General features: G+C 45.4%; 6 protein-coding genes and 5 long non-coding RNA genes across 20 annotated transcripts; 6 read left to right on the top strand and 5 right to left on the bottom strand.

Moving 5' to 3' along the window:
• Positions 1 to 28,567: 28,567 nt before the first annotated feature.
• On the bottom strand, positions 28,568 to 375,677 carry DNM3 (dynamin 3). 7 transcript variants are annotated; one of them, XM_075131455.1, is made up of 24 exons: positions 375,468 to 375,677; positions 331,027 to 331,100; positions 312,109 to 312,258; positions 302,974 to 303,177; positions 300,559 to 300,657; positions 299,379 to 299,539; positions 292,817 to 292,959; positions 291,957 to 292,092; positions 290,816 to 290,883; positions 281,898 to 282,036; positions 276,192 to 276,278; positions 273,786 to 273,856; positions 258,011 to 258,059; positions 255,969 to 255,998; positions 246,008 to 246,121; positions 177,205 to 177,314; positions 158,811 to 158,922; positions 102,822 to 102,986; positions 97,180 to 97,406; positions 95,621 to 95,857; positions 48,102 to 48,258; positions 36,872 to 36,996; positions 32,549 to 32,616; positions 28,568 to 30,595 (listed from the first exon to the last, which is right to left on the bottom strand). In XM_075131455.1, exons 1-24 carry the CDS (start codon positions 375,611 to 375,613, stop codon positions 30,405 to 30,407), a joined length of 3,063 nt encoding a protein of 1,020 aa, XP_074987556.1. In that variant the 5' UTR covers positions 375,614 to 375,677; the 3' UTR covers positions 28,568 to 30,404. The 7 variants fall into 7 exon arrangements, 5 of the variants coding, with proteins under 5 accessions (XP_074987556.1, XP_074987557.1, XP_048716219.1 ...); XM_075131456.1 differs by lacking the exon at positions 255,969 to 255,998; XR_007357954.2 differs by lacking the exons at positions 28,568 to 30,595; positions 32,549 to 32,616; positions 36,872 to 36,996; positions 48,102 to 48,258 and adding exons at positions 75,954 to 76,344; positions 80,285 to 80,432.
• PIGC (phosphatidylinositol glycan anchor biosynthesis class C) lies at positions 52,112 to 61,077 on the top strand. 2 transcript variants are annotated; one of them, XM_048861998.2, is made up of 2 exons: positions 52,112 to 52,224; positions 59,383 to 61,077. In XM_048861998.2, exon 2 carries the CDS (start codon positions 59,611 to 59,613, stop codon positions 60,502 to 60,504), a length of 894 nt encoding a protein of 297 aa, XP_048717955.1. In that variant the 5' UTR covers positions 52,112 to 52,224; positions 59,383 to 59,610; the 3' UTR covers positions 60,505 to 61,077. The 2 variants fall into 2 exon arrangements, with proteins under 2 accessions (XP_048717955.1, XP_048717956.1); XM_048861999.2 differs by lacking the exon at positions 52,112 to 52,224 and adding an exon at positions 57,664 to 57,941.
• LOC142072992 (uncharacterized) lies at positions 88,980 to 94,978 on the top strand. Its single transcript, XR_012669635.1, has 2 exons — positions 88,980 to 89,322; positions 91,342 to 94,978. It is a non-coding gene; the product is annotated as an uncharacterized LOC142072992 (long non-coding RNA).
• Positions 176,266 to 187,924, top strand: LOC125640995 (uncharacterized). The gene is made up of 5 exons (XR_007357955.2): positions 176,266 to 176,410; positions 177,531 to 177,630; positions 178,004 to 178,237; positions 183,283 to 183,385; positions 185,042 to 187,924. It is a non-coding gene; the product is annotated as an uncharacterized LOC125640995 (long non-coding RNA).
• LOC142072991 (uncharacterized) lies at positions 233,206 to 239,830 on the top strand. Its single transcript, XR_012669634.1, has 2 exons — positions 233,206 to 233,710; positions 239,435 to 239,830. It is a non-coding gene; the product is annotated as an uncharacterized LOC142072991 (long non-coding RNA).
• A 32,977-nt stretch (positions 375,678 to 408,654) lies between the features above and the next one.
• Positions 408,655 to 425,374, bottom strand: METTL13 (methyltransferase 13, eEF1A N-terminus and K55). 2 transcript variants are annotated; one of them, XM_048860771.2, is made up of 8 exons: positions 424,963 to 425,374; positions 422,092 to 422,845; positions 419,597 to 419,796; positions 416,536 to 416,731; positions 413,901 to 414,065; positions 412,028 to 412,243; positions 410,195 to 410,326; positions 408,655 to 409,387 (listed from the first exon to the last, which is right to left on the bottom strand). In XM_048860771.2, the coding sequence occupies exons 1-8, from the start codon at positions 425,113 to 425,115 to the stop codon at positions 409,113 to 409,115; spliced, it is 2,091 nt and encodes a 696-aa protein (XP_048716728.2). In that variant the 5' UTR covers positions 425,116 to 425,374; the 3' UTR covers positions 408,655 to 409,112. The 2 variants fall into 2 exon arrangements, with proteins under 2 accessions (XP_048716728.2, XP_074987558.1); XM_075131457.1 differs by having other exon boundaries at positions 424,985 to 425,051.
• Positions 425,375 to 433,880: 8,506 nt separating this feature from the next.
• LOC125641826 (uncharacterized) lies at positions 433,881 to 457,235 on the bottom strand. Its single transcript, XR_007358166.2, has 3 exons — positions 457,151 to 457,235; positions 444,213 to 444,380; positions 433,881 to 434,045 (listed from the first exon to the last, which is right to left on the bottom strand). It is a non-coding gene; the product is annotated as an uncharacterized LOC125641826 (long non-coding RNA).
• Positions 457,202 to 488,275, top strand: VAMP4 (vesicle associated membrane protein 4). Its single transcript, XM_048862329.2, has 8 exons — positions 457,202 to 457,313; positions 459,240 to 459,369; positions 463,075 to 463,121; positions 463,587 to 463,637; positions 475,873 to 475,973; positions 479,430 to 479,509; positions 482,122 to 482,173; positions 487,659 to 488,275. Exons 2-8 carry the CDS (start codon positions 459,304 to 459,306, stop codon positions 487,685 to 487,687), a joined length of 426 nt encoding a protein of 141 aa, XP_048718286.1. The 5' UTR covers positions 457,202 to 457,313; positions 459,240 to 459,303; the 3' UTR covers positions 487,688 to 488,275.
• Positions 480,332 to 509,163, bottom strand: LOC125641825 (uncharacterized). The gene is made up of 3 exons (XR_007358165.2): positions 508,959 to 509,163; positions 486,226 to 486,313; positions 480,332 to 480,854 (listed from the first exon to the last, which is right to left on the bottom strand). It is a non-coding gene; the product is annotated as an uncharacterized LOC125641825 (long non-coding RNA).
• A 3,800-nt stretch (positions 509,164 to 512,963) lies between these two features.
• Positions 512,964 to 531,442, top strand: MYOC (myocilin). Of its 2 annotated transcripts, XM_048862325.2 has the most exons (3): positions 512,964 to 513,625; positions 525,921 to 526,043; positions 528,775 to 531,442. In XM_048862325.2, the coding sequence occupies exons 1-3, from the start codon at positions 513,058 to 513,060 to the stop codon at positions 529,557 to 529,559; spliced, it is 1,476 nt and encodes a 491-aa protein (XP_048718282.2). In that variant the 5' UTR covers positions 512,964 to 513,057; the 3' UTR covers positions 529,560 to 531,442. The 2 variants fall into 2 exon arrangements, with proteins under 2 accessions (XP_048718282.2, XP_048718283.2); XM_048862326.2 differs by lacking the exon at positions 525,921 to 526,043.
• Positions 531,443 to 535,233: 3,791 nt separating this feature from the next.
• Positions 535,234 to 546,039, bottom strand: LOC125641823 (allograft inflammatory factor 1-like). The gene is made up of 6 exons (XM_048862328.2): positions 545,963 to 546,039; positions 542,589 to 542,644; positions 539,320 to 539,386; positions 538,417 to 538,458; positions 536,890 to 537,052; positions 535,234 to 535,539 (listed from the first exon to the last, which is right to left on the bottom strand). The coding sequence occupies exons 2-6, from the start codon at positions 542,628 to 542,630 to the stop codon at positions 535,368 to 535,370; spliced, it is 486 nt and encodes a 161-aa protein (XP_048718285.1). The 5' UTR covers positions 542,631 to 542,644; positions 545,963 to 546,039; the 3' UTR covers positions 535,234 to 535,367.
• Between the last annotated feature and the right edge of the window lie 5,724 nt (positions 546,040 to 551,763).

The following is a 551,763-nucleotide window of genomic DNA, read 5'->3' on the forward strand; positions in this document are numbered from 1 at the left end:
TACACCAGCACCACTGCTCCACCACCACTTCCTCTGTCTCTTCCTGCCAGATTTTGAATGGGACCTGACCCGGTAGGCAGCCTCAGCGCACACCTACTGGACCAGGACCTGCACTGGACATAAGCGGGTGAATGCCTACCTTCCCCAGGTTCATGGCTCCTCTGGGGCTTTCGCAGGAGGCAGGCATCTGGGCGCTTAGAGGGAGGCAGCAAGGTGCATGTCCAGAGGCAGGAACTTAGGTGCTGAATGATCTCAGGTGTCTACAGCATTCAGTGGAAGTTTTGTGAATTGGAGTGGAGCCAAAAACTGGGATTTGGGTGCCTAAATCTCAGGTTTAGGTACCCAAGTACCTTTGTGAATCCCATCCCAAATCCTGTTACAAAATCCTTCAGCCCACCCAGCCATATTGGCTGGTGAGTGACCTGTATAGAAAGAATCTGTGGTCTTAGGCCAGCATCCTCATCCCAAAACCCTATCCCATTTAGCTCTACTTGGCCTTCTTGGGTATGTTTACACTGCACAGTAAGTCTGAGTGCTGACTCAGGATTGAGCCCAAACCCCACTTCCATCTACACACAAATTCAGGTCAGCAAGGACTCAGGACCTGGGTCCCCGGGCACTGCTAGAGAGTGGGTCAGAACCAGAGTCCTGCCATGACTTGGTCCAAGCCCAGTCATTTTTCAGCGTGGGTGCAACTCAAGCCACAGACTTGAGTCAGAAGGTCTGCACAGTGCAGTGTGAACGCGTTAGCACGGCTGAGAGACCCAGGCCCAGCAATTGTAAGCCCAGGTTTACAATGCAGCATAGACGCTCAAGAATGGATGTGGAAACACCAAGTCCACACGCCCAGGTCTCACAGACCCAGGTTTACGATGCAGTGCAGACATACCCCTTGTTTAGAATCTCAGCTGGGAAGCTAAGAATGGACAGGGACAGACCTGCTCTCGCTTCTCTAGAGGTGGTAACAGTTGGGGCATGTTGGCAGGCCAACGGTGCTTGTCCCTGCCGTCAAGGTTCTGGGAGTCAAGGACTTCCATTTCCAGGAATCTCCTCCTGGCACTTTTCACCAGCACTAAATTCACTTAAGTAAATTAAGGTTAAAATATGTATGGACTCAGACACCTGGTTACTGGGTTTCCAGTGTTTGGGGCTCACCAACACCAGGGTTTCAGCTACTGGTTGCAATATAATACATGGAACAAATAGACTTGAGTCACCAGCATCAGGGCTTAGTGTGACCCTGGTGACGTGCTCCTGCAGGGCAATCAGGGAGCACAAAGCACTCTTTTACTCCCTTGCACAGACCACCTGTACTGCAGCCAGCAGCATGGCAGGGAGAGCAACCGGGGAGGAGAGGGGGCTTCTACCCTATTGCATGGCAGGAAGTATGCAGGGGAGGCTGGGAATGGGTGGCCAGGGGCAGGGAGTGAGCAAAGCCAGCACAGCAGGGGAAGAAAGCTGTGCCAGCTGAAGGGCTGGCACCGATTGTTTCTCCCCCAGAATAGCCAGGGACCAGACTGTGCCTCTCTGTCCTGCCCCTTACTTAGCACTTGTGACAAAGCCACCCTTGAGCCCGTCAACTTGTACCTGGACACTGAACAGGCACAAACCCCTCAGTTACACAAAGGTCTGGCCCAGACAGGGGATGATTTCTAGCCTTCCCCATTGGCAGGCAGGTGAATAATGCAACCAATGACTCTTGGCAAGGACTGCATGACCTCCCGTGAGCAGGCACTGTTCTAATTTTCAACCAGCTGGTCTGTAAAAAGCCTTGAAACCTGCCCTGAGCGGATTGTTACTCTGTGCTCATGCCCACATGGCTTTGTGAAAAGTGGACGAGGATTTTTCTGGGGCAAACTTCAGGAAAATACACAAAGTATCCCAGTGTGCCACGCAGCAGGCTCAGGACAAGTGCTTAGTGGCATTTACAGCTTCTCCTCTTGAGGAGAACAGCACCTATGGCATCACTTGCTGTCTCTAGTGAACCCACTGCCTAGTGCACATGCCCAGGGACAGAGAGAGGTGCAAACTGCTCCTCGCTGCCCCTGGCAGCGTAAGTCTGGCTCTAAAACTCAGGCTGTTCTGGTGAAGAGGCTCCAGGAAGCCTGGTTACGCCAATCAGATGAGATCCAAGATTAGAGCTGGTCTGAATGTGCAGAGTCAAGGTGGGGGAGGGAATAGTTTTTATTGGACCAATTTCTGTAAGTGAGAGAGCCACACTTTCCAGCTGCACAGAGCTCTTCTTCAGGTCTGGGAAACATTCTCAGAATATCACAGCTAAATACAGACAGATTCTGCCCTTTTCCTGCTTGCAAGTCACTGACAAACAGACTTAGGGCAGGTTTCAGAGTAACAGCCGTGTTAGTCTGTATTCGCAAAAAGAAAAGGAGTACTTGTGGCACCTTAGAGACTAACCAATTTATTCGAGCATGAGCTTTCGTGAGCTACAGCTCAGTTCATCGGATGCATACTGACTTAGGGCAGTGGTTCTCAAACTTTTGCATTGGTGACCCCTTTCACATAGCAAGCCTCTGAGTGCGACTCTCTTATGAATTAAAAAGACTTTTTATATATTTAACACCATTATAAATGTTGGAGGCAAAGGGGGTTTGGGGTGGAGGCTGACAACTCACAACCCCCCCATGTAATAACCTTGTGACCCCTGGAGGGGTCCAGAACCCCAGGTTGAGAACTCCTGACTTAGGGTCTGATTCAGTTACCTTCAGGCCTCTGTAGGCCAGTCTGGCAACATAAAGGGGACAGAAACTGACCCCTGAGGCTATCCCCTATGCAGGGGCCTGGCATAGACCTGGTATAAGGACTCTACCCTGGCCCCAGCATAGGGGGTGTGTCAGGTGCAAAGAGGGGGCAAAACCAGAGCACAGACTTCCAATGATTCTTTGCTACCCAGGGCTCAGAACTAACTTAGAGCAGCCTAGAAGTGGTTGTAATTTATACAAAGGGCAGGAGCAGGGCTTTAAATAGCCACATAATACAGGGAGCATAGAGGGTTTAAAGCCACCTTTACCCCACACCCTGATCCCATCCCAAGTGCAGGAACAGAGTAATTGAGAATCACAGTTTGAGGAATTTGTCCCCTATCTGAAATTGTTCCACTGAGACGTCATGGAAGACACATTTCAACGCACGTTCCGCAAACTATCTGCTTGAAATACGTCTTGGATATTCACTATTTGTGGTGTGTGACTGATCATGTAGGTCACAGTCTATTGTTTCAGCTGCCTGACTAGATGAGAGGAACTTTATACCAAAGAGAAGCAGAAAGAACAAAGATTTCAAGCGAGTCACATGAAAGCTTCCAGAATCCAGCATGAACCTTCCTAAAAACACAAATTCCGAAGAGTAGTTATGGGTGTCACTTTCTGGAATCAAAACCAAGCTTCTCTGAGCATTCAAGGCCTTAGGGAAACAGGTCGACACCCAACTGCAGCTTTGCTGACCTGACAAATCCTCTTTACAAAGCACTTGTCAAAGGAGAGCCATGTCTCTTTGTACAGGCAAGTGGAATGTGAACACTTCTGAATGCCATATAATCTAGTGTAAAAAGTAAACTTCCAGGACAGGAGTAAAAGTCACATACAATGGAGCTTAACATAAAGGAATAGATGTTACATTCTTCATAGAATAAGCCAGGGCATGTTGTATAACTCACTGCAAATACATACCTCCATGAGATAAAGATACTGAGCCTTTGTAAAGCGCTTGGAGATCTACTGATGAAAAATCTCTATGCGAGAGCTAGGTATTATTATTAGTATTGAAACAGAGTCACGTACACATAGATCTAGGTGGCCTAACCACCCACCCATGATTTTAACAGATAAAGCCACGGTCTCCAGATAGTTAACATGTCAGCAAGAGTTTCACAGTGTGCAGTGCCCATTCCTTGGCTCTGTCTGAAAAGAAAAGCTCTGCTCCTTTCCCTTGAAGACAGTGCCATGGCACCAGTGTAGTTTCTGCATCTATTCACGCCATCCAAAATATTTCCCCACAGGGCAACTTCCCGTTTTTGCAGACGGAGATGAAATTGCCAACCTGTCCTGACATTCCATACAGGACACGATCTTTTCTCCAATAACAGCCCCAAAGCGGAAGGCCTTGGCAGTGGTTTGCACAGATGGCCAGGAGGGGAATTAAGATTTTGTTTTCTCTCTTTCATTTTCATTTAGTTTGATTCCAAACTAAACCTTTTGGAAATTGGCAGTCTTGTACATCAGCTGGTACATGCAACAGAGGGCTGAGGAATACAGGTGACTCAAACTTGTTCATCTTGTTAAAGGATTTATTACAGGCTTCACCTTTGCCTGAAGTCTACAAGTGGCCACCTGTCAGATGTAACTCACTAGACAAATTATCTAGGAAGCCAGATGTTTCTACCCAAACTTGAGATCTGTTCAAGTGAACAGGACTAGTACTCGTCTGACTGGAGCACGTCACTATGGGAAACTGTCCAAGCAGAGTGACTTGCTGAAAGGCATCCAGGCTGATGTAACTCACGTTATACATTACCTGAGCAGTTTTAACTTTATGTGTAGGTTGGTCATTTGGGCACGACCTGGTTACCCTGTTTCTTTTACTCAATGGAACAGATTCTAAATAGGTTCTAGCCCCTTTGCACTGCCTGCGGAGCAATGGATCCAGAAAGCAGCCAGATCTGCGCAGAATTCCCCCAATGTGGGGGAGATGTCAGCTGGTGCAGAGCCAGGGGAGCAAGCCCCTGGGTTATATCCTCTCCCCTGCTTTGCCCCAGCACAAGGGAGTCTTATGCATATGGCCAAGGCACAGCATGGTCAGGCTATGCTCAGCAGGTGTATGGTCCCTTAGACTCCATAGCCATCTGCCACAGGTTGCAGCCACCCACAGCTTGCCCTCACCTATGCTAGGGTAGCGTGGATTTGATTTGATTTCCACTACACACAGCAGAGAATAGGGTAACATTTCTAAACATACCTAAGTGACTTAGGAGCCTAAGAGGCATTGTAAGTCTATGGGACTTGGGCTCAGTCACTTAGGTGCTTAGGAAAATTCAACTCAACGTGACTAAAAATAGAACAAAACTGTCTCTCAACAAGAGAATTCATACTCCCTCCTTGGGCCTTAGCCTCTGTTCATTTTATTCCATTTCCTCTACAAAGTGGGGGTAATAGACAACCAAGGGGCTCTGGAAACAGACCGTGAGGGGTTCCATATTTATTCCCCTTCACTGATTCTAGATCAGATCAGCTCTGTTTACAAATTAAAAGATCTTTCTAAACAGCCACCGCCACAGATTCCCCCTGAAATCTGAAACCCCTGTGGTTGTCCTGTCTCTGGCTCATCCACCGACACCAGCAATTAAGTTTCTGCAGCGGGAACTTCTGTCAGCTCTGGTGATGTACAAGACAGAATGGAGCCCAGGTCTCTCTCACAGCTATAAGGGCTCTGCAGAGATGAGAGGAAGAGATGCTTGCTTGGGACACCAGTCAGCAGGCCTGACTCAGAAGATACACAGGGCAAATTCTTGACACAACACCCCCCCCCCCCTTGCACAGGGCTCCAGACATGATGAGATTTCTCTGTATAGGGATCAGGATTTCTAGGATGATCCCTTTCCGCAGCTGGGTGGGACTGGGGGAGAAACAATGTGGATCCACCACCATGCTGCAGATCAACCGAGGGGCTAGTGCAATGTCTTCAGACTGCAAGGAATATTCTTCTCTGAGACAAGCCTGGCTGTGGGGGCTTGAAAAGAGCCTCAAGGGAACAGCAGCTGCTGACAAAAGTGTCATTCCAATGCCTCTCGTCTATTACCACGCTTTCCAGGGCAAACCAGTTGGGCTGGAAAGGTTCAGCAACTGCTGCTGTTAGAGGAGTCAGCCTGCTTAAAGGGCCTCTCTTCATTTGCAATTGTATTAGCTGCTAGCTGGGAAGCTACATGATCTCAGAGGTTGCCCCTGCCACTGCAATCAGGCTTAGTTGTTGCACTGAACCGGAGGACTTTGACCCGGACCATCACCAAGCTACCTGTGTCCGACTGAAAGGATGTGTCACTGTCAGCTGACTGCAATGGCGTGGCAAGCCGTGTGTCAAACTCCAGCTCGGGAGAGCACTGCAGGGATCCACGCAGGCAGATGGGACAAGGTTTCTTTACGCAGCCACGGTTGGGTTGGTTTGTTTTTAAAGTAATTGATTCCGCATGTTTGGTTTTAATCCCAGTTTAACCAGGAACACCCAGGAAAGATGCTCCTCCACTAAAAGATTTTTGCATCCCAGGAGAGCCCAGTGAGGTTTAAGCCACCACATTCATGAACTATCCACAGGGATCACCTCTTAGCCCATTGAAATGCAGCCAGCTCTTCGGGGGGGGGGGGGGGGGGAGCAGGCAGCCACTCTGCAGCACAAAATGACAGTTTAATGCAGGAAGAAAAGCCCAGTGCATCCAACAGAAAGAGCGGGGAATGGGAGGGGGAAATTAGAGGGTCAGAAAATAATATATTCCCGATGGGATTGGGCCAGGATACTTTACAGATAGGTGGCATCCTCACCTTGCTCCAGACAAAAGCTTGACTGGCAGAGCCAGACAGTAATCCCTCGTGGGGCTGCTGTCTTGGTATTACCTTGTAGGTAGTAACCATGCACGAACCTCATCATAAGCCTTCCCTGCAAGCTGGGCTGCTTCTAGGGTTCCTCCCCCTCAGGACCGGTTCCTCCCAAGCCCCAGCACCTGTCTCAGAGGGCCATTCTCACTATCAATACAGAGTGGATCTAACAAGTCACAACTACCCCAGCCATGGACCTGCCACTCCCTAACACACCTGTTAGCACGGTGAGGTAGCTAGAGCATCTCGGTCCTCGGTACACACCCTGACTCCCACAAGCAGAGCTAGGAGACTTTGAACAATCACAGTAGGCTGAGACCTCTGATTTTACGTTCCCTCAAAAAGATGAAGTCCCTAGCAGCAGCCCAAGGCAAGCCCCCATCAGCCCTAAGATGCAGGTACCACAGCACAGAACCAGGTGGGATTCCTTAAGTGTCCTGTTTGCACCTTCTACTGGAAAGGACAAGCTCATTGGTATTTAGGTTTTTGGTTAGAAAGAGTGAGCCAGAGCAGAGTAAGCAAGCCATAGTGCAGGGTTCCAGTTGTTAGGAACATCCATGCACTGCAGATATGGGGTATCCTCCACCACTGGCATTTACCCAGTTGCAGAAAGGAGTGACCACAACCAGAACAATGCTGCCAACTCAGTCCTGCAGTTCCCCAATTCCCAAGGAAGCCAGAGGGTGAGTGTGCCCAATTCACCAAATGCTGCGTGGGTCAATGGCATTGCATGATGGAAGGCAGCACAGTGACCCAGCGGGGCCAAAAGAATGGCACCACAGTTGCATACAGGAAATTAATTCAAACTCAGTCTCTGTCTGATCCCCGGGTTTTCTCTCACACACATCACGATAATGGATTTGGAAAGTTTGCTGAGCTTGCGAGGAAGGGGATTCTGTGTGGAATGAAGTGATCAGTTTTCTGTAACCTAGCTCATTCAGGAAGGCATATTTAGTAAGCTGTCCCTCCCTCCGCCTGTTAGGAACACAAGACAGTAGCAGCTGACCTGCTCTGACCATCTGTTAACATCCTGCTGCCATCACGAGCAGGAATTCCTACGCATACACACACAAATGAAAAACAATCTGGAAGATAGCAACCAATGTACAAGTCTGGAGCTCCCGGGTTAGAAGTCAGGGGAGCATGAGACTCAAGCGTGGAGTGTAACTTTGTTGTTACACAACAACTTGCCCAGTGGACTGATTCAAGACAAAAAATAATGTCTGGATTCTGATGATAACTGTAACATACAAACCAAAATTATCTGTCCCCCTTTATGGCTGATCCCTGGGGACAGCTGTCTGCTGCAGCTCCCAAAGGCCATAGCCCTTTAGCTCACATGGTAACAATCTGTGTTTTGGAGTTGGGCAGATCTTCCCTGCAGCTCTGCCCAGGTGCTGCTGCTGATCCCCCTCTCACCTGAGTGGGGCTTTCATCCCAGCCTGGCTAGAGGTAGGGTTAGAGCCTAGGTGCTGCTTTCGCTTGGGCCACTAACCCATCCATTACTGCAAAGTGGGCATAGACTAAACCACTTGGATGCTGACTGTCCTCCCTCATCTTCCCACCATTCCCCCATGAATGTCCAGGACAGAGAAATTCTCCCACAATTCACTCGGAAAGAATCACAGAGGGGAGGGACTCAGCTTAGCACAGCCCAAAGAACCAAGGGATGTGCCCCTAGAGAAGTCCTCATGACACACACAGAGAGTGTGCAGCTCCAGGGAGGCCTTTTTGCAGGGTGGCTGTTCACACCTAGGCTAGACTAACCCAAGGGCTCGCAGCTGGGTGCCAATCACCTGGGCTAACTCTGCAGTGAAGACAGTCTCAGGTTCAATTCCTACTGCTAACCCATCCAGGAGGTTGTTTAAATTTGGCTGATTATGAACAAACCAGGGCACCAGTAAGTTTGCTTCAGAGCTTTAGCACTTAACGGGGAACTGCAAAACTAAAATTAAACTGTCCCTCTCACCAGGCTGAGGGGCATTCAGGAAATCACTTTAAGAGGTTTAGTAAAAAGATGGTCCTTAATTGAAAAGGGCATACAGAGAAATACCTAAATTTGTGAGGACTTTGATTTGACAACCATAGGCCCTGATCCAGCAAAGTAGATACACACATCTTTAACTAGACACAGGAAGCGTCCCAATAATGTGTTTAAAGTTAATCACGTGCTTAAGCGCTTTGCTGGATCGGGGCCATAGGCAGTCCTGTACCCACACTGAACTCCAATAGCTTCAATGTGATGGAAAGGTTTGCCTGTTTAGATCAGGACTGGGGCAATCTGAGGTATAATGGAAGGAAGTGTTTCTTTTATACCACCAAGAATCTTATTTTTTTCTTTCTTTACAAACACTGTGAAGTTTCTCAAGTCCATTTGTGTATCAGGGCATTTTCTGATCTGATCGCATTGCTGTGCGATGCGTAAAATTGCACAAGAAAACATCCAAAGACGACAAAATAGAAAGCCTTTCCCAGTTTTGTGTAGCTTTATCCAATTCCATATTAAATTAAGTATGTAAAGTAACTCAGAGTTCTCTGTATTATGTCTCTACCATTTGCTTTTTTCCCCCGTTTTGCATCATTTTGGATTCCAGTAAAGAGCCTGCATCAAGAAATATTGCTGTACTTCAAGTGTTGGATTGATTGCTACATTTCATGCCATTACACATGAATTCTCCCATTCTAACAATGTTACAGACATCGCTAAATACTGGTGGCAAATATTTATTTAGGAAGAAAAATCAGGTGTTAGGTTACCAAAAGAATTGAAAATAATTTGATTTTAAAAGATCAGCTATACATTGAACACCACCTATCTTGCAGCTCTTGAAATCCAAATTACCATGAAAGAGATTGCATTAAAGTGCTTCCAGGAGAGCGCTTTGCACTGGTGTTTTTTTAAATAATGTGTTCTTTGGGAAATCTTCCTGATATAGGCCCTGATATAGCACTATATCACTTACTGATTTACACCCTGATTCAACAAGCCATCCCTGTTCAGCAAAGCACTTAGGCCCTGATTTGGGAAAACATTCCTATCCAAGAAACCCATTGAAATCAATGGGCCTTAATCACAGCCTTAAGTTAAGCATGTGCTCAAGTGATTTGCTGAAAGGAGCCTTACTGGAGATATCCCAAAAAAAACCAATAAATTTTCAAAAGTCTCCTTGCCATCCATCTATCTTTGATATCACAGAAACATGCTTATCTTTCATAAGCAATTGTCAATGGTACCATAAGTTCATTAGCTAATTCACTTCACACCCTAAGGAGCAGGACATACAGATGTGTTTGCCACTCCTTATACGGCTCCTCACCAATCTTTATTTCAGCAGGATGTTCCTTCCTTTAAAACTGTTCAAACTTCTTTCCAAGAGAGGTTTTTAAAAGTTCAGTTTCTCTGCCATTTTTGGGGGCGCATCTTCCTCCACACTGGTGATGATTAGGGCCCTACAAATTCATGGTCAGTTTTGGTCAACTTCATGGTCATAGGATTTTAAAAATAGTAAATTTCATTATTTCAGCTATTTCAATCTGAAATTTCACAGAGGTGTAATTGTAGGGGTCCTGACCTGAAAAGGAGTTTGTGTGTGTGTGTGTGTGTGTGTGTGTGTGTGTGTGGCGGGGGGGTTATAAGGTTATTGTAGGGGGGTTGTGATACTGCTACCCTTACTTCTGAGCTGCTCCTGGTGGCAGCACAGCCTTCGGAGCTGGGCAACTGGAAAGCGGCAGCTGACGGTCAGGAGCCCAGCTCTGAAGACAGGGCCACTGCCATCAGCAGCATAGAAGTAAGGACGGCATGGTACGGTATTGCCACCCTTACTTCTGCACTGCTGCTGGCGGGGTGCTGCCTTCAGAGCTGGGTGCCTGGCCTACAGATGCCACTCTCTGGCCGCCCACCTCTGAAGGCAGCACAGAAGTAAGGGTGGCAATACCGCAACCCCCCCCCCCCCCTGCCCCACTTAAAATAACCTTGGACCCCCCGCAAGTCCCTTTGGGGTCAGAAATGCTGGTCTCCCCCATGAAATCTGTACAGTATAGCGTAAAAGTACATAAAAAGACTAGATTTCACGGTCCGTGACATGTTTTTCATGGCTGTGAATTTGGTAGGGCCCTAGTGATGATTCTTACTATTTTAGAGTCTAGAGAGGACCAAGACAGGGATCAAGGTCCCATGACAACAGGCACTGTAAGCAACAGGTAGGATTTAGTTCAGCAAGTTGCTGAGCATGCTGACCCCTGTTCCAGAGAAGTACTGAAGCACATGTAATTTAAAGTATGTGAGTAATCCCATTGACTTTAATGGGATTGTGTACTTTAGGACTGGTCAAAAACTTATCAAAACTTTTTTTTCTGGGGGCGGGGGGGTGATAGAGAATTGGGTTTTCAACTGCAGGAAAATTTTCACAGAAAGTTTCCTCCAAAAATTTCAGTTTTTCATCAGTCAACTCCCAAACTGAGAAATGTTCAGTTTTCACCCATTCCCCCCTTAAGTGCTTTACTGCTCAGCGCCTTACTGGAACATGACCGTAATAAGGAGACAGTCACTGCCCCTAAAATCTTACAATCTAAGCATATGATGACAGACAATAGATTCATAAGACTCCCAGGCCAGAAGGGACCATTATGCTCATCTAGTCCGATTGAAAGCATCTTTAAAAAAAAAAGAAAAGAAAAGAAAATAAGACATCCAGCCTTGATCTGAAGACTTCAAGTGATGAAGAATCCACCCCACTGGCAGATGGAGGCCTGCTTTCTGCCTTGCTTCCTGAGCAGTGTGACCAAGTGGCTAGAGCACTGAATTAGGTCTCAGGAGATCTGGGTTTTATTCCTAACTCTGCTAATGGCCTGCTGGGTGACCCTGGGCAAGTCACTTGACCTTTCTGAGCTTTGGTTTCCCCATATGTAAAACAGAGGAAAAGACACTGACCTCATCTGTAAAGCTGCTCCCAGATCTGTTGGCGAAGAGAGCCACAGAGGAGCTAAGTGTTATAGTCCCAAAGGCCTTTTTTATACCCTTTTGACAAGCTGTGCGTGGGGCTTGGAAGCGAACAGCAGAGACTGCTGCAAGGCAGAGCTGAACGGAGCCACAGCCTGAAGTAGCAGGGGTGCTACAGGGCAGGCTCGACATACCCTGAGCAGTGCTGAGGTATCAGTTTCTCACTTGTCCACTCCCACGAGCACTAAAATTAACCAAAGTTCCAGCCCCCTCCAAAAAAAGAGATTTAAAAATAGAAGAGCAGGTTACCAGAATCTCCGGGGTCCGGCACACCAGGGGCTGCATTCCTCAGTGCTTGTGACTTGGCAGTATGATGGGGTCACTGCTCTTCCCCAGACAGGGGCCCTCCTGTCTCCAGCATCCCCTTTGGTGAGAGACATGCTGCTGGCCCAGGAGAGGCCACTTCACAGCCAGACCTTGTCTTTATCAATTTGTTGGCTTCTCCATTGCGCTCAGAGCATCAGCAGCTCCCCCGCACTCATTCCCACTCTCAAGGTGCTTCGAGTTCAGCATTAAGATTCACTGTTTGCAGGATCGGGACTTATGTTTCTCAATCCATCACTGTATTAGCTTTCCTTAAGCTGGTGAGTGTCTTCATTGAGAAAACAGGTTACGTTTGAACAGCCCACTTATACACTGGTAAAATGGAGCGGGGGAGTTGCATGGATGCCTTCTGCCACTCAGAATACAAATAATGAATAGTTGGCAATTACAGGTCAATTTTCAGATGCACAGATGAGAGAATGTGATTTAAACCTCAGTACAGACACAGCCATACTCTGGGCCAGATCAGCAGGGCTGGCTGCTGAAGATTGTAGAGTAATGTCTTTCCACAAGAATTTACAATCCCACCCCTACCGCTTGCACCAGGAGTTGGCTGTGCAGCAAAAGACAAAAACCGGTCAGCAATCCATCTCCACTGTCAAGGGACAAGGTTATGGGCCAGCCCCATCCCTGGTGTCATTCCACTGACAACAGCGGAGTTGCATCAGGGATGAAATTGGGACAAATGGGGGAGAGGCATTCCATTCGATCACTAAGCCATTGCTAGTTAGAAAAATCCTGGCTTCAGCTGTGGCCATGGGTTGTGGGTGAACAAGCTGTAGGGGGAGACTAGCCCCTGGCCCCTCCACTTTCATCCCCCCTCCCCACCAGAGCACAGAGCACACACAGCCCATGCCCCCAGCCCAAGAGCGCTGGGCAGGCAAAGCAGCCAGAGCGCCCCCAGCCCTGGGCCTTGTGAGCACCATCCACAGCCTGCCTGCCCCAGCCTCTTGGCCACAGAAGAGAGGGAGGGAATTGGAAGCAGGCAGGAGCAGGGCTGGGAGCGGAGTGTGGGTGGGGCTACACCAGGCTGTTTGGGGAGATCTATGCTACCTGCTACCCATGGCTGGGGCTGACCAGAGTGTGATGGGGTCTTCGTGGGGAGAGATAAAAAGTACACACTTCTGTCACGGAGTCCCTGGGCGATGCTCTGGAACTGCTCCCCATGAAGCCAGTCAGGACTCTGGGGTAGTCGCCTTTCTGTGAGCAGCCTGTCTTCAGGACACAAAGCTCACCCGGCTTCCACCTTCCTGGGTCTGACCTCGGAGCATTCAGCATCCTCTGCCCCTCCGTGCGCTTCCCCCCAGCGAGTCCGCTCAGGCGGGGCTCCTAGGGAAGCCAGAGGGTCCTGCACCCCAACTTCGCAGTCAGACGTGACTCTCAGCCAGCCAGTAAAACAGAAGGTTTATTAGACGACAGGAACATGGTCTAAAACAGAGCTTGCAGGTGCAGAGAACGGGACCCCTCAGCTGGGTCCATTCTGGGGGGCAGTGAGCCAGACAACCACGTCTGCACTTCACTCCATGTCCCAGTCAGCCCCCAACTGAAAACCCCCTCCAGCCCCTCCTCCTCTGGGCTTTGTTCCTTTCCCGGGCCAGGAGGTCACCTGATTCCTTTGTTCTCCAACCCTTTAGCTCTCACCTTGCAGGGGGGGAAGGGCCCAGGCCATCAGTTGCCAGGAAACAGGGTGTCGGCCATTCTCTGTGTCCAGACCCCTGCACACACCTGCCCTCTAGGGCTCTGCAATGATCATACACCCTTACCCCACCCCCTAGATACTTAAGAACTGCCTAGGGGAAACTGAGGCACCCCCACACTATTCAGAGGAAACATTAAGAACAGTCCCACTTCGTCACAACTTCCTACAGTCTTTGCAGAGCCTTAAGTCCTACAGGGAAGTCCTAACAACAAAACAGCACCTGTGAACTCCGCACTGCCACAGCTCTCTGCACAGAGAGAGCATTTTCACACATACACTGGCTTCAGAAAGCGTCTTCTTCCTCCACCAGAGGAATGCTGCAAACACATTTCCGAAACTGCAACATTCGCACCTTCTAAAAAAGCCAGACGGTTTGCATATCCCACTTCCTCAGATAGCCCCTCCTCTATTTCTGTCTTCAGTTGCACTTGCACAGCTCAGGAGCAAAAATACCTCTAGGATCCCGGGGTGGGAGAGTATCTAACACACAGTAACAATCTTGTGAGGAGACAGACAGCCCCTCTCTGTCTCTTTCATCCTGGACATCGGGTTGTGCACAGAGAGAAGGCTGATGCTGCCCTAAGAGTGTTTCCTTGTTACCCTTTTTTACACTAACAATTCTCACTGGACATTGTTCTTTGTTTACTGTTATTACTAGATTTGTTACCACAGCAAATGAAGGCTCCAGTCAGCATCAGGCCCCAATTCTCCTCTGGAAGGGAGTGGGGTCTAGCCAGGACAGACCATTCTGTTCATTCCCTCCAACCATGAGCCCTTCAGCCTCCAACCCCACCCTCTGCAATCCTGGCTTTTCCCCACCTCTGGCTCCTCAACCCAGCCCCACTCTCCTCACCTCCTTGCCCAGCAAGTCCTATTCTTACTCCTCTGGACCTCCGCTCTCCTAGCCCAGCCAGTCCCAGTTCCCCCTCTCCTGGCTCCTCATGTACTCTGTGTCTCTTCCCCACCTTCCCCCACCAGTCACCACCATCCCAGTCCATATTCCCATCCTCACTGGCTCCCAGTCCAGTCGACCTCCTTGGGTTCCTTGCCCAAGCTCAGTGTGCCCTCAGCTCCTTGCCCCAGTCTCTTTGCCCACCCAGTGCCAGTTTTCTTCATGCACCCTGGCTCCTCGTCAGATCTGTCTCTCCTCCTCCTTCGCCTCCCTGCCCCTGCCCTACTGGTTCTCAGTCCCACTCTCCTTGTCCAGCCAGTCTCAGTCCTCATTTGAGGCTCCCAATCTGCCTCTTTGCAATCAGTCTTCCTCTTACCCAGGGGTGTGCGCAATGGGGGGGGGGGGGGCAGCAGGAACTCCTCCCAGCCCTGGGGGCTGCAGGGCAAGGGAAGGAAGAGCAACCTCCTACCAGGCCAGGGTGGGGACACAGAACGTGCCCCCCCCCAAGATATCAAAGTTAAATTTCTGCGCACGCTCCTGCTCCGACCTCAACCACCAGTGCATTTCCTTCTCCCCCACCCCAGTCCCCTTTCCCTCCTCCCACAAATGTCCCCCCCTGCATTTGAATCAGGCAGTGGCTTCCTCCTCCAGGTTGGTTGGGCCCAGCCAGGGGGTTGCTGAGAGCTCAGGTGAGACAGGCTCTCCCTGCTCTCAGTTTGGGTGCTTGGACCCAGCATGGCCCACAGCAAACCAGAGCTGCAATTGCAGGGAAAGTCCTGCTCAGAATCTTCAGGGCATATAACTGCTACAAATCTAAGAGGTTTCTGTGGAGCACATGCAACCTACGATCAGCTTGGAGGGAGCGTCAAGTGGGGCTCCACAGGGAGCTGTTCTAGGTCCGGTGTTGTTTAACATCTTTATTAATGACCTGGATGTAGTAATAGAGAACCTACTGATCAGATTTGCAGATGACACAAAGCTGGGGGGGGGGGTTGCTATTTGGAAGATAAAGCTGAAATTCGAGGAATCTTGATGAATTGGAGAAGTGGGCTATAGAGAACAAAATGAAATTCAACAAAGACAAATGTAAGGTGCTACACTTAGGGAAGAAAAACCAAATGCACATATGCAGAATGGGGGGAAACTGGTTTGGCAGCAGCACTGCTGAGAAGGATCTGGGAGTTGTGGTGGATCACAACCTCAATATGAGCCAGCAATGCGATGCTGTTGCAATAATTAATAAATAAATAAATAATAATAAAAAGGCAATTGCAATTTTAGTCTGCATTAACAGAGGCATAGCATGGAAATCACGGGAGGGGATAGTAGCACTCTACTCAGCGCTGGGTAGGCCTCAGCTTGGGTACTGTGTCCAATTTTGGTCACCAATATATAGAAAGGAGGTAGAGAAACTGGAAAGGATCCAGAGGTGAGTGACAAAGATAATCCAAGGGATGGAATGCAAGTCATATGAGCAATGGCTGAAGGAATTGGGTATATTTAGTTTGGAAAAAGAGATGAAGGGGGAACATGATAGAGGTCTTCAAATCCTTCAAGGCTGCCACAAAAAAGATGGAAAAAAGTGGTTCTCTTGCCACAGAGGGCAGGAGTTCAAGAGGCAATGGGCTCAAACTACAGCACAGCAGATTTAGATTAAATCTCAGGAAAAGCTCCCGAATTTAAGAACAGTTCCTGAGCTGTGCAAGTGCAATCGAAGACAGACTACCTAGGGAGGTCGTGGAAGCTCTTCATTGGAGGTTTTCTAAAGGAGGCTGGACAGCCATCTGTCTTGGATAGTTTAGACACAACAAGTCCTGCATCTTGGCCGGGGGGTTAGACTAGATGACCCTTGTGGTCCCTATGATTTTTTCAGAGGCTGACAGCTTGGCAAAATTTGGAGGATTTCCCAGGAACAGCCAAAAGCACCTCCCTGTTCCAAAGGCCACCCCACCTCTGGCGCCCCATGCTTGGGACTCCTCCCAAGCATGAGGCACCAGAGCTGCTCAAAGAAAAGGCTGCCTGAATTTTTCGACATGGTCAAGGATATGTTTTCCCCTACCTGGTTCCTGGAAATGGCCGAACTGTCCTGGCTGAAATTTACCTAAAACATTCAGCCTGAGGCAGACTCCTGGCATGGAAAATAGCAGTCCAAATGGATAAAGTTGGCAAAGTTATAATCAACTGAAAATGGTCTTATAATGGGACATGTTGGGCCACCTTAATTAGCAGTTCCACCAGCTCTGCCTATAATTTCCGCATATTTTTTGGACAGAAATGGCAAATTTTTCATTTACGTTTTCTGAACGTTTTAAATTTTTCAATGAAGTTCAGACTTTCTGGGAGAGGAAGCATTTGTTTCTGCAGGAAATTTCCCCCCCCCCCCAATTATTCCCCTCCCCCCAACACCATTTTTCCACTGGAAAATTAAAGGGCAGAAAGAGGTATGAAAGTGAGGGAAAATACTCTCCAACTGTTTTTAAATTTACCCATCACTCCCTGTTTCCCTCCAGCGATAGGAAGTAAAAAAAAGTTCCATTTTGGTGGGGAAAAAAAAAAATCTAACAGCACACAGACTACAAGGATTGATGCTTGGTGACCTGGAGGACACCAAGACCTGCCAATATGAGCATGCACTGTGCCCCAAGACTGGCCACCACCACAGAGGTAAGAAAGTGCCTTTAATCTGAGGTTGTTACTGATCGCATTAGCATTCCTTTGTCAGGTGTCTGGAATGTATTGTGTTATACTCTCATTGCAGACAATTAGCCATGTGCCGCTCCTTACATGTTCCTTCTAACGAGCTAATGTAGTTTGCTTAACAAAGAGAAAGTTGGAGGGGGGGATTTGATTACAGTCTATAAATACCTACATGGGGAACAAATACTTAATAATGGGGTCTTCAATCTAGCAGAGAAAGGTCTAACGCCATCCAATGGCTGGAAATTGAAGCTAGACAAATTCAGACTAGAAATAAGGCATAATTTAACAGGGAGAGTAATTACCCATTGGAACAATTTACCAAGGGCCAAGGTAGATTCTCCATCACTGACATTTTAAAATCAAGACTGGATGTTTTCCTAACAGATCTCCTCTAGGAATTATTTGGGGGCAGTTCTCTGACCTGTGTTGTACAAGCAGTCAGACTGGATGATCACAATGGTCCTTTCTGGCCTTGGAATCTAGGATGCTGCGGTTCAGTCCAGCCCCTAGGTGGACAACAGAGTTATTGGAAGATGTGTCTGTGCTGTCAATTTCTGCTTCTCCAAAGGACCCATAGATTGTAAGGCCAGAAGAGACCACTGTGGTCACCTAGTCTGACCTCCTGCATAACCCAGGCCAGAGAACCTCACCTTGTAATTCCTGCATCAAGCCCTTAACTAATGTAGATGTAGAAGGATTCTCCCGCTCCAGACAAGCGAGTGAGAACTGGGGAAAGCCTGGCAAGGAGCCTGAAGCCAAACAACTGCTTTCCAGGTTCTTCCCCTCCTCCACTCCCCCCACCCCTCCGCTAGTTGAATGCTGTCTGACTGCTGCTGGGAGGTGAATAGGTTAGCGAATAGGAGCCATGCCAAACCCAAGAACATTAAGACCAGGAGACTAACAATGCACCGTTACTTATTTCCATAACCTGAAATGCACACTAAACCCACCTGGGCCCTACATGAACTACACAGCTCGACACAAAGCACTTCAGTGCACATGATTCATAGTTTAAGGCCAGAAGAGGCCACTGTGATCATCCAGTCTGACCTCCTGCATAATTCAGAAAAAGCCTGTGGCCTGGGTTAATTCCTGCTTCAAGTCCAACAGCGCTGGTTGAACTAGTACAGATCTAGAAGAGCATTGAGTTTTGATTTTAGAGATGGAGAGATGTAAGTTGTTCCGGTGTTAGTTACCCTTATTATTAATCATTAGTCCCTCATGTGGGAATGCTTTGCAGAATCAGGGCCTCTCTCACCAATGGACACAGCAACACGTCACTAAAAGAACTACTCTGGGGTGGGAACGACCTGTTGGCTAGATGGAACATGCTGCTTTAGACCGGGCTGCTTTTCACTGACCAGCCTTACCAGAGTCCCCTACCTCTGTCTGGCCTGGCTTGCAACCCAGCTCGCTTTAAGCCTGGCACAGACTGGGTTATAATGAAGTTGTACCCCTTAGCTTGAGTCTAACACAGTACAGCCTCATCAGGGCAGTGTTATCTGCTATCACCATCCCTGGCCATGGACACTTTGCCACATAGATGAACCCTACTGTGGAGCCGTCTGGGGTTTCCCTCATCACTGGTAGAAGGCAAGTAACAGGATGAAGGGCTAGATCCTGGAAAGAACACCACAGCTGCCAAGCAGATGAAGGGTGATTGATTTCCAGATATTTGGCTGGAGCGGACTTGGCCTGTTTTCTCTTTTCAAGAAAAGCAAACAAGTGAGAACAGGGAGGTGTGAGATTTCCGGCTCAGGTGAGGCTAGATAAACAGCACACAGCAGGAAACATTCAAAAACTTCTGAGGAGAGCTGGGTGAAATTTTTTCCACTGAAATAAATGGAGATCTGGGTCAAATTTGATGAATTTTATGAATTGTTTCAGCAAAAAAAAAAACAAAAAAACACACATTCCAAAGAAGTTGAACTGTGTTGTTTCAGGTTTCAGAGTGGTAGCTGTGTTAGTCTGTAGCAGCAAAAACAACGAGGAGTCCTTGTGTCACCTTAGAAGCGAACAAATTTATTTAGGTGTAAGCTTTCATGGGCTAGAACCCACTTCATCAGCTCCATGGAGTGGAAAATACAGTAGCAGATATATATACATAGTACATGAAAAGATGGGAGTTGCCTTACCATTTATATATACCTGCTACTGTATTTTCCATGCCATGCATCTGATGAAGTGGGTTCTAGCCCACGAAAGCTTATGCCCAAATAAATTTGTTAGTCTCTAAGGTGACACAAGGACTCCTCATTGTTTTTGTGTTGTTTCAGTTTTTCATTTTGAAATGCCTTTCTGTGCTGAATTTTACCTTGATTTTGTGAAAAAAAATAATGAAAAAGTTTTGTTTCAGGCCGAGTGAACCCTTCAGTTTGACCCAACATAATTTTTAAAGCTTTTTTTTTTTTTATTTTGCCAAAAAAAATTTAAATTTAATTTCAGGTTGACCCAAGATGAAGGTTCCCCTGCCGTTCCCTCCTCACCCCCTACATTTTGACCACCACACTGGAAAAATCAGTTATTCACACAGCTCTGCTCCTGAACCCCTGCAGCCCTCATACCGCGTCTCCCACTTCCCAGGTCTGGTCCCTTCTGTGACTTTTCCCCTCCGTGACCTTTTGAGATGCCTCCTTACTCACTCTCAGAGAGGAATACCCCTCTTCCATGTCTCCCCAACCTCCACTCTCAATCACAACAGCAGCAGTTCCTTTGGCAGCCTCTCTGCTGGCTAAATTCAATTTTGGGGGAAATTGTCCCAAGTCCTGACACTAGTTTGGTGTGGTACATTTGCTTGTAAGCACTGGGCTGCCAAAGCTTGTTTGTTATTGTAGGGTTGCTCATAAGTGTTGGCTGTGAACATTGGCTTGATTTTGCCGAGTGGCTCATGAGCACCGGTTTGTTATTGTAGGGCTGTCCAGGAACGTTGGGTTGTTATGTTGGGCAGGATTTATTTTGAGATAATCCGTAGACTGTTAACAAAATTTGGAACGAGATAAGAAAAACAGGCTAATAGGGTGCATTTACAGCAGGAACACATTTTCTCTGGCTGATCAGATCTATGGACAGTTCTGGCATTTGGAACTATGCCAACCTCCCCCAAAACATTCCTGCAAAGGGAGACTATGATTACAAGGACTGAAAGTGTGTGTATATAAAGTCTGCTGCAGTTTCCACGGTATACATCTGATGAAGTGAGCTGTAGCTCACGAAAGCTCATGCTCAAATAAATTGGTTAGTCTCTAAGGTGCTACAAGTACTCCTTTTCTTTTTGCGAATACAGACTAACACGGCTGTTACTCTGAGCCCTGGGCTCAGTTGCCACAGAAACTAAGCTGGAGCACGAATAGCTGCACTCAAGACAGAGCCCTGTGAGTCCTCACTACCCATGGCCTGCATAGACTCCAGAGAGCTGCTGTTCAGCTCAGAACCACCACCAGTTACAGGAAGAGTTTAGAAGCAACCAAGTGCCAAACACTGTATATCAGGGGTTACAATTAGAGCAGCCTGCAAACTTGGGATTGGAACTGCCGCACAGTTCCTGGCAGCTGTTCTCTCGGTGTGTGCCTACACTGCATCTCGGAGCCAGCCGCCCAGCCCGGGGCCACAGGTTCATGCCACACTAAAAACAGCAGTGTAGACATTGGGCTCTGAAACTGGGGTGGGCTTAGAGCCTGAGCCGCAATGTTAAAGCGCTGTCTACACAGCTGCTTTTAGCGCGCTAGTGGGAGCCCTGCCATCACAAGTCTATGGAACCGGGCTGAGAGGCTTGCTCCCAGATGCAATGTAGACACACCCAGTGGGGCATCGTAGGGGTATGAGCACACCAGACAACTTGCAGGATTGGGGCCTTTGTGCCGGAGGCCGATCTCTAATTACAGTGCTGCTGTTTGGCTATTTGATCAATGAGCATCCTTAGCAGAAGTCAGTGTGCACGATGCTCTCATTCTCTCCCAAGCAGCACGCTCTTTAAGTGCTAAATACCTTTAAGGATCTTGCCCAAGTGTCTTGCCCAGGGTCACACACAGCATCTGTGGCAGGATGGGGAACTGACCCAGGAGCTAGCGTGTGAAATTGAGAGCAGTGTGGGGGAGATGTTACCTACGTATCCAGGGTAAGGAAGACCGGGCCTGCATCAGCTCTAAAAGCTCAGCATTTGGTTCAATCATCTGCCCCTCTCACCTGGCCTCAGGTCCTTTGGAAATAAACCAGCCCTTTGCTTGCCCAGTTCAATTCCAGCGGTCCTCAAATCCTTTGGGCCTGGTAGCCAGACCCTAGTTCTCCTCTAGCTCTCACACTGCAGGGAAAGGAGGAGCCGCTTAGGGTCTCCCCCAGGGAGTCTGGCTTCTGGTCCTGCTCTTTGGGCAGCTTGCTGGCAGCCTGTTACTGACTGACAGAGGTTAGCCCTCACCATCTCTGGTGGCCACCGGCTCTACCTGGGCTGCAGCCTCTTATCCCAACTGTTGCTGGTCAAACACTTAAGCACAGTTCGGGAGGCAACTATGCTGTCCCTTAACCCCTTCATGTCTGTGGCAGGGTGGGGTTTATACACCCCAGTGTCACATCAGCACGTAGGGGCATTGGATGCCGCAAGGCAGTGCCAGTGAGCTTTAGAGCCTTTCCCCTGGAGGGCCCTCTGCAGCTAGAGTCCTGCCCTGCCCAGCAGGGATTTGGTATGGCCAGCCTCAAGAGATCCAAAATCATGAGTCGGAACCCCCAGAATCATGGGACTGGCTTCAAATAACCATGAGACTTAAACCAGGCTCTCGACCTTTCCAGACTACTGTACCCCTTTTTGATTTGTCTTGTGTACCCCCAAGTTTGACCTCACTTAAAAACTACTTGCTTATAAAATCAGACATAAAAATACAAAGGTGTCCCAGCACACTATTACTAAACAATTGCTTCTGTTCTCATTTTTACCATATAACTATAAACTGAATCAACTGAAATATAAATATTGTACTGACGTGTATAACAAAGGTGGGCGAACTGCGGCCCATGGGCCACACCCAGCCCGCAGGACCCTCCTGCCCAGCCCTTGAGCTCCCGGCCCCTCCCCCGCAGCCTCAGCTCACCATGCCACCAGCGCTCTGGGCGGCGGGACTGCAAGCTCCTGCTGGGCAGCACGGCTGCGAGAGCCGCCGGCCTGCCCTGGTGCTCTAGCCCAGTGGTTCTCAAAGCCAGTCCGCTGCTTGTTCAGGGAAAGCCCCTGGCGGGCCGGACCGGTTCGTTTACCAGGTTCGGCCGATCGCGGCTCCCACTGGCCGCGGTTCACCGCTCAGGCCAATGGGGGCTGCGGGAAGCGGCGCGGGCCCAGGGACCGGCTTTGAGAACCACTGCTCTAGACTGTGCGGCAGCATGGCTGGCTGCAGGCAGGCGGCGCGGCTGCCAGTCCTGGTGCTCTGCGCAGCATGGTAAGGGGGCAAGGAGCGGGGGGGTTGGATAAGGGGCAGAGGGTCCCGGAGGGCAGTCAGGGGACAGGGAGGGTTGGATCGGCATGGGAGTCCAGGGGTGCCTGTCAGAGGGCAGGGGTGTGGATAGGGGTCGGGGTAGTCAGGAGACAGGGAGCAGGGCGGGGTTGGATGGGGGTGTGGTCCCAGGGAGGTGGTTAGGGGCAGGAGGTCCTTGGAGGGGGCGGTCAGGGGACAAGGAGCAGGGGGTGTTGGATGGGTCGGGAGTTCTGAGGGGGTCAGTCAGGGGGCAGAAAGTGGGAGGGAGAGGGGGCCAGGCTTTTTGGGGAGGCACAGCCTTCCCTACCCGGCCCTCCATACAGTTTCAGAACCGCAATGTAGCCCTCAGGCCAAAACATTTGCCCACCCCTGGTGTGTAGTATATAGAGCACTATAAACAAGTCATTGTCTCTATGAAATTTTAGTTGGTACTGACTTTGCCAGTGTTTTTTATGTAGCCTATTGTAAAACTAGGCAAATATCTAGATGAGTTGATGTACTCCCAGAAGACTTCGGTGTACCCCCAAAGGTACGTGTGCCCCTGCTTGAGAACCACTGACTTAAACCATGTGCTTTAGTCTTTTGACACTCCTCTGCCAATGGGTGTAGGATAATTTCAGGTTGCAAAGCCAACCTTTAACGCACACCTCTCCTTGCTCCTCAGCTGGAGACTCCATTTACCCTCTCCTCGCCCCTCAGAAAGGGGACCTGCCATTCACTTCTTATTCCTGTCTGGGTGCTCTCTTCAGTTATTTCCTGTGATAAAAGGAGGGCTGGATGGTAAACAATTTGAGGACCATTAATTGATTCACACTCGCACCTAGATATCACTGGCTGGGGTTGATGAACTACAGATATACAGCTTAACAAACTTTAACCTGCTTTCGATTAGTCATATTAGCAATAACGTCTCAGTAAAAACAATATGGGACTGGGTTACCTTTTGTAAGGAGCAATACTTCTCTGCCTCCCCTGCCACTTCTCTGCCAGAGACTGGGCAGCACTCTCCCCTCTCCCAATTCCTCCCCCTGTTCCAGCACCCTTCCCCCCTCCTCTGGGCCCCCCTCTCGACCCCACATCGTCCTGCACCGCATTCCCTTGCAACTTCTAACTCTGCCTCTAGCTAGGGTAACCAGATAGGAACTGTGAAAAAAGGGGACGGGGGTGGAGGGTAATACTACATAAGAAAAAGTCCCAAAAAAGGGGACTGTCCCTTTAAAAACGGGACATCTGGTCACTCTACCTCCCACTCTACCTTGCAGGGTGTCTCTGCTGCTTCTCACAATCCCTGGGTCCAGCCCCGCCCCCAACCATACACTGGCAGCCATTTTGCCTGTGGGCAATGCTTCAAAATCACTAAAAAAAGTGGGAGGTAGCAGACAAGTTTAAGGGCAGCCTCCCTTCCGCACCCACATGCAGATCGACTGTAGGGAAGTGGCTGCTATCTTGCTGGCTTCATCCCCAGTGGCTATAACAGGAGATGGGGGCCCTTTTGAGTACAGGAATAGTCATGAGCTGGCCATGGGGCCTTGATCTCAGCGGGGGCCCAAAATCACCTTCCTCACTACAGATCTGCTAGCTTTGGCAACCCTGTAATTGCCAAACACGCACATTGGGCATGAGCTGGGGGAGTCTGGGAAAACTCACACAGGGCAAGAATAATAATCATAGTTTAATCTTTTGGGGACATGTTCAGATTTTTGGGTTGATCTGTTTTTTGGGTCAATCTGGCAGCAGTGGCAGGAGAGCCCCGTAAATGTGGGGATGTTGGGCCCCTTCTCACTTCCATTGTTTTCACTGGGAATTTTCTCCGTTAACCACCATAGGAGCAGAGCTGGGTCCATGGAGAGGTGGCCAAGCGAGCAGGGACTGGAGGCCACTGAGGATACAGCCAGAACGATTGTGCTGGGAGATTGTAGACAATCAGAGAAGAAGCTGGGATTCCAGCTGGGAATCCTCCTGTCCTGCAGGCTGCCCCGGCCTGGGGCCGTATTTGCAAGGGAATGTTATATTAAAGGAACCTAAGCAATGCATTGAAGTCTCTCTGAAAGAAAGACAAACTAATTTGCACCGTGCAAACTGGTTCATCTCCGCTCTTCCAAGGGGTGAGGGCATCCAGCCCCCTAGACCAGGGGGCCCACTCCCCATGGCAGATAGCCGCTCGCTTGTGGGAACAAGACGAGAGGGGTCTGTGCAGTCCCTGCCCAGGAGGCCTCAGTCATGCCAGGCTTTCCCTTCCTCCCGTTCTTCAGACATTTCCGGTCACCTCTGGGACAGCTGATCCCAACCCCCCACCTATGATGGGGCAGCTCTAGGGCTAAACAAGAGTGAGGCAAACCGCAGTACCTGCAGCACTCCCGCTCTGGGAAGCAGTAGTTGGGCCCTGTCTCCTTTCCTCCTCTGCAGCAGCTGTTGGGGAGGCTGAAGCACGTACGCGTGCACCTGTGGGGCAGCAAACAGGGGGCGTCCCCCCTGGAGCAGGAGGGCAGTTCGCACTACTACAGCTGCTCTGATCTTGTAGCGGCAGAGGGTGTGGGCAGGGGTTGGAATCTTTCAGAGTCAGCCTTAACATGCAGGGCAGGGTGTGAAACAGTCTGATACCAACTCCCCACCTCCAAATGGACCAGCCCCCACCCAGTGTAAGAGTGTAGGGAGGGGCAGAGGAGCCTTTGGGTCCCACACTGAACTGGGCTCCCACCAGGACATGGGGCAGCTGAGCTGTATTTGAGGAGCTGCCCCCAAACTCCAAGCAGCACTGCTTTGGCGGGTGGAGCTGTCTGCAGTGGCACCAGGAATCATGGTGGCTGGCTGGGAGAGAGACCGCTAGCAAATTACAGATTAAAGGTCTGTGCCTGTAGCTGTTTGGGAGGCTAAGGGACACCACTGGCCATCTGAGCACTGGAAAGATCCAGATTCCAGACACTGCTACATCAGAGCTAGGAGTGGCCCTGGGCACCAGCTCTGGGGGCAGAGCAGGAATAATTGCTGCCTATGGAAAGCTCAGCAGTGCTGCTGGCATTCACAGCAAGCCAGGCTATGGGAGACCAAATACTTCCTGGGGATTGTTGGCGAGAGACTAACCAGCTGGTGTGCCCCTCCTTGCTGGGGACAGCCTAGCAGGCTCCCTTCCCCTGGCTAACAGCTGCTCTAGTACTGGGGTGGTGACTCGGCTCTCCAGCCAAGCCATGCTCAGTTCCACCCATGCCAGGGTACCAACACGCTGCACCAATCCACATCCGCTGAGATATCGATGATCAAGCCTTCAGCTCATGTTCCTCCTGGTCTCTTCTTTGTTCAGTGTCCAGTCCCAGGGCTTTGTCCCTGGAGACCCTCACTACAGCCCTGCCCCTCCATCCAGGCCCCCCACAGGTGCGCACGCCTGTCCTATAGCCTAGCCACAGCTTTCACAGCCCTGGAATCCCTTCTCAGGATATGTTTCCAAGGCCTAGACATCTCTTTCTGCCCTGACGCCCTTCCTTTAAATTTATACAAACCACCCAGCTCCCCCAACAGCTGAGTCTCATCCTTCATTGGCCCTGACACACCCTGTAGTTGCCACCCAATGTCCTAATTGAGCAAGCCAGCGCCCTTTAACCCTTTCAGGGCCAGTGTGGGGTCTAGCTGCCATCACAGTGATGTACAAACTCCCCCCCTTTGAACAAGAGATGTCCTGCCTTGCTCCCGATCACAGCTGGGGTTGTCAATGGCACTGAAGGGCGTTGGCAGCCTAACTCCCCCTCACTTTCATACACCCAAATATGATGATATTTTGTAGCACATCCGTTCTCCTTCCCCACTGATTGCGCATAGCTGTGAGATTACCCTGCCGACTAGCACAGCGTAACAGCATTCCACACACCTTCGCTTCTCGCTCATTTCAAACAGGGGTGCAGGCCACCTGGAATCCCCTGGAATCTGCTCCCATATCAGCCTCACCCAGGGGAAGGAGATATGAAAACTGTCTGTGACAACATGATGCCCCTCCAGGACAGCAGCTGTCTCTGATAGCATGGGACCGTCGCATGCATCTGAGGGTCAAATGTTTCTTTGACCCTCCCTAGCCCGGCAGCAAGACCTCACTGTCTGTTAGGCAGTTGACACCCATCAGATATGTTACATTACACAACTAATGTTGCAAAAGGAACAACTGAACTTACCATGTGCATAGGACCTGACTGTTTCCCCATTCAGTGCAATTTCCTGCTCTGGCCCCTGTTTTGTAGGCCAACTCCTGGTAATTTGTTCCAGAGTGTTAGAAGCCAGGGTTACGTACCAACTCTTGGGGATGTATGAATGCCTAGAGTCAGCTACTGCTGCATTCTTGCAGGAATCCTTTGTGGCATGTGTCTTGGTTGCAGTTTCAGCATGAGACGAGAGCAGATTAATAACTCTAATTCTCATGCAAATCTCCAAAGGAAAAATGTGCTGCTGTTTACTCCTGGAGTTAATTACTAATAACACATTAAGCTCCCTGGCTGGAAACCATTACAGAATGGCAAATGTTAATTGTGCCAGTTTGCATTTGCACAGCACCTTCCATCTAAAGAGCTCCATGTTAATTAACTTGCCCTTGCTCCCTCGCTCTCCCCATGTGTATGGGGGGGGTATTATTTTACAGACAGGTAAACTGAGGCACAGCGTGGTTAAGTGAATTATTTTCCTAACTTCACAACAGAAGGCTGCTGAACCCAAACCAGGTCAGGAACCCCAGTCCTGTGCTTTAACCATAAGACCATACACAGTTATAAAAAGCCAAGAAATGACTATGTAATTAGGTAAGGAGTGCTGGTGAAAGCCTGATGTTTATTACCTGGCTGTAGTCACTCTACACAGATCAGGGTTACAGAGGATAATACCCCTGCCACATGGTAGGGGGCAGTGTCACTGAGTCCCATGGCTACTGTAACATCTCCTAGAAGGAGGAAGTTAGAAATGATGCCTGCCCTTCCGCTGTCACAGAAATGTAAGTTACACAGGCTGTGAAACTAGCCAGATTAGACCAATTTTCTATAAATTTGCAATGGTTAAGGGCTTGGGTAATTTACCAGTATTACTATAATTATACCACAATAGCTATCCCGGTATAATAGCTATCCCCGATGTTGGTAGAATCTCCTTCCTTAGACGTTTTTAAGGTCAGGCTTGACAAAGCCCTGGCTGGGATGATTTAATTGGGGATTGGTCCTGCTTTGAGCAGGGGGTTGGACTAGATGACCTCCTGAGGTCCCTTCCAACCCTGATATTCTATGATTCTATGATTCTATAACTAGCCTGGGTGCACACTTAGGCCACTGCTAGCTGGCTAATTGTACCAGTATAATAATGCTGGTAATTATGTAGACAGGCTTTCAGACTTTCTGCCCAGGACTACAGCTGCTCAGAGTTTACACGGATTTTTTCATTCTATTCTTTTGTGGGTGGGAGGAGAATGGTCAGGAGGGCCCTTCCCAATTTGCAGCAGTAATGCATCTGGCATTAGTTGGCACATGGGGGGCTGCTTCAGAGCAGCGTAGGATGGAACAGGCCTGTTCTGTTCCCTCCTCTGTACACACTGCGTCATGGAACCTGGCCCTCCTTGTGATGTTTGTCTTTCCACTTCTCAGGCTTTCAGTTCCTGAAAGTAATTCATGAAGCTCTTATGTGTTTGGGCCCAGGCCAGCAATAGCTCATGAGCAGAAATTAAGGTGATGCATTCAGGATCAGGACACATCAGAAGAAAACTTGGTCTATAAGGAGGCTGAACACAAGTGCACAAATGCAACAGATTTAAAGAGCCTGCTAAACTGTCAGACTTGAGCACAGCCTTTGCCCTGTGTGGACCTCTCAAAGGAATCCCTGGATTTCTGTGCCACTGGAGCTGGATTCTAAGTAAATGGTAAATGAACAAACACACATGCAGCATAGCAGGAAGCGACTGGCTGGGTTTATTGTGAGAGAGGCAGAATTATTCAGTCCCACAACAAACAGTCTCCTTCATATGCAAGACGCTGGGCACTTATTGCAATGAACATCAATGCAATCAATCAAGGGACTAATCAATCAATTAACTAAACTAAGCTGCCTTTATTCCCTGGTCTGTCTTTCCAGTGTGTCGGTTAAGAATGTGTGTACCACGTGCAATACACTGTTCTCAAAGGCTTTCAGGCTGAAAGCATTTGGAACGCAACTATCGTTTACTACATATTTGTACCTCACCTAAGTGCCTATAGGCACTACTGCAATGTAACGTTAGATAGTAACAATGGCCTGGGTTGATTATTTCTTAATCTAGGTCCTCACAACACCAACGTCGGTTACACAGCTGCTTATCCTAGGCCAGGAATGACATAAACCAGTACACTTAGAGTCGGCTCAGACGACTAAAATCGATTTATTAGAAACGTGGTGCAGTGCCCAGAAGACTTTGGTCTTCAAAAAACAGCTCCACTCGGATGCCTGGCTCACTCACAGCTAGTTAAATTCCAGCCCCTTCCCTCTTCTAGTGGTACAGCCAGACATTTTTAAAGGAGCAGATGATTAAACTATTCATAGGTTCACAGCAACACAACTCCATGGCATGCCTTTCTCAGAGAGCACGGATATAGCCATCAGATGGGGAGGTCACTGCCTGACAGTGATCCATATGCATATCACAATTACACTTTCACAGCAGGCGCCTTCTAGACTAAAATGAAACTAGCTACTGAAGAGCGACTTCTTCTCAATGCAAAGGACCACAGTAGCAGTCACATGGCAGGGTGGCAGCGCTTTGTTAAATAGAAGACCCAGGATGGTACGATCACTCACCCAATTGCTCATTCAACCTGGGTGAAATTCCCTCTTTTCTCCCTGACTAAATGGGCTTTGGGCAGAGCATGCCAGAGGAGCTGTGGGAAGGGAATCAACACCCAAACCGTTGGAGCGGGTGTCAGGCAACTCTGCAGCCCATCCTTGCTCGCTAGCTTCCTAGTACTACCTCGCACTTATGTAGCCCTTTTCCTCTGGAGCGCTCAAAGTGCTTCATAAAAAGAGCCAAGGGACTCATTGTTGCCATTTTACAGATGGGGAAACTGAGGCAAAGAGCAGGGTAGTGACTGCCCAAGGTCATCCAGCAGGCCAGTGGCAGAGCCAGGTCTCCTGGAGTCCCCACACTCCCTCTCTGAAATTTGTGGCCAGCAGTAAGGCATAATCCCAGTCCCAGCCACACCACCCAGAGCTATGTGCAACTGGCATGAAGCTCTGCAAAGGAGTGCAGAGTTCCTCTCTTTGTCTGCTCCACAAAGGCTCCTCCCATCCCAGAGGAACGGACGAGGTTTTACTCTAATGAGGATAAGTGCTCAGCCCCACTATGACTGTGTAATAAACTGTCAGCTGTGGTGACATCTACAGGATGGGTGGGTCATAGCTGACCTGTCTTATAGGCTTCAGTCTGAGCAGGGGGAGTATGTAAGGAGCCCCACATTGCTCCTGGAGGGGCTAAGGGCCATTAGTCTAGGTTCCTAGCTACCGAAGGGAGCACCCTGACCTGTGGAGCAGGGTGCCTCTGTCTATCTCTCTTAGCAACATCAGCAGGACGAAAGGAGGAAAATTTGCTGTGAGCCAAAGATCTGTATTTGGGATACAATCATAAGCCATCATATTGGGGTAGGGGTCTGGAGATGGCCAAACGGTGACTCAGCCATTGTCATTGATACTGGAGAGGAAACAATTATACCATGATATCCAGCAAGGTGGGCCAGGTTCTCAGGGTGTCCCAGCCCTAGGAAATCAAATTGCTGTCCAGATGGTGCTTTCTTACTCTGCAGTCCCTAGGCTCCTGCGGCTCACAGCCCTCGTCTTCTTCTTCCCCCATGGAGCAGAGCGAGGTGTAGTGAAGGATTCCCGTGGGGTACAAAGTGTGGGGAGAGATGGGCTTGCCAGGAAGTGCTGCTGGCCTGGTCCAGAGCCTCTCTGGAGGGAGAAACAGTTTAGCTGCGGTTTCCTGGCTGCCATGTTGGTGGGGGAAGGCGGGTGTGAGAGGAACTGGTGCAATCGCAGAGCAAGGCGTGCACTCCATCCCCTCTCTGACTGAGCCCGAAATCCAGGGGCAACCTACAACCCCATGCAATCCATGCAGCTTTCCTCCTGCTCACGTTCACAACCCTGGGAGCTTCACGTCTCAAAAGTTTGAAGGGGCCTAGGGAAATGAGTGGGAGCCTGGAGCGTTCCCCTAAATCCTGCAGATTAAACCTGCCTCCTCTGCTTCCAGGTGCCAGCCCACATACTGTTCTTGCTTTATGGAGGCCTACACCGCTTGCTTCCCGGCTCACTCTGTTTCCACCATGGCAGCTTTCATTGATGTTCTTGAGCCAGCTCCTACTGGATTGGACCATTGGGAGCAGAGCATTATCTGTGGTGGGCTCTTGATTCTGAGACTGACTTCCCTCCCCTGGGCCGGGAGAGCATGATCATCAAGGCATGGTGTGGCATTCATTTGTCCTCAGGATTTTGCCTGGAGGGTGGGGTTGGTGTTGCCACTTATTTTCCTAGGTCCTTGGAGTGCCCACCCCCTTGCATCTGAGTGCCCCCCATTGCTGTCATGTTTATTCCTGACACATGATGGGAAGTCTCATTATTTTGGGTTAACAAGGGTCATTTAACTTGTTGCAGTTCCTCTTTTTGGAACTGCCCATGTGCCCATGATGGCATGTACATATATCCTCCACTATATCCGAAATCTGCTCTCATATCTTCCCTTTCCTCCACCCACACAGAGGTCGTACACAAGCATTTTTCTCAAGATCACACACTTGCCCTCCTCCCCCCAATGCCTCTCCAGCCATGGTAGCAATGGTGGGAATGGGAGCATCGGTAGGGGGCTGACGTTTGACCACTACATGTCTGCACCTACCCTAAGCAGAGGGGTGGATGCTGTGGCTAAAGGACAATACCCTGTCTGTGATAATGCTCCTGTCACTGGGGGAGACTAAAGGGAATGCTAGCAGGACCGTGGTGGTAGCTGAGCTGCTGCCCAAAAGCAGGGCCTGGCTCCGGGCTCTTTTCTGGGCAACAGATGAACCCTGAATGATGCGTTTTCCAAATGGTATTTCCCATCCTACACATGGGACGACAACCACTGCCCTCTTCTAAGGGGAGGTGTGTACAGGTGGCCTGAGGCACAATCTCTCTTCTCCCCCAGTGGACAGATCCCACAGCTCTGCCTGCTCCAGCACGTGCTGTCCTGGCGTCCTTCTCAAGGGCCAGTCAGTGAGTCTCCTGTGGGTAATAAACCCAGAGCTGCGGGTTCAGGGCCATGAATGGAACTTCCTGCTGCAGGCAAAGGCTGGGGCCACCTCAAGTGCTGCGTCTGGAAGACGCCACGGACTGTCCTTTTAGACTTTGAACGCTCGTGTGTGCACAGGATGGCAACACCTAGCTCTGTGTGGCTGCCCAGTGTTTGCTCAAGCTGATGAGGATCAAGGCACAGCCAGGGAAGGAGCCCTGACTCAGCCCTCTGCTCTAAATACGAGAGCCCAAACTTTCTGAAGGAGCTGCTGTTGTTTGGTGCCTGTTTTGGGGGGTTGATTTTTAGAAGCGCTGAGCATGTGTAGCACCCACTGGCTTCAGACGGAGCTGTGGGTGCTCAGCACTGGAGAGAATCCTGCACATGGTGCTCTGGATGGGCAGGCAAAATCAGGGGCCACTTTTGAAAACTTTGGCCTAGCCGAACCCAGCCTCAGAAGATCTAACCCATACCTTAGAAGATCTCAGTCAAAGGAGCAGCACAAAGCACCTGAGGCTGAGTTCAAAGCTGGCTACTCCCTGCCCTGAACGCATAGAGCTGCTAATTGCAGAGAAGAGCGAATGTTTCAAGATGGAAGCCCCAGGGCCATTGCACCAAGAACGCCAAAGCAAAAGCCAAACCTGCTACGACGAGGCCACCGAAGGCAGGATCAGGGGCTTTGGCTCTCACAGGGTTGAGGGACATCAACCTGAGGACCAAGAAGGGAAAGGAGTCAGGTCCCCACATGCCAGGGCTATGGGTCAGGAGGGTTTGATCAGCTAGCGAGGGCAGGAACAGGGTGGCAGGTGTCCCCCTGGAGTTTTTAATGTGCCCCTCACTAGAGGATCTTGGGAATAGGTCATGATCATCTTCCCTTCCCGATACTTCTGCCTGCTGGGCTGGGAGCCAGGTCTGCTGGGGGAAATCCTGGCTCCATGGACGTCAACCGCAAAACTCCCACTGACTTCCGTGGGGTCGGATCTCATCCCGGAGCCTAACCCCAGCTTTGCAACTGACTTCTCCTGACCTAGCGAGACACACTCAAACCTCCCTGGGCCTTCTGCCCACACCTTCCCTATAAGGAACCTTAGCAGTCCAGCGGTTGGGGCCCAGAGTGCGCCCCCTTGATGCGCTGGGGCACAGCGCAGCCTGGGTGCTCCAAATGGCACCGTGCGGACAGGCTGTGCCAGGCTGACCCCACTGGGCAGCACATTGCATCGGCTTAGTGGGGAAGGGACAAGCCAGCACAGACACAGCTGAGCCAATGGTGGAGGGAGGCGGGGACAGCCTGGAGGTCCAGGTGGGGAGAGAGATCAGCCAGCCTATCCATTACACTGAATGATTCTTCCTGTGTTTAGCCCCTTCATTATTCCCCCTCAACTGGCTCCACTTGGTTTTTCAGGGGCTGGTTTGTGCTGAGGCTGTTGGGGCAGAAGACACTCAGCGCTTTGCATGTAACATTCTTATTAAAATGGCACTTTTGCTGGGACTTGCAAAACTTGGCAGCCTCCCTGTCTGCAAGGTGCTGGGCACCTTCAGCTCCACTGGGACCCTGGCAGGACGGGGCCCTCGACGTCCAACAGAACCCCAGCTTCCCCCTGAAAGACAGTCTCCTGCAGCAGCCAGAATACTCTGAAACCCCCCCAGATTCAGCTTCATTAACACTGCAGCCCAGCGCACACTGGACTGTTAGACAAGGAGCCTGGACACTGCATCTCCACACACGGAGATCTAGTCACGTGAAACTGGCAATGCTGAGCATACGTGCTGATTGGAGCGTCCTGTTAGGATTCCCACATTTAGAAACCCGGCTTGGCATGTCCCTCTGAAACCAATGGAAGCCAAGAAACACAAAGGTGAATGGAAAGATTTTTTTGGAAAGAAAACGAGGGCAGAACACACAGTATGAGAGACCTACAGTGCGCTGTAAGCACATGCAAGTTGCACTCTGGAAGAAGAGACTTGGAAATAAAGTTCTTTCTCCGCTTCCTTGCAAAGTCCAGAGTCTCACTGCAAGAGTGCATCAAAGGCTACGTCCATACTTACGGCAACGTATCAGCACTACAGCTGTAGCTACAGGCTGCAGTGAAAGGCTCCGGCAACAGGGAAAGACATTGACATGGGGGAAGCAGCAGGGAAAGGCTACTGTAGTGGGGAGGCAGCAGGGCACCATACTACTAAAACCAGCAGTGGAAATGTGGGAGGAAGTGCTTGGGCATGTAGAGAACTGGGTAGGGTATATACCCTGGGGGTTCAGATGTGTGGGGCACACTTCTCTACTCACCTAAACAGTGCCGTATGCTGCTATTTATAACCGTACTAGCTGGGCATGCACTGTCCGCACTCTACACAACTCCGTAAAGTGAATGTAGCCCTGCCCTAAGGCAATCTCCACACTGCAGTCAGAGGTGTGACTGCCACACACATAGACATTCCTGAGCTAGCTTTGATCTAGTTAACTCAAGTAACAGTAGCAGTGAAGCCATGGCAAATGGATGGCATCTGCCCAACTACGTTCCCAGTGTTCTGGGCAGGCAGGACGAGCCTATGCCACCGCCCTTGCTGCCATGGTTTCATTGCTATTGTTACACAAGCTGGCTTTGAGCTAGCAAGATCAAAGCTAGGTCTGGTACCTCGAAACGTGCTGCAGTGCAGACATCCCATAAAGCTGAGCATTCTCCTGCTTTCTGTTGTGCATCTGTGAGAGCTTCCTAGCTTTCTGCTACCCCGAGCTAAATCCAGAACAACTCCTGTGACTTCAGTACAGGTACTCTGGATTTACACTCCAGGGCAACTGAAGAGCACTGGGCCCAGAGCCTTGGCCTCAAGTCTTGGCAGGTAGGTGGAGGAGGAACTGATTGTCCAATATTATAGAGTATCAAACATGTTTTGTTCTTATCAATAATATTTACAGCAAGGTGTATGCTGCATAGTTCAGGTCTGGCTCTGGCTGTCACCAGATTCTGGGTTGTTCAGCCCTGGGGATTTGGTTTGGGCCAATCTCTCTTATTCACGTATTTAGGGAAAAACAAATGTACAAAACAGGACCCAGGAGCAGCACTACCCCTTAGGTTTTACAATGCTGCCATTCAAGTCTTGTCAAAACTCCTACTGATTTCAGTGGAAGGAGGATCGGTCCCCAACCCAACCTTCCTCTGTAATATTTAAATTGACACACACATTACAGATTTCAGATTTTATGCTAGGTTTTTTTTAAGCGGAAAGCTTTAAAGCTAATGGTTTGAGTCACTCCCTAAGCTATCCTTCATGAGGGAAAAAACAGCCAGGTACGCTGTGTGTTAAGGATGGACTGCGTCTCCGCTAGCCTGAAGAAGAGCTCTGTGTGGCTCGAAAGCTTGTCTCTCTCATCAACAGAAGCTGGTCCAATAAAATATATTCCCTCCCCCACTTTGTCTCTCTAATATGCTGAGACCAGCACAGCTACAACAATACCACGATCTCCCTTAACATGGACATTTCTGGCTATTGCCAACTTGCATATCCATTTTATGGGTGTATAAAGACTTTGCTTGCTATTTAATGTCCCTGTTTGAGTAACCTTCCACACACACCAAAAATTGCCACTTTCTCATCATCCAGTCTTTCCCAGAAATGTGGAAATCGCATCAATTTACCTAGGACTCTGCTCTAACACTAGGGGGACTCCATTTCAAAAGCCAGTGCCCCAAATTGGTCACAGTAGAGAGAGAGGCACAAACAGGAAAACCACACTTTCAGAATTGCCAACCCCAAACATAAAAAACCCCCATGAGATTGGCTTAAAAATCATGAGATTTAGAATGAACAAAACAATTTGGGACCTTTCTTTTGGCCTTCTGTTTTCTGAGCCCTTCAGAAACACCTGGGTCACACTTCCAAGTTTTTCTCTGCAGCATGAGGGCTAGAAACTTTTTTTTTTTTAATGAAAGCTGAGATTCTCATATAATCACATAACTCCAGGAGCTGGAGAGCGGTTTAGTAAAACATCAAATCTTGTGAGAGCCGGCAACACTATTCCCTGATTTGTGTCAGCAGTGCACAGTTTGCATGTGTAAATTACCTCTTCATTCGCTGCACAAGTGCAACTTTAGTGCCCCCCCTTTTTCTTTTTAAACTAGGCCTGCTATGCCTTAGCAGAAGATAACCCCTGAAAGTTTTTGGTTTCCAATGTATCCAAAGGGATTGTGCAATTTTAGGGATTTCGGGTTCATAAAACACTTTGATTATTAGCTCCATTGCAGAAGCACTGAATGGCCTCTCATTGTGCCAGGCAGTGCACAAACACACAGTACAGGACAATCCCTGCCCCTAAGAGCTTAGACACAGACCCTCAAAGGTATTTAGGTTCTTAACTTTCAGTAATTTCAGTGGAAGTTAGGAGACAAAATACCTTTGAGGACCTGGGCCTGATACAAGATGTGAGAGGTGGGTGAGATAAACAAGTAGGTTGGGGGAATATCATCTAAAATAACAGGATGTGTAAATATAGACTAGGTAGGTGCATCAGGGAACCAGTCAGCAACATTCTGACTAAGACTGGTTGGCTCTGTAAGCACATACATATCTATCTATCTACACACACACACTTATCATAGAATCATAGAATATCAGAGTTGGAAGGGACCTCAGGAGGTCATCTAGTCCAACCCCCTGCTCAAAGCAGGACCAGTCCCCAGTGTTTGCCCCAGATCCCTAAATGGCCCCCTCAAGGATTGAACTCACAACCCTGGGTTTAGCAGGCCAATGCTCAAACCACTGAGCTATCCCTCCCCCCCCCACTTATGTATATAAGCTATTGCTGCCCTGTGAGTCGGCTTTTATTTTCATATGGACACCTGGAGGATTTTAAAATGGCTGATCCATGGACATGTTTTTTTGTGCAACTTGGTAGCAAGGTTGCTGATGTGCTGGAAAACTAACCCCCTCGAAGAGAAGGCAGCCTTGCAACAAACAGATGCTTTTACCTGGCTTTCCGTAAGTGCCCGGATGAGGGAAGAGAGCGTAGTGGGTTTGCTTCAGTCTTTTGCTGCCCTAGTAGGTCTCTGTGATGAAAGCTGCCTGCCCTTAGACCAGGCCCTGGAGAAATGCACTGTTCAAGAGTGGGAGAAGGAAAAAAACCCGCAGATATTTTACCTGGTACCACAGCAGCTTCTACAACATGACAGTCACGAATGCTCCTTTCTTGCAGCACAAACAGAACAGTATTCACGGCAGCTACTACCCCCCTCCATCGCCACCCCCAGGCCTCTTGGATACTAGATCATGGACTCATTAACATCCAAGGTAAACAGGCCCTCTGTAACAAGCAGTGCACTATTAACTAGGAGTAAGACAGCTCCTCAGTTTATATTTGATTCATGCATTAACGGAGCTTGTCGTATTTGGAGAGAGTGTGCAGCCAATGGGACAAAGACCAGAGTGTCATGCGCATCAGTGCCTTTAGACTTCTGTTTACTACTCCTAATGTAAGCCATATGACTTTGCACTGAGTGCAAAGATCTCAACCCTTCTAAAGGCAAGTGTTGTCATAGCAAGGAAAACTGAGGCAGGGAGGTTCTGGAGCTAGCTTGATTTCACACCCACAGTTAGTAGCAGAATGGGCAGCCTGAGCCAAATCTTCTCCTCCCACATCTCTGATTTAAGGGCTGGGCCCAATCCGGCAAAGCAGGAGAGCTGCTTTGCTCCTGAAGTGCTGTGCTGGATGGAGGCCAGAGTGCTCAGCTACTTCAGCCATGCTGCTTCCAGTACCAGATATTAAAAGAATCATCTAAATATTCAGATTCCCAAGCCATCTTCCTGCATAATCTATAGAATGACAAAATCTCCACCCATCGCACGCATACACAAAGTCCCCAAAATGTCCTTCTCTAAGCGATGGCAGACTTGCGCACAGATCCAAGCCCCTGAAAGGCTGTTCTATGCTGGTTATCGACACAGACTTCCTGATCGGGACCATAGATACGGACTCAGCGGGCTATAATATAATGACATTTAACATTCCTGTGGTGGGAAGAACACCTCAACAGCCCAACACTGTGGCATTTAATTTCAGAAAGGGGAACTATGCAAAAATGAGGTTAGTTAAACAGAAATTAAAAGGTACAGTGACTAGAGTTCAGAGTAGCAGCCATGTTAGTCTGTATCCACAAAAAGAAAAGGAGGACTTGTGGCACCTTAGAGACTAAGAAATTTATTTGAGCATAAGCTTTCGTGAGCTGCAGCTGACTTCATCGGATGCATACAGTCGAAAATACTACTGCATGTGTCCAATGAAGTGAGCTGTAGCTCACGAAAGCTTATGCTCAAATAAATTTCTTAGTCTCTAAGGTGCCACAAGTCCTCCTTTTCTTTTCTTCAGTGACTAGAGTGAAATCCCTGCAAGCTGCATGGACACTTTTCAAAGACATCATAATAGAGGCCCAACTTAAATGCATACCCCAAATTAAAAAACACAGTAAAAGAACTAAAGAAGAGCCACCGTGGCTTACCAACCATGTAAAAGAAGCAGAGAGACATAAAAAAGCATCTTTTAAAAAATGGAAGTCAAATCCTAGTGAGGTAAATAGAAAGGCGCATAAACACTGCCAAATTATGTGTAAAAACGTAATAAGAGAAGCCAAAAAGGAGTTTGAAGAACAGCTAGCCAAAAACTCAAAAGGTAATAACAAAATGTTTTTTAAGTACATCAGAAGCAGGTAGCCTGCTAAACAATCAACGGGGCCCCTGGACGATTGAGATACAAAAGGAGCACTTAAAGACAATACAGTCATTGTGGAGAAACTAAATTAATTGTTTGCTTCAGTCTTCACGGCTGAGGATGTTAGGGAGATTCCCAAACCTGAGCGGTCCTTTGTAGGTGACAAATCTGAGGAATTGTCAGAGATTGAAGTGTCATTAGAGGAGTTTTTGGAATTAATTGATAAACTTAATAGTAACAAGTCACCGGGACCAGATGACATTCACCCAAGAGTTCTCAAAGAACTCAAATGTGAAATTACGGAACTATTAACTATGGTTTGTAACCTGTCCTTTAAATCAGCTTCTGTACCCAATGACTAGAAGATAGCTAATGTAATGCCAATATTTAAAAAGGGCTCTAGAGGTGATCCTGGCAATTACATACAGGTAACTATAACACCACTACCGGGCAAATTAGTTGAAACAATAGTAAAGAATAAAATTGTCAGACACGTGGAAGAACATAAATTGTTGGGCAAAAGTCAACATGGTTTCTGTAAAGGGAGATCATGTCTTACCAATCTATTAGAGTTCTTTGAAGGGGTCAATAAACATGTGCACAGGGGGATCCAGTGGACATAGTGTATTTAGATTTCCAGAATGCCTTTGACAAGATCCCTCACCAAAGGCTCTTACATAAATTAAGTTGTCATGGGATAAGAGGGAAGATCCTTTGATGGATTGAGAACTGGTTAAAATACAGGGAACAAAGGGTAGGAATAAATGGTAAATTTTCGGAATGGAGAGGGGTAACTAGTGGTGTTCCCCAAGGGTCAGTCCTAGGACCAATCCTATTCAACTTATTCATAAATGATCTGGAGAAAGGGGTAAACAGTGAAGTGGCAAAGTTTGCAGACGATACTAAACTGCTCAAGATAGTTAAGACCAAAGCAGACTGTGAAGAACTTCAAAAAGATCTCACAAAACTAAGTGATTAGGCAACAAAATGGCAAATGAAATTTAATGTGGATAAATAGAAAGTAATGCACATTAGAAAAAATAACCCCAACTATACATACAATATGATGGGGGCTAATTTAGCTACAACTAATCAGGGGGAGGGATAGCTCAGTGGTTTGAGCATTGGCCTGCTAAACCCAGGGTTGTGAGTTCAATCCTTGAGGGGGCCATTTGGGATCTGGGGCAAAAATTGGGGATTGGCCCTGCTTTGAGCAGGGGGTTGGATTAGATGATCTCCTGAGGTCCCTTCCAATCCTAATATTCTATGACTCACAGGAAAGAGATCGTGGATAGTTCTCTGAAGATGTCCATGGGGTGTGCAGCAGCAGTCAAAAAGCAAACAGGACGTTAGGAATCCTTAAAAAGGGATAGAGAATAAGACGGAGAATATCTTATTGCCCTTATATAAATCCATGGTACGCCCACATCTTGGATACTGCATACAGATGTGGTTTCCTCATCTCAGAAAAGATATACTGGCATTAGAAAAGGTTCAGAGAAGGGTGTGATGCAGCAGGGAGGGGTGAGTGTTGACCTGGGAATGTGGCAGGGGAGTTTCATTGGGAATGGGATACCTGAGACCCTGTAACCTGAGCCAGGAGGGGGATGGGGGAGGTAACACCTCTGCCCAGGGAAACTGGACAAAGGCTGCAGGGGAGAGCCTGCTGGGGGGGGGAAGGGTTCGTTTCAGTTTGGTGCTGGGTGGTGGAACGCAGGGAACCCCAAGGCTGGGGTCTAAGCTCCCTGCCCCCCCAGAAGGACTTGACTGAGGGGTCCTGGTTGTACCCACAAGCTCTGTTTTAGACTGTGTTCCTATTGTCCAATAAACCTTCTGTTTTCCTGGCTAGCTGAGAGTCACGGTGAATTCCAGGAAGAGGGGTGCAGGGCCCAGACTCCCCACACTCCGTGACAAAGGGCAACTAAAATGATTAGGGGTTTGGAACGGGTCCCATATGAGGAGAAATTAAAGAGGCTAGGACTTTTCAGCTTGGGAAAGAGGAGAGGATATGATAGAAGTATATAAAATCATGCGTGGTGTGGAGAAAGTGAATAAGAAAAAGTTATTTACTTGTTCCCATAATGTAAGAACTAGGGGCCACCAAATGAAATTAATGGGCAGCAGGTTTAAAACAAATAAAAGGAAGTACTTCTTCACACAGAGCACAGTCAACCTGTGGAACTCCTTGCCTGAGGAGGTTGTGAAGGCTAGGACTATAACAGGGTTTAAAAAAGAACTAGATAAATTCATGGAGGTTAAGTCCATTAATGGCTATTAGCCAGGATGGGTAAGGAATGGTGTCCCTGGCTTCTGTTTGTCAGAGGGTGGAGATGGATGGCAGGAGAGATATCACGTGATCATTTCCTGTTAGGTTCACTCCCTCTGGGGCACCTGGCACTGGCCACTGGCCAGACAGGATACTGGGCTGGCTGGACCTTTGGTCTGACCCAGTATGGCCATTCTTATGTTCTTATGGGCTAGTCCCTCCCACGTCCCACCACTCATGATGCTGAAGGTTTAGTGCGCTAGCTCAGTCAAAGCTAACAGAGGTATGTCTCCTTGACCTGGAATTATCATCTTCCAGCTCAAAGAGCAGGCCTGCCCACCGAGAAATCGACTTATTTAACAGGCAGCTTCAACACAACATACAGCGGTTACCTGCAGTGTGGTGTTTGAGGGAGTATCTAAAAAGTGAATCAGCCTCTTCCCTGTTATGTATCAATGGCATGACAATCCTCTGCAGAGAACGGGCTGCAGCTCTGGCTGTGCAAGCAACAGTGTGCATCTTTATTTAACAGCTATGGATTGTGTGCCATTTTCCATTCATGGAGAGGCTTGAAGACCAAATGCCAAATGTCAAGGGCCTGATTTTGAGAACTTGCCTGCGGTTGCAGTTTCGTACCCCCACTAGCTATTCCTATTTAATCACAGGTGCTGTTTCTAGTACTTCGACACTGAGCAAGCTGCTGGGGCAAGAAAATCAGATAGGCAGATGGGCAAGTACTATGAACTGTGCCTGTAAAACGGGAGGCTGGTTTCAGGCCTTCCCAGATCCAGAGCATACAGATCAGAAAGGAAAATAAAGGAAAAGAGTCAGATACTGACAGTGAGACAGAATCTCCAACAGCCCCAGTTCCAAACAGATCAGTTCCCAGCTAGTCATCAGGAGATTGGAGGTGCAAATCAAGGCAAGGGACACTAAAGAAGCCAAAGCTAGGCCAGCTGAGACTTAAGGGTACTTTGAAGGCACCAGTAAAAGACTCTGGCAGACCATCACCACCAGAATGGAGCTCCTCAGTTAAGGACCCTCCCCTGCCGGTCCTGCCTGAAAAGTCCCTGCGGATAGCCTGTCAGCTGTCTGGGGCAGGGACTGTCAGTTACTACAAGACAGTAGAGCACCTACCACAATGAGGGCCTAGTCTGATTGGCCTCCAGGTGCTACTGCAATATAACTCTGCCTCTCTTGTGAAAGGGGAAAAGATATCCATGTCTCCACACTGGAGAATGCAAGCATCTTCTTCTGGCACAAGCCATCTGGTGGGCCAAGCTCACGCTGGGGCATGAGGCTTCAGGCTGTTGAATCTGGAGAGATGTGAAGTCCAAAGGAGGCATCCAGAATCATTGCAGTGTGACATTTTTCACAAGCTGAGTTTAAGTCAAGGTGGAGAAAATTCAATTAACTCCCTAGTTGAACTCAGTGATGCTGGTGTCTCTTGCCCCGAGCCCCCCTAAAAAATCTGCTGTGAAGCCCATGAGAGTCATAGTCTAGGGATCTCGGCATGGGCCTGGGAACCAGTCTGTGCCTTGTTTTATTTGTGGTGCATGAAGGAGGCCTGGAGTTCTTCTTCTTCTTTTAAGGAAAAGAGGCTATTTAGTCCTTTTTTAAAAAAAAGCAAGAGAAGACTCGATAGGTGACCAGAGAACTTGCAGGAGTAGAACATCACAAGTGATGAGTAAAACTGGCACTGGGGTATGGAAGGGAAGGGTTTTTACACCAGACGGTTTCAAAAGGTTTAGGGTTTGGTTTCTCTGTTTCAGCCTCTTCATCTGAATGCCTGGCAAGCTGTTGGAAGGAAACATGTGTTGTGAAAGATTGAACACCTCGGCCCCTTGACCAATGCTCAGAAAGCTCCTACGTGAGTGCACAGGGCTCCAGCAACCAAACGAACGAAAGCAAGACTGATGTCTCCAAAGTAAAAAAAACAAGCAGGGAAAAGAAATCATTCAACTAGTTCTGAGAAAACTCCCCAGATTCATTCTTCCTTCCCACACCACAAAGCAGCTCCCAAAAAACAGAAGCTTGTCTTTAATGCTCTCTCAAAACCACAGGTTTCAGAGGAACAGCCGTGTTAGTCTGTATTCGCAAAAAGAAAAGGAGTACTTGTGGCACCTTAGAGACTAACCAATTTATTTGAGCATGAGCTTTCGTGAGCTACAGCTCACTTCATCAGATGTATACCGTGGAAACTGCAGCAGACTTTATATACACACAGAGAATATGAAACAATACCTCCTCCCACCCCACTGTCCTGCTGGTAATAGCTTATCTAAAGTGATCAACAGGTGGGCCATTTCCAGCACAAATCCAGGTTTTCTCACCCTCCACCCCCCCACACAAATTCACTCTCCTGCTGGTGCTAGCCCATCCAAAGTGACAACTCTTTACATAATCAAGTCGGGCTATTTCCTGCATAGATCCAGGTTTTCTCACATCCCCCCCACCCCCATACACACACAAACTCACTCTCCTGCTGGTAATAGCTCATCTAAACTGACCACTCTCCAAGTTTAAATCCAAGTTAAACCAGAACATCTGGGGGGGGCGGGGTAGGAAAAAACAAGAGGAAACAGGCTACCTTGCATAATGACTTAGCGGCTAAGTCATTATGCAAGGTAGCCTGTTTCCTCTTGTTTTTTCCTACCCCGCCCCCCCCAGATGTTCTGGTTTAACTTGGATTTAAACTTGGAGAGTGGTCAGTTTAGATGAGCTATTACCAGCAGGAGAGTGAGTTTGTGTGTGTATGGGGGTGGGGGGGATGTGAGAAAACCTGGATCTATGCAGGAAATAGCCCGACTTGATTATGTAAAGAGTTGTCACTTTGGATGGGCTAGCACCAGCAGGAGAGTGAATTTGTGTGGGGGGGTGGAGGGTGAGAAAACCTGGATTTGTGCTGGAAATGGCCCACCTGTTGATCACTTTAGATAAGCTATTACCAGCAGGACAGTGGGGTGGGAGGAGGTATTGTTTCATATTCTCTGTGTGTATATAAAGTCTGCTGCAGTTTCCACGGTATACATCTGATGAAGTGAGCTGTAGCTCACGAAAGCTCATGCTCAAATAAATTGGTTAGTCTCTAAGGTGCCACAAGTACTCCTTTTCTTTTTTCTCAAAACCACAGTGGATTTTCCTCTTTTCTCACCCTAATCTACACACTGTGACCAACACTTTCAAACAAGGGAGTCACAAGTTAGGTTGCTACTGAACACGAGTGGCCTGATTTTCACATCTGCTGAGAACCCACTACAATGACACTCTCTAAAATCTTCCGTGGGCACATTGCTAGTCTCAGAAGTCCGTGAGAGCTGGCTGGGTGTCTCTAAGGAAGGATTAGACCTGCAGGCCAAAAATCAGGCCCCTAGAGCCATATACAGGCACGTAAATCAGCAGCCTACATGTCAGGGCTGCCAAGCCCTATAGGAAATGCACTTTACACTTGGAAAACACGTAGACTACAGGCACCAAGTGGGATTAAGTCTGACCACATCTGAAAATTAAATAGCCTTTGCTAGGGTGAGCAGTTTGCCGTGCTGAATGTTGAGCGAAAGCCTGACACTCCAGGGAATGGGGAGCATTCACTTTACCAAGAGTCTGAGCCACCAGAAGGCAAACTGTTTGGGTGTTTGGTAGCGAATGTGTTTCTTGGTGTAAAACTAGTGGGGTCCCCATGTCAGCCCCATTGTCAGCTCTCCTTGTCCTTTGGTCTCTCTCCTTCCTCAGCAGCTGCCTTTCCTCTTTCTTCTCTCAGGGTCAAAGCTGGCTGCTGGAAGAGAAATGGAGATGAGCTTTGTCCATGCTCAGAAGAGCACAGTCCTAGAAGGCTCTACCCTGCAACTGGTACCACTGGGAGGGAAAGTACCTCAATGCATTAGCATGGCTCTCCATCATCGCTGTTGCAGCTGCCAGGTGGCCTGCAGAACCCACTGGGAGAGAGGGGCCCTCTACCCTGGGGACTGCTCTAACTTACACCAGGCAGGACCCTGGATGCCCCTAGAACACAGGGAGTACACAGCGAGAGCCACTTTTGCTTCTCTCCCCCATCCCTGTGCTCAGTGCAGGTTTGGAGGGACTGAGACTGGACCCCAAATGCCTCCCTTCTCAGACTCACTTTAACCTGTTTGAATTCCGTTGCTTTGTGTTTGTTTTATATTTCTTCTTAAAGTGCTCTTCCCATGCCCTCCCCCCGTCATCTCCTCTGGCTTCCACGTTGCTTTATTCTGTTGCACTCTTTGTTCCTTGTTTGTTTTTTCATTTGTACTCAGCCCATCAGGCTTTGGGGCAGGCGCCATCTTTATTTTGGGGACTGCATAGAGCCTGTAGGAGCTCAGTAAATCATTGCAATCGCTTTGTCCCCTCTTCTCTCTCTCTGGCGCTTTGTGCCCATTCTGTGCATGCTGTGTGCTCTCTCTCCTGCACTTCACGTTTGTTTCCTGCAGTCTGGAAGTTTTTCCTTCTTGCTTTCCCCTCTCTTTCCTTGGCCAGATTCCTCTCTGTAATTGTCTTTTACCTTTTCTAGTCTCCCCTTTTCAGCTGTGCGAACTATGGTGCCCACGAGCAAACTACACCCCTTCCCCACCAGACACACACAAATACACACACATGCCACACCCACATCAGAGCAGGGCTGCTGATAAAGCAGCTGGGACTGAGAAGAGTCTGCATTGCTGCTGCTCCAATCTTGGCCTGTCATTCTGGCCCCAGTCGGAGACCCCAGGAGCAGATTTATTCGGTCCTTTGTCCATTTCAAAGCATTTCAGCTGGAGCAGCCCTGAGGGGCTGTGGGAGGGGTTACCTGGCACAGATCTTCATTCAGAGCAGAGCTAGGGCATGTGCTTTACCGCGGGCAGCCAGTGCTCTATCTTCGTCCATAAAGACGTACCGGTGTCACTAAAACCAGTCACTCTTGAGCTCTGGAGCTATTAGCTCTGTGTCCTGCGGGGTTTCGGGGCCAGGCTGGGATGTGAGTGTGTCTGTTACTGACAAGTCACTGTCAGAGGAGGGAGGTCACCCCATGACAGAGAGCCCAGTAGCTGGAGAGTGGCTGAGACCTAGTGGCCAGCTGAGTGTATTACAGAGGGGGATTCCAGATCAGGGGATGCCATCTGGGTCACAGCTTCTCCATTCATGGATATTTCAGGCCAGAAGAGACCATTGTGATTATCTAGCCCAGTGGTTCTCAAACTTTTGTACTGGTGACCCCTTTCACATAGCAAGCCTCTGAGTGCCACCCCCCCCTTATAAATTAAAAACACTTTTAAATATATTTAACACCATTATAAATGCTGGAGGCAAAGAGGGATTTGGGGTGGATTTACAGCAGGTGACCCCCCCTGTAATAACCTCGCGACCCCTTAGGGGTCCCAACCCCCATTTTGAGAACCCCTGCTCTAGCATGACCTCCTGCATCCCACAGCCCAGAGACCCTCCCCTAATCTGAGCCCATAACCACCTCCTCCCTGTCTCATATTTACTCTCTGATATAGTATTTAGTGGGGGGGGGGCTCACTTACTGCACTAGAGGGGGCAGTCAGAGTGGGAGACCTCTCCTCCTGGGCTTGGAGTGGGGTAGGCCAGGGCCACCTGCCTTCTCCTTTTGAAGCTGAACAGCTTGGGGCTGGCCAAGAGGATATTCCTTTCCTCCCTGTGGGGAGGAACCCCCAGAGTGACCCTCACCCCAGCTCAGCCCGAGCCAAGAGCAGCCCTGGTCGCTTCGGGAGGCAGGGCCATGCATGGCCTCATCCAGAAAGAAGCTGGCTCTAATATGGGAGGGAGAGGGAAAGGTAAAGCAAGAGAACCCAGAGACCCCCTCCAGGATGGACACTCCCTGCTCAGGGCTGAGAGAGCCATAATAACTCTACAAGCGCTGCCCCCATTGATAACCCCAGCCTGAAAACACGACTGCTGAACATAAACAGGCCTCTCTACATTGGTGCAGCTTTCCCTGCCCCACCTCCTCAGCAACTGCTATTATTAGTGACCCCAAACACAGACCAGGACCCCACTGTGCTAGCTGCTGTACAAACACAGAACACAAAGACAGTCTCTGCCCCTGAGGACCAGGCAATCTAAGACAAAAGACTAATCAGGAATACAACAACCAGTTGTAATGAGAAAAAACTGGTCAGAATTTAAAGCCTGTACGTACATAAGACCACTGAAATGCCGCTACCTCTGGGGTGGGGACAACTGGTATGCAGTGTGGGGGAAGGGGAACGATGGCCAAGGGCAACAGGGTATTTAAACAAAGTGTAGAGCTGACAGGACCACAGTTTAAGGTCTCATCTGAAAGACCCACAAGGAGCCAACTGCATGTAACACACAATGCTAAGCAGGTCCAATCGTCCTGTTTCAAACCGGACTATCCTTTTTTTGGGTGGTTTGTCCCCAGTGTGGTATTGAGACAAAACCGAACATGATTTTGTTTGGCATTGGACCGGGCCCCCCATTTTGAAGAGCGTGCTGCAGCGCTGGTGTGAAACACCAGTGGGGTGGAGCGGTTCCCTCTTCTGCATGAACTCCTCTTTGCAGTGTGACCTGCTATGCATCGTGCAAGCGAGGTCATGCCAACGAGGCGGGTAGGTGCACGCCCCAGAAGCACTGGAATGCCAGGTACACTGGCAATGGGTGAGTGGCTACCCAACCCGGCACACCTACTCATTCAGGAGGAAGCACTGAGTCAGATCTGGTATGATTCAAACCTGGGAAATCTAATCCAAGCCGGATGCTTGCACCACTGAGTTTGGCCTTCCAGGCAGGGGCCAATTAAAGGGGGAACCTCAATCAAAAGTCAAGATCTGATCCACAGGTGCAGGAAATGGCTCCTTTACTCCACTCAGATCCTGTCCCATTGCTTGTAAAGGAAAGGGGGAAGTGAAAAGGAGGTGACTGTCTAACCCAGTGCTCCAGTGTGGGAAGACGAGGGGCAGCGGGGAAAGAGAAATAGACGGAGACATTCATAATCTTATGGGCTTTAGAGGTGGAAGAGCCCTAATAGGCCACATTCATCTCTGGCGGAACTGCCTGAGTCTGTTAGTTACTCTAGGAGTGATCTGGCCCACCAGGCCCTCTTGCGTCCCTCCTGACAGTGTGGGACTGCCCCCTACACTATGACTGAGTGCTTTATATAATTACATCCGAGACTACACTTAATTGCCTCCTTTTCACCACCTGGAGCACACCCGGCTCTCCAGTAACACAGCTTGAGAGATTGCGCTTTTACCCTCTGGTTCTTTTGAGAGCCACAGCTCTGCTTGCAGGGAGAAGTCATCAGACAGCTCGTTTTGCGCGGAGGTGCTCCCAGGGCTGAGGGTCTGAATCCCGGTGGGTTGTAGCTTTCCCTTAAAAACAGGTTTCTACTCTTGGCCGAGGACGACTCCCTTCAGGAAATGAAATAAACAAGAGTGAGGATTGTTAGCACAGCCGGGATCACCGCAGTTTGTCCTGTTGTTCCCATGGTCAGAATTGCGGCTGTCGCTCCCTCAGTGCCCACATTTTCCTGCCAGCTCATGACAAACAAGGCAACCATAAAATCTGTCTTAGGAGAGCCAAGGCAGTTTTTCCCCCACGCTGTCAGTGGGATTATACCCTCTCTGGCCAACTGCCTCCCCATCACTGAACCCTGAGAGCCTCCTATGGGTCATCTGCCAGGATGCTTCTGACAACAAGCATGGGGCTGCTCTTCAGCCACTCAGTGCCTCTGTCCCCCCACCTCTCCACTGACTGGCACACTTGGGGACAGGATCCAGAGCTCAGTGCTTCCTAAACCTCACAAGACTCTGAGCTATAATGGGAAGCTTCAGCTGGCACAGAACAGGGTTGCCCGCTTGAAGCCAAACTTTGCTAAGTGTGCAGAACTCCCAGATAGCAAGGGTGAAAAATTAGGATGGGGGCGGGGGGAGGGCGGAGGAATAGGCGCCTATATAAGACAAAGCCCCAAGTATTTGGACTGTCCCTATAAAATCGGGACATCTGGTCACCCTAGCAGAACTTCACTGTCTCACTGGGAGCTGGATCTGTACAGCAGAGGGCACAGCTGTCATTCCTAATCAGCCGTTCTTTTTGTAAGCAAAGCATTAGACCTGTATTACACAGGCCTCCATCTGTCTATGAAGAGATGCTCTGAGTCCATCTCTCCATCTTCCATTCTGACAGGTGAGGTCAGCCAAGGAGCTCTCCTAGACAGTCCCGAGACCAGAACATCTGAGCTAGAGGTGGACTTTTGTCAGTGAGGCCACCTCCACTCTAGAACTCACCCCCTCTGGTAGTCCCAAAGCATTCATTGACCTTCACAGGAGACTTCAAGGCATCTTTGGTTCTCTAGGCTTGTACATGAGGCTGGCTCGAACGCGAAGGGATTTTTGGGAGCTCTCATTAGTTCCTATTGTGGCTCTTTAGTTATGGGCTAATTGATGTAGGATTTTTAAATATGTGCATCTTATAACAAGACAACAAACCCTGCCCCAGGCAGACCCTGCCTTTTGGCACTCATTGTGCAAGCTTTTCCCGGCAACAGACTGGTTCTCCATTGTGCGGTAGGGGACTCCCACTGAATAGGGCTGAACTGGGGCCCATCACAAAACTCCGATCAACGACTAGAGTGCCCCTCACTCCGGCCTGGAGTGTGAGCATGTGCAGTCAACAGCCCAGCCAAGGGCCGCCTCTGGCAGGTAACAAGCCAGTGACAGACCCAGTGAGCAGGAAAGCGCCCTATCCTAGCAGAGTGTCTCCTCCAACGTGCACTGTGCACTTGCTCCCTGTTTTGCTGTCACCCATGGAAACGTTATTGCACTTCTTAGGGCTCGTTTTGACTGCACTGATCCCTTACAGGGTGTCGATGGAGACTGGGGAAGTGTGCACAGCTGCTGCCTTTGCCATAATTGCTTTGTGGGGAAAGGAATTCAGAGCCAGCTCCTCTTCTGGAGTAAATCGCCGCTGAAGTTAGATTTACACTAGCAGAGGATCTGGCCTTCCAGTCTCGGGAACCTTTCAGCAGCACTAAATCCTCCTTCTCCATCAGTCTCTCCACCTCAGCTTCATTCCTCACCTGCCCCCTCACCCTCTTCTCCCCTACCCTATCACCCTCACCCCCCTTCCCTTCAATGTGTCCCCTCTCTTCCCTTTTCTTTCCATTTGGCTTATCCCCCCGTCCTCAAAAAAATCATGGAACTAACATGACATCACATAGACTCAGCGTCACAGGGTTGAAGGCCAGAAGGGGCCCTCCCCCTGATTATGTAGCCTGACCTCCTGTAGATCATAGGCCACCAACGCCAGCCAGCACCGCACAACCCAACCACTGAAATTCGACCAAAATATTACAGCCCACAAGTGATCGGACTGTTGTGAGCTGCAGGCAGAGAACAGGAAGGCTGAGGTGCACTCAAATCCAAGGCCCCTGTAGTAGCAGGGAATTGATTAGGTGAGACATGCCCAGATAATCCTGGCAAGCAATCAGTGCCCCATGCTGCAGAGGAAGGCACAAAACCCCCAAGGTCACTGGCAATCTGAGCTGGGGGGTATCGTTCCCAATCCCATGTATGGTGATCTGTTCTACTCCTTCCCCAACCCTGGGTCTGTCTGATCTATTTGTCAGGGCTTTGGGGCAGGGGCTGCCAGCTACTCTATGCTCAGACAGTGCCCAACACAAGGGGTCCCAGGTTTTGGTGAGTCCTTAGGCCCTAGCATGACGAACAAGATTAATAACGACACATGATTGCTTTAAGAATAAACTAACGCTCCTCAAACCCAGCCAAGAACGCTACCTTCTAGCGGGCTTGCCTGGGCTATGCGAGGAGCTGCTCTCCTTGCTGAGCTGCCAGGTGGTAGCAGGATATGGAATGTGGTCGATAGTTATAACAGGAACCTAGAAAGAAATGAGAGTGGCTCATCTCCAGTCATTGCAGCACCTGCTGTATCAAACCTGACGGATTACCCGGCACTGCGCTCCAGTGCTCACTATCTATACATCACTGGCAGCCACAGGCATTGACACTTTGCACCCACAGCGTTAGGTAGGTGACTAGATTTTGCCTCCACCTCTGGGTCATTGTTTGGAGATGCAGAGTAGCAGCATGCAGGAGTTCGAGGCCAAGCAGAGCTTCTACTTTGATAGAATCATAGAATATCAGGGTTGGAAGGGACCTCAGCAGGTCATCTAGTCCACCCCCTGCTCAAAGCAGGACCAATACGAGTTCTGAGCACCAAGCAGTTGTAGGTCCGTCTCCTGGCAGGAAGAACCTAAGAAGCACTTGGACAAGTGGGTGCATACTCCTGCTTCAGTGATAAAGCAGGTTGTATTCACTTTGGGCCAGATTCTGCTACCCATACTCACGTCAAGTATCACCTCGCTGCCTAGGTACTACTCTCAGAGTAAGGTGCTACTTGATGTAAGGACGGCAGAATCGGGATTTAAACAATACACATCCTCACACCCAGGCAATGCTTATTTCTTATGGTAAATAGCAGGAGGTTCTACTGAAAAACAGCCAGGGCACGCAGAGCTGAATTCAAAGGGGCAGGGGGTGGCCACATCCCAAGCTCCCTGGGTAAACAGGGTCAGAAATCAGAATTTCTGTTTCCTGGGAAAGTCTGGAATCTCAACATTTGTTATTATTACTGTTCCCATTAAACCAGATTTTTGACAGAATTCCTTTTGGGTCATGTGAAATGTTTTGTTTCAACAACCTCAACTTTGGACTATTTACTTCGGGTTTATATGATTTTTTAAATTTTTTTTTATAGTTTCTACTCAAAAATCAAAACGGTCTGTTCTGACCAAACGCTGTGTTGTGATTTTTGTCCAAAACCAAATTTCACGGAAATCAACAGGGCCCGTTGGGACGTTTTGAGTCTGACAAAGCGGCATTTCCAGATGGAAGAAAACACTCCATCGGAAACGTTTCCACCAGCTCTGTTCCCCGGGGGGCAGCTGGCATGGGAGCAGGCTGCTTGGGGCGACCCTGGATATTTCGGATTTATCCGATCTCCTGGGGGGGGGGGGACCAGACCAGCTATTAGGGGCTTTGTTTTATATACACAATTATTACACACACACCCCTCGCAAAATAAAAGTGTCCTGATTTTTCACACTCTCTATCTGCCCCACCCTCCCCCATCTCCGGCCCTGGTCCAGCCCCACGCTCTCGCATCCCCGACAGCAAGTCGCTCCCCGCCGCCCCGCTCCCTGCCCGCGCAGGCTGGCGTGTCTCGCCGCAGAGCCGGCCGCGCGCGGGCCACCAGGGGGCAGCCCCCGCGCGCTGACAGGCTCCGGCCCTGCCTACATGGCGGAGGGAGGGTCACGCGCCGCGCAGACAGGAAGCGGCTCCCCAGCGACCCAGGCCCAGGTACCGCACCCCGGTCCCCCCCTGCCCGGGGCCCAGCCGCGCTGCCCGCTCGGGGATTGCAGCGGGGCTGCCCCGTGCCCGGGGGGCGCAGAGCGGGGGCCGCGGGGCGCTGCTGGCGGCAAAGCCCGCGGCTCGGGGCAGCGGGAGCGGGGAGCCCAGCACGGCCCCCTGCGGGGCCAGCTCCCGCTCGGCGGAGCCCGGGGGTGGGGGCGGCAGCAGACGGCGGGGCTCGCCGCGGGCTCGGCGTAAGCCGCGTCCGGCAACTGGAGGAAGGGAAGCGGCAGGGTCGGGTCTCGGCCCCGCCTGCTCCCGAGCTCCGCTGGGGGCGCGCTGTGTCTCCGCCCCGCGTGTCTGACCTGGGCAGCCCCCGCCCCGCCTACAGCCCCCGACCTCGGCAGCCCCCGCCCCGCCCCGCCCCGCCTACAGCCCCCGACCTGGGCAGCCCCCGCCCCGCCCCGCCTCGCCTACAGCCCCCGACCTGGGCAGCCCCCGCCCCGCCTACAGCCCCCGACCTCGGCAGCCCCCGCCCCGCCCCGCCTCGCCTACAGCCCCCGACCTGGGCAGCCCCCGCCCCGCCCCGCCTCGCCTACAGCCCCCGACCTGGGCAGCCCCCGCCCCGCCTACAGCCCCCGACCTCGGCAGCCCCCGCCCCGCCCCGCCCCGCCCCGCCTACAGCCCCCGACCTCGGCAGCCCCCGCCCCGCCCCGCCTCGCCTACAGCCCCCGACCTGGGCAGCCCCCGCCCCGCCTACAGCCCCCGACCTCGGCAGCCCCCGCCCCGCCTACAGCCCCCGACCTGGGCAGCCCCCGCCCCGCACGCTCTAACCTGTGTACAGCCCCGCCCGCACCCCTCCCCGATCTGTACAGTCCCCACCCCACCGACCCTGGCACCCCGATCTGTACAGCCCCCACCCCATCCCACCCCATCCCACCCCACCGACCCCGACAGCCCCGCCCGCACCCCTCCCCGATCTGTACAGTCCCCACCCCACCGACCCTGGCACCCCGATCTGTACAGCCCCCACCCCATCCCACCGACCCCGACAGCCCCGCCCGCACCCCTCCCCGATCTGTACAGCCCCCACCCCACCGACCCTGGCACCCCGATCTGTACAGCACCCACCCCACCGCACTGACCCCAACAGCCCCGCCCGCACCCCTCCCCGATCTGTACTGCCCCCACCCCACCGACCCCGACAGCCCCGCCTGCACCCCGATCTGTACAGCCCCCACCGCACTGACCCCGACAGCCCTGACTGCACCCCGATCTGTACAGCCCCCACCCCACCGACCCCGACAGCCCCGCCCGCACCGCTCCCCGATCTGTACAGCCCCCACCCCACCGCACTGACCCCGACAGCCCCGCCTGCACCCCTCCCCGATCTGTACAGCCCCCACCCCACCGACCCCGACAGCCCCGCCCGCACCCCTCCCTGATCTGTACAGTCCCCACCCCACCGACCCTGGCACCCCGATCTGTACAGCCCCCACCCCATCCCACCCCACCGACCCCGACAGCCCCGCCCGCACCCCTCCCCGATCTGTACAGCCCCCACCCCACCGACCCCGACAGCCCCGCCCGCACCCCTCCCCGATCTGTACAGTCCCCACCCCACCGACCCAGGCACCCCGATCTGTACAGCACCCACCCCACCGCACTGACCCCAACAGCCCCGCCCGCACCCCTCCCCGATCTGTACTGCCCCCACCCCACCGACCCCGACAGCCCCGCCTGCACCCCGATCTGTACAGCCCCCACCGCACTGACCCCGACAGCCCTGACTGCACCCCGATCTGTACAGCCCCCACCCCACCGACCCCGACAGCCCCGCCCGCACCGCTCCCCGATCTGTACAGCCCCCACCCCACCGCACTGACCCCGACAGCCCCGCCCGCACCCCTCCCCGATCTGTACAGCCCCACCCCACCGCACTGACCCCTACAGCCCTGCCCGCACCACATCTGTACAGCCCCCACCCCACCGCACTGACCCCAACAGCCCTGCCCGCACCACATCTGTACAGCCCCCACCCCACCGCACTGACCCCGACAGCTCCGCCCGCACCCCTCCCCGATCTGTACAGCCCCCACCCCACCGACCCCGACAGCCCCGCCCGCACCCCTCCCCGATCTGTACAGCCCCCACCCCACCGCACTGACCCCGACAGCCCCGCCCGCACTGCATCTGTACAGCCCCCACCCCACCGCACTGACCCCGACAGCCCCGCCCGCACCCCTCCCCGATCTGTACAGCCCCCACCCCACCGACCCCGACAGCCCCGCCCGCACCCCTCCCCAATCTGTACAGCCCCACCCCACCGCACTGACCCCGACAGCCGCGCCCGCACCCCTCCCCGATCTGTACAGCCCCCACCCCACCGACCCCGACAGCCCCGCCTGCACCCCTCCCCAATCTGTACAGCCCCACCCCACCGCACTGACCCCGACAGCCCCGCCCGCACCCCTCCCCGATCTGTACAGCCGCCACCCCACCGCACTGACCACGACAGCCCCGCCCGCACCGCATCTGTACAGCCCCCACCCCACCGCACTGACCCCGACAGCCCCGCCCGCACCCCTCCCCGATCTGTACAGCCCCCACCCCACCGCACTGACCCCGACAGCCCCGCCCGCACCCCTCCCCGATCTGTACAGCCCCCACCCCACCGACCCCGACAGCCCCGCCCGCACCCCTCCCCGATCTGTACAGCCCCACCCCACCGCACTGACCCCGACAGCCCCGCCCGCACCCCTCCCCGATCTGTACAGCCGCCACCCCACCGCACTGACCACGACAGCCCCGCCCACACCGCATCTGTACAGCCCACACCCCACCGCACTGACCCCGAAAGCCCCGCCCGCACCCCTCCCCGATCTGTACAGCCCCACCCCACCGCACTGACCCCAACAGCCCCGCCTGCACCCCTCCCCAATCTGTACAGCCCCCACCCCACCGATCCCTACAGCCCCGCCCGCACCCCTCCCCGATCTGTACAGCCCCCACCCCACCGCACTGACCCCGACAGCCCCGCCCGCACCCCGATCTGTACAGCTCCCACCCCACCGACCCCGACAGCCCCGCCCGCACCCCTCCCCGATCTGTACAGCCCCCACCCCACCGCACTGACGACAGCCCCGCCCGCACCCCTCCCCGATCTCTTCAGCCCCCACCCACCGCACTGACCCCTACAGCCCCGCCTGCACCCCGATCTGTACAGCCCTCACCCCACCGCACTGACCACGACAGCCCCGCCCGCACCCCTCCCCGATCTGTACAGCCCCCACCCCACCGCACTGACCCCGACAGCCCTGCCCGCACCCGTCCCCGATCTGTACAGTCCCACCCCACCGCACTGACCCCGACAGCCCCGCCCGCACCCCTCCCCGATCTGTACAGCCCCCACCCCACCGCACTGACCCTGACAGCCCCGCCCGCACCCCTCCCCGATCTGTACAGCCCCCACCCCACCGCACTGACCCCGACAGCCCCGCCCGCACCCCTCCCCGATCTGTACAGCCCCCACCCCACCGCACTGACCCCGACCGCTCCGCCCGCACCGCATCTGTACAGCCCCCACCCCACCGCACTGACCCCGACAGCCCCGCCTGCACCCCTCGCCGATCTGTACAGCCCCCACCCCATCGACCCCGACAGCCCCGCCCGCACCCCTCCCCGATCTGTACAGCCCCCACCCCACCGCACTGACGCCGACAGCCCCGCCTGCACTCCGATCTGTACAGCCCCCACCCCACCACATTGACCCCTACAGCCCTGCCTGCACCCCGATCTGTACAGCCCCCACCCCACCGATCCCTACAGCCCCGCGCGCACCCCGATCTGTACAGCCCCCACCCCACCGCACTGACCCCTACAGCCCCGCCTGCACCCCGATCTGTACAGCCCCCACCCCACCGCACTGACCCCTACAGCCCCGCCTGCACCCCGATCTGTACAGCCCCCACCCCACCGCACTGACCCCTACAGCCCCGGCTGCACCCCGATCTGTACAGCCCCCACCCCACCGCACTGAACCCGACAGCCCCGCCTGCACCCCATCTGTACAGCCCCCACCCCACCGCACTGACGCCGACAGCCCCGCCTGCACCCCGATCTGTACAGCCCCCACCCCACCTTATTGACCCCTACAGCCCTGCCTGCACCCCGATCTGTACAGCCCCCACCCCACCTTATTGACCCCTACAGCCCTGCCTGCACCCCGATCTGTACAGCCCCCACCCCACCGCACTGACCCCTACAGCCCCACCCGCACCCCGATCTGTACAGCCCCCACCCCACCGCACTGACCCCGACAGCCCCGCCTGCACCCCGATCTGTACAGCCCCCACCCCACCGCACTGACCCCGACAGCCCCGCCCTCACCCCGATCTATACAGCCCCCACCCCACTGCACTGATCCCTACAGCCCCGCCCGCACCCCGATCTCTACAGCCCCCACCCCACCGCACTGACCCCGACAGCCCTGCCTGCACCCCTCCCCGATCTGTACAGCCCCCACCCTACCGCACTGACCTCTACAGCCCCGCCTGCACCCCGATCTGTACAGCCCCCCCCACCGCATTGACCCCTACAGCCCCGCCTGCACCCCGATCTGTACAGCCCCCACCCCACCGCACTGACCCCTACAGCCCCGCCTGCACCCCGATCTGTACAGCCCCCACCCCACCGCACTGACCCCTACAGCCCCGCCTGCACCCCGATCTGTACAGCCCCCACCCACCGCACTGACCCCGACAGCCCCGCCTGCACCCCGATCTGTACAGCCCCCACCCCACCGCACTGAACCCGACAGCCCCGCCTGCACCCCATCTGTACAGCCCCCACCCCACCGCACTGACCCCTACAGCCCCGCCTGCACCCCGATCTGTACAGCCCCCACCCCACCGCACTGAACCCGACAGCCCCGCCTGCACCCCGATCTGTACAGCCCCCACCCCACCTCATTGACCCCTACAGCCCTGCCTGTACCCCGATCTGTACAGCCCCCACCCCACCTCATTGACCCCTACAGCCCTGCCTGCACCCCGATCTGTACAGCCCCCACCCCACCGCACTGACCCCTACAGCCCCACCCGCACCCCGATCTGTACAGCCCCCACCCCACCGCACTGACCCCTACAGCCCCGCCCACACCCCATCTGTACAGCCTCTACCCTACAGCACTCTGACCCCTACAGCCCCGCCTACACCCCTCCCCAATCTGTACAGTCCCCACCTCACAGCACTGACCCCTACAGCCCCACCTACACCCCGATCTGTACAGCGCCCACCCCATCGCACTGATCCCTACAGTCCTGCCTACACCCCTCCCCCATCTGTACAGCCCCCACCCCACCGCACTGACCCCTACCTGAGATCCGGCTGGGAGTCCCTTGAGCTGTTTGTTCCTAGGCTGAGGCAGGGTGTTCTCAGTACAGGGCTCAGAATTTAACCCAGGCCACTTGCTCTGCCCAAGCACCAAGTTGGTAATCTTTGGGGCATGTTGCTTTCCTTGGGGCTTTCCTTTAGCGGGGAATGGGCTCAACGTCTGAGAGCTGTTCTCAATCCTGCAATGAGCTCCCTTCAGCTGGTCTCCATGGGGCACTGTGCTAGCACAGGGATCCATCCAAACGGCGCTCAGTGCAAACCTGGGGCCTTAGCGGGCAAACGGCAGAGATATAATGGTCCCTGCACCCAAGGCCTCGCTACACTCCTACAAGGTAACAGTGAGTCCTTGGAGTGTTTCATCCACCAGCCCTTTCCAAACCACTAACACGATCAGATTTCTATTTCGCTCTCAATCATGAGTTCCGTAGTATTTACAGTCAAGAAAAATTCCTCTTTGCCAGTAGTGTATAGATATTTTCACTCTCTTTTCAAAATGGAAAGACTCAGGTGAAATTTGGCCAAGGAAAGTTTTTCATTTAAAAAAAACCCAGGGATTTCCCCATTTCTATAAAGCCATTCCTGCAGCCTGGGGAACGCCCAACATTGCAGCGCTGTGCTAGGGCATGAGAACCTAAACCATTCATTTCTGCTGAAAGACGAGTAATCTGATGGGTGAAATCCTGGCTCCCTTGAAGTTAATGTTAAAACTCCCACTGCCGTCAGTACAGTCAGCTTTTCCTCAGTGTGTGTAAGAGAGTCGCTGTCCAGAGTTCACTTGGACTTAGGACATTGGGACAAAAAAGATACAGGAATAAGTCATCAAGGCCAATCTAATTTTTTACGTCCATGTGTGGAATGAATTTTGTGATGTGCACCAATATGGAGGTGATATGTGGCGAGGGTGGGAGCGAGGGATTCAGAGTGTGGGAGGGGGCTCAGGGCTGGTGCGGAAGGGGTGAGGGCTCTGGGGTGGGGCCAGGAATGAGAGGTTTGGGGTGCAGATGGGGGCTTAGGGCTTGGGCAGAGGGTCTGGGTGGGGTGGGGAGTGAGGGCTCTGGGGTGCAGGCTGCGTTGGGGCTGCAGCGGGGAGAGAGGACTCCCCCCAGCCCTCTCTCACCACAGCAGCTCGGGGCACCTCTCCCCTGCTGCACGGCCACGCAGCTTAGAGGGAACTTAGATCAGGGTTTGAATTTTACCCTTTTTAGTAAAGGATTCCCATCTACTCTGTAGAGGGGCACAACAGACCCAGTCTTACTCCAGGCAGGGGCTGCTTGGCTCCTTTGCCTCTGCTAACTTCCTTCCCCACCATCTGTACTGCAGCAGTGCACGGCACAGACATGGGGCTCGGCTGCACGACGGTACTAGGAACCAGAGCTCTCCATGCAATTCTCTCTGCAGTCACTGCCCGGTAGCTAGCTTGGTATTTGGTTCTGCTCAGAGAGATTAAGGGACTTGCTCAAGGTTGCACGGGCTTGGGATGGAGCTGGGAACAGAACCCAGGAATGCTGACTCTTAGGTCTCTTTTCTGGTAACTACAGATAGAACAAGCACCCGAAGATGCTCATACGACAGAAGCCATCTGGCAAGTAGCATGTGAGAGAGTCTGAGGGACTTGAATGTTGCTGCCCTAAGAGCAGCAATAGCTTATTCTGTGCAAGGTCTCCTGCTTTTCTCGGAGTTCCTGGGCCTTGCCTGGGGATCAGAGTTCAGTCATTGAATCTCTGGTCTGCATTGCCCAGCAGTTGAGTGATTCGTTGTGTGTTTGTTTTCTAGGAGCTGGCAGGGCTCTGCACAGAACAAAGAGGTCACTCTCAGCCCCAGCCTGATGCGTGGAGATCTGAGTGCTTTGTGACGAGCCCTTCTCGGAGGAGGGGACCTACAGAAACCTTCCACTTGTCCACTCCTGGAGAATGAGCCCTCCCCTACGTGTGGCTCTCCCAAGTCTGTGTGAGGGGATTTCACTCCAAGAGGCTGCTGACGCAGCAGGGCTGTGCTGGGAGAATGGTCTGTGCCCAGGTGGAAGCGAGCCCTAGGAAGCATTGGCAGAAGGTGCTGTATGAAAGGCAGCCCTTCCCAGATAACTATGTGGACCACCGGTTCCTGGAAGAGCTGCGGAAGAACATCTATGCCCGCAAGTACCAGTATTGGGCAGTGGTGTTTGAGTCTGGGGTGGTGATCCAACAGCTGTGCAGCGTCTGCGTCTTCGTCGTCATCTGGTGGTACATGGATGATGGGCTGCTGACCCCACAGTGGCTGTTCGGGGCTGGCCTGGCCTCTTCCCTAATTGGCTACATCCTGTTTGATGTCATAGACTTGGGGGTGGGGAGGAAGGAGAGCGGTAGGACCTGGTGGGCGGACCTGAAGAGCACCCTGGTGTTCATAGCTTTCACCTACGGCTTCTCCCCAGTGCTGAAGACCCTGACAGAGTCGATCAGCACAGACACCATCTACGCCATGTCGGTCCTTATGCTCCTGGGGCACCTGATCTTCTTTGACTATGGGGCCAATGCCGCCATCGTCTCCAGCACGCTGTCCCTCAACATGGCCATCTTCGCTTCTGTGTGCTTGGCCTCCCGGCTGCCCCGCTCCCTGCACACCTTCGCCATGGTCACCTTTGCCATCCAGATCTTTGCCCTGTGGCCCATGCTGCAGAAGAAGCTCAAAGCACAGACACCCCGCTGCTATGTGGGGGTGACCCTGCTCTTCGCCCTGTCTGCACTGGCCGGGCTGTTGACCATCTCGGGCGTCGCTGCCCTTCTCTTCGCCCTTCTGTTGATCTCCATTTCATGCCTGTGTCCTTATTGCCTCATCCGGCTGCAGCTGCTCAAAGACAACATTCATGGGCCTTGGGATGAAGCTGAAATCAAGGACGACCTCTCCAGGTTCCTCATGTAGACTCATCCAGGACACACGGCAGGGGGCAGGACCCCACTGGTGCTATCGGAACAAAGACTTCTGCATTGGAGACGACCTCCTGCGTGACGGAATCTCAGAGAAGTTGGGGGGGAGGTTGCAGTGTTATAACAGAGCCTCTTCTCCCAGAGTGAGACAAACTGCTTGGTACATACCGGGAACTTTTGTCTCCCCAGTGTCTACGTGTATTGTTCTCGCTCATTAATACTAGCTGAGCTCCCACCGTGGAAGTGTGGCAAGAGCACAAGTAGACAGAGGACTGTAGGCAGATGCCACCATTTTATCCACCACATCACCTGCTCAGAGCAGGTCTCCATGACGTACATGGCACTTTATGTCAACTATAGGGCAAGAGCGTCTTCTCCCCACTAGCGCTGCTGTTGGCTCTGCTGCTTGGGAAGCTGAATTAAGGGTAGCAATAGTGGGGAATGTTTTAGCCAAAGTTTACTGGTGGAGATGAGGCCCACTGGACTTGCTGGGTATTTGGAGAGCAGTTTTCAAAATCTCTTTGGCAAGCTGGACTTTCTGGCTATTAAAAGCATCCAATCCCTCAAACCTCCCTGCCTTTGTCATTCTTCTGTGAAACAGTCCAGCGGGAGCAGCACAGGGGGGGCGGCTGATGGGGCAGGCAGATCAGATCCAGGGGTTGTATTTTGTCAAAGGGCAGAGTTTTCATTTCTTAGTTCAGAGGTGCCACCGCAGGAGCAGGAGTGTGGGGCGGATCAGGAGTGGGAATGCAGGATACCTGACTGTGCATTGGAAGGCCCTGTGTTTGCTCCCATTCCAGTGTTGCGTGGGATTTCTTAGTGTCACTGTAACACAACCAGTGAGAAACTCAAGCAGAACATCCTGGCTTTATCTCCCTGCAGCTTGCAAAGCTGTCGGGTCCGCTGTGTGTCCAGAAACATCCCCAGGTTCTTATTGTGATGGCATCTTCCCTTCTCTGGCTGATGTAGCGCTGGGTATTTCCGCTAACAGACAGGCACAAGCAGAGGAAGGGGATTCTTTGCCAAAGGCTTTCAGCAACACTCTGGCGAGCCAGCTCGGTCTGCTTGGCTGGAACACGAGATGATGGATGTGCCTGAATTTTCTGGCCTTATCGTGCTGCTCCCCTTTGAGTCCAGTCCATTACCGACTGACTCAGCTGCAGCTGTGGCTAGTGCTGTCTCCTTCCCACGAGAGCAAGACAGTTCCGCTGTAGCAGCTCTGAGAGGCCGCTCCTTTCGCACCTCTGTGCTTTGCAGGACTGTTTGTTCCCAGTACGCTTCAGCAGGGATCGCTCGCTCTCTCTGTCAGATCCGAGAGCTGGATTCTCGGTCAGCATGGAAGGGTTTTGCGCGTTCATTCAGGGAGAGGCTTAGTTTAAATCATGGTCATGGGTGTGACTCGCCCGGCACCACAGATGGGTTTGTTTCGTGCTGCTCATCCATGCACTCTTGCTCTGAGTTGTGAGCTGCTCCGTCAGCGATCCCTGGCAGTGCTCCCTGCACTGGACAGGTTGGGGCTCAGCACTCGCCCTCTGGACCAGTTGTTCCCGCTAGCGCTCTGAATGCTGCTGGTTACTTCAGTGCTAGGACAGCGTGGCGGGGAGGGAAGGGCACGAAGAAGAGACTGAGGAGTCAAACAGCAAGAGGGGATTGGTGAAACGGCTCAGCTGTACAGATAAACCCCAGCCTCACTCAGCGTGCAAGGTCGCCTGCTGTACCCATACAGCACCATGGAAACAATTATTACAATAGCGTCTAGGGGCCCATTGTGCCATTGTACATACATAGTGAGACAGTCGCTGCCTTAAAGAGCTCAGCGTAAATAGATTAGCCAGACAGAAGGGGATGATAATACATCCTGTTCTACATCTCCAGAACAGAGGCACAAGTGTCCTGCCCACGGGTCGCAGAGGGAAGAATTGAATCCAACGCTCCTGATCTCAGTCCGGTGCCTTACCCATGAAACCATCCATCCTCTCACCAAACAGCCAACTAGTTTTGGACCACTACCAACCAGCGGCCTGCCCTGGCATGGAGGGCAGCTGCCAGATGCACTCAGACCCAGAGGAGGTAGCTAACTTAGAGCCCAGCTCCTTGGGCTGTTGTATGGGGAAGTGGCTGCACAGCCCCTGAGTTGGCCTAGGACTGGGGGAAGGAGTGAGCCAAGGATGAAGCCGAGGCTGTGTCTGCACTACGAGCTAAGGGTCTGATTGCCCCGCTCAAGTCTGCGTATCACACTCTTCGCTAACCTGAGTATAAAGAGCCGTGTAGTCACAGTACTAGCACAGGGGGCACTGTTTACACAAGCAGGGGACTCACACCCTAGTTCGCAGTGTAGACATAGCTACACTATGGAGGAGTAGCTGTCACACTGAGGAAGGGAGGGAATTCCACCTGGAAGGGGCAGGATGGGGGAAGGCATGAAGACAAGAGGAGCATTAGGAAGGGAGATGCGTACAATGATCACAGGGCGAGGAGGGAATAGCATGCAATTCTTCCTAAGCTCTCTGGCTCGTGGAAGCAGAATGGTGTAGAAAGGAGCCCATGCTACTACAATAGGAGCAGGACCAATGCACAGAGGAGCTATGAGAGGAGAGGGCTGTGCGAAGGAAAACAGCTCACCTCCGTCATGTTACTGTCAGAAGAGCTAGGAGTGCAAAGAGCAAAGGTAACCCAATGTGCAGCCAGCAGATGGTGCTCCTCACAAACCGTTCTGGCCACATAAAGCAGCAGCCGCTGATACAGGCTGCTTTGATTAAATGCACTTCTGTCCCTAAATGCTAATTGCATCCATGTCCCCATTCCTCAGTGCCCTGGCTGTAAGAGCAGAGATAGCCGCTTCTGGGGAAGAACTAAGCCAGACATATTCTTAAGGAGCAAAAAACTCGTTTTCAGGCTAACATACCTGGCAATGTACAACTGAGGAGAAAAGAAGCCACACTTCTGTGGCTACATTGTATTAGCTCCATCCAGAGGGAATGGCTTAGTTGTGTAAGCCACAGATGTGCAACACCCAGACTCACTGGAACCACAGTGTGAAATCCCAACAGGGTTGACTCTGCAGGGTGTGGAGCCCTGCTGGTTTGGTGGAGTCTCTGTAACTTGAAGTCTTTCAGTCAAGATTTGAGGACTTCAGTGGGTCAGCCAGAGGTTATGGGCCTATTACAGGTGTGGGTGGGCGAGGTTCTTTGCTCTGTGGTGCACAGGAGGTCAGACTAGATCAGGGGTTCTCAGACTTCATTGCGCCATGACCCCCTTCCGATAACAAACATTACTACATGACCCCAAGAGGGGGGATTGAACCCTGAGCCTATCCAAGCCTCGCTGCCTTGGGTGAGGGTGGGGGACAAAGCTGAACCCCAGGGCTGTAACCTGAGCCCTGCTACCTGGGGCTGTAGCCCTTGGGCTTTGACCCCGGGCAGTGGGGCTTAATCTTCATTTCGGCCCTGGTCCCCAGCAAGTCTAACACCAGCCCTGGTGACCCCATTAAAATGGGGTTGTGACCCACTTTGGGGTCCCAACCCAAGTTTGAAAATAGCTGGACTAGATCACAATGGTCCCATCCGGCCCTAAAGTCTGTGGGTCTGTCTATGCTGCAATGTAAGCCCAGGGCTAGTAGAACTTGGAGTTAGCAGACCCTGGGTTTGTTAACCTAGGGCTCGAGCGTCTACACTGCATTATGCAGGCCTGAGTCCAAGCTCCCATATCCCAGACTTCCAAGCACCCTTCCAAAATATGGCCACCCTACCCCTTTGTTGGTGGTGCAGTGTGGGAAAACTTGACTGTCCACCAAACTTGACTGTACAGAGGACAAAGAAAGTCAGCTCATGGGCTTGTGGGATACTTTTGACAGGCTGCCAGAGCTCAAATCCATTGTGGCTGTGTCTACATGGCAGAGCAATAGGGCTTGAACTCTGGGTCCTGGCTTGACTCTGGCTCAGATCCTCCACTCCTGGTGGGTCTTGGGACTTTGGGTCTGAACCCTGGGTTAGCATGATTTGCATGTGGATGGGGGTTAGGCTTGAGCCTGAGTTTGAACCCTGGGCTTACATTGCAGTGTAGACATACCGTCTGAGCCTTTGCCCTTCATTCTGCCAAGGTAGATAAATGGGAGCTCCCTGCAGTTTGTGAGTGTAGGGAACTTCCAGAGAAGACCTGAGATTCTGAGTTTGCTTTGCTTGCATATTGAGGATCTGTTGGGCCAATCTCTAAGAGCGTTGGCTGGATTTGGCTCTGAGGTCTTTGCCCAAAGCTCTCGTTTCCCCCCGCAGATCCTCTACACGTTGTTTTGCACTGTTTAGCTGCCTCAGAGGTGATTGTGTGAATATGGGCTATAAAGTGCTTTGGGCTCTAAGAAGTTATAGAAAGGGTTAAAAAAGGGACAATGGCAACATTGACACTCCCATCAACTCTCCACCCCATATTAAAAATTAAAAACAACACCTGAAACAGAAACAAATCAACCAGCCCCCCCCCCCCCCCCCCCAAATATTCCAAGCAGCATTTGTACTTTGAAAAGCAGTGCCAGAGACTCCAGGAAGTCCCCAATGGACTTGGCTATTGCTAGGGATTTTACATGGAAGGTGTTCAGGTATCTACAGTGGTGGGTGGCCCAGCCATAGAGGAGAATGGGGTTATGGGACAAATAAACTAAATCTCCCATGAGGCACTGTGACAGCATATCAAATGGAACTATTTTGATTTTTGACCAAAGTACTTGGTGTTTTTGATGAAAAAGAAATACCCGTTTCCCACAGAAAGCAGATACTTCCTTAAAAAAATGTGTTTAGACAAAAACCTAATTTTCAGTCCATGGTTTCTACAGAAATTTTTTGACCCATTCTACTTTATAATCTTTTTAAATTATAGTTTTAAACTAACAGTCATATTTTAAACCCTTCTGGTTTCTCATCCTGTGCTGTTAGACACATTTTAAGGCACGTAGTTTTACTGGACACACCAAAAATAGCCCAAATAATGTTTAAAAATACAATTTCAAATAGTTTTTCTATGACCTGTAGCGATTCCATGATGGTGCAGGGAGGTATGAAGAGTCACTCAGCACTCGCATGGGCGATCAGTAGGACTTGTGCTGTCAAACCTTGACATCACCCCCAAACTACCTTAGATACCCTCCCCCCCGCCCACACGCACACAATTGCTTCCCTTCTCTCACACGGTAGTTGGCAAATTGTTGCAAGCCGGGATGTTTTATGATGTTTTCGACAAGTCAATTGGTCAGCTAGACACACGAGAGAGGCTGCGGGGAAGAGCGTGATGGCGTTCCCAGCTCTCTCCTGCATTCTCACCTCACACAGATAGCTTGTGACCTCTTCAGAAAGGCATGAGACACAGCAGAGAGAAGTTTATTACTGCATCATAAGACACCAATAACTATACCCAGATCAGGTCAAGCCAGGGTCCTAGGACTATTGGAATGGTACTGAATGGCAAGCAACACTGCCACAGCCAGCTTTAGGGCCCAGAGAGGTGGAATCACACCCAGCATCTAGGTTTCCCCAGCCCAACCCCTTAGCTCCGCAACACACACCTCAGCGGCACTAACACAAAGGCAGGTGTCAGGCTGCGAGCGAGTTGCGTTACCCCAGCTTGGGACTGCCCACGCTAACTGCTATCAGGGAGGCTGAAGTTCTGGTGGATCAGGGCTCAGCTCAGACAACTCCTGGCTGTATCAGTGTGCCACAGTTCATTAGTGTGCTGAGCCCCATGGACAGACGGTGCTCTGGATGTGGCTCATATCATTACCTTCCTCGACAGAGGAGCCAACACCTCCAGCGCACCCCTTAAAGCACCCAAAGAGCAGACCGTTTTACTGAGCGTCCGGCCATCTCTCTCCTTGTGCGCTGTAGCAATAGGGACTGCTGCAATGGAAACAGGGTCTTTGTGTGCAAGCTGTGTGAACCTCACCTGGTCCTACACCACGTTTGTGACACCACAGAAGGGAAGGAATTATCTGACCAAATGGGCGCCAAGGAGCCCGGCTGCCAACAGGAGTTTTGCTACTTATTCCAAGGACAGCATGCCCATTCTTCATAAGTTTAGGTGAGGAATAAGCAGCAGGCGCATACGACTGAACTAAGGTCCTGATCCAAAACGCATGGCCGCAACAGGAGTCTTTCCATTGATTTCAGTGGGCGTTGGATCAGGCCCTAAGATACCACAGTTGAAAATCTCCCTCGTCTGAGTGAAGTGCTGATAGGCTCTGAAGTGTGACTAAAAGTGGCATGGTGGAATGCCACTGCCTCAGGGACATCAGATCAAATGTGATCAGTTGATAAATGAGAAGATGTTTGTTCCCCTTCCCCCATCCTGCCTAGCTGCCAGCGCTGCAGCTGCAGTCGGATCAGCAAGTCTTTCTGGGGGCTTTCTGGCTTGCACACCCATGCTACTAATAAAACCCTGCAGTTAGGGAACGCTGGATTCTGGATTGTGCACAAGATACAGCAGGCTATAGCAGTTCATACAAAATACAATATAATGTTTCTCTTAATTTTTCATCTGTGATTAGGTCAACCCAGCAGAGCTAGAAGGGCGTCCTTTCCATACACGTTATTGGCTAAGCAGATAACATCAGGCAGGAGGAATGTGCTGGGAATCTCTATGAGAGGAGACAAAAACATCTGTGGGTTGTGACCTGATTCAGATGGCTTTTAGCAAAATCTGTCAGAGCGCATGCCTGCTTTCAAATGAGATGGGAACATGGTGGCTTGGGGCAATGATATTTTATTCCCAGAAAAGATTTATTTGAAGGGTAGGATGACAGAAGATCACAGGGATGGAGAATCCCTATGGTACAGGACTGTAAATCTGTGCTTTTATTAGTCTATCAAGTGTGGAGATTCTTAAAACGACAAACAATACAAATTGAAGAATAAGGCCCAAAGCCCCAAAAGCTGTTAGGCACCAAACTCCCATTGATTTCAATGGGACTTAGGCACCTATAGACCTTTGTGGATCTGGCCCTACTGCTCATCTCAGTGCATGGGGGTTAGCATGTTCTGTCTCTTCTAGGAAACAAGTAACTGATTGCTGCATTCCCAGCACCTCAGGTGCTCTGGGTGATATCATGTATCCTGCCAAGGTTGAAATGTCATGGTGAAGGCAATATCTCACTTGTGAGTATTTAATGAAAGAGGGACAGCCAAAGTTTAAAAACACACATTCCAAGCTCACGATGAGCGGCACACTTGCCAGACCTACATAATTAGTGACCAGGATGATATTTTACAGTTGTAGTTCTCACTAGTTCCCTATAAGCAGATTTCCAAAAGATCTGTTGTGGAATTGTCAACTCCTCGCTCCACAGAGATGGCCTATCATGCTTTGGGCTAATGACATCATATAACCCTGCCCTTCAGCACCGAAGCCTGGAGTCTGCCCAGGGGGAAAAGGTAAGGCAAGTCAGACACAGATTCCCCTGATTTCTAGCAGTTGCTGAAGTGAACCAAATGGTGAATGCCCCTCGCTTGTAGGCCCATTCCCTACTGTGCTCGAAGCCATGCTAACTGTCCCCAGGTTTGCTTGTTGTTAGCAGCGCTCTCGCACACTTCCCTGACAAGTACAAACAAGCTAGAACTGTATTAGAAACAGATGCCAAAAACGCTCTGTGCAGGTACATTTCTGGTACAGTTTCAACTGTAGCATGACCCGGGCTGTAATCCACACACCCAACATCAGGGACAGTGGTGGAAGTTCCCCCCATTCTTTTCCTGTGCAGAGCATCCAAACCCAGGAATCTTGCATGCTGGGGTTTTCAGGCTGGGGAAAGGGGAGGACTGTGTACCAGGGTGCCAGAACAGGGGGGAAGAGCGCCCTCCCACTTTTGGGGGGGACGAGGCAGCACAGGAGTGGGGCCTTGGAGGAAGAGGTGGTGTGGGGGAGGTGTTTTGGGGGAAGAGGCAATACAAGGGCAGGGGCTTGGGGAGAAGGGGTGGTGCAGGGGTGAGACCTCAGGGAGCAGTGTGGGGGCTGGGCCACAGTTTGGGCACCTCTGGCCCTGTCACTTTTAGTGCACTTCCATCGCTCCTGCTATGTACTCTGGCCCAAATCCATTACAGTGGACGTTAGACACCGCCATATCTTTGAGGATCTGGTCCCCTATGACTAGAGCACTTGGGGCCAGAGTTACCCACTTATGGCCAGTTACTTGTGTGACAGGAAGTACCAGGAATGGGAGGGGGTGATCCAGCTAATTCAGTCATGCTATTAGTACACAGACCAGCAGGTCCAGTTCAAAACAGCAGGTTTCCCCCTTTCTCTGTGCAGGGAATGGATGCTCTAAACTTTCAGCAAGCGTAGAGCAGCATGGCCTAACTAGGGAGACAAGTCCACAGCCTTGAAAAGCCTGGCTCTGGAGTGACTGGTCAGTTATTAGTGTGTGCGCCTCTCCCTACATTTTCTGCTAATTGGAAATGAGTGATAAGATTAGCGCTCAGTGCAAGTGTGACAGACTCCAGGGTCTCGTCTATTCTGAGGTAAAAGTTGATTGGACTGCCTTGAAGTTGTACCAGATATACAAGAGTTTGCACAATGGCACCTAGATGCTACAATGATGAGCGCATAATAAATGGTTAGGCAGGCAGAACAGTTCTCCTAGGCACTTTACTGGGGCCATCAGTTCGTTGCAGTGACTGGGATGAAGTCTTTAGCTCATGTAAATCAACTGAACTAGTGCAGTCTATTAAGATTTGTCCTGAGTATAGCTGAAAAGCCAGGAGCAGTAAGCCAAGTCGGGCAGTCCCTCTAATTCAGTTGCAATGCTGGCTCATGTTTGGAATTTTCCCAAAAGCCTGGGATCCTAGCAACACTGTTGGACCCTCTGAGTTAGGAAAAGCTTGATTCACAAACGGACTGGTGTGATCACAGGTAGAAAGTATTTGAGGATGGATATGTCAAAACAGTGCTGTCAAAAACAGCATTGGTAAATGAACCCACAATGCTGTTGCTAGGACATGCGAGGCAAGACGCAAAGGCACTTCCCCGACAAGCATATGCATACCCAAAGGACAATGGGAAATGACTGAAGAGTATATGGGGCAATGAGCAGGAGAAAGGTTTCCTACCTTCATTGGTGTTTTCTGCATCTCTTGAGTTTATAGTTAACGCTTTTTGGACTGTTGGATGCACAGGCCTACCTCTGGAGATTCTAGCTGCTTTCTACAATGAGGTTTCCCAGTAGCACCCTCTCACCAGATTAATGGCGTATCCATAAATAATTGGGTTTTTCCCACTCAGATGTGTGTGATATTTTGGCACACATTGTTACATACCAGAAGAAAATCATGGCTCACGAGTGGCTGAAAACAGTCATGTGATGTGTTAGTAAGTTTCAATTGTTGACCTCCTTGGACATCAACAATCCTGAGATCCAGAACACTGTTAACCAATTGGATTTCATATGCAAATATGTGCCTCCGGATTGGCTCAGCTGTCGATAAACAGTTTTCCTTCAGTTCGTACTATAGACACAAATGTGACTCATAATTGGCTCACTGGAATGCCATATTGGTGTTTTCACTGCTTTTAATTTCCCCTCCCCTTTGAATGATAGATTAAAGAATGTGTTACATTTAAATACATGTCCAAAAATATATATATGTTCAAATATGTTTGAGTGGCGATGCCCAACATACAGTATGCAACAATCCATACTATTAACTTCAGGTTTTGCTCAACAGTAAAAATGATTGTCCTTTGAGGATATGTTGACATTACTGAACTACATGCTAATTGGGTGGAGTTCTCTGCCCTGTGTGATGCAAGAGGTCAGAGTAGGTAATCAAAATGCATCTTCTGGCCTGAAAAATCTATGGGAGAACTGATGCATGGCCAGGTTACATGACTTGCTCGAGGCCATACCACGAGTCAGTAGCAAAACTGGGCTAGAACCCAGGAATCCTGACACCAACTCCCATGTCCTGGCTGATGGTCAATATCTTCTTCCTTCTTTCCAGTTCATTGAAATGGGTGAGCTCTTAACAACAAAAACCACAGTAGATCAAACCAGAAGTCCATCAAGTCCATTGTGTTGTCTCCAACAGTAGCTAGTACCAGATACTTCAGAAGCAGGTATAACACCCACCTAACAATCTGTTATCATAAGGCTCCCATGGAATAGGTTCTTCCCATACACCAGGCAGGCAGTGGTTGGCTTATGGCTTGAAGCATGAACATTAACAGCCTTCATACATTTTGTTCCTAGATAGCATAACAGCTTATGCTGTTGTTCTTATTTGTACAAAGGCTCGTCACGTCTAGCACAGCTAGTGCCCAGCTGCACCCAATGTCTATTTTATTGGCTTCTGGACCTGAGGGTGTACTGACTGATGCAGAGGGGAGACAGATGACAGGTGGGGCTAGTTGCAAGGACAAGGAAGGGGGGGGCAGCAACTACATTTGTGCGGGCATGGACCTGATGCGGGTAGGATCTCCAGAGACAGCCTCCCAGTCAATGAATTGCAGCATCTGTGGGGGGAAGCAGGGAGAGGAGCCCAGAGGAAGCCCCCAGGTGAGTGGGGGGGGGAAACCACAGCAACCATCTTTTCCTCATTGCTGCTTTGTTTGCTCATCCCAGATCACTCCGGCTGGTGGAACGGGGTTTTCCCAGGGCAGAGCTGATCTGGTCAGGGTAGGGCCTGGAAGACAAGCAGCCTTCATGAGGCTTGGCCTTCTTGTATTTGCACTTTCAATGGGCTGTGAAGGACTGAGGAGCAAGCAGCAGCACAACCTTCTGCCTCTTGGTGAGATCCCCCATGACTCTAGGCTCAGTAGCCTGTTAGAGCCAGCCCTGTAAATGCCTATGCCTTTCTTGAATCCCACTGAGCTCTCTGACGCAGTATCTTCTGGCAGTTCCCTCTCCTCACCCTACTGTGATCACTACCCTTTGGATATTAGAGCTCACTGGGAACTGCCTGGCCAGGAGGGTAACGAGTTGTGTCACTCTCTCCTTTTGGGAGCCTGAAGAGAGGAGCGCTGTTCCTGGATGCTGGGGGAACATTCCCCTTTCACTACACTTTTCAGCTCTAGCAATATCTTGGTCAATATGAATGTGATACAGGTCAAGCAGGAATGACACTTACCTGGGGGCTCTTTTCTCTCATATGAGTTGCTGCGTTTGTTTCCTTCACTCTTACCAGGAGATGAGCACTTCCCCTTTGGTCCTTATTTGGTCCCTTTCCCACTACCAAAAGGGCAGGTTTGTTTAAGGAGAAGCAACAACCTACACCCATTCAGAGGCAATTGTCTCCAACCCCACTCTACAGCTCATCAAGAGCCATCTGGAGTTAACTGATGCAGGGGTGGATAATTAGCAGTTCTGAGGAAGTAAGAGCCCTACAGAGCTGAGTCAGGCATGGCACAGGTCTGGGAAAGCCTCCATGGTGTAAGGGCCAATCTACACTAGGAAGTTAAGCCCAACAATAGTTGTGAGCTTTGGTCCCCGCAAACTGGTGCTTCAGACAACTAGTGCAGGCAGGACAAAGCTGTATTCAGTGCCATTACCAGCATTCTTCTTGAGTACCCTTTCTGCCACAATGCCAAGAGTGGGTTTGGCTTGTTCACACAAGCAGTTACAGCTGGTTCCCGTCCTAATTCTGGGGTGATAAGCATTACCTACGTGTGAGGTTTTCAGCAGATGATGCCCAGTGTTACTGACACTGCTACAATTCCGCTGGAGGAAGCCGTGGTATAGATGAGGGTCCCTCAGTGACCAGTGTCTAACAGCCTATCATCTGGAGACCCAGAGCAGGCCTGAATGTCAGTGTGAGACACTGGGGGTGGATTAGGGCTTTTGCTTAGAAAAATGAGTGGAAAAATTCCAGTTCATTGATCACTGTATGGGATTATCAATGGAGAGATAGCAGTAGACTGTATTACTGTCACAGTCTCTGATTAGCTGGCAACTACCTCTTTTATAATGTCTACAAAAGACGTTCATCTGCTCTCTGCATTCTTGTGCCGCCATGAACCCTTATGAGCCACAATCTCATGGTGTGTGAGCATGGGTGGCGGGTGGAGCCCCCCTTCGGGGAGGCTAGCCCCCAGCTTCCCCCCTTCCAGCCATGGCTCCCGCCATGGCCAGAGCCCCCCTGACCCGCCTCATGGCTGAAGCCCCCCTCCCCTCTACCAGAGGAGCCCCGGGCCAATTCCTCTCCCCAGACCCCAAGCAGTCCTGGGGAAAAGCGTCTCACTCTCCTCCTGAAGAAGCTTTTGATACGCCCCATGCAGGTTCTGAGGCAGCTGAGGAGGCAGTGTGCGCTAATCAGCTTCCTGGGTTCATAAGTAATCTCTCTGGAGTCCAGGGAAATTACTGATGAACCTGGGAAGCTGAGTAGCACATACTGCCTCCTAAGCTGCCTTGGAACCTGCATGGGGCATAATAAAGCAAAAACATCCCCCACCAAACCCCGCAACCAGGGGTCAGTCGGCTTGAATTAAAGTATTATACCCGCTGTCCATGCATGTGAGATCTCCAGACAGCCTTCATGGAACCTAGCAGCACATCCCTTCTCTGCTGTATCCCATTGCTGATCAGAAAGGATAGCAAGTGCTTCAGCAGACTCCAAAGAGTTGCTCGCATGGGGTGTATCTAAGAAACATGGTTATGTCTCTTCATTAGCAAACCAGCACACATAAAACAATCTATGTCCAGAAGTTTGATTTATTCTTGACATCTGAAAACAAAATCTTTCATTTACAGCCTACTGCAAATTAAAGGTAATTTGGCCAAAGCAAACACCGATTGTGTTTAATATAAAGGAGGTGAAATGTTTATGTTAGGATGATCTTCCAGGAACTGCTGGAGGAAGCCGTCTAAATAAAAGACAAAAAAAGAACCCCAAATTCATTTGGTTGTGGGGGTAAGGGGAAAAGGATTTTAAAAAGGATTAAAATACATTATCATGGCACATAAACAAACTTGCCAGAAGAAAGCTGGTTAAGATATAAAGGTCCACAACATGCACTGTGAGGGGGAAAACCAGACTAAGAACTGCGATGTTAGCATTAGCCTGAATTCTCAAACCAGCCTCCCCATCTATCAGCAGTATTTCTTATCTACCCTACCGGCTCCGTGGAACTAGGCAAGTCCAGTTCTAAGTATGGAGATTCCTGGTTAGAGTTTTTCTGATTTTCTTGTGGTAAATAACATTCGTAGGAGGGGCTTCACTCCAGCCAGCCTTGAAGTTTGTGCCCTTTGCAGAGATGCAGTGCTCACCCTGCTGTCAGAGAGGTCAAGGACACAGTCCATTTCATCTCAGCATAAAAGGCACTTCTCAATGGGGGAAGCTTCAAGAACATCTTGTGGGATTCTGATGGAACTAGATATGGTAAAACCACATGGGTTACCACCCTGGACACTAACTTAGAACATAAGAATGGCCTCACGGGATCAGATCAAAGGCCATCTAGCCCAGTATCCTGTCTTCCGACACTGGCCAATGCCAGATGCCCCAGAGGGAATGAACAGAACAGGTAATCATCAAGTGATCCATCCCCTGTCGCCCATTCCCAGCTTCTGGCAAACAGAGGCTAGGGACACCATCCCTGCCCATCTGGCTAATAGCCCTTAATGGACCTATCCTCCATGAATTTATCTAGTTCTTTTTTGAACCCTGTTATAGTCTTGGCCTTCACAACATCCTCTGTCAAAGAGTTCCACAGGTCGCCTGTGAGTTGTGTGAAGAAACACTTCCTTTTGTTCGTTTTAAACCTGCTCTCTATTAATTTCATTTGATGACCCCTAGTCCTTGTGTTATGAGAAGGAGTAAATAACACTTCCTTATTTACTTTCTCTACACCAGTCATGATTTTATAGACCTCCATCATATCCCCCTTAGTCGTCTCTTTTCCAAGTTGAAAAGTCCCAGTCTTATTAATCTCTCCTCATATGGAAGCCGTTCCATACCCCCTAATCATTTTGTTGCCCTTTTCCAAACCTTTCCCAATTCCAATATATCCTTTTTGAGATGAGGCAACCACATCTGCACGCAGTATTCAAGATGTAGGTGTACCATGGATTTATATAGAGGCAATATGATATTTTCTGTCTCATTATCTATCCCTTTCTTAATGATTCCCAACGTTCTGTTCACTTTTTTGACTGCCGCTGCACATTGAGTGGATGTTTTCAGAGAACTATCCACAATGACTCCAAGATCTCTTTCTTGAGTGGTAAGAGCTCATTTAGACCCCATTATTTTATATGTATAGTTGGGATTATGTTTTCCAATGTGCATTACTTTGCATTATGACATGTACTATATTGGAGATGGAGTGTCCCTAAAAAAGCCACTCACAGCTCTTTGGGTCGCAGCAGTGCATTCAGAGGAATCTCTGATAAATTGGAATGGGACTATAATGAAGAAGATAGTTATCCTTCGATCCCAGGGAAGCCTCTGTAATGGGGGAAGGCTAAAGTTGGGTGAAGGAATTATTATTAAACTACTGCCAAAGCTGATCAGAAATGATCAGCAACGTGCTGGATCTCTGCATGGCTCGCAGCACGCTGGGGAGATGAGTCGCGCATCATGAGGAGAAGCTTGCAGTGCTTTCAGCACATGCTGAAGTGAAGTCTCTTGGATCTGTAGTGTATTAAAGACAGGGCATGTGGGGGAAGACAAGTTTCTATTGAGATGTTTGTGTGAGTACAAAAGACATTCACAGCCATTAAGGCCACTTAAGAAATATCCACAAGGGTTACAGCAAAACTGCTGTAAATTCTGACAGGCATTTTTTAACTTCTCTGCTGCTGCAATCATCCCACTTTTGGTTTCTCCAGCACCTATCAAAGTACAGCTTCTGAGTGATGCCTCCAACTGAGCCAGTGATTCAGTAACTGAGCTCCTGATCTAAGGAGCTGTCATGCTTTTACTGTTTGTTTTGTTGTAGAAACCATTTCTTCTCTCAGCACTGAGTAGTTGGACGGTACTAACTTGGAGGGGGGAACCTAGATATGTTCTGATGCATCTGAACATACAGACTCACTCCTTCAGGGTGAAATTCCCCGAGGCACAGAGCCAGCAGACGCACTATTCCAGTCCCATGCAGGCCCGTGAGTATTCGTGCTGTCCTGCAGCTCAGTGATGAATTTCACTCAGAATGTCTAATTTTAGTGCCAGTTTCTAGTCATTCACCCAAGTTTCTAGCACCCTGCTGTGCTCTTATTCCCCGAGAACTGTGGCAGACTCAGTTAATATTGGAATCTCCCTTTGGATTGCTCTTCTCTCATCTCCCCTTTCAAGGAGCAGCATATCTAGAGCTTCTACCTACTGATCAAAACTCCGACACTCACCACCTTGGTAAATCCCCATCAGTAATGCCAGAAGGTGAGCTCTTTAAAAGAAGACAAAACAGACTGAAGGAATGTAGCATGATCATGTTGAAAGACAGGTGAGGCTCTCGACCACATCCAGAAAGTAACAAACACCCAGCCAATATTCACCTTTATTTCAGGTTCAGAAATGCAGTGCGACATTTTTACAGCAGGTGTATGAGACCTTCGGTAATGACTGAGGATTCAGAGATCCAGTCACAGTGTGCAAAAATCCATGCCAGTAATCATTTACATACTGCAAAACCAATGGCAGGTGTTGTGGCTCATATTAACGAGGCAATTAACATACAGAGCAACATTCAGAGAGAATCTGAGCACTTGCTCCTCACAAAACGACGCCACTGTGTACATCATTCTGGAAAAGTAGAGAGGGATAAAACACAAACCGGGAACAAAACAAACAGCCGGCAACATGGAACAAATCACATATCAAGCAAGTGCGTTGGACTCTCTGGACGGGAGAAGCCATCTGTATCCACTCGCCTGGAGATAAAGCAAGAGGAAAGACAGGCAGAGTGATATTCATTTACAAAAAGAAGCTGTTCTACTGTGTTACATGCAGAGCACGGCATGGGGAGGGATCAAAGACAAAAGCAGGACATGAGCCTCATGTAAAACCAATGCAGAGGGTGAAACACCTCACCAATACCATCAGTGCAAAACAGGTCTGCATTCAATTGAGTGGTCTTCAGTTCTTAAGACAAATAGATCTATCTAATAATCTCTCTGTACTGTATGCACATAGTTTTAAATAGAGGCTTGCAATATCGAGTATAATATTTTCTATGTTCTAGTATAACACAAGATGGCATTATACAAAACACACACATCTCTCTTAATAGAACAGAAGTCTCTTTTAGAAGAGGCTTATTCAGAAAGTGCAATAAGACAGGCAATGAAGTAAATACATATTTACTATAGCTAAGCCTTCCTTTTCATTTCACAGACACTCCTTGTCTTAGGAAGGTGTAGGGTTACAGACTGAGAGCTACTTATGACACAAGCAGGCACATTACACCTCTTTAGCAAGGTCAACCATGACTTTGCAAGGCACAATACACTATCCATGCTAAGAGCTAGGCTTCGCCTAAACAAAATAATGGATGAGCACCAGCCTGAAGCCAAACTAGAAGTGGTCATCCAACCACATGGACACTGCTCACCAAGGAATGGAATGGAGATTGGAGATCACTAACATGAGAAGTCCTTGATCCATCTTTCCACACACACAGCCAGACAAACTCCCCCAGCCCTTCATTCCTATTAAGTTAACTGCAGGAAAAGAATCATCCTCTACAGTCAGTCTTCTGAGCTTTTCTAGAGACAGTCTAATGAAGGGTGAACAGTCCCTGGCTGTGTGTCTGGGATATGGGATCTCAGGCTTAGCACGCCATTGTCTGTGGAGGGAAACGCTACCTTTCTCAGTCAGCCACTCCCCTACTGGAAGATCTAGGCAGAAGTACTGGCGAGTTGCCCAGCTGTCCTTCCAGCGCGGAGTGAGCTGCTGCCAGGAATGTTTCTGGTAAGAACTTGAGGGGGTGGGAGGGGAGGAGAGGAACTAAACGTAATCAGGGTGAGTAGGAATGAAGAGTGCAGTTCCACAGATTGCCATGCTGACAAACATGAACTATGATTATAAGATGAATCTGTATCAGCTGGCGGTAGACTTTTTTGGTAAAGTATTTAGAATTCCTTTTTCTTGAGAAACGTAGTTTACTCTGAAAAATGCATAACTATCAACTTAAGGTAAAATTATCAGAGTATGTGGATTTGCACTTGAGGCTGATTAATGCGCACATATTTAAATGCTGTGTTTCCTTCCAGAATAGTTTTGTATTGTTTACATTTTGAGATCACTGATGAAAGAATACTCTTTATTTTGGGTCAGATTTAATGTTGCTACACTGTGATGAAATATGCATTTCTTAGTGACTGATAAAAACGAGCCCAATTCTCTTCACCTTTTGTAGCCATTTACTTCAGTGCAAACTGTGTGTCAGATGCTATCCCATTCTGATTTCTTTATACCCACTTTGCACTGAAGTAAATGACTACAAAAATACAGGGCAATTGAGAATTAGGCCCAATATGTTATGGGCCTGATTCTGATCTCGGTTATGCAGAATTTACTCTGCTGTAACTCCAATGACTTCAGTGGAGTTACTATAGCTTGACAACAGCGTACATGAACTCAGAATCAGGCAATGTGTGGGCAGTTTAAGATTTATCCACAACAAAAATTATTAATAACTTGGCTTAAGTTCAGTCTATTTTCTTTAAAATGTAGCTGTCTCAAGCAGATTTAACTAGACACTTTCTCCTGTGCTTTTTGAAAAAAAAATTTCAATTTTTTTTGCCAAATCAGTTTCCAAAGTCAAAATTAAAAGGGTGCTAAAATAGGGCTTTATAATAGAAGTTGGTTGCAAATTAAAACTTGGAGATAATAAATACAGAAGTTTTGCCTGTAAAGCATACACCTACTGGTATAGTACCATATAAATACCTATAATAAATAACATGTTACGTATTAAATTACAGAATACTAAAGAGTGGAAAGCATAGAAACATCATTGAAATGTAATCTTTTACTTTCCCATAATTCAAAACAGCACAACTGAATTTAGAAGGTGCAATTTCTTTTTACTTTAAAGATGATTTTATAAGTTTGTTGTTCAGTATTTTAGCATGTTCTTCAAATTAACATTGGCCATTTTAGCAATTCACTAAGATCACCAACGTGTCAAAGTCCATCTTTGCAGTGCTTAAAACACTGACCTCTAGACTCTACAGGTGCGTGTGCTGAGTATAAGGTTGACAGGAAATTAAACTAATATAAAAATCACGCTGCTTTCCCAAGTTAAACTCTCTTATGTAACAGAAACACAATTTGCTTCAGTGGTGGACACAGCTATTATTTAAATCAACAGTCTGGGAATATTTAACAGGCAAAATTCCCACTGGTTGTGGTTCTGATAGGATCCCTCCCAACCATTGAGATACTGTGTACTGTAGTACCACATACAGCTTCAATACATGAATTCATTAGATTGATTCATTACAGTGATGGCCATCATAACCACCAACTGCCTTCCCTTAGGAATTGTAACTATAATAAACTAACAACAAATACTTTCTGAAGACATCAGGCCAAATTAGTTTAATTCTGTCCACTTCATTTGTTGTACACCAGGGAGGGAAATTTCCTGATCTATTTAAAATGGCAAGGTAACTAGTTAAGATAAAGCTTTTTGTAAACAACAACAAACAATAGGACCCTTGAAAATGAACAGCTGTTAAAATAACACATCTCCAGGATATATAGCTGATCACTTCTCACTTGTTTTAGTTGGATAAAGGGACTATCATACCAAGCCACAGGGGATTTCAATGAATGAAAATGCAAAATCTTTACACAGTGTAATTTTGTCTGAGGGTTTTAATAATGGTTGAAAAGAGAGATCAGCTTCAAACAAAATCCTCGATCCAAACAGCACTTGCTACCGAGAAAGCTCAGATCCAAATTCAGATCTGAACTCTGTGACTTTGGTCAAAATATCATTCAAATAGTGGGTAAGGAATTGGTGGCTCAGTTACAGACATTCACATATCCAATCTGTTCCAGTTTCTCACACTGAAATGCCAAATATACCACCCACTTACTCCAGACTCTGACGCCTTACTCATGGTGTGTTATGTTTACACTCATGCTCCCATCAAGTTTGGTAGGAATGCTCATATGAGGAAATACTACCCAATGTGAGCAAGGGGATCAGAATCTGGCTCTTACCAGTTACTAAAAGAGAAGACTGACTGCCCCTTGGCCTGTAAAGAGGGACACAAAGAGCGGAGCCCATCACACCATATATGGCCTTATTTTCCTTAGCAACGTCCTTCATAACCTAGAGGCTTCTGATGTTGAGAAATTATAGTGAAAGTAACCATCCAGCAGGCTTGTGAAAGAGACATGAGGACATGTGTAATTATGGGGCGTTCAGGAGATTTTAATTACAGACAACATTGTTTCTCTCAGCCCAATTGGCATTTAAGGAAGGAAATGTGTATAACTATAATCCCAAATTATAGGAAGCCTTTCTTTAAACAATCTGACGCAGAAACATGGAAGCTACTTATAAAAACAAGATGTCCCTTTGAAATGGGGAAGAGGCAAACTCTAAGCACTCGGTCAACACAACACACAATACAGCAAGCCCCTGTTTGATTGTATAGAACTGGGAACACTCAAGTGCCTGCATTAATATATATGTCAATATACTAGCTAAGAAATCAGCTGTTTGCAAGAGGGAAAGTCAAGGCATCACAGACCTTCCCATGACATTTCAGACCTCATAAGCAATACAGAATGGACAGAGTATATTAGTAAAATCAGTTACTTGCCTACAGATGTCCATACATGCGACTATACCTTGGTTATTGCAACAGTTATCAAGCGAGTTGCTTCCATACATTTGGTTAGCAATTAATGACATGCCAGAAACTTCACTTAATCTAACAGGGATGAATCTAACGGACGAATTACAGTGGGTCGAGTGGGTGAAGGGGGTGGTCTTCGGCTAGAGAGAGAAAGAGAGAAAAAGAGAAAGAGGAAACAAGCAGAAACATTGAGTATGAATCTGTAACCTTTTCACTGCTGCAAAATTTTGCTATTCCTGTGTTACCATGCACACGCAGCTATATGTCGCATTTCTACTTCCAATTACAATGGAACAGGACAGCCCATAAGCATTTGCAACCGGTAAGAAGGTAAAATGTTCACTGAACAGCTCCATGCGCAGTACAGATACTCCCCCTGGAATGGCCAAAAGTTCGTTCTCTGTTTCAAAGGTTCAGAGGTCGACTGGTCAGGTGTCCCTCCCAGCTTAGAAAGGCACAGAATGGAATTAGAGCCAAGTTTTCAAAAGTGGCTGTGGATTGTGATGCCCAATTTGAGGAATCTTGGGCCTGATTTCCAGAAGGCGTTGTAAACCCAAAGCTCCCATTTGCTTCAATTAGAGCTTAGAAGCAACTTTTGAAAATACTGACCTTCGCTACTAACACTGGGATCATTAGCTTGTTAGCTCCCAGTTCTCCTGCAGTAACGTGGCAAGAATGGTGAGCTGGGAAAAGACTACTGAGTGGGTTCAATGTCACAGGGCCCAGTGAGGCCAAGACCTGTTCACTTCTTGACTTAAGAAGTTTTAGTGGGAATCAGAAGTATGAGACCGTGTGTGAACGCAGATACATATCAGTCTGGAGCTCAAGTATAGCTCAGTCCTTTACTCCAAGAGACATTTTCTCCTTTTACTGCTGTTGTGCTTAACTTTAACCACATTTAACCCCACTGAAGTGAATAAGCTACTTCCATGGAGTAACTGAAGCATGTGCGTAGGTCTACATGTTCATGACTGCCCTTATGAAATGAATGATTCTGCTTCCAAGGCATTTCATGCCACTGGCATTCCCCCTAGTGGCTAGCTCACTCGTAGGTCTAGTTTCAATGCAGGATGAAGTTTCTCTTACTTGAACACAATGGGAGCACTTGTGTAAAGACAGGTTTCAGAGTAACAGCCGTGTTAGTCTGTATCCGCAAAAAGAAAAGGAGTACTTGTGGCACCTTAGAGAGTAACCAATTTATTTGAGCATAAGGTTTTGTGAGCTACAGCTCACTTCATCGGATGCATTCAGTGGAAAATACAGTGGGGAGATTTATATACACAGAGAACATGAAACAATGGGTGTTACCATACACACTGTAAGGAGAGTGATCAGGTAAGGTGAGCTATTACCAGCAGGAGAGCGGGGGCCAGGGAAACCTTTTGTAGTGATAATCAAGGTGGGCCATTTCCAGCAGTTGACTAGAACGTGTGAGAAACAGTGCGGGGTGGGGGTGGGGAATAAACAAGGGGAAATAGTTTTACTTTGTGTAATGACCCATCTACTCCCAGTCTCTATTCAAGCCTAAGTTAATTGTATCCAGTTTGCAAATTAATTCCAATTCAGCAGTCTTTCATTGGAGTCTGTTTCTGAAGTTTTTTTGTTGAAGAATTGCCACTTTTAGGTCTGTAATCGAGTGACCAAAGAGATTGAAGTGTTCTCCAACTGGTTTTTGAATGTTATAATTCTTGACGTCTGATTTGTGTCCATTTATTCTTTTATGTAGACACTGTCCAGTTTGACCAATGTACATGGCAGAGAGGCATTGCTGGCACATGATGGCATATATCACATTGGTAGATGAGCAGGTGAACGAGCCTCTGATAGTGTGGCTGATGTGATTAGGCCCTATGATGGTGTCCCCTGAATAGATATGTGGACACAGTTGGCAATGGGCTTTGTTGCAAGGATAGGTTCCTGACTTAGTGGTTCTGTTGTGTGGTTGCTGGTGAGTATTTGCTTCAGGTTGGGGGGCTGTCTGTAAGCAAGGACTGGCCTGTCTCCCAAGCTCTGTGAGAGAGATGGGTTGTCCTTCAGGACAGGTTGTAGATCCTTGATGATGCGCTGGAGAAGTTTTAGTTGGGGGCTGAAGGTGATGGCTAGTGGCATTCTGTTATTTCCTTTGTTGGGCCTGTCCTGCAGTAGGTAACTTCTGGGTACTCTTCCGGCTCTGTCAATCTGTTTCTTCACTGCAGCACGGATCTACAACCTATCCTGAAGGACGACCCATCTCTCTCAGAAAGGATGTGGACAAATTGGAGACAGTCCAGCGGAGGGCAACGAAAATGATTAGGGGGCTGGGGCACATGACTTATGAGGAGAGGCTGAGGGAACCGGGCTTATTTAGTCTGCAGAAAAGAAGGATGAGGGGGGATTTGATAGGAGCCTTCAACTACCTGAAGGGGGGTTCCAAAGAGGATGGAGCTCAGCTGTTCTCAGTGGTGGCAGATGACAGAACAAGAAGCAATGGTCTCAAGTTGCAGTGGGGAAGGTCTAGGTTGGATATTAGGACAAACTATTTCACTAGGAGGGTGGTGAAGCACTGGAATGGGTTACCTAGGGAGGTGATGGAATCTCCATCCTTAGAGGTTTTTAAGGCCCGGCTTGACAAAGCCTTGGCTGGGATGATTTAGTTGAGGTTGGTCCTGCTTTGAGCAGGGGGTTGGACTAGATGACCTCCTGAGGTCTCTTCCAACCCTAATCTTCTATGATTCTATGACAGGGCCGTGAAGAAGACGAGAGAGACCCCAGCCATAGGAGAGGCCATCCTTGCTCAGGGACGGAGCCAGTGATGAGCTGCCAAAATCTTAACAACGGGTTCCCTCCTCACCCCATGAGGGGGTCGTTGCCCACCCCTGATCCCCGGGACTCCTGCCCTATCCAACCCCCTGTGTTCCTTGATGCCCCCCCTGGACCCCTGCCCCATCCACCCCCCTCCCCTGTCCCCTGACTGCCCCCAGAACCGGGCAGGAGGGTCTCGTGGGCCACCGTAGTGGGTGCCCACCCCACCCCTAAGAGCCAGAGGGACCTGCTGGGGAGCGAGGTGGGGAGTCCTGGAGGTGCTTACCTGGGGAGTCCCTCTGGCTCCTAGGGGCGGGGGAGTGTAGCTAGGGGGGAGCAGGGGGAACGGCTGCTCCCCCACTGATCACATCAAAAGTGGCGCCTTAGGAGCCGACACAGTGGGTGCTCTGGGGCTGGAGCACCCAAGGGGAAAATTTGGCGGGTGCAGAGCACCCACCGGCAGCTCCCCACCCCGCACCCGGCCCCACCTCACCTCAACTCCTCCTCCGCCTCCTCCCCTGAATGTGCCGCCCCGCTCTGCTTCTCCGCCCCCTCCCCTGGCTTCCCGCGAATCAGCTGTTCGCGCAGGAAGCCGGGGTGGGCTGAGAGGCAGGCGGTGGCTTCCCGCTCAGGCCGAGGGTGGTGAAGGTGAGCTGGGGTGGGGAGCAGTTCCCATGCGCCTCCCCTCCCAGTTACCTGCTGCGGCGTGGGCGGCCCTCCTCGTGCCCCGCCCGCTCCAGCTCACCTCCACCTCCCTGGGCCTGAGTGGGAAGCTGCGGCCTGCTTCTCAGCCTGCCCCAGCTTCCCACGCGAACAGCTGATTCGCGGGAAGCCGGGTGTGGGGCTGGAGAAGCAGAGCAGGGCGGTGCGTTCAGGGAGGAGGCGGAGGCGAAGGTGAGCTGGGGCTGGGGAGCTGCCGGTGGGTGCTCTGCACCCACCAAATTTTCCCCTTGGGTGCGCCAGGACTGGAGCACGCATGGAATTGGCACCTAAGGCGTCCCTTTTGGCCAGTTAAATTTAGAAGCCCTTTTAGAACCGGTTGTCCCTCATGGAACAACCAGTTCTAAAAGGGCTTCTAAATTTAACAACCGGTTCTAGCAAACCGGTGCGAGCTGGCTCCAGCTCACCACTGGACGGAGCCATTCAGCAGCAGAGTGGCCTCCCCACGGCCATGGGCTCGTCGTCCTCCTCCTCGTTGCAGTTCTGGCTGGGGGGCTCTACTCTCATGAGATCCCAGCCTTTCCCATACCTTGCGCCTGCAGGGTTTGGGGGTCACTGGTCTCGTGGCTGTGCAAGGAGCCCTTTGAAGCGAGGCTGTCAGGGGAATGATCTCTGCAGGCATAAAGTGTGGGGAAGGCTGTAGTCCTGGTGGGGCAGAGCAGAGACCTCCAGCCAGGACTGTGAGGAGGAGCCCAAACCACCAGCTGCTGTGGAGGCCACCCCGCTGCCGAATGGCTCTGTCACCAGGCAGGTGTCATTCGGCAGCGGGGTGGCCTCCCCCTGCAGCCCGGCAGTCATCGCCTTGCTTGCGGCCCCCGCTAAGGGTCTCTGCTCTGCCCCGCCAGGACCCCAGCCTTCCTTACACCATATCGATGTAAGTCGAACCCAGCCAAGCCAGTCTGTATAGCTGCTCTGAGAGAGGGCTGGAGTGCGGTCTGAGCACAAGAACTCCTGAGTTCTAAATCCATTGCTAGCAGTGATGCCATTAACGCCCAGTGAGCAAGTCACAACCTCTCTGACTGGTTTCAGAGTAACAGCCGTGTTAGTCTGTCTTTGCAAAAAGAAAAGGAGTACTTGTGGCACCTTAGAGACTAACCAATTTATTTGAGCATGAGCTTTCGTGAGCTACAGCTCACTTCATCTCTGACTGCTTCCCTACCTCACAGGGGGGACTTTTGGGAAAAATGGGCCCAATTCTGCTTCTACTGAACCTAATGTGAGTTTTGCCAATGACCTCACTGGAAGCTGGCCTCCTGGCACTAAAAGTGCTTTGAAGATAAAAAGCATGAGTGTTAGTATTTTTTGAACTGGGACTCAATATTTGAAGCACGTTTATGCTTGAAAAGCTTTGTTTTGTTTTAAGTGTAGCTTGTATTTCAATACACTGCCCTGTGGAGAAATGAGAATCTTAATCCCTAACACACAACACAAATGGGGCAGACTCCAATTGATATCCTAGTGGAAATCAACAAGCTAAAATAAAATCCCTAAACAGCAATTTCTTCATGGTGTATTTTTCTAATAGAAGAATGCTACTCGGCTAGCTTCAGTGTTCGTTTGTTAGCTCAGATTACAAAATTGGTAGTTTTGTAAAGACCCACTTGTAAGGCTCTGCATTTGTGCTGGATTACATTAAACTGTTCCTTTGTTGAAGTACATCATGTTGCATTGCTTAGTGCTTACTGAAAACACCAACTAATGTGTGTACAATTTACAAACGAGAGAATTCATACAGCTTCTTCATAGTAAATGTGAAAGATAAGACCAGCAATGTATTTCAGCACAAACTTGAACGATACAGTACATTGAATCCAAATATCATACTTCCAAATTCTTGTGTTCAAATTTACATTTAGACTAGGTTGGTCAGAAACTAGCTGGCACAGTAAGATAGAAGCCTGAGTTTCAATTTGGTTTTGGTTTCAGTGAAATTAGTTTGGTTGTCTTGTTCTACATCCCGTTTATATACACTAAAGCGCTACGTAGCCTTATTCCTTCCACGACTGTCCTACAATGCAGTGCTCCACCCTAGAGAAGTCCCTCTGGTTCCACAAGCCACTGAACATAGCAGTTATGCGAGGCAACTCCTAGTCTAGCAGCCTCCCAGAGGCAGGGAACCTGAATGCTGGCATCTGTAGCTTTTGTTCCTGATGCCAGCATGCACTATAGAGAGAGGACCAGATGCTCATCTGGTGTAAATTGCCCTAGCTCTATTGACTGCGGTGGAGCTACAAAGATTTACACCAGTTGAAGAGGGAGGGAGCGAAAAGGGCAGGCCTGGAAGCTGCTGATCACTAGACTTGGAAGGATTAGATTTTTAATCAGGAAAAGTTGGTAAATGTTGATTTCCCCAGACACACACAAACCAAAGAAAAATTATTTCCTTCAATAATAACAGAAATTTACAGATGGGCAAAGTAAGGAAAATGCTGCTTGAGAACTTCAGAGTTTGAGTTAAGGAAACTCAGTTGAGTTATTTTGTACATGTCGACATGGGATGCTGACATTTCTGTTTTGATGGTTTTAACATTTTGAATCTCAGCACCTACTGTCAGTGAATAATTACCCTCTCACCCCGCACATAATTTCCCACAACTGTGAAAATTTACATAGATAAAAATGCTTAAAAATAAATATCAATATAATCCATCAACATGATAAAAAAAAACCAATCTAATTCTTCTAAGCCTACCTATCACTCACCCAGATTTCCTTGGCCGGGGGCATAGCGAGTGTAGGCCCACTTTTTGGCTTTCAGTAGGTTTTCACCTTCTTAGTTTGAAGGAATCTGGACTGCTAGCACAGGAGGACAGGCCTGCAACACAGGCCTTCTTTCCTCTTCCCTCACTTTAGGCCTGGAGCTTACAATGGAAGGAATTTCAGCAATCGGTTACACTGGTGTAACGGAGCAGAGAGCCAGGTCCTGGATTATTCCTGATAAATACAGCTGGCTGAGCCCATAGGATCATCTTTCTTAAGGCCACCTTCTTATTTCAGTCGGACTAAATCAGCTGAAAAATAAAGTTCTGAGGAAACAATGGGTTTCAGCCTGTAAAATTCCCTGGTTTTTTAGTGTGAAGTGTGAGCAAAGGTTACACAAATGTTCCCTTAAAACTACAGTGATCTATAGACTACAACCAGCAGCAGGGGGAGCTGTAATCTTCTGAACTCATTCAGATCAAAAGAAAATTAGAGAAAAACAAACCCAAACGATCTGTGTGCTGTGCTAGCTGCCATGTCAATGAGTAAATATGTGACTAAGCCCAATTAAATGTTTAGTCTGAAGCCAAGAGATGATATTGGTAGAGACAGCAGAGCCCACAGTTTTTCTGCTTTCATCAGACTCTCTCATATTCTGGGACCGGATTCACTGCGTTAGCTGTTCACAGGGTCCAAAAGGTTGATTTCTGGGCAGATTCAGAAAGAGACAGTCCTTTTAGATAAAAATGTCATTTCTACAGTGATTCCTATTTAGCTGTTGCTTCAAATCTTTTCACTGAAGTTTCAACTTTTGGGGCAGACCCCCAGAACCTGGCCCCCTTTAGCTAATGGCCTGCTGGGTCCATTTTCTGAAAGGGAAATGCTGTATTTGTAAAAGTTATTGCTAAAGGAGCAGGGGAGCATACGTTCCTAGGATTGAGTAAACGAGTCTGCAGAAAGAATCAGAACTTCTAACTAGCATACATTAAGCAGAACATAAAGAATTTACCAATGAAATCCTATTTAATAACTCCCTGATGTTTCTGGAGTGACTCCTCCTTTGAAGATTTCAGTGGGGTTTTATACGAGGGCTTAACTTCTACTTCCACCCAAAAATTAAAAAATAAAAAAGGTTTATTTTATTTTTAATCTAAAGAGCACACAGTATTTTTTTTCAGTTTTAAGAGAGCTCCGAATAGCTTTAGCTAGACAAATGCAGAGCAAAAGTCACTAAATAAAGCAAGTCTAGACTTAAAACTCGATCAGAACCATATGGGAACTCTTCAAGCATCTGCCTTTTCAGAACTGCTATCATTCTAGAGACATAGTTCACAAAATATGCTTTCAGTGAAGCATAGCTGTAATTACAGTGGGAGGCCCTGCTTTAAGATCATCGCTGGACTAAGAAGAAAAGCCAGGATAGTTCTAAATAAAAGGCTTTTATTTCCACTTACATCTTACATTCACGTCTGTCCATGACCATCACAGAGCACTTACAAAAGTGGATGTATTTTACAATACATTCCTGTTGGTCTGGAGGTGTAAACAGCTTTTTATTTACTTTTTTCTATAAAATTGGCAAGTGTTCATTATATTCCCGGCCTCTTGGGCTCAGACTACACTGTGATTGGAAACTGTGTTCACACCTTTTTAGAAAGAAAATATTGAAACAGTTCTTCAGCCAGGTTTCACTGGTAATGTGGATTCAAGTCTCTTTGTGGACCAGGCTTATTTTAGACTGTAAAGTGGAAAGAGGTTAGACAGATTTTTTTTCTTTAGGTGGGGAACAAAAGTCACTTCTTCTATAAGTCACTATATTCAATCTTAGGGGGAACTGAAACCCATTTTCCCAGGCTTGTCCTAATTGAGAGACAGTCCTAGCATCCTTGCCTGTTTTACTGAAAAGAAGATTTTCTCCCTGTTTAATAAAACCCTGGGATGTCTCCACAGCCAGAGATTCCTCTCCTGTTTTCCCAGCTCACACATCAGCATCTCCACATCTCAGATGCTCCCTCCTGGCCCCTGCCAAAGCTGCAGAAAGGAACAACAGCAACAGTGGTGGTTCTGGGCCTGCAGTTCAGAAGCAAGAGGACCTCTGGGGGGAGGAGGTCAGCAGGGAAGAGAGAAGAGACTTGGGACTGGGGAAAAAGAATACAAGAGACCAGAAAAGATGGAAAGAGGATGATGAAGGACGATGCAGATGAAAGGAGCAAGGAATAGGGCAGGATTTGAAGCCCAGGGGCAGAAGAAGAACAAGAAGAGGAGAGCACAGACAATGGATCACCACAAAATGATGGGGGAAGGAGAATGTAATCGGCACACAGATGGATAAACACATTTAGGGCTAGTCTGTCCCTAGTTCCAATAGGATCGCCCAAGTCAGTAAGGATTCCCCACTGCCTTACACAGTCATGTGAGGCTGGTTTGGCTGGAGCCAGGCATGTGCTGCCTGGATTGAGCATGTGAGTACAGAGAGGGCTAATGAGATCTTCAGAACCTCTGCTGTAAGGAATGAATACAATTCCCAATTCTCACTCCTAGCTGTCTCCCCACTACAGCCACTAAGATGATCATCAATGCCGTAGTTAATGCTGACATAGTGTTTAAAGCCAGAAGGGACCATCAGATCATCTGGTCCGACCTACTGCATAATACAGGCCATTACATTTCTCCCAGAAAGCCCTACATTGAGCCCAATAACTTAAATCATACTAATGCCTTTCAGTCCTCAGGAGGACTCAGGAGCTGTTGTGTGCCACAGGCAGAGAACAGGAGAGACCGAGGTGCCACCTATGCTTGAAGCCCCTGCAATGGCAGGAAATTAATTAGGTGAGACATTGAATTGTTTAAGTCATTTTAATTGACACTCGTATGAGATTAATAGGGGACAGAAGGTTTCACATTGTGTCAGGCTGTCTGCAGACTCAGGAAGGCAACACTGCATTGGTTTCGTTCGATTCACCTTCAGAAGGTTTTCTTCATGACCATGAAGGCTAGAAACGTACTATCATTAAAAAATGAAATCTGAGATTCTGCACAATGTGAATGTGACATGTTGGTCACACATACACAGCTAGTGGACTGGATCCAGCCACGGGCTCTATGTTGGACACCCCTTCTCTAGGCACAGGGTCTTCATGACAAATGTTATGCTATTAATTAAATACAGAAGACAAAACACACCTTTGGCTTCCCATCTGCATTCCTGGCAAACGGTATTCACTATTGTTTGCCTTCACTTTCCTTTTTAAAGCCGAGAGTTGCTAAAAATAAAAACCACTTCCTTTTACTAATCAGTACATTTTTAAAAAAGCTAATGAGGCAAAAAATCTCTTGCTGAAAATGTACATCATTAAGCAAATTAATCATCCTCCCAGCTATTGTCAGCTAACAGAACCACAGGAGGTCACAGCAGTGTTTGAGGGCAACTATCCAATTAGTACCCTTAGCCTCTTACTTATCCCCAGATTTGTCCCTCTGTATGTTTCTCCTCTGTCTCCTTTCTTCTTTCTCCTCTCTTCATACCATTTCTCTCCATTCTCTCTCCCCAAATGCCTCCCTCCACTCTCTCACCAGGCCTGTCTACACTAGGGGAATTTTCTAACCAGTTTTGAAACTGGTTCAGCTAAACTGATTTTCAAGCCAATTAGAGCAATGGTGTAGAGTAGACCCAGTTTCTGGCAGCCTGCCCTGCTTTTACTGAATCACAAGAGGGCCTTGCAACTGGTTCATTAAAATGGGTCTACACTATGCCTCTTACTGGTTTTGCAGAACCAGATTTAAAATCAGTTAAAAAAGTCCCCCAGTATAGACAGATCCATATGCCCTCTCCCCTATTCACACGCTCTCTCTCTTTCTCTCATACACACACACACACACACACAGAGAAAAGGAAGGAAAATATGGGAGCAGATGAATGTACGGGGTGGGAGGCTGTGTAGGAGCAGAGGGGGAATGTGAAGGGAGCAGCAAACTGGGTGGGCGGAAAGGAAGATGGCAATGGGCTGGCAGATTGTTGACATGGGAGTGGGGATGGAGAAGCAAAAAATGGCAGTTCTTCTGCCCGGAGAGTTACGAGAAGGTAAGTGGAGTTCCTTCTCTGAGCACCCAGCAGTGAGGACTGCATTACTGTGAGGGCATCTGAGCTTGAAATTTGAACTGGAAACGATAAATCAATTGGGAGGAGGCTCAAACCCCTAAAGGCTCAAATCAGAAATCAGACAGGGAATAATGTACGCACATGTTTTAAAATCTCATGATTTTTGAATACTTGGGATTGGTGGTGCTGGAGTTATGCGGGAGTATGGAGTGTATGAATACACAGTTACAGGGGTTTGGCATGGGGCTGCTATAAACAGTGTATATGATTTTGATGTGGAAGCAAAGCTGAAATCAGTCATGCTTTAGCTTCTTTTTTTCCCTTTAAAACCCAGGAAATTACCATTTTAAAAATCCTTCCATTAACACAATGTTCAAGTTAACTTGTCCCAGGCACATATGGGGTATATTCTGGATTGCTGATTATGCTTTTAAATAGAATCTTAACTTACAATACCTGTTCCTGCAAGAGCACCTTGCACTCCGTGCCTTGTGCATTCAGGCTGAGTCTGATTTAGAACATCAGCTCTTTGAGCACACACCGAAAAGTGCTCAGCTAAAAATAACAGCCATTTTATTATTATTTTATATTTCAGCCAAAAAGTCCAGTAAAAGAACATTCATAAGGTTGAAAGTGCCCACCAGTTAGGAAATGCCAGAATGAAGGTTATCTATCCAATTCAGCCCCTTTGTACATAGGCATTACGCTACAGATTTTAATCGTATGATCACATTCTATTTTTTCCGCAGGACCCTGGCCTCTGTCGGTGCACAGGATAAAACTTGCCAAAAAACTGCAGCCTTAGGCAGAGACCCTCAGCATGGAAAATTTCAGCCTGAATGGTTAATGTTTGAAAAAGTCAAAAACAACTGAAAACAGAGAGTCTTACAATGGGAAGTGTCGGACAACCTGAACTATTGGTGGTGTTACCAGTTCTGCCTAGAACTGCAGTAGCACTCAGAGGCCCCAATCAGAGATAGGGACCCCATTGTACTAGGTGCTGCACGAATATGGAGTAAAGATCTAGAGCTAGATTTTTAAAGGAGTGAGGCACCTCACTCCTGTTGACTTCTAGGTGAATGATGAGACACAACAGGTGATGTTATAACCATAGGCGTGGACTTTTCGTTTTGCTGGTGGGTGCCCCACACCGGCTCCGGCCCTCCCCCAAGGCCCTGCCCCCAATTCTCCTCTTCCCCTCCCTGCTCTGCCCCCTCCCCCGAGACCCATTTCCCTGAGCACCTCCCACCCGCCGCTCCCTCCTTTCTGCCTCCTCCTGCCTTGAGGGGCAGAGAGCAGCGAGTGGCAGGGCAGCCCCACTGAACAGTTGATCAGCAGCCCAGCAGATTGATTCAATTCTTCATTGATATCATCCCATTCTAAGACCCTACCCCTGCAAACCCATCATGCCCAGAACTGCTGTTGAGTGCTCTGGCAGCTCCATGACTACAGGCCTGAGCGTGAAAGCTGAGCAGGAACAGGATGCCATCCATTCTATAAAGCTTATCTGGGCTTTGTACCTGTCAGTGGACATCACACCTCACTCTATGATTTGTGTGCAACCAGGTCCTGAGCTTCCACAATGTTTGGAGGTAGCGCAGATCCCAGTGGCAAGTGCATGATGGCCTTTTAGCCTTCACTGAGTGGAAGCTCTCTGCTCCCTCCCCCAGCTGCAGTAACACTACAGAGCACGAAAAATGGGAAGGGGCAGAGAGCATAATCACGGGCGCACATGCTGATTCCAGAGGGCTCTATTACCAGGAAAAACACATTTCCAATTCCTTCTCTTTCTTCATGGCAAAGCTGAGATGCCCACTCAGTGAAAAAGCTACAACTTAAAGTAACGGCATTAAGACTCGAGTTAGTGTTCAATAAAGATCAGTATCTCTAAACCAGGAAACAAACACACATTCTGGAACTTTATAGTGGCGTTCGTGCAAGCTTACAGTCATCTTATTGAAGCAAGTGCACATCTGCATTTTCTTTTAAAATATCGCTGCAGCCTTTTAAGAGAACAGAGAGGGGAATAATCTGATTTCTGGCAGCAGGGGATATTTCGCAAATCAGAGATACTTTGGCATCAAGCTGCTAACAAAGGCTGGGGCCTTTACTCACAAGCTTTGCTGCTGGGAGAGATCCACCCATCTCAAGTGGGATTAATTAAAACAGGCATGCATCATGCAAATAGTTTCTGTTGCCTCACAGAAATACTCAGAACACATAACCCAAACCAGCTTGAGAATCAGAGAGAAATAAGGAAGAAAATTGTTTCCCCTCTTCCCTGCCCCTTTCCTTTCTCCGTATGTTAAATGAGGAGCAATAAAAAAAACTGCAGAGAGCTCATGGTTTCTGTAAGATTGCAGCTGCTTTGATTAAACGCTAATAACATGGAATAAAATTAGATTTTTTTTTAAAAGGCAGGGGTCATATCTTGCTAATGAGGTGGCAAATTCTCCAGTCAAAACGTATGCATGGCCATACACTGAACAGCATGGTTTGAATCTTTCCCTTCAAAACAGTTTTGGTTATTGCTTTTTTAATCTGAAAGCTCAGCAGGAAAGAGTAAAATGCTCATGTTGTCTTGTTGTGTTACAAGTTTCTGCTCCTGACTAATGGGGGTGAGTGAGGAGAGGGGAGGCTTCTTTGGAAAGTCAAGAAGAAGTTAAAAAATGTCTCTTTCCTCTCAGGAAGCTAAGCCACTTTCCTGGATATGATGGATCCTGACACTTTCAGGAATCACTGGAGAAAACGGTGGTAAAGCAGACAGAGCAGACAGACTAGATATATAAAGAAGTAAAAGAGAAAGCTCAAGTGTCAACAAGAACTCTTCCTCAAGTCTTTCCCCACCTCCCCCTTTAGTATCTGAGACCCCTTTTCTGAGTCAATTTACTACAATCCTGCTCAGGCTTTTATTAAAAACAGACCATGCGGAGCAGAAATTCCAAGTCTAAAACTGCACTTTTAATAGGCATAGGAGTCAGACACATTGTCCCTCTCAGGTGACTTCCCCCTCCAGCCCCTTCTCAGAAATTTCCTCTCGTTGAGTTTAGTCAGCAGGATAAACTTGACGTTTCAGCACAAATGTGAACTCTTCCACTTCATTCTTAAGCGTATGTATGTGTTTTTACACCTAAGGGGTTCGCAGCTCGAGCTACAGTGAACCATGACTCAGTCCAGAAGAAGTACTGCAGATTACATTTAACACAAATGCTATGAAGTCTTCCATACAGACAGTTAAGGTATTTTAACCACACTGACCTCCTTCACCAGCATTTGTTTCCTATGCCAGCAAATGCATCCATAAATGGACAGGCTATTGAAATGAGGCCTAATCAAGCTTCTTCTGTGAGGCAGGGGCTCCACCCAGTCTCCCAGTTTAGCAGTCAAAACATTATTTCACCCATCTTAGGAAAGCAGAGTCCATGCAAATCACAGCAAGGCAAAAAAAGAGAAGGTATGCTCATTCACAAGGACAGGCAAGCTAACAGTTGCTGGGCACCTATGGTTCCCCCCCAGTAGCACAACTGACAAAATACTGGATTTTGACTCTGCATCTGGTGTGTACATATACCTCTCTGATGACACAATGGAGACCCTGGCAAAGGAGCCCTGGCATCAGTTTGAAACTCTCCAAACTGGGGAATTCACATAGACTTTTTGGCCTATGGCTTAACACCCAGGGAAGCATTTTTGTATTTCTTCTCAGTGGTCTAATATTAACCAGTAACAAAACTACAGATGGGGGATATTCCTGTGTATATTGAAATGACACCAAGTGCAATTAATGTGTGGCCACTGACATTTTGCCCTTTAATGGTAAAAACCACAAAAATGTTTCCACTGTCTGATGGGCCTGATTTGTTTTTTCTTGGATAGAACAATTAAACTTGAAAGTATCCCATCCAGACAAACTATATTATTGACACCCATAACTCGGCTGACAGTTTCAAGTGGAAGCATTTCATTAGCTCCTAACCTCCAGTGAGGGAATTTTTCACTGTCAATCGCTATTTTAAAAAATGGAAAACTTGCAAAAGTACCTTTTACCTTTCTACTTGTAATCATCTTACACTGTCCTTCATTTTTAATAAGATTCAAAAATGAGTCAGCCATCTCTTACAAGGGGGTCCATTCTGCTTCTACATCTCAGAGTTTCAGATATAACTGGAACCCCTTGATGGAATAACAATCTTTTATACTCAAGAATGATTAGGGATTACATGATGGCATTGTGAAATTGTAATATCTTAAAGGTGTAAAATTCAGATTAATAGTAAAAATGTTATAACAATGGCTTCCAATGTGTTTTCTCAAAATTACACATATCTAAAGCCATTTGAAAGTATTGATAAAAATGCTAAAAAATTAAAGGAAACTTGGAGTGAAGGCAAGTCTCCTGTCCCTTAATTTACCACGTTGTGCCATGTGACTATCTAAGCTACCTGCTGTAATGCTAAGTGCACTGTGGTCAGCTGTGGAGAGATTTTCAATCACAGCTCTAAATTGCCTTTGTATTTGTGAGTTAAAGTCAGATTTTTACCACTGTTCTTTAAGTGGCTGATTTTTTATGTCTCTCACTGAGATGAATCATCCTCCTCTCTGAAGACAGATGCATTTTGTGATCCAACCAGAATGGATAACGTGAGCCACTACACCTTCATGAGCAGAGATATGATTTTTGTGTGTAATCTAGTCTCTACTTCTCTCTTTCACAGCTTTTAGCTGTACCAAACACCATGAGCAGCTGTTCTGACTTCAGTCAGACAGTCGAGCATTTCTTTGGACCAATTCACTGCACACTGGTCTTTAATCTTGGGTGAAAAGTTTCTAATTTCTGAGAAATAAGCTTTGTGATACGAATGGATTTGTCAAACCCTGCCTTTGTCTCTCTGCACTGAAAGCACTGTATTGCTTTGTTAATTTTAGATATAAGAAATTGTGTTTCAATTTTCTACCCAATATAAAATATGTCTGTTATTCTATAAGATGAGAACCATACCCAGCATCAAGATTTATTCAATGTCTTACCTTGGAACACTGGGAGGAGCCCGCGTTGGCCGAGATGGAACCTGAGGTGGCGTCCCAAGGCCTTCACTGTTGTTAGGAAATGGAGGTAATGGTCCTGGACGGAATGGGACCGGTGGAGCCCCAGACAGAGGGCCTGGTGATGGGACTGCTGGAGCAGGTCCTCGGCCAGATAAAGGTCTGGTTGGGGGATTATTTAATGTAGGTCTTCTCTGAGTTGAAGGACTTGGAGGGGGTGATCTAATGAACAATCAATCCGAGATTAATGAAAATCTACATGGTCTTCAAAAATGGAAGCCAAATACTTTCTGAAACCTGTAACAATCTTGTGAACATTTTCCTCTCTCTCATATTGTCTTGGTCCTGAAGGCAGCCCAGTATCTCACAGAGCTAGTATCGTATATTCTTGCAATGACAACTCTCTCATTTTCCTTTGTTCTGGATGGTACCTTCCATGCTCCCATCCATTCCAAAGAATTGCTCAGAGATGCTTCCAAGTCTCAAAAGAAATGTCTACCTTTCCCCCCCATTTCTACTAAACAAAGATGACATGTACATGCAACCCTTCACTATCACATCATCCCTAGAAAGCAGGCATTATTAAGGTCACAATCAGGTGTGCAATCACAAAGATAAATATAATGCGTTTAGTATTGTCAGTATTCTAACACCAATTTGTTAGGCGGATTTAATAAGAAGGTCACTCTCTTTTTAAGGAAGCCACGGGTAAGGAACACTGAAATCTTACAGTGGCTTGAAAGAACCAAAAAGTGGACACAAAAATTGACTTAGGTTTCACAGAGAGGTGGGGTTGCCTGAGCTTGGGAAGAAAAGAGTTAAAAACCCTTAAAGAAATTGAGATGCTATAGGGTGGGAGCATAAGTGATTATATTATTTGAGCCATAGCAACCAAATGGGATATCAACTGAGCCACAAACAAAGTACTCTACATGGTATTCTCAAAGGCAGAAAAGAGGTTACAAGCACCTTTCTTGACACATATACCTCTTCCATTTATCCACGTAATATGAACATATGGAAGAATTAGTAAAAAACTTGGACTAGATACAGGCTGGATATCTTTTGGTGCAGGAGACAGATACTACAGTAGCTCCATGGAAGATAATTCTAGATGATGAATCCCAAAGCTGCTTGACATATCCAAAAAAAGGATTGCCATGTCCAACAGATTCATATACCAGAATCCTCTCCCCAAGAGTTTTATAAGCACCCTTTTCTCCATGTCCCTTCTAGAACAAAATAGGACAGGAAATATCTGGAATGAAGGCTGGTGGCTTAACTGGTAGAACCTTCCACTGGGCAAAGATGAATTCTGAGCATTCAGTTGTTTAAGTTCAGCTCTCATGGGAGGTTTTTAGGATTACCCAGTACAAGAATTCCACCTGCACACTCCCATCCCTCAACAAGAGTTTTTTGATTCTCTCAAGAATTTCATTTGAGACATGGAGAAAAGCTTGCCAGAGAAGGTGGAGAGGTAGCGGTGTTGAAGATCTAGCTCTCTGTCTTAATTTCCACTGCAAAACTGATCTGAAGATCCTTACCTGCGGGATTGCTGTAGCCAGGAATCATCAACTGGAGGTGGGGCAGGGATAGATATAGTGCTAGTGCTAATATCTCCAATGATTGCCAGTGCTTCTTTTAGGGCTTGGTACAGGTGAAGCCCCTCATCTCGCCTCTGAGCCTGTTCTGCTGACTCCTCCATCAAGGTGTTTTGGTCCTCAGAGGAATACAAGTGAGCCAGGAGCTCTGCATTTATGAATTCTTTTACCTAGACAAATCAGACAAAAGAAGACCCCTGCTACCGGGCTGCAAATGGCAATAAGATATTGCATAAACACAGTTGAGGTCTTCAAAACAATGGACAAGGCACAATCAAGTTCATCTGCCACCACTGGAATGCTGGCACTTCAATGAGAATACACCAGATCTATAGAGAAGAAGAGAGATCAAGAGAAATTGTGCCAGACAGACAGCACTGGGAACTGAAGTCCACTATTCAACCACTTAAGCTTAGAAGCCAGGGTGGCATGCTACTCTACCAGATGAATTTTCTCACCTCTAGGGTTAATTCAGTGTAACTATTCAATTCTCGACCTCCCTGTATTGAACACCCACTATGGTGCCAGTTTTGAAAGTGGCCTTAGTAGTTCATGCTAGTCTCTGAGGAAGAGGGGAGGTCCCAGAACTATATACCTACTAGCTAAACCAATGGTCACATTCTGAGGCCACAGGGATGCTGGCCATTAGGAAGGGTAGCTGAGTTTGTGGGAAGGGAGGAAACTTTTAGAATTCTGCTTGATAAACCTGGAAAAGTGCTTTGAGGTACAGAGTAGAAAAATGCTTTTTGTAAGTATTGTTGTTAATATGTAGATCTCTGTAGGATCCTCCTGAACTGAGAATACCCCTCATATGCCACACCAAGATATGCTCATGGTGTAACACTGCACAATGCATTGTGGGGTTCTTCTGCCTTTCTTTCAGGCATATGGCCCTTAGACACCATCAGCGGCAAGTACTGATCTAAGCCTGTAAGGTGTCTCCTATATTTTTAACTCATTTCACACAGGCTATTGAACAGCTGTCAAGTCCTAAGAGCATTTTTGGTCCAATTCTGAACAGCTGACCTAAAGGTTAAAGGGCAGCCCATCACCAATCCCGTAAGCCATCTAGTTCCCCGGGAATGGAATTTTTAAGGCACTATAAAATGTCTTTCAGAATTATTTTCTTAATACTAATTTCACCTACTGCACATCAAGTCTTTCATCTCCGACAACTTAGTGGGACCCTGAATGCCCCCAAATACACACGCATCTTATAAACTGCATATATAATCTAATTTAATATACTGATTCCTTGCTATGCCTGCCCTGATTATAGAAACCTGGGGCACATTAAGACAGATACAGATCTAGAGGTATTTAAATAATTCTGTGATAAATAGATTCAGAGACCAGTTGTTGATCTATTAAATCCTTGCATTGGAGGATTTTTTTTTAAAACTCTTCTGATCTATTTCTCATCTGTTTTTCACTCTGTAAAGATTATTTGAGCTTGAGATGCTAACAGTAACACATTCCTAAACATCTGATTTCATAAGTACAACCTCTGATTGCAGAGGAGTTTGCACTAGCTTAATTACATGGTTTTAAAAACTAATTATTTTTATACTGGGACAGTTTTTGTGTGTAGACAAGGCCTGAGAGCCAGTGGTTAAGTTGAACTGGTGTTCAGTGCCTTCCAACAGTGAAAAGTAGGGGAGCCTTCCAGAAAAAACAGGCACATGGTCACTGGATGCTATTGTCGTTTCCCATTCATGTTCAAGAGGAGATATATGAATTCTTACCAACGTCTGCAAATTTTTCCCATGAATCTCACGCTGTTTTTCAGCGGATGGTACTGATCAAATGCCAGAATACACTATTTTCCTTGCTATTGCCAGAAGCTCCACATTAAAAACAGATATCTTAGTTAAACAGCATCAAATTATACTTGATGAAATGAAAATTTAAATGGCATCACTTAAAAAAAAATCCTTAAATTAGATTAAGGGCAGAGCTGATCGTAAAGGAATTGTTAAACCACAAATATCTGTTTGAACAACATCAGTCTGCAACTATTATCATGGTAGATCCCTGTCTACTGCTAGCACAGATCTCCAGGCATGCTCACTGATCCCCAGTGTAAGCTCAGCACTGGAGCTGTTATGTGGCTAGTCTACCTCCCCACCTGATGCATTTGATCGCAGACCAACTCTCCAAGGAGAAGATGGGCCCTCTGTACACGCAGCTTTCTCCAGGCTTGGGGGAACTGATACCTTAGCCCCTTCCAGGACAAACACAATATTACACAAACTGTTTAAGATATGTCCCCAAACAGGGCTCAAACCTGCAATGTTCAAAATCACCGTAAGCATCTTAATACCCCAGTACCCCAGATCCTGCCTCACTGGAGATCTTCTAGGGAGGGACAAGAATTCAGAGAGGCGTTCTGTATGTGGGTGAGAGATAGCACAAGGCAGCCCAGAGAGCAGCTTGAAGTGTTGCTCTCACAGCTGGCGCTAAAGGAGCATGCATGGAAATCTCAACTAGCAACAGGCAGGGCTACCGCTACCATGGGATCGAATAGGCAGACAGTCATTTCCATAACATAAAAGACCTGTATTAAAGTTTAAATTGGAGTTAATCCATCAAGCCGAGCCTACCTTTTCCAAGATCACCCACTATTTGCAACTTCCAATACCTCAGCCCCAAGAGGTACATTATTAGGGCTCTGCACAAAATTTGTATCTGCATCTGATCTGTGATCCGCAAAAATGGTCCGCAGATATAAAACAGATATCCGTGGATTTGCAGGGCCCTATGTATTAGTAACATGTCAGCTTTGAATTCTGACCTTGTGTTTCATTTAGGTGTGTTTGACTCTTTAATAATAACTTGATGAAGGTTTTTTGTGGTAAATTTTCTTTTCTTTTAAAGTAACCAACATTCACCCTAATTAGCAGCTGATTTGGAACGTAGCAATATACATTCAAGACAGACATATACAAGACATGCTGTAGGACAGCATCCATCTATTTTCTCTACAATAAATTTGAATCCAGTACTTCACACTGAATTGTAAGCATCACTTAAAGATCCCTCCAACTGGTGAGGAAGTTCTACAGATATTCAGTGGATTGCGATTGCTATGGAAACCACTTCCTTGGGATCAATTTGTTTCTAGAGCTCTGCAGGCAGGACTCTGGGACACTATGTATTGAAAAGAATAATTAAAAGGGGTTTAATGTCATTTCTCTCTCAGTGGATGGTTTGGGAATTCTAAAGATCTCCAGACAATGAAAACTGCCGAAAAGGACTCAGCTTCCAATGCTGCTCCCCTACTTCCCATTTCTTTGCATGACATTTTGGCTTGCTAATCAAAAAGTTATTCTTTTCTCTGTTTAACAGTGTCAATTTAAAAAAAAAGCAACATCTTCACGGTTTTTTCAATTTTTTTCAATTCGAGCCTCCTGGAAATAAATGCATTAACATTTAATTCTCAAGTGTTCACACTTTCTTTTGAAAAGCTTTCATTCTTTGGTATAATTTTAAGTTATAAGAGTGGACTCAGCGTTTCTGCTAGCACTGGTGCACTCAAACCCAGGGTGTGTACTCTGACTGACAGGTTAGTTTAGAACTAGACAGTGTCAAAAATGTGCTGTTTCTTTGTGCCACTGTCACCTGGCATGCTTTAATAATAAGACAGCCACAGAGTTTCAGTGTACAAGGCCTTACCGCACTGCACTTCTGAAGCAAAGCATTTCAACTTCTTAAACAATTCCATATGGGGTCGTGAGTGGCAGAAAATGTAATGTAAACTTTCCACAGGAACTGTTCACTAAATTCTGCACTTTCTGAAAGGGAGCTGGAGCAATATCCCTTTCAAAAGGCAACGGAGTTCCCCTTAAGTCTATAAAGCAAGGTCCCAGCTGTGCTCTGGAGGGAGCAGAGAGAATTGCTCGACATACACACTTCCTGAATTCTAGATTTGTGCTAATTTTGGAAAAATGTGGAAGTTCCATTTGTTTTCACACTCTTCTGCAAAGGCCTCAGTGAATCTTCCCTCCCAGGATTCTAACATAATTCAAAGATTGGCCTCATTAGCCCAAGAGAAGTTAAGAGAAGCCTAGTTGGTCTTCCCCACTGTGTGAAGATCTTGTTCATTCCGTACCAACTAGTGGACTGCATTCAAGCTGCTATGCCAGCCATCCAGATCTCAGGTGCAATGTAATTCCCACAAACCTCCAATATATCAGCCTTCCGAAAATAAAAGGTGGCTTTGTGAATTCTCATGTAAATGCTACATTTTAGACAGATTTCCTTTTTACTGTATTCTATTTATTACAACTGATTTTTTGTTGACTTAACAGATCCTAAAGAAGGTCCTGTCAGTGACTGAAAGGAAGTGCTATTTCCCATAGTGATTTAATTCAAATATGGCAGTAGCGGTAGTAGTACAAAGAGTAGGACAGAATGGATCCCAGTCAGGACTCTATCAGGAAGCGAAGGACTTCTAGGTCCTCAAGCAGTGGGCTAGCAATGCTAATGCAAAGCTACTTTTAAATCAGATGATCTAGGGGGTAGACAGACACACACATTTCTTCTGATACTCTAAACCAGCGGTTCTCAAACTTATTTGATTGGGCCCCCCTTCTTTGTGTCTGTAGTCGTTTACTCCCCCACAAGTACATATACCGCCACCCAGCTCTGAAGGCAGAGCGGAGAACAGCAGCTGCTGGCCGAGCACCCAGCTCTGACGGCAGAGCGGAGAACAGCAGCTGCTGGCCGAGCACCCAGCTCTGACGGCAGAGCGGAGAACAGCAGCTGCTGGCCGAGCACCCAGCTCTGACGGCAGAGCGGAGAACAGCAGCTGCTGGCCGAGCACCCAGCTCTGACGGCAGAGCGGAGAACAGCAGCTGCTGGCCGAGCACCCAGCTCTGACGGCAGCGCCATGGGCGCCAGCAGCAGCAGCACAGAAATAAGGTGTCAATGTGACAAGTGATATTCATCAATATGACTCCGCGCCCATTGCCACCTTACTTCTGTGCTGCAGCTGCCATCCTGGGGCTGATGGCCAGAGTCCTGCCTACTCCAGGTGAGGGATGGGGGGGGGGGGGAAGAGAGCCCGAGCATAGGTGGTGGGGCTCTGGCTGACCCCTTTATGCAACAAGGACATTCACGGCCTTTGGTCATTTAAGGATTACAGGTCAGTGCAATACAGGTCTGCTGCACATCGTCAGCTGCTGTCTAGGTGGAGTTCCCAGCTTGCACTCTGCGGGAGGCATTACAAACACACCACTGAAGGACAAGTATGACTGGGTCTGGAATATGCTTTTAAACAATACTGTTGAGGCCAACTAGGACGAACTGAACTCAGCCTTACATTAAAAATACTATAGCATTCTACAGTAACGACTATAAGAAACTGCAGAGCATTGGACTTTTTGCTGCAGAAGACTCCAGTGTTTTGTCTTAATAAGGGCAGAACTACTACTCATGTTTGCAACGTGTGATATTCTATATGCTCGTTGTCCTCTCTTCACCGTACAACAGTGCTCTCTATTTTAAAAATGAGTCAGTTCTTTAAGAGTTGAAGATAAAACCAAACATTTGAAAATGATTGAGAAAGCTAGGTTGTTACTTACATTGTTGATCATAAGGTGCATGATTGTTTTTGGTATCAGATCACGAATACACTTATTGATAATAGACATGTAGGAGTCCACAAGGTTGCGAATAGTCTCCACCTGCCTCTCCAGTTGAGGGTCCATGGAGAAATTGTCTGCTTGGCTGTTCTCATCGTTTTCCAACTACACAGAAGCAGAATGAAACATAAACCTCTTTCCATGCTATTTACTCATTCAAAGTTGGAACAAGAGGGCCAAGAAAGCTGTGCTTACAGATTGGTAATACAGCAACACATTCCTTTGATACCAGCATGTTCGGAGCTTTAACCGTTAGGCATCAAGCTGGCTTACATTAGTGCTTAGCAGCAGGAAATCTGGATTCCTGGCAGTTAGGGGTTAATGGAAGATCCAACGTGAGTCCATTTTCAGAGGATATGTTACATGTTTCCACACAAACTCACATTTTTAGATCAAAGCTGGGTTCAAAACAGTAAAGAACCGAGGAGGTGAATGAAACCCTCAGAAATTCCCTCAGCTCATTGCAATACTTACTAACAGAGAGCGTAAGTACCAGATTCAACCTGCCAATTGTCTTGTGACTCACTCCTAAAGGCAGCACTACAAACTCTGATTTTGTAATCTCTGGTCCTCTGGGTAAATTCTAGCCTTGCTACTGAGAACTGACTCAGTTGTGACAAATTCAGAAACTCTGCCACAGACTTGTTAGATGAGGCGTAACACATCTAACAACAAATGACTTAGGGATGACAACAGCTCTGGTTTCAGTACTTCAAGGCTTTGCATATGAGGCCTTTCTTCCGCTGGATTGGAATAGCTTGTTTGTATGTAAACAGTTGACCTGAAATAGCGGATCTGTGTTTACCACTGAAATTAACTAGAAGCTAATGGTATGCACTTCATTTCAGTTTGGACTGTTTAAAAACAAGAAAACTACTGTACATTGATCTTGTAGGCAAAAAATAAACTGCTTCCACAGGCTTAAATAAGCCAAAGGAACTGAATTTAAAGTGGAAAAGCATGGGGAATAATGTCTTTTTCCCCACCCCAAGAGAAAATATTTCTCTGCGGAAACTCAGAAAGAGAATTTAAGCTGTTCTGGTTTCAACAACAAAAACTAAAATCTTGTCCATTTGCAGCTGTAGCTATTGCACAAAAGAAAACAGAAGTTATATGATCAAGTGTGAATAACATACTATGAACAAAATCTAATTGAGGTAAGTAGCTATCTACCAGCCATACTTGTGAGCATCAGCAGCTACTACATAATTAATATTATGTTAAGATAAGATTTTCATGTAACTAGTGGCTTCAGGCGTTCAACTTGAGACAACCTAGGGGCCTGGTTTTCAGAGGGCAGATGCTCAGCACTTTGAGAATCTGAAAAATCACACTTCAAGGAATTCTAAGTGGGGCACCCCAGAACTGAGATGCTAAAAATCCCTAGTCATTTGGGAAAATCTTGGCCTTCAGTGCCTTTGCTATACAGCCTCCCACCTCCCTGCAAAACACAATTTCTGAAAATTCTGCAGCGGTGCCTAAGTCTTACACTGGGATGAATTTTATCCCAGTGGAGTATATTCACTAAATGAAAATACATTACAGTAAGAATCAAACACAAAAAGGTATTATGTTCTTTATTAGTAGTATTATTTTAGCGCCAAGAGTCCCAGTCACAGACCAGAGCCCCATTACGCTAGATGCTGTCCAGACCTGGAACAGAAAGATTGTCAGCTCTTTGGGGCAGGGACTATCTAATCAGCAGAAGGTAAAACCCACACAAAGCAACAAGCCTTTCTTACTCCAAAACCAAGACATGCTCCCAACATGACCTCTTAACACAATGTGTCTGTTTTGGCCTATTTGGTACTAGAAGGTAAATCATTCAGAATAGCATTTCATATTTACTGCTTATAAACCATAGCTTGATGCAACCAATACCAAAAACCAACTGGGAGTAGCTTTAACTTCTTGTAGCTGAGCCAAGGAACAAGGTCTAATATACCATTTAAAAATTAAATACTCCTTGAGTTTCATTGCCCTTAATATGACAGATTATAACAGGTTAGACATTTTTAATTAGAGCAAAACCAATGGAGAAAACTACTAATCTAACGGCTTTAAAAATAATTAGCAAAGTTTCTAAAAATTTGGAGAGGGCGAATGGGACTCAAGCACTGTAACTGATGAAACCCAAGATGAAGTTCTGCTTTGGATTCTGTAACACCAGTAGAGACACTAACATGCAAACCTTAATCATTCTGCTAATGGACTACATATGGTGGAGAGTCACAGAATTCAGATCGAATATTTCTTTTTTTCTTTTCCTCCCTGGGTTTGGAAAGAAACAAGCAGTAATTTCCCCTTCTAAAATACCCAAGATAAATGGAAAAGCATACATCTATGGAATTTTTCTTTGAGCAAAGTAATTGCAGACATAAAATGCCGTTTTCCCAGTACCCCCAGATCTAGCTGGAATTTTCTATCACCTCCTCCATGCTCTCTATATAACGGAGTGTATGTCTATGTATTTTTTTCCCTGTTTAAATTACAGGATTGCAAAAAGATTCTTTGCTGGCTAAGCAACTAAGTGACAGATGTTTATCATTATCCTCATCAAGGGAATGTAAAATAAAAATAGTAATTTGTCTCTGATCTCGAAGGCGAAGGGTAACAGTCTGCAAACATTTAACCTTTTATGTGCAGGTTCAATGGTGATGTTTACAAAATGTGGATAATATTGCAGGAATCAATATCCTTTTTGAAAAGGTAACAGATTATACTTTATACTGCTGATCTATTTTTTATATCAATTTTTGGTAAGTTTAAAGCAATTTTTAAAAAGGTTTCCACTAATAATATTCTCAACAATTTACTGTCTTTTTACTTTAAATTCATACTAAGATTATAATCTGTTTGGGGGCAGGGACCTTCTCTTTGTTCTGTGTTTGTACAACACCTAGCACAGTGGGGTCCTGGTTTATGACTCAGGCTCCTGGGCACTAGTGCAATACAAATAATAAATAATAATAATTATTTTTAAAAAGCTCTGAAAGTTATTAAGCTTTTCCCTTTCAACTGACTCAAACTGTCTCATGCCCAAATTAACCAATAAGAATTAGGCTGCTTGGTAAAACTAGATTTCATAACAAATCCAGAAGTTTGTTATACTACAGTCCGTTACATTTACATTTCATTGTTGTAAAACTGCAGACCATACCACTGAGCCACATTAAAATCCTAGAGTTATATTAATGCACAAACACCTCAACTGAGGCATAGTGTAACACTGACTGACCCCGGGGGGCAGGATCGAATCTGGGACCTTGGGAGCTTAGTGCATGAGCCTCTACTGCATGACCTAAAAGCAAACTGGCTGTTAGCTAAGGCTGTAGAGAAGACTCATTTTCTCTCTCTCTTTGGGTATGTCTACACTACGGAATAAGGTCAAATTTATAGAAGTCGTTTTTTTAGAAATCGGTTTTATATATTCGAGTGTGTGTGTCCCCACAGAAAATGCTCTAAGTGCATTAAGTGCATTAACTCGGCGGAGCGCTTCCACAGTACCAAGGCTAGAGTCGACTTCCGGAGCGTTGCACTGTGGATAGCTATCCCACAGTTCCCGCAGTCTCCGCTGCCCATTGGAATTCTGGGTTGAGATCCCAATGCCTGATGGGGCTAAAACATTGTCGCGGGTGGTTCTGGGTACATATCATCAGGCCCCCCTTCCCTCCCTCCCTCCGTGAAAGCAAGGGCAGACAATCGTTTCGCGCCTTTTTTCCTGAGTTACCTGTGCAGACGCCATACCACGGCAAGCATGGAGCCCACTCAGGTAACCGTCACCGTATGTCTCCTGGGTGCTGGCAGACGCGGTACGGCATTGCTACACAGTAGCAGCAACCCCTTGCCTTGTGGCAGCAGATGGTACAATACGACTGGTAGCCGTCATCGTCATGTCCAAGGTGCTCCTGGCCACGTCAGCTGGGAGCGCCTGGGCAGACATGGGCGCAGGGACTAAATTTGGAGTGACTTGACCAGGTCATTCTCTTTAGTCCTGCAGTCAGTCCTATTGAACTGTCTTATGGTGAGCAGGCAGGCGATACGGATTGCTAGCAGTCGTACTGTACCATCTTCTGCCGGGCAGGCAAGAGATGAGGATGGCTAGCAGTCGTACTGTACCATTTTCTGCCGAGCAGCCATGAGATGTGGATGGCATGCAGTCCTTCTGCACCGTCTGCTGCCAGCCAAAGATGTAAAAGATAGATGGAGTGGATCAAAACAAGAAATAGACCAGATTTGTTTTGTACTCATTTGCCTCCTCCCCTGTCTAGGGGACTCATTCCTCTAGGTCACACTGCAGTCACTCACAGAGAAGGTGCAGCGAGGTAAATCTAGCCATGTATCAATCAGAGGCCAGGCTAACCTCCTTGTTCCAATAAGAACAATAACTTAGGTGCACCATTTCTTATTGGAACCCTCCGTGAAGTCCTGCCTGAAATACTCTGTGATGTAAAGCCACTCCCTTTGTTGATTTTAGCTCCCTGAAGCCAACCCTGTAAGCAGTGTCCTCAGTCGCCCCTCCCTCCATCAGAGCAACGGCAGACAATCGTTCCGCGCCTTTTTTCTGTGCGGACGCCATACCAAGGCAAGCATGGAGGCCGCTCAGCTCACTTTGGCAATTAGGAGCACATTAAACACCACATGCATTATCCAGCAGTATATGCAGCACCAGAACCTGGCAAAGCGATACCGGGCGAGGAGGCGACGTCAGCGCGGTCACGTGAGTGATCAGGACATGGACACAGATTTCTCTGAAAGCATGGGCCCTGCCAATGCATGCATCATGGTGCTAATGGGGCAGGTTCATGCTGTGGAACGCCGATTCTGGGCTCGGGAAACAAGCACAGACTGGTGGGACCGCATAGTGTTGCAGGTCTGGGACGATTCCCAGTGGCTGCGAAACTTTCGCATGCGTAAGGGCACTTTCATGGAACTTTGTGACTTGCTTTCCCCTGCCCTGAGGTGCATGAATACCAAGATGAGAGCAGCCCTCACAGTTGAGAAGCGAGTGGCGATAACCCTGTGGAAGCTTGCAACGCCAGACAACTACCGGTCAGTTGGGAATCAATTTGGAGTGGGCAAATCTACTGTTGGGGCTGCTGTGATGCAAGTAGCCCACGCAATCGAAGATCTGCTGATATCAGGGGTAGTGACCCTGGGAAATGTGCAGGTCACAGTGGATGGCTTTGCTGCAATGGGATTCCCTAACTGTGGTGGGGCCACAGACGGAACCCATATCCCTATTTTGGCACCGGAGCACCAAGCCGCCGAGTGCATAAACCGCAAGGGGTACTTTTCAATAGTGCTGCAAGCTCTGGTGGATCACAAGGGACATTTCACTAACATCAACGTGGGATGGCTGGGAAAGGTACATGATGCTCGCATCTTCAGGAACTCTGGTCTGTTTCAAAAGCTGCAGGAAGGGACTTTATTCCCAGACCAGAAAATAACTGTTGGGGATGTTGAAATGCCTATATGTATCCTTGGGGACCCAGCCTACCCCTTAATGCCCCGGCTCATGAAGCCGTACACAGGCAGCCTGGACAGTAGTCAGGAGCTGTTCAACTACAGGCTGAGCAAGTGCAGAATGGTGGTAGAATGTGCATTTGGACGTTTAAAGGCGCGCTGGCGCAGTTTACTGACTCGCTTAGACCTCAGCGAAACCAATATTCCCACTGTTATTACTGCTTGCTGTGTGCTCCACAATATCTGTGAGAGTAAAGGGGGAGACGTTTATGGCGGGGTGGGAGGTTGAGGCAAATCGCCTGGCTGCTGGTTATGCACAGCCAGACACCAGGGCGGTTAGAAGAGCACAGGAGGGCGCGGTACGCATCAGAGAAGCTTTGAAAACCAGTTTCATGACTGGCCAGGCTACGGTGTGAAAGTTCTGTTTGTTTCTCCTTGATGAAAACCCCCCGCCCCTTGGTTCACTCTAATTCCCTGTAAGCTAACCACCCTCCCCTCCTCCCTTCAATCACCGCTTGCAGAGGCAATAAAGTCATTGTTGCTTCACATTCATGCATTCTTTATTCATTCATCACACAAATAGGGGGATGACTACCAAGGTAGCCCAGGAGGGGTGGTGGAGGAGGGAAGGAAAATGCCACACAGCACTTTAAAAGTTTACAACTTTAAAATTTATTGAATGACTGCCTTCTTTTTTTGGGGTAATCCTCTGTGGTGGAGTGGCTGGTTGGCCGGAGGCCCCCCCACCGTGTTCTTGGGCGTCTGGGTGTGGAGGCTATAGAACTTGGGGAGGAGGGCGGTTGGTTACACAGGGGCTGTAGTGGCAGTCTGTGCTCCAGCTGCCTTTGCTGCAGCTCAGCCATACACTGGAGCATACTGGTTTGGTCCTCCAGCAGCCTCAGCATTGAATCCTGCCTCCTCTCATCACGCTGCCGCCACATTTGAGCTTCAGCCCTGTCTTCAGCCCGCCACCTCTCCTCCCGGTCATTTTGTGCTTTCCTGCACTCTGACATTATTTGCCTCCACGCATTCATCTGTGATCTGTCAGTGTGGAAAGACAGCATGAGCTCGGAGAACATTTCATTGCGAGTGCGTTTTTTTTCTTTCTAAGCTTCACTAGCCTCTGGGAAGGAGAAGATCCTGTGATCATTGAAACACATGCAGTTGGTGGAGAAAAAAAAAGGGACAGCGGTATTTAAAAAGACATTTTATAAAACAGTGGCTACGCTCTTTCAGGGTAAACCTTGCTGTTAACATTACATACATAGCACATGTGCTTTCGTTACAAGGTCGCATTTTGCCTCCCCCCACCGCTTGGCTACCCCCTCAACCCTCCCCCCTCCCTGTGGCTAACAGCGGGGAACATTTCTGTTTAGCCACAGGCAAACAGCCCAGCAGGAATGGGCTCCTCTGAGCGTCCCCTGAAGAAAAGCACTCTATTTCAACCAGGTGACCATGAATTATATCTCACTCTCCTGAGGATAACACAGAGAGATAAAGAACGGATGTTGTTTGAACGCCAGCAAACATACACTGCAATGCTTTGTTGTACAATGATTCCCGAGTATGTGTTACTGGCCTGGAGTGGTAAAGTGTCCTACCATGAAGGACGCAATAAGGGTGCCCTCCCCAGAAACCTTTTGCAAAGGCTTTGAGAGTACATCCAGGAGAGCCGCGAATGCCAGGGCAAAGTAATCCTTTCACATGCTTGCTTTTAAACCATGTATAGTATTTTAAAAGGTATACTCACCGGAGGTCCCTTCTCCGCCTGCTGGGTCCAGGAGGCAGCCTTGGGTGGGTTCGGGGGGTACTGGCTCCAGGTCCAGGGTGAGAAACAGTTCCTGGCTGTCGGGAAAACCGGTTTCTCCGCTTGCTTGCTGTGAGCTATCTACAACCTCCTCCTCATCATCATCATCTTCTTCGTCCCCAAAACCTGCTTCCGTATTGCCTCCATCTCCATTGAAGGAATCAAACAACACGGCTGGGGTAGTGGTGGCTGAACCACCTAAAATGGCATGCAGCTCATCATAGAAGCGGCATGTTTGGGGCTCTGACCCGGAGCAGCTGTTCGCCTCTCTGGTTTCCTGGTAGGCTTGCCTCAGCTCCTTCAGTTTCACGCGGCACTGCTTCGGGTCCCTGTTACGGCCTCTGTCCTTCATGCCCTGGGAGATTTTGTCAAAGGTTTTGGCATTTTGAAAACTGGAACGGAGTTCTGATAGCACGGATTCCTCTCCCCAAACAGTGATCAGATCCCGTACCTCCCGTTTGTCCATGCTGGAGCTCTTTTGCGATTCTGGGACTCCATCATGGTCACTCTGCTGATGACCTCTGCATGGTCACCTGCAGCTTGCCACGCTGGCCAAACAGGAAATGAGATTCAAAAGTTCGCGGTTCTTTTCCTGTCTACCTGGCCAGTGCATCTGAGTTGAGAGTGCTGTCCAGAGTGGTCACAATGGAGCACTCTGGGATAGCTCCCGGAGGCCAATACTGTCGAATTGTGTCCACAGTACCCCAAATTCGAGCCGGCAAGGCCGATTTAAGCACTAATCCACTTGTCAGGGGTGGAGTAAGGAAATCGATTTTAAGAGCCCTTTAAGTCGAAATAAAGGGCTTCATCGTGTGGACGGGTACAGGTTTACATCGATTTAATGCTGCTAAATTCGACCTAAAGTCCTAGTGTAGACCAGGGCTTTAAGTGGTCTTGGTGCCACTATATGGGACAGATTTCAGAGTAACAGCCGTGTTAGTCTGTATTCGCGAAAAGAAAAGGAGTACTTGTGGCACCTTAGAGACTAACCAATTCATTTGAGCATAAGAACACCACAACCAGAAGGTGTGTGGGTTACAATAGTACACCTTCTGAATGGGCTCCATTATACCTTTTAAAAAGGAATATGCTGTTGAAGTCTCTTGCAGAGAATAGGACAAGACAGACTAATGCAAAAAGTCACGTCTGTTCAGTGGCGCTGGAACTAATGGTGCTGCTGCACTCCCTGGCTTGAAGTAGTAATAACAAACACCAAATACTGTACGTGGCTTCCGTCATCAGCACCCCAACTATAAAAATTGTCCCAGCACCCCTGCATCTGATTCTCTCTCTGTGACCATGATTAAAGAATCTTAAAGGCAGAAGCTGAACATTTCAAGCCATTATCCTACTTTTAAATAGTCATATTAGTCAGTGTCTTTCACCTGCTAAGAGCTTTCTCCACCACTTCAGCTGACAGATCATGAAGCTCAATGGTTGGAATAGCAAAACAGCGATCAGGATGGTACTTGACGACCAATAGCTTTGTTATAAATAGAATTACTAAATTAGTGGCTGAAGAGAACATAGAAGATGTTTTGTATCTAGAGAGGGAAAGATTTTATGGTGTCTCAGACTCTTACTGCAGAATTCTTTCCAAATGACCTGGAGCATGGGACTGAAAACCAGCTGGAATGCAGAAATAAAGAGCAACCATAATCCAGCCTTGCAAATTTCCATTGGCATATTCACCTGGCGCATGTAAATTGTTCAGCTGGCTGGGCGCCCTGACTCTGGCAGTCATATAACTGCTGCTATCCTCTTCATCAATTATTTGGAACTACCTCGGAGCAGCACCTTTGATCAATGTTCCTCCCACCATTTTATCCCACCATGTAGAGGAAGGCAGATGAAAGAATGGGAGGAGGTGTCAGGCCAACAAAGCTGCTCAAGAAGGAAGTCTAAGAAGCCAGGAAACAACCTTCTCTACCTCTCCTCCAATCCCGGGAAGAGGTGGAAGGCAAAGAGGATCCTTTCAGTGCCTCTAACTCCCCTAGCCAGCAGCAACGACAGCTCATTCCCTCTTCCCACACTAGAGGAACAGTAAATGTTCTCCTCTCCCCTTCTTCCCCACCACCAGAAGAACATGCCTCTATCCTGCCTTAGCAAGGGCAAGCTAGTAGAGTTCATTTCCTGAGTTGCTTGTTAATATTAGTTGTTGCTGGGGGGTTTTGGTTTATTTTTACACAATTTTACAAGGATGCAGTAAGTGGCAATGTGTGGCTGTAGGGTAGGTGTCTATTGGGTTGCTACAATTTAGCTATCTTATGTTTGCTCTTGTTTAATATCTTCATTAATGGCCTGGAAGAGGAATATACTAATTACAAAATCTGACACAATTAATCTGGGAGGTGCTGCCACCACCAGGAAGGATAAAGAGATAATTAAGAAGGATCTAGAGAGCAGAGAAATAGGCTAAAGGACAGTGGTTTTCAACTTTGGGTCCACAGACTATGTCTAAGATTTCCAAAGGGGTCCGCACCTCCATTCAAAAATGTTCAGGGGTCCACAAATGAAAAAAAATGTTGAAAACCACAGGGCTAAGACAATGAGATTCATCTTAGAAAAATGAAAACTAGTACATCTGGGGAAAAATAACTCAAAGTGCAGATATTCAACAGTGGGGAAAACCTTAAAGCCTTAGCAGTGAGAGCAGATACTTTGAAAGGTAATATGGCAGCCAGAGGGATATTACACTTCAAACACACATTCATCATGCCACCGAGCAGAGGCGATAATCCTTCCCTACGCCACTGTCCCCTCATTTGTAGGAAGATACTACTACTTATGTACTTTACAAAAGGGTGGGGAGTCTTAATTGATTAACGTTCATAAAGTGCTCTAAGATGCTTGGATGAAAGCTGCTAATGAAATGAACAGTATGAATTAGTGTTACTGATGCACCCACACTTGAAATAGTGGATTCAGACATCCTCTGTATAAGGAAGTTTGGAGAATGGCAGCAAAAAGGATTCAGGGGTGGATAAAAGTGACACATGAAGGAAGAATAAAAACTACCAGTGAAATCATGGTCCCACTGAAGTCAATGGGAGCTTTGCCATTGATTTCAATGGCAAAAGGATTTCACCTTATATGTGCATGTCTACATGACAACTGAGAGGAGACATCTGTCTTCTGGAAGGTTGGAAACGCTCTGGAGTAAGAGAAATTATTCTGTGGGGTACAAGTAATGGAATACAGTTCAGAAAAGGAAGAGTTCAGCTGAACATCAGGATAATCTTCCTGACAGTAAGATTTATATGGCTGTCAACTAGTTTCCTATTAAAAAGTTCCAAAACATTGAATATTTAAAGCAAACCTGGACAAAGTACTGAAAAATACATTGTTGAGAACAACCCTGCATTGACCACACCGGGTGAACAATATCATCTCTGCCATGATTTTATCACGTCAGGCAGCTGCAAACATGCATAAAAATGTCTCATATAACATTTCAGGATTTCAGTTCCAAAAAGGAGAATTTGCCTAGTTATTTAATTAGAAGAGTTTCTCAAACAATAAAGTACTTTCTTCTATCAAACATAACATTCTTTTAAAAAGGATGGCAGGAGGTAAAATAGAAGCATTTGGATTGCTGGGAAAATAGCCGAATCTAATTAAATTAAAGCTAAGCAATACTTTGTAATATTATAAAATACACTGATGCCTGTGGTAGATCTCATTACTAAGTTACTGGATGAGAATTACTGAGATACTGTTTCTATATCTTTGTCAGAAAATAGTCGTCTGACTATAAATTTGATTTTTTTGTTTGCAAATGGAAATCCCTACCAAAAAATCTGAAACATTACATCAAGCAAAAAGCTACCTCCATTTTACAATATACCAATACCAGCAGGGGACATTGGCTATGACTAAATAATAGAGTTTTCAAATGCTGGATAAGTAGAGAGCAAGGATTGGCTGGTGGGACAGCAATAATTGATAATAGTAAGAAAGATATTCTTGAGGGACATATTCCAAGATATCAAATATTGTTTAGAAGGGTTAGTAAAGCTTGTGGTGAAATAAGCAGCACATCCATCTCAAGTAAGAAACAGAGTGGGTGTAAAAACTCCAAAATCATAACATCACGGAGGCTGGGCTATGGAATCGAAAATAAAGTTCAAGCCAAAAATAAAGGATTAGGTTGGATAAGGTATTTTTCCCTGCGTCACCAGACTGCTCCCACTTGTCTATAACAGGAGTCCCTGATGATGGCTACATCATATCAAGCATGACTCTTATTTGTCTACCATTTCTCATTTGTACTGCATTCAGCACAAGGAGAATGCAATACAAGATTATAATCACTGCAATTATTTACAGTCCACTGCACATACATGCTGTGACAAAGTTCCTCCTCTACCTTGGGGGTCTTGCGCTTATTGGCGGATTTCCTCACCTTGGAGCTTCACGGAAGCCCTCAGCTTGGCTGTTTTTCTGAACCCACAGTCCAGATCGACTCCTCCTGTGTCTGACCAGGAGCTGGGAGGTTTGGGGGGAACCCGGGCCCGCCCTCTACTCCGGGTTCCAGCCCAGGGCCCTGTGGAACGCAGCTGTCTAGAGTGCCTCCTGGAACAGCTGTGCAACAGCTACAACTCCCTGGGCTACTTCCCCATGGCCTCCTCCCAACACGTTCTTTATTCTCACCATAGGACCTTCCGCCTGGTGTCTGACAATGCTTGTGCTCCTCAGTCCCCCAACAGTCCACATTCTCACTCTCAGCTCCTAATGCCTCTTGCTCCCAGCACCTCACACACGCACCACAAACTGAAGTGAGCTCCTTTTTAAACCCAAAAAGAAAAGGAGTACTTGTGGCACCTTAGAGACTAACCAATTTATTTGAGCATGAGCTTTCGTGAGCCACAGCTCACAACATCTGATGAAGTGAGCTGTGGCTCACGAAAGCTCATGCTCAAATAAATTGGTTAGTCTCTAAGGTGCCACAAGTACTCCTTTTCTTTTTGCGAATACAGACTAACACGGCTGTTCCTCTGAAACCTGTCATTTTTAAACCCAGGTGCCCTGATTAGCCTGGCTTAATTGATTCTAGCAGCTTCTTGATTGGCTGCAGGTGTTCTAATCAGCCTGTCTGTCTTAATTGTCTCCAGAAGGTTCCTGATTGTTCTGGAACCTTCCCTGTTACCTTACACAGGGAAAAGGGACCTACTTAACCTGGGGCTAATATATCTGCCTTCTACCACTCTCCTGTAGCCATCTGGCCTGACCCTGTCACAGTGCATATCACTGAAATCCGTTAAGTCTGCTTTGGTGCAGAACAGTCAAGCAGTCCCAATCTGTTCCCACTGAGCAACATGTAATCCCATTTTGAGTAAGTGCAAATGCATAACTCAGCTAAAAGCATGTCTCTTTTTACTCTGAGCACTGTTCTGACCTATAATGTCTTCAGATAAATTCATATATAAGACAGAAGGTCCAAATTCTCGGCAGGGGTAAACTCCATGGTAGTCAATGGAGTTATCCCAGCAAAGAATTTGGTTCATAGAGTCAGGAGAACTTTAAAAACAAACTCAGATGACAACTGTTGAGGAATCAGGTGGTTCTTGAACTGACAGTAAGTGGAGTGCACTGCATCCCACCAAACACAAAACAGTTACAGACAATATGGCCAATGTGAGAGATATTGTGTGAATGAATATAAAACTGTACTTCTTGATTAAGGGTGACAGTTAGGAACCTCTTCAGAATCTTGTGGCAGCAATACATATTTACTCTTTAGATTTATAAAATAGCAATATCAAGAGGCCCTAACTGAACACTGCATTTGCCTGTGACATGTACTGATAAATGCAATAGATCAGAGAAAGAAACAACAGCCCTATAATGGATCAAACAGTCACAAAAAATAAACTCATTTCTCCATTACACACAAATACTGGCCCCAGCTCTATTCAGTTCTTCAGCAGCTCTCCCAAGATGTCTTTGCATCATATCTTGAAGGTCAGTAGATTCTGGCTAGCTGGAACTAATTGGGAGCACATTCCAAAGGAAAGTCCTCACAAAAAATACCCAGCCAGTAGCTCCCCATCTTTTACAGTAGGGGATCCAGTTTGAGCACCTCCATAAATCTCGACTGCAGCAGTATGTCAGGGGGCAGATATGTATAGAGGGGTTTATACAAAGGCCAATGACAAAGAACTGACAACACACTGAACACTGTAGTTATGCTTCAATCTAAGGCTGAAATTATAATCTATTTATCTACTTTATTTGTGTTCAACTGGAATTTTTCTTTGACAGACAAATGAAGTATGCTGTCCTTGTGTAAGTCTCCTGCCTCTCTTAAAAGCCTTTACAATTGCTTCTTGGAATCCTTTCTCTCGTTACAGTTTTGGGCTATATGTAAAAATTGGCTAGTATATTCTTAAAGATGCATAATAGACTATTGTGCCAAAAGGGCTGCTCTAACCATGCAATGGAGTCTCACAGCAAGATTTGGTCATTGGAAGAAAGCTCTAGTAGGTGACAATACACTAGTTTTCTTGTATTGTCAATGAACCAAGCACAACAGAGAATACTTTCTCTCCCACATCTGGCTAGCCAGGAAACTGCACCCTTTCCTCTCAGATAAAGATCCTGACACTCTCATCCACTGCGAAGAGCTACAGAAGGATCTCACAAAACTGGGTGACTGACCAACAAAATGACAGATGAAATTCAATGTTGATGAATGCAAAGTAATGCGCATTGGAAAACATAATCACAACTATACATATAAAATGATGCGGTCCAAATTAGCTGTTACCGCTCAAGAAAGATCTTGGAGTCATTGTGGATAGTTCTCTGAAAACATCCACTCAATGTGCAGAAGCAGTCAAAAAAGTGAACAGAAAGGGATAGATAATAAGACAGAAAATATCATATTGTCTCTATATAAACCTATGGTACCCCCACATCTTGAATACTGCGTGAAAATGTGGTTGCCCCATCTCAAAAAAGATATATTGAAATTGGAAAAGGTTCAGAAAACGGCAACAAAAATTATTAGGGGTATGGAATGGCTGCCGTATGAGGAGAGATTAATAAGACTGGGACTTTTCAGCTTGGAAAAGAGACGACTAAGGGGGGATATGACCGAGGTCTATAAAATCATGACTGGTGTGGAGAAAGTAAATAAGGAAGTGTTATTTACTCCTTCTCATAAGACAAGAACTAGGGGCCACCAAATGAAATTAACAGGCAGCAGGTTTAAAACAAACAAAAGGAAGTATTTTTTCACACAATGCACAGTCAACTGTGGAACTCCTTGCCAGAGGATGTTGTAAAGGTCAAGACTATAACAGGGTTCAAAAAAGAACTAGATACATTCATGGAGGATAGGTCCATCAATGGCTATTAGCCAGGATGGGCAGGGATGGTGTCCCTAGCCTCTGTATGCCAGAAGCTGGGAATGGGCGACAGGGGAATCGATCACTTGATGATTACCTGTTCTGTTCATTCCCTTTGGGGCACCTGGCATTGGCCACTGTCAGAAGACAGGATACTGGGCTAGATGGACCTTTGGTCTGACCCAGTATGTCCGTTCTTATCTTTAACTCCCATGCTCTCTGTAGCAGCCCTGCACTCCCTTAAGTATGGAAATTGCAATTCTGGTTGGCCCTTACACAGGTTGTCTCCCTCTTTCACTGCATAGCGACATAAGGGCCAGACATAATCTAACCCAAAGTGATTTAACCAATCACAATCCAATTCTGCAACTGGATTCTTCTCTTAGGTTACAGACACTGTAAAGTGAGGATCACTATCTAAGATCTTGCACTGCATATGAAAACCCAACCCAGGTTATTTGTGCAACATTGTGGACCCCAAGCATTCAAAATTCATGAACCAGGTCTCCAGAAGTCATGGGACTGGCTTAATCATGAGATTTTTAATAAACAATACATCTGGAATTTTTTATTTGCCTTCTGGTTTTTGAGCCTTTTAGGGTGAATTCAGTACATATTTTCAAGCTTTGTTCCACAGTCACGGGGGCTGTAAATTTAGCTTTCATTAAAAAAAGAGTGAGAATCTTATGAAATCACCTGAGTCCAGGAGCAGGGCCTTTGAGAAAAACAACAAACATGAAATGTGCTAAAATTGTGAGAGCTGCCAACGCTGTGAGTGGAATCGAATCGTGCATATTTTTCAGGACTCATAACATCACAGAAACATGTTTTTTCTTCTATTAAAAAATCCAGTAGAAAATGAAATCAAGGAAAGGGTAACATCAATAGAATACTCCTGTGAGGAGCAAGCTCCCTCATCACAAGAGGTTTGTGCAGCATTTTCCCAGTTCACTACCACTTATAAAATATCCCCACATAAAGGACTGTTATGTACCCTGCAATGCAAATTTTTGACTCAGGACCAACAGCTACTTCATGCTTTCAAAATAGATTGCTGGGCAGGCAAAAACAAAGACAGCCTGGCATAATGAAGACAGCACAGTCACTTAGTAAATGCATTTATTTTGGAATTTGAAAAACTTTTCAGTCAAAGAATCTGCTGGTCATTCTAAAGCATGAAGTGCCCCTAATTTCTAGACACAGGCTAGGAATGCAACCTAGGGTGTTGGATAGCATGAGTGTTTTATTTGTTATCTTTAGAGCAACGTAGAACAAGGTCAATGTAATCTTAGGATGTTTTAAATAGTGCTGTGATATTAATGAATATATGTCAAGACAACAAGGATTTGAATATGAGGTGAGTAGCCTATAAGACATTCAGACAGAATCTTATTTCACAATGGCTGGCTAGTGGATGGAAAATACTGCCAAAGACAACAGAAGCAAACAGTGGAAATTATTTATAGAGGGAGCTGAACCTTTCTTGAAAGGAGGGGAATAGCAAGAGGTACAGCCCTCAGCCTGCTCTTTTACGGTTAAATGCTCGATGCACCATGCATTTCCCTCAAGAACAAAAAGAGCAAGCCTTGAGGTTTACGCTAGAAATCGAAGAAAATGAAGGAAGAAAGGGGGAGGCTCAAACAGTCATCTGTAATGCAGGTGTGGACCATATGGATCAAATTAACACCTAGTCATTAATCTCTACTCTATTTTCTTCCATTCCATGGACTCTGGCAGCATGTGGCTCTCAAAAGCTCGTCCTTTCTAAAAACCACTCCATTGCGTGAATTTAGTGCTGGTGAAAGGTACCAAACAGAAAGTCTTCTGTTCAAGCACCCTAAGGCACAACACAGGCAGTGGCCAGCTAAAGTTACCTCACACTGACCAAAGCACCTCAGCCCTGACCTGAAGGGACCATTTCCAGATTCATGGAGTCCAAGGCCAGAAGGGAGCGCTGTGATCATCTAGCCTGACCTCCTGTATAACCCAGGCCAGAGACCTTCCCTTGTCCCCTACAATAATTCCTAGAGCAGATCTGGTAGAAAAACACCCAATCTCAAATAAAAAATTGTCAGTGATGGAGACTCCACTATGATCCTTGGTTAAATGGTTAAATACTCTCACTCTAAAGGTAAGGTGAGAGTTCAGGTGACAGGGTCTCTTTATTAATTCAGCCAATAAGATTGTAAATAAGTGCTAATTGCGGTGATGGTGGGAACTCTTGGGGAGTGGACTCAGAAACATCACAGCTAAGATTTTCAGAAGTGATTAGTGATTTTAGTGCCTAACTTTTAACACTGTAAACAAGCCAGAGTTTCAGAGAATGAGCACTTAGCTCCATCAGAAAATCAGGCCCTTTTAAGAAATCTCGAATCGGGTGCCCAAGAATTCAGGCACCCAAAGTCATGGTCCAATCTTTCTATCCCATTCCAATCACAGGAGGTGATTAGAACTTTCAGTCCCTACCAGCCTGGGTTAGAATGGAACAGCACAATATCCTGCAGCAAAGCCCAAGCCATGCAAGTTCTCATTCCATTTTGGGTTCAACTGTGAAAGATGACTCAAAAAGCCTTTCTCCCTGCTTGTGGGGATTAATTCCTCTGGGGATGAAAGCTACTCCAGGGGCCACAGGAGGAGATGGGGCAGTCCCTCTGTGTTCTGGGAAAGATGTGCCTTTGGGCTGGTGCAGCCCAGCTGTGGGGAACTGCACAGCCACCCTATGCAGGCCTTGTATAAATTATAGAATCCGGGCCTTTGTTTTAACTTGATCTCATGTAACATACCACCTACAACTGTACACTTTTTCTTTAGAATTAATTACATCTAAACAAGCCTCCTGGAGTTTTCCTCTGATAAGCACTGAGGCAACCTTGACGTTTCCTCTACAAGAAGCAGAGCAGGAATTGAGCTGCCAGAACAAGGGAGGGGTCTTTAATTTAGCTTAACCTCCCCATCATGAGAAGTACCAGGTCTCTGTGCTCCCTACCAGGCTCAGCCCATCAGTGCAAATCATCTTCATAGTAATCTATTGAAATATGAAATGTTGGCAATTTTTCAAAATTCCTCACTCAATCTTATTGCCAGTTGTATAGTCTGGATAATCAGTAAATAAACCCTTCTAGCCTTGCTCAAATCCTAAGGGGCGGAACATAAAGAGAGCACTTTCTAATTTACTCCCGTTGACCTCTCCTGCTCTAAACAAAGCAATTTCCTACTTCTCAGAGAGTTTGATTTTTCTACTGGCATCTGTACCACCTGACTGAGCAGCAAGGATTTCTCACTTAAGATTTTTGTTTTTAGCTGGCATTGTTCTTCTACTCACATATGTTCTTGTTAGAACAGCACGAATCCGCAAGATTTAAAACCTCCCATTCTCAAGTCTAAAGCCCCTAAAGGGAAATTGTGATTGTGATGCCAAGGAACACAGTCATACGTTATTTTACATATTACTCTGCCAGGCTGACAGCAGATGGGGAAGGGGGAGGAAGGAAAGGAGAAAGGAGAGGAAGATGGCAGTTTAATAGCACCTACCACTGATCCCACACAGTAGGAGCACTGTGCTCCAGAACAGCAATATTTCCTTTGCCTTGCACTTGGTTTACTAAAGCAAGACTCAATGGGAAGAGTCCTCAAACAGCATGAATCACATCTTAATAGAGAGGTTGTCCTGTGGACACTTCCCCCATACACTCATGACTGGATTGACCATTCTTCATCCCACCCCCACCAGTCACAACTGGACAGACCAACATGCCTCTCATTCTAGAAGGACCATCCTCAACCCATCCCAACCTCCACTCCCAGTCATGACAGGAAGGACCAACATTCCTCCCACACCCTCCATCCCAGTCATGACAGGATGGACTCACCCCTACTCCTGGTCCCAATCACACTATAAAGCATCCCTCTGGCAACTACAGCAATTGCTTATGCAGAAAATTAATACTAGGAAAGCATTTAATCTATTTTAACTTCTTTTCATGTTATTTAGAAAGTGGAAATATGGATGAGAACAAATGCCACATAGATAAAGCCATCTTTCCCACACACAACTCTTGCCCCAAACACAGCTTGGCCAGACAGAAGGATCTGGCCCAAACATTTCACTTGCTAATTCACGTTGTAGGATTCAAATTAATGCATTTGCCACTGAGCCAACCAATCAGGCAGACGTGCCAATGACCTAAGACCTTTGGCAGAAACTCCTCTCTTGATAGGTTTCAGAGGAACAGCCGTGTTAGTCTGTATTCGCAAAAAGAAAAGGAGTACTTGTGGCACCTTAGAGACTAACCAATTTATTTGAGCATGAGCTTTCGTGAGCTACAGCTCACTTCATCAGATGTATACCGTGGAAACTGCAGCAGACTTTATATACACACAGAGAATATGAAACAATACCTCCTCCCACCCCACTGTCCTGCTGGTAATAGCTTATCTAAAGTGATCAACAGGTGGGCCATTTCCAGCACAAAGCCAGGAGAAAACCTGGCTTTGTGCTGGAAATGGCCCACCTGTTGATCACTTTAGATAAGCTATTACCAGCAGGACAGTGGGGTGGGAGGAGGTATTGTTTCATATTCTCTGTGTGTATATAAAGTCTGCTGCAGTTTCCACGGTATACATCTGATGAAGTGAGCTGTAGCTCACGAAAGCTCATGCTCAAATAAATTGGTTAGTCTCTAAGGTGCCACAAGTACTCCTTTTCTTTTTCCTCTCTTGATGTGACATCACTGATTTATCTATCCGTATTCAAGAGCTTCCTCAGCTTATGCAAGCAAAAAGTCAAGCGGTAATATTAATACAGTAGAACAACAAAATAATCAAAGACAAGGAGAATGGCTGAATCTTGAAAGTACTGACATCTTTATTGCAAATCAACAAATATTGCTTATTAATACATGGGGGGAAAAGACTGACATCCACTCAACACAGAGGGTTCTGGACTGGTGGTGCCAAAATTCAAAATGTGAATTACCAGGTAAAACTTTTGTCCCGTGAACCAGACTGCTCTCTACTCAAACCAATGGGTTGTGAGTGGCTACACTAGATTAGAGAGGGTGATAAACGGATCCAATAAATGGAAGGTTACCAACAGACTTAGTTTGTTACTATTATATTTCTGAGAACTTGATGGCCAAATGCAGCCTCTGTAGAAATGAACATACTAAGACGATGATGCTAAATAAGCAATATTTAAGTGATCACTGACATCAAGGGAATATCAAATGTCTTTTTACAAGAAGAATATTTCTGCTCCAAATAAAAATTGATACTACTTTAGGCACAAAATTATCTACCTTGGAAACTTGGATGGTTCTCATTCCTATTGTATCTGAGAGCCTCACAATCTTTAATGCATTAATCCTCACAACACCTTTCTGAGAGTGGGAAGTGCTACGACCCCCTTGTATGGATGAGGAGCAGAGGCACAAAATGATTAAGTGACTTGACCAAGGTCATACAAGAAGTTTGTGATGGGGCAGGGAATGGAACCTAGGCCCCTTCAGTCCCAGGCTAGCATCCCAACCAGTGGACCATTCTTTCCCCAAACTAGGAACTGTGTCTTGATCTGTTCTCATAAAACATAAGTTCTGTGGCTTGGGTCTGGCTGAAAAGGGGGAGATATAAGTGTTTCACTGGGTTGATATCTGAAGCACTCAAGGAGAAAGGACTGGAATCACATATCTTTCCTTTCTGAAAGGCAAAGAAGCAGAAGTGACTGAGCAATGCTAGCGCATAACTGGTGCTCCTGTAAATAAATAATTATAATTTATAGACACAAAGGAAGGGGTGGATTTCTGAGACATGAGAAAGTAAAAGCAAAATTTGGAATAGCCCAGATGAGCGAGGAAAAGGAGATGAGTCTAATATGATACCGAGGTTGTGAGTTTTGGTGACGGATAGGATAGTAGTGTCATCAGAGGCACCTGGGCTCTTATGCTGATGTTCATCACTTCATATCTTGCTGTACATTCCGTTTTTCCAAAAGCAGTGGAGAATGAAGGAAGAGAAGAAATTTTGGGAGTAGAGATTAATTTAATTTCAACATGCTGAGTTTGAGACAAGATAGGAAGGCATCAAGATGAGATGAAGTCAAATGTGCAGAGGCAGTTTTGTGAGTCATTGGCATACAGATAATTGCAACTGAGTGGATGAGGTGTACCAGAGGTAAGATGCAGAGGAAGGAAAGAGCCTTGAGGGACACTATAGACAGCAAGAGAATGGAGGAACCACCTAAGAAGCGACTGGATATGGATGTAGAGCCCCAAACGATGACCCCCCTGGGGGAGGGTGAACAACTGTGTCAAAGGCAAACATGTAGATTATGGAAGGTATGGATCAAAATAAGCTTTAGTCAAGAGGAGGTCATTGGTGAGAGCAGTTTTAGTGAAGGGAGCAAAAGCCAGTTAGTTCGTAGAGAATCCAAGAGAGAATTCTAAAATATATGGTTACAGTAGTGGGGGGATAGGAAAGATGATAATACTAGACTGGAGGGCTTCTAGATCATGAGTGCATCTTCCATCATTTTGTCAAAATGTTTAGGAGAAAAGACTGCCTTTATATCAGTTCTCTTCACACAATTGCTGCTGGGAGTGATGGAACAGTCAGGATAGCAGGAGCAATGGTGGATACCATGGTTACCCTATAAAAAGTGCACTTTTGTATGCCTGAAGCTTCTAACTAATCTACACTGAGGAGCTGACCCCACAATTATTTTAAGAGTTTAGGAATGGAGATATTGACATTAGGATTTTCCCAGCTGTTTTTAGGATCACCTCTACTGTTGGATGAACAGAAAGCTTCCAAAGGGGCTTCACCTCATCAGGCCAAAGTTCTATAGCTTCCTCAGAATTTTCTAGCTTTTAGGGCTAAAATACAGTTCTGTAAAGTTTCTCAATCAAGTAAACAGGATCTTCTTCAAGCACTCTTCTAGAAGCATGAAAAGAGTTCCGTTTGAGGAGAGACTGAAAAAAGATTAGGACAGTTCAGTTTACAGAGGAGATGTAAGAAAGGGCATGACAAAATAATGACTGGCACAGACAAGGTAAATTGGGTGGCCTGTTTATCATAACATAAGCATAAGTGGATATTCAGTGAAAGTGGAAGGGAATGAATGAATTTATAATGTGGGAACAAAATAAAGTCCTGACCAGTAAAATATATACTTGGGTTTAATAAGGCCAATTTCATAAAGCTGAAAACAATTATGAGCGAAATCAGCTGGGAGGAAGAATTTAATGAGAAAAATATGAATGATAATTGGGAATTGTTTAAGAATGCCTCACTAGATGCTCAAATAGCCACAATTGCACAATCGAGAAAGAAGGCCGTGCTGATTAAAAAATTGACCTGGTTTAGCAGGGGAGTGAAGGCAGCTATAAAAAATTAAAAAAATAATATGACAAATGGAAGAAAGGGGAGGTTGATAGTAATGAATATAAATCAGATGTTAGGAATCGCAGAAAATTGGTAAGGGAAGCAAAGAACACAAAGCAAAGTAAAACTCTATGGCCAATGAGTTACGTTTTTAAATGCATTGGGAACAAAAATAATCCTGACCATTACTAGATGGAAATGGAAGAATTATCAATACTAAAGCAGAAAAGGCAGAAGTGTTCAATAAATATTTCTGTTCTGTATTTGGGGAAAAACAAATGATATAGTCTCATCATATGGTGATAACCCTCATTCCACTCCACTAGTATCTCTGGACGATGTTAAATGTCTACTAAAGTTAGACATTTTAAAATTAGAAGTCCAGATAACTTGCATCCAAGAGTTTTAAAAGAGCTGACTCATTAATGGATCATTAATGTTGATTTTCGGTAACTCTTGGAGCACTAGAGAAGTTCCAGAAAACTGGAAGAGAGCTCATGTTGTGACAATTTTAAAAAAGGGTAAACAGGATGGCCTTGGTAATTATAGGCCTGTCCACCTAACATTGATCCCAGGGCAAGAGAATGGAGTGGCTGATATAGGACTCAATTAATAAAGAATTAAAGGTGGGTAATGTAATTAATGCAAATCAACACGGTTTTATGGATAATAGATCCTGTCAAACTAATGATATCTTTTTTAGATGAAATTACAAGTTTGGTGGATAAAGGTAATAGCGTTAATATAATATACTTAGACTTCTGTAAGGCATTTGAAATGGTGCCACACAACATTTTGGTTAAAAAACTAGAATGATATAAAAGTAACAAGGCACACTTTAAATGGATTAAAAACTGGCTAGCTGAGAGCTCTCAAAATCTGTAAATGGGGAATTGTAATCAGGTGGGTGTGTGTCCAATGAGCTACCACAGGGATTGGTTGTTGGTCCTACATTATTTAACATTTTTATCAATAGCCTGGAAGAAAACATAAAAATCACTGATAAAGTTTGCATACATAAAAATGGGGGAGAGGTAAATAATGAAGAGGCCAGGTCGCTGATTCAGAGTCATCTGGATCGCTTGGTAAACTGGGCACAAGCAAACAATATGCTTTTTAATATGGATAAATTTAAATGTCTACATCTGGAAACAAAGAATGTAGGCCACGCTTACAGGATTCTGGGGAAGCAGCAACTCTGAAAAAGATTTAGGGACTGTGGTGGATAATCAGCTGAAAAGGAGCTCCCAGTGGAGCTGTGGCCAAAATAGCTAATGTGATCCTGGAATGCATAAACAGGGGAATCTCGATTCAGGAGAAGAGAAGTTATTTTACCTCTATATTTGGAACTGGTGTGACAGCTGCTGGAATAGTGTGTCCAGTTCTGGTGTCCACAATTCAAGAAGGAAGTTGACAAACTGGAGAGGGTTCAGAGAAAAGCCACGAGAATGATTAAAGGGTTAGAAAATATGTCGTATAATGATAGACTCAAAGAGTTCAATCTATTTAGCTTAACAAAGAGAAGGCTAAGGGGTGACTTGATTATAATCTCTAAGTATCTACACGAAGACAAACATTATGAATGGGCTCTTCAGTCTAGCAGAGAAATGTATAACAATTCAATGGCTGGAAGTTGAAGCTTGACAAATTCAGACTGGAAATGAGGAGTAAATTTTTAACGGTGAGAATAATTATCCACTGAAACAATTTGCCAAGGGTCGTGGCAGATTCTCCATCACTGATAATTTTAAAATCAAGACTGGATGTTTTTCTAAAATATCTGCTCTACGAATTGTTTTGGAGCAGTTCTCTGGCCTGTGTTACACAGGTGATCAGACTGGATGATCACAATGGTTCCTGCTGGCCTTGGAATCTATCAAAGTTAAAACTGATAAAAAGAAATACTTTATTCACAAGGTATAATTAACCCATGGAACTCGGTGCCACAAGCTACCACTGATGTCTTGAGCTCAGAAGGATTCAAGAGAGACATTTATATCAATAATGGAACCATCGACAGCTACCTTAGGCAGCATTAACATGCATAAAGGCTTTAAACCCTCATTCTTCAGGGCATAAGCCAACTACTTTCTGAGGTTATGAAGAAATACCTCGTAAGGGAAGGTTATGCCATAACTGTCCATCACAGGATATTCTCCCTAAAGTATCTGGTGCTGATCACTGCCAGAGCAAGGGGACTGAGCCTAGACTGATCATTGCTCTGATCCATATGGCAGTTCTTATGTTCTTCTGCTTTCATCTTTTTCCTTCTAATTCCAACTAGATCCTTTTCTCAGTTGACACATTGACTCTGGACCTATTTTGTCTGAGTACAGCCAGAGGATCCCACAGCCTGGACTTCTATTGCTCTCCATCACCCCATGCCTCTTTATCCTCCTCCAGGCCTGAAACCCATCTTGCGTTCCCCTCAGTGCTGATATTGTCCTGGGTGCAACTTGCTACGGCCGTCTCTGCCGAACCTAGAAAAGCGGAGATCTTAAAATCTCACATACTTCAGAACTTCCTCAAGTAAGAGAGCATGACCACAGGAAGCCATGGGAAGCACAAAAATCGGACACAAGGCAGCCTGGGCCCTTCAGAAATGGTTGGACTTGGGGAGAACCTCATACCCCAAGGCTGGACTGTGGGTGAATAAAGAACTGGACAGCTGTCTACCTAAGGTACTTCTATGGCCCCTACCACCATAGTATCTGAGTGCCTCACATTCTCATGCTTTTATCCTCACAACCCCCCTGGGAGGAAGGGCAGTGCTATGGCGCCCATTGTACAGATAGGGACCTGAGGCACAGAATGGCCAACTGACTTGCCCAAGGTCACCCAGGAAGCCCATGATGGATCAGGGACTTGAATTGAGGTATCTTATCTTTTAGGCTAATGCCCTAACCCCTCAGGGAGATTACTCTCTGTGGTGCTGTTTTCCACTTCAGAATCCAGGTAGAACGGTGTTTGCCTTACTGATAGAAATTTATTTCTCAGCCAGTACAAAATTGAAAAAAAAAATCACTGTTTTCAAAGCAAAATGTAAACAAGTTATATTTAAGAGAAAGCAGGAGTGCTGAAAATGCACATGCCCTGGTAGTATACAAGAACATAACAGGAACTTTACATTGCGATGCCACATGCAAGTTTTCACATAGAAGGTCTCCAATTTAATTCACTCTGGTCTCCATTCAACTTGAAACAGTTACATGATATCTCAGCTTGGTGGCACATACCGAGGTCCCGCAGAAACACAGTGCAAATGGTGTGTGGGCAGCAGGGCAATGTTTGCAAAAGGGGTATATAGTTCACCATTGTACTCAAGATCACCTGATTTTCATGCTGCTGTGAGGAGGGCTGGTCCCCTAGCACAAGTTATATCAGCCCTCATCTAGCCCTTTGGTAGCAGGATGTATTTACAAATTAGCTGTTTTTAATGGTCTGTAACATTTTCAATTTCGCATTTTGATAACTCTTTCCTTCCATTACCAGTCAGTAGCAAAGGTACAATAAAGAACAGATTCATTTGACTTGATAGACTCCTTCTGCAGCTCTTGCCCAGCACTGTACAAACAAGGAGTTCAGTTCTGGCAGCACAATGACTGCACAGACAAACGCCCTTTATACACAGAGCAATAGCTCACACACTGCCTTGGGGATTAGAATGTAATTCATCAAGAGAGGGAAAGTTGGCCAGAACACGAAGGTTATCGCCCGCTCTGTTCAGAGAGTTAATGGCCACATGGGCAAGCATTAGGAACGGGCAGGAAAGCCATTGGTTTACCATTTCATCCAAAGGACTGAATGTCTAAACAGCGCAGCCCTGGGCATCTATCCAAGTCTGGGCATGGAACTTGAACCCATGGCCTCTTGGCCTAGAGGTGAGAGTATTACTTGCTGAGTCAAACTGACACATGCATAATATGCTTTCAAGGTTTTCAAAGGCCTCTGTCACGAGTGAAAAACATGAAGTCTTTGTTGTATAAAGCTCAGTGGGGAAAAGAGGTGGAGCTCCCTTTTTTATTGCTAATTTTAGCCAATTAATTGTTTATCATCTACAAAATCCCCCAAGCTTTGTTCTGCCTTAGACTGAGGGGGAACACCATTTCCAAACTGATTCTTGATTACAATGTTCCCCTGTTAAATGGGATGAGAACAGGCTCCAAGGTCGTGTCAGAATATATGAAGTGATAAAATAAAGATGGGTCAGCTATTTTTAAACACTCAAACACTTAGAAGTCAAAATCTCTGAATTTATTGTCTTGCTTATTAAGACTATATACAGAGTCAAAAATCTATACTTTTCAGACACCCTTTGGCTTCAGAGACAATGTTTGCAAAGTGTGTCTGCCAAACTGGGGGCCCCTAGGAGAATACCCTTCAAGCAATGATCGCACATACCCTGCTCAGAAGTGGTGGGAGGAAGAAGGGGGTGAGATGCCTCAATGGCAGCCTTCCCCCCCCACCCCCCACATTTCCTTCTCATTCCCCAGGACACTTCACGGGTCTCAGGACCTGAAGCTCCAGACAGTCAGGAAGTGAGTGGGTTAGGGATAAAGGGGGGGCTTCTCAGAGGCAGAATGCAGTCTCCCCAGCCTCATCCAGCACGGAAAGTTAATACAATCCAAGGCAGTATTAACTTGCCACTGCCTTCTCTCTCCCCTTTGCAGTGGGGATCCCCATTCAAAAAGCTCACCTGGGCATTTTCTTACTGCCTGTGGGAAGTCCACTGGAGCTGAGCTTCTGGGAAAGGATGGATGGCATTGGTTTCCCGCTGATTCCCTGGGATCCACATAGATGCCAGGTGGCCTGCAGGCCAATTAGTTCAGCCCAGCTGGCCCCAGAGCAACACTTCCCTATTATTTCCTCAGCCTTCTATTGGAACTCTTTTTCACAGTGGATTGATACACACCGTGGCCTCCAAAATTAAATTTTTAGACTTTTTTAAAATTAATTTTTAGATGAATGATTCGCACCCTAACAGCAATAAGCCACATCCAGGTGTGCATTAACACTCTAGTTCCCAGGGCAGAAAGCATTTAGCCTTCCCACTGTCAGCTTCACAACAATCCTGAGGCATGCACAGTCAGCCAGTTGGTACACACTGTCCTGGTTTATTCCCATCCCGTGCTGGGTAAGTGGCACTACTTAACTATTCTCTCTTTGTAAATAAATAGCGATGACCCCGTCCTCTCTTTATGATGAATATAGTTTTTGTCAAAAAAAGAAAGTACAAAATAAGCAATGAACTGGACAGTACTCCCTATAACACTAATGGAAATGTAATTCAGTGTCTCACACGTCACTTCCTGATGCCTTCCTCAAAACCTTCCCAACTTCCTTGTGCACCCCCTAAGCCTCCCTGCCAGTGTCGTTCCTTTGATTTGAAGCGTCTCCCTCTTTCTGCACAGTCATCAACTTAAGGAACCAAGCGCATTTCAGGATCGTTTGCATCAGTTGTTGTAGTGAAGAGGCATGGCCTCCCTCAGAGTGGCAGATAGGGACCACAACATGCCCCCTGGTGGGCTGAATCAGGAGCGCCACGTCCGCCCAACCAGAAAAGGAAGGGCGGGGCAAGAAGGAGAAGTACAAAAGGCAGGCCCTGCAGCTCAGTTGGGCTGGAGCCACCACAGGAGACAGATGCAGCCTGCCTGCTGCTGGAGCATGTAGAGGAACTGCCAGGACTCCTAGGACTGCTGGCTGACCAAGATGCCGAGGACTGGCTGGATCTTCCTGGGCTGCTGATTGACCAAGACACTGAGGAGTTGCTGGGGCTTCCGCCTGCGGGCTGGCCAGAGCTCCCCAAGATGACAGACACAGGTATACACTCTGGGGGAGAGTAGGAAGCAGCCCAGGGAAACCAGGCAACAGTCTGGTTGGGAGCTGGCCTGACACAAGGTCAGCGTGTTGCAGGTGAATTCCTGCTGACCCAGTGGTGGACCTCTCCACCATTCTTAGGGCGTGGGCTGGGATGAGGTGGAATTGGGTGGGCCTGCGTCCCCCCTGTCACCCCACCCCTGGGGTGGCAGTACTCCCTCTCCTTAGGCCAGGAGGCCTGTGCTTCGCAGGCAAAGGCTCACTTGGTGCTCACCCTTTCCTGAGCCTTTATGCTTTATGGTGCTCACCCCTACTGGGGCTCATAGACTGCTTAACTGCCCTGCCCTGATTGCAGGCCAGAGCTTACGCACCACCCTGACTGGGCCTAGGGCTCATAGACTGCTGAACTGTTCTGCCCGGCCGGAGCACTAAGTGAAGCTAATTCCCCCCTTTGAGCTCACCTTCATAGGTACGTGCCAGTGAGGAGGCGTGGCCTCCCTCAGAGACTGACCAGGAGGGACGGCCATGCAGCCTACAATTATTTTGATGGTTTAATCAAAACACAGTTTAAAGGATCCGTGGCGAGCTCGGGAAGCCATCACATAGCAGTGAATAGTAACAAGTATGCTCTTTTGAAAGAGGGAGGACTGAGTTGGTGAAAACTACCCAGAAGAGGAAGACAAATGGTTCAGGAGCTGCTTGTTGGTGAACAACCATAGAATCACAGGAATGTAGGACTGGAAGGGACCTTAAGAGGTCATCAAGTCCAGCCCCCTGAGCTGAGGCAGGACCCAGTAACCCTAGACCATCCCTGGCAGGTGCTTGTCCAACCTGTTCTTAAAACGCTCCAGTGATAGGGATTCCACACCCTCCCTTGGAAGAATATTCCAGAGCTTAACCACCCTGAGAGTTAGAACAGACTCATGGTTGTCCCATTGCCCTTTTGTATTTATTGTGATTAATCTGCTAAGCAGGGAACTACCATTTCCATCAACCCCTCCCCAGGTAGGAGGAGGGGGCTATGTGAACCTTTTTAATAACATCAAAGAAGCCATGGCCATAGTAGCAGAGATCTGGATCTTTTCACTGTCTAGTCATCCAACAGACCACAAAGATCATACAGCCCTGACAGAAAATCAAGTCCCCCGATAACTATTCTGAAGAGCATGAGAGCTTCTCTGAGCAAGAAGCTGGTGATGATGCTATCCCAGGACAGGATTTGGATGATGATGAATATGAGCTGGGGAAGCCAAAGAAGCAGTAGAGATCAATAGTAAGAACAGCATCCATAACCAGGCAACAAAACTTCACGCAGAAAGGTATGTCCTCACACTACAGCGCCAGAAGCTCTATGGAAAGACCTGTCCCAGAAAGTGACTAGGCACTTTTGGGAAGTACTGGTGTCATGGCAAGAGAGGAGTAGCCAGGAAGCTGGGGTCAGGGAGAACCAGGAATTGCACACAGAGCAGGCTGCAGCAGAAGTCACAGAACTGCATGCGGATCAGAATGCAACTGCCAGATTTTGCAACTGGGAGCAGATCTGTGCAGGACTTGCGGTGAAGCAGCATTGACTGGGCAGAGAGCCAGTACAGAGGGGCCCATATGGGTGACATCACTAACTGATCCTGCTGTTTCTATTTGCTTTGAATAGAGACTGGACTGGAGAGAGCACCCCAGGCATGAGGCCTGATGAGCCCCAACCCTCATTTGGACTGCCCCCCCCCCCCCCCCATGAGCCCAAATAAGAATGGGTATTGTTTTACTTTGAGCTGTACCTGTTAAGCCTCTGCACCTAAGATATTTGTAACATATCCCTTTCCTGCCAGCCGCAGTAAAATCCCCTTTCACTTTAGCCAAGCGTCTGAGTGGTTATTCAGACCCACCAGCAGTAGCGCCTTCAGGGCCTGGCAGCTGAACCGCCTGGAGTGCTGGCCTCTAAATCACAGCACACCTGGCATGCTGACTAGTACCTTAGAGGTCTGGTGTAGCTCAGGCTTGAGCAGCGATAACAATTTCATTATAAAGCACTGACTACGTTTACAGCACAATCTATTTTGAATTTGGGTTCCTGTGCAGCTGCCCATTTAGCCTGTATGGTCACCTCTGAACATGAAACATATCCATCATTTAGTGTAAGCTGGTTGGAGTGGGTATTACAAAACTGGCCAAAACTAAATTCAAACAACTTTCTGATTATTTTCTTTATGGGTTTATAAAAACAAAACAGAGGCCCAATTATATGTGGAAAACAAGGCAACACACACATAGCAAAAGCTAGCAATCCAGAGTAGAACCTTAGAAGAGGGAAATCAGTGCTTTTGATTTAGTGAGAAATCACGTTTTCCTCATACACTGATCATGCAAAATTGGAAGAAAAAGATCCAGTTATCTAATGTCCAGGTGGAGTCTCCTGCTTTGAATGATGTTAAACAGGCTGCAGCTTCCTTAATTTTCTTTAATATAATTATTGTGAAACAACTAAGTCAGAACACATCTCTTTGAATCTTCTGCTCAAAGTGGTAAAGTCGGCAGTAGTCCAACGTCATTCCTATGGCACGACAAACCTCCCCCAGTGTTTTGAGACTTGTTACTGTCAGGATGTAGGCCTGATCCAACTCCGACAGAAGTTAATAGGAATCTTTCTATGGACTTCAGCAGGCATTGGATCAGGCCCATTTCTACTTCATAAGCAGCAAACCCAGGCCTAAAGCTGGTCTCCAAGATGCTCATCATGGGTCTGATTTTCAGAAGTACAGAATACTCAGAATCTGCTCAGCACCCGAAATCACCCCTCATGTGCTTTAGCTACACCCTGCACTACTGCATCCAATTCTTCCTTCAATGAAGCCCTTGGCAAAACTCTCATTGAGGTCAATGGTCCAGCTATGGGCCCAGTCTGTCCTATTCGCTCAGTTTCCTGAGACAAATTTATTTTCTCCAGGTATAGACAGCAGTCAGCAGGTACAAAAGCTTTTTCTAATGGGGAACCTTGGCTGTGGAATTTACTCCCAAGAGAGATTGGCACAATAAAGTCATTTGTTTAAAAGTAAATTGAAAACATTCCTGTCCTCCCAGACGTATGACTATTAGTTTTCATTTCTGCACAGAGCTTTAGAATGTCTGGCATCAAAGGCATTTTGTCCATTGGATTGAACTTTTACTGGACACAGTAAGTGGACTATAAATCATGGTGAACAAAGGGATTTTATGCAAACAATGCAAGAGTTATGGATTTTTCACATTTAAAATGGGCAAGGAAAGGTTTAATGGACCCATTTCTCGGTACTACTAGTGTTCTGATGAGGAAGGGGCTGGCAAGGCATAAAATGGGAAGTAGGTTTTCTAATCAGTAATTTAATATTTCACATCACATGAAAGCAATGGGTATTTCTACCCAATACTCTCTGGACTCAGACACACAACTTCGCCTCACATTGTGGACTTGTATATTCTCTGTCAAAGCTGGACTTCAGCTTGCAGATACATGGGCTAAATAGCTGTCAAAGCCAGGTCCTGGACAGCCAGACCTAGTAGTCAGAGGCAGAGTCCGCAGTCACAAGTCAGCAGTCAGGCATCAGCTGGGTCACGATACTGGGAGATCAGAAACAGCTGGAGACAAACTGGAGATCAGAATCACAAGTCAGGAACCAGAATCAGGCCAGGTCAGGATACTAGGAGGTCAAGGCAGGAAACAAACAGAACCACAAGTTAGATGCCAGGAGTCAAACTGGGTCAGGACGTGGGTGCACAGGGCATACAGTCCAAAGAAGGATGGAGCTCAGTTGTTCAGACAGCTTCCTATTCCTGCTGCTGACTTAAGTAGGGCTAGTGGGCTAATCAGCTGCTCCAGGGCTTCACCAATCGGATCTCAGGGGCAGAGCCTAACACTAGGGCTGGGCTTCATGGGTCCCAGGTAAGCCATTGTCAGCAGGCTGCCAGGTAAGAGGGCTGGAGCATGGTTGTTCTCATGAACCCTGTGCAGACCTGGGTTTGAGACCTTGGGTCATGACAATGTCCTCTAAAGGTGGCAAGGAACATTTCATAGCTGAAGTGACTATTGGTATATATCGCCAAGTCTCAAAGCCCAGTTAGGGCAGGCTATAAAATCGATGCCTTGGAGATGGCATGTTGTGCATTCGGCTTGTCCCAAGGCTCCTGAAGAATTCCTAGTACCCAGATGGATCAGAACAACAGGTACCCAGTTTCTGGACAAAGTCTTATTGTTATAAGGGCTTGACATTCTGGCTAGCCTCCATGAGATGCAGCACTGTAGACAGTGAGTCCACCAGAGATGAAAAGCCCTCTACAGGGAGTTGCACACTTACAACATTAAGTAGATGGCTGTTTCCCCTCCTCCTCCAAAGGGTCCTTGTCTGCATCCAACACACACTTCCTTGCCTCAGAGCCTGCTGCCCTCTTAGGATGGAAATTGTATTTGTGGGGGAAGTGGTGAAGCTGTTTACTGGGTATGCATTGAAAGTTCCTGCCCACGTCTCTATTAACTTCCATGCACCTGGCGCCTGCTTGGCCAAGGGGAAGGGAGAAGACAAACGTAGCCTTTTGAAAGAAACCCGCTTTGTCAGAAATGGGCCCGTTGGCCCAGAGACTCCTGCCTGCCCAGCTTCACCAGGGTGAGATGGAGAAACTTCCGTATGTTCTGTACATCAGTGAAGGCTGAACTGAGGAGCCAGATGAAATCAGGGTAGAGCTGTGGCCTAGAAGGGGACTCCTAGCCCACTTACTGTGCTTCCCCCATTGCAGGGCCTCTACTTCTGGATTGTACTATCGATCCTACAGAGGTTGGGTGTTACCCCCATGATACCTGCAAAGGTAGAGCAGGCTGACAAAAGAGAGGGTAAATGGTTGACTGAAGAGCTGGATATCGACATCCTCTTGCAGCCTATTGATTAAAGCTTCTTGGTAAAAAAGTAGGGGAGACAGAATCCCATTTTCAGATTGCTGGAGCCCCAAAAGGTAACACTGAAGTCAATGAGTTTTGGATACCGAAGGAAACCAGGACTTGACCCTAAATACAAAAGATTACAGCTGAGAAAATCTTTATTTGAGCAACCAATATATTTTAACAGAAGGCGATATTCGAGTCACATCTGCTTGATCCTCTTCTACCAGATGACATCAGTCAGCATCTCTGGCTAAACAGCCACATTTGTCCGGTATGGGGTTTTGGGTTCCCTCTTTGAAACACATTCTTTTTTTTCTTTTTTCCTGGTTACCTGGTTTTCTTTTTTTTTTCTCGCTCCAGGCACGCAGACAAGCTCTTTCAGGCTCTGCAAGTTACCCTACATGCTTTTGATTAACAGTACAGTTATTTTAACATGAAAAATGGGAAAGGATTCAATTTAAGCTTGCCTGTTACTAATGATGCAGCAGAATGAACATTTTCATTCCAACTAAACCTTTCCTTTCCTGTAAAAATAAAGAAATCCAGTCTAGGATTATGAAAAAGACCCAATGAACTGTGCATGGTTATTGGTTTAAACAATGCTATGGATTTTATGTACACATAGCACACTTTACCTACGCAGATGTGCATACATGTAATTATGTACATGCGCACACAGAGTGGAGAGATCCAAAGTGAAGTCCGGGAATGGAAAAGAAGTTTGGTGGCCATAACTTGGCAATTCAAACCCACAGGCACACACAGTCACCTAGATTTTAACTTAGCTCCTGTCTTGGGCTAAAATGCATTGTTAAATATAATCAAAAAAACATTGTGTGGAAGTGAAACAAGCTATATAGATTCCACCTGGCAAAGTGGCTTGATGTACGAGGGGCTAGCCTGGAGATCTTATTGTGGTTTCAACCCCTGGCGCCATCAGTTGGGCTTGAAATCAAAAGCAGTGGAAGAAGATAATTAAAAGTGACTCCACACCACTCAGCTGGCAACACGAGGACTCTGCTGTAGCCACTTAAAGTGGATGGGAAAAGATTCAGGGATATTTCAGAGAATACATTTGTCTCTTCAGTATTAGTGATTTCCATTACGGAAACACTGTACTTTATCATTATTAACCTTTATGCCATGAGAAGATCTTACATTAATGCAGCAACATTTTTTAATTTCAAGATGTTAAAATACTGGATGGGGTGATCCTACTGCCTTACTAACTAGACTTGAGGTAAAGCACATTCTGCTTAACCAACAGGGAAGGTGCAGAACTGAAAGAGTAATGCAAGCCACTCGCTCGGAGCATGGCACTGTGCACGAATGCCGTATAACGCTATGGACGTCTGCTGGCTATGCTGTTAATTTTTTAAACTTTATAGCCAGAAAGGGGGGGGGGGGGGGAGAAAGACCACCTGGTTCAACCCAGCCTGCTTGGCTGCAAGAACAATCATTTAAAGAAATAAAGGAAACACTCAGCCCCCAAAGGAGCAGAAGATGAGAAGACTGTGTTCCAATTCTAACCAGCTGAAGGAAAGTTTATATAAAAACAAATCACTTGGTTACTGACTCACGGGGAAAGAATTCTTAAGCTTTCTTCAGGGAAACCCCAGTAAATGTGTATCAAAAACATGGAGATGGTGTTGTCTGTCCTGTTGTGATACTTGGTCCACATAATGAACCTTTTTGGCAACAGAGTGACATGCTGAATACGGCTCTCTTTGGGACATCCAAGGACAACAAAGCCAGCTGTGGCTTCCTGATAACTCTGCCTAGTGTTTTGTACCACCAATGTGCCTGGGAAATGCAAAGCGGGAAGAAATGTGGGAAAAGGACTGCGTTTCATTACAATATTTGAGAATATTTTTCTGTCTACTGCATCCATGATTCACACCATACTTTCTGCCTTGCTCTTTAAAAACAACCTTGGAGAATGAAATATAGCTGCTTGGACTCCACTGCATTCTTCAACATCTGCTGTCTTTAAAAGGGCTGACTGATTCAAATAGCCCACAATACTACATGCAAGAAGAGTGAATGAACTGCTCTTTGCATGCACAGCTTCTCTGGAATATGTTGTGAAGCACACAGTAGACTGTGCAAGAAATATTAGTCTCCACTCCTAAAAAAGTTTGGATTTGACTGACATCTAACTGTTTTGGCTCCGATTTTAGTTAGCACAAAATTTTGGAAGTGTGTTGTGCTCATCCTTCAAGCATGTCTTTGCAGTGAAGAGGGTTTAAGCTCAGTAAAATATGTTCACAAAAATCAGAGATCACACTGGTTCCAAAACAAACCACCAGAACTGAACACGCTGGAGTTTGAAACTGCAGTGGATCTGAACTTTACAGCTAGAGACTCTAGACAGGAATAGAAGACCACATATTCTGTGTCAAGTTGGACTTTAATCCTGTAGCAAGCCCCATACCTCCATCCTGAGTTTTTGTAGAAATCCTAGGGGGCAGATTGAAAATTCTATAGAAGCTTCAGGTAAATTTAAACAATGAAAATTTCTAATGAACTCAATATGAAAATGAACACCACAATGAGAACAAGGGGCCCTTGCATTATTTATTTTGATGTTGATTTCAATTTAGTTTATGCTGTCCCCAGATTATAAATTGTAGATAAACCAAAGTTTTTTTATTGACTGCACCATGGAAGTTTTCAGACGTGTAGCTAGGTGTTTTGGCATTTGTGTAGAAGGCAGTAGGGGCGTTTGGCATGTGGAAGGCTTTGGGAGCTGGTTTGGGATTGTGGAATGAGCACATTCGTGTTTTTACTAAAATGATCTGTAGTGAAAGAGTCAACAGTGTTGACATTTGAACTGTAATGTTTAGGTTTCAGAGTCAATACCCCATTGAGATGAATGAGGAAGTTCACATCTATGGTGTCAAGCTGCCTGCATATTCAGGAAGACAGCTCAGTTAACATCTGAAAAAGTTTCTTCACAATGCTAAGAGTTAGAAATATAATTTAACACATAACATGAAAGCTTAACTTCTGGAACACAGTTCTATGACAGAGGGGGGTCTGTGTTGTCACGGCTTAACATGTATATTTGAACATGGCTTCAATGTGTGTACATACGCCTTAGATGCCTTATGATCTGAGCGAGTGAACTAGTGATGAAGCTGGCCACTGTTGACCAAAGTTGACTGCCATCAGTTAATTAATTTGATCTGTTTATGGTGAAGAACAACCATATGTAGCCTAGATCAAACAGGTGGAGGAGTGTCCACACTAGATTGACGATTAGCTCGGAGAACTTACCGTACATGTACAATCTATTAATTGAAGGTAAAAACATCTAGTGAAGTCAAGCCCTAAGTTCTGCCACTGACTGCATTTATGTTCGACAAAAAACTGCACATTTTAAAAGTATGTGAACAGCTTAAAGCAGCCAATCTTTCCAGAAGAGAGAGAGCATGTGTACAAGAATAAGGAAAAGGGGGTACTGTGGGTAAGAAATCGAGAGTGGAACAGATAGAAAAGTATCAAACCATGAATATCAAGATAGCAAATCACTTCAGAAGAAATCTATTATGCTGAACAAATTGAAGGGGCCCAATTAGGAGAGGCTGGGGTTAAATTCCAAGGAGGAGAAATACAGAGCTCCAAACAAATGCATAATAGACTGGATTTCAGACACCACACATCCAGGCATTACAATGCTTTTTTCACCTCGCCTCTGAAGTCAATGATCCTCATGTGAGAGACTGGGGGATAGGTCTGCGTCAACTTATGAGTTCCATTGTGCTTTGTGTATTTCGGCTTCCTTTTTGATGCAACCTTCATGTGGCTTTGAGCATTCATTTTGAAGCAGGTACTCGACCCCTAGTAGACAGACTATGTCTGGGAAGTTGTGACAGTGCAATCAAAGGCCAACAATATTGCCTGGGATTATTTTAGAGGAACAATGGGTTTGCTACAAGCAGGGCCGTTGGATTTGAATATCTCTCTACCCAGAAGCCTACAGATGGTTGGAAGCAGAGAGAATGTACAGCAGAAGTGCAGGGGGAGAAAAGGACAAACACACACACACAAATCAGACATGACAACTCTGTCCTGACTAATATACTTTGCATCACTGATTGCCCAATGTTTCCCTCTTCTGTCCCATGAAATCACAAAAAGATGGGAACAGCGTGGTCAGACCCACCTAGGCCAGCTCTTCCAAATTACTGACTTGTTTTAAAGTGACAATTGCTTACCATAGAATATCAGGGTTGGAAGGGACCTCAGGAGGTCATCTAGTCCAACTCCCTGCTCAAAGCAGGACCAATCCCCAATTTTTGCCCCAGTTCCCTAAATGGCCCTCTTAAGGAGTGAGCTCACAACCCTGTGTTTAGTAGGCCAATGCTCAAACCACTGAGCTATCCCTCCCCTGACCCAACACCACACACTAGTAAGGTCAGATTTCCATAAAGGTATTCCACTGTGCCAGCCCCTGTGGACTCGGCAAACACCTGCCAACCTGTGCCAAAATTTAAAAATGAATTGAAGATTCAAGACAAATAGACAGAAGAAAAGGACATGGCCCCATGCAGTCCTAAATAACACACAAACAGATAACTCACTAAATACATAAGGGAAGTGGGAATCTGATTCTTTAAAGGACCACAGATGAAGACAACTGGCCAGACCTCCTCCCGACAGCTCACACCAACCACTCCTCATCCATGTGGACAGTGGAAAGCAATCATGTTTCTTCTATACACCGGGTACCAGTAACTAAGACTATGTCTACACTACAAGCTAAGGGTGTGATTCCCCAGTTCACATACACAGACCCACGCTAGCGCTCATTGAGCTAACGTGAGTATACATAGCAGCGTAGCTGCTGCAGCCCAGGTAGCAGCGGCAAGGGCATGGCTTAGCCCTGCTGAGTACAAACCCCCTGAAACAGATGAGTATGTACTTGGCATGGCTAAGCCATGCTCTGCTGCCACTGCCCATGCTATACTGCTATTTATACTCACACTAGCTCAGAAGATTTTAGGTCTGTTGTCATTAACTCATTTTCTGAAGCACTGGGGGGGGGGAGGGGAAGGGGAAGGTGTAATTCTGTGCTGCGCCATGAGGTGCTTTAAGTCACATTTGTACCCTCCAGATCCTAGATCTCGCCAAGGGTGGACACGTGGGGCTTGTCTAAGTTATGGCAGCCTCGTTGGGTTGCAGCGCTGCCCAGAATCTCCTCAGCACAGTGTGCTGCAGCTAGCCCTTGACACACCCCTTCTGCCCACATGCCAGGCCTTTTGAAGAGGTCCCTAGAGCAGGGTTTCTCAACCCATAAGTAGGGACCCAAACTGGGTCACCAGAATGTTTCAAAGGGTCGCGTGGCAGCTCCTTGTTCCACGGGGCTGGCTGGGCTCACTCCCTGCTCCGGGCACTGTAACCTCTGGGGTCCCAGCGCCACTCCAGTTTGGCCCAGCCTGGATTTGAGTGAGTGGCCCTGCAACTCCACAAGCCAGGTCACAACTCCACTCTCACAAATTTGGTCCAGTCAGGGGGGCGAGGCCAAACCTGAGCAGTGCTGCAACCCCAGAGGTTGCAATGTCTGGAGTGAAGAGCCAAACCCAGCCGGCCCCACAGGATAGGAGCTGCCACTGTGGGGTGAGTGCCGGCCAGGATCTGACCCCCCAGGGGACAGGATACAACCAAAACCACCCCAGGGCCTCCACCCCCAGACTATTTACTGGGTTGTGACAGGCCATAAACATTTACAAATGTGTCCTGAGCTCCAAAAGGTTGAGAACCACTGCCCTAGAATATGGCTTTACGGCAGAGGTGGGCAAACTACGGCCTGCGGGCCACATCTGGACTGCGGGACCCTCCTGCCCCGCCCCTGAGCTCCTGGCCCAGGAGGCTATTCCCCCTCCCCCGCAGCCTCAGCACGCCATGTGGCTAGTGCTACGCTCTGGGTGGCCGGGCAGCGCAGCTGCAGAGCCATGGCCTGACCCGGTGCTCTGGGCGGCGCGGCTGTAGCTCTGTCAACCACCGGTGCTCCAGGCAGCGTGGTAAGGAGGCAGGAAGCGGGGGAGGGAGGGTTGGATAGAAGGCAGGGGAGTTGGGGGTGGTGGTGAGGGGGCAGGGGTGTGGTCAGGGGGCGGGGCAGTCAGAGGGTGGGAAACAGGGGGGTTGGATGGGGCAGGAGATCCCAGGGGGCAAGTCAGGAATGAGAGCGGGGTTGGATGGGGTGGCAGGGTACAGTCAAGGGTTGGGGGTCCGGGGGTGGTCAGGGGAGGGGGGAAGGGTGGATTAGGTAGGAGTCCCAAGGGGGCTGTCGGGGGGAGAGGGGATTGAATGGGGCAGGAGTCCTGGGGGGGGGGCATCGGGGCAAGAAGTGGGGGGGGGGGGGGTCGGGCCACACCTGGCTGTTTGGGGAGTCACAGCCTCCCCTAACAGGCCCTCCATTCAATTTTGGAAACCCGACGGGGCCCTCAGACCAAAAAGTTTGCCCGCCCCTACTTTACGGTCATCTTCCACAGTGCCTGCTGCAGGACAAATCCTCACAGCCTCAGTGGGGCTTTTGGGGCTCATTTATGTGACACTGGCCCTTTTACTCAGTGTACAGGGCCCAAAGCCGAAGATCACACCCAAGGATCCAAAACTTTGAGGCCAGATAGTTTTCACCTTTCCATCCACCTTTCCATCCACTTCAATAGAGTTATTAACACTGGGGAACTGGCGCACAATCAAGTTGCACCATTAAAACTGAAGAATTCCTAAGTGTTCTCAGTATATAGAAACCTTGCCAAAAATGCAACCAAGACCATACAATTACTATGCTGGGAAATAAAGAATGGTGACTTATTTCTAAATTGTCTGGAGCCTATCAGCAGCAGGTCCACCGTAAAGCAGAAATGTGAAGTGCTGTTAACAGATATCTGACCCCTGGCTCCCTGACATACAGTTACCAGCTTCCCTAGAGCTGGTTTTGAAAGCATTCCGTTTGATGGCCTGTGTCTTGTTACAGTCAGTGCAACTGATGTAATCCTATGAGTCTTTTTTTCCCCTGTCCATTTTAACTGTCTCACACCAGTTCATTTCTGCTCTAAGGAAGCATATAACAAGCCTGAACCAACCCCCTGGCTTTCACAAGCTTATGACATTAGAGTCACTTGCTCCTCTAAGCAGAGTTATTCCAAAATGTTTAGGGAAATGAGAAGCTGATTTTGATTTGATAAATTTGTTTTCAGGTCCTTGGAATAGAGCGCAAGCAAGCAAGGGCCTGAAAACCAGCCTGCCACTTCCTTCCCTCCCTGGGTTATGGACTGTTTTTGACCTAGGTCTCACCCCCCCCCCTCTACCCCCCCCCACTGAGACGCCACTGTAAAAGTCAATTCATCTGTCTCAAAAGACGACTGAAACACAGCATACATTATGGCACATTTCCACTTTTACAGCCACTTCAACACTTCATTTAAAAACTATTTTTAAACTTCACTGGCACAAAGCTACTTCTTTTATTTGAAGTGGGTTCTTTTCCACCTAGAATTCAGTACCTTCTATTTCTAAAAAATTATACATTTGGAATTAAAAAACCTCCAAAAATATGAAACTCATTCAAACATCTTATATTTTCATCTGAACTATTTTATTCTCTAACAAATCAGTGTAGATGGTTTTTCAACTTCTCTACAAAGAAAAATGATTCTTTACTTTTCACTATTGATCTAATCAATATATTGATCTAAGAACACATAGAGGGAAGGATAGCATACTTTATTTTTCCATTTGCATCTCTCACCATTATTTTTAAAACATACTTGATAAGTGGCTAAGCTGGATTTTAGTTCTAGTTGGTGGATAAAAATCCCTCTTCAGAAATCTAGTTGAGTTTAGGAAAGCTCTTTTGTTACTCAAAGATATACATGATTTCTGGAATGACTCTTCCATTTACATGCCAGTCACCACGCAAGCACAAGTGATAGTCTTAAAAAGAAAGTCTCCCACATACAAAGTCCAAATTCTCATTTCCAGGACTATCTCGGACAGACCAGGACATCTGGTCCTTTTAATAAAGTAGCTGAACTGGACTCTGAGTTTGGCAAAATATTTTTAGGGATTTTAAAAAAAAATTGAATCTAAGCAACTAAGAGAAATGTTCCCAGGAATACAAGCTACATACCAGGCAGGGAAAGCATTTTCCTGCAAAATTTCTAATCTGCTCCTTCTAAAGAAAACTTTGCTTGTCTTTGCAAAGAACAATCCCCAAACAAGATCAAAGTGGGCTGTAAACTTTTTATAGTGAGCTATGTGTCACATGGCTACATCCAATACGAATACAATTTAGAAAGCTCTATAAATGACCTAAAGATCTATTTGCAGTTCTGTTGTAGCCATTTCGGTCCCAGGATATCAGAGAGACAAGGTGGGTGAGGCAATATATTGTATTGGACCAACTTCTGAAGAAGAGCTCTGTGTAGCTCCAAAGCTTGTCTCTTTCACCTGCAGACATCAGCGTAATAAAAGATATTCCCTCCCCCACCATGTCTCTCTAAAAGATCTGGCCAGCTATGCCCGGGAGGAGGTGCTGTATCTTTCTAAGGGTGGATTAGGTGTGCACACCCATCTTGTCAGGGAACTTCATGTGGCACAATGTCTCCCAAAGCTCCACCAGAGAGGGTGCAGCTCAGCAGTGCCCCTGATATGGACCTGATCTAACGGTACAATCTAGCCCTGTACACAGACACACACACCACAAAGGTTAAGATTGCCTACATGTGTCCAGTTCTAAAGGACTTTCTTATCTTGATTACAGTTTACAATAAGGATACGGTATACATCTGATGAAGTGAGCTGTAGCTCACGAAAGCTCATGCTCAAATAAATTGGTTAGTCTCTAAGGTGCCACAAGTACTCCTTTTCTTTTTGCGAATAAGGATACTGTAATTCCAGCATAGTTCCATTGCTATTACAGTGTTGGGTTCACTTTCCAGTATTAATTACCAATAATTCAATAACTGGAAGATTGTCAATGGGATTGATTTACTACTTAATATTACTGCTTTGGTGTGCTTCTTAATATATATGCTGTTAGAACCCAGGTATACTAACTACATAGAGATTATTCTCAGTAGTGAGTTTTCAAATTATACGAATTAATGGTAATTGCAGATGTCATGGTTACAAGGCTGGCTGTACCACTAATCCCTCTCAAATCTCTCCTAGTTAGGGTTGCCAACTTTGGCTGGATGAATTCCTAGAGATTTTATCACATGGCATAATCTTTAAAGATGAATCTTTAATTCCTCGAGAGCCCAGGACAATCCTGGAGGGTTGGGAGCCCTACTCTTAAATGCACTCCCCTCCAGTATTAGGTCTCATGTCTTCATCTCTCTCAGGGTGGTGTCCCCACAATTCTTCCCCTCTGAGACCAGGTCTCAAGCTACAGCACCTTGTGTATCAACTGTGATTTCTCAGCAGGTCAGACTGGGTTTGGCACCGGAAACTCTTCCCTCTGGGAGCTGTGACCAGCGGTTAACACATGGACCAGACAGCTCTCACAAAACAAAGTACAGTACTGTTTAACAAAGTAGGAACACTGCACAGTGCAAGAGACAAGGATGATTAACACAATAAAAGAGGTCTATACATGTCTTTTACCTCAGGCTTACCATCCCTGTAGAAGCTTATGAAGGGTTAACTGCTTCAGACCCTCCCACATGATATATGTCAGTCTGCCCCTCAGGTACAACTCTCTGATAATTGCCCCCTCACCTCTGGGTTGAGAGAGGTTCACTGTCCTTTGATCTGTTCATTCCTAGACCTGTCTAACACAAGTGAGTAACTGGCCTAGGGTCAGTCTCATAAGCGAACTAGAGAAATGTGGTCTAGATTAAATTACTATAAAATGGGTTCATTGGAGCCATGGTTTAAAGACCGAACTCAAAGAGCAGTTGTCAATGGTTCTCTGTCAAACTGGGAGGATGCATCTAGTGGGGTCTGGCAGGGGTCAGTCCTGGGTCCAGTACTATTCATTATTTTCATTAATAATTTGGATAATGGTGCAGAGAGTATGTTTATAAATTTTGCAGATGACACCAAGATGGGAGGGATTGCAAGCACTTTGGAGGACAGGATTAGAATTCAAAACAACCTTGACAAATTGGAGAATTGGTCTCAATTCAACAAGGTGAAATTCAATAATGACAAGTGCAAAGCATTTCACTTACAAAGGAAAAATCAAACGCACAACTACACAATGTTGAACTGGCTAGAAGACAGTAATTCTAAAAAAAATCTGGGCGTTATAATGGATCACAAACTGAATATGAGTCAACAGTGTGATGCAGTTGCAAGAAAGGCTAATATTCTGGGGTGCAGTAACTGGATTGTTGTATGTCATAGAAGTGAGGTAATTGTCCCGGTCTACTTGGCACTGGTGAGGCCTCAGCTGGAGTACTGTGTCCAGTTCTAGGTGCCACACTTTAGAAAAGGTGGGGATAAACTGGAGAGAGTCCAGAGAAGAGCAACAAAAGTGATAAAAGGTTTAGAAAACCTGATCTGTGAGGAAAGATTAGAATAACTGGGCACATTTAGTCTTGAGAAAAGACTGAGTGGGAAGCGGATAGTCTTCAAATATGTTAAAGGCCATTATAAAGAGGACAGTGATCAGCTGTTCTCCATGTCCACTGAAGGTGGGACAAGAAGTAATAAGCTTAACTGCAGCAAGGGAGATTTAGGTTTGATATCAGGAAAAAAGTTCTAACTATAAGGGTAATTAGCACTGGAATAGGCTTCCAAGGCTGTGGAATTCCCCATCACTGGAGGTTTTTAAGAACATGTTGAACAAACTCCTGTCAGTGCAGAGGGCTGAACTTGATGACTTCTCATGCTCCCTTCCAGCCCTACATTTCTATGATTCTCAGTAGTCTCTTCACAGTTCATAGCTTAGGTAGTGCGTCTCCTAGCCTCCTGTCCTGTTTTTGAGGAGAGGGTTTATCTGGAGCCATTGTCTAGCCTTCATAGCTGTTTTTCAACAGCTCAGATATTAAACTAAACCAACATATGCATACAATAAAGAATTCCAATAACCCAATGTAGCTATACAGTAACTATATCATTAACCAAGTGAGTGATTTTATTACTAAATTATTACAGATCAGTCCCCCATGTCTTTCACAACAGAAGCAGAGCTGTAGTGTAACTGCAATGTAACTACACAGCAGTCACAACACCCTCACAACGTACTACCTTTATCGGTATGTCCAACTTGTATTGCTCAGGCTGAAATTTCTCATTTGGTTTCAGAATTACATTTCTTTTTGAAAGTTTAAGCAAAAGCAGTTCAGCCATTTTAGAGTATAAAGAGTAGAGGAGAAACACACTTTTAACAGTTTGTGAACTTTTACAAAAAACAGTTTTAGTGCTTGGGAATTTGTGGTAAAAATTTGGTGAGAACACAGGGTCAGATTTTTAAACGTATTTAAAGGTAAATACCTTTAAAAATCTGCAGCTTAGTGCCTAGGATACATTTTAATTTAACCAAATGTGATAAAATGGACTTTGTGAAGGTGTCCTGGCTTTTCTTATCCATTAACTGGATTTTTTTTGGTGGGGGGAAGGGACGGGGAGAAGGGGCAGCGTTAGAGATAGAATGAGGGCGTCACTAATGATCTCTCAATGTTCTACTTACTCTGCACATCTGTGCATAAGGAAGTTGAGTAGAGTTTAGTTTTAACGTAAAGATGCATATGGAGTTTTGTCTCTGTGTGTTGCATGAGATCTGGCTCATCCGCCTCATCCTATGTGATCTGTTCCTGGCTTTGGTCCAGCAAAACACTCCAGCACATACAACTTTAAGTATGAGTAATCCCACAGACATTAAGGATTATGCAAAAATAAAAAATAAAAACAAATTCCTAGAAGACTGTTGCTAATCCATCCCTTGAATAAGAAACAGGCTTCTATTATCTCCTAGAAACTTCTTGTTTTGCTCTTTGTTTCCAGTTCTGCAAGTCTTAGGCAGCAACGTAAAGAGCAGGTGGGATGACACTAAGCAATGAAGGATTATGATTTGCTGGCAAATTTGCTACATCTCTTAACTGCACCTCTCTCCCCTCAATGCTACCCTATCCCTTCTCCCCCTTTTCATTTGCCACCATTCCATGTGCCCCATAACAGAATGGCAGGAGTCTACTGCTGCCATAGGTGCTGGGACCTGCAGGTTAATACATCCTACCTCACTGGAGCCAGTGTAATGAATTAGATTGCACCCTGAATGGCCTGTGGCAGAGAGGGGAAGGGTCTGGTGGGACACAGATACTGAGGCAGGAGACCTAGGACTCAAACCTGGGGGTGGGCTTCATGCACTGCACTTTTGAAATTAACCTTTTGGTTAAGCAACCAGACCTCAAGAGGGGAAATGATTCTGAGTCTACAATGAGCATGTAGCTCTTGCTTGCGGCTTGTGGGGGGGGCACCAGCTAATAACCCTCTCTAAGCTCTTAGGATCCCCTTCACCTGCCTTCACGTACCCTGCCATATGGTATCAGCATACTGTCCCCACTCGAGATGCCACCTCCTGCTGCCTCATTACAAGATGACGGGATGCCATTCTTCCGTATGTCCCCCCGGGGTCACCCCCAGACCATGTCCCTCTCAGTCCCATCCCCCTCCATGGCACCCTATTCAGCCCCAATCTAAACTCTTCTCCCTCTGCATCAGCTCAGCAGTTGAGGCAGCAGCACCGCCTACAGTCAGCACAAGGTAAATTCAGATTATAAATGTTTAACATAGTATTGATAGTTTAAGTGTTATCCATACAGACAAGCCCAGTTCTTTATGTCAACCCCCTCCCGTGCAACACACCACCCTCCACCATTCCCCTGAAAGTACTGGGAGACACTTCTCCCCAGCAAAGCCAACAAAATAGACCAAGCGTGGAGTTTCTAAGCCTAGCCATTATGGAGAGATGAGGAATCAAAAACTGGTAAGAAAAACTGTGAAAGTGAAGGATGGGTAAATTCACCAATCATAACATTAAAAATTCCTTTTCCGATCTTTCCAAACTTCCCAGAAAAACTCTACCCGAGGATGAGATGCAGCAGGCAACATTGCAGGGGACTCCTTGGTTTTTATTGGAAGCTAGTTTCAGCCTTTAGTACGGGGAGGCTACTGCTGCTCCATAATGTTCCTTCCAAAGGGTTAACATGCTGGCCCCTTCCCCACAAAGAAGCAATCGTAACATGCTAACTGCTTTTTACTGCATGACAGTCTTCACTGCACTATATTCAAGTGTGTGAGAGGTGCTGTATTCACTTATAGGATCAGTAAAAATGGTATAAAAAGTATTTAGAAATGTATTAAGTCTGGGAACTGCTAGATTATTAGTTTATCAGCTCAACATTAGCAAAACTTTCTTTTTATGTGCTGCTTAGTTTCACAAAACCTACCAGGCATATTTCAATTCTCCCTCTCCCACACCCTACCGCTGCCGTCCAGCTGGAATACATCAAGGGTCTAGAAGCCAAGTCAAATGTTGACCCCACCCTCCTCCATCCATTTTAAGGCACCTTCAAAGCCAGTACACTGATCTAGTTCAGCTTAGCCAACAACGCCAGCAAATCTGTTATTTAAGACTTCAGTGCTGGATTTTTATAACTGCCCATTAATACAAGCTTTGATGTATGATCAAAAAAATCCAGCTGTAATGATTTTCATCAGACTGTAGTAACCTTTCCTCAAAAGGGTCTTTATTTCTATACCGTCATAATCTTTATTCCCAACAAAATTTTATTTCTATATAGGTATCACTCTGAATTGCCTTATAAACCAGCCCTGAACAACACAAAACACTTCTCCTTCCCAAAAGCTGAAACAGAAGGGCCATTATAGTTCTAGCAAATATAACTTTCTGCATCAGAGTTTGCAACACTATTTTGTTCAAAACAGCCTACGTTCTAGGCTATAGTTGCACGAGAACCAGAACAGAAACATTTGTTTTTCTGACAAAACACTTCGGGAAGGGTAGAAAGGGAGTTTGTAACAGGACAAAGAACTTACTCTGTTGTTCCCCTTTGCAGGAAGCAGCATGGAAAAAAAGGAACACATTCCATTAGATACATGTATTTCAAATGCATGCAGTGTGCTGTGTGTAATTTGGGTATCACACAAACCAAATGAGGAACTGAATCAGAGTGTATTCCCACTGGTGAGAAAGCTGCAAGGAAGGTATAAGAAATCCACGGAAGATTTGAAATGGTGAGTCAAGCTGTAAACTCACAGCAGACGACGGTAACTGCAAGTTTTCAAAATTTCCTTTTCTTCGTCTAAGCATAAATCAGGAGCAGTGCCACTGAAGTCAGTGGTGTAAGTGACAGTGAAAAGAGGCCCGAAATGATTTGGGGATGGGACTGTAGCCAGCTGGACTTTCTTGCACTGGTAAAATTGAACTTCTAGCATGCAAGGCAATCCACTAAACATGTCTGCTTGCCATTTCATGACAGCCACTCCACACAATATGCCAGGGAATGGAAAGTTTCACCACCCCATGTAAAAATAAATAAATAAATAAATAAAAAAGCAAATATGGTATATGTAGGCTGGTTATACGAAAGGGGAGCAGGGGAAGGAGTAGGTGGTGCCGGGGAGGTAGAGTAAGCAGAACAACTTACGATGAACATCTGCGCTATTTTTTTTAATTATGAGTTTTGCCATGGGCTGGCATGAACAGTATATATTATATAGTGGGAAACTGGCCAAAATAAATCCTAGGCTACAGTTGAGAAATGCAGTCTGGAAATGTTAGTCACAAAGTTGTAGTCATTTTAAAAGAAGGGTGTTTGGATACGCCAATACAGAAAGCAGCAGCAAAGTCAGCTGGTAAACGGATCTCTCCTTTCAAAGTGAAACAGCAAGGCTGTGATTTATAGCCAACGAGCTGACTCGCATGGGACGGGTTGAAAAAATAAAAATACTGATTCATTGCTATCAGGGTGGCACTCAGAACCCCTGTCCTGATGAAAGCAAATCCTGGGGGAGAGGGGGGACTTGGCAAGCTGAAAAAGAAGCCGGGGCCCACAGAGCAATGTCTGGTAATTATATTGTGGTAAAAGATAGTGACCGAGTGTGCACGCATAGGGCACAGAGCAAAAAGGGGAGAGAGAATCAGAAGGAAGAGGGGATTTGGAAGGCCAGGTTGATATTTGGACTAATTTTTAATGTATTAGAGACATCTGTTCAGACAAAAAAAAAATCAGTGACTCCTGAACTTAGTTTACAGTACAGTACATAATACAGACCAATAGGTAAGTTGTTTCTTGGTATTTTTGACAGACAGGAACTGCTTGACCCAGCAGTCATCACGACCGTTATCTACAGTGCAAATTTCAAGTGACTGCAAAAATGACAGCTCTTAAAACTCAACAGACTTGCTCCAAGTGTGCATTTATAGCACAACTGCTGAATTTAGTGACAAAAAGGCTTTGCTCCTTTTTACTCCTCTCAGCACTGCAGACACAGCATCAGAAAGAGCGAGTGAGCTGGATTCCACATCAACTGGCTTGTACAGCAGGAGCAGAACTGTTGATGAGAGAGCACAGCTTGACTTGCAGATTCCAGGCTGACCGTGCACCACTGGCAGTTTGGGAAAGCAGGCCTGATTCACCACTGCGATACTCCAGCTTTGTGTCGCTATTATTCAACTTTTAATTTCTATGAGCCAGTTTTTACCACAGGTGCCAAAAGCTTGGCGATTCAGCAACAGCTGTCACTTGCACATGCAGAGGACTGAGAAGTCAGGCTGTAAAGGGATGGGTGGGGCCTGCTTGTTTGCATTTCTTGACCTTGGAACTGCCAAAGAGGAAGTGTTGAAATGAGTGCAAACTGCTGCCAGTTGCTAGCAGTCACATGCACAGAGGGCCCCTAAACCTTGAAAGAAGAATGAGCACAGGTTTGGTGTGAGCCTCCAAAGGCATTTCACATTTTCAGAGGAAGGTTTGAAAGTGCTGAGAAAATTGTACTGATGAGTTCTAGCACAACTCAAAACTTTGTGAACTTCTCAGCACATGATGGGAGCTCTGTTCCTGTAAGATAGTTCTCTGCAGGGCAAGAGCAATACCTAACATCTATTTCTGCAGAACTTGGTAATCTTCTACAAGAGGAGCTTCACAACACAGAAAAATGTTAGTCCTTTGAGACAGTATTTATAAGAGCATGCACAATGCTCCGGTAGTGTAAAAATAATTCCCACTCCAGCTCACAGCAGAATCAGTTTTCAGTGGATTCCATTTTCCTCAGTTCATCCCTTCTCCCTCCCTTTGCAAGGATTAAAAAAGTGTTTATCACTGTGGTATCTAGGTGCTCTTTGGCCTACATTAATAAATTGATACATTAATAAAATGAACACTTCTCAGACTTTATTTTGACTGCAAAGCATTTCCCAAGGAGGCAAAAGAAATCTGACAACCCAACCATTTTGATTTGTTTAAAGGGAGGAAGTTAAAAGACATGAAGTTTACCACTAGACACCAGAAGTGTTTTTTAGAGCTACACATAAAAATTAACTTACACCAGACAGAGGCAAACAAAACCTGGCTCCAAAATATCCTTTATTAAAGACACTAACAAGATGCATGTTCTCTTGACATTAAGACGGATTTTTACATATGCTCCACAAAATGTGAATTAATGCACAATTTGTCTTTTCCACAAGAGCAGACTTGGGGCCCATGATTCTGTGTGTTGTGGGTTTAACTGAAAATATTTAGCTCATGGTAGAATTGCGTGCTTTTGGATCACACTCCCTACTTGCTCTGATATCCATGACAGAAGGACAGAAGAGACAGTTTGGTAACCATTCCTTAACCCTGTTTAATAATCAGCTATCCTGCTTCCTTATAGGGTTTTTTTTGTTCTATTTTTACAGTTGGTTTAGTGTAGTAAAGCTGTATTACACATGAAATGGTGAAGCCAAACACTTATATACTTTTTTTTAAATGAATGTAGTGCCAGTGTGTGCTCGACCCCCGCCCACTGGCCCTGCCCTAACTCCATCCTGCCCCGCCCCCATTCCAACCCCTTTCCCCAAAGTCCCCACCCCAACTGCGCCCCCTCCCTGCCCCTATTGAACCCCTTCCCCAAATCCCCGCCCTGGCCCCGCCTCTTCCCCTGAGCACGCCGCATTCCCGCTCCTCCCCCACACAGCTTGTTATGCCGCGAAACAGCTGTTTTGCGGTGGCAAGCACTGGGAGGAGAAGCAGGGACGCAGCACGCTCAGAGGAGGAGGTAAGTTGCGGGGGGGGGAGGGGGAGCTTGGAAAACCTCTGTGAAATTTTTTCCTGTGGGTGCTCCAGCCCCAGAGCACCCACAGATTCAGCACCTATGCTTTGGGCTGTACTGAACCCAGTCAGCCACACCGCTAAACCACTGCAGAGAAGATATCGTGGTCATAGGTCATCACGGGCCCCAACAAAGTATGCGTACCAACGGGACACTAATCTTACATTTGCTACATCAGGTCACGTGACTGGGGAAAGTCATGCGTATTATCAGCGTGGGCACCGGTGACCCTAAGAATAGTGTTTTATCTTGTTATGTTATATTTGTCTCCTGTTTAATATAATTACTGTGTTGTGTATGTTGTAAGTATTTGTGTTATTTCTTGGGAGTCTCCAACTATCTGGCAAGTAAGTGGGGGTTACCCCGTGGTTAGAATTTTCCTCCCAATCTGCCCTGGTGACCCTGCCAGGAAGGAGCGAGGGGGGTGGAGGCACTGCCAAATAAATTCATAGGGAAAAATAAAGAAGATACACCCTGCTCAGTGGGTGGCAGGATCCAGAAAAACCCAGATCTGTGCATCAAAACCTGTAAGCAGACTGGCATTAAAGAAGGTAACCGAGTGGAGAGGGGGCGCTACGTAAGAGTAGTCTGATTGGAGCTGGCTGAGATATCTGAGCCATTAGCAATTATCTTTGAGAAGTTATGGAAGACGGGAGAAATTCCAGAAGACTGGAAAAGGGCAAATATAGTGCTCATCTATAAAAAGGGAAATAAGGCCAACCTGGGGAATTACAGACCAGTCAGCTTCATTTCTGTACCTGGAAAGATAATGGAGCAAATAATTAAGCAATCAGTTAGCAAACATCTAGAAGATAATAAGGTGATAAACAACAGTCAGCATGGATTTGTCAAAAACAAATAGTGTCAAACCAACCTGATAGCTTTCTTTGACAGGGTAACAAGCCTTGTGGATAGGGGGGAAGCGGTAGACGTGGTATATCTTGAGTTTTGTAAAGCTTTTGATACTGTCCTCCATGACCTTCTCATAAATAAACTAGGGAAATGCAACCTAGATGGAGCTACTTTAAGGTGGGTGCAAAACTGGCTGGAAAACCATTCCCAGAGAGTACTTATCAGTGATTCATAGTCATGCTGGAAGGGCATAATGAGCATGGTCCCGCAGGGATCAGTTCTGGGTCAGGTTCTGTTCAATATCTTCATCAATGATTTAGATAATGGCATAGAGAGCACACTTATAAAATTTGCGGACCGTACCAAGCTGGGAGGGGTTGCAAGTGCTTTGGAGGATAGGATTAAAATTCAAAATGATCTGGACAAACTGCAGAAATGGTCTGAAGTAAACAGGGTGAAATTGAATAAGGACAAATGCAAAGTACTCCATTTAGGAAGGAACGAACAGTTGCACACATACAAAATGGGAAATGACTGCCCAGGAAGGAATACTGCGAAAAGGGATCTGGGAGCCATAGTGGACCACAAGATAAATATGCATCAACAGTGTAATGCTGTTGCAAAAAAAGCGAACATCATTCTGGGATGTATTCGCAGGAGTGTTGTAAGCATGACACAAGAAGTAATTCTTCCGCTCTACTCCATGCTGATTAGGCCTCAACTGAAGGGCACCACATTTCAGGAAGGATGTGGACAAATTGGAGAAAGTCCAGAGAAGAGCAACAAAAATGATTAAAGGTCTAGAAAACATGACCTATGAGGGAAGATTGAAAAAATTGGGTTTGTTTAGTCTGGAAAAGAAGATTGAGAGGGGACATGATAACAGTTTTCAAGTATGTAAAAGGCTGTTACAAGCAGAAGAAAGAAAAATTGTTTTTCTTAACCTCTGAGGATAAGACAAGAAGCAATGAGCTTAAATTGCAGTGAGGAAGGTTTAGGTTGGACATTAGGAAAAACTTCCTAACTGCCAGGGTGCTAAAACTTAATCTATGTTTTTAAAAAGTTATTTAGTTCACAACAATGTAGTCAGAAGAGGAAAGCTAATGGAGTTTGGAGTCGTAGATTCAGTTTTTATATTTAGAAATCACTTATAACCCTCTACTATTTATTAAACTAAATTCAGTCAAAAATAGATAAATCATCTGCACATGATATCAACATATAGACATTTTATAGTGTGCATTATCTATTCAGTAATTGCCACTGAAAAGTCAACCTTTTCCCCCCCATCATCAAGCTTTGGTATCGGAGACGCCACTCCATTTCCCTAAAATAAGAAATAAATGTGGTATACCAGTTATTATTCTGTGACTAAATGTTCACTTTTCAGTGGAGTCCACTGTGCACTGAGTGTGTTAACATCATTGAAAAGAAAATAACATTTACATCATTACTGTATAAACAATTTGCTGCAGTAGGTTTTGTAGGTATAGGATATATACCCATATGTATAGAATTTTTTTTTATATAAAACATACCCAGTATAAGCCAATATTAAACATGGCATAGAGCTGTCACCATTACAAAGTCAGCATCTACCAACAATTATCACACCCGACACTTTGACTACAATATAACTGTGGTATCTCAGATATCACTGTCCAGTACAGTAAAACTTATGAATTTATCAATAGTTAAGTCCAGAAATGACCACTATGATAATCTAGTCTGAGCTCTCCATTACACAGGCCAGAGATGTTTATTTTGTAATGGTGAGTATTCTATATATTTAATATATATACTTATGCTGCACCCTAGATATAGAGACAATGAGAACTACAAACTAGAGAAGAAAATTTTTTGTATAATTCAGAAATTCTGACATGTGCTCTTATTATTACCAACTAACTACTTGTATTGTGATACGTCCTCTAGGTTTTAGGTGCTCTTCAGAGATGCAATAAAGCACAACCTTTGCCCTGAAGGCCTTAAAATCTAAGATGACAAAAAATAAATGAAGGGCAAGGGAGAGGGAGAGGAATAAAGATACAATTTATAAAGAAAAGGAGTACTTGTGGCACCTTAGAGACTAGCCAATTTATTTGAGCATGAGCTTTCGTGAGCTACAGCTCACTTCATCGGATGCATACCGTTCTGCAGTTTCCATGGTATGCATCCGATGAAGTGAGCTGTAGCTCACGAAAGCTCATGCTCAAATAAATTGGTCAGTCTCTAAGGTGCCACAAGTACTCCTTTTCTTTTTGCGAATACAGACTAACACGGCTGTTACTCTGAAACCTGAATTTATAAAGAACTGCCTCTTAACCTAGCCCTTATGAGTTATCTATTTCCTGTAGTTACCATGATAGACTAGGTCTTGAAGAGGGATTTGAAGGAGGAAAGGATTATGGACTAAGGGTGTAGCGGGGTGGTAACCCCGCTCCGGTGTGGAAGGGGTTAAAAACAGCCCTGGGAAAGGGCTGCCCCAGACAGCCAATCAGGAGCGGGCTTGAGGCAGCCAATCAGGGCCTGGCTGGGAGTATAAGAAGGCCTAAGGGAGGAGCTGGGTCAGAGTCTCTGTCTAGCTTTGGAGAGAGAGAGACCTAGCTGCCTGAAGGAGCAAAGGATATGTTGGCCAGAGCAGTGCTGGGGAAGGGCAAGAGGAGTTGGGGAGCTCCAGCCTGGCAACTCCCCAGGCTGAGGTCTTGATAAAGGCCTATGCAGGTACTGGGGCTGGGAGGTGCAGCCTGGGAATAGGTAGAGGCAGCTGGTCTGACCCCTTGCCAATGATGAGTGGCCATTACAGACTGCAGTTTGCCCCAGTGAGAGGGGGCTACGTGATGACTGGCAGTAGCCACTGAGGCAAGGTGGGTATAGAGGATTGGGGGTTCCCCTGGGAGGGGAGACCCAAAGTGTGGGGGTACTGCTGGGGCAGAACCCTGCGGTAAAGATGCACCGGGGTCCGGGAGGGACCTGGGGACCTGAGGCAGATGAGCCACCAGATGGTGCTCCAAGGCTGGAAAAGAACTAATTCTCAGACGACCAGCAGGAGGCGCTGCACTGGTGAGTCTCCACTCTGTTAGAAAGGGGCATTAAGTTAGTGAACTAAGGACTTCTTTAAGGAGGGCATTCCATTCCTAAGTGCTGGTATAGATGGAATTATGAAGGAAGTAGCTAAGTTGTGAATAACACAGGCATGCTCTGGAATAAGGTATGAACAATAAGATTCAACAACATGCTAACTGTTTTGATACCATTTTAAAAGCCATGGAAGAAGGGAAGGGAATGCAGCTGATGTAATATCTGGATTCTTACAGTGAATTTGGTAGCATCTCACAAAATAGTACTTGCAAATTTAATTCTGATTGGCTTCAATATGAGTTCTGTTGCATGGACAGACAACTGACTGAAGGATCATGAAAAAGGAAACAATAAATGGCAATGTATCAGCTAGTTGCCAGGTATCCAGTGAGCTGCCCATGGATTGGTATTTGACTCACTTTTATTCCATTACTTATTCCTGAAATAATTTTTTTAAAATCTTCCCTAAAAGCCCAGCTAGGTGTGGGGACGGGGGGTGGAAAGGTAATGAAGTCAAGGCCATTGGGTTGGTGGCGCTGGAGTGGCAGCCTGGTATGAGGCGAGAAAACTACGGGCTGCATGCATATGTGAACAGCAACAAATAGCAGGCGGATCAGAGTTGGGAACGTCGGATTGAGCGGGTGGCTAGTGAAAGCAGGAGCAGTGGGGGAGGTGGTGGTGGTACAGAGAGGGAAATAAAGATGACGTTGTAAGAAGTAGAGCAGTGGACTCTGGGGAGAGGAGGAGGAGGGGAGCTGGGGAGAAGAGCAGATTGCTTCAGAATGGTTGCATCACCAGGCAGACAAATGTGCAAGCTCTTTGATGGGAGAACAATCTATTCACACCACTACAGTGATGTACCAGAGCAAAACAGTTAACGAAGGAAAGGTAACCTACACATTAGCAGGCGATTTTCAAAGGCAGTTAAGCCTCCCAAGTACTACTGAAAGTCTATTTGTGCCTTTAGACATCTCCCCTTGTATCTACAGAGGATACTCAATTGGCAGGTACTGCAAATACTAGTGAAGACAGAAAAATAATACTTAAGAGTTTTTCCACAAGCCCGAGTGTCAAATAAGAAAATCCTCCCATTGACCCAGTCCCCTGGGAGTTCCATCATGAAGAGGGGAATGCGATTACTGTAGATTTGTCAAATTACAAAGGCCTCTTCTGATGGAAACTTATTTAGAAAATGGAAAATCCATAGGTCTAATGTAGGTCCTTAATCACCACTGGCACCCTGTACTGGAATCCATGCTAGTGTGGCCCTTAGCTACATTGAAACCAGAAGCTCAGACAGACTTAAGTAATGAGGTCACTTTGGAAATCAGACCAAAAACCCTTGCATGCTGTGTATAAATAACAACATGAGACAGGCTGACAAAGGCCATAAAAATATGAAAGGGCAGTCTGGCAAAATAATTTCCTGCCTTTCTGTATAGTATGTCCAACTGTTATTTTTTTTTCCTACTCAGTTTTCTTCATATTCCACTTAATTCGGTAAACTTGTATTTGGAGAGGCTTAATGTTTGCCTCACACGCTGCAACAGGCAGTAAAGCAGTAAAAGAAATTTGCATGACAAACTGGAATACCTCCTTCAGTTCCAGCATATGGGGTCTGCAGGAAGATATTAGCATTCTGCAAAATATGTCACCTTCAAAGACAGGAATAGATAGTGTGAAGTTGAAGAAAAACCCTAAAAGGTGTCAGTATTTTTATTGGACCTGAAGGATTGATTTAATTAACAAAAATTATTTCTCTATGGCTGGAGGGCTTGTTATGTATTAACCCAGAATGTAATTTTACTACTGAGTTGTGAATCATTAAAAACAGCCATAGGTCTCAGCTCAAGTACAGCAAAGCAAAATACATAAGCTCTAAGGACATCTGCAAACAGAGCTTAAAAAAACTCTTCCCAGCATTTTTCTGACTCTCAACCAGGGCAGCTACTGAAAAAGTAGTGATGTGTTTAACTTACCGAGGATTTATCAGGATAGACACCAGCTCGCAGTAGGGATGCCTTCCAGCTATCCATCTCCTCCTGGGCATCACAAGCCAGCTCAAGATAGCGATAATCCTTGTAAACATTCCTAGAACATAGAACATTACACTATAAAATTTGAACTTTGCTATTCTGCATCACGTACAGAGCATTTCAAATAACAAATCCTTCAGGATCTATAATTATTTTACAGCTTTTTGAAAGGGGAGACATGTGACGGTCTGATAATTACACAAAGGACCTAAAAATGTTAATTTAAAATAATAATGGTCTGGATGCACTGTAGTTACAGAAGCTTTAGATCTAGTGTTTATTAAAAGTGTGGAAAGCCTGATTTTTAAACTAGAACACATTTAGGGGCAAAATGCTGCTGGAACGCAGAGGACAAAGACCGTTGTGAAAGAATTGCCAACAAAGTTGTATGGACTCTGACTGGTAGCTGCTGTAGCCAATGAAAATCAAGATTAGTAATGATCTTACTTTCCCCATAGTAAATCTCTCCAGTACAATACTAGTTCAGTTTTAGCTTCTGAACATTTTCAGTAAAAGGAAAATTTTTTTAAAAAGTCTCCGTTCTCATAAACGCAAAAGGATTCCATAACCATAAAAATACCTCAGACACACCATCTATTGCAGGGGTTCTCAACCTTTTTCTTTCTGAGGCCCCCACAACATGCTGTAAAAACTCCACAGCCCACTTGTACCACAACAACTGCTTTTCTGAATATGAAAGTCAGAGCCCGCATTAGGGGGTAACAAGCAGGGCAATTGCCCAGGAACCCACGCCACAGGGGGCATCGTAAAGCTAAGTTGCTCAGGCTTTGGCTTCAGCCCCAGGTAGCAAGCCTCGAGGCCCTGAGCTGCAGTCCTGCATGGCAGGCCTTCGGCATTCTGCCCTGGGCCCCAGCGAGTCTAACGCTGGCCATGCTTGGTGGACCCCCTGAAACCTGCTTTTGACCCTCCAGGGGGCCCCAGACTCCCGGTTGGGAACCAGAGACCTACCGTATGTAATTAAGAAACTCCCTAAACACAATTATAGCACCTTGTTATTAATGTAAGAAAAGAGAAGAAAATATACATGATCCGCAAGGCAGTGGTATTTATACATTCTCCATTAAACAGAATAGGATTTCCCCCTTATGGTTTAACCATTAATTATTACCTAATTCAATGTCTATACACAGACTAGATTGCTGTAAATTGGTCAGCCAATTGTCTTTTCAGGAAAGGCTATAAGCTTAGCTTAATTGTGAAACCACATGTTGCTAGATCTTAATGGAGATGCAAAAATCCATTTTTAATTGCAACAAGACTGTTTTCCCGAGCAGCAATGGAACAATTTTGGGGGGGGATGACAAAGATCACTAACTCACACAGCAATAACTAGACATTATAAAGACATTTTATATTAGAAGCCCTGTCTCTCGCAATATGTTACCATATTTTGAGAGAATTTTTGAGACCAAGTATGCAGCCAGAAAAATATATCCACTTTTACTACTAGTTAGTCCATTTCTCTAGTATTCCAGGGACTTTGGGACTTTCACCTTTTACATATCTGGAATACAACAGGTTTGTTATACTTCACCTTTGCTAGAGAGATTCCCTCCCCATTAATGACAATATCATCTGACAGACAACTAACTCCTAAGCCTGTTTTTTAGATGGAGTATCAGGAAACAGATGGGTATAAAACCTGGACATTTAGCAATAAACTACCATTGCTATACTACTATGGGTAGTGATTCATGCTATGCTACATTGAAGTGAAACATGCCCATATCAGCATATAGGCATACATGGCATTATTTGTGAGTTTATATATTTAATTCAAACTGCAAAACACGATGAGTACAATTCTGACTCAACTGATTAGAGACTTCAGATGGATTATTTTTTTCCTCTAAATATATTCCACATACACAAGCAGCTAAAAAATCTAGGTTGTCTAAAACAGGGGGCAGAGATATCTGAATCTTATTTCATCTACAAAGTTTGGGAATTTGGAATCAATATGTGTAACGTAAATTAAAGGATATGGTGACAAGAGACAGAGGTTGAACAAGGCAGCTGGATAGAACTTGCTGATTTGCTGCCTGGAAACTTTTTGGTTTTAACTGTTTTAGGTAAATTAATTAGGTGGCTACAGTTACGGAAAAAAGATCAGCTAAAATGTGAGGAGGCACAAAATAAAAGCTATAAAACATGAAGATTCATTGATTCCCAGGCTAGAAGGGACCTTTGTGTTCATCTAGTCTGACCTCCTGTATAAACTAGGCCATACAACTTCCCCAAAGTAATTTCTACAGCAGATCTTTTAGAAAAACATCCAATCTTGATTTTAAAATGGTCAGTGATAGAATCCACTATGACCCTTGGTAAATTGTCCCAATGGCTAATTACTCTCACCATTAAAAATTTACACTCTATTTCCAGTAGGGATTTGTCTAGCTTCCACTTCCAGCCATTGGCTCATGTTAGACTTTTCTCTACCAGACTGAAGAGCCCATTATTAAACATTTGTTCCCCATGTAGATACTTAGACTGTGCTCAAGTCACCCATTAACCTTCTTTTTTTTAAGCTTAATAGATAGGGTTCTTGGAGTCTAATGCTATAAGGCAGGTTTTCTAACCCTTTAATCATTCTCGTGGCTCTTCTCTGAACTCTCACCAATTTATCAACATCTTGAATTGTGGATAGAAACCTGGCTAGATAGTCGGGCTCAACGGGTAGTGATCAACGGCTCGATATCTAGTTGGCAGCCGGTATCAAGCGGAGTGCCCCACGGGTCGGTTTTGTTCAACAATCTTATTAATGATCTGGATGATGGGATGGATTGCACCCTCAGCAAGTTCACAGATGACACTAAGCTGTGGGGAGAGGTAGATATGCTGGAGGGTAGGGATACGGTCCAGAGTGACCTAGATAAATTAGAGGATTGGGCCAAAAGAAATCGGAGGAGATTCAACAAGGACAAGTGCAGAGTCCTGCACTTAGGTCAGAAGAATCCCATGCACCGCTACAGGCTGGGGACTGGCTGGCTAAGCGGCAGTTCTGCAGAATAGGGCTTGGGGATTAGAGGATGAGAAGCTGGATGAGAGTCAGTAGTGTGCCCTTTTTGCCAAGAAGGCTAATGGCATATTTGGCTGCATTAGTAGGAGCATTGCCAGCAGATCAAGGAAAGTGATTATTCTCCTCTATTCAGCACTGGTGAGGCCAGATTTGGAAAACTGCATTCAGTTTTGGGGCCCCCACTACAGAAAGGAGGTGGATAAATTGGAGAGAGTCCAGCAGAGGGCAACGAAAATTATCAGGGGGCTGGGGCACATGCTTTACAAGGAGAGGCTGAGGGAAGTGGGCTTGTTTAGTCTGCAAAAGAGAAGAGTAAGGGGGGATTTGATAGCAGCCTTCTACTACCTGAAGGAGGGGTTCCAAAGAGGGTGGAACTTGGCTGTTCTCAGGGTGGCAGTTGACAGAACAAGGAGCAACGGTCTCAAATTGCAGTGGTCGGATATTAGGAAACACTATTTCACTAAGGGTAGGTCTTCACTAGCCACCAGATTGGCAGGCAATGATCAATCCAGCGGGGATCAATTTATCGCATCTAGTCTAGACACGATAAATCAACCCCCGAGTGCTCTCCTGTCAGCTCCTGTACTCCAGTGCCGCGAGAGGCAGCAGTCGATTCACCATGGTGAAGATATCATGGTAAGTTGACCTAAGTACGTCAACTTCAGCTACGTTATTCACGTAGTTGAAGTTGCATAACTTAGATCAATTTCCCTCCCCCTCTCCCCCAGTGTAGACCAGAGCTTAGAGGGTGGTGAAGCACTGGATTGAGTTACCTAGGGAGGTGGTGGAATCTCCATCCTTAGAGGTTTTTAAGGCCTGGCTTGACAAAGCCCTGGCTGGGATGATGTAGTTGGTGTTGGTCCTGCTTGGAGCAGGGTGTTGGACTAGATGACCTCCTGAGGTCTCTTCAACCCTAGTCTTCTATGATTCTACTCACTAAGGATCCACTGATGTCTCATGGAAAACTGTGAAATTTTCTTTGAAAACAATTGAAATTTTCTTCTCTCTCTTCCACTTTTTAGAATTACTAAAAATCATAGACTATCAGGGTTGGAAGGGACCTCAGGAGGTCATCTAGTCCAACCCCCTGCTCAAAGCAGGACCAATCCCCAATTTTTGCCCCAGATCTCTAAATTGCCCCCTCAAGGATGAGCTCTCAACCCTGGGTTTAGCAGGCCAATGCTCAAACCACTGAGCTATCCCTCGCCAATATTTGCATAGAAACAGGATATTCTTTAAGCATCTGGTTATTTCCCATGGGATGCAGTAATCTTGGGATATCACTATTATCTCAATAGCAACTTACTGTGATGTCATAAACCCAAGTTCATGACATCAGACAGGGGAGTATGAAGCAGGAATAGGTGAACTTCTAAGCAACACAAATCTTGTTTATATGCAAACATTTATAGCTGTGAAGAACACGGAAAGAGAAATACAGAAAATATACATGGAACTACCAATGAGTAGTTTTTTCTAGGTTTTCCATGATCAATTATTTAAATATTTGAATATTCTTCAGGGTGGATAAAAATCTATGGATTTTTTAAAAAAAATTTAAAAACAGATTTTTGATTAAAATGTTTTTTGAGGAAAAAACCTATCTAAAGATAGTTTTAATTAACATACATTATAGCTCAAAGATATCTCATCATGGAATAGGGATTCTAAATTCTAATTCTGTAGTATGAGACAATATATTCATGTAATGTTTAAGAAAACTTGTAAATGAGTTCCAATAGTTCATGGATTAGGGACCCAATCTTATTCGTTTCCACACGTTTCTGTGTAGATTTAGGTTAATCTTTCTATCTGCCCAATGGGACTCAGTGCTCAGTCTAGAAGATACCATCACAGATGCTTAGTTTTGTAGTTCTCAAACTGTGGATTTGTGTCTCCAGAGGTAACATGCTTGTTAACAGCAAAAATGTTTTAAAATAAATATATAGAGGTGAGAAATAACAGACCTCAACTCTATTGTCCCTCTGCAAATTTGTGTATACAGAGTCAGTCCTTTAGCTCTCTCTAAAAGTGCATAGATTAAAGAAGTTCAATGAATAGAAGATTGTTGGGGTGGAACTGATCTGGACAAAGAGAAGTCTGGAGATAAATCTGAGAAGTGAGGGACATATGCTTGTTTTGTTAAAATATTATATGTTTGCTGTTGAAGAAAAAGATCCAGAATACTTAACGTTGTTGTTTTAGTTAAATAAAACAATTTAAATGTCTGTCCGGTGATGTTCTCCTCCTAATACAGCATGGCAAGAAAATCTTCCAAATATTAATGATTAACCTGTTGAACTGAAGATAATTCACCTCTCAATGACTTCATAAATATCTGCTTCAATTACCTTTGGTAAATGAAATAACCAAACAATCATTCATTTTCTGATATAGCTGTAAAACTAATCTGAAAAGTTTTTTCAAAATAAATCACTGTTTAAAAATATATAGTGTGTACATTCTAAAAATGAAACCTACATCTCAGAGTTTTGAAGAATATGTATTAAAGTTATAACAACCAACAAGAATGTACTTTTATGTAGAAAACCATGATTAAATTGAGTATTCCTGACTAGTGATTTTAATCAAATCCACCCTGATATTCTTCAAATACTAACACAGGAAAACTGTAAAACCACACATTCATACCCCTCTATTGTTTACACTATTTCCTCTTGTAAAGTATCATTTTAATGAAATCCTACGTATTTAACAAAGACAAATGTTTCCATAATCACATTACTGAAAATTAAACTAATACAAATATTTAATGTGAAGGAGACAAAAGAGTAATATTTTCTATTTACAAACTGTATAATACCTTATACACACAGTTCTATTCGTGTAAACAACAATTTGATGTAGTTTTGAGATTAACTACATCAAATAGAGAAGTCATTTCTACTTCCAGGAAAAGTTATCTAGTTATATTTTTCTCTTTCTTCCCCCTCTAATCACACATTACTGGAAAGATGACGTACTGAGACTTCTGTTTTTACTGTTACCTCTCAGCTATTAATAATTCTTATGAACTCATAGATATTTGATTGTTTCCCTCATATGTTGACTCTGGTCATAACCTAAACTGGGAATTCTTTGTCTTAGGCATCTGTACAATGCCTAGCACAATGGAACTCTTATTGCCCCTAGGCACTACTGCCATATCAAATATAATATATACTGCAGAACACAATACCATACAATTAACAGTGACTGGACATTTACTCTAGTGACCTATCAACTCCTTTTCCTGAGACAGTACATCCACTGACCCAGTTACTATCTGGGTCATCCCCTTCATGGCAGGGTTTGAAGGCAGCTAGATATCCATTATGCAGGGCTGCCTGAAATGCCCCACCCACTAGCTTATGCACCAGGCAGAGCTCTCATATACAGCTTGCAACTAACAATGCTAACACTGTAGTAAAAGTATGCATGACATAATTAATTTTTCTTTCTTGCCCTAGATAGCAAAACGAAACCAAGTCAAAGCATAGAAGTGTGTGGAGCTCAGTGGACATGTAATACAATTACAGAAATGGAATAGCTACTTATGTTTACCTTGTAATTCTGCCTGTCCAAAGATGATATATTGCATGGTAGTCTTGGTCCTGCTCTCAGCTCCCCTGCCCAAGACAATCAGAATGCCCCAAGATCTTTCTCTCCCTACGGCTAGGGGTGGTGGTGTGCCACCCTGGAAGTGATGCTTTTGTAACTTTCTAATCAGTTCCTGATTGAGTGGGAAATGAAGTAAAAACCAAGCCAATCACAACAAATAAAATGGCAAGGGAGGGATAGTTCAGCGGTTTGAGCATTGGCCTGCTAAACCCAGGGTTGTGAGTTCAATCCTTGAAGGGGCCGTTTAGGGATCTGGGGCAAAAATTGGGGATGGGCTCTGCTTTGAGCAAGGGGTTGGACTAAATCTCCTGAGGTCCCTTCCAACCCTCATATTGTATGATTCTATGATTGAAAAGCCAGTGTCTCAGTAGGCAGAATAATGATGTAAAGATCACCACCACCTCTGAAAGCGTTTTCACCAACCCCTAAGAGAACGTGGGTCAGTATGTGAGAATCCTGGAAGTTGTCTGCTTCAGAGAAGCAGAATTACAAGGCAAGTAAAAAATCTCTGTAGATGATAACATATGCTATGAAATATTACTAGCAAACAAGTGTAGATAATGCATCCAACTCAATAAGGTAGAATGCCAAACGTTATTGAACAAGAGGAAAAAAGGTATGGGTGGGAGAGAATTTCATCTCAGTTATGGAGCGTTTGACGTGAGAATTGCCTAATTTATGTGTTGCACTGGAAGTTACGTATAATAATTTTATGAAGTTCTGTGGTAAATCAGCCTATGGGAAAACCAGCTGAGCTTAGACTTCTAAACTCAGGGTTCAGGTACTTGGCAATAACAATGGTTCTCTAGCTACACAATTTCTGAGTCTGAGAGATACCTACTTTATCTCACATACATTCACTAGGTTTCTTTAGCAGAGAAACTATTTAATAAACTCATGCCATATACTTGGAATTAGGAATACTGCTAGAACCAGTATGAGAACATTGGAAAATGAGGAGAGGGTTTTCCTACATAAAATTAACTTTTCATTGAAAAACTTAACATTTCACTTATTATTATTATTAGTTCCAAAAGCTTCAGTTTTCAGCCCAAAACCTTGGTTTTCCATTCTTTCATGAAAACTCAATTTTCTGCAAAAAGCGCTTTTCATAAAAAATTGTTTAACTGAAAACCTAGCTTTCTATTGAAAACCACTTTCAATGGACCAACCACTCCAGAACTGGAATTAAATTTTCAAGTGCGCCCACTGTATCCGTAAATATATTGTGGTAGGTATGTTCTGCTGTTGCAATGTGTAATCTGAGAGTGTTTTTAGCCCACATTACTACAAATGGTTTGCTGGGTTGCCAGTTCTCACTATTTTATCATGAGTCTTGTGATATTTGGTGTTTTTCTTGATGCCTCAAAATTCCTGGAATCCTGTGGTTATGTGAGAATCTCAGTTTCCATTAAAAAAAATCCAAAACAAAAGAAAGCTTCTAGCCCTCATGGTTGAAGAGATGTGAAGGGGCTGACTATTTTTTTTCCAACACTTTGGGTTCTTCTAATTCCTATCCAAACTGTAATTTATTATATATCATAACATTTTTATACTGTATACGTGATCATTATTGTGCTCCAGGTTCACATAATTCATTTGCACATTAGGAGAAGATGGAGTTTGGATTCCTTTCAAGCAGTTTCATTCAAGATTTGCAATGACCTACTTATTAATGTAGATGTTCCTTGACAATATCAACCCTGTGTGATGTTCCAGAAGCTTTTTATCTCATGGAGTTTGACCAAAACATTCAAGCACCTGATTTAGAGAACTGCATTTAGTATTATTCTGGGAAAGCTCTTAGTCATAACTGTCACAAAGCAGGGAGCATTTCTGGTTACTCTAAATAAATGCACATCTGCCCATGCTGAAATTAATGTTTTTCCATCCCAGAATCATTTCAAAAGTCCCTATACTGATTTCTAAGCAAAGACATACTATAATATAATTATAATAGTACAAAGAGGCTCATAGATCAGGGCTAACAATTAAAAATCTTTTCAAACAAGGTTTTTCAACCCAGTGGAAAGAAACGCAAACAGATCTAACGAATGTGAAATGGAGAAACTAATCTAAAGTGAAAGAAATATCATGAAAACAATCTGACTTTTGAAAGAAAATGTAACATCCAAATTAGTAGAGTTGTACCTAGAAAATGAGTTGCTAAGGCATTAAACAAATTTCAACAGTATGGCCCAACGTTAACCAAAAGTCACACAGAGACACTGACAAAACAATGGAAGACACACCATTCAAGTGAGATCATGCATCTATCTGTGAGGGTGGGCATTGTGTGTGTGTGAAGAGGAATGGTGATGGGCGTTTCAATACAGCAGAGTGAATGGTACCAGGGATAGAGAATCCAATCTTGTTTAACATAACATACCTGTCTATAATCCGAATACTAAATCTTTCTATTTTTGCACATGCCCAGTAAGTTATCCACAATACATATGCAGCCCACTCCCACATTCATACACTCAGTTGCCCGTGACATGTCCATGACTTTTACTAAAAATACCTGTGACTAAATCATAGCCTTAATGATAGCACATATGGCTGGTATCAAGGTCAGGGCCAGGGCTGTCCTTACCCATACACAAAGTACACAGCTGCATAGGGCACCCAGAAATTTGGGGCATCAAATTTCCAGGTGCCCGACGGAGCTGCATGCTGCTCCAGGCCCTGCTCTGGCTCTTCCCTAGGGCCTCCACCCCTGCCTTGCCTCTTCCCACCCCATCCCCACTCCTCTGCGGACTCCAGAAGCGGTCGGCCAGCACTCCCCAGTAAGTAGAGCAACCCAGCTCCAGCCTACTCCACTCCCCTGACTCCCAGCCGCACAGCCGGCAAGTGCTGGGGGGCAGTTTTCCCCCCTCCCCCCAAGCCTGGGAGCCAGGGGAGCAGAGCAGGCTGGGGCCAGGTCACTCCACTTCCTGCAGGAAGTGACCAGCCAGCCTCCACCCCCACATAGAGGCCTGGGGCCAGTCTCCCCCCTCTCTCCCGCAGAGGCCTGGGGCCTCACACAGCCCCCCTGTGGAGGGGTTGCATAGGGCACCAAAATAGCCAGGGACGGCCCTGGTCAGCGCTTCTGCACCTGCAGGATTCCTGTCACATCAGCCCCAAATTTTGTTGCCCCAGAACATTCCATCAAGTTACCTGCCATATAAAAAAGCAGAGCTAATGTGGTCTCACTCTTTAACCAGTAGCTGAAAAAAATTGTACTTAAAACCACAGGGGAAGATCTTTAAGTTGCCTACAGTGCTGGCAGCAGTGCTTAGGGTAGATTTCATTGTACAGTGGTCACTCTTAAATTGCTGATTACCGTCGTAAACCATAGAGCTTGATGTCAATATTTGCAATTTCTCTAGCAATTCCTTCATACTTATGTAACCATACCTATGTATCGAAGGCAAAACTGGCATGTTTTTAAGGGCAACCGCTGTATAATTTCCATTTCAATTCTTCTATATGTGTATCAACATATTTTTGTGCACAGGCAGCTGCTGAGATATGATGATGGACCTGCTATACCTTGATAAGCAGATGTACTGTAAGTGGCATGTAATTATTAGAGAATATATAAAGCAAAAAACATCAAGTTAGATTATAAGGAGGCATTTATCTGCACTCATAAGTCTGCAAATATGCCATGACAAATACAGCTAGAAATTATAGAGCAGGAATGTCTGTGAAATATGCAATACTGAGCTCATAAACCACTAAGGCCCTGATTCTGAACCAAAAAAAAAAAAAACCCCCACACACTACTACACCCACACCCTCTTAACCTGAACAATCCCGTTGAAGTAAGTGAAACTACTCACAGGCTTACAGATAACTCCATGTGATGTAGCATTGGGTCCAAAAACAGAAATGTTTGCCATCTGAAATTATTTTGTGAATTTCGGGGTCTTTTTATATTTATTGCATCATAATAGAATTGACTTTAAAAGTCTAGAGTTGAATGCAGACTGATCCACATTTTTGGAGTGAAAAACTAAAAAGTTGCATATATTGGATATTTTCACTTTGGTTGAAAATTACCATAAAATGAAAAAAATACATACACAATATGTGTTTAATATACAGCCATGTAAAAAGGAACAGGAATCTAAACATTCAATAAATATACACATTCAAGACCGGTATTTTTGATTTTAACTCAACTCTAAGTAAGCTAGATACAATACACTGGATTTGAAGTGTGCTTTGGCATATTGTTATACACACCTGAAACTCCATAAGCAGTTTTTAAATACAGACAGCCAGTTTTTTTAAAGGAAAGAATAAATGCAATGAAGTTAGGGCTCTGCAAATATTTTCTTTATGAAGCCATCCATCTGTAGTAAGTTAGCAGCAATGTGTGACTAACATTTTCTACAAAGGCATGCCATTTCAGTTCACTACAATAAGTATGTGTGTTAATTAAAATTAATTACACATGCCTCTCAAAATATTTCTTTTTTTTTTCCAGAAGAACCAAACAGAACATCTCTGAGACAATGCTAGGAAAGAAAAGTGCTTGAGCTTTACTCTACAAATCAGACCCACTTGAGTAGTCCCACTGAAGTCTATTGATCTTTTAAATTAACATAACTATTGTCCTAATGGGGAAAATGAGCAGAGAGAGAATAATACACTAATCATTGTAGACTACCTTGATTATGAAAGTGTCTAAATTTCAAAATATATCCATAACAGAACTATATCCATAACTCATGTCTCACTGATCATCAGTGCTCGCAGTAATAACTTAAATCAGCACAGAACTATCCAATTAATACTCTAGAATGCAATTAGTACAGCTTCTATCTTAGATATAACTCAGCCTTTAAGATTCCATTGTTTCTGGACAGGGAGTTGTTTGTTATAATCACACATGTTGGTAGAGTAATACTAACAATTAACAGAAAACAACATGATTTGCCTAAGAGCAGTGTATAATACTAGTATAATGGGTAGAATAAAACAGAAGTAAAAATTTAGTTATTTCCTAGGTACCATCCCTATAGAAAGGGTTGGCAGAATTAAATGTTTTCTATAATTTTGATTAAAATAAACATTGATATTATCAAAGTATTTTTTCAATTTTTATCAATTTAAATGTTCACAGTTGTGCAAAATTATGGGGTTTAAGCTTTTTTTCCCCCTTATCTATTTAAACTGTCATAGTTGTGGGAAACTGGAGAGGGCAACAATGATTATTTAATGCCAAAAGATGTTGAGTTTCAAAGAATTTAAGCTTTCTAACTGTTAAAACAGAAACTGTCAACAGTATATGTCAAAATATACAAAGTAAATAGCTTTAACTCAAACACTAAGAAGTTCTCAAGTGGCATTTTTCTTATCTTGCCTATCTGTGAATTTTGATTATTGATGGAAGTATTTTTTCTGTTGGTTAGTGTGTGTACAGAAAAATTGACATTTGCCTATAAAAATGCAACCCTTCCAAGCCTACCTATGTAGCACTTTAAAAAATACTAAATAAATGAGCAAATGTTGATTGCTGCACCTACTTCCAGTGTGTCAGAGGACATTGTTTTTTCCAGCAAACAGCTTCGTTCACTGACTCAGCAATATTTTGGCAAACTGCAGTAATAAACTTGATTGTTCCATATAAACCACTAAAAATATCTTACTTTTTTGGTATGTGTCCATAATTCTACAGGTAATGAGAGGCCTCCTTGCAGCTAAACACAACAAATATGCTATTTGTGATGATTTTAGCATTGCTGCTGCTGCTTCTTAAGAGCTTTTTTTGCTCTGTAATGCCAGGCCTAAGACCTCTATGCTGGTGTCCCCTACCTGCAAATGCTGTGTTCTGCTATTTCCCCTAAATGGTGATATAAATGAAAGGACTGATAAGGCAGAGCAGTAAGCTACTGAACTGCAATTGGGGCTTAAAACTTATTTGTTAAATCGGATTTCTTTAGATTACAACTGCTTCAGTACTGAACTGAACAGAATCCAGAAGATTGCTGTAGTTTACAAACCTCAAAAAACTGTTATCTGGATAAAATTCATCTGGATTTTTTTAACGCACTCTCACTCCCTCATTTGTAACACCACATATGGGGCTATGAATAGGCTCAGCCCCTAGCTCTCCCCGGGGCTTGGCTTTCTTGGTAAATCAAAAACAGTAATAAAACACACACCTCAGCCTAAGCTTCCTCCCTGAGATTGGCTTCCATCCAGCACCTCTTAGGTCTTAGCTCCCTGCAGTAGTTTCCTCTCTTTTGGGTGCCACCTCTATCCCCCTTATATCTTAGGGTGGTGGTAACCAGCTGCCATGTGGCAGCCAGAAGAAATTCAAGAGCTTTATTCAAGCTTACAATTCCTGCTAATGGGATGGGGCTTACAAGAGGCATGCCACTTGGTACATTGCTTCCCTCCAAGAACATCTACTCTGCCACCTTTGCAACCCACACAGGACCCACCCAAGTCACACATTGCCTCCAGAAGACCCAGTCTCTTCTCTGCCTGTGGCATTTCTTGTGCCATAGTCCCGAATGACATTCTTGAGCATCCCCTAGGGTCCAGGAAATGTTCCCTCTCTCTCCTGAAGACAACTACCCAGGCTAATGAATGAGTACGGCACCCCTCCCCAGTCAGCCTACTTGCCCCCTATGCATAGGGGAGTGATGGCTGAGGGACAACTCAGAACAAGTTCTGCTGTCTGCCGTTGTTCATCTCTGAATAAGCTCTCCCATACCAACATGGGAACACACTGCGACATCACCGCTACTCGTTCAGCAGTCACACGACACTCCCATGGGTATCTCAGCCCATGCAGCTTCAGCTAGACCATGTAACTTCTGATAGTCACAATCCACATAGGGGCTGGTGGCTCACCCCATCATCTGGGTAAGCATCATTTTGGTTTTTCTTTCAGTGTCCCCAAGACTTTATCTTCACAATGGTTCCTCTACCTGCCTTACCATTCGTTCCTCAGACGGAAGCTGTCTGGAGGCTGAAGCTTCAACCAGGGGACAGCAGGTGCTGGCACACCCAAGTGCCAATATTAGCTATTCCATCAGGCCCTCTATTATTTGGGTCCTCAGTGTGAGTCTGTGTAACTGCAGAGGAACATCTCTTGTTCTCCAAACCCACCTCTCCACCCACACACCCCACTACGGACAACCATGAGGAGAGAGGACCCTGATAAGATCATTCGGTTTCTTCTAGAGAGTATTGCTAGGGGAGGGGATGCAGCAGTCTCCATTTTCCCCTGGAGCAAGGTAGGGAGAGATGAGGGAGCCTCTTTTCCTCTCTGCCACCCTGGAAGGGAGAGGGCATCAAACAGGAGAACACAGCTTCCTGTGGGAAAAAGGGTAGATAAGGGACTCCCCAACAGACAATTTTTCTCCCCATCAGGTGCTGGTGCTGCTCCCGCTACTGGCAGGTAAAGGCAGCAGCCAGCAAACAACTCTCCAGACAGCAAACAAAACAGACCAGCTTCCTCCTATGGCTCCGTAGCTCCAAAATCTCCCTCCTGGTGTGTCCCTTTTTCACCAGGAGAGAAGAAGCAAGAAGAGGGAGCTGATCTCCCCTAAATTCAGGAGAAGACGTGGAAGGGGAACTCTCCCCCTGCTTACAGCAGAGAGGAGGAAGATGCACTCCTCACACTTCTCCTTATTCAAACCCCTTCTGATATCCATAAGGCGTCAGCAGAAATTGCAGCAGCTTAATACAAGGTTCGAATACCTGCCAATAGAGTGAGTCAACCAAAAAGCTCTGCCTCTCTGTTACAAGGCTGAAAGGGTTATTTTAAGGTGGCACAGAAACAAATTAAATGAAATAGCACCAGTGCTAATTTGTGATGAGAGAGGTGCCGGGGCTCCAGCAATTTTTTTACTTTCATAACTGACGCGGCAAGCCCAGAGGTGCCGGGACTATGAACTGCCAAGCCTAGAGGCACAAATTAAGCACTGAATTGCACTATCTGGAATTCCACAGCCATTAGTAAGATCATCAGAGACTATGATTGCTTCCCCTTTTTAACTAAAGACAGCTGGAACTGTTGTACAGTTCCTAAAAAGAGGCATATTTGCGACTATAATGCTTGTTCCAAGCTAAAGTACTTGCCTGAAAGAAAAAAAAAATCCATCAGTGAATAGTTTTTATGGGAAATATGTGGGGAGTGGGCAAAGCATTTGTGCTGAAATCCTAGAATAAAAGTAAACTTTCAGGGAAAGACAGAATTATTATCTTTTGTTTGTTCTTGAACTTTGCCCAGGAGCCTCGGGCTTATTCATCGTGCAGCCGTTGGATGTGGACCTACTGTTCATGAGCATAGGATTGGACAGAAAATCCTCTCCCTGGCTTTATTAGCTCTACTTATGACAGAATGCTAGTCAATCATTGTGAAAATGGGAGAGCGAGTCAAATGGCAGTTTCTCAAATACCATTTGCTCTAGCCCCAAATGCTTCTACCTAGGTAAATCAAAAGAGCCCACATACATTAATATGCCCCGGCATGTGAAATTTAGTAGTACGTATGGTTTAAATACATGGTATCTCTACAGCTTTTAACAATTATTTGGTTTGCTGGAAACCTCTAGTTTCTTTTTCCTTCTGTTTAGGCAATGTTACTCGGATAAGCAGCATATCCCTCCTATTCCATTTCAGGGATTTAATTTAAAAAGCAATCAGAAAGGAATTTAAATTCATTATTTCACAACGCAGGCTCTTCATACACACACAATTATGTTTCATTACATGAGAATTTATCTTCTCCATGAAATCAATTGCCATAGTCTTCGTTCATTACACGTTACCAAATCACATTTGATTTGTCAGAGAGCTGTTGACTTCTGCAGTAAATCAAAATGACAGAGATTGTTAGTTTCCTTACTCATCTATCTAGTCTCCTATTCAAGCCTGTCTATGCTTCTTTTCAGCAAAACTAGGATTTCCCCTAGTAACTGTATTTCACAACTGGGGAGGTTTTCATAAATGGAAAAAATGCAGTATGCATAATCCAGGAAGCTATTGAAATGTACAGTATCAGAAACATATGGCTACAGGAAATACCTTGGCAGTAAGAGGCTGGGAATGAGAGAACAGTCATCAAGAAAACTCTCTTGACTAAAGGGAGACCTGGCTTTAACAATTTAAATATTTTTAAATGCACACGAAGAAACTTTGCCTAGGCGATGCACAAAAATTGGGTGCTGGTTGAGATTAAGGAGGAAAGTGGAACACAGGATGACCCACATACTATTCTGGGATGTTATAGTAGATGGCTTTACTACTGTTCTTTAATTATCTGTTTTTCAAATACTGAAATCATTGGAGTCTCGGAAATCCTCAACAGATAAAAAATTTAAAAAAGGTGACTTCTTTCTCAGTTAGTAGCATATGAAAGGAGTGACTAGACACGGAGTTTATTTTATACTAATAAAAAAAGTGAACAGTGCAGACTCTCACAGTTAACATTCCTCTTCCCCCTCCTCCCCAAAACCCCCCCAGAAAAATATCTTCATGATCAATGAACTTTAAAATAAAATGATATCCATTATACCAGTGGATCTAAACGTTTTCCATCCAAGAACTTCCACCCCCCAACCTAGCAAGGTGGGAAGGGCAGGGTGGTCACAACCCCAATACATGTTCACAACCACCAGGCTGAAAGCCCCAGCACTAGATCGTTTCATCCAAGCCTCAACACCCCCACAATGCTACTGCAGGGTACAGTTTCTACTGTGAGGCAGTATTAGATATTAAACCAGTACAACACTTAATTTCAGCCAAAAAGAGACATTTCTAGAAAGATCAAAGGAAAATCAGCTGCATTGTGGTAGCAAATAAATTGCCATTTTAAATATAGTTTAATAAAAGGATTCCCATGAACAAGGAGCCCATCTCTTCTTGCTACGGAATTCTACTTAGACGACATTATTCTGGCATCTTATTGGTGCACTGTCATGCCCATATATATTTCAGGATGCTTTTAATGCAACTTCAGAATGCAGGAGGCCCAGACAAAAACTGAGTGTGTAGTAGTTCTAACAGATTTTACACATATGAATCTAAAATCCTAACTCCACAATCTACATGAAGATCTGATGAAAATGCACACGTGAAAAATCACTCTGCCCCTTTTTGGTGAACTGGAAAAGGTAAATGATTTGTTTCTCTCCTTTCTTCACAGCAGTTTGCCCATTAATATTTAAAAAGCACAAAATATTCATAACCATTAGCAAAACAAAGGAGAATTGTCCCTGCGGAACATAAGGCCCTCCGGCCCAAGGGGCTGAACTACACGCGTTCCTTAAAAAAATATTCCTATACTCTGCACAGAATCAATAAAATTGACAAGGATCCATCACTACAAAGTTATATTCCATGACTGAGCTATGTGTGTAAACAGTTAAATTACATTTCAGGTTCCTCAGATAACTTCTCTTACATTTCAAAATAAAACTTCTAAAAAGGCAAAAAAAGGTTTAAAAAGCTTTCTGCGGAGTCTAGAAATGCAAACGGTCAAGTGTTTTAGCTCATGTACCTAACGATTATTTGTGAGATATTTTCCAAGTGCAGTGTTTGAAACAGAATACGAACATGCGAGCCCAGCCCAACAGTTTACCAGGTGTACTGCAAGACTTTACGGGGCATTCAAGCATGAGACTCAAACTTAGTCTCTCACTCCTGAAGCCAGCTGCAGCTGGGAGTGGTTCAGAGATAGCCCGCTCAGCCCTTGTGGGAGAGAGTGCCTCATTTTGCTGGAATGATCACTTCTGGCCAGTTCAGGAGCAATAACAACCGATTCTACAGAGAGTCCTATCCAGCCCTTCTTAGCTGGAAAGACATTTCAGCACATCACAAAGCTTTGAAGGGTGAGGTGAGTGAAGGAGAAGATAAAGGACAAGTATTACAGGTACTTAAACTGATTTTTTGAAAATAGGACTCCAGAAAATGCAGCTTATCTACTGAAATGCTATAGCTTCATTGAGCCAACTGCAAGCATGACTCCTCCCTTTAGAAAGAGAGCACTGATCACTTGCATTTGTGTGTTTGTTGTAGCGTTCACCTTTCTTTTCTGTTTGTACACGCTAGTCACACACTCCTGCTTTTTAGAAGAATATCTCCACAGGGGTACAACACTCTCACCACTCGATACTCAGAAGCAGCAGGCTTGCTGGAAAAGTGTCAGGTGCTGAATTAAGATTCGAATGAATTAGGAAGACAGAGGTATCTCATTCATTTGTCCCTCAACTGTTTTTCAAAAAACACCTACAGTGTCTGATGACGAGAGACAGTGTTTCTGTGGAATTGAGGGGCCAATCCTCAACTGGTGTAGGTTAATGTAGCTCTATTGACGTCAATGGAGCTTGCCAATTTCAACCAGGATCTAGCCCATAAAGTACAAAAGTCTCAGATGGAAGGTCCAGCGACACAAAAATAGGACAGGGAGGGGATCCGTCACTCATTCAAAGGAACAAAATGACCAGCCATGGTCCTGAATCCACACCATGAACAGTGAGAATGATGTAAGGATGCTAACCTTTGGTGCCATGCATCAGGATTAAAGGAATAGCACAGAAAGAGATGAGATGACAGTATTTAAGAGGTTTAATGTCTCATTTTATGGGAACACCAAAACTGCAGTCATTTTCATTAAATTGTAAATCTTCTCAGACCTGAAAAGCACTGGCTGGCACCTTCCCTTACCTTTGCTCCGTGTTAAACAAGGCAAAAATATGTTTGCTAGACATGAAGCTCTTTTCAACATCCCGCACTTTCAGGTTGTCCAAGGGAAGCATGTACTTCTTTTCCTTTTCCTATTAAAAATAAATAAAACCACAAATACTGTAATATGTTTCAAAGAAAGCAGACATCAGCATGCTATAGTTTAGTTAGCGACTATTCTGTTTACTATCTTGACACCAACACTGCTATCAAAGACTAAAGGAATACCTAAAACAAATTATCTTACCCATAATTGGGTGAGCTTGAGTGCATACCAAATTATATAGTCCTCCATCCCTTTCTTTCAGTTAGCTGAAGGACAGTATGCTGTGGAACCCTATTCCAGCTGAGCAGCGAACAGCGGAGGGACTAACAGAGGGAGTTTGCCTGGGATCTGTCCGAGAGGAGGTACGCTAAGTGCTGCATTGAGGGGGCTGTGTTGGTGAGTATCTGAGTGTCTGTTGCGGGGACAGTTTGTCAGTTTGACTGTGTGCTTGATCGTTTGAAAAGTGTGAATTGGGAGTGCTTTGTTCTAGGTGAGCCTTGAGAGGGCCTCACTGTTACAAAAAGGCAGTCAGCTGCGAACCAGTTGAGTGGTGAACAGCAGAGAGGATAACAGAGGGAGTTTGCCTAGGGAGAGCCCACTGTGGCTTTCATCTTACAGGCTTCTCTGAGTAGTTACTACAACACCCGAGGAAGCTCTTAGAAGGAAGGTAATATGGATGGTGAGCGTTCAGCTGTTACCTGCACAGGATGTGCTATGTTTGTCTTTCTTCCACAGGACAGAAGTGACTTTGTCTGTACAAAGTGCAAGCTGGTCTCCATATTGGAAGAGAGGTTCAAGGTCTGGAGAAACAAGTATTGACCTTTGTCAGGATATGCTTCTACGGCACAACTTTCTGAAGATTCAGAGTAGGCTGTGCAGCAGGGACAGAAGGACGGTGAAGAAATTTGGCAGCATGTGACCTCCAGAAGAAGAAAGAGAAGCATCCATGTACCAGCAATGCAGATACAGGTGAGCAACAGTTTTCATGTTCTCTCCACAGGTACTAGATGATACATCTGCGGGAAGGGAGCAGGAGGAGACTCTGCTGATTGGAAGGCATGAGATGCACTGTCTTAGGGAAGGGCGTTCCATGACCACCGCTCCCAAGAGAAGGAGGTGGGTGGTGGTGGTTGGGGACTCCCTCCTCAGGGGGGCTGAGTCATCTATCTGCCGCCCCGACCGGGAAAACTGAGAAGTCTGCTGCTTGCCAGGAGCTAGGATTCACGATGTGATAGAGAGACTGCCGAGACTCATCAAGCCCTCGGACCGCAACCCCTTCCTGCTTCTCCATGTGGGCACCAATAATACTGCCAAGAATGAGCTTGAGCGGATCACTGCAGACTACGTGGCTCTGGGAAGAAGGATAAAGGAGTTTGAGGTTCAAGTGGTGTTCTGGTCCATCCTCCCTGTGGAAGGAAAGGGCCTGGATAGAGACCGTCGAAGCGTGGAAGCCGACGAATGGCTACGCAGGTGGTGTTGGAGAGAAGGCTTTGGATTCTTTGACCATGGGATGGTGTTCCAAGAAGAAGGAGTGCTAGGCAGAGACAGGCTCCACCTAACGAAGAGAGGGAAGAGCATCTTCTCAAGCAGGCTGGCTAACCTAGTGAGGAGGGCTTTAAACTAGGTTAACTGGGGGAAGGAGACCAAAGCCCTGAGGTAAGTGAGATACCGGGAGGAAGCAAGAGGGGAAGTGCAGGAGGGGAAGGCTCCTGCCTCATACGGAGAAAGTGGGACGATCAGCGAGTTACCTCAAGTGCCTATACACAAATGCAAGAAGCCTGGGAAACAAGCGGGAAGAACTGCAAGTCATAGAATCATAGGGTTGGAAGGGACCTCAGGAGGTCATCACCAGACCAGGGCGATGAGGTGGACAAGGCTTTCTTCCGGCAACTAACAGAAGTTACTAGATTGCAGGCCCTGGTTCTCATGGGAGACTTCAATCACCCTGATATCTGCTGGGAGAGCAATACAGTGGTGCACAGACAATCCAAGAAGTTTTTGAAAAGTGTAGGGGACAATTTCCTGGTGCAAGTGCTGGAGGAACCAACTAGGGGCAGAGCTCTTCTTGACCTGCTGCTCACAAACTGGGAAGAATTAGTAGGGGAAACAAAAGTGGATGGGAGCCTGGGAGGCAGTGACCATGAGATGGTGGAGTTCAGGATCCTGACACAGGGAAGAAAGGAGAGCAGCAGAATACGGATCCTGGACTTCAGAAAAGAGACTTTGACTCCCTCAGGGAACTGATGGGCAGGATGGAAAAGAAGTCCAGGAAAGCCGGTTGTATTTTAAAGAATCCTTATTGAAGTTACAGGAACAAACCATCCCAACGTGCAGAAAGACTAGCAAATATGGCAGGCGACCAGCTTGGCTTAACAGTGAAATCCTTGCTGATCTTAAACATAAAAAAAAAAGCTTACAAGAAGTGAAAATTTGGACAGATGACTAGGGAGGAGTATAAAAATATTGCTAGGGCATGCAGGGGTGTAATCAGGAAGGCCAACGCACAACTGGAGTTGCAGCTAGCAAGGGGTGTGAAGGGTAACAAGAAGGGTTACTACAGGTATGTTAGCAACAAGAAGGTGGTCAGGGAAAGTGTGGGACCCTTACTGAATGGGGAAGGCAACATAGTGACAGATGATGTGGAAAAAGCTGAAGTACTCAATGTTTTTTTTGCATCGGTCTTCACGAACAAGGTCAGCTCTGAGACTGCTGCACTGGCAGTACAGTGTGGGGAGAAGATGAGCAGCCCTCAGTGGTGAAAGAACAGGTTAAAGACTATTTAGAAAAGCTGGACATGCACAAGTCCATGGGTCCCGATCTAATGCATCCAAGGGTGCTGAGGGAGTTGGCTGATGTAATTGCAGAGCCATTGATCATTATCTTTGAAAATTCGTGGTGATCTGGGGAGGTCCTGGATGATTGGAAAAAGGCAAATATAGTGCCCATATTTTAAAAAAGGGAAGAAAGAGAACCCAGGGAACTACACCAGCCAGACTCACTTCAGTCCCCAACAAAATAATAGAGCAGGTCCTCAAGGAATCCATTTTGAAGCACTTGGAGGAGAGGAAGGTGATCAGGAACAGTCAACATGGATTCACCAAGGGCAAGTCATACCTGACCAATCTGATTGCCTTCTATGATGAGATAACTGGCTCTGTGCATACGGGGAAAGCGGTGGATGTGATATACCTTAACTTTAGCAAAGCTTTTGATATGGTCTCCCACAGTATTCTTGCCAGCAAGTTAAAGAAGTATGGATTGGATCAGCGGTGGCCAACCTGAGCTTGAGAAGGAGCCAGAATTTACCTATGTACATTGCCAAAGAGCCACAGTAATACATCAGTTCCTCATGCCTGCCAGCAGCCCTGCTGATCAGCGCCTCCCCCTCCCCCCCCATGCCTCCTGTGGCATGCAGGAGGCTCTGGGAGGGCGGGGGCGTGGCAGGCTCAGGGAAGGGGGCAGGAAGGAGTGGGGGCCTTGGCGGAAGGGGTGAAGTAGGGGCAGGGCCTGTGGCAAAGTCAGGGGTTGAGCAGTGATCATACACACACCCCTGCACATTGGAAAGTTGGCATCTGTAGCTCCAGCCTCAGAGTTGGTGCCTGTGCAAGATAGGGTGACCAGATGTCCCAATTTTATAGGGACAGTCCTGATTTTTGGAGCTTTTTCTTACATAGGCACCTATTACCCCCCAACCCCTGTCCAGATTTTTCACACTTGCTGTCTGGTCACCCTAATGCAAGGAGTCACGTATTAACTTCTGAAGAGCCACAAGTTGGCCACCCAGGATTGGATGAATGCACTATAAGGTGGACAGAAAGCTGGCTAGATTGTCGGGCTCAACGGGTAGTGATCAATGGTTCAATGTCTAGTTGGCAGCCGGAATCAAGCAGAGTGCCCCAAGGATTGGTCCAGGGGTCGGTTTTGTTCAACATCTTTATTAATGATCTGGATGATGGGATGAGTTGCAACCTCAGCAAGTTTACAGAAAACACTAAACTGTGGGGAGAGGTAGATACACTGGAGGGTAGGGATAGGGTCCAGAGTGACCTAGACAAATTCGAGGATTGGGCCAAAAGAAATCTGATGAGGTTCAACAAGGACAAGTGCTGAGTCCTGCATTTAGGACAGTAAGAATCCCATGCACCGCAATAGATTGGGGACCTACTGGCTAAGCAGCAGTTCTGCAGAAAAGGACCTGGGGATTATGGTGGATGAGAAGCTGGATATGGAATCAGCACTGTGCCCTTGTTGCCAAGAAGGTCAACGGCATATTGCACTGTATTAGTAGGAGCATTGCCAGCAGATTGAGGGAAGTGATTATTCCCCTCTATTTGGCACTGGTGAGGCCACACCTGGAGCATTGCGTCCAGTTTTGGTCCCCGCACTGCAGAAGGGATGTGGACAAATTGGAGAGAGCCAAGCAGAGGGTAACAACTTCCTGCCACCGGTGAGTGCAGGCCCAGGCCTGCTGCACTCCTCAGGGGAGTGGGGGCGTGGCTGGGGCAGAGCAGGGGCGGGAAAGGGCAGGGCAGGGCAGGAAGAGCTGGAGCAGCATGCTCCAAATTTCCTGGTGCCCTACGCAGCTGCGTATTTTGCGTATGGGTAAGGATGTCCCTGGTTCCAAAGAGGATGGAGCTAGGCTGTTCTCGCTGGCAGGTGGCAGAACAAGAAACAACCGTCTCAAACTGCAGTGGGGGAGGTCTAGGTTGGATATTAGGAAACACTATTTCACTGGGAGGATAGTGAAGCACTGGATTGGGTTACCTAGGGAGGTGGTGGAATCTCCATCCTTAGAGGTTTTTAAGGCCCAGCTTGACAAAACCCTGGCTGGGATGATTTAGTTGGGGACTGGTCCTGCTTTGAGCAGGGGATTGGACTAGATGACCTCCTGAGGTCTCTTCCAACCCTAATATTCTATTATTCTAATTGTAAGAAAAAATAATACTATTGAAAGATGAGTGGTTTTAAAGCCTTTTTTTCCCATGCACAGGGTTAGACGGATGTAAATAAAGGTAATGGTGACTACTGGTTTCTCCTCAGCACTTGACATTTCATTGAAGATCTGGGTGATTTCAAGGAATTTCGCTGGTGGCCACCATGTGCCAAACAGGTTTCCCATGTATTAGTGTATCAAGCCACTACTACTATTTTTAGAGCACTAGTGAGAGCCCCACGAGGCCAAGTCTATAGACCTGGGCTGGGAGGCTCACTCCAAAACGCTGTGGGGACATACCAAAAGTGCTTTTACAAATGAGACCCTTTTACAGATGGGGAAAGACACCAAGAAGTGAAGTGATTCACCCAAGAGCTGGGATTAGAACCTATTTCTCCTGACTCTCAGGCTGGTGCCCTAGCTCCTAGACAATACTATTTACAATATTATTTACAACACAAAAACATAGTACAATTAACCAAAATATGTTTTAGAACACCATTCACTTTACTCCATCTTAGAATCTTCCTTATGAAAGATTAATCCTTCAAGGGTGTTTAAATTATTTATACAGGTTAGACTCTTGGATATTCCTATGAAGGGAGACAGAAGGATGTCTATGTTTCAAAGTCCTTCAGAGACAACATATTGGACATAAGAAGCCAGGGTTACAGAACTATTTAGTTCAGGAAAAAAGGCATCACACATCCACTATGACATTCGAGAGATACAAAGCTCATTGCAATTTAAAAAAAAAAACAACTCTCCCCGCCCAGAAAAAGGAACTATCACCTCCACATGAACTACCATGTTTCAAGCAATAGATGAGCCCAACAACAAGTCAGCCTTAGAGCAATTACTTTATCCTGTGGAAGTTCCCAAAGCTCTAAACAGGATCAGATCAGTGTATGCTAGGTGCTCCACAGCCAAAAGACAAGGTTACTATCAAGGAGCTACAAGGTGGAAGGAATGGGGCTAGGCATAGTTATACAAGTGATGATGGGCACCTGGCTCATTAGTTCCATTTCTTATTTTTCAACATTTGTTCATTTTTATTTATAGATTTTAATTTTTGTTACAGGGCAGAGGTGAGCGAACTTCAGTAAGAGGGAAGGACAAAGACTCATCTCTAGAAGGAACTGCGACTTCCTCTGTTGTGAATACAGACTACACTTTACAAAGATGTAAGTGTGACCCACCCTCTCTCTGACATGAAAAACTTCCCACAGTGCAAGTTAAAAATATCCTAGCCAGGAGAGGCCTTCATCCCCAGGAGATGTTCCATCACCAACAGTCATATGGTAGCCTCTATTTAAAAGTGGATAGTTCTGTGCCCCTTGGGAGTGAGCTCGGCTCCAGGGGTGCCACAGTTTTCAAATCACTTGGGTGGAAGTTACCCCTTACAATGTTGTTTGGTTGGGAGACTTGTAGGAGCACACAAAGAATGAATACAGTGACCACACACACAGTTACAAGTAAAAAATCTTGTTTGTATTATAAAAGTTACAGTCATATCTCCATATAGCCAACGTTGGGTTCATATTCAAATACCCAAGGATCTTAACAAGTTGGGTGGATCTCCTTACAGGTAGTCATTAATAGAGGGGTAGTTCCCGCTGTGGTCTTCCCACCCTAGTCATATCAGGAACAGCATTTTATCTTGCTGTCATGACCACACTTAACACCCTATGAATATGCATGAGGGTTCCATCCTCTTCCCTGTCTGTACTTCCACACATAAATGACGGGGTGCCCTGCTTCTCATAGGTTGTTCTCTTAGTTCCCCTTATTCTTATTAAAATTTATGTAAACATGTTCCCATGACAACCTGCACTCAGAGCAGAACTTTTGTGATGTTACAATTGGGTGTCTTGCATTCTAGATGGGTACATTGGGACATTTTCCGGGGACATCACCTATTGGTACATCCTCTCCAGTAAACCTGTAACCTTACTGGCATAGGGCCATTCCTGTGTCACCCATTCATGACACATCTTCTTAAGCCCGAGGCCTAGCGTGGCTGAGCTGAAACCTCACAGGCCTTAGCATATATCCTTGTATTATGGCCTTACTTTACCTATATACCTAATACACACTTACCACTCCTAAATATTTATCAGTCTTGTACTCCTATAATCCTATCCTACTTATATCTAGTCATCACATTGATTACATATGAAACAACATATGAGTTAACCAAGACAACAGATAACTCAATTAAATGACAAAATGAACTAATTGGCTACAAAACATAATGCTCAAGAAGGTCCTTAGTAGGCTAGTGCTGTCCTATGTTTTATGTGCGGGTGACTAACAAAATGTCTACACTGCAATTAAAAACCTGCAACTGGCCCATGCCAGCTGACTCAGGCGCATGGGGCTCAGGCTAAGGAGCTGTTTAACTGCAGTGCAGATGTTCTGCTGCTGCCTTAGCTCTGGGACCCTCCTGCCTCACAGGATCCTAGAGCCCAGGGCTCCAGGCCAACATCTACACAGCAATTAAACAGCCCCTTAGCCCAAGCCCCATAAGCCCAAACCAGCTGGCATGGGTTTTTAATTGCAGTATATAGACATACAGTAATAGACCAACTAGCTGCCAACAAATGATAGTGAGATGGAAATATGCTGTACTGTAACTACCAACTGCTTCAGCAAGTTTCAGTTAAATACACTCAAAATAAATAAAGGTAAAGTCCAAAATGTTACAAGGGCAGGTGGAGATCAAAGATCTCCCACAGTGCTTTAAAGTCTGTTCATCTAATGAGTTAGGATGAGTTTGCCCACAAGAGGCAAGAAAGGGATTTTGATCTAGTCTTTTCCCTCTTTTTGACAACCTGCAGACAGACCCTTGGGTGACTGGAAAAAAGAGACGTGGATTGCAGCTGAAGGGGGTTTAAGGAAGAATAACCCTATTATGCAGTTTTTGGCACAATGAAAATGGATTACTGTAATTACTTTCTATACCATTCTTTTTAGATATCATCAAGGATGATACTCATTTCTAGGTCTCATGAGTTCAGCTCTTCTCTTTCTGGTCTTCTGCTGCACCCACTGGCTAGCTTGAGGGCTCTACCCCGCTGAGCATCCTCCAACTAGAGGACATTTGGATGTTCCCAGCCAGTTCCTTTCAACAGGGAGAAGTTAGAGTTCCCAACTCAAGACAACTAGTGTATTGCACTGACACAGGACAATCAATTCTCTCTGCTTTATATCTTGAGGAATGTAAGCAACATTACTGGAGTACAATATGCCATGTCAAAAATATGTTCCTCAAACTCTGAAGTGTTGGATTTAGCAAAGCGCTTGCATTGGTCTAATTCTGTTCCCACTTAATAGGAAGTCACATCTTTTAGAGCTAGAGAGTTTCCCATGTGATTTACACCGGAAGCACAAACATCCATGAGAAAGAGTCCTGCATTGATTGTAAATTTAAAGAACCCATATAACATCTCTGTTGAACACAGCTTCTATTAAATGGCCTTTGAATTAAGGCATGGGACTAGGAGCTGGAAGGGCTGGATTTTGTTTGTGTCTCTACCAGACTTCCTGTGTAAGCTTGGGCAACTCACTTGGCTTCTCTGTGCCTATTTGTACACCTGTAATATGGGGATGATTTTTATCTACCTGGCAGCAGTGTTGCAAGGCCTCATCCTGGTAGTTAACATTCATGTGAAGCAGATCATAATGCAAGGCTGTGACAAGGTACGCTACCAATTAGAATGTGGGGATAGTTAAATGGTGCACCAAGGCAAACACTTCCTCCCTTCCCCACTACTTTCTCTGTCAGGCCAGTAAAACAGGTAAGTGGTGGGGGAGGAGATGTACCTGGGGCTTATGAACCTTAGGCTCAGATGACATTAAAGGAGAAAGAGAAAATGAATAGCTAAAGAAAGAAACACCTGCTCTGTAGCCCTACTTACATCCCAGAAAGCAGAGGGCTTTTTATTTAGACCCAGGCTACTCTCATTGCCTGTGTGGAATAGCCCAAACGGTAACAAAGACATTATATAAATGTACACTGTTGTAATTTCTCCAGTCGCATTTAATATCATTTACATCAACATCCAGCATCTAGATTGCAATCTAAGTTTAAATATATCCCAAAGAGTTTCCAGACAGCTTGACAATCATGTTTATAGTCTAATTTTATTTTTACCTTGCCAAACTAAGAGCAGCATAGCATCTCCACAGTGGTCTTTGCTTTACCATACTTGCCTTTACAGCTGAAGCTGCACAGACAGATTTTAAGTTTGCTTCATAAGGCACTTCCATTTTATTCTGAACTTTTTGTTGTTGTAGAAAAACAAAGCAAGCAAGCTGGTGATGGCCATTCAGCTATGTGCGCCTGATGTTGCTCCTGGGTACAGCTAGAGAAAATATAACTGAACTAGCTAGAAAATTAACTAGGGGCCAGCATTAAAAAGAAAACAAATGCAGACATGAAAAGTTTAACATTTTTATGAAAAAAATGTGGCAAAATTAGAATATTTAATAGGTTGCAGATGCCAGGATCATATTTCTTCCACCTATGCATCTCTCCTGCCTCCTCCCACCTTGAGCTATACAGATGGAGTCAACTGTTGAAAGCATAAAGCCAGGATGCCAAACTTTTTTCTAATGTTTCTTTGACCATGGCAAAGCTGAGAGATGAGCAGATCCTCTTACCCAAGACAGAAGCACACTGTTGATAGATGATATTTCAAGGAGAAGGTCCATGTCACTTTATTCTAAAGTTTAATTTTAAAAACTGCCTGTTGCAATTGCTGGAACAGTCTGCCACCTTCCATACTGGTTCTCTACCAAACCCAGCCAGATGGGTGAAATCTTTAGAAATAAGTCCTCATGACATATTGGTAGTTCTTGCCAAATGTTTGGCATACAGGAAATACATTGGATATTTTCTAGTATCAGTTTTAGTGGAACTGGTGGCACATTTTTATGAGAAATTTGACGAAAATGAAAAAAAATCTGTTGAAATTTGTCTGACAGAATTTTGAGTTGTCAGCCAAAGTTTTCAGACCAAAACTTTTTGCCTCAGTGCCTCATATGAGCTGTAGTTCAAGTAGCTCATGACCCATTCCCCTCTATGGGCAGTGCTCCCTGACTGCAATACATGTCCCATAATGCACCCCTCTTGCTGACCTGTCACAATGCACCAATCAGAGTACCGTAGCCAAAGTTCATCACAGAAGATGTAGTCTGACTGGGGAGCAATATTACTTTTTATACTTAACAATGACAACCAGGTATGATAAATTAGAGAAGAAATGTATATTATTTATCATGTACATCTTTGTGGCAATGCCACTGAAGAACAATCGTGCAATACAAGAAGAGAATCTTTTAAAAAATCTAAACAATTAAAATAGTTCCATAAAGAAAAAAAACTGAATAAACTATACAAAAATGTGGATCTGGCCTCACAAGGCAAGCCAGAATGCTAGAAGAAAGCAACAGAGGATGTTGAGCGTTAACACCAAATCTCTTGTATCCTCATTGCACAAATCCTTTAACTCCTTCCACATTTGAGATAATCAGCTCTCTGATCCAAGCAAAGAAGACATGCCAAATCCAAAATTTTAGCTAACTGAGAAAGTTTTAAAAACTAAATCACATTAGTTAGGCATGATCCACTTTAGGGAATCTGTGTTCTTGTATTTTCAGTATCTATAGATAGCTATAGTTTAAAGATTATAGCTTTTTGTTTTTTAGATTTTTCCTACACATTTATTTTCCCCCCAAACTGCTGCTGCTTCTGTTTTTAGAAGTGTTTTTTAAAAACAAAAAAAAACCCCAACAACAACATTTCCTCTCTCTGGTACTTCTTCAGAATGTCATTACATCTGACCCCAAGTTAAATAATTCTTTACTTTAATCTTGTCATTTATTTTACAGTATGATCTTCATTTCCCACAGAATTTTTTCTCCTTCCCCAGAACTCTTATCATATTTGTTTCTGGCACCTTCCTTGCTCCCAAACTTCTTTATGAACACAGTGACAAAAGAAAACTTCACATTTTAGCAATGCCTGCATCTTTTCAATAAATGACCACTGCCATCTCTTTTAATAGGATCTATTTTCTCATTTACTACTGTTACCCCTCAAGTATTTGAACAGTTGTATCTTTAGCTTTACCTTTGGTACAATATTCTTTTTCATCTTGACTTTTGTTTTTATTTTATTCCCATCTTCCCTTCCTCTCAGCAGCTTCTGTATTAAAGTTTGAGGCATCATGTTGAAGGAACTACTGCAAGGGCTACTGCTGCCCTTGATAGACCTGTTGTGTGTTTAACCTGAGAACTTCAGTCCCCTATGTAATTCTTTCTGTGAATTTATATGGCACCAATCACTGTAGTATCTTTGCTCCATTAAGATCATTAAATAGTCTAATTACCTTTGGTTCTTGCCTTTTTTCCAGATCAGGTGTGTGAGTTTTATATTTATTCTTCTGGGAGGACAAGGTCAAGGAGATGAATCTTGCATACATTCTTGAAGCGATGAAGATTCATTGTTGTCCTGATTTCTTGTGGAGGAGAGGCCCACAGGTAGAGCCAGTCCCCAGGCCAGGCATCATGCCTGTTACATCAACCTCAATCTATTTCTCTTGATTGGAGCTGGCTGGGAAGGGGCTAATTAGGTGCTTTTGCAGCAGCACCCTGCTACAAGAGCACTGTAGCAGTCCAGCTTGTTGGTCACAAGAGTATTGATCCCTCTTGACAAGATGGAATACAGTATGATGAGGAGTAGTCTCTTGTCCAGGAATAGATGGATGAAAACACTTCCAGCTGAATTTGTGAGTTCAGCAGCAGTGAAAAGTGTAGGATGTCCGCAAAGCTATAGCTTAATTTGTTGAGCACAGGTCAGACACTCTTGACTGAGGCTGATGTTAAAATTTTGCCTTTATTTGCAAAGCAATTCTCTCTCCCCACCAGCATCATTTCCATCTCATCTAGGCTTAGCTTAAATCAGTCACATTTCATCTAAGCGCTGACCTCACTTAGACAATGGGATACCTGGAAGATGGTGTTGTGAGCATCTGCTATGAAAGTCGGTTGTCATCTGCGTATTCTGGACAACTGAGGGCATGCTGCCTCACTGTCAGGTCCTACCAATTTTACACATACAGCGTGTCAAATAGGATAGAGAGCTTTGCAACAGCTTCTGAAGCATACACCAGAGCTATACAACACTTTAAGGCAGATGGAAGATTGACTTTCCCAAGAAGAGTTGTTGGATATTTCAGTCAGCAGACTCAGGCAATTGTGATTGGTTATTCATTGTTTTATGCTTCAAGGACTTTGTGTTGTATGAAAGGACCAGTATGAGAAAAAGACTGGTGAAAAGGATATCTGGTTTTGGTTCCTATCACTTGGGATTGTGAAAAAACATTCTGGATTCAGGAAATCTTGTCTGGAAAGTGGTCCATCAATTCCTCACAACTAAGTGGTGCTGGCATCTAGAACAGACAGAATCCAATCAGTGTTGATGAACCAGGTAACAGTTTGGAAAACTCTGTTGGATGTGACTTATGGCTACTCTGATGGTGGAGAAGAAAAAGCTTTTTTCTTTGTGACACGGACTGTTTCTGATCACTTGGTTTTCTTTATTTCCCTTTTTATCTACAGCAGGTTATCAAAGACCCATGCTGACTTGTGGGGGTGATGAGTAAGGATGGGGTTGATTCAGTGCAGTGAGTATATGCTTCCCAGTTTCAGAGAGTTTAAGGCCAGAAGGGACCATTAGAGCATCTAGCTTGACCTTCTGTATATCTCAGGCCACCAAATTTCATCCAGTAATCACTGTATTGAGACCAACAAATTAAGTTAGACTAAAGCATTTCAGTCCTCAGGACACTAATTTGTTGTGTGGCTCAGACAGAGAACAGGAGACCCTGAGGTGCCACCAGTACCTGAGACCCCAGCAATTGCAGGGAATTGATAAAGTGAGATATGTTCAGATGATCCCAGCAGGTGTTCCATGCTCCAGAGCAAGGAGAAACCCCCCTCCCCCCATCTCCATGCTGGTGGAGAACAGATGGTTACACACCAAAATCCTGTGAGCTCTGACCTCTCAGCTACACAGGGATTTCCATTAGAACATTTTAAATGTAGCTGGATCTATGCATTTCCTAGGGAGAAACATATATAGATCCTCTTCTTATATAGGGGTGGGCTCTGATTTCAGCCTAGAGGAAGTAATGATCTGACGAGGACTGACTTGCCAGTGCTAGATCTCATAAATGTTAGAAGCACTGTGTTAACATTTTAAAGGAAATGCTCATTTTAATTGTACTTTCACATTCTGGGTATTTCACAATTTACAAATGATGAGTCTCTTTTTATAAGAGACTTTCACAATTCTGTGCATAAATGTCATAGATACAACTTCACTTTCATTTCCCACTTCTCCTTTGGAAAACTATTCCTCAAAAATTCTTTTGGCCTGTGAATGTATTTCAGTTTCTGTGACAGGAAACCTAGAAAAGTTCAAGTTTAAGGAGCCAACATGTACTTTCCTTGTGTAGCCACTGATGTATTTTGAGAGAGGTCATGCTTCCAGAATTTTTTTTTCCTGTATGTGTGGAAACAAATCCTTTTTATTGAAAACAAAAAAATATAAATATGCAATTACATAATTTTGCACAGTATTGTTCGAGTAGGGGTTTTCCTGAGTTAACACTACTGGCCATGTGAGAATCCTGAAGATGCAGCATAATAATTAAAAAAAAAATTGGTTCATGGCATTTATGTTGCCCTAGTTGCTTATCATTTAAAGCTTTCAGACAGCAATCAATTTCACTGTGGTGGAAGTTACTGCAAAATGCATTAAGAAGTTCACGCCTGTGGCAATGGTCACTGAAAATATTTTGGAAAGCATCCCAGAACTATAAGACTTTTTCCAGACATCCAAGAGAAACTCTGGTATGACTGAGCTTCTGGTCTCAACTTTTCTTTTATTAATATAGCAGCAAGATATTTTTGAAAGGTACATTTCAGCAGTTTCTCCTTAGACAGCCAAGATGCCTGGGCCATGGAAAACATTAACTACTGAGAGACAACTGTTAGAAGATCTCTCTCTCCCTAGCCTCATAAAACATCCAAACTGATCAACAGGGACACTGAATTTAATATTCATTTTGTTTTTCAATTTGATAATTTCAGATTATTATGTAGAAATATATCCTAATTTCTGCACTTCAGAGAAAAACTGCTGAGTGATATGAGAAGGAAAAAGACACGAGCTGCTTACATCATCACTATGGGATTCAATATCCTGGAAAATAAGTAGCTTGAAGGATGTCCCTGTTTGAAACTAAAAAGTATTGGAATAGGCCAATGCCCGACAAGCACGATTTTTTTCTTTCATCTGAGGATGAAAAAGATACCTTCAAACTACAAATGGCATAAGCCATCAAATCCTCAAGGTCTTCCTAAAAACAAAATGTTTCAGAATCTGATCAACTAAGCAAGGGACTTCCTGAAAGAAAAACTCTAGTGGGCAGGAAAATTTGAGCCCTCTAACTTTGGAGACAGGTTTTGCAGGATAGACAGCCTCCCTTGCAGCTGAATGGTTCTTCTGTAAATATATACAGGCGGGGATCAAGTGATTGCCTTGCAAGTGTCTAAATACCCCTCAAAGTCACTCTCTCTCAGCAGTGATGTGACTTTCCATGCAGTAGCAACCAGGCCTGAAAAATAAGTGATGCAGTAATTTAAACATGACTTTCTTCATGACAGTGTCACTCAAGATATATGGATGTCAAAACTTTTAACCAGGACCATTTAAAATTAAATATTCATAGACTATAAGCTCTTCAGTGCATGGACTTTGTCTACCTCTTTCATTGCACAGTACCTAGCAAAATCGGGCCTTGATTCTGACTGGGGATTCTAGATTTTACTATAACAAATGTTGAACAATAACAGAGCTTGTAGAGAAGGACATCACAAGAATGGGCAAGAAGACGTAGAAAAAAATATTGGTAGAACATCCAGTGTAATGTAGAAAACCATCACCCTGTTAGGAAGGAATCTAGGAGGTTTCCACAGTGTCACTTTAACAGGTCCTTTTCATGACGATCTTTTTTGGATGTCAAGTTTCTGAAGGTCCTTAGTGCATACTGGACAGCTTTTGTGTCCACAGCTTCTATATGCACCTGTTTCTGTAGATATTAAATGACCTGGGTGTGAACTCACTCAAGTGGTTTCCCTATTAGGGGTTGAATCCATGATCATTACAGTTTGAATAGGTGGAAGTACAATCCTAATTAGAGACTATCTGGACTGCCACCAGACTAGAGAAGCTCGAAGTCATTCAACTGGATAGGATGCGAGTCCCTGAATGTTTGTTTCAACTGTTATATCAAGGTTCTCTGAGGCTGTTTCAGGGGGATACATGCTACAGGATCTCCAAATCCAGTTACAACCATGAGGGTCAAAAATTGTAGGATGGTCACTTGTAGTCACTGCTGGCTCTTACAAATCTTCCCTGCTGGACTGATGATTTCTTTATTTTGCCCTGGGACAAGAAGGCTTTGAGATAAACATGTCTAGCAGGTCTCTTAAGTTTTCCTAATATCTGTGGAGGGCAGACTGGGACTCTGAGTGGTAAATGAGGCACCTTCCATAGTCGTTTCTTTGCTTGGCCAGTCATTCAGATAGAGAAACATATGCAGGTCATTAATGACAACCAGCAAACATTTTTCTGAAAACACACAGCATCAAAAGACAAACCTACAAAGTTGTAGGTTTATTCCCCTACTACAAACTTGAGATGCATATAGGTACATTTCTAGTGGCTGGAGTGTATGTAAGCATCAATAATGAACAGAGCCTGTAGCCAGTCACTTAATTTGAGAAGCAAATGATCGCAAATGCAAAGCACCTCAGTGCTGAGAGCCCACATGAAAGCACTAAGCAAATACGCTCAAGCATTGAGACACAATAGGTCAAGGAGGCAACAGACAAATGCTTACTGAACTACTGAAAGCACCAGTATATGGAGTGATCATGCCAAAGAGCTTGTAGCGCTGAAGTTCAGAAGGAAAACATGCACTGAAGTGCCAACAAAATGTGCCTAAGTGTTGAACAAAGCCTTGAAGAAACTGGACTAAGTGTTTCAATGCCAAACAAGAAAAAAGGGACCCCCGAAATGCCAAAAGGCACCAATCAAGCCTGGAGAAGCTTGAAGGCAATGAATGGAAAAGTGCCGCAAGCACATCTCAGCTGCAAAATAGCTGTGAGGTCGGATGACTTGGAAAACAGACTATGGAACAATGGGTAACATCTTCAAAAGCACCCAAATGATTTAAGATCCTAAGTCCCCTTGAAATGGGGTTTAGACACTTCTGAAAATATTACCCACTAAGAACAAAAACAGGCTACAGGAGCATTGACACAAAGTCCAAACGCAGCTCCTGTAGCAGCTCCTTCAGTGACCGCTGTCAACGAGGAACTGACTGGGAGGCTCTAGGCACAGAGTTAGCAGCACATAGTGGCATGCTAGTGTTTGTGTATAGTGGGAGGAAGGGGGGACTCATGCATTAGAAACCATTGCCTCAGAGCGTCAACGTCTGAAAGTAAGAGGAATTTCCCCCTGCTTTGGGTGGAGCTAGGCAGTGTGGGGTGGAAAGTGGCATCAAATGAAGAATGCAAATCTTGTAGTGATGGTATCTTTGAGGAATACAGCATCCCAAATCCTGCTAATCAATCTCAAGATAAGAATCTTGTAATTCCACAACTTTCTTCGTATAGCCTCACAATCAGACTCTCATCAAACCTTGTCTTTTCTCATTATAACACTTCTAAAACCCAGCCCTAGCCTCCACAGCCAAAACTTCCTTCAAACCACTCATCTCTTTTTTCCTGGATTTCTGGAGCAAGCTCCTCTCCTAGTCAAGCCTACATTTCTCTTTTGTGCTGTGTAGTTTGCTGAAGTTCACAGACAGAATAGATTGGAGAGTTTGACTGTCTGTCAGAAGACAAATTTGTCCAGAGGTAAGAAATCTCCTACAGAGCATCAGAATTGGAAATATACCCTAGTCCAGAGTGGAAGCTCTGGCGAGATGAGAACTGTCTGCAATTACCTAATCACTGGTGTTAAGATGTACTGTAATTTGGACTCCGCAGCAGCCCAGCTAGACAATTGGGTGGTCCTTCTTCCAGGAAAATCTAATCAGAGGACTAAAATCAAAATGGTCATATGGAGTATCCTCTAGCACATACTGTATAACTCACAACACTACTCACAGGTTGAATAAGGCTTATAGTGTCACAATCTTATGAAAATATCGGGTTTTTCTAAGGAATTGTTGAACAAAGTCAACCCAAATGCTTCCATAGCAGAAACAACATTACAATTCCAGCACAAGTTCCTATGTAGAAATCATTCTGATGTCCATGCTAGTCCTCAGAAAGGTTAAAAAAAACAGAGCATCAGTGCAAGAGGTAGTACACTATTAAAATACAAGCAAGAAGTTACAAACAAAAAACAGTGTACTCAAAAATGTAAAGATGAAACAAGCCCATATAAGCAAAGAAATTGTAGATGGCTCAACTAGATAAGTGCTGCCAGCCTTATGCACATACAGTTCTTTGTAAGAAAGAGGAGTATTGGGAAATGTTGCATTCCACAGAGAAAATATTTCTTTTCACCAATCTTGGCTCAACATGTAGTAGGATATAAATATTTTTGTGCTCCACTTGCAGGAGAGCACTATAATGCATTTGGAAAGAACTACCCAGGGTAAGTACACTAATTCCACAATACACGAGTATAGAATGTAAAATTCCCAGACAGTCAAAGTTCTGGGCAGGAAACCAAATTCCATGATTTTTTTTTTTAAAAAAAAACATTGTGTCAAAACTTTCCTATTACTAACTTGTACTTTGAAAAAAAATTCTCCATTACACCTTAAAGTCCATATGTTTTATAGATATTGCAATGACAAGGAAATGTAACTGGAAATTTAGACTGTAAAAGTTCCACAAGAAAGAAAAGGATTGTAAGATTGTTTCATAATAAAACAGTGAGTAGTCACACAAATGCAAGTTAGAAAATGTCCACCAATCTATTGGTAATTATTCAGGTTTGAATTTGATAGGGAATTAGCAATATTTCAAGTAACGAAACTACCAATTTTGTGGTTTTGTACAGATTTACTAATTTAGAGCTGATTCCACAAATCTTACTTATGAGTAATCTGCATTTGTGTAGTTAATCCAATTAACCTCATTAAGCTAAATACATATAATTATTTCTCAAATGAATAGGAAGGCCTTGTCTATGCTAGACAGCTTGCCAGTAGGCCTATACCACCAAACCCTCCATGTGGAGACAGCTTATACCCACAAAAAGTCTTCTTTTGATGGTATAGTTTATATCAGTTCCCCAAATGAAATATGCTATGCCAGCAAAAGGACTTTTTTTTTTTAATTTGCTGGTATAACTGCATGGTTTTTCCAACATAGCTACATCGTTTTGGGGTGTGATTTTTTTCCCACATGCCTAACTGGGATAACTGTGCCAGCAAAACTTCTAAGTGCCGATTAGATCTAAAATTTGAGGGAACCACTCACTATCATAATGTAAAAAAAAAAAAAAGGTTAATATATATTATTATACATTATAAAGATATTGATAGCAAAAAGTAGGAAAATTCCCCCTGCTCATTTCCTCTGAACACCTAATTTTAATGATATTTTGTAGGCATATAGATATAAGTATGAAACAGGGAATAGAGCTGATCAGGAAAAAAAATCCTGAGAAAAATTTTAAATAAAAACCTTTTTAGTTGTTTTCACAACATTTCTTTCTTCAAAACATTCCTGGATTTTTGTGGACAAAACCTGACAATGTTCTATGAAAATGGATTTCTTTCTGTAAAAATTTTCATTTTGGCAAAAAAATCATTTTCAATTAATTCTAGTAGGCCATATGATTTTTTTTATTTACTACTGTCCATTTTTTAAAGTTTACATTCATTATATTTATTATTTCTTTTAATTTTCTTAGTTCTCTAGCTTTTATTGCATTAAAGGAACATAGGAAACAACTACAAATTATCCAAAATTTTTACCAAAAACTATATAGCCTAGTAGCTAAGTATCTGTTTTATATTGCCAATAAATTATATTGTACTACTATTGAAGTTGTGTTTTTATTTACATTTCTATTACCAACTGATGTGACTGCAGATTATTCCCAGACAAAATTTGTATTTCAATGGAATTAAGGTTGACTGAACACATCAGTTATTTAGAGTACAATCCTTTACAGGGATGTTGTAATTAAAAACAAAACAAGTATTATAAATGCACAGTAAAGATTAAACTCAAAAGTAATCCAAAAATGTTTAGTTATGGAGTTACAAGTAGCCTCCCTCCCCCCAATAACTCTTACTCATCATGACACTCTGGGAATGGAGAGTTATGAAAGAAAAAATTATATTTAAAAATCAGTTTAATCTAATCTGGGATCACAAACCCCAAAATGCCTTAATTATAATCATATGGTTATTGCAGTATTACTACAGGTGACTTAAAATCTCCCCACCCATGCTTCTTGTACCTCCTTACATTCCTCTGCACACCACCTCCCTCAAATGGCATCACTCCCCAGCCTTGCTGAGTAGATCTGCTTCAATGTGTGACCTTTGAAAGGAAATATTTGGAAATAATGCTCATTTGTCTTTATTCTCCATAACCATAAGTTTATCTGTCAGCAATGGCTGGTGCATGGAAGAACATTATTCTTTACCCTCTGCTGAAGGAAAACCCTTTAGTTATGAAAATAGGAAATAACCATTAATCGTAAATAAGTGTAGCTTCCGCACTAGATTTCAATGAGTTTAAAGTATATGGTGATTTTGAAATGTCATTATTCTATTAAAAAGAAAAGGAGTACTTGTGGCACCTTAGAGACTTACAAATTTATCTGAGCGTAAGCTTTTGTGAGCTACAGCTCACTTCTTCGGATGCTGTAACTCACGAAAGTTTATGCTCAAATAAATTTGTTAGTCTTTAAGTTGCCACAAGTCCTCCTTTTCTTTTTGCGGATACAGACTAACACAGCTGCTACTCTGAAACCTGTCATTATTCTATTAAGATCATTCAAGAGGAGGGAAAAAAGGCCTTATCCCAGGTGCTAAATTTCTTAAAGAGACCATGTTTAAATTAATTTGAATTCAAACTAATTAACAGATGCACCTATAAATTCTCACAAGACACATTCTACACTCAAAAAGTGTTGTAAATTTGGGGAGGATTCACTGTTTTTCATGCATAACAAATAAATCCTTTAAAGGAAAAATCTCAGATCAGCCTTTACTATGAACTGCAACTGTTACCTCCACGATTTATCAATTTTCTAAAGCATAAAAAGGATTTTCTATGTGAATATAAGCACTGCTATTTTAGTACAAAATATACACACTATATTTTGTATCCCTCACCTGTATAGCCAGATACCTTAGTTAGCATGAGTTCAACTGTGCAGGATTCTCAGGAAGTGAAAAATTACAACCAATAATGTAAAACACTTTTCAAAATACCAGAAATAGACATACTAGAAAGTCTGAAGGGCAAAGCACAAGAGCTCCTTAGAACTAGCCTGTTTTTACTCTTGCTCAATTTACACTGTAATCAGCATATTTGCCATACACAAAAATAAAGGGTAAGATTGCTGCCCCAAGACACAATCTAAAGGGGCCAGACTGAGGAGGCTCATGCAGCAGGAGGTGAAGACAGGCAGTACATATGCATCCTCACTCGCTGGTCCAGCTTAGCTCAACTAAGGTGGAATTGTAAATCACGCTACTGCTATTGCCTGCTCCCTTAGGGGAGGAGAACCCCTTTCATCTCTAGGACTGAACTACGAGGCCCTGCACACTAATGCAAAATGGGGGTGGGCCAGCTTCTGCACCCATTGCCCCATCCAGCAGGGCGAATCTCAAATCGAGCCCTAACTGTAGCTTGTCCTTTCTTCCATGCAGTGATAGAGTTGAGTATTAGTCTATCAACTGACTGGTGCAGAAATGCACCCAGTAAAAAGCACCATTTAAGTGATTTAAATGAAGGAGATGTGGAATGTACATACACTATACAGAAGATAAAGTCCTTATGCAAATTCTGGAGTCTAACCCCGCAGGTGGTTTGTACCTGTGAACTGCTAACTTGACTATCCCCAAAATTAACTCAGTTATTTTAAAACTACCTTTAAACCACTGAGAAACTTGTTGGTAAGCAGAAAAAACCTATACATGCCATAAATCCTTGTTCATATTTTGACCTCAGATGCCTAAAGGTACTTGATCTGTTCCCACACTCTGGCATGCCCTCCCACAAAGCACTCGTGAAAGCTGCTGAGGCTATTTTTAAAGGCATATTAAAATGGCATCTCTTATGATTGGAGTCTGTTAGGAAAACTGCAGCTTACTGACCATGTTAGTTCTGTTGATACCCATATTTTTCAGTAATATTTTGATTTAGATGGTGTTTATTATGTGTGGCTACTAATTATCAATTTTATTTTAAATTTCTACAGCTGTTAACAATAAGACTAAAAGGGAAATACTCTTCCTCTTTATTCAAGGACATATCAACCTTAAGAGTGAAAAAAAGAAAACATTATTTCCACTAGGTTTACTGCTAGATTATTACAGCAATTAAACTTTCTAGTGAACCTCTGTCTGTATCAACTTATTTCCAGCTACAAAACCAGATATAAAATCATCTTTATACATTTTAATTTGATTATTTTAACTGGGGGGTAGAGTACACAGAAACAGATATTTTGGCAACTGGCTACTAATGAACTTCTCTTAACTTTTCTGAGCTGTTCTTATAATACTTTTCCAATGGCATTTAGAAGAAAAGGTAAGCAACTGAACGTTTTAAATGGTTGCTCAGAACTGCAGTTGGGGGCACCTAGTATCTTCTGTACAGGTTAGGGTCTAAAATAGTCCTTCAGATAACACTTCCTGTGGAGTCCCTTCCCTCCTGGCCTTTGCTTCAGACTTCTTCATCCTAAGTGTACTGCACAGAGCTAAGTCAGTCAATCTGTAAAACAAAACAAAAAAACAACAACACCACTCCACCCATTAGGGCTTCTAATGTTACAAAAAATCTGTAGTATTTTTTAACCCACTGTTAAGCATTGACATTTAATAGTGACCCCAGGTATCATTTATACTTTGCACTTCTATAGCATCTTCCATCCAAGAATCTAAATGCCTTCTGTAAACATTACTGAGCCTTGTGTGTGAGGTATTAACTCTGTGTGCGAGGTATTAACCCTGTTACAGATGAGGAAAACGGAGGCAAAGTAAGATTAAGGGGACCCCCATCAACGTGATATTGCCAGTTTTTAAAAAAAATGTGCTCAGAAGTTTCAGGTGCTATTCTTCCCCTGAACGCCTCCATTTTCATGGCTTTACATTCACATGTCTCTTTTTGTGAATATTTTCTCTCCAGCACAAACAGAAGGGAAAACTGAGCAGCTGACTGGTGATATAGGGGAAATTCTGAAAGTGACTAGCTAAAACAGAGAAAAGGAAATACCTTTATATACATCTTTATGCTATGGAACTCATTGGCACCAGACATCTTTGAGGATGTCTTAGTAGGATTCCAGAAAGGATTAGCCATCACAGCTATATTAGAAAGGACAAAAAGTAATATGAGGGATATAAACCCTCATAATCCAGGGCATGAACCAAGCACTATCCAAAGGTTCCCATATGAGTAGGTTATTCCATATTTGTCTCCTATTGGGTGTATGCATTTCTCTAAAGCAGCTCAACTGGCCACTGTCAGAGACAGGATACTGCACTAGATAGAACATTGATCTGATTGAGGATGGCAATTCCTATGTTCCAAAAACTATATACAAAATGCTAATATATGCACCAGTGGTCAAGCTGAACAAATTGAAAAATCGAAGAAAAATACTTCTCTATTATAATGAAGTTTGGTTTACATATAGCAATAGCAGGTCACAAAATTTCATACAGAAGGCTAAGTTCTAAGTTGTGCCCCTTGAAGGGACTGACCAAGGACATCAACAAATCAGTGGCAGAAATGGGAAGAGAACCCCTGTCTTTCAATTCATAGCTCTGGGTCTTAACCACAAGATCATCCTTCTTCCATGTAAAATTTTAAAATCATTGTTCTGACTTCATTTTCTACTTGCTACTTTACTGTTGGGTAATAAAATTAAAACAGCAGGGCATAAATAGGACACCAAAACCAAACTGCTTAAGTGCATATTTTTAGCACTTGGAATATGTCTCATGAGAGGTTAGGTCTCTAGTAAAAATTAAGCACATTCTGTAAAAGCAGTTTTCACTTGCAAGGATAACTTGGAATTTTTTAAAGAAATATTAATATTTGGCCTGATCCTGCAAACACTAGCAAGTGCAATGCTTACGACCATAAACAATATCTTTGAAATCAATGGTAGCGAGGCCATAAGCACAATTCTGGGCACTGCCATCTCTTCAGAGTCTGCATTTGGGAGCCAAATCATTTTATGTCACAGAGACATAGGGCTCTGTCTTTTCACACTGTAATTTAGATGACTAGAAATTCTGGAGTTTAACCTATCTCACACACACGCCACAATTTATATTTAAATTATGTCCCCATTTGGCATAACAGACGTATGCTAGCAGATAGAGTGTAGTTACACTTCCAGGCCTCTGAACATTGCCTTTAGAACATGAGGTACGAGTCTTTAAAAATGTTCTTTTCATCTCTGACCAGATATGCCCAATTGACACTGCAGCAGGGGTGAAAGCCTCTACACACTTAGCAACTCTTGGTACGGTGGAACAAGCTTTCACTTTCATGGAGAAAGACCACCAGGAGGAGTTTGGATACCAGGATGGTGAGCCTCATATACATAGATATACAGAGACTGACAGGGGACCCAGAGGAAGGAAAGACGGTCCAATGATTAGGGCACTATCCAAGACCCAGGTTCAACACTGAGGATGGTGGGTAAGGAGTCCTAGGCAAAAATGGACTATAGCACCACAATGCCAAGTCCAGTGAGTAATGCTTAGTGACAGTATGAAAAATTGCTCTATTGCAAATTTCTGCAAAAGGAACCTGTCCCAGACAAGGTAGGAGTGTGTTTTTAAGCCCAGAGGTACTGGTTCTCGAACTGAACAACAACAATACTCAATACACCTCTTGATCCAGCGCGGGAAAGTATGTTTACTAATACCTTACACCTTTCCCTGTAGGCAACAAATAACCGGTTAGATTTTCTGAAGGGCTTGGTTCTGTCCAGGTCTTCACAAGGCCCTTTTCACACCTAATGAGTCTAAGTGGGATTCCCCTAGGGAAGCATGGAGCCTGAGGACAAAAACAGGGAGGGAGATGTAGTGTGACAGATGAGTACCTGAGACCACCATAGGCATAAAGCTAGGGTGAGGTCTCAAAATGACTGTCTTTACATACTACTGTATAGGATGGAGACGGCTCCATTTTCTCTGAGGGATCTCCTCCCAATCATCGCACACGTGCCACTCTTCTTGAGGAAGCAATGGTGCCAGTACTGGCACTCATCTGAAACATAGGGGCTCTTGAAGGCCAAGGTGCCGGAGATGAGGCAGGTGCCAGGAAAGTTATCTGCACTGATAGAGCTGCCTCTGATGCTGGAAGGGGCATCAGTACCGATATTGTTGTTGGTGCCAAAGTAGGTGCCACACTAATTTTGGCAGCAACGAGTAAAGCTTTCATTGACACCTCAATGTAGGGCTACATTAATAACTGAAGGGGGGCCCTACATAGGGTCCTTCCAGGATGATGGGAAATCAGTTAGGCTTTCCAGAGCAAACTAGAGAAGCTATCATGGTTCGTTTTGAGGGAATCCAGTGCTCCTCAAGGACGTTCCAGATGGATACTGGTGATGAATACTGCCGCACAGAGTCCAGCAGTGGAGGTGCAGCCAAAAGCTTTGATGGACGCTACCCAGTCATGAAGGGAAACAGATGGTGTCGGAGGCTTACACAGCAGTGAGCTGTCCACGTCACTCAGCACCAGAGCCTCAAGCTGAGGTGGAGTACGTGCCAGAGGCAATATCAAGACTGGTAAGGAGTCTCCAGAAGTTTCATGTATCATTGGAGGAGGAGGAGATTTTCTCCTTCTCCTTGGACCCCTTTTATGGATCAGAATGCTTCCCCTTGTCCCTGTTCTTTCCCTCATGATGTCAATCAGTGCCAGAGGCACTAAGACAGACTTTGGTGCCAAGACAGACAACAGTGGTAGAGCAGGTTTCAGAGTAGCAGCCGTGTTAGTCTGTATCAGCAAAAAGAAAAGGAGGACTTGTGGCACCTTAGAGACTAACCAATTTATGTGAGCATAAGCTTTTGTGAGCTACAGATCACTAGACAGTAAGCTCAGCTCCAGTAATGACGGATTGCCACAGGGAGGTCTGTAACTATAAGAAGATAAATTAACTAGCTTGTAGAGAGGTAGTTCCATTTCGAACTCTCAGGTGAGGGTGGGGGATATGCTTTCTTATACAGACAGAGCCAACATTGTCATCCTAGCACAATACTACTGTACCCTACAGTAGACGTGGCTCTGGTCCTCTCATGGATCAATAACTGGTTTAAAGATAGGAAACAAAGGGTTGGAATCAACTGTCAGTTTTCACAGTGGAGGAGGTAAATAGTGCTGTCCCCCAATAATCTGTACTGGGAGTAAACAGTGAAGTGGTAAAGTTTGCAGGCAATACAAAATTACTCAAGGTAATTAAGTCCAAAGCTGACCAAAGAGTTACAAAGGGATCTCACAAAACTGGGTGACTGGGCAAGAAAATGGCAGATGAAATTCAGTGTTAATAAATGCGAAGTAATGCACATCGGAAAACAATCTCAGTGATACATACAAAATTATGGGGGTCTAGATTAGCTATTATCACTTTTGGAGTCTTAGTGGATAGTTCAATGGAAAGATCAGCTCACTGTGCAGCGGCTGTCAAAAAAGAGAACAGAATCTTAGAAACCATTAGGAAAGGGAGAGATGAGACAAAAAATATCATAATGCCACTATATAAATCCATAGTACAACCAAAACTCAAGAAAGATATATTAGAATTGGAAAAAGTACAAAAAGCAAGAGAAATGACTCGGGGCATGGAAAAGCTTCTGTATGTGGAGAGATTAAATAGACTGGAACTGTTCAGCTTGGAAAAGAGATAACAAAGGGGGATATGATAGAGATCTATAAAATCATGAATGGTGTGAAGAAAGTGACTGAGGAAATGTTATTTACCCCTTCACATAACACAAGAACCTAATAGGCAGCCGGTTTAAAACAAACCTAAGTTCTACTTCACACAATGCACAGTCAACCTGTGGAACTCCTTGCCAGGGGATGTTGTGTAGGCCAAAACTACAACGGGGTTCAAAAAAGGATTAGATAAATTCATAGAAGATAGGTCCATCAGTGGCTATTAGCCAAGATGGTCAGGCATGCAACCCCGTGCTCTGGGTGTCCCTATATCTCTGACTGCTAGAAGCTGGGACTGGACAATAAAATTGCCCTATTCTGTTCATGCCCTCTGAAGCATCTGGCATCAGCCACTGTCGGAAGACAGGACACTGGACTAGACCGTCCATTGATCTGACCCGGTTTGGCCATTCTTATGTTATTACAGTTCCAGCTTGACAACAGAGGCACCAAATCCCATAAGTGGGAATGCAGAGACCCTCGAAGAAGAGGAGCCGATACTGCTGAATAATCACTGTAGTATGAGTCAATCTACAAATGTGTTCTAGAAGCTGGGCCAATGATAAATGGAGGTACAAGAAGAGGACCATTTGTAATAAGGAGGAGGGCAGAGCTCCCAACCCTCTCTGGCTGCTTCAGGAGCAGCTCACCTGCTGGTGCCAGGGATCTCCTTAGTGGTTCTCTGACTTTCTGTGTCCAGGGATTCTCCTACTAACACTCATCTTCCTTTCTGGCTCTCCTTCTCAGCTGCACTGAACTGTGACATCAGGCTGGGAAAAAAGTCCTGGCAGGAAAAGGGGGAACGCTACATTTCCATTCAGGAGAAGAGGGGGGAGCCTGCACTCCATTTCCCTATATCCACTGTTTGAAAGGCAGACAGACATCATCCTCCTGTAACTGAGGACAAAAAGTGCAGCAGAAGTAAAGTGACTTGCCTGAGGTCACACAGGGAGTAGGAAGCAGAGACAGGATCAGCACGCATGAGCTTCTGCCTCCCTCTAGTCTTGTGCTCAAGGTGTTGGATAGCAACAGCCTGATTAAGACCAAACGCATTTTCACTTGTGAGTGACAGTGGAATTTGAACTCAAATCTTCAGCATGTCACCAAACCCTCTCTCCTAATATTTAGTCCAAACACTGCAGTCATTTCAGGACTCTATGCAATAATAATTAACTAGTACTTGGGGGTGGGGGTGTCCTGCAGGGCTTTTTTGTTTGTTTGTTTTGTTTTTGTATATAACCACCAAAATAATTCTTCTGCAGGTTACATGGGACTGAATACTTTGGCCATGTGGTTACAGTTTGCAAGACTTTCACAACCCTTTCCCCTCCTCTGCCTTCCTTCCTTCCTTTCGTTTGTTTTTTGTTTAGGCTGATACTCTATTTTGTTTTGAGTTAAAAAAAATTAACCAAAACCAGTGGGTTTTGCCTGGTTTCGGATCAAAACCAGCTAAACATTGAGTTTTGACGTTTCCACGTCAATGGCAGCCCAATACCAGGTCCGAGATTATCTGAAACTTAGTCCCCAGATTCACCAAAAGGTGAACGAACAATGGTGGTGTTAGGTAAAAATTTTACACGGCTCACTAATTCACTTTAGCTGCACACGACCCTATTAGTTGAGTGCAGTTGAAAAAGGCCCTACTCATTCTGTGGGGGCTGCTGGACTGTTAAACAATCTAGTTGCTGCTGTTCTGGAGGCCCCCTAGAAAGTGGGCAGTACATGCTGAGACACCAGACTAGATGTCCCATGCAGATCTCCCAGATAGAAGAATTGAGCAATTCTAAACCAGTGGCTCTCAACTTTTCCAAATTACTGTACCCCTTTCAGGAGTCTGATTTCTCTTGTGTACCCCCAAGTTTCACCTTGCTTAAAAACTACTTGCTTACAAAATCAGACACAGGCGCCAGCTTCTAATTTTCCCTGGGGTGCTCAACCCCCAGCCCCGCCCCCACTCCACCCCTTCCCCCAAGGTCCCATCCCTGACCTGCCTCTTTCTGCCCCCGCTCCACCCCAGGCCTGCTCCCACTCCACCCCTTCCCCCAAGCCTGGCCTCTTCCTGCACAGTTTCACCCCCTCCCAGAGCGCGTCCTGTCCCGCGCTCCTCCCAGCGCCTCCTGCATGCCACAGAACAGCTGAACCATGGCAGGCAGGAAGCGCTGGAAGAGAGGGGGAGAAGTTGATCTGCAAGGCTGCCAGCAGGCAGGAGGTGCCGGGGGGGTGCTGCCAGTGGGTGCTAATCACCCGCTAAATTTTTTCCATGGGTGCCCCGGCCCTAAAGCACCCATGGAGTCGGCACCTATTAAATCAGGCATGAGTGTCACAGCACACTATTACTGAAAATTTGCTTCCTTTCTCCTTTTTACCATATAATTATCAAATAAATCAATTGGAATATAAATATTGTACTTACATTTCAGTGTGTAGCATATAAAGCAGTATAAACAAGTCATTGTCTGTATGAAATTTTAGTTTGTACTGACTTCGCTAGTGCTTTTTGTGTAGCCTGTTGTAAAACAAGGCAAGTATCTAGATGAGTTGATGTATCCCCAGAGGTACACATACCCCTGGTTGAGAACCACTGTTCTAAACTATTTTCTGTTCTGAAAGACTAAGCTGGATAAACTGGCAACCACAAGGTTGAAATGTATGAGACGTATCATAAAAAAAAAAATCTAATAAAGCTTTTAAAAACTACCTCTCACCTCTACAGTTTGACGGTGGTGTGGTGCTGTTATACAATATGTGATGTTGCCATGGCAATGTCACCTCACTTCAGGCGCTGCTGTAACTTCATTGTATCAACATGATGAGCTGTGGCAATTTTTTTTTTTTAAATCTTTCCTAGTACAAAGGATGAATTTCTGGGGCTCCTTTTCCGAAGAATATGGGCATTTGTCTGAAACAGCTTTCACTGTATTCTGATGGAAACACGGACACCAAATTCTAAAATACACTGTTACATCAGCCCCATGTCTGGCAATAAGAAAAGGAGGACTTGTGGCACCTTAGAGACTAACAAATTTATTTGAGCATAAAAAAACTGGGTGAAGACAAAGGCATGATACTGTGTTCACACTAGGTGTAACATTGCCAGACATGTTTCAGAGTAGCAGCCATGTTAGTCTGTATCTGCAAAAAGAAAAGGAGTACTTGTGGCACCTTAGAGACTAACAAATTTATTTGAGCATAAGCTTTCATGAGCTACAGCTCACTTCATCGGATACATGTAGTGGAAAATACAGTGGGGAGATTTATATACACAGAGAACATGAAACAATGGGCGTTACCATACATACTGTAACAAGAGTGATCAGGTAAAGTGAGCTATTACCAGCAGGAGAGCGGGGGGGTGGGGGAGACCTTTTCTAGTGATAATCAAGGTGGGCCATTTCCAGCAGTTGACAAGAACGTGTGAGGAACAGTAGCGGGGGGAGGGAGGGGGGGTGTGGAATAAACATGGGGAAATAGTTTTACTTTGTGTAATGACCCATCCACTCCCAGTCTTTATTCAAGCCTAAGTTAATTGTATGCAGTATGCAAATTAATTCCAATTCAGCAGTCTCTCATTGGAGTCTGTTTCTGAAGTTTTTTTGTTGAAGAATTGCCACTTTTAGGTCTGTAATCGAGTGACCAAAGAGATTGGAGTGTTCTCCGACTGGTTTTTGAATGTTATAATTCTTGACGTCTGATTTGTGTCCATTTATTCTTTTACGTAGAGACTGTCCAGTTTGGATGGTGTCCCCTGAATAGATATGTGGACACAATTGGCAATGGGCTTTGTTGCAAGGATCGGTTCCTGGGTTTTTTGTTCTTTAACAAAAAAACTTCAGAAACAGACTCCAATGAGAGACTGCTGAATTGGAATTAATTTGCAAACTGCATACAATTAACTTAGGCTTGAATAAAGACTGGGAGTGGATGGGTCATTACACAAAGTAAAATTATTTCCCCATGTTTATTCCACAGCCCCCCTCCGCCCTGTGACTGTTCCTCATGCGTTCTTGTCAACTGCTGGAAATGGCCCACCTTGATTATCACTACAAAAGGTCCTCCCCCCACCCCGCTGTAGCTCACCTTACCTGATCACTCTTGTTACAGTATGTATGGTAACACCCATTGTTTCATGTTCTCTGTGTATATAAAATCTCCCCACTGTATTTTCCACTACATGCATCCGATGAAATGAGCTGTAGCTCATGAAAGCTTATGCTCAGATAAATTTGTTAGTCTCTAAGGTGCCACAAGTACTCCTTTTCTTTTTGCAGATACAGACTAACATGGCTGCTACTCTGAAACATGTCTGGCAATGTTACACCTAGTGTGAACACAGTATCATGCCTTTGTCTTCACCCAGTTTTTGAAGAGTATGACTCTTACCATCTCTGTACTGATAGTATATCCTTTTCCCATTAGAAATATCTAGCTGCTGCCCCTTCGTCAGGATCCTAACGGCAGAATTTCTTTAGTTTAAACAACACTAAGATGAGAGATGAAATTCAAGCCCCGGGCTCTTGAAACATAAGGTCAGCATAGCAGAATAGTCACCAGTAAGAGGTTTTTGGGGGAGGGAGGCAGCTGGAATGAGTAATTATTCTTTCTGTGGGCCAAACCCTGAAGACCACACTTAGTTATTTTCAATGAGATTTTTGCCGAGGCAAGGGCTAGGAACAGAGTGAGGACTTTAGGAGTTCTCTCTGCCGTGTAGTGATTCCAGTTTTTAAGAAGATTCAGTGCAATTTCTTTTCTTCTTTCATCCTACTTGGGTACAGATCCAAAGTAAACAGCAGACAGTAGAAAAAGCTTGTGAGGGTGTTTTCGTGAAACTCAGCCAAGTTTCTTGCTATTTTAATTTAGGGAGAAATGAAGTGTTACAAAATGTCTAGGAAAAGAGTTTGCGCTGAGAGAGCACGTCACTATTTAAAGATTGGATATAGGATTTACTAAACAGAAGGAATACAAACAGTGTCTCAAAATCATTAGGGAAAAGATAGATTTATTAAAGTAAAAACAGGCTGGCTTTTCCCAGTCTACCCTTCCTACCCCTGCCCCTTTGCTGCTCATTCCCATCCCCCTTTTAAACACCGATCTCTGACAGAAAATGAGGTCTGCAATGGCAGATGCTACGAAAGACCCCAGCCCTCACTGCATACACCACAACTGTCCTTCAGTGGAGGTCACTGACTCAGTTATAGCTGAGTAAGGACACGATTGCTACCTCCATTTTTATCCCATTGCCTGTAAAGAGAGCACAAGGAACAGTTGGTTCCGCCTCACTTCAATCAATAAGGTCTATCTCTAAATTCTCTCCAATTTCCCTTTACCTCCCCCTCCCCCCACCAGCTTTTACTAACTGAATATTCTTACTGAGAACTTAATGGTGCCCACCGCTACTCACAGAAGTTAGTGTATCTCATAGAAACCTTCATATGATCGTCTGCAATTTTATCCCCCACCACATCCTTTGAATATATTTCTCAAAGGTCAGGACAACAGGCACAGAAAATGGAAGTGAAGCTATTAAATTCAATGATATAGAATGAGTTAAAAATAGAGAAAGAAAGAAGGTACCTAATTACCACTAACCCAGCCTTGCCTATTAGGTTTCAGACAGACCCCGTAACTTCTTTCAAACAACCCCAGTTTATTTTTGAAAAAAATTCCTTTCTTCAGACAGGATATGGGGGAGGAGTCAGTGGATGATGTTTTACACATGCACATCTGGATACAGTCCAGTTATTCCCCTTATACATTCCTCCAGTTGTTTTCATTTTGCTCCATGCTTTGGCATTCATAAATGTGTGAGATTAATTGTGTGCGAGCATTCGCGGTCTTGGAATGGGGCACGGGTTTAGCAGCAACAGAACTAGGAGTGAACATTAGTGAAACTACAGTAAAAAACTCAAGTTCCATTTATACTTATAGGATGGCAGAGTAAGGGTAGAAGTGACCGTTATTCTTACTACATGCACCAAATTGTCAACTAAATCATATTAGTGCAGTTAGTACAAGTCTGATGCACAATCACACAGTTTCAAGGGAAAGGTGACTGCACTCTTTTTAGGCTTGCTTTGATTTGTCTTAGGGGATGATGAAGAGAAGAGTAAAAAAACCACATAGGGGGCTAGATAATGTTATGATCCATTTATGCCTCCATACCAGAGCAATGGTCCATAAAGCTGGCATATCTAGCTACCTGGGAATACCCCAGTTTAGGAATTTTCCAGGTGGCTAGTATAATAACCATGCACCATATCCCTTGAAGCCCCTAGTATACGGGGCTTGACTTCAGCCAGAGTGTGGCTGGACTTCTCCTGGACTTCAGCTATTCTCTGCTGTTGAGGCTTTTTTACATGGGACATTACTGTGTGGCAAGCTAGCACACTGTAGATTCACACTCTGGCTTGCCACACACTGGTGTTCCAGGTAGACAAGCCCTTAGAGCACCAGAATAGGGGAAGCAAAAAGGTGGCAAGAAGCCACCTTTGCTGCTCTCTCATCCTTGGACCACAGGCTTCCTTATTTTAGTGGAAATTTACTAATCAAAACCACCTGTTTCCTTAGATGCTATAGCATTTATAGTTTGGCAAAATCAGCTTTACATTTCACTCATGATCAGTGTGCAGTTACACAAGATGCTAACAAAGTTTAGGTGATGCATTAAGAGGCCATGTATCTTTAACCACTTCATTGCAAATCTTCTGTACCAAACCCCATGCTGCAGTTATGTTCCACTTACATTTCAAAGTAACACTAAAATCACACATCATGATGTAGCCTTTACATAAGGGCAGCAGAGGGGGTGAATTTTGCCCAACATACATGGCATATTAGGCAGCAAAACGTTTCATGACCCAAGAATTGTAGGTCTGGACAATATGTGAATTTCTCCATGTGATGCTGCTTTTGCAAGATTGGTTTCATTTTTGAACAACTGCCTGATAAATTTCATGGGGTTTTACTGAATAGACGTTGAGTCAAAACCTCTCTCAGCCAGTTTATGCTTTACATAATACCCATTTTATCTTGTAAATGTACAGTATATGCATAACATTTTAATTGTAGGGGGAGCTGACAGGAATCCCTAATATTTAGGTTGCCTAACACTTTTTATGATTCTTGTGACTTTTTCTTTAAGAAATTCTCACACCTCCATTATTTGCAGCAAGCCATTGTGATTCAGCAGAGGGATGGCCCCTCAGGCTACAGAGCTTTTTCTTCATCCCATGAAATTCCATTCAGCTTCTCTCTCTCCCTGTCTCTCTAGCAGGAAGAGAGACTCTCTGGGACCCAGCACCTGGACCCAATGGTTAATTCCCCCTCTGGGATAACAGCTTTCTCCTGCTGTCAGCTAATGTAGTTAGTCCTACAGTTTACTTGGCAGCAGACTGTGCTGCAATGTTGAAGGTTCAGAGTTCAGACTCTGCTGATGAGCCATGAGAGGAGGGAGTGTCACAATTACACACAGAAGAATTCGTTTTACATTTTTCCTTTAAAAAACTAGGAAAATAATGTTGAAACAACTTAAATTAAGTTGTAAAGTCAAGCACTTGGAAGTGAGCAAATGCCAGATTTATGGTTGATTATGCAACCCTAATTCTTGTGCATATGCATTATGATACAGTCTTTAATTATAGTCACATACTGTTTTTTCCACAGAACCCGTCTCATTCAATCCACAAGATGGACACAGTAGAGGGCAGAATTAAGGTTGCACTGATTACCATAAATCTGGCATTTCCTGACTTTTGAGTGCTTGATTTTGCAAATAAATGTTCTTTTAACATAATTTTAATGTAATATTTATATACAGTTCATCCCCAAAACACTGCTATAAATGATATTATAGTATCCCCTTAGAACCTACAACCAGCTGCCAAAACCTCCTTAATATTTTATGGATGTAACATTTTCAGAAAATCTCATTCATGGTTGCAATGTCACTCCTGTAAAATTCAGCTTTCCACACAAATAGCAGCAATATAAAAACTAAAACAAGCTGTATGCTGACTGGCCAGATTATGTCTGATGTTCCAATCCTACCTCCGAATAATGAATAGTCCTCTGCTTTGAAATCAATGTAGGCTTTAAAAAAATATCTAATATTTACTTGCAACCTAGAGCAAACAATGTTGTTGAACTGTTGTGATGAAATATAAAAAAATACAACATAAATGAATAATCCACCCTTATTTCCCTTCCACCGTTATGAAATGATTACAGTTTATGTATGCATTTAAACATGAAGCAGCATACCTCGCTTGTAACAAAAACTAGATAGGGCACAGATCTCACACAACAGATTTTAAAAGAAAAATGTAAACATACCCCGCCCCACACAAATTTCCATAGTCATCCCCTCACTAATGTTGTTGATGCCTTCGTCACCCCACAGTTACATTGCTTTGACTATTTAATCCCATGCAATCAGAAATGGCAACTAGTGCAGAAGGCCTTCTTAACAAACAGCACTCAGCACAAACAGCCATTACATCTGTGCTTTGTTACCTGCATTGGTTACAGCCTGATTTCTGGGTGAAGCTGTTGCTTTTGATCATTAAAGTGCAGTTCAGCTCTGAAAAATAGCTGCAAAATGATATTGTAGGGTTCCACGTTTATCCTCTCATTGATTCCAGATCAAGTTGGCTCTCAGCTTGCAAGTTAAAAAAAAAAAAATTCTACCTTCTAGTTCTGCAAACTCAATCTGGAACCTGACAGTCAAGCTGGATTTCCCCCACCCCCACTTCATATGACCATCAGTAATACGGATCTTGAAGGCCAAAATATGTGCCCAACTTCAGTTGTGCAACCCTGTTAGCCTTTGATGTGTTTGCACAGGGGTAACCAACTGGAACTTGGCAAACGATTTTGTTTTTAAAAGAAGGAATAGACTCCAGCTTATTCCCTCTGAGATGCGTTGGCTCAGCAGGACAAACAGCAGGAAGCAATAGTAAAAGAACAACACAAACTCTAACCCTAACCTAAAAAAGGATTCAGAGTAAAGTCAACACTGAAGAGAAGAACATGAGCCACTATGCACCATCTTTCCATGCATGTATATTTTCTCCTCAATTTGCTTCCTGTGTTATACACCCTACATGGTGGTAAAAGTTCTTAAACTTTCCTTGAGAGTTTGGGGGAGAGCCTGGATGGAGCTAAGAGTGAGATGCTACTTCAAGAATTCAGACTTTTAATTTAATAGGCTAAATTTCAGCTAAATAAGAGTTGGCATTCCTGGTGGAAACTGGTACATAAATGTATGTTCTGCTTATATGATCTTAAGTGGTGCTGTTGACATTGCAATTCATCCTGGATTTTATATAAAAGCAGAATTTACAATGATTCTTAACGGAGATCAAAACCAGAATTGAGCAGTATTATATAAAGGGGTAAAAGCAGTATTAAAGCAGCAGTAGATTTCTGTGCCTGTTCCAGGTAGTTTAGATGCCATCATTTCAGCATCAATATGCAAATCCTTTAACGCTGACCAGTGTATACACAATCATGCATTTACAGAAACTGCAGATGATGCTGAAGTACAGGAAAAGCAATTACTTTTTTCCACATTAGAACCAACATCTTTGATTCAGAATGCACATTGTTCATATCAACATGTTCAAGCCAGTTTGCAGAGCAAGTGAGAATACCAAGTGGAGAACTACAGGGCTCTACAGTCTGCAACTTTACAGTCTCTCAGGGTTGATGTTCAATTACCTAATAAAAGCCTAAAGGCATTGCTCCTTGTGTGCTCAAATTAATTCACAGAAAATACCTTCACATTCTCGAGACTGATCAGGCAATATATATATTCACTGTGGATAGTTCAATGAAAAGATTGGCTCAATGTGCACCAGCAGTCAAAAGCTAACGTAATATTAGGAACCATTAGGAAAGGGATGAATAAGACAGAAATTATGGTAATACTACTATATAAATCCATAGTACCCCCATACCTTGTATATTGCGTGCATTTCTGGTCACCCCATCTCAAAAAAAAGGTATATTAGAATAGGAAAAAGTACAGAGAAGGGCAACAAAAGTGATTAGGGGTATGGAACAGATTCCATATGAGAAGAGGTTAAAAAGGCTGGGACTGTTCAGCTTGGAAAAAGACAACTAAGGGGGAATACGATAGAGGTCTATAAAATCATGAATGGTGTAGAGAAAGTGAATAAGGAAATATTATTTACTCCTTCACATAACACTAGAACCCGAGAAGTCAGCCAATGAAATTAATAGGCAGCATGTTTAAAACAAATGTAAGGAAGTACTTCTTCACACAACGCATAGTCAACCTGTGGAACTCATTTCCAGGGGCTATTGTGAAAATGATAACTGGGATCAAAAGATTGTGGAGGATAGGTCCATCAATGGCTATCAGCCAAGATGGTTAGAGACACAACACCACATGTGTAACTAAACCTCCGACTGCCATAAGCTGGGTCTGGATGACAGGGAATGTATCACTCGATAAACTGCCCTGTTCATGCCCTCTCAAGCCTCTGGCACTGGCCTCTGTCAGAAGATAGGATACTGGTAAATCCTGCAAATCTGCAGATATCCACTTTATATCCACGGACCATGTTTGCAGATCGTGGATCGGATCCAGATAGAAATTTTGTATCCGTGCAGGGTTCTAGATACTGGACTAGATGGACCATTGGTCTGACCCAGTAAGGCCATTCTTATGTAACAAAATACCAACTCCCTTGTCTAGTTGTTAGGAAGCTCATGTGAGGACCTCCAACACACCCACTAAAAACTTAAGGATGCTCTCTACAGGGTTCCTCTAATGCATTCACTCATCCCACCAAGTCATCGAAAGCTCAACCATTTCACGGGTTGAATCAGGATCACAAGCCAGTGCTATTTAGGTTCTTCCAGGTGTGCTGAGCCTAATGAGACTTCCAGTGGGTGGGGAGGGGGAGTTGTGAAAGACCCCAATGAGCTTTTAAGGCTTGCAGAGGAGTGGGCTCCTCCCCACAGAGTAACTGAAGTCTTGCAATGTCACCCCTTCCAAGCCATTTGATGTATGCAGGAGAGTGGCATGCCCCCTGCTCTACTGACTCTGCATGTTCTCCTCTACTGCCCCCTACTCCTCTGCCCTCCCTTCTACATTATCTTTCCAGCTTGACAACAGCCACCATGCATCTTTTCTGCTGCCTTTTCTCTCTGCTACTGCGGCAAGCTCTGTTTTCTTCCAAACACCTTTTACCTACCTCTGCAATCCTTCTGAGGATCTCCTAAGATCCATACGGACTGAATACCCTAGGAAATCTTCAGGAGAAGTTTACTGGGGCTAGCAGTGCAAGATTCAACTCTGTCCTCTGTGCCTCTTATGACTAGATGAACTCAACAATTTAAATTGCCTCCCATTTTCGCATGTTAGGATCTGGAAAAAAGTGTAAGAAGAATCTTCTACCTGGGGTTACAGCATTTTTAAAAAATGTATCTTAATTTATAAATAGCTTACCTGATTGACTTTAGTGTTGGTAGAAAAATTATCCCTTTGTCATAGGCCAGGCTTCCTCGGGATCAGTTTACACTTAGAACTCTATTTCCACAAGAAACAGGGGTACACACATGTTTAAGAAAACCTTAGCTCTCCAGCAGTCATTCGACAGCCTTTTCTAAGCCCAGAGCTGAAGTGACATTTTCATGTTACTACTTCTAAAAGTACTACTTGTCTTTGGTCCTGTATACTAGACCTTAACTAGATAGGTCCCGCTAACTAAGTTATCTAGCCCCTAGTCTTGGTTTGGGATTTTTCGGAGGGGGAGGGGGAGGAAAGACTACAAAATGGTTAAAAGGTATGATTTTTTTATGGTCTTGCATGAAAACTTCCATTTTGAGGTATCATAATTCAGGAATCCCTTCTCTAACTCATTTTGTATTCGGTAGAAAAAAATCTACTTCAGTCAGACCTATCTTTCTTGATTTAAGGTTTTGTTTTATGGATTGTAGAAATAGGGCTAAGACCTTGTCATCGGCTAGAGCATCCTTCTGGCCGTGGCTGGGGATTAGCTCTGCCAGGCATACTCCCCTTCTGCAGTTGCACTCTATTAACTCTCTGTGCCTTGCTCTTTTCTGCTCCCGCTTCGTGGCTTGGCCCTCCAGCCAAGCCACTGTAGTTTCTCCTTCCAGGGCTCTCAGGATACACTGCCCCTTAATGGTGTCACTTCTCCAGTGGCTGGTAGGGGAACCCAAGCCCATCCTCCACTCCAGGTTCCAGCTCAGGGACACTCTAATCAGCAGCCCAGGTCCGCACCATCTTAAACCTTGCTGTCCTTTCCCTGAGCCTTTTCTTACACCCTCTCCAGCTGGTTTCCCTTTTCTTCCCCTCTCTACTGTCCAGAGAATGGCTACAGGCTCCCTCATGGCAGCCCCAATCTACTGCCAGCTTCCCAGCTTTATCCTAGCCCTTCCTGTTCCTTCCCAGCTGGGCTCCATCATCATTCAGGGCATTACTTAGGCCACCTAATTGCCCTCAGCTGTGGCCTATCTGGTTATTTGGCCTCGCATCAGCCTCATTAACTGCTCCTAGGCTGGTGTGAGGTGAACACCCCTGCAAAGACCTTCACTAAAGAAATGGCTACATTCCGTAATATTTCTCTTTGTAATATGCTGGGGCAAGTGTGCAAGAAATAGCTGAGACCAGGAAAACAGCTGTAGCATTCAATATTACTCATTGTGAAAAGAGTAGAGTCGGGAAGCCTAGTCTTGCCATCCATCACATTTTACCCTCATAATCAGGTTTCTCTATGTGATTGTTATCGCTGCGGTAAAGGTATGTCTACACAGCAGATGGGACAGTGCTTCCCAGCATGGGTAGACAGGCACGTGCTAGCTCTGCTTGAGATAGTGTGTTAAAATAGCAATGTGGCCACGGTGGCATAGATGGCAGCTCAGGCTACCCACCCAACCCCGGGTACCTAATCAAGTGGCTAGCCCAAACCAGCAAGCATGCTGGACATGCAGCCACACTGTTATGTTTAGAGGGTAATTCAAGCAGACCTACCATGCGTCTGTCTACTCATTCTGGGAAGACATGTCCACAGTCACAGGTTAACTTGGGCAAGACAAACCAAGATGGTAAATGACGACAGAAATAACCAAAGGCATAAACATGCAAAGATGAACTTTATATGCCTATAATTAGCAATTAAGATACAAAAGGTGACAGAAGGGGTAGAGAAAAAATAGAAGGTCAAGAGCTAATCCTCACGGAAACCTACAGAGAAGTGTCTTGGGACAGAGGATGAACTAGCACAAGAGAAAGCACTCTGATAGACAGCAGCTGAACTCTAAAAAGGGAACCAGGGATGCCTTGATAAAGCTATGGAGAGGGTACTGAGAAATAGCATGGTCCATAATATTAAGTACTTCCCTCAGGGCAAGTAGACCAAGGAGAACATCCTCAATAAATTCTACTTCATTTTGGTTTTAAAGACCTTAAGGCTCCAAAAACCAGCTGGAGTTTCTGATTTCCTGGCTCCTAAGGAGGTTCATTGTTTAGTATGATGTATTTAAAGAATTTTTTTCTTACATTATTATATGCAACAGCTTTATCAAAAAGGAATTTAAACTTTAGTTGCTGGCATCTACTGTAAGTTTTTATTCTTTTTATTTAAAGATACCAAAAATATATGAAAGTGATAAGTATAAATTCAGCCTCCATACGGAAAGAGATGCCTCAGGAGATTAGACAACAGCTGCATTTTGGTGAACAAGATACACTTGGTTTTCTCAGACTCTCTCCCTTGCAGGTGTCCTATCCAAGCACTATCAAGGCCCAGCCTTGTGTGGCTTAGCAAAAGCACAAGCCATGGCACTACAAGCTAGTGAGTTTTTGCTGTATAATCAGTTAGTCCAGAGAAGCAAGATGTGGGGACAGAATCAAAACCAGATCTCCAACATAACACTGCAGAGCATCACAACTAGATATCAAATCCATAAAAATCATTCAAAGAGAAAGCCTTGGCTTAAATAATACACAATGGTAAAACAAAGTATTGAAACCAATTCTAGAGGTTACTTCTAAAATACCATACAAAAGAAACTCCAGACAATGCAGAAGAGGCCACCCAGGAATGCCATAAGACTATAAGTCTTAAAGAGGATTGAATTGGAGTTATGAACTGGGCCTGATCCAACTCCACTGAAGTCTATGCATTGATTTAAATGGGTATTTAAGATCCTACAGGCGTAAGAGGTAAACCTTACTCAAACTGACAGATTTGCTTCCAAATGGAGAGGATGCGACTCAAGATGACATCTGCATAAACATTATTTTCCTTATATGCACTAAAACTGTCCATGAAGAAAAAGGAGCAGCCAGGAACATCGCCTTATGAACATAGTTCAAGACCCAGGCATGCAAGATCCTTGGTTCTCATTATGAGCAAAGCCTTGCACCTGAACCTGGAGGACAACTGGTACAGAAATATATTAGTGCTATACATGGAATCAGACATACTAGAGATGGAGCTAACCTATTAAACAACTAGGTTACATGCACTCCACCTCCCTTGATATATACTACTGCTTTTTCTAGCCTAATTTTAAGTGTCTTGTGCTACCTTCTTTCACTATTATTTATCATTTGTTTTGCCTTAGCATCAAGAAGCCTCAGCCAATACTGAAGTTCCATTGTGCTAGGCACTATACAAACACAGAGTAAGAAACAGTCCCAAAGATTAAACAGACAAGACAAAGGGTGGGAAGGGAAACAGAGGTGGGGGAAAAAACTTTGCCACTGACGTGCTGTGTGACGTTGGGCGAGCTGAGAACAGAAGGCAGGTCTCCTGACTCCCAGTACAGTGCCCTATCCAGTGGGCCACAACAGCCTCTGCCCACCAAATAGACCTCATTGTTTTTCTGAACATTCACATTAATATATCCACATTGGTGAATTCTGAAATTTCCTCCCACTGCATCCTTACTCAGATTTTGCCATTACTCAAGATCTCCATTCCTATAATCTAATGTTCTTATACTGTTGTTCTGTAGCTTCCCACCCCATCTCCAATCCCTCACTGCAATGAATTCAAGTAGCTAATGAGATATACAGGATAGTAGCTTCTAGCAGAAAGCAACAGAGTCTATAGTTACAGGGAAACACACTGGATTTAATTAGGCAACTCATTATTTTAGAAGAGTTTCACAGGTTGATGTTTTGCAGATGTTCTGGAATAGGAGAGGAATGATCTCTGTGCCTCATCTCAGCTATGGCATAAGCTTTCATCAGCTCCTTTTGTGGTAATTGAGAGTTTGAGCCACCTGCTTAATAGACTTCAGCCCTCTGGTTTCTTCTGACATAGGTCTCAGTGAACCATGGTGGTTTGTCTGGGTAAGGTGGAGGAAGGGGGTATTTTGTGGTGATTAAGTTATGGGTAGCTGATGTTAGGATGTTGTAGAGTCTGAGTAAATTGTCAGATCAGACATCCTGACTGGTAAGGCCATCCGTTCTCAAAAGGTCAGAAGTTGTCCCTTCCATTATAACTTGCTACTTCTCTCCTCATTTATCCCAGCATCCACTGAAGCATTTGTAACAACATTGTATAAATTAACACCATAACTTTAGAAATCAATATATAATGTTATAAAGTGGAAGGCTAATGTTGTAATGAACAGATATTAAGCACTAGCAGCAGGAGGAAAATATCCAAACTACATAGATGTTTACATACACTTTCTCTTGTTATATAGGAGGGGTGGCCAAACTGTAGCTCGTGAGCCACCTGCCAGGGCTTTGGGCTTCAGCAGGAGCAGGCCTGAAGCCCCAACCCCTGGCTCCCAGCATGTATGCCCCAGCTCTCAAACTTCTGAAGATTGTCTTATGTGGCTTGGAGGGCCATTAAGTTTGGCCACCCCTGTCGTATAAGAACTTTCTATCAGCCCTTTCCTAAATACGAAGGCTTATACAAAACACCAGTGGTTGTTAAAATGATTGCACAGTAATTTAAATGTAAGCGTAGTCTCTCAAATAGCCACAAATAAGAAATTTCAGATAATTATAACAATGGTACATCATTTTGAAATGAAATAAACATTACATAGATGCTAATGGTAACTATTTTTTTTTTAAAAAAGCCTATGATTGAGTTTTCTCCTAGCAAAGGAAGTAGTCAGTCAACACCTCAGAGCACAAGCCAAGCATGAAGTCTCATAAGAGTTTTTTGAATTACAAGCCAAAGCAAAAAAGCACCAGAAATATTTAACAGGTGAAAAATAATTTTCTCCCCGACATTTTCAGATAACTCAAAAAAGTCCAAATAGCTCAAACTTTCCACATACAAAAATATTTACCTTTGGCTAACTGCAACTATGAGCAATTTCAGAGCACATAACAGAATTGTGATTTTATCCAACCCCAAAACTCCCCCACCCTCCAAAAAGTGGAGATACCCAGTGGAAAACTCCAAAAAACCAAAACACACACGTTTTTATAAGATGAACCATAAAACATATGACATTATCTGTAATAAATATTTATATTATGGTATCATCCAATAGCTCTCGTTGGGATCAGGCTCCCTTGTGCTGGGTGCTGTACAGACATGGAAAAAGACAATTCTTGTTCTGACATGCATACAGTCTAAAGACACAAACAGACAAAGGTTATGGGATAGGGATACAACACAAGCAAATTAGTATGGTGAAAAACTGGCCCGAGCTCTGGTTGTGTGGTTTGTTTGTTTTTTAACTACGGTATTTGGAAGCATCTTTTGTTCCTCAAACATAAAATTAAAATGGCCAAATACTGTTCAAAATATAAAGCATAGAATTTAGTAAATAAGTCACAAGGATACAATAATTCTATCCCAAGCAAATTTATTCATCAAGCCAATCTCTCTTTTGCATTTGCCTTTAGGTGTCAGTACACTCTTACAATGTTATTTGCTTTTCCAGCACCTAGCCTACTATGAAGTTTCTAACACACCAATTCCAAAAGGATAGCAGCATACTCTCTACTCAAGGCAAACTCAACAGAAAGGAATCTGGCTCTTTAAGAAAACTAACAAAACTCTGAAATCAACTGTCCTGTCTGCCATGATTTTACTTCCACAATTTTAATGCAATGAAATGTAACGCAAACTCCTTTTAGAAATCTTGATCTTTAATTTTAAATGCTAGAAAAGAAGGTAGGAACTCCAGATTATGTTCCATCAGCTACATTTCAGTCTCTCTTCCTGTTCCGCACTCAACTTCCATGACCTTGTATTTGGGATCAGTTACACTGGCTAAATTCAATAGCTTCTCCAAATAGTTTTTTAATTCTGCTCTTGTGTGCTTCCAGTTCTTTGTTGTTAATTATCTCAAGCCTGATTTCCACTAAAACTGTGACAAGAACATCAGCAGCATGCAATCTGTCAAGTATCTCCAAAACCCACTGTAATTGCTTTTGCAAGGTTAGTGCCTCTCTGTGAAGTCCTCTGCCGTGTAAAATGTGCACTATGATTTCATCAAAAAGTCCTTCTCGTGCTCAGTACAAATTTCAATAAACTTATGATAGTTGCATGCAAATGCTGAGAAGCTCCCTCAGGGTTCTAGCAACTGCTGCTGAGAATCAACTAATCATGCAGTGGCTAGTGACTGCAGAAGAATTTTTGACCGCCCACAATGTGCTCTGGACTGTTACACTACTTTCTCAATGAGACAGATTACGTGATGAACATCAGAAGTTTAGGACTGAGCCTAAGTAGTTCTCCAGTTTTCACTTAATTTGAATCGTCTGAGCAAATGCAGAGACCTCCTTGTCATGCTCGTGATAGCATTTTTGGCGGGCATCTTCAGCAGCTTAACACAATGGATAAAGTTAGGCTTTTAAGTCTATGTTTAGGCTGAGCACCCAATAGCTCCCATTAAAGAGGTCCATTTTGTACTGTTTCCAAGAAAGCATCACAGGCAGAAAAACGACAAAAATGTTTTCACCACTTGCCCTTTAACTCTAAGAAAGCTATATTTTCATACCCAAATTAGAAGCTTTAACATGTATCGTATACAAAAACTTTCAAAACATTCCTGCATGTAGTTCCTTTTGTATTATTATTGTTAGTCTTGCAGTAGCATGAAGGAGACCAGGTCACAGACAAGGTCTCTGTTGTGTTGGGCACTGGACAAACACAGAACAAAGAGGTAGTTCCTGCCCCCAAAAAAGCGTTAGAGTGACACAGAAATTCAAATAACTGAAAAAACCTGAGTAAATCTGCTGGATTTTCTGAAAAAAGTAAGGTTTTCTATAACTCCACCAGAGCATACAGGGTAGTATGCGTTGTTGGCTTTTTGTTTTGTTTATTTAATTAAAGAAAAGCTTAAATAAATATATGGGTTCTGCAGAGAAGCATTATCTCAACTTTAATGTCAGAGTTACTACTAGAATGGTATGATTATATTACACATGACGTCAACAGAATTCAAAGGTTACTGTATCAATCCAATCAACAAAGACTTTTTCTCAGGTTATAAAGCCTGCCTCTTCTACAAAGTACTATATAAAAGCATCTTAATAATCAAATATCAGTTTTTTCTTTAGTATGAAATATACTGCCTTTTATTTCAAATCCCTAAGCCATCCATTTAACAGTTTGTCTCTTTCCTACTAGTAGAAAATATAATGCAACAAAAGACAAACGAAAAACAGATTTTTGTGTAGTGAAATGCATGTGGTTTCCATTTTCCTTCATGCAATGTTTCATAGACAGTCAACTGACAAATCCCTCCCACAAATCTGGATTCAAACTGTGACTGTACTTTAAAGACTCTTCAGCACAGGAATAAGGAGAGAACTATTTGTATATGGAGATACTAACACTTGTGTGTTGTATCTTGTTCAAGTAAATCCTTTATAAAAGTACAATCAGACCTGTGCATATGCAAATGATTAAATGCTAACTGCGTTTACACACACACACACACAAAATATATTTATTTTTATTTACTTTATACATACCTCCATAGTTGATACAGTTTAATAATCAATGGAAAAGATTAATAAAATATAAAATTAACATGTCAACTAAAAAACTCCCTCAGCCCACAAATCTCAATCCACCTGCTTTCATGAAGCACAAAGCTGAGTGATTAGGTAATGTGACCTGAAAATCAACATACTCAGGTTATGTCAAGCCAACAAGAGAAGCATATAAAACACCCACACCCCCCAAATAATCATTTTGAAACCAAGGCCTTGTCTTCACTAGAAGAAGAGAGGAATTCCTGCCTTGAGTTAGCTAACAGAGTCATTAAAATTAGGTAAAATCCCACTGAAGATATGGCAGCTGGATTAACACAAGAGATGTGAAATTTTTCAGGTTACTAGTTTATTCACTGAAAAATGCAGTTTTTTGACCCCAAACTATTTGTAAATTTGATACAAATTCACCAAACAGTTTCGGCCAAAAATTTCCCCCCAGAATTTAGATGCCATTCACAAAGTAGGTTGGGGGAGGGGAAGGAATGGTGCCCTCCTTACAATTTTTAGCCCAGTGCTTAAGGCATTCACCTGGGATGTGGGAAACCCAGGTTCAATTCCCTGTTTCTGTCAGAGAGGGAGAACATATTTGACCTTGGGTCTTCCACATTGCAGGAGAGTGCTCTGCACACTAGGCTGTGGGCAATGGCAAATTAACACAAGAGCCCACTGGGCCTGTGCCCAGGGGCTCCAGCCAATTTAGAGGCCCATACAGGAACATCAGGATCTGTGTAGAATGGGGAGGGGGCCCCAGAACTGTGGCCCCACCCCCTGCTCCTCCTCTTTTCTACCCAAGACCCCGCCCCTTGGCCAGGCCAGAAGCCAGAGCTAGGCAGGTGTAAGAGCTATCCAGGGAGTCTGGGCTGTTGTGGAGAGCCCCAGACCCTCCACCTACCCTAGTGCCTGAGAGCAGCCGCCGGCCATGTCCCCACCCCCTTGGCACATTAACCAGGGCAGGTGGAGGGTCCAGGGCTCCCCATAGTGGCCCAGGCTACCTGGGCGACTCTTACCATGGCCCAGTTCTACCTTTCGGCCTGGCCAGGGCCTCAGGGGAAAAGGAGGAGCAGGGGGTGGGGCCCAGTGGAGAGAGGGAAAAAAGCCCACTTCAGCTCCCCCACCATTCATGATGACAGTGATCTTTTTGATAGGCTGATAGTTACATATCTATCTGACACCGGCGCAGCAAATGAGAAAACCATTGCCTGTGTGTGAAAGCAGGCGACTGCACATGCAGGCTCAAAATGCTACTAAATATTTCTATTACGGTAGCACCTGGAGGCCCTCATCAAGAACGGAACCTGACTAGGTTAAGCACTCTACACACACAGGCAGACCCTGCCCTCTAAGAACACAAGCAACACACAAAATAGTGGAGGCAAGATTGTCAAATACATACCTATCCATTTGATACCTTTAAATTTGTCACATAAATAAATATCAACTAACCCCAACTGCCCATCGGCCTAGCCATTCGACAGGGGCTGATTTCTTTAAGCGTTGGGGCAGAAGTGGGTCCTGAGTGTAGGGATTTTGGGGCAGAGGACAGCAGTACTACAGTTCAGTTTGAAGAGAGTGGTCCGTGAACAAGTGGTGCCATGGAAGAAAGTGTAAAGACATTTGTGAGATGAACAGACACAGAGCAATAGTGGCTGGTATCAATGACACAGAGGAGAGGGCATGGGCATTATAAAAGACAAGAGGGAGGAGCAGAGTCATGAGGGGCATGAAGGATAAGAGAAAAACACTTGAAATAGTGGAGGAGGACATAGTGGGAGGATTTAAAGAGATTGTGCAGTCTGGAGTGGTGAGCAAGATTTTCTTAGCGAATGCATTTGCTTTGGCTTGAAGGTTATGTGATGGGGGCACTGGGTGGCAATGTGGGGGGAGGGGCGCACAGAGGGAGGGTTACTGTACATAAGATGGTTTGGGCCGAGATGAGAGCTTTAACTAGCTAGATGGGAAGAAAAGGTCAGATTTTGAAACTGCTTTGGAGGAAGAAGTGGTGAGCTTTAGCGACAGTCTGGATGCACGCAGTCAGAGTGGGGAGTCAAAGGTAGCTCCCCGGTTACCTGACTGATTGGCAAAAATGCCACTTCCTGTCAATGATAGAGAATGGGAAGATTGCTGAGACTTGGGAGGGAAGATCAGAAATTCAGAGCTTTTCAAATCAAATACTAAGAGGTACAAGAGACTGACAATAGCCTGTTTACTGACAGAAGCAGAGGTTCACATATTATTGAATAAACCTGGAACGTATTAAAGAGTTTTGGCGGGCAGAAATTAAACTGCTGCCCAAGATATGGCACCTGTGCAAACATTAGCATGTCTGTGCGAAGACCTCCTAAGACTCCATAACTAAAATATTAATGCAAACTCACGCCTGCCCACTTCAGAGAGCTCAGAGACTAAAATCGATTGGTCTGTAGAGCAAGTTCGTGGGGGAGGAGGAGAGTCATGTGCGTGATTAGAGATTCAGAGGAACGTTAAGCATGTGCTTACAGGAGAGAGGCTGAGAAACAGAGGAAGTAGCCTAAAGAAGTGTGCTATTATTTTTCTGATTTTCTTCTATAAGTGCAAGACTGTGCCATATCTAGCTTAGCTGGATGCCCAGGCTGTCTAGTTAGGATTTTGGTACCACTTACTTTTGATGTGATATGATTTTTATTCACTTTTTTGAATACAACAGGCCATTAAAAAAGTTTATTTATAGCCCTTTATAATTTCTCTTCTGATGCAGTTCTATTTCTCCAACTACCAAACTTGGTAGGCTGCTTTGTTTGAGATTTACAGAATTGATTTGAAAAGGCTTTCTATTGTGATTCAAGGGCAAGATAAAGTTTGCTGACCAATACAATAGACCTTACCAAGGTATGTGTTAGTAGGCTACTGGTGAACACCCATGGGTGTGCTGATGGCAGTCTGCCTTCAGCCATCAAGAAACATACCATGGGGGACGCACGCGGTGATTGCTCAATGTTAGTAAGAGCATGGTTTAGGCTTTGTCCTCACTGCTAAAAATAATGTGGGTTTCTTGCAGGTTAAGTAAGGCACATTACTGAACCCGTGGTAAATGCACTTTTGTTTGTTTGTTTTGTGTTAGCATACGCATGGCATGGCACAGCACGATCAAGATTCCAGTGCTTGGTCAGGACCCTCAATACAAAACTCCAAACACCTCAGCTGCTTAACATCTCTGAAAATCACAGCACTTATTTAGGTGCCTAACATGGATTTAGATGACTAACTTCAGACAGACACTCAAGTTTGAAAATTTCGTCCTAACTGACAGACCCGAAGTTATACCAGAAGCCTGTGGAATACCCAGGAACAGAACTCAACTCTCCCAATTCCTAGTCCTGTGTGTTAATCTCTTACTTACCAGTCATCAAAAATCACAACTTTAGAATTAAAAAAAGTTTAAAATAAACTGCACTGTGTTTCCAGAAAGAAGTAAAATTCCAAAGTGTTGCATGGAGTTGTACGCATACAGCTCCAATGAAGTCCTTTGATAATTACCTCTCCTCAAATACATGCATCTCTCTGTAGCACAGAACAAGCTCAATGTCAGTATTCAGACTCAGGCAAGGAAGTACTCATTGCCTCCACATTTCAGAAACCAATTCACTGTTAAGTTCATATCAAAAGTAAGATAATAATGAAAAATGACAATATGTGCAGTAGTTTTGGTGAGAGAGTGCAGACATTTCAGATAAAGCAGTACTGCCAAAGGCAACAGACACAAGAATAAATGGATTTCAGGATTGTAGTGGTTTGAAGCAATATTGCATAACCTTGACCCAATGGATACTATAACAGAATTCACTTGGGAAAACTTTAAAATACTTAAGAGCAGGGATGTTTTGTTTTGAGTGGTTCATAATGACTGTATTACCTGATCGCCTTCTTAACACTGTAATATTAGTTCAACATCAGTTTGTAAGGAACCCCTTCCAATCTCCCCCCATTTCAAAGATCTTCAGGCATTACTATTGAAAATGTGCTTAAGTAATAAATCATGTATTTGCTCCCACGTGACTGGTATTCTCTAGAGACAAAGATCTCCAAGAACTGCCCCCAGAGCGTATTATGTTACTGAAACACAGAAATAGCTGCAATGCAAAATTTTGCCAGACAAAACCCAAAGCAACAACAATCTCTCTCTCTCAGATGGGCGGAAGAAAGAATGTTCATCAAAGATATGATCCTGTGGGGTTTGATTTCTAATTAGACAAAGCCAGCAGTGTAAACCCAAATAAAAAAATTAATATTTCTCACCAGATTCTTAACTAGAAACTTCTATAAACTATGAGCTGTTCTTGCTGCCCAGTAAATTCTACTTTCAACAAACTTCTTCTAGAATGGACTGAGAAAATATACTACAGGTTTCTCCATTATTTAATTTTGCTGTGGCTAGCAGATAAATGTCATCCCAGTATACTCACTGAAATGGTCCATTTCCTTTTACTGACGAATTGTTTTGCCTTACTGAATACTACAATCACTTGTGTGGCAGAGGTGACATCTTCTATTAGAGAAACAATGATCTTTCAGTGATGTGGTAAGTGGAGTGAATCATTTGAGTCTGAGAAGGGGAGGAGAATGCTTGATTCAGCTGCACAACATCTGGGTTTTATAAAGAGCTCTGAAGTTTAACACTAACTCGGTTTAGGGCTAAAGCAAAGACTGGTGCAATAATAAGCATACAAAATGAAAAATAGTGCTAATCCAGGGCATGTAATGCTCTACTGCAGTACTCTGAAAATTAACTTCGGTCAGCTAATTTTGCATCTCCACTAATTGGGTATTGTCTCTGAGCAAGCAGTGACTAAGGAAACGTCAAAAGCTATTCTATATCCTGCTTTTTCACTGCAGGACGATGTGACAGACCACTAGACAGGAAGCCTCCAGCTGATTAAGCCACAACAAAAACAAGTAAATAAGGTCTATTTTAATAGCAACAAAGTAAGCCAGGGCAAACTACAAGCTCCATTCAATTATTAAAAACATGTTTAGAAAGTGCTATAAATAAAGCCCAGTGAGTGAACTGTGCTAGATAATTGACAGTTCCATACAAAGATTTACAATCAAGTCAGTGCACCCGATTTTCAGAGCTAGGTGTACACAGTTACACATGTTGGCATGCACCAAATTTAGGCATGCAAATACCCAGTGAGCACAAGGCCAGGTAGCAATGTAACTTTCCACATGTGCATGCAAATTCCTTATTTGTGCACACACATTGGTTATATGCATACATTGCTCAGGCATTCACAAATGTGCATTTGTAAATCTTAAATGAGCAGCTACAAAGAGAACAGAATACCGAGCAACACAGGACACAAAATGATGCATGGTCACTCTAGTCAGAATGCTTAAAGGAACAGGTTTGGCCTCTCCTGGGGATTTCTATATTTAAGGAAGTGAGGGATAAAAATTGGCAAGTGTTGGCTGGGAAGCAGGGTTCCACACAAGGTTCCACTTTTTCTCTCTCTGCAAGCATGCATCTCTCACATGCACACATTGAAACTGGGGGGGGGGGGGGTGAGGGGAGGGGGGGAATATGTGAAAGAGGGAGCAAAAGAGTGGGGTGGGGGAGGGAAAAGTGGAGAGTTAAGGAGTGAGTGGCAGACATGAGGCAATAATGAATGTCAGTTATATAATGAAGAAGAACGGAGTGTGTGTCAGAGGGAATGAGTGAGCAGAGGGGCAGAGAATGAAGACAGGGAGGGAACAGGAGTAGGAGGTATAGTGCTTATAAGTTAACAACTTGCCTGCCAGTCATTTGTGCTGCTCACAAGAACAAAGCAATTGAGGGCAATTGCTTCAAAGATTATTCAGAGTGTATGGAGCAGTGTGAAAGGGCACCAAGTCTTATTAAAGATAGGCCCATTCAGTGCCCCTTAAGACTGGACTGTTCAGACATGCTAGTGCTTCATTTCTCCACCTTAATGTTGCATAAATGCTACTTTTAAAAAAATTTCTGTTTTCTTTTAAAGAAAAGATGCTAAGTGTGTTCAGTTACACAGCCTCAACACAGGAGACCTTAATAGAGGTGATCCGTAACTCAACACTCTGCACTGCTCAAAGACAAAACAGTATTGACAACTCCCAGGATTTTGTCACAAATCTCGCAATATTTGGTGATGTCAAGGTCAATGTATCTACCTCCCACACCCCAAGGGTGGGAACAAACAAAATTCTCCAGAATGTGCCCTCATAATAAAGGACCCAAATGACTCAAAATTTTGGATTTCACATAAAATGCAGCAGCCAAACAGTAATAAAGGGGCAATGGAATTTGGGGCTCATATTTCCAAAGTTTTAGCAGGCCAGAGTGAAGCAGGAGACCTTGGAACAAAGGAATTGCCAGACTGGATCTGGCTCATGGCCAATCTAATCCAGTATTCTGTCTCTGACAGTGACCAGCCCCAGTTGCTTCACAGAAAGGTGAAAGAAACCCCTCAGGAAGCAGATACGAATAACCAAATAATGCTTCTCTAAAGCATGTGGTGACCATTACTTCCCACAATACTCCAGATTAAGATGAACTACTGATTTATAATGATGCCCAGGTCCTTCTCTGAGTTGACACTGTTATTTTAGACCTTGATAATTTTGAGTTGTTAAATGTTTCCCTCCAATGTATATTACTTTACATTGTTTACATAAGCAACATTCATTTGCCATCATGTTGCCCATTCACCTCTGAAGTTCCTCACCATCTGCTCCGGGCTTGGCTAACCTAAGTAACTTTGTGTCATCTGCCAGTTTTGCTACCTTGCTGCCCCTCCCCTTTTCTAGATCACGAATATATTAAAATCTGGCCTTCGTACAGAACCTTGTGGCACTCTGCTGTTCACTTTTTAGCACAACAAAAGTTGACCATTGGCTCCTACTCTGTTTCTGGTCTCTTTAGCTAGCTTTGAGCCATTAAAATAGTTTGCCTCTCACCCCATGACTGCTTAATGTCTTTAGTAGCCATGAGACCTTTTTAAAGGCCTTTGGAAAGTCTAAATACATTTTGTCACCAAGTTATCCTTTATCCGCTACTCCGACACTTCAAGAGAATTCTAATAGATTAGTGAGACATGATTTTTCTTTGAAGAAACCTGGTTAGATCCTATCACATCATGATTTTCATGTGTTTTACTAATCTATTTTTAAGAATCTTTTCAACCAGTTTACCAAGTACCTACATAAGACTTACTGATCTGTAATTCCCTGGATCACCCATAGGAGCTTTTTAAAAATATAGATTCAATATTTGTTACCCTCCAGTTCTCCAGTATAGTAGCTATTTTTAATGAGAGAATGCACATTATAACTAGTAGTTCAGCCACTTCATTCAGTCACATTCCTCCTTAGAGGCTGAATAAACCTAAAGTCCTTTATAAATAGAGGAAAGACTATGACGTTGTTGTGCATATATATCCAAGACTGAAACATTCCTGAGGTTTGCAGCCAAAGCTGCTCTGCCCTGGACAGTGCCATGTTGCTGCTCACACTATGTGGAGACCTGCCAGCTCGTAACAGGGAGAACATATCAGACAGTGGGTTAGACATTGTACTCTCGACAATACTGCTCTTGGTATTAGCATCAAAAGAAACAAGAAGTTGGCTGGACTTCCGAAGAGCCTTAGCTCCCTCCAAGTTAAAATGAAAGAATATTTTAGGCTTGTGGACAAGGACCTCATTGGGACAACTGTGCAAGCATGACAAAAATCTTGGTAAGAGGATAAGAGTCAAAATGAAAGTTTGTCTCCATCTCTGGAAGGACTGCAGGATGAATTCATGGTACTACTATAATGCTTGAAAAATGTCGTATAAGCTTACTCATTCTATGACCTACCAAGAAAGTGACCTTCCACTTAAGAAACTAAAGCACATCAAGTGACTCAAAAGGAGTTAACAGCTTTGTCAGGAACATATTAAAATCCCACAACACAGAGGGGGTTTTAAATGGGTAATTTAAAATGCCTCAGGCACAATGTAAATCCGATGATGAGGGTACAGACAATGGTTTGCCTTTGATTGGTACATGATAGGCCAAAATAGTCGCCAAGTAAACATGGATAGAATTAGTCTTACAATCAGACAAATGAAGAAAACAGGTAAGTAGCTGTTTTTTTTGGGGGGGGGGGGAAGAGGCATTTAAAAGAAGGGTCACATGGGCTTGAACCACACCATAAGGTTTTTCCACTTAACGCTTTAACATCCATCTGGTAAACAACCTGAAACACCTGCTCAGACACCACATGTCTGGAGCTCTACTCTGTTAGGAACTTTCAAGGAGAGAGCTCTCAGGCTAGGATGCAGCAAGGTGCTCTGGTTCCATTTACTCATTTATGGCAAGGCTCTGTCTAATGGAACTGGTCATCAGTCTGCAACACGATTCAGAAGCATACTTGCCTGAGCCAGTATGGGGCTATTGGAATCATTAAGCCATTGCCTTTTGTTGTTGTTCAGAACCTTTGTTACCAGAAATGGAAGAGCCTGCCTCTCCCTGCCTGTGAATGGAGAAAGCCTCTCTTACTAATGCTGTCTTTTACTGGTATCGTTTACAGAAGTTTGTCCTGGTGACTTGTGAAACAATCCATCTCCATTGTCACCCCACTGGAGAAAGATCTGATCCACCGTACCCTCATCTAGAGATCCAACAATGGAGATCAATCACTGGCTCAGTCTCTCTGCAATTATGTCCTCTTTTTCTGCTAGTAACTGGCAACCAGGATTATATCTTGAGAGAAAGAACCTGCTCCCACACCTGCAGGGCTTCATGACACAGGAGCTATGAGCTGTTGCCTCCCTGTTTGTTACAATTGTGTCAAATTTTGTTAAAATTTTAATTCAGGGCCAGGTCTCTGAAGGTTCTAACTTTACACAGGTTCCGCCTCATCTCCAGAGCTCTGATGAGCAGCTGCTGTTCCTGGAGAGACTAAGCTCACTGACTAAAAAGCCTCTCTGTGTAGTGTCTCCATCTATCTACCTTTGGTACTTATCACATCACAGGATGAATACGTTCGAGGTAAGCAGCATTTGAATGGGTGGAATCTGGAATTCCAATCCCAATTGGGAATTATCCCTGGCCTGTCACCAAGGTAGAGTGTCTGACAGGTCACCCATCGCTTATTTCTTTTCTTTGGCCTAGGTCTCTGAACCCGTGCTCTGATAAAAGTCAAATCCTACTACTTTGTCTTCCACATTTACTCATCATACTCCTTGAAATGAGAACTCTGTTACCTACTTCATCCAACTCTATGGATACTATTGTACCTTTATTGTATCTCTACATGCTACTTGTATTAAAGACACTGCAATCACCCAAGAAGCATTTTCTGACATTTTGGTGTAAAAGACACTATAGCAAAGCATATATTTCACTGCATAGCAGAGTTACTCAATCCAACAAATGTTAGAATTCATGGGGTATGTATTTAGATTTACCAACCAATTTCTTTCAAAAGCTATTTAGGACGTTAGTGAAAATATACCTTTTAATATTGACTTAATATTAATCCATTTGTGTTATATCAACAAGGTATCTATGTAGAAAGAGAGTTAGTGGCATTGATTAGGTAGGTTGCATTTAAAACCTATTTTGCAATCTTCCCTATGTTTGACTTAAGAAGAGTTCGCAAGCTGAATTTACAGATAAATCTTAATTTTTATCCGACATTGTCCTTGTTCTAAAACAAAGGAAGTAAAACGTTTGGAATCAACAGGCAACAAAAAGTCGGCAGGAGAACAAGGGTAGATCCCTGTGGGGGGAATATCTTAAAATCTACGGTAAAGTCATACTTGGCAAAACTCAATAGATCTGGTAAACATCAAAGATAAAATTTAGCAGGATAATTCCATCAAGTACCATTAAAAGAAAAAATGGGACCAGCAGGGTTACCAGTGAAAAACAATGCCAGGCCTAATAGCACTGATCTACCAGAAGCAATTTATTATGACACCAGAAATAGCTATTTTCACAGTGACTGCTTGAAATGAAAACTTTAAAGCTTCTTTAAGTCTTGAGCTATACCAAAGTATTCAGCCAGCCAGCCAAAATAGCTGAAGGGAAATAGGAAGGCCACATGTGGAACTAATTACTCATGTAGAGGCTATGACAAAGAACATTTCTCCAGACTTTTCATGGGGGCTTCACTTTCAGGAAGTAGCTATAATTACTGTTCAAGTCTAGAGCAGCCTGCATGCCAGTGACAGTTCCAAGAAAAAAAAGAAAAAAAAAAGAAAGAACCTATTTGCCCTTTCTTAGTCTGAAACATCAAAATATAAAGCATAACTGGAGTTATTAAAGAAAATCAAAATCACTGGCATATTGCATTAGCTTCTCGAAAGAAATTCTTTTCACATATTAGTTTTTGCAGCCTTTACAGAACAGCAAGTTTTGTTTCTACATTAACTCGCTCTCTGTTGGCTGCAGTGAAACTGTACATCTTGACTTTTTACAGCTTTTCCATAGTGGGGCCCACTTCCTGCCCAGTTGAGGAAAAAAATCTGGCCTGAAGATGAAATGACTGCTTAACATTACACTAAAACATCTGGTACCATTTTATACACAGACCCATGTCTGAGAGCAGGCAATTCTAGCGGTCTCACCAGCGGCACAGTGCATACCCAAACCTCCCTAGGGTGACATCATCCCATATATGGACTCTCAGGCCCAACCCTCCCTCTTTTCCTGGTCCTAAATTCATTGCCAGATCCCCAGTCTGCTGCAAATGTGCCACGTCAAGACTGGAAATCACAGCACTTCAGTGTGTTTCAGTGAGTGCTGCAGAGTTTGAGGGGAAGCTGAGCAGAACCCTGATACAGGAAGGCAGTTTTTCCCAAAGACTAAAAGAGGATTTAAAATAAATAAATAGAAGCGTCCGGAGATCCTGCTCCGTCGCCCCAGTGTTCAGACTACCTGTTCAGGACAATGCTGTTGTACAGTAGTCTGCACATTGGTTAGACTGGGCAAGGGAAAGCAACGACATGGACTTTGGGGGACGACAGTTGCTATTGCCAAGGAGAAGACCATTATTGCTCCTTTCAGATCTCATATACAGTATTTTTCTTCACAGGTTTTACACACTAGGGAATAAGAAACGCTAAGGGACACTGAGAAAGGAGGACTCCAGAATAATGCGGGGAAGACATTCTGGTAAGGCCTACTTTTGAAGAACACCTGGCCTGTGACCTGGCGAACCTAGGTGACTTCCCCTCCCCCATTCTTCCAGTCATGACTGCAAGACAGATGGAGCTCTGGTGATTTACTAAAACGTATGCAAGAAAAAGAGAGGTATATCTATATCTATTACATCGAGAGGTGTACATAACTAAGTTCAGTTATTTCCATGTATTTACTTAAAAATAAAGCTTACTTTTCCCCAAACTAAGAAGGTAAATTTAAGTTTTGTAGACTGTAGCAATTGCTATGAATATGTAAGGTGTAACTCAATTAAAAACAATTCTGAAAAATTGATAAAAATATTAATTATAAATAACTTCTTATGAGTTATGTAATTTTAATGACAATTTAACAAAATTATTTCTGCATTAATAGGGTAAAAATATTAGCAAAGAATGTGTGAATATTAATATTACACATTCTAAAAGATTTATTTATAAAAGGTCGTGACAAAACTGTAATTATATTTGAAATGAAGCTGAAGCTTCATTAGATATTTGAAAATATATGCAATATACGTTGATGAAAAAAAGAAAAAGTGACAGCTAAATATAGCAAGATGCTTTGCCAGCTAGAAAATTGAAATCTTGGACTGGCAAAGGAAATCATCCCTAGGAGAACAGGCTGAGATAGCAAAGCAATAAATGAAAAAATAACCCTACTAACTTTTAATGTCACAATACATGTCGGTGCATTGTTTACAAGAGCCCAGCACAAAACGATGGTTGCAGCTTTCTTGTCTATACTTCGTATTGCTGATATTTCTTCTTGCATTCAGAATGATAAGTTACTTTGTCTCAATTCCCACTGATAAAAATGGAATTTGTAAACGAATGCAGAAGTTTTCTTTGGTGAGTTTCCAGCTGTCCTGGTAGGGGAAAAAAGCCCTCAGGCTGAATGAAATCCCCATGGAGAGAATAATACAAAAAGTCTGGACTGCAATTTGATACCAGTTGAATTTCAGAGTCAGCTCCCAGATAGTTAATACTGGTAACAAACTACTGCAACTCCAAAAAATAAAATAAAAAAATAAAGCCCAAAAGTATTCCCTTCTATATGATGCTTGTTATTTATATGAAGATTTTGAATGAGTATACTACAAACAAAAGAACTATAAATAACTCCATTACAATTACTTTTTGCAATATGTATAAGTAGGGATTTTTAAGCAACCTTGATGCTGTGTGATTTTTATAAATATATATAGTATTACCTTTCTAAGGGCTCTTTCAAAGCTCAATAAAACCCTTCCGAGGAGCTGCTATCATGCAGTATTAACTTCACACTCCCAACATGGGTTTTCATATAGTTTATGCAGTGAGAATTCTCTCTGTCATTTCCCCTACCATCCCATCTAAGCTACTGTATTTTAATTTAAAAAAATTTCTTTATCCACCTTCTTTGGTTTTATTTCACAACAAATGATTATTTTGGGAGCAAAATTATTTTTTTATTAACAGATTACAGTGTGACAAGAACGATTTCACTCTTGTATTTTAGAGTCCTGATCACTAAAGTAGTAACACATTTAAAAGCAAAGTTATTAACAGAAAAATCAGAAGAGACATGAAAAGACAAAGGAGTGAAATTGAATTCATACAAATGTTAATCTTTTATTCTCACTTCTCACATGAGAGGTGTTTTAGGCATGGCAATTCTTCAAAGCTTTATGGTTTATATTGTAAGTGGTAGGAACAATTTTAGGTTTTAGAATATTTGGTTTACATTAAGACAAATTACTTAGTTATAATTCCAAAGGAAAGAGATTGCCCTGCGCAAGCTATTTCCTTTTTCTTTTTATAGTCAATTTTTCAGCTTTCAGAGCTTGCAGACCAGAATCACAAATCAAGAAAAAATTTTATCTATTCAATTAGAACCATTTAATTAAGCTAATAATGTTAAATTAAAAAAGCCTGAGACAACTCCTGTAATTAGGAAAAGATGATGAATGGCATATGGAAATGATGCGTTTCTCTTCTCTAGTCTATTATTTGAATTAATCTTTACGTTAAATGACCTTTCTGTATTTAGGAAGTGTTTACTCCCACCTCTCCTCCTCAAAGTTACATTTTTAGCCTGTACGGCTGAAGGTGGTGGTAGGGATGACCCCTGGCATGAGTTTTGGAAAAAGGGAGGGAGATTGCAGTACACAAAGCAATAGATAGGAAAAGAAAGAATGTATTGTTAAGGAGCAAGGAAATATCTACTTCAGCACAGCAAAAGAGTTTCATTCTGTGAATTGAGTAACCGTACTCTTCTTGATCTTAACCAGTCAGGAAAAAGTATGTTTCTTTCTTTCTGTTGCCAACACTTGATTTGAAACTTATTGTGAAAGACTATTTGGGGGGAGGGGGGGGGAATGAGTTTATAAAGTACAGTTTTAAAATACTCATACACACACAATATACAGATTCTTCAAGAACAAGGATAAAACACTAAGGTTTATGATGACTGAGAAATATGAATTGTGTTCAGTGGGAAATTTACAGTGTGGACATAGTTTAATTCAACCCAACACTGTACTCAAATCTGTTGCATGCAGTGGATAATCTGATTTGAGAAAAAAAAAAAGTTGGATTTTAACAGAAAAAGTACAACAGAAATGGCAAATTATAATATGTACAACCATTTCACCACCAACAGGTCAATACTGCCGTATGACAGATCAGTTATTTTGTTCTCTAAGAGCAAACACCTTATCTGTTACATCAAACAAAACTGAATGGAGGGAGGGTAGGGAAAGAAATATTTTCAAGCTTTCTGATTAGAACACTGCTCCCTTAATTTTCAAAAGGGAGACCCACACAGGAATTGAAGGCAGCCATTTCTTGACCTTACAGAAGTGAAATATAAATCCAAACAAAGGCATCCAAAGGCAAAAACCAAAACGTTTCTTACAATGGAAAAGAGTCACAGATATTGTTCAATCTTTTGTCAGTATGTTCCCCCTCCCGCATTGTGTAGGACTAATGTGTCCATATTTTTGGAAGACTAAAAGATACTACCTTCTCAGCGCACATACATACACTTTTCTCCAGACCACCCAAGTATCATTGCTCGGTGGGAACTATTATAAACAACAACAACAACAAAAGTCAAATACCAGCATTTTCAAATGTCTCTATATTTTAAATGGTAAAAGGTGATGAGAATGGGGGTGGGGAATCAAATCTATTAATCAGAATGCAGAATAAATAAAAAAGACACCAACTTCCTAGAGGATCTAATTTCTAGTCTTTAAAAAAAAAAATTAGATGAAGTCTTCCCTTTTAGGAATACCACCTTTTCCTTCTCCAAGAACATAGCCTTCAACATGACTTGCAAAGAGTTTTACTTACTAGAACTGTGTTGCATAAAAAATTCCAAGTTAAAATAATATTAAGGCTTTAACCTGCAAGAGACAGGAAATACCACAGTTAAGGTTGGAAAACTTCTTAATTCACTCCAACGTGCCTTAGTATTGCATTTTGTGCTACATGGTATAAACTATCTAAAACCACACACTTGGACAAAGACTAGTAGTAGTTGCAATATGCATAAAATGAGTTACAAATACATTTCTGTCTTAACTCTGAATTTGCCAGCTACTCACAGTTATCAGACCTATTAATGATGTTTTAATATATGTTCACAGAAACCTACTTTCTGTTTCTGAATTTTCTTTTCCTTACTCACTATTAGTAATTCAAAATATTTCTATGCTTCCATAATACCTTTAAAATCTATATTTACCTAATAAATCATATAATTTACTGTGCCCTTTGGTATATCATACAAAGAAATTTTTAGCCACATTTTAGAAGTACTATTATCAGTTCAGCGCAAGATCTTTGTAATACCACGGGTGTCTCTTTAATAACGTATACTTATTAATTGACAATAATAGACTAGTCATATGGAGTACTAAATGAACTGCTTAATATAAAGAGCAAAACACACTTGCATCAACTCTACATTTATAACCCTCAGTCCATTTTAGTTGATGAAGTCTCCCTTTGTATGGTCAATAATCACTGACTACAAAACACAAATCAACTCAAACTGCCACCCTCCCATAACACCTTCCTCCCCACTCAGGCACCCCAATACCTGCTCATAGACACTAGTCCATATTCTAGGCTAATGTGGCCTACACGTTCTTGTTTTTGATCCTCTTGTGTTATTGATTCCCAGAGGGTATTTTTACTGCACAATTGTTTTGGCATTCCAAGAAAGCACAATATCAAATCAAACACAGCTAATTTTTCCCGCCGTGTAAAGATTTTGAGCACCCAGTCTACATACTAAAGCAGCTGAAACTTTCAATGACCAAAGAAACACTGCTCTTAAAACTGATATGTCACTTATTTTTCATGAAAGCAATTGATTAGTCCACATTATGATCTTATTCTTTAAGTTTCCTTTTAAAATGGTCAAGCTGTAGGAGGGCAAAAGTACTCAATTCTAATTTCACTTGGAACTCGCTTTTTTTAACTATTGTGTTTTACCACAATAAATGTACATTGGCTTAGAATGGGAAAAGGCTTAAGACATAATATGTCATATCTGACTTGGCTATTTATGTATTGTAATTTTTAGTTTTTAAAAAATAGACCTAATTCCAACTTGCTAAATTTAAATCAGACTGGTGATTCATAAATTTCAAACTGATCTATTATCTATAGATGTGTCAGTTTGCTTTATAGAAATCTAGTAACTAGCACCAGAACACTACAGCAGATTTATATCAAATTTATTACATGATGTAACATAATTTATAATTATTTATATAGTATATTTTAAAATTGTAAAATATTTGCTTTTGCCTTTGATAAATTCAGGCCTTTTTACGACCAATTTTCAGATAAATACAACATATGTTTTAGAAACATCTAAATATACTAGAAATGAACAGCAATGATTTAAGGAAAAGTATTTTAAAACAGAGTACTTTAATTTGTATAAAAGTTGATATAGCTTTCTCTTTAAAAATCTTTTAGTAGAAACCAATGTTTGAGGTTTAAATGTCTTTTCAAATTACGGCAACATCAATAATTTACTGAAAGGCATTTCAAATGTAGGTCAAATTTCACTAAGTGTATTTTGGTGCTTTACATGTGTAACATTTCAGCAAAGCAACACCTTTTGTAGGAAAGGTGTTTGTTTGCACATTTCTGTTTTGTAGCAGAACCTACATTGAATTGAAAGACCTATATTTTAAGCCCAGGACTGCTCTTTTATTTTGGTTTTCACATATAAAAAGTACACATTTTGAAAGGAATAGGAATTAAAATTATATGCTAAACAATGTATTAGTGAAATATGCTCCTTTTGATTGTTCCAAAGCAAAACCCTCACATAAATTTTTACACACACACACACACACACTCTCTCTCTCTCTCCTTCCAGAATATTCTTTATTGGGACATTCTACATATGGTTGCTTCCATCTATACAGAATTATTTGGTTTTGTTTTCAGTATTTAAGTTTATGGTACTTATCTGTTCCTCGAAAATATTTACTGTATAAACATATCCTTTATCTTGAACTTCAGTATTTCTGTGTTTCCAAGAAGAGTAAAAACATCTGGTTAAATTACTACACGCTGTGCAAGTACAGTATCTGGGAAAACGCTTGTATGAACTGGATTTAAAATAAACCATGGTTTAAGTCATTGTTCTTCTTAACAATTTTAATGTGACCATTCTGTTGAAATCCTATCCCATATGCATGTCAGCACAATTATAACTGATGTAAAATGCATATTTTCTGAATAAAGTCAAACGTCGTACTTGTTCCACAGCTCCCTAATGTTTTAAAGTTTAATTCTGTTATTTGTGTTCCCCCCAACAAAGTCCCCAAATCTGGAATGGTACAGACTGATTCTTATCAGCCGGTGAGGAAAGGACCCCCTGATGGATCCAAGGGACTGGCTGGACGGAGTTGTCATGTGTCTGCCTGTCTACACTTGCTGTGCAGAACATCCTCTCACCTGTACAGCAGGCACAGACAGGCAGTCACATGACAACCCAGCCTGAATGACAACCAGCCAATGAGAGATCAGCTCTGACAGACTATAGCATCTTCACCAAGAGCTACAGCAAAGAGTCACTTTCGGATTTAAGTCTGCTGGTTCAATAATTAACTCATGTGTACTTTTTATTATTAACTTGGGCAGCATATTGAAATCCACCCAGAGTAAAATGAACGGTGCCTATCAAATACAATAAAACCCACTGCTGAAATTTTTACTGTGCTTTCAATAGTACTCTTTTCCTAGTTGTTCTGATTAACTCACTAACCATGAATTTTACTTGTACCCTGCTTTGTGGCACCATTGCAAATGGGAAGACGAAATACATTTCTCACGTATATTTTGATAACAGCACATGAATGACTCGAATTTTATTAGATCATGCAAAATTAATTGTATACATGCTGATCATACAAAAAGAGGAAGTTATTCTTTGGCTAGTAAATGCTATTAAAAAGGACACCATAAGATTTCTGAATATTTTTCCCCTCTTTAGTATGTGGGATTTTATTTCCTTCCGGAACAATGAAAAATCCACTTCCTCACTCATTTTCTGTCCTCCATCACAAGACGCACATTATTTTATGACTGTAGCTCAATTGTAAGTTAAATTAATAATACACAGTTCCTCACTAATGTTGACAGCATTTTTGTCTTTAAAAAAAATGAAGCATTTGATTTGGAAACCAAAAAAAAAAAAAAAAATACAGATTTTGTAAATAAAGGGAAGAAATAAGTCAAATTTCAGTGGTCTCAGCCAAGGGTCCAACTCTGCATTCCTTGTACCCCAAAGGGTGCCAGTGAAGTTGATGGAAGTTTTGGGTTTCCAGAGAATACAGGATTTGACAGTGTCATATTAAACATGGGACATTTTTTACAAAGTGCATCCTTTTGTCTGCAGTAAAGAACATTAGGTTCACAAAGGAGAATGGCTCTCCTCAGCCCCTCTCCCAAGTCACACTGCAGCAGAACTTTGTTAATTCTCACTGCTCTATCCACAAACCTTAGAATTTGAACACAAAACCCCACATTCTTTCCCCCTTGTTGGCAAAGTAATAATAGCGGAGAGCTAACTCATATTACTAAGACTTCACTATTTTTACAAAATATACTGCAGACTATCCAAGTTATAACTTATTGTACTAATTAAAACTAGTCAAATAAATGACTGCATTAACCTTGCACTCATTTGTTCAATAAGACCCCAAACCTACACAAACTATTACACATGCTTAACTTTTAACAGGCGAATAGTCCCCTTAAAAATCAATGGGATTACTCATCTGAGTAACTTTAAGCATATAAATCAGTGTTTGCAGGGCCTAATTCACAATGGACCTTCCAGTCACTCACACAAGCAAGGTTCTTCTGCTTTCTACAAACTTTTCTTAGTATCTGAAGACTGATCAAACTCATATTTTTGTTTTCACCAGGAGTACAAAAAGACCTTATTCCTCTGATTCTCATTTAACGATCATTAAGATTAAAAATGCTGTACATGTATTTGAACAGCAACAAAACAATATCAATAAAGACCCATAGAAATAAATTGCTTTATACTTATCCATGCAAGTGGGACAACAAATTTTGAAATCCATTCTTACGGAAATGCATTATTTGCCAAAGTAAGTTACTTCAAAATAAATTCTACCATGGGTTCTTTAGTACAAGGCCCACAGCCAACAAATAAAGCTTCTTCAAATAGCAGGAGAGTACAATACCTGCTTACATTTTTCGGATGCCTTTCATCCCAAAACAAGTCCCAGACTATACAAAGCATGGTTAGTATTGTTCCTTATGGGCACATGCCTACATTAGAGGAGCTGCACAGCTACATTGTCCCAGCAGGCATTGTACCCCAAGAAGGCACAATATAATTCAGAGCTCCCTGACATACAGGGAGAGCACAGCTGCTGCTACACTCTTTAATGGGGTGCAATGTACACTGATTCCATGGCCAGCCAGCTCTGCTGCTTAGTGTAGCAATAGGGGGACCATGGGTCCTTCTCCTCACCCCCTCTAGAGAGGTTAACACTGCCATAGACTAGATTTACATGGACACTGTGCTCACGCATCTGCAAGGACTGCAGTAGTGACTGGCATCTGCTTAGGAGGCACAAGGGGAAGTGACGTCCTTATGTGCTTTCGCTGTGCTCATCTGTGAAGAGCCTAGTCAAAATTCAAATCCCTAAATTCAGAAATCATTTCATACACTGCTGAAGGCCACCAGTCTTTGGGTGAAATACAACAGTACACAGCAACCATAATGAATAGTTTAGGACAGCAAGTGACAAACAACATATCCATTTGAAACTAAAGAGAAAGTTTAGGGAAACAAAACATAATTTGTTCAGGAAACCAGAGCTCACATCTCCTGCTCTTGTGAAGCAGGCTGCTAGTCTTTTAAGTACCACAATGGTCACGTCCTCGATTTTAACTGTTCTCATGGAACATCAAACAAGCAGGGAGCTCAGTACTCTTCACAAGTTCTCAGGCTCTAGCTCAGTAAGCAGTCTTGATTAATGCAGTACAGCAGCAGACACTTCCAAAAGTGTTTTCGGGAACTCTGAAGCCTCCCACTGAACACAGATAGAAGACTCAAGAATTCCCAACCATCTTTAAGGTACTTCTAAGTTCCTGAGACAGCACTTAGTGAGACTGGTTAATTTAACCGCACTACCTTTCAATAATATGCCAAGGCCTTCCGTATAATAAGAATAAAGAGAAGGCTGACATATAATACAAGGCTATAGAGTTCCACAGAGAAGTTTTGGCATCATCATTAACCAAACAAGTGATTTGTTACCACAAGTCAAAGACAACAGAATTTCCCCATGATATAATGCAGAATGTGGGTCTGTAGGAGTTTCAGTAACTTCTACATTATGATTAGAGTATTAACCACCACTCTGTTTTCTTCAAAGAAATTTTTAAAATGCCATACAACACGCCTGTTTTCAAACTTGCACATTCACAAAAACACCCATAAGTTTGATTTCTTGAATGCTGTTTTTATGATCTCATAATAAAGTAACCCAAACAACATCCCTGCAGTATTTTGAAGACAAAACTGCCTTCTCATAAGTTTCCACTGTAGTCCTCAATTCCTTCCTTCTGATTTATTAACAATGATCCTCTTTTCAAGCATGTAGGTAACAACCGATTACATTAATGAGAATTATATGTTTACACTGAAGATACTTTCCTACAAGTCTTAATCAAAGTCAAGGAAATTCCAAGTTAGCCTTGCTCATCCTCATCTGTCATACATGGGTCTTCTAGGGATCTCACAATAGCATATCACCTCTGTTGTGCGCATGCTATAATATCTAAGCAGAGGACGACAAGTTATAGACAGAGTGGAAATTTTAGCATTTAAAATGCCTGCTTTTGTCAGTTTAAGTTAGATCCGTAATTTTTTTCATTGACATTTTTGAAAAATCCTAATCATAGGTTACCGGTCTTGTTACCAGTAACTCATAGAAAAGAATATATATCAAAATATAAAAATAGGTTTTTAACAGTGCCCTCCTAAAAGCATGTCCCTTTGTTATTTCCATGCTTGTTTTAAAGAAAGGTTTCAATTCCCCTGAAGAATGCTCTTTCAAGAGAATGGTAGGCCAAGGATGGGCCAACAGCAACAGATACAGGCAGTGAGATAATGTTCTTTTATTAAGATTTAGACCACAAAGTAACCCAGACCTTTATTTCTTAACAGAAAGAATAAAAAAATATATTCAGTCATTGTCATGGTGGAATAAAATCAGTGAAGGCAAAAAATTTCCTGCTTCTCTCATCTGTCATTATGATTAGTTCATAAGAACAAACTGCAGAAAACAGTAAATCTGTCTTCAAGTCCGTCCCTCAGTTATAATTAACAAGCAATAGCCTTCCTAAATATTAACCTAGGCCATCTGAACCTGCTATGAGAAATATCTCTACTTACCTTATAAAAAACAACTTTACTGTGTTTTAAATAGCTAATATAGTCACAAGATTTGCTCCATAATCAAGTCTGAAATGTATTGAATTCACCTCCTACAAAGTATTGGGAAATTGAAAATATGAATGCTCTATGTGACTTACAAAACAAGGTAGGTGAGGCAATATCTTTTATTGGATCAACTTCTGTAGATGGACAGGACAAGCTTTCAAGCTTTATAAAGCTCTTCCTTAGCTCAAAAGCTGGACCCTTCCACAAACATAAGCTGGTCCAATAAGAGATACTACCCCACTTACCTCATCTCTCTCGCACCCTCGGACCAAGATGGCTACAAACTGCAAACATACATTACTTAAGACATTTAAAAATACATTAAATTGGGTATTACATTTTCAGTCCAGTCTCATCAGCTTCAATAAAAATGAATCATAGCCTTCAAAGCCAACTTAACGGGTCTAATAACTTCTGAATATATACTTTCCTACATGGCTACAGTCTTAATTCATATTCTGTATATTTTCCCCTTGCATGAAGAACTGACTTAGTCAATTAACAGTAGATTTTCTTAGAAGAATCCATCCCAAAATCATAGAATATCAGGGTTGGAAGGGACCTCAGGAAGTCATCTACTCCAACCCCCTGCTCAAAGCAGAACCAATCCCCAATTTTTGGCCCAGATCCCTAAATGGCCCCTTGAGGATTGAACTCACAACTCTGGGTTTAGCACGTCAATGCTCAAACCACTGAGCTATCCCTCCCCACTCCCTCAGTGGTTTGAGCATTGATGTGCTAAACCCAGGGTTGTGAGTTCAATCCTGAAGGGGGCCATTTAGGGATCTGAGGCAAAAATTGGGGATTAAAAATAAGGACCAGCTCCTGCAAACACTACTACTAAAGTCACTACTTGTGGTAGCAAGCACTATACTCAGTGGTTGCAGGGGCCAGGCCTTGACACAATGTGTTACATGTAAAGAAACTGCATTGTAAGATTTCTACCCAGTGTGTCTAGAAGCAAGGATGCTGAAGTATAATATTAATAAAGTAAAAACAAAAAAATTAAGGGAGGCAACAGTGACAACAACGAGCAAGACAAACGTTGGAAACTGACTTTTAGAGCTTGCTAGAAAAACATTTTCCCCCTGCCAAAGATGAAATTTTCTTCAGAAAAACCCAAAATCTTTCCAACTGAAAACTGCTGAAATTTGAAAACATTTTGGGTTTTGGCTGAAAAGTTCCAGTTTCAGATGAAAATACAAACATATGAAGAAAGCGCACACACTGAAAATTTGTGTGTAACTGAAGACCTGGTTTTCACTTGAAAATAAAGTCGATGGAAAATTTTCAGTCAACCCTACTAATTTTAAATTGAAGACATTCAAGCACAGAACAAAGAGTCCCATAGTTAAACTTTTATTTAAGAAAAATTAAGAACAGGACTACTGTAGAGTAGTGGGGGTGAGGGGTTTCAAAATGTAAGCCTGGATATTTAGGTAGTTTTACATCCTCAAGCATGGAAGCAAAAACGTTTTTCTAACATCTTTATGTCACTGCTGAGACCATTAGAAATCCAACAATCACATCTAAGCAGGCTGGATCGCAACAAGTCAATATCCAAAGCTATCTAACAGGTTCAAACGAGGACACAGTCTGAATATCATATTATAGGAATGTCCTTCTTTAGCTCTTGCCTGTTAACTACAAATTCATTCATATTAACACTGGTATTCCTTACCAAGGTACCTTTATATCTGATCATCAGTACGGCAAGCTGAAAAATCTAGTTAACACTACTAGAAATGTTTCTACTTCATTTTAGACATTTCACAACTTTAGGCAAAAGCCTAGCTGTATTACAAAATATATCTAATTTTAATTGCTTATGGAAATAACAATCATAAGAAAAAGCAAAGAAAACCAAGGTTACTCCAACCTGGAAGCTGACAACCAACTAGATGGCAGGACATCATATGCACAGATGTGACCAGGCTGGGCTTGATGGAAGAACAAGCCACAGACAAGTAATACTGCACTGTTCCCAGTGTCTACAAAGAAGCTCCAGGATGAAATGATGATGATGGGGAAAACAACTTGACACTTTATGACTAACTTACACATTAACTGTAATGAAATCCAAATGAAACAGCTAATAGCAACCAGAAGAGTCTGGTATATTCTCTTATCTTGACTCTTAAAAGAAGTAAGTGTTAAAGATCTAGAGTAAATAATTAGTGTTCCCAAAAAGTTGGTAGAGAAATTTCAGTCGGATCTTAAAGCAGAAGAAATACTGAGAACTGCAAGAGCGGGGATCACACTAAGGAAGTGCTAAATTAGATTACAAGAGAGAATACATACTAAATGCAAATTCAGTATAAACAAAGTTAAAATCTTAACATTAGGAGCTGTGAATGAATACCAGAATGACTGATGTCTGCAAACGAACTGTGTCTTTACCTCATCATCTTTATACCAGGACAAGCTTTCTGCAGTCAGAACAAACCAGTACTCCTTGGACCCCCCTTTCATAATGCCGATATTGTTGATGGTAAGCCAGCCTTTCCGGATCACCTGTACAGGATTGTAAGTCAACAGACATGTATTAATTGCCAGTCACTCATTCACGAAGCACAATTCGCTTTCTAAATTCATTCTTTTGACTAAAAAACTGCTTTACCAATAAAAGGTGCGCTTTTCAGTCATTGACAAATTTGGAATATAATTTCCACAGGTTCTGATGATCACAAGAAAAAAGCAATATAGAAGAGAATGAATTTTGTGGGGGAGGGGGCTTGGAGGGAAAAGAGATGCCTAAGGTCTATCCTCATGTATATATACTATAAAGTATACGGTTGAATAACAGATGTGTGATCTCGATACTATTTGCTTGCAGTGTAGAAACACATTGTGAAAACCCATACAAAAAACAAAAGGTATAAAAAGGATGGTTGCTTTCACTGCTCTGATGCTGCTATTTTTTTAGATCTGGGAGGTCAATTATGGAGTAGGAATCGTGAGCTAGGACCAGACCATACTTCCTCTCTGGAACAGTCAGTGGCTTCTGGAAACCTTACCCTTCAGAGAAAAAAGCAGTAACAGAAAAGTAGAGAGTTCAAGGCAAAGGAATAGAGGCAAGGAACAAGAGAAACAGAGGAGGAAAGAAAGGAGCAAAGAGCAGAAAGGAAAGAAAAAAGGAGGTTGGGATGCAGAGAAAGAAGAAAAATGAGACTGACTGGAGAGAACAGAAGGGAAACAAAATGGAAGAATAGAGAGAGAAGGGAGTATAGAAACCAACGCTAAGGTTAAGAGGAAAATCATGCAGGAAAAAGGGAGAGCAAGAGAAAATTGGGGAGGGATAACAGGACTCAAGTGGCAAAATGGAAGGAAGAGGACAGGTCAGCAGAGACATTTAAAGAAAGTATGAGTACAAAGGTCCACTGAGCTTTCTGATAAAACTATGACTAGTTCAGTAAAAGTTTCAGAGTAGCAGCCATATTAGTCTGCTTCTGCAAAAAGAAAAGGAGGACTTGTGGCACCTTAGAGACTAACAAATTTATTTGAGCATAAGCTTTCATGAGCTACAGCTCACTTCATCGGATGCATTCAGTGGAAAATACAGTGGGGAGATTTATATACACACAGAACATGAAACAGTGGGTGTTACCATACACACTGTAACAAGAGTGATCAGGTAAGGTGAGCTATTACCAGCAGGAGAGTAGGGGGCAGGGAACCTTTTGTAGTGATAATCAAGGTGGGCTATTTCCAGCAGTTGACAAGAACATCTGAGGAATAGTGGGGGGGGGATAAACATGGGGAAATAGTTTTACTTTGTGTAATGACGCATCCACTCCCAGTCTTTATTCAAGCCTAAGTTAATTGTATCTAGTTTACAAATTAATTCCAATTCAGCAGTGTCTCGTTGGAGTCTGTTTTTGAAGTTTTTTTGTTGAAGAATTGCCACTTTTAGGTCTGTAATCGAATGACCAAAGAGATTGGAGTGTTCTCCAACTGGTTTTTGAATGTTATAATTCTTGACATCTGATTTGTGTCCATTTATACTTTTATGTAGAGACTGTCCAGTTTGACCAATGTACATGGCAGAGGGGCATTGCTGGCACATGATGGCATATATCACATTGGTAGATGTGCTGGTGGATGAGCTTCTGATAGTGTGGCTGATGTGATCAGGCCCTATGATGGTGTCCCCTGAATAGATATGTGGACACAGTTGGCAACGGGCAAGTCTGAATTTAAAAGGAAAAGGAAAAGGGTTCACTGCATTACATACACCATACAATGAAGTCTTCCAAATCTCTCTGCGAACTCATGTCAATTTCCACTATTTCTTCCCAAGATCTCGTTTACTTGCTTACGAAAGATTGGGAGTGTGGTTGAAAATGCTCTGGGAGAAATTTTTCAAAAAGTGCTTATACTTCTAGTGACTACTACAGAAGCATGGAGTTATGCAATCAAATGGAGGTTGCCGCTTACTTTTATGGATAAGCACTTGGGCTGTGGCAAACTTCTCAGAGACTTCCAATCTCAGCCTGCTCCAACATCAGCAGCAGACAAGAGACAAACAATTCGAAGTCTGCCTCATGGTCAATAATCAAAGTCTGAAACTTCCAAGTATATTTCCCTCAATGTGCACATATAATAAGCTCTGTCAATGCCAATAGCTTTGATATGTACGCAGTGAGAATACCTTGTACTCATTAATAACAAAGCCAACTGAAAAGGGGATGAGGTGCCCTACCACCCGTTATTGCTGACAAAAGGTGGAAAAATGTCTGCAACTATAAATTTAGCACCTTTTGTTGCAGCTCTCCCCAAAGGCTGAGACTGCAGAAAAGCTTATGCTATCAGTCCCTGATCAACGCTGATGTTGCTTTGCAAAGCAAATGGGCAAACATGGCTTCTGAATGTTTTTAGAGGTGCATTTTCAAACATCTCAGTCCTTAAAATATCTTTAACCCATTCACTCCAAAGCCACAGCTAGAAAACGTGCCAGAAAAGTGGAACATTGGTGGCACAAAGTTAATTTACATCTTCCAGTTCCAGGAAGGGAAGCCGAAATTTTGCACCTACCATAGCCTCAAGCAAACAAAGAAGGACTAAAAATGCAGTAAAACCATTGCAAGTTCTACATGGAGCGGAATATAGGCGTTGGTAGGGAGAAAGGTGACTCTTCAGAACCCAGCAATGTGACAACCCAATACACAGCTGCACATAAGGTGCTCTGGCCACGCTATTTAAGTGGTAAGAGTGTAGCAATTTTGCTCTGATATTTAGTCTTAAAAATGGATTGACCAATCTTGTGGCATCACTATGCACTTCCATGGGGGAGATCATGGCTCTGGGTACTAAACATGGTACCCAAATGCCTGGGTTTTCCTGGAGTGGACAGAGCACTACAAAGTCAGCTCCTGCGCGGAAGAAGCATCTCAGGTCATTCTTGAGCAGTGCTGATGGGTACCAGAAGCAGTTGCATCTACCCTCCTAAGCAGACAATCTATGACAAATGATACTGGGGTAATAAATAGGCAGGAATGGGAAAATCTGTTGATTCTCTTGGAAAGGACTGGACCTCCCTTGGAAAAATGTTTATCTTTTCCTAGCTAAAAAACAAAAATGAAGCACATAACCCAAATGACTAATTAATTTTGTCTCATTGAAAATAAATAAAGTTGGCCCTCTCTTCCTTGACTTAGCGAGGACCTACACAGACTAAATTAATTTCAGGTAGGTCAGCAATCAGACAGTAATAGTTTTCAAATCACTAGTGACCAGGCCTGGCCTCAAACCAGCAGTCTAGAGAAGAAGAGCTCTGTAAGTCTGAAAAAGGCAGGCAATGTTCACTTAAAGCAGCCCACCCTGTTACCAGCTGTTGAACCTGCAGGGAGAGAATTAAGTTGGTTCTATCGGCCCACTGAGGTTGGTGACTCATTAATAGGGCCCCACCAAATTCACGGCCATGAAAAAAGCGTCACAGACTGTGAAATCTGGTCTACCCCCATGAAATCTGTACAGGAAATCTGGTCTTGTGTATGCTTTTACCCTATATTACACAGATTTCATGGGGGAAACAAGCATTTCTCAAATTGGGGGTCCTGACCCAAAAGGGAGTTGCAGGGGGTCACAAGGTTATTTTAGGGGTGGGCTGCAGTATTGCCACCCTTACTTCTGTGCTGCCTTCAGAGCTTGACGGCTGGAGAGCGGTGGCTGTTAGCCGGGTGCCCAGATCTGAAGGCAGTGCCCTACCAGCAGCAGCAGCAGCGCAGAAGAGTGCCAATACTTTACCATGCCACCCTTCTGTGCTGCTGCCTTCAGAGCTGGGAGGCCGAAGAGTGGTGGCTGCTGACTGAGGGCCCAGCTCTGCAAACAGAATCACAGAAGTAAGCGTAGCAATACCATACCATGCCATCCTCACTTCTGCACTGTTGCTGGCAGCAGCTATGCCTACCGAGCCGGGCTCCCACTCTCCAGCTGCGCAATTCTGAAGGCAGCATCACCACCACCAGCAGTACAGAAGTAAGGGTAGCAGTATCGCAACCCCTTCTACAATAACCTTGCGACTCCTCCACAACACCTTTTTGGGTCAGGACCCCTACAATTACAACACCAAGAAATTTTAGATTTAAATAGCTGAAATCATGAAATTTATGATTTTTAAAATCCTATGACCGTGAAATTTACCACAATTGACTGTTAATTTGCTAGGGCCCTACTCATTAACATACTAAGGGCTTATCTCCACTTACTGGGGGATCAACACATGGCAATCAGTCCACTGGGGGTCGAGATCGACTGCCGATCGCTCTCCCATCAACTTCGGTACTCCACTGGAACGAGAAGCATAAGGTAAGTCGACAGGAGAGTTTCTCCTGTCGACCCAGCACAGTGTAGACAACGCAATAAGTCGACTTAAGGTACATCAACTCCAGCTATGTTAGTCACATAACTAGAGTTGCATAACTTAGGTCAATTTAGCCCCGTAGTATAGACCTGTCCTAAGACATAACAGAAACAGGAGTGGCTCTCTAGAGGGAGAATCTAGGGTGTGGGCTGATCAGTCTGGAGGGAGCCACCAGGCGTTGAGCAGAAGTTTGTCATCTTGTTAACCTCCATCTTAATCAAACCAAACCCCAAACAGGGGGAGTTTTTACTCTGATATATTGTAGTGTATGGATAATGTGTTCGAGAGGAGGTTGGGAAAGGCATCACAACATCAGTCCAATGACCCATCAGATCCTTTTAAGATGTATGTTACGATATCTAGCAAAGTGTATGGATACCCTTCCAGTACACAATCTCTAACCAGAAACAACCAATTTTGCCTATCCAGACATATTTATCAGCCTTCAAACAACTTATGAAGAGTACAGTGCCATAGAACCGCAATAATATAATTAAACAAAGCAAAATTAAAGGAATGCTGTGGCGTGGTGCACGTTTTAGACATATGAGTCAGGAAGTTATGATTTCCCCCCCCCCGCCCCGCCGCACAAGTTTAACTTAGCCTCCTAATAGGGACAATGACAGTTACACAGCAGCCACTGAATGCCCCAAAGCACCCCGCAAATGTTACAGCTTCACAACAACTGTGTGAAGAAGGTATTCCTTGCATTTTACAAAGAAAGAAACTGAGGTATGGGGAAGCCAAGTGACTGGATTCCTTTCAACTGCACCACAATGCTTGTAATTTAAAATATTCCCATGCTCAGTAGAGAGCAAGGCACAAAATGGGAAGCAGCAGAAAGGCAGCCAGACTGATGCTATAGTTAAAGTTGGTTTGGGACAGGGAGCCGGAAAAGATTCAGAGAGGGAGTTGCCACTCTAGAAATGAACAGTTGGGTGCAAGGAGGGATTCACAGATGAATAGCTAAGTGCAGTTTCCGCGTATCTGAAGTTGATGAACACTTAAAAAGGGAAGGAAGGTAGCATACTGTGCATTGGGATACTAGAATACTTTCCTTTGTTCTGAACATTTTATAAAACCAATAATGAAACAGTCACTTTTTTTCTGCAACTCAGGAAAACACGCATTCTAGCCGAGGGCTCAGTATGGGCTATTTTTAAGCATTTATTTAAGCCTAAGAAACACTAACAACTTTCTTTGCTGGCCAGGAAGGAACTCCCCATAATGTGGCTCCCAGCAGAGGACCCTTCTGTGATCCCGGCAACTCTGCTGACAGAGCCTCACAGATATACAACCGCCAGTGGGTGAATGCAAAAGCAAGCTGGCTTGCTGATACTACTGTCAGTCACTCCCCCATTAGGTCTATCCAGTAGAGGAATGAAGCTGCCAGCTGTTTCCTCAAAGAATCCTGCTTGTGGGAGATTGGATCCAGCTGCCATTCCCACAAAGCACTGGGTTGTGTCAGTGGCAGGACACCGGATTGAGGCAATACCCTCAGCCTGTGTGTTTTTCAAGGAATGTTGCTGAATTTCCACTAATCGACCAACACGCACGTCCCCATTAAAATAGAGCACTACACTCCCTAAACATACTGAAATCTGCAAAGGAGCAGCAGACCAAAATATCAAGCAACTGGAGACTTATGGTGGATGTTACAGGAGGGAAGGGAATCTAGAGGTGTGCTGATGGCTGGGGAGTGAGCGTGAGGTTGCAAGTTATTTTCAGTGAATTGTACAGGTTCCTAGAACTTCACATGGGCACATTTTATATACAGAACTACAGCAAATCAACAGAATTTCAATACATTCAGGACCAAGCAACGTTGTGTGATAAGGGCTCAGACAATGCCATGTACTCAAAGGAACACTATCTGGTTAAGTATTCATGTCCTGGTTTTCAGGAGGTGCTGAACTCCCACTAGTCTCCCATTGATTTCACCTCTGAAAATCAAGCAACCTTTTAAAAATAAATTTCCTTGCCTGTAAAACAGATAAGGCATTTAAAACAAAAACATTTCCATTTTAATAATCCAGTTTAGTTTTAACCATTGTGCTGTTTACATTTTGCACTACTCTCGACTTGGATAGTGACAAAAGAGAGTAATTATTTCCATTATTGTTCAGACGCCTGTGATGGGACATTCACCCCACACTAGCCCTAGAGGGGTTAATATAGGCAAGAGAGGCCAACTAGCAATCGGCTGCACCTGAAGGGGAGCTGGGACAGTGAGGCTTAATTGTGAATAAAGCTCACCTGGATAGAAAGAGGCAGGACTTCTATAAAGCCTGGAGCCGGTAACAGTGGGGGCGGGGAGGGCTACATGTGAGGAAGCCTGCAGTCACACCCTCTGATACAAGGGGGGAGAGTAGGAGTCTGTCACAGGAGTGTAGGGAAGAAACTATAAGGGCTGGGAGAACAGATGTGAATTGCTGGTTCAAGGACCCCTAGATTGGAACCTGGAGTAGAGGGCAGGCCTGGGTTCTGCTACAAGCCACTGTGGCAGAGGTGCAGTTAGCACAGTGATAGGGAGGCTGCCTGAGCCTGTGTGGAGAAACACTTTGGTGAGACCCCGGAAGGGCAGGACAACTATGACTTGGCTAGAAGGCTAAATCACGAAGGGGAGCCACTGAAGCTCCTGACCAGCGAGAGAAGGACCACAGAGCGAGTGACTGAGGCAACCAGCTGAGTAACTGCAGGACAGGGTGCGGACAGAGGCGAGCTAATTCCCCAGATGAGCCACGAGGAGGTGTCACTGTCGGGCACCAGTTACACCATCATTTCACTTTTGTGTTTGGGTTGCAAATATTGCAAGGAATATTTTTTTAAAATCATAATGCCAAATTCCACTCTGCATGTACCGGATATGAGTGACATGAGTTATGATCATCAGGAAGGTGAGAAACATAAGCCATGCCAGAAGTGAGTGGAGACAATATTCTGACTAGCAGCTGGATTGTGTGGACAGGATGAATGAAGGATGACACAGTTCCTTCCTTCAGGATTCTGATAGATAAACTTGGTGTCTGAAAAATGAAAAAATTTGGGGGGCGGATATGAGAGAGAGAGAGACTGTGTGTGTGTGTACACAAATCAGAAGGAAGTCATTTTGCAGATAGTTTCAGCTGCACAAAAACAAATCATATCTGCTCTCTTCCCTCTCCGCCATTTCACACTGGTAAACAGGAAAGCAGGATCTGATGGACAAAGGACAGATTTTTGTGAACTGCTTCACAACTTTACAGTTCCTTGCATCATTTAAGAGATTTCTGATTAATAAAGTAGAACAAAATATACTATGACTAAGTATTAAATAAGCGTGAACAGCTGTGCTAGCCACTTTTCAAAAGTAATGTTTGAGAGGTCATTTTAAGACTGACTGTCATTTGAACTGGCTGGGAAAGTCAGGGAAAAGAAGTGTGTGCAAATCTGAAGGTTAGGCACTGTAACAAGACAGGCATAAACAGGAGTTATTTGCTGAGTTAGCCATTATTTAAACAAGTAACTACACAATAGTTCCACTGAAACAATGTTAGTTGCATTGTAACTCCTAACACTGCTGCTTGAGCTCCCAATACTTGCAGTACAAAATTGTGTCACATCAGCACTGTCAAATTGGGGTACGAATTATAACAAACCAGGGGTAAGGCAACACCACAATGGATTTGTTTCTTAGGTCAAATGTGAAAAGTTCGCTCACACTATAGGCCAGTAGGGAATAATATCTTGGAGGAAATCAGGTCAGCTTCCAAGGATGGAAAACAGAACTAGTGAATGACTTGGATGCAACAGGTCCTTTGCAGTTGATTCAGAAAACAGTAGCAATATTGACTTGTCCTAGTGTAATTTCCCTGCTTTAATTAGTAGAGGGCAAGGGTCAAAATATTCAACATATCTTCCATCATGTCTCATGTGAGTTTCTGGTTTGGGCTCATTATAGAAATAGGACCAAATTATTACATCCAAATTGTCTAAAAATAACTTGGACAACAATTTTGGATCCAAGATTCAGATGACCTTCTCCAACTGTAATGGTTACTCCATATGGAGCAATATTGGATTTTGCCACTGAAAGTATCTTACGTTTTGTTCTATTTTAAAATAGATTTTTACATTAAAATGACAATGTTTAAAACACAAGTTTAGTGATGGTGACAAAAACCACAAATCTCACCACACAAAATATACAGTTAAGAGTTGGTCAGTCTTCATGGCCCAGATCTTGCTAGAAGCACTATGTAAAACAAAGTGTTACACTGATTATTTTATGCAGATGGGAAGACAGACTAACCTGTGGCTTAGAAAGAAACCTTGTTGAGTCAGGTCAAAACCTCAGGCAGTAGCAAAAAAAAAAAAAAAAAGCCAAAGATTAAGCACAAGAAGATAAATTAATAGAGGGGAAAATGAGCAAAACTATACTTCACAGAACTGGGTATTATGCATTTTTCACAAAAAAGATGTCTGTATTTCTGATATGTGAAATAATTCTCTATATTATCATTATTCAAAGCATATTACAATCAAGTAGGAAACCCCAGTACCAGTCTGGATTAGTTTAATGATCTTTCCAACTGCTATTAGAGTCAGTTTTGTTTATGCCCTGTTGCCTTACTCAAAACTGAATATCATATTTATTTTAACTCAGTTTATAATGGTTATTGGTGTAATTTGGCAATATAATGACAAACTGGAATTAAATATATCCATTTTCATTATACAGGTCTTATCAAAGAACATGTCATATGGCACCAAACAGCACAATCGACTTTTACCACTTATATCCACCTGTCACTGAATTGGAAGAGTGGCTTGTTATAGAATTAACTCCTAAATGTTTAGAAAATAACTTACGATTAATAATGTAAAATGTATTCACCTAATATTTGGTGGAAGAACTGATAAAGTAAAAATCTATACTGTGACACACTGATCCTCCTACTGCTATGAAAAAAATGCTATGAAAGCTGAAGTGGTTTAAAAATTGTATCATTTTTTCTTTGAATTGTGCTTGTTGGAAAGGACTTTATGAGTTGTGACAGAAGGCATTTGTAAACAGTACATCCATTTAAGCAATAATTGATATTTCCCGTACTATAATTCACCTACCTTTCAAGAGGCAGAGCCTCCATATACTATAAACATCAAATAAGAAATATCCAATTTTTCCAATGATATAGTTTAAAAGGACATTGTTCATTAGTAAGTTTAGTTCATTTTAAGTCAATTTAATGAAGTAAGCTTAAACATAGATTTGGTTGAAAGCTTAACAACACTTTTTAAGTTGTACTAGTTCGGACTTGTAAGTCACAGCAGGTTAGTGGCAATGAAGGGATGAACTGCAATTACATTTCATTGAGAAGGTGTTAAATGTGAAACAGTTTCAAGGTAAAAAAAATTTAGTAGCTAGCATTAATTAAACTAATGAGTTAGAGACAAACTTTGCCCTTTGAGAAGCTAAATGAAAAAGCAACAATAAAGCTTACAAAACTTAGCTCGTACAATTTGCCGTGAAGGCGGTAGATTGGCTCCCTGAAATAGCAAAGAATTATAAAAATAAAGTTTTATTTCAGAAACATTTTCTCAATTCAGAAGTCATTTTGTCAAGCTCTTCTCACTTCCAAACAATTAAGGTAAATCAAAAAGACTTTTGTTTTGTCTTATCTCCGAAATAAGTAAGGTTCAGCAAAGTCTTTTTACCAAGTTACCAATTTTGAGCTTTTTCTTTTAAAGCCAAAATTTTGTGGGGTTTTGCTGTTTTGTTTTGTTATTTTGAGAGACAAAATACAGTCACTCGGACTCAGGAATAGTTACTCCAATTTGTATATTTCTGGGACATAACAGAATTGGGTGGTTTTCCTTCTATAAGACAACCCCAAAGCAGATATGATTATGGCTTTGTCTACACTGGCAATTGAACAACAAAACTTTTGTCTTTCAGAGATGTCAAAAAAAATACACTCCCAAAAGAAAAGTTTTGCCGACGGTGCTCTCATACCGACAAAGCTAACCCCACTCTTTGGGGGTGGAAGTTTTTTGTCAGCCGGAGAGCTGAAAAACAGCGGCCACACTGCGTGACTTTTAGTAGCACGGCTCTAGCGACAAAGTCATGTCACTAAAAGCGGTGTAGTGTAGACACAGCCTTAGTGTTTGACATGTGTTCCTGCACAGTTATCGGAGACGGAAGTCTCTCTCTTTGGAGGGTCTTTGGAGCCGTTTCAGCCATTAGACCTTTCAGTTTTGTTTTGTTTTTAATCCTACCTGGCATGTAACTCCAAAACACATAGAAGAGGGTCAAGCTCTGGAGGTATCATTGCTTCCAAACTTTCCAGAAGCTAATGGACTATTTTGGCCAACATTTCAAAAATGAGTAGTGATTTTTGGTGCTTGTTATTTTGGGCACTCAACGTGAGACACTTTAAAGAGGTCTGATTTTCAGAAAGAGCTGAGTACTTGCCTTCTGCAAGTAAAGCTCCTTTAAAGCATCTCAAAATCACCATCCAAAAATGGAGGCACCCATCAATACTGGTCCCTTTTGAAAAATCTTTGCTTTTAACTTTTCATTGTAATGTTTAATGCAGGAGCAATTAGATGCGAGAACAACATGCAAGCAAATAACCCAGATTAAAGGAAGTTGACTTCATTTTATTTTGACTATCCAAAATTGAAACCATCACAAATGAACACTGAGATACCATGATGTTTTTTTTATATGTTTTGCTTAAAAGACAAACACTCTGTGGAACCTTAGAAATATACAAGAATATATATTAAGGCTGGTTATATCAATCATCCTTAGTGTTTTAACTTAAAAAGAAAACAGAAATTGATCCTATAAAATGCTGAGCACCCTTAACTTGCAGTGGAAGTTGCGGGTGACAGCACTTCTTCATAGTATAAGCATCTTGCAAGCATGTACTATACATAAAAGAAACAGCCATCTAATTTAGTTAATGCCATCTCAGCAAGAGTGCTATTAGTCTGAGACCACCAATCAGCTTTGTTTCTTCAAAACGAGACCGTGGTATGTAATCAACATTTTTACGAAGTCAACTGAAAATTTTCAGCAGAGGTAAAGACAAGCCTGCTTTTGCATACCGACCTGTCCCTTCACTGTGTTATCAAGCTGTGCACATGTGTGAACTAGTAAACTATTATACAACTGAGAGCAGGTATAAAACAAGTACTCACATGGTATTGGTCTTTGAAATCATTCACAAGTTTGAGCTTAATGAAAACTAAATATTTAGGGACAACACAGGAAAAAATTCTGGGTACTTAAGGGCATCAAGGAGGAAACACTGAAGAGCAGTCCAGTTAGCAGCAAAATTATGAAAAAGTTATAGCTGACAACCCTAATGAAGATGTCAGCTGGTTCTGAAAACTTAAGTAAAGCAAGTAAAAAAAGATGCATTTTATATTATGTATCAAGCAAAACTGGAAACTTATAAATTTACAGCAAAAAATAAAAGATACAGCCCATAAAATCAACAACTGAAGTTCACTTATACATGCAATTATCCATTCTCTTATCAGATGCCTACCTGAGTTCCAACTGCACTTTTGTTAACCTGACTGCTTCGTTGTTGGGCACTAAGAAAAGCAAAGAGAAAAGTTACATTGAGGAAATTTAAGATGAGTCCTTGAGCAGCATGCTTTGGAAACAACAAAATATAAAAATTTATGAGTCCAGAATCTGAGGTTAAAAAGAAACACAATTCAGCCTCAAATTCACAAGCAAACTCAGTTCATGTAAACTTCTATTTACAGAAAACAGATCAGCACAGATTCTTATTAATCACCTCCTCTGTAATGTACATTGCACTACCATAGTAAATAACCCTTTGTGTTGACTTACATGTCTGATGAGGTTACTAAAGACAAAAAAAGTTATGGCTCATCTGTGCACACATGAAATCTTAGGCAATATAAATATTAAAAAGGGGCAAGAAAAAATGAGTCACTTTAGTTCTTTAGAACATTGCAGCAAAATCCTCCCACACCCCATAGGTTCTCTAAAGGCCTAGCCTAGCAGCTTGTTTTGGATATTATTCTAATTTTTATATGTACTTTGGGGATGTAAATATAAAATGAGGGATTAAACCATCACAAAAGGTGGTTAAAAAGCTGGAATCTTACAGCAATGCAGCATAGTTTAAAATAAGTTTTGCTCAGTTTCTGAATTTTGCTAATCCCATTACTGAAATGAAACTCTCCTCTCTCACAAAAATGCACAAGTCATGATAGCTACAAAGTTTAATTCTAAAGGCATTTATATTGCATGATACAGTGGCAGCAAGTTTTGTTTGGAGGCTTCAGGATTAAATTAATTTGTCCCTTTTCAACAAACATTAATATATATTGCAGATCTGCCACAACCACTGCTTTGAAAGTAGGAAGGAGAATAGACATGAGTAAGTTAATTCCAGGCAATATCTGTTTTGATCCCAGATAAGTGGCCTGATTCTGCAGCTGGTTGGTGCAGAATGGCCATTCCACAGATTGGCTGAAGAGTTGAGCTTAAGCTTGCCAACTTTGTAATATTTAAAAACCAGACACTCCAGCAGGAGTGCTGGAACCTCCCCTGTGCCACCCCTTCCCCCAGGCCTCACCCCTGACCTGCCCCTTCCCCACAGGCCCTGCTTCTGCCCTGCCCCTTTCTCCTGACCCCAATGCAGGTAGGGGGTGGCCCTGGCTGAGTAGGGGCTGGAACAGGTGATGACTCATCGCCTCCCCTGCTTGCAGTGACCAGATGTTGGGAGTCTGGTCAGGAGATCTCACTGGGCACCATCAGGTCCCCTTTTCAACTGGACTTTCTGGTAAAAAAACAGGCAACTGGCCACCCTAGTTAAGCCCCTATGCACTGATTCTGCAAACACTTTACTCAAGTTAATAGTCCACTTGTTTTCAGTGCGCCTACTCACAAGTAACATTACTCACATGCATGTTTGCAGAACTGGGCCGCTAGTCAATAACCCAGATACCTGGAGACGTGTTGATGTTTGGTTAGTCATAGTGCCTCCTTTATTGTATTCATCAAGCATAAATGATGGTTAATATTGTACACACAAAATATGAAGTTAACCCATCACAGACAAAATAGGTTCTGAGTTACTGTCTCAGTAGCACCCATATAAATTTGCACTAGGAAATATCATTCCATCTTCACTTTTACATGAAACTTTCCTATCTGCTTGTAAAAGATAATTAAATAGGAAACCAACATCACATTAAAAAAGAAGAGCCACTCTAATTCTTTTAATTTCATAACATTCCCTAAAGTTAAGAAAATAATGTCTGATTTATAGTTTGCGGCTAGTAAGGAAAAGGCCCCAATCAGCAAATAAAAGAAAGCCATGAGACTAATGCGTAGTATTACCTATTACTTGCAGTGGGGGCAGGATGTATGGTTCAAAAAGTAACAAATAAAATAAAGAGCTGTGGTAACACGACAAAAAAAATGGTCTTAAAAGAAACAAGCACAAACCTTCCCACTGTTCTGTTAGTCAGCAAGAAGGAGAAGAGATAGGAGGCCTTTGGAAGAAAGGAGATTGGAAATCTTATCTGGATTAATACTAAAAAGAAGGGTGAATCGTCTCAGATGGGTTTTTAGTTGAAGTCAGTCATTGGCAATGACTTCACCGCTGTTTGCAAACTCTTAAAGGGTTCATTGCTAATACCTGCCTGACCAGGTTGGAGCTGACCAAGATGGGTCTAACTGGGTTTTGCCCGTTTGGAAGCATCTTGATCAATGCTGAAAATGTTCAGGTGTAGTGACTGCTTATTTTTAGGCTGTTAAGCATGTTTAGAGCAACTGTATAAAATACTATTTGGCCTTTGGACTTAGAGGAATTTATGGTTAAATTAGTGCCTGGTGGTTTCCCATATTAATGAGAAATATTATTAATAGTTCCAACAGCCACTCTTTCTTAAGCACAGTGACTGGCTTTTTGTTTACCTAGATTAAAAAATATTGTTCACTGAAGAAATCAATATATATGGCTGTGTTCGGAGAGATTAGATAGATATGGGTTAGAGCTGAGCAAATCAGAATTTCTATCCTGCAGTAAATTCCAATATTTCACCATTTGTTTTCCTCCCAAATAAAGACTTTACATCAAAATATCAAAATTTTTCCTCAAAGTTTTCAGAAGATTTTGGTTCTGAAATGATTCATTCTGACATTAACTGAAAAGAAGAGTTTTGACATTCCCAGTCCAAAATGTTTCATTTGAAGTTAATTTAACATTAACCTGCATCTGCTTAAGGAATAGTGGTATCCCATTGCTCTGATTCTTCCCTGTGGGCCAGTCACCCTGGCCAAACTACATCTCCTGCAATGTACCATAGTCCTATAATTCCCATGATTGACCATGAGACTCCATTAGAGGGGAGGCCATGGTGCATCATGGGAAAGTATAGTCTGGAAAGCTTAGATTTTGCAAAAACTGCATTTAGGCTTCTATAGTTAAGATCCTTCTTGTCTCCTTAATAATTTCTGACAGTAGAGATGCTTACTGACAATTGCACTTATCAAAAAATATAAGTGTATTGCCATTTTCAGGTCTATATATACCAGAAAATGGGTTTTGAAGCTACGATCACAACTCAAAGTTCTAAGTCACTGGACTCATTGAGGTGTACTTTGAGCCACCCCTGGCACAGGTACTTAGGGTTTTCCCAGTGATCTAACAATCCATTTATTTCCAGTTGGGGATAAAAATATCCCTTTAAAGATAATCAGTGAAAGAGAATAAGAAGCAGAGGTTCCAAACCTTCATATCTTTGTGGAGAAAAGGGTGGATGAGTAGTATTCCATGAAAACATACCTCTTCCAAGGGTAACAACTGAACATCAGTAATTCTCTGCAACGTTTATAAGAAAAAAAGCAAGACTACAATATGCTGTGAAAAACAAACTGGGTGAACATAGGCCTGAGAAGTAACCATTTCCTTTGTTTAATATATGGATAGGTAATATCCCCACAAAATACAGCAGAGGGTAAAGGAAATCCAGGGGCAACCCAAAAGAAATAAAACTCTTGGGGAGGGAGATGGGCACCCTAGTTCCAGGAATATATTGTGTAACACTGAAAAGCCAGATTGGATTCATCTCGAGATCTGATCTAAGCAATAATGCTAGAATAATGTACAGAACACTGGTAATTTGTTTTTCAGAAAGGTTGTGAACCCATTCTAGAAAGATATCATAGAATAATAGGACTGGAAGGGACCTCAAGAGGTCATCTAGTTCAGTCCCCTGCACTCATGGCAGGACTAAGTATTATCTAGACCATCCTTGAGAGGTGTTTGTCTAACCTGCTCTTAAAAATCTCCAGTGACAGAGATTCCACAACCCTCCCTAGGCAATTTATTCCAGTGCTTAACCACCCTGACAGTTAGGAAGTTTTTCCTAATGTCCAGCCTAAACAACCACCCTTGCTGCAATTTAACCCCATTGCTTCTTGTCCTATCCTCAGAGGTTAAAGAGAACAATTTTTCTTCCTCCTCCTTGTAACAACCTTTTGTGTACTTGAAAACTTATGTCCCCCCTCTGTCTTCTCTTCTCCAGACTAAACAAACCCAATTTTTTCCATCTTCCCTCACTGGTCATGTTTTCTAGGCCGTTAATCATTTTTGTTGCTCTTCTCTGGATTTCACCACTTTGTCAACATCTTTCCTGAAATGTGGCACCCAGATCTGGACACAATACTCCAGTTGAGACCTAATCTGCAGAGTAGAGAGGAAGAATTACTTTGTGTCTTGCTTTCAACACTCCTACTAAAACAGTGGTCTCCAACCTTTTTACACCCAAGATCACTTTTTGAATTTAAGGGCAACCCAGGATCTACCCTTCCCCTTCCCCTTCCCCAAGGCCCCACCCCTTCCCCAAAACCCTGCCCCACTCACTCCATCTCCCCCCACCGCTCTCTCTCCCCCACCCTCACTCACTTTCACAGGGCTAGGGAAGGGAGTTGGTGTTCTGGAGTGGGGGTGGGCTCCTGGCTGGAGCCAAGAGGTTTGCAGTGTGGGAGGGGGCTCCAGGCTGAGCCTGGGACAGGGACTTGGGGTGCAGGAGGGGCTATGGGGTGCTGGCTCTGGAAGAGGGGTTGGGGTGCGGGCTCCCACCGGGTGGCGCTTACCTCGGGCAGCATCCAGGCAATGACGCAGCAGGGCTAAGGCAGGCTCTCTGCCTGCCCTGGCCCCATGCCGCTCCTGGAAGGGACCAATGCGCCCCTGTGCCCCTCGGGGGTGAGGGGCGGGGACGACACGTGGCTCCACGTGCTGCCCCACTCTGCAGGCACTGCCCCCGCAGCTCCCATTGGCCACAGTTCTCCGTTGCTGGCCAATGGGAACTGCAGGGGTCAATGCTTCCCAGGGCCGCGGGGGCATGCCGGCTGCTTCTGGGAGCAGCATGGGGCCGGTGCAGGCAGGGAGCCTGCCTTAGCGGCAGCCCCGCTATGCCACCAGAGAGCGCGATCAACTGGGAGAGTTTCCAGGATCAACCAGTTGATCACGATCGACTAGTTGGTGACCACTGTGCTAATACATCCCAGAATGATGTTTGATTTTGTTTGCAATAATGTTACTCTGTTCACTCATATTTAGCTTGTGATCCAGTATGACCCCCAGATCCCTTTCCACAGTACTCCTTCCGAAGCAGTAAATTTCCCATTTTTTAATGTGTGCAACTGATTGTTCCTTCTTAAGTGGAGTACTTTGCTTTTGTCTTTATTGAATTTCTTCCTATTTACTTCAGACCATTTCTCCAGTTTGTCCAGATCATTTTGAATTTTAATCCTATCCTCCAAGCACTTGCAACCCCCTCCCAGCTTGGTATTGTCTGCAAATTTTATAAGTGTACTCTTTATGTCATTACCTAAATCATTGATGAAGATATTGAACAGAACTGGACCCAGAACTGATCCCTGCAGGACCCCATTTATATGCCCTTGTAGGTTGACTGTGAACCACAGATAATTTCTCTCCAGGAATAGTTTTCCAACCAGTTATGCACCCACCTTATAGTAGCTCCTTCTATGCTGTATTTCCCTAGTTTGTTTATGAGAAGGTTATGCGAGACAGTACCAAATGCCTTACTAAAGTCAAGATATACCACATCCATAGCTTCCCCCCATCCACGAAGCTTCTTACCCTGTCAAAGAAAGCTATTAGGTTGGTTTGACACAATTTATTCTTGACAAGTCCATACTGACTGTTACTTATCACCTTATTACCTTCTAGGTGTCTGCAAATTCATAGCTTAATTATTTGCTCCATTATCTTTCCTGCTAGTGAAGTAAAGTTGACTGGTCTGCAATTCCCTAGGTTGTCCTTATTCCCCTTTTTATAGATTGGCACTATATTTGCCCTTTTCCAGTCCTCTGGAATCTCTCCCATCTTCCATGACTTTTTGAAGATAATCACTAATGGCTCAGGCATAGTCTACAGTACACGGTTATTTTGGAATTAGCCAAGTTACTTCGAAATAAAACTGATTCCGTCCACATGACCAAACCAGTTTTTTCAATTTAGAGGGTTCTTTAATCCGATTTCTGTACTCCACCTCAGCAAGTAGAGTAGAGCTAAAATCGAGATCACAGTTCCGGGTTACAGGTACTGTGGACACAATTCGATGTTATTGGCCTCCGGGAGTTATCCCAGAATGATCCCTTGTGACCGCTCTGGACAACACACTCAACTCCGATGCACTAGCCAGGTAGGCAGTAAAAGCCCCGTGAACTTTTGAATTTCCTGTTTGGTCACTATCAGCATAGGTGACCATCAGCATAGTCCACCATGACAGGCGACCATGCAGAGTCCACCATCACAGATGAGCTCCAGCATGGTCCAAACGGGAGATACTGGATGTCATCGCATGTTGGGGAGATGAATCTGTTATGGCAGAACTACGTTCCAAAAAAAGAAAAGCAAATACATACGCTAAAGTCTCCATGGCCATTACAGAAAGAGGCTACTCCAGAGACACAGAGCAGTGTCGTACAAAAATCAAGCTCAGGCAAGCATGCCAAAAAGCCAGGGAGGCGAACGGGTGCTCTAGGTCAGAGCCCCATACATGGCGCTTCTACCATGAGCTGCATGCAATTATGGGGGGTGACATCACCACTACCCCACCACTGTCTGTGGACACCTGCAAAGAAGGGGGGTAGTAAGGAGCAAGGAGGATGAGTTTTTGGAGGCTGAAGAGGAGGACGACAGTGCACAGGCGGCAAGTGGGAAATCCGTTTTCCCCCCTAGCTAGGAACTATGCTTAACGCTGGAGCCAATAGCCTCCCCCTACTCCCAAGGCAGGCTCCCGGACCATGACCCTGGAGAAGGCACTTCTGGTGAGTGAGAGCTTGGTCGGAACCATGCAGTGTGGGGGGAGGGGGAACCCAGCTGAGCTGGGCTGTTCGCGTTTAGTTTAAAGGGCTCATCCCTGCTCAGAGCATCATCGGCGCCACGCGGTGGGTGTGTGTGTGGGGGGGGGGAGGGTGTTGTGTGAAGCGATCATCCCAGAGAGCCCACAGGCCCTCCTTTATATGGCAAACCCACCAGGCATTGCTTGCTATGGGAAAGGGGGCCCGGCAGTTTGAAAGCATTGAAATGAATGCGGAAGAAGCAGAACCCCGCGTACCCCGAGGGCTTACCATGGCTGCCTCCACGCTGAATTCTGTTGCCCGGCTGCATGTGGTGGCTTACTCACACCAAAGTGGCAGGCACTTCAGTATAAGAGGCAAAATGCGACCTTGTACAGAAAACATGTGCTGTGTACTATGAATTGCCTGTTTCACTGAGAAAGAGTGTCCCCTTTGTTCTCTAAAATGTATCTTTTAAAATACTACCCTCACTTTTTCTCCTCCCGCAGGTGCAAATGTTTCAACGCGGCCCCTTATCTACTCCGTCCCAGAAGCTGGTCCAGATTAGAAGGCGGAAGAACAAACTTGGGACGACATGTTCGCCAAGCTCATGCAGTCCTCCCACACTGATAAGGCCCAGCTGAATGCATGGAGGGAAACAATTGCAGAGTCGCGTAAAAAGTGTTAAATAATACAAAGAGAGGAGGGACACGCACGATGAGAGCAGGCAGGATGCTATGGTCAAGCTCATGGGGAAGCAAACCGACATGCTCCGCTGTATGGTGGATCTAATGCAGGAAAGGCAGCAAGATCACAGACTGCTGCTGCAGCCCCTGTATAACCGCCCTCCCTCCTCCCCAAGTTCCATAGCCTCCTCACCCAGATGCCCAAGAACATGGGGGGGGGGGGGTTGGCTATGGGTACCACACAGTCAACCCCAGAGGACTACACAAGCAGCAGAAAGCTGGCATATCTGAAATTTTGATTTGGTTTCTGGACTTGTCCTTCCCTCCTCCTCCACCCCCTAACCCAATATCCTCCCCCTGTCTAGCTTCTGATTTCTCTCAATGTTTTGTGCAACAAATAATAAAGAACGTTTTTTAAACAATTGTGAGTTTATTTCCTTTCATATATATAGGGGGCGGGTAACTTTAAGAGAAAAAAACACAACTGTCACACCATACTCTGGCCAGTCATGAAAGTGGCTTTCAAAGCTTCTCTGATGTGCAGTGCACCTTGCTGTGCCCTGTTGTCTAGCTGTGTGAAACTGGACACCAGACGAGTTGCCTCAACCTCCCACCATAAACGTCTCCCCCTTACTCTCACAGATATTCTGGAGCACACAACAAGCAGCAATTACAATTGGAATATTGGTTGTTCTGAGATCTAACCAAGTCAGTAAACTGCACCAGCGCGCTTTCAAATGTCCAAAAGCACATTCTACCACCATTCTGCACTTGCTCAACCTATAGTTGAACTTCTCCTTACTACTGTCCAGGGTGCCTGTGTACAGATTCATGAGCCAGGACATCAAGGGGTAGGCTGGATCCCCAAGGATAACTATAGTCATTTCAACATCCCCAACAGTAATTTTCTGGTCTGGGAAGTAAATCCCTTCCTGCAGCTGTTCAAACAGACCAGAGTTCCTGAAGATGCGAGCGTCATGCACCTTTCCCGGCCATCCCACATTGATGTCGGTGAAACGTCCCTTGTGATCCACCAGTGCTTGCAGCACCTTGGAAACAACACCTTGCAGTTTATGTACTGGCCACCCCGGTGTTCCGGGGCCAAGATAGGGATATGCGTTCCATCTATCGCCCCGCCACAGTTAGGGAATCCCAGCACATTAAAGCCATCCACCATGGTCTGCACATTTCCCAAAGTCACTACCCTTGATAGCAGCTGGTCAATGATTGCATTGGCTACTTGCAGCACAGCAGCCCCCACAGTAGATTTGCTCACTCCAAACTGATTCCTGACTGACCGGTAGCTGTTAGGCGTTGCAAGCTTCCACAGGGCTATGGCCACTCGCTTCTCAACTGTGAGGGCTGGTCTCATTTTGATGTCTTTGTGCTTCAGGGCAGGGGACAGCAAGTCACAAAGTTCCATGAAAGTGGCCCTACACATACGAAAGTTTTGCAGCCACTGGGAATCATCCCATACCTGCAACACTATGCGGTCCCACCAGTCTGTGCTTTCCGGGGCCCAGAATTGGCATTCCACGGCATGAACCTGGCCCAACAGTACCATGATCTCCCAATCGCCACATGCTGTGCTTCTAGGAACGTCTGTGTCCATGTCCTCATCAATATAGTAATCACACTGTTGTCACTTCCTCACCTGGTTTTGCAGGTACTGCACATACTGCTGGATAATGCGCGAGGTATTTACAATGGTCAAAACTGCAGGGGAGATCTGAGCAGGCTCCATGGCTATGGTGCCTGCATGGGTAATCCTGGAAAAAGGGCGCGAAACGTAGGACAGCAGAGCGGCAGCAGAAGAGGTGCTGTTCGGTTCACGATAGCTGAAAAAAGGCGGGAAATGGTTGTCTTCTGTAGCTTTCACAGAGGCGGGAGCCCAGGACAGACATGGAGAATCTCAGTAGCACAGCAAGAGCGGGAAAACAGAATTGGCGGTGGAAGCTGTGCTGCTCGGTTTACGATAGCTGAACAGAGTTGGCAGCGGACGCATTCGATGAGGAAAAGAAAGAGTAGATACTAGAGATTACATAGGAAGATAAGAGGAAATGCGAGGTGGATTCATAGTAGCAGGAGAGCAGCGGTGCACCGTCTTCTGAAAGCAGTATGGCGTCTGCCCGCCAAAAAGGCGCAAAATGATTGCCTGCTGTAGCTTGCATGAAGGAAGGAGCGACTGATGACATACACCCAGAAACACCCGTGAGAATGTTTTTGCCCCAACATGTACTGGGAGCTTAACCCAGAATTCCAATGGGTGGCAGGGACTGCAGGAACTGTGGGATAGCTACCCACAGTGCACCGCTCCAACATTCGATGCCAGCCTCGGTACTATGGACGCACTCCGCCGAATTCACGCGCTTTAGTGGGGACACAGAAGACCGAATGTATAAAATCGCTTCCAAAAATTCGCATAGAATCATTTCTAAATAATTTCGTACTGTAGACATACCCTCAGATATCTCCTCAGTCAGTATTCTAGGACATATTTCATCAGGCCCTGGTGACTTGAAGACATCTAACTTGTCCAAGTAGTCTTTAACTTGTCCCTTCCCTATTTCAGCCCCTGAACCTACCTCATTTTCACTGGCATTCTTTACATTAGATGTCCAACTGCTAATAAACTTTTTATTGAAAACTGAAACAAAAAAGTCATTTAGCACTTCTACCATTTCCACAATTTCTGCTATTGTTTTCCCCTTCATTGGGTAAGGGGCCTGCTCTGTCCTTGATCTTTCTCTTTATGTCTCAAGCTAATTGACTCCTGTTTTGTGCCTGGGTGTTTCCAATTTTGTCCCTACATATTTGTGTTCTTTGTTTATATTCATCCTTTGTAATTTGACCTAGTTTCCACTTTCTGTAGGACTCTTTTCTGAGTTTCAGATCATTGAAGATCTCCTAGTTAAGCAAGAATAGTCTCTTGCCATACTTTCTATGGTCCACTACTTTCTTCTCTAAGGCTGCACTTGTGTATCCACTACTGATTAACCTGGTCTGTCTACAATTCACTTTTTCATTCCTGCCACATAAGTTGCCACCAGACATGTTTTGTGGAACACTGCCCAATCCTGTGTCTTCAGGGCTTCCAAATACAAGAGGAAAGATTTGGATACTTTTTGTGATAAACATTAACCTAAAGGTCTTCAGAGCATTCACGACTACCCTCATCTCCAGAACATTCATGTGCAGCTGCTATTCCTGAAGACCAAGGATGTTGGAAGAGGTGACCCTTTGTATCAGCTCCCCACCCCAGGAACAAATATATCTGGTCACTCAGTTTTGCAATGGAGAAAATTTGAAATCAAGACTTCATTGACATATAACCATTGTATCTATCAGGCCAATCTTTTGCTGCATAGAATCATAGAATATCAGGGTTGGAAGGGACCTCAGGAGGTCATCTAGTCCAACCTCCTGCTCAAAGCAGGACCAATCCCCAATTTTTGCCCCAGATCCCTAAATGGCCCCCTCAAGGATTGAACTCACAACCCTGGGTTCAGCAGGCCAACACTCAAACCACTGAGCTATCCCTCCCCCCGCATGGCTCTTGCTGATCCAGCTGACACTGAAAATCCTTTCCCTTATGACCTGGACCCTATTCCAGAGCAAGAAGGCTTTGAGTTGTGTTGAGTCACGTAAGGTCCTTGTACTCTCCAACTGGTTTCTGGGAACAAGCTAGGATATTGATTAGTTTATCTTAAGCCCTAGTGGCACCAGCATACCAATAGAGAGGCACTGCTTCTTATATCCCTTCCAGATTGCTAACCAGAAAGAGAAAAAAAACACACAGTCCTATCACTGTAAATACACAGTCAGTACCACCAACTGTAGCTCATAGCAATCCCTTTCCTCTATGAGAGGTACAATTGTTCTCCAAAACCCAATTCTGAATTTTCCTTTAACCAGTTACCAATGGAAGTCTAACATTCAGGACAGCCTCAAATCCTCCCTTTCTTTTGACCAATAGCACAGGCTCAATGGCATCCTTTTGTCAGAAGGGATTAGATTTACTGTATCTTCTCTTCGGGATGCTGAATTACAGCACATTCTGGAAGGGAGAAATTTGTAATTCTGAGACGTATGTGTCCAAGAATGGTCTTGCATAAGAAATTGACCCTAGTCTCTCTCTAATAGTAAGAGAGTACAAGTCAGGCTGGTTAGTCACTCCAGAATTCAGAAACCTAGAGTTTTCTTCCAGAAGGAAGGCAGAGTGAACTGACTTTGCAAGCACTGGGCACCACAGAATCCAGAGCATATGTATGTGCTGGTTTCTTGGCAGGTGCTTTCCCTAGAAGATAAAAGGAGGAGGAGGGGAGGATAACCTGAGAGAATGAAGGACAGATTTAATTACCTCAGCTTTAATAAGACTATCATCCATTTTCCACCCCATCTTCAAAGTTTCATGGTCCTGAAACTACTGGCGAAACCATCATACAAAGCCTAAATGCAACAATGTGTCTGCAAGCATCAGTGGCACTATCACCAAAGGATTATAGAATCATAGAATATCAGGGTTGGAAGGGACCTCAGGAGGTCATCTAGTCCAACCCCATGCTCAAAGCAGGACCAATCCCCAACTAAATCATCCCAGCCAGGGATTTGTCAAGCCTGACCTTAAAAACTTCTAAGGAAGGAGATTCTACCACCTCCCTAGGTAACGCATTCCAGTGTTTCACCACCCTCCTAGTGAAAAAGTTTTTCCTAATATCCAACCTAAACCTCCCCCACTGCAACTTGAGACCATTTCTCTTTGTCCTATCCTCTTCTACCACTGAGAATAGTCTAGAACCATCCTCTCTGGAACCACCTCTCAGGTAGTTGAAAGCAGCTATCAAATCCCCCCTCATTCTTCTCTTCTGCAGGCTAAACAATCCCAGTTCCCTCAGCCTTTCCTCAGAAGTCATGTGTTCCAGACCCCTAATCATTTTTGTTGCCCTTCGCTGGACTCTCTCCAATTTATCCACATCCTTCTTGTAGCGTGGGGCCCAAAACTGGACACAGTACTCCAGATGAGGCCTCACCAATGTCGAATAGAGGGGGACGATCACGTCCCTCGATCTGCTCGCTATGCCCCTACTTATACATCCCAAAATGCCATTGGCCTTCTTGGCAACAAGGGCACACTGCTGACTCATATCCAGCTTCTCGTCCACTGTCACCCCTAGGTCCTTTTCCACAGAACTGCTGCCTAGCCATTCGGTCCCTAGTCTGTAGCTCTGCATTGGGTTCTTCCATCCTAAGTGCAGGACCCTGCACTTATCCTTATTGAACCTCATCAGATTTCTTTTGGCCCAATCCTCCAATTTGTCTAGGTCCCTCTGTATCCTATCCCTGCCCTCCAGCGTATCTACCACTCCTCCCAGTTTAGTATCATCCGCAAATTTGCTGAGAGTGCAATCCACACCATCCTCCAGATCATTTATGAAGATATTGAACAAAACCGGCCCCAGGAACGACCCTTGGGGCACTCCACTTGACACCGGCTGCCAACTAGAGATGGAGCCATTGATCACTACCCGTTGAGCCCGACAATCTAGCCAACTTTCTACCCACCTTATAGTGTATTCATCCAGCCCATACTACTTTAACTTGCTGACAAGAATACTGTGGGAGACTGTGTCAAAAGTTTTGCTAAAGTCAAGAAACAATACATCCACTGCTTTCCCTTCATCCACAGAACCAGTAATCTCATCATAGAAGGCGATTAGATTAGTCAGGCATGACCTTCCCTTGGTGAAACCATGCTGACTGTTCCTGATCACTTTCCTCTCATGTAAGTGCTTCAGGATTGATTCCTTGAGGACCTGCTCCATGATTTTTCCAGGGACTGAGGTGAGGCTGACTGGCCTGTAGTTCCCAGGATCCTCCTTCTTCCCTTTTTTAAAGATTGGCACTACATTAGCCTTTTTCCAGTCATCCAGGACTTCCCCCGTTCGCCACGAGTTTTCAAAGGTAATGGCCAATGGCTCTGCAATCACAGCCGCCAATTCCTTTAGCACTCTCGGATGCAACTCGTCTGGCCCCATGGACTTGTGCACGTCCAGCTTTTCTAAATAGTCCCTAACCACCTCTTTCTCCACAGAGGGCTGGCCATCTATTCCCCATGTTGTGATGCCCAGCACAGCAGTCTGGGAGCTGACCTTGTTAGTGAAGACAGAGGCAAAAAAAGCATTGAGTACATTAGCTTTTTCCACATCCTCTGTCACTAGGTTGCCTCCCTCATTCATTAAGGGGCCCACACTTTCCTTGGCTTTCTTCTTGTTGCCAACATACCTGAAGAAACCCTTCTTGTTACTCTTGACATCTCTCGCTAGCTGCAGCTCCAGGATAGCCACACCCTGTCTTTTTCTACTCCCTCAAGTCAATTTCTTACAAACTCTTTGCTCCACACCCTTGGAGGTGGGAGGTAGATGGTGCAAACCTTCTTCCACAGCTTGAACTGGTGTTTTCCCATATAGAACATGTACTGTTGTTCCCAAAGTGAGCTGACAATATCACAGATTGAAAAAATCTGGGTCCAAGGGCATCGTAACCTCTGGAGTCATGCTATGGCACCATCATGATTGCAGCTGCCTCCACCACCACCATAATCTTTTGGAGAGGGAAGGAGAAATAAGCTGAGGATATCCCTCCATTTTCCAATAACCATCCTGGAGACATCCAGAGTGGCATGAAGCTGCAGCCAAACCTCACCAACTGGTCGAGCCTAGGATGGAAGAGGGGCACTTTCTATATCATCTGTGAATGAGGCCAGACACGTCAAAATCACAGCCTTGGGGTTTTCCTGGATTGTCTGCACATCAAAAGAAGAAATCTTAACAATCTTTTCAATTAAACGGGAAAAAGGGTCAGCCCATACTGGAGAGAATTATCTTTCTTCTCTTCCCTCGGAGATAAGTTCTTGGCTTCTGCTACTATTATCCTCTGTATCCAAACAGCAGTCCTGCTCATTTTCAGCAGTATCATTGTCATCCTAAGCAGGCAGTGCAGTGAGTACTAAATCAATGCTGCTAAAATCTGTATTGGCAACTGTGTACCAATGCTGCCAGTAACGGCTGCACCAAAGGCATCTGTGCATCAAAAGCTGTCTCCAGAGACACACAGTTCCAGGTCAAGAGGCTAAACTGGGCTGGATTTGAGACCTCTCAAGGTTCCTTCCAGCCCTATATTTCTATAATTCTATAAGAAGTGAGAGACAAAGTTTCAGGTCAAGAGATGCATTTCCAGTGAGCCCTGAAATCAGGCTAGGTAGGACAAAGCAAGATAATCCAGTCTAGACCTACAGTAAGGGGCACAGTCAGGTATTAAGTGTTCTGAGGGTGAGCCTCTATGTAGTGGGGTGTCCACACCACACTAGGCCTGAGTAGGAAAAAAGGGCCAATTAACCCCATGGCAGGTTGCCCCTGGAGGAGAGTCAGGGCCAGTTGAGCTGAAGAGATGAAGGAGATGAAGCCCAGCAGGGCAGGGGCAGGCTGAGCTGTATAAAACCAGGAAGTAGAGAGCAAGAACGGGCAGCAGGAAAGAACTGGGCACAACTCCCTAGAGATGATGGCAGTTAGCAAACGACAAGGAGGAATCCCAGGAGAAGTACGCCCGGGGATCCTGCCTGAGAATAAAGACGCTGGCAAGAACCTGGGGAGGGGTGAAATTGCCACACGGAGCAGAGGAAGCTCCAGTGGTAACCCAAAAGGGGCGGGGGCAGAAGACAGAAGAGAGGTAGGAAAGAGCCTGGGGAAAGAGCAACAGGGTTGGAGCTTGCACAGACTGCAGTTGCTGCGTGTAGGGTCCGTGGGCTGGAACCTGGAGCAGTGGGTGGGCCTGAGTTCCACTGCCAGCCACTGGGGAAGTGGCACAGTTGGGGCAGTGGACTGGAAGACTGTCTGAGATGGTTCATCCACTGGCACTTTGATACCACAGAAGAAGAACTATAGTGACCTGGCCAAAGGGCCAAGCCACGAAGAGGGAGCACCCTGAGTCACGAAGAGGAAGTAACCTGAGTCCAGAGAGAGAGAGAGACACACCCACCACAGGGTGAGCAACTGAAGACATCAATGGGACGTCAGACTGGTTGAGAGCTAATCCCCAGATGAACCACCAGGAGGTGCCCAGCAGTGAAGAGTGAACTGCATTACACACTATTTTCATGTGTCAAGGTTGGCAGGAGGCATCTCTACCATTCTAAATGTTTCAGGCTATTTTTTCCTTAAATCAGTAAGAAGGGGAAATTAACAGTGGATCTGTATAATAAAGTCTCTGTATACATACTTTGCAAAGCCAATGAAGTCTTCATGGTTGGTATTGATGTAAGATACCTGGATATCAATTAGCAGCAGTACCTACCAGGAAGAAAAAAGGAAAAAGAAAATTTGAGTTTGCTGCATTGTTGAATATTGTCTTTTATAATCATTCAGGCCAAAAGCAGTACTACCTCCTATATCCCATATCCATTTCTTTGCTTATTTAGAAAACTAGGCTATAATGGAACTATCAGTCAACTACCTCCCTCAGCTTTCTTATAGTTGCCTCATTATCAGCTTCTGTAAAATTTAATTAAGACTAACCATACCTAACCAAAGGGGAGTTTAATATATAGCACAGATTCTAGCACTACATTTTGCAGGACAGGCAATATTTGGTCTCTTATTGCTACTATTACTACACCAGGCTAGTCAGGAACCTCTATGATGAATTAGGGCTCTATAGTGTTAGGCACTGTACAAACATGTAACAAGTCTGCCCAGTGAACTTACAGTTGATGTGTTGGACAGGATAAAACAGGTGGACGAAACAGACAACAGGGGTGGGCTGGTGGATGAAGTAACAAAATGAACAGTTTAGCAAAACAGAGGTTTCAGCTTGCTGCTTGAGTAGCCTTGATCTGTTGATTTCTTGGTGTTTCGGATAATTGGACTGAAACGTCATGATCTAATTAACCTGGAAATATCTTAAAATACACAAAGACACCCACCTCGCCCCCGCAGCCTTCCTAAAGTGTGTACCAGGACAGTGCAGAGGGACCATGACCCCGTTTTCCTCCTGCCATCTTTTCAGATGCTTGCTCCCCAGCAGAGATCAAGAGTGAACCATCCCTGTGCTCTGAGGAATGCAGGGACTGCTACAATAGAAGGCCCTTGCTCAACCATGCAAAGAAGGGGAAACGGTTTTTTGCATGGCTCTCCTCCCCTAGCAAAAGCCTCACAAGTTGAGGGCACGGGCTAGCCACTGGTGTTTAACTGCAGCGTAGACATCCCCGAAGTGTGTAAAACCACATAATTATCAAAACCTGTCCAAGTCTATGCCTCGGGGCAACAATTTATTATTGCCAGAACACAGTGGATAAGAATATTTTGATGCATAGGCCCCAACTATTAAAAAAAAAAAAGAATAAAAACTAATAAGAGTTTTCATTTGATAAAATAATATAACGTGACCTTCCTACTAGGATACCAGTCTCTCTGTATCCAACAAAAACCACGATGGAAAAAATAGTTACTTCTAAGTAAAGCCTTAACTACTGAATGCCTTACTGTGCCTGGCCATTGCATCAATCAGTCCTCTTCACCAAGTCCTATACCACTAGACTACACAATTTTGCTCCTTTTCTTGTGTAATTGGTTTTTCTCATGAAGTCCAATATTATTTTTAAACCCCTTTCATTTCACCAAAAATGAGTACAATTGCCACTGCAGAGCTTCCAGAACACTGTACGCCACAAAGATATTTTATTTTTATTCCTCAAGGGGGAGATTTTCAAAAGGCAGAAGGGAGCCCCACTTCTACTGAAAGTCAATGGGAGTTGAGTGGCTCTGGCTTGGGCCTTCTGAACGTCTCCCCAGTAGCCTGACCGATTTTAATACAGTAATTGTTAACAGTGTAAGTAAATGATAGGTACATGTATCACAGTCACTAATTTTAACATTGTCTGTGCCTGGACTCTCTCAGATTTGTGTACAATTTGAACAAAAAGAAGTTAGAAGTTCTCTAAATTCACATACATAGGAAGCTGATATTTTGTGCTCATCTCTGAGCACGTGAGAGGACGGAAACAAGGAAAGAAAAAAGGGAGCAGTTATTCCAAGTTACCTGTATCCTTTTCTTCCGAAGTTTGGAAAACTTGGTTGCGTTGATTAAAAGCTTCCCCAAGGCACAAGATCAATAACTTGTGTGATAAAGACTTGGAGTAAACATCTATAATATTGACTGAGAGGAAGGGAACAGGATACCATGCACCGCTCTCAAGCTCCATAGGGTCCGAGGCTCCTCAAGGCTCCATGAGAAGCCAGAGGGCTGTTATAAATTAGGTCAGCTGCCAGTAGCCCCAGAGGGCTATTATGGTTGCAACGGATTGTCCCTTTTCCTTGGCCATGCCCCATCCACTGTCTGCAAGTGGGATTAGAAGAGGAGCTATTACTCCAGTTCAGCAGGTCATCTACATTTTCTGCTCCCATCTGCGACTGGCAGACTAAATTAGGAGCCTTTGGAACAGCACTGGTCTCCTTCCCTCCCTTCTCTAGAACCTCTCTCCATTCTCTACCTCTCCAACATCTAATATGTCAATGTCTGTTACACTTTCGACACAAGCAATTTACCATGGTTAAGGCTTTTCAAAAATGGTGCAGGTCCTTCATCACTCTCAATTCCCGACCCACCAGATTTCATGTTTATTCCCACCTGTTCCTTGGTCTTCTCCTCTCTGTCTCGAATGTGGCCAGCAACAATCCTTTCCGTTTCCTCACATAGCCTTGGATAGGTCGCCAGCTGTAAGGCAAAATGGGGAGGAATTTAAACTTGATGAGTGATGTTAAAAGGGTACAAATGGAGAATCTACACTAGTCCCTGAATAGAAGTAAATTTTGTAAACACTAGTACTGAAGTTAACAAGGCCCTATGAAGCATACTTACCAGTAAGGGTAGTTCAATACAATATGCACAGATCCGTACTCTGGGAACTTGCATGCCCATTTGCTTCATGGAATGCTCAAGAAAGTAGTGGCCATTTTCAGTGTATGCTTCTTTGCAGAACTGAATGTTTGGAATGAGAGCATATATGGAACTGCAGCTTGAAACCATCAACTCCTATTCACTTAATCCAAATCTATGTCAAATGACCCCCTGAAAGCCACCCTCCAATCTTGCAATGAGCACCTCAAATACCTGAGAGCTCTTAACCCACAATAGGACCCAATGACAGCAGCTCTCCCACCTTGGACCTTCAAGAGCTCGCGGACTGCTGCAACCAAGGAGAGACGTACAAGATGTAAAGCTAAAAGCAGTGCACATTCATCTTCAAGTGTTTTCACCTGTGGCACTTGCGGACAGGACTGTAGGTCAAATATTGATCACTGATCTCATCTCAAGACCAACAATAAATGACTGTTACTCATCCATCAAACTAAATAGGAGACTCCATCATCATCAGTTTGATTACATGTGTCTCTATCTGTTCCAAATGGGCCAAAATGAAGGGAACAAAAGAACAGTAATCTTGCTGCAAGTTCACAGTGAAAATCTTTGCTTTTTTCTGGTTAGGTCATTATCAAAGATATCTATGATTTTCCAGAATGATGTGTTAAAGAATCTTGCAAACTATCAGCCAAAACAATTAGCCAAAATCTTTAGGCCAGCAAAGATTTCAGATGGTGGTGAAGAACCTCACCCTGATTCTCTGACAAGAGATATGAAAAAGCTGATAAAACACTCTTGCATTTCTGCAGTCAGGTTCTTGTGTGCTGTTATGCCATCTTTTCACTAAAAGAAACATAAGATTGAGCACACATTTCCTTCACTGTCTGATCCACGAACGGGTGAATGATTACATTCATGGATTTCAGAAGGGGTCACCAGTTGCTGTTTTAGTGCTATGGACACCAGAAATTGCATTTGCACATTGACTTGGCTAACCCTAATCTAAAACAGGAGCTGGCTCTTTGGGTGAGGGGGAGAACCTAAAAGACTTCCTCTAATAAAAGCTATGTTAGGCAGATCTCTCACTCTGTGCAGACTTAAGCAGTAAAGGCCACACAAATTGAAAATCCTTTAGAGAATATCCTTCACTTAGAGACAGAAGAAAATAAATCTGTTGAGCTAAAAAAAAATTCTTAAAAAGCAGAACATCCATTTAAGTCCCCACTGCTTCAAATCCATCGGAACTAAACTGAATGAAACAGATTACCAGACCCAAGGAACCAGATGGTACCTGCCAAAACCACACCACCAGTGCAGACCCTAACACTGACTAGACAACTGTTATAACGCTCTCTCTCTCTCAAAAAAGCAGTGTTTTTTTAAAAGCTAAAATACTATAATCATCGAGGCTAACTACTAATGATTAAAAACAAATTAAACCAGTGGTACTGCAAGAAAGGAAAAGAGGTCCCAGGATTTCCAAGCTCAAAGCTGCAGTAATCAGTGAAGAACTGAAAAGAATCAAGTCCATGGTTTCTTTATACCCCATCTCCAAACATTCAGATCCACCAAAGCAAGGTCTCTAGAGGGTTCCAACTTGGATGCCAATGGGGCACGTGCTACCCAAGAGCATAGGCGCCGACTCTGTGGGTGCTCCAGGGCTGGCTCCCCTCCCTGCACCACCTCCTCCTTCCCCCTGAGCGCACCGAGTCCCCGGTCTTCCGCCTACCTCCCAGCGCTTCCCACCAGTCCGCTGCCAAACAGCTGTTTGGCAGCATTAGCATGCTCTGGGGGCGGGGGAGGAGCAGGAACATGGCACACTCAGGGGGAGGAGGCGGGACCGGGGACCTTGGGGAAGGGGTTGGAATGGGGGCAGGGAAGAGGTGGAGTGGGGGTTGGTTGAGCATCCACCACAAAGAGGGGAGTTGGCACCTATGCCCAAAAGTATGGAATCATCTGGCACAAAACTTCTCTCATAGATCCACAGGAACAGATCTGTTTAGAGATGAGGTACTCTCCGAGCAAAATCAATGAGAACTGTGTGCACATTCACAGGAATAACAATCATGATCTCTCATGCAGATAAGCAATAAGGATTTTACCCTTCATTTACATGTCATAATTCAACAGAAGACTAGAAAGAGGGCAAGTTATTTGTATGCAGTTCCTATATACTAATATACAGACTGATGTTTCCATTAAGCTATGCGTGTGCTTACTCAAAAGAAACGGAACACACAGGCTACCTCAGGCATGCCCACGTCCTCCTGCCAAACTGCTCCTTCCAGCAGGTGGGAAGAGGACGCTTCAGTTCTCCTCTTTCTCCTGCAGCTGAATATTCTCTCTACTCATGGCTTTAGTATGTGCTCCTATAAATTATTCCAAAGTTTCAGATTCCTAGAAGGCTCCACCATGTGGCACCTGCTGAGTCTCAAGGTGGTACTCATAGACCATGCACTGCAAATCATAGCTTCAAACAAGGTAACCAGTGTTATTGTTTTACTTGAGTGGATGTCTTCCCAAGTGGAACTTCCTCTGAGCCTTGAGAGGAGTGAAAAACTGAAAAATTGCCCTAATGGATTTAAGGAAAACTGTTTTTCTTCAACTTTAGTCAAAGAAATCCCAATCACCGGGGTGGGATTTTCAGAAGGTGATTTAGGAGCTTAGGTGATTTAGGAGCATGCATCCCAATAATTTTCAATGGGATTTGCACTCTTAAGTCACTTGGGCACTTCTGAAAATTCCACCCAAGAACTTTTTCTGAACCTACTGTTGGAATCCTGATGCTCTGAGTTGAGTGTGAGTATAACAACAAATCTTATTCATGCATCACAAGCAGCAAAGCCTGCCATTTTCATGCTCCCCAAAATCTTGATTCTGCCTTGTCATCGTACAGGAGGTGAGAGAGAGCACTTAGGCCATGTTCTATAATTCTTTCGACCTCTAAGGTGCAATAACTGGCAACAGTAATGCTCTACATCAATTTTTTGTCTATTCATTCTGACACCGTTTTTTTTAAAATGGGCTAGAGTGGGAGTAATACTAAGCTGCATTCCTTGGACTAAGTACTTGAGACGCCATCTTTCACTTAAGAATGGAGTGAGCATGAGCCCACATCTCCTGTATTTCCTTCCCTGCTGATCAAAGAATTGATATTTGCAGCGTTGTTGTTGGTCCAATAAAAGACATTACTTCACCAATGTTGTCTCCCCAAACAGAAAGTCCTAGCCAACCTAGATGATTGGGCAACCCTATTGTAGATCACATTCATGGAAAAGAAATGTAAGGTGATGTACATTGGAAAGAACACTTTACAGCCCCCACACTTGGCTGGATCTAAACCATAACTGCTTAGAAAAAGATCCAGGCATCATTGAAGCTAGACATCTACTGTGATGTGATTTGGAGGGGGCCTGCAGTTCCAACAATTCAGCAACTGTGTCAGCTCTTGCATTTAATGGATAAGGAAAAACCACCATTCTAAAACACCAAAGAAACAATTATTCAGGTGACAAGAGTAAGATACTCTACCTTGATAAGGCAGTTCCACATTGTCACAAGCTGAATCAATGACCTAAATGACATGAGTACATTGAACTAAGGGATTTTTTTTTGTTTTCAGAAGTACAGTACAAGAATGACTCTGGGACACTGCAGAAAAAGTGAATGGATAAAAATTTTCTCCTAAGGTGCTTGAGTTGCTTCTGAAAAACTGGAGCGATAGTTTAATGAGGGGACTGATAAGAGAGGGCATAGCAAAGGTATAGAACATAGTGAATGACATGGAAAATAAACTAAGAGTTCCCATTTACCCTCTTCTCATTGTATAGAAGAGGATATGAAAAAGACAACACGTTTAAAACTGATTAAAAGGAAACATTTACACACATAATTGTTCTGGCACAGGACATTGAGGTTAAGAGTTTAGGATTAACAAGGATAAGATGTTTATGAGTTATATTAGATTGGGTAACAAATTATAAGGAATATAAACACGAGTATTTCAGAGGCAAAAATCAATCACCAACTCTGTGGGAACTAGGAAGAAACTAAAGTATCTGGTACTGGCGAGCTACTAGATGAGATGGACCATTGGTCTGATCCAGTACAAAAATTCCGATGTTCCCAAGATTAAGACGTGAGGACAGATGACTACCCCGCCACTGGGACTCTGACATGCTTTCTATCATTGTTATTAAAAGCATTTTGGCCCTATCTGGGGCCTAAGCCATTTTCAGCCACAGTTAATGGTGGTCACTGGGGATCCACTTTTGACCATAGGTAGTTTTCAAGTGATTAAGGCACTTAGGAGGCTAAGCCACTTTTGAAAATCAGACTGACACTTGAAAATGTTATCCCCTTTAACCAAGGCATATACAACTGACTTCTGATTTCTATATTGAATTCAGTTCCATACTAAAACCTGAACTTTTTAGTCACAATAGGAAAATAAGGTTTTCTTTAAAAAAAAAAAAGTATAAATAAACCCGGGTACACACTGTATGCATACCAATCGGCCAGAATACTCATTCATATCTACTAGCTCATTATTTTACTATACTTGTCGGAACCTTAAATTAAGGTTTCATTATTTAGTACACACACTATTCACTTTAGGGAAGTCAACTGCACAACTGTTCTTTCCAATGCAATTTGTTTCCTACATTCATTCTGCAGTTCTTCAGACTAGTTCATCCTTCCACCCACATGCATAACTCCCAGTGGGGTAAGTGTGGGCAAATCAAGGGGAGATTGGATCTTCTCATGTTTCTATCATGTAGCCTCTCGAAAGTTGGTGATGATGAGTTCTGGATTTGCATATATGAGAAACAGCACAGGAGGGTATTTCACCATTATTTGGACACTTAAGTACAACTGTACTCTGAAAAGTTTCTATGTAAAAATGCACCTTTTTACTCAGCAGAACTGCTCTCTGAATATATTTGGAATCTAGTCTGCTGTCTTTAGTGATAAAAGAAAGACAACTACTTTTTCCTATTGTCAGTGCTACAAAGACAACTTCCGATTCTGGATTTTTCTGGCTTATGCCTCAACAGAAATGTTAATTAAGTTTCATTTGCAGGGCCATCTAGATCTCATTTTCTCTATATTAGGCCTTCAGTAACAGCCATGCAACACCAACTGCAGCAATATGGTTATACAGGTGAAAATGGGGCAGTAATTGACTGGGTTTTTTTCCCCTGAAAAAACAAACCATGCTGGCGATGATGCAAGATCTAGAAACAAGCCATTTTGAGCATCAGAACCTAAGATCAGTATTATAGTACTTTTTATTTGTAAACTGGATAAGAAAGCAAGTAAGACACAAATGTAGAACCACACCATCTCATATAATTGCATCATTTTTCTGAGCAGAGCCACATGGCAAAGCATCTTGCCCATTATATTATCTACCATAACACTGGATTGACAAGTGTACTTCAACGATTAGTGAATCCATTCAGAAGTTACCTTTTTAGTGCATTTCTTGACAGTGTTGATTAACTCTTGCATCACCAGATCCACGCTTTTTAAGCAAGGCCCTTTCAGCTTCACTATCTGTTTTTTAACTATAGCCTCAAAGGCCATGTCTGGAGTAAACAAACCTGTTCTGTGGACATATAATAAAACACATAAGATACTGAAGAAAGACTTTAGGGGAAAAGAATACAACTTTTTATATTGAACGTAAAGCAGAGTCACAAACATCATTATGATATAAACAAAATGATTCTACAAGTTGCAAGATGAGTGACTAGCTTAAAAAAGTCTAAATACAGCATATGTTTATTAGTAACAAACATGATGCAATCATCTGACAAGCGCTGTTCAGTTATGATAACAGCTCATAGCATATGCTCTGTAGTTTAGTTTGTAAAAGTAATGAAGTATTAGTAAAGTTAGACCTTAATACAGCACTGTCTCTGTATTTAAACCATTACTGAGAAATGGAATGAGACCACTGTGTTTTGACATGTGAATTATGGGGTGTGTAGATTAAGAAAATGGTGAATTAGAGATTCAAAATAATAGTTTAGATTGGAGAGAGTGTGCACAGTCACTATCTCTTAGGGGTCCACCATTCATGCAGCTACAGTATGGGTAATTGTTGGCCAACATTTCTATCAAACAGCATTTTCGTTTTCAGGGATTGACAGCCCAATTATAAAAATAGTCAGATGAAAATGACATGCAAGGCCTAGCACAGCACTCACTTGGTCTGTCTTTAAACAAAAGATTTAATATGAAAATTAATGTGATTATTTTTTAAATTGTGGAGTCGGAATGAAAAAATAAAAAGTCCACTTAACCCGCATCTGTAGTTCATCAAGTTGACCACCAGTATACTGTAAAGCTACTCTTGTGGTAGGCACATGTACCTGCAGCAGACAGAGTCAAAACCATCTAAAAGCAGTGACAACTGGCACTATTGCTCACTCACACAGGACTGACCATTTGGATAGAGTTACACAAAAACCATAATCCAAGTTCCCTGCGTCCCCAACCACATCAAAAGTCCTTCTCCCACCTATTCAAAACCCCATATGAAGGCTCTGAAGAAGCAGGACAGTTGAGTGGTGCATGTGGACCTATATAGGCTGACATCTCACGGAACTAGTTACAAATAGCCCTTATTTCTCCTTCAAAAACTGTCTGTAGAGAGCCCTGCTTAAGAGATATTAATTAGAAGTCACACAGCCTTTAAGGATATAGGTCTAAAGAAAAGTGAAGATTATAGGACTGCTATCCCAAATTGACCATCCCATCTAGCTGACAAGCCAAGAATAATGCTTTATAAATGTAAGCACTGATCTCAGGGTAGCAGCCTGAAGTGTCCACAAAGGAGATATTTTCTTAGCTATGTTGGGCAAAGGGCTTTGGATCAAGGGGAGCATGACTTTAGATCCCGAAGTATTGGGACACATAGTAGCTCACAGCAGATCTGCATACAGGTTCTAATTCACTGAAACAATCTCTGGGCAGAGCTTGGTTGCCCCTGGATTTAACTCCATATGCCACAAATAATATGGAAGACTAACAAAGGGATTTGGTCCTACCTAAGCCATAGCCAAGAGCTCTTTAACATCTAGAGTAGCGTTTTCCCAAACTTTCAAAAGCTGGGCCTTGCTTTAGGAAAATGAAATAAATCATGTCCACCTGACAACCCTGCCATGTGTTGTTGAAGCTTAATGTATGCATCTTTCATGTTTCTCTCAAGCACAACTGTCCTTCACACCATGCCAAGGGGGAATACCCAACACTTTGAGAAACACTGACCTAGCCTACATAACTTTATCTCCCCTGTAAGTTATATGGTTCAGAAAAAAGTCCAGGTAAATAAATAAGATTGGAGTGGAACTCAAATTTAGTCAAGATCAGGTAAAGGATGGTATCACATTATCCTTATTTTGAGGGAATTCAGCCATCAGGGCTTAGATCTCACCCATTCTCCTTGGTGTTACAGATGCTAGCAATGCTGTACGTACAGGTGATGTAAAGAATATTTTCCAAAGGGCTCCTACAGTGATCCCAAATCCCGTGAGCATCAAATTTAATTTCAAGGAGAGTTTCTTCTCAAATGGGTGGAAAAAACATACAAACTGTCCTTTCAGAAACTGTTTCACTGTAGAACATGCAAATGTGGATAATCCTTGGCTGGGCAATTATATTTGTCATCATTCTCTTATAAAGCGTCTCTCTGGAATCCTATGTGCTAATACTAATCGAAAACAGACAAATCATCCCTATATAAGATAACCAGCCCATCCCAAACCAAGTATTTCACCTCCTCCAAACACAAGTTACAGATAGTTCCACAAAATGAACCACACTGAACTCCTCAGTAAATCGGTCACTTAGAAACAGAGAACAATGCAAGGCACTGAAGCAGTGGAAGGTGCACTGTCTTGGTCAGCAGCACAAATTGAAAATCTTTTCCATTTCAAGGCATAGGTTTTCCTCAAAGATTTATGACTTTCCAGAAATATTCACTTAACAGTTTGAGAGGACTCCAGATCAGAATTTCGCAACACGGCACATTGCAAGCCATGATATTTAGGAATCTCAGACCTGGATAATGCATTTGCCTTTGATACTGTGAAAACAGATGTGGAAGAACTGAAAGGCAGACCTCAGCAGAAGGGGTAATTGGTCCAAATATGAATACTGACATGTTCACGAAGGACAGAACCCTTGCAATCAGTACCATTGCTGAAGCATAAAAGGATAAAGGTAGCAGAGTATGGCCACAAGCTAGAAGAAAGTTGTTCAAGGATTTTGGATCACTATTTCCTACAGAACAAAAACTGAAGGCACACTGAATTCTCCTTCAAGACAAAGAGAGCTTTTTGAAGGATCCCTGTAGTTTGGAATATTGACATGGTCAAAAACTTGAAAAACCCCTCATGCTGGGGCTGATAAATTCCAAATGAGGCTGTCTGCCAAGACCATGTTCTTGCGTGGAAAAAAAAAACAGATCTAGAGGTGCAACTTGATATGGAATGCACCACTTCCTCAGGCTAGACAGTTTCTTGACACAAACAACAGAAACGAGCTCCCCCTATTAGTGCATGAGATACATGGCTGTGGTGAGGTCTGTCAAAATCAGTACAGATTTGTCACGGATGTAAGGAAACAAAGTTCTCCCTACCATTCATATTGCTCAGGATTCCAAGAAGTTTCTAATCCTAGGTCTCTGTGGATTTTGAAACCCTTGTTGTAACCTAGAGACAGTATAATTGGGCATCCCAACTTACACCTGAGGCATCTATAAAAATCACAGCTGACAGGAGCCAAGCAACGGACTCTACTCCAGAAACATTTTATGGACTGTCTACCATGAGAGTCCTGCATGGTTTAGAGTATTGTCATCAGTGTTTATAAGCCATCTTTCAGCATCCAATAAATTGTCCTCATCCAGTACTCCACTGGTCTCATTCTGAGCCTAAATAAAGAATCATCTATTAGGCTCACAGAAATAAGAATCCCTTACAAGCAATGTAATATCATGTGTTTATGCAGTTTTTAGCAGGTGATGGATGCTAAGTCATAACCTTCACTAGAAAGCTCCCAAGGTATGTCCCAGAGGAATTTATACAGTCCTTTGGAGCACCAGCAGGCATCTAGGGTAACAGTTGAGAGAGAAACATAATGAAGGTGAAACTTCATGCAGTAAATAGACATAGGAATGAACTTTGTCTAGTTAGTAAAGCTCTGACAGGATCAGATAACTGGAGTTAGAAACAATAACTCCTATCCAATGCCAGGGAAATGTAGCTATAAGTCTCCCCTAGTTTAAAAAAGAATGCAAGTTATAAATGGGAATTTGTGCAATCCAGTTGACTTAGGAATGTACTCTGCCAGCAGAACAAGTTCATTGCAGATGTGAGACACACTTTGATTCTGGCTCTCTGGTGTCTTGACTTAACCCCTGCGCAACATGGGTGTAAAAAGTTACCAAGTCTGAATGGAATTTATTTGCACCCTGCACAGATATTAGTAAGTACAAGTGTAACCCACTGATGAGCTTGTTACAAGTCCTGCTTTGTGCTGATCTGCAAAGGATCTGAGTATGGCAGATATGGAAACTTACTGCCAGATATGGGACCTTATTAAATTAAGGCATCATTGGGCAGCACTGTATTAAACACACAGTTTGTGTGATTCTGTTCTACTCCATAGGGAAGGTCTGCCACATTTCCTCCAGGAATTAAAACCAGGTACCACCTCCTGGGAAGGTTCACGTATACTACTGTAAGCAGAGTCTGGATGAACTCTCCCCTGACATCTAGTGGTGAGCTGTGGAAAAAGACTTCAGAAGCTGATCTCGTTTGCATGGACACACCCACCCTGCCTAAGTGCTCAGCATGATGGGACTACTTGCCCAAATGATCACTTGTGGCTGGTGCTGGAACCCCAGTCATCTTGTTATTGGGGCAGGAGTAATAAAGAGTTGCTATCCTTGTCGTGTGAACCGAGGGCAGCAGAACTGTACCTGGCATACCCCAATGGAGGGACTCACCCTCAACTGAACAGCACTCGCTAGGCGGGTGATGTGGGTTCCAAAGCCAAATGAGTTGTGAGAGGGTGGGAATAGGAATGTGTACATGGTGGGGTGGGCCCTGTTTAAGGGTCCTAGACACCATTTGACACTTCCTCTCTCCATGGTATAATAAAAGAGCTAATTTAGACTCAATTGAGAGTCTTGTTACACGTGGCAGAGCTGAAATCACTGATATCTAGGTCTAACTATTAGACTTATTTTGGGACAGTGTCTCTATTGGAAGAGACTGCCCAGTGTGCACCAGCAGTGAGGCTCCCCCACTAGCAGCTGAAATCACTGAGAGCTGTGTTAAGTGTGGCGAGTGGCTAGCAGGGAGGTTGGGAGGAGAGGCGTGGCCCACAGGGCACCTGGCGGAGGGATGCGACCCACAGGGTGGCAGGTGGAGAGGTGTGGCAGGCAGCTAGCAGGGTGGCTGGTGGAGAGGGCCAGAGCAGAGGCATGGCAATTGGCCACTGGGGCGACGACCGAGTGCCTGAGCAGTGCAGCGTGTAAGGTGCCACCTTACCCCCCCCTTCCACACAGGATGGGAGGTGAACTCTGCAGATGAATCTCTGAAGTCTGGGGCTGCACTGGCCAAGGACAGCAACTGTGAGTGGGGTACAGAGAAGAGATAGGCACATTATAGGGACTTTTGGGTTGCTGGACTTAAGACCCTGAGGGGAAAAGGACACTGCCCAACTTACTTGGGGGTGGGTCTTTTGCTCATGGTTTGTGTTTATGAGCCCTACTTGCGGTGTTTTCCCAAATTAATGCTGACTTAATTCCCTCCTTTTATTAAAAGTTTTTGCTACACTCAGACTCTGTGCTTGCTAGAGGGGACGTATTGCCTCTTAAAAGCGCCCAGGGGATGGTGTGTAATTGTTATAGGTCACTGGGTGGGGGTTCGAGCCGGTTTTCTGTTGTATTGTTGAAAGAGAACCCCTAGATACTGAACCTGGCCCTTGTTAATGCTGGCTTCACCTGGCAGAAGGGTTACACTAGTGCAAACTGGATTCTGCATAGACCAAAAGACAAAAAGAAGGAATTTTGGATTAACAGGCCAAAGTTAAACTGACTTCTTCTAGCAAACAGACATGACCTGCTGTCCAACGGGGACCCCAACCCTTGCAGAAGAGTTGAGAGGACTTTGTCCTACTGGGGCCCTATAAGACTGATGGGTGATCTCTGGTAAGCTGTTAGCATGCATAGAGCAATTTTGTTTTTAAATATATATTTTCTCTGTAATGCTTTTATCTGAAGAAAAAATGCGATTGCTTGGAAAGAGCTGTATGGTAACTTGGAACTGCTGGCATTTATACTCTTCAGAGCCCTCTGGTAACAAGCAAAATGCAGGTGCTGGGTTATTTAGGCAGGCTGGCTTGCTGGGGATATCACAGTGTAAGGCAGGGAGCTGTGCAGCCTTAAACCCTGGTCAAGAGGGAGAAAGTTGTGGGTCTCAGCCCAAAAGAGGCAATAGCTGGGAACCAGGAACCTTTAAGTGGGTGCCCTCAACAGGTCCTGGAGGTGCAGCTACCCTGAAACCGTGAAAATGAGTTGTTAACAGCCCTTGGCTACATTGTTATATGCCCAGCTACAGTCTTAGATCTTTAGCTGAAACTATAGCAGTTCATGCTTTTAGCTCTGGAGTTTTCCAGTTCAATCCCCAGTGTGTGGACCAAGATAGTATCAGCTACACAAGGTCATAGAGAATTAAACCCTGTGAATCATGTTCCCAGGAAGCATTACTGGAATGTTCCTTTACTCATAAGACCAATAAATATAATTAAAGGTGGATAGATTGAGACTTCATGAGTAGTGTTGGCAGTAACAAACAAATATATAGACGTGTGTCAAATTTTCAACAGGAAGGAGCTGAATAATTCCACAAAGCCTGGCAGAAAGATACCAATAGAGCCTACGCAATCCGCTGGCCACTGGGTTTCCATCCTCCTATACACCTTTGGATGCACTTGTTCCTTTTTTCCCATAATTAGCAAATATGACACCTTCACTGGCTGAACAGATATGCAATGATGAAGAATCTGGAATAAGTAGAACACATATGGGAATATTTATTTGTTTATCCCAGAATTCATCTTCCTAGAAAGCTTCAGCACCTTGGGAAAATGGTCAGATCCATGATCATAACATTATTCAAGAGGCATAAATATGAATGTTTCAATAGAGCAAAGCCAGAAAGCATCCATGATATACTGAGAGACAAGCTTTGTGTCAGCATCTGTGCCAACTTTGAACCAATCCTGCACTGAAATCCTTGACATATGATGCCTACATCACATCTTCTGATGGCCAGCCTTCAGTGGCAGATGCTCAGTCCATCTAGAACAGCATCAACATCCCAAATTCTAACCACCCTGAGTCTCAGTAATGTCTACATACCAAGCTCCAAACAGCTTCAAGTTTGTAATCTGATCACGTGCATTGTCTTATCGGCTTTCTATGGAAACAAAATAGTTTTGGGATTTTTTTTTTTAAGGAATGAAATTCTAATAAAAACTAAACTGTGTTAAGGGTCTTGTTAATGTTTGCTCAGTACACCTCACACACTGTTGTCAAAATATTTATCCAAAAAGTGGGCTATAATAAATCAGAAAAATAATAATTCACTGATCATTAATATTATTGCGTGATGTACGCAGAGTATAAATTTTGTAGATTAAATGTACATACATCACACAAGAATATTAATGATCAGTGAGTTACTAGTTTTCCATAGATTTCTTACATGCCACCTTTTGGATAAATACCATGACAACAGTATGTGAGGTGCACTGAGCATGCTAGGCCTGACAAGAGTTGCTGACAGAGTAGTGAACCGCCAATGGGCCAAATAAACGTTCAACATATAGTGGCTGCCCTTAAAAATGAAGCAAAATATTTACTGAAACAATTTTTTTTCTTTAGCCAGAATGCCAACTTATGGAGGGTGGGGGCAGCACAATATGTAATAAGCCTGCATGCTACCCTAGACTTTTTAAAAGTAAATGATAGAAAACCTTTAACACCATTTAGTTTTGATTAGAATTTAATTCCTAAAAACCACCTATTTTTCTTTCCTTTGAGAATTGCTTATGAACAGCACACACACCCTTGCTGTAGGGCAGAACACTCCAGAAAGCAGATGAGGTAATGCACATGTTCAGATTACAAATTTGAGATTGCAGGAAGATCATTTACATTGTTAAAATCACCAGCTGGGGAGAAGCCAGCATGGGAAGGGAACTTTACCTGGAGGTACACTTCAGAAGAATACATTTCAAAGGTTTACTGGGCTATAAAGAGAGGGGGAGTAAACCACTATGTCATCGTTCACCTGTGGACACAAAGAAACCAAGTGCTGTGAACTGTGTTTGGATCCTGGCTAAGGACTATGCTGAGAAAACGAATATGAACAAAAGACTCTAGTTTGTTGAGTTTCCATCTTAATAGCATATTTTCACTTTTGTTTGTTTGTGATCATTCCTATGCTTATTCCTTCTACTTGATAGCTCTTAAACCCATGTCCTTTTATTAAAAACTGGTTTTACTTTCACTATAAACCAACTCAGTGCTGTGATTGAAGGGAAAGGTGTGTTAACCTCAGGTAAGCTAATAGGCTGCTGTGTACTGTCTCTTTTAAGGAGAGGAGAACTTGATAAGGTTTTGTGAGTGTTCTAGTGGGAGGGACTGGACACTACAGGGAAAACTGTTTGGGGAAAACATGGCTACAAGACCTATTGGTGTTACCCTTCAAGGAGTAACCAGGCTGGTGAAAGCCACGGAGGGGCTACTGTGCTGTGATTCCACAGCGGGTATCAAGGCTCCGAGCCACAGAGGCATACATGGTTACAGGGCACGTGGTGACAACCCTTTACTGGTCTGGGTTGAACCCAAAAGTGTCCATTTCATATCGTTTTTGCATTTGATATAGAATGTATGTGGTAAGCAACTCAAGCCAAGCAAAGAAATGATAGAGAATCATTCTTTTTTCTGAATTTTGTGTCTTCAATCCATCAATCGCACCAATTCCATCAGCCATTGTGCTACATAAAAATTGTGTCTCATATGTGGGTGCTCTAACAGCAGCGATCAGCACAACCAGAAGAATTGTGTAGACTTGCTCTGTACATGATCTCTCCATAAGTCCCAGACAAATTTGGTATCTCCATGCAAATTAGTGGGTATGAGAGCCACCACTCTCATGGCTATGTTAAAAATGCAGGCATGAGATATATTTTTTAAAAAATCAACTGCCAGGTGGATGAGAAGGTGATGAGTGTGTTTATGGATTAACAAGAGTATGCTTTCTATAGATGTGTCTGAACCTGGAGAAATGGGAAGCACTTGCCTGATACCATGTATGTTTTTGATTGCATAGCTTATTTCTCTCCGCAGTTCTTTCTCATTGAATTCCATCTAGAGGAACCAAAGGATAAAAATCATGTTATACACAAATGCTTTTAACAATTCTGCAGAACATCCTACTAGACAACCAGAGAGGCCAGGGTCTACAAAACACACTCATGGTAGGATTTGGGGATGGTCACCTTAGGAGAAATGTGTTCCATTTATTTATTGTTAAAATTCTGGTGGACTGACACGCACACATACACACAGAGCTTATCTGTAAGACTGGCAGAAGAGCAGATAGGGTGTCTCAGACAGAGGTTTTTTTAAACACAAAACCTGCATTTTTCTACAATCTGGGGATAAATGCTTGCATGTTTTGCACCTTAAACCGAACTGGTAAGAAAAAGCCCAAAACTAATAGCTATTTTCCACAGCTCTAATTTTAAAAAGGTACCTAAGTACTCATCACTAACAAGAGAATCTGAGTTACATCAGAAGCAGTTTACCTGCCCCATCTACCCAGAAAAAAGATGAGGAGAGCAGCCAACAGTGGTAGAACAATGGAAAAGGTATGGAAAATAGTAAGAGCTGGGAAAAAGAGACAGACATGAATAAATATCAAAACATGACCGCTAGTTTTGACATTAGTCCATGCAGAAAGAGAAATGTAAGATGTCACATGTAACAGCTGAATTCTACCAAGACTAATTTTGCAAGGTAAGAAGACATGTAGTTACAAAGATATTTGTTACAAAACATGATTCATTCCTTACAAATTTGCAAGAATACTGGAAATGAAATTGAGAAATTAGGGAGCAAAGCGGGAAATGTTTTTGCAAAAGCCACAGAAAGCAAACATTTGAGCCATTTTTAATTAACGTAGAATTATGACTGAGTTTTGAATATTGCATATGACAACAATCTCAGATTGAGATTTCGTGTTAATAACCAGAAATAAAAATAAACTTCTTTCCTGTGTATTGGTGATAATTCTTCCCTTTTGTGTAGTTTACTCCTTTTAATTAAGGGTTTTCCTGTTAGAACACCTTCAAAGGAAATGTAACTTCATTGCCACTATCAAAATGAGTATGAAAATATAAAAACACAACTCAAAGCAAGGAGGACAGACAGACACATACCTTTACTAGTTCAAAAGGAAAACGCTCATGGAAAATGCGATTGATTTTGGCACCACCAGATAGTTCTAATGTGTCAACTTGATCCCCTGATCCTTCAATTCTTTTTTCAAAGTCCACTGAGAACTGCTGAACCATCCTTAAATTTCAAAACAGAAACAAACTCAACAATGCGTAAGCTAAGCTTTTCATTTCATTTTTATTTCACTGTATTTATTGCCAAAAGAATGATATTTCTAGGGTTAACAGTGGTACCTACATGGCCTTCTCCACTCCCAAAGGACACAAACAAGTATAAGGTTTTTCAAGTCTTTTTATAAATGTATACGGCTTACTCTCTTAAAAACACCAGCTATTTTTAATTAGATTTTCTATATGGCTTGATATAAATGTCCAGATAAGTTGGCACTCATACTGAACATAGAGTCCCATGAGGGAACCCTATGATAACAAACAGCAGTGGACGCAAAGACAGCTATGTTAAGAAAACATGTATTTTTGATTAAAAAGCAAGAAAAGGTTCCCTGAACCACACCCGGCATTCCAGGGGGTTCCAGTTTAGCACAGAGTACACAAACCACAGCCCAAGATTATAATGCTCAGCGTAGGACAAAACAAAATGATTTTCATCCAGCCCAGCATATTCTATGACTATTAAAATGAATTATGGAAAAATCTTTCTAAAATGGAAAGTGGCTAAAAATGTTATAATGCTTTCAGCCAAAATAACCTCTTTGAAGTTTGCAGAATGTATAAGCATCCTTCTGCATCTGCCTTTCACTAGAAACATCAATATCCTAAGCTTTAAGCTTAAACAAGCGAGAAACTATTTTACATACATGGAGGAGGAAATGGACACTCACTGCAGTAAGGCTTTAGTCTTTCTCGTCGGATCTTCTGGTTTAAAGTTTTTATATGCCTCTACTTCATGCTCTATAGAAAGCAGCTGGCTCTGAAGTTTGCTCCGGAAGGCTGGCAGTGTGTCTCGAATGTGATTGGTGAGTTGCTACAAAAAAATGAATTCTTTAAAACACTGGAAAGGCAGATGGATGGAAAGGATATAGCCCATTCCTTTTGATGGCCACACACAAGAAAATATGACTTGTGCTAGGCTTTCCAATGGAATTCAGGTTGATCTTTGAAGTGACAGGAATACCCACAGGCAATACAAGAGCCTCTTTTCTTGTACACATACTATAATCAGAGCTTGAACAATTATCTGGCATCCCTCCCCCTTACACACACACACACACACTCACTCTGTTGAGCACTAAAATGAGGCTTGGTAAAAAACACTTGCTCAGCTACACCAACAAAAGCCAGGCACAGTTAATTGACAGTGGCACAGTTCCACATTAAGTTCTAGCCCTTTCAGAAAGCCACTTATACGATCAACCAATGCCATCCCCTCTCCTCCCTTTTCAGGATTTCTCTACTGCTATGGCCTGCTCTCAGGCACACAGCAGACCCTCAGTTTTCCAACTCTTCCATTTTACCTAGGGCCTCTGCCGTTTGCTCCACTTCCCCTTTTAAAGGATCTGCGACTCCTGGGGAGTAAGCCATAGACTGATCTCCCATCCACTTCTGGGGGACAACAAACCTAGCAGCTCTAGCGACACTACTCCCTCTTTACCCCTCACCCCCTGAAAAAGAGCAAACAGCTCTGCTGCTCCCTCCTGTTATGGGACGACAGTGTCTGGGTCACTGTTTCTTTCCTTTCTGCTCTTCCAAAATGTCAGCAGCATCCCAGCCAGACACAGCTGATTTACCGGGTCCAAATTTCTACTCATCCGAGGCAAGCATCTGAGCAGTTTTTGCCAGTTGTACTATAATCATACACTCCACTATAATCAGACACTCCACGAGTATACTACATGGACACTTCAAGTAATGGTCAAAGGGCTCAAATCCATCCACAGTTTGAACACATTCTTTCTAGCCACCTCCAAACCTAGCAGAGGATTTTGGAAACACACAAATTGCTCCTAGGACAATATGGTAAATCCTGGCTACTCCACTGAAATGTTTTCTCCCAGAAGGCCACATCTGTATTATTGGAGAGTCTCTATTGCATTATTTACCCATACATACAGCACTGGTATCCAACTTGCGGCCCTCAAGTCTCTGAATTGGGGCCTTTGAGGAGAACTGTGTTAAGATGATGTGTATTTGTATAAACTGAAAAAAACAACCACATTCCCTGAACCCCACCCTGATACTTTTAAATAGTGTTTGAATCAGCCTTGTTACTAAAGTGAGGAAATAAGGGGCATCTTCTCCTACAGCCCTGGGAGCAGCTCTGCTCCATTGACACCTTCCCTGCCAGGCCGTGGGAGGCCCATGGAAAGCAGGATAGCTGCTCAATTGGCTCTGTCTGCACCTAGGACATCATCTATTGGAGGATTGCTCCCCTACCCCACACAGGGCAGCAGAAGATATAGGAAAGAAGAAGCTGAGAACCAGCCACAAGTTATAGCTCCCTGTCCCCTAGCAGAAGACTTGTAGGTGGTTTCTTCTCCCTTTGTGCAAAGAGAACTGAACAGGGCAGAGGAACTGCCCCAACATTGACTGGGGCCTCTGGGTCTTTTTAAGATAATGTTTGGCCCTCAGGCTAAGGCGGGCACCACTGTTCTACAGTGTTAGTATATAGGTCTGTTTGTTAGCCTGGGATAGAATTCTGGGTTTGACTTTTTGATACTCTTATACTAATATGCAAAAACAAAGGACAAAGATTGTGTATGTTGCTTCTGGATCAGAGCAGTTAAATTGTTACTTGAGTGCACACTTTAAGACTGCCTCAACCCGTATCTCAAGGCAAAGTCAAGCAACCAGTCAGGAGAGGCAAATGGGTTTGGAGTGGGGGAGGTGTAAAATACTAAAAGACCAAACAAATGCCCGTCCCTGACAGCAGCACAACCTCACTCCTTACCCTTCCCAGTGGGACTGTAGGCGTGCACTGCAGGTATATTTGGGCCTGCTAAGAAGAAGGAGAAGGAGAGAATGGGGAATTGGAAATGAGAATGGGGACATAGAATATCAGAGTTGGAAGGGACCTCAGGAGGTCATCTAGTCCAACCCCCTGCTCAGAGCAGGACCAATCCCCAATTTTTGGGCCAGATCCCTAAATGGCCCTCTCAAGGATTGAACTCACAACACTGGATTTAGCAGGCCAATGCTCAAACCACTGAGCTATCCCTCCCCCCAAAGGCAAGGCTCTGCGGCATCAGAGCTAGGAACAGAACATTGGGAAACAGACTCTGCCAGCATGTAGAGCTATCACATTGTCTGCACTTCAGACTTCTGCTCTCTGTCTACGTGACAAGAACCCGGGGAGAGGGTGAAGGGAAAGCCCTCTAACATACAGTTTAGATGCTTTTAGTATCAACAGCTATATGGGGGAAAAAATCTTGCCTTATAATCACTTTATCTTGACTTTCATTGGTAATCCTTAAAGCACTGGAGAATGGAAAAGCAGGAAGCACAGGGGGGGAAACTAATTCACAAACAAAACTCACTGATTACATGAAGGCCTGACCTTTGCTCATTTATAGTTTCCATGTGTATTGTAGTAAGACCTGTACTATCAATGTCTAATTAGACCGTAAACTCATTGGACCATGGGCCACTTCTGTTTTGTACAGTTCCAAGCACATTTTTGATGCTCTGTAAGAAGAATGATTTTTTAAAATATTTTAATGTGTTTTGGGGCATGTCTGAAACAAGTCAATAATAACCATGAAACAAATAAATACGATACTGTACTCACAGTAAAGTGCATTGGCTTCAGGGGCACAAAGATGGATAAAAATTCAGGAAGAAGGAGGTGGTTGCTATATATAATGTCCAATCAATATCTGGCAAAGGTCAAGAATTACGTCAGTTGGTTTTCATATTTTCACTAACTGACCTCTCATCACACTCCAAACATCAACAAATCTAGCAATTTGGAAAGGTGCAAGTTTGCTTTGATCAGTGTCATAGTTTTATAACCACTCAACAGAAGAAGCTACTAAGAAGAGAAGTTACTAGTGCATTTCATATTTGCCCAAGTGATGGTGGGGATTCTTCCATTTTTAATGGACAAAGATGTAACAGATCATACACAAATAACCACAGTTCATTGATTAAGGACAAAGGGTTTTTTTGAATCTATGTTACAAATAAATCCTCTATTATTTCTCCCTCTAAAACAAACCAGGAATAAATTATTGTTCAGAAAAACCCTGTAAACAGAGTTCAATGAGCTATTTTCCCCATAGAATCACACTCTGGAGTTTCATTTGAGCACCACCTTGTGGATCCAGAGACATTTAAATTTTAAGCAGATTTCAAACAGGCACCTGCACGTGTAACAACAACATGATTCATATGAATGGTACTTACAGGGATCTCTACAGCATAACCCGTTCCATTCAAATAAAACTTCACGGAAGTCCAACAATGAATACCGAGGGGCACAGCAGACTGTGTTTATGTAAAGTAGCCAACTCAGACAAATTTTAATTACTGGTAAGTAAAATAAAATAACTGGGAAGTGATAAGATACCTCCCTATGGTAATGAGAAATTTAACTATTTTAACCTAAAAAAAAAAACATTCCAAAAAGTGACCAAAACAAAAACATTCCAAACAAAAGCAAACGTATAGGATGCATGAGAGTTCTGCCACCCTGTCTCAGAAACAGGTTCTGTATCGCAGATAAACTGCCCTGGTATTCCTCTCTAGTGGTTGCTCTAACCTGAACAGAACATGCCTCAAAACAGCCATCAGATTGCACGCCTGCCAAGTCACTGTAGTGAGAAATGCCAATCATTTAGTCTTGTTCCTCTTGGAAACAGCAGCAGTTATTGGCATCTGTTAACTGAAGTCAAAGGAAACAAAGAACCAGGTGGGCTTTTTAAGGCCCTTATTCTTCTCCAAATAAAGAGCCAAGAACTTTGTAACAGCGAACATGGGAAAAGTCTCACTGAGATGAGCAAGCAGAAACGAGAAGAACATTGGCAAGATGATCAGCTCATTAAGTTGGAACTCTAACACTACTTTCAATAAGGAATTTAGGGATGCTTTCAGAGCACCATCTTATCCTTTTCAAACTTGGTATGAGGTCGATCAGTCACTAGAACCTGTAGCTCACTCACCCGTTACAAGCCAACAGAATTAAGCAAGTAATAAATCCATTTCTTCATGCCTGAATATCGGTGACATCATAGCAGAATGTTCAGAAGCCTTCACGATCCATCACTAACTTGGAACTCTCAGCACTAGCCTTCCAGTGACTATCCATCTATCTCATCGCTGGTCGTCCCCTACTATGATGACCCTTCACTATTCCTTCCTTAATAGCGTTATCTAGGTTATTTCCATTACTACACTTAATGTATACTTAAGAAGCATAGACATGGAAATAAACAAGCCAATGTAGGAAATTTGAACTCGTAGGAAATAAATAGCTCAAAAAGAGGCACCATAAGTTTTGTCAGGATTATATGAATATCCAACAACACAAGACTTTTTAAATAGGGGATGTCAAATTCAATATGCCCACATTAGCCTGATAAGTTGCTGAAGAGAGACTTAGTTTACCCTTCAACAAATTCATGGTAGTCCAAGAGAGTTGCCAAAATGAACATGAAGGGAATCCGTCTTTAAATCTAGCAGACAATTAGTTTGGTTGAATTTGGGGGGAAAGGGAAGGATGGGGCCCAGAGGAAGTGACCAATTTATAAAGGGATCCATGTTGGCCCCCACACACCAAATAACAAACCTTTATGATGTTAAACCCTTTTAGTGGACTCTTTTGGATAAACCAGGAAGGCTTGAGACATTTGCTAAGAAACATCATGCCTCTGGAGTTTTACACTATCAAGAGACTGCCTGGTTCCCATCTCATTGCATAAGTCAGTATCATCCACAGCTGGGCCGAGAACCATCTGTCTCAGCCAAAAGAAGGTTATCAATTTCAATCAACCCTTGGTCCCCCCTGAGCTTGGTCAGCACCTTTGCTACCAGAGGTAGTGGTAAACGGTTTCCAAGACTCCCCTATACTGTGGATAGAAAAGGTATCCCTTGCCAGAATAGTACATTGATAGTTTCTTGTTCAGGTGAGTGACAAATGGATCAGCCTCTAGTTTCCCAGCTGGAGGAAGGTGTGATCCACCACGCTGTTCTCCAGAGGATATTCATCAGAGTCTTCAACCAATCACAAGAACTGCTCTGTGTTCTCTTGGGGTCACAAATCACCTCAAAGGAGATGAGGAGACAGGGCTATGACCCTATACCCCTATTCACTGCCCCAGAGACCAAACAAAGGTGCAGCATGAGCACCCCATGTGTTCCATGGAGCAATTGTGTCTCCTGGGGGACAACTCCAAAACCCCAGCCCACCCTAGCCCTTCTTGGGGTAGCTTCTAGCTCCATATTACCCCTTACACAGGGCTGTGATTAGTGCCATAATCTAATCCTTAACCTGAAATAATGCACAGAGGGAGACAGGAAAATGCATTCTTTATCTAAAGTCAGATGGACTGCCTAGAATTTTCTTCTTTGGGAACTTTAAATCACACAATGAGTTATAAGTCATGTTTTCATGCTAGGCCGCTTAAAAAGCCAGAGATCAGTATAATGAGTCCAAGTGATATCCTGATGCTTGAAAGTAACATGAAAGAGGTGAAAAGAAAAGGAGTACTTGTGGCACCTTAGAGACTAACCAATTTATTTGAGCATGAGCTTTCGTGAGCTACAGCTCACTTCATCGGATGCATACCGTGGAAACTGCAGCAGACTTTATATACACACAGAGAATATGAAACAATACCTCCTCCCACCCCACTGTCCTGCTGGTAATAGCTTATCTAAAGTGATCATCAAGTTGGGCCATTTCCAGCACTGATCACTTTAGATAAGCTATTACCAGCAGGACAGTGGGGTGGGAGGAGGTATTGTTTCATATTCTCTGTGTATATATAAAGTCTGCTGCAGTTTCCACGGTATGCATCCGATGAAGTGAGCTGTAGCTCACGAAAGCTCATGCTCAAATAAATTGGTTAGTCTCTAAGGTGCCACAAGTCCTCCTTTTCTTTTTGCGAATACAGACTAACACGGCTGCTACTCTGAAACCTATGAAAGAGGTGGGGAGTGAATTTAAACAAAAGGGTCACCATTATTGTAATGTATGTCTAGCACAATGATTTAAACTCCACTGACTTCAGCTGAGTGACTCCTGCAATACACTGGCAAGGGGGCAGGGGAGATTGGTTCCTGTACTCTTTGCAGTGAGTTTCATACATAATCCCCTGTGATATGTTGGGGAAAATACAGTGTTATAAACAGGAAAGAAAGAATCAGGTGCACTACAACAGTGATTTTAATCCAGCATTTTTTATTGGTCCTGTACACACACACACACTTTTTCACATTTGCTTGTACCTGATTTAGAACTTTCTGCAGATATGGTGTTCCCATCCTGTCTGCCATATGTCTGTAAGCTGGATGGGAAAGGAAGAATTTCCTTTCTGCCAGCATGGCTGCCTTAATATCCTTCTTCCCATCAATGTCTTTCTGACTTCTGTTTACAACTCCAATATACCCTAAAACAAGATCAAAACAACCCTGTAAGTCAATGCTGTTACTCCCCACAGGGCAGTGTACATGTTAGCTCAGTACAGACCAAGTTCACCTATTTTTGGTAATTTTTTTAAATTATTGCAATAAACTTAATGGGTTCAGCGGGGTTCAGGCTCGGCATATGTGGGCACAGCTTCCATGGAAGTCACTGGCTCAAATTCAGTGATGACTGAAATGGTGGTATAAGTTAAATATTGGGGGTAAGCTGGTCGGAAACCAGGTTTAAATGGGGAGACAATATCACTTGCACTGATTTGGCATTCCAAGGGATGTGCAAAACAAGAGTGACTTGCACACCACAGGGGAAGAAGAGGAGGATGTGGCAGAAGGGTAACAAACAGGACAAGAAAATAGGAGGTCTTGATATTGATTTTCCTGTCTTCTGGTCTGATCCCTCTCTGGCTGGTTTGCTTTCTGGGGTTTTGAGAAAAGAAAAAGGGGGCTGATCTACCTGGTGAAACTGGGTTCGATTTCAATATTACTTTTGTATTATTCTGATGGTGGAAAGGAACATGTCTCTCTAGCTCTATAAACGATCATCTGAAAAGCTTTTGGAAAGGGGCAGAGCTTAGACTGCAGTGACATCAAAGATCCAGTGGCTGCTTCCAGACTGCATCAAGGCACTCCCACACATTGCGAGGAACAACAGACATTGTCACAGAAAAGGAAATTTGCAGGTAACCTAAACTCATATTTCCCATTACACCTCGTGCAGCCTGTTCTGAAGTCTTAGTTCATTTCCCCCCCTTATTGGGTATTTTGGGCACCCTTCTCCTCTTACCTTTGCTTTTTCATAGCTTAGTGTGATGATAAAGGCTATGAGCACAATCTCTACTGTAATCTGAAGGTAAACTGCAGAGATTTTCTAACCGAGCACTCCATTAAAACCAATCTTCTGTTGATTTACCAAATGCCTACCTTCCTCATCACCACTTTGCTACAGAAGGAACTGGTACATGGAGTATAATATTAACATTCTTACCTCTACGAAGAGGGAGCAACTTGTTCTCCAGAATCTCTGTTGCATCAGTTCCTTCATCCATCAAATCCAGTTTTGTGATTACACCAATGGTTCTCAGGCCTGCATCACCAACCCCACCCCCCCCCGCCCCCCAAAAAAATAGTTAAATATCATTTATGCTGAGGGAAACCAAATTAATTAAACTTTACTCTCTGGTACTTAGTTTACTTGGTAGGAAAGAACTGAGTATTTTCTCACTATTCCTATGGATCTGTAATGGAGTTTAATGCAAGAGAACTGCATCTTTAATCTGTCACCTTAGTTTTTATTTTGTTTTTTTTAATTTTAAAAAACCACCTGTCCATTCCAGATCCAGGGGCAGGGTGGGAGCAGGGAGCTAGGTCAGTGTCCATCCACCACGCACATGAACAGAGCCAACAGCTAATAAATGAGATAGCAGAAGTCAGTTTGGGCCTACCGACCATAAGCAGAGCCAAGTACAGGAATCAGTTAAGGTGTGCCAGATAGTGAGGCAGGGATCTTGCATGCTAGCACTATAGTTCCCACTCTGGTAACAGAGCCTTTCCGGTTTTCCTTTAGTCCATCAAGCCGCTCTTGGACTCCACACCCACTTTTTTGTTCTTTACCTTGAGAGTGAGTAATACAAATGTAATGTAGTCACAGCCCCACCAGGCAACAGATGAACATGGCTCTCTTGAGCCTGTCAGCACTTCTTTTGAATTGGCGGGGAGTGGGGGCCTCTTGCAGTAATACAAAATGCTCCCAACTCTACCAAGTCAGACTCTTGAATTCTAATCCACCAGGTGGCAGCACATTATATTATTACAAAAAAGAAAAGGCGTACTTGTGGCACCTTAGAGACTAACCAATTTATTTGAGCATAAGCTTTCGTGAGCTACAGCTCACTTCATCGGATCCGATGAAGTGAGCTGTAGCTCACGAAAGCTTATGCTGAAATAAATTGGTTAGTCTCTAAGGTGCCACAAGTACGCCTTTTCTTTTTGCGGATACAGACTAACACAGCTGCTACTCTGAAATATGTTATATTACAGTGGATCTCAACCTTTCCAGACTACTGCATCCCTTTCAGGGGTTTCAGAGTTGTAGCCGTGTTAGCCTGTATCAGCAAAAACAACAAGGTGTCCTTAGAGACTAACAAATTTATTTGGGCATAAGCTTTTGTGGGCTAGAACTCACTTCATCAGCTGCATGGAGTGGAAAATACAGGAGCAGGTATAAATACATGAAAAGATGTGATTTGCCTTACTAAGTGTGAGGTCAGTCTAACGATATAATTCAATTGACAGCAGGATACCAAGGGAGGGAAAATAACTTTTGAAGTGGTAATGAGAGTGGCCCATTTCAGACAGTTGACAAGAAGGTGTGAGTAACAGTAGGGGGAAATTAAGTTCAGGTTTTGTAATGACCCAACCACTCCCAGTCTATAAAGAACGGTCATTACAAAAGCTAAACCTAATTTCCCCCTACTGTTACTCACATCTGATGAAGTGGGTTCTAGCCCACGAAAGCTTATGCCCAGATAAATTTGTTAGTCTCTAAGGTGCCATAAGGACTCCTCATTTTTTCAGGGGTTTGATTTCTCTGGCATACCCCCAAGTTTCACCTCATTTAAAAACTACTTGCTTACAAAGTCAGACATAAAAATACAAAAGTGTCACAGCACTGAAAAACTGCTTACATTCTCATTTTACCATATAATTCTAAAATCTATTGCAATATAAATATTGTACTTACATTTCAGTGTGTAGTATATAGAGCAATATAAACAAGTCATTGTCTGTATGAAATTTTAGTTTCTACAGACTTCACTAGTGTTTTTTATGTAGCCTGTTGTATAACTCTAGAGAAGTCGATGTACCCCCTTGTTGAACTCTGAGTACCCCCTGGAGTACATGTACCCCTGGATGAGAACCACTATGTTATTACATTGCCAAGACAAATTGCATTTACTCTTGCTGTATGTGTTGATTTATTACATAGTCATATCAGTCAGCAAGGCATGCCAAGAAAACAAACATCATTCTAACATTTATAGTACAGTAGCACCCAGGCACCCCAGTCAGCATCAAGGGCCCATGGTGCAAGATGCGATACAGACTCCTCGGCTGACAGAGGCCCTGTCACAAAAATTTCCAATTAGGTATATTTCATACTTCACTCAATTACCATACACTGGTTACTTTTACACCTCAGTTGATAGCACAATTTACTGAATTATGCTGCATGAGCAGAATTCCTATTCTTCTTCTGATGTTGAAATCAGTATAAAATTTTTAGTTATGAGTAATGAGTTTTCTTGCACTGTTAAATGCATGATCCACCACAGTAAACTACAAGGTATATTTTCATCAATGGTATCTGAAAGCGGGAAAGGTTTACATCGTTCACACTTACCTTGAGGGTCTACTTCTTTAGCTAACTTCAATGCATCTGAGTTGGCAAGATCAGTGTTGGCTGGAGTCACAGCCAGGATCAGACAGTTTTCACGAGAAATGAACTGCATAATCATGTCTCTGATCTGTTGCTCTATATCTGAAGGTTGATCCCCTACTGGCACTTTAGTGATTCCAGGCAAATCAACAAGAGTCAGGCTTAGCACTAAAGAGAAAGGGCATAAGACCAAAAGGCTTGTTGTTAACACTTTACATCCCTAAAGAGAATAAAAAGATGATCCAAGTCTGAAGTTCTGGTGGGGAGCCATAGTTAGAATAGATGTATCAATTTTCAAAGGCTTTTGAACATTATTTTGTAAGCACACACAACTAGAGCTCACAGAAGAGTTCAACATTACAAAGTTCGGTTTTGTTCCAGAATGCAACTGCTTGTCACAACCTACAAATTACATAGCGACAGACAGAACTTCTTGTCCCTACCCAGCGGGCTCAGCTGCCTGTCATGCCTCTAACTTCCACTTCCTTTTTCAGATAAATGGCAAAAGCACTAACCAACATCAACATGCACTCCCAGCCAGGGCTGGATTACCCAATAGGCAGACTAAGCACATGCTTAGGGCACCAGCAAAGCAGGGGGCACCAAAAAAAAAATATAGATTTTTTTTGGAAAAAATTTGATATTTGATATTTCAAAAAAAGCATCGAAGTAGTCATCATGGGAAAAATCAGAACTTTGTTAGACTTCCTTACACTCCACTACACACTCTTCCCCCATTTTTCTGTTCTCTTTTTATTACTTATCCCCACCTAAACCAGGGGGGTGTCCTACTAACGTAGATCGAAATAATGCGAGGAAATCAGATTCTGTCATATACTGCAATAAATTTGTTTTATTATTGATATATTCTTCTGAGTTATATGTACTTGATTTTTTTCCCTCTTTATATACATACACACATAAAAATAGTATACGTTGTGTAATTTGGTTTTGTTTTTTTTTAAAGTTCAGATAACTGAGATAAGGGGCAGGATGAAACCTAACCAACTGAGTGGAGCACAGAAATGTAAATTGGCAGAACAAAAGAAACAAAAAATTAGTGAAATTTTCCAAAATCTTCCAAAGCTGACATTTTTCAAAGCGAATTCATCAGAAGCAACATCTTCTCTCAGTAGCACAGACATCGTTCCAAAACCTGGAGGTGTTTCAGAGACTGACCCTTCTTCTACTGGTGAAACAAACATTCCAGAACCTGTGGATGTGTCAGAGACTGTAACTGATCATCCTACTCCTGGTGGTAAAACAGACCTTGTTCTAAAAAGTGTGGATGTGTCAGAGACTGAACCTGCTCATGCTGTAAATAATAGGAGAAAAGATCCTGGTATGTGGGTTGATTTCAGTACTGATGATGTAGCTTACTGGATAGATTGTGGACCATATGACGGTCAACAACACACTGGGCCATTTGAGAAATCACGTCGGACTTTTACCAGTGGCAAACAAGATATTATCCACAAAAACTATTTTTTGGCATGAAAGCGAATGGTGAGAAATACACTTGAAAATGGCTACTGTATTCACCATCAACAGGGTTTGTGTACTGTTCTGTTTGCAGACTTTTTGCGTATAAATCTTCAACGTTTGCTGCAGATGGATTTAGTAACTGGCGGAATACTATTAATTGAACAACATGAAAATAGCAATACTCACAGAGTTTCAATGTTGATATATTTAAATCAAAGACAGGGCTTTGGATTGACAAAAATTGGAAGAACAAATTAAAGGGGAGCATGAATACTGGCAACATGTCTTGCAGCATGTTATAGCTGTTATTCAAACATTAGCTGAACATGGTCTGCCTTTCTTGGGATCAAATGACACATATGGATCATTGCAGAATGGAAATTTCTTGGGACTGTTGGAGCTTGTGGCTCAGTCTGACCAATTTTTAGCAGGCCATATCTCAAAATATGGGAATGCTGGCAAAAGTAACCCATCATACTTGTCCAAGATAATATGTGATGAACTCATTGGTCTAATGAGTGACAAAGTTTGTTCAGCTATTGTGGATGAAATAAGTACTGCTGGGTACTTCAGTTTATCTGTAGACTCTACACCTGATCTTTCACATATTGATCAACTGAGTATTGTACTAAGATATGTGTCTCCCACAGATGGAAAACCAGTTCAACAATTTATAAACATTCCTCAATTTGAAAAGCCACACTGGTGAAGAAATGGCAAAACCAGTACTGCACTATCTGTGCCAAGTTTGCAAAACAGATTTCTCGAAGTGCAGAGGTCAATCTGTTGTACCAATAAAATAAAAACCAGCAGGATCTTATGAAAGGAGAAAAGGCAAAATACCACATTTATTGTGAATACAGAAAGAATCATAGTAAGCAGTTAGTTATAGCTATAACATTCCATTCAATCTCATATTTATTCACACATTCATTCATTCATTCATACACGCACACACACACACACACACAGAGGTTCTGCAAGGTTGTTATCATAGTTACCAGCCTTAGAGTTACTCATGCCAAGCCACTGGCCAGGTGGCCTGGACATGAGGAGGGAGCAGGGCCTTGTCAGATGCTCATCTGACGCTCCTGGAAGTTGGTTTGCAGAATCAGAACCCAAAGTTCTCACTTCGTAGAGTCCATTTTTATAGGAATTTCCTCCTATGCCAGTCTATGGGAATTGCTTCATCATGCTGTCGCTGAATCAATCAGCAGATGGCACGTTCCTGAGGGCTCCGTGCTGCCAGATGTTATCTTGTTCTTTGGTTCTCCCATTCTTGAGGCTGTTGGGAGGATTCCAGTCTGCCCTCCGTGGGTCCTCTGGTTATTTCCACTTGACGCCTTCTTCAGCCGATGGATACTGGATTCTTAGGCTGGCACCTCCCTGATCATTCAGTTATTATCCACACCAAGCATCCATCCACATACATCCTCTATCTCTATTTTAATCACAATTGTTAATACAACAAAAGGGTGGGGAGTCTCTGGGTGCTGTTTCTGTTGTTAGAGTATTGCTTTGAGTTTCTCTCTCTGTGAATTCAGACTCTGTCTTGGAATGTATTAACGCAATTAGCAGCTTGCAAGTTTCACACATACAGGGAGAGAAACGACACCAAAAACCAAGAGACTTCTTAATTAGTAATACCCTGAATTTAAACTATGGGGAATCAAACTCATTTGTGATTTTAATACAGAACTTCTTTAATATGATCCAACAAATCTTATGACAAGCTGCCAACATGTCAGGGAGTTATCAAGGAATGCAGAAGAAGCTTTTAGAACAGAACAAATATGCCATATTCATACCACGTGCTGCACACTCTCAATCTTGTTGGCCGCAGTGCTGTTGATTGTTGTCCGGTGGCAGTAAGTTTTTTCTCAACAGTCCAGTTACTTTATACATTTTTCTCTGCCTCAACATACTGATGGGCAGTTCTTAAAACACATTTGGGCAATGATTGTGTGTTGAAATCTCCTTCCAATACTCGCTGGGAGGCACATGCAGTGGCAACAAGTGCAATTCTAGAGTCCTACTCAAAGATTGTGGATGCATTAGGAAGTATAGCTGAAGAACAATCACAAACGGGAGAAACTATACGAGAGGCAGAAAACATTGCAAACAAAATGCAAGAACTAGAGTTTGTATTCATGTTGACCATGTGGAATGAAATTTTGCAACACTTTTACCACACAAGTCAAGCTCTCCAAGAAAAAGAATTGGATTTGAAAACATGTGCAGACCTCTGTCAACCATTAGCAGACCACTTACACACTTTGAGGAATGATTTCCAAAGATCTGAAGACATAACAAAAGATATCTTGCCTGATACTAACGACAAAGAAGCCCAGTCCCACAAGCAAATCAGGAAAAAACAAGCAAATGATAGCAATGCAACAGAAACAGCATTGAATCCTAGAGACAAATTTCGCGTATCTACTTACTACGCTATAACTGGTACACTTGAAGCTCATATGAAGAGGAGAGGTGAAGTGTACAAAGAAGTATCAAGTAGATTTTCTTTTCTAAATGACATGGATTTATCTGATGAACAATATTCACAAGGTTCCCAAAAGCTAGTTGATTCATACCCTGTTGACTTGAACATGAATCTCTGTGGAGAAGTACGGCAGTTCCACTGTTACACGCGCGTAAAGTTTAATGAAACAGGAAAAATGAAATTCAGTCACATTGCTCTTCATGACACAATATTGAAAGATGGAATACAAGGCATATTTCCAAACGTAGAGCTTGCACTACGTATTTTTCTAACACTGATGATTACGAACTGCTCCGCAGAATGTTCTTTTTCTCAGCTGAAAAGAATAAAAACCCTCAGGGAACACTGTGTCAGGACAGACTTGATTCACTTTCCCTATTGTGTATGGAAGCAGACATGCTTCGTCGAGTCAGCTTCAATGAACTTATCCAGAATTTTGCAATCAGAAAATCTAGAAAGAAGCCATTTTAATTTCAGCATACATGTAAATTTTGTGTCATTTCAAAAAAATAAAATTTTATTTTACGGTATAGTATTGTTTTTATTTTGTATTACATATAGGGGGGGCACCATAATCTTTTTCAGTGCTTAGGGCCTCTAAAGGTCTTAATCCAGCCCTGCTCCCAACTGTATGAGAAGTGCGGAATGTTTCTCAACATTTGGGCAGTTAGGATCAAGAAGCATCCATGTCTATCTCTTTTTCTTTATGACTACCCATTTTAGGAGCAGAGGTGAGATGGCACAGGCTGTTTCCCAAATCCAGAAGACTGCAAAAATAAAAGAGCTTAAGACAAGATTTTTAGACATCCGTTCCTGCAAAGCAGAGGATTAGAGATGGGAGAGGACAGGTTTTACTGACAGTCATGTCTTGGAAGCGAGTCACTCAAACACTTTTGTGATGTCCCATTCTCCCAGGTATATTTTAGCCCAGCTTAATCAGTATGCCTAAAGGAAGAGTAAGTCTGAAACAAGCAGAGCTTTTAAAGATTCTGGGTTTTTCCTCAGCTCATTTGAACAGAAGTGTGAGTACCTTAAGGAAGGCCAATACATTTCTCTTCTGTCCCCACAAAGGTTCTGGTGAGAAACCACTACAGTGTGGCCCAACCAGATGAGCATGCATCAATGCCACAATATTTGCAGGAGCTGGAATTTTCTCATAGCTAATCTGACCACTCACAGGTGCAGGAAATTATCACAGAAGATGTGTGTGGGGCAGAAGAAAAAAAAGAGAGAAGGCATACTCATATTTTGATCCTACCACACACTCCTCCCACAGGATCAACTTGGAGACAGTGAACTCACCAGCTGCTGGGAGCCAGAAAATGGGGATGGGGAGTTGGCCCACTGGATTACCAAGGATTACCCCACTGGAAATACAAAAAAATTCCAGGCAGGAGATCCCATAAGAACACAAGAGCTACCATACTCGGTCAGACCAGGGTCCATCTTGCCCAACAGTGCCATACCAGAGTTTCAGGGGGCACACCCAGAACAGGGTGATTACAGAGTGATTCACCCATTTTGCACTCCTGGCTTCTGGTAGTCAGAGGTTTAGGGTCACCCAGAGCATGGGGTTGCATCCCTAATCATCTTGGCTAGTAGCCATTGATTGATTTATCCTCCACGTACTTATCCAGTTGTTTTTTTAATCCAGTTATACTTTTGGCCATCACAACATCCCATGGAAATGAGTTCCACAGGTTAGCTGTGTGAAAAATTACTTCCTCTTGTGAGTATTAAACCTGCTGCCTATTAATTTCATTCAGTAACATCCAGTTTTTGTATTGGGTGAAAGCATAAAACAACACTTCTTTATTTACTGTTTACACATCATTCATGATTTTATAGACTTCTCTCACATCCCACCCAGTTCATAGAATCATAGAAGATTAGGGTTGGAAGAGACCTCAGGAGATCATCTAGTCCAACCCCCTGCTTAAAGCAGGACCAACAACAACTAAATCATCCCAGTCAAGGCTTTGCCAAGCTGGGACTTAAAAACCTCGAAGGATGGAGATTCCACCACCTCTCTAGGTAACCCATTCCAGTGCTTCACCACCCTCCTAGTAAAACAGACCTAGACCTCCCCCACTGCAATTTGAGACCACTGCTCCTTGTTCTGTCATCTGCCACCACCGAGAACAGCCAAGCTCCATCCTCTTTGGAACCCCCCCTTAAGGTAGTTGAAGGTTGCTATCAAATCCCCTCTCACTTTTCTCTTCTGCAGACTAAACAAACACAGTTCCCTCAGCCTCTCCTTGTAAAGCATGTGTCCCAGCCCCCTGATCATTTTCATTGCCCTCTGCTGGACTCTCTCCAATTTGTCCACATCCATTCTGTAGTGAGGGGGCCCAAAACTGGATGCAATACTCCAGATGTGGCCTCAACAGTGCCAAATAGAGGGGAATAATCACTTCCCTCAATCTACTGGCAATGCTCCTACTAATGCAGCCCAATATGCCTTTAGCCTTCTTGGCAACAAGGGCACACTGCTGACTCACATCCAGCTTCTCATCCACTGTAATCCCCAGGTCCTTCCTGCAGAACTGCTGCTTAGTCAGTCGGTCCCCAGCCCGTAGCAGTGCATGGGATTCTTCTGTCCTAAGTGCAGGACTCTGCACTTGTCCTTGTTGAACCTCATCAGATTTCTTTTGGCCCAATCCTCCAATTTGTCTCGGTCACTCAGGACCCTATCCCTACCCTCCAGTGTATCTACCTCTCCCCCCAGCTTAGTGTCATCTATCCCATCATCCAGATCATTAATAAAGATGTTGAACAAAACCGGCCCCAGGACCGACCCTGGGGCACTCCAGTTGATACCAGCTGCCAACTAGACATCAAGCAGTTGTTCACTACCCGTTGAGCCAGCTTTCTATCCACCTTATAGTCCACTCATCCAGCCCATACTTCTTTAACTTGCTGGCAAGAATACTGTGGGAGACCGTATCAAAAGCTTTACTGAAGTCAAGATATATCACGTCCTCTGCTTTCCCCATATCCCCAGAGCCAGTTATCTCATCATAGAAGGCAATCAGGTTGGTCAGGCATGACTTGCCCTTGGTGAATCCAAGTTGTCTCTTTTCTAAGATGAACAGCCTAATCTTTTTAGTCTCTCCACATATGGAAGCTGTTCCAATCTATGATCATCTTTGTTGCCCTTCTCTGAAGCTTTTCCAGTTCCACTATATCCTTTTTGAGACTGGACTACCAGAACTGGACACAATATTCAAGGCCTAGGCACACCATCTATTTATACAGTGGCACTATGATATCCTCTATCCTATTTTCTATCCATTTCCTAACACAGTGGTCCCCAACCTTTCTGTGGGAATAGCATATTCCTATTCCCAGAAGACTATGGCGGGCGCCAGACACCCCGCTGCTGAAATGCCACCGAGAAGCGGCAACGCTTCTCAGCAGCATTTCAGCAGGCGGTTCTCTGGCGGCCACGCTCGGCGGCGGCATTTCAGCGGCGCGGTGTCCTGTGGGTGCACACAACTGGCCCGCGTTGGGGACCCTGTCCTAACACTTTCTAAAATACTGTTAGCCTATTTGACTGCTGCAGCACATTTAGCAGAAGTTTTCAAAGAACTATCCACAGTGACTCCAAGATCTCTTTCTTGGGTGGTAACAGCCAACTTTCTCTGGATATCTAGAAGAGGAATCTGAGCGTCAGCTTGTTCCACTGGGGAGCTATGAATCATGGTAACCCAGTTGAGCCCTGCTCCCACAGGCTGTAGCAGGCCCACACAATACTGAAACAAGGTCTAGCACCACAAGTACAGAATGGACCCACTATGGAAGACTGAAAAGATCGATAAAGCACCTTCTTCTTATCCTCCCCTACTTCTATTATTTTGCTCTTCAGTTCATGATCAAGATGATATGGATTGATGCAGACAGAAAAGATGGTACCTCAGCCAACAGCATAAGTTGTTTTAATGTGCAAGAGAGAAAACAACTGGGGAATCCTATTTTCTCCACATTGGTTGCCAGCTACCTGACACATGAGTAAATGCTATGTGGTATATATTGGTGGTAACTATGCCACATAGAGGAGCCTGACACACCGCCACTGAAGAGAATATTAAAACAAGAGCAGTATCTGCTGTAACAACAAGTTTCTATGGCGCCTAAGTTTATCAAAACTTGAGTAGATCAAAGGCATTGTCTTGGGACATCGAAGTGACATTTTCAACAACTACAAATTTATAATGGAGCTATATACTTAACATTTATAAACGTGCTTTGGGATGTCCGGATCAAAAAAAGTTAAAAAATACAAAATACTGTTAAAGGTAGGTGAGAGTTTATCTGGAGATCATATGGCTCATACTATGATTATTATTTTAAAAATGCAGACTCAAGTTTGCACTTCTTCATCTCATATAAAACTGACCTATCTAGATTAATGGAGAAGAAATACAACAATATTTTTTCACTAGTTATTCTGAAATACTAAAGGAGCGATGCATATCCCAAAAGCAACATAGGTAAAGTTGTCAGCTTTCATCAACTCCTTATATTCTAGTATGTCTATATATGTGACATTTAACTAATTAAGAATTAGTTGAAACTGAAGCAGTTTCATCAGATTACTCAAAACCTTTATAAAAACTTATTTGTGTATTACCTTAGGATATGCATCTACCTCATGCAGTTTGTAATACCATTACAGGATATAACGTTCATGCTATAGTGGAAATTTCAGTGTGTCTGCGGATGTGGCTTCATGTCCAAGTTAGCCTTTCTGAAAATTGGGTTGCATATGATGATCATCTAAAAGTCCAGTTTTCTTCAGTAAGGATTTAAAAAAATGGTTTAGTCCTCTCTACACTGTTAACCATTTTCTATACCAGTTGATGACAATCTATTGTCTACACGACATCACTTTCTTCACATAGACAGGGTTCAAAGTTCAGGAAAGGGAGTAATCAAACAGAAGGAAGCCTTTTCAGATAGCTACTGTTACATGAATTATACATCCTCAAAATTTTCACTCTAAGTCAATTTTAGCAATAGTGTCTCTCTGGAATTTTTTTAGTCAAGCAATGAGAACAAACAGAATATATAATATTAGTTACATAAATACAGAGTAGAATGACTTTACCTACCATGTGGGGAATACACTCTTAAATTAATAGGAATTGAAGAAATGCCTTTATTCAGTCCCGTCACTCTGTCTGTTTCTGCTTCAATTTCTTGACGAACTTCATCAAAATCTGTAAACTTCCTCCCTTTGCAGTGTAGGAACTCGGCATATTCTGTAACAAACATCAATAGTATCTTTACGTATCACAAAAGATTTCGAAGATTACAAGACACATCCTTTGTGTTCTCTAGACAATTCTCTAGAAAAGCATGTTGAAGTCACTGAGGATCACAAGGAAAAAGTTAGGTGGGTGACCAAATAGTGTAGGCAGACTTCCTACAGATGAAGATAGCCCAGAATGGAAAGGTTTGCTTAAAAACAAAACAAACAAGTTTATTGAATGCAATTCATTACTTTTATCTGTGGCACCTGATCTTCTGGAATAACAGCATAAAGAAGGGTTTGACTAAATACAATTTAACAGAATAAGGAGCAGATTGTTGAAAAATAATAAACACAAAAACTTGCTAGGGACTCAAATACAGAGCAATTGAGACTATAGTAGCTGGACTGAGAACTATGATTACTGGAACACAACATGTATCAGTACTAAAGTCTGTTTCTTGAATCTTCTGAGTCATTTTTTCACTAATAAATGTTATTGGCTCAGCTGTACAAAGAAATGAAACGAGAAAATAGCTACTTATGCATCAATGGTATTATTTAACTGACTGAAAAACAAAAGAAAAAAACCTTCCCCCTAAACTTTTGCAATCCCTCTGATTTGAAAGTGTGTATGTTGGGAGGGAAGGGGGATGTGAAGATCCAAGAAGCCCACTATCCCAAAGATAGGGGAAAATGAAATTAATTCCCTAATTTAAAGTGTATAAAAATGCTGCAACATAATTCCACAGCAAATTTTTTTGTTTGTTGATCATCTAGCTAAAACCTTCTGGTTTGCCTTTAACAATTTAAAGAATTCAATATAACTTGTATTCTTTTTTAGAACTGGCTGTACAAGAACAAGTGAATTTATTTCATATATGCAAAATAGTTAACTACTAACAGAACAAACAAAAAGAGAGCAAGTATATGATCCACAATAATGAGTAAAGAGTATCACAGCTGATCAATCAGATTTGTAAGTTCTTCAAACTTGTAAAGTATTTGGTCCCAAAAAACGGAGGGTTGCTCTTTAAGGATGAAAATAAGCTGACGGCTGGCCTTTATTTTAACAGAGTTCTGCATGAATTCCTTGATACAAAGGAAATTGTGCAAACTTATCTACAATTATTTCAGAGTAGCTGTTACTGTGGTTCATCAGATTTTTTCCAGGAAAAGATTTCAAAATTGAAAGAATTAGCACTGAGTGTACAGCTGGCTTACTCCATTGGGTCACTGACACAGGTGATGCTAAAAGAAGCTTCCCTTTGTTCTACTTGACTCTTAGTAATATAGCACCCCATCTGCAAAATTTAAAACCTCTGCAATTACTATACTGCAATTTGGATGAAATGTAGTGTGCTTAACTAGGTTAGTAATTGTTGCCATGAGACTTGAACTAGGAACACGTGTGCTCCCTCCAATTCTAAAGAAATGTGCTTAAATGAAGTATGTAACGTGTGGTGTGTTTGAACTGTTATAGACTAAATAGGTCTACAGAATAAAAATTGCATTGAACAAGTGGTGTTTTGTTTATGAACCTTCCCTCCAGTCCTTTGACTACGTTTGGCAGCAAAGCAAACAGACTGCTTCCACGAGTGTCTCCATAAACGCAGAATCGAATGTAATCTTGACAAAGATGTACATTAATGACATAGCAAAAACCATTAAAATTAGAAAACAATTCTTTAAATCCTTTGCAGAAGTAACTGCCAAACAGGAACTAGTCAGCAAGTAAAGATGATTCAGTTCAAAAAACAGACTAGAAAATTGTTTGTCATGGCTTTCATGCTCTCCCTTACTCTCTGTAACAGCAAGATCATAGAAGCCTAAGGTGAAAAATCTCTCCAAGTCCAGTCCTCCTTGCATATTCAAGGTATTGTCCCCAGAAAGAGGACATATTGGATATTAATCGGATAATACATAATTTCTTTAGATTGACCCTTTCTAATGTTTAATTTTTGGACACATTTGTTTCATGAAGTCAAGGTATGTTGAGAGGGAGAGAATACATTCAAAAGTCAGGGGAAAAAAGCAAAAATATAAAAAACCTCTCTCTGTACTGAGAACAAATATAAAGCTACCTAACTATTTGAGACGAACACATATTTAAAGCCAACTCTGCACTTTAAAAATAATAGAAAACTGACTCAAAAGAATTCCACCACATTTCACCAGTTATGGGGTTATTCTCTCTGTAGCGGGGCAGCTACCTCGCTCTGGGAGAGAAAAGGCTAGGCTGACTGGGGAAGCAGCCGCAGCTAGGGCCTTGCCCCAAACAGGCCACAGCTGGCCCTATAAAAGGGCTGCAAGCCAGGAGCTAAGTCAGTCTCTCTCTAGCTCTGGTGAGAGAAGCACCTGGCTGCCTGGGAGCTGAGCTGGGTACCTGAGGTAGAGCAGCGCTGCGGAAAGGCAAGAGGAGCTGGGGAGCTCCAGCCTGGCAACTCCCCAGGCTGAGGCTTGGATAAGGCCCAAAGCAGGTACTGAGGCTACAGAGGTGTAGCCTGGGGTTAGGCAAAAGCAGCTGGTCCAACCCCCTTGCCGATGATGAGTGATTTATAGACTACAGTCTGCCCCAGTGAGAAGGGGTGAGATGACAACTGGCAGTAGCCACTGAGGCAAGGTGGGGGTACGGGGTTGGGGGTTCCCCTGGTAGGGGAGACCCAGAGTAAGGGGGTACTGCTGGAGGCAGAACCCTGAGGTAAAGGGGCACCAGGATCTGGGAGGGACACGGGGCCTGAGGCAAGCGAGACACTGACCAGCAGAGGGTGCTCCGGAGCTGGAAAAAGCTAATTCCCAGGATGACCAGCAGGAGGTGCTGAACTGGTGAGTCATCGCTTCATGACACTCCCCAACCATAAATGCTTTGATAACAGATTACTCTAGCAGATATTGATTGGAGAGAAAATGATGCAAACTGGTAAAATAAAACAACATGTTTACAAACTGTCCCTCTTATTTGGCCTCTTCGTTCCCATTTCTACACCCATTCTGAGGTTTATGACACTGAACATGCTGATATTCTGCTGCTAATAAGCACGACCAGAGATTTGTTTTCTAAGCACTGTAAGAATAGGGCAATTTTATCCCCACCTATACACTGTCTTATAAATCCATCAGTCTAGGAGGCTTGAAACTGCTGGGCTAGGTATGTCCACTGCATCTCACAAAGGTAGTCAATGTTGACACAGCAGCAAAATAAGCACAGACACATGCATGGAATTAAGTGGCAGATCGCAACTCTTATTAAACTTTAACACAAGGGAGGGATGCTACCCATCCATCACCCCTATTCTCCCATACCAGGCATTTAACTGGTTCCAGTTTGAGGGTTGTAGCGCTCCTTATATAAGCCGTAACTGGTACTAGGGTTTATAGGGCTCATCATCATATAACCCATAACCTGGGGTAGGCTCTACTCAGCCTTCCCCCCCAGAAATCAGCACTGAGTCCTAGCACCCCCCGCCCCAAGAAGAACAGAGGTTGCAGCAGGGTGGGGACTTCGGCCCACGATGGCCACAAAAATCTGACCTCAGCCTGCGAAGCCCAAAGGTCTCATCCTACCACGTGACCAAGGCCATTCAACAAAATCCCAGGTCTTTTACCTCTGGGAACCATTCATTTCATTCTCTTAACCACACTGGAAACTAGCCACAGCGGGTGCCAGTGACTAGCTTGGTCACTCCCCCTGACCCAACCACATTGCCCGGTATCATAATTCCTGCCCTGTCCATTCCCTTACATCCTGTAGCCATATGTCAACACTTCCACCTGACAAATAAATGTACACCGTCATCTGTGAAAACTACCAGTCAGTGGTAACAGATGTTGCTATGCTGTATCGCTGACCACCCCTCCCCCCGTGTCAAGGAATACCTTGGTGACCCTCTCAAGTCACGTTGTTTCTAGTCCTGTCAATGCAGGCTGGGTCTGCAGCTCCCCACCAGACCTGCCTTGCAAGCATTGCTCACCTCACCTCCAGCCATGATTGCTCAATTAAGCTAAGGTCCCTCTGGATTCTGTCCCTTGAGTTAAGTCCTATACTGGTGCCAAGATCATTCTCACCGAGGTGAATAACCAGGATGTGAGATGTGTGCACATTGCTCGTCAGTGAGTGCAGAAGTGGCATGAGCTGATCCCAATGTATGCCTCTTCTGCCAAACTATTGGAGGCGAACTGCTTCGGCCCAGCTGCCGTTCTGGCTGCTCTCTTGTGGGCCCAATGAACTACAGATTGCCTGCAAATCAAGACACCGCATATACTCAGTGTAGCTTCTGAAACAAACAAGCACATTGGTTTAGTTACATTTTGCTATTCCCGGCCATATTTTCCAAGGAGCAGACATAAGTCCTGTAATACCTTGATTTCGAGCTCCCTATTGCCTGCACCTGATGTGGGCCAAAACACCCTGTAGCCACTAATGTTACTGTCCAGATCCTCAAAGAACAAGTACCAAATTGGGGAGGGGGGGATGGGGAGTAGTCAAGACAGCAGTAGTGCAAGGTTTTCTCAGTACTGTGCCAAACTGGTATCTTGTCAGGCAACTGCCATCACCATGTATGAACAGCAGTCCTGGTTGCAGGCCCCAGATTCTGTCTGTACAGGGCCCATCTGCACATTCCTTTAACACCACATAAGCCCGCTTTCCCTTCTGGTCTGTTTTCCAGTACCTTAAGAGCAGGGTCACCGCTCCTGCAGATAGTCGCACATCTGTTACACTTCACGCATGCTGGGACCTGTCCACAGATGCCATCAGCACCAGCTTACTCACTCACGCCAAAGAGGCAGCAACAAATGCCACCTTAAATAAAATGGCCTCCCTCCCACAACTGCAGACCTATGGCAGAGCCTGTGTGATGAAGTGGGGATTTTCCCTTGTTATGTTGTATGTGAGCCTTACTGTTTTGCATGAATGCTTTGTGTACCTCAGTTTCTCTGTGTATTGCACCAATGTCTAGGCGGTGAGAATAAGGGTGTGAGGCTTTTGTGGGGGTTGCCTGCATGGATGCTATGGCCACCCCTTTATAACCTTAGACCCAGGAGGGGAATGCGACCAGGTGACTCTTGGCCCAGGAAGAGAGACAAAGGCCGGGGGAGTAGCAACAGCCAGGGCAGGGGCCAGGCAGCTGGAAGTGAGTCAGTCTCGGCTGGCTTGGGGTGCAGGGGGAGGACCAGAGCTCTGGGCTCCCCCCCAAGATGGACTTGGCTGAAAGTCATTGACTTCTGTGCTGACAAGTTCTGTTCTACGCTGTGTTCCTGTCGACTAATAAACCTGTTTTACCGGCTGGCTGAGAGTCACATCTGATTGCAGAGTTGGGGTGCAGGACCTTCTGGCTTCCCCAGGAGCCCAGCCTGGGCAGACTTGCTGTGGCAAGCATGCCCAGCCTGGGCAGACTTGCTGTGGCAAGCACGCCCAGCCTGGGCAGACTTGCTGTGGCAAGCACATGGTGTGGAAGGGGGATGCTGAATGCTCCAAGGTCAGACCCAAGAAGGTCGAAGCTTTGTAAGCTTCTTGCCCTGGAGACAGTATGCTCAGAGAGAGGTGGCATGCTCCCCCAGAGTTCTGACTGGCTTCGTATGGTGTAGTTCTAGAGCATTGCCCCAGTGACTCCGTGACAGCCTGTTGGAATCCTGTTAGTGTTTCCAATGTTACGGGTTACCTGTTGTCCCTCTGGCGCCTGCCCCTCCTGGACCCACCCCTCTAAGAGTTCCTGCACCATGAAATGCCCACATGGGCCTGTCCTACAGGAGTAGCTTGTTGGGTTTCCCGGACCCATTAGCTGGCCAGAGATAGCGGAGGGAGCCAAAACACAGTGGATCAAAGACACCACATATCACACCACCTTGTGTGTAGCTATGGGCCACCCATGGTGAAGCCCTTCCTGTGCTTAAACACTCTGAACTCTGTAAGGCTGGCCACCGGTCAACAGAGTCCTCTACTAGTCCCACAGCTGTCTTGAGCCCAGACTTGTTGAGTCATCACCCATGGATCCATGTTGGCTGGTGGGATGAGTTCCTGGAATCTGTCATTCTGAAATCAAGACAGAGTGTCGGCAACACCATTATCCACTCCCGGGGCATGCACTGCACGGAAAAGGGTATTAAGCTGCAAGCAGTGTAAAACGAAGGCCCTCACCAGCTTCATTATCCGAGCAGGGTTAGCCGACTGTCCATTTACAATATGGGCCACAGATTTGTTGTCACAACGGAAACCAACTTTTTTTGTTCTGAAAGTTTGCTCCCCAAACAGTGACTGCCACCAGTATAGAAAAAAACTCAAGGAAGGTGATGTCCCCTGTAATACCCTGCACCATAGAGCTTTCTGGCCACCTCTGTGCACGCTCATATCCTTGAAAGTAATCCCCAAAACCTATGTCTCCTGAGGCACCTGACTACCTACAGCTCAGTTTTGAGCCACCAGGCCGACCACCATATTGAAACCCCATTAAACTCTTCCAGGAATATTTCCCACACTTCTAAGTCTTCTTTCATTCCCCTTGGGGTTTTTGCACTCCAGAGAAGGCCAACACCAGATGAGCACAAAATGCCCAACTGGGAGACACCAACCAGCGTTCAAAGTTTAGGAGCCCCAGGACCACCTGTAGTTCCCTCAGAGTAATTGTCTTTGCTCCTTTCAGTGCCCTAATCGATTCTAACTTGTCTGTAGGGAACCTAGAGACACCCAAACTGTCCAGTTAGATGCCCAGGTACATTACACTTTGGGTAGGGCCCTCTGTTTTTTCCTTAGCAGAGGGGACCCCAAGGTTCTTAGCTAGGTTCTGAAATACCTGAAGCATGTGCCCACTGTAGCCTGTCCATAACCCTCCTGCAAATCAAAAATCGTTGTGAGTGCACACCGCGTGAGGCAGGCCATTCTCACACACAACTGCCCCACTCCAGCCTGGAGCTGAATCCTTCAAAAGCAGCAAACGACACCAAACATCTCCTGGGCATAGCTTTATCAAAACAGTACTGGCCCTAAAACTGAAACCCAAGCAGGTTAAAGTCCCTGGGATACACTGGAAGCAACTGGAATGCAGAGTTGATATCACATTCTTCCAGCAGCGCCCCAGAACCACACTCCTGAACCATGACTACCCCAGCATCACATAACGAATATCTCACTGAACACAGCTGGGGATCAATACAGTCTTTTACTTATAAGCCCCCTGGGTCAGACAGGTGATGGATCATCCTTTGTTCTCCCTTCACCTTCTTTAGTCCCACACTCAGGAGAGAAAGAAATCTGGCATTAGAATACACCAGAAGGGGCCTCACCTGCCATTCTCCTTCCTGCCAACTCTGTGGTCATCTTTGCCCTAACTATATACTCAAAGCCTCCACCAGACTTCAAGTTCTCTGGCCAGGAGGGGCACCTCATGCCTTTATAAGGGATTCGAAAACCTACTGAAAATCCATTCCACAAATCAGCAGCATCTGTTTTCCTAGGTTAGTCCCACAACAAGTTCCATTACACCCATATCTTAACTGGAGGAGCCTTTCGCATGGCTATTGCCTCCCCCATAGCATCTCCTGAAGCACTGGGACCTTGAAAGTCCCCCTTTCCCACTGCCCTGTTGGAACCTCCATAACAGGAGACTGCACAACCCTGACCCTTGCACCTCCTACAGCAGTGTTTGTACCTGCCTTGGGAAGTTAAACATTTCCCATCATTAAACATACAGCACATGTAGGCTTTTACATATGCATTTTGAAGCTGAGATTTTGGCACTGGCAACCTGCTGTCCATGAATGCCAGCTGTGCGGAGCAGTAAAGAATCACATTCCAGCCAAAGGTCATGTCTACTTTACCTCAGAAAAAATCAGGCTCTTCTGCCTAAATTCTCTGTCATACCTTACCATGCCACCCCCACATATATGGCATGAGTCCTCACTATTAAGTCCTGCTACTTAAAACAAGGAAATTCAGCTCTTGGGGCTCCTGTCACAAATTGTACAGGCATAAATGCAAAAGGCTGTGCACCAGTTCTCAAGAGTTTGGCACCTTCAGTCTGCGGGGTTTGTCCTTCCTCGTTTGTGCTTTTTGTCCCCTCCCTCAGCTTGCTTTTTCCCCCAAGGTCAATAAATCCACAAATTCCCCTTTCCAAATCTTTTCTTTAACCCCTTTAGTCAGATGATTCCTGAGTGGGCAATCTGATCCTGCATAAGCGGTCCTGTCTCCTGCCTGTGTTTCGTTAGGAATGATGCCACCTGGCGACACATGGGGACCCCTCCCCCACAATCCTCACCCATCTTCCTTTGCATCCTGAGGAGGACGACAACTGCTGTTGCTGCAAGCTGGTGAGTAACCATTCCTCTGCTGGAACGGAGCATAAACAGTTCCACATGGCCTCTGTGCAGGGCCAAATCCTGGGAGCTGGGGTATGCTGACCAACCAGCATCCCTCTGCCCCAGCAGGCCAACAGGTGCCAGAGACTCCTGGGGAGGAGCTACCGATTGTCCTTGGCAAGCATCTTCCTCCCTTGCCGCTCGGGCTGTCCTCTTTTCACTGCCGGCCCCATCAGTTTCTCCACTCATTGATGTAGGTGGGTGGCATTCGTGCTAGAAGCTTCTAGAATATGGGCTCAACCTATGCAGGGGTTTGAGGATTCCAAAGATGCAACACCATGTAATCAAAGTCCTAGCAAAACAGTTACATGCCAACTGGCAATTTTTATTATTTAACACACAAATACTGGGATCCTTCAAGGCTGATGGCATCTTGTTTTGAGAAGAGATAGTTACAGGTGAGGTTGTGGGGGGGAAGTGTCACTCTCATACTCACACAAAGAATGTATTTGGAGGAGACCTGAAAGTGCTGGGGAGCAGTGGGGGAAAAAAAAAGGAGGGAAATTAATGCAAAAAAGCAGGCTTTGGATTTAAGAGATCACATCCACCATCTGAAGGCTGTATCCACAGAAACAGCAAGTGAAATCAGTGAAGTGAGGTCCGAATAGCAGCTCTGCAAATTTCATAGGATGCTTTATTTCCCACTTCCTGTTATAACTGTTGACCTAATCATGTCAGCCCCAATGCCTGATGGAGAGTTTTTGCCTGCCTTTATTTATATATATATAAAATCTGAGTCACAGCTACTCTCACTCACCTTGACACTGTAGTTTTAGATACTGTTGATAAACATCTGATTTTCTAAGTGCTTGTGTCCTTGCAAGATAGATATCTGTTTGCTCTTTTTATATCTAATGATTACAATTTGATATATATTTCAGATAAGTTTGCTTTGGACATGAGGGATGTAAGATTAAATCAGATGGAATGGCACTACTGCTTGAAAAAGGAATTCTGAAGCTGTACAAAGGAGGTTATTTAATGGACAGTGCCTGCCTGAAGGGTCACTGAGCCATAGATGCAATCTTCCCAAGTAAAAAAAAAAAAACAAGTACATATTCAATAAAGGTTCAGAAAGGGGGTTCCATTACACTCCTGATTTATATTGCACAGAGCAGCAGGATACAATATTGCAAGGTGAATTTTGTAAAGATGTGGTGCTGTGTTGTCCATTTCTGACGAGAACCAGAGGGATCTTTCTTCAGTAATTATCAGGTGTCTTTGAAAATCTGAAGTACTTCTTCCCCCCGCTCCCCCCCCGAAGATATCTAACTGATACACCATCCAGCAGCTCACTGGGATAGCCTGCGACATATCTAAATATGCAGAGAGTCCATCATAATGATGAGGTGTTTTATATATTTATCTTTCATGAAAGACAATTACATTGCAGCGCCACTGCTTTGCAAACTCCAGGACTGATGCACTAGTTGATTAACTAGCAGAAAGCCCTAATTAAAACTGAACTCGTTAACGTATCTCATTCGTTTAATTCTTAACTTTACATCCCTGTTATTATCAGGAAAGGTTAAGTAACAAAACACTTCCCCAGTTTCATCAGCTCAAGTTACCCAAGAGGAAAAACAGCAATGAAAATACATTTTAATATTAAAAAGTTTTCATTTGGGCTCATTTAAAAGGGTTTTATCTTCATTTGTTTTAAGATCAAAGACAACAACTTCTGATTCAAAAAAATTAATGTTAGAACATTTTCAGAGTTCATGTTTTTTAATAGCTAAATGCTTGTGGAGAGAAACTAAAGGAAGCTCTATCTTGTCACCAGGTGGCAATAAAAGATGGGTGTATGTGTAGCAAGTTTTACTTCAAAAAACTTGAAATTAAACTTACCTTTCCTTATTGATCAAAAAAAAAAATATATGATCAGTTTGATGAGACTCAAAGCTTTTTACTCTGAAGATGTCCCTTGTCAGACTTCCATTTTGGAATTATTAGCATGCATAACTATTACTGAAATAGGCAGCAGGTTTAAAAATAAATTTAAGGAAGTACTTCACACGACACACAGTTAACCTGTGGGACTCCTTGCCATGGGATATTGTAAAGGTCAAAAGTATAACCGGGGGTCAAAAAAGAATTACATAAGTTCATGGAGGATAGGTCCATCAATGTCCGTTAGTCAAGATAACCAGTGACACAATCCCATACTCCAGGTGTCATAAACCTTCAACTGCCACAAGCCAAGACTGGAAAAACACATTTTATTCGAATACAGCCTAATGCATGTTTAGAAGATTGTTGGCTGTATCTACAGAATGGGGGACTGTGTCCTGGAAAGCAGCAACTCTGGAATGGATTTAGGATTTATAGTGGACAAGCAACTCAATATGAATTTCCAGCATGATACTTTGGCAAACAGGGACTGTGTGATCCTTGGATATATAAACAGGTGAGTGGGGAGTAGGAAGGTGATTTTACTTCTGTATACAGCATTGGTAAGACCAATACTAGAATACTACATTGTCCATAATATGTCATCCATATTTTAAAAAGGATGCTGAACAATTAGAGAGAGTGCAGAAAAGAGCCATAAAAGTTATTCACGGGCTGGTGAAAATGCCTTATAGCAAGAGACTTAAGGAGCTCAGTTGTCTGGTTTATCAAAAAGATGGAAGGTGACTTGCTTATGGTGCAAGTACCTTTACAGGGAAAAAAATATCAGGTACTAAAGGGCTCTTCAATGTAATGAAGAAAAGTGTAAGAAGAACCAACGGCTTGAAATGAAAGACAAATTTTTAACAGTGAAAATGATTAACCACTGGAACAAGCTACCAAGAGAAGTGTTGGTTTATCCATTATTGGAGTCTTCAGATCAAGACTGGATGTCTCTCTGGAAGAGATGCTTTAGTCAAACTCAAGTTATTGGCCTCAATGCAGGGGTAACTGAGTGAAATTCTGTGGCCTGTGTCATATGGGTGTTGTCAAACTAAATGATCTAAAGATCCCTTGTAGCCTTAAAATCTATTTATGAATGAATGTGTTTTCACACTGGTGCAAACAAAGCACAGCAACAGAGAAAACAGAGTAAAGAATTTTTAGCTAAAATCCTTATAAATGAAAACAAAAATATACACTTCATATCTATTTCAACCCCCAAAAATCTGCATTTTTTTCAAAGTTTATGGTGGCATGTGAACTTGAACAGTGATTTACCTTTTATTTAGCACTTTAAGTAATAGAACTGGAATGAATTAGAATATTGTCCTCGTAGCTCTTTAAATCACAAGAAAAAAAATGTAGTTTATAATTTTAAAGATGTGATCTATGACAAATAACCAGTCATTGTTACTTTAGAATCTTGAATGGAAATGGGTTTTGAGGATTTTCCTATTTGGGTAAAGGTTAATCTTTAAGACTGCATCTATTAAACTGGAAAAATGATGTTTTCCAAGCTGAAACATTTTAGCCTCCTACGTTAAATAAGGATTATCAGCAGAACAAATGCAAATGAGTTTAATAGAAGATCAATAGCAACCTGAAGCTACAGTGTGGGGTTTTGTTTTGTTTGTTTGTTCTTGTTGTATGCACAACAAACAGTATAAACCCATGTAATTAGGTAGGATTATCCCAATTTTACAAAAAAGAGGAAAACTAAGGCAAAAATAAATAAAGTGATTTCCCTAAGGTTTCCCAAAAAGTCTGTGGCAGATCCAGGAAGACAACCTAATTCTCATGACACTTAGTCCTGTGCCTTAGCCACAGAACCATCCTGCCTCCCCTGATGTGTAATCAGCCACAACATTTTAAAAATATGTATATACTTTCCATAAAAACAATATTTGATCTCATTCATTTCTTAGCCAGACCAGACACCTGGCATTAAAAGACTTCCAAGTGTAGATCTCATTATAGGTGCTGGAACTAGGGGTGCTGCCACACCCCCTGGCTTGAAGTAGTAATAACAATCCAAATACATGGTTTCCTCCTTCAGCACCCCCACTATAAAAATTGTTACAGCACCACTGTATCTCATGGAAAATTTTAAAAGTTGTCTTTCTAAAAGTATATCATGTAGAAGGTCCTGTATTTCACTTCTCATCTTTACTACTTGGAATGTTTAAATTCAAACTCATTTGTTTCCTAGCCACTAGAAAGCTGCATGTACGTGACAGGACTAAAATCAAAAAGAAAACTAGCAGCTCACTAACCCTTCTTTCAGAAACTATAGCTACAAAACACTTCAGGGGTCAGCAGGCTCAAGGACACAGATCTGGTTCAGAGGTTCAAAGAAACTGGCAAAAGGACAAGAAACCAACTCTATGTGTAAGTGATGGGCCTAAAATGGAACTCCAGATATGCAGCTATGGGGGGGTGGTGAGGGGAGGGGAATAGCAGAGCACTAAACCAAAAGGGTGCCCCATGATCTTAGCCTGAGATCATGCTAAGTGTTGAGACTTAATTACCTAAGTCCTGCTTTGAGCAGGGGGTTGGACTAGATGATCTCCTGAGGTCCCTTCCAACCCTGATATTCTATGATACAGAAGAGATAGGCTCTTTAAGAGCACAAGCAAAGGAAAAGAATGTAGATCTCGTCCTGGAAGGAGACCAGGAATAGAAAAGTATATGAGACAAGCATTCTATGAGATCAAGGACATCCATATGAGGACTATGGTAGCTGCTGAAATACCAGGGCAATTTGGCATTAAAAGCAGACAAAGTCAGTTTTAAGGAGAGTAACTCTCCACATCTGGACACCAGAGTCTAGAACAGCAGTTCTCAAACTTCATTGCACCATGACCCTCTTCTGACAACAAAAATTACTACATGACCCCAGGAAGGGGGACCAAAGCCCAAGCCTGCCCAAGCCCCGCTGCCCTGGGCAGGGAGGCCAAAGCTGCTCCAGGGCTTCTGCCCTGGGTGGGGGGCATGTAACATTAGTCCCCCTGCCCAGGGCTGAAGACCTCAGGAATCAGCTTCAGTCCTGGGCGGTGGGGCTTGGGCTTTGGTTTCAGCCATGGGCACTGGTGCTCAGGCTTTGGCTTTGGCTCTAGGCCCCAGCAAGTCTAACACCAGCCTTGACGACCCCATTTTTGAGAACTCCTGCAAGAAGGGCGGCTTCTTTCACCCAACTGACCAACTGCTAGGCAAACAGATTTCCCTCAAGGCAGCTGACCTCCACAGCAAGGCTTCTCTTTACGTAGAGAAATGGGGGATTGGATTCATCCCACATATACATATTCTGAGGGATGAGGATAAGCCACCACCAATATATTGTCTCTCCTGAAGAAACGTGGAGCTCTCGGTCTAGCAGCTTCTGAAAGCTAAAAGCATCCTCCTCACAGTTCTAACACATTTGTGTGAATTATATGCTCTAGAGAAGACCATTTCATTCTAGGAACATTCTAGATCATTCTGCACCCTAAACTATCCAAAGACTGCCATCTGTGGTCATTATAAACCAATGTGTGGGGTCTAATAGATACTTCTAAAAAAGTATTGGAGCAGAGCTTTGGCAAAAGCAATAGGAGACCAGACCCTGGACAGCACACCATTGCTTGGACCAAAACACAAGGACCTGTCCTGTGAAAGAGACAATGCCCCATCTCTTTTGAGCAGACCAGAACCACAGAAGAATAGGAAGAAAGGGCCAAATGCACAGGTGATAAAGGAGGAACTGGAACAGTTAGTAACCAACCCTCCATCCATACCAAGACTTCCTCACGACACTACAGAACTCAACAAGTACACACCAATGAAGGAAATTTTAAAACAATAGACCCAGTGCAAAGGCACTGACACACCTGAAAGCTAAGCTCCCAAGGGTCCGTGGCACAGAAAACATTCCTGATACTCAGAGCTGTCCTGGCCCTGGGTCAGATATTCTCATGGTACCATTTGTGCCTCATCTTTCTAGGCTCTGAAGAGCCATCACTACATCTGGGAGCAGAAGTCTTGAAGAGACAAAAGGTTTCTGTAATGAACGAACAGGGGTAGCAATACAAAACCACCAAGTTTCAATCTATGCTCAATCTATGTGGCAGTCAGAAAGAACTGTCCCTGTGCTCCAACAAGTAGGTTGTACACACAGCCCAATGGACATTTACCCAGAAACTTCTGAGCTTGTGCGCTGAAGTGCACACATCATCCAGCGTAGGGACCAGTGCAGGCAATGCTCAAAGAAGCCTGTAATAATGGTGGCCACCATAATACATATCAAAATATTCACCACTAAATATAAAGTCTCACTCACAGTACAATGAGACCACAGCTTCCAAAGATAGGACACAAAAGCATTGTTCAGCATGCATTCATAATGTAGTAAGGGGACCCTATTCTCTCATTTTCATTACGAATAATGGTAACCAAAGCTAAGTAAAGAATAGGTTGTCTCATTCTGCTGACTACAGAACAAAGGCTGTGCATGTCCATTTGACACAACTTTTAAGCAATGCTTGAAAAAGGCAACGCACTTCACTTAAACCATGAGCTGTTGACTTGGCTTGAGAGTAATGCGTTTGACCTTATCTATAGTCTCTCAAGAGTCCATATGCTATACATGCAATGAATATTAAATCTCTCTTGTGGCCAGCACAGAGCATTTGATGGGTCTCCGGACGTTTACAAGATGTTATTGTTTTGGAGAAGCTGGCGTAGTATAGAATATATTTACAAATGCAGCACACTTTGTTTGCAACTATAGTTCAAAACCAGCTGGGCAGCCCTAATACGAGCCTCATAAATCAGAACAATTCTAGCAGAACTTTCCTTTCAATTACAAGATCACCCATGACATCCAGATTTTTACTTCTCCTGACAAACCACCACCAGATATTGCTGACATCATCAGACTTGGTCAAGAGAAAGTGCCAGCTGCTTAAGGGCTCATGTCACTCACAATGTTTAATGAAAGGCTTTTTCTTCATACGTGGGGCTGTAAGAGAATACAGGATTTATACAACTATGGGAGTACTAGAGGCATAAGATGTGATATACGAGCAATACTTGAACTAACCTCTGTTCCCACCATAAAACTATCAATCTGACTAAACAGCAAGACCACAATGGATCACTACAATATATCCAGGTAATTGCCAAGACTGCTTTAAAGATGAAGCATAGAAAAACCCACTTAAAAGTAAATCTTCCACTGGCTATATCTTTTCATTATTGAAGTATTTCATTTTAAAACACCTAGCCCACTGCCTTTCAAGCCAACACACAAGATCCATCCCATCCCACACAAACGCCAGACCATCCTATACCAATGGCTAGGACACCCCGCAGTGGCCATATCCTCCTGTGCCCTTCCACAATATGTCCCCAGTTCCCAAAGTTTGCAAGCAGCTCAAGTGTGCAACAACACCTGCGCTGCCAAACCCTCAACCTCTTTTGCCATCTGCCCCTAGTCCAATACCATCCCTAGCCCTTAGCACCATCTACCAACCCTTCGCACCTGAGAAGCCCCCCGACTTCACAACTCAATAGGAGTTGCTAATACCCTCTTACACTCACACATGTAGTCTCCTTCCCCTTGATAATATTAAGAAAGGTTTCCCTCACCTGTGACCCAGCTGGCAAGGGACTTACAAGAATATCCTGATACTAGTATGTACATTCTGTTTCACCAAAGAATCCCATGTGAGGTCTTAAATGAAAGCCAGGGCCACAATGGCCATTAATGTCATTGCTGAAATGTATGAACAGATACTGTGTAATGAATTTTCTATGAAAATATGTTCTTGATTCTGTGTTACAGCAGAAGTAGAGAAACATGTTTCCTGTCAAATAAAAGATGTTTATTTGCCGGTCTCTCTGTTGGCATGTAAATTAAGTGTTGTAAGCTAAGACAATGGAGGCACATTTGCATACAGTCAGAGAGCTATGAAGTCAACCAGGAAGAGCACACAATGAGGGAAGAGAGCCTTATCTTGCAATAGACTTGAAACGTTGGCTGGACTATATACATGAGGAACAAAGACATCCCACCATTCTGCACCTAGGAAGAAAACTGGCAGCATGTTTACATTCACGAAAACAGAATCTCAACCAACCTGGGTTTCAAATGTTGCAAAGGACTCTGGGGTAAGAAACTACTTTAGACAGAAGATTAGCCTGGACAGAAGATTAGCCTGTTAAATTAAGTTTAGCCTCTAGAAAGCATGTTCTGATTTTGTTTTATATCTAACCTGTTTTCTATCTAACCAGTTATCCTTACTGACTGTCTCTTGAATCTTTGACAATCAACTTATTGTAGTTTTCCCTGTAAATATATCTCAATGCTGTGGTATTAAGCTAGGTGATGATCCTGAGTTGAATCATACAAGCTGGTGTGCATGCTATTCCCTTGGGGACAGCGGATGTGGTATTTCTGTGAGCGTTCAGTGGATAAGGGACTGGACACTACAAGGGATACTTTGAAGGGGGTCAGGACTGGGATGCACCTACTGTTAAACTGCAAGACAAAGTAAGGGCTTGCAGACTGCTTGAGTGGCTAACAGACTGGCGGTGTAAGGGAAACTAACACCCAGATAAACACAGGCAAGCCTCCGATGGGCTGTGGGGGGTAACAAGGGGACTCCCAGTCCTGGGTATCCCAAGAACTATGGCACCATCCCATTGTAGTTTGTTTTTTTTAAAGTGTATTCCACTTTAATAGAAAAGAAGCCAGGAAAGATTCTAGGATTACAGGTTGGAGAGTCTCTTCATGGTACTGGAGAAACTGTTGTACTAGTCTATCTTTAATTATATTTTCCAACAGTCAAGTAAGTATAAACTGGATAACATCAGTACTGCACAGCTCCTGTCAGAGAAAACAGTGCTTCTCTAACCTGCTACAGCTGTGGGTTCTTTATTTTTTAAATTGGGGAAATGGATAAAGGTGACCCAGGGGATCCAATTTACTTGAAGTTTCTTTAAAAAGAAAAAAAAGCGAAAAAGGAGCAAAGTTTTATTGTATAACAATGAACAATTAATCAATAGGCCAGCATTTCCCAAAAGGCAGGGGCATGCCCCACTCAAGGAATATGAAGGATTGGCTAGGGGGCACAGGTAGATTCCTCAATTTTTCTCTAAAGCATGCTGGGCTGGCCTCCACCCAAGCATCCTGCACATGGCCCATTTCCTCCACCTCTTTTCAGCTACCAGATACTGTAGCTAGTTGTCCTATAGCACAAGTGGTAGAAGTCTGCTACAGAGCTGAACATTTGTGGCTCAAACCCTGCTGAGGATTATGGTAGGGATGATACAATTGCACAATCGTATTTGTTTACATTTTCCTTTCTGTAAATTGGGGATAATAAAATCACCCAATACCCCAATGGTGTTGTGCAGATAAACTCATCAACGTTTATGAAGCACACCACTGAGGAACTTAATTTTGCACTCAGCACAGACTACACAATGAACAAGAGAGATAAAAAAATATTTGAACAACCACCCATTCACTGAATGAAGCAGGGATCCTGTGGAAAGGTAGTATCTGATCAAGTAATTCAAGACTCTGTAATAATGCATTCACACAAGCAAACTAAATTAAGGTTGCATCAACTTTAATTCTGGCATTTCTTAACTTCTGAATGCTTGCCTTTGCCACCTGAACACTCTTAACGTAGTTTTTGTTTTTATTTACCATATTTTAGTAATTTATACCTTAAGTCAAGAGCAAGCTAGTGAAGTTTACTGAACACACTGTGTTTGGCTATTAAAAACCAGTGGGATTATGAGAAATTCCAGATGATTTTAAACACAGTGGGAGATTGGACAGCACAATGGCAGATGAAAGTCCATTTAGATAAGCATAAGTTAACGAATGCTGACAAATATGGTCAGTTTTGCATACACGATACTGTGTCCAAGCTAAAGTATAATTTTTGGTCAGATAATTTTTTTGATTCAGGAAATTCTATTACTGCCAACTTTGCCCTTCTCCAGAAATTTCCAGAACTCATGACATGGAAAAGTTACCAGAGAAAACAGGCTGTTTGCAAACACCACTGACTGCCCTGGAGAGCAAAACTGAAGTCCCTGTATGTCCATTTTAGTTATATTTTATTTTGTTAAACCTAATTTTATGGGTTACTGAGAAAAAACATATTTAATCTAACATTCAAAGATAATTCTCTCTCTCTAAAATAACTAATACATATTACTTTTTTTCCCTACTTTTCACATTTAGCCATTAAAAGCAACCACTAGCTACTTGGAAATATGTCATGCTCTTAAGTTTATCCAAAATTATTACAGACTATGGCCCAGATGGGACCATGAGCTCAATGGGACCATGCACGTGTGTGTTTGCAGTGTTGGGACCTTTCTTCCCCATGGCAAACTCTGCTTTGAATAGTCTGTTTCCAACTCAAAAGACTGGTGTAAACCCTCACACTGACAGGCTTATAACACTTAAAAAAAACCATTCAAGTAAAAATACTTTGATGCTGAACTATATAAGAGGGATATACATCAGGTAAATTACCTGTTTTGGCAGTGACAAGCTGTAGAACCAATGGTCGCCTTGTTACAATTCCAGATCCTCGAGGAAGGAAATCCCTACAAGAAAAATCAGAATGTAAATAAGGGGAATTGGATCACAAATGAGGAAGTCGGACAATGGAATTTTTACCAATATGGATCATTCTTTTTACAAAAAACAAAACAAAAAAAGATGTTACACGATTGTTACATCCACAGCAGGCACACACAGAGAAGTTAGATTAAAAATTAAATACTCTTTCTGGAATGTTGCAACATAACATTGACTTTATTTCTTAGAATCAAGAACCCCAACACAAGAGAGCCAAAACCGGACAGACATAGAGCAGACAGCTTCCTACGGCAGAGCAGCACAGCTCACCCCCACCTTGCTCTAGGCTGGCTCTTTGCAGACTGACTGCTTCATGCCCCGATCACATACTTCCCTAGAGAGCCCAATAGCCTGCAAGCAGGACCATGAAGCCCCTTAAAAATCTGATAGGGATAGCTTGTAATTTGAACACAGTTTTCAGTATACCACAACTTTCACTTTAAAAAAAAAAAACCTACCCCTTAATGAACAGAAAGATTGGGCATCTTTAAACCTTCTCAATTGCAGCCGAGACATTCGAGGAGGAAGTGCCCATTAAAGTGCCAGACAAATTGGCACTCTCAAGGTTCAGCTGGCACAATGATTTTTCAACTCAGCAAGAGGAGTCCCTCTTAAGAAGGGAAAAGAATGGCACCACAGAAGTTCTTTTGCCTTAAACTGGCAGGAGCAGCCTTACTGTGCCAAGTCCATCTCATGTGATATCCTCTTGATGGAAACGTTTGTTGGTACATGTGCAACAATATACGGAGTAAAAAGAAAAGGCGTTCTTGTGGCCCCTTAGAGACTAACAAATTTACTTGAGCATAAGCTTTTGTGAGCTACAGCATGCATCCGATGAAGTGAGCTGTAGCACACAAAAGATTATGCTCAAACAAATTTGTTAGTCTCTAAGGTGCCACAAGTACTCCTTCTCTTTTTGCGTACACAGACCAACACGGCTGCTGCTCTGAAACCTGTCAATATACATAGTACCGATTCCTTACAAGTTAGAGTCCCTCCTGTGGCTTATTGTAGCAATACTTTGCTCACAACTGAGACAGCATTCACTTTACATCCCTGCAGTTAGGATCTCTGGGAAATGCTGATCTGAAGTGTCACTTTGGCATCAGAGTTAGAATCCACCGAAACGAATGGGGTAGGTCACATCTCAGTGTTATTGTTTCAGGCTCTCTGCAAACACAGCCCAACATTGTTGTATCATTTACACTTGAGACACATTCTGAAGGTTTTTTCCCCTTATCTGATAGCATTTACTTGTTGTGATAGGCCCTAACTTTTTTTTTTTTTAATTAAAGTTGTGACTTTTAAGAACAATTAAACAGCCTGTTGGCAGCTCCATTACACCTCTCTGGCTAGTCCCTCACACTCCACCTCTGGGAAATGCTTACATAAACAAAGATAATATCCATCTCTAGTTAAAATGCAAGTACTGGAGACCCATCTTCATGTGTATGCCTATTAGAATAGGCTGTGCAAATGAATGTCTGCACACTCAAATAAAAAGACACCACAGTCAAAAAACACAGTTCATTGGATTCCCTAGCCAAATGTATACCCTGCAGGCAAAAGCAGAGTCAATTAGATGTTTAATTTTCCCTTAATTTAATAAAAAACAGGGTAATTCAATACAAATGCAGCCATAGGCGCCAACTCCATGGGTGCTCTGGGGCTGGAGCACCCAAGGAAAAAAATTAGTGGGTGATCTGCACCCACCGGCAGCCATGCTCCCCTCAATCCCCCTGCCCCACCTCCTCCTCCCATGAGCGCCCCACATCCCTGCTGCTCCGCCTACCTCCCAGTGCTTCCTGCCCAGCTGCCGCCAAACAGCTGTTTGGCAGCTTTAGCACACTCCGGGAGGGAGGGTGAGGAGCGGGAACGTGGCGCACTCAAGGGAGGAAGTGGGAAGAGGCAGGGCTGGGGTGGGGATTTGGGGAAGGAGTTGGAATGGGGGCGTGACAGGGGTGGGAAGAGGTGGGCCAGGGGCGGGGCCTCATGGAAGGGGTGGAGTGGGGCAGGACCTGGGAGCAAAGAGGGGTCGAGCACCCACAGGAAAGAGGGGAAGTCGGTGCCTATGAATGCAGCACATTAATACATAGATATCACTGATCTTTTAAAAGCTGCAGTGATTAGTTATATAATACCTTAGACAATAACTGTTTACAAAAATCAGTGTAGCTCAAAAGCTTGTCTCAAGGTGACAGAAACTGATCTAAGTAAATATGTTCTAGTGCAGTGGTTCTCAGCCAGGGGTCCGGGGCCCCCGGGAGGCTGTGAGCTGGTCTCAGGAGGTCCACCAAGCATGGCGGGTGTTAGACTCGCTAGGACCCAGAGCAGAAAGCTGAAGCCCCACCATGCAGGACTGCAGCCTAGGGCCCTGAGTTCTAGCAGCTAGGGCTGAAGCTTGAGCAACTTAGTTTTGCGGTGCCCCTTGTGGCGTGGGCCCCAGGGCAACTGCCCTGCTTCCTACCCCTTAATGCCAGCCATAGCTTTTATATGCAGAAAAGCAGTTGTTGTGGCACAGATGGGCTGTGGAGTTTTTAAAGCATGCTGGAGGGGCCTCAGAAAGAAAAAGGTTGAGAACCCCTGTTCTAATTGGCTCAAAGACCTTGTGCTTTGTAAGACTAATATCCAGTTTCATATCCAACAGAAAATAGTATCTTTATGTGCCTTTTTTCTCTCTGCTTCTCAAAAGAGGTGCTACAAAAAGGAAATTGGATTTCCAGATAAAGTTCTGTATGTGTCTAACTTGTGACATACTTTCTCTCACTTTTGCGGAAGGGCAATAGCAAGGTATCGTATTCAGATTTCTGTGAAAGAATGTGCGACACTTTGGGATAAAGTCTGCAAAAGTCCAAAATCTAAAAGGAAGATGCAGTACAGCTCTTTCCACAGAGAGGTTTACTAATTTCGACACCCATCTGGTTGAATTGTTACTAAGAAATGGTCCCTTTACAGAGAAGAAATACTACAGGATTGAATCAAAATTCAACAGGTTCCTCTGGTAGAGCCTAAAGAAGGCTAGTGCCATCTAGAAACTGAGGACATCAATAGATTTGAAGATAGTGATTCCCTGAAACTTTTGATCAGTATGTGAAGCTATGCTGTAGTTTGGCATAACTAAAAGAATGGGGTAGAGAAGACATCTGACCACTTAGAGTGGAAGTAGCTAGGCTTGGTTGAAGGCCATCCTAAAGAAAATGCACTAAGAACTTTATTCTTTGGTAATTGTTTGTTGTAGTCTTCTCCTCTCTCATCATTTGCAGATATAGCATTTTCACATAGTATTATCACTCCACGTATCAGAAAAACAGGATTTAACATCATCTCGCAGAACAAAGAGAAAATACAATCTCCAAGCAAGAGAAAATCTTAGAATAGGAGGGGAGAGGACTACAAACCAAAAGAATTACCTCTATCATCCTCTGTACAGCATGTAGGCAGTGTACATAGCAAGCACTGGTATCCCAGAGAGGATACCTACAGGGGAGCTTGGAACACCAACCAGACAAACAGATTCTAAAGACAGAAAGGACCATTGTGATAATCTGGTCTGACCTCCTGTATAGCACAGGCTATAGGTAGAAATAGCAGGCTATTGAGTCTGGGTCTCCCGAGTCCCAGGCTAGCCCCTAACCACTGGACCTCTCCATACAGTGAAAGATCAGCATAGCTCCCCAGAATATGCCAAAAATTAGGTGGCAACAATGTAAAACAGATAACACACCTCAGCCCAGACCTGTATGCTGTGGTAAAGTGGACCCACTGTGATGTAGCAGAATTGAAAGTTATCCTCACAACCACAAGAAAGACACTTCACAAGTTTAGGATTTAAGCTTCTTGGCTTCATAACAGGACAACAGAATATAATGCTAATGTCTTTCCCCTACTGCAGCCTTCAAAACAAGGAGTTCTTTGGACTTCCAAATGTTGTGTGAATGAAAGAGATACAACTTCAGAGCTTTTTTTACATCAAGGGAAAGGAATTTTCTTTGTTGCTAAGTAAACAATTCTCAGTAAAATAATGAGTATATTCATGTGACATTCTGAATTAAACTTTAGGAACAAAAATTCTAAGGGAAGACAAATTCACCACCTGACAAGGAAAAAACGATAAATATGGTGGGGAGATAGATGCTCAGGGACTTCTGTTCTTGCCATGCTCTTGTAGCAGATATAGATTAACTACAGCACTTACTTCTGAGTAGGGTAGGGTGACCAGATGTCTCAATTTTAAAGGGACAGTCCTGATATTTGGGGCTTTTTATTATATAGGCACCTATTACCTCCCAACCACATCCTGATTTTTCACATTTGCTATCTGGTAACCCTACTTCTGAGCAAGATACTCTCCAGATGTGCTCATAAGAAGATCATTTAATGTGCTGCCAGTGGGGCTGAGGTTAGTTTAAATAAGGTATTTTACACAGTGCCACCTAGTGGCGTAACAATATAATATGATTTAGCATTCCATTAGATCTTCCCCTTTAGGATCTACATTCCTACCATTCACAAAACTTAGCCTGATGGTGTATCTTTGAAGTTCAGTATGTATCAGTCAGCTAAGTGTTTCTGAATCATACTGGTTTTCTAATTACACAACCCAAACACGTAACAACTCGGTCATCTTTTCCAATTTAACTAATAATTCCCCATAAGGCGTTTGATACCGTGCCACATGCGGAATTATTAGTTAAATTGGAAAAGATGGGGATCATTATGAAAATTGAAAGGTGGATAAGGAATTGGTTAAAGGGGAGACTACAGTGGGTCCTACTGAAAGGTGAACTGTCAGGCTGGAGGGAGGTTACCAGTGGAGTTCCTCAAGGATCAGTTTTGGGACCAATCTTTTTATTACTGACCTCGGCACAAAAAGTGGGAGTGTGCTAATAAAGTTTGCGGATGATACAAAGCTGGGAGGCATTGCCAATTTAGAGAAGGACTGGGATATCATACAGGAGGATCTGGATGACCTTGTAAACTGGAGTAATAGGAATAGGATGAAATTTAATAGTGAGAAGCGTAACGTTATGCATTTAAGGATTAATAACAAGAATTTTAGTTATAAGCTGGGGACGCATCAATTAGAAGTAACGGAGGAGGAGAAGGACCTTGGAGTATTGGTTGATCATAGGATGACTATGAGCCGTCAATGTGATATGGCCGTGAGAAAAGCTAATGTGGTCTTGGGATGCATCAGGCGAGGTATTTCCAGTAGAGATAAGGAGGTTTTACTACTGTTATACAAGGCACTGGTGAGACCTCACCTGGAATACTGTGTGCAGTTCTGGTCTCCCGTGTTTAAGAAGGATGAATTCAAACTAGAACAGGTACAGAGAAGGGCTACTAGGATGATCCGAGGAATGGAAAACTTGTCTTATGAAAGGAGACTCAAGGAGCTTGGCTTGTTTAGCCTAACTAAAAGAAGGTTGAGGGGAGACATGATTGCTCTCTATAAATATATCAGAGGAATAAATACCGGAGAGGGAGAGAAATTATTTAAGCTCCGTACCAATGTGGACACAAGAACAAATGGATATAAACTGGTCATTGGGAAGTTTAGACTTGAAATTAGACAAAGGTTCTAACCAACAGAGGAGTGAAGTTTTGGAAGGGAAGCAGTGGGGGCAAAACATCTATCTGGCTTTAAGATTAAAGTCGATAAGTTTATGGAGGAGATGGTATGATGGCATAACATGATTTTGGTGATTAACTGATCTTTAAATATTCATAATAAATACGCCTAATGGCCTGTGATGGGATGTTAGATGGGGTGGGATCTGAGTTACTACAGAAAATTCTTTCCTGGGTATCTGGCTGGTGAATCTTGCCCATATGCTCAGGGTTTAGCTGATCGCCATATTTGGGGTCGGGAAGGAATTTTCCTCCAGGGCAGATTGCAAGAGGCCCTGGAGGTTTATCGCCTTCCTCTGTAGCATGGGTCACGGGTCACTTGCTGGAGGATTCTCTGCTCCTTGAAGTCTTTAAACCACGATTTGAGGACTTCAATAGCTCAGACATAGGTGAGAGGTTTTTCGCAGGAGTAGGTGGTTGAGATTCTGTGGCCTGCGTTGTGCAGGAGGTCGGACTAGAAGATCATAATGGTCCCTTCTGACCTTAATATCTATGAATCTAGCTGTCCACTAGTTGCAATAACAGGCTGTGGTCAATTTGGAGTTATCATGTTGGATCATATTAAAGAAGTTCTGTATTAAAATCACAAATGAGTTTGATTCCCCATAGTTTAAATTCCAGGGTATTACTAATTAAGAAGTCGCTTGGTTTTTGGTACTGTTTCTCTCCCTCTATGTGTGAAACTTGCAAGCTGCTAATTGTGTTAGTACATTCTAAGACAGAGTCTGTTCTCAAAGCAATTCACAGAGAGAGAGACTCAAAGCAATACTCTAACAACAGAAACAACACCCAGAGACTCCCCACCCTTTTGTTGTATTAACAATTGTGATTAAAATAGAGATAGAGGATGTATGTGGATGGATGCTTGGTGTGGATAATAACTGAATGATCAGGGAGGTGCCAGCCTAAGAATCCAGTGTCCATCGGCTGAAGAAGGCGTCAAGTGGAAATAACCAGAGGACCCCCCGGAGGGCAGACTGGAATCCACCCAACAGCCTCAAGAATGGGAGAACCAAAGAACAAGATAACATCTTGGAGCCGTCAGGAATGTGCTATCTGCTGATTGATTCAGCAACAGCATGATGAAGCAATTCCCATAGACTGGCATAGGAAGAAATTCCTATAAAAATAGACTCTAAAAAGTGAGAACTTTGGGGGGGTCTGATTCTGCAAACCAACTTCCAGGAGCATCAGATGAGCATCTGACAAGGCCCTGCTCCCTCCTCATGTCCAGGCCACCTGGCCAGTGGCTTGGCATGAGCAACTCTAAGGCTGGTAACTATGATAACAACCTTGCAGAACCTGTGTGTGTGTGTGTGTGTTTGTATGAATGAATGTGTGAATAAATATGAGATTGAATGGAATGTTATAACTAGAACTAACTGCTTTCTATGATTCTTTCTGTATTCACAATAAATGTGGTATTTTGCCTTTTTCCCTTTAATAAGATCCTGCTGGTTTTTATTTTATTGGTATAACATTTTGGTGGAGAATTGCGAAAGGGGGAATATTGGTAAAAAACCTCAGTTATTGTAAATATTGGTGTGCACAGCGCCAGCTCTAGTGAGCTAGGCATTTCTATTAGGTTAAACCAGACCTGCTGGCCTCCGAGAAGGTAGCAGGAAAAACAGATTAAACCAGACCTGCTGGCCTCCGAGAAGGTAGCAGGGGACCTGCTGGCCTCCGAGAAGGTAGCAGGGAAAACAGATTAAACCAGACCTGCTGGCCTCCGAGAAGGTAGCAGGTGACCTGCTGGCCTCCGAGAAGGTAGCAGGAAAAACAGATTAAACCAGACCTGCTGGCCTCCGAGAAGGTAGCAGGGGAGAACAGGTTAACCGGACCTGCTGGCCTCCGAGAAGGTAGCAGGGAGAAATAACCTGCTGGCCTCCGAGAAGGTAGCAGGGAAAAATAGGTTAACTGGACCTGCTGGCCTCTGGGAAGGTAGCAGGGGACCTGCTGGCCTCCGGGAAGGTAGCAGGGGAAAAACGCATAGATTAAGCTATGATTTCAGACTCTAGGCTGTGTCACTTGCTAAGTAATACCAGCAGTGACAAAGAGATTGAAATATCCATGTTAAGATGTTTAAAAGAAAACAGGGTAAGCCAGTACCAGAGGGAGGAATGGAGTCAGAAGGAACTCCAACCTCACCTTTTGTTAAAGAAATTACACCTTTTAAACAAATCCTTCAAAAATGTGGGCACAGTCCTTGGACTAAACAAGCCCTAGCTGATGTCTGCACTATTTCGGACCTAGAGGATAGATTGGCTCAGTATATCCTCATATACAAACCTTCTAGTGCTGCCAAAAGAGATGCAGCAGCAATTTGGTTGTTGTGGGAGGCATGTAAGGATTCTTCCCTCCGCTTGTCTTCATGTAAAGAGGAAAAGGCACAAACGGAAAAGGGAGCAGACAATTGGAAGGTGCTGGCTACAAATACCCAAAGCCAGCTGAAAATAGTGAAAGAGGCACTCCAGGAATACAAAAAGAGTGAAAAAGTTAACTCTGCAGAGGCTGGAGGGAATTAAGCAGTTAAACGTGTATGTATCTGTCTGTGTGTGTGTAAATATGTAAAGTTCTAAGGACCAGTTAGTTTTGTTTTTGTTTTAAATAATGCCACTAAAAATCCATTTGACTCTTTAATTCAAAGTTGCAAAACTGACAGACCTTTTTGCTAGACACAGGTAATTAGTGTTGTTTGGCTTTGGGATTTGGCATTTAACCCTTAAAAGGTAACTCAATGCTTTACAAAATTTAAAATGTTTTTAAGTTGTTGCTGCAGCAGGGCAGTCAAAATCAGGAGAATATAAAAAAAAAATTTTTTTTTTGGATTCTTTTTGTTTGTTTGTTTTTGTAACAAAATAGCAGATGAGAGTTATAGTAAAAAAAAAAATATTAAAAAAAGACAGTGCCTCTCTGAAGCAACAGCAGGGGTGAGGTGCACAAAACAAAAAGAAGCAATGTTAGAAACACTGAGTCTTAAAATGGCTCTGAGTAATCAGACTGTCACTTTGATAAAGGTGCATGAAAACTCTGTAAGCAAAAAAAGAAATAGTGACACCTTATGTAAAAATGGATCTGGATAATGTTATAGAAGTTAAACTATGGAAGGAATGTGTATTTGCCCCAGAACATGTGCAGGGTATATTGTAGAAGGGGCAAAAGAAATGCAAACATACCATGCTACTTAATTAAAATGCTATTAGGGCTCCAAAGGGAGCCACAATAGGTTGGGTTTTCTTTTTCAGATTGCTGTGTGTTTTGGAAGCAGAAGTTAAAAGTAATCAAAACTCTGGTGAAAGTTGATTGTGTCCCTTTTAAGATAGAGTCTCTGAGCTGCTGATGGCTTTAAATCCAAAAGCAGGAAGTTTCTGTGAAAATGCAAATTACCTAAATGATAAAGGAAGGAAAGAACTAGCAGCACAAAGGAGCTGCAGATAAAGGACATACCTGGTCAGCAAACAAATTGTCTAAATAAAAGGCATGGGATAACAAGATAATTTTAATAAATTTAATGATAATAAGTATCCCTGTAACAACGTATAGTGTGTATGATTTTTGGAAAAATCCTTTAAGGTCGTATGGTAATGATGCTTCTCAGTTACTACCTGTAAATAGAACTTAAAGCTTAACACAGCAGGAAAAACATTATAAACTTGGTCTGCTGTATAAGAAGGAAAACTCAGGGATTTAATGACTAAACAGTGGGATAATTTCCCCATAACCCTTAAAAGATAAAAGCCATTGAAACCTGGCCTGCCTATAGAACAAAAACAGGAAAATATGGGGGCAATTTCTCTGTTTTGCCTGCAATCAGCCAGGGTATTTGTAAAAGAAATATTTTAAGCAATAATCTGCCACCCCAAAAGGGGTAGAAACATGTTCTTTTTGTCTTTCAGAAAATCAGGAAAAGCTGATGCCAGCTGAAAAGCAACCCAATACCATGAATCTACTGTCACAATAGAAATTGTGTTCTGTGTTCTATGTTTTGTCTTGTGTTTTGTCTTGTTGCTAGCACTGTTGTGTGTTTAAAAAAAAAAAATACTGAAGACCTGCAGGAACTTAAAAATAAATTAAGCTTTCTGTCCCAGCTACAGGACAGCCTGATACAAAAACAAGTACATGCCAATGTAGACTTGGTCCAAATTGGTCTGGGTAACCTAAAAGGCCGATGGAATCTTTAGTAATGGCTTAATACTACCACATGGCTTATCCATAAGAAAAAAAAAATATTAGAAATAGGAAACTACACAGCCATAGCTATGGGATGCACTGAAATGCAGATACTTGCACTAGCTACTTTGGAACACAAAATGTTCTGGGTCATATTGGGAAATATTAAGGGTTTGATGCATTTGTTAAAAAAGAAAGATCATTGTTTGACACTTATCAATATGAACGGATGCAATATGTTTCCAGTACTGTAAACCAGACTTGTTAATGGGAGAAATTGTTGTCAAAATTGCACACCAACAGTCCCTGGAGGCAAAGGTATTGAAGGTTAACCCACTCCCCATATTACACATGGGATACTTCTGGCTACCCTGGACCTCAAGCCAGTGGGCTGGGGAGGGAGGGAAGCTATTGGACACTAGAGGTTGTACCGAATGGACTCCTCAAAAGTGGGTGTGCCTCATCTTGCCTGTTGCCCCAGAACCTTGTAGTAAAGATACATCACTAGGATCATGTATGTGGCATGAATCGGAATCACAAACTCAAATTGCCTCACAGTACTTTCTCTTGAATAGGCTACATAGAAAGTGACACTGACGATTATAAATCTTAGTGTCAAAAGGGGGATTATGTTGGATCATATTAAAGAAGTTCTGTATTAAAATCACAAATGAGTTTGATTCCCCATAGTTTAAATTCCAGGGTATTACTAATTAAGAAGTCTCTTGGTTTTTGGTACTGTTTCTCTCCCTCTATGTGTGAAACTTGCAAGCTGCTAATTGTGTTAGTACATTCTAAGACAGAGTCTGTTCTCAAAGCAATTCACAGAGAGAGAGACTCAAAGCAATACTCTAACAACAGAAACAACACCCAGAGACTCCCCACCCTTTTGTTGTATTAACAATTGTGATTAAAATAGAGATAGAGGATGTATGTGGATGGATGCTTGGTGTGGATAATAACTGAATGATCAGGGAGGTGCCAGCCTAAGAATCCAGTGTCCATCGGCTGAAGAAGGCGTCAAGTGGAAATAACCAGAGGACCCCCCGGAGGGCAGACTGGAATCCACCCAACAGCCTCAAGAATGGGAGAACCAAAGAACAAGATAACATCTTGGAGCCGTCAGGAATGTGCTATCTGCTGATTGATTCAGCAACAGCATGATGAAGCAATTCCCATAGACTGGCATAGGAAGAAATTCCTATAAAAATAGACTCTAAAAAGTGAGAACTTTGGGGGGGTCTGATTCTGCAAACCAACTTCCAGGAGCATCAGATGAGCATCTGACAAGGCCCTGCTCCCTCCTCATGTCCAGGCCACCTGGCCAGTGGCTTGGCATGAGCAACTCTAAGGCTGGTAACTATGATAACAACCTTGCAGAACCTGTGTGTGTGTGTGTGTGTGTGTTTGTATGAATGAATGTGTGAATAAATATGAGATTGAATGGAATGTTATAACTAGAACTAACTGCTTTCTATGATTCTTTCTGTATTCACAATAAATGTGGTATTTTGCCTTTTTCCCTTTAATAAGATCCTGCTGGTTTTTATTTTATTGGTACAACAATCTTCTACATTTGCCGGATGTGGAGTTTGTGGAGTCAGGGTTCCCTCCCCACTCTGAACTCTAGGGTACAGACGTGGGGACCCGCATGAAAGATCCCCTAAGCTTATTTCCACCAGCTTCAGTTAAAAACTCCCCAGGCACAAATTCTCCCTTACACCTTGGGTTTAAGTAACGCTGCCACCACCAAGTGATTTAACAAAGAACCAGAGAAAAGGATCACTGGAGTTCCTCTTCCGTCAGCAATCCCCCCCAAGCCCTTATACCCCATTTTCTGGGGCTTGAGAATAATATCCTAACCAATTGGTTACAAAATGATCAAAGACCCAAACCCCTGGGTCTTGGAACAATGGGAAAAAAATCAGTCAGGTTCTTAAAAGAAGGATTTTATTAAAAAAAGAAAAGAAGAAAGGTAAAGATCATCTCTGTAAAAATCAGGATGGAAAATACTTTACAGGGTAGTCAGATTCAAAACAGAGGATTTCCTTCTGGGCAAAACCTTAAAGTTACAGAAAACAGGAATAAACCTCCCTCTTAGCACAGGGAAAATTCACAAGAAAAACAAAAGAAACTAATTCGCTTGCCTGGCTTACCTATACTGGTTGCAATATTAGAGACTTGAATTGGGATGGGTTGGAGAAGATTGATTTCTGTCTGGCCCCTCTCAGTCCCAAGAGAGAACCCCCACACAAAACAAAGAGCACAAACAAAACCTTCCCCCCTCCCAAGATTTGAAAGCATCTTCTTCCCCCATTGGTCCTGTTGGTCAGGTGCCAATCAGGCTATTTGAGCTTCTTAACCCCTTACAGGTAAGGAGGAATTCTAGGCTACCCTTAGCTGTATGTTTATGACAGCTCTGTTGATTGTTCTTTCTGAGGAATAAACTGTATATGTCAACAGTTTCTGCTGAACTCTCCACTCTCAGTCTCGATCACATATGATCTGGGAGCTGACTTCTTTTTCCTTTATGACAGCTCCAGTTGTCCACCCTTTTTCTCCATCCACTTTGACATGAACATGGGCACCAGGTTCCAGATCTTATGACTTATGAGGAGAGGCTGAGTGACTTATGAGGAGAGGCTGAGGGAGCTGGGATTGTTTAGCCTGCAGAAGAGAAGAATGAGGGGGGATTTGATAGCTGCTTTCAACTACCTGAAAGGGGGATCCAAAGAGGATGGCTCTAGACTGTTCTCAATGGTAGCAGATGATAGAACGAGGAGTAATGGTCTCAAGTTGCAGTGAGGGAGGTTTAGATTGGATATTAGGAAAAACTTTTTCACTAAGAGGGTGGTGAAACATTGGAATGCGTTACCTAGGGAGGTGGTAGAATCTCCTTCCTTAGAGGTTTTTAAGGTCAGGCTTGACAAAGCCCTGGCTGGGATGATTTAACTGGGAATTGGTCCTGCTTCGAGCAGGGGGTTGGACTAGATGACCTTCAGGGGTCCCTTCCAACCCTGATATTCTATGATTCTATGATCTGGCAGCTCTGTGATATCTGCTATAAAAGTATACATCCGTTCTTTTTCAACTAGTTTGACTACTATCTTCATGTCTAGCCACTTCGTAGATAGATTCTTTTCCAGAGCTAGAACTGTCGTTCTGAGTTGTCTTCCCATCAGCAGTTGTGCTGGACTATATCCAGTAGCCACAATTGATGTTCATCTGCAAGCTCAGAAGAGGAAGGAATGGATCTTCCTGCTGTACGATTTTCTTAGCTATCTGTACAGCTCTCGCAACCTCTCCATTCACTTGTGGGTAATCTGGGCTGCTAGTAATATGATCAAAATGGTATTTCGTTTGGAATTACTTAAATTCTGCTGCAAATTGTGATCTGTCCATCACTAGCTTTTCTGGATTACTGAAGTGAGCAAAAGTGCACTTCAGTTGCTTGATAACACTGCAACAAGTTAAGTCTTTCAAGCATATTTATCTTTATATCTGGGAAAATAGTACACTACAGCCAGATAACGATGTCCTCTGAATTTGCATAAATCTCCAGCTAGTCTCTTGCAAGGTCTGTCTGGTAGAGGTGTTAATAAAGGTTCTTTGTGTTGTGTTGGTCTGTTAGTTCTGCAACTTTCATGTGAAGATATTTTATTGTTTATGTCCTTGCTGACGCCCGGCCACCACATTGACTGATTGGGCCGTTCACAGCATTTAGTTAATCCTTAATGTCCTTCATGGATTAGGTTTAGGATTTCTCCTCTCATTTCATTTACAATTATAATGCAATCACCTTTTGATCATGAGTCCATTTGACTCACTTAATTGTCAGTGTACCATAAAGTAGCCTCTCGTCACTTCCTTAGTGTCCTTTCAATACTTGTGCCAGCCAGTCCTACTGTAACTTGGAATTTCTTCATGTTGCATCTCTATCAAGATTGCTTTCTGTAGCCAATATAGTCTTTTTTCTTACACCAGTCTGTATGTGTCCACAGCATCTGTGTATGCCTTTGTGTCATTTTAAAGCTCATGAGAAGTTGAGTGTGATACTGGGCTCCATGACAAACCATCTGCTACTACCAGATTTTTCCCAGAACATATTTAGCAATTGATTAATTCACATTAACCTTATCAACAGACATTGGCATCTCATTGGTGCTTGATCCAGGTCTTTTCTACTGATTAGGGTTACAAGCAATTTATGGTCCGTTATCAGTGCAAACGAATACAATCCACAGAGATATTTTTTTGAAAGTTCTCACATGCCCATATATTTGCCAGGACTCCTTTTCAATCTGTGCATATTGTTTTTCTGCATCTGTGTGTGAGAGAGCAAAATGCAATTGGTTTCCACTCAGAGCCATGTTGTTGCAACAATACATCACCTAGGCCATAGCAGCTTGCATACGTAATGACCATCGTGGGTTTCTTCACATCAAAGTACTTGAGAACTGGAGCTGCCGAGATAATTTCTTTTACCTTTTTTAAAGCAACTGCTTAATTAAGCACCCATAGCCAAGATGGGTTGGACTTTACCAGTTCATTCTGTGTCACTGTGGAAAGGTACTGACCAAGATAATTTAACATCCCAAAGACACATCTCAGTTCTGGGTACTTTCACTGGTGTATTCAATGCTCAAATTCCTTTTACTTTTTAAGGGCCAGGACTGATTCCACCTTTGTTTATTGTCTGTCCCAAAACCTTGATTTGGGGTGGGAGGAAAACACACACTTCCTTGTTTAGCTTCAGTCCTGAGTGAATGATTAGGCTTAGAACTTTGTTGAGGGTTTTGTTGTGTTCTTCCATCAAAGACACATATCAAAATATCATCCATGAAACTACAACTCCATTTGTGTTCGTTAATAGTTCTGTCATCTTTCTTTGGAAATTTTCAGGTGCACTGGTGATCCCAAAAGGTAATCTTTGAAAGCAAAAGCTCCCAAAGGTTGTGAAAATAGAGTCAGGTTTAGCATTTGCTTTGACTAAAGGAATTTACCAGAATCTGCTTGAGGTATCCAGCCTAGAGAATACTGTAGCTTCTTTCACTTTGGGGAGGCGGTCATCCAGTGTTGGGAGGATCTATGTTGGCACAGAGATTTTCTCAATTATGCCAATTCACTCTATTGTCTTTAATTCAGTATTCCCTTTATGAAGTAATGGGATAAGAATCCTGTAAGGTGTAATACACACACTATATGGTTCAACATTGTCTCAATTTTATTTGTATGGGATCTCCTTTCAAAAGTCCACTATCACCAAATATTCCATCAAGCTCTTCCACCTTTCTCATTAGCCACATTGCACCTGAGAAGGCTGTTGGTCTGTGGTCTTTTGATTACATGCACTCTGAATGCACTGCTTTTGTTTGTGTAAGTTGCTGCTGTGCTGAACCAACATTCAGTTCAGAACACCTCCAGAGCCATTAGAGCTGTTTCAGGAGATATCAGCTCCAGAAGGAGCTGAAGGTAATTTTAAGTCCCTTTTGAGGTGACTGTGAGGTTAGCCCCCAAGACCATTTTAAAGCCAACAGCCTTTCCACAAATATTCAATCTCACTGTCCAGGAGGGCTGTCACAGATCCCAGAAACAATGGTGCTTGATTGTCTGAAACAAAGGTCAATTCCCTGACTGCTTTGGTGCAGCAAACAGCTACAAATTTCCATATTTTGTGCATTTATTACATCATGTACTCTGGCAGAACATGCATCATCTCACAGGATATTACTTTTTCCACGCCTTGTGCATGGAGGCTGGAATTTGTTCCTCATAGCCTGAGAGTTCTCTCTCCTTGCCTCAGGGGTTTTATGATAATAGATGTTCACACTCAAGTGTCTGTTTACAACTTCTTCTGTGCTTGGCTCACTACAGAAGTGGGAAACTTAACAGTCTTCACAGAGAGGATGAGGAACCAGTGTTTCTTCCCTGAACAGACTGTGAATTATAGATTGCAGAAATATGCACATGCAAGGATTTCACCTTGGAAGCCCTTCTTGAAGCAGAAGTTAGACATTTACACAGTACTCTAGCCTCCAACTGAGAAAGGTGCTGCTCTTAAGGAAACGTTTAGCATCCAATGCCTCTTCCAAGAGCTGCAGCCATAACCCTAGTAGTTCTCAACTTTTTATACTGGTGACCCCTTTCACATACCAAGCCTCTGAGTGCGACCCCCCTTATAAATGAAAAACACTTAATATATTTAACACCATTATAAATGCTGGAGGCAAAGTGGGATTTGGGGTGGAGGCTGACAGCTCGTGACCCCCCTGTAATAACCTCGCGACCCCCTCAGGGGTCCCAACCCCCAGTTTGAGAATCCCTGCTCTAGAAAGCATGATCTGCAACTCCCGAGCTGAAATCCTGGCCTTATGGATGTCAAATATAAAGGGAAGGGTAAACCCTTTTAAAATCCCTCCTGGCGAGAGGAAAAACCCTTTCACCTGTAAGGGTTAAGAAGCTAGGATAACCACGCTGGCACCTGACCAAAATGATCAATGAGGAGACAAGATACTTTCAAAAGCTGGGGGGAGGGAGAAACAAAGCCTCTCTCTCTGCTTGTGTGATGCTTTTGCTGGGGACAGAACAGGAATGGAGTCTTAGAACTTCGTAAGTAATCTAGCTAGATATGCATTAGATTCTGATTTCTTTAAATGGCTGACAAAATAAGCTGTGCTGAATGGAATGGATATTCCTGTTTGTGTGTCTTTTTTGTAACTTAAGGTTTTGCCTAGAGGGATTCTCTATGTTTTGAATCTAATTACCCTGTAAGGTATTTACCATCCTGTTTTTTGACAGAGGTGATTCTTTTTACTTTTTCTTCTATTAAAATTCTTCTAAGAAACTGAACGCTTTTTCATTGTTCTTAAGATCCAAGGGTTTGGGTCTGTGGTCACCTATGCAAATTGGTGAGGATTTTTATCAAACCTTCCCCAGGAAAGGGGGGATAACGTTTGGGAGGATTTTTTTTTGGGGGGGGGGGGGGGAGAGAAGACATTTCCAAACGGACTCTTTCCTAATAATATAACACCGGTTAGACGTTTGGTGGTGGCAGCGAAAGTCCAAGGGCAAAAGGTAAAATAGTTTGTACCTTGGGGAAGTTTTAACCTAAGCTAGTAAAAGTAAGCTTAGGAGGTTTTCATGTAGGTCCCCACATCTGTACTCTAGAGTTCAGAGTGGGGAAGGAACCTTGACAATGGAAACCAATGGGAGTTTTGCCACGGACTTCAACTGGTACCAGATTTTCACCCCAGGTGTTTTAGTGTAATCCACACACCTCCTGGGTGTGGTGTTCTGTCCCATCTAGTGGGCCTGAGACCACTTAGAGAGAGGTTAATAAGTCTGCTACAGCCTTAGCTAATGACCATGTGGCTTTTAGCCCATGCAGTAGAGGCTCATGCATTAAGCTTCAGAGGTCCCAGGTTCAGTCCCACCCGCAGATGACCGGGGTTTGTCGGCATTATATTAGTAATAACTAAGTAATAGGTTCCATGCCAAAATCATTTTAAAGTAATTTTCTCCATTTTTTGTTTAGTTCTTTAGGTACTCATCCAGAAAGGACTAACCCCAAATCCACAGTATGGTCTATAACAGTTTCGTTTTTAAGATCATATCCATATGCTCTAGAGCCCAAATGCAGTAAAAACAAATGTGTACAAAGAAGCATTTGCAAGACTACTGATAACCCAAATAAATTCTCACACAAATTCTCTGCTAACCTTCTCCCCTTCCTGATACTGGGGGGAAAGAGTTGGCTTTGCAGCAGACCTTGTAGACAGGGAATCTTGGGTTCTGGATGACCAAGAGGAGAAACAAATTCCAAAGATTAGGGCCCCCCACAGAAAACAAGCTGCCAGCAGTCCCCTTGTGGTTAAACCTAGAGACTGTCAAAGCAATCACGTCAGCTATCTCAGTTGTTTTGCATACTCTAAACAAATCTCATGTAATTTATTTGGGAAGCTCCACCAGTGGTTGTAATGGAGGGGCTGCAGTGTGGGCAGAACACTCAGGTATTTTTACAACCGTGGCATCTAATCTAGGAGGTGAATTCCAGCTATGACGTTTGCTCATATCGAAGCAACTAGGGAGAGAAGAGTTCTCTCAAATAGTCAGGGTCTAGAACATTTAAAGAGCGAGCTGGCATCTGGCAACTACAGGCCAGTCAGCCTCACCTCAGTCCCCGGAAAAATCATGGAGCAGGTCCTCAAGGAATCAATCCTGAAGCACTTACATGAGAGGAAAGTGATCAAGAACAGTAAGCATGGATTCACCAAGGGAAGGTCATGCCTGACTAATCTAATCACCTTCTATGATGAGATTACTGGTTCTGTGGATGAAGGGAAAGCAGTGGATGTATTGTTTCTTGACTTTAGCAAAACTTTTGACATGGTCTCCCACAGTATTCTTGTCAGCAAGTTAAAGAAGTATGGGCTGGATGAATGCACTATAAGGTGGGTAGAAAGTTGGCTAGATTGTCGGGCTCAACGGGTAGTGATCAATGGCTCCATGTCTAGTTGGCAGCCGGTATCAAGTGGAGTGCCCCAAGGGTCAGTCCTGGGGCTGGTTTTGTTCAATATCTTCATAAATGATCTGGAGGATGGTGTGAATTGCACTCTCAGCAAATTTGTGGATGACACTAAACTAGGAGGAGTGGTGGATATGGTGGCAGGGATAGGATACAGAGGGACCTAGACAAATTGGAGGATTGGGCCAAAAGAAATCTGATGAGGTTCAACAAGGACAAGTGCAGAGTTCTGAGATAAAGTGCTTTGGAGTATGACAGAACAATCTTCTTAAAGGCACACTGCCTCCCCCATTACTGAATACATCAGTGTCTCACCAAATTCCAGTGACATGCAGGCACCCAAGTCTCCAACAGCATCATCTAAATAATGCATAAGCCACAGCATGCAGTCATCCATTAGAATATAATCAGCTATTTTCAGAGCTAAATATTTTCAGGGCCAAAAAACTCTTTACCCAAAGAGCTATGCAAGTATTTACATTTTACTGCATAAGCTAGTGGTTATTGTACTTTCCCTCTGTGTCTAACTATTAACTCTAAACTTCCAATATTAGCTATCTGGCCAAGAACACATTTTAAAAATGGAAAATTTTAGCAAAGGTTGTTTTACTAGATGCAGATACATATAAGCAGAAGACATCTGACAGATTCAGACTGTGTGTAATTCCTGTGTAAAAATCCAAGTTACAAAAGAACAATGAAACCTCCGGAAGATCTAAAGCAATATTTAAATAGCCATATTCACAACATGTTGCCATTTATCGTTAGAGGACTGCTGGAGGTTAAATCTTTACCTCAACAGGCTTTTCTTCTTACCAGATGTCACAAGGGAGGTTTACCTGTTTTGCCTGTAGCCGCTTTAGAATCTGTCTCTGGCTGACTAATGTTCAATCAATAAAGGACATCCAGGGAACCTGGGACTAAAAAATTACACTCACATGAGGTCTGGGTCTAGTGCCAGACAAGCCTGAGTGGTCCAAAGGATAAGTGACAGTTTGAAACAGACAATATATTACAAGTAACCAGGACTTGAAATCTCAGCTTTATAATTGCATTGAACATTTTTCTAGTGCTGGTAACTTGAGATATCTAACCTTGTAAAACAAAATTTAAATCACACCATTCTGATTAATATTCTGCTTTTTTTCACTTCAGTTCCAACATGTTTTGTTTTGTTTTTTTGCAGGGTGTCACTGTTGGAAAAAAAACCTGTGGTAGCTAGAAACCAATGTTTGATCTTCTCTGATATCATATAAAATTTACAATATGGGATTTAAAATAACTGTTAAAAACATTTAAATCAGTGAATAAGGTCTTCCACAGTAGCAATCATGACAACAATTTTAAACCATAGGAGTCATCTAATGTATTACAATTATTTTTAAAGATTTTTAAGATCTCTCCAATCGGAAGTTTCCATGTTCAAGTGCAGCTACCACAGCTCAATTACTTCAGCAGTTTAAATGAGCCATTGTAGCTCTTCTTGGACACTGAGGAAAATAACCACTTATGACAACAGCAGAACAAGCCTCAAACACCCTTTCAGACTTCACAGTGAGAAGGAACCACACTGGAATTCTGTGGGCCACAAGCCACAGGGGATTATTTCAGACTGATTCTGCCAATGGTAATTGACACCCATGAATTATAATGAGAGAACGATACGTTGAAAAACAAAAGACAAAATGACAGGTTTCAGAGTAGCAGCCGTGTTAGTCTGTGTTCGCAAAAAGAAAAGGAGTGCTTGTGGCACCTTAGAGACTAACAAATTTATCTGAGCATAAGCTTTTGTGAGCTACAGCTCACTTCATCAGATGCATTCGATGAAGTGAGCTGTAGCTCACGAAAGCTTATGCTCAGATAAATTTGTTAGTCTCTAAGTTGCCACAAGTACTCCTTTTCTTTTGACAAGACAAAATGTATCATAGTGAAACTGTGATACATGGAGGTGGGAGGGAGTAGCTCCCTTTGACAGACACCCAGCCAGCCAGCTAGCTGTAAAATCCCTCTTGGTAGCTGTTCTCTGCTAGCTTTACCTGTAAAGGGTTAACAAGCCCACAGGTAAAAGAAAAGAAGTGGGCACCTGACCAAAAGAGCCAATGGGAAAGCTAGAACTTTTTAATTTGGGAAAGAAACTTTCCCTCTGTCTGGTTTCAGAGTAACAGCCGTGTTAGTCTGTATTCGCAAAAAGAAAAGGAGTACTTGTGGCACCTTAGAGACTAACCAATTTATTTGAGCATAAGCTTTCATGAGCTACAGCTCACTTCATCGGATGCATACGGTGGAAAATACAGAAGATGTTTTTATACACGCAAACCATGAAAGAAATGGGTGTTTATCACTACAAAAGGTTTTCTCTCCCCCCACCCCACTCTCCTGCTGGTAATAGCTTATCTAAAGTGATCACTCTCCTTACAATGTGTATGATAATCAAGGTGGGCTATTTCCAGCACAAATCCAGTTTTTCTCCCCCACCCCCCACAAAACCCACTCTCTTGTTGGTAAGCTATTACCAACTAAAAAGCTATTTTACCTTTAAGAACACAATTGGATTTTTGGTGTCTTAAGAGGTTTGTGCATGTTGTTGGATCAGCTGGTAGCTACAGCTAATTTCCTTTCTCAGCTCTTCCCCAGAGCCGGGGGGGGGGGGGAGGCTTGAGGGTACCCCACAGGGAAGAATTCTCAAGTGCTCCTACCTGGGTTAAAAGGGGTTTTTTTTTGCATTTGGGTGGTAGCAGAGTTTACCAAGCCAAGGTCAGAGAAAAGCTGTAACCTTTGGAGTGTGATACAAGCCTGGAGTGGCAAGTATTAATTTTTAGAATCCGTGCGGGCCCGCATCTTCTGCACTCAGAGTGACAGAGTGGGGATTCAGCTTTGACAGAACACCAGTTAATGAGAACACCTTTTAAGGTGTTTTAAGAACAACAGGAGACTGAAGATTAAATAATGTATTTGCATTCATACTAGAGCAGTGATCTGAAGTATTTTCTGTAGCAAAGAAAAAGATATGGGGAAGCCCCCAGAAGTATTCACTGAAGGAGAAGTGTGGTAATGAATAGGCAATTAAAACTCAAACTTGGCCTCACAAAAAGAGTCACTAAAGTTCATTTTGCTTGTCAGTCCATATAAAGTGTCAATGGCATGCCAGTTACTACTGAATTCATGGTGGGTTTGTATGGGCACTTCTTCAAATTGAGGGAAGGAAATTCCAGAAAGTCAACTATAAAGAGCGGAAAAAATCATCTCATTTTCAAGTCAGTTGACATTTCAAGTCAGAACAAACACTAATATATAAGTCAATTAATTTCTGTCCTCTCAGAAAAAAAAGAGTATTTAAATCTCCTCCAACAAACTGGTCCCCTCCTATGTAAGTGTATTTACAATTCCCTGCTTTACAAGGGATCTAGAAATATTAACTCTGGATAAACATTTCCATAAGCTCCTGAATCCTATTTTCTAAAAGCACCCTAACCATCTAGGAACTTAAATCCCAAAGACTTTCAATGGGATTTAGGAGCTTCTGGAGCTAGCCAAATCTATTTCAACTTGCCTAACAGCAATAGCTGTTTTAAGTGCAAAGGTTTTTCCACCCCAAACAAAATCCCTTCACCTATGCACCAAGAAGTTATGAATTCCACACTTAAACAACACTGTGCATGGCTTTATCCCAGAGAGCTGACAAATGCTACAATGTAACTTTAATTGCAGTACGAAGTAATTATGCCAAAAATCAACAGTTTTAACTGGATTTTCTCCACTGTAAAAAAACGAGGAGTACTTGTGGCACCTTAGGGTATGTCTACACTACTAAATTAGGTTGAATTTATAGAAATCGTTTTTATATAGTCTATTGTGTGTGTCCTCACACAAATGCTCTAAGTGCATTAACTCGGCAGAGTGCTTCCACTGTACCGAGGCTAGCGTTGACTTCTGGAGTGTTGCACTGTGGGTAGCTATCCCACAGTTCCCGCAGTCTCCGTTGCCCATTGGAATTCTGGGTTGAGATCCCAATTACTGATGGGGCAAAAAACATTGTTGCGGGTGGTTTTGGGTACATGTCATCAGGCCCTCCCTCCCTCTGTGATAGCAACAACAGAATCGTTTTGCACCTTTTTTCCTGAGTTACCTGTGCAGACGCCATACCATGGCAAGCATGGAGCCCGCTCAGCTCACTGTCACCGTATGTCTCCTGGATGTTGGCAGACACGGTACTGCATTGCTACACAGCAGCAGCAACCCATTGCCTTGTGGCAGCAGACGGTGCAATAGGCCTGAAAACCATCCTCATTGTGTCCGAGGTGCTCCTGGCCGCCTCGGTAAGGTCGGTCAGGAGCGCCTGGGCAGACATGGGTGCAGGGACTAAATTAGGAGTGACTCGACCAGGTCATTCTCTTTAGTCCTGCAGGCAGTCCTATTGTACCATCTTCTGCAAAGCAACCAGGAGATGTGGATGGCTTGCAGTCCTACTGCACCATCTGCTGCCAGCCAAAGATGTAAAAGATAGATAGAGTGGATCAAAACAAGAAATAGACCAGATTTCTTTTGTATTCATTTGCTCCCCCCTCCCTCCCTCCCTCCGTGAAATCAATGGCCGACAATCGTTTTGGTGAGGTCTGTCAGGGGCACCTTGAAAACTTTAATGTAGATTCAGTCCTGCCTGAAATACCGGAGGGAGGGACAGCTTAGTGCATTGAGCATTGGCCTGCTAAACCCAGGGTTTTGAGCTCAATCCTTGAGGGGACCATTCTGTGTGACAGTTGTTTTTGTTTCTCCTTGATGTAAAGCCACCCCCTTTGTTGATTTTAATTCCCTGTAGGCCAACCCTGTAAGCCACGTCGTCAGTTGCCCCTCCCTCCATCAGAGCAACGGCAGACAATCGTTCCGCGCCTTTTTTCTGTGCAGACACCATACCACGGCAAGCATGGAGCCTGCTCAGATCACTTTCACAATTAGGAGCACATTAAACAGCATGTGCATTATCCAGCAGTATATGCAGCACCGGAACCTGGCAAAGCGATACGGGGCGAGTAGGCGACATCAGCGTGGTGACGAGAGTGATGAGGACATGGACATAAACTTCTCTCAAAGCACGGGCCCTGGCAATGCGGGCATCATGGTGCTAACGGGGCAGGTTCATGCCGTGGAACGCCGATTCTGGGCCCGGGAAACAAGCACAGACTGGTGGGACCGCATAGTGTTGCGGGGTCTAGGACGATTCCCAGTGGCTGTGAAACTTCTGCAGGCGTAAGGGCACTTTCATGGAACTTTGTGACTTGCTTTCCCCTGCCCTGAGGCGCATGAATACCAAGATGAGAGCAGTCCTCACAGCTGAGAAGCGAGTGGCAATAACCATGTGGAAGCTTGCAACGCCAGACAGCTACCGGTCAGTTAGGAATCAATTTGGAGTGGGCAAATCTACTGTGGGGGCTGCTGTGATGCAAGTAGCCAACGCAATCAAAGATCTGCTCATATCAAGGGTAGTGACCCTGGGAAATATGCAGGTCATAGTGGATGGCTTTGCTGCAATGGGATTCCCTAATTATGGTGGTGCCACAGACAGAACCCATATCCCTATCTTGGCACCGGAGCACCAGGAGGGTGCAGTGCGCATCACAGAAGTTTTGAAAACCAGTTTCATGACTGGCTAGGCTACGGTGTGAAAGTTCTCTTTGTTTCTCCTTGATGAAACCCCCCGCCCCTTGGTTCACTCTACTTCCCTGTAAGCTAACCACCCTCCCCTCCTCCCTTCGATCACTGCTTTCAGAGGCAATAAAGTCATTGTTGCTTCACATTCATGCATTCTTTGTTCATTTATCACACAAATAGGGGGATGACTACCAAGGTAGCCCAGGAGGGGTGGTGGAGGAGGGAAGGAAATGCCACGCAGCACTTTAAGCACAACACTTTAAAAGTTTACAACTTTAAAATTTATTGAATGCCAGCCTTCTTTTTTTTTTGGGCAATCCTCTGTAGTGGAGTGGCTGGTTGGCCGGTGGCCCCCCCACCACGTTCTTGGGCGTCTGTGTGTGGAGGCTATGGAACTTGGGGAGGAGGGCGGTTGGTTACACAGGGGCTGTAGCGGCGGTCTGTGCTCCAGCTGCCTTTCCTGCAGCTCATCCATATGCTGGAGCATACTAGTTTGATCCTCCAGCAGCCTCAGCATTGAATCCTGCCGCCTCTCATCACACTGCCACCACCTTTCAGCTTCAGCCCTCTCTTCAACCCGCCACTTACTCTCCTCAGCCCGCCACCTCTCCTCCCGGTCATTTTGTCAGTGTGGGAGGACAGCATGAGCTCAGAGAACATTTCATCGCGAGTGCGTTTTTTTCACCTTCTAATCTTCACTAGCCTCTGGGAAGGAGAAGATCCTGTGATCCTTGAAACACATGCAGCTGGTGGAGAAAAAAAAAAAGGGACAGTGGTATTTAAAAAGACACATTTTATAGAACAAGGGGTACACTCTTTCACGGTAAACCTTGCTGTTAACATTACAAACACAGCACATATGCTTTTGTTCCAAGGTCACATTTTGCCTCCTCCCATCATGTGGCTAGTCCCTCCCGCCTCCCTGTGGCTAACGGCGGGGAACATTTCTGTTCAGCCACAGGCAAACAGCCCCGCAGGAAAGGGCACCTCTGAATGTCTCCTTAAGAAAAGCACCCTATTTCAACCAGGTGACCATGAATGATATCACTCTCCTAAGGATAACAGAGATACATAAAGAACGGATATTGTTTGAATGCCAGCAAACATACACTGTAATGCTTTGTTCTACAATGATTCCTGAGTACGTGCTACTGGCCTGGAGTGGTATAGTGTCCTACCATGGTGGACGGAATAAGGCTGCCCTCCCCAGAAACCTTTTGCAAAAGCTTTGGGAGTACATCCAGGAGTGCCGCAAATGCCAGGGCAAATTAATCATTAAACATGCTTGCTTTTGAACCATGTATACTATTTTAAAAGGTACACTCACCAGAGGTCCCTTCTCTGCCTGGCAGGCAGCCTTGGGTGGGTTCAGGGGGTACTGGCTCCAGGTCCAGGGTGAGAAACAGTTCCTGGCTGTCGGGAAAACCGGTTTCTCTGCTTGCTTGCTGTGAGCGATCTTCTTCGTCCCCAAAACCTGCTTCTGTGTTTCCTCCATCTCCATTGAAGGAGTCAAACACCACGGCTGGGGTCGTGGTGGCTGAACCCCCTAAAATGGCATGCAGCTCATCATAGAAGCGGCATGTTTGGGGCTCTGACCTGGAGCAGCTGTTTGCCTCTCTGGTTTTCTGGTAGGCTTGCCTAAGCTCCTTAAGTTTCACGTGCTGCTTCGGGTCCCTGTTATGGCCTCTGTCCTTCATGCCCTGGGAGATTTTGACCAATGTTTTGGCATTTCAAAAACTGGAACGGAGTTCTAATAACATGGATTCCTCTCCTCATACAGCGATCAGAACCCATACCTCCCGTTCGGTCCATGCTGGAGCTCTTTTGCAATTCTGGGACTCCATCACGGTCACTTCTGCTGATGAGCTCTGCACGGTCACTTCTGCTGATGAGCTCTGCACTCACCTGTAGCTTGCCACGCTGGCCAAACAGGAAATTGAAATTCAAAAGTTTCCGGGCCTTTTCCTGTCTACCTGGCCAGTGCTTCTGAGTTGAGAGCGCTCTCCAGAGCGGTCACAATGGAGCACTCTGGGATAGCTCCCAGAGGCCAATACTGTCTAATTGCGTCCACAGTACCCCAAATTCAACCAGGAAAGGACGATTTCAGCGCTAATCCCCTTGTCGGGGGTGGAGTAAGGAAATCGATTTTAAGAGCCCTTTAAGTCAAAAAAAAAAAAAGGGCTTCGTCGTGTGGACGGGTGCAGGGTTAAATCAATTTAACGCTGCTAAATTCGACCTCAACTCCTAGTGTAGACCAGGGTTTAGAGACTAACAAATGTATGTGGGCATAAGCTTTTGTGGGTTAAAACCCACTTCATCGGATGCATGCAGTGGAAAATACAGTAGGAAGATTACACACACACACACACACAATCTTCCTAATCTTCCTACTGTGTTTTCCACTGCATGCATCCGATGAAGTGGGTTTTAACCCACAAAAGCTTATGCCCAAATACATTTGTTCGTCTCTAAGGTGCCACAAGTACTCCTCGTTTGTTTGGGGGTTTTTTTGCTGATACAGACTAACACAGCTACCACTCTGAAACCTCTCTCCTCTGTGTTACTCATTGTTCTGCACTTTTTCAACATGGCACACTATGAACATTAGTTTGTACTGATTTTGGAATGGCAATATCTTGTGCAAAAGTATTTACTGTATTTCATATCCAGTGCCAACACATTTATCTGAACAAGCTACTAAACTGGAATCCAACACCATCACCTTCATTTGTAAGCAGTACAAATACTTTAGTGCATCTCCCATTTCTACATGGGAAATTTACACTTAAATTTAAGTACTGCAATGTCTTTCATTTTTCTTTTATTGACTTGTTTTGAAACTAAAAAAGCAATGCAAACAGCTCTACAGAACTAACACTGAAGACATGGAAACTAGTGGGGCTCTGCCGGAATAAAACATCAGTAATCAGTAAGGTCCTCTATCAGAGCAAATCCTTATAACCATACGTCAAAAACCAGTTGCACCATAATCAAAACTGAACTCCCAGTCTTGGGTTCAACAGAGTCCTGAAAGCCTAGGTCTGGAGCCCTGCCTTGACACAGATTTTTGTGTGCTCACGTGCACAAGAGAAGCTAGAGTTAACCCCTTGCGTGCTGAAGATCTGGCATTGCCAATTTTCCACTGCTCCCTTTCACATGTTGCTAAGTTGGATATGTTTTAGCTAGATCCATGTTATACAACAAATAATTGAGGGAGGGAGCTCTAACTATACAGGCTCTTAAACCAAGGCTAGCAATTCAATTTCGAACTGAAATTTCCAACCTTGGCGTAGCAGAACAGCCTTGTCATCACTAACACTTGCAAGCAAACAAGTTAAAAGGCAACATGCCACAGTTTCACAGTTCATGACTACAAAGCAAGTGAAAACACAGTTTCCCCTCCCTAAAAAATGCCACTACGGAGATAACACTTGTACAATGTTACGTTTGTAACAGGTCCAGTAAGCTATGGTACAGAACATTTGCTTTGTTCAGCTAGATTTTCTAGCATATACTGGTAACTCTAAAAAAGTATATACATTCTCCAGATCAACCCAGTGCTCTGACAAATGCATTCATGCTCATTAGACCTATTGTCGTCATTACTGGCTGAGTTCTTGCCTAGTTACTGATTTTTTACTGATATTTAATTGCCCTTTTTTGCAACATTTTGTCATTCCATTTCAGTGTAACAGTCCCAGTGGACATTTCTATACTATTTTTCCTGTCATAAGAGTCTTTAGTAGCATTTCCACCAATAATTTTCCCTGCACAGAAATATAAGGTGGGTTTTTTGGAATAGTGCCAGTAATCAATGAAATTTCCCAAACCTTCATATCAGTGGCTATAAAATGCTGCATTTCTAATACAGATGGATCTGTAGTATGGCTATATACCAACTACTCTCTAATACTGAAGTCTAGCAGCAACCAAATTATCTTGCCTGGAACATTTGGGAGCAAGTTAAGTGAAGCAAGAGAATATGGAGTGTTACTGGACTTGGGGGGGTATATTTATGCCTGCAACTATAATTTTCACTCCATGTATCTGAAGAAGTGGGTTTTTTACCCACGAAAGCTTATGCCTAAATAAATCTGTTAGTCTTTAAGGTGCCACTGGACTCCTCGTTGTTTTTGTGGATACAGGCTAACAGGACTACCCCTCTGATACTTGTTCAATCCATGACAGGCAGCAAGTACCAGGGGTCATAACTGTACTTAGCCTATATAGTTCGCGCACAGCCCTGGGGAGGAAAAATTGTGCATCCAGTCATTCCTAAAACTTATTAATTATTTCCTCACTTCCCTGGTAGATGGAGAAACTAAGGCCCTGAGTCTTCCAGACATTCTTCTGCACTGTTAGTATTCTCCTCTCCTGATGGAGACAATCAGCCAATAACGGATTCCATGTCTGTCCAGCTATATTTGCTGAGCCCATCATTGTGGTATCTGAGTTCCTCTCAAGTGCTCAGAGGCAAAATTGCCTAGAAGTGGCTGAAGGAAACCTCAATCTGGAGAGAGCCACCCCTTCTTTTGAAAAGGGTGAGCTAGGCTATTTCACAGCAGCACCTTCTAGCACCTGGAACCTCTCTTTGGAGATGCTTTCCTCATTGCACCAAGAGACCAAGGACACAAGTCCTAAGGAGAATGGAAGAGAGGTGTGAGAGTGAGCACACTGTGTGCCTGAAGATGACTCTAGGTAGGAGATGTGAGACAAGTCCAAAAACAGCTTGCTATTGAGCTTAAATGGAGAGGATAAAGAATCCTAATTATCACAATTAGGTGCCTTCCTAATGATCCTATTTAATTCTATGGTCATTGAGGGAGGAGCAAAAGTTAAGGTCCTATACATTCAGGAAGGTGGAGATGCTTTACAGAAGCACGCTTAGAAACCCCTGTGGTCATACTTCTCTCCTGATCTCTGGGATGGCAGAGGCTGGCAGAAGTGTCCCCCAGAAACCAAGTATCTTCAGAAAAGTCATGCCTGCTCCATAGACTGGCCAACAATCACTACTTCTCCCCTTAAGGGCTTGTACTAGAGCTGCTAAGAAATTAATGCCAAAAGTTACTGCACTCTCAGTGGTGGAGTTTTCCAACAGTCAAGGACAAGTGGAGAAAACAATTACTTGGAGAGGGGGTTTGGGGGGGAAGCCCTGAAGAGAAACCTGGGGAAAAAAAATGAAACACACACACTATTGTTGGTACCACCATGCTAATTCTGTCAACATTACCTTATCAGTTACATTTCTGCACAAATAAAGAGATCGCATTCAAGCATGCACTAAAGCCTGGAAAACATAAGAAAAAACAACTTTCCAGTATGAAAGATCTTATGTTAAAAGTTCACTGACTTAACATAAGTGAAAGCTTTCAAAAGAGTCTAGATAATGTTTAGAGGGCTGCACACTAGCTATCCCATGACAGTGATGACAACATGCCAGCCGAAAGCATAGAGATAAAGAGGTGAGATGAAACACTGCTCTGTTCATGCTGATTCTACTTCAGCTGTGCCTTTATTTGCTGCACTAACCAATCAGGATGCTGCCGGTAGGGCCCAGTAAGCAAACTATTGTACGCACCATACAGCCCTTCTCTGTGGCAGGCATCCAGAACATTACAGCATCGTATCAAATCTGCAAAACTACTCCTTTTTCTTGTAAGACAAAGTAAAATTTTCTGTTATCTACTGCCCAGATGGTGTCCTCCACTAATTTCAAGGGGGGTGAGGGGGAAGAGAATCAGGAAGACTTAAAATGTCTATGTTAAAGAGTAAAATATGTGTCTTCATGCCAATAATGTATTTTGTTCTAACACCGAAACGTTCACTCACATGAGAGGGCTAATTTGCACAGGGTGTTAGTGAGTAGAGGTATGGCATTAAAAAAAAATTATATATATATATATATATACACACACACGCATGCAGTGAGATTTTGCATCTCCCTACAAGTATGGGGAGATCAAAAATTCCTGTGTCACCTAACATCACATCAGTATTCTGTACAGAAGTTGCCATTATCATCCATAGTTACCACTCTTTATTTGAATGTTTATTTTAGTGAAGGTCTGAGTAGGAAATTATTTCATTCAAAAGTCAGATTTATACATAATTTACTGAATTTCCTATTTGCAATAATTACAAGAAAAATAATGTGGGCACACAACCTTCTACAGATGTGGTGATGATATCAATTTCATAAGCTGAACCACCATGTCATGAATGGCTATTACTCGTTTCACCTTTGATCACTTTATATGTACCCTGGCAACAAGCCCACCTCCACCAGGACTAATTCTAACATCTCAAATCTCAGTGGCACCAACAAAACCTCTGACAAAAATATATCCTTCTTTTGCTCCAAATATGAACCTTCCCAAAAATGTACACTGGTTTGAGACCCAGATCAGCCAATACAGAATTTTTAATTAGTGATATGGTGGAAGGTCTGATATTTCATTTTCTGTCAGGAGCAGAAATAGGACCTTTTTGTCATTAAAATAACATGAAGGCTTTTGCTTCTGCCTCTGGTAGATCACGAGGTGTCAGACCATAAAATTGCCACACTTTTCTATGGAAAAGCTATTTCAGGTCATTTTGAGAGGCTGGAATATTATTGGTTCTAATTTCTCTCTCCTTCTAAAACCCATACAATAGGAATTGCAGTACTAAGGCAGCCTAGCTTTCAGGAGGTTGGATCAATAAAAGCAAGGTGGTTTTAAACCAAAAAGTTTTGTTTCTCATACTAGACATTCACATCTCATTTATCCTGCACATTCCAGCAGCTGCAAAGGACACTGATGTACTGCATGCATGAACCTCAGAATATTACTGAGGCTGATGACACACAAGCTGACAACACACAAGATTAGTGCAAGCTCAAGAGATGTGTAACATTCAAAATTAAGTTAAATTTCTATCTTCCCGCAACCCGAAGACTGAATTACTACCATGGCATAACATTAATGTAGGGTAGGTCTGGTCAAGCCATACCAATGGTTGCCTACTATGAGAAACAACAGTTACCAGCAAGGGAATTAATTTCTCTCTCTCATGTGTGTCATCCATGGCTTTGGCCATAATTGCCAGATCATCACATACAATAGGGTCAGAATATGAACAATCAATCAGTAACAACATAAGGGTAAAGTGGAACATTACACCAAAATCCTTGAAAGTAAATGTTCTTTATTCTCACTAAAAAATAACTGGACACAAACTGAAAGATATGGGCAAGTGGTCCTTCAGTCTAAAGAAGGCCAGGCATACCGAAAAGGAAAGAAAAGAAAAAACATACTCTAGGATTATGCTGATTCCAGTCCCATAAATCCCTCTCCCCAGAGTCAAGGCAAACAAGTCCCAAACTCCCTCGCCTCAGGGTTAACCAAACAGAAGTCCTTTGTTCTCTCCTTTATTCAAGGAGAAAAAAACCCAACAAATCCCAGACATCCTTTTCTCAGCACTTACATGCCCCCACCCCGGCAAACATTTGTTTTCGAATGATTTCCTCTACAGACCAGCTTCCCTCAGAACGACTCTTAGGTTCACCAGCCACTCCTGGTGCTTAACTTCCTCCTTCTACTCCTTTTATATTTTCCAAGCTAGTTTCCAGGAAAACTAATGAGATTGAGCTGCTGCTAGTCCCAGTCCATTAACCCTTGCCTACCATCATAGAATCCTAATAGCCTAGAATTCTGGGGCTTCATGAACCAAGTCCCACATAGGTAGTATAGCCTATCGCTGTCCAAAACCTGTACTTGGTAGGAAAGGGCACTTCTTTTGTAATGGTTAGTGAAAGAATTAATAGATGACCATGTAGCAACTCTGCAGATGTCATCAGACAAGGATGCCACAGTGCCCCTTATGGAGTGTGTAACAAATTTTCTTTGGTGGATCCAGTTTGGCTGCTGAACAGGTCTGGAAGATAGCTCTTTTAATCCACCCTGATACAGAGGTTTAAAATGCCTTACAACTTTTCTTGTGTCTACTACAAAGCATTATGCATTTGCCACTGTTTAATTCATTAAAAACAGAACTTAATACCTATTGCACTTTTAAAAATATCCCAAATACTAGAAATTACTGTGTTAAAAATCTGTTTGATAAACAGCAAACAAATCAAACCTTAAGATAGTTTTAAAATGTAAATTGTATCTTTGTTGATATTCAAAGTGATATTCAGAGTGAAATTCTGGCTGTAGTGAAGTGAATGGTGAAACTCCCATAGAATTCAATCAAATTTCTCCCTTAATTTTGTGGAAGAAAATCTATTTACATATTAGTGTGCAAATATATTAAGCTAAATGTACAATTAATACAAAGCAAAGTTCTCAAATTATAAAATCCCGGCATTGATGCTAGAAGTGCTAGGTTTAAGAGTGCTTCAAAACTCCCCTGTATCTACAGCTATGATTCATAGATTCCAAGACCAGAAGGAACAACTGTGACCTAGTGTGTCCTCTTGTATCAATAACACAAGTCACAGAACTTCCCCCCAAAAAATTCCTAGAGCAGATCTGTTAGAAAAAACATCTAATCTTGATTTCAAAATTGCCACTGATGGAGAATCCACCACGACCCTCAGTAAATTGTTCCAGTGGTTAATTAGCCTCACTGTTAAAGATTCAGGACTTGTTTCCAGTCTGAATTTGTTTAGCTTCAACTTCCAGCCATGGGACTGTGTTCCACCTTTCTCTGCTAGATTGAAGAGATTATTAAATATTTGTTCCTTGAGTAGATACTTACGGACTGTAATCAAGTCATCCCTTAATCTCCTTTGTTAAACTAAATGGATTGAGCCCTATGAGGGCTCAAAAAAGAACTAGAGAAATTCATGGAGGATAGGTCCATCAATGGCTATTAGCCAGGATGGGCAGGGATGGTGTCCCTAGCCTCTGTTTGCCAGAAGCTGGGAATGGGTGATAAGGGATGGATCACTTGATGATTGCCTGTTCTGTTCATTACCTCTGGGGCACCTGGCATTGGCCACTGTCAGAAGACAGGCTACTGGGAAAGATGGACCTTTGGTCTAACCCAAGATGGCTTTTTTAATATTCTTACGAGTCTATCCTTTAATCATTCTTCTGGCTCTTCTCAGAACCTCTCCAATTTATCAACATCCTTCTTTAATTGTGGGCACCGGAACTGGATACACTATTCCAGCAGTGGTCACACCAGTGCCAAATACAGAGGTAAAATAAGCTCTCTACTCCTACTCAAGATTCCCCTGTTTAGGCATCCCAGGATCACATTAGCTCTTTTGCCACATCGTCACACGGGTAGCTCATATTCAGCTGACTATCCACCATGACCCCCAAATCTTTTTCAGAGTCCCCCATCCTCTAGAGCATGGCCTGCATTCCTTGTTCCTAGATGGATACATTTACATATAGCCATATTAAAATGCATATTGTTTGCTTGTGCCCAGCTTACCAAGCAATCCAGATCACTCTATTATTGACCTGTCCTCTTCATTATTTCAGATCCCCTAATGTGTGTGTCATCTGTAGACTTTATCAATAATTATTTTATGTTTTCTTCCAGGTCATTAATAAAAATATTAAATAGCATAGGGCCAAGAACCGATCCCTGCAGAACCCAACTGGAACCACAACCACTCAATGACGATCCCCCATTTACAATTACATTTTGAGACCTATCTGCCAGCCAGCTTTTAAGCTATTTAATGTGTGCCATGTTAATTTTATACCCTTCTAGTATTTTAATCAAAATGTTGTGCAGTACCAAGTCAAACACCTTACAGAAGTCTAAGTATACTAAGACAACACCATTACCTTTATCAGCCAACCTTGTAATCTCATCAAAAAAAAGTTATCAAATTAGTTTGACAGGATTTATTTTTCCATAAACCCATACTGATTTGCATTAATTACAGTACCCTACTTTAAATTTTTGTTATTCGAATCCCATATCAGCTGCTCCATTATCTTGCCCAGAATCAACGTCAGGCTGACAGGCCTATAATTACCTCGGTCGTCCCATTTACCCTTTTTAAATATTGGCATACTATTACCTTTCTTTTCCAGTCTTCTTGAACTTCCACACTGTTCCAAGACTTATTGAAAATCAACTTTAATGATCAAGTGAGCTCCTCAGCCAGCTCTTTTAAAACTCTTGGATGCAAGCTATCTGGGCCTGCTCACATAAAAATGTCGACCTTCAGTAGCTTCTATTTAACATCTTCCAGAGATAATAATGGAGTGGAAAGAGTGTTATCATTCCCATATGATGAGACTATATCATCAATCTTCTCTCACATCCCCAAGGCCATCACAGACAGTCTGGCAGTACATCAAAGCCTGGCACATAAATAAATGGGATCTCTAATCAAATAATGCTGCCTTGTTCATTTCAGTGCAACTCATTAAAAAATATGATACAAGGTCACAGTTAATCTTTTCCCATTATAAACGTATTTACACTACATACTGAGACATGCAGCTCCAAAGGATTGCTAGTAGTCCTTACAGCACCATCAAGCTACCAAACGAAGTGAGTCCATACAATGATATTTATTGTTTGTATTGAGGTAGCATGTAGGAACCCCAGTGATAGACTAGGACCCCACTATGCTATACCAAACACAGAACAAAGAGACTTGTCCCTGACTCAAAGAGTTTACAATGTAGTTAAATAGTCTGTGATTACACCAGTAAACACTAACAATTTAACCAGTTGGATAAATTGTTTATTACAGTGGTCCCCAAACTTTTCACCTCACGTCCCCCTTTACCCCATCCACACACACACCCGCCCTCAGATCCAGGGCCGGGAGAAGGGACGAGGCTTCGGAGGGTAGGATGTGGACAAGGGTAAGGGGGCTGAGGCTGGGGCCAGGGCCACAGCTGGGGCCAGGGCTAGGGCTGGCAGACGGGGTCTGGGTGCAGGGCTGGCAGGCGGGGCGCGGCCAGGAGCAGAGCTAGGTGGCACTCCCTCCCCGCCTCTGTGGGGGCTGGCCTGGGCCTAAGCCACACACCCTGAATGTTCCTCTGTGCCCCCCAGGGGGTGCACCCAACAGTTTGGGAACCTCTGGCTTATTGGTCAAGGTGTATTAATACAAATATGATGAACCATGACGAGGAGTTATCAAGAGAAGACACCTGCAAATACCTGTATTAGTACAGAGAAACAACGTCACTGCTGAAACACAAAATGGAGACATACACGCTAAAATGTATTGATGCAACATGACTCATACATAATGTCATGACCAAAACATGCTTTGGGTTATATTTGTAGCTAATATACTCTGATCTTATGATCATGCACTCACGCTTCTCTGTGTCAAAATTAGAAAGGAAAAGGAAACTATTGCTTTATGCCTTTAGCTACTGTCTTTTATGTTTACATTCCTTGGTCTTGCAAGTAACGCTGATTGTCATATTAAACATCTTGTCCATTGTTTATTTGTTTTTGTATTTTGTATCTGAAAAAGAAGAGAAATGTAAAAGATCAAAGGATGCTTAAGACTGTATAACTAAACAATCGGAATCATGTGACTGTATAGCTATGTAATTTGTCTACATGATAATATTACTCAGATACAATACAATCAAGCCTTCCACCCTGCTGAAGCAGTGTGAATCAAATGCAGAGATGTCAAGGGCCAGATTAATGGTGAGAGCGGCAGAGAGAATAGACTGGAACCAAAAAGCATGGGGGAGAGGGTAGAAAAAAAAAAAGCAGTATATGGTCATGTACTTGATCAAATGCAGTGTGTTCTCTAGAGCACCGAATCTGCAGGACACGTTCGTGCAGCCTAATGGCTAACTGCTTTGAAATTAGTTCTATGGCAAAGCACATGATGATTTCTACTGTGGGGATTTGCAGAGGCAATGTTATGAAAGGATAGGCATGACACTGCAGGAAGATAATCCAGTATATATTAAAAACCCAAGGAAGCGTTTGGATTGACATTCTTTAAGGATGCCAAAAGCTAGGTTCTTGTGTAAAAACACCTCGTTCATCAAGTAATAGGGGCTTTTAGATCTGCATAACATAACTAAGTTATTTGTCTTATACGGCTTATTCATCACAATGCGTATCATTTAAGGAGAGAGAATCTATCAGTCTAGATAACTCCTTGTTCAAGTGTATTTTTAGACTTGCTCACCAATGGGTCCTTTTACCACTGCTCATGTGGCAGCTGTAAACACTAATGTAAATGAAAGATGACATTCCTGCATATGAACTTATTTTATAATACTGTTAAATTCTTATACTCCACCTTCCATCTCAGGACTTCACACAGGCGCTATCAAGGTTAACGTTTGAAGCAAGCACCCTTGTATGCATTTTACAGATATGGAAACAGAAACAGAGCGGTTAAGTAACTTGTTCAAGCTGCACAATGAGTCAGTGGCAGAGATGGGAATAGAGTCCCCAAGTCCTGGCTACCTCTATCCTGTTGTAACCATTACACACTTCCTCTCTGTATTTACAGTAGAATAGCCAAGTAGCAGTATTACAAATATCTTTCCTTTAAACGCTCTTCTAGGATTTCTGCTCTGTTTGACCTATTAATAGGGCTATCACATGTTTCAGAAGTTAACGGGAGCGAAATCCTTCCGAGCGTGCCTGTTAGAGAGAACAAAAGAAAAGGACACTGGTAACCTGTTTACTCCCTCTCAGCCACGCCCCAAGTTTAGGACACAATCCTAAGAGGCAGTGAGGACTACATTTTTAAAGTATTTAGGTGTCTCAAGATGCAGATAGGCGCTTCCAAACAACCTCACTAGGCCCCTCCCTCCCACTGGATTTCAAATGGGACATTGAAATCAATAGGCTGTAGGCACCTAGGTGCTTTCGAGAATCTCACTAAGTGCTTATATACCTTTAAAAATCTGGCCACAGGTTCCTCCTATGAAATAAGTGTTCTCAATTCAAGGGCAACAAAGATCTCAGCATTGTGCTAGATTGGACTGCTAACAGACACCTCTTACATGTTTTAAAAGGTTATTTAGGTCCTGAACAGACCCAAAATATTAAGTTCATGGTTACTATAAAGTCATCAATATATCCTAGTCCTATACAGGATAGGAAAGTTACATGAAGAGTATCCTCTATATAACCATTACATAGAAGTGTTCTTTGATTATTCTGAACTGTTTACAATCCAACTGAGCAAGGATCAAACTCTCATGATTCACATCTGGGCTCAAGTCAGATAACATGACACTGTCTGCCTTACAACTAATCATCTGAAAGCTATTTTTTGTAAAGAGAAGGCCTATGAAAATGTTTACATACCATCTGCTAATACATTTTGACTTGACATCCCTACAAACTGCTTAAATACTGGATTAAGAGCCTCAGGTACCAGACTACATGTCCGAGAGCTCACTCTACTGTTCATTATCAAACACAGGTTTCCTTAAAAAAAAGGTAAGCATTCTAACAATTAAGAGTATCTGCCAAAAATAAGGAGGAGGTTGCTTAAACTGAAAATTCTAAGGAAAAAACCTTGCCCTCTACATGAAGAGTATCAATTTGTTCACTTGTTGTCGAATGTATTATAGTGAAGTACACATTTATTTGTGTTTACACATTGCACCTAGCAATAATTCTCTAAGCTTGTATGCATGAATAGCAGTTCAAAATCCACATCTATCAAGTTCATATTTAAGGGTGGCGTAGGGGGAAAGTAATCCCTATCACGTATACACATTTAGAGGTTGTAGAACAGTTATAAATATGATATGTTGGAAGGATATTAAATAGGGAACTAGACAATGGCACATGACCTCTATTCGGTGGAATATATATTTAAATACCCAGAAACAATGCAGTACACCAGAATATTCTGATTAATGGAGTAACCACAAGCAGTACAATGTTTTAATTAAACTGACGGAAAGAAGGGAAATTACATGTTTGAAGAAGAGGATTTCCACTTTCATTCGATCCTTGAGATTAAAAAATACACACACACACACACACACCCCTGTATTTTAGTTTGAATCTACTGTTGCTTTTCTCTGGTCTGAAAAGCTGGAGAAAAAGCTACCAATTTTCTAGGAGATTCCTCGCTGGTTAATCCTATGACAGTACAATTTATTATTACAGTTAAAATCATTGTAGCCATTGTACTCTATGCCTCCCTAGAATGCACAAACTCCATTAAACAGGTGTTTTCTCTGCAAATATCAAATGCTTAGCTTCGACAGTCAGCTGAACTCTCTTCTTTTTCCCCCTCACAACTTGATATAGACTTTTAGCATTACCAATTACCACGGCAAGGTAAAAGAATTACATATGCACATGAGGAAATGCTGTCATTTGGGAAACATGCACAGGTACATGTTTGAAAGAGGGAACAAAAACTAGAATAAAAACAACACATGCTGCTGCTAAAGAATAAGTACGGGTGAGGAAATGGTCAAGAAATAATGGTAGATTCTAAGAAGGCAGCAAAATCATATTACAGAACAGAACCTCAGGCTTTGAAAATTAAAGTGCCCAGTCTGCTGTGTATGTTTGACTGTGAATGACGTGATTATAATCAAAAGTCTACATACATCCCGTATAAAGCAATTACTTTGCCACATGCCAATTACATTAAGCAAAGTAGAAAATAGAGAGTTTTCATTTTTGAAATCTAATTATTAATATTTAAATATTCATAAAAGTCAGAAAATAAGGTTATTCCACTTAGGACTGAATAAAGAGCCTCTGAAAAGAGCACAATAAGCATAGGGGAGCTGCCATCTTAAAAATTCACTCTGCTGAATGGATTCTCCTCTGGACAAGTCTCTGCTGTGCTTTTCCCAACTTCTGAAAGCCATTCACATTAGGTACAATTTACAAGTTTGCTTCCTGCCCTCCTGCCATTATTTTTCTTTTATATTATTACTCATTAGCTTCCAGGGAAAATTTTCAAAAAGCACAAATGGGGTACAAAGAAAAGGAGTACTTGTGGCACCTTAGAGACTAACCAATTTATTTGAGCATGAGCTTTCGTGAGCTACAGCTCACTTCATCGGATGCAGGTACAGACCTTGGGGTACAGACCTTGATCAGGCACCTACTAAAGTCAATGGTACAGAACCAGGCACAGATCCTCAAAGGTACTTGGGCCCCTAACTTCCATTGATTTAAACAGCAGTTAAGCCCCTAATGCTTTTGAGGATCTGAGCCTAGGTGCCCAATTCTCATTGACTTGCAATGGCAATCAGGTACCTAACTTTTCTTTATGCCTTTGACTTTCTCTCCTGCTGGCTCCCACACTGCTAGACTCCTTGGTTATTAGTTTGTGCACATTTACTTTTACTACAATTATCCACCAAGGCTGGGGGGGGGGGGGGGGGGACAGAATGGAAGAATGTGTGTTGTTCTTACAGTCTGCGTTCCTCAGACAGTGGTAGACAATACCGTTTCCTCCAAATGTGTAGCACAAATGCTCCCCTGGGGGAAGGACTCGCCAGAGGGGCGCAGACAACCTCTCATTTGTTCTCCAGTCTTAAGAGAGTCTCTAGATGTTACACTGTCAAAGAAAACCTTCAAAATATGCCCCAAATGTAACCAAATCAGAAATCTCTGCCTAAGTTTGCACTGACTCCAAAATACCGGCTCTGAACTGTGAACATTATGCGTTTCAATGGGTGCTAACTCAGCTATCAGTGATGATGCTGTTGAAATTGCATGAATTTGCAATAGTGCATTTAAAGTAAGTAACACAAATTTCGCCCTGCTACAGGAGTCTCATTACGACAAGAATTTCCGGCCGTTGCTCAGTTTTGTGAAAGCAAAATAATAATACTAATACCTATCTCAAAGTCCTTTGCAAAGGAAGCAAGTATTATTTACTCCCATTTTACTGATGGGGAAACAAAGGCACAGCACGGTGACAATACCCAGCTGGATGTGGCAGAGCAGGGATAGACAACCTGGGTTCTATCAGTCCCAGTCTAGTGCTCTATCCACCAGTCCACACTGCTCCCCAGGGCTGTCCTTATCCCTATGCAAAGTATGCAGCTGCGTAGGGCACCAGGAAATTTGGAATGCCCTGCGCAGCTGCATGCTGCTCCAGCCTCTGCCCCTCCTCTACCCTAGAGCCCCTGCCCCTGCTCCACCCCAGCCCTGCCCCCACTCCACCCATTCCCCAAAGCCCCCGCCCCATTCCGCTCCACCTCTTCCTGCCCCTGAGGAGTGCTGCAGAGCCAGGCCTGCGCTCCCCGGTGGCAGGAAGTGCAGTGACCCGGCCCCAGCCACATCACCGGTGAGTGCTGGGGAGGGGTGGTTCCCTCCTACCCCCCAAGCCAACCGCCCCCCCCCCCGAGGCCTGGGGCCCCACACACACACCCCGCGGGGGGACTACATAGGGCCCCAGAATGGCTAGGGACAGCCCTGCTGCCCCCTTCACATAATTCCAAAGTTTGTAGTTTGTAACTGCAAGTTCAGAGACCAGACTTCCACTGACTGCCATTAGTACTTCTGTGCCCTCCACAACCTCCACTATTAAACAAACTTCATACTGCTACCTTAGAGGACAAAACCAATGTGCATCATTCACCCATTGCACAGACAAGATAACTGAGAACTTGTACAAAATCACTTCACTCAGAGCTGGAAACAGAACCCAAGTCTTAGAGTCAAGCCTCAGACATTCTCCCATACAGCCTTTCAGAAGGGCTACTGCAAACTAGATGCTGCTGTACTCCACACTAACAAAGTGTGCCTACACCTAGCAGTCAGGTCACAGAGATTCACAACTCATAGTGCTTTCACACTAGAAAATCGGATTACTCAAGTAGTAGAGAGAGGCTCATGCTTTTACATCCAGCGATCCAGCTTCCACAGACAACCCCAACAGGGACATTGTCACATTAGTTATGCTGTCTGTAACCAATAGTCCCCAATCTACTCCCAGTGCTAAAATGAGAAACCAAGAATCCTGATGCCCAGCATTCCACTACTGCCTCACAAACACTTGTGAAATCCACTGACAACATGCGTCACATCTCCATGCATGGTCTGGTCCACACAGGATAACATACTTTCCCACCACAGGTAATGCTATAGCTGAATTGGAGTGATCTGTACTGTGGTTATGAAGACTGTGGGTTCAAAAACTGCTGATGAAAAAAGAATACATATATGTGTAAGTGAGTGTAAGGACCGTGGACTGATTTTATATTGCAAAACATGGTATTTGATGTGGATTTGAATGCTCTGTTATTACCTGTTTGACTGTTACATTTTCACTATCTGTATTTGGTTTAGTGACAGCTTTCCCTTGGATACAACAAGGTAAAGCACACTCAGCATGCGTGAGACTGACAGCAATGTATGAGAGATTTTGCATATGTCCGAGTAGGATGTCATGCCTGTGTAAACTCCAGAAAGGTAAGAACTTGATTTAATAAGGTTATTGTTTCCAAAAATTTAGCTTCACTCTCATCAGTATTTATAGGGACAGCAATGCCCTGAGGCATCCCAGTGCATAGGTGCTGGAACTAGTGGTGCTAGGGTTGCAGCCTCACCCTCTCGCTTGAAGTGGTTTCCATCATATACGGGGTTTACAGTTTGGTTCAGTGGCTCTCAGCACCCCCACTATACAAACTGTTCCAGTACCCCTGTCCCAGTGAGTTGTAAAGCCTGTCACTGGTAGGTCACCAGTGTAAATCCGGCCCAGCTCAGCAGGGATTAAAAGGTTGTAGCCATCACAACTATATGAGATGAGTCTGGCAAATCCACGTTGCAGTTCCCACATCATGGATTCACCACTTTACTTTGCACTAGATGGTAGTCTCTTACCACTAGTATCAGAGGGGTAACCATGTTAGTCTGCATCCACAAAAATGACAAGGAGTCTAGTGGCACCTTAAATACTAACATTTATTAGGGCATAAAGCTTTTGTGAGTAAAAAACCCACTTCTTTAAGGTGCCACCAGACTCCTTGTTGTTTTTGTCTCTTACCACATTTTGTAAAGAGCCTAGAACTATGGGTCCTCAGGATCCTCACTGCAGGAGCTCTCACTAGAAGATCAAAATGATCTTCTTTACTATAAGCGTGAAAGTGGGCAACACTGCAATTGTCAAAAACACTGCAGGTGGGCAGGGGGAGTGCAAAAATGATAAATCAGTCCAAAAACATGATTTAAACTCTTGGTTGGTGGTTTTTTGTTTTGTTTTTTAAACTCACATTTTGGGGGCCAATCCCAGGATTTTTGAACTTTTGGGACTGGCAGTTCTGTCAATACCAGCTGGCTATTTCATTGCTTATCAAAGCATGTGAGAAAGGAGAAGTATTGTATTATAAAGATCTACACACCAACAGTTTCCAAAGGAGGGAGGACTATGTGGAAGACATGCACATCTTAATTTAGGGTAAGTGCTCCCACACATGGTGAGGTTATACTGAGCAGCACATTGGTTTGTTTCCCCCCCCCCTTAAGTGGATCTCTGCTTTCAAAAGGTTAGAAAATGCTGATATATTACACCAGTATTTAACACCACATTTGGTTCTGTACATGCACTATGAATTGTACAAGCGTTTATACATATGCCGGTATACCACCTTTGGCAAAAATTTGAAGAAAAAAAATGAAAAAATCTAAAAGACTGAATTCTGAATACTGTAGCATAAAGTTCCTACTGTATGTCCTGCCAAGTAATGCCTACTACAATGGCAATGAGTGAGACCAAAACACAGCCACAAAGGCTACAACACTGCATACAACAATAGTTATATCAGTTTTAAGCCAAACCCATTGATCAGCAAAAACTAGAATCCCATGTGGTATTTATAGTTGTTTCTTCAACATTTATATTTTCCCAGAAAGATCACTATTAAGTATCCAAGCATAATAAGATTTTAACTGATGTTATCCAAGTTATACTAATTTTTTTCTACATCACAGAAACAAATGAGCTCTTCATAAATATTTTGAGACCGAACAGTGTTCGGTTAAAGGCCAATAAACCTTATGACAGGTTTCAGAGTAGCAGCCATGTTAGTCTGTATCCGCAAAAAGAAAAGGAGTACTTGTGGCACCTTACAACAATAAATGTTAGTCTCTAATGTGCCACAAGTACTCCTTTTCTTTTTGCGAATAAACTTTATGTCCTCCTTAAAAAATAAAAAAAGCTCTATTCCCCTAATCATTTTACATTCCCTTGATTAGTTCTGCAGCACTGGAAGTTGTGAAATATGCCAATGGCGACTAGCTCCTGCATAACCTTTGTGCCCAGTAGCAATCGCATCAGGAACCTTGTCTATTTCTCAGAGGGAAGTACAGATTGAGCTCAACACAACACCGTCCTCTTGGATCTCTAGCATAGATAAACTGCACAAGAAAGGTAAATGATAGCCCATTCCCATACGTGATCTGTGAAGTCAGTTGTATGATTTTAATGCTACAGATCTTTCAGCCAAGAGAAAGATTTGGACAAACATACACTCCCCCAAAACATGCACAACATGGATTTCTCCAATATATACACATCAGTATTTACAGACACAAAACCTTTGTTTCTGACACCTGTGAGGAAATTTGTGGCTCTCGCTGGATGGGATTCACTAGAGACTACAACATGTTTCTTCTCTTTATTAAACTCCCCACCCCCGTCGGTTTTGTAAGGGCTGCTTAAGAAAGCATTTAACCTGAAATAAATGACATGGGTGGGTGCTGTTTTCTGGAGTGACTTAGCATCCCTGGCTGGCTGGCAGCAGCCTCTGCAGGCTGTGAGCAAACCTTCGTTAACTGGAAGATATCAAAATCCCCCGGCCATCCCTCCCTGCACTATTCCCTCGTAATTCAACCTTGTACAATTCTACCAGCAACCCATCTGGGGCAAGTCACCTCTCACTGGCCCTTCGGTTCTCACAGCAAGGAAGGACAAGTGGATTTTCATAACGACTTTGCAAAGAGCTATAAATGTTACGGCCTCCGCTGATTTACCTGCCCCCAGAGCTTTTGCTGACTCAAGCATTAACTGTAAAGGGCACCCCGTGGGGAGGGGGAATTTCAGGGAGGCAATTCGCGGGGGGAAGCTGTGGGTTTGGGGGATGTTAGCAGGGTGAGTGGTTTCAGAGAAGGGATTTGGAGGAGCCCCGGGATTTGGGGCTGTAGATCCGAGGGGGTGGGAGAGGGGTAATTCCCAAGAGGTAGCTCAGGGAAGGCTGAGGGCCAGGGGATAACAGGAGGAAGCGGTAGCTTTCGGGGGGCGAGAGGGGCCGGGGGAGGCTGCGGGTTCGGCGGGGGCGCGAGGATGATAAAGGGGGCCGGGGCCGTTAGAGGGGGCCGGGAGGCGTGATAACCGGGGGGGGGGGGGCGCGATGGGCTCGGCAGCCGGCTCCGCCTGAGCTCGCCCCGGCCCGCCGGGCTCCCCGCCGCCCCTCACCTGGAGACGAAGTTCTCCAGCACCGAGCTCTTGCCGGCGCTCTGCCCGCCCACCACGGCGATCTGCGGCAGCTCCAACAGGCAGCTCTGCCCCAGCGCCGCGAAGGCGTCCTGCAGCCGGTTCACCAGCTCGATGAGCCCCTCCATCCCGCCGCCGCCGAGACCAGGTAACGGACCAGGCTGAGCGGCGCGCGCATGCCCAGTGCCCAGCGCGCCCGGGGGCGGTGCCGCCCAGCCAGGCCACGCCCACTGCGCCGGCAGGACACGCCCCCCCCACGCGCCCGCGCGCACACGACACTTCACATAGATGGGGGGGGGGGGGGGTTTAAAAGCTAAATCATGAGATTGTTTTTTACCCGCTCCGTTGGGAGCCCGTTGTGTTCACCTTTTGCTGTCTGCAGATGTTATGGACACAGAGGTCACGTTTTCAAGCTTTTCTCCATACCTCTAGGGCCTCAAAACTTTTGTTTTTAAAATGAGGGCCAAGAGCAGGGGGTCAAACAAACAAACAAAGGTTGCAACCAGCTTCTGTTCTAAACCCCTTCTTTCTATCCTACCTCTGACTGTGGGTTGGAGAAAGCACGACTTACATTAGAAATGCCTTACTGTCCTTTTAGGTATCTGAAGAAACCCTGCTAATTAGCTGAGGATTATTTTTAATCCATTTTTTGTCTCCTCCTAGCTCAACTATAGCTTCTTACTACCCCCTTCCAACTCCCCCTTCAGCTAGCACTCCTTGAAAATGCTTTAGGCAGCTGTATATGAAGAAAATTGTTTACAATAAAGCAAAAAGGAGTACTCAGCTCTGGGCTAGCAACCTCTGGCTGAAGGAACATAGGTGAGGGGCTGGGTGTCAAATCTTGTGTGTTCACCATTTTACAACCATTTATATAAACATTGAAGCTGTATCATGATCAGGGAACTGGGCCTATCTTCCTACCAGAGGCCATGTATCAGAGACCTACCAGCTAGCCCCCAGCTGATAGCAATATAGCAACTTGATAACTAAAATATGACACCTTAGAGACTAACAAATTTATTAGAGCATAAGCTTTCCTGAGCTACAGCTCACTTCATCGGATGCATTCAGTGGAAAATATAGTGGGAAGACTTTATACGCACAGAGAACATGAACCAAGGGGTGTTACCATACACACTGTAACAAGAGTGATGGTAACAGCCCTTGGTTCATGTTCTCTGTGCATATAAAGTCTTCCCACTATATTTTCCACTGAATGCATCCGATGAAGTGAGCTGTAGCTCAGGAAAGCTTATGCTCTAATAAATTTGTTAGTCTCTAAGATACCATAAGGACTCCTTTTCTTTTTACGGATACAGACCAACACAGCTGCTACTCTGAAACCTACAATAACGAAAGTTATGAATGATTTTCAGCATTGTACATCCTGTGTAAGCCTGCTTTTGGCTAGTTGCACCCTAGAGAGGAGATAAGGGTTCTAGAGAGGACAGCTTTTCTTTTGTATGCGGTGTTAGTGTAGCCATGTTGGTCCCAGAATATTAGAGAGATGAAGTGGGTGACAAGGTAACTTGTCTCTCTTACCAACAGAAGTTGGTCCAATGAAAGCTATTATCTCCCCCACCTTGTCTCAGCTTTTTTTCTAGCTTGAGTGGTAATGGCCTGTTCTTTTTGGAACTCTTGAACAAGGTTTCTGCCTCCAGCTTTGCATGTGTTTAGGCTCCCTCCTACAACTGGCTTCATGTGTCCAGATGGCTGCTCTCCAACAGAGCCCCATTTATATGAAGGGTTCTGCACAGAAGCCACCCACACAGAGCCAGTTGGAAGATTAAAGAACCTTGGAGATGCTATGGCCTCTCCCCCATGAAGGTTCCATCAAAGATCCCATTCTAAGACTGATTTTCATTCATCGTGTAACAAAAAGGAAAGCAAGCTGTAAAGAAAACCAAGCTTGCAATATTGTATGGTTAAAAAGCTGAAAATTATAATGTCCTGTAAAAATTCAGTAAATATTTCTTGACCTGAGGAAATTTAAATGTCTCCTTTTTTAAAACGTTGGCAAAGTGGCCATGGATCTGCTCCAAGAAGTGACATTACACCACAAAACATGAAACTTAAGTAGAGTTTGACACTGGCTCGTACAACAGCCACTTTTCAAGAATAGGGAGAGTAAAGAAGTTGCCATTATTTTAAACTAGAAATGATTCTTTGACAGTGAAATTGATGCAGAATATTTTCATTGCGGACATCTGAACTGGTCCAGGCTACAAGATATGGACAAATGACTCCTCCTGCTCCATTAGCTACTAAAACTCCCCCTGAGCTTAGGGAGAATATGTGGGAAACCATTTTCTTAAAGTGGTGAACTTCAGCGATTTGCTGAAAGTTACAGGGAATTTGTTACAGTGCCAGAAACTGAAACTTGGTCTCAAGGTGACAAACCCGGCCTCATCTAATCTACTAGACCTGTGGTTCTCAATCTGTTTTGGTCTGTCACTGCGACTCACACAATGACCAAAAAATAGTCCTGTATCCCAACTCCCACAATCCTAAATCATAGGATAGGATTCTGAAGCACTTAGAGGAGAGGAAAGCGATCAGGAACAGTCAGCATGGATTCACCAAGGGCAAGTCATGCCGGAGTAATCTAATTGCCTTCTATGACGAGATAACTGGCTCTGTGGATGAGGGGAAAGCAGCGGATGTGACAGAAAGAAAGAAAATTATCCTATCGTAGAATATCAGGGTTCGAAGGGACCTCATCTAGTCCAACCCCCTGCTCAAAGCAGGGCCAATCCCCAATTAAATCATCCCAGCCAGGGCTTTGTCAAGCCTGACCTTAAAAATCTCTAAGGAAGGAGATTCCACCACCTCCCTAGGTAATGCATTCCAGTGCTTTACCACCGTCCTAGTGAAAAAGATTTTCCTAACATCCAACCTAAACCTCCCCCACTGCAACTTGAGACCATTACTCCTTGTTCTGTCATCTGCTACCACTGAGATGAGTCTAGATCCAGCCTATTTCGAACCCCCTTTCAGGTAGTAGAAAGCAGCTATCAAATCCCCCCTCATTCTTCTCTTCCACAGACTAAACAATCCCTGTTCCCTCAGCCTCTCCTCATAAATCATGTGTTCCAGTCTCCTAGTCATTTTTGTTGCCCTCGCTGGACTCTCTCCAATTTTTCCACATCCTTCTTGTAGGGAGGGGCCCAAAACTGGACACAGTACTCCAGATGAGGCCTCACCAATGTTGAATAGAGGGGAACGATCACATCCCTCGATCTGCTGGCAATGCCCCTACTTATACATCCCAAAATGCCACTGGCCTTCTTGGCAACAAGGGCACACTGTTGACTCACATCCAGTTTCTCATCCACCATAACCCCTTGGTCCTTTTCTGTAGAACTGCTGCCTAGCCATTTGGTCCCTAGTCTGTCGCGGTGCATGCGATTCTTCCGTCCTAAGTGCAGAGTTCTGCACTTGTCCTTGTTGAACCTCATCAGAATTCTTTTGGCCCAATCCTCTAATTTGTCTAGGTCCCTCTGTATCTTATCCCTACCCTCCAGCATATCTACCCCTCCTCCCAGTTTAGTGTCATCTGCAAACTTGCTGAGGGTGCAGTCCATGCCATCCTCCAGATCATTAATTAAGATCTTGAACAAAACTGGCCCCAGAAGATATTAAACAAAACTGGACCGACCCTTGGGGCACTCTGCTTGATACTGACATGGAGTCACTAATCACTACCCATTGAGCCCGACAATCTAGCCAGCTTTCTATCCACCTTATAGTCCATTCATCCAGCCCATACTTCTTTAACTTGCTGGCAAGAATACTATGGGAGACTGCGTCAAAAGCTTTGCTAAAGTCAATGAACATGTGACAGGTACAGAATCATAGGAGATCTACAATCCAATCCAGTGAGCACAGGTGAGAATGCAAACTGCTAGGCAAAGTCATTCAAAAATTTCAACAATACTTTGATTCACAGAAGAATGTCACTTGGGAAAGATGCATTTTCTTTTGAAAGAACTAAGTACCAGGTGAGACCATTGACTATTATGTTATGGACCTGAGTAAGAAAGCAAAGCCATGTCAATTTCAAGAGTTGTTTTTCTGTTGGTTTTTTTTTTTTTTTTTTTGAGATAGCAATAAAATAGTGATTGTCTGTTTCTATAGAAAACAATTTAAAAGCCAGGCTATTCCCTTCATATCCAGGCCAGGAATCAGTCACTTGATGAACGGGAGCAGCCCCAGTGCTCAGTGATTTAGGGTTCCCACTTTAGGATTAAGGTAGTGTGTACTTTATACTTGGTGGTAGGCGTCCTGTGCAAATGTTAAGCTTTGTAGTTCAGTTCTGCATTCGTTTTGGCGTACATGTCATAAATTGCATCCAGCACAGGAGTGGCTTTGGCTAGGAACTGGTGGATCTTCTCTAGAGTCTCCTCCTCGTTCCTCAAGAGCCTTCAGTAAATCCGACTTGTATGGAAGAGCATAGATGGATCCCGAGAAGAGCTTCTGCAGCATCCAGCCGTGATATTTCTTCAGAGCTATTTCATAGGCTTTCAGGCAGATTGTTTAGAAAAAATTTTTGGTGTTACTGATAATTTTTTAAATAACTAAGTCGAAGCAAGGTTGACTTTATTTGTAAAGAGCAATGGATGGTTGCAGAGCTACTGAAAACTGTGCTTCCCAAATGAAAGTGTTAGCAACCAGAAAGAACTGCCCAGATCATTAAAAATGTGTACCGATGGTAAAACTAGAGTAGAAGGGTAATCAAATGCCAGGGATCATATTTGTTTGCAGTCATGACACAAAGGTCCTGCATGCAATAAAAGTCACCATTTTGCAAAATGTGTCACTCAGCAAAAGCTGCAAAGAAATACAAAAGCAAAAATAGATTCATCAATATTCAGCTGAAGGACAGAGTGATGAGAAGGAGCTGGCCTCTTAATAAATTTACAAAGCAAAGTTCTACAAAGTCATTTGTAACACTGGAAATAAATGAACAAAGTGAACTGTAAAACAGATTTAAGGTAATCCCTGCAAGCAGAGACATTCTGTAGATGGACAAGTTTCAAAGCAGCAGCCATGTTAGTCTGTATTTGCAAAAGAAAAGGAGACTAACCAATTTATTTGAGCATAAGCTTTCGTGAGCTACAGCTCACTTCATCGGCCAATGAAGTGAGCTGTAGCTCACGAAAGCTTATGCTCAAATAAATTGGTTAGTCCTTAAGGTGCCACAAGTACTCCTTTTCTTTTGTAAATGGACAGTTATCATTTTGAAGAGTTTGAAACTGGAGGTGCTGTGTGTACTTGTATTGAATAGCAATCTGGAAAAAGGAGATAATCAAATGGGCGTGCAACTTGTCTGCAGAATAGAATGCAAAAAATATTCTTCAAGAGTTTGGTGAAGTGATTAACCAAACAGGATGCATTTTGAGTGTATACAACACAACACGTCACACTGATATAAATCCCAGTGTCCCTCCAAACATGCATGCACCACATAAAAAGTCCCACTGAGCACTGAGAAATCAGAAAAGCTGAACTTTGCCAGATGGTAACTTTGAGCATGTGGGTGGTCCCATGAAGCCAACATGGGAGCACTATATGGGTACCCGCATGGCCCCACAGTATGCCAACATTTTTATGGCTGACTTAGAACAATGCTTCCTCAGTTCTCATCCCCTAATGCCCCTACTCTACTTGCGCTACACTGATATCATCTGGACCCATGGAAAAGAAACCCTTGAGGAATTTCAACTATTTCCATCCCACCATCAACCTCAGCCTGGACCAGTCCACACAAGAGATCCACTTCTGGACACTACAGTGCTAATAAGCGATGGTCACATAACCACCACCCTATACCAGAAACCTACTGACCGCTATACTTACCTACATGCCTCCAGTTTTCATGCAGACAATGGATCGTGTGGTGTGGTCTACAGCCAAGCTCTACGATACAACTGCATTTGCTCCAACCCCTCAGACAGATCTCTACCAAGCATTCTGACAACTACAATATCCACCTGCTGAAGTGAAGAAACAGACTGACAGAGCCAGAAGAGTACCCAGAAGTTACCTACTACGGGACAGGCCCAAAAAAGAAAACAGAACACCACTAGCTATCACCTTCAGCCCCCAACTAAAACCTCTCCAACGCATCATCAAGGATCTACAACCTGTCCTGAAGGATGACCCATCACTCACAGATCTTGGGAGACAGGACAGTCCTTGCTTACAGACAGCCCCCCAACCTGAAGCAAATACTCACCAGCAACCACACACCACACACACTAACCCAGAAACCTATCCTTGCAACGAAGCCCGTTGCCAACTGTGCCCACATATCTATTCAGGGGACATCATCACAGGGCCTAATCACATCAGCCACACTATCAGAGGCTCATTCACCTGCGCATCTACTAATGTGATATATGCCATCATGTGCCAGCAATGCCCCTCTGCCATGTACATTGGCCAAACTGGACAGTCTCTACGTAAAATAATAATTGGACTCAAATCAGACGTCAAGAATTAGACCATTCAAAAGCCAGTTGGAGAACACTTCAATCTCTTTGGTCACTCGATTACAGACCTAAAAGTGGCAATTCTTCAACAAGAAAGCTTCAAAAACAGACTCCAACGAGAGACTGCTGAATTACAATTAATTTAGGCTTGAATACAGTTTGCAAATTAATTCCATCTAGACTGGGAGTGGATGGGTCATTACACAAAGTAAAACTATTTCCCCTTGTTTCCCCCCCTCCCCCACTGTTCTTCACAAGTTTTTGTCAACTGCTGGAAATGGCCCATCTTGATTATCACTACAAAAGGTTCCCCCCACTCTCCTGCTAGTAATAACTCACCTTACCTGATCACTCTTGTTACAGTGTGTATGGTAACACCCACTGTTTCATGTTCTCTGTGTGTATAGTCTCCCCACTGTATTTTCCACTGCATGCATCCAATGAAGTGAGCTGTAGCTCACGAAAGCTTATGCTCAAATAAATTTGTTAGTCTAAGGTGCCACAAGTACTCCTTTTCTTTTTTTAATTGACACAATGGATTTCAAGAAGGCAGATTTTAGCAAACTCAGGGAGTTGGTAGGTAAATCCCATGGGAAGCAAGTCTAAGGGGAAAAGCAATTGAAGACAGTTGGCAATTTTTCAAAGAGACATTATTAAGGGCACAAGAGCAAACTATCCCACTGCGTAGGAAAGATAGGAAGTATGGCAAGAGACTACCCTTGCTTAACCAGGCGATCTTCAATGATTAAAACTAAAAAAAAAACAAAAAAAAAAAACACGAGTCTTACAAAGAGTGGAAACTCAGTCAAATTACAAAGGGTGAATATAAACAAATACCACAAGTATGTAGGGACAAAATTAGAAAAGCCAAGGCACAAAACGAGATCAAACTAGCTATGGACATAAAAGGAAATAAGAAAATATTCTACAAATACATTAGAAGCAAGAGGAGGACTAAGGACAGTAGGCCCATTACTTAGTGAGGAGGGAAAGACAATAATAGAAAATGTGGAAGTGGCAAAGCTGCTTAATGACTTCTTTGTTTCGGTTTTCACCAAGAAGGTTGGTGGCGATTTGACCTCTAAAATAGTGAGGGCCAGTGAAAATGAGATAGGATCTAAAATAGGGAAAGTCAAAAATAACTTACACAAGTTAGACATCTTCGAATGACCAGGGCCTGATGAAATGCATCCTAGAATACTCAAGGAGCTGACTGAAGAGATATCTGAGCCATTCGTGATTCTCTTTGAAAAGTCATGGAAGACAGGAGACATTCCAGAAGACTGGAAAAGGGCAAATATAGTGTCCATCTATAAAAAGGGAAATAAGGACAACCCTGGGAATTTCAGACCAGTCAGCTTAACTTCTGATTCAGCAATCAATTTGCAGACACCTAGAAGATAATAAGGTGATAAATAACAGTCAGCATGGATTTGTCAAGAACAAACCATGTCAAACCAACCTGTTAGCTTTCTTTGATAGGGTAACAAGCCTTGTGGATGGGGGGGGGGGGGGGCGGCGGCACATGTAGCAAAGCAATGACTCACCGGCACAGCCCTTCCTTCTGGTTGTCTTGGGAATTAGCTCTCCAGAATATGGAGCACCTCCTCCTAGCTGGTATCTTGCCTGCTGCTGCCCCCCTAGACCCCAGAGGCCCTTTACCTTGGGGTGCTGCCCCCTAGCAGTGCCCCTACACTCTGGGTCTCCCCCTCCCAGGGGAACCCCCAACCCTTTATCCCCACCTTGCCTCAGTGGCTACTGCCAGTCATAATCTAGCCCCCTCTCACTAGGGCAAACTACAATCCATAAACCACTCATCACTGCCAAGGGAGATTTGGACCTGCTGCCTTTGCCTAACCCCAGGCTGCTCCTCCCCAGCTCCTGTACCTGCATAGGCCTTTATCAAGGTCTGCAGCCTGGGGAGTTGCCAAGCTCCAGCTCCCTTTCAACAGCCTGCTCTGTCTCAAATACCCTTCTCTCTCAAGAGCTAGAGAGAGACTGACTTAGTTCCTGGCTCACAGACCTTTAATAGGGCCAGCTGTGGCCTGACTGGGGCATGGCCCCAGCTGTGGCTGCTTCCCCAATCAGCCTAGCCTTTTCTCTCAGCCCCAGCCCTCTCCAAGGGCTGGCTTTTAACCCTTTCAGGGCTGGAGTGGGGTGACTGCCCCGCTCCAGGGGGAAGTGGTAGATGTGGTATATCTTGACTTTAGTAAGGCTTTTGATACTGTCTCGCATGACCTTCTCATAAACAAACTAGGAAAATACAACCTAGATGGAGCCACTATAAGGTGGGTGCATAACTGGTTGGAAAATTGTTCCCAGAGAGTAGTTATGAGTGGTTCACAGTCATTCTGGAAGGGCATAATGAGTGGGGTCCCACAGGGATCGGTTCTGGGTCCGTTTCTGTTCAGTACCTTCATCAATGATTTAGATAATGGCATAGAGAGTACACTTATAAAGTTTGCAGATGTTACCAAGCTGGGAAGGGTTGCAAGTGCTTTGGAGTATAGGATTAAAATTCAAAATGATCTGAACAAACGGTCTGAAGTAAATAGGATGAAATTCAATAAGGACAAATGCAAAGTACTCCACTTAGGAAGGAACAATCAGTTGCACACATACAAAATGGAAATGACTGCCTAGGAAGGAATACTGTGGAAAGGGATCTGGGGATCATAGTGGATCACAAGCTAAATATGAGTCAACAGTGTAATGCTGTTGCAAAAAAGCAAACATCATTCTGGGATGTATTAGCAGGAGTATTGTAAATAAGACAAGAGAAGTAATTTTTCTGCTCTACTCCATGCTGATTAGGCCTCATCTGGAGTATTGTGTCCAGTTCTGGGCACCACATTTCAGGAAAACTGTGGACAAATTGGAGAAAGTCCAGAGAAGAGCAACAAAAATGATTAAAGGTCTAGAAAACATGACCTGTGAGGGAAGATTGAAAAAATTGGGTTTGTTTAGTTTGGAGAAGAGAAGACTGAGGGGGAACATAACAATTTTCAAATACAAGGTTGTTATAAGGACAGGGGAGAAAAACTATTCTTCTTAACCTCTAAGGATAGGACAAGTAATGGGCTTAAATTGCAGCAAGGGCGGTTTAGGTTGGACGTTAGGAAAAATTTCCTAACTGTCAGAGTGGTTAAGCACTGGAATAAATTGCCTCAGGAGGTGGTGGAATCTCCATCATTGGGGATTTTTTAGAGCAGGTTGGACAAACACCTGTCAGGGATGGTCTAGATAATACTTAGTCCTGCCCTGAGTGCAGGGGACTGAACTAGATGACCTCTCGAGGTCCCTTCCAGTTCTATGATCTCTATGAATAATTATTTAATTACAGCAGACTTTGAGATTCAAAAAGTGAAAGATTTCTAGCCATTAAGACACAAACTGTCACATCATGTGCCAAAAGTTTAGCCTTAAATAAAACTCAAGTTCTCAAGCTGCATTATTCTTATTTTCCCTATCTGTAGATTTCAGTTATTACTAATGAAAAATGTTGTTGGTCGGTTTGTGTATGTATAGTGAAATTGATGTTTATGGACATTTACCAACAAAAATCTAATTCCTCTGAACCCTAATTATAATCTTAACCTGCCACACTAAATTAGGCCTCAGTGGAGCTTTGCCCATTGTACAGAGGCTCCTTATTAAGTTGCAGGACAAGATGACCAATTAGGATGGTCAAAGCCAGACCCAATAACTGCTTCCATCTGCGCTGGTTCAGTTTCGACAGCTTTCTTGGTGTGGACATATAATTAGGATGGAAGACCAATGAATGAATTAAGCATATTTTCCAAGGAATGCCATTACACAGCTGGTCCTCATGTGGTCACCAAAGCTTCAGTGCTGGTAAGATGGCCAGTGATGGACATAAACTCAATATCCAGCAGACCACCATATGGATTTGGCTAGAGAGCAGTGTGGATGACACTCGATCTGCAAGGAAGGTATATCCCTCTGGGATTTGCTAGGGTAATGCTCACACTTACTTACTTACTCTAGCAGTGTCACCTACTCAGTCTGGCTTCACGCTAGCCAGCACCTTAGTTCCCCCTCACCCAGGTTGAACAGCCCAACCTTTCAGTCTGGTTCAGTTGCTGCAGTGATGCGGCCATCTAGCTCAGTCATTCAAGACAAAGTCCACCCCTTCTAGCGGGGCATCCAAGTTCAAACCAAAAACAAAAGCACCTTCCACCCCAGTCTCAAGCTGGGCCCAGCCCCTCCATGCTGAGGGGCTGTCTTCTCTTAAAACCTGCTTCAGCTCACTCTCTGAGGTTAGCCCTCAGGTCTTCTCAGGTTCTACTCAGTCTTTCCCCTCCACCTCTCCTAGGGTCCTTCAAGTCTCTACTAAGCATACACTCCCAGGATTTCCTACCTGAAATCTCCCTTCTTGCATTCCCAAGCCTTCTGTCTTGTCTTATCTCCTTCCTCCATGCCTGGTTTAGCCACATAACCTGCCTATCATCTGACTTTGCTCATTTTCTCCACCTGGAAAAGCAAGTGAAGTGTGTTGCAAGTGGGGCTGCCTTCATCTCCCATTAAAGGGCCACTCACCCTCTGACACGTACCTCCTTCCACATGTCACTAGCCTCCAGTGGAGCAGTCCTTGGGCCTCACATAAAGCCCACTGAAGTCAATGGAAATCTGTTGACTTCCATGTGTTTTGGATCAGATCCGGTGATGCTTATCAGGGCCTGTCTCCTGCTCACATTTAAATACATGACTGAAATACTCTGATTTCAAGGGCACAGTATTCTGAAGCAGCATTTATTGCCCATCCAAAATACCCATTATAATAAATTATTCTTTGTATTATGGTAGCATGTTGGGGGCCATCTGGATTAGGGCCCCATTGTTCTAGGCACTGTACAGACACAGAACAAAGAGAGAGTCCCTGCTTACCAGCACTGAAGCTTTGGTGACCACATGAGGACCAGCTGTGTAATGGCATTCCTTGGAAAATATGCTTCATTCATTGGTCTTCCATCCTAATTATACACCCATTGTATCCCCCTGTTGTCTCTCCTCTTAGAGCTTATATATATATATAAGCTCTAAGAGGAGAGACAACAGGGGGATACAATGGGTGTGTTTCCAACAGACAGCAGGTGTGAGTTTGAGCCCGAGAGGGGGAACTGCCTTATTTTGTCACAGAGAGGAGAAGTTGTGACCTCCAGTAGGAAGGCAGTTTATAACAAGAAATAGCCCTTTCTCATAAGGAAATCTCCTCCCCTGTCCTTTCCCCTACTTCAGATATATCTTCATAGATTCTCCCCTAGTTCAAATAGAAATCTTTCTGGGCTCCTGCATGCAGCCAGACTGAGAAACTGACAACAAATAGCTTGCATGAAGCAGCAGGCTGTGAAAGTGATAAATGGCATCTGATGGGAAATTTCCCAGGTTATCAATAGTGTCCGGCAGCTGTAGCTCACAATGTCAGCATGAATCTGCCAGTTTGCATTATGCCTCTGCACTTGGCTGGGAAGAGATCTCAGCAGCAAGAATTTGAAGTGATGGAGGCAGGAAATGAGACTGACGGTAAACACTGGGATGCAGTATGCCGTGTTGTTGTTGCTGTCGGTGCCAGGATGTTAGAGAGACAAGGTGGGGAAGGGAATACCTGTTATTGGACCAACTTCTGTTGGTGAGCGAGACGTACTTTTGAGCTACAAAGAGATCTTCTGCAGGTACTAAGGCTCTCACAGCAAAATACAAGGTGGAACAGATTGTGTAGCATAAGTAGTTGATACATATTTCAAGGGAGTAAGTTTCCCAGACCTGAAGAAGAGCTCTGTGTAAGCTCCAAAGCGTGTGTCTTTCACAAACAGAAGTTGGTCCAATAAAAGATATTCCCTCCCCCACCTTGTGTCTCCAATATCCTGGGACTGACATGGCCACAACAACACTGCATACAACGAGCGTCTCAATGTAATAAATTTGATGCATCTGCCATTTTGGTTCCTGGTGGAAGCATTTGGGACATTGGAGACACCTCTGATGCGGCTGTCATTAATGAAGCAGGAGGAGCGACAGGGTAAACTCAGGAGCATAGCATTTTTCAGCCACTGCTGGGAGTCTGGATAGAAAGAGGAATGTTTCTCAGGACAAGCTGCCACTGCTGCCTATGTGCTGGAGGCAGTCTCAGGTCGGCAGAGGTAGAGCTTTCTGGATAACAAAAACCTGCTCAGTCAGCCTGTAGCCAGCTGTGCTGGGTTATAAAACTTGGCAGCAAGCATTTTGGCTGGGGCAAGTGAATCAAGGCATTCAGAACTTCAGGCTTCATTACAGCAAAGCTTCCCCCAGCTGTTTAATGCACCTGCAGCATATGGGTGGCAACAGAAACCCCCAAGACTCCGGCATCATTTAAGCCTAGCTGACCCCAAAATTGTTACTATGGCAGCTGACCGTGATATGATAAAGTAGAGCTTTGACAGAGTGGATGGCTGGCCTTTGCAGATGAGACCAAAATCATGTTTTAACCACCTGACCGAACTGTGTTATACTCCTCTAGACTGTGTGATAGCCCACTCTGTTTTCCTATTCGAAAACCAAACACATTAATTTCAAAGCCTAGCTAAGGTTGCTAAGTGACAACAGTGCGCGTACCTAGCCCATCGTTTACAAAACCCCAGGACTTCAATGCAAGGAAATGAAGAGTAAAGGACATAATCAAAGTACCCTGCCCATATAACCAGAAACCCAGGTGCCAAACAAATCCATCAATAATCTCTGACATGACAGGGCTGCTTTTTGCAGGTGCCTCAACACAAAACAGCCCTAAGCTTGGAGTATCCAAACACTGGAGGATTCTCCCTCTGTAGTGGGGGATCCTTGGACACTGGGAAGCAGTGTGGCCTCGTGGACAGAGCACAGGCCCAGGACTTGGGACACTTGGCTTCTATTCCTGGTCTGTTAGGTGACCTTGGGCAAGTCACTTCCCCTTTCTGTGCCTCCATTTCCCCATCTGTAAAAGTGGATAAGTGCTTTGAGATCACTGGTGGAAAAATAAAGTATTATCATTACACACAGCCTTCATTGTCAACCGTGCAGTTTTCAGGTTAGAACAATTTTCCAAAACAAAGTTATAGGCTTACACTAGAGCTTCATAATAAGCTGGTTGCAGCCTTCTCCATAATTACTCTGCTTCGGATAGATTTCTTTTTCTCCCCAACAAGAGATGGTCCTACAACAATCAAGAACCATATCAGAGATGTAGAAGCTGTCAAAGGAGAGCTAATGTATAGCTGGGTTGGTCCCAGGAAATTAGAGAGACAAGGTGGGGGAGGTAATACCTTTTACTAGACCAACTTCTGTTGGTGAGAGTGACAAGGTTTTGAGCTGCTCAGAGCATTTCTTCAGGTCTGGGAAAGGTACAAAGGAGATCTATACATATTCTTATATGGAGCTGAGGAATAAGTGAACTTATTTACACATACACACTGTAGTGGTCATGGTTCCTCCCTGTCATCCTCGGAGGGAAACCACTCTGCCTTCCTGCGTCGGGCAGCAAAATCGTCATTAGTTACTACTCTGGCCCTCTAGGCAGGGTCAGGGAACAAGCAGTCTTTAGCCCAGCCTTCTGGCTAGGGCAGACAGCAAACAATGCACAGGTCTTCCAGCCTAGGGAGAGTAGGCCGCCACCCTGGGGCAGAGAGTTGGTGGCAGGGGGACCCAGGCCCACCCTGCTCCATCAGGTCCCAGCCCAAGGTCCTAACAGTGGTGGGTTATTCCGCCACTGGGTCAGCGGGGATCCTATCAAAACATGCTGACTCATATTGCAATAGCATGACCATACTAATGTCTGGTTCCCCTGTGCTACTTCCTACCACCTTCTGTTGGTGTGGCTCTGTAGTCTGTGGGTCCTCAGTCTCCTCGGGGTAAACAGCAGATGGCAGTCCCAGAAGCGCCTCTCTACACTCTGTCTCCTCCGGGGTCAGGGCACTACACAGCTCGGTAGTGGGGCCAGTGTCCTGCAGTGGACTAGAGATGTCTGCCTCCTTCCCTGGCTCTCCCTCAACTGAGCTGAAGGGCCCGCCTCTTATACTTCTTGTTCTGCCCCTCTGTTTCCACCGCCCCTGCTTGCGCACACACACACACACACACTCTCTTACTTTTTGGAGAATTGCAAACAAAATTAAAATAAATGAAAAGCAACATACCACTAATGATCCAGTGTGGGAATTTGCCATTGTCATGATATATTGAATGATGTACTGTCTTAAACAGAAGGTATTTATTAAAAAAAACAGCTAGAAAGTACATACATAAACATACAGGCTTTCACACAGCTTGAATTCCAGCTTTGTCTGTCCCATTTACCAGAAACTACACCTTGTCTCGAACCCTACATAGCACAGAGACACCTAGTGGCTGAACTAGTGGAATCTAGTGTATTCCAAGTAAACATATTCTAGTCATCATAACTATAGTAGGGGTGGAGCGCTGATCAGACCAGGATTTTGAGCTCTGTCCCTCATAAGCATCCCAAATTCATGAAATATACCAGAAACACTTTTAAAAAATGTTTATTCCCTCACCTAAGAATCAGGTCAGCCTAAAAAGAGTGCAGAATACAGAAATATCTTGCTTATGAGAATAAAAATGTATACAGCATAGAACTGACATCAGATCTTCAGTAAAATGGTTACAAAAATGAAACAGACCATCAGGTCAAATAAAAAATTCTGTGCTTCAAAGTAACTAAGAGCTTCATTGTGACAGCACTTTGGGGGTGCAAGTCTCTAGAACTCTAACATCAACTTGGGGCCTGCAGCCCTCCCCACAATCAGCATTTCAGATGGCCCCAAGTAGGTATTGTCAAGAATTAGGGCTAGCAGCTGCATGGGCAGTGTGTAATGGACTAAGCCTCCCCAAACCTTGTGCTGCAAGGGGAAAGGTAGTGGTGGATTACCCCACGGAGCCCATGCCCAGGGACCCCGGCCAATTTGGGGGTCCCAGAAAAATCTCTCTCTGCCACAGCCCCGGGATTGAAGGAGCTCTCGCTCCCAGCCATGGAGTTTTTCTGGTCTCAGGCCTGCAGCCGGGGGGAAAAGAAGCAGCCAAGGCGAGAGGTTTCAGGGGAGGAGGTGGAGTGGGGGCGGAATGGAGGCGGGGCTGCGGGGAAGGATGAAATGGGGGTGGGACCCCAGGCAGAATGGGGGATGGGGCTGCAGGGGAACAGGGGTGGGGCTCAGGAGTGAGAGCTCCACCACAGTCCCAGCTGAGGCTGTGAGCTCGACCCCAGCTGGGGCTGAGCTCTCAGCACCCCCCATGACCCTAACCAAGCTCTCAGCCCCCCCCCAGCTGGGGCCATGAGGGGGCTGTGAGTAGCAAGCAGGGTCGTGGCCTCAGCCAGAAGAGGCGGGGTCTCTGTTGGAAGAGGTGGGGCAGGGGCTAGCCTCCCCAAGGGAAAGCTTCACCTGCTGCCTGTGAGCAGCTGAGCCTGGGACCACCCAGCTCCACCTCCCTATGAGCAACAGAGGACTTGCAACTGTATCACAGATTGTTTCTATGCCTACCTCGTTTCTGGCCCTGCTCGATTCCTGCTCCAGCCACTAGGCTGGGCTGCCCATGACTCCGACCACTAGGCCCAGCTGCCCACGTGTTGGTCTATGAAAGGTATGTCTGGGGGTGAGTGTCCCCTGCCTCCCACCATCCACTCAGTGCCTGCATGCTCTTTAGAACTAGCATTTCAGATGGTCCAGGATACTTCTCTATGGGGCTGGATACCTCTCCACTCCTGGTCATCAGCTTGATACCTGTTGGGTTCCTGTGACCAGCGTTTCAGCTTGCTTAGAGCCAGGTGCTGTCGGTGAGTACCTAACAATACCACACACCCCCCCCCAGCCCCAACCACACACACATGCAGATTGTATTCCTGTAATACTGCTCTCTGACCAGCATTTCTGACATGACTGGGTAGAACCTATAGGCGACTGACCAGCATATCCCCTGCAATCCTTCATGACAAATGAGATAGGGCTCATGCTGACATTGCAATACTGGCATTGATCACCACCCCCATCACATCCCCTTGCCTTTTAAATTAAGCCGCACATTATAATCTAAGAGAATCTTTCTGGCAAAGTTGGACCAAAAGGAGGTGTGCTTGTCATGAGACAGTCAGACTCTGACAGGATTATACAGCATAGCTAACCAATGCCTTGGGGGGGGGGGTATGTTTGCTCATGAAAATGACCCACCACAACTGCCCTGCAGTCTCTTCTTTGCTGTGCTATTCTGCAATCAACTTTACTTTCTGTTTATATAATGAAATGCAGGACTCTGTCACTGGCAGCTTGCCAACAGCATACAAATGTTTCAGTCTGAAGGAAAAATCACCCCTGTGCTTAGTGCTGCAGAGCCAGTTGTGTTGCTTCCTCAGTACTCTGACAATTTGTCTTTCCACTGTAACACCCAGCAGCCATCCTTATCTCAGAGGTGAGCAAGCCAGCACAGCCCTGAGCCTCTAAGCTGAATGTAGTTTTAAATGGACAGCCAAGAAAGGGTTATTTGAGATAGATAGCTCCAGAAGCTGCCAGAAATTGTGTCCTCTCATCAGGGTATGATCAGCCAATGGGAATGTGCAGTGGTTATGTCATGTTTGTAACTGGGTGTTTCATTGGTTGAGAGTTGTTACTTCCTTTGTGCAAGTGGTGCTATCTGGGAGCACCAGTCACTTGCAATCTTCTCCCACTCCTGTCAGCTCTTGCTGTGCTCAGTTGTTATTTTTTCCAACTCCCTCTTTAGATTCTTAGTACCAATTCAGTGGAGTTACATAGATTGACACCAACTGAAGGGCTTGCTCAATATACCTAGTTAAAGCAAGCTCAGCCTCTCCCTCTCACTGCATGACCTTGAGCAAGTCTCTCCGATCTCCTTGTGCTGCGGTCATGGCCGACTCCTGTGGGAAATACAGGGTGTTGTGCCGGAGCTGAGTTTTCTAGGCTATGTGAACGGCATGAGGGGGAGCGTAGCTTTGCTTGAAATGAACTGGATAAATCTGCAATGGCTGGAGCCAGTCAGTGATCTGGCCCATTCTAATGATTGATGTGCCATTCATTAATTACACTGTGAAAGCCACCAGGCCATTCCTTAAGGGACAAATCCTCAGCTTAATCCTCAGTGCAACTTAAAGCTGCCCTAGCAGGGCAGCTCGGGAGTCCTGTGGCATGGGGAATCCTTGGGTGGTATAAAGCTAGTGTAGCCATCCCTATGCCACCCTCGTCCTTGACTTCCCAGGGTCGGGGCTGTGCTGGTGATGGGAGCGGATGGCTGAGGTTGTGGCCAGGGTGTGCCATGTTCCAGCAATCCCTGTTGATATAACAATCCCTTAGGGGCCGTTACAAACTGGCATCAGCCCTGAGGCAAGTCAGCCCCAGGCAGCCCAAGGATCAGGGGATGGAAAAGTGGTCGAAAGCCACCTGTGCCCCTCCTCCCTCTTGCACCCAGGATCACTAGCATGGCTGAACCCTAGTTCTTGGGCACCATGGAAGTAGGGTGACCAGATAGCAAGTGTGAAAAATCAGGACAGAGGGTGGAGGGTAATAGGAGCCTATATAAGAAAAAGCCCCAAATATCGGAACTGTCCCTATAAAATCGGGACATTTGCCTCCAGTGTCCCCACATGGAAGGGACACTGGAGGCAAATTGCTTGTGCTTGGCCAGCTTCAGATCAAACAAACTCTGCTTATCATGATCAGGGGAACTGGAGTCAGTGGGACCATGTTTCCTGGAGAGACTATTATCGATGGGACACCAGAGGAACAGGAAACTGGTGCAGTTAGGCTAGAGGCAACTCAGCAACATGGGCAGAGCAATACACAGGGTTTAAAAAAGTCCCACTTGTCCAACTTCACCTGCATTCAGCAAGTCTCTTTGCTAATGAAATATGGTGGCAGCATCAGAGCAGCAACTTCCCTGCAGTGGGAGCCATGGAACTGGGTCTGAAGCCCCCAGAGTCCCGGATTTTCAGACACAAACCTCGCCCAGCAATGGACCCAGTGGAAGGAGGAGGTTGAGCTGTACACAGACCTGGCCATGCAGTGGGACGACAGCAACAGGGACATAAAATGATTATTTAACCTTCCTGGGGAGCCAGGCAGAGAGCTCAGCATCAGGGTTGAAGCTCACCAGTCTCACATCAATCCTAGGAGCCCTGTGCAACTATTGCTTCCCAAAGCAGAATGGAGCTGTGGTGTGACCCAGGTTTTGCACTAGAGACCAGTCCGAAGGGGTGGGGATAGACCCCAATGTTACTGCCTTACACACACAGGCTGCTACATACAATTTTGGGAACTTGTCAGACTTCCAAATTTGGGAGAAGATAGTCTGCAGCACTTGGAGCACCATCTGCAGGAGCAACTGCTCTGGGAAGGGGATCTCAGGTTAAACAGATGCTTGGACTTGAGACGTGCAGCAGAAGCCTCAAGAGAAAGGATGAAAGCCCTAGGAGGCACAGCACGCCCAGAAGTCATAGAATCATAGAATATTAGGGTTGGAAGGGACCTCAGGAGGTCATCTAGTCCAACCCTCTGCTCAAAGCAGGACCAATCCCCAATTAAATCATCCCAGCCAGGGCTTTGTCAAGCCTGACCTTAAAAACTGCTAAGGAAGGAGATTCTACCACCTCCCTAGGTAATGCATTCCGGTGTTTCACCACCCTCCTAGTGAAAAAGTTTTTCCTAATATCCAACCTAAACCTCCCCCACTGCAACTTGAGACCATTACTCCTTGTGCTGTCCTCTTCTACCACTGAGAATAGTCTAGAACCATCCTCTCTGGAACCACCTCTCAGGTAGTTGAAAGCAGCTATCAAATCCCCTCTCATTCTTCTCTTCTGCAGACTAAACAATCCCAGTTCCCTCAGCCTCTCCTCATAAATCATGTGTTCCAGACCCCTAATCATTTTTGTTGCCCTTCGCTGGACTCTCTCCAATTTATCCACATCCTTCTTGTAGTGTGGGGCCCAAAACTGGACACAGTACTCCAGATGAGGCCTCACCAATGTCGAATAGAGGGGAACAATCACGTCCCTCGATCTGCTCGCAATGCCCCTACTTATACAGTCCCAAATGCCATTGGCCTTCTTGGCAACAAGGGCACACTGTTGACTCATATCCAGCTTCTCGTCCACTGTCACCCCTAGGTCCTTTTCCGCAGAACTGCTGCCTAGCCATTTGGTCCCTAGTCTGTAGCTGTGCATTGGGTTCTTCCGTCCTAAGTGCAAGACCCTGCACTTATCCTTATTGAACCTCATCAGATTTCTTTTGGCCCAATCCTCCAATTTGTCTAGGTCCCTCTGTATCCTATCCCTGCCCTCCAGTGTATCAACCACTCCTCCCAGTTTAGTATCATCCGCAAATTTGCTGAGACTGCAATCCACACCGTCCTCCAGATCATTTATGAAGATATTGAACAGGACCGACCCCTGGGGCACTCCACTTGATACCGGCTGCCAACTAGACATGGAGCCATTGATCACTACCCGTTGAGCCCGACAATCTAGCCAACTTTCTACCCACCTTATAGTGCATTCATCCAGCCCATACTTCTTTAACTTGCTGACAAGAATACTGTGGGAGACCGTGTCAAAAGCTTTGCTAAAGTCAAGAAACAATACATCCACTGCTTTCCCTTCATCCACAGAACCAGTAATCTCATCATAGAAGGCGATTAGATTAGTCAGGCATAACCTTCCCTTGGTGAAATCATGCTGACTGTTCCTGATCACTTTCCTTTCATGTAAGTGCTTCAGGATTGATTCCTTGAGGACCTGCTCCATGATTTTTCCGGGGACTGAGGTGAGGCTGACTCCTTCCCTATTTTAAAGATTGGCACTATATTAGCCTTTTTCCAGTCATCTGGGACTTCCCCCGTTCGCCACGAGTTTTCAAAGATAATGGCCAATGGCTCTGCAATCACAGCTGCCAATTCCTTTAGCACTCTCGGATGCAACTCGTCCGGCCCCATGGATTTGTGCACGTCCAGCTTTTCTAAATAGTCCCTAACCACCTCTTTCTCCACAGAGGGCTGGCCATCTACTCCCCATGTTGTGATGCCCAGCGCAGCAGTCTGGGAGCTGTCCTTGTTAGTGAAGACAGAGGCAAAAAAAAAACATTGAGCACATTAGCTTTTTCCACATCCTCTGTTACTAGGTTGCCTCCCTCATTCAGTAAGGGGCCCACACTTTCCTTGGCTTTCTTCTTGTTGCCAACATACCTGAAGAAACCTTTCTTGTTACTCTTGACATCTCGTGCTAGCTGCAGCTCCCGGTGCGATTTGGCCCTCCTGATTTCATTCCTACATGCCCGAGCAATATTTTTATACTCTTCCCTGGTCATATGTCCAACCTTCCACTTTTTGTGAGCTTCTTTTTTATGTTTAAGATCCGCTAGGATTTCACCGTTAAGCCAAGCTGGTCGCCTGCCATATTTACTATTCTTTCGACTCATCGGGATGGTTTGTCCCTGTAACCCTTAACAGGGATTCCTTGAAATACAGCCAGCTCTCCTGAAGTCCATGAAGTGAGACAAGAGCAAAGGAGAGCAGGTGGGCAGGGGGCTCCACACCCACAGTGAGATGTGTTACTGTGGTAAGGTGGCCAGGTGCCTGGTTTTTGACTGGAAAGTCTGGTCGAAAAGATGAACTGGCAGTCAGATCTACTAAGCTGTATCATGGTGGGGGATGGGAGGGGAAAAGCAGCGAGTGAGGCGGGGGAAGAGGAGTGGATGGGGGTGGAGCCTCAGGGGAAGAGGTGGGGCAGGGCCTCAAGGGGGAAGAGGCAGGGGAAGGCATGGTGCCTCAGGGGGAAGAGGTGGGGCAGGGTTGGAGCCTTGGGGGGAAGAGGCAGAACGGGGAGGTTCCAGCACTCCTGCTGGCGTGTCTGGTTTTTAAATATTATCAAGTTGGCACCCTATACTGTGGGAGACAGCATGAGTGAGTAAAGGAGAAGTGCCCTGCACTAAGACAACATTGCAAGGAATGTGGCAAGTTGAACAATGTTATCAGTGTGGGCAAGAGCAAAGGAAGGTCCCAGAAAGATTTTACAAGAGGGGAAGGGCACATCGGACAGCAGTGATGATATCCTGACTCTCTCCTTAAGTCCCAGAGCATATTGGGACAGGAAGGCAACAAGAGAAAACACCAACCTCCATGCATGCAACAATGTTAATGTGGAAACACTGTGTGATTTCTGTCGGATAGCAGGACCTCCTGCAGTATGATTCTTCATAATGAATTGGATTCCACCACACCCATCACAAAGAGCAGGTGTGAGTTAATAACGTACAATGAGAGCCTAATGCAGCCCATAGGATAATGTGATCTCGTAATAATTAACCCAAAAAATAACAATACCAACTGAAGTTTGTGGTGGTGGACAGTAAGAACCACAGACCCCTGTTGGGGAAGACAGCGATACAAACCATGAATCTGATCAGGGTGCAGCATCAGAATTTTATAGCTCTGGTGCAAGAAGCAAAAAATGGAGTCTCCTGGACAATGCAGACAATTTCAAGAGCATATGGGGATGGTTTCAAAGGAGATGAGTGCCTCAAAAGAAAGCTACAACTGGAAGTAGACCCCCAAACTGGACCCTGTGTGCTTACCACAAAGGAAAATTCTGGTAGCCCTACATAGTCCCGCACGCAAGGAGCTTGAAGATCTGCAGAGTAGAGATATCGTAGCACCTGCAGAAGCCAGTACACCCTGGGTAAGCAGCATGAGGTGGTAAAAAAGCCATCAGGCAAATTACACATCTGCACAAGCCCAAAGCCACTGAACTGGGTATTGAAAAGATGCCACTATCCACTGCCCACAAGTGAAGACTCATCTTGCTAGAGCTCTCCAAAGCCAGAATCTTTACAGTCTGTTATGAGAGGAATGGGTTTTGGCACATAAGCTTGGATCGAGAGTCCAGCATGCTGACCACCTTTGCAACACCATTTGGTCACTACAGATGGCTGTGCATGCAGATGAGCCTAAGCCCAGCCCCAGAGGTGTTCCAGAACAGATTCACCCATGTGTTGGAAGGACTGCCCCAGGTGAAAATAACTGCAGAGTATATCCTTGTTGTAGGTGAAGGAAGCAATGATACAGAAAGTGAATGAGGCTATGACAGAAAACTACAAGCTTTTCTATAGCAATGCAGGGACAAGAACATAAAACTCAACTCATAAAAAATGCAACTCAGACAGCATGAGGTGACGCCCCTTGGACATCTGCTCAGACCCAGTGGGACTGAAAGCAGATCCCAACAAGAGCAAGGTGGTCAGAGACGGGCGGGTGGGGGAACCTTTTGTAGTGATAATCAAGGTGGGTCATTTCCAGCAGTTGACAAGAACAGTAGGGGGGAAATAAACAAGGGGAAATAGTTTTACTTTGTGTAATGACACATCCACTCCCAGTCTTTATTCAAGCCTAAATTAATTGTATCTAGTTTGCAAATTAATTCCAATTCAGCAGTCTCTTGTTGGAGTCTATTTTTGAAGCTTTTTTGTTGAAGAATTGCCACTTTTAGGGCTCTAATGGAATGACCAAAGAGATTGAAGTGTTCTCTGACTGGTTTTGAATGTTATAATTCTTGACGTCTGATTTGTGTCCATTTATTCTTTTACGTAGAGACTGTCCAGTTTGGCCAATGTACATGGCAGAGGGGCATTGCTGGCACATGATGGCATATATCACATTAGTAGATGCACAGGTGAACGAGCCTCTGATAGTGTGGCTGATGTGATTTAGGCCCTATGATGGTGTCCCCTGAATAGATATGTGGACACAGTTGGCAACGGGCTTTGTTGCAAGGATAGGTTCCTGGGTTAGTGTTTTTGTTGTGTGGAGTGTGGTTGCTGGTGAGTATTTGAGGTTGGGGGGCTGTCTGTAAGCAAGGACTGTCCTGTCTCCCAAGATCTGTGAGAGTGATGGGTCGTCCTTCAGGACAGGTTGTAGATCCTTGATGATGCGTTGGAGAGGTTTTAGTTGGGGGCTGAAGGTGATGGCTAGTGGCGTTCTGTTATTTTCTTTGTTGGGCCTGTCCTGTCGTTATTTTTGCTGATAAATACTAACACGGCTACCATAATGATAACTAGTGACCCCAGCCACAGGGAATCAGGAGGGACTCATTCAATAAAGCTGGGAATTCAGCCTCATGGGAGAGGCTGCAGACGAGGCTGGAGTCTCATGCAGGGGAAGCCCAGCAATTTGCGGCTAGCAGTGGCTAGAGAGCTGAGCCACAGGAGTAGAGCTGACTCCTGGTGGTAGAGCCCTGGAACAAGGGGCCAGGCATCTAGGGGGACAGTCCTGGGGCCACTGTTCCAGAAGGGGAACAGGAGACATCCACAGGGAGCAGAGCAAGGTCCTGGGGGGACCCCCTGAGACAGCATTTCCCCTGCTTTTTGTAGGCCCTAAACGAAGCTGCCAGAGTCCCTGGGGAAGGGAGGCAGAGAGGGAATCCTGAGAAGTGGAGACAAAAGAGAAGCTCTGCAGGGGCCTGGAGCAGGAGCCAAGAAGCGGTGGACATCAGTAGAGTCCAAGAGGGGCATTTGTTTTGGATTCCAGTTGGATCCTGTGTTACTCCAGAAGGGGAGTTAACTGTTACGTGACATGGCTGGAGGGCCACAGAAGACCCAGAGACAGACAGGCCTGAGGGCCTGACAAAATGACCAACAGGGGATGCTGAAGACAAGGACCTCTGGAAACATTGTCCCCTGACACAAGAAGGCGCTACTCAAGATGGGGAAATGTCGTTACCAACTGTTTTTGAAGGGACACCAGGGGAACAAGGATTGGGGAGTCAGACCGGCAGCAACACAGCCACGAGGACAGAGCAGCACATGAGGTTCAGTAGAGTTCTACTTGTTCTACTTCACCTGCATTCGGCTTCACTCTTTGCTAATGAAACACAATCAAGGAAGTGGAATTCTTCCTAAGCCCTTTAAAAACCCCTTTGGTGTAAGTCTGGGGAAAAGAGAGTAGGCTGCGGGATCATGCAGACAGGAGCTAGGCAGATTTCTTCCCTATGCCTCAACTGCACCATCCGCTGCCAGCCAGGCCTGCTCCAAGACAGCCAGCTTAGGCCCAAGATTGGGCCATATCCCTCAGTCTTTACTCAGACAAAGCCCCCAGTTCAGAGGGAATTTAACCCATGTAGTGATGGATTGCTCAGACCCTTACTGTTGTTTCTGGGATGGGGACAAATGTTTCTCGCTCTGCTCCCCTTCTCCTATGCAGAGGGAACTCCATCAGGTCCAAGATGGAGTCAAAGTCTGGAGCCTTCAATGCCTGAATAGGGCTGAAATGAGGCTAAAAGGTTACATTTTCCAAAAGCTACTGAGTGACTCAAGAGCCTATATATCACTGAGTTTCAATAGGATTTAGATTCCTAAAGCATAGCAGCATACCTCTAGCTTGCACAGGTAACAATAGCAGTGAAGAAGATGCAGAGTCATTGACCCTAATGCAGGCCAGCAACCTGGGTAGATAGCCAGAGTCCCTGGTAGGCTTGTACTGGGCTGGCCCGCACTGAAGCCTGCACCATTACTCCTGCCAGCTGGATTAAAGCTAGCAGAGCTATGCCTATCTGCATTGCAGTCACATCTTCATCTGTGGTGTGGACACACCCAGCATGTCACTGAATATCATGAAACTCCTCAGTGCTGAATTCACTTTTGAAAATGAAATTTGGGCTCCTAAATTACTTACTGGCTTTGGAAAATTCAATCCTTAGTGACTTTGCCCATCCCTGTTAATAACCTGGAAGGAGCGGGGGGAAATCCAAGGTTTCCAGAGATGAAGTCTATGTCTCGCCTTTATCCGAGGCCATGCCCACACTAGAAAGTTATGTTGGCAGAACTTTTGCCAACATCAGTTGCCTAATCTTAATGACCTGGAGCTCCTCCTTATCCAGAGCAAGATCATGTCCCTCACATCAATTAAATAGAGTCATAGAGTTGAAGGCCAGAAGGGACCACCAGAGATCAGCTAGTTTGACCTCCTGTACAGCACAGGCCACCAACAGCACCCACATACTAACCCCAACCCCCAAAAGATTACAGCCCATGGGACACTAGACTGCTTTGTGCCACAGGCAGAGAACAGGAGGGACTGAGATGCACCTTCATTCACCAAAACCTCATTGTCCTGACATTATTCATTATTCCCCTGACATTCCAGCAGCTCTACAGGACTGGGCGCCCTAGACATACCAGAGACCAACTCAGGGCTGCGATCATACCGTTTATCTCATCTCTGCTCCTTTTCAGCTAGGAATCTTTAATGAAACCTGAACTGCTCCACTTTGGGGAAACCTTTATGCTGGTGGCAAAGCAGCTTCACAGCTGGCGTTTCTATAGGGGCCCAAAGCAACAGCACTGGAAATAAGCTCACAAGCGCATGCCCACCCCCAGACCAATTCTATGGCCCTTCCTTCATGTTATTCTGATCAATAGAGGCTTGTGAACGCAGTCGATTATGGGGGGAGACAGTTCTGGGAAACAGTCACCCATTCCTGCCTGGAGGAGTCACTTGGGGGCAGATGTTTATAAAGAACTTCCCTCTGCTGCTTTGCCTAATGGACCCGTGCCCTTGCCTCAACCCGTTCTCAACTCGTGAATCACCATTCAGGCTCCATACTAGGTCCATTGTTCCGGCTGCAGACGGGTAGCATGAAGGGGTTGCCATTCTAAAGTTTGGACTGAATGTGGCAACGTCATCTTGGAAGAAATGTAAGCCTGCCCTTCCCCCACGCAGAGAGTTAAGTGGGGATAGGGAGGGGCCGTGCATGGCCACAAGCTACCCTAGCGCAGTGAGGAGGCTGAGCAGTGAAATGCACTAAAGCCAGGGCATGCCCACATGAAGGAACTGGACCCTCAGTCCTCTATCCAGCTGCTGTGCACTCAGAAAGCCATCACAAAGCTGCCCCAGAGGAGCAGTTGAGGAGTCCCCGACATAGGGGGATCCTCACAGGGCATCAAGCTGGCATTGCTGGCTCCTGATAGGGGGCATGTCAGAGTCAGCACAGGACACTGCTTAGGGCTGCTCTGAATTACACCGGGGTCATTTTGGCCACTGGTGGTCCCAGAATCAGAGGAGTGGAAATGTGGCTTACAGCTGCCAATACCTACTGCTCAACTGCACCAAAGATTTGGCCCTACATCTCCCCCACAACTGTAACCTGGCTGGCTATACTGGAGACACGAGGCCAGACCCTCTGCTGGTGTCAGCCAGGGCAGGTCCACTGATTTCAATGGAACTACACAGATTTACAGCAGCTCTGGAGCTGGTCCATATACCAGGACATTTAATAGCTTGGTTTATAAAATAAATCAAGTCCAAAGCCGTGCTGGTGCATTGATCTGAATGGGAGACCCCGCGCTTACATCACTGACTAGTAGCCCTGAACTGGGGGGATTTCTACAGCCACTCAGCCCCTTCCAACGAGATCTCAGGGCAGCTAGTGGGGATTCAGGAAGTGGCCAGCGCTGCAGGATGGGCAAGTTTGTGTCTGGGGCAAGTGTGGAGTTGAAGGTCTCTTCTCTCACAAGCTGGAGAGTTGAGCTTTCTAGCATTTGAAAGGGGACAGTCTCAGCCCTCCAGGGCGGAATGCAGCACTTACGCCTACCCCAAGAGGTGCTGAAACATCAGCTCAAAGAGTGGGACCATGTACAGAGTAGCCCCTTTAACTCAGTTTTTAGATGCCCCTGAACATTGATCAGTTAGTTTTTTAACTGATCACTGTTCAGCAGCTTCTAAAGACTGGGGCTGCTAGGCATTACTGTACACAACGATCGTGTATTATGTGCAGTGTGGTAATGCCTCACACCCCCAGCCACGTTCAGAGCTCCACTGTGCTAGGCGCTGCACATACACATAATAAGAGACGGTCCCTTCCCCAGAGATCTTACAGTCAGATGAGGCAGACACAGGGTGGGAGGGAAACTGAGGCACAGAGAGGGGAGGTGACTTACCCTAGGACTCACAGCATGTCATTAGCAGAGCCAGGAACAAAACTCAGGTCTCTTCCCCTCTCTGGTCCACTGTTTTGCACATTGTTGTGCTCACCTCCACCAATGCCCTTTGCTCACTGCATTGAGTTCAGACGTCTTGTTCTCCACAGAGCTTCTCAGCTCTGTTCCGCCTCACGCAGCCACTCTCGTCTTTAACCACAGCACCCCTTCCATGTCAAGTATGCCCCAGAAAACCAACTTTTCCCCCACTTTCAGGCCTCCTACCTGGAATGCCTTCCCTGCTCAGATTGCTAAGGGCAGTTTGTTAAGATGTTTCTTCTTCAAATCCCCCTGCAAGACTCACTTATCCCATCACCCCCAACACAAAATTAGCCAGCTAATCCTGGTGAAGTAGGAGGGCACTCAGGTAGATCAGAAGGTTTTAAAGCTCTGAGCACATGGTGGGCACTACCAGAATACAGATTATCATAATCATGGTCCCCAAAGGCAAGTTTGATTGCTGAGTTTGATTGCTGCAAAGCACTGAAAAACAGGTTGAAAGATTGAGAGAGGGAGAATTAGTGTGGGGGAGAGAACAGGGCTCACACAGGTCGAGAGACGGAGATTTAGTGTGGGGGAGAGAACAGGGCTTGGCCAGAGAAGAGAGGCGGTAGGGGGAGTAGCGTGTAGCAGCAGTGGAAACCATATTTTTAATACAAGGAGGTCTCCATAAATTATGGTTTTGGGGATTTGTAACAGACGTCCTGTAGGATACATGGGCTGGTGCCCTCTGTTGGTGAGGCAAGAAATAGCTCCGTTTGTAAGGGTGTTCTTGACTGTGCTCCAATCACTCAATCAGCAATGCCCAAAAGCTTCTGGCCCTGGCCTGCCAACTCCATGAAATCCTTGGCACACTGAACTGAAACAAATGAAGTATTCTGATTAGCCGCAGCATCTCCAGCTGTAAGAGCCCACAACTCCATGACCATCACATGGCTCCCTCTCTATCCTGACTATTTAACCCTAATGCAGCCAAGAGGCAGTGTGGTCCAGTGAATTGAGTCCTTGGTACGAGCAGACTGGAGTTCTGTTCCTGGCTTGGCCTGCTGGATGAGCTTGGGCAAATCACGCCTGTCCCATGCCTCAGTTTCCCCTCCTACTTTTTGTCTACTTAGACTGTAAACTCCCTGGGTCAGGGACTGTCTCTCACTCTGTGTCTGTACAGCACTGAGCACAATGAGGCCCTGATCTTGGTTGTGGACACGAGGTGTTTCTCTAATAATACTTACTCATAATCTGGCCCTGCTAAGGAATTCGAATGCAGAGATGCTTCTGGGGAACGACAGAGAGCCCCATTCTTCTCATGTAGTCAGTAAACAGCACTGATGCTCCACCCAAGGCGATTTCCTGCTGTAAACTGTCCTCATTAACAGCCCTTCACTGTAGCTCTCTCCTCCTGAGTTTTAATAAAGGCCGCAGCCCCAAATAGCACACCCCATCTCTCTTGTTCCCTGGGAAAGTAGGGGCTGGAAGCTATTGGAGAGCCAGTGTGCTCAGTCCTGGGAAGAGACTTGCTAGACTTTACACCACCACTTCTCCAGCCAATCCACTTTGGAGGGAATCTCATCCAGTCCTCCTCAGCCCAAGGAACTTTGCTGTAACACAGGACGTTTGAGAGGGGGAACGGAAAGGTGGGGTGATCCCTCATAGAGGGTTCCCTAACAAAAAACAACCAACTCCCAAGGGCTCTGAGATGAAGCATACTGCAAATGGTGGGACCTGGTGGGGCTACAGCCAGCTGGAAAAGGGCTCAGATCTCAGAAAACCTCTATGCTTTAGAAACACTGCATCACAGAGAGAAAGTTCCCTCCCAAGCCAGCAGCTGGAATGGAGCTGGGCAAATGGATTGTTTGTCCAGTGCCAGGAGGAAGATTTCCCTGCAGCATAAGGAAAACTTAGACTGTCCTCATCATGCCAATTGCAGGGAGAAAGTAGCCCCGTGGGAACAAAGCCCTGCCCAGGGCACTGGTCGAAGATGAGACACCTTGGGGAGACTGGGGTGGAGCTGTTTGCCTTCCCTCCGCTGGCTCTCCTAATGCTCAAGCAGCCTCTGAGATAATGGACACCAGCGAAACACCCTGGCCAGATGGAGATTCCTAACGGACCTTCTAAGGGCCGGGTCTCACATCATGTGAACAGGGCAGGGGACCAGTCAATATACCTGTTTCCTACTCCACTGTGACCATCGGCCCAGATCCTACAGGTATTTAAGCTTCTTAATTCCACTGAAATTAATGGAAATTAGGAGCCTAAACGCTTTTGTGGATCTGGGTCTTAGTCCCTAATTCTGGAGGCACTCCGGCATTACAGGGAAGGGCATGGTATGAAAACCTAAATCATCAAGTTTATAGGGCCAGAAGGGACCACTCTGACCATCTAGTCTGACCTCCTGCATAACAAGGCCAGAGAATTCCACCCACTAACGTCTATATCAAGCCCATGGCCTCTGGTTGAGCTAGAGGAGCTCTTTTAAAAAGACCCCCAATGTTGCCTTTAAAACTCCGTGTGATAGAGAATCCACCCTGTCCATCCAGTGGTTAACTACCCTCACTGCTAAACCCTGGCACCTTATTTCTTGTCTGGATTTGTCTAGCTTCAGTTTCCAGCCATTGGATGTCATTATGACGTCTGCTAGACCGAAGAGCCCTTTAGTGTCAGAAATCTTCTCCCTGTGTGGGTAGCCCAATGAGAGCCTGGGTTGGTCATGCTTTCCAAGCCCAGCTGGGCTGCTTGCTAGTAAACTGAAGGTGGTTTTTAGAAGGGTGGAGACTTCCACCTGTGTTTAGAAAAAGACACTCAGGAAGTCCTGTCCCTTGGCTGATCCCCTTACAGCTCAATAATAAATAATCCAGCAGTTCTCAGCCTTTTCCAACCCTTTGCTATGCTGGAAAACGCTGTCTCTAGCCAAGATGTCTTTCGGGAAAGGCAGGGTGGTCAGAGCTCCAGTGTGGGCTAATCCAGTATCTGTCACCAGCACTGGTTTTTAGAAAGTACAAAGAATATTGGGGAAGTATTCCAGAGTGCCTTGCTCTGGAGTTGGCCATGGGCTGCAGAGCCTTTCACTGCCCATGTCTAGTCTGTCCCACGCCAGTGTCATTGGCTGAGAGCTGCTGCGACATGAGCAGGTGAAGTGGAACAAAGGCAGCTTGTTTCCTTCCTCAAGAATAAAAAATCCCTCAAGACGATAGAGGCCAGGTCCCAAAGAGAGGTGCAGAACAGAGATTTGCATACCCCACGCTTAGGCAAAAAGGCCAAGGTCACTGTAACAGAGGCTTCTTCACAAAGGGTCCCATTCTTTGCAAACAAGAGTAAGTGTAAACCCAGATTTGCCTGTTTTGGTTTGTATTGTAACCATCTGTTTCCAGCACTCTCTCGTTTCTAGTTAACTCTCCGTTATTTCCAAATAAACCTACTTTGGCTTTATTCTAAGTGCTCACAAATGCTGTGTGTTCTGCAGGAGCAGTAGTTTGAGGTAAAACTGGCAAACTGGACTACAGGGCTCCGTGGGGGCAGAGGATCTGGGATTTCTGTGAGTAGTGTGTCCGGGGCTGGATACCACAGGGGAACGATTCAAAGAGACTCAGGTTCACCTGTTGTTAATCTGCAAGGCAAAGGAAGGGCTATGATGAGAGGGAGGCTCAGATAGTCATCTCCACCCAGCAGCCCCCTCCTCTCCCTCCCCCAACACCCCCTCCAGAACCTGCTGCTCATGTTCTGGCTGCACTTTCCCCTCACCTTTTTATGATGAATCACCTCACTCAGTCCTGGGCACCTCTTCCTGATGCTGGCTATCTTTCACTCCTGGAGGGAGGTGGCCACAGGGACTCTGTGAGCACAGAGCCTTGGCCGTGCATTCGGGGATCCAATCAGTTACCAGCTGGTAATACCCACTGATGCCTCTGCTCTCTTGACACACTGCCCAGGAAGCAGTGCTGGAGTCCCCCATTGGTTCCCTCCCAGCACACTTCCAACCTCCCCTCCCTACACCACTTCCATCAGCCATTCCCCAGAAAGAGTTCACTTCTGCTCCCCTAAAGCCCATCCCTTCTGCTGCAGAGGTCATTGCCCCAGTTTTGCAGGGGTCAGGTACCAGCACGCTCCCTTAGCCCTAAATTCATTTCTCCCCCACCCAGTATTAACCCAGAGGGGTCAGTCTCAGGGCTGGTGGCTAGATACCCTCCTTTCCCATAGAGGTGAAAGCTCCAGGGGCGGATGGCACCTGAGTCTACGAGAGGTCTATGCAAAATGGCCTTTGGGCTGGTGCCGAGTCCTTACCCGATCACACCTGCCATCCTGGCTTAGGGCCTAGGATGGGTAGGAACAGCCCCTGAGGGGGAGGCAGTATTGGTGCTAGCAGGAAGGTGCTGCCAGGCCATGGGAGTGAGCACCATGGGCTCTGCCAGCAATCGCAGGGGAACGACTGGGTACTAGGCTGAAGTGGGGGCAGGGATTAGGTGGCCGTTGTAGCCTGGAGGTCCTTCAGCAGGGACCAACCTCCTTCCAAAGGGTGCCTTAAGGTGGACCAGAGAGCCAACCAAGAGCACAGCGTGCTGGGGTAGGGCTTGCAGATTCCTGGCCCTGGCAAGTTGGTGCTATTTGAGTTTTGTCTTTAGTACTAAGGGAAATGAGTTTTGATGTGTCTGTTTCTCAGGGCTACAGGGGCATGATTTCCCCTTCTGAGTCGCATCTGCCTGCAGCCCCAGGCTTTGACCTGGGCAGCTCTCCCAGGGCCAGCAGTACTGGGTATGTTTCACGCCTGGATAGGACGCCCCCAGGCAAAGCGCCAGTGGAGCAGGAACCCTGGTGCTAATTCAGGCAGTAACATCTCTCCTGCAGCAGCTGCACTGAGCCAGCTCCTGTGCTGGAAAAAGGGCAAAGGTTTAGGAGAGAGACAAAGTGCTCAGACAGGTGACCATCACCGAGCACTGTTCCGAGAAGGAAGAGGTGGAAGAGCAAGCGTGGGCTTACATTACAAGGCAGGTGTTTACATTCAGGCCAGCCTAGTTCAGCACACTGAGTTCTCCTTCATGTCTCATCCCACAAAACACCGTTAAGGTTACTATGGACTGTTCAACCTAGCTGTGCTCTAGCCCAGAGGTAGCTGCAGTGTGACACTGGTCCTCAGACTGTCAAAAAGCTTACGTTTTTCCTGGAAGGCACAGGGGGACATACTGGTATTGGCTGAGAGCATTTTCAAAGACATCAGATGTCCACCACATGCTTTGTGGTTGCAGCCACTGCAGTACAAACAGATCCACGCAGGACCCAATTCTAACACCCTTACAGAGTGGAGACTCCCTCTGATTTAAGTGGGAGAGAGCCCTGCAGGCTGGAGGAGCTCAGAGCTGGGCCTAGCTCTTTCTCAGATCCTACCTATTCATCTAGGGTCAGAGAAAATTGTGGGGAGTGTGGGCTAGCTGACAGGAGAACTGGGGTGAAAGTGTACAAATGCCAGGCAGGGCGAGTGACAAGACTGTACATTGGTGAGTCAGGCAGACAGACACAGGAGACAGGTGGGATTTGGGATCAGACAGACCCAGACAGCCCCCTTTTGTAAGTGGGACTTCCTCGCTTTTCCCCAGCCTACCAGCTTTGGCCCCCGCGTTCCCACCCTTCATGCTAGCCACCTACTCCACACCCAAGGCCCTGCTTCCCCAATTCTACATCTGCCAAGGAAAAAGATCTTTATTTTAAAAGCAGAGAGCGGGGGAGGCTCCCGTGGCAAACACCCAGGACTGGCCTCCACAGCAATAAGGAGCCAAACTAGTAGAGCTAGACCAGGCCCCACTCCCCTAAGCAGCTGGCACACAGCCACTCGGAGAAGGAAAAGAACTTCTCACACCATTCACTGCTGCCTAGAGACCCTTTGGTCCTTTCACTATGGCTGGCAGCCCCCCTTTTTCCCCCCAGAGGGAGGTTTTCCCTTCCAGGATCCTGCCTCCCTTCTGACAGGCTGCTCGAGATGCACCATTCTGGCCCTAGCAGCCGGGAGGAGCACGTGTTGAGGTGCTGGGGGCGCCGCTCTTCACTCGCAGTGTTTACAGTCAGACGGCACAACTGCCTTCAGCTCCTCTCTCCAAACAGAGAGCACAGGCGGGTAACCCAGGCGAGGCAGAATGTCCCTTTCACACGATCTCCACTGCCTTCAGCATGTCTGACAGGATGTAGGAGCTGTCCCATGCTCGGCCGGGCCTCCTCAGCGTCCTCTCCAGGATCCTACCCATCTCCACAAGCTCCGGGGCAGCCAGCTTCCCCTCGGGGTGTGGCTGGCAGAACAGGATTTCATTGACCTCCCCCTCGATCCTCCGGGCGTACAGCAGGGGGAAGACCTCCTTGAGGGTGGCCATAACCGAGTCTTTGAGCAGGGAGTCTCGGCACACCAAGTTGAGCACAAAGACGCCTGGAGCAAGGGGAAAAGAGACCCGAAAGCACAGGCACGTTTGGAACTGGAGTGATCAGTAGCAACCTGCCTCACCCTACTCCCCAATCCTCCACACCAATAGAGGTGCTGCTAGGGGACTACAGATTCCAGCAGGCTGAGCTCCAACTGGAGCCAAGCATCCAGGCATGCTGGAACCCACGGTCTCCCAGCAGCACGGCCAGGCTTGCAGCCTCAGTCTCTCCATTTATGCCCATTAGGTGCAGCTCCTGAATTAACAGCCAGAAGGTGCCACGGCCCTCGTCTGGGTAAAGCTTGAGAGCACCAGCACCGAACGTCAAGTGGGTGAGAGTCCTGGCACACAGCGCAAACAAAGAGAGGCCTCTGCAAAGCAGCCATGGGCCTGCAGCTAGTTAGCAGCTGACTCCAGTGTCTAACAGAGGACTCCCATTGCTGTCGCTAATGCCAGCGAATCACTGAACATACACAGGGCCAGCCCACCATCCCTCATCACCCCTTCCTCCATGAGCAGATCCACTGTATCAGCAGACCTGCTCATGGAGCAAGATGCTAGTCATCCTGGGGGGAAGGGCATTACAATCTGACCCCGCACTGCCCTGTACATCCATTGAGTGGCTCCATCTGCCTCACCAACGTTATTCGCTCTGTTTTACAGAGTGGGGCTGAGCCACAGAGGTTGCTCTGCCACTGAGTGGCAGAACCAGGCACAGAACCCAGGGATCCTGCCACCCAGTGCTGAGCTTTCACCACTAGGGACACACTTGCTCTCTTCAGCGCACGCGAGGCTGTCGGACAGCCTTTCCGTACCTTCCGGTGCCAGGATGGTTCTGACCTTCTGCAGGAAGGCCATTTCCACAAAGGCCGGGGGCGGGCAGCTCATTCCCAGCGTGGGATCCTTGCTGTCTACATCAAACATGACAGCATTGTACCGGGCTGGTGCTGCAGAAGAAGAACAGCCCAGTTAGCATCCCCAAAGAGCAAGGAAGCAATAGCGTTGGATGAGCCAAGCACTGCTGACTGCCATAGTCACTGTGTGAATGGCTGAGATAAAAGGTGGAAGATCAAAAGATTCTTTTGCTATTTGCACAGCAGCTTCCATCCAAGGCTCTATGAATGACACTTGCAGGAGTCTTCTCCCCTTCCACAGAAATGCAGCCACCTCTGGAGCGGGCATGGCAGCTGCTCAGCAATTAACAGAGGAAGCAAAGAACACTGTGTTACATTGGAACTACAGGCAGCCAGGCTGGAATTTGGCACCAGGCCAGGAGATCTTTAAATAACCACGAGTGGTCATGCTGCCCATTAGACATCTTGCCAGAAAGACCCCCCCAACGCCAGGCGGTGGCATTAATTCAGTAGGGACTGGGGAAAGAATGTAACCAATGACGCAAAACCACCACTTTCTCCAGCGTTGGGTTCTCTTTGGAGGTCTCCCATCCACATACCAACAAAGAATGACTCTACTTAGCTTAGGAGAGCTGAAAAGGTCATAGCTCATGATGCTAATGGCTGCAGGTGGAAGAGAATTAGATATCCTTCCACACCTTGCTAATGGCACCTCAGCTCACGCGTGTTACATACAAATTAAATGGCTGATGGGTAAAGCGGTGATGGACTGACGTGGAGGCATAGGCGCTAAAGCACCCATGGGGAAAAGTTGGTGGGTGCTCTGCACCCACCGGCAGCCAAGCTCCCCACCCCACCTCCACCTCTGCCTCCTCCCTGCCGTGTCCCTGCTCCTCCACCTTCCTCCCAGTGCTTGCCACCATCAAACAGCTGTTTGACAGCTTAGCAAGCTCCAGGAGGAATGGGGGAGGAGCGGGAATGTGGCATGCTCAGGGGAGGAGAAGAGGCGGGGCTGGGACAGGGATTGACCTCCTAAGGTTCTTTCCAACCCTGATATTCTATGATTTGGGGAAGGAGTCAGAATAGGGAGGGGACGGAGTTGGGGTGGGGGCAGAGGAAAGTCAAGCACCCACCAGTGCAAGCAGAAGTCTGTGCCTATGCATGGGGGGACTGGGCGGAGGAGAGAGAGGTGGTGTGGCTCAGAATGGAAGAGAACCTTTCACCAGAAGACACTTTTGGGTGGGGAGTAGGGGAAATCAACAAGAAAGGGATAGGTATGAGTCAGAGTTGAGGTAACATCAGATCTCTCTTCTCACCACCCCAGAGGGCACTGCCTTAGTGGGATCTCCAGAATTGTGAAGATTCTCCCCGTCCCCTTGCCCTATCCCTGTGGGGTACAAAGCTAACCAACTGCAAGGAGCTTGGAAGATCGGCATTGGGGTTGCTGTGCTCAGGGTCAAGAATCAAGGGGAGTGCTCAGCACTGCTCAGCAGTGACCCTGGCTAGCAGCTACAGGCATGGAACCGATACCATTCCCTCACGGCATTTGAGAGTAGGTAGGCGGGATTGGTGGAGCATCAGGGATGCATCAGGGGAGGGATAGCTCAGTGGTTTGAGCACTGGCCTGCTAAACCCAGGGTTGTGAGTTCAATCCTTGTGGGGGCCATTTAGGGATCTGGGGCAAAAATCGGGGATTGGTCCTGCTTTGAGCAGGGAGTTGGACTAGATGACCTCCTGAGATCCCTTCCAACCCTGATATTCTATGATCAGTCTGCAGGGACCCTTGCCCATTACCTGCCGCTGCTGCCAGGTTGGCCACGTAGTCCAGGCCGTCCGAAATGTGAACTTTCATCCTGTCGCCTTGGGAAAAGCCGAACCACCGGGTAGCCACCTCCAGCATGGAGGGGTCGATTTCAACCGCCTCAACGTGGGACTGGTAGAAATAGTCGTGGATGAAGAGAGGCAGGCTGCCCCCACCCAGCCCGATCACCAGCACCGAGAGCCTGGCTCCTGCAAGTGGGAAGCAAGCTGGGAAATTAACTGCCTCCATGCTGTCCCCTCCAGGCCAGCGTGGGAGAACACTATGCTCACATTCCACCCACCATTGCATCTGGGGTAGACCTTAGGCATGGAAGTGGCTTCCTCTTCATCCATCGCAGTCCCTGGGTCCCCACTATCTAAAACACACACCTCTAAACCTTTTCCTCCTGCAGCTGGGTTTAGTTCGCTCTCTGCTGCTCCAGACATCCCCTCCCCACCTGCGCTATCTCCTCCTTGAGTGGATTTATTTAGCAGGTTTTTTAGAGGGGAATTTTTCATTTTAATACCGGCCACATCTGGCCCTCCAGCTGCACACTGGGGTCCCTGTGGCGTCCAGAAACCAGCCTCCCCCCTCGCCTCTTTTCCCTCTGTTTCAGGGCGAGAACAAAGCTGATCGACAGCGGGTGACTGTCCAGGGAAATTCTGGCAACTTGGCTCCTACATGTGTAGCTTTCGTAACAGGGATGTGCACGTCAGGGAAGTTCAGGGCAGTCGGGGGACACCTGCCCAGTACCTGGTGATCCCCGTTGCTGTCGCTGCCTTACTGGCCAGGGGGTAGGGTTGCTTTTGCTCAGCTCTTGGTATCCTGAGACAGCAGCAGCCTTTTCCAGAGGCTGTGGCTGCCCACAGGCTGCTGAATAGGAACACAAGGTAGTGCTCAGGATAGCGAGTGAGCAATAGAGCCAGGCAGACAGCAGCAGGCACCAGGCCACCGCCCTCATCTCAGACAATGCAACCTACCGGGCCCTGAAACTCCCCTGGCTTTGCAATGCCAAGCAGCCACGGCTGGCTGGGCATGGGTGCTGGGCCTGGGACGTACACGACGCCTGCTAGGAATGTGCTGAAGCCACGCTGCTTGTTTCGCTTACTGACCTCACCAGTCTTTTAAACCGGCTCTGTAGCGACAGGCGGTGAGCGCCCTAACCCGGAGCACCAGGTCCGATGCTAGCGCCCAGTCCCCCCGCCCAGCCAGAAGCACCAACCCAACATCCCCCAATTACCCATCCACCGGACTGGAAATCCAGTCCAAGGAGCTTCCCTCTGACCAATAGTGCTTGGCGCTCCTCCAGGGCCTGCCACAGGAGGATCTCAAAGCGCTTGGTGAGCTTGAGCTAGCAGAGCTTCCCCTCCCTTCCAGCAGGACGTGGGCAAGTGTCGTCCTTGCCGCTTTACAGACAGGGGAGCTGGGGCACAGACACATCAACCCATACGCACTCGGTGTAAGTGCCAGGAACAGAAACCAGGAGTCCGTAGTCCAAGGCTCCTGCTCTAACCAGTAGCCTCCACAGCCACTCCATACCGAAACTGACGTGTGCTGATTCTGAAGCACCTTTCATGCTGGAGGAGGCTACAGCACTTTCCATGCTGTGTCCAGATGGCACCAGAGACTCACCCCCACCTCTGGGATAGGGAGAGGACACAGACGGACTAGCACCAGCGGCAGCCAGAGAGGAGTCCCTGGGCCCGCCCTGCCATTCGGTCACTGATGGAGATACTTCCCCCCCCCACCTTAGCTGCCCCTGACTCTGAGTTGACTCAGGTACAAGTGCAGGGAAGACTTGTACTAGGGACTTGCCCTCTCCTGTGGCGGGGGAGTGTCATTTCTCTTAGCTCGTGAGCCTCGCACCTGGTAGGAGCTCAGGATTTCTCAGCAGAGCCAGTCCTGCAACCATGGCCTTATGGTGTTCACAGCAGAGGTAGCTCCGGTCAATGGCCTGGCCAGCTGACTCTGGGGGGGCCTCGGTGGAGCCAGACGCCTGTTTCTTCTTGTCCTTCTTCCGCTTCTTCTGACCTGAACAACACAGTAGAGATTAGCCAGATGCCCAGGCAGACATGCAGAGGGGCTGGCACACCCGACATGCGCTGGGGACAACAGGACATATCCTTGGGGGAGGGAGGTCGCTAAGTCCCCATGTGGCCATGCAGAAGCTTGGAGAAGGGCTCGTTTTACTCTGCTGTATCCATTAGGGGTTCCTCTTATGGTCAGACTGTAGCTAGGTTTTCAAAGGGGCTGGATGATCTTTCCCCATTCCCCAAGCCCGCAGTCCTCCCTCTGGCTGTGGTTAACTCCGTTTGCTGCTCCCTTTCCAACATTTCAAACAGACACCCACCAGCCTGGGCTCCTGGAGCCCCACACCCACCGACCTCTGATATCAGCCTCGCTCCCCTCTAGTCTATACACGTCATCTCCAGACTATCCCACCTCCCTCGCAGGATGGACTCCATCCCCCCAAGTCCCTTCCTGCCTGTGAAAAACCATTTCTGATCACTTGTTCACTGGCAGCTAAGACTTCAAGGGTAGCTGCCAACAGGAAAACATGGGGTGTGGCCTCATTCTCTCCTATCAGTTCAACCGGGACCTTGTGGCTGCTGTGCTTGGCTCGAGGTACTGTTGTGTCAACATTTATCAGTTTTACTCTCTTGTTCTCAGCATGTCGGAGTCTCCCTCATCCTTCGGGGTTTAGTTTTGTCCTTCCCTTAATGAATTAAAATGCTGCTCCTGGCAGCTGAGAGATGGTGTCAGACCTAAGACGACAATCCATCTTTCTCGAGTCCCACTGAACATCTAACAGATCAGTAATATTCAGACTCTACATCAGGTCATTGTGAAGACCGCCAGCCTCGCTCAGCTGAAGGAGGAGGAGGAGGTGGTGGTGGTGGAGGAGGAATGGTTTAGAGGCACCACTAGGAGCACTGAAAAAGGATTAAGAAGAGGAAAACACAGGATGAACACTAGAAAACGTTTCCTCACAGCAAAAGGTGCAGGATTGGATTGTGGGCTAATCTGCTGTTTACTCTTGTTTAAACCTGCAAGTGCCCCATGCCGCAGAGGAAGGTGAAAAAACCCCAGTCACTGTTAGTGTCACCCAGGAGAAAATTCCTTCACCGCCCCAAATATGGTGATCAGTTAGACCAGGGGTTGCCAACCTGAGCCTAAGGAGGAGAATTTACCAATGGACATTGCCAAAGAGCCACAGTAATAGGTCAGCAGCCCCCCCCCCCCCGCATTAGCTCCCCCCCCCCGCTCCCAGCGCCTCCCACCCACCGGCAGCCCCACTGATCAGCACCTCCCCCTCCCTCCCCGCACCTTCTGATCAGCTGTTTCGTGGTGTGCAGGAGGCTCTAGGGGGGAGGAGTGAGGGTATGGCAGGCTCAGGGGAGGGGGCAGGAAGGGGTGGAGTGGGGGCAGGGCCTGTGGCAGAGCCAGGGGTTGAGCAGCGAGCACCCCCTGGCACATTGGAAAGTGGGACTGGAGCTACAGGCGCCAAGAGTTGGGACCTATACAAGGAGCCGCATATTAACTTCTGAAGAGCCGCATGTGGCTCCGGAGCCACACGTTGGCCAACCCTGAGTTAGACTCTGATCATGTGGGCAAGACTTTCCAGGCAGACACCTGGGAAAGAATTCTCTGTGGTAACTCAGAGCCCTCCCCATCTAGTGTCCCTCTCTGGCCGCTGGAGATATTTACTAATAGCAGATGGGTCATTGTAGACAACCTCATCATACCATCCCCTCCATAAATGTATCAAGCTCAGTCGTGAAGCCAGTTAGGCTTTTTTCCCCCCACTGCTCCCCTTGGGAGGCTGTTCCAGAACTTCTCTCTTCAGATTGTTAGAAATCTTTGCCTAATTTCAAGCCTAGACTTGTTGGTGGCCAGTTTACATCCATTTGTTCTTGTGCCAACACTAACCCTTAAATACCAGGGAGGGAGAGTTATCTCCCCATAGCCTTCATTTTGTTAGGCTAAACAAGCCAAGCTCTTTGAGTCTCCTCTCATAAGGTAGGTTCTCCATTACTCTGATCATCCTAGCAGCCCTTCTCTGCACCTGTTCCAGTTTGAATTCATGTTTCTTAAACATGGGACACCAGAACTGCACAGTATTCCAGATGAGGTCTCACCAGTGCCTTGTATAATGGTATTAACACTTCCCCATTTCTACTGGAAATGCCTTGCCTGATGCATCCTACGACTGCACTAGCCTTTTTCACAGCCACATCACACTGACGGCTTATAGTCATCCTGTGGTCAACCAATACACCCCGATCTTTCTTCTCCACAGTGGCCCCCTGGGATGAGTTAGATGTCACCTAGTGTGGTTGTTCCATTTACTCTCATGATATGCTCCCATTGCTTCCAATCTGCTTATTGCTGCCCAGAGCCATCCAACGGCTCCTGGGTCTACTGAACTCTTCACAGCCCTTTACTGTGCTGCCCAAGCCCTGAGAATCTTTCCCAAATCCCTAGGCCCAAGTTTACACACCTCTAGGGGCTGCACTGGACAGCAGCCTGGCTTCCGACTGTACCACGTTCCTGTTGCTGAGGAAGATGAGCCGCCGGAAGTAGCACATGTTGTCCCCTTTCACATCTTCGATGAGATATTCCCCGCTCATGGTGCTGGTGTCCCGGTGCTGAATGGTACGGACCCCAATGTCCCCCCCTACAGAGAGAAACGGCACCTGGGGGAGAAAGGAAAGCAATGGGGGAAACTAACTCACACAGGAGACACCAGAGACTTTACAGAAAGAACCAGAGGAAGAGCCCAGAGACCGCAATAGGAAAATAGCATTATGAACACAAGGCAGTTTGTTGTTCTAATCAGAGTTGTGCAAACTCCCACCTGCAATCCCTGTCTAGGCTGACTGGAGACCAAGGCAATAGCACTGCAACCCAGCCCAACGGGCCCCCATATAGCATGATGGTCCAGGGACTGTTTGGATACAGATTCTGATGGGTTCAGAGCTTGGCTTGCAGGCCAAAGCAAGGATCTGGTCTGATTTTCAGTGGTGCCAAAATAAATAAATCAAAAAATCAAATGCTCTTTTAAGATTGTTGTCCAATTTGGCAAGATTCTTAGGAGATCAGTTGTTCTCATGAGAATTCTCACGTCTTGGCTAGAAACCTCATGAACAATTTCAGCTGCCCCAGAACCAGACCTGGTACCAGATCTGCAGGGGCGGGTTCAACTCTGGGGATTTTAATCCGATTTCCCACATCTACTGAAATCTGAAAGGCTGACAGATCATAGAATCCAGTTTTGCCTGGTCTCCTGTACTTTTGCCTTTAACAGGAGACCGGCACAACAGTTTCAAAGAGTGACAGAAATCTAGGAGTGGAAGGGACCTTGATAGGTCATCTAGTCCAATCCCCTGCACTGGGGTAGGACAAAGTATTATCTAGACCATACCTGACAGGTGTTTGTCTAACCTGTTCTTAAAACCTCCAAAGACGGAGATTCCACAACCTCTATAGGTAAGTCTGTAGGTAATTTATTTCAGGGCTTAACTACCCTGACAGTTAGGAAGCTTTTCCTAATGTTTAACCTAAATCTCTCTTGCAGCATTTTAAGCCCATTGCTCCTTGTCCTGTCCTCAGTGGATAAGGAGAACAATATATCACCCTCCTCTTTGTAAGAACCTTTTACATAGTTGAAGACTATTATGTCTCTCCTCAGTCGTCTCTTCTCCAGATTAAACAAACCCATTTTTTCCAACCTTCCCTCGTAGGTCATGTTTTCTAGACCTTTAATCATTTTTGTTGCTCTTCTCTGGACTTTCTCCAATTTGTCCACATCTTTCTTGAAGTATGGTGCCCAGAACTTGACACAACACTCCAACTGAGGCCTTTTCAGTGCTGAGCAGTAGTAGAATTAGTCTTTCACATTATTAAGGCAGATTTGTCTGCTATATGTAGATGGCCTGTTTCACTTACTTCTTGTGTCTTGCTTACAACACTCCGAGTAACATATCCCAAAATGAAGTTCGCTTTATCTGCAACAGTGTTACACTGTTGACTCATATTGAGTTTGTGATCCACTATAACCCCCAGATCCCTTTCTGCAGTACTCCTTCCTAGGCAGTAATTTCCCATTTTGTATTTGTGCAACTGATTTCTTCTTCCAAATGGAGTACTTTGCATTTGTCCTTATTCAATTTCATCTTATTTATTTCAGACCATTTCTCCAGTTTGTCAAAATCATTTTGAATTCTAAACCTGTCCTTCAAAGTGCCTGCAAAAAAACCCCCTTTGGTATCATCCAAAAATGTTGTCAGTGCATTGTCTATGCCATTATCCAAATCATTTATGAAGACACTGAATAGAACTGGATCCAAGATAGATCCCATTTGACCTGCTAATACTGTAAAAGGCACAATAAACTGTTCTACGCCTCCCCTTAGGAAGTCAAGCTGAACCAGATGCATCTTAGGAACTGGAAGGATATTTGCCATAGGAAGTGGAGGATATCAGGGGAGGGTGAGGAGCAGACAGGTTTGTGTGGCATAGTAGCTTGGCCAGAGTTTTCACCACTGTTATCAAGTCACGGCAAGAATACATGTTTTATGAGTTGCTGAATGGTTCAGTCCTCAGCGAGGTGGGGAGAAAGCTGCAGAAAGAAACAGGAAGGCAGAAGAGACTCAGGCCAATATTTGCAAATAGGGCAAGTGGTTTTGGGTGCCCAACTTGAGATGCCCTCCCTATAAAAATCAGGCCCCGTTGGGGTATCTGAAGTTGAGGCCCTCAAATTAAGGCATCCAAAAATCACAGCCTAAAGGAATGAAGTGACTGGAGCTGGTGTGGGGAGGAGAATAAAACAGCAGCTAGATACTGGGCTGAATTAAGCCTCAGAGCTGAACCTCTCCCTTGACTGGAACCAGATCAAATTTTGCAATTGGAGCCCACTTCCAGCTGAAAGGAAAATATGACTGCACAGAGAGATGGAAGGCAACAGAGAGCAGCAGGATGCCCTGAAGTAGGAGCTAGAGCAGGGGCGGGCTAACCTTTTGGCCTGCGGGCCACATCAGGTTTCTGAAATTGTATGGAGGGCTGGTTAGGAGAGGCTGTGCCTCCCCAAACAGCCAGGTGTGGCCAAGTCCCCTCCCCCACCTCCCCCCCCCGGGGACCCCTGCCCCATCCAACCCTCCAGTTCCCTGACTGCCCCGGAACCCCTGCCTGCCCCCTGCCACCCCATCCAACCCCCCACCTTTCTGACTGGTGGTACCCTTGCCCCCATTCAACCCCCCTGTTCTCTGCCCTCTGACTGCCCCAACCCCTATCCACACCCTCGCCCCTGACCACCACCCCGAACTCCCCTGCCCTCTATCCAACACCCCCGTGCTCCCTGACCCCTTACCAGGGTAGGCGGTGGGGAACAGCAGGGGAGGGGCCGGGGGCTAGCCTACCGGGCCAGGCAGGAGATGTGGCCCATAGGGCATAATTTGCCCACCTCTGAGCTAGAGTCTGGTTATGGAGGTGTGGGGCACAGGCTGGGTTTGTGGCTCTGCCCAAGGAGATGCCTGAACACAGCTGCTGGAAACAGCACTTACTTGCTGCTGGGATGGAAGGCCGGGTGGTGCCAGCTCCATCACCTTCCCTGACAGCTCTGCCTGGATGCCTTCCATCCCTTCGTAGTGCTGACCTCTGTGCAGCGCCACCGTTATCAGCCGCCTGAAGCCTGCGCTGGCAGCCAGCTGCTTCCGACCCGCCTCTGTTCCAAAGAGCCACTCGGTCTCTCTGCCCTGCGGTACTGGAGAAAGGGGTTGCGGTCAGGAGAGCAGAGACCACGGTGGCAGAAACGGATGGTGCTAGAAGTACAGTGCTACCTATGTATCTGAAGTAGCTGCCCTCATCTCTAATGCAGATAAGCTCCAGAACACAGTACATCTGTGCTGCTTGGATCGAGATGGAGCCGGTACACAGCGTGCTCCTGTTATACTGAGGACAGTGACAACTGCAATCTTCTCCAGATTTGACAAATTAGATGCAGTCCCATGGCCCTGAAAGCTGCCAATGCACCCCTTGATTGAATCCATTTTGGATGCCCCTTCCTCCAACGCATTCATAACACGAAGGCTTGAATGCATTGCAGGACTGTGTATCTAGAGTCTGTGCTAATGAAACAAGAAGACTTAGCACTCCTCTGGATCTCATCCAGTTGTAGATTCCAAAGCACTTGGAAAGTGGAGCAAGTATCTGCCCCATATTTATGAACAGGACAGTTGAGATGCAGTGTGGTTAATTGGTCACACAATGAGTCAGAGAAGGTAAAACTCCAGGAATCCCAACTCTCAGCCCTATGCGCTGGACTACGTTGCCTCCTTGGATGAAAATCAAACAGGCCATCTATTATTGTTATTGTCTAGCAGACAAATCTGCCTTAATAATGTGAAAAATTAATTCCACTACTGGTAACAGGTTGGAAGAGGGCAATTGAAGAAATACTAAAAATGCACTAACCAGTGTGACCTGCTTTGTGTGTGGCTAAGAAGAGGGGAGGTTTCTGCATTCTGTTAAGGAGGCTTGGATTTCATACACTGAAATCTCAGTCAAATGGGTTTTTTTGTTTTTTTTTAAAATAGCAGAGTGCTCTCAAATTCAAGGAAGAAGCTACCTCAGAGCTCCTGCTGATCCTAAGAAAGCCAGCAGTTTGTACACACGATAAATACCATACACATGCATCCACCAAGGAAAGGCTAACTGCAGTGAGTGCATTTATGATATTAACACAGAGTAAATTGGTCTATTTAACCTTTACCTGGCAGTAACAACAGGACTGAGCATCACAGACAAAGATAGTAACAAACATGTATGAATGTTCCATGATCAGTATCTGCTATTTACTAGGGGGCAGATTCTGCCACCAGAACTCTCAGCTGCTGGTACCTTTTTTCCATACGTAGCCTCAATGAAACGAATGGGGCTATTCATAGGGGTTGGGAATAGTTCTTTGGGAAGGTGGCAGAATCAGATCCTACAGGTTAACAGCTGTATCTTATATTGTGCATTTGCTCTCCGAGCTGATGTAAGGGGCTATCCAGTATCTCAAATACCGATGCAATAAAGCCCAGGTGTTCACCAATACAGCTTCAGATTACACCGATGGGCACATTTTGGAGATGAAAAATGGGGCAGTTATCCATCCATCTTCAAAACCAGTCCCCTATGTCAGATTAAGGGTTTGTATCAGGCCACAGCATCACACTGCTTTTTAGTCAGTGACTGGGCTCTGCCTACACACAATACCATGGCAAGCTAATGTGTCTAGTTCTTTTGCTCCTGGAGACCAAGATTTTCAAAACCAGGTGTCTAAATTTAGGGGCTCAGGAGCCTTGAAAGGCATCTTTGATAACTAACTTGATTTTCAGAATTGCTGAGCAGAGCTGGCCAAAAAAATGGGAATCTTTCTGAAAAAAAGTTTGGATGGGGGGTGGGGAGAGAATTCATCCTGCTTTGGAAAGAACTGTCAAAACCATGAAAACTTTTCACTGGAAGAAATTTAAAGAAAAATTCCATTTCAGGAGAACTGAAACAAAATGCTTCTGGCTTCCTGACCACCCTCACTTGGGAAATCTCAGCCCAGCTGCTGGAGAGTCACTGAGCCTCCCTATCGGCCCACAGCTCTGGGAGCTGGAGAAATGCTGCTCATCCCCAGAACTGGGGGGTGGGGGTACAGGGAAACCTGCCCGTGTTTTAATGAAAGTTTCATCCAGTCTGTGAGAGATTTGGTGAAATATTTCATACCACCAACTTGGCATTTGCCAGCAGAAAAAGTTCAGTTGGAAAATCTCTAACTGTCTCTAGTGCTGAGCACCCAGCAACTGCCATAGAAATGAATGGGAGTTGTTGGGTGTCCGGCACTGGTGAAAATCAGGCCTATCTTTTACTTAACCAGAGGCTTAAGAGCTTAACTTTAGACACCTGAAATTGTGACCCCTGCTGAAATCAATGGGAGTTTTTCTGTGGACTTCAATGGGATCAGGATTTCATCCCTATTTTGAACATCTCAGCTAGAGAAATATCCTCTCGGAGGAGCTGAACTCACTGATGAAGATGGCGAAGTGATTGTTCCGGGAGGCTTTCACTGAGGGGCTGTCCACTACATGCAGAGTGTACCGAGGTTTCCCAGCATCCGCATCACACAGATCCAGGGAGACGTGGCTCGCGCTGGGGTTTTTATTCAGCTGGCTGCGCAGCAGAGCATACAGCTGCCTCTCCTTTATTGCCTCGACCAACTGCTCAGCACTCTCCACCCGCACAGGCTTGTCCTGCTCCTCCGTGCAGATCTCGAGGATCTGCAGAACCGAACCAGGGATCTTCTTGAACTTGGTCATGACGTAGACAAAAACAGGCAGAACAAACTGCTGCTTGGCCGCTCCGTCATCACTGCCAGAGACCTGGTGAACGCGCACCATCCAGCCTTCCCGGGAGAAGTAGCCTACCACCTTCTTCACCACATGGGCCTGGGCCAAGGAGATACACAGGTAACGGCCTCCAACCTGCAGCATCCGGCTAATCTCAGCAAACATCCTGTCCACCCTTTCGAGGGTGGCCTCCTCTTCATCAACCAGGATAGCATCCAGGGTGCCCTTGTCCAATACCACCTGGAACTGAGCGTCCTGGAAATCCATCTGCAGCATGTCCATCTGCAGGTAGCTCATCTTTGGCCTCCTGTGGGCATTCCGCTCCCTCATCTGATTTATCACCACCTCACTGATGTCCACGTTCACAATGTCCTGGTAGCCCACATCATACATCTGCTCGCTCAGTTCAGAGTTGCCGCAACCCACTACAAGAACCTGAGAAATTTAAAGAGATAATAGTTTTCCTGTGGATACACACACAGCCCTATTTATCCCAACCGATCCCAAGCACACATACACACTCCATGGAGATCAGCAAACAACGGATTCTCTGGGAGACAAACCCACCATGAATGCTCACTAACCAACACTCTGGGATCTTGCAATAAATATACTACAGCAGGAGTCACCACACAGAAAGGAGGCATTCGACACGTACATGTTAAACACACACACACACACGCAGGAATCCCTTCCCCACCACTGCACTATAGTTGCATCCGGGTGGAAGACACCATCTGATGACTAATGCACAGCAACTAGTAAACTCGAGTTGATGTAACCTGGACTGCACATGGAATTCAGGGAGACAGGATGTGATTATCTGAGCTAGATTTTAGCCAGAATAAGGGGAGCCATACCCCATCTCTTTTGAGAAATGCTGTGAAATCACTTATGACCACAAGTGGTCATGATCTTGGTTTTATCTACTGGTCACTATCTCCAACACCAGACTGGGCCATTAGCTTAGCACTAGGCTATGGGGAGATACTGGCCTGGATACGCTGAGCATCCATGGGATTACCTGCCAAGCTGCCTCCCTACTCACAGATCCACATCCAATCAAGCAAGTAGTATTTGGAGTCTCCTATTCTGGGATGGATCTGGCATATGTTTTAGGCTTTGAGCCACCCAACTGTAACTCTGGACTGTGAATCAAAGAAATCTTCTGTCCTCAGCACCTAGGAGATCAGCCCAGCCCAGCCCAGCCCCTGCCTATACCTCTTCACATGCCCATATGAAGCCTGCCCTAAGAGAATAAGAATCATAGAAACGTAGGGCTGGAAGGGACTTTGAGAAATTATTAAGGCCAGCCCCCTGCACTGAGGCAGGAACAAGTAAACCTAGACACTCCCTGACAGATGTTTGGTAACCTGTTCTTAGAAACCGCCAATGATGGGGATTCCACAACCTTCCTTGAAAGCCTATTCCAGACCTTAACTACCCTTAGAGTTAGAAAGCTTTCTTAATATGTAACCTAAACCTCTCTTGCTACAAATTAAGCCCATTACTTGTTGTCTTTCCCTCACTGGACATGGAGAACAATTGATCCCTGTCTCCTTTATAACAGCCTTTAACATATTTGAGGACCATCATCACATTTCCCACTCTCATCCTTCTTTTCTCAAAGCTGAACATACCCCTTTAACCCCCTTTAATCCCCCCCCCAAAAGAAAACAACTCACACCTTTCTTCATAGGTCAAGTTTTCAAAACTTATTTTTGTTGCTCTCTTCGGGACTTTCTCCAGTTTGTCCACATCTTTCTTAAAGTGTGGCACCCACACAGTACTCCAGTTGATGCCTCACCAGTACCAAGCAGAGTGTGACAATTACATCCTGTATCTTACATACACTGCTTTGCCTGACATGTCCCAGAACAACATTAACCTTTTCTGCAACAGCATCAGATCCAATCTGCGATTCTACTACAACCCCAGATCCTTTCCAGCAGCAGCACTGCCCAGACGGTTATTCCCCTTTCTGTAACTGTGCATTTCATTTTTCCTTCCAAAGTGCAGCACTTTTCACGTGTTTTATTGACTTCCATCCTGTTGAACTCAGGTTGCTCTGAATTCTAATCCTGGCCTACCCAGTGCCCCTACCCCTACTTGCTTGGCGCCAGCCACCAACGTTACAAGCAGGCCCTACCCTGCGTTACCCAAGCGGCTAATGAAAACATTGGCATGGGACCCAGGACCGACCCTGGCTGGCAGGACCCCCAGACATGCACCCTCCAACGGGCCAGCGAGCCCGTGACACCCACTCTCTGGGTGAAAAGAAAAAGAGTACTTGTGGCACCTTAGAGACTAACCAATTTATTTGAGCATAAGCTTTCGTGAGCTACAGCTCACTTCATCGGATGTACTCTCTGGGTGCGATCCAGTGGTGCCCCCGCCTGGCAGCGATTTCACCCGCTCCCTCTTCCTTGGGCTGCTTCTGACCCTACCCGGGGGGGCCTATACCCTACTAGAATCGGGGGAGTCGCGAACGCGCTCTACCCTTCGGCCCGGGCCCCACCCAATGGAGGCGCCCCCGGCCGCTCAGCGCTCACCTTGTCTCGGGGACGCACGTACTTGTGCAGCGCCGCGCACAGCTCCAGGTACCCGCCGTACCACTCGAAGGCGCGCGACCCGCGCTGCTGGAAGAAGCGCTCCCAGTACTGGGCCGAGGCGAAGTCCCGCGCGGTGCGGGGCAGCAGAGCCATGGCGCGAGGAGGGGACGTCACACCGGGCCGGGCCGGGCCTGCCCGTCCCGCCTCGCCCCCAGAGTCCCCCTGACGGGCAGACGCGCTGCAGACCCGAACCCGAAGCTGTCCCCACGTGCGGCCGCGCTGTCCCCACAGTGCGATCCTTGAACGTTGCTGTGCTACGTCCGTGTTCGGAGCCTGCTCATTGGGCCGCTCCTCCGCACACCGACGTCCCAGCTCATTGGTTGCCTCTTTTTTTCCAGTTTTCTTCCCATTGGCTCGTTACCTCCCCCACCCAGTGTGTGTTGTTTGAACTTTGACAGGGAGGCGAGTGCTGGAATAGGGCGCCTGCAGGGTGGGGATCGCGGGACAGGGCGCTGGGAGGCGGGCGAGGGGGGATCGCGGGACAGGGCGCTGGGAGGCGGGCGAGGGGGGATCGCGGGACAGGGCGCTGGGAGGCGGGCGAGGGGGGATCGGGGACAGGGCGCTGGGAGGCGGGCGAGGGGGGATCGCGGGACAGGGCGCTGGGAGGCGGGCGAGGGGGGATCGGGGACAGGGCGCTGGGAGGCGGGCGAGGGGGGGATCGCGGAACAGGGCGCTGGGAGGCGGGCGAGGGGGGATCGGGGACAGGGCGCTGGGAGGCGGGCGAGGGGGGGATCGCGGGACAGGGCGCTGGGAGGCGGGCGAGGGGGGATCGGGGACAGGGCGCTGGGAGGCGGGCGAGGGGGGGATCGCGGAACAGGGCGCTGGGAGGCGGGCGAGGGGGGATCGGGGACAGGGCGCTGGGAGGCGGGCGAGGGGGGATCGCGGGACAGGGCGCTGGGAGGCGGGCGAAGGGGGATCGCGGGACAGGGCGCTGGGAGGCGGGCGAGGGGGGATCGCGGGACAGGGCGCTGGGAGGCGGGCGAGGGGGGGATCGGGGACAGGGCGCTGGGAGGCGGGCGAGGGGGGGATCGCGGGACAGGGCGCTGGGAGGCGGGCGAGGGGGGATCGGAGACAGGGCACTGGGAGCCTGGGGGGGATCACGGGAGAGGGCGCCGGGGGATCGCGGGACAGGGTCCTGGGAGGCGCGGGGTGGGGGGGGGGAATCTCCCAATGCCGAGGGTGGAGGGGCTGCTGTGGCGTGCTGTGCACGCAAACAGGATACAAGCTATCTGCGCGCATTAGCTGAAATCTGCCCCTCCAGCAGAGGGAGTGCGTATGAAAGGCTCCCCGTGGCCCGTCTCTCTCACTAACAGAAGTTGGTCCAGTAAAAGATATTTCCTCCCCTACCTTGTCTCTCTAGTAGGCTGTGCAAGCCAATAGCATTTTGCACACTTACCCTAGTGATGGTTCACTAATTCAGACCGATTTGTGCTGGGGTCAGACTTTCTCCTGCTGTCGCATCGCTGCCTACCCTGCTTTATTTTTCACCATCAGTTTTGAACTTTCTCTCTCTTATCTATTACCCACAAATCACTGTTGCTGTATGTACCCCCACTGCCTCAAATGAAACAAACCCTTAATTTTAGCTTAATGACCTGGGCTTATCCTCTGTCAATAGATTATGCAACTGCCACTTCCCTTCCTTTTGTGTTTACTGCCCTTTGTAAATCTGCAGACTGCTGAGCTCTTTGAGTTTGCTTTTTCACCTCCACTGTACAGTCCTGTATCAAACCTGTCACCTTTTCCCATTGGAGCCACCACCCATTAAAATGTGTGTCCAGGGTCACATCCTGATACAGTGACTGCTACCTTATTCAGGCCACTTCCTCCCTTCGCTGCCATCCCATCCTCTGTGTATTTATGCTATTGGTATTTCATGTGTTTCCTGCTGCCACTTCTCCTTCCCCACCTCTCCGTCTAGTTTTAGTTAACTCCAGTCCTCCTTTCATTCCCACATTGGCCAGACGTTCCTGAGAAAGGAGCTATACATTGGTACCACCCAAAGCTATGTGCTGGCAGAACAAAAAGAAGCTTGGGTTTATAGGCTGCTCCCTGAGTCTGCAGTTCTGTATATAGGAACTGCACCCACAGGCAGCTCTGTTAGGGCCCAATGGGGAGCAAGGACAGAAGGCTTTCCAATAGGCATCTACTACTTTACCTGCAAATATACAGCAGCATGGTTAGTCTGTGGATGAAGGTGGCATAGGCTGTAGAGCAGGAGTGGCCAAACCGTGGTTTACAAGCCACCTACTGCTCTTTTACAATCAAAGTGTGGCTCGCAGAGCCCCTCACAGACCCCCATTTTCCACCTACCAGATTGGAGGGGAGCTTGGGACTTCTGTCTGGCAGAGAGGTGGTGGGGTAGGAGCTTCTGCCCAGCAGGGAGGCGAATCTCGGGGCTTCAACCCTGGGGAGCGTGCCTGCCAGGACTTGGGGCTTCAACAGGAGCGGGGCTGAAGCCCTGAGCCTCAGCAGGTGCCTCCCATGGGGCTCAAGCCCCAAGCCCCAGCAGGTATGCCCCAGCTCTCAAACTTCTGATGATTGTTGTATGCAGCTCGGAGGGTCAGAGAGTTTGGCCACCCCTGCTCTAGAATCTGCTGTGTCTACACTACAGCTTATGTCTGCATAACTTATATTGCTCAGGGGTGTGAATAAATCACCCCCTTGAGTGACATACGTTACACTGACATAAGTGGCAGAGTGCGGGAGAGCTTCTCCCCCTGACATAGCTACTGCTGCTCGCAGGGGCTGACAGGAGAGCTCTCTCCGGAGGGCAAGTGACTACATCAGAGAACCTACAGCAGTGCAGCCGCATCAGTGCCTCTATAAACTGTATAATGTAGGCCTGCCCATACCTGTTGACAAAGAAGATTCTAGTGATGGGCAGGTTTGTAGATTTTGACCGATTCATGCAGCTGGATTTTGTTTAGGTGTAGGGTTTGGCCAGGGGTGGGTAACTATGCCCTGCTCCAAGGTGCCCAGGGAGGCTCCAGCTCAGGGAGAACCTGGCGCTGTGACTATGTGGCTGGTCCTGTGACAGATTTAGGGTCTTCAGAACCATAGCCTCCCTAGGGAACAGTGGCCACAGCTCCACAGGCAGCATCGGCGGATGGACGCCTGCCAGAGCCTGTAAGCAGCGTGAGCCCAGGGCCAGAGGAGCGTGGCCATTATCAGCTCAGCTGGGTGTCAACTCTGGATCCTAATGAGGGAATGGGACAGGGAACAACAGGAGGAGGCCGGGCTGCATGAGCGAGGAAGCAGGCACTGTCCTGTATGTTTTTTGATCGGAACGCCCGGTCATAAAGGGACACTGGCAGCTCTGGTCGGCACCACTGACTGGGCTGCTAAAAGTCAGGGCAGCGGTGCAGCGGTGGCCCGGAGCTAAGGCAGGCTAAGGTCAAGGCCACAGTCTACTGGTACAAAGTACAGGTATCCATTAGTGCTGAGGAAATACTTAAGGAACATAGGAATTGCCATAATGGATCAGATCCATGGTCCATATATTCAGTATCCTGTATCTGACAGTGGCCAGTACCAGATGCTTCAGAGGAAGGTGTGCATATCTGTCAGTTGTCTTTCTTCTGAGTAATTCCTGTGTCACACATACCTGAAAGGTGCTCCAAAGAATGATTTTTGGCTTTTGCAGAATAAGCTTACTTCATCAGTAGAAGCCAGGAATACAGAGCTACATCTCCCTTCTTGCCTCAAAGAGAAGGGGAAAAACTTCTTGAAGTTGGCAGTATAGGACCTATGGCTAGGGTGACCAAGTGTCCATTTTTCGACTGGAACATCCGGTTGAAAAGTTACCCTGGCAGCTCTGGTCAACACTGCCAACCAGGCCGTTAAAAGTCCAGTCAACAGTGCTGCGTCTCTAACTGTCCTGGCACCATACTGTGCCCTGGAAGCAGCCAACAGGTCCGGCTCCCAGGCAGGCAGGCCACGGGGTTCTGCACACTGCCCCCAACCCAAACACCAGCTCCGCACTCCAATTGGCCGGGTTAGTCAGAGAACACTTCAATCTCTCTGGTCACTCGATTACAGACCTAAAAGTCACAATTGTTCAACAAAAAAACTTCAGAAACAGACTCCAACGAGAGACTGCTGAATTGGAATTAATTTGCAAACTGGACACCATTACATTAGGCTTGAATAAAGACTGGGAGTGGATGGGTCATTACACAAAGTAAAACTATTTCCCCATGTTTATTCCCCCCCCCCCCCAACACACACACTGTTTCTCACACGTTCTTGTCAACTGCTGGAAATGGCCCACCTTGATTATCACTACAAAAGGTTTTGGTTTTTTTTCTCTCCCGCTGGTAATAGCTCACCTTACCTGATCACTCTCATTACAGTGTGTATGGTAACACCCATTGTTTCATGTTCTCTGTGTATATAAAATCTCCCCACTGTATTTTCCACTGCATGCATCCGATGAAGTGAGCTGTAGCTCACGAAAGCTTATGCTCAAATAAATTTGTTAGTCTCTAAGGTGCCACAAGTCCTCCTTTTCTTTCAGCCTTACTGCATATTCCTCCAATGTGGCTGAATCAATTTCACATGTGCCTCCTTTGCGCTAGAGTCTTGATTTGGAATATTTATTTTCATGCTTTGGCCCTTGGGAATGGAGGTTTTCTCCCCTGTTGCGGAATGACAGACAGCTTCCTGGAGCCTGCTTTTAACTGAATGTAATTTAGTACTGAACTAGGCTTTATGATTCTTTGGATGCCTTGGGGTTTCCAAGGAAGAGACTGTTAAAGTAATTTGCAAACTGAGAGTATTCAGCACTGCTGCATGGAGGGAGGGAGAGAGAGAGCTGCTCCCCATAACCATGAATCATGTGGTCCTATACTTTGTCTCATTAAATAAGCTGGCATAGCACTGTATGGTGGTATTATTTTATTACTACTATTGGATAGTAGGCAGTGTGTGGGTGGGCCAAAGTGGGGGGACAGACTGGGAGTTAGGCCTCTTCTTCCTGGAAGTCAGTTGGAATTGTACCCTGCAGGGCCCCTGGAGTCTGTTCCCAGCTCTGTCACTGACTTATCCTGCGACCTTGGGCAAGTTACTTAACCTCTTGGTGCCCTAAATTTCCTGTCAGGAAAATGGGGCATTTTCTACTACCTCACTGAACTGTTGTGCGTAAAGTATTGTTTACAAAGCACACTGTGATCAGATGAATAGTTGAGCATTATTTCACTCATCCTAGCTCTGTACACACACACATCACATGAAAAGCAGTGATACCCAGGCGTTACAATTTAGAGCCATGTGACAAATGAATTCATCATGGATTTTTGATGGTTTCACCCACATTCTGCCTACTAACCCCTCTCCCCCAGGACTTATTCTAACAGTCCACTCCCTTGGGCAGCTTCAAACAGCCAACATGTTTTAAAATCAACCTGCCAGGGAAATGTTCCCTATCTCCCTGAATTACACCTGCCTGAGGTCCTGGCTGAGCAAGAGTCAACCATGGACAGTGGCCATGTTTTCGAGACATTAAAGTGTCACAACTTTAAAGTCTAATGCTATACAGCCCTGCAGAAAGACGAGAAGAAAGAGCTTTATCCTCCCACTGGGGAGGAGAGATGCACTGCTTCCCAATGGGGGCCACAGCACTACTAGCCTTTAACCTTGTGGGGCTAAAAGATATTGACCTTTCACATCTCACTGTTACCTGTAAAAATCATTTTTAGAGGATTTTTATTCCTCTCTCTGAACCCCCTACAGTTGGACTCAGGGTAACTAAGGAACCTGGTTTTTCAGGCAAAGGGATAAAAGAATCTCAATAACATCTTTGAAACTCTCAGATAGTTCTTTCTGTGGCATACATGACAGGGACAATATGTATGATGCTGTGGCATGGAATAAAGGTTCAACTGGTACTTTCTTGGGATGACTTTCATAACTTTCATGACTTTGTATGCAATGTGCCCCTCCTAAACACAAGCTAATAAAATCTTTATATCACACTACATCACAAGGAATTTCTGGGTCTGTACATGCAAATGGTTGTGTAAATACATCTTAAAATATAGTCCCTCTCACCCATGCGTTTTGACCTATTGATTCTTTTAAACTGCATTACTGAAACACTTGTAAGGTACTAGTTAGAGGCACACACTCAGCTTTGTCAGTGAAAAAACACACCCCTGAGCAACATAAGTTTCACCGATAAAAGCGCCGGTTTGGACAGCGCTATGTCAGTGGGAGATGCTTTTCCACCAACATAGCTACTCCCTCCCATCGGCATAGAGTGGCTACACAGGAGACCTCGCAGCAGTGAAGCTGCAGCAGGACAACCGTGCTGCTGTAAGGTCCGTAGTATAGACATAGCCTTAGTTTCCGCTGATATTTGGATGAGTCCTTCCCACAACAACAGAGGAGAGGAAAGCATTTTAAATAGCCGGAAAATATGTCCGTAATGCCACAATGATTGGCGGGGGAGTCAGGACACTTCTTAACTCATTTTTGACTAGATTTCAAGTTCATTGTGCCACTTGAAGCAGCAACAGTCAGAACAAAGGGTATTCCCTGAGGTTAATGCCTGGGAAGAGCCCAGGGCTGAGGTGCAACCAGTAATTAATCCTCTGGAGATGTCATGCACCACAACTGTCGTTGCTATTATAAGGAGGAGTGGGACAGAGGGAGGTCAGAAGAGAGGGGCATATTGATTTTTCTTCATGGCTACTTCATTTTGCCAGCATGTGCATGGCATTTCTATAGAATTAATCAGACTGGGTGCATCATCTCTCTACTTTACTGTAAGCAACTGGTGTTCCCCCTCTGCTCCAGACAGCACACTCACAGACTATAGTTCAGATTACCTTCTTCCTAGCATTTCCTTTTAACCAAGTAACGAGCAAACTTCAACCTACACTCCTTTCTGAGCTTGGCTGTTCCTAGGGATTTCTGTCTGCAGGACCCCTCTGGAGGTGCCTTTGTCCAAGAGACGCCAATGGCCCAGGCCACCACTCAGACAGAATGGAGAGAACCATAAAGAAATGGGTCAACTGAGAGGAAACGTGAAGGAAGCAACAAGGATGGGTGGGTCAAGCATGTAGGAGGAGGTAGCCAGCAGGGGCCATCAACCTGAGAACCCCAGAGGTCACCCACTGCTCTAAGACCAGGAGAGTCAGTGGAGGCACTCAAGTTAGTGTGGCCCAGGTGCCTGCAAACATGGCAGTTGCCACTGCTGGCCTCCTGTTCTCATCCTAGTGAAAGGAGGTGGGGATCAGGGAGCAGGAGAGCTAATAGTGCCATCTACCGTCATTTCCCTGCCAATGTAGGAGGGGCTTGAATTTTGGAGCAGCCTAGCCCCCTTCCGAACAGCGAGCTGGCAGACCCTCACAGCTGCCCCTCAGGCACACTTGTATGCCACTTAGTCCAAGCTGCAGTGCTTGCTGCAGGCCTTGGCTCACAATCTGGGAGCCTCTAGCATTTTCCACATATCCCCAAATCCTCTACGTCGCAATCTGAGACGGCAGCGATGAGGAAAACCTTGCTGGTGGACTAACCGCTAAGGATGGAGCCATCAGTTAGCGAAAAACCTGGGCAAAGGAGAGGATCCCACAGCATTTCTCAGTGTGACCAGGCTTAGGCTTAGATGTATTTCAGACAGGAACAAATTGCAAAGGGCAGGGCCAGTCACCAGGAACTTGGATCTTGCCCACGGGACAATTAACTTGATTCAGGTGACATGATGACAGAAGTGATCCTAAGATAGCTGAGCTCTAGGTCCCCAGGGCTTTGTAGATGAAGGTTGAGTAGCACCTGGGAGTTGACTGGCTGTCAATGCAGAGCACCGGAGAAAATGCCTTCACCAATCCACCTTCCTCAGAAATCAAGGGGCCACTTCCTTCTCCACGTTTTACAGATGGGAAAATGAAGGCAGAGTGGGGTTAAGTAACCTGCCCAAGTTCACACAGGAACCCTCTGGTAAAACCAAGAATAAAACCCATATCTGATTCCCAGTCTCCTGCTCTACCCACTGTACCATGCTTCAGCAAACAAAGGCAACTGAATTCCCCTATTTCACCTCAGCTTGAAAAGCCTTTTACAATGAAACATCCTGAGTAAACACTGGATTTTATTGTCTGTTTTCCTACTAAAGTCGAGTCGTTTTTGAAAGAAGATATCTGATTTAGGCACAGGGACAAGAGGCATTTCTGAAATAAGCCCCTAGGCTATTCAAGATGCAAACAGAATCTGACATGCATTTCAGAGAAATCTTCCCAGTGCCAAAGGTTAGGATAGAAATAACTTGATTTCAGCTATTCTTTATATTTTGCAAAGAACATGTGGCTAAAGGTTTTAGATTAAGGTCTTGAAAAAATACTGCCCATGCCTGTGAACTGGAATAGACAAAATCCCAATAGGGTCTGGGTAAAGACAAAATCAGTGAACCAGGAGATAGCAATTCCTGGGTAATTAAGTTGTTGGTGAATAACAAAACAACACTGGGTAATATTAATGGTAATAGTTTTCATTTAGTCAGTGTTTAGTTTCACAGATTTTAAGGCCAGAAGGGACCATTAAATCATCTGCTCTGACCTCCTGCATCGTAGACCCTAGAATTTCATCCAGTTATTCCTGTATTGAGCCCAATTATGGTAAGTGTGACTAAAGCATATCAGGTTATGCTCTGTGAAGTCTAGGAGTGGATTGAGAAACTTCAGAGCCATAAAGTATCAGAGGGATAGCCATGTTAGTCTGTATCCCTAAAAAGAATGAGGAGTCCGGTGGCACCTTAAAGACTAACAGATTTATTTGGGCATTAGCTTTCGTGGGTAAAAAAACCCACTTCTTCATAATTTTCACTCCATGCACCTGAAGAAGTGGGGGTTTTTACCCATGAAAGCTTATGCCCAAATAAATCTGTTAGTCTTTAAGGTGCCATTGGGCTCCTCGTTGTTTTTATAAATTGTACCGGGACTCCTGGAGAAATGTTATTTACAAGACAGCCCAAGTAGATGTAATCCGAAGTGATCAGGAATTTGCACAGGAAACCACTTGCAGTCCTGTTGGGAGAGAAATGTGCTCTGCTTTAGATTTGTTAACAAAAACAATTCTCTTGGCCAAGGATGGTTTCTGTTTTATTCATTCCTATCCTATTTTTCGCTTCATCAAGATGCCATTCCTCTTTATAGTTGTTTGGAAGTTGTTTTGGCAGAGAACAGTATGGCTTTACTGGATGCATTTGTTCCTTAGCCAATGATGACTCCCTTTATGAGGCCCTCTCCTACGTATCCTAAGAACCTGTGAGAGAGCTTTAAAGCAACTAGTGCAAATCAGTATTGTACCTGCTTAAGCCAAGAAGCATCACTGGTTACAGTCACCTCCTGCTGTTACTTTTGCATCCTACTTATGTCACTCAGCACTGACTATACCCAGTGTAATGTCCCCCGTGATCTCAGTGACAGGAGGGGTCTTCTGATTTGTGGGGTCTCCAAGCATAAGAAGGGAAGGGTGGTGATAAACTGGGCTGTGAATTTCCTCTTGTTGGGTCCCACCTCTGGATTAGGCAATGAGTCTGATTCCATGAGTTGCTGAGTTGGAACAGGACTGATGGGGACAGGCCCCAGCTGTCTGTCACTCATGTTTGCCTGTGTCAGAGTCCGGTTCTGTTCATTGCTCATGCACAGGATGCAGGTGTGGCAAGGGGTGGGGAAGGAGCCTGAAAAAAGGCAAGAGTTAATTTTGGACAGTTTGAAAAAGGAATCTGTTCCTATGGTCAGTTACACTCCAACAACCCAGGGATGGGTGGAGGTATCAGTCAATATCAGCACAGCTAGGAAAATGCAGGTTTCCGGACCACATGGAGTATAGGCTGCATGATCATGGAGAAAATGGCATGTGCTCTGCCTGTGCTGCTGTGTCGGAGAACAGCTGTATGGTCGTTATAATCCGTTCCCCATGTATGGCTTCCCAGGCTCTGTCTTAAGGTAAAATCATTAGTTAGCGGGAACCTAATGCTGCTTCTGTTGAAGTCAATAGGAAAACTTCCATTGATTTCCCTGGGAGTTGGATCATTGGACCTCAAGAGTGAAATCCTGGCCCCAGTGAAGTCAGTGCCAAAACTCCCTTTGACTTCAATGGGGCTAGGAGTTTTATCCTAAACTTGTAGACGCATTGGACAGACTGACAGCTCTTTCATAGCATCAATCAAGCTGGAAAGCTCTGTTAGTGTCTACGATAATGGCCAGCTAATGGATTCAGTTCAAGTAGTAGAGGACGATGCTTTTATGGCTGTAAATTGATTCAAGACAAGTTGTCTGCTCAAGTGAGATTTTTATATTTACACCTGTGACAGGATCCCTGGGGTGCAGCCTGGGACTGTGAGTCCACTGTGCCCCCTTAGCTCTCCAGCCTGGGCTGTCTCTCACAATGCTTTGCTGGTGACAAGCAGCAACCCCCTCCAGGCACTGTGATCACTCAGCACAACAGCACGTGGAGCCCCACACCCAGCTAGATTGCATGAATGCGCCCAGAGCCGCTCGTGAATCACCCAGAGAAAGGCACCAGCCAAATCCCTCCAGCTCCCAGCCCTGTACCCAGTGATGAGCTGCCAAAATCTTAACAACCGGTTCCCTCCTCACCCCACGAGGGGGTCATTGCCCACCCCCCCCCACATTCCTTGACGCCCTCCCCAGGATCCCTGCCCCCTCTACTCCCCTCCCCTGTCCCCTTACTGCCCCCAGAACCAGGCAGGAGGGTCTCGTGGGCCACCGTAGTGGGTGCCCACCCCTAAGAGCCAGAGGCACCTGCCGGGGGGTGAGGTGGAGTGTCCTGGAGGTGCTTACCGGGGGCAGCTCCCAGGAAGCATCCGGCAGGTTCCTCTGGCTCCTAGGGGCGGGGGAGTGTAGCTGGGGGGGGAGCAGCCGCTCCCCCACTGATCACATCAAATGTGGCGCCTTAGGTGCCGACTCCCTGGGTGCTCCAGGGCTGGAGCACCCACAGGGAAAATTTGGTGGGTACAGAGCACCCACTGGCAGCTCCCCGCCCCACGCCCGGCCCCAGCTCATCTCCGCTCCGCCTCCTCCGCTGAATGTGCTGCCCCGCTCTGCTTCTCCGCCCCCTCCCCCGGCTTCCCGCTAATCAGCTGTTCGCGCGGGAAGCCTGGGAGGGCTGAGAAGCAGGCGGCGGCTTCACGCTCAGGCCGAGGGTGGCGGAGGTGAGCTGGGGCGGGGAGCGGTTCCCCTGCGCCCCCCCCGGGTTACTTGCTGCGGCGCGGGCTGCCCTCCTCGTGTCCCCCTGCCCCAGCTCACCTCCGCCTCCCTGGGCCTGAGCGGGAAGCCGCGGCCTGCTTCTCAGCCCGCCCCAGCTTCCCCCGCAAACAGCTGATTCGCGGGAAGACGGGTGGGGGGGCGGAGAAGCAGAGCGGGGCGGTGTGTTCAGGGGAGGAGGTGGAGGCGAGCTGGGGCTTGGGGTGGGGCGGGGAGCTGCTGGTGGGTGCTCTGCACCCACCAAATTTTCCCCTTGGGTGCTCCAGTCCTGGAGCACCCATGGAGTCGGCGCCTAAGGTGCCACTTTTGGCTGGTTAAATTTAGAAGCCCTTTTAGAACCGGTTGTCCCTCGCGGAACAACCGGTTCTAAAAGGGCTTCTACATTTAACAACCGGTTCTAGCGAACCAGTGCAAACCGGCTCCACTCACCACTGCTTGTACTTCAGGAATACACTGTCTTACACGCCTCAAGATGAGCAGTGCAAGTTTATTAATTGGTTCACCACTTCATCAATGGAAAGTGGACATACACCAGCCTTTGCTAACCTGAGCAGACTTACCAAACACTTCAGGCAAAGTCACTGGTAAAGATTAACAGAGTTTATTGACTACAAAAGATAGATTTTAAGTGATAGGCAAAAAGTTAGAGTTAGTTACCAAAAGAAAAGAAAATATAAGCACACAGTCTAAACTCTCAACCCTATTAAACTGGGCAACATCTAGATTAAGCAGTTTTTCTCACCCCATTGGATATTGCAATTCATAGTACACAGGTTTCACCCTTGAAACCTGGGCCAGTCTCCTCTATTGGAGTCTTGAGTCTTCTGAGCACCCTTGTTGCTTCAGCATAGGTGAGTAGGGTTGCCAGGCGTCCATTTTTCAACCAGTACATCCATTCAAAAAGGACCCTGGTGGCTACAGTCAGCACTGCTGACCAGGCGGTTAAAAGTCTGGTCAGCCCCAGGCAGGGAGGGGGTTTGGGGTATGGGTTCCAGGTGGCACTCACCTCAGGTGCCTCCCAGGAAGTGGCAACATGTCCCTGTGGCTTTTAGGTGCAGGGACAGCCAGGGAGGCTCCACGCACTGCCCCCGAGCACCGGCTCTGCCCCCGCAGCTCCCTTTGGCCATGGTTCCAAGCCAATGGGAGCTCCAGAACTGGTGCCCAAGGCTCCGCGCTACCCCCACAGCTCCCATTGGCTGCAGTTCCCAGCCTATAGGAGCTGCGGAGCTGGCACTCGGGGCCCCTGTGTGGCGCCTTTTCCCTGAACCTAGAAGCTACAGAGACATGTTGCCACTTCCCGAGACGCAAATGAGGTAAGCGCCACACCCCCTCCCATGCCCGAACCCCCTGCCCCAGCCCAGAGTCCCCTCCACATCCAAACTCCCTCCGTAGCCCACATCCCAACCCCTTGTCCCTGTCCATAGTCCCCTCCTGCACCCCAAAGCCCGCATCCCTGGCCCCACCCAAGAACCAGCATCCCCAGCTGGAGCCCTCACCTCCTCCTGCACCCTAACCCCAACTCGACCATCTGGAGCCCACACTCCGCACCTCCTCCCGCACCCCAACCCCCTGCCCCAACCCAGTGAAAATGTGCAAGTGAGTGAGTGTGGGGGAGAGTGAGCAATGGAAGGAGGGGGCAGGGCCTTGGGAAGGGGCAGGGCAAGGGTGTTCGGTTTTCTGCAAATAGAAAGTTGGCAACCCTATAGGTGAGGGAAGGAGAAAAGGCGAAGCATGGGCCCACTGTGTTCTGTTTTATACCCTTAGTCCATGTACTTGGAGAACACAAGTCCAGGCATGTCCAGTGGGCATTGCTGAGTCACCAGGCAAATTTGAGCAATTCCCCTGGTGTGGCTTTGTGCAAATGAGTCATTGCATTGTAGCTCCCTTGCTGGACAATGGCTGTTGATGGTTCTTTGACACCTGCCCAGGCATTGGTTACCCCCCTGGTTATTGTCTTTGAGGAGATAGTATCTGGGCGTTTCCCAAACCCACAGCATATTTTAGTGACAATCATACAACATGATTCTCATAACTTCATATGCATTAATGATATACATATTTAGATGGAACAGTGGGTTTCAGGAGATCATAACCTTTCCCATGATACCTTACAAGGCATGCTTTATGTGCAACATCTCAATTATATACAAATGATGAATATGGAGGTTACAGGGCATTCCCCTGGGGTGTAGAGTGCCACAACACCCTTCAAATACTTGTCAATAGTTCTCTCCTCCCAATAGTCAGTCATCATTTGGCCAAAATGCAATAGAGGACTCCCTACCATGTGATTTGTCTGTATCATGCATGACTTTTTGGTCTCTGTAATAATGTGGCTATTGATTTTTCTTTGTAAAAATGGCTTGTTAGTCTGACTCCAGATAGTGAAGCAGCAGCAGCTGGGTAGTGGGCTCCAGGAGGCAGAGACCACTCACCATATAACAACATCACGATGCAGGGGACCCCACCTGCCTTCCTGAACAACAATGGTCCCTAAGGGCTCCCCAGGGAAAGACTGTGGCCTAGATCAGTGTTTCTGAACCTTTTTGATACCAGGGACCAGCTTGCCGCCTTCCTAAACTGTGTCAGGGAGATCTCAGGGACCAGTGCCCATGGAAACACTAGCCTAGATCATCTCCTAGAGATCTACATGTGTGTGGGTCCTCTATGTGCAGATCCCAACATGCCTGCTTGGAAGGGGAAGAAGTTTGTCTCTCCATAGCAACATCCTTTTCCTGCCTAGAAACATGTAGATATCTCCTGTGGAAAGTGCTCTAATGAGTTTTGGAGACAAAGTTGGGAGACATACTACGCAACCACTTCCTGCTAATTCTGCCTTATTCATACCCATTCAGGGCCCCTCCAAACACTTCCCCCTTGAATGGACAACTGGCAGGGAAATCTGTAAGGTGAATCCTGTGGAGTTTTCTTGTCCCTCTGGCCTCCTCATCTGGGATGTAATGTGGCCTCAAATTACTTGTCTAGACAGCTAATGTTTTTAAATTAGACTCATCCTGGCGTATAAATTTCTGAAACTAGCAGATCAATTTATGAGGGTGAAATCAGACAATCAATTCACTACACTCTCAGCTGAACTCGCACAGGAAAATGACAAAAAGACAAAAACACCATATCACCTGTGGGTGAACACTTTTCACAGAGCGATCCCTCTATATCTGACCTATCAATCCTCATCCTTGAAGGAAACCTGCACCACACTTTCAAAAGATGAGCCTGGAAGCTTACATTCATAAGTTTGCTAGACACTAAAAAACATGGTGTCATAAATACAGGTGGAAGGGTAGCAACCTTTATGTATACAGTAGCATAAAATCCCTCCTTGGCAGCTGTCCTGGATTGCTTTACCTGTAAGGGGTTAAACTGTTCCAGTAACCTAGTTGGCACCTAACCAGAAGGACCAATGAGGGAAGAAGATACTTTCAAATCTGGGGGGGGAAAGATTTGTTTGTTGCTCTCTTTCATTGTTCCCTCTCCGGATGGAGGGAGAAGTCAAGCAGGTACAACATCTCCTGAAAATATACCTGGAATAATCCATCTAAACTCACAGAAATTGTAAGTAGGGCAAGGAAATGCATTAGGTTATCTTTTGTTTTAGCTTGTGAATTTTCCTGTGCTACAGAGGTAGTGTTATTCTTGTTTTTGTAACTATGAAGCTGAGCCAAAAGGGGAATCCTCTGTATTTTAAATCTTTTTATTACCCTGTAAAGTTACCTTCCATCCTGATTTTGCAGGTGTGATTCTTTTACTTTTTTCTTTATAATAAAGTTCTTCTTTTAAGAACCTGATTGATTTCATTGTCCTGAAGACAAAGGTTCTGGTCTGTGCTCACATTACTAAGGCAATTAGTTGGTATATTATTCTCAAGCCTCCCCAGGAAAGGGGGTGAAAGGGCTTGGGGGGATATTTTGAGGGAATAGGGATTCCAAGTGACCTTTCCCTGAATTTTTGTGTAAATCACTTGGTGGTGGCAGTAATACCATCCAAGGACAAGAAAAGGAGTTTGTGCCTTGGGGAAGTTTTAACCTAAACTGGTAGAATATAATCTTTGGAGGTCTTTCATGCGGGTCCCCACATCTGTACCCCAGAGTTCAGAGTTGGGGCAGAACCCTGACACATGGTCTGAATAGAGACACTGGATTTATGGCTTATTCTAACAACCCACTAACGCCCCCACCCATTGTTCCCTCCCCCTCTTCCTTCCTGTGACTGGAGGAGCGGTAATGGGCCACTTCACCTTGAATGGTCTCTTAAAATATGTGCTAACTACTTATGCTAAACAATCTGTTCCATCTTGTATTTAGCTGTGACACTCTGAGTACCTTCGCCAGACTTAAAGAAGAGCTCAGTGTAAGCTCAAAAGCTTGTCTCTCTCACCACAAGGAGTTGGTCAGATAAAAGATATTCCCTCCCCCACCTTGTCTCTCTGATAGCCTGGGACCAACATGGCTTCAGAAACACTACATGCTCCACCTAGTGGTGTTATTTCCACATTACACTGCACAGGCCCAGCAAGCCATTCTGTTTCAGTGGTTCTCAAACTTTTGTCCTGGTGACCCCTTCCACACAGCAAGCCTCTGAGTGCGACCCCCCCCCTTATAAATTAGAAACACTTTTTTATGTATTTAACACCATTATAAATGCTGGAGGCAAAGCGGGGCTGGGGGTGGAGGCTGACAGCTCGCGACCCCCCATGTAATAACCTTGCGACCCCCTGAGGAGTCCCGACCCCCAGTTTGAGAACCCCTGGGTTAGGTGGTTGAGAGCTGCCCAAGCTGCCCCTTTCTGTGCCTTGGTACCTCACTCCCCCCTGGAAAGAGAGCAGTGCCAGAGACATGGGAGCATGTGGGGGCTCATCATTGTACTATGTGTCATGCATTACTGCTTCCCCATGGAAACAATGATGCTAGACTAGTTTCTGAGATTGACTCTTTTGAAAGCCCGGCAGAGATTCTAATCTCATGCAGCCTTGGAAGCTGAGCTGAGCTGTTTGAAACGCACACACAGAGGAACCCAGTTAAAATGTTCAAGTCTACCATAGGCGCCGACTCCCTGGGTGCTCTGGGGCTGGAGCACCCACAGGGGAAAAATGGTGGGTGCTGAGCACCCACTGGCAGCCCCCCCCCAGTTCCTCCCTGACTCCCAGTGTTTGCCGCCCACCAGCAAGCCCCGCTGATCAGCGCCTTCCCCTCCCTCCCCAGGCCTCCCGTCTGTCATGATCAGACGTTTTGAGGCATGCAGGAGGCTTTGGGAGGGAGGGGGAGGAGTGAGGCCATGGTGCGCTGGGGGGAGGAGGTGGAACGGGGCGGGAAGAGGAGGGGCGAGGATGGAGAGGGGGCGAGGATGGAGCGGGGGAGGGAAGAAGCAGGGCAGGGTGGGGCCTTGGAGGAAGGGGTGGAGTGGGGGCAGTGCCTGAGGCAGAGCCAGGGGTCGAGCATCCCCCGGTACATTGGAAAGTTGGCGCCTGTGAAGTCTACTGCAAAATACAGGAGCATTATGGGGAGCAAGGCAATCCACGCACCAGTTGGGTGCCATAGCTTGGGGAATTATCCCCCCAGATGTATCCGCTTGCATTGTTCTAGGTCAGATTCCACTTAATTGCTCATATTGGCTCATATTTCTAACCTCACTAACTCCCTTTATCTTATTTCTCTGCCTTCACTGGGGTTCCTAACATCTCCTGGCCTAACATGATTTGCAGATTTAATGCATGTTCAGCTCATCCATTGCCCAGGAATTGGGAGGAGGTGAATCAGGCATGAATTCTAGATCCCTAGCTGAAAGACTGTAGCAATGTTTCCACCATTACATAAAACTGACGAAAGAGGGCCTTTTCTGGGCTCCAAGGACTTTTCTCATCCATCCTTTGTGCCCAAAGAGATGACGGCTGCAGTCTGGGGTCTCAAGAATGGTGATTTATAGTGGAGAGGGGTTGAATTCAACATTCCAGCAGGATGCCAGAAAGACAAATTGTTAAGAATCTACAATTCCCAGACTTTCTGGACATGTATCGGACATGTAATTTACTAGAGCTAGCATGGGGCTATCCATAAGTCTTTGGACTGGGAATTCTCCTTTTTGGGGAAGAGGTGCAAAAGAACATAAGAATGGCCATATTGGATCAGACCAATAGTCCATCTAGCCCAGTATCCTGTCTTTCAACAGTGGCCAATGCCAGGTGCTTCAGAGAGTATAAACAGAACAGGTAGACATAGAATCATAGAATATTAGGGTTGGAAGAGACCTCAGGAGGTCATCTAATCAAACCCCCTGCTCAAGGCAGGACCAACAACAACTAAATCATCCCAGCCAGGGCTTTGTCAAGCTGGGCCTTAAAAACCTCTAAGGATGGAGATTCCACCACCTCCCTAGGTAACCCATTCCAGTGCTTCGCCACTCTCCTAGTGAAATAGTGTTTCCTAATATCCAACCTAGACCTCCCCAACTGCAACTTGAGACCATTGCTTTTTGTTCTGTCATCTGCCACCACTGAGAACAGCCAAGCTCCATCCTCTTTGGAACCCCCTTTCAGGTAGTTGAAGGCTGCTATCAAATCCCCCCCACTCTTCTCTTCTGCAGACTAAATAACCCCAGTTCCCTCAGCCTCTTCTCGTAAGTCATGTGCCTCAGCCCATCACTTCCCTCCATCTTCTGGCAACGATCCTACTAATACCTGTTGGCCTTCTTGGCAACAAGGGCACACTGCTGACTCATATCCAGCTTCTCATCCACTGTAATCCCCAGGTCCTTTTCTGCAGAACTTCTGCTTAGCCAGTTGGTCCCCAGCCTGTAGTGGTGCATAGGATTCTTCCTTCCTAAGGCCAGGACTCATCAAGTGACCCATCCCCTGTCACCCATTCCCAGCTTCTGGCAAACAGAGGCTAGAGACAATTAGATGGTTTTGCATCCCTGCCCATCCTGACTAATAGCCATTGATGGACCTATCCTCCATGAACTTATCTAGTTCTTTTTTTAACCCTGTTATAGTCTTGGCCTTCACAACATCCTCTGGCAAGGAGTTCCACAGGTTGACTGTGCGTTGGGTGACGAAATACTTCCTTTGGTTTCCTTTAAACCTTCTGCCCATTACTTTCATCTGGTGACCCCTAGTTCTTGTGTTATGAGAAGGAGTAAATAATGCTTCCTTATTTACTTTCCCCACATTACTCATGATTTTATAGACCTCAATCATATCCCCCCTTTGTTGTCTCTTTTCCAAGCTGAAAAGTTCCAGTCTTATTAATTTCTCCTCATATAGAAGCTGCTCCATAGCCCTGATAATTTTTGTTGCTGTTTTCTGAACCTTTTCCAATTCCAATATATCTTTTTTGAGATGGGACGACTAACATGGTGCAAATGGCCACATTTTTCTGAAGTGGGCCTCAATTCTGAAAGAAATCTCTGTTAAAGGAGAAGTTTCTTTTGCAAAACAAAAGGTTTAGGTGATAAAAGTAAAAAGCTGCAGGGACACCACACCGACTGTATTAGTCTTAGGGACTTGTATGGCTCCCATAACTGTAGTAGCTGAGCACCTCTTGATTTTTAAGGTCTTTATCCTCTCAACACTCTGTGAGGTAGGGAATTGTACAGATGGGGAAACAGGCACGGGGAGGCTAAGTGACTTGCCCAAGGTCAGACAGGGACTCTGAGGCAGAGCAGCAAACTGATCCCAGATCTCCTATGTGTCCATCTAGTCAGTGCCCTAACCACTATACCATCCTTTTTTTTCTATTGTGTGTTGATCTGGGAAGGATGTGGGGCGGAGGCTGGATTTCCCTTCCCATATAAATATCTAGGGGAAGAGAACAGCACAACTGCGACATTGGAGGGGAAGTGTATGAAAAATAAAGAGCTTGCCGAGAATGGGATGCGGAACTCACAAGTCTACAGAGACAAATGGGAGAAAGAGGACTGGGGAAAAAGGATTGTCTTCCCTTGACTCACCTCCATCAATGTTCCCAAGAGAGTCGCCAACTCACAATTTTATCGTGAGTCATGATACTTGGTGTTTTTCTTAAAGTTCCAGCTCCTGGAGTCATGAGTTTCCATGGGAATATCAGCTTTCATATAAAAGAAAAGGAAGTTTCTAGTCCTTGCGGCTGTTGAGAAAAGCTGGAAAACATGAAACAAGAGTAACCATAGGCACCGAGTTCCCCTCTACCCATCCCCTCTTCCCCAGGCCCCGCCCTCCCTCCACCCCTTCCCCCAAACCCCCACCCTGCCTCTTCCCGTCCCGCCCCCCACTTCACCCCTTCCCCAAGCCCTCCCTTCCCCCCCCCCCCCCCCGAGAGCCGACCTGCACGCAGCGAAACATCTGTTCATGGCGGATGGGAGGTGCTGGGAGGGATGGGGAGGAGAGATCAGCGGGGCCACCGGCAGGGGAGAGAAGCGCTGCAGAGTGGAGGGAGAGGTGGGAGCTTGGCTGCTGGTGGGTGCTAAGCATCCATTAATTTTTCATGGAGTTGGTGCCTATGAGAGTAACCCAAAGGCTTGGAACCAGAAGGCAAATATAACGAACCCCCCAAATATCATGATTTGTGGAGGCCTGGCTTATGGTTTTTGAAAGCTTGACATTGGCAATACTGCTTGTGACGCTGTATGGACTATGGGAGACACTGTATGATATTATGAATACCAATTTTGTAAAACTGCAAGAAATCTGACCAGATATGCCATGTGAGGTATCTGTGAAAATGTTATTTGCCAAGTATGATAATCTTGTTTATATGTTTGTATCACCTTTGTATTGTGAATTATAGATATGTATAGTATATCTGTATTTCCAAACTTGTGCTGTGTTTCTGGGTGACACCAGCACTAGGCAGGCTTGATGGCCCATCAAGGGACATCAGCTGTACAATGAACCCATTGAAAGGGCCACTAACTAAACCTTGTGACTCAGCAAGGCATGCAGGGACGTGCCTATGGGCAGAACTCTAAGGTTTTTCCCTGCCATGGGCTGGACAGCTTGTGTTTGGAACAAAGAAAGTACAAGCTGCATGGCAAAAGGAATATAAAAGGCAGCTACAGCGTCATCTCCATTTTGTCTTCATTCCTGCTTCTTATCTCTGGAGGAACTTTGCTACAAACTGAAGCTCTGAACAAAGGACTGGATGATCCACCCAAGCTGTGGATGTGTTCCAGAGGGATTTTCAAGACAGCAAACTCACCAATACTTCTAAGAACCTCATATATGGACTTTGAAGTCTGTGTATGAATGTGACTGCTTTACCATTTGACAACTCCCTTATTGTTCTTTCTTTTTTTGTTATAATAAACCTTCAGTTTTAGACACTAAAGGATTGGCTGGCAGCATGGTATTTTGGCCAATAAACCAATATTGGCCTGGTAATGTGACTGGCCCTTTGGGATCAGAAGAACATTTTGTATACATGAGCAGAGTTTTTAAATAACTTCTCACTGTACTGAACCTATGTGCTGACTGGGAGCCAGAGAACTGGAATGCAATAAGGGAGCTGTGTGATTTCTTTCTTGTTTTTTGGTTCTTGATAACCGATATGGGGTATCAGATGGGTTGGGGAGTTTAACTTCAGTGTTACTCACCAGTCTTGGGAGAATCTGCTCTCCTTTTTGCAGCCTGCCCTTACTTGGCATGTCCAGTGAGGGCTGCCTCACACACCTCGGGTCACACTGTTGGTGGCAAATGAACACCTCTCTTGTGTTGACCCCCCCACCCCAGCCCCCCGACCAGTCCTTTGTTAGATCTGCAGCATTGGCTGCATCTCATTGCCCTTTTTTGGATGGAATCTGAGCTGTCCAAATGGTAGTGGTCGGAGGTATACAGGGTGGAATTCACCCCTGTGCAAAGGGCCAGAGCAAGGTCCCATCAAACTGATGCCACATTTGGGATGGGAAGGAAATTAACCACAAGTTTATTCCTTTCAGCTTTGCTGAGCAGGCATATGCAACATATTGAGTCATTACCGGAAGATTTCCCATGACTAGAACAAAATTAATTCTTCTTAGAACTCTTAGAACTTAGAAAATTCAGAGCTCCCCCATCTTTAAAAACCTCAGGCATTTGGAGAAATTGCCTACCAAAACAGCACAGGCCTCTGGAAGCGTGCACACTCACAGCTTGTTTTCAAAGCCTTCTCTGGGTGAAAGATGGAAACAAAGGAGAAGAGAAAAAAAGGGTGCTCTTGTGGAATCATCTGGCTCCATTCCATTTGTAGCCTCTGGCTTTGGTTACTCTTTTCAGGGTGAGTAAAATGGGGTTTAGAAGCCGTGTTAATGGAAGTGCTCAGTGAAAGAGAGATGTCTGTACATACAGAAATAGTTTGTTAATAGGTAAGGTGTCAATAGAAGGTGCTCAAGAATATCCTAGAAATCAAAGAACTGTAGGGCTAGAAGGACCGCCAGGGTCATCTAGTTCAGGAGTTCTCAACGTTTTTCTTTTTCAGGCCCCCCCAACATGCTATAAAAGCTCGATGGCTCACCTGTGTCACAATAACTGATTTTTTGCATATAAAAGACAGGGTCGGCGTTAGGGGGTAGCAAGCAGGGCAACTGCCTGGGGCCCCATGCCGCAGGGGGGGCCCTCATGAAGCTACATTGCTCAGGCTTTGGCTTCAGCCCCGGGTGGCGGGGCTCGGGGCCCCAGACTTTAGCCCCATGCGGTGGGGCTTCAGCTTTCTGCCCTGAGCCCCAGCCAAGTCCAATGCTGGCCCTGCTTGGTGGACCCCCTGAAACCTGCTTGTGGCCCCCTAGGGGGCCTGGACCTCTGGCTGAGAACCTCTGATCTAGTCCATCCCCCTGCCAAGATGCAGGATTTGTTGTGTCTAAGACCCTAAACTAACCCTGACACCTGTTTGTTTAACATTCATAAATCCCTCCAAGGACTGGGAATTTACAAGGCTCAGATTCTCAGAGGTCCATTGGGAGATAGGCACCTAAATACCTTTGAGGATCTGGACCAAAGATACAAGATTCAGGTAATACTATGGGTCCACCAAACTCAGGTTATTCAGAAACAATCTCCCCTCTAAACACTTGCAGGAATTGCAATGCTTAAGTTGTATATTTATGTACATTGAGTAAAAGAAAACGCTTCTCATTGATGAAAGTGTGGGAGTATAGTCTAGTGGTTAGAGCAGAGGTCTGTGAGTCAGGACTCTTGGCATCTGTTCCTGACTCTCACACTCGTCTTATATGTTACCTTGGACAAGTCACTTAATCTCTGTGTGCCTCGGTTTACCATTATTGATACAGTGCTCTGGGAAACTAGGGTGAAAGAAACTGATTGCAGGGAGTTAAAATGTCAGTGTAGTTATACAAAAATAAACCATTAAAAGCACTACACAAGGAGTTTTCCTGAGGCTATATTTCAATGATGATTTTAAATTGTTTTGTCATATATAAAAGCACAGGGAAGTTAGTGTAACCTTTTGTAACCATTGTCAAGGAGTGTGGGGGAGTCCAGGCCCTGCACCCCTCTTCCTGGGATTCACTGAGACTCTCAGCCAGCCAGTAAAACAGAAGGTTTATTGGACAACAGGAACACAGTCCAAAACAGAGCTTGTGGGTACAACCAGGACCCCTCAGTCAAGTCCTGGGGGAGCAGGGAGCTTAGACCCCAGCCCTGGGGTTCCCTGCATTCCTCCACCCAGCACCAAACTGAAACTAACCCCCCCCAGCAGGTTCCCTGCTGCAGCCTCCGTCCAAATTCCTGGGCAGAGGTGTCACCTCCCCCTCCCCCTCCTGGCTCAGGTTACAGGCTCTCAGGTCTCCCATCCCCAGGGCACATTCCCAGGTCAACACTCCCCCCTCCCTGCTGCGTCACATCGTCACACCTTTCTGTTGACATGTTCCCAATTAATATTCAGTTGTTAAAGATAAGGGTGCAATCAAATAAAACCCAACTTAGTTCAAGCCTCTAGGTCGGTTACAGAAAATGTATTTAGGAGAAGACCACTAGGTAACACTTCTATACAACCAAACTTTATTACAAAGAAAAATTATTAGTAAAGCAAACAGCATGCAATTGCTGTTTAAATACACGCTACTATTATACTCACACTCAAAAATGAAATGGTGTATCAATAGGTGATCAGTCCACTGATGAGAGTGAAGTAGAGTTTTATAATCATGGAACCTACCGGTACCCTTTGAATGTTTATTGGAGCTCTTTCACAATTTAGCAAAACTACTCCTTTTATGCCTCATTATAACACTAATTAACATTAAACTGCTCTTTACCATAATTATATTTCCACCACCTTCTTGGCTGTTTACATTACATCTTATTTAAATTAACATCTGCACGAATGTCCTTCCCAGACTATCAATACAAGCTAGCATTGTAATAAAACAGTCACAATTCTCAAAAACACCCACTACAAACTTCACTCAAACCAGTTATAACCAAAATATAATGGTAATATAACCTTGGGTCACAGCCTTGCTCACTTCTACTTTCCCATAACACTCTGTCTCCAACTTCTCTTTGGCTTTTCTCACGTTAGCAACTTCAATTTCCCATCCTCCTCTACACTTAGGCTAATTTAGCCCCCAAACTTAACTTCTACTAATTTCTTAACCTGAACCATCCTATAGGCTACACTAATGCCTCTGCCAAAAATATCTGTTAGGAAGAGATGCGGCAAGATCCAAATCAGCATATCCATTGATGGATTTACACCAGTTGAGGATCTGGCCTCTGTTATTCACACATTCTGACAGTAGCCAAATGTTCAACTGCAGTTTACTGAAAACAGAGGGAAAGGGTGCTTTATAATTACATTAGCATAAACAGACACTCAGCATACACTGATCAGAGAGAAGCTCATATACTTGACAAAATAACAGACGGAGAACTATTTTATGGCATTAATGCCTTTGCCTGCAAAAAAAAATTTTTTTAAAATAATCTTTCGGTAGATTCACGTTAGGCTTGTTTTCTGCTTCTATAAAAACAACCCAACTAATCAGAATCTCAAAACCGTATTTTCAAAAAGCAGATTTATAACAATGACTGCAGTTAGAGGCAGATCGATTGTGGGAGGTTGTTGTAAGTATGCCCAAGGCATCCTGCTTTCCAGTATGATTGCAACTTGCTCTGAAAACGGCAGTACTTTAAACACATCCCTCTAAGTTAGGAAGCCCCAAATTGGACCTCTCTTTTGGCAGGTATCATTTTGCAAAGTTTATGGATTTGTCATATGTGTGTGCATTTTTCTTCCAAAGAGGAAATGCTTCAATCTCCTTTTTTCTAAAGACAAATAAAGTGATTGCTGGAAATGGCAGCACAACGCTGCGGGATAACTTTTTGGAGAACAGCCCTGTGTAGGTAAGTGAGGAAGAAGATAACAGGCTTCTTAAATGTGATCTACACAGTTAAAATACAAACAAAAACTACTGGAACCCTCCTCCTACAATAGCCACCCATGCAGATGGACTGCTGTGCCAACATGGATCCCCATTGAAATTCATGGAGTTCCATTTAAACACAGCACATCACCCGCACAGATCACAATGCAGGATCGAGGGCTAGAGAAAAGTGGGAGTCTTACAAAGGGGTTAGATTTATTAGGAACTGGGGAAACTTTTGCGAAAGAGGGAGCCTACATTGGAAGGGTGGGGTCCACCGAAACCAAAATGCAACCAGATTGCTGGCACTTAAAATGCTTATAAACCAATGCTAGAAGTTTAAATAATAAGATGGGTAAACTAGAGTAGCTCATATTAAATGAGGATATTGATATAATAGGCTCACAGAAACTTGGTGGAATGAGGATAATCAATGGGACACAGTAATACCAGGGTACAAAATATATCGGAAGGACAGAACAGGTCGTGCTGGTGGGGGAGTGGCACTGTATGTGAAAGAAAGCGTAGAATCAAATGAAGTAAAAATTTTAAATGAACCAAACTGTACTATAGAATCTCTATGGATAGTAATTCCATGCTCGAATAATAAGATATAGCAGTAGGGATCTATTACCGATCATCTGACCAGGATAGTGATAGCGACTGTGAAATGCTCAGGGAGATTAGAGAGGCTATTAAAATAAAAAAAATCAATAATAATGGGGGATTTCAACTATCTCCATATTAACTGGGTACATATCACCTCAGGACGGGATGCAGAGATAAAGTTTCTTGACACCTTAAATGACTGCTTCTTGGAGCAGCTAGTCCTGGAACCCACAAGAGGAGAGGCAATTCTTGATTTATATTATAAAATAATAACATTTTTTTAAGTACATCAGAAGCAGGAAGCCTGCTAAACAACCAGTGGGGCCACTGGACGATCAAGATGCTAAAGGAGCATTCAAGGATGATAAGGCCATTGTGGAAAAACTAAATTAATTCTTTGCATTGGTCTTCGTGGTTGAGGATGTGAGGGAGATTTCCAAACCTGAGACATTCTTTTTAGGTGACAAATCTGAGGAACTGTCCCAGATTGAGGTGTCATTAGAGGAGGTTTTTGAACAAATTGATAAACTAAACAGTAATAAGTCACCAGAACCAGATGGTGTTCACCCAAGAGTTCTGAAAGAACTCAAATGTGAAATTGCAGGACTACTAACTGTAGTCTGTAACCTATCATTTAAATCAGCTTCTGTACCAAATGACTGGAGGATAGCTAATGTGAAGCTAATTTTTAAAAAGGGCGTGACGCTGGCAATTACAGACCAGAAAGCCTGACTTCAGTACTGTTTGAAACTATAATAAAGAACAAAATTGTCTGACACATAGATGAACATAATTTATTGGGGAAGAGTCAACATGGTTTTTGTAAAGGGAAATCGTGCCACACCAATCTAATATAATTCTTTGAGGGGGTCAACAAGCATGTGGACAAGGGGGATCCAGTGGATATAGTGTATTTAGATTTTCAGAAAGCCTTTAACAAGGTCACTCACCAAAGGTTATTAAGCAAAGTAAGCGGTCATGAGATAAGAGGGAAGGTCCTCTCATAGATTGGTAACTGTTAAAAGATAGGAAACAAAGGGTAGGAATAAATGGTGAGTTTTCAGAATGGAGAGAAGTAAATAGTGGTGTCCCCCAGCAGTCTGTACTGGGCCAAGTCCTATTCAACATATTAATAAATGATCTGGAAAAAGGGGTAAATAGTGAGGTAGCAAAATTTGCAGATGATACAAAACTACCCAGGATAGTTAAGTCCCAGGCAGATTGCGAAGAGCTACAAAAGCATCAACATCTGATGAAGTGAGCTGTAGCTCACGAAAGCTCATGCTCAAATAAATTGGTTAGTCTCTAAGGTGCCACAAGTACTCCTTTTCTTTTTTCTCAAAACTGAGTGACTGGGCAACAAAATGGCATATGAAATTCAGTGTTAATAAATGCAAAGTAATGCTCATTGGAAAACATAATCCCAACTATACATATAAAATGACGGGGTCTAAATTAGCTGTTATCATTCAAGAGAGAGATGTTGGAATCATTGTGGATAGTTCTCTGAAAACATCCACTCTATTTACAGCAGCTGTCAAAAAAGCAAACAGAATGTTGGGAATCATTAAGAAAGGTATAGATAAAAAGACAGAAAATATCATATTGTCTCTATATAAATCCATGGTACGCCCACATCTTGAATACTGCGTGCAGATGTGATGCCCCATCTCAAAAAAAAAAATATTGGAATGGGAAAAGATTCAGAAAAGAGCAACAAAAATGATTAGGTATGGAACGGCTTCTGTATGAGGAGAGATTAATAAGACTGAGACTTTTCAGCTTTGAAAAAGACAACTAAGGGGGGATACGATAGAGGTCTATAAAATCATGACTGGTGTGGAGAAAGTAAATAAGGAAGTGTTATTTACTCCTTCTCATAACACAAGAACTACCGGTCACCAAATGAAATTAATAGGCAGCAGGTTTAAAACTAACAGAAGGAAGGATTTTTTCACACAACGCGCAGTCAACCTGTGGAACTCCTTGCCAGAAGATGTTGTGAAGGTCAAGACTATAACAGGGTTCAAAAAAGAACGAGATAAATTCATGGAGGATAGGTCCATCAATGGCTATTAGCCAGGATGGGCAGGGATGGTGTCCCTAGCCTCTGTTTGCCAGAAGCTGGGAATGGGCGACTTGATGATTACCTGTTCTGTTCATTCCCTCTGGGGCACCTGGCACTGGCCACTGTTGGAAGACAGGATACTGGGCTAGATGGACCTTTGGTCTGACCCAGTATGGCCGTTCTTATGTAATCTATCCAGTTTTTATCAGAAATAAGATTGAGAAGTGAATTGATCAGGGTGAATACGTGCCGTTACACAGAGAAAATGCAGGCACCAAAGGGCTTTTTAATCTAGCAGAGAAAGGCAGAACCAGAACCAAAGCCTGGAAGTTAAAGCCAGACAAATTCAAATTGGAAATAAGGAACAATATTTAGCAGTGATGGTGATTGGAACAAACTACTAAGGAAAGTGATGATTCTCCATCTCTTGAAGTCTTCAGATTGAGACACAGACACTGACTTTTTGGATTCAGGGAGTGCTCGACCCCCACTTTGTCCCGGGCCCCACCCCCTCTCCACTCCTTCCTCAAGCCCCCTGCCTCTTCCCGTCCTCGCTCCGCCCCGCCTCTTCCCAACTCTGCTCCCCTCCCAGTGCCTCCTGCACACCACGGAACAGCTGATCATGGTGGGCAGGAGGCGCTCATTGGCGGGGCTGCCAGTGGGCGGGACGTGCTGGGGGGAGGGAAAGGTGCTGAACCGTGGGGCTGCTGGTGGGTGCTCAGCACCCACCATTTTTTTCCGATGGGTGCTCAAGCCCCAGAGTACCCATGAAGTCGGTGCCTATCGATCAAGACTGGAGCCTTTCTGGAAGATGTACTTGAGTCAGATACAAGTTAGTGGGCTCAGTACAGGTGTTACTGGATGAAATTATCTGGCATGTTATACAGGTCACTGTAGAACAGGGGTGGGCAAACTACGGCCCATGGGTTGGATCTGGGCCGCGAGCCATTTTAAGCCAAGCCTGCGAGCTGCACCACGTGGCTCGGCCCAGCTCTGGCTGGGGCCTGGACCAGCGGGTCAGCCTCGCTGCGGCACTCCGGCCGGGGGCTGCACCATGCACTCGGCCCTACTCTGGCCAGGGCACTGGGTCAGGGGCTGCACCAGCGGCTTTGCTCAGCTCCAGCCGGGGCGTTGGGTTGGGGGCTGCACCACGTGGCTCCCGGAAGCCGCGGCATGGCCCCACTCCAGCTCCTACGCACTCCAATGGGAGCTGCAGGGGCGGTGCCTGTGGATGGGGCAGCGTGCAGAGCCACCTGGCTATGCCTCCACGTAGGAGCCAGAGAAGGGACATGCCACTACTTCCAGGAGCTGCTTGAGGTAAGCGCCACTTGGAGCCTGCACCCCCTGAGCCTCTCCCCATGCCCCAACCCCCTGCCCCAGCCCTGATCCCCTTCCCGCTCTACAAACCCCTCGATCCCAGCACCCTCCTACACCCCAAACCTCTCATCCCCAGCCGCTCCCCAGAGCCCACACCCCCAGCCAGAACCTGCACCCCTTCCCCAGCCCTGATCCCCCTCCTGCCCTCAGAATCCCTCGATCCCAGCCCAGAGCACCCTCCTACACCCCAAACTCCTCATCCCCAGCCCAAAGCCCGCTCCCCCTCCCGCACCCCAACCCCAATTTTGTGAGCATTCATGGCCCACCATACAATTTCTATTCCCCGATGTAGCCCTCGGGCCAAAAAGTTTGCCCACCCCTGCACTCGAATGATCTAATGATCGTTTCTGGCCTTAAAATCTTTTGAGTCTATTAATATGGACTGGACTGATAAAAGCCTGAAAATCCAGATCTTCAAAGGTATTTAGGCACCTAATTCCCCTTGATTTCAATGAGAGTCAAGCACCTAAATACCTTTGAGGATCTGGGCCTAGAGAAAGTAGCATAACGGGGAATTTCAACACCCACTTAATGTAAACAACTGCTTCTTTTTCTTCATGCTGTGAAGTGCAAACTTAGGCTTGGTCTACACTACATACTTACTTTGATATAACTAAGTCACTCAGGGCTGTGAAAAATCCACAGCCTTGAGCAACATAGTTATACCGATCTTAACCCCCTAGGTAGACAGAGCTACGTCAGTGGAAGAGCTTCTCCCGCCGACATAGCTACTGCCTTTCCTGGAGGTGGAGTTATTAAGCCAATGGAAGAGCTCTCTCCTGTCAACTTAGAGCATCTTCACCAGACATGCTACCTGCCCTCACTGTGGTCTGTTTTCTCTTGCTTTGCTTGGTGATGCTACATCAATTAGGGTCACAAGGAAATTGGTAGTGTTTAATTCTGCTGTTGGACACGCATGCACACCCCCACCTTCTATTAATTTCCATGAAAGTTGTATATGTATCCACGGCCAGAATCTGCCTCTTAGCACCCCTTATTTTTTTTAAACCATGTGGTGCACGTGGTTGTGTAAACATTTTTAGCCTCATTTAAAACCACTGAAAGTAATAAGAAGAATCCCACTGCTCCTCTGGGTATTAGATTTAGCCTTTTAATGTTTTCGTCTCAAAGGCACAAAATATAAACATTAAAAACATGAATTCTCCGCTTGGAATGAAAACTCAGCCAGTTAGTCCTCCTCAGTGTAAGCAGGCAAGAGAAACAAATTTCTTCCACTATGTCAAAGTTCATCCCCCAATTAATTTGGAGAGGGAAAATGGCAGATTCCGTTTGTAGCTGCAACAACAAAAGTCTTGACAGGTAGAAAACATAGCGTGGCTTCAAATTCAGCTTGTTCAAATCCAATTAATTTTCCTGTTAATAACACTGTCAGGCATCATAAATGGGATGTCTGAATCATAGAATCATAGAATCATAGAATATAAGGGTTGGAAGGGACCCCAGAAGGTCATCTAGTCCAACCCCCTGCTCAAAGCAGGACCAATTCCCAGTCTGGCTGTAAGGAAAATAAAAACATTGAAATATTGGCCCCACAGTATGCCAACATTTTTATGGCTGACTTAGCTCCTCAGCTCTCGTCCCCTAGCGCCCCTCCTCTACTTATGCTACATTGATGACATCTTCATCATATTGACCCACGTGAAGGAGGCCATGGAAGAATTCCACCTGGATTTTAACAATTTCCACCCCACCATCAACCTCAGCCTGGACCAGGCCACACAAGAGATCCACTTCCTGGACACTACAATGCAAATAAGTGATGGTCACAAAAACACCACCCTATACTGGAAACCTACTGACCATTATACTTACCTACGTGCCTCCAGCTTCCATCCAGGACAGATCACATGATCCATTGACTACAGCCAAGCCCTAAGATACAACTGCATTTGCTTTAATCCCTCAGACAGAGACAAACAACTACAACTTCTCTATCAAGCATTCTTAAAACTATAATATCCACCTGGGGAAGTGAGAAAACAGACTGACAGAGCTAGACAGGCCCCAGAAGTCACCTACTACAGGACAGGAAAACAACAAAACACCACTGGCCATCACGTACAGCCCCAGCTAAAATCTGTCCAGCACATCATCAATGATCTACAACCTATCTTGGAAAATGATCCCCTACTCTCACAGGCCTTGGGAGGCAGGCCAATCCTCGCTTACAGACAGCCCCCCTACCTGAAGCAAATACTCACCAGCAACTACACACCACACCACAGAAATACTAACCCAGGAACAAATCCCTGTAACAAACCCTGTTGCCTTCTCTGCCCCCGTATCTACACCAGCCACCGCATCAGGGGCTCATTCACCTGCACATCTGATATATGCCATCATGTGCCAGCAATGCCCCTCTGCCACGTACACTGGCCAAACTGGACAGTCTTTATGTAAAAGGATAAATGGACACAAATCAGACATCAGGAATTCAAAAGCCAGTAGAAGAACACTTCAATCTCCCTGGACACTCAATAACAGATTTAAAAGTAGCCATTCTTTAACAAAAAAACCTTCAAAAACAGACTTCAAAGAGAAACTGCAGAGCTACAATTCATTTGCAAACTTAATACCATAAGTTTGGGCTTAAACAGGGACTGGGAATGGCTGACTCACTACAAAAGCAATTTTCCCTCTCTTTGTACTGACACTTCCTTATCAGTTACTGGGAGTGGACCATATCCACCCTGACTGAATTGGCCCTGTCAACATTGGTTCTCCACTTGTAAGGTAACTCCTTTCTCTTCATGTGCCAATATATATTTATGCCTGTATCTATAATTTTCACTCCATGCATCTGAAGAAGTGGGTTTTTTGCCCATGAAAGCTTATGCCCAAATAAATCTGTTAGTCTTTAAGGTGCCACTGGACTCCTCGTTGTTTTTGTGGATACAGACTAACTCGGCTACCCCTCTGATACTTAAAAACATCGAATCATCAGAACTACTGAAATAGAAAAATGTAGCTCTTATTATCTGTGATGTTACTTGACAAATTCCACATACATAATACGTGTTCACACAAACCAACTGCAGAATGACTAACTTTTATTCAAAGCCCGAGCTGTAGGACACAAGTCTCAGACCTTGTCTGTCTTTGCTGTAGTAGGACATGAGACATTTGTACCCTTCAGGATTGTAGCTAATTGCTTACAGAGCAATTTAGGGTTCCAACAGAGGGACTGCTTTCTCCGGTGTCAAACGTTAAGTTGCGCGAGGTAAAGCGACTCAACTTCTATATTATCCTGTAAGAAAGACTTCTTGGTGGCAGGGGCCTCTCTTTGGCCTGTACTGATGGGTCCACATAGGGTAAAAGCTAAGGCTTCAAGCTTGCAAACTTTTACACATGTATTTAATTTAAGTATCCCGTCCTCTCCCCAGCCAGCTCCCCTCCCCTTCGCTCCCCAGGGCTCCGTTCCCGCCTCATCCGCCCCCGCTCCAGCCAGCCCCGCAGGGCCGTGGCCCCGGACTCTCACCCTCCCAGCTGGGACGGAAGCCGGTAGGACTCAACCGGCTTGGAAGCGATCACTCGGCGCTCGCCTCCGCCTCTGCCGGGAGCGCCGAGTGCTCGATAGAGCAGCTGTGTCGCTGCTGGGCCCCTCCGCGCAGCCCCGGCCATTTCCCAGCCGGCCCGGAGCGGTGAGCGGGGCCGGGCAGGAGCGCGTCCTCCGAGCGGAGGGGCCCTTGGGGAGGGGCTCGGGGAGGGGGGCTGTCGGGGGCAGGGTTTGGGGGGGCGTGGGGGCCCGTGGAGAGGGGTTCGGGGGGGGCTATGGGGCAGGGTTTGGGGGGGCCCCCCAGATAGGTGTGGCTGCAGAGCTGTTCTCCCTCTCTGCTGTTGCCTGGCGGCCCTGCGGGCGCTCACACTGCACAGGAGCTGGTATCAGGGTCTGCTGTGTGAAGCGGCTCCTTCCTCTGCTCCCAGGCTCTGTATTTTACATGGGGGTGGTGGGATTAACCGGGGGGCGTTTCTGCAAGAGAAGCGTGGGGGAAAGCAGTTTCCTTGCACTGGGGGATCTCCACAAACATCTAGCTTCCTCCAGCCTGCGTCCATTGCACTTGTTTCTCCCCCGATAACCCCTGGCCTGGCCCATGGTATTCGCTGCTCCCCTGATAGCCAGCCTGTGCCTGTTGTGGTCCCTGCTTCTGTCCCAGCCAGCTAAGTGACACCCCCAACACTCCTAGCTTGTGACCATTGTACTCACTGGTCCCCGACAGCTGGCTGGGTGACTTCACCTAGAATCCCTAGCTTGTGCCTGTTGTGCTCCGGGGTCTGGAATGTTGTTCTTTACCTGCATTAGCAATCCCATCCTTCTGGTTGTGGATCAGTAAATGGGGAGAGATCTTGCTCTGTTTCTATATGACAGGCTGTGTTAAGGAGAGCAGACAGTGCTCGCTTTGCTGGGCCGTTTGCTAAATTTCCAGCATTTGTTGTATTGTCACAGCCTCTTGCTATCTGTGCAGTTTTCCCCATGTCCTCTCTTCAGGATGGAGGGTCCCTGGGATTTTAACTCTTAATCTCCACTAACTCCCCGGGTAGGGGAATGTGTTGGGGTTCAAACCAGCAAAGCCACACTCCGTCCACTTAGGGTGGAGCTGGGTGGCTCAGGGAACTACTGATAGTTGGATCCAGAACCTTTGACCTCTTGGTTATTGGGCCAAAGCCAATCTAGGTCAGTCATGCAAACTGTCATTATCTTTCAGTGATTGGTATGAAATGGGGTGTTTGGTCTCTGTGTACTTCTTAGCTGACTGAAATGTACACAGCACAGCTCTCCACCACAGTCAGCATCTGTGTTACACTCCGGAGAGATGCTGAGGGCGGGCAGTCTGTCAGGTCAGGGTTGAAGCACGTTGGTGGAGTAATGTTAGTGAATTTTGCACACTGCTGCTGCCTACATGTGAAGGATCTGTCCTGTGGATAAAAGGGGTTTAGCACTTCAGGGCTGCCAGCTGGGCACCTTATTGGCACTAACATTAGAATGGGGGACAAGTGGAAAAGAGAGAGCAGACTGTACTCGGTCAAAAACCTTTGTCTCTCTTAGGGTTTTATTGCTCTTTTCTTTCCTGTTTCAGTTCCTCTTGTTTTTTTTTATAAAATTGGTTTCTGTTGTTTTTGTACCAAGGGACTTTCTGAAGCCATCCAGCTATGTGCCGGGTACTTTTCTGCAAAGATGTAGAAAAACACAGTCCCTGCCCCATAAAGTTTAAAGGCCAAGGCCCTGATCATACAGACACTCACATGTGGCACTCAGAGTCACATGCTCAAAGATAAGCGTGTACCTTTAAGTGTTTCCAGGATCAAGGCCTAAGAAATTAGACTAAACTAAATAATCTGTTCCGTTAAGAAGTGTCTTTGGGTCCACGAAAGCATAATATTGCTGCTGTAGTTTATTGATTTTTCATTCTCTTGCCTATGGCATTTGTAGGTGGATTCTGTTTAACTTGTAGGTGTTTTCCTGAGCACTGGAGAAGGGGAGAGAGTGACTAACTCTTTGTATGATCTGATAGAAAATTGTATTCAGCACAGTTAGATCTCAGAGATGTTTGTTTCCCTCTCCCTTCTAGGAAGTGTATTTTTCTGCCACCTCCTTGTACAGGAAGATCAAGACCATTTTTGTGAATAGAAAACATGCCTCCAAAATTCAAGCGCCACCTAAATGATGATGATGTCACTGGCTCAGTGAAAAGCGAAAGGGTGAGTGCCTGACAGCCAGTAGCCTTCTGTGCATTTATTGATGTTTTGTACCTAGCCCCCCTTGTTTTGCCTTAATTAAGAGGGATGTATATTTACTAACTCTGCACTCCCTGGCGGCCTGAGAGCCATCTTGGAGTGAGCTTAACCACACAGCTTCATCGTTGATGACTTCAATGCCATTGAAACAGTGGAGGGCATGTTTAAAGTGGACCGCAAATGGATGAAATCCACCAATGCTGAATAGCCCAACCAACACCCTAAGGGGGGCAGTCAGTGTGTTAGGTGAAAAGGCACCTTTTCAAAAAGTGTGGTGGGGAGGACCCATTTAATTCTTCTGTCTAGCTCCACTCAATGCTGATTCCATAGAATGCATTACTCAGTGACTTCACAGCTATTGAATAACTCCATTGGAATGTGGAGCCAGCTTGGGACAGAGTGCTGTGTGTGTGTGCTAAATCATTTCCTTTTTGTAAATGATGTGTGTGTCAGTGTTTGTATTGAGGAGACACACCAAAGATTTAAATGCCAGAAAAGGGATTTATTTGATTTTCTTCCCCACCCTCAAAGGCTGCTTCATGTTCCATTAGGGGTCTCTTGTAACTGTGGTGTAACCCAGTGATATATTATGGAGTGCCACAGCTTCATGGACCTGGCTGGTGGGATATAAAAGGAATTAATGAAGTGACATTATTTTGAGATATGCTGAATAACTCCTCTTAGCCTGGCAGGTGGCGAACATTCAGTACGCTTGGTGAGGTAACTCGATCTATTTTTATTTTCAGGTCACTTGGTTTAGCCTGCTTATTTTGGAGGAAATATTAGATATAAATAATATGTAACAAAGATTGTAGGTTTCAGAGTAACAGCCGTGTTAGTCTGTATTCGCAAAAAGAAAAGGAGGACTTGTGGCACCTTAGAGACTAACACATTTATTTGAGCGTGAGCTTTCGTGAGCTACAGCTCACTTCATCGGATGCATTCCAATGAGGTGAGCTGTAGCTCACGAAAGCTCATGCTCAAATAAATTGGTTAGTCTCTAAGGTGCCACAAGTCCTCCTTTTCTTTTTAAAGATTGTAGGGTGGTTCTTACTTTTAAACAGATTAGCTGCATCTGTTAACTACATAGTGCCATAAGTGTGAATGGCTCTTTATAGATGGGGAGTGGGAAAAAGAGCTTGATATCAGAATGTCCCAGTCGTCGATTATTTGATTGTGCAGAGTGCTGCTGCAATAAAAGAGTTACGGTATTTGCACCCCTCACCATGAAGTGTAGCATTAGACTAGTTCAAGGCAGGGTGTTCAGCAGTGCTTTTTATTACATTTCTCTTTGTTTGCAGCGGAATTGCTATACTATAGGATTCTCAACTTGCATATTTTCTTGTGTAATTTATTTGTAATTTGCATGCAGATTTCTTTTATTCTGGGCACTTGCACTGTAAATGAGCATTAAGGTAACTGAGATAACTAGGCTGGGAATTAATGACTTGTGCCATGGGAAGGGCAAATTGCAGCTTTCTTATCTGCAGCATCCTAATCGCATAGGTCCTTAAGATAAGAGACTCTGGTATAGCTTTGTTTTTTAAATGAGTCTTGTAATTTGTGCATTCTCTGTTCAGTTAAACTAGTCTGTAAAAAGTGACACGTTAGGGTTTTTTTTGCAGACTCAGTAATAATAATGTACAGTTGTCTCTCTCCTTTACTGGACCTAAACAGAATAGAAACAAAATAAGGTGCTTTACAAGTTCTTCTTTTTGTTGTTGAGTTTTGTTTTCTTTTTTAAAAGACTTGCTAGCTAGTAAGTCTGCTCCTGTGAAAATTGATATTTGTAGGGGTGTTAATATTGCCTTTCACAGCAAACTTACTCAGCCTTGGCAAGCCAGGGGACAAATTAAGCTCTGAATAGAGAGGTGGGTAGGGAGGCAGTGGGGGCCAGGGGCAATGGAGGGCTAGCGATTGCTATATCGCAGTGGAATTTACTTTCTGTATCAAAGGCCCATCTATGCTGAGCTTGGAAATATATGTGCTGAACTGGTTTAAATCGTTATTACATACAAAGTGGATTTGAACGTGATTTGTCTAGCCAGAGTGCAGGGTGTCAAACAGTATTTAAACCGAGCCTGGAAGCCAGGCTGTAGCCTCAAATACTGACTATTTTAGCTTATAATTCCTCCTAGTGAGATGATTGACAACTTGGCTGCATGGGGATGTGCTTTTGCACCACAAAAGTCCATACCTAGGCTAGAACATGATTTCTAGACTCTGTTTAAACTGGTTCAGCAAATGCAGTTTAAGCTGTAGTTTAGATGGGAATATGGGAATTTAAAACCAAACACAAGGGGAACAGCATCTCTTAGCATCATGAGGGTGGGGTGAGATCTGTGAGTCCAGTGCGGGACAGAGAACCCCAAAGGATTTTTTCCTTCTCAACTATTTTTTTAACCCTAAAAAAGGATATAGACCTGAAGATTTGGAGCATCTGTTATGGATATAAAGCATGCCAACAGCCCCTAAAAGGAGAACCAAGCCAATGTCTTATTTTTAAAGCAACCTTACAAGATTGTCATGGAAATTCTCAGCGCAGATGCCCACTCTACTTGGCTCTCCTTACTATGATGATGATAAAATCTAATGATGTTTTAGCTGTCAAATCAACTTTTGGTACAGTAGGATTTTTCAAGACTGACTTAGAAGGTCAGTCCAAGGATTATCCACTGATTTGTAATGGAGGCCAAAATGCATTACTAAAGTGTTGCAGTAACTGTGCAACATGTAACATAAGAGAGTGTGAAAATAACTCCACTACCAGAAATGTACTCCCCTCACCAAGACCCTGTTGCTGAACAAGAGGAAAATCCAGCTGTCAAATTCAGCTCCACTCTGTGTATCTTCGTTGCAGTTACAGTATGGGATACTATAGGAACTAGTTGCTCAGTGCAGAGCATTCTAGTCATAAAATCCATTAATAACCATAACCCCAATGTAAAAATTGAAAAGGTTCATCCTCTCTGTTAACAATCAAATCCTCTCTGCTGGCAGGGTGGGAGAGCATATCCATTAACTTTAATCCTCATTCCCATTCTTTATATCATCAGGTGACAGTTTATTTAAAAAACACAGCATCTTCCGAGATGGAAATGCATATGGTCTTCCATGTAGGTAGGACAAAATAAAGTAATTACACGAGGTATAAGGTTTTGAAAGATTTTAGTAGTTAGTGTGGTTTGAATTTAATGTTTTACAGATGGGCCCTTTGGGAACGGATTGGGATTTAATCTGTATATGGAAGTGCTTTAAGGACTGGAGTACCTAGGAGTTTTACTTAGTCTTATTTTAAAGTGAATTTGGACCATACATTACATAGAGAAACCGGAATTGATAGAAATCCTTTGTAACTGACTTCATTTTCACCATTAAAACTGGCCACAAGAGAGCTCAGCCAATGGCTTAGTAGCAGTTCTCTGTAGTGCCATGCATTCACTGAACTGGCAAATGTCTCTTGTTTACTGGTAATGGTGCAGAGACTTCCAGTTCAGCCTCTGGGAGGTGGGGTTGTGGCTGAAAAGAATACCCCCTCTGGTCATTTAACAAGGAGCATTGATGTGTTCCACAGTCATGTACAACCGGTGGTGAGAAGGATGGTGGGTATGAGAGTGGGAAACTCTGGTTTCTAATTGATTGAAGCTAACCTTTTTTCTGTGTTTGCAGAGAAACCTTTTAGAAGAAGATTCCGATGAGGAGGAGGACTTTTTCTTGTGAGTAGCTATATGGGTATTGTGTGGGTGTTGTACGAAGTGGGGGGATGTGCTATACCCTGGGCCAAATCGCTGTTCAAACCAGAACTGGGGAAATTGAAAATATAAGGCAGCTCCGTCTTACTAACAGGTAGAGCTGATTGGAATGAAACATTGCCATCTGTTTCTGATTCCTGTGGAATGATTGATTCAGCAGCTGTGAGATCAGGGGGAGCACTAGCAATGAATATAAATTAAGATTAAGGAAATAAAATAGGGGCAACCCACCCACCAGTTAGGGGTGGAAGAGACCCTCTGGTTGGGATCTGGTTTGCTGATGGAGGATCATTTCCTGTTGCACGTGCTTTGACCTAATTTGAAATGTTACCCCTTTGTGAACCCTGTGAAAGACCTAACCATTTGGGTCAGACAGGCTTTCCTGTGTGTATTGGATTCATTATCACTGTGTCTGTTCTGTGCTGGCAGGAGAGGACCTGCAGGACCAAGGTTTGGACCCAGGAATGACAAGATCAGGCAGTAAGTTCCTTAGAGTTTGGATCCATAGTCCAGATACCATTTTATTTATGTATTTTTAAATTGTGCTGCTTTGTTACCAGAAGGGTGACCAGATGTCCTGTTGTTATTGGGACTGTCCTAATATTAGGGGCTTTGTCTTATATATGCAACTATCCTCCCTTCCCGCCCGCCCGCCCCTCCCTCCCCCGAAAAAAAAATAAAAGGTGCCCGGATTTTTCACACTTGCTATCTGGTCACCCCTAGTTACCAACATGTTTCTGCTCAGTCTTACAATGGGAATGTAACTCCTACTTCATCTTTTCTCACTAGTATGCCCATCTGCCTTCAAGGAGAGGAAATTCAATTCCCAAGTTATCAAAGAGCTAATTGCGTTCTAGCATGGGTGCACAGATTGGTTTGTAGCACTATAGCCTGATGTGCTATCGAAAACTGTTGTTCCATTTGATGAGTAACCATTTAACATTCATAACAAAACTTCCTTACAGAATAGTAAAGACAGTGTTTTAAATTTGAGCCACTATTGTGCCTCCTCTGCTGTTGCCTTTCCCATCCATTCTTGTCCCATCTTTTGCCTTATTATCCCTTTCCTGTCCGCCCCTTGGTGTTCCAAGTAGATCCTTGTGCTCAGGAGTGCAGTGCTACCCAGATTTCTCATGTACCTGGCAGTCCTTTGGACTTCAGTGTATCATACAGGGAGCAGATCCTTGTGACCTTTGGAGACCGGGAAAGATTTACTAGGATCAAAACAGCTGAACAAACAGGAAACAATTAAAATTTGGATTCTAACCATCCATTATACAGAACAAAAGGGAAGAAACTAACAAAACTAGATCCCTTCTCTGAGAGTAATTTCCTGGCAATGGTTTCAGTGCTTCTGTTTACTGCAAGTCCCAGTTTATTCGACTCTATAATGGTAGCATTTGTTGCACAGTGACTGAGGGGAAAGGTTGGCCGCAGCTGGAGAATGTGTGTCATAAATGGACCATCAGTTTGTTGAAATATATTTGTGTTTCCTGAACATTTCATTCTTGAGAGCTAGAACAGAAATTTCAGAGGGGAAATCTAGATGGCAATCAGCTTTGTGTAAACCAGATTAGATCATCTAGTTTGTGGCTTCAGAATCTATATTCTTCTTTGGTTTTATGTGAGGTAAAAGCCAGTGCATCTCTGAGATTAGTCTATATTGATCCCATGTGGTTAAAAGCAGTTCTGGTCAGACCCGAGTCATACACCTGCAGAGCACAGAAATTTTGACGGGATATGGTTCAGATTAGGAGCGATAGATAAATAGATAGATACTGGGAAGTTGGCTCTCCTTATAAGCTGTTCTTCTTGCAGACCATTGGAAAAGGTGACATGATGTTCCATAGTGCTAATTACTTTGGGCTAGTCAATTAGAACTGAATAAGTAGGTAGAGTCACCTAATTGCCAGTCTTCAGTTACCATCATCTGTGCAGACAAATGTGTATAGTCATCGTAGAAGCAGATTATAGTCACTGCAACAAGCTAATGTCACTAAATATAATAACTGAGATCTTACCTTCCCTGTCAGTGCTGTCTCTGATTATTACATTAAAAGAACATCATCTGTTGTGCTCTTTCGTGAAAGTCCTAGTGTCTGGAAAGTGGCAAGTGTTAGTAAAAGGAGTGCTTCTGTGACAAAGGGAAGTAGCACCAAATCATCAATAGCCTCTAGAGGCAAGGGAACCAGGAATTGTCCTCTTCCTGGTATCTTTAACCGCTGGTCAGGAATGGGTGTTGAGCCAGACAGCAGCCAGGGGGTATCAAGTCTGTTCTCCCTGGCAGGAGTCTCCTTTGGGACATTCTGTGGGAGATGGAGGATAAAGACAGAGGTTGTGATGGGAAGAAAAATGAAACTGGGAAGAGTCTGTAGTGTTTGATGCACAAACAATACAGACTGGAAATAAGGTATAAATTTGTAACTGAGAGTATTCAGAGTAGCAGCTTATGCTCAAATAAATTTGTTAGTCTCTAAGGTGCCACAAGTACTCCTTTTCTTTTAAAGGAGAGTAATTAACCACTGGGACAGTTTACAAAGGGTGGTGGTGGATTCTCCATCACTGGCAATTCAGAAAAACTTCCAAATTTGATTTTAAAAAGATCTGCGCTGGTAATTATTTTGGGGCAGTTCTCTGGCCTGTGTTATACAGGAGGTCAGATTAGATGATCACAATGGTCCCTGCTGGTCTTGGAATCTATGATCTTGGAACAGTCACTGCTCCACCAGAACAGTTTAGATGCATACTCTACCTGCTGGCCAGAGGAAGGTGCAAGCTCACAATGGTGCAGATTTCCCCTTAGTTGTGTTTTTGGAGGGGCAGGAGGTGGGTGTTCAATTGTTACTGAAAGGCTGCAAGGGAAAGATGATTTTGGGCACACAGGAGAGCCTGTTTGAGGTAAAAGGGGCAGAATGAAAGAAGATGATAGAAGGATGCAAGGGGAATAGGTAAGAAGGAGTAATGGGGGAGTCGGAGCAGAGATGGAAGAAAGTTGTGGAGGGCCTTGAATGCGAGAGGTAGGGGGAATTGGTGAGGGCTCTCACAGAGGGGAAGGAGACGGTGCGAGTTGTCAGAATGGAGACTCGAGCAGCAGCCTGTAAGGTAGAGCAGAGAGGCAGGGAGGTCCTATTAGTTGAGGTGAGGGACATCAAAGGCATAAATTTGTTGTCAGGTGTAGGCGAAAGGAGAGATTTAGGGCATCTGCTCACCCATGTGGAGCACGGGCGCGTTTGAGGTCATGCTTTACAATAAGAAGTGGCTGGTGGAGTCGCTTCTTTCCAGCCCAGTTTCCGGGTTCCTGAGGGGGAGTTCGTACCCTTTACACTGGGAAACAGCCCAGTTGGGCCTCTTAGATGCTCTCTGATATCTGCCTACGTTTGTGGGGTGGACCGAAGGAATTTCCTCCCATAGGGCTGTGGTTTGCTTCTCCTTATGTAACTGTTCGCTCCTTTGTATTCAGCACATTCCTAGTAGTTCTGGAAGAAACCTCCATGGAAATCATTGGCTTCTCACTACTGTTCAGTGAGTTGGTGAATCTGACTGATGCTAGTAGGTGGGTGTCCACTTTGCATTTGCCTCTAACTGGTGGTTTTGGCAGAAAGGTGAAGGTGGAATGGGCTACATAGCCTAAGCTATACCCTTGCCCCTAGTGCTCAGAATTAAAGGTGACTGGCACGGGATTGTTTTTAAATTGAGTTTGTGCCCTTTTGCTGATATTTATGATGTACTTGTGAAGGAGGCCTGGAAGGTATTTTAAACCTCCAAAATATCAGGAATGTCTAGTGTAGTCTTCCCTAGTTTTGCTTGGAGAACTTTTGGGAGGTCTTGGAGTGACTACTGTGAGCTCTTAATGCCTGAGCTGAAGGAGCAAGGGTGTTGAATATTTAACACAGACTTCTTTTATGCGGAATGTTAACGAGTCATTGGCATTAAACTTTTGAGCGATCTGACTAAAAATCCCTTCCCCTCTCCATTGCTTAGCTCTCACTCTAGAAAGTCGTAGAGTCTAGACAAGAGTTTATGTTCCTGCTTTAACTTGAGTTAATTGTTCACTAATTTAACTCGCGTTAACAACACGATTATGAAGACTAGGCTAGACACTGCACAACCATTTGTTCCAAGAAATAAATGTGGTTTACCCTAGGACCTTGGCCCTCACGTTGTCGTCATTGTGCTAACTCTCCAATCATAAGAATGTATTCTAGCTAGCGAAGGGATGAATGTCTAATGTAACCAGGGCTTGAGTCATGCTGAAATGTTGCAGAACGCGGTTACAGCATTTATTTGGGTGTTTTAATGCTTCCGGTACTATCACTTAGAAGCAATAGTGCTGGAACGCACTTTTGGTACTTCTTTTTTTCCGAGTCTGTCACTGAATGTAGCCAACGAGCAGAATTGAACAGCCCCCAAACTTTTCATGTTTCAAGAGAAGCTAAAAAGGACATAATCCTAATGCTGTGTTCCCTTCTGCAAGTCACCTTTTCGGGTGCACTGATGAATGGGTGAGGAAGCATGTATCACTGCCCATGTACCATACCTGTTCTGCAGAAACGGCACTGGAATCCAGGGCTCTGAGAGTGGCAGTTCTCACCAGTATTAAACATTTAAAGGGGGGGTTATTAATATTTACTTAGAATTTTATTTACTGGAATAATCCAAGGCTAAGCACATGAGATACTCGAGCTGGGTGGGATTTTAAAAAGCACCTGAGGGATTTAGGAGCAGAAGTCCCATTTAAGGCAATGAGATGTGTGAGCCTAAATCCCTTAGAAAACCTCTCCCAATGTGCTACATTTATCTCCACTGACTATAAATATTGTATCACACTTGAGGCTATTTCACCTTTCACAGTACCTCATTACAATTCACTCACACAAGTTGACGTTAAGCAGATTTCTTAGCTATGCTAATGAGCTGGGCCCAGTGGATTCTGCAGCTCTGGAGATTGCTGCCAAATTGTGCTTCGGAATCAAGGCTTTCATTGAGATGACGATTGATTCTAGCCTCGTTTTTAAGCTGACCTTAAAAATTTGAATTGAACAGAAACCAGTGCAGCGTTTGTCTTTCTGAATATGCAAAGTCTGAAACAATTGCTCCTAGAGTGCATCTGCACTAGGAACATTAGCACTCATATTACAGCCACAGCAGAGCTCTACCGGTGTTTGACTACTACTGTAAAGAGGACTCAGTCATTTATCAATGGATCATGAAAAAATTGCTCCAGGCAGGTTTTTATGACTCAGTGGTAATATCACCTGAGTCCTTTCTGTTTGCAGTGTTGTAGCCATGTTGCTCCCAGGGTATTAGAGAGACAAGGTTAGGGAGGTAATAGCTTTTATTGGACCAACTTCTGTTGGTGAGAGAGACATGCTTTCCAGCTGCACAGAGCTCTTGACCTGAAGAAGAGCTGGAAAGCTTGTCTCTCTCACCAACAGAAGTTGGTCCAGTAAAAGCTATTACCTCTTCCACCTTGACTCTTTGATTCCTTTCTGTTGTTGCTACCAACTGTGCAAAAGCACCATTGCTGTAATATGGGTGCTAACCTTTCTAGTGTCTACAGGCCTAACGAGAGGTGCAGATTGCCTCACTGATTGCAGTTGTGTTGAATCTGAAACCTGAGAGTGGCCATTCAATGATCAACATGAACTGTTCACTACTGATCATTTTTGCAGAAGCATGCAGCAACTGTGTTTCTCCTGCACCCCAAAATGGGCCATACATCCCCCCACCCCCTAGTGCTCTAAGGTTCCGACTGCCCCTTTCTTAGCTCTAGAAACCCTCCAGTCATATTCCTTCCGCCCCCAACGACTTCTGCAGTGTAGTTTTGCATTGTCAATATGAAAACGTGAGCCATATTGGAAATGTTGGAGGCTGTGTGAAATAACGTAATGTCAAAATGCATAAAAGACGTCTGCTTTGCTGATTGTATAAGTCAGTTTCATATTCATTTCCCTACCTTCCAAGTGGCTGTATCAGAGGTCTAATGTGCCACAGAGTACATGGGACCTTAGTGATAACATCCAAGTGTACAACACATCACTGAGAGTGGGAGGGGACGTGCAGCCAATGCTGCCTGCTAGAAAACTGACTATTCCCAAAAACAGGCATGGAGAGGACGCCCAGGTCACATCGGTAGCATGGGGTCTTCGTCACTCGTCTCTGCCACTTGAAGAATGTGGCACCTTCTTTAAGCCTGGCAGTATGAATTGCACCTAATATTAGTCAGTTCACAGCCCAGTGGATCTAAAAGGGAAAGGTAGGTTCCTTTCCTTCAGAACTTGGTAGACCATTAAAGCAGACACTAAATCAAATTAAGCTGAGTGATCTCAATGCTGGTGTTCTGGTTTGTGTGATGTTCTGTCCTTATTAAAACCAGCATCTTTGTAGTCATTAGTCTAAAGTGGGGCCATGGGAGACATGTATGCTTTTGTTTTACTCATTTTCCTGGCAAGGATGAATTCAATTTTTTCCACTTGGAAACCTGGCAGGATACAGACCCAGGAGCAAAATAATTGAAAAGCCAGTAGTTCTCTCCCTGTAAATACATTTCTTTCTTGGCAGGGGAGTGGACTCTGATAAAATGAAAAATGTTTTGTTTTCACTATTGCTTGAATTTCCAACGTGAAGCAAATAGAACTAGTTGAAATAGTAAATTTGCTCCAAAACTGCACTGTGAGTAGACGCCTTTGTGATCTTTAACTCTCATACTAGAGAGGCCTCTTTGGCTGGCAGCGAGAAAGGTTGGTTAAGGGACTGAAGTGGGGTTCAAGTTCTGGGTTTAATTCCTTGGTCAGTCCCAGACTCTCTGTGTGATCTTGGGTTAGTCACTTAGGGTAGGTGTACCCTGCAAATGAATGTAGGCATAATTGGGCTAGCTTTAATCTAGCTAGTACAGGTAATAATAGTAATGAAGATGTGGTGGCTTGGGCTTTAGCACAACTGAGGAACCAGAGAAGGTAACCATGGTCCCTGGCGGGTGTGTCATCTGGTTCCCAGCCGGTGCCACCATGTTGTCTTCAGTGGTTCCCTGTGCTCGCTAGATTAAAACTAGCATGGGTATGCCTCCCTGGGCTACAATCACCCCTTCGCTTGTGGCATAGACAGCCCCTTAATCTGTGTTTCCATTTCCTGTCTGTAAAATGGGGATAAATAATCCTTCCTTTCTACTGCACTTTGTCTTGTCTATATAGATTGTTCCTTGGGGCAGGGGCTGTCTCTCTGACCATGCATGTGTACCGTGCTTAGCACAATGGAGGCTTAATGACGATTGGAGCCTTGAGACGTAACTATAACACAAATAAATAACGATCTGGAGCACCCAATGCATAGCTTTTAGCTGTAATTAGAGGACACTGGGATGTTGAGATATGAAGTGTCCAACTTTTAGTCGTCTGGAGCTGCATAGCCATTTAATACAGACCTTTTTCAGAGGTCGTCGTGTATGACAGATGCTTTGAGTCTTGTACGTAGCATGGATTTACTTGAACACCTTCCCTCACTTTGAGTCCTCTCCTTTCTGACTCCTAATGTAACATCGCTTGCATCCCTTATACATTCCTACTGGTGGTTTGAACCAAGAGAATTTGGTTACAGACCTGTCATTGGGAGGATTTTTCATTACTTTGAAGCCAATGAATAATTTTAAGAACATCCACATACTGCAAAGCAAAGTAAATGTGCCTCAAATGTTAGCCCTGAGTCTGCTAGCTCTCCACGTGTGAAACCGTGAGAGTTTGGTAAACAGAGGGCTAACAGGATTGGCCCCTTCATTTTTAATTTTCCAGTGATTGTTTTTCTTCTCTCGTCACCCATCTTATGCTTGGAAGCAGTAATTGCTTGTGAGTCACCCAAGTTTGTCCAGGGCTTATAGTGACACCAGAAGTCCTACTGCCTACACTTTGTGATAACATGACTCCTTTTTGTTTAGGTGCTGGTCGTGAATCACTGTTTTAATTATATGGGTATTTGGGTGTGTGCATCCAGTGCAGAACGAGTGCATCTGCTAGCCCCTGGGTAAGCTCAGCGTGTCATGATAAAGGAAGAAATAAATTAATTCACTAGAAGTGACTCTGATTTGTTTAGTAGATCCAGTATTTGAAGATAGTCTGTTTGGAATAGCTTGCACCACTTCTACTATCATGTTTCGTTTAGGAATGTGAAGTTAAAAAAAAAAAAAAGTCTGTTAAGATTGCCTGTGTCATGAGTCGTATATTGTTTTCTTTATTTAAGAGGCAGCTGGTGAAACATTGGGTGAGTATCCAGGCCTGTTTCATCAATATGGGGAATGGTAGACAGACAATAGATTTAGCAGCTCTTCCTGCCCTTCTGTAGTGGAAGATTTCAAGCAACTGTGGGGAGTCAGGCTTCTACCTGTAGCAAAACAATTCATGCTGAATTTATGATATGCTGCAGAAAAGGGCTAGTTTCTTTTTTGTGCTACGGTAGAATAATGCTTTGTGCCCTGTTTTCATCCATATAAAAATACCGCCTCTCCAGCTCAACGTTAAGCCAGCAGTTTGCTTCAGAGGGTTCTGCTGATGACGGGAACTACAAAAGTGCAGCTGCAGTGGTTTACGAAGCCTGGCATGAGACGCCAAGACAGATGCGTAACCCTCACTATTTAATTAGTGACCGCCCATGGCTATGCCCCTGTGTTTCCAGGTTTTTATTAATAGTGGTTTGAAAAGCCAAGTGCTGCTGTTCTGTTTTTTGCTGGATTTCCTCTTTTCTCTTTTGGAGCAATGAGCACACATAGGGGGAAATTTTTAAAGGCACAAAAGGCAGTTAGTTGCCCGGTTCCTATTGAAAGCCCCCAGAAGTGGGGCACCCAAGGGACATTTGCGCCTTTGAAGATCAGCCCTACAATTGTTGTGGGGCTGGGTTGGCTTTCGCTATTCATCTCGAAATGTTCGGAACTTCCGTTTTAATAGTTGCAGTTGCGTCTCTAGGCCTCTTGTGTCTGGCGAAGTTTTGATGGCAGCTTCTCTGTCTGTATGCTGTATATTTTAAATCTCTTTCAGATTGTAAGACTACTTGAGCTGCAGACCCCCAAAGCTTTTTCTTCATTTATTCCGAATCCTTATTTTTTTTTCAAATCTGCAGTTTATTATAATAGGAGTTCTTATGCGTGCCCCATGCATAACTAGCCCCATAATATCTTCTGCTATTGATGAGAGGAACGTATGGGCTCAGGAAACAGGAATATTAGGTGAGTGTTGTGACATTGCACCCTATAATGCTTTATAGAAATATGATTGAGTGTAAATATGACATAACTGAAATATGTTTTATGCTAGATATGCCATGTAACATATCTTTGCAAAGGTTAGGATTAATATATTCAGTAGCTCTTATTTGTATGCATGTATTGTTTTTATATCTGAAGTTATGAGTGTTGGCTCTATGCTTGTGTTTAAAGTGTTTCCTGTAGGAAGCACATAAGGCAGATTTGGTCAACATAGTGTGATGAGGTTATTCAAGTAATTGGGAATACTTAACTAACAGTGGACTTTGGGAAACACCAATCCATATCTGAGCTATCCTGAGAACAGTTCAAACTAACATGTAAACAATGGCGTCGGCCTGCAAAAAGCTGAATCCTTTATAGACATGTGACTTGCCCAGGTGGCTAGAGACTCCATCTTGTGGCTGTGATGTTGCACAAGAGAGAGAATATAAAAGGCCCTGGAAACCCCTCCATTTGGTCTTCAGCTGGCTCAAAGGATAACCTCTCTACCCCAAAGAGGTGCCTGAAAGAAACTGGAACAAAGGACAGTAACTATGGGGGTTGGAGTGATTGCTGGACCCAGACTAGGAAGGAACCCAGACTAGGAAGGAACCCAGTCTGTCAAAGAAGCTTATTGGAATATCTCTGAGGGTGAGAGTTATCTGCATTTAGTCTCCTACTGTATTAGGCTTCAGACTTGCGTGTTTTTGTTTTATTTTGCTTGGTAACTTACTTTGTTCTGTCTGTTGTTACTTGGAACCCCTTAAATCCTACTTTTTATATTTAATAAAATCACTTTTTGCTTATTAATTGACCCAGAGCAAGCAAGTAATTTCTGACGGAGCAAACAGCTGTGCATATCTCTCTATCAGTGTTATAGAGGGCGAACAATTTATGAGTTTACCCTGTATAAGCTTTATACAGAGTAAAACGGATTTATTTGAGGTTTGGACCCCATTGGGAACTGGGTATCTGGATGCTGGAGACAGGACCATTTCTTAAGCAGTTTTCGGTTAAGCCTGCAGCTTTTGGGGGACGTGGTTCAGAACTGGATCTGTGTTTGCAGCAGGTGAGCATGTCTGGCTCAGCAAGACAGGGTGCTAAAGTCCCAAGCTGCCAGAGAAAATAGGCTCGGAGGTAATCTCAGCACATCAGGTGGCAGTCCCAAGGGGGTTTCTGTGACCCAACCCGTCACAAGTGTGAACTAGCGACATAGTGGGCTAAAAGAAAGACCACTGGACTGAGACTTGGGAGACCTGGATTCTGTTTTTGGCTCTGCCACTGCTCTTCTGGGTGACCACAGGCATGTCACTTCACCTCTGTGCCTCAGTTTCCCCATCTGCAAAGTGGGGATAATACCTCTTGTAAAATGTTTTTGAGCTCTACTGATGGAAAGCACTGTATTCGTGCCAGCTAGGTGGTATCATTATTATTAGACCTATTCCTCTGTGACTTGAGGCAAGTCACTTTTCTGAGTTTCTCCATCTGTGAAATGGGAAGGGATAATACTTTCCTATCCCACAGCCGTGTTTCAGGGATGAAATCATTGGTGCTAGGTGTTTTGAGATCCTCAGATTGTAGTTGCTAAGGAAGCATGAATTATTAGCTATTGGAAATGTTCTTTGATGTATCTTTTGCCATAGGGAAAGCATTGGACCTTTTCCATTAGTACTTCACACATATATCCAGGAATTTGTGGGAATGGCTAGTTTTTCTCCTTCTCAGGTTTACATCCAGCTTTTCAAACTATGCAGACTCAGTATACGCAAGACATTTAATGTATATTCAATCCATGCATTTTATGAGTCGAAGAAACTGAACAAAATAATCTTAGCAGAGGAAGAGCCTAGAACCTACTTGCATTGAAGAAAACACTGGTTTTGTCCAGTGCTTAGCTTTTACTGCCTCAGAGACAACTGTTCTTGCCATTGTCCCATGAGGCAGGTACATTTCATATGACAAGTTATATTGCAGGGGCCCTAAGCTGTTTCTGATTTCCATCTCCAGTAAAGACAAACGTACATTATCTCCAAAATGTATTTAAGTACTTTTGTTATATGTGACTTTTGAGTGTTATTTTATGGCATCGTCCATTAACTTCTGAATTTGCAGTAGCCTTAGGGATTTGAACCTGGCTACTGTGCAGCAGAATAACTACCTGTATTGTTGACTAACCTCTGGTACGGAATTCAGAAGCTGAGATATGATAGGTTTCAGAGTAGCAGCTGTGTTAGTCTGTATTCGCAAAAAGAAAAGGAGTACTTGTGGCACCTTAGAGACTAACAAATTTATTTGAGCATAAGCTTTCGTGAGCTACACTCACGTCATTCTAAGGTGCCACAAGTACTCCTTTTCTTTTTGAGATATGATAGTTCATCTTAATTTACTTTACCTGTTCCTTTGAAATTTGTTTGAATGCATTTTGGGCAAATGCAACTGATTCTTCAAATACAGTTCTAGACTTCCTTGGGGAAGTCCTTCCCTCCTGATGCTTTCATCCCCAGGCTATTTAACAGCCCTGTGATGAGGTTTAGCACTCCAGAAAGGACATAGTGACTGAGGTTATAAAACAAAAGAAACATACTACTCTGCAACAAAAGAGCCTCCATGACAAGCTCTTTAAAAGGCCACACTTAACTAACAGACTTCCTCAGTCCTTGCCAAATCCCAGCACCCCAACAACAGCAAAAATAGAACAGATTTAATTCTCCAACCATTGTTTGAAAAAGTGACTCTGGTATTGAGAATGCTTTCAGATCTTCCATTTCATTGCTCTCCTTTTGATAGGAAGACAAAGGCAGAAATCAACTCACTCAACTCACACTGACTTTCAGTGAGCTGGATGCATAGTTCCATAAACCCCTTTTTAAAAATCCCGATCTGAGAGACTGAACCACTTTCATACCCCTCTGCAGTGTGGAGCGAGTCCTGAAGGTGACCTGGAGGCTAATGCAGGGAGACCAGAGCGAGGTTCTAGCTCAAACTCTTGACATTGAGAGATCTGAAGCTGGATTAGAAAAGTCAAACGGCACAATATGGCAGGAACTGCAAGAGCAATAAAATGCTATTAAAGCTCCTTCCTTTTCCTCTGAGAACTGAGTGCTAATATCCTTACTCAGGGTAAAATCACCCTTGAGTTCATGGACCAAGACTATGCCTCATCTATAAACATATTGCTCCAACTTTCCAGGCAGTTGGCCTGAACGTGGGGTGAGGATGAGAAAGTGTTGCAGAGTAAATGGTGCTATGGAGAGAGCCCCCCTATCTCCTGGGACAGCATCACACACAGGGCTAATCCTGCCCACCACAGACTTTCTCAAATGTCCCAATGACCTTTCCGCTGTTGGGTTTGTCTGTATCACTGGTGAATTGCTGCTCATTCTTTCCGTGCCAACAGCTTTCGCCGAAGCACTGGTATTGGAATATAGAGTTCATAACACCTGGTACTGTTAGGCCTGTGTGATTTCTAATGGCTTTACTTTCCTCTAGTGTCCAGAACCAGGTGGATGAAGTCATTGACGTCATGCAGGAGAACATCACCAAGGTGATTGAAAGGGGAGAGAGACTGGATGACTTACAGGATAAATCAGGTGGGAATACTTAATATTCTAGAACTCTCTTCCTGCCTCCTCTCCCTCACGTTGAGTCCTGGGGAACAGCATGCTCCTCTAGGCAGCTTTAAAACACCACTGTGAATAACCTTAGTGCAGGGATTGAAAGTCCTCTTCTTTCCCCTGGTGATTGTGGCTATTTTGCTGTACACTGCATCCCTCTCTGCCAGGGAGTGGTGTTAGATTGATTCCATTTCATGACAGTAGATTCTAGAAATCAGAGAGAGACGATGACTGCTAAAGCACATTTCCTCATGGGCCCAGGGCAGGAGTGTTTCCTACAATATCCTAATTACATAGACTTTAAGGTCAGAAGGCACAACGCAGGCCACAGAATCTCACCCACACACTCCTGTAACAAACCCCTAACCTATGTCTGAGCTATTGAAGTCCTCAACTCGTGGTTTAAAGACTTCAGGGTGCAGAGAATCCTCCAGCAAGTGACCCGTGCCCCATGCTGCAGAGGAAGGTGAAAAACCCCCAGGGCCTCTGCCATTCTGCCCTGGAGGAAAATTCCTTCCCAACCCCAAATATGGCGATCAGCTAAACCCCGAGCATGTGGGCAAGACTCACCAGCCAGACACCCAGGAAAGAATTCTCTGTAGTAACTCAGGTCCCACCCTATCTAGTGTCCCATCACAGGCCATTGGGCATATTTACCACTAATCCGGACAAATCTGCTCTATTTGAAGTGTCTCCATGGATACACCACTCCCATTAGGAGACTGTTTCCAGCCTGAGACTGCTGATCTTACTGTCTGTTGGGAAGCCAAGCCTCCCCTTTTCCACTTTCATCCCTGTACTTCCTTGAGCCTCCCTAAACATTTTCTTTCCCTTGGTGCTTATAACTTGTCGCGTATAATTTTCCTCCCCCGGCTTCATCTCTTAAAAGCCCAGGAATAGTTCTCTAAATATTCCTCCTTCATTGCTCCTTCCATCCCCTTACATGGGATAGTTGCACTTCATGTTCCCTCCACTTGTTACTCCTGAGAGCATTCTGTGCCAAAAAAATAAAAAATTATGTGCGCAGTGTTTTAAAATTCTGCAAATTTTATTTGTCAAATAAATATGGAGGCTCTAGCATGGCATTGTGGAGCATAGGTCATTGGCTGCACAGAGGTGGAAGATCACTCTGCAGCTCCCCCCGGGACATGGACTCAGCAGTGAGGCTCCACCCAACCTTGACACTGCAAGGACTGGGCCTGCCCCAGAAATACCTCAGGGCCCATTCTCATCTGTACCAGGTGTAGGCAGGCAGGCTCAGAAAGGCAGGATCCAAGGGTGGAGGGGCTTTTAGTGTGGGGGGATCCAGGTGTAGGGTGACAGTTCTCTGTGAGCCAGTCTGGGTGTGGGCAGCTCAATGGGGGATTTGGGTATGGGGGGGCATCTGGAGGCACAAGGATTTGTTGCGGGGTTCTGGGTACAGTGGTAATGGGATTCTGCAGGGGGGTCCAGGTGAAGGTGGTTGGGGCTCAGCAGGGGTGTGTGTGTGTGGGAGGGATAGAGCTCAGCAGGAGGGTCTGGGTGTGGGGAGTTCTGTGGGGGGGGTCCAGATGCTGAGGGAGTGGGGCTCAGTGGGGTGGGGATCCAGGTGTAGCTGGTTGTGGCTCTGTGGGGTGGGGGTGTGGGTCACTCATTGGGGTGGTCCAGGTGCAGGGGGGCTCAGCAGGTGGGGTTCTGGGGCGCTGAGGCTTAGAGGGAGGGTCTTGGTATGAGTGGGTCTGGATGCATGGGGGTTGGGTGGATGGGGGAGCAGTTCCCTGTATAGTGATCCCTCTCCCTGTAGCTGAGGAGTGATCGGCACAGGAAGCAGAGTGGAAGGGAGGGAGTTTGTGGAGCTTCCTGCAGCCTGGGGAGAAATCTGGGGGTGGGTCTGACCAGGCCCTGGATGCTGTGCAGGGGAAGAGGAAGTCCCATGCTCCCCCACACAACTGGGACTAGCAGCTGAGCCTGGCGCAGGATAGGAGCCACCAGCAGGGCCTTCCCCAGTCCTGCCCCACAGTGATTTACCTCTCTGCTGGCTGCCGTGGGCACCCAAAACCCTGGGAGGGTCGCATGACAGCTCTTGTGGCTTCCCTTTGCTTCCCTGTCAGAAAGTCATTTTTCTTCTTGGAAACAAAGAAACCTGGGGGGGGGGGGGGGGAGAGATGTGAATTCTGCACACGTGCAGTGGCGCAGAATTCCCCCAGGAGTAAAGACTTGGCAGCCTGCTGGTATTCAGCCTGTGTGCTATGCTCCGTATGTGATCTCAGCAGAGCCCTATATAAAAACACTGTTATCGATTTGGGTCATGACTTGGGGCCAGATTTATTAAGTTATTTAGGTGCCTAAATACCTTTTGTAAATCTGCCCTTGGTGCCTCTGCATTGACTTTCATGGCCCTTAAATTGGAACTGTAAGTTCTTGTTTACCAGCTCTCGCCCCTACCCTTTCTCTGGGAAGACAGGAGTGTTGGAAGAGAACCTCCCTCCCCGGAATAGCTGCATTTCAGATTAGTATCCCCCCAATGTATTGGCTTTGCATTTTGCCAGCTTAAACTTCATTCTATTTGCTGTCCAGATATTTAACCTCTGTAGGTCCCTTTGTATAGTTTTTCTGACCTCGCTGATGTTTGCAACACCTCCCCAGTTAGTATCATTTCCAGATAGGGGTAAGTCTCCATCCTGTCATGGCTGTTCTCTTCACATACCTTCTAGATTTCTGTACCTGTCATCTGTTGCTGCCCTGAGCTGGTCACTTGTGGCAACACTTTGGGTTTTTTTTTTCTTTTCAGTCCTACTGGATATTTCAACTTAAATGTAATTCTCCCTCTTTCAGCCTTTTGTGTTTTTAAACTGAAGGGTCCACTTATAAAAGACTTGACTTTATATGTTATAATGTATTTGGGACCCTTACAAGTTACTGTGGAACCTCACTAATTCTTGTTCTGCTATTCTGCAGAGCTAACAATTCTCATTAAACGCTTGGCAATTTCACCTTGTGTTTCAGGAGAAAGGCGTAAATGCAGAACACTACAATCAAGTCTTGTGCTGATTTCCATTAGTTTTACAGTTTCTGGTATACTTACGGTGTTGCCACAGTTATGCAAACTAACAGACCATTTTGTCTTGCTGTAGCCTTGATTTTTTTCTTGTCTGTTCACTTACAATTTGTCAAATACATTCCCCATTTATAATAGTTCTCCTAGTCATTGTGTTGGCAAAGTTCTACTGTGTTGCTAGTGAAATTCAGCATGTTGATGAAACACAGCATGCTGAATTTCAATATAATTATGCAGAAGCACTTGGCAATTGTGTATATTCCCTGGTTGCCTAGTTTATAGTTTAAAAATAAGTGAATTTGCAGAACCAGGGGCCTTTTTTCTGATGTGCTTGTGCTTCTGGACGTGCCCGTGCTGCTGTGCCTTTAATTCTTTTCTCTCTCCATGTGATACAGAAAGTTTATCAGACAATGCAACAGCGTTCAGCAACCGATCCAAACAGCTTCGAAGACAGATGTGGTGGCGAGGGTGCAAGGTGAGTAAATGGAGAGGGGAAGGAGTGGATTTCTTAATGCATGTTCTTAAAACTTGGCCCTACTAAGAGTAACGTGGGCAGGTTGCAAGAATCTGAGATTTTTATCTAGCTTGTATGAAGATGGGGCATTTTGCAGCCACTCTTATCTTGAATCCAGAGCTGAGGCCGGCAGAGACCATGAGTACCAGCATTGCTCTGTCTACTTCAAGCAGCCTTTGCTTGGTGAAGATGGGAGTATCATGTGTTTGGGGAAGATAATCTTTGCAGGCCTCAGCTCTGTATTGAAGGCCATGCTTCTGCTATTCCTGTATTAATGTATTGTACTTACGCCTGTTGAGGCAACAGTAGTTGTGAGTATGTCTTTAGGAGAGACACAACTGGAGGATAGGAATCCCAGCCACGATAATAACAACTCCTCTTTATTCACAGGGGTATTATGTGGTCTACAAGAGTATTTTACAAAGGGCTTTAAAATCGGAGGAAAGGTGATATGGAAGGGCAAAGTGGTAGTGCGAAGTAATAGCAATGCAAGGAGCAAACCCTTCAGCATTGTTACCAGAAAACAACTGTCTGAGCTCACTGCCACTTTGCTCTGTAGTTGCCTTTCTAGATTTTCTTTGTACATCCTTAACTGAGATATCAAAATGCTGAGATTATTTTATATTGAGGCAAACTGAAATTTTGTACAAGACATTAACTGAACAATTAAAAATTAGGGCTGTCAAGCGATTAAAAAAATTAATTGCAATTAATTAATCGTGCTGTTAAACAATAATAGAATACCATTTATTTAAATATTTTGGATGTTTTCTACATTTTCAAATATATTGATTTCAATTACAACACAATACAAAGCGTACAGTGCTCACTTTATATTTATTTTTGCTTACAAATATTTGCACTGTAAAAAACAAAAGAAATAGTATTTTTCAGTTCACCTAATACAAGTACTGTAGTGCAATAACTTTATCATGAAAATTGAACTTACAAATGTAGAATTATGTACCAAAAAAACTGCAATAAAAAATAAAACAATGTAAAACTTAAGAGCCTACAAGTCCGCTCAGTCCTACTTCAGCGAATCGCTCAGACAAACAAGTTTGTTTACAATTTTCAGGAGATAATGCTGCCTGCTTCTTGTTTACAATGTCACCTGAAAGTGAGAACAGGCGTTTGCATGGCACTGTTGTAGCCAGCATTGCAAGATATTAATGTGCCAGATGCGCTAAAGATTTATATGTCCCTTCGTGCTTCATCCACCATTCCACGGGACATGCGTCCATGCTGATGACGGGTTCTGCTTGATAATGATCCAGAACCGTGGGTGTTCCTGGACTGTGCTGTTCTAAGGGAACAAACATTTGATAATAGAGGGCTCTTCAATGTAGCAGACAAAGGTCTAACAAGGGCAATGGCTGGAGGTTAAAACTAGGGAAATTCAGACTGGAAATAAGGTGCATATTTTTAACTGAGGGTAATTAACCTTTGGAACAACTTACCAAGGAGAGTGGTGGATTCTCCATCACTGGCAAATTTTAAAATCTAGATTGGATGCTTTTCTAAAAGATCTGATCTGGTTCAAACATGAATTGAATTAATTCAGGGAAGCCTTATGGCCTCTGTTATGCCAGAGGTCAGACCAGATGATCACAATGGCGCTCCTTCTGGTCTTAGAATCTATAAACTATGAACAAGTGGCTTTGTGTTCATCTGCAATGTAGAAGAAATTCCAATGCAGTGCAGAGTGCTTGGACACCATTTAAAATGTGTAATTAATAATACAGCCTTGGCCCATGAGTATCCACTAAACATGGTGTTGGTTTGTCTGGGCTGGCTGCACTTCCAACTGAAAACAACAGTCATGTCTATTCTAGCAGCACATGGTGTTACATCTCCAGTTGTGCTGAGGATCTTCTAGTCCAGTTTCCATCTGTGTGTAGCACTAATGTCAATTGTGCCCACACACATGGCTGTAATTCAGTTGACCATCAATGTCATTCTATAACTCGGACCCAGTCACCATCTCTGCTCTTTGAGATGGATAGCGGTGCAGTGCCCTGTACTTTCCCTCTGCAGAAAGCTTTGCTCCAAAGGTGATTCAGGATGACAGAGCAGAGGGAGAGCGTTTAACTCAGGCCAGAATTTTCAACCCTTTGCAAATCAGGCCACTGTTACATGGGAGAGTGTTACTTTAGGTACTTAGGCTTGAAAAAATTTGGCCCCGGCGTTTGAGATATCAGGGAACATTTTTCTAGTGCCTGATAGATGTTGTATATGGTCACATCTATATACACTCTTGTGTTGATTTATTAGGTTGCTTTTTCCAAATCAGGTATGCAGCTTACCCCAAACTCCCCTCTTTCTTTCTGTCTTCTAAACCAAGAGACACCAGAGAGCTGGTGTAGGAATTGGTGTCAGCTAAAGTGATTTGTTTGAAATACACTCCCTTCCATCTGGTCTGTGGAGTGGCATCAACAGTATTCTGGGATAGGGGAACAGATATCTTGTCCTGGATCTAAACAGGAAGGTGACTCATTTAATTTAGAACAAGCCAAACATGTGGTCTCATGTCAGGAAGGTAATTCCTGCCTGTCTTTGCACTCCTCTTGCAGATGAAGGCCCTTGTAGCTTTGGTTGCTGTCATCCTCTTGCTAGTGATCATCAGTAAGTATTGACAACCCTTTCCTGCATGGTTGGTGGGTGGTTCTTTTTACATTGAAACATTTTGTTTGCTGTAAATGTTAAAATAGACACTTAAAACTTCCTTGCCATCCCATGTGACCTGATCAGTAGCACTTGAGCAGAAATTGCCAGTGACCCCAAGTCTTGCTCCTTAGGGATGTTCAGTCACATGCAGCCAATATTTTAACCAGAGACTCTCTTTGCCTGTGCTGAACCCCTGCCATGCTGGGATTACAGGCAAGTGTGTGGGAAATCTCTCATTTAAGCAAAGACCTTCTAATAACCATTACCAAGGCAGGAGATGGAGTTGCACTTTCTCAACAAAAGAGATACCCTATTCCTGGAAACTCAGCGTGTAGCACCGTGATCAGCTTGCATAGTCTGATGAAGGGAGATGGACTGAAGACCCAAAGGGTCTGGGGTACCTTCTCTCAGAAAATGTTTGAAAATACCTGTAGTCTATGGCAGTTTTTCTATTCCGAGACAAAGCTCCCTTCAAAAGGGGCTTGTATAATAATCTCTGGCACGCAGTGTGGGCCAGTGGCTTGAGTATAGGACTGGGATTCAGAGCTGGGTTCTATTCCAAGCTCTGCCACCGACCTTCCTGTGTGATCTTGGGCAAGTCACTTCCCTCTCCGTGCCTTTGTTTCCCCTCCTACTCTTAGCCTGTCATGTCTATTTAGAGTGCAAAGTCCCTGTCCTGTATGTTTTCTATAGCACCTAGTGCAATGGGAGCTCTAGGCACTATAGTGACATAAACAATAACCAGAGAGAGCGCTCCTCTGACGCAGAGAAGTCATTCCACCCTTCCTCTGAGAGGAATGGCTGAGTTTTAACAAGGGGCCCCCAGGAGGCCGCACAACAGCAAGGCCCTTCCTGTGCTGCTGACCTTGGGAGAAAATTCTCCCATCCATGCAGGAGCAGTGGTACAGGTGTAGCTTTATGCAAGGCCCCGCCTTGGCAGTAAGCAAAAACCTGATGAAATAGTCCCTAAGGATATCCTGCTGAAATGTGCAGTCAGGAAGTGAAAGTTAGAGCCAACAGCTGGAATGCTAGCAACTGGAGTGACGTTGACGGACAATCCCATCAGGTTTGGTTTGGGGAGTTGGAAATGGATGAAAAAGGCAGGGGGTCTTGTCCCTGTAGCATTTGCGGAGGATGCAAACTGAATCCATTTGAACAAGGAAATAAACTTTCACTTGCGGTCCCGTGGTTGACTAAGGAAATCTGGTTCTTCTGCAAGTAGTGTCCGTATGGGTACTACACCTTAGGTGCACATACACCTCCCTAATCCTGGATCGGAAGTTTTCCGTTAACAGTGTCCATTTGGCCCGCACATACACTCTACACAATTTTGTGCTGCATGCTGAGGGTATACAGGGCTGTGTGGGAGCACCACTCTGACTTCCTTCTCTCCTGCCTTGGCCTGAGACAGAGCACTAGCATGTCCACCTCGTGCACATCTCGGTGTGTTTTGAAGTTATTTAGTTCATGTCGTGTTTCTAATTAGGGTTAGTTGTTGTTAATACAGAATTAGTTAAATAGCTGTGAGAGGTTTCAGTTTTTCCTCTCCCATTTTTTCTGGGGAACTTATTTGGCCAGTCAGGACCACACAATTAAGGAACTATCCAGGGGGCATGCCTGGCTCACCAGGTTTCAAATGCTGCGTCTCTTGTCAGTAGGCTATCTCAATCAGCGACAGCCTCTCTAAATGTATCTGTTGCTTGTGAGAATCCCATATCTCCCAGAGGTGTAACTATCGCCTGGCTCTAAAATCTAGAGCTCAGAAGAATGGGGAACCGAACTGACGCTGCTGCAGGTGGAGCGCTCCCTTTGACTCACTTCCAAGTCAGGTCTGGAGACATCCGCCCCGTACATCTCTCTCCAGGCAGATCCAGTGCCCCTTCGACTTCAGCTAAGGTCTCGCCTAAGAGCGGGAAGATCTCAGGGGATTCAGGGAAGGCTCTGAAGAGGAGGAGCTTGGTCTCCCACCATGCAGCCAACTCCCAAGAAGTCCTGATCTTGTGCTAGGTCTACAGTGTCAGAAGTCTTGACTCTTGACTCGTACCAGAGAGGTGAAAGATTCCTCCTCTGGTACCAGTGGACCAGGGACATCCCAGAGAAACACGGCACTGGCAGGGCCCCTGTATCAGCTGCCTCCAGATCAGCACTGTCTATTTCAAACTTACCAGCGGTGCCTTCCCATTTGGCGCTGTTGGTACTGACAAAATCAAAGTACACATCTTCAGCCCCGGTGCCTATGCACTGCAAACCTACAGTACTGCCCAAGCCAACTGCTGCATCAGCACTGACCAACTCGGTACCGCAGGTGTTTCATTACTTCAGCGACATATCAGTGTTAAACGAACCAGTGTCCCTGCTCTTTATGGGTTCCAAATGACTCTCAGTAGCAAAATGCCAGTCTCTGGATGACCAGTGCTCCCTGGTACCACAAGATTCTCTACCCTTTTTTACTGGGCCCACTGGAGGACATTACAGAGAATGAAGGAGACATTCAGTCTTCTCCTTATCAGTGCAGGAGTCCCTTCTGCCTCATTACTGGAACCCATACTTTGACAAAGCTCCTTGCCCATGCCTGGGATGGTGGGATCAGTCCTGGGTACCAACCCTTCTCCCATATCAGCCTCCCCACTGGCCGCTTATCAGCTTATCAGCAGCAATTTGCCAGATTTCTGGCTCCGCCACACCAGGAAACTAGAGTACCACATCCTCTTCCACCAAACCCCCAACACAAGGAGGCCTTTGAGGACAGGAAGCTAGGGCGTACAAAAAGACTACCACTCAGGCCCCTATTTTTTTCATCTTCACCTCCAATTGAGGCAGACATGCCTCCACCATCGATGGTGATGCTCTTAGTCAATTCCAGGACCTTGTAAAAAGGGTGGTGGACACCCTCTAGATACCTTTCGAGGAAGTTACACTCACATCACAAGCTCCTGGATGTTCTGCAGTCGGCGACACTCACTTGGGTTGCACTGCCCATTAATGAAGCATTCCTGGCTCCAGCAAAGACTGCGTGGCAAACTCCTGCCACCATACTGCCAAATTGTAATGGGGCAGATAAAAAAATAAAATGTTTCCCGAAGGACTGGGAATTTTTGTTTTCCAACCCCCACTGGTGGAGGATGCTTGTAAACGAGCATGTCTCCTAGATGGCTCATTGGATTAGAATTCACCTGCTCGACAGGAATACAAGAATTACGAATTATAAGAACATAAAAATGGCCATACTGGATCAGACCAATGTTCTATCTAGCTCAGTATCCTGTCTTCTGACACTGACTGGTGCCACGTGCTTCAGAGGGAATACACAGAACAGGGTAATTTATTGATTGATCCATCTCCTGTTGTCCAGGCCCAGCTTCTGGCAGTTGGAGGTTTAGGGACACCCAGAGTATGAGGTTGCGTCCCTGACCATCTCGGCTAATAACCACGGATGGACCTATCCTCCAGGAACTTACCTAAATCTTTTTTGAATCCATTTGTACTTTTGGCCTCCACAACATCCCCTGGCAATGAATTCCAGAGCATTGTGTGAAGAAGTACTTCCTTTCGTTAGAGTTAAACCTTCTGCCTATTAATTTCATTGGGTTATATGGAGGGGGTAAATAACACTTCCTTATTCATTTTCTCCACACCATTCATGACTTTGTAGACTTCTATTATATTCCCTTAGTTGTCTCTTTTCTAAAATGAACAGTCCCAGTCTTTTTAATTTCTCCTTGTACGGAAGCTGTTTCACACCACAAATCATTTTTGTTGCCCTTCTCTGTACTTTTTCCAATTCTAATGTATCTTTTTGTTGTTGTTGAGATGGGGCAACCAGACCTGTATGTGGAATTCAAGGTGTGGGCATACCATGGATTTATATTGTGGCATTATGATATTTTCTGTCTTATTATCTATCCCTTTCCCAATGGTTCCTAACATTCTGTTAGCTTTTTTGATTGTACTGTAGAAGTCTACTGTTTTTACTTCTAAACAGTAGAAGGGCGTCAATTCGAATTACTTACCTTCAGAAATGGAAGAGGTTTCAGCCACTGGTGTCACCATCACTCCCTTGTGCCTGAATCTTTTCTACTGTCGGCCGTCTTGGATTATCTGATGGATTTTTAAAAAATTGGGTTTATCATTTATCCCAAAGGTTCATCTCACTGCGATATCAGCTTTTCATTCCCCACCAGAGGGGTTTCTACTTTTGTGCACCCTGTGTCCTTCAGATTTATTAAAGGTCTGGGGAATCTTTATCCCCAGGTTAAGGATCCTACTCTGACTTGGGATCTCAATCTGGTACTCTGATACCTTAAGGGACCTCCATTTGAACCTATGGCAACCTGCTCCTTGCTTCACTTATCTATGAAGATGGCCTTTCTAGTAGCTATCACATCAGCCCATAGGGTTGGAGAAACTGGAATCTTGATGGCAGACCCCGCATTTACAATATTTTTCAAAGACAAGGTCTCACTATGACCACACCCAAAGTTCTTACCTAAGGTGGTGTTGGATTTCCATCTTAACCAGTGTATTCATCAGCTGGTACCTTTTCCTAACCCACATAAATCTCAGCAGGGGACTTCCCTTCATACAGTAGATGTACAGTGAGCATTGGCCTCCTATCTGGATTGGACCAAGCAACTTTAGAAATCACCTATACTTGTCTTCATTGCAGAAAGATCAAAGGGGTCCATGATCTCTTCACAGAGACTTTTGAGATGATCTCTGGGTGTATTACCACTTGCTATGATGCGGCTGGTGTTTTGCCACCCCAAAGGATAATACTACCATATCACAAACAAGTTCCACAGCATTACTCAGAAACATTCCTGTGTCTGAGATCTGCAGAGCTGCTAAGTGGACCTCAGTGCATGCCTCTTCTAAACACTATGCCTTGGTTCATGCCATCGGATCTGATGCAGTGCTTGGTTCTGCTGTACCGTCTTCAGTCTTGCACTGGATTCTGAAGCCCCTGCTCCTGGTGAGGATACTGCTCGGGAGTCACCTAATGGAGCGTGCATTAGGACGCCACTTGAAAAGGATAAAAAGGTTACTCACCTTGTGCAATAACTCTGGTTCTTGGAGATGTTTCCCTACTGGTGCTCCATTCCCGTCCTCCTTCCCCTCCGTTTTTGTTGGACGTTCGAATACAGAAGGAACTGAGAGTGGTTCACCCGTACAGCCCTATGCCGGAGTGCAGCACGAGCTTGTATAGAATGCATGTGTGGACTGAACGGACATTGCTAATAGAAAATCTCTGATCAAGGGCTTGCGAGGCGCAAGTGCACCAGAAGTGGAGCACCCATAGGTTGGACACATCTGGAAGAACTACAGTTACTGCACAAGCCGAGTAACCTTTTCTTTTTCTCGTCTGCAGCTCTGACACTGATCGATGTTAGGTTTGTATATGTATGGTTTTAAAGACTTGTTTTGTTTTTTCCCTCTCTTACAGTACCTATCATCCTGAAATACCACACTTGACTTGATGGCTGGAGATGTCCGTGGAAGCGGCTCTGGGATGATAAGAACTGCTGTGTAATTTAAATGAAACATATGTATATAGCTGAGGTGATCTTTTTCAAGATGGCAAAAGAGGCAAGTAGCCAGTTCTAACTAGGGCATTCTGAGAACTGCCAAATGACCCTTTTTCACATACATTGATTTATAACAACGTTGAATGCTCAAACCCTATTTTTTTGCTATATTCCAGGAATCCCAGTTTGGAACTAGCTACTTGCTAATACATTTTATTTGTATATATAGTTAAGTAGTAATGAGGTTATTTATAATTTAAACACCGTTTCCTACCGCCAGCTGCCGAAGGTAGGAGCTCAGTTGTTTCATGCAAGTGAAGGAGGAAGAAAGTAGCATTATGTTAAAGGGAATTTAACCATTCTGTGAATAATTGCAAGGATGTCATTTTCTCATGGTTTTTTTAAAAAAACAATTAGGTTCTGCAAACCAAGAGACGTTCTGTACTGTCATGGAGATGTGCAAGCTAAGTGTTTTCAGTATCGCTGCTTACAGCTGTGACTAAAGACATTCCACTAAACCTATTTTTGACTGTAAGTGTGGAACTCCTGGTCAATCTTTTGTGGCTTTCTGCGGGGGGGGGCGGGGGGAATGCATCTTGTGATTTGCAGAATGCCAGAGTGTGACAGGTGGCAGGAGAAGATTTGAAAAACATGCTGGTTTACCTGTCTGTAGTGGGGGGTCAAGTAGTGAAAGTGGTCATAGGTTATCAGGAATCCACAGGAGATCAGCTTTCTGCTGTCTTATTACACCAAAGTTAGATGGATGATTTTTAAATATGATCAGTTTGATGCCCTGGTGACTGAAGAACTGCATTAGAAGTGTGCCTTCATTTGTGTTACTTTTTAACTTGATTGAAGGAACATGTCCTCCTCTTGGGCACATAGGTGTGGGAACTAGAGATGCGGGGGCAGGGGGTGCTGCAGCACCCCCAGGTTTTACGCAGGGCTCCGCTTCCAGCCCTGCACCTAGGGCTCCACAACCACACCCAGCCTTGGCCCCCTTACCACTGTCCACATCCCCTCTTCCCGGAGCCATGGCTCAGCTCTAGGGAGCAACGGGGGATGTGGACAGATGTTATCCCCACTCTAAAAGTTCCAGCACCACTTCCTGGAAACATGCAAAGTCTCTTTAACTGCTGAATAGGCGACTATCCGTGATTCTCAGAGCTAATGTGCATATTTACCTTCCCACTGTTTCATCTGTACAGGGATGCAAAAGTCAGAGCCACCCTTCCTCTCTCTAAAAATCTTAAACATGTAATGCGTAATGGTAAAGAGGAGTGTGTACATAGAAAGCTGAATGTAGGAGGGGCTCAGAGGAAACATGCTAGTTCTCCAGTGCCACTGTTGAGAAAGGGCTGCTGTAAGATGGACAGAGATGTAAATTTGAAAAGGGTAGGTTAAAGTCAGCTGCCAAGTGAGGCCATAAGGGCTGCAGTAGCAGGTGCTAGGACCTGCAGAGCTCAGCCCATATATAAGAGCTGTGTGTTTCCCTCACTGTTGTTCTTCCACTCCCCTACTGCTGTCAAAGCTATAGATGTGTGTTCTAGCTACCCATTGGTAATCACATCAGTTAGGCTATCCTATCAACTCTCAGAGAACCAGTCTGGCAGGAAAAGGACTCTGGCTTTAGCTGAAAGAGCCAGCTATTGGTCCAGTGGAGTTTTCATAGCTGAGGACTGAAGCTGTGGAAGACCCTACTGTTTGAATTATGACCTTTTTTTAGAATACCTCTTCAGCCTGCAGTTACCCAGGGGCAAACACTGGGCTGCTTTGCTATATGAATTCTCTAACTCCTAAGGTATGCGAGGCTGCCAGACTGCAGTGAGTTTGTGACCAAACAGGTTTTCACAGACCACATGGCTGCTGCCAGGAACTGGTCCTCCAGCAAATGTACCATGGAACGCAGAACACTACATGGTCCTTGGCAAAAGCCTGGCCCAGCAAACAATGGGCAGACAGCACTCTGTTGAGGAAAGTAGGAATGTCAGAGGTGACCAAGCCTGATCTCTGACTGCCCCTACTGTCGTGACAGAAAACCTGCAGTCCTGCTACAAGCTCCTGGGCCATATCTCGTCCTCTGCACAAGAGTGGTGGTAATGCCCAGAATCTTCAAGATCCCTGATCCTGATGACCAGCTCAGACTGAAAGAAGATGAGTGAGACGAGGTCCTGACTGATGATCTGAAGCTCATGGCAGGCTACTATAGTCAATGGCACCTGTAGCTGAGCTTTTCCAAGACAATTTCTAGCATATTTGATTTGCATAATGCAAGCACGAGCTACGAGTTAAAGATTTTCTTAAATGGTCCACGCCTGCAGGACAGCCCAGACCTGGTTTACCTCCACCCCACATTGGATACATTGTTGATGTCCCACAGCCACTTGAAGAAGACAACAGCCAAAGTTAGTGCCACAGGTGAGTTGGAGATGTGGTTGGGGCATTTAAAATAGAAATTCTTGCAGACTTCCTGTGGCCTCAGGACTGTGACCATCAGCTGAGGCAGCAGCAAGAATGCTCTCCTCCAACTTGCGGTGCCAGCTGGTGCCGGCCCCTCTGGGAGGGTAGAAAAATGATTGGCTATAAGACTTCCTACAATCCTATCCTGGTTGGCACATAAGGAGATTTCACTAGTAGATGCCACACCAGTCCTTGTTAAGCCTGGGAGAGACTGTACTACGCCAGTACTGTAGTTTTAGTTGGAGGCACTTTCATAAGCCCCTATTTTCAGGCACGTCACAGCTTTTCCTTCTACCCCTCTGAAGAGTTGCCCTTCAGGCTGAATCCTCCTGGTTATTCTGGGCTCTGAAGTCAGTGTTCTGAGAAATTGTAATCTGTTTGCTTGGCCTTTTGAGATCAAAACAAGACAGTGTTTTTCATGCTTCAAGAAATTTCAGCTGCCTCTTTTTTCCTTTGATAACCAAAGCCATCATTGCTCCTGGGTGGGACATAGTCTTCTTAAGCGTACTTTTCATCTGTCTGAAGACACTCAGTTGAGAGATGAGTGCTAAGTGATGGGCCTTGTGAGAATTCTCACTCTATTCTTGATGTTTCAAAGAGCAGGGCTTGCCAGACAGATGTATCTCTACGCACTTGTACAAACAGGAGTGAAAAGGATGCATCATGGAGAAACCAGAGCCAGGAGGTCTAGACTACAGGGGAAGGATTAAAAGTTTCACTTTCACAGTCTCCCACTACACCATACATCTGGTGCTAGATTACTGTGATGGGTCACACGATGGTAGTCAAACAAAATGTGCTGCCTAAAAATAAGAACAGCATATTAATAGCAAAAATGCTGTCCACTCCTTGCACACAGCTCCAGCTTCTACGAGAGAGCAGCTCACTTCCCAAAAGTGGTGAAAAATAACACGGCATGGTCACGTTACAGATCACAAAACCCATTTGCTCAGGTCACATAGAAAGAGATGGCTTTTTTAAACTGCCAATCCTGCAAACTTAGCCTGGGATCTGAAAGTCAAGCTGGGGTTTTTCCCCTGCTTATGCATAAACAGTTACAGAGATCCTGGGAGCAGGAATGCTTTGAAATGGAAGAAATAAAAACCTCTTGCTTCACAGTTTCAGTCATTCCCACTAGAAGGGATTAAGATGAAACCTTCCTGAGCGAAGAGTATTCTACATCTGCCTTTCGCCAGATTCTTTTAGCTTCTTCTGAAGCATCTGAGATAAAACTGGATTAGATGGACCATAGGTCTGAGCAATTCCTACGCTGCACCTGTGCAACTGCAGTGTGTATTCAGTGGGTTTGCATGGGTGTAATCAAGGGCAGACTTTTCCCTTGCCCCATTGGATTTTAGTTAGTTTTGCTGATGTCTAAGTAAGTATTCAGGTCCTTCTCTCAATGCTGTATGAATGGGAGTAAAAATGAATTTGTCACTATGGGAAGCTTATGTGGTACTGAATTCAAACAGAGAACAAGTCTGAATTTAAAAAAAAATTACTTATAAAGTTCATTTGATACTCGTGAGGGAATTCTGCACCAAAAAATAAAAATTCTGCACACAATATTTTAAAATTCTGCATATTTTATTTGTCAATAAATAAATGTGGAGGCTCCAGCATGGCAGTGGAGATAACCCTCCATTCCCCCTCGCCCAGCACATGGACTCAGCAGTGACACTGCAACCGACCCTGACGTAGCACAAGGGCCAGGCCTGCCCCAGAAACATCCCTGGGCCCTGCCCCTCTGCACCAGGTGCACTGTGATAGCGAGCGAGAGGGATAGAGTCTTGCATTCATGACCAGCCCTGGCCCCCAATCCAGGTGTGGGGCAGGTAGGCTCAGCCTGGCAGGATCCAAGTGTGGAGGGGCTTAGTGGGGGGAGATCCAGATGTGGGGTGAGAGGGTTCTGTGTGGGGCAATCTGGGTGCGGGTGGCTCAGTGGGGGGTCTGGGTGTGGAGGGGCTCTGGATGCACAGGGGCTCATTGGGTGGGGTCCGTGTGCAGGTGGTTGGGGCTTGGCAGGGGGGTTTGGGTGTGGGGGCTCGGCAGGGGGTCCCAATGCTGGGGAAGTGGGGCTTTGTGGGGTGGGGGCCTTGGGTGCAGGTGGTGGAGGGCAGGGGGCTCATCAGGGAGGTCCAGGGGTGGGGGGTGGAACTTGTCAGGGTTTGAGTGTGGGGGAGCTCAATGGGAATGGTCTGGATGCAGGAGGAGAGGGGCTCAGGGAGTGATGTTGATTTTTATACTGGTGACGGTAAGAGCCGAATCGGGCTCACGTGACTGTGCTTTCCAACATGGCCAGTGTTGGTACTTCTAGCAAAGAGACATCTTTGTTAAACTGAGCCGCCTATGTGAATACTACAGCAGGCATCACTGACCTGGCTCTGAAGTGCAGCAGTTCAAAGAAAGTAAGTTACCGAAAAGCACCTCTCTTGTCTAGAAGCTTTTGCCTGCCTCCTGCAAGTTTTAGCCACTCCTGTCTATGGGCCTGGAAGCCCCCTCACTTCTAATCTAGGAGCAACCTTTTTTGTGGGAATGAGAGAGCCCTGCTCAGTCCATAGCTGATTGAGGGCATCATTCCTGGGTCAACACACTCCACTGAATCTTCTTCTTGCACTTGGTTGGATTAGGTCAGTATTTTTTTTCTGTGTACAAAACTAACTTGCGTCTCTGTATTGGCCTCCACTAAAATTTTGTCCTTTTCCAGTTTTAATTTACATTGTTTTCCTGTAAAAAATATTTTTTTTCCACTTCAGTAGAATCCTTTGAGCTAAGGAGTGACAGTCCATCGAGCTGGGGTAGCGGGATACAAAAATGGGTATGAATTTCTCCTTTAATTAGTTTCAGGGACTGGACAAAGTTGGTTATATAAAGGCTCGTTATTTTTCTCTCTCTGGCAAATCTTTGCCTGGAACTCATTCCTGGAATGAATTTTCTATTAGCATTTCAGTTACTACTGGCTCCCTGCTGTGTGGGGGAGGAAGGATGGTTGGGCAGGGATACCCATGTTCAATTCCCTGCTCTGCCACAGACTTCCCATGTGACCATGGGCAAATCACTTAGTCTCTTTTGCCTCAGTTTCCCCTTATCTGTACAATGGGATGCTAATGCATCCCTGCCTCCCAAAGGTCGCAGAGAGGAGATGGGGCACAGATGGAAGAAAGCCCGCCCATTGAAACGTCATGAAATGACACCCCAACGGCTGGGCCAGTCACGTGATATACAGAGCCCTGTTGAGGAAGACACAGACAATCAGCGACATGTTTAGAATCACGGTTGATAGGGAGGGGAAGAAACCCTTTCAGTGAGGCTCTTTCCTGTGCAAGGGGGGGGATGATGCATCGTTTTAATATGGCTAAATATCTACATCTGGGAAAAAAGAATGTAGGTCATATGTGCAGGATGGGGGACTCTATCCTGGGAAACGGTGACTCCTGAAAAAGATTTCAGGGGCATGGTGGATAATCAGCTGAACATGAGCTCCCCATGTGACACCGGCCAAAGGGCTCATGCAATCCTTGGATGCATCAACAGGGGAATCTCGATTATGAAAAGAGAGGTTATTTTACATCTGTATTTGGCCCTGATGCAAATGGAATCCTGTGTCTAGTTCTGGTGTTCACAGTTCAAGGGGATGATGATAAATTGGTGAGGGGTTAGAGAAGAGCCACAAGAATGTCCTGTGAAGCACATTTTCCTTTAATCAATCTATTGTGCTTAACAAAGGTTTAGAGGTGACTGGTTGACAGTCTAAGTGCCCACATAGAGAAAACATTTTTAGCAATGGGCTCCTCTGTCTAGCAGACAAAGGTATCACAAGCTCCAGTGGCTGGAACTGAAGCTAGACAAATTCAGATTGGAAATAAAAATTCATGCTTTAACACTGAGGGTAATTAACCACTGGGACAATTTACCAAGAGTCAGGGTGGATTATCCATCACTGGCAATTTGTAAATCAAGACTGGATGTTTTTCTAAAGGATCTGCTCTAGGCGTTACTGTGGGGGCAGTTTTCTGGCCTGTGTTGTCCAGGAGGTCAGGCTAGATTAGAGTGGACCCTTCTGGCCTTGGAATATATGTTCCCATTTCAGTTAACACAGTAGCCAGTTATTCAGAAAAACTCTCCTGAATTAGATGACTTCCCATAGGGGTGGCTAGACTGGGTCAGACACATGCTTCAGCAAGTCCAGGATCCTGTCTCTGACTGTGGTCAGCACCAGATACTTTCAGGAAAGCTGCAGGAAACCCTGCACTAGGTAGATGTGAGATAATCAGCTACGAGGCAGGTCTCATCCTAATCCCTGTAGTTCTAGAATGGTTTAAATCCTCGTTCTATACATGGCATGGAGATCATTCCTGGAATCCTTGCAGACCATGCGTTTAATTTAACACCCTTTGATATTTGGTGGCCTCTGGCTCTGGTGTTGCATTTAATTGTAGAAGCTTTAAAAAAGTTCGCCTTGTATTATTCAGGAGAAATAAATTTCTTCGTTTTCTAATGTCTCCCTAACTTCACAAAGGAAGCATCAGCGAGAAGAGTAGGCTGGAGCAGAAAGTATGTTAATTACATTAAATCTAGCCTACACGTTTAGCTTCAGACAGTTCCTCAGGTCAAAGATTTCCATTATGTTTTGTGTATGTTGTCTGGTAGTTATCCCTTTCCATGTTATCAAGCTCTATAGTTCATAAACTTGTTTGTTAAAAATCTAGGCCTGGATCCTCAAGGCTACCTGGGCACTTAACTCCCACTGATTTCTAGGCTCTTTGAGGATCTGGTGAATACATCAAAAACACTCCTTGAGGCAAGTATTTGCAGAAAATCTGTCTGCATAATTGAAAACCACAGCAGATTATCCAGTCATTTGCCACATACCACACCAAAGATGATGGCAGGGTTGGCCATCAATACGCTACTCAAACCCCGAAGTTTAGATCACTGCCTCGTTCCACTCACTGAAAGACGGAAGAGTCACCTCATTAGCCACAGGTTGTGTAAAGTTTCAGAGTAGCAGCTGTGTTAGTCTGTATTCGCAAAAAGGAGTACTTGTGGCACCTTAGAGACTAACCAATTTATTTGAGCATGAGCTTAAGGTTGTGTAAAGGCACCATAGTTTTTCTTCGTGCTCTTCTTGCTGCCCCTTCCATCCATTGGAAGCTGAACAAGAAAACCGATTCAGCCTCCTCTATTGGCAAAGTGGTCAGCCCTTCAGCTTCTTCATAGGCTTTAGAGAGACCTTCACCAGACTGGAGTCTTTCTTCATTTCTCTCTCTTTTTTAGGATAACATATGTTTAAATGGCACCTTCCTGTCTAGGTTCTCAAGTCCACTTTACAAACCCACCTGAATTAAGCCCCATGTCATTCCTGGGAGGCTAGTATTTATCCCTGTTTTACAAAATTCTATGCTAGAATTTTAATACGCGTTCATTGCTGAATGATGACTGAATTGACTGCTGAATGATGGCCAATGACCTGTAGCATAGACGTGGCCGGAGAGCAAGTGATTTTGCCGTGGTCATGTAGCATATCAGTGGCAAAATAGGGATTAGAACCCAGCTCTTATTCCGAATCCTGTCCTCTGGTCATTACAACATGCTCCCTCTCCTTCCATGGGGTCATCCCATAAGAAGCTCAGTGCCTCTAGATACAGCTGGCAAGATGCTCAAATCTCACAAGCTGGCCAAGAAACAATCAAGCAGCTTTCTGGGTTTTCAGCTGTAAAAGCTCCATAACACCAGATTGAGACTGGTGGATCTGCGTGAGCCCCTGAAGAATTTTGGCCACCCCTACCCCCAAGGACAGGAGTAGCAGGATGGAGCATGTGGCAGCTCCCATGCTGGCTGTTGTGCCACCTACCTAGTTTAACTGCTGCTCCTGGCACCTTCTGTCAGCCCTTCTTACCCATGGTCAGGACAGAGTCTTCCCAGGGTGCTCTGCCTTCCTGGGCACTGCCCCTGTTGTTCACCTGCAATGCTGTGTAGCCATGGGATCTCCTGCTTTCCACTCAGGCAGCAGGCCCTTTATTCCAGGTGTGGCTTTGTGAAGCCTGCTGATCAACAGTGAGCGCTAGCATCTGTCACAGCTTCGCTCTTGTTGCTTCATGTCCAGAAGGGAGAGTTCCAGTGGATGGGATTGCCAAAGGAGACAGTCAAGGTGTGTAATTGTGTCTCTCAGCTGATAGTATTCTGCTGGGATTCCTTCCTCTTCAAAAAAGCCCCCATAGCCCTGCACTGGCAGCCATATCTGCCCACATACCATCTCCGGACACAAAACAATCAGCCACCAACCATCCCACCTGACCCCAAGCAGAGCTCTTGCCCTAGCAGAGCCAGGGAGCCATGAAGTCCAATAGAGCCTTCACTACTGCTGTTATTTTAGGGGGAAGGTGATCCGACACCACGGTGATGGGCAGCAGTATAAAACAATAGGATAGATTGGATTTTTGCACTCTCTCTCTAACCTCCCGCTGGCATTTGGACCTCTCTCTGTATTAAGCTGGCACTGAATTTTTGCACCTTGTTTTGTTTTTCCCAGGCATGCAGACCATTGTTTATCGACTAGCTTAGTTGGGGAGGTTTTTTTCGCCAGTCAGTTCATGACTGGATGGAATGTTCCAGGCGAATGAATTAAAGCTAGGGAGGTGGCATGCCATCACCTATAAGAAACCTGCCACTCCCTTGTCTCCTCCTTCCCCTCCCCACACACTGCTGCCTTTAGAGGCCAAAATTTGTGGAGCTGGAGGAGTTCTGTCAGCCTGATGGCTCCAGCGAGATGCTGTTCAGAGATACAGAATCATCACTCACAACTCCCCCTTCCCCCATGCATCTACCTGGGAGGAGTTGGCTTTGATCACATTTTCAGATGACAAAGGTTGGATTTTTCCCCTCCTTCCCAAACTATTCAGCAAGTGCTGCTCCCGTACCCGTGGCAGCAGGCTTTAGCCAATGGCCCTGCGGTGTACCTCGCAGCCTCAGACCGTTACATATAAATCAAAATAATTTTAGAAACATGTGAAGGCTGGAAGCAACCACCATGAGCCAAGGAATTGCTAAGTCACAGCTCTCTCCCCAGTGCCCCCTGAGGCCCTAGCCAAGTGATCAGCTTTGCTCTGGGCAGGTTGTGGTCCCAGCTGTCCTGCTGGCTGGGGATTGAGTTGTTTCAGCTAAGCCGGTTTTGTGTCGTGCCTGAGCTGCTCCCACCAAGTGCAATACAAACATTCCCACGAAATCGCGCCAACCCGTTGACACGCATGGAAGAGCAGCCGCAGGCAACTGCAGCCCTGCCAGTGCCTGGCTCATGCAGACATAGGCTTGAGAGAGCGTCCAAAGGCAGGCTCTGGGGATAATGGGTGTGTTTGAAACACGGGCACTGTACACATTTTTGCCATTAAGAGGACTCATCGCTGCATCTTGCCTTGTGCCGGGGGAAGAGGGGGACAGCACCTGCTTTGCGTTAGCCCTTCAGGCAGCACATTGCAGAAATACGGTGCCCAGGGTGAAACATAACAGGAGTGGACAGTAGCCAGCAAGGTTGTGTGGGCCAGCAGACAGGGCTCAGGAGAGTGAGGGGCTAGTCCTAACTCTGCTGCCCATACAGCCAAGGCCCAGAACCCATATGTGGTTGTGATGCCCATTCTCTGCCAGGAGCCACAGACAGCATCAAGGAGTCCCTTCTGAAAACTAGCCTCTGTCACCCAAGTCCTCCAAGTATTTAGGCCCCTAATGCCCAATGATTTCAGTAGGAGTTAGGCACCTACATATCTTTGAGGAGTGGGGCCTAGGCAACTATAAAAGTTGAGGAAATCAAAGTTAATGGACACTTGAAAACTGAGGGCTCGGTTGATTGATGGCTCTGTCCCATTCAGTCAGACAGGAATACCACCTCCCGCTGGGGTATTTAGGTAAGGCAGCTGCAAAATGCTGTACAAATAATTAGGGCAAAATCCAGCTAGTTAATGTTTGGCAGTGGCAGGCCCGAGCCCTAAAAACGCTACATCACTAGCAATCCTACAAGCTCCAACTACTTCTCTGCAGGAGGCTTAGGATTCAAACAGCTGCAATACAAGCTTAGGGAGGGATGGTGCCATAACAGCAAATGCCCGGTGGGGTTTTGTATGCACTGACATCGCACAATAAAGTGCAAAGGGCACCTCCACCAATACAGTCATTACAAAGGCGTGGCCAGTAACGAAACCCAGTGCAAGTCTGCTTTTAATGCTGGAAGCAGAAGTTGCCAGTGTGGTGAATGCTCAGGGAGAGCCAGCATGGCCAGCCAGGAGGTACTTATCGGCATTATAACATATTGCTTCCTTCTGCCTCTACAAATCCTCCCATAACTGGCCCACATAGCTGAAGGCTAAGGCAGCTCATCATGAGCTACAGGCTTTGGGGAATGTTTATTTAGAAAGGGGGCTAAAGGATTGAAGGGCTTATTGGGGGCAGAAAGTCGCTTTAGAAGCGGAGATCTCATATACAGCCACCTCACCGTGTGCCGTCCCCACCAAGGGCATTGCAATGTAGTTGCAGCATGTTTACAGACCTATCTTTATACAGAACTTGCAGTATGGTAAGGATGTGGGAGTGGCTGCTATTTCGAATAGGGTGTACCTGTTTCCTACACTCATTTGGTTTGATTATTTATTTGAGCTGGCTGGACTTTTCTGTCAAAATATGTTTTTCAATGGAAAATGGGATTTCCACACAACTGAATTTTTCCACAGGAAAAAATTGATTAGACCAAAATTTTTCCAGTGGAAAACTGAAATGATGGTTTTGCGGGGTGGAGGGAGAGAACAGGGCAACTCTAAATGTTTGTTTAAAAAACAGAATCAAACTAGAGCCACTTAGCTGCCATGGGGCCTCATGGGACTTGTAGTTTGAGTGTGCTGGGCTGCCTGCATGGATTACATTTCCGATGATGCATTGTGGTCTGCCCTCTGACTGAGCCACCCCAGTGCATCATGGGAGTTCCAGGGCTGCAGTGCATGAGTATCCCAGCAGCTCTGCTTTGCACATGTTGAGACAGTTCCTGACTCAAAGAAATTTCTAACGTAAGACAACAGGACGGAGCTAAGGGTGGGCAGAAGGAAGTGTTATCCCCATAGTACGGCTGGGGAACTGAGGCACACAGTGATTAAGGCCAGCTTTTCAAAAAGAGGTCAGCACCCACTGTGCAGAGCCCCTTTGAAAATCGCATTGCCCATGATCACAGAGCACGTTGGTGGCAGCACTGGAAAGCAAACACATCCCTCCTGAGGTCCAATCCAGTTCCACGACACTCCCTTTCGACACAGCTACAAAATGAGGAACAGCTGGCTGGGCAGCAGCACTGCGGGAAAGGCTCTGGGGATTACAAATTGAATATGAGGCAATGGTGTGATGTAGTTGTAAAACCAAAAGGTACTACCATCCTGGGGTGTACTAGCAGGACTGTCATACGTAAAACTGGGGCAGTAGTTGTCCCGCTCTACTCGGTACTGGGGAGGCCTCAGCTGGCATACTGTGTCCAGTTCTGGGTGCCACACTTTGAGAGAGATTTGGACAAACTGGAGAGAGTCCAGAGGAGAGCAACAAAAGTGATTGATAGGTTTCGAAAACCTGACCTGTGAGGAAAGGTTAAAAAAACGGGGCCTGTTTAGTCTTGGGAAAAGAAGGCTGAGCGGGGACCTGGTAACTCTCTTTGACTGTGCTAAGGGTTGTTATAAAGAAGATGGGGATCATTTGGTCTCTGTGTCCATGTACGAGAGGACAATAAGTCATGGACTTGATCTGCAACCCCATTTCTAATCTAGCACAACCCCAGCCCCGTACAATCCTGACCCCTAGAATCCTGCATAAATCCACAGCCTCAAATGAAGCCCCAGCCATAATCCCCCAACCCCTTATACATCCTTGGTTCCCCCGTGGACCTCCTGCCCCCCAACACCTATGAACTCCTCCCAAATACTCTAGGATCCCTCATCTACCTCAGTTCCCCACCTGCCCCAGGATTCCTTGGCTGGCTAGGTCTTCCCCCAGCACTCCCCTGCTTAGGGCCCTCACCCTCACACACTCTGCTGTGCCCTAGCTCTTACCCCCCCAACCCTCCACGTATTTGTATGTTCCCCCAGGCTGCAGGATCCCCCTCCTGCATCGCCCCCTCCAGAGTCCCCAAGTGCCCATGCCCCCTGGACCTCACCATACATCATACCTGGGCTACCCACATTATTCCCCCTGCCAAACCAGGAGATCCCCTAGCTCCCTGTGCAACACCCCCCACTCCATTTCCACAGGCCCCCAATCCAGCCCCCTATGTACCTCAGTGTCCCCCCCCCAATCTTCTCTTGCCCACCTTGGCTCTCCAGCCTCCCCTACATGCCCTGGCTCCACGTCCTCCCCTCACCTTGCCACTCTGGGTCACAGTGCTGCTCAGGTTTGGCCTGCCCAAGGGAGGGGCCACCAGGGCAAATAGAAGGGCGTGGCTTTGTGACCTGGTACATGGGATGCAGTGTCATCAGAAATTTTGGCCAACTCAAAATGTGTGTGAAAACATGGCAGTGGTGTCAAGCCAGTCTTTCCATGACAAGTTTCCAGCTGAAAAGCTTTGACCAGCCCTAACATTGAGCCACAAGGAAGAAAGAAACATTACCGAGGGTTTTAAATAAATACTGGCACAAGAGAATGGGAAGTGATGCAAATGCTCCTCTAGAAGTCTTTGCTTATCTAAAGAGTGTGAGAAAGACCCCCAGCTCCCTACTTCACCTAGTGCAGTCACCCTGGTCACTGCTTCATAGCCATGTAAACACAGCTACATCGATTTCTGTGGCAGCAAGGTCGGAAAGTGGTGTGGTTGCATGCTCGGTTAGCCAGTGGGATGAGGCCCTCTGCAGCTATTTCAAGTGAGACAAGAGAGGAGAAGATGCCTTGATGAGCTCGAGGCATGACTTGCCCATGGGGCAGGCATCCCTTTAAAGGGAGAACATACGCAGTTCTAAAGGGCTCTTTAAAGCTAGCCAAGAAAGGCATAACAAGCAGTAATGGCTGGACATTAAAGCCAGACAAATTCTAATGAGCACTAACACACAGTTTTAACAATGAGAGTGTTTAACCATTGGCACAAGCTACCAAGGAGAGTGGTGGCCTCGCCATTTCTAGGTCTTCAGTGCAAGACCGGACGACTTGTTGGAAGTTACTTTAGCCAAATTACTGGGCTCGATACAGGCATCATTGGGAGAGGTTCTCTGGCCTGTGTTATACAAGAGGTCAGATGAGATGTGCTAGGGCTCCCTGCTGGCCTTGCCATCGATGACGCCAACAACCGAAATGACGAGCCCTACAGCGTGAGGTGGGGCAGGCAGGGGTGAAAGTGAGCCAGTACAGCGTACTGGTAAAAAGTGGCTGTCGGTACCGGCCCGTACGCAGCCGATGTTAAAATGTTGCCACGGCAGTGCTTAAGGACCCTGATTAAAGCGCTGCCCCTTTTGCCCCACCGCAGCCCCGTCAGTGGCCCTGCTGATGGGGCGGGGGAGAGGTGCAAAAGGGGCAGCGATGTTAAAGGCAAAGGACCCTGCTTAAAGCACTCCCCCTGCAGCACTTCAACATCATTGCCCCCCCGACCCCGCGGGCCACTGACGGGGTGGGCAAAAGGGGCAGCTGAGCTGGGGCTGGTGATTTAAAAGGGCTCCAGGAGGCGCGGGCCAGGCAGCGTGGATGGGCTGGCTGGGGAAGGCTGACCTCCCCCAGCCCCACCCCTTCCGGTCCGAGGCCCCGGGTCCTGGTGACATGCAGCAGTGGTCGGAGCTGAGCTTGATTACATGGAGCTGAGAATAATTACACATGTGTGACATGGACCATCTGGGCCAACGTCAGGCCTGGTGTACTGTACATGAAAGCGAGCCCTTCCAGGCAAAGATGTGTAAGCCATACGAATAACATACTGAGCCCAGACTTAGACTGATTGCCTGTAAAATGCAGAGCCTGTCAGCTCCCGTCCTTCTAACCCTACCTCTCGCCCATCTGGGGCCATGCTTTTCTCCTTGTCAAACAAAAGTATTTACAGTTAGGGAGATCTGTGGGGCTGGAGCCCTGCGGTGGCATTGGCAAGACACAGGCACATCTGTGTACGTTAATGGGGTCCTACATGCACTGCAGGCAAATTGTACTTAGACACTGGCAGGACATAGACAAGTGAGGCTACTTGTGCCTAGAGCAGGGACTGCAGACAAGCTCCGGGCAGTGTCGTCTGTAACCACACGTCGTCCTGCTGTGGCCTTGCTGCTGCATGCAGCTCCTGTCTGTCAGCATGGCCATCTGCATGCTTTGACACACTGCCTCTGGCTTTGGGCCTGCCTTGTCAATCGCTTTAAACCATTGGAGTGGGTGACAAGGCAGACAAATTTCCAACCAGAGCAGCCTTGGAAAGGGTTAAAAGCTGAATTCGCATCAGCAGAGCCCAACTAGCATCCCCCCCAACATGGCACTGTTACAGATCCTGTCCCTTTGAAAGCTGGATAACGTTTGGAAAGGTTAAGAGAATCCCATCAGTTTCCCAGGCCCTGGTCCCACCACCCAAGTTAGATCCCAAACAGAGGGCCAGTATGACGGTCCCTAAGCCAACTGCTAGGAGATGAGGAATAGACATGCCATGCCGCCCTTGAACGGAGGCTCATCTCAGACCCCGCCCTGTGCCAAAGAGCAAGCCAGCAACAGCCCTTTCTCCTGGGGTAACTTGGCTCTGAGGTACAGTGTCTCAGCCTTCTGGGGAACTTTATTTCTCAGGCTCAGAGTGGCTTGGGATGCATGTGTCCGGGTTTGGCAATGCAGGCACCTGAGGGTCCAGAAATACGCCCAAGGGAGAGGCAGGTGGTGTGTGTGTGTGCTGATGACGTTGTGTAGCTACAGATGGGCTGCTCTGGGCACAGAGCCAGACATTAGCTACACTGGCTCAGATTCTTAGCCGCCTGCTCTGGGCCAAAGCAGTCGCTGGTTGCAGTGCTGAGCGAGCACATGTCCATCCCTGTCTATGTGTCCTCTCCCCCCGGCTCTCTCATCCCCTGGGTTCATGAGGCAGATTTAATTGCATTTTTAAAAAATATTAATTTTGCTAGCAGCTGTGCTAATATAAGTGCTGTCAGTCACACACAGTCCCTTCCCCTTGGCTTCAGCTGGCCCCACTGCAAGGAGCTGGGATGTTCTCTGTGCAGCAGGGCTAGCCAGAGGGGAAATGAAGAGATTAAAGCACACAAATCCTTAATAGATTTAAAACCATGGTATTTCTTACTAATAAGGTTTAACATGCACAAGGATGACAAAGGGAAGCGTGAGTCCTTTACTCAACACAAGAGCAACTAGCCCAGAGGTGGGCAAACTACGGCCCACGGGCCACATCTGGCCTGCCAGCCAATTTAATCCGGCCCTCAAGCTCCCGCCTGGGAGTGGGGTCTGGGGCTTGCCCTGCTCCCGCCGAGGAGCAGAGTTGGGGGCTGCTCTGCGCGTGCCACAGCTCCTGGAAGCAGCGACATGTCCCCACTGCTATGTTTAGGGCAGCCAGGGGGCTCTGCGGGCTGCCCCGTCTGCAGGCTGCACCCCCGCAGCTCCCACTGGCTGGGAACTGCGGCCAATGGGAGCTGCAGGGGCGGTGCCTGAGGACAGGGCAGCACACAGAGCCGCCTGGCCGTGTCTCCCTGTAGGAGCCAGAGAGGGGACATGCTGCTGCTTCCGGGAGCTGCTTGAGGTAAGCGCCGCCTGGAGCCTGCACCCTGACCCCCTTCTGCACCCCAACCCCTGATCCCCAACCCCACTCCAGAGCCTGCATCCCCAGCTGGAGGCCCCCCCAACCTCAGCCCGGAGCCCCCACCCGCACTCTGAACTCCTCATTTCAGGCCCCACCCCAGAGCCTGCACTCACCCCCCGTGTCCCAACCCTGATCCCCCTCCAGCCACCCGAACCCCTTGGTCCCAGCCAGGAGCATCCTCCTACACCTGAAATCCCTCATTCCCAGCTCCACCCCAGAGCCTGCACCTCCAGCCAGAAGCCTCACCCCCTCCTGCACCCCAACTTCATGAACATTCGTGGCCCGCCATACAATTTCCATACCCAGATGTGGCCCTCGGGCCAAAAAAGTTTGCCCACCCCTGAACTAGCAGATGCGAGGACTTGGCGTAGCAATGAATTGGTGCATGGCCTTGGGGGAAGTCATATTCCTCATCTTTACAATGCTGCTGCTACTTGCACACCCCTGTTAAAGTGCTTTGAGTGCGAGGTAAGTGCAGGGTATTTATCACTAAACCACGCTTCACTCTCAAAGCTTCTGCAGTCGCCTCATGGGTGAAATTAAAGGATTAGAGGATTAATAAATATGCCTTAGACTCAAAGAGCTCAATCTCCTCTTTGGTAAACTAAATAGATTAAGGGGTGACTTGATCACAGTCTAAAAGTATCTACATGGGGAACAAATATTTAATAATAGGCTCTTCAATGTGGCAGAGAAAGTTCTAACACAATCCGACTGGAAGTTGAAACTAGACAAATTCAGACTGGAAATAAAGTGTAAATGTTTAACAGTGAGAGTAATTAGCCATTGAAGCAATTTACCAAGGGTTGATGCTCCATCACTGACAATTTTAAAATCAAAATTGGGTGATTTTCTAACAGATCTGCTCTAGAAATTATTTTAGGGCAGTTCTGGCCTGTGTTACACAGGGGGTCAGACTAGATGATCACAATGGTTCTTTCTGGCCTGAGAATATCAATCTATAAATATGAATCTGACAGCTAGGGAAGGGCCGGATTAGATTTCCAAGATTACTCTGCTCAGCTACCATGTAGGCACCTAATGGAAACAGCCAATGGGAGTTAAAAGAAAAAACAAACACACGATCTTAGTGTTTTATCCTGCTGCCCAGTACCATAGTAGCAGAGCACCTTCCATGTGAAATCCATACCAATAGCTAAGGCCCTAGTGGATTTCATGGAGTCTCTGGCACTGCTACTTTCATGCGGTTGGGAAAATCTGTCCCTGAAATTAGCACGACCTACTGCAAGTGTTTGCTAGAAGGTATAAACCCAGAAACATCACTTTGGCTTAGACCACCATCGAGAAGATTTTATGAACTGGCGTCACCAGATAAACTGGATGAACATTAACCATGTGACATTTAGGACAAAAGGCCATGTCATGCTGCAACACTGGCAACCTCCCCGCATTCAAAAGTCCTGGATCAGATCTCCAGAAATCAGGAGTTTGACTTAATTTTGGCCTTAACGGTTTAGTGTGAACATTGTCACATTTCCACATAACCGTGAGAGCTAGAGACTTGCTTTAAAAAAAAGGATGCATCCGCCTGTGGCCCCTGGGGCTGTAAGAAAAAACAAACAGAAGCCCCCCCCCACACCAAATATCATGAGTCTTGCAGTAAAGTCATGAGTTGGCAATACCGCCGCTGGGAGATATTAGAGAGACGATGGTGTGCAAGATGAGCAAGTAATTATTCTGCTACCATTAGGTAGAGCAATCAGATCAGTTTTGAGAGCACGTTATTAAAAAAATATGGTCAACACAGGAGAGAAAATGGCACTAAAATGAATGTGGTGTCAGAGGTTGGGTATGCTGAGGCTAAAGAACTAAAGCAGAGAGAGGCTAAATTGCAGAGAACCAGCGGTGGAGGTTATGAAGAGGGCAGGGAGAGATTATTCACTTGTTAAGAAAAGAACAAGAAGAAATAAGCTTACTCAGCAGAAGGGAAAATTAAATATTAATAAGTTGGAGTGCAGGAAAGTAGGAAGAGTTAATCAATGGAATGAACTGCCAAGGGAGGCTGGGGACTCAGCATTACTGGAGAGATTGCAGGCTGAGCCCCTGTGCCAGCAACAGAACTCAGTCTGTTGTCTCGATATTCCCACCGTGCAGAAAGGGGAATCTGAACACATCGCTGAAGCCTGCAGACCTTGGAAAGCCAAGCTAGTGCTGCAGGGCAATGGATCAGCTTCTCCAGAGGCATCAGGGTGCAGGCTTTAATGCAGCACCACTCATCCAGCTGACTGGCTGCTGGAATACCAGTGCTGCTCCTCGGTCACTGCCTCTGGCTCATGCCTTACAGCAGATAAACACCAACTGGTTCAACTACCCTCCTATCCATCTCTCTCAGGGCTGCTCTACACTACACAGTTAGGTCGACATAACCTGCCTTACCTCGACCTAACTACGTCTGTGTCTCCCCTCCAGACTTGCTCCCGCTGATGTAAGTGCCCTACAACACCGACATAACTCCACCTCCCCGAGAGGCATAGGTCTTATATCGATGTAGTTAAGGTGACTCAGGAGCTGTGGAATTGACAAGAAAGCCCCTCCCGCCCCACCCAGGCTCCCCTGGAGAAGCCTGAGGGTCCCAATGCTCTCCCCCTGCTGGGAGCCAGGCAACCCTGAGCTGTGAAATTGACACGGCTGGCTGGCTCCCTGTGGGGAGCAGGCAGGTGGGGGGGTGGGGAGGAGGAAGAAGGGGAAGAGGGTCAAAAAGCCCCGAAGTGGCTTCCCCTGGCTCCCAGCAGGGAACAATGGGGGGCAAGAAGCCCCAGGCAGCTTCCCCCACTCCCTGCGGGCAATGGAGAGCAGCGGGGGCAGCCTACCGTTAGCCCAGGAGCCTGTGGGGCAGCCAGGCTCCTGACAGGGAGCTGCCGACAGAGTTGAGAGATTGGGCTCTCAGCCGCCCCCTCCCCACTGCCCCTCTTAGGTCGGTGGAAGTGTCCCTGGTGAGGATGCACACCACTGAAGGAATGTGGATATGAACCACCACAATAATTACTGTGTGGGCTATAAGTCAATCTAATATAGGTCAACTTAGAGTTGTAGTGCAGACATACTCTCAGTCTCTGCTATGTTCTCTGAATTCCAGCAGTCATGGACCACGATGCCACTGCGTTAGGTGCTGTACAAACAAAGAACAAAAAGATGGCCCTGCCCCAAAGAGCTTCCAGTCTATATTCTGGCACCATTATCGTCAGGCATTTACCAAGTTACCCCATGGTCAGCGTCTTTTGTGAAAAATCCACCCCTCTGAGCAACGTGGTTACACCGACCTAACCCCCTGTGTAGACAGCACTATGTCAGCGGGAGAGCTTCTCCCATCAACACAGGTACTGCCTCTCGGGGAGGTGGATTAACTACGCCGACCAGAGAGCTCTCTCCCGTCGGCTTAGAGTGTCTTCATTAAAGCACTACAGCTGCATCAGTGCTGCTGCACCAAGGCCGTGTTTTAAGTATAGACTTGCCCTCAGGCAGAGAGAACACCTCTACATGTCTCCAGTCACAGCAAATTTGGAGGGAGCTAGTCTTAATAAATCCCCATAGGAATGTTGCTGGCACCCAGTGCCAGAGGCGAACAACAGTGGGGGTTCGTTACCCGGTGTGCGTCACCCAATAATCACAACGGGGTGGAGAAGCAGAAAAGTTTATTTGCAGCTGCAAACAAGGTACAGGGAGAATAGAATCTCAAATCCTGCACACAGAGCAGGAAGTTACACAGGCTTTTATACATCCTTTCTTCAGCATACTTATCCAATAGCAAGCTGCTCTAAGTATCCATATAGCCAGCCAATCCAGTTACCAGCTAGTTCTCTCCACCATCTGTTAAACCATACATAAAGCTGATTTATTCAGCATTGTTCTTCCATATCTGCCCTGTTTGGCCTTGTTTAGTTTCAGGCAGTCTGACTCTGCAACATATTGTTGCAGATCCTCAGCATAACTGCTGTGAGTGCCTTCAGGCGGGGGAGGGGGCCAAGGACACTTGGGCCTAGTGCGAGGAGGCTTCATCGACACTCGTGGTCTTCCATCCCCTCGAGTTACCTAGTGGCCATGCCCAGTATCCCCAACAGGAACATTGCTCCAATACCGTAAAGAACAAGAATGGAAGGTTTTCGATATTTGGGCCATACGTGAGCTTGGAAAGAGCATATTTTTAACCAGTGAGTGTTGATTTCCCCAGACACACACAAACCAATGAAAAATATTTCCCTCAATAATAGATGAAATGTACAACTAGGCAAAGTAAGAGAAATTCTGCTTGAGAACTTAGAGTTTGATTTAACTGGGCAGTGAGGCACAAGACCATGTAAGTGACTTGACCGCAGTCACTCTGGAGGGCTGGCTAATCTGAGAGTTGAACCCAGATCCCTGGCCACTAAACTCTCCTGTGTACAAGGATGCCCATCCTGTACTCAGTCAAGCTGTCTCAGCCACATCTACTTGCCTGGCTTTTCCTCATAAGTAGACTACATTTCTGTAGTCTGTTGGAGGGAGTGGCTCCTCCCCCTCTGGGTCTGTGGGCAGCAATCTGCCCCACTACGTCTCTGGGGGGTCGCCTGACGTGGGGAATCAGCGGGGCGATGGGAGACGTCAGCTCGGGCCTGTGATCAGGGCCGAACAAACAAACACAGTTACAGAGCTGAGCCCCTGGTTGGGGCAGCAAAGAGTCTCTGTCTCAGGCCTGCACTCATGCTAAGCGGCAAACAGTCGAGCCTCCTAGCTCTGGCAGAGGGCCAACAAGCACCAGCTTCTTGCCTAAGAGAGGGGGAGACGGACACCCACTCCACTGGCGTGGCAGGGAAGACACTGGCTTACCCACTCCACTGCGTCCCGGCCCAAGGCCCTAGCAATGGCAGAGCGGTCTGCCACTGGGTCAGTGGGGATCCTGACCGCGGCACGCTGCCTCACTTGCTAGCAGCATTGCAGCCAGATTGGGGTCAGCTACCCCTGGGGCACTTCTCAACTCCCCCTCCAGACATACCTGGCTCTGCAGAGGGTCATCAGGGAAGAAGGCCTCTGTCAGCACCTGCAGCTCCTCCGTGCTCAGGTCTGTAAATGGCCCTGGTCAGCCCTCAGCACCCTTGGGGTCTGCAGCAGCCTCCCAGCTCAGGAGCTCACAGCAGCTATCTGGCTTCTCTGGCAGCTACCTCCAAACTGAGATCTCCGGCCCGCCTTTTGTACTTCCGGTCCCGCCCACTAACTGCCAGCAGGAGGGTTGAGTGTGGCGTGGCTCCGCCCACCAGGGTTCAATAAGGGGCTCCTCCCCCTCCGGGTCTGTGGGCGACTAATCCGCCACACTATGATCTCCCAGACAATGATGCGATGTCAATCATCTTGCACACACACCTGCTGGGCTTACATTGCCCTTAACTCCAGTATCTATTTGGAGAGTCACTCTGTGTTTATTTATTTCCAGTATCAAACCAATTTTTTGTACACAACCCCTTGGCTGTGAAAGTGTACTGTGACCCAGCAAAGAGCTCTGTTTCTGCCTCACTGCTTTCTTCTTCAACTATATGCTTTTATATGGGGGTACCTATATATTTGCAATTTGCATACAAAGCAACACACCTTTGCAATATGGTTGCATTTAATGGCCCTTTGGCGACTGCCAATAGCAAAAATCCCCAACTGCTGGAGACGGGACACTACATGAGACAGGCTCTGAGTTACTACAGAGAATTCTTTCCCAGGTGTCTGGCCGGTGGGTCTTGCCCATGTGCTTAGGGTCTAACTGATCTCCAGATTTGGAGTCAGGAAGGAATTTTCCCATAGGTCAGATTTGCAGAGAACCTGGGGGGTTTTCACTTCCTCTGCAGCATGGGGCACAGGTCACTTGCAGATTTAAACTAGAGTAAATGGTGGATTCTCTGTAACTTGAAGTCTTTAAACCATGATTTGAGGACTTCAGTAACTTCAGCCAGAGGTTAGGGGTCTATTTACTCCTGAGGGCAATCTGCACCAAAAAATTAAAAATTCTGCACCTAAATAAATAAATAAATAAAAATTCTGCAAACACTATTTTAAAATTCTGCAAATTTTATTTGTCAAATAAATGTGGAGGCTCCAGCAAGGCATTGGGGAGCACAGGCCACTGGCTGCACAGAGGTAGGAGATCACAGTGCAGATCCCGCCCCAGGGACACAGAATCAGCTGTGAGGCTGCACCTAACCCTGACACAGTGCAAGGACTGGACCTGCCCCAGAACCACCCCAGGGCCCTGCCCCTCCATGCCAGGTGCACCAGGTGTGGGCAGGCAGGCTCAGCAAGGCAAGATCCAAGTGTGGAGGGGTTTAGTGTGGGAGGATCCAGGTGTGGGTTGAAAGGGTTTTGTGTGGGGCAATCTGGGTGTGGGCAACTCAGTGGGGGATCTGGGTGCAGGGGGGATCTTGATGCACAGGGGCTTGTTGGAGGGTTCTGGGTGCAACAGTAATGGGACTCTGTGGGGGGGTCCAGGTGAAGGTGGTTGGGGCTTGGTGGGGTGGAGATCTGGATGCTGGTGGCTTATCTGGGTGGTCCAGGTGCAGGAGAAGTGGGGGTAATGGGGGGGTTGTAAGTGGGGGAGGTGAGGCTCGGCAGGAGGGTCTGGATATGAGGGGATCTGGATGCACGGCTGTTGGGTGAATGAGGGAACAGCTCCCTCTACAGGGATCCCTCCCTCTGCAGCTGAAGAGCAATGGGTGCAGGAAGGGGGTGGGGAGAGTTTTCAGAGCTTCTTGCAGCCAGGGGAGAAATCTGGGGGTGGATCTGACCTGGCTCTGGATGCTGCACAGGGGAAGAGGAAGTCCTGTCCTCTCCATCCCAGCTGGGACTAGCAGCTGAGCCTGGCGCAGGATAGGAGCCACCAGCTGGTTCTTCCCTAGTCCCACCTCATGCCCCACAGTGATTTGCCTCTCTGCTGGCTGCCCTGGTCCCCTGAAACATACTGCTGGAGAGGGTCACATGATAACTCTTGTGGCTTCCCTTTGCTTCCCCGTCAGAAAGTCATTTTGCTGCAAGGAAGCAAAAAATCTGCGGGGGACAAATTCTGCGCATGTGCAGTGACACAGAATTCCCCCCAGGAGTATCTATTACAGGAGTGGATGAGTTCTGTGCCCTGCAATGTGTAGGAGGTCAGACTCGATGATCATGATGGTCCCTCATGACCCTAAAGTCTATGAGTCTATAATTCATGTACAACACTGCAGACCTATGGCTGGACACCTTTGTGTTGATTGCGTCCACGTTTCCCACAAACAAATCTAGTCTCTAGTCTGTGGCCTAGTGGACAAAGCACTGGATTGGAACTATATCACTCAGGGGTGTGGATTTTTCACCTCCCTGGTTTCCATTCCCTGCATTACCACTAGCCTGGTTTGATGACCTTGGGCAAGTCACTTTCCCACTCTATGCCTCAGTTTCCCCATCTGTAAAACTGGGATAATGAAACTAACCTTCATAAAGTATGTTGAGATCTGCTGATGAAAAGCACCATACATGAGCGAGGTATCATTATTCCATCGCTATGCTTCGTTGTGCATTTTTACTTGGAGGTGCTTCTTTCTAATACTCACTTGGGAAACAGGGGAGCCCTGCAAACATCCACTGGCCTTATCTTCCATCCTGATTTTACAGAGGTGTTTCTTTTACTTTTTTTTCTTTATAATAAAAATTCTGTTTTTAAGAATCTAATTGGGGTTTTTAGTGTCCTAAAAACCCCAGGGTCTGGTCTGTGCTCACCTTGTTTACTCTGAAGCCTCCCCAGGAAAGGGGGTGAAGGGGTTTGGGGGGATATTTTGGAGAAACAGGAACTCCAAGTGGTGCTTTTCCTAAATCTTTGTCTAACTCGGTGATGGCAGCAGTACCGTCCAAGGACAAGGAAGAATTTGTGCCTTGGGGACGTTTTTGCCTAAGCTGGTAGAGATAAGCATAGGGGGTCTTTCATGCGGGTCCCCACATCTGTACCCCAGAGTTCAGAGAGGGGAAGGAACCCTGACATGAGCGGTTAAAAAACCAAATTGCCTTGTTAAAAAATATGCTGAGCTCCGCACACCCTGCTCTGGACCGGAGAAAGGCTGGTGCTGGTCAAGACCGAACAAGCCCATCCCTTCAGCAAAGGGTTCGGAAACGTCCTAACCCACTCGATTCCTCCAATGAACCCTCCAGCAGGACCAGGGCAGATTTTACACTCCTAGAGCTGCTAAGGGAAAAAAGAAGCTACATTTCTCCCAGCCTCTGTCTCTTGGGGTAGGTCTTCACCACAGTCAGGGTGTGTGACTGCAGTACAGAGACCCATACCTGAGCTAACTTTGATCTAGCTAGCATGGAGACCAATAGCAGTGAAGCCGCAGCAGCATGGACTTCAGCGTGGGCTGCACAAGCCCACCCGGGACCCTGGGTATGTACTGAGGTGGCTAGCTAGCTACCTCCCCTTACACAGGGTTTTTTAAACACAGGCCTTATACGTGCAGAACTCGGAGGTTTAACCCAACTCAGACAGCAACTGCCTGCCTGATCCAGCTCTCTGCCTGCCAGCCCATCAGCCCATCCTCTCTTACAGACAGCAGTCTAGTGTGAATCCCTCCCGCTTCCCTCCACGGGAGCTGTATCCCCCACATCCCTAAATACACTGATTCTCTGGGCTGGCAAGCGTGACAGGTTATCGTTGGAAAAGAAAACCCTAGTGCTCCATTCCCCTCTCGCTCGCGCTGATTTTACAGCAGTGTCACCCCATTGCATTCAGCAGAGCAACTCCTGATTTACACCCAGAGACCCCAGCCCCGGGTGGAACCCTTGGCTTGAGTCTGAACATGACTGCGCTGTTTGCTGAGAGTCCGGCCGCGAGCAGGAGGGAAGGTAGGGATCAGAGATGCTGTTCCTTTAAGAAATTCTAAAGCCAGCTCTGGAAGGTTCCTGTTATTCCATGGCTCTGGCACAGCAACCCTCTCCCCCCGCCCGCCCCGAGTCCCAGCTGTATAAATGAAGCTCTGGTGAGCTGGTGGGCGTCCCTCACTCTGTAGCCAGCAGCGCAGGAAGCAGCTCTGCTCTCCTACTGACGGGTACTGTGTGCAGTGCCGACAGGGGCAGCATCCATAACAAAGATGCTCGTGGTTTGGCTGTTGCTGTCAGTGGGCCTGGCCCGGGCGGCTCTGGGGAGCACGGCCCACCTCAGGAGGGCCAACGACAGGAACAGCAGATGCATCTACTCTTTCGTAGTCCCCAGCCCGAATGAGGCCAGCTGTCCAGAACCGGGCCAGGCAACGTCAGCCATGTGGGAACTCCAGAGGGAGAGCAACGCACAGCGCTCGGAGCTGGAGTCAGCCAAGGCCAGGCTGAGCCTCCTGGAGAACTTGGTGACCCAGCTGCACGTGGCGCTGGGTGCAGGGGGCTCCTCTGCTTCCACCGTGGAGCTCCAGAGAGAGCTGGACAGGCTGAGGATGGAAAGAGCTCAGCAGGAGTCTCAAGTCAGCAGGCTGGAGGCTGCCTACAGCACCCTTGGGCAGGAGAAGTCCTTCCTGGAAGAGGAGAAGAGGCGACTGGAGCAGGAAAAAGCTGAGCTGGGAAGGAGGCTGGAGAGCAGCACCCAGGAGATAGCTCAGCTGAGGACCAGCCAACGTCACCAGGTCAGCGAGGCACCCGCCCAGGACTCCCAGCAAGGCTCCCAAGAAGGTAAGATTCATGGGAACTTACCCAGTCTCACACTGAGTTTCCCTTACTCCTGGTTCACCCACATGGCCTTGCTGTCTCCTTTGCAGCAAAGGATGCCCATACAAAGTCTGCACCCGGATGTGTGTGACTGTCCCTTGGAGCGTACAGTTGGGGTGTGGGAAATAAGTCTCCTTTGCCTAGATTCCTGTCCTTAGACCATTGTCTGGAAGGGAAAGGATGATGGTTAATGCACTGGACTGGGAGCCAGGAGACCTGGCATCAATTACCAGCTCTGCCACAGACTTTCTGGCACATCACTTAATCTATTTCCCATTCTTTGTCTCATCCACTGGGACGGTAGACGCTCTGGGGCAGGGGTCGTCACGCTGCATGAAACTAACCCAACGGGGTTGTGAGCCCCTTTGGAGCTTCCAGCTGCTCCAGCAGCAACAATCAACAGCAAGAGACTCCAGGGGGCCACCTCCGCAAGAGGGCTGAGGCTCTAGTTAGAGATAGGCCCAGGCCCAGACGCCTCCACATTTTGAGGGAGTTCAGACCCAGATCTGAACTTAGTGGCCAGAGCCCATCTCATGCTGCAGAGAAGGGGAAGGGTTACAGTATGCACGCACAGTCCCTCGGCTGCAGCCAAGCACCCCAACAAACTGGCTCCAACAGACAGACATCCAGAAGCACCTTTCTTTGGCATTCCCTCTGCTGTGCCTTTGTGCAGGTGTCCGTCTGTCTGTCCCTGCCCTGGGGACTATATCCTAAGCTGTAGTGTTGCTTTCTCCCCCATCTCTATCTCCCCAATGTACTTAGTTCACCATTGCCCTTCCAATTCCTTTCCCCTTCCACCAGCAGGAGAGGACCCATTCTTGTGCTAAGCAGTCTGGGACACATGGGATTAATGGAGCTGGGAGCCAGCAGGCTACAATTCTTACCTGAGATGGGAGCTATGGGACAGACACCCTATGTGCAAGTGTCTTGGGCATTTAACAGAGAAACCCTGCTGCAGGGCAGAGAAGAACATTGCAACCTCAGTGAGACCCCGATTCCTTCCTGTGAACATGCGGAGCCTTGCATGGGTGGTGGGTATATAGGCCAGGGGAGGCTAAGCCTCCCCGGCACAGCCATCACCGCACCACCCTGCTGCCGGACACCTGGGCTGTGGTGGCCCTGCTTATTTTCCCTCCCTGCTGGGAATGGGCTTCTGCTGGAAGTTTTTTCTTATTTATTATGTGCCATGCAGTTTCCCCAGGCGGCTGAGAAGGTGGTATCTGCTACTCAGCTTCCCGGGTCCCTTGGACTCCCCAGGGAAATTACTGATGAACCTGGACACTGAGTAGCAGATACCGCCTCCTCAGCCGCCCAGGAACCTGCATGGTGCATATAAAAGCTCAGTGTTCTTTGCCCGCTGCTGCCTGGCTGCTCCTCTCCACCACTCCACCCCCTTCTCCAGAGGTCCCCGCCGCTGCCGGTTCCTCCTCTCCTCTCCACTTGGCTCCCTCCCTGTTCAGCCCGCTCACTGCTGCTTGCTGCGTCCTCCTCTCCCCACCCCCCCACTTAACCCTCCTGCCGCCGCTCAAGTGGGGAGGTGGGGGGAGGTGAGGAGGGATGCATATGGCGAGCAGTGCTGGGGGGGCTGAGTGGGGAGGAGGGGGGAAGGAGGAAAGGAGGGATGCACATGGCGAGCAGGGAGGGGACCGAGCAGGGGAGGGCAGAGTGTGGGTGTGGCTGCAAGCGGAAGAGGAGGGATGGGGAGGTAGCCTCCGGCAGGGGAAGCTTCACCCACTGCCCATGGAGTCTTGGGATGGGGGCAGTGACTTCCCAGTTTCCAGATACCCCCAAAAGGGGAAGTGCTGGACCTGCAGTGCAGGTCGGAGCAGCCCTACAGGGGCCTTAACTTGCATCCCAGCTGTAGCAACTCTCCTGTGGGTTGTGTCTCCTGATGATAACTGGGGCATAGGAAAGCCCACAGGTGCTGATTTTTGTTTTTGCTGGTCTTATTGGAAACCTGGGAGGTGGGTGGGCATAAACCCACCCACTTCTAAAGGCCCCTCCCCCAGCCTAGCGGGAGGGACCACTGGACCCAGGGACCAAGTAAATGTGGGGGACAACTACTGAAAAACTGGGATTGGAGTGAAGGTCAGAGGTTCAAAAAACAGATACCGGATGGGGACACCGAGCAGAGAACTCTGGACAGCACCCACTGCTCCTCAAAGCTGTCAAGTGAGAAATTCTGCCCGGATGCGTGAGACTAGGGAGGAACGGAAATAGGCCCCGCAGTCGCAGAGCACCCCCTCGTCCAATATCCTCCTCCTGGTATTATAGATGGAAACTTTGGCCACGGCCAAGAGGAGGTTGACGAGGAGGTCTCGTGAATTCGTGGGGCCACAGATAGGGTGTGCAAAGAGGAACAAGTGTGGGGAGAAGTGCAGCCAGAACCTCAACAAGAGATTCTGGAGGAGCCAGAATAGGGGCTGCAACCTGGCGCATTCGAGATAGGCGTGCACGAGGTTCTCCCTCACGCCGCAAAAGGGGCAGGCCTCGGGTAAAGGGGTGAACCGCGCCACATGCACACCCGTGCTCACGGCTCCATGAAGGAGCTGCCAACCGATGTCCCTGGCGGGTTGTGGGACCAAGGTGGAATAAAGGCTGGCCCACCGGGGTTCCTCACCCTCTTTAGGTGGAAGATAGTCCTGCCATTTGGTGTCGGGGCGGGATGCGAGGGTGAGGAAGTGTAGTTTGTGGAGCACGAGCGTGTACAGATGGTTTCTGGGCGCAGTTCGAAACCGGACTGGCTGCAGGGTATGCAGCCGGCTTGGAGTGTGGAAATGGGGAGGCCTCGGGGGCTTGCAGAACAGGGGCCCAAGAAAAATGTCCGGAGGGCCAGGGGTGAGGGGTGGGCGGGGAGTGCCCTCTTGCAGGGTTCGCCGCAGGAAAACGAGAGAATCAGGTGACAAGGTGGCCTTCACCTCCTGGAGTACGCGCCTAGGGGTCGGAAGGGTGGAAAGCCCCATGCATCGTCCGAGCACGCAGTGCTCCACCCAGTCCCCCCGTCATAGTCCAGGAGGTCTCCGACTCTGGTGGTTTCTGCCAGGACCAACCTCCAACACACCGAGGGAGACTCCGCCACCTGCACACATAGATCGAGGTTGTGTAGCAGGGGCTCCGTGAGGAGGTCCGCCCCCTCGGTGGCCACAAAGGATCTGGTCGCCGAAGAAAGCGTCCAGGTCCGGAGGAGGTCGTGATAGAAGACTGGCAGCTCAGAGAGGTCTCGCGGAAGACCTCTCGGATGGAGAAAAAAGAGCTGCCGGTCATATCGGAGCCCTTGGAGGCGGCAGAGGAAGGCGTGTGCCAACATGCTCCATGCCAGACTGCCTGCACCATAAAGGAGCCTCTGCAGGGCCTGGAGGCGGAAGACGTGGACCTGGCTGTGCAAGCAAACCAGGCCCTGTCCTCCCTCCTTCAGGGGAAGACTCAGGACCCCTGCAGAGACTCAGTGCAGCCCCAGCCAGAAGAACTCCAGAGCCATCCTCTGGAGCCTGGCCAGGATCCTCTGGGCTGGGCTCAGGGTGTTGAGCCGGTGCCAGAGCATGGAGAGGACTAGCTGGTTTTTGCTGGTGGGTGTGCCTCTCCGCCTCCTCCCTGCCCGTGCGAGTGGTGGGCAGGGCCTCAGTAGGGTTTCCAACTTTCTACTGGCACAACACCAAACACCCTAGTCCTGCCCCTGCCCCAAGGTCCCACCCCTGCCTCGCCCCTTCCCAGAAGCCCCACGCCCACTCACTACATTTCCCCTCCCTTGGTGGCTCATCTCCCTCCCTTTCACTGGGCTGGGGCCAGGGTGCGGGAGAGGGTGAGGGCTCTAAATGGGGGTGTGGGCTCTGGGGTGAGGCCAGAAATGAGGGGTGCAGGAGGGGGCTCCAGGCTGGAGGGTGGGGATGAGGGATTCAGAATGCAGGAGGGGGCTGTGGGTTGAGGCAGGGGTTGGAGTGCAGGAGTGAGTGAGGGCTTTAGGGTGCAGCCGGGGATGAAGGGTTCAGGGTGTGGGAGGGGGCTCTGGTTTCCAGCCAATGGGAGTGCAGAGCCGGTGCTCGGGGCGGGGGCAGCATGCAGAGCACTGTGGCTCTCCTGCCTAGGAGCCGAACCTGCTCGCTACTTCCAGGGCGCAGGGACTAGGGACTAGCCTGCCTTAGTGCCACAGCACTGCTGACCGGACTTTCGACTGGGTGTTCCAGTTGAAAACCGGACACCTGGTCACCCTAGGCCTCAGGGAGGAAGAAGCTAAGTGGGGGCAGGGCCTCAGGGTGGAGGGAGGGTGGGGCCTTGAGGCAAAGATGCTAAGCGGGGGGCGGGCCTCAGGGCGGAGCAGCTCAGTGTGGGTGGAGCCTCGGAATGGAAAGAGGCTGAGCGAGGACAAGGGCTTGGGGCAGAGCACAGGTGGAGCAGGGGGCGGGGCCAGGGGCAGGGCCACAGTCCAGGCATTGGGGCACACAGAAAATTAATGCAGCCGTGCAGGTGCTGAGCACTACCTATTTTTTTTTCAAGTGGGTGCTTGAGCCTGGAGCACCCACGGGGTCAGCGCCTATGGGAAAGCCTCAGCCATGCCATCCACAGACACCCCACCCCAGCCCCTGACATGCCTCCCACACCAGAGGATCCTGTAGGAGGGATGCACATAGCCAGCCACAGCAGCTGTGCCCTCCCCCATACAGGGATATTCCCAAGCAGGCCCTTAGGGCTGCTTTGCAGCCTCTGCCCAAAAGGGCTGAAAGAAATCACCCCGAGAGCGAGTCCTGTCACTCTGCAGACTCAGATTCTGCTGCACCTGTCCCACTGCAGGTATCTGAGATGCCCAGTCCTGCTCAGCCACACTTTCCACTCCGTGACATAATGCCCAGACACTAGGCACTCTTAACGGGTCAACCACAGATGAGGAGCTGCCGCACGCTGCCCTTCCTGACAAGGGACACACAGGGCTCCCACACAGACAAAGGCCAACACAAACTCAGTGGCCGCTTCTGAAGATTTGACCGGAACCTGAACACAAATCAGTACGGCACTCAGAATACAGCTATAGACCCAAATGTTTTTAAATGTGTGCTACACCTCTAAATGTTGAGGAGGGGCAGCTGCCATTTTGTGTTTCTGTTCAGCGGCAGAGTGTTACTGAGCAGACTGATGTGTGCTCTCCGTCTCCTCTGGAGATCTTGCTTGTTTCCTTAATCTGAATAAGAGAGTCTCCAAGGCAGAGAAACGCACATGTTGTTTTGTGGCTAGGAAAATGCAGGGGGTTATCCCCTCAGCTGGGATAGATGGAAGGAGCTTGGTTGATTTACACCAGCTCATGGTCCAGCTCCCTCTATTTCCCCACATCCAGCGATGCCCACAGAAGTGTCACCCAAGGCACCAATCCACCACTCTGCCATCACAGGAACTATTGTAAAGTGTCTCATCTTCAGCTCTGCTGGGCAAATACAGAATTGCTGCCTCATCTCAGGGCTCCTGAGATGTCGAACACCCACCCATAAGCCATAGGCACCTTTAAATGAAGTTACACCACAACATACATTTCTCCCTGCAGCCATTTCTAGCTTAGAACTTGGCTGAGCCAAGAGGGGATAGTCAAGAGCAGCCCTGAATGCTTAGTAGATGGATCCCTGGTTGCAAAGTAGAAAACACCCAGCGAGAAAGAAGACCATGCTGCCCTGTCCAGTGATTAAAGTGTTCTGACACTCGACTGGCCCATTGTCCTGCTACACCTCTCTCTGGGGCCATGTTCTAAGGGTTTCCCTTACAACCAGGCCTGAACAGAACCCTTGAATCCCAGCCTCCCCCCTCTCCCCCCCAGCTTTGGGGAGAGGGGCACTTAAAACCTGTTCCGGCCCCTGATCAGAACAGAGCAAAGTGCTGAGGGTTTCTTAGCATCTCTGTTCTGGCCAATGGAGTTAATTCATTCTGGGAAGGAGACTGGCTGCAGGGCTGGGTGGCTGTGGGTCCGTCAGGCTCCATTAACCTCTCAGCATGGCACAAGGAAGTGCAACCACGCTCCAGAGCGATCACGTCCGGGGGGGGGGGGGCAGGGGTGGCTGTACCAGCCTGGACACCCCTTAGCACTGTACTGAGTCATGTGACCTGACAGCAGCCCCTCACAGCCCTTCTGGCCCTTGGAGTCATTCCAGTCAGTGACTTGACTGTACTGAGAGTGAGGCAGGGGAAGGAGACAGCGAATCCCTGGGAAACTCCTTTACTCCAAGAAGTCGGCCACCTGTTTCCTCTCGTGGCTTAGACACGCCCCAGGATAGGACACCCCTCTTCCTCTCCCACGGACCCGGCTGAGGTTCAGTGCCCATACCTTTCTAGCCAGCTGTCACTGCTGTTTGCATATATATCACCCCAATAACTCAGCCCAAAAGGCGTCTCAAGTGGATTTAGGGAGCCCCTGAGCAAGCATGGCCCTCGAAGGCAGAGAACTCCACACATACCAGGAGGCAAAGTATGATGAAGCCCTACCCACTGCCATGGTAGAGGGCTGCACTCCTGCACCCCTAATGCAGACTGGTGTCTGCAATGCCCCTGCTCTCTTATCAAACCACATGCCCTGCACTGTTTTGAGCGCTTCTGGCACCAGGCACAACAGGAGGCTGCTCGCCCTGCCTTGCTTTCACACTGAGCGCCTGGTGCAATACCACCTGCCTGCCCAGAGGAGGCACTCTCCTCCTGAGTGACAGTTCCCATGGGCTCAGAGGGGTGAAACCTGCACACCAGGGTGACTTTAGCCCAGGACATTAGTTAGGTGTGCAGGAGTCTGGCTTACCTCTCTGGCGTGGCTCTGCTTCCATTGCCCTCGGAGGACAGTCGCCATCTCCCTTTCCACAGCACACCCAGGCAGCTCTTTCCACTTCCTGGGCCCTTTCCTGGAGAAGAGTCTTGCGCCTTTGTCCTCCCCAAGGGTCTGCCCTGGCTTCCCACCTCAATACAGGAGAGCAAAGGGGGGGCTTCCTCTCCCCCTCTTTGGAAGCCCCTACATGGGACCTCCCCCACTTAAGATCAGTTAAACATATTAGGCCTCAAACCCACCCCACTTCTCTAGCTCATGCTCTTTCCTTCTCTTGCTTTCACTCCTCCCTCTTCGGAGCCCCCATCCTCTAGACCAGGGTTTCTCAAACTTCATTGCACCACGACCCCCTTCTGACAACAAAAATTACTCCATGACCCCAGGAAGGGGGATTGAAGCCTCAGCCCTCCTACCCCAGGCAGCGGGGCCGAAGCCCAAAAGCCCCACCGCCCTGCGGGGGAGGGGGCAAAGCTTGAGGTCTGTAGCCCTGGGCAGGGGGGGCTGGAACCTGAACCCAGCAGCCCAGGGCTGAATCCGTCTGGCTTCAGCTTCCACCCTGGGTAGGGGGCTTGGACTTTGGCTTCAGTCCTAGGCCCCAGCAAGTCTAACACCAGCCCTGATGATCCCCTTAAAACAGGGTCCCAACCCACACTTTGAGAACCGCTGCTCTAGGCCTTCTTTCTCTGGCCCTTTCCACTCATTTTCCAACTCACCCCCTTCCCGGACTGGCCACACAGCCCCTACTGACCCCTATCAGGGAACTTCTTGCCCAAAACACCAACCACATCCAACTGTTATCCCCACTCTCAAACTCCCAACACTGCCTGAGCAGAAAAAAGCTCTTTTATAGCCTCGTCCAATTTCCCAGCAGGTCTTGCTGTTGCCTAGCATCCCATACTTCCTCTGAGAACTACAAGCCCCAGAATTCCCTTGGCCTGGGCTGTCAGGCAGCCAGGCTGTAACTGATCTGAGCTTCCTAAAGGGCCACAAGGGCCTGCTAACAGCAGCAAAATAAAAAAAAAACTTTATTTCCACTTTATCCCCTCTTAACTGTCCCTGCACCGTCTGAAAACCAAACACACATTGGCCTTGCTGGGCTAGCAGTTAGGCACCTTGCATCCTCTTCTGTTGTTCTGGGGCTGTGCCTGCATGCCTCCCCAACTCTCAGGACGAGGGCAGGTAATTGAGAGTGGAGATTGAACCCAGGGGGCCTCAGGAGTTGCAAAGCACAACCCTTGACTAGCTGAGCTAAAGCCCCAGCTCTGTTAGCTCAAGGCTAGTAGCTGATTCATAAATCCCTGTGTAGTCCAGCCACTAGAGGGGGACAGAGAGCCAGAAAGATGGGCTCCTCCCACAATGGAGAGCAATGGTGCAGGTCTCTGGTAACGATGGACACAGGATACTGAGAATCGGAGTCCACTCAGTGTCCACAAAGCCCAGCTAAACCCTGTGGTGGTGGTGGTGGGGGGGGGGGTAGAGGAGACCCCCTGCTCCTTCTGTAGGTGGGGCAGGATTTTCACTCAGCACTGAGATGGAACCCTGCTGCTAAGTGGGCTCTGTTCAGCTTTTCACACTGGTGTTGGCGAGATATCCATTTACTCCTGTGCCATCATAGCTCAGGGCTGAATGGGTTGACCTGCGGCCCGAGGAGGAATCAGCAAAGATGGGCCCCTGGCCCATAACACCACCGCCACTTGTCAGACTAAACCTTTGGGTGGGTCCAGTTAGCGGGCAGTTCTCTTCCAACACTGTAGGAGGCACTGTGGTCAAGAGGGAAATGCCAATATTTTGCTGGCCAAAAGGATTGGCAAACCTGAGCCAGCCCCTGAAAACAGCTCTCTGTTCAGTGGGTCTTTTTAGGGCCTGCAGAATTGAGTTTGACTCATTTATAGGGAGGGACCAGCTGTGAAACGGAGATCTATGTTTAATCAGCACACGCGCACGCAAACACTTTGGTGATGTATAGCCCCCTCTCTAATACCCCCGTGTAAAATTATTCTCCATGGCCACAAGTCACTTAAGTACAGGCCTAATTTCAAACACACAGGTAGTCTCATTGATCTCAATGGATTACTCACATGCTTATGTGCCCTGCCTACTTGAGGCTCACGTGGCCAAAAGAATGAAAAATCCAGGCTCTTTGGCTGTACTTTGTAGAGAGCCTGTGGAATGATTGCTTTTAAAACTACAGGGCAAGTGTATTTCCTCTCCCTGCTGCAAATCTGGGTTCATTTTCTGGAAAACAGGTGTCGGTCAATTTGTCCCAGGGCCAATTCTGAAATACCTGCGGCTGGAGTCAGCTACTGCTAATGAGCCCCTAGGGAGGTTTTCCAGCCCTAAAGCAATACCAGGCATAAAGCAGAAATGAGTTAGTTGTAAGTGTGTGATTTTCCCTTCAAGGGAAGCTGAAAGTACAACTGTGATGCATGGCCAGAAAGGGTTAAACATCCTGCAAAATAAATAACCCTCAAAAGATATATGGGGAGATAACTTTTGTGTATTTACATATATATGCGGAGGATCCACAATGTAATCAACAGTCCCTATGCTGTATTCTGATAGTTCCGAGATCAAAAGAACATCCTAGCATTTAAATAAATTGTGAACACAGGATATCTCGGTATTCATCTCTCTTTGAAATGTACTGTGAATGGTGGAAGAACAAGCAAATTGCCTTATGTTAATTCTAAAGCTACAGTGATGGACCTCCTTCAAAGTCATTCTAATTATCTTTTGTTCCTGGAGGAACTCCCAACTTGTCAAAGAGGACATTAAATTGTATAAAAGATCCTTGGGTACTGATTCTGTCATCTCCGATCTGCTTAAGCTTCATCTGGGGAAGTCTGAGTTGCAAGACTGAGGTCCCAGTTATGCTGGTACGCCCTGAATATGATATTTGGACATTGGACTATAACCTATGAACTGACTTCTAAAAAGGAACTCTTTGCAATTACAAAGCTCACCATCTCTGCTCACCATCTCTGCTATTATACATCTCAATGTATAATCTTTTCACCATTCTCGCTCTCTTTTGTTTTTTAATAAATTTTAGTTTAGTTAATAAGTATTGGCTGTAGCGTGTATTTGGGTAAGATCTGAAACATTCATTAACCTGGGAGGTAATATGTCCGATCCTTTGGGATTGGTAGAACCTTTTCTTTTATATGATGAAATAAGATTTACAGAAATGTTCATCATATTTGACGTGGGTACCTGGACGGAGGCCTGAAGCTGGATCACTTTAAGGGAACTGTGTTGTTTGGACTTCTGAATAACCAGTAAGGTAATAAAGAAGCTGTTTTATGCTGGCTTGGTAAATCTAAGTACTGGAATATCCACCAGCTTGATGGGGATTGTCTGCCCCATTCTTCGCAGTTCACCCTAATTGAGTGACCATAGCTGGCCCCCACTAGGACCCCAGTCACAACAACACTTTGCCAAGCATTAGAATTAAACAGTGAATTGTGAGAAGTCATGACTGTCAGACTCATAACTATGGCGTCTTGCATTTACACTGCATAGCTCCTTTCATCCCAAAGCGCTGGCCAGACATCTGATGCTAAAAGCCCTCAGCGACGGCCTAACTCTGCTCCAGTGGGAGTTTTAAAATCCACCCCTGCAACTTGTCAGATCTCTGTTTGAAATCTCATTGTATGCTGAGCAGGCCCTGGCAGTGCGAGCTGAAGCGATTGGTTCAAAAGGCCGAGTAGCCCGTGGTGGTTTGCCATGGCTTTCTCTGCCCCTTGGATTTCCAGCATGGCTTAGTTAAAACAGTTTATGATGTGTAATAAATAGCTGGACCTGACCTGTCAGCTGGAATTCTCCATGTAATGCGGGAGACATTATCCAAGTTGATAGGCTCCCAGTGTTACCTGTATTAAAGATAATATGATATAGAATCATAGAATATCAGGGTTGGAAGGGACCTCAGGAGGTCATCTAGGCCAACCCCCTGCTCAAAGCAGGACCAATCCCCAACTATAACATTCATCCAGGGGGGAACAAGGGTCACTGCAACATGCTTACGATTAGAATCACGTTCCTCTGGGACCCTGTAAGAGGAAACCCAAGGTACTAGATTTTGCTACAGCTGTACAGCCCTGCTCCTTTCCCTACTGCCCTTCCTTGCTGAGTCTGCCTTGAGTCCCCTGGCCAGCAAGACACCAGTTAGCTCCAATGCGCTGCCTTGTCTCACAAATGGAGCACACAGGCTCAGTGGACAGAATGAAAGAGAAACCGAGGACACTGCTGGTGGTGTACAGTGAGTTGGATTTATGCTGTTAACGAGCCTTGACCTTGTCCTGAAAGTGACTTTCCGAAGGAAGGAAAGACCCGCCCTTCCCACTGCCGTGCCCCAGTGCCCGCTGACATTAAGCGGGAATCTGAAGAGAGTTAAATGTTTGTTTTACACAGAAGCAAAGGCTCCAGGCTTTTTTGAAGCCACTGCATGATCATTCTCTACCAGTGAGCAGAAATAGGGGAGCTATCCGATACTCCTGCCAGTAGCCGGTAAGGATTTTGAATGACACTGCATCTAGACCTCAGCAGCAGTGTAAAACCGGAACAAGCATCCACAAAGCCAGACACACCTGCAGTACACACACCATCTTGGCTGCAAGCAGAACTTTCACTGCAAAGGCAAATGGTGTTTGCAGACCAACAGAGTGGCTTCCCTAGCCTGCACTGAAGGTGGGTAAAGAATAGTGTTTGCAAAGGGCTGGGCACAGTGTGACAGACCCACAGGGAAGCGTTACGGAGCACAAGGCATGGGCACATATACCACCAAGCCATAGGAGAATAGAGTTAGTGGCCTGGTCCGGGACAGGCGCTCTACTGTAATACACAATGTACAGCACCTAGCGCAGTGGGATGCTGGTCAACAACTGGCACTCCTAGGTGCTATCGTAATACACCAAATAAATAATGTACAGCTGTTATCACACATGCGGCCTTGGGGTGCGATTGACGCTCTTAGATGCTAGGATAATACAACTAAATAATAACTGCTTATTATCCCAGGACAGGGCAGGTCTTGGAGTGATGGGGAGAGGCCATTTTGGCCAGCCAAGCATGGGTTGGGCTGGACGAGGAGACCTTTACGGGGACAGATTTCTCCCTCCTCCCCCACCTATTATGGGGTTCTAACATTAGCATCCAGTGTTGGCGTTGCTACGTGGGGGGCAGAGGGGGAGCAGTGCTTGGATTCAAAGAAAGCTTGCTCCCTAGCTCCCAGGACATAAGGCAGAAACGTGCTGACCTGCCTACCTTGCCATGCTAATGGCAGGGCTAGTGGATTGCTGAGTGCATGTGAAAGAGAGTGCGCGTGATCATTTGTGCAACTGTGCTTGTGCCCAGCTGAAAGGGCATGTCCGGCCATGCCCAGGAGCGTGTACACACCCTTCTACACTCTGCCAAGCCACATCCTCACCCTGTTCCTGTCACCACCCTCACCGTGTCTATTCCCATCCCTCCCTGCAGTTTCCAAGTGGGATCTGGAGAGTTTTGACTATCAGGAGCTGAAATCTGAGCTGACGGAGGTGCCCGCTTCCAGTGACTTCGAGGAGCACCCCAGCCACCCTGCCACTGGGGACACGGCCACCGGTACAAAGATCACCTTGATGCCTTTCCTTCCTTGCGGGTTCATAGAGCTAGGCCTCATCCTTCTAGCACCTCGCAACAGATACTTTTCTTCTGCCCCCGCCCCCCATCACCTTCACTCCCAGCACCAGGGGAAGGGCCTAGCTGGGCAATCTTCTCTGCCTCACAGCTTCTCTGCCTCTCACCTCCTTTATTTGGTTCTATTTCATCAGTGCTTCTTACTATGCCTCCTTCTCTCGCCCCACTTCCCCACCTTGCCCTGGCCAGCCTGTCCATCCTGACCTTTGCCGAACCCCAAGCCATCCAGGCAAGGGTATTGCCACCTGGTGCCAGACCCAAGAATGGAGTTCAAACCCCTGCTCCAGCAGCCAGACTGACTGTGCGCACCTCCAGACCATGAGCACAGGCTGGAATCTGGCTAGCCGCAGGTCTGCCCCCACGGCAGAGAAGGGAGCAGGGCTGAACTTGTCCTCTGGAAATGACAGTCTCTTTTGGCCAACTTTCTCAGGCACTCACTGACTATTTCCTTAGGCAGCCCCCAAACAACTACACCAGAGAGGACTCCAAATATAAAATTCAGAGCCAGGTCTGCATGCCCACCACTCTGCAATTCAGGGCCACTCGTAACCTGGGGGTCAGGCCCATTTCTAAGTAATAAAGCATAACACTTAGTACAGAACATATGGGGATTTCCCCCTAGCTCTAAGAGCTAATAGAATCAGGAGGCTGCTCTTAAAATGAGGTCGTCAGGGGTGCCATGCCATGTTTCCTTCGGGTTAAGCAACAAACTGTGAGCTCGAATCACTTTTCTTTGATTAGCCCATCCCTGCTGTGCTGCCACCTCTTGTGATTTCTCACACACTTTGGCATTTTCCCAAAAGCCCCAGCTCCTGTAGGTGTGGGATTGCACGAGCAGCTCAGCTTTACTTTAAATACAAGTAAATTGCATGGCAGTGGAGAAAGGCTTGAAAAGGTGAAGTGAGAGCCTGCAAAAGGCCCAGAAACCCACAGGCAAAGAGGAAGCGGCCACAAATGTTATTTAAAACCATAATCTCATGATTATGGAGGGTCAGACTCAGGATTTTGGAATCCGCTGGGTTGGCGATACCGAAAATGCCCTTATGGCCCATGTGCAATGGAAACAAGCCCTGGCTTCAGCTTTGGTGTCACACCACAATGGACCTCCACCAAGACGGGGCGGGCACTGTCCACAGCTATGTCAGCACCATTGCTGGAAGGGGGTCACTAACCTGTTTCTTAATCCCAGAGGTAGAGCAATGGAAGGGATGGTGCTGGTTGGGTGGCTTGTAGCTAAGCGCTCTGCATTGGAACACTGGAGGCCTGGGGTCCATTCCCAGCCCCAGTTCACTGACCTGTGCCTGGTGCTGTTAGACAGAGTATGACAGGGGAAGAGGGAAGGCCTCCTGCCGCTTGTAAACCACCTCTTTGGCCATCGAAAGGAACACCCCGGTGAAGTCCAGCTACGGAAGGGTGGTAGCAGATGGTGGACAGGAGAATTGTTAAAACACCCTCTGAACTTGCTTCTCATTGACTTAGTTCATTGTGGCCAAAGACTCCTACGTTTTCTGGGCTGGTTTCCTGTAACTGTTTTCCTCCGTGCCGGTGCTTTATACGTTGTCCATCTACGCCCTGCAACCGAGCCTCTGCCTTCCAGAAATAGAGCAGGGCCCCAGGACATTCCTACCCTTGGCTTCTGACTTCCACTGGCTGGACATCAGGAGCCATTTCTAAAACTAGGATTTAGCAGCTGACACTCTCTGCAGCGGCCTCATCAGATCAGAGTTCATATTACGGATTCTCCCTCATCCTACCTGAAATGGGTCGTCCCCAAGTGGGTCTATTAAAAAAGCTGAGGTCCCACTTGAAAGACCAAGATCTTCATCTCTTTTTTCATCTTAATCACATTATGAAAACCTTTAAATATCACCAGGGCAAAAAAGTCTGTGCTGTGAAATCCCCTTCCAAACTATTCACCTCCTTTCTTTCCTTCTCTCTTCACAGAGTGATCATTCCTGCTTCTTCTCTTCCTTTTCCTCAGCTCTTTTTTCTCCTTGTCCTCTCCTTTTTTTTCTGTCTGCCTGCACTACCCGGAGGAACATAGCCTAGGCCAGTGGTTCCGAAACTTGTTCCATTGCTTGTGCAGGGAAAGCTCCTGGCGGGCCGGGCCGGTTTACCTGCCACGTCCGCAGGTGCAGCCGATCGCGGCTCCCAGTGGCCGCGGTTCGCTGCTCCAGGCCAATGGGAGCTGTTGGAAGCGGCGCGGGCCAAGGGACGTACTGGCCACGGCTTCCAGCAGCTCCCATTGGCCTGGAGCAGCGAACCGCAGCCAGTGGGAGCCGCAATCGGCTGCACCTGCGGACGTGGCAGGTAAACAAACCGGCCCGGCCCTCCAGGGGCTTTCCCTGCACAAGCGGCGGAACAAGTTTGGGAACCACTGGCCTAAGCAATGCTGGTGTGTTGACGAGTGCTGGAAGGCTGCTGTTGGTAAATTGAGGGGGGGGTCTCTCCTCCATCAGCTTCATGGAATTATTTACTTACTTAGAATCCAGTAAACGATCTTTCCTGCTAGTTATTGCTGGGTTAATGCAGTATGAGTGTGGTTTTCATGGATTTTAGCCTTTCGGTAGGAAATCTGCCACTGGTGACAGACAGAAAATAACTGAAGGTCTTTTTCTCAACCCCTTGCCCCCCCCTTTTTTTCTTCCTTGAGCAGGGTGCGGACAGCTGGTCTGGGTGGGGGAACCCGTGACCTTCCGCAGGGCTGAGACTATCGCTGGCAAGTATGGCGTGTGGATGAGGGACCCAGAGCCTGTTCCCCCCTACACTCCCGAGACCACTTGGAGAGTTGATGCCATTGGCACTGACATCCGCCAGGTCTTTGAATACGATGACTCTGATCAGTTCATGAAGGGCTATCCCTCCAAGGTCCACATCCTGCCCTGGTCCATGGAGAGCACCGGAGCCATCGTATACAGGGGATCCCTGTACTTCCAGCGGCGCAAGTCCAGAATGGTGGCCAAGTACGACCTGAAGACAGAAACGATCACAGTCCAAAAGGACATCCCCAGTGCTGGCTACCATGGCCAATTCCCCTATTCCTGGGGGGGGTATACAGACATTGACCTAGCTGTCGATGAGATGGGGCTGTGGGTGACATACAGCACAGACAAGGCCAAAGGGGCCATCATCCTCTCCAAATTGGATCCAGAGACCCTGGAGGTTGAGCAGACTTGGAAAACCAACATCCGCAAACAAGCTGTGGCCAACTCCTTTATGATCTGTGGCACCTTGTACACCATCAGTAGCTACTCAGCCCCAGATGCCACGGTCAACTTTTCCTACCATACAGCCACCAGCACCAGCGAGCCGCTGAGCATCCGCTTCGAGAACCGCTATGGGTACAGCAGCATGGTGGACTACAACCCCACAGAGAGAAAGCTCTTCGCTTGGGACAATTTCAACATGGTCACTTATGACATCAGACTCTCCAGGATATGAGGAGCCTCAGGGCGGGAGGAGGACACGCCACGCTCATTGCTAACTAGCTGCTCGTGGGTTAGGGGCAAGTCTAGGCAGCTGTCAATCTCATACACTCACTCTTCCTATTCTTCCTGAGCTTTCCTTGGACTCAGCCCTGAGCCCCTTACTCAGGCAGAGTGCTCACTGAGCTGGGCAAAGACTCCAGGCTTGGCCCTAGATCAGAGGTTCCTATTCTGAGAGCACTGGTGGGGCTTAAATAATGATAGAGTGGGAATAACCTTGTGCCACTTGGGAACATACATGCAATAGGTGTTACAGCCCTGTCGTCGCTCCCCTTGCCTCTCTCTGAATTACACATGGGATTAATTTGGACAATATAGAAAAAAAAAAGAAACAAGTTGTTAAAGGTTATGCAACATTTGGAATGTGTGGGCCAACTGCACAGGGATAGATCTAGAATGACTAAATTTGCCTGCACCCTTGGCTAAAAGACACAGATTCCAGCCAAGCAGACCAAACTGTTCACAGCAAGAGGCAGATAATATTTTAGGGGAGGGAGGTGGCTGGGTACCACCTTCACTGAATGGCTAATAAAAACCCAGTGACCATCAGCAAACCATATTCCTACCCAGCATCAGCTGAGACAAGGGGAATGTGCTGAGCAGTCAACACCAGACATTAGCCAAGGCAGCATTGACAGGAGGAGATTGTGCAAAGTTGTATCATGCCCAGATTCAGTAGGAGAACATCAAGGCCTAAAGACCTAGCTCCAACACCCAAATAAGCCAATGAAAAGACTCCAGCTGACTTCACTGGGCTTCAGATTGGGTCCTTAGTGGGTTGACTTGGCAGAGGCAGGGGTGTCTCAGAAATGTGCTGCAGGAGTTAAAAATTACTAGAAATCCCGGGTAGTGAGCGCCCTGCAAGAGAGCTTTCAGCTGCTGCGTATAAACCCTTTCATTGCCAGCCTCTCTCCTCCTAAGCACAGTGCACGCATCATCAGGACCACGCTTCCCTTGGGAGCCAACCAGCCACCTCTACAGATTATCATGAGCAGAGAACGTGGGAGAAGACCGGAACTCACCCAGCTTGGTATCTCTGCAGCGTAAGCAGCCTCTTTGCAGCTGCAATTGACCAGTAGCTAAAGCAGGAGTCAAAGATGGGCCCAAGCTGCAGAGAGGTGAGGTCCAATGATCCACACCTCACTTAAGCATAGGGCTGGTCTGCTCTAGGGGCTTTGAGTCTGTTCAACGTCTCACACAGTTACACAATAGTCATTGAGCATGCAGGGCTCCGGCCGAACTAGCCCCCTACCTGCAAGAAACATGGCCGCTTCAGCTCCCCTTCCATTAAAGACAAAAATGAAGCAAGACTTGTTTAACACAATTCTGTTAAGTCATTAGACATTATAGCAAAATAAATGTAAGGAGGGTTGTTGTTCATGAACAACGGGATCCTAGAATTTAGGGCATGATCTCAAATCCACTGAAGTCAATGGAAAGTCTCCCATTGACTCCAGTGAGCAATAGAACAGATCTCTATTTATCCCAGACTATGGTTATTAACTCAGAATGAGAAGCATCATCTAACTGTTCTTGCTGTTTCTAGCTTTCAATCCAGACAACTCCACTGATTACACTGTACCTTAGACACCCTTTGGGATAGGCATGGCATTAGATCAGGTATGGCTAAGCATACAGCTGTTTTTAAGAACACACACATTTAGTATATAAATCCTGTAGCTGGCTTGGTTTTTCTGTTTGTTTTAAAAGCCTAATCCATGCAGGTTGCATTGAAGCCTCCTGGATGAAAGTGAAGGTCTGATGTGCTGATGATTACGTGGAAGTAGTCTGTGATAATAATCGATAATAAACCCTCTCCCCCCACAACAATCCACAGTGGCAGCTTCTTGTTTGCAGATTTTTCATTTCACTGCAACATGCTGGAGGGAATTCCAGGCTACAGGAAACTATAGGCCACCTTTCCAGGAGAGTTCAGTCCCAGCAAACAGGGCTCAATTTTCAGGAGCTCAGTTCCCATTTATGCACTAAAATAAGAGGCCTGGTTTCTAATTTAAGCTCTTCCACAGGCTTGCTGGGTGACTTTGCTGGGTCACTTCCCTGCTCTGTGCCTCAGTTTCCCATCTGGAAAATGGGAATGATGATATTGACTACCTTTATTAAGGTCAGTAGATAAGAGCTAGGTATTACTATTATTAAAGCCAAGGGGAACTTTGCCATTGACTTCAATGGAGCCAGGATTTCATCTACTGAACAAATATCACCATGACTTCAAAAACAAATGCCACTGTAGAATAAGGGGAGGCAGAGAAATGGAAAGATTTGCAGCCATTAGTAGAGAGCTGACTGATTACAGAAAAGCTGGGAAACCAACATTAGCTGGTTTAAAAATATCTAATTGATTACCTTTTACAGTCAATAGAATATATGTTAGCTGTAACCTCTAACTGATGGTGCCTCAGATCATCTGTATTTGATTATCTTGAGGGGATGGAAAGAAATAACTTGCATCAGCCCTTTCAGTATAAAAAGGTCTAAATCAGCATTAAATCTTGGAAAGTTGCATGTTAACACATCTCTCTACATCACCCGGGAGCAAACCACCTCTTTGAGCATGGGAGCTAAACCCAGCATTTCTGGACAGCCTCTGGCTGAGAGCAGGACTGACAGAATCTTGTTTTGAATCTATAGGCATAGCCTCACTGCAGCCCCGCCCCGAGCAACCCCACTGCAAAGCCATACCCAGTTACTGCATTCTCACTGCAGCTACATTCCCCTGGGCATGGCGCTAGGGCATCTGGGGCACATCCCATGAGTCTTTGTGCTGCATTAAGTGGGCTGCTATTTGTCCTGGGGAATTGTGGGAGAACTTGTCTGCCCTTTATGTGGTTTTAAGCTTCCCTTGGTCTGAGTAGGCTTCAGCATGGCCTCTTTGGCCTCTCTGACACCCCTTCATGGAAGAGAGACCCTGTGGCCCAGCTGCCCTAGGCCCCCAGGACCTATGCTGCCCCCCAAGACACCCCAGTAACATAAGCACACCATTTGCCCGAGCTCCATCCGACTCTGGTTTACCGTTTACCCCTTCAGGGACGCACTGTAGTGGAAGCAAATAGAGCCAGGCTTGGCCTAAGGACCTCTCACCCAAATGCACACTTTACTCAGACAGAGCACAGACCATCTAGAAACCAACCCACACCTGAATTCCCTGCCCCGCATTCTAGCTCCCCCGCTTCCCTTGGGAGACTGGGAGGGAGGGAGAGGGAAGTCAGATTCTCTCTCTCCAGCTATTTCACCACCTCACCTGCTCAAGCTGGGGGGAGCTGCTGCAGCAGAGGGGGAGAGGGAGAGAGAAAGAGACATTGACAGAGACAGACACACACATCCTTTTATAAAGTTCTTATCCCCTATCATGTGATTCCCCGCTCAGCCTCATCAGGCAGTTGGAGTCTCCCAGCCCATGATTATTTGGTTACTAGCCCACCTAGCAGAATCTGTTCTCTCCATCTGGCCAGCTTTTTGCCCAAGGAGGCTTCCATTTGAATAGAAGACCATTGAAGTTTAATGACCCTGCATCATGGCTGCAAGAATTTCTCCTGACACCTCCTGGGGGTTTTAGCTCACTCTGGAGGCTATAGAGCCAAGGGGAAGGCACAGAGGGATTTGACAATTGGTTTGGATATAATTACATACAAAGTTCATAATATTCAACAGAAGCCATAAGTTGTACGTAGGTCCCTCTCCCCAACTCTCCTCAGGTACTTAGCCCCAGAAGAGTGTGAGGGTGTTTGCTAGCTTGGGGAAGCTGCCCCCTGCCGGTACGGTCAGCTGTGTACCAGCTCTTGCTGGTATGCAGTACCGGACCATACCAGTTTACTTTCACTTCTGTCTGTACCAAATGACTGGCAGCTAGCTAATGTGAGGGCAATTTCTAAAAAAGGCTCCAGAGGTGACCCCCAGCAATTACAGGCCAGTAAGCCTAACTTCAATACCAGGCAAATTGGTTGAAACTATAGTAAAGAAGAGAACTGTCAGACACATAGATGAACATGGTTTGTTAGGGAAGAGTCAACATGGTTTTTGTAAAGGGAAATCATGCCTCACCAATCTACTAGAATTCTTTTGGTGGGCGGGGGGGTCAACAAGCGTGTGGACAAGGGGGATCCAATGGATATAGTGTTCTTAGATTTTCAGAAAGCTTTTGACGAGGTCACTCACTAAAGGCTCTTAAGCAAAGTAAGCTGTTATGGGATAAGAGGGAAGGTCCTCTCATGGATCGGTAACTTGTTAAAGATAGGGAACAAAGGGTAGGAATAAATGTTCAGTTTTCAGAATGGAGAGCTGTAAACAGGGGTGTCCTCCAGAGGTCTGTACTGGGACCAGTCCTGTTCCCATATTCATAAATGATCTGGAAAAAGGGGTAAACAGTGATGTGGCAAAATTTGCAGATGATACAAAACTACTCAAGCTAGTTAAGTCCAAAGCAGACTGTGAAGAGTTACAAAGGGACCTCACAAAACTGCAGATGAAATTCAATGTTGATAAATGCAAAGTAATGCACATTGGAAAACATAATCCCAACTATATATATAAAACAATGGGGTCTAAATTAGCGGTTACCTCTAAAGAAAGATCTGGGAGTCATTGGGGATAGCTCTCTGAAAAACATCCATTCAATTTGCAGCAGCCATCAAAAAAGCTAACAATGTTGGGAATCATTAGGAACAGGATAGATAAATCCATGGTACGCCCACATTTATGTGCAGATGTAGTTGCCTCATCTTACAAAAAAAAAACAAACCCAAAAAACTGGAATTGGAAAAGTTACGGAAAAGGGCAACAAAAATTATTAGGGGTATGGAATGGCTTCCATATGAGGAGAGATTAATAAGACTGGAACATTTCAGGTTGGAAAAGAGAACTACAGGGGGATATGATAGAGGTCTATAAAATCATGACTGGTGTAGAGAAAGTAGATAAGGAAGTGGTGTTTACTACTTCTCTAACACAAGAACTAGGGGTCACCAAATGACATTAATAGGCAGCAGGTTTAAAAGAAACCGAAGGAAGAATTTTTGCACACAACGCACAGTCAACCTGTGGAACTCTTTGCTAGAGGATGTTGTGAAGGCCAAGACTATAACAGGGTTCAAAAAAGAACTAGATAAATTCATGGAGGATCGGTCCATCAATGGCTACTAGCCAGGATGGGCAGGGATGGTATCCCTAGCCTTGGTTTGCTAGTAGTTGGGAATGTGCAACAGGGGATGGATCAATTGATGATTCCCTGTTCTGTTCATTCCCTCTGGGGCACTGTTGGAAGACAGGATACTGGGTTAGATGGAGCTTTGGTCTGACCCAGTATGGACGTTATGTTCTTGAACAACCTGAGTAAGAACAATGGACAAATACGATTCTAGGAGCTGACCTGAAAGAGCCCAGGTTTATACCAGGCTCTACCACTGACCTGCTGAGAGCTGGGATGAGTAACTGCACCTCCCTCTGGCTGTTTCTCTTGCCACCTGTCTGATTATGTCTAGATGGTAGGCTCTTTGGGACAGATACTGTCTTGTGTTCCTACAGCACCTTCCACAACAGGGCCTTTAGGCGCTGCTATAACGCCAGCAATCAGCAGTTCTGCTCTCCTGCTGCAGCAGCTCAGACATGCTACAGCGCACTGTTGCTAGGCAGCTCTTTATTGGGGAAGGTCTGAGCTGGATGCACTCTACCACAGGACATTTGATTTGCCTTCTCAGCAGACTTTCCAGCCTACGAAGCGAGTCAGTCTCCACATTCCTCAGGCAGCCGGCTAGGTCTCAGGGCAGCCATCAACTGGAGATGGGGGAGGTGGCGGCGGGAGAGTGGCAAGAGGAGAGGGGACTCCGGAGAGAGTGCATTCCAAGTAGGTTACATAGGGGCCAGCATCCATCAGGCTGGGCCTCTTCACCACTCCTCCTCCTTTCCCATTGTAGTGCATGATCCTGGCAGCAGAAAGAGTGAACAGCAGGACTCATGGCAAGAGCCAGGGGGAACCACCACTGACACATCCTAGCTCTTATCTTTATCCCCAGGTTACAGCTGGGGAAACTGAGGCACAGAAGGGCAGTGACCCAGCAGAGCACTGCCTTCAATACCCCTTATGAACAATTAGTTCCTGCCTAAGCCCACCTTTCTGTCTAAGGCTCCCCACGAAGAGGGAGGTTTGCTTTATCTGTGAAGGTCTTTGGATGACCAGCTAGACAGTCTCCCCATTCTCTCCCTCCACCCTTGATCTTTCCACTCAGGCAGGCCAGTTAAGTTGGAGTGGTTGGTGTCACCTCCAGCTAGACTGCACCAGTGGGCTGGGGCCAGAACATGGGCTGCAAAGACAGCAGGGGAATGGTCATACCTCAAGTGAGTGGTGAAGAGTCTCATGGAGACACATCACTGTATAGCGTGAAGCTGGGAATACCCCCGATGCCTCCACCCCTGGAACCTCAAGTTTGGGACCAAGTGACTAGATCCAGGCAGAGTCTGATTTTCAGCTATCGTTCCATAGTTTTGGGCTGTTCCACATCATTCAAATTCAATGGAGACCAGCTTCTGGCCCTGTTTATACGGCCAAGGAGCCACGGTGCTGCCCTCAGACATGTCCCCAAGTGCCATTCCCAGTAGAGTTCAGACACTGTGGTCCAGGTTTTGTCCTGACTCCTGCAAACTGCCCTGCTGACTTCAGTGGAGTTGTATGGGAAGAACGTAGCCTGCAATCTTTAGCCCTCCAGCCCATTGGTAAATGTGGCTAACCATTGACCTCAAATGGAGGATGGAGTAGGGTGACCAGATGTCCTGATTTTATAGGGACAGTCCCAATATTTGGGGCTTTTTCTTATATAGGCTCCTACTCCTCCTCACCCCCATCCCAATTTTTTACACTTGCTATCCGGTCAGCCTAGGAGGGAGGTCCGATTCCCTAGTCAGAATAAGTTGTTTTGCCTTGGTAGCACAGAGGTACTAAAGTTTGCCTATCAGAGTTGGGCCCCCAGCTTCTTGGGCCTGTTCCTTTAGCTGGTTAGTTACCCAGGGATCACCAAATGGACAGAAGTACAAGTTTTGCACAAGGTCAACTCTTCCACCCTCTCTACAACAGCTGTACCATGCTAGTGCCCAGATCCTGCAGCGACAGGTAGGTTAGAAATAGCTGCAGATCTCCCAGTAGCTCCTCTTGCCCTTTGTTGGAAGGCAACTGTCACCCAGGGAACAACCAAAGACAAATCAAATCCTTTTGACCAATTGCACATTCAGCTCCTTCCTCTGGCCCAAGCCTGGAGATGCAGGTATGCTTCCATACATACCGTTGGCACATGGTCGATCTGCGGCCCAGCATAACCATAGTGAAGTCCTTGTAAGGGATGGTGCTGCCTGTGTTCCCTGTGATTTCCTGGACCAGCGCCTTGAGCTCCAAGGGGTTTTGGAAAACCCCAAACTCCTGCAGTATCCTGCTCATCGTTGGATAGTCTGAAACAACACCAGACTCAGATATGGTCTGTATCACATGATCACAGGGGTTACAGATGGAAGAGACCTATTTGGTCATTTACCACATCCCCCTTCCCATCGCTGCTCCAGAACTGGTTCTGCATTACTCAGATGTGGGCCTGGAGAGTTTTGAGCAGCATCTACATTGAGCATAAGCCCAGAAGAAACAGCAGGGGTTGTTTTAGGTAGGTGCTTTACAATGAAGGAGAGAGCACTACAGAGTAGTTTCGGTGTTACTGGATTCCTTAGTCTAAGGAGTCAAAGCAATCTGATATAGTCTTCCAATCTGGGTAGTCCCCTACTGGCTTTAAGCAAATAGAGTGCAACTTGAACTCCAAGGTATCTACTCCCCACTTTTCACCCACAGGTTAAGGCTAGACCTTTGAAGGTGGCATGATCTCCCTCTCTGGTTCTAACACATCCTTCAAGTTCACAATTGTTTTTGTGGGAAAGAATGGGACTGTATATGTACTTCATGCATGTAGAGAGGCCATGCTCTCAGTCATCCAGGAGAGGCCATGTTTTTAGTCATCCAGGATTAGTCTACTGAAATGCAAAAGCACCATGGGCAGTGGGGGGTGGTGGAGAATTTCAGATTCAGCAACAGGAAGTTGTATAAGTGTGCAGCTGTAGCAGAGACTTTGGGACTGGCTACATCTCAGAGAGGCATACCAACCTCATGTGTGAGGATAAAGGCAGCCCACTGCCACCCCCTCAAAAGTGCCTCTTGAAAGTAGGTGGGAAATGACTCATTACCAGTAAGTCTTGCATCAGCTAGTCAAGGAAGCCATCCAGCAAGTACCTGAGCATGGCTTCAAAGTTCTTCCCATCTCAGGGCACCAGGCATTTTTCTCCCTTGTTAAGAAGCATTAAGGGACCCACTGGCACAGGAGAGCTGGGGGACCCACCTTTGTGCCCCTAGGATGGTAGCTGCCAGCCTCACCACTCAGTTACCATCAGCATGAGTGCTAAACACTAAGCACCAGAGACCTGATTCTCTGGCACCAAGTGAGATCTAGTTCTGGGGGAGGGGGAAGACTGAGGCAGGCAGTGGGATAGACTTAAGGTGCCCATGGGCACAAATAACCACCATTGGCATATTCTGCTTCCACACAGGGAGTGAGTATGGGGGGGAAGGGATCTTCTTGTGAAGGTCCAATGAGCTGCCTAGGGCCCCCACCCCTGTGAAACATGGGGATGTTCACTATTCTCGGATTCCACCAACACATGGACACATCAAACCCCAATAGTTGGGAGTGCAGCAGATGGGCCTTCAGATCTGGTCTGGCAGAGGAGGAGGAGGGAAGCAGCAGTCACAAGCAAAGAGTTAAGTGACAATTTACCAATTTCTCCTGTGCTTGTGGCATCATATCCCATAAACATGCCTAGGAGAGAGAGAAGAGTCATCATCCTGCCTACCAAGACTGAGTGCAGCATCAACTCATTGATTTACAGCAGTAGCCATTCTGCACGCATGTCCACGGTGACTGCCTCGTCACCTGCAGCGCCAACGTCCCCCACGCTCTGCAGGGGCCTGGCTGAAGAACGGGAGCTGTTTTCCCCAGGCTAGAGTCACTTAGTTCAAAATTTCTCAAGGGATTTTTTTTTTACCCCAAAAAAGGTTTTTTGTCCCCCGCCTCTCTTGCCACTGAAAGAAGAAGCCTGGCTTCACGTACACTATTTTCGTTTTTAAAGGCTAGATTTGACCCAGTGGCATCTGTAGGTCACGAATCAATTCAAACATAGCTCTTCAGGAGCATTCCCTCAGATTAGTTGGCTTCGCTCTCAAGTGTTTGATAATTTCATCTAGGCCTCTTTGATAACAAGAGCCAGATCCTGAGCTGGGATAAGCCAGCAATCAGCAGAACGGTGCCAGTTCACAGCAAATGAGGAACTGGCCCAAAGGCTGCGATGCCCCCACATCACCAGCACTTGCCAACTCAACAGTGAAGTTATTTTAACCAGGGGATAAAATCACGGGCTGCATTTGGCTTGTTCAACCTCAAGTCACCAGTTCCCCAGCGAGCAGGGTATGGCATTGGGGGCCAATCTCAACACAGGCTCTGTAGGTATTGACTAGTTCTTGGAGGGAGGGGAGTGGGATTAGAAGAGCATTTTGCACTGATCATTACACCTCCTGCTGCTTTAGCAACGTTCTCCCCTCCCCCAAGCCCAAACACTCAGCTGCATTTTTAGGGCGTTAAACCATTTCCTTCTCAGCTCCATTCTCCCTGGGACAGACTCACCCTTCAGCTGATCAAGCTTTGCCTGTAGATTTGGAATGTCTCGAAATGGTTCATCAGCCAGGTACTCCTGTCCGGGCAAGAGAGACGAGTTGGTCACCAGACCTGGCAATAGCTCACGTTAAGCAATGAGCAAATATCAGCACTCATGTAGGGGGCCATGGTGAAAACCTATCCAGGTGTCCTCTGGATCAGTCTATTTCAGTCCGGGGTATGCCATCTACCAGGACTCCTTCAGCCTGAACTCCAGCACCCCCTTCTATGCCAGGCCAGCTGTGAAATGCCACAGGCTGAAAATTTTTTAGCCATGAAGAGACTCCACACAAATACCTGGAATTACTATGAGGAATAATGACAAATTACAAAACTTTCTTCCTTGTGTTCTCCTGCTCTAGCCATTGGAAACTAACCACCACATGCTTCCCAGCTCATTGGCCCTGAGTTATCCCAAACCTCCCAGGGCTCAGTTAAGTTTGATGTAAGATTTCACTTTGCTTTTAGTCTTGCTCCCCTTTTTCAACCAAGAGGCAAGTCAAAGTTCAGGGGCCTGCCCCCCCCTCCAAGGGCATTCTAGAGGCAAACAGAAATTGACAGAGTCTGGCATTTTCTTGGACACAATCTTGTTTATTTACAAGGAATGTAGAAAGTCCTGCTTCTCTAAATGCAGAAGGGACCAAAATCAGGGAAGAACTTCTTTGCTTACAGGCCAATTCTCTTTATCCAGCCCCAGAAGCTCTCACTAGCATCTTGCAGGGTCATGCACTGTGCTTGTCCTTCCATCTCCCCCAGGGGCCAGGCCCAGCTGGTCCTGCAGAGTGTCTCTCAGGCAGAGATGGGGGAACTGAACCTGGGTATCCCATATTCCAGGTGACTGCTCTAACCCCTGAGCTAAAAGTTGGGGTCCTCTTCTAGCCAGATTCTGGCCAGGACCCGATGGGATAGGTGGCATCTGGGCACACCTTCCAGATCAGGCCCCACAGGTGAGAGAGGCAGAGGACCACCTCCCTTCTCTCAGTCTGTGCCTCGTATTAGCGCTCTAGGCATCCAGGTACCCACAGAGAGGCAGCAGCGCAGGCATCAAGGGAACTTCCCCCTGAAAATTCAGGTACCAAGTGAGTTCAGGCACCTGCAGGGTTTGGCAGCAGCCAAGTGGGGGTTTTGTGGACTGCAGAGGCACCCAAATACCATTGTGGATCTGAGCCTAAGTGACTTGCCCAACACGGCACAGGAAGTCAGTGACAGAGTGAGGGATTGAACCCAGGTCTCCCCATTCCCAGCCTTGAGCCCTACCCACTCAACTATCTTTCCTTTTCGGCCCCAGTTCCTACATCCCTCTTTATATCTGGCATTTGCGAGAGCTTAACATGAAGGGGGATCCATTAGACAGCCTCCGCTTCATAGATAACCTTATTATTTTACATGAGGAGAGCAGGGAGGTGATTTGACCTCTGTGCACATGGCATTTGTGAGAGCAGACCCAGAATATTGTCTGCAGTTGTGGGGGCCACATTTTAAAGAGGACATGGAAGTGTTGGAGAGGGTGCCAAAGAGAGCCACAAAAATGAGTCAAGGGCTGAAGAAAACACATGGTTAGACCTGTGTCCCTATTTCCAAATGGGAAGAGTCTGGCTCCAGCTGCCAGCCACTGTGTCTTGTTCTGCCTTTCTTGACTAGATTAAACAGCTCCGTAGTCCCTGGCGTTTTCTCCCAAGGAAGGTGCTTAGGCACTGTAATCAGGTCACCTCTTAACCATCGTTTTGATCAGCTAAATGCAGTGAGAGATGGAAGAGCTCAATCAAAGGAGGGTTAACAACCACTAGAACAAACTCTCCACTTCTGGTAGTCTAGCTGCATTTCTGGAGAAGATGCTGCAGCCATTCAAGTTCATGGCTCAATATTGGGGGAACCGTGGGAAATCTAAGGACCCAACAAAAGGCCAGAATAGATCACCCAGTGGTCCCTGCTGGCCTTGAGTGCTGTGAAATGGGAGAGAAGGCCTGTCACTTTAAGAGGCTGTGGAATAGGAAGGCAGCTCATGGCAATGGGCCTGAAGCCACGCCCCAGTCCTCTGGAAGGCCACCCACACTTTGGGAACATCTGGATGCCATCTGAATGGCAGGACTTGGGCCCATTCCTTATTACCAGCATACACCTCCACTAGGGCTCATTCCCCCATTATACAGAGAGACCTGCACAGCAGCAGACCATAGCAGAGCCTCATTTCATGCATGTGGAGGCTTCTTGCGGCTGCTGACAGTGCTCATTTACCAGGCTTTCCAACTAAGTCACTTGGGGAGCAGGGCTTCCATGAACAATGTTGGTACAGAAGTAAAACTTCGCCGAGCTCACAGCTGGCCAACAGCTGTGTTTCTATTGCTGACTGCCTCACAGGTCAATAATGGAGCATGAAATGGTGTGAGCCAATTAGAGCACATATGCAAATATCTGCATCCTGATTGGCTTAAAGTCAATTTTCTACTCATCGCTAGCATTTCTAGGGCCTCCTCTACCAGAATAGCTAATGCTAACTTTCTGGACCATGAACTTTGCCTCCTAATGTATTGGTTATAGCTCCTGGGGACAAGGAAGCTACATCACAATGCGGTGAAGAATGTATTCAGCACCTACATAATACAGAGAGACTCAATTCCACTCTCATTTACACCAGCCAGAGTTACTCCAGGGTAAGAGAAAGTAGAATCAAGTCTTTTTCTTAGCTTCACTTCATGATTTGCTTTCCCTCAAGGTGTCTATTGACATTAGCCAGTACATATGCTTTTGTTTAATAAATCTTCTGGTGTATTACAGTTGAGAAGAGACAATAATTAACAGACGTGTATGAACGGGGGGACATGAGCTGGCATGGCATCAATGAGAATTCTACTAGCATATGGGAGAGCACAAAAGGTTTTTTTCCGGTGCTAGAGATTAGCTGAAATCCCTTGGCAAGCAGTTCATGTGCTTTCTACATTATCTAAAATGCATCTTAGCACAAGAAGATTGCAGAGAAATTCCCTCAGGATGATAATCTTAATGAAATAGGATTTTTTTTTTTGGGAGAGTGAATTTTTATCTTACCTTCTTAGTAACTAAGAAGGTCACTAAGTTGATGACAAAAAGGCAAAGTACAGACCACTTTATCATAGTCTGAAGACTCAGGAGTCCTTGATTTCATCTACTTTTTGTTTGTTGGTTTGTTTTTTATTATTAAATCTTGTGTTCCTTATATAAAGGAAGTACATGGTAAAAGCTAGAAAATTTACTGCACCTACCTTGTTAACTAGACAAAATTCTTTCTCCTGTTTCTCCTGCATGTCATGATCCTTTGCTACAATACACACATGAGAGAAAATTTAAAAAAAACAAAGCCTAAAAAATGTTAAAACCCAACAGAAAATTTAGTTTTTACCAGCCATTTTTTCCTTGCAAAAGAACGAACAACTCTGTTAGCTTAACTGAGCACCCTCCCCTTTATACACTTCAGTAGCTGGCTTGACTTTGGCCTGTGCTAATTGGAGGGATTTGCCTAGTTGAAAGGCAGCTGTCACATTAAGCATGCCAGAGTTAAACTGAGGCAACTGAGAATAACAGAAGCAGGGGGGACAAGGCCCTTAGCATGATGCATATCAGCTGTTTGCTCTTCATGGGTTGCAGTGTTGTAGGGTCCCAAGATATCAGAGCGACAAGGGAGTCACTTAACTCACATAATTGTGTACTTGGTTATGGAAGAGCGACTAGCTCTGGCTAGTCGAGGGGCATCTGAGAGATACTTTAAAAACATTGCAGGGGGTTTTATCATTTAAAGCATGCGCGTGAAATGTTGGGACATAGCTGCAGTGTGTGTTCGGGCTAACAGGGGTAGGGTATGGAGGCTGGGAGAGGACAGCATTCAGTGGGCTGTTAGTGGAAAACCCCTTGCATGTCAGGCAGCGGAGCAGCTATTGCTTTGTCTGTTAAGCTCTGCCTGGGTTAGGAGGGCTGGTTATACTCCAGAGGCACCAGCCAAAGATCAAGGCAGCAGCAGTGCGCTAGTTGCTGTACAAATACATAGTAAGAGACAATTGCTGCCCTGGAGAGCTGCTGTAGACAGACATCACCAGCAGGAGGCAGGGCTGCACAGAGGGATTCTGGGGGCCCAGGGCAAAATCTGAACCTGAGGATCCCCACCCTTCCCAGAATATTACCACTGAGGTGGGAACTGGAGCTCTGTCATTAACACCCACCCACCTATCAGAATGATCACAAGGAATGTTGGTTGGATTTCGTTGGTGCGATTCTGTGTTGGGAGCTCGCACAGGTGCGTGACAGAGGCCCAGCCAGAAGGCAGTTTTGGGCAAGCGGTGTGCAAAGCCCCACAATGCAGACCGGGGGCCAATCCCTGCTCTCAGTCGCTGCAGGGTAAATTGGGAGTAGCGTGGGGGACATCAGCGATGCTGCTCCGGAGGTACACAGGTGTGGCTCAGAGCCGGGGCTGGGATGTCATGACTTTACCATGTGATGAGGGGCTCAGAACCTTCTGCCACACGTGTTGTGGAGGGAGCTGACAGCTTGGACTGGAGCAAGCGGTAGAGAGAACACCTATCAGTCTGGGAGGGCAGCTGTGTGGCATTTGGGTCTCCGCAGCCCCTTGCGTGGGGTGAGTTCGTTTCTGTTCTGTTGTTACCAGGGAGAAATCAGCTAGGGCCAGTGTGGCGAGCGAGGGGTGATACAGCGGCCCCAGCATCAATGCTCTGAGGGGGTAAAAATCCCCAGACCCACTAAGTCACACTCACCGCCAGGAAATCTCTCTCTTTGGGGCCAGGATGCACTTCACAAGGGTCAGCAGTTAGCTGCACCCACACTAAACACTACAGAAAGCCATAGCTAGGGGAGGCTGGGGAGGTGCAGGGTACAAAGGGTTAATGATGCAGTTTAGAGCCAAAGGAAGGTTCAGTGTGTTCCCTGCATGGAGGTGGGTGGGCCCTGTGCTGGAAGAACGTCCCTGTCTCCAGAAGGAGGCTGGAGCATGGATGAGGTCTATGAGGCTGCTAGTGCTGTGTTGAGGTGGGTTTGATCCCACCGATGAGCTGCATAGGGGGATAATGGCAGAGGTGGTGAGACCTTTTCTTGGGGAATGTGGGGCAGTTCCAGAGCAAGATGTGAGCAGAGGGGCGGGGACTGTGTTTCCCGAGAGATTAGAGTGTTCCACGAGCTAAGGAAGTAGGAAGGCACGTGTCTTTTCAATCCCACCCATTCAAAGGAAGAGGCAGGCATGGCTGGATCCTACCCTGGGAAGACAGCAGAGCAGTCCATGCCATAATCTGAATAGCCCCAGACTGACTGGTGAGTCATTACCCTATCCTGAGGTCCCACATATTCTACGATACCAGCAAATATTGCTTAGCAAAGCCAGAAAGGGCGTGGAGGCAGACAGGCCTGGTTCTCCACTTGCCTGCCTAGTGCATGGGGTCAGCATGCAGCTCTTTTAGCTGTGGTGTGGAGAATGCCTCCTGGGCTCACCTTGCAGACCCACCTGAGCTGGGATGAGAAGGGGACTGGTGCCTTGTAACACAACTGGCCTGAGCTGTGCTCTGGCCTGGGCGTGGGGTGCACGCACAGTGCTGGGTAGGGAGTAGAGCATGTACGTTTCTGTGCAGGGAGATGGGGATACGCCCCGACTGGCATGTGAAACTCCAGCAGGCCATACTCTCTCTCTCTCTGCATGCTGGGGGCTTGGCCACTCAGGGCAGCGAGGTGGAAACAGACCCTCGGAAGTGCCGCGTGACCCATTTCTCTTTCCCCCCACAGGCCGGGGAGCAAGGAGCTGAGACGCAGACGTGAGCTGATCACGGCGGTGAGGGACGGAGGGAGATGCACTGGGACACCTGCCATGGTTCCCCCTTGTCCGGGTCCCGCCAGCCATGCTGCCTCCTCCCGGGACCCAGGTTCCTCCCTGCGAGCGCTGGGGGAACAGCCTCCATTGCCCAGCAGATTCACGCTTCACCCGCTGGGCCGCAGGACATGCCCTCACCGGGAGCTGCTGGCTCAGGTTGACCGGAGTCCCACTTCCCCTGTCCCTGCAAGCTGTGCTTTCTACAACCGGCCCCTGAATACACCCCCTCTGGTGGGGCCATGGGCTCAAGTCATGGCGAGGCCCATGCCTCCCGCCGCAGGAAGTCGCTTTGTCTACTCCATGGCCAGGCCTGCGCCCACATTGTCCCACGTGGATCAGAGCTGTACGCCTCCTCTCTCCACCAGCTGGGCCTTCTACTCCAGGGATCAGAGCTTGTCCCCTCCCTGGGAGCCGATGGAGCGAGCTAAGCAGAGCCCCGCACTGCCTGTGCCCAGATGCTACGCGGTGTACTCCATGGACAGGAGCTCAGTGCCTTACCTGGCCCCGGGGGCTCCAGCTGGCCGGAGCCCTGCTCTGCCTTTGCCCAGGACTTATGCTGTTTACTCTCTCGAGCGGACCTTGTTTTCTCACCTGGACTCCTCAGTGCAGCCTGGGCTGGGATCCTCTTCTGTCCCAGTCAGCTGTGCTGTTTATTCCATGGACAGCCCGTCTCCCAGCCCAGCCCCACTAGCTCAGCCTTCTCCCGACTCCCCTCTATTCCCACCGCTTCTGCTGGCGGTGTACTCTGCAGGCCAGAGGTGCTGTCCCCCTCACCTGGAACTGCTCTCGCAGATTGACCGCAGCTGCACTCCCCCGGTCCCAGCCAGCTGTGCTGTCTACTCTCGGGACGCTCCACTTGATCCTTTGTCCGGATGGCTTGCGCCAAGCACTTAGCCCCGGGGGCCGTGCTGGCTAATCGCTGGAGCAGCACCTGGCTCCTCAGCTAGACCCGTCAGTTCCCATTCCTCTGACTCACCAGGCTTCCTTCCTGCCCTTCTGTTCTGACCTGGCCCAGGCTCCCCTGGCCGTGTGGCACCGTGCACAGCCTGCAGTTCCCCTCCCAGAGGGACTTTCCTCACCTCCTGACGCAACTCTCCTGCTTCAACCTCAGCACCTCAGAATAAAGCAAGAGCAGCTTGCCAGTGGGCTCCACTGCCTCTCGGGTGTTCTCGGTCTCCCACAGGGTGCTGGCGGGGCCCCCACTGGATCCTAAGCTTCTAGTGATCCACAGAACAGGGCAAACGAACCAGGTCTTCTGCCCCCTCCCCGCCCTTCTAATGGCCTCATCCAGACCTAGCAGGGCCACAAGAGGGTCACACTGTCACCAGGTCCCAGTCAGTCCTTAGGTGTCTCTGCTGGGAAGCACCAGGTGTGCCGTGGGGTTAGTGATGTGACCACCTGGCCCGCAGAGATAAATAGAACTCGGAGCCATCACTGCATTTCACCCAGGGCCCCGAATGCAGAGCAGCTGGGGGTGATGGGGGGCTTGACTGCCCGGGGCTGGATTTCGAACAATGGCCTAAGGGGGAATGGCTCCCTAAGCTAGCAAGGCCTTTGACAAGGCCTCCAACACACCTGGCGTAATATCCGCCCAGAATGCTTTGCCAGTCCTGTACGCCTCAATCGGCTCCCTAGTTAGAGGTGTTCACAGTAGCCCAGTAAGCCACATAAGGGGGTCTCTTCCCACTGGCAGAGTGCCCCAAGATAAAGTTATGGCAGGAGGTGAAAATGGAGAAGGGAGGAGTGTGAGAACAGAGAAGGCCTCAAGGGAGAAGGAGAACTAGGGGCATGGCCACTGGTTGGGCTAAAATAACGGCGATTCAGAGAGTTTCTAGGTGAACCGTTGCCCTCTACTGAATTGAAACAGAACTGTCCAGTGGATATCATAGACCATGTACTGCTAGACATGAACAAATGGAGATTCTCCCTTGAGCGGAGGTGGTGGGGACAGGGGCATGATTTTAGAGCAAATAGGCCTGAGGCCTAACAGTGCTGCAGCTGTGAAGTTTCAAGCAGTTGCAGTGACCTCTCTGCAATTGCTTGCTGGCAACAGATCCACTGCAGTAACAAAGACAAACCTTTGCCCCCCAAATGGCTCGAGTGCTGAAGCTGCGTGAGCCATCACAAATGTTTGGGTGACTTTTTGGAACCTCTGCACAGCTTAGGGCCGATTCAGAGACAGGTTTTGCACTGGTTTTTTGGATGCAGTTATGCTGGTACGGCCAGGTAACTGATGGGAACTAGCAATCGCGACACCAGCACCTGTAAGGCAGCGTTGCTGCGTCCCCAGTAAGGTTTCCAAGCTGACGTAGGTCAATCAGTACAAACACTGGCTCTGTCTCCACTGCATTGCAAACCCGGGTCTGGACAATTGCTGGACCTCACTGCTATGCTAATGCGTCCACACTGCACTGTGAAGCCTTTCTGACTCGAGTCTGTGGTTTGAGCTGTGTCCCTACTGCAAAATGACAGGGCTTGGACCTGAATCTCGGCACAACTCAGGCTCTGACACCCCACCTCACCAGCAGGAGCCCAGTCAGGCTGATTTGCATGTGGACGGAAGTCAGACTTAGGCTCAAACCTGAATCAGAACCCACACTTGATGTGCAGTGCAGACATACCCTCTCTGTCTAAAGCAGCCCTTCATTTCTTTTGGCAACAGGAATTCTCAGGTCCCAAAGATTTCCAGCCTGGCCCCTAGCTTGGCTCAGCATCTTCTGGTGCCAGTCAGCTGGCTGCTCACAGCCAATTGTTTGGACCTGGAGACTGTATTGAGGGGTGCAAGCAGAACAGATGGCTTTGCTACCTGCTAAGATACTTCCAGGGCCCCCACAACCCACAGTATCTGAGTGTGTATCTTTAACGTATTTCCTCTCACATCATCCCTGTGAGGTAGAACAGTACTGTTATCCCCTTTTGAAAGCCAGGGACCAAGGCACAGAGACCCCAAGGCCTGGATCCTCAAAGGTATTTCGCACCTAATGCTCAACTGAAGGGTTAGGTACCTACCTAGCTCAGGGCCTGGGCCTTAATGATTGACCCAGCAAGAGACACTGTGGCCTACTGCTGGTGCTGCAACCCACGGGAAGCCTGTTGCCAAGCCAGCAATTGAGCCTTTGTCTCCCTAACTAGAATGTGATCCTTCCTCACTCTAGAAGACTTGAACTCACCATACAATAGTGCTGCTCAGGTTCAAAGGCCGCAGCCTGTGGCCAGGAGCCACTCAGTTACTGTTGCTAAGCCCACACAATTAGATTTACTGCCATACTTAGGGGTCTCTTCCCTAGATCTGGTTTCTGACTCTTTAGCCTGACAAACCTCAGCTCCTGCAATGGGAACGCATCTCAAGGTCTATCACTGTGCAGGAGCAATAACTGCTTTGTTCAGCAAGGGTCCCTACGCCACAGCAACCAGCAGAGTAAATGTACAGCAAACTGGCAAACCTGCAAGGGTAGAGATTTGCAATGTCAAGAGGCCTCCATTTCCTGGGATCACTATACAGAGTTGCTTTGCACTCTTATGTACTACCCACCATGTCTAGTTGGCAGCTGGTGTCAAGTGGAGTGCCCCAGGGGTCGGTCCTGGGGCTGGTTTTGTTCAATATCTTCATAAATGATCTGGAGGATGGTGTGGATTGCACTCTCAGCAAATTTGCGGATGATACTAAACTGGGAGGAGTGGTAGATACGCTGGAGGGCAGGGATAGGATACAGAGGGACCTAGACAAATTGGAGGATTGGGCCAAAAGAAACCTGATGAGGTTCAATAAGGATAAGTGCAGGGTCCTGCACTTAGGACGGAAGAACCCAACGCACAGCTACAGACTAGGGACTGAATGGCTAGGCAGCAGTTCTGCGGAAAAGGACCTAGGGGTGACAGTGGACGAGAAGCTGGATATGAGTCAGCAGTGTGCCCTTGTTGCCAAGAAGGCCAATGGCATTTTGGGATGTATAAGTAGGGGCATAGCGAGCAGATCGAGGGACATGATCGTCCCCCTCTATTCGACATTGGTGAGGCCTCATCTGGAGTACTGTGTCCAGTTTTGGGCCCCACACTACAAGAAGGATGTGGATAAATTGGAGAGAGTCCAGCGAAGGGCAACAAAAATGATTAGGGGTCTGGAACACATGATTTATGAGGAGAGGCTGAAGGAGCTGGGATTGTTTAGTCTGCAGAAGAGAAGAATGAGGGGGGATTTGATAGCTGCTTTCAACTACCTGAGAGGTGGCTCCAGAGAGGATGGTTCTAGACTATTCTCAGTGGTAGAAGAGGACAGGACAAGGAGTAATGGTCTTAAGTTGCAGTGGGGGAGGATTAGGTTGGATATTAGGAAAAACTTTTTCACTAGGAGGGTGGTGAAACACTGGAATGCGTTACCTAGGGAGGTGGTAGAATCTCCTTCCTTAGAAGTTTTTAAGGTCAGGCTTGACAAAGCCCTGGCTGGGATGATTTAATTGGGGATTGGTCCTGTTTTGAGCAGGGGGTTGGACTAGATGACCTCCTGAAGTCCCTTCCAACCCTGAGATTCTATGATTCTATGATCTCACCAGTTGGCCATCTATTTGTGACTCCTGGGTGCTGTACAAATGGGCTGCTCTTGCTGTAATCAGTGGGTAAGGCCACAACTTCTAGCAGAGGCAATTCTTCAGGCTGGCCTGACTGCTGCTGACGAGGGGCAGCTTTAGCCAAGAGTGAGCTGCGTTCAAAGGTCAGAACATTTGGTTATGGGTCTGCTCAGCCCCGTGGCCCTTTTTAAAAGCCAACCACCTGTAACACGGACAGTGGCACTACGGTTGGTGAAATTTTCAGAAGCACCTAAGTGAGTTTGGAGGCAGAAGCTCTAGAATAGACTTCTGCCAGCACATCTATGTCAGTCCGGGGCACAAGCAGAAGCTGCTAGCATAGGCCCAGTTATATCAGCATAGCTTTTACCGGGATAGCTCATTTCACTCCTGGGGGGTGGCGATGGGGGTGGTTTACTATTCAGGTACAAAACATAGCTTTGCTGGTATGGCTGCATCCACACTAGCCATACTTTGTCAGTTTAAAACCTTGGTATAATTAAGTGCTCCTCGTGTAGACGTAGCTGACGTAACTGAAATCAAAAGCAGGGAGAAATTCACACCCCTACCTGTTAAAATCACACCACTGTTAAACCAGTCACACTCCTACCTCTTAAAGCTATGCCAGCAAATGCCTAGTGTAGACTCAGTTGTACTGACAGAGAAGTCCCTTTGCCAGCATAGCTTTTTTTTTTTTTTTTTCGGGTGGGAGCTTCATTTGCAAAAATACTTTCTTTGCCCATATAAGCTATGTCTCAACAAGGAGGGTGTGTGGGTATAACTGCACTGGGCAAACCCTTTTGTATGGAGACAAGGCCTTTGGTCTCCTAAGAATCTGCAATGACAGGATTTTTAATCTGATCGTTTGCGACCACGGTTGCTTGCAATCCCCATGGCTGAACAGGACATACCTACTTACATATGTTTCAAAGGTGTAAGTAGCAGGAGGAAGAGCTGTAGTACACCACTCCTCTTTTTGTCTGCTGGTTATTGCATCTTTAGCCCCTACTGCTGTAGGCCTACTGAAGTGCTGGCTCTTCTTGTCAGTTACATGCCCCTCTTTCAGCGCTCTGCATAGGCTAAACTTCCTGCTCCTACTTTAACTCTTTCCAAGCCATTGCCTTCAGTCTGGGTCCTTTTGGGTACAGGGAAGACCAATCCTTCCATACACTTTCCCCTGGTACCCCAACATGGTGTAACAGAACAGGCCATCAGCTTCTGCAAAAGCAGCTGCTGAAATCTTGCTATTGGCTTATTTCTTAATTTTGCAGTTTGGTCACATTCTTGGGAGGCAATGGGCAGTAAGATAAATCGATACATTTTCAGGTAATTGGTATGAAGCAAGGGCACACTCTAGTGGCCAGTTAAAGAACATACACGTTTAACTAATTTACTATCATTTTAGGGATGCATTCCCAACCATTTCACTTAATTACCTTGTGTTTCAGATACCAGTTCCATCTGGCTGTCTGCAATGGAGGGAAGGATGTTGCAACTTGCAGGGTAAGGGGGATGAACATCTTGGCAGTCAGACACCATGCTGAAGACTACATTAGAAACACTAAGAATGAACAAAGCTTCTGGGTTTAAAGTGAATATTTGCTTTATACTCCTAGCAAGGGCTTCCAAAGGTGTCATCCAATGGCACATTTTCATGCATTTAAGGTAGATTGTGTAGTGGCGAACTGGCTGCCGGAATGTAGAAAACCTTCATATTACAGCAGCTTGGAGAAATGAAGTAAGTAATGTAGTTGGAATTTTTGTACTTCTTTTACTAGTCTTGAACATGTGTTTATATCGCGACCCTCTCCTGCTTGACCTGGCAAATCATGATCTTGTGTTTAATAGTCCGTCACTATGAATATGACTGCAGTATCTGGATGACCACAATTGTCGTTATAAACATATGATGACCTGATCTCTATGGCAGTCAAAGGAATTCTCCCCTCCTATTTTACTCCATGAAGTGGACAATTGCCCAGAAGCATTATGGGAGATTTACTTCATGCTCTT

This window comes from Caretta caretta, chromosome 8 (assembly GCF_965140235.1).
Source record: "Caretta caretta isolate rCarCar2 chromosome 8, rCarCar1.hap1, whole genome shotgun sequence".
In the NCBI taxonomy this organism is placed as follows: domain Eukaryota; kingdom Metazoa; phylum Chordata; order Testudines; family Cheloniidae; genus Caretta; species Caretta caretta.

Bases quoted from the DNA above. Each gene is read 5' to 3' on its own strand.
- PIGC (XM_048861998.2), top strand. From the start codon at position 59,611: ATGGTCTGTGCCCAGGTGGAAGCGAGCCCTAGGAAGCATTGGCAGAAG.
- DNM3 (XM_075131455.1), bottom strand. From the start codon at position 375,613: ATGGAGGGGCTCATCGAGCTGGTGAACCGGCTGCAGGACGCCTTCGCG. The intron at 312,259-331,026 runs GTAATTTACCTG...TGTTTGTTACAG, and splicing joins GCTTGTCACTGCCAAAACAG to AATATGCCGAGTTCCTACAC. The intron at 258,060-273,785 runs GTATGTATACAG...TGCTTTTCTTAG, and splicing joins GACTTCATTGGCTTTGCAAA to TGCCCAACAACGAAGCAGTC.
- METTL13 (XM_048860771.2), bottom strand. From the start codon at position 425,115: ATGGCTCTGCTGCCCCGCACCGCGCGGGACTTCGCCTCGGCCCAGTAC. The intron at 414,066-416,535 runs GTGTGTAAACTT...TGTGTTGTTCAG, and splicing joins GTCCAGTGCAGCCCCTAGAG to GTCAGAAGAAGCGGAAGAAG. The intron at 412,244-413,900 runs GTGCGAGGCTCA...TCCCACTTGCAG, and splicing joins AAATCCTGAGCTCCTACCAG to GAGCCAGGCTCTCGGTGCTG.
- VAMP4 (XM_048862329.2), top strand. From the start codon at position 459,304: ATGCCTCCAAAATTCAAGCGCCACCTAAATGATGATGATGTCACTGGC. The intron at 459,370-463,074 runs GTGAGTGCCTGA...CTGTGTTTGCAG, and splicing joins GCTCAGTGAAAAGCGAAAGG to AGAAACCTTTTAGAAGAAGA. The intron at 463,122-463,586 runs GTGAGTAGCTAT...CTGTGCTGGCAG, and splicing joins GAGGAGGAGGACTTTTTCTT to GAGAGGACCTGCAGGACCAA.
- MYOC (XM_048862325.2), top strand. From the start codon at position 513,058: ATGCTCGTGGTTTGGCTGTTGCTGTCAGTGGGCCTGGCCCGGGCGGCT. The intron at 513,626-525,920 runs GTAAGATTCATG...CCCTCCCTGCAG, and splicing joins CCAGCAAGGCTCCCAAGAAG to TTTCCAAGTGGGATCTGGAG. The intron at 526,044-528,774 runs GTACAAAGATCA...TTCCTTGAGCAG, and splicing joins CACTGGGGACACGGCCACCG to GGTGCGGACAGCTGGTCTGG.
- LOC125641823 (XM_048862328.2), bottom strand. From the start codon at position 542,630: ATGCAGGAGAAACAGGAGAAAGAATTTTGTCTAGTTAACAAG. The intron at 538,459-539,319 runs GTGAGTCTGTCC...TCTCTCTCCTAG, and splicing joins AAAGCTTGATCAGCTGAAGG to GCATGTTTATGGGATATGAT. The intron at 537,053-538,416 runs GTAAATTGTCAC...GTGTTGTTTCAG, and splicing joins CACAAGCACAGGAGAAATTG to ACTATCCAACGATGAGCAGG.